At 36.0% G+C, this 519,780-nt stretch overlaps 21 protein-coding genes and 4 long non-coding RNA genes across 44 annotated transcripts; 16 read left to right on the plus strand and 9 right to left on the minus strand.

Moving 5' to 3' along the window:
- The first annotated feature begins 13,620 nt into the window (after positions 1-13,620).
- On the plus strand, positions 13,621-24,944 carry LOC138316107 (uncharacterized). Of its 6 annotated transcripts, none has more exons than XR_011207594.1 (5): positions 13,621-14,860; positions 15,552-15,651; positions 17,519-17,591; positions 19,315-19,405; positions 22,965-23,103. XR_011207594.1 is itself a non-coding variant. In XM_069257612.1 (4 exons), exons 3-4 carry the CDS (start codon positions 17,565-17,567, stop codon positions 23,988-23,990), a joined length of 1,053 nt encoding a protein of 350 aa, XP_069113713.1. In that variant the 5' UTR covers positions 14,160-14,860; positions 15,552-15,651; positions 17,519-17,564; the 3' UTR covers positions 23,991-24,944. The 6 variants fall into 6 exon arrangements, 3 of the variants coding, with proteins under 3 accessions (XP_069113712.1, XP_069113713.1, XP_069113714.1); XR_011207592.1 differs by having other exon boundaries at positions 13,913-14,860; positions 19,315-19,391; positions 22,965-23,105; XM_069257612.1 differs by lacking the exon at positions 19,315-19,405 and having other exon boundaries at positions 14,160-14,860; positions 22,965-24,944.
- Positions 24,945-38,372: 13,428 nt separating this feature from the next.
- LOC138316108 (transmembrane protein 64-like) lies at positions 38,373-97,302 on the plus strand. Its single transcript, XM_069257614.1, has 3 exons — positions 38,373-40,431; positions 70,025-70,186; positions 89,881-97,302. Exons 1-3 carry the CDS (start codon positions 39,718-39,720, stop codon positions 90,007-90,009), a joined length of 1,005 nt encoding a protein of 334 aa, XP_069113715.1. The 5' UTR covers positions 38,373-39,717; the 3' UTR covers positions 90,010-97,302.
- Positions 97,303-100,449: 3,147 nt separating this feature from the next.
- On the plus strand, positions 100,450-105,025 carry LOC138316110 (uncharacterized). Its single transcript, XM_069257618.1, has 4 exons — positions 100,450-100,534; positions 102,955-103,101; positions 103,706-103,868; positions 104,787-105,025. The coding sequence occupies exons 2-4, from the start codon at positions 102,955-102,957 to the stop codon at positions 104,849-104,851; spliced, it is 375 nt and encodes a 124-aa protein (XP_069113719.1). The 5' UTR covers positions 100,450-100,534; the 3' UTR covers positions 104,852-105,025.
- Positions 105,026-106,519: 1,494 nt separating this feature from the next.
- LOC138316109 (uncharacterized) lies at positions 106,520-108,831 on the minus strand. 2 transcript variants are annotated; one of them, XM_069257616.1, is made up of 4 exons: positions 108,628-108,831; positions 107,785-107,944; positions 107,335-107,395; positions 106,520-106,923 (listed from the first exon to the last, which is right to left on the minus strand). In XM_069257616.1, exons 1-4 carry the CDS (start codon positions 108,772-108,774, stop codon positions 106,887-106,889), a joined length of 405 nt encoding a protein of 134 aa, XP_069113717.1. In that variant the 5' UTR covers positions 108,775-108,831; the 3' UTR covers positions 106,520-106,886. The 2 variants fall into 2 exon arrangements, with proteins under 2 accessions (XP_069113717.1, XP_069113716.1); XM_069257615.1 differs by having other exon boundaries at positions 106,520-106,926.
- Positions 108,832-114,403: 5,572 nt separating this feature from the next.
- On the plus strand, positions 114,404-118,730 carry LOC138317042 (uncharacterized). Of its 2 annotated transcripts, XM_069258670.1 has the most exons (5): positions 114,404-115,248; positions 117,108-117,257; positions 117,632-117,794; positions 118,021-118,081; positions 118,570-118,730. In XM_069258670.1, the coding sequence occupies exons 2-5, from the start codon at positions 117,108-117,110 to the stop codon at positions 118,592-118,594; spliced, it is 399 nt and encodes a 132-aa protein (XP_069114771.1). In that variant the 5' UTR covers positions 114,404-115,248; the 3' UTR covers positions 118,595-118,730. The 2 variants fall into 2 exon arrangements, with proteins under 2 accessions (XP_069114771.1, XP_069114770.1); XM_069258669.1 differs by lacking the exon at positions 114,404-115,248 and having other exon boundaries at positions 116,876-117,257.
- Positions 118,731-131,078: 12,348 nt separating this feature from the next.
- On the plus strand, positions 131,079-133,839 carry LOC138317043 (uncharacterized). Its single transcript, XM_069258671.1, has 4 exons — positions 131,079-131,242; positions 131,660-131,819; positions 132,446-132,511; positions 133,820-133,839. Exons 1-4 carry the CDS (start codon positions 131,162-131,164, stop codon positions 133,837-133,839), a joined length of 327 nt encoding a protein of 108 aa, XP_069114772.1. The 5' UTR covers positions 131,079-131,161.
- Positions 133,840-138,264: 4,425 nt separating this feature from the next.
- Positions 138,265-145,097, plus strand: LOC138316111 (uncharacterized). Its single transcript, XM_069257619.1, has 2 exons — positions 138,265-138,347; positions 143,951-145,097. Exons 1-2 carry the CDS (start codon positions 138,291-138,293, stop codon positions 144,641-144,643), a joined length of 750 nt encoding a protein of 249 aa, XP_069113720.1. The 5' UTR covers positions 138,265-138,290; the 3' UTR covers positions 144,644-145,097.
- On the plus strand, positions 138,750-141,500 carry LOC138316112 (uncharacterized). The gene is made up of 3 exons (XR_011207595.1): positions 138,750-139,285; positions 139,985-140,113; positions 140,702-141,500. It is a non-coding gene; the product is annotated as an uncharacterized lncRNA (long non-coding RNA).
- Positions 145,098-149,322: 4,225 nt separating the features above from the next.
- LOC138316117 (transmembrane protein 70 homolog, mitochondrial-like) lies at positions 149,323-154,375 on the plus strand. The gene is made up of 2 exons (XM_069257627.1): positions 149,323-149,396; positions 153,625-154,375. Exons 1-2 carry the CDS (start codon positions 149,337-149,339, stop codon positions 154,318-154,320), a joined length of 756 nt encoding a protein of 251 aa, XP_069113728.1. The 5' UTR covers positions 149,323-149,336; the 3' UTR covers positions 154,321-154,375.
- Positions 154,376-155,247: 872 nt separating this feature from the next.
- Positions 155,248-167,365, minus strand: LOC138316116 (pyruvate dehydrogenase phosphatase regulatory subunit, mitochondrial-like). 2 transcript variants are annotated; one of them, XM_069257625.1, is made up of 18 exons: positions 167,258-167,365; positions 166,441-166,733; positions 165,138-165,265; positions 164,500-164,581; positions 163,764-163,845; positions 162,928-163,009; positions 162,407-162,528; positions 161,743-161,857; positions 160,874-161,026; positions 160,506-160,630; positions 159,242-159,434; positions 158,842-158,991; positions 158,447-158,577; positions 158,010-158,152; positions 157,490-157,691; positions 156,780-156,869; positions 156,343-156,522; positions 155,248-156,133 (listed from the first exon to the last, which is right to left on the minus strand). In XM_069257625.1, the coding sequence occupies exons 2-18, from the start codon at positions 166,695-166,697 to the stop codon at positions 155,840-155,842; spliced, it is 2,529 nt and encodes an 842-aa protein (XP_069113726.1). In that variant the 5' UTR covers positions 166,698-166,733; positions 167,258-167,365; the 3' UTR covers positions 155,248-155,839. The 2 variants fall into 2 exon arrangements, with proteins under 2 accessions (XP_069113726.1, XP_069113727.1); XM_069257626.1 differs by lacking the exons at positions 166,441-166,733; positions 167,258-167,365 and adding an exon at positions 165,829-165,923.
- Positions 167,366-167,743: 378 nt separating this feature from the next.
- Positions 167,744-184,046, plus strand: LOC138316114 (pyruvate dehydrogenase phosphatase regulatory subunit, mitochondrial-like). Its single transcript, XM_069257624.1, has 18 exons — positions 167,744-167,870; positions 168,077-168,367; positions 169,513-169,643; positions 175,839-175,920; positions 176,120-176,201; positions 176,913-176,994; positions 177,214-177,335; positions 177,711-177,825; positions 178,110-178,262; positions 178,702-178,826; positions 179,080-179,272; positions 179,516-179,665; positions 179,792-179,934; positions 180,629-180,777; positions 181,849-182,056; positions 182,485-182,574; positions 182,698-182,877; positions 183,510-184,046. The coding sequence occupies exons 2-18, from the start codon at positions 168,129-168,131 to the stop codon at positions 183,813-183,815; spliced, it is 2,550 nt and encodes an 849-aa protein (XP_069113725.1). The 5' UTR covers positions 167,744-167,870; positions 168,077-168,128; the 3' UTR covers positions 183,816-184,046.
- Positions 184,047-185,225: 1,179 nt separating this feature from the next.
- Positions 185,226-326,268, minus strand: LOC138316113 (pyruvate dehydrogenase phosphatase regulatory subunit, mitochondrial-like). Of its 4 annotated transcripts, XM_069257621.1 has the most exons (19): positions 326,167-326,268; positions 312,867-312,960; positions 311,728-311,984; positions 305,078-305,205; positions 297,932-298,013; positions 296,234-296,315; positions 295,659-295,740; positions 293,519-293,640; positions 198,068-198,182; positions 197,433-197,585; positions 197,013-197,137; positions 196,025-196,217; positions 195,365-195,514; positions 188,775-188,917; positions 187,780-187,928; positions 187,287-187,494; positions 187,031-187,120; positions 186,678-186,857; positions 185,226-186,387 (listed from the first exon to the last, which is right to left on the minus strand). In XM_069257621.1, exons 3-19 carry the CDS (start codon positions 311,973-311,975, stop codon positions 185,980-185,982), a joined length of 2,658 nt encoding a protein of 885 aa, XP_069113722.1. In that variant the 5' UTR covers positions 311,976-311,984; positions 312,867-312,960; positions 326,167-326,268; the 3' UTR covers positions 185,226-185,979. The 4 variants fall into 4 exon arrangements, with proteins under 4 accessions (XP_069113722.1, XP_069113721.1, XP_069113723.1 ...); XM_069257620.1 differs by lacking the exons at positions 293,519-293,640; positions 295,659-295,740; positions 296,234-296,315; ... (3 more) ...; positions 312,867-312,960; positions 326,167-326,268 and adding exons at positions 198,397-198,518; positions 198,705-198,786; positions 199,427-199,508; ... (2 more) ...; positions 205,649-205,909; positions 206,756-207,059; XM_069257622.1 differs by lacking the exons at positions 312,867-312,960; positions 326,167-326,268 and having other exon boundaries at positions 311,728-312,048.
- On the minus strand, positions 213,037-235,261 carry LOC138312872 (pyruvate dehydrogenase phosphatase regulatory subunit, mitochondrial-like). Its single transcript, XM_069253605.1, has 10 exons — positions 235,102-235,261; positions 233,801-233,925; positions 232,924-233,116; positions 229,465-229,614; positions 228,940-229,082; positions 226,777-226,925; positions 226,048-226,255; positions 225,726-225,815; positions 225,322-225,501; positions 213,037-219,910 (listed from the first exon to the last, which is right to left on the minus strand). The coding sequence occupies exons 1-10, from the start codon at positions 235,259-235,261 to the stop codon at positions 219,503-219,505; spliced, it is 1,806 nt and encodes a 601-aa protein (XP_069109706.1). The 3' UTR covers positions 213,037-219,502.
- On the plus strand, positions 284,506-287,129 carry LOC138316118 (uncharacterized). The gene is made up of 4 exons (XR_011207596.1): positions 284,506-284,604; positions 285,507-285,598; positions 285,812-285,904; positions 286,997-287,129. It is a non-coding gene; the product is annotated as an uncharacterized lncRNA (long non-coding RNA).
- LOC138317044 (uncharacterized) lies at positions 315,277-316,796 on the plus strand. Its single transcript, XR_011207702.1, has 3 exons — positions 315,277-315,633; positions 316,274-316,358; positions 316,679-316,796. It is a non-coding gene; the product is annotated as an uncharacterized lncRNA (long non-coding RNA).
- Positions 326,269-326,401: 133 nt separating the features above from the next.
- On the plus strand, positions 326,402-335,454 carry LOC138316119 (uncharacterized). Its single transcript, XR_011207597.1, has 3 exons — positions 326,402-326,538; positions 328,333-328,386; positions 334,181-335,454. It is a non-coding gene; the product is annotated as an uncharacterized lncRNA (long non-coding RNA).
- A 2,937-nt stretch (positions 335,455-338,391) lies between these two features.
- On the minus strand, positions 338,392-351,775 carry LOC138316120 (ribosome biogenesis protein bop1-like). The gene is made up of 12 exons (XM_069257629.1): positions 351,578-351,775; positions 351,138-351,218; positions 350,956-351,025; positions 350,430-350,562; positions 347,912-348,018; positions 343,475-343,557; positions 342,797-342,907; positions 342,365-342,439; positions 341,854-341,956; positions 340,465-340,549; positions 340,145-340,252; positions 338,392-339,123 (listed from the first exon to the last, which is right to left on the minus strand). Exons 2-12 carry the CDS (start codon positions 351,216-351,218, stop codon positions 338,970-338,972), a joined length of 1,110 nt encoding a protein of 369 aa, XP_069113730.1. The 5' UTR covers positions 351,578-351,775; the 3' UTR covers positions 338,392-338,969.
- Positions 351,776-384,911: 33,136 nt separating this feature from the next.
- LOC138316760 (ribosome biogenesis protein bop1-like) lies at positions 384,912-395,686 on the minus strand. Its single transcript, XM_069258418.1, has 5 exons — positions 395,481-395,686; positions 391,568-391,678; positions 387,720-387,974; positions 387,308-387,459; positions 384,912-385,110 (listed from the first exon to the last, which is right to left on the minus strand). Exons 1-5 carry the CDS (start codon positions 395,538-395,540, stop codon positions 384,912-384,914), a joined length of 777 nt encoding a protein of 258 aa, XP_069114519.1. The 5' UTR covers positions 395,541-395,686.
- A 20-nt stretch (positions 395,687-395,706) lies between these two features.
- LOC138316121 (inositol monophosphatase 1-like) lies at positions 395,707-404,360 on the plus strand. 4 transcript variants are annotated; one of them, XM_069257630.1, is made up of 9 exons: positions 395,707-395,831; positions 397,204-397,296; positions 398,005-398,138; positions 398,820-398,924; positions 399,126-399,171; positions 399,563-399,671; positions 399,923-400,028; positions 400,280-400,431; positions 402,724-404,360. In XM_069257630.1, the coding sequence occupies exons 2-9, from the start codon at positions 397,234-397,236 to the stop codon at positions 402,828-402,830; spliced, it is 822 nt and encodes a 273-aa protein (XP_069113731.1). In that variant the 5' UTR covers positions 395,707-395,831; positions 397,204-397,233; the 3' UTR covers positions 402,831-404,360. The 4 variants fall into 4 exon arrangements, with proteins under 4 accessions (XP_069113731.1, XP_069113733.1, XP_069113734.1 ...); XM_069257632.1 differs by having other exon boundaries at positions 395,799-395,831; positions 398,809-398,924; XM_069257633.1 differs by lacking the exon at positions 395,707-395,831 and having other exon boundaries at positions 397,997-398,138; positions 398,809-398,924.
- Positions 404,361-410,225: 5,865 nt separating this feature from the next.
- Positions 410,226-439,247, minus strand: LOC138316122 (GMP reductase 1-like). Its single transcript, XM_069257634.1, is given in 9 exon segments — positions 410,226-412,519; positions 413,455-413,657; positions 424,932-425,120; positions 426,246-426,419; positions 432,385-432,468; positions 432,717-432,788; positions 432,790-432,837; positions 439,141-439,158; positions 439,160-439,247. Coding segments are annotated over 9 exon segments (1,059 nt in total). The 5' UTR covers positions 439,232-439,247; the 3' UTR covers positions 410,226-412,320.
- Positions 439,248-444,485: 5,238 nt separating this feature from the next.
- Positions 444,486-461,585, minus strand: LOC138316123 (cysteine desulfurase-like). Its single transcript, XM_069257635.1, has 13 exons — positions 461,397-461,585; positions 458,701-458,798; positions 456,380-456,496; positions 455,809-455,946; positions 451,680-451,778; positions 449,852-449,945; positions 449,315-449,449; positions 448,726-448,883; positions 448,371-448,476; positions 447,783-447,864; positions 447,018-447,101; positions 446,153-446,242; positions 444,486-445,841 (listed from the first exon to the last, which is right to left on the minus strand). Exons 1-13 carry the CDS (start codon positions 461,515-461,517, stop codon positions 445,778-445,780), a joined length of 1,386 nt encoding a protein of 461 aa, XP_069113736.1. The 5' UTR covers positions 461,518-461,585; the 3' UTR covers positions 444,486-445,777.
- A 225-nt stretch (positions 461,586-461,810) lies between these two features.
- Positions 461,811-465,348, plus strand: LOC138316124 (pyruvate dehydrogenase [acetyl-transferring]-phosphatase 1, mitochondrial-like). The gene has a single exon (XM_069257637.1). It carries the CDS (start codon positions 461,945-461,947, stop codon positions 463,427-463,429), a length of 1,485 nt encoding a protein of 494 aa, XP_069113738.1. The 5' UTR covers positions 461,811-461,944; the 3' UTR covers positions 463,430-465,348.
- An 8,612-nt stretch (positions 465,349-473,960) lies between these two features.
- Positions 473,961-476,562, plus strand: LOC138316761 (uncharacterized). The gene is made up of 3 exons (XM_069258419.1): positions 473,961-474,409; positions 474,511-475,902; positions 476,289-476,562. Exons 1-3 carry the CDS (start codon positions 473,961-473,963, stop codon positions 476,560-476,562), a joined length of 2,115 nt encoding a protein of 704 aa, XP_069114520.1.
- A 3,463-nt stretch (positions 476,563-480,025) lies between these two features.
- Positions 480,026-496,124, plus strand: LOC138316125 (putative ankyrin repeat protein RF_0381). 6 transcript variants are annotated; one of them, XM_069257641.1, is made up of 7 exons: positions 480,032-480,568; positions 482,380-482,698; positions 485,568-485,762; positions 486,394-486,849; positions 487,110-487,201; positions 492,631-492,760; positions 493,289-496,124. In XM_069257641.1, exons 4-7 carry the CDS (start codon positions 486,539-486,541, stop codon positions 494,133-494,135), a joined length of 1,380 nt encoding a protein of 459 aa, XP_069113742.1. In that variant the 5' UTR covers positions 480,032-480,568; positions 482,380-482,698; positions 485,568-485,762; positions 486,394-486,538; the 3' UTR covers positions 494,136-496,124. The 6 variants fall into 6 exon arrangements, with proteins under 6 accessions (XP_069113739.1, XP_069113740.1, XP_069113741.1 ...); XM_069257638.1 differs by lacking the exon at positions 485,568-485,762 and having other exon boundaries at positions 480,026-480,568; XM_069257639.1 differs by lacking the exon at positions 485,568-485,762 and having other exon boundaries at positions 480,026-480,568; positions 482,512-482,698.
- Positions 496,125-499,150: 3,026 nt separating this feature from the next.
- Positions 499,151-515,490, minus strand: LOC138316126 (guanylate cyclase soluble subunit beta-2-like). The gene is made up of 11 exons (XM_069257644.1): positions 515,383-515,490; positions 514,643-514,743; positions 506,760-506,943; positions 506,218-506,291; positions 505,457-505,978; positions 505,085-505,259; positions 504,453-504,598; positions 503,357-503,505; positions 503,075-503,221; positions 501,249-501,403; positions 499,151-499,963 (listed from the first exon to the last, which is right to left on the minus strand). The coding sequence occupies exons 2-11, from the start codon at positions 514,707-514,709 to the stop codon at positions 499,507-499,509; spliced, it is 2,076 nt and encodes a 691-aa protein (XP_069113745.1). The 5' UTR covers positions 514,710-514,743; positions 515,383-515,490; the 3' UTR covers positions 499,151-499,506.
- Between the last annotated feature and the right edge of the window lie 4,290 nt (positions 515,491-519,780).

A 519,780-nucleotide genomic window follows, 5' to 3' on the forward strand; every position in this document is an offset into this window, starting at 1 on the left:
TTTGTTTTGTCCACACGGTTGGAATTACTTCCTTGTCCCATATTTACCATTTGAAGTGATTCGTATCCAACAGACTTACGTTTGATTGGATCCCGTGTCATCTGGAAAATCCTGTTAATATTACTTCATGACCCTAAGTATCAGTTTGAAACTTACACAGATCTTGAATCTATCTTGAATATAGTGTTTGGTACATGTATTCACAAACTTAATTGCAGTTAATACAATGAAATTTATGTCTTTCTATCATATATACAAATGAATAAAGGAAACGGTACCTGAGACACATGTGAAATTTATTGAAGCATCAAAGGTTACGCTATTGTAGATTTTTATATTACGTATTCTGCCAGATATAAAAACATCGAGACCAGTAATGCTATACACACGTAGGTTTGGTATCAATAATAAATGAGTGAGCAATACTGTTATTGTAGAGAGTTGACAATCAAAGGAACAGTCAGTGTTTCCCTATGTTTTATGTAACAGTCTTCAATCAAAGTTGGGTTTAGTTCAGTTTGATTGTGTTTTATATCATATGAAAACCAACGTAAAAAGCTGACATTGTGGAAATAATCTGAAATCCTGAGAGAAAATTACTATTCTACCATCTTGATGGGGCACTGTCAAGTCAACCTCGCCATCCAGAGTTGTCTCTTCATAGTTTTTGCATGTTTGACATTTTAACCACTACGGATTTTTCTTTGTAATAAAGAGGCTAGGACGAGAAAGAGACCTAGCCACGACATGTTTAACCAATTCCTATTATGTTCTGTTTCTAGAAATTCAATTCAAATGTATAGCACGGTTATGTTTGTGTGAAGGGTCGTCTCTGAACATTCACCGAATGACAGACACTTCAATTGCTTAGGTTTAATTATAAGAAAAATCAATTTTAGAACGTGGAATTAGAACGGCGTGTAGATGGTGGTTAATGGGGCTATAGTTATCTTCTCGGTCTATTCTCCATCCAGGAAACTTCCGCTCGTCAGGGATCCGGCTAAGATAAACTCGGAGACAAAATGGCAGCACTTACAGCAATCAATAATCTCTAAACAAAAGTCTGATTTGATCTCGGCTTGTTTGTTAAAACCTTCGCCAGAAAGAATTTGTTTTTAGATTGTTTGGTATGCTACTTACTTTTATAACATCAATTTTCAACGTTATGTAGGCCTATACCAGTTTTAAAAGCAGACTGAGTTTTAGTTTCGTAGAGTTTTTCTTTAACGAAACGCCTAAAATTTTATTCTAAATTTCTTACTACTTATATATGTAGATATACAACATACAATGTAGATATTCAAGATGTTATGTATTATGGTATTTGTATACTACACCACCTACTGTAACATAAACGTACATTGATCTGTTGTATGCCGGTATAATTGATACTTTGAGGACTTTGTAATAGATCCTATCAAGACATGTTCGTTCAGCAGACGCGAAAATTAACAAGTAAATAGCGCAATTCTAATACAAATACGATACAATACATACAATCTATGATTTATTAAGTAAAAATGCTTTAGCACGGGAGTATGATTAATTTTATAATGAAGGAATGGTGTCCTCCTTTTTTTAACTTTATATACCATTGTGAATTTCAAGGTGAAATATAGCGTAAATTTTACAATGAACACAATGTATAAGACCCATTTCATCATATTCACACCCTACTTCCCAAAGAAAATTTACTTTTAAATAATTTCGCAGCACCGTTTTCAGTATCCCAATATTCAATAGTCTTGGATGGTTCAGTAGAATGATTAGTGGAACGCTAATCAATATCAATAGACACAATAATTCGGCCAGGATTTTAAGATGATTACTCTCGCCCGGTACGGAGAATGTCATTTCCACCTGTAAGGTATACGTAACATAATTTCTGTGAAGACATTAAAATTGACAATTTCCGTCAGATACATCCTGACTTTATAGCTATTGCTCTGAAGATACTGTGTGAAATAGCCATTAACAGAATTCAAAAGTGGTGAGACTATTAACATTCAATGAATTTCCAAATAATTATCCCGGTGTTAGATTTCATGAACACATCCATGTATTGATTTCGGCATTTCGAAAAGTTGGCATTTAGTACAGAAATTGGAGAGAAAAAGACACTGGGAGTGTGTAATGTTGAATACATTTTAAAATTTCAAATAACAGTTTCCGAATTTCCGTGTGAAGGATTGAAAGTGTTAAAATTTAAATCAGTCTAATTTATGAAGATGATGATCTAACAATTACTTGTATATATTAAAATCCGTTAAAATCTAAAGGAAAATAAAGTACGAAAATGAAAAGGAGACATGGATCAGAATTCTTATTGGACCTTTTTCCAGACGAGTAATACATATTTGACATTTCCCCTTGATATGTAATGTCTTAGGGATAACTGTAAGGCTGTCATAAAAAGAATCGGAATAACTTTATCAAAATTAGAATTCATGAATTGACCAAGTGTTTGACGATGAGGTCTATGTACTAGTAAAGTAAATGTTTTTGGTATTTCTTTTTTTAACTTCGTGTTTCTCATAGTATCAATACTTCGGACCTTAACATCACTGGCGAGTCCTAGAAAAACTTTTATGTAAATTTTGTTATTCAAATAACATTTTTCATTTTCACTCGTTAGATTTTTACACTGAAGTTTACTTTCTTGAATACTTTAAGACATTTGTAAATGAAATTAGGATCATGATATTTTATATCGTGTTTTCCATTTTCTTTATCCTTACAAATAATTTTTGTCTATTTTAGTTATTGGGGGTTAGAATTGTGATTTATTACGTAGTGCGGACAGTGTGTATACTGCTGATACACGACTACTGGTGAATTGTGTAATATTACACACATGTTCTGTCATATCAGATCAACACTAACAACAACTAGGATGACATTTATTGGTCCGAACACATCAACAAAACAAAACCATTCACGTGTTTTACACGTGTAGCGGTAATCAGATAATATAAGCTAAAAGAGGTTTTATTTTTAAATATCTAATGACGTATGCTTTTTTGGTTAGTTTTATGTATACATATCATATTGGTTTACAAAAAAATCTGACGACGACAGCATTACCTTCTGAACTTGCATCAATGTGGAAGGCTTAGCGTTTCCCGGTTTATAGTACGTAAACTTCACATAACATCAAATTGATGACAGCCCGAGCGAAAACTTTGTTCAAGGCAATTAACAACGTGTTGCTGTTCTCCAACAGATATTAACAGTGTTATTGCAATCCTATATGCGAAATTTCAATTCAAATGCAAAAACGGTTACCACATTGATTGAACGTAAAAGGATTGGGATTTTTACCGGATGGTGTGTTATGATTGGTTTCATCGGGATTTTCTAAATAAGGAGTAAACAAGAGTTCCGCCAACTCAAGGAGACACAACGCGAATATGCATATGTACTTCAGTCTAAAACACTACATAACCTCACAATTTTCAAAGATAATGTTTATCTCGCATAGGGGTGCATCCTTAAATGACTTAAAAGCTGTTGATAGGGTATTATAAGAAAACAAATACACAAACTAAACCTATTAACGACTAAGGAAATTTAAGAGCACATTTTTCTGCGTTTACATCATTTTTGCTTGTGGTGATTGCATGTGTTTTTGTCGGGGTTTTTGTTTTTGTTTTTTGTTTGTTTGTTTTGTTTTTTTTACTTTTCACTGAATCATATGAGGAAGACACATTTTGGGGTACTCCTCTCCATATTCTCGTAGACATTTGGGAGTGAAAAAATACAAACATGGTTAGATAGTGGAATGTTTTGGCAACGGAATCTAAACACTCATTACAGGCTCATGGGTTAGGAGCAAGTAGTTGTTAAACAAAAGAAGAGAAGTCCAATCGTTACATACTATCTACACGTACAGGAGGGTTGTACAAAGAGAAGTCCAATCGTTACATACTATCTACACGTACAGGAGGGTTGTACAAAGAGAAGTCCAACCGTTACATACTATCTACACGTACAGGAGGGTTGTACAAAGAGAAGTCCAACCGTTACATACTATTTACACGTACAGGAGGGTTGTACAAAGAGAAGTCCAATCGTTACATACTATCTACACGTACAGGAGGGTTGTACAAAGAGAAGTCCAATCGTTACATACTATCTACACGTACAGGAGGGTTGTACAAAGAGAAGTCCAACCGTTACATACTATCTACACGTACAGGAGGGTTGTACAAAGAGAAGTCCAATCGTTACATACTATCTACACGTACAGGAGGGTTGTACAAAGAGAAGTCCAATCGTTACATACTATCTACACGTACAGGAGGGTTGTACAAAGAGAAGTCCAATCGTTACATACTATCTACACGTACAGGAGGGTTGTACAATGTACCACGGGTTTTATTAAATGAGTATCAGCAGAGCAAGCAAGACATATTTGATAAGTAACATTCAATTGTTAACTTTAACACAATGAATATACAATGAATATGTCTTATATTTATTCAAATATTATTCAAAGCGAATATGTAGAGGTATACAATGTATTTGGAAAACGTACACTGTATAGTGACACTAGAATGATACTATTAGAGGACGTATCTGCTAACATCAAACTATATGACATCTGGTATCGATTATAGCACGGCCTGTATCAAAACCAACACACTCGGGTATCAGGCAGTGATATATAAGTAAAGCACTGATCCCTGACTGAATCCTAGAGAAGCAGATCCCACAGGATACAAAACAGGAAATTAAAAACTATTTCCCATCTAATATCCTCATAAATCGATTTCAGTCTACTTTGCAGCGCGTCTAAGTTAGCTCTACTTAAATAATAATGTTTGTCTTCCTTTTCAAGCGTTCAAGTAAATCTTCGGCGTGTCTTTTTATCTTCTTCCCTTTTGTGATCCATATAGTTTGTTTGTGCAGTCTTTATTGGCATTTTATTTCTATTAGAATTTTCAAACATTTCCACTTTATAACATTCCAATGTCTAAACCATTTCAACGTTTTACTTTTTCTAATGTTCTGATGTGATGTCTTAATTGTTTTATTTAACTGTTTCATTGTCTGAACTCTTCTCCTCTCAAGATAACGTGTAAACTGGTTCACATTTACCTCTTCTCCTCTCCAGATAACGTGTAAACTGGTTCAGCTTTACCGCTTCTCCTCTCCAGATAACGTGCTAATTGGTTCAGCTTTACCGCTTCTCCTCTCCAGAAAACGTGTAAACTGGTTCAGCTTTACCGCTTCTCCTCTCCAGATAACGTGCTAATTGGTTCAGCTTTACCGCTTCTCCTCTCCAGATAACATGCTAACTGTTTCAGCTTTATCTCTTCTCCTCTCCAGATAACGCGTTAACTGGTTTAGCTTTACCGCTTCTCCTCTCCAGATAACGTGCTAATTGGTTCAGCTTTACCGCTTCTCCTCTCCAGATAACGTTTTAACTGGTTCAGCTTTATCTCTTCTCCTCTCCAGATAACGTGTAAACTGGTTCAGCTTTATCTCTTCTCCTCTCCAGATAACGTGTAAACTGGTTCAGCTTTATCCCTTCTCTTCTCCAGATAACGTGTAAACTGGTTCAGCTTTACCGCTTCTCCTCTCCAGATGACGTGCTAACTGGTTCAGCTTTACCTCTACTCCTCTCCAGATAACGTGCTAACTAGTTCAGCTTTACCGCTTCTCCTCTCCAGATAATGTGTAAACTGGTTCAGCTTTATCTCTTCTCCTCTCAAGATAACGCGTTAACTGGTTCAGCTTTACCGCATCTCCTCTCCAGATAACGTGCTAACTGGTTCAGCTTTATCTCTTCTCTTCTCCAGATAACGTGTAAACTGGTTCAGCTTTACCGCTTCTCCTCTCCAGATGACGTGCTAACTGGTTCAGCTTTACCTCTACTCCTCTCCAGATAACGTGCTAACTAGTTCAGCTTTACCGCTTCTCCTCTCCAGATAATGTGTAAACTGGTTCAGCTTTATCTCTTCTCCTCTCAAGATAACGCGTTAACTGGTTCAGCTTTACCGCATCTCCTCTCCAGATAACGTGCTAACTGGTTCAGCTTTATCTCTTCTCTTCTCCAGATAACGTATAAACTGGTTCAGCTTTACCGCTTCTCCTCTCCAGATGACGTGCTAACTGGTTCAGCTTTACCTCTACTCCTCTCCAGATAACGTGCTAACTAGTTCAGCTTTACCGCTTCTCCTCTCCAGATGATGTGTAAACTGGTTCAGCTTTATCTCTTCTCCTCTCAAGATAACGCGTTAACTGGTTCAGCTTTACCGCATCTCCTCTCCAGATAACGTGCTAACTGGTTCAGCTTTATCTCTTCTCTTCTCCAGATAACGTATAAACTGGTTCAGCTTTACCGCTTCTCCTCTCCAGATAACGTGTAAACTGGTTCAGCGTTATCCCTTCTCTTCTCCAGATAACGTGTAAACTGGATCAGCTATATCCCTTCTCCTCTCCAGATAACGTGTAAACTGGTTCAGCGTTATCTCTTCTCTTCTCCAGATAACGTATAAACTGGTTCAGCTTTACCGCTTCTCCTCTCCAGATAACGTGTAAACTGGTTCAGCGTTATCCCTTCTCTTCTCCAGATAATGTGTAAACTGGATCAGCTATATCCCTTCTCCTCTCCAGATAACGTGTAAACTGGTTCAGCTTTATCTCTTCTCCTCTCCAGATAACGTGTAAACTGGTTCAGATTTACCTTTTCTCCTCTCCAGATAACGTGTTAACTGGTTCAGCTTTATCTCTTCTCCTCTCCAGATAACGTGTTAACTGGTTCAGCTTTATCTCTTCTCCTCTCCAGATAACGTGTTAACTGGTTCAACTTTACCTCTTCTCCTCTCCAGATAACGTGTTAACTGGTTCAGCTTTATCTCTTCTCCTCTCCAGATAACGTGTAAACTGGTTCAGCTTTATCCCTTCTCTTCTCCAGATAACGTGTAAACTGGTTCAGCTTTATCCCTTCTCTTCTCCAGATAACGTGTAAACTGGTTCAGCTATATTCCTTCTCCTCTCCAGATAACGTGTAAACTGGTTCAGCTTTATCTCTTCTCCTCTCCAGATAACGTGTAAACTGGTTCAGCTTTATCTCTTCTCCTCTCCAGATAACGTGTAAACTGGTTCAGCTTTATCCCTTCTCTTCTCCAGATAACGTGTAAACTGGTTCAGCTTTATCTCTTCTCCTCTCCAGATAACGTGTTAACTGGTTCAGTTTTATCTCTTTTCTTCTCCAGATAACGTGTAATCTTGTTCAGCTTTACCGCTTCTCCTCTCCAGATAACGTGCTAACTGGTTCACATTTACCTCTTCTCCTCTCCAGATAACGTGTTAACTGGTTCAGCTTTATCTCTTCTCCTCTCCAGATAACGTGTTAACTGGTTCAGTTTTATCTCTTTTCTTCTCCAGATAACGTGTAATCTTGTTCAGCTTTACCGCTTCTCCTCTCCAGATAACGTGCTAACTGGTTCACATTTACCTCTTCTCCTCTCCAGATAACGTGTTAACTGGTTCAGCTTTATCTCTTCTCCTCTCCAGATAACGTGTTAACTGGTTCAACTTTATTATATATTCCTCTTCTCCTCTCCAGATAACGTGTTAACTGGTTCAACTTTACCTCTTCTCCTCTCCAGATAACGCCTTAACTGGTTCAGCTTTATCTCTTCTCCTCTCCAGATAACGTGCTAACTGGTTCATCGATTTTCTTTTTCTCCTCACTAAATACGTGTTAACTGGTTCAGCGTTTTAACTTTTTCTACTCTCTAGATAACGTGTAAACTGGTTCAGCTTTTTACCTCTTCTCCTATCTAGAGTTTAACTTTAAAAAAAAGTTTTACCAGTTTTCACAGGAACCATAATGTATAAATTAGGTAGCTTCCTCTTTATTTAATGTCACGAAAATTTATCAGTTAGATGTCACTTATCACATTATAAATATAATTTTAATGGAAAGTTATTTTTATTCATTTTTTCTTTGTAGGACATTACGTATTGTAAGGCAACGTTGGCTACAATTCATGAGTAAACGGTGAACCTGCTATTATGTTGGATACAAAGTATTCTAAAAGTATTTTGCTTCAACAATTAATGTATAATCGCATCTGACCTAGTTTCCGACGGAACAAAGACCTTCTCTCCTCTGACTCACCTGGCTCTGGGATAGCGTAAATAGGGACATGTTGACGTCTTGATATCTTGGCGTATTTCTATCAAGATGTAGTGCTTTTATTTTGGCGTGTTTACATTTGTTGTTTACTTGTGCACCTTAGATATCTTATGTTCATATCCTATATTTCCTATGGCAAAAGCAACTGTCTTCTTATCTGTACATTCATAAGTCGTCAGTTTACATTTCCATAGTTTTGATCCATGTTTAAGTAATATCAAAATAAAGGTAAGCTTAGTCAAAATTATGATGCTGACGTAGTTAAAATGTGGCATGTTAAATTTTGATGCTTTTGTGCCAAGACCCAAATGAGCCAAATTATACGGTAATGTAACTTCAAGTTTGTCCAGTCTTGTTAATAATATATTTTGAGTTGTGATTTGATTTTGTTATTTCATCTTTCATCTTTTGATTTGTATTGGAAATTATAGATACTTATATATCAAAGTATACTAATCTGCCAACAATAATCTTCGATATGCATAATACATCATTAACTATCCTTTTTAATGGAACATATTTATATCTTAATTCTAAAATGTGACATGCTTTTGGTTATCATAAAATTGATAATGGAAAAGAAGAAAAACAGAGAACAGAATTTCAGACATTTTATGAAATCATTCTTTTCCTAAATTCAGTGAGTCTGTTGGACGTTGCCTTTTTGTGTCATTGCCTTCCTGAATTCCGTTTTCTACATTTGTTACTGTTCCCGAATCGCCACATCTATTGTGAAGACTGGACAATATTAAGTCATTACAAATTTAATATTTCTCTCTACGCTTCAGCCAAAACTTCTTGTTTCGTGTTAAACGATCCTGGCGGTTATGATTCTGAATCCTCTCAAATTACTCCGCCTAATTTTCATATGTCATATCTCACAATTACTCCGCCTGATTTCAAATGTGACTCCATGTTATTGAATTAGCTTGTGTCGTACGTAAAGATAATGGTGGAAGACATTTACAGGTTATCTTAATGAGGAGACATTACAGTAAGTACGTGTTATTGACCAGAACTTAAAAGGAAATACATTGACAAAGTTATGTTCAGTTTTATCAATCAAATATACATGGATTTGCATATAAATAACCGCCTTTATCGATTACAAAACATTTCCAAACAAAGCATTGGAGATGTTGAGCCCCTGGTGAGTAGTTGCACAATGTGGACTGGGTTTAATGGGTTTGACGAATTCCTCGATGGTTTGATGTGTTTGTTAAATTAACGCATAGCATGTCATTTCCAGGAGAACTCTTCAAAAACAAACCACAGGCCATTTATCTCCTAATCATGCTACAATCAAGTCTTCCGACGACATTTTTAAAAAATTGTATTCCTTGACAAACAAATCTCCATTTTAGGATAATTTCGCTTCTTTGTGATTTCGTATTGCTATGGGTATTTTATTTTAAGCCATATTTTGTGTATTTTACAATTGTATTGGAGAGTAGCTAGGAATTAGATCACACAGACTCCATATTCGCATGCGTCATATTCCCCACATTAAGCTTACAAGTTTGACATTTCGTTCAGTGGATGTCTTTGTGCTACATGCTTCGGGGGTGTTGTGGACTGACTTGCTTCTAATGCAGAGACGTGTTAGATATGTAGAACATTGCCTCACTAAGTGTAAGCTCATGCAAAACATTTCTCGTGATATATGAATAATACACTAGCATTGATCATATTATAGAGACTGTTTAACAGCACCAAGGTCGATTTACGTTTCAAATGGACAGCCGGCTATCAAAACGATAACGTTACACATCTACACCCAGTAGAATCAATGAGATACACGAAACAGGCAGACTGAGGTCTACTTACAGTTATTACTCAGTATACAAATGCCATGCCTGCTGTAACGAACGTTTTTTAACGTTTACATTAGCACCCACTACACTTGAGATATTATAATTCGTGGTCCTAACATGAGCAAGTGATCACACTCTTTAACGTAACATGAGAGACCGATAGTGTTTTATGTTATATGGTTACAGGACTGACCAGTCATGGTATATATGGTTACATGACTGACCAGTCATTGAATGATAACAGGACTGACCAGTCATTGTATATATGGTAACAGGACTGAACAGTCATTGTTTGTATTATAACAGGACTGACCAGTCATTGTATATATGGTTACAGGACTGACCAGTCATTGTATGTATGGTAACATAATTGACCGGTCATTGTATGGTAAGAGGACTGACCAGTTATTGTATGTATGATAACAAGGACTGACCAGTTATTGAATGTATGATAACAGGACTGACCAATCATTGTATGTATGGTAACAGGACTGACGACCAGTCATTGTATGGTAACAGGACTGATCAGTCATTAAACGTGTGGTAACAGGACTGACCAGTCATTGTATATATGGTAACAAAGACTGATAAGTCATTGTATGTATGATAACAGGACTGACCAGTCATTGTATGTATGGTAACAGGACTGACCGGTCATTGTATGTATGGAAACAGGACTGACCAGTCATTGTATGTATGGTAACAGGAATGACGACCAGTCATTGTATGTATGGTAACAGGACTGAACAGTCATTGTACGTATGGTAACAGGGCTGACGACCAGTCATTATATGGTAACAGGACTGACCAGTCATTGAATGTATGCTAACAGGACTGACCGGTCATTGTATGTATGGTAACAGGACTGACCAGTCATTGTATGGTAACAGGACTGACCAGTCATTAAACGTATGGTAACAGGACTGACTAGTAATTGTATGCACGATAAAAGGACTGACCAGTCATTGTATGTATGGTAACGGGACGGACCAGTAACTGTTTATAACAAACCGATATACCACAATAAAATTTTGGATTTGCTGATAACAAGAATACTTTAATCGATCGGTTAGGTTCTAAATTGTTAAGGAAACGATTGGTTGTTGTCTGTTGGTAACATTGAACAGGAATGCCCAATCAGTCACGGTCTGAATGGTAACAGGAATGATTCCTCATGGTCTGAACCGTAACAGAAGCGATCGGTCACAATCTGAATTTTAAAAACGGTTGGTCGTGTCACAGGGACCTGGCACGACTTTTTTTAAACAAACAGTATACATATATATATATTATAGTAACAAGGGTATGAACTCGGCGGTCGAGAAAAACGGACCTATTTTTTTAAAACCATGATTATTTTAATAAATGGGTTCTATACAACATTGACTGATATCTTACCCTAAAGAAAAATAATTTATCTTTCCATTGAGTGCTTGATGAACAAAATTGGCCAAGTATTGACGAAGTTATGGCTTGATGAATGGGGAAATTTACGAAAAATATGCTAGGTAGACATTTCCCTGTCCGGTCGAAATGTCGTCTCGGCTCTAATGGGTACCTCAAAAACCAAGCCAAAATCACAAAATCTACGACTGTGTTCATCCACAATCTCCTTTGGAGGTGTCATGGCCCGTACTCTGCTGAAACTCCATTTAAACATCGTGTAGCTCACTTACTTTAACCGTCACCGCCATGTTCATTTTTCTCTCGGAACGCTTCTCGACTTTACATATCGTGACTACATTATGCAAATTATGTTATGTTGTGCTTGTCGGTAAACTCGAGAAGCGTTCCGAAGAACAAATGAACATGGCGGTGACGGTTAAAGTAAGTGAGCTACACGATGTTTAAATGGAGTTTCAACAAAGTACGGGCCATGACACCTCCAAAGGAGATTGTGGATGAACACAGTTATGGGTAGTGTTTAGCGCCACAAGCGTAGATTTTGTGATTTTGGCTTGGTTTTTGAGGTACCCATTAGAGCCGAGACGACATTTCGACCGGACAGGGAAATGTCTACCTAGCATATTTTTCGTAAATTTCCCCATTCATCAAGCCATAACTTCGTCAATACTTGGCCAATTTTGTTCATCAAGCACTCAATGGAAAGATAAATTATTTCTCTTTAAAATAAGTTATCCGTCAATATTGTATAGAACCCATTTATTAAAATAATCACGGTTTGAAAAAAATAGGTCCGTTTTTCTCGACCGCCGAGTTCATACCCTTGATACTATAATATATGTATGTATACTATTGGTTAAAAAAATTTCGTGCCAGGTCCCTGTGGGTCGTGTTGGTAACAGCAATAACTGTTCTATGAAAGGCCGTTCATGTCAGAAACGAGATGTTTTAACGCGTTATCATTTAACGCGTTAAACACACTTTAATTGACATAGAATAACGTTACCGAGACACCTCTATCACAAGAGTTCGCTTCGCAAACAGGCCTCGATAAAAGTTCATAGCATTTCACGCGTTAAAAATTACTTTTAACGAGGCCCGTTTGCGAAGCGAACTCTTGTGATAGATGTGTCTCGGTAACGTTATTCTATGTAAATCATCCATAGTGCAGCGCAAGACAGTATCGAAAGTCACACTATCGCGTGCTTTCAAACAATATACTTAAAAAAAATAAAAATAAAACATCAGTGAAAGATAAACCTTCCAATTTGATTCCTTCACTGAATCTAATATTTGCATTTTGTCCTGAATCTTAATTTAAAAGCCGTTTTACATGGCCATTTTCTTCGGAATTTTCAGCCTGGCAACGGGTATGTTATTCTATTTATATAATCTTCAAAATGGAGGAAATAAAGAGAATACTAAGAATAATCTATACAATGCCTTGTAAAGAATTTTACATGCACGTATAACCTGAAATAAAGTAGAGGTTTTTCCAATACTGTATTATTCATTATCTGAATTATTTGAATTTATTCCCACTTCATTGTTCCGGTAGTGTAATTCATCTTTGCAATAAGAAGAAGACTGTGAAATTAAATTTGTCTTCCGCCCAACGTTTTGCTTCGTTTTTTTCGTTTTGTTTTCGTAAAGTATTTCAAAATCGACCACTTTTTTTTACACTAAGTTCTTATGAAGGCACGGACTTTTTCAAATGAAAAAAGCTAGGGATTTTGAAAAATATGCGGCCGTTATAATGGTCGAAGTGATGTATATATATAGGTAGATATTCAGATAATGACAATAATATATATAGTTTTTTTCACCATTATCAATCTCTATCTCATTTCCGTATTCTGTTTCAGAAGAATTTGATTTTGGTTTTATCAGTATGGAAAGAATTACGAGGCCAATAAATCATACGGAGACAAAAAGCGAAACCAAAAATCTCTAAATCACAATTCTAACCACAGAACATGCCTATTGCCAAAATTAATAAAATGGCTTTAGTGTAACCAATTTCTTCTCTCCTCAAAAAGAAGTTTTTTTGGTGCGCGAAGAAAATAATTAGTTTAAACATATTTTATTGCCATAGCAACAGGATCGGGCACAAGTTAATTCTTAGTTACAAACGCCCTTTCCATTACAATTTACAAAACATATTTTTTTTTTTACCAGAATGACACATCGTCGGAAACCCATGACCCATCGATATATTTTTACTGTTCACAAACGGCTGTGGATTTTCGATCATATGGGAAAGGCGAAAAGCACAGTTTCCTATGTGCCAACATAACGACGTTTCTGTTTGGTTGTCAAGTTTGACGTGATCAAAAAATTATTAACGTGATAAAAATAGTTAACGCGTTAAATGTTAGCGTACTAGCATCATGCTGTTTTAACGCGTTAAATTATCAAACATGCCTGTCGTGGTAAAATTAATACCAAAAATACACACTATAAATTTTGGTGTCTATGCTCAGTTATGTCCATACACTGTCTAGAACTAGAATCTTTGTTGGTAGCAAGGTGCACACACGTGTTCTGTACGGTAAATGTATTGTATAATGAGTGAGTGGAATTGCCACCCTGGATTTGATTACTGACATTAATTTCCTTGGTGCAGTAATTTTGAACAAAAAGTGAACACGTGACTTGTCATTTCCCATTCATTTTTTTAAATTGCCACAAACTGCTGGAAGCTAGCGATGGCGAATCAGCTTCATGTTGCTCGTCGATCCTAACAAAGCTAAATGGCCTGTTAGGGCGCACGCAATGAGCAAAGACAGATGGGCTAAGCTGCACACAATGTAATAAACCATTTCGCTTTTTCACTAAAGGAATTTCGACCATATCTGTTCCTCATGGCTTTGCAATTACACAAATCTAAGGGAGCGATATGACAGGCCAGCGCGATATCTACAGTTACATCACAGTCAGACAGCGTCTACAGCTGTGCGCTGACTACAGTCGGCGTTAGGGTAAGACATTTCAGATATATACGACACACTTTCTCATTCATGTAACCCGCATCTGTTCTGATGGGCATACGTTTGGACGGTTGTAGGAAGACCGACTGCTACACCGAAGACGACTGGGCTATATAATCGCCTCCTGGGACTCGCCAACGTGTCCGGATATCGTCTGATGCTCGCTTGATTCTGGAGAGTGATTACATAATCAGCGGACTGTTTTCTCTCAAGATGTTATGGACGTCACGTCGTTAAGGTTTACACCATTGGAAACCATGCTGCTGGAAGGCTCAGTTCATTGATCTATTTCTAAACAGTCGGTGCATACAAACTACATATAACTATGTAAACGTTGGTGTAAGACAACAAATAGTCTATTAGTTTGAAGTAGGTGGAGGATTATATTTTATCGGGGATGGAATCCTTCACATAGTTGAGTCAAATTACTCCGAATCGGAAAGATTTATAAGTTAACTGGAAAAAGGAAGACATGTATAGCCAAATCTTGTTTCTCTTATGTAAGTATCACTATCTTATTCAGTACATATGTTAAACATTAAAACTCTTATTTATTTGGAATTTTCATATGTTTTATATGAGGTTTTGTTAGAATGAATATTTCTTTGATTTTTTTTTGAGACTCTATAAAAGAAATATAATAAATTGATTTTGTAATGATATTGACGTCAAGCTATCTCAATGTGAGTTAAAACTACTTTATAGAGTACTACTCCAGTAGCTTGTGTTTATATATAAACGTCACGGAAACTCGGTGGCGACTACCGTAAAATGCGGAAGCTACACATATCCTTTCAATTTAGTATACACGATATTTAATTAAGTCCTGTAATATCAGGTATGGTTCCATATCGCCATGTAAAATCACCAAACATATGAAAATTCAGGAGGATTTAAAACAAGAAGTTTTGTAACAGTTCACTGCATTTCGCATAGAGAGCATGTTAAGTTTATAAATATTAATGATGTTTTCCCTTGGGGATAACATCTGTCAATGTTCGTGTGTGGTTAACTGATGGATATATCTTCGTTTTATTATTCATTTTTTTCTATTAAAATCCTTAAACTAAAACCTACTGACAGACATGCCTGTAGCGTTGGTAACATAATGGATGCAATGAGCAGTTTGAATGCTACGTTTCGTGTGACGGCCCATCTCTTTCATCATGTTTGTTTATTGATTAATTGTAGGTTAAACCTAGTCCCACATCACATGAACTACATATCAATGGAACGCCTGACAAGGGCACAGCAGGCGGATTATATTGCTGCTAAACCCTGCAACACACAGGTACGTGCATTAACTCCGATTTTCTATGCATCTTAACATGGCGTCTTTTTCTCGTTTGGTGATGTGATGTCTTTGTAAAAGGTTTAGAGAAAGAGTCGTATCCTATTACAGAACCAAGGCGCTTCCAAGTGACTAATAGAACAAGTATTGGTCCCAAGGCACCCTCTGGGCACCAGCAGAGACTTTAATTGTTTACTAGAGTCTTCTGTTGTTCTAAGACTATTCCAGACAGAAAAGATACCACTAGATATATGAGAATACTAAATATAAGTTAAAACATTGTGATATTTGCATGTTGGTTTGTGATAGAAACTACTATTTGCAATTTCATAACATGCCACTTGAAGTAAGGTTCTATGTTGTGTTGTTTGAGTATGTATTGGCTTTTGAGAGTTTAAATTGTGCTATACGTAGCCCCGAGAACAGTAACTTCTAATGAGTGATTTATAACGACACGTCGAGGACATGGCAACATCTGCAACGTCTACCGTACATGATCAAAACTAATATTCTTTTGGAAGCCATTCGTTTTATTCTAGTAAGATGGCGATTTGACGACATTGAAGTACGCATTCTTTTGTTCAATATCACAAATCATAATAGCAGACAACATATGCATTGCAAATCGCAGTCAATTTCTGCTTTGATACTGTTTTAAACAGACATTAGTTAATGATTAGGCGAAAATAATTTGTTATAAAATTCACAACTGGCTGTATTGTTGTAAATCGAATCTGGATCCAAGTTTTTGTTTAAGTATCTATTGTAATCTTAGGTAGACTCGAACCTTAATCCCTAAGTATGACAGTCATTCCAATGACTTGTTTTATCTTATGTCTTCTATGCTACACTATGGATGATGAACATGCATCGTAATCAACAGCTACTTAATATACCAGAGTCCATCAGTGTATCCTATAAATAGACTGACAAGTAAATACGTGGACATTTATCACATTAACATCGATGGCCTTGGGGACAACACACGGTCTAATGGCTCGGTAGGAAGGAAGTGGTTAGATGGTGGCAGCTTCATACTTCCTTTAACCACTAAAAGTCATATAGTTTAACGAGAGTGATATAATAGTAAGTTAAAGTTGTCCATTACAATATCATAAGTGAAAAGTAGTCAGCAAAGTGATCACATTGGTGGAACATCAACTGTCGTATAGGGAGTTTAAGTTTGATTTTCGTACAAGTGATCACATTGGTGGAACATCAACTGTAGTATACGGAGTTTAAGTTTGATTTTCGTAAGTATTTTATGTTTCATTACTTACATTGGTGGAACATCAACTGTGTATAGGGAGTTTAAGTTTGATTTTCGTACAAGTGATCACATTGGTGGAACATCAACTGTCGTATAGGGAGTTTAAGTTTGATTTTCGTACAAGTGATCACATTGGTGGAACATCAACTGTAGTATACGGAGTTTAAGTTTGATTTTCGTAAGTATTTTATGTTTCATTACTTATTGATATTATAGTGTGTTTTAAATTTATTTCATGTGAATTTATAAGTTAAATTACTCAAATTTCGTTAGGCATTTAGTTACAGATTAAGTTAGGATATTTACCAACATTGTATATCTCTTTAGGTAACGAATTCCAGTGATTTCGGTTCGAGTGTGCAATATTTGTCATACTTTCAAAAGATAGCAACTTGTAAAACTCTTTTAGCAATTAAAATTGCTAATTAAATTTACCGCAAGCTGCAGTTAAGTATAAACACGCTAGTGTATGACAGGCGGAAAGCTGAGTTATAATATATTAAATATGTCCAAAATGACAGTAAAACCCAAAAACAGTAAATCTTGTCATAAGAAACACGAAGTGTGTATTATACATACCTACTGTATGTGTTGTAGACGCCAAAGAAACACGACACATATTGATGCAGACAAAACGAGAGCCATGGACATCGATCTCAATATCAAATCGGTATGTATTCATACACTTACATAAAGACATTTATATTGCCGGTAATCATTATATTACATTAGAGGTTCTTTTGGTGCATATTTAGCTGGGTAAGATATTATACTAGAAATTCTAAAAAGAGGAGTACCCCGTCTATTACCTGATCGAGGTCACAATAGACCGAGTGCCTGACACGCGATACAATGTGAGCAGGTTGGGGTTGTTTTTAGATATCGACTATAGGGATAACAAACACATTGTTGAATTGATCTTTTACATATTTTATGTTCTCACCGGAAACATGAATCATTCGTATTGATTATTAACCAGTAAGTTATAATTTACATGGTAATATATACTGTGTTGTGGACATTGTGATTTTTTTTCGGAGGTCAAAATTGCTAACTGATGAAATTTAATAAATCCTAGTACATAACATAAGTAAAGTATAATATTGAGTTGGGTACCAAATAAATTCTATCCAGAAGAGAAGAGGGATGAAGAGAAAAGACAAATATCTAACAGCATTATCTGTTCTGTCGCGAATTATTGTGCAATTTGGGGGAACTTTAATTGAAAGATCAATTCGAGAGTTGATAGACATGACCGCCGATATAAATACAGTCGTATAATATAAGGTCTGGTGCAATGCACTGTACGACATTTATGTGTATCGACCAATAAAATGATGCTATAAGCACTTACACTGTACGACCTATGTGTATATAGCATCATGAATAGCTAAGGCTTATACATACTGTCTAAACATTAACACGATTTGATAGCAAATTTATCAACCAACCTTATATTTTCATGTTTTGCATACATACGTGTTTCATTTGTCCATTTGGTGGACTGTGTGCCTTTTACGTTGTTTTGTTATACATTACATATACATTTTTTTCGGCATTGCCTTTATTATTGCAGATTCTAACCATGAGAATAAAACGTTTAAATAACCTACCCTAAATCCTTATATAACTATTGATATTCTTTCCTAGATCTAACCATCTGGAGATCTCGTATAATTCTGTATTTACCTTCATATTGTCCTTTATCGATATAGAACTAGTCTTCAGACATCGAAACGTTCTTTTCTTTTACCAAATAAGACATCGTTCCATCGCATACGAATTCGGTCCAAAAGGAGTGTAACATAAGGCATGCGTATAAGGTTATTGTACATTGTAACCTAACATCTACTTATTGATCACTCCTCAGGACACCGCCATTGAAAACAATATGACCTTGTGCGTGCCACTGTTTTCCTAGTATTGATTTTCCAACAATCGGTTCCTGTATAGAGATTGGAATATCTATCGTTTATTTTCATTTTCGCTAAATCTATTGAAATATCAAAAGAGACAATAGCTTTGCATTGATTACTAGCGGTATGGATTTAATGACTCTTATACATTTGCATGTGACATTTAATGTATATTCGACATTATCTAAACATGTACAATTTATTTACACATTATTTATAACTGGTACATCCAGAGTTCACTGAACATGAACTGTACATTTAACATCTGTTCTGGTGTCTTTTTGACCTTGCAGTGTAATCTGTTTACAGCTTTGTAATTTTATTTTTGTACGTGTGAATTCGGTAATTTCATTTTTGTACGTGTGAATTCGGTAATTTTATTTTTGTACATGTGAATTCGGTATAAAGCATGACGAAGTATGTATTTTGCTACAATTTCCCTCTCATGTGTAGTGTTTTATTGCTTTATTTTTTCAGTTGGTTCAGTTTACTCTGAGTTCATTTTGTACATTGGTTTGTTTGTGGGTTTTATACATCCACATTGGTTGACTGCCGTAAGTACATCATTGTACGTTTAAAACATTCGGTGGAGGCACGCATGCATGGCTAGTAGCACGCCATTCCCACAGAGAGTAATTAGTATACCCTAATGTGTGGTCCTTAATTAACACCCTGATCCCTACTAACATCACAAGGCTCTACAGACAGACACAACATTGATGCACATTAAACGTGTCGCTTTTAATGCTGATGTAATCTACTACAGTATAGGATCAAAACACTCTCCTCCACACAAACCTCTTGCACGTAGTTTAGATAAATCTGCCCACATTCATTTTGTAAACAATCATTTTGGTAAGAACGCTTAATATTTCCTCTTGAAGTGATAGGTGAAATCAAACGTTTATGTCCCGTTACGTAACACAAAATACAAGACTCTTTTGTTTGTGACGTCAGAGTGCATGTCAGACACTTTGGGAATCTGTTTGATACCATGAGTTAAAATAGGACCAATACCAAAATGTTTTATTTAAATATAAACCAATAGTTTGGTAGCTTTTAAATCAAATTATCATCTTTACCTTACATAGAGATATTTTTTGCTGGAAATAAGGAGAGACTTGTTTGACGTAACAGAATTGTTTCCGCATTGTCTGTATCATGTTGAGACTTACTATTTATAATACTAACAACTTTGTATTGCAAACAAATGACTGCATAGTAGAATGGATAGAAAGTTCTTACAATGTCAATAGTTAGTGATTCCTCCATGACCGTTTCACCACTATTAAAAAGACACAATATCATTTGTAGTTTTTTTTGGTTAGAAAATAAAGTGATAGCATTGTTGCATGCTGCAAGTCTACTTATCCGACTTAAACAGTGCCTTATAACTAGCTTGTGGATTGTCGCATGTATCAGTTAAGTAAACTGTGGAAGAAGTTTTTAGCCTACGATTAGGTTCAAAACTATTTCTTAGAGCATGATTCCTGTTAAAGACAAGCTTTAAACTATTAATATTGTAAGTTACCAGCGAACACCCTGGACCCAACAAATGATATCTAGGATATGATACGAATCTAGAATAAATCACCTATACAAATAGTGTTTTATTGATTCAAAGTAAAATAAATCAACACAAAGATTTCATGTACTAATTCCTCATTATTTCTACAACAGTGTGTGTTTACGATGAAGACGGTTAATAAACTAATAACACGTCCTTGACGTTGCATATAGAAGCATTCATTACATAGTCGGCAACGGAAACGTATGACGCTAATAGGATATGGATAGACATGTATCTGCATATTAATCGCCTTTCTATAGCTTACTACATAGCATTCTATCTAACTAACGTTGTGGTCGTGTACTGGTCTAGTCTGTGGCACGTCGGTCACAAAACATCAATGTCCAGACATATAGTAAAGACATCAAAAGTCAGTGGGGAAGCCAGCTCTCAGAATGACTTTGATAGAGCGGTGCATAAAACTTCCAACGCTGCCAAAATTTCTGATAAACAACTGTACTTCCATTAAGGCTTTGCAATAGATAGTAATGGTTACGTATCGCTATGTGTTTTACCAACAGAGCAGGTTTCGCTTGGATTGGCTGAATAATTTGAGGAGTAATGTCTATTTTTCTAAAGGATGCATCTGAATTTCACATATCAACCGGTCTTTATATTTGAACAAATTTTAATCTTCAAAAGTTATGTTGAATATTACATGATGATAAGGGAACAAAAAGTGGCCCTAACGCTTAAACTCATTCGATCAGTTTACGTGCTGTTAGTATATGCTAGTTAAATCTTTCACAATAATCATATAATTATTAGGCTTAAAAAATAATGATGATGTCATTGTAATCCAGTTAGTGTAGTGTATTGTATGGCATACATTTTCTATTAACATTTTACTAACTTTGAATGCATACTTACCTTCACCATATAGCTGAGATATGAGGAACAGTGTGTAGACTGTAATTCTGATATATATGGTTTACAGGTAAATTGTACAAAATAAAATACAATGTATATTAATACTTTATGATGTTAGAATAGTCCTTTGTGACTATCTTTGTAATTGCATATTAAATACGTTCCCGTGATCTTGCATCTGGCAATTTAGCTTTTAGTTCAATCAAAACGTATCGTCAATTTCTATGCTCAAGACGACCTTTGTAATATTTGCTTTTAGTTGTTCAATACACTTTGTTTGGTTGATTTAACTATTCAATAATTAAAGTTTCTGCTTGAAGTTCCATAATTAAATAAAGTGCATGTGTTTGATATTTTTAATACTTTACTTTAGCCATAGTACTGAGAAGCAGTGTTATTAGTGTAATGGGGACTACTTTCTAGTGACAGATTGTTTGTTTTGTATTGTTTTGGAGTTTTACTAAGGATTAACTTGAATAGATTTTTTTTATGTTATAGAGATAAAACACAAAAATCTGAGTGTACTCTAAAAAACGCTGTTTATGATGAGAGGACACATTTTTGTGTTATATTTCCAAAACAGAAAAAAACTATATTCAAATTAACCCTTAGTTCAATTTACTGAAGATAATCTCCTCAAAATTATAAATTATTTTTGGGACTCCTTCCTCTCTGAAATCAGCCAATCGGAAGCGACGTTGCAAACCGCGACGCCATTCTTTCCTTTATGGGCTGATGTTGTAAAGTTTTAAGCAAATGAAAATGCTCGTTACAAGCAAAATTTATTTAAAACAGAACGTTTCTTTTCCACTCAGTGGTATCGATATGACCTCCATCGTCATAGACCCACGATGGTTGGTCTACGCTTCACTGAATTATCACCGCAGCGTACAGCGTAGTGCAACCATCCCTGTGTCATCGATAGCGAAAGTAGTACGTTTGTCTTTCTCAGAGATTTCTTGATGGGATGTGGATAGAAATGATCCCCTTTCCATACACTATTTTTTTCTCGGATGGGTATTTATTCCATGCCAACACGCAGACTAACACACATGATTTATATAAGTTGTCGTGATATTTTTGTAACGTTTTTCCTTTCTTGGATAGTTCACATACCTATGCTCATTGTTATAATAGTAATGAGAATGATCTCCTGATTAAGATATCTGAAAAATGTTTGTGATTTCGATGTCAACAAGCATATCAGTATGTGATTCCTAAATAACTAGATAAACTTAGCAAACCCATGCTCAATTTTATATTTGAGCTCGTTGTGAATTAACAAAGACCCACGGCGTTTCCTCTATCGTTATATTGTCTTTTGACAGCATCAATTTGGTTAAAGTTGCTACATATAAATTGGTTCTGTGTTGGAGTATTCTCATTTTTTAAAAGCAAGAATTTTTTATTTCGACTGTCAAAGTAATATTTGCTGTGCCGAGTCAACCTTTGTAATAAGATTGATATCTACACCAACCGATGACACTGCTCTCTTCCGTTAGGTGTAATGTAGTAATAGCGATACATCCGCCAGAAAATGTAGCGCCAGACGATCAGACGACAAAATACGCCATGAAACATTACAAGATAAATAATTTGATAAATGCAAGCAATGCTCTAGGAGCGTAGGACTTCAATTTGTCGGTAAATGCATTTGCAAATCAATGTTATTTTTTGTTCGTTTCAGATTCGACGAAAATGGTGGAAGTCGGGATGTTCTCGGTACAAACCGATTTTGATCGGTGCCATCACTCTTTTTGCTTTATTTGTGGTGACAGAAATAATTTCTCTTCGGTCTGCTACGCCGAATGTATCTGTGACACGAGAAACCAAAAAATCCCGGAGTTTGGTAGAAAAAGTTGTTCAAAGGGCAGCAACTCGTGTTAAGTCACATCATTCTCCAATCTTACTGGCGTTTGTATTCAACGGTACTCTACCCTTCGTGTATAACTGGATATGCAATGTGCGGGATTTAATTTCTTACGAAAATGTGGTTTTCATTACATTGAATGATCAGGACAAAGATGATATAGAGAGTTTCGAATCTTCGGTCAATGTATTTTCCATAGAACAGGAATTAGAACAAATGAGTATATCACGAAAAATTAGAAATATTCAATTACTGAAGTGGGAAGTAGATTTAATATTTCTCTTACTGAAAAGAAATATCAATGTATTTGTGTTTCGTGTAGAATCAGTTTGGTTACAAAACCCAATGATATTATTTGAAAAAATGTTATATTCTGATAAAAGTTTAGATGTGATAACAACAACATTTTCGGGATACCCTTACGTACTAGACACTAGACTTTTCCTGATTAAGTCCAGTGCTGAGTCTATCTCCCTTATGAGTGAACATTCTAGCCATCTAAATAATATACTTTTCCGTTTAATCAACAGACTTAGTCGAATATTTTCTTATGAAGACCCTTTTCAGTACTTCCCCCAACTTATATACCATCGATTTGGAAATATAAAATACAGTTTATTACCCGTTAAACATTTTGCAGATGTGCCATGGTACGTGAAATTAACTTCATCACAAAGTAACCCGGACAAAAGTAACATTTTCCTAATACGTAGTTATTACCCACGTGAGGAGCAAACTAAGGATACCATAAGCACCATGAAGGATTTTGATTTATGGTTTCTAGGTGACAATAACAACTGTATGCTGGAACGTGTAGCGTCGCTACAGAATCAAATTGTATGATATTCAAATGTGACTTGTCTTTGTTCTCAATTCATATCACTAAAGAGACTCTGAATATCTTAAGCACGCCGGAAAAAAGAGTTTTTTGTAATAATACCTTGACAAGTAAACATGTGTTTGTTAATATTTTGGAGTGTGGTTGTCGGCATTTCTGTGTGTGACTGTGTAGAGAAAGTGTAGTGTATGTGATGTGGTAATAACATTCCTATGGGCGCTGCTGATGTCCTTCAGTTCTTTGTTCATCTCAATATCTCGATATGATATCTCGAAGATTCCAGTTACTTTCTAAAAACATTGCATAACTAACTTATGAAATTTCGGGCATGTATTTCAGTTTCAAAATATCCTGAATAGTTGATGTTTTTGTCTCAATATTTTCGAGATATAACGAAGTATTTTCATCATCTCGAAATAATGAAATTAATCGATATGGTAGTAATCCACTTTCGTTCATTCCGGGGACATCATTTTGTCATATTCTATAAGTTGTAGGTTTCACGTTCCAATCATGATTGTAGCAATATATCTCCACCCACTTATCATTGACTGTTAAGGCCAGGTATGATGCTTATCATTTACATACAATCCTTCAAATTGATTTCAATTGATTCTTTGCATAATATATAATTGAACTCAAATCTAACCATTTTGTGTGGAACACACTGTACTGACTGTGATCTAAGAACCATAAAAAACCCCGTTTATTCTGTATAAGTGGCTTTGAACTGACATGTTATAAGTTTTTTGAGTAAGAGGGATACGCTTATTGTAACAAACATGTAGTTATTACGTAACATTTCCATATCTGTGTTCAGATCGCCGGTTCAGATTGCCGGTTCAGATTGCCTATATTAGGCATTCCGGACATCATTACTATGATATGTATTGAGATCTGTACAATATAAGGCAATAATTACTTTGCAAAACATTAAAAATCGAAATACGTGCTGACAATATCTTGTGTTGTGTTTTTTATAAACATGTGACTATGAAAAATCTTTACAGTAAAGCTAATACTATTTTAACACTGATTGTTATTAACAGGCTTCTATAATGAGGTAAAATCAGTTGACCTGGATTTCTATGGTAAGGTAAGGTAATTCCTGATTTGTATGGTGAGGTAAGGTCATTTCTGATTTGAATGGTGAGGTTAGGTGATTTGACCTGGATTTGTATGGCGAGGTAATGTCATTTCTGATTTGTATGGCGAGGTAAGGTGATTTGACCTGGATTTGTATGGCGAGGTTAGGTCATTTTCCCTGGATTTGTATGGCGAGGTAATGTCATTTCTGATTGTAAGGTGAGGTAAGGTGATCTGATCATGATTTGTAAGGTGAGGTAAGGTGATTTGACCTGGATTTGTATGGTGAAGTAAGGTCATTTCTGATTTGTATGGCGAGGTAAGGTGATTTGACCTGGATTTGTAAGGTGAGGTAAGGTCATTTTAGCCGGATTTGTATGGCGAGGTAAGGTCATTTCTGATTGTAAGGTGCGGTAAGGTGATTTGACCTGGATTTGTAAGGTAAGGTCATTTTACCTGGATTTGTATGGCGAGGTAAGGTCATTTCTGATATGTATGGTGAGATAACGTCATTTTACCTTGATTTGTATGGCGAGGTAAGGTCATTTTACCTTGATTTGTATGGCGAGGTAAGGTCATTTCTGATATGTATGGTGAGATAACGTCATTTATGATGTGTATGGTGAGTTAATGGCATTTTACCTTGATTTGTATGGCGAGGTAAGGTCATTTTGGATTGGAGGTGAGGTAAGGTGATTTGACCTGGATTTGTAAGGCGAGGTAAGGAGATTTGACCATGATTTGTAAGGTGAGGTAAGGTCATTCCTAATTTGTATGGCGAGGTAAGGTCATTTTACCTGGATTTGTATAGCGAGGTTAGGTCATTTCTGATTTGTATGGTGAGTTAAAGTCATATTACCTTGATTTGTATGGCGAGGTAATGTCATTTTACCTTGATTTGTATGGCGAGGTAAGGTCATTTCTGATATGTATGGTGAGATAACGGCATTTTTCCTTGATTTGTATGGCGATGTAAGGTCATTTCGGATTGTAAGGTGAGGTAAGGTGATTTGACCTAGATTTGTATGGCGAGGTAAGGTGATTTGACCATGATTTGTAAGGTGAGGTAAGGTCATTCCTAATTTGTATGGCGAGGTATGGTCATTTTACCTGGATTTGTATGGCGAGGTAAGGTCATTTCTGATTTGTATGGTGAGTTAAAGTCATATTACCTTGATTTGTATGGCGAGGTAATGCCATTTTACCTTGATTTGTATGGCGAGGTAAGGTCATTTCTGATATGTATGGTGAGATAACGTCACTTTACCTTGATTTGTATGGCGAGGTATGGTCATTTTACCTTGATTTGTATGGCGAGATAAGGTCATTTCTGATATTATGGTGAGATAACGTCATTTTACCTTGATTTGTATGGCGAGGTAAAGTCATTTCTGATATGTATGGCGAGGTAAGGTGATTTGACCTGGATTTGTAAGGTGAGGTAAGGTCATTTTACCCGGATTTGTATGGCGAGGTAAGGTCATTTTACCTGGATTTGTATGGCGAGGTAAGGTCATTTTTGATTTGTATGGCGAGTTAAGGTCATTTTACCTTGATCTTTATGGTGAGATAAGGTCATTTAACCATGATTTGTATGTCGAGGTAAGGTCATTTCTGATATGTATGGTGAGGTAACGTCATTTTACCTTGATTTGTATGGTGAGATAAGGTCATTTTACCTTGATTTGTATGACGAGGTAAAGGTCATTTCTGATTTGTATGGTGAGGTAAGGTCATTTCTGATTTGTATGGCGAGGTAAGGTCATTTCTGATTTGTATGGTGAGGTAAGGTCATTTCACCTTGATTTGTATGGCGAGGTAAGGTCATTTTACTTTGATTTGTATGGTGAGGTAATGTAGTTTCTGATTTGTATGGCGAGGTAAGGTCATTTTACCTGGATTTGTATGGCGAGGTAAGGTCATTTCTGATTGTAAGCTGAAGTAAGGTGATTTCTGATTTGTATGGTGAGGTAAGGTCATTTCTGATTGGTATGGTGAGGTAAGGTCATTTCTGATTTGCATTGTGAGGTAAAGTCATTTCTGATTTGTATGGTGAGATTAGGTCATTTTTGCTGGATTTGTATGGCGAGGTAAGGTCATTTCTGATTTGTATGGTGAGGTAAGGTCATTTTACCTTGATTTGTATGGTGAGGTAAAGTCTTTTCTGATTTGTATGGTGAGGTAAGGTTATTTGATCTTGATTTGTATGGTGGGGCATGGTCATTTGACCTGGATTTGTATGGCGAGGTAAGGTCATTTCTGATTTGTATGGTGAGGTAAGGTCATTTCTGATTTTGTATGCTTAGGTAAGGTCATTTTTCCTGGATTTGTATGGCGAGGTTAGGTCATTTCTGATTTGTATGGTGAGGTAAGGTCATTCCTGATTAGTATGGTGAGGTAAGGTTATTTCACCTGGATATGTATGGTGAAGTAAGGTCATTTTACCTGGATTTGTATAGTGAGGTAAGGTCATTTTACATGGATTTGTATGGCGAGGTAAGGTGATTTCTGATTTGTATGGTGAGGTAAGGTGATTTCTGATTTGTATGGTGAGGTAAGGTCATTTCTTATTTGTATGGTGTGGTAAAGTCATTTGATCTTGATTTGTATGGTGAGGTAATGTCATCTTTTATTAGATATTGATTTTTTTATTGAAATGGCGGAGCAAGGACATATTACCTAGATCTCGCCGGTAAAGTAACTTGTCGAATAAGCAACAAATCCCTAAAGTACCACATTGTCAAGGGAGATGGTAAAATGAGCGTTAGCTGCGTGGTGGCAGAGAGAAATTATGTATGTCGACAAATATTATGTTTCAATAAAATATATCATATAACTTCACGCGATGGCTTTATACATTTAGAGCATTTGAGGATCAAGGTAGTTGTTTCTATTTTATTTGTTTCATTTTCTTTATATTCGATTCGAGACTAGTTTGTGACATGACGTGAGCTAAGTGTTTTGCTATATGAAGCAACCTTCTTCCTCCGCTATTTATGTTTATTGCCGATATGTCCAAACCGACAACCAAAGTAACGGGAATAACTGCGTTTTCAATACATCGTTGAATGCAATCACACAGAGCTAGCACTAGATTATCCCTTTCATCGCCATCTCCGCCATTGCGAACGATTCTTAGATGTGCTCCGAAGTGCTCCGAATGATGCTCAAGGGAGAAATCAGTTTTAAATACTACGAAATCTCATTCTATATAAGATATCATATATAGCAACGAAATTTTAATTATATAAGATATCTATTATATTAATTGAGATATCTTCATATATGAGATATCTTCTATAGAATATTAAATGAGTTATCTTATATAGAAAATTAAATATGATATCTTAATTACATCAATAAGATACAATGTATCTTGTTTAATTTCTAAAAGGAACCTGTTTAGAAGAAGACGCTTAATGCTGTGGAATGATTATTAAAGGCAGCAGAAGAATCGTTTGGCTCTGTGAAGGTACGGGAGGCTAGAAGTCAATCACAGACGATGAGTGATTATGTCTGTTATTGTTGACATACGACTTTATGGTATTTCAGGGTCGGAGTTGGCCAATTTCCCGAGGTCGTCTGACTATATGGCATGTAGGGGAACATATGATTGACGTTGTGTTACAAATGAAAATATTCAATTAGGCTAGATAGAATAAAAGTTTGCCTCGTGATCATGCATTTACATTAATGTACACAATGTTTTCAGTCGCCTCACACGAATTTTGTTCTGTTTTGGTGGAGGAAGCAAATTAATGAAATGGCAGCAAACATTCTACACTGAAACTCAAAATTGTCATTTTCTAAGATTTTCTGTTCATGAAAAAGAAACATTTGTCTGAGGTAAACCATACCATAGATAAACGCACACGGTAGTATAATATGTTCTATGATAAAGGCATTGTGTTTTACATCTATGGTATAAACCTAGGATTTTCAAGAACAAAAGTTTCTTTAACTTATCAGCTTTTTGAAATTATATTTGGTGTTCAAAAATCCTCACGAAAATAACAAAACATCAAAATTATGAAGTTTAATTGTTACATATAGCAATTTTCAAGAAAATCGAACAAAGTTCTAACAAGATTGAGACGTTCCAACACGGTAATGGCCTTTATTCCTCAGTAATCCTGACATTATAATTGTGGAGTTGTCGCCCTTTATCTTATTGATTCGCTGCATGCTTACATTTTTCACATAAAATATCACTGTTAAATTGATGGGGTCGTATATTTTACAACATATGTATCAATTTACCATAACTTCAAAGAAAACGCCATGTTTAGTATTAACATCCTTTATAAACATTTACGGGGTTTAACATCTCCCTTACGATAAAACTGCTATCTTAACATAAAATATCAAGCAAAGTTTCTCCTTATGAAGTCATTAATAACAGAAGTTCCATTCAAAATCCACATAACAGGAGCTAAAATAATATTCCATTATTCGGATGCGACACATCTCTTACGTTGCCTTAACTTTGTTTTCTATTGTCATCTTTGTTATTTTCTATTGTCATCTTTGTTATTTTCTATTGTCATCTTTGTTATCAGACCCTGATAGACCAATTATACAATTCCAATTCTGTAATATGTAGCTCAGTACAAGGAGTAGAAATAAGTAAGCATTCTGTATGATTTGTCCTCCGAAATAAATAGTTATTGTTCGCATAACTGCTTCAGAATGTACTGTATTGCTGCATGCAATTTCCTCACACCATTGATATCAGATAGGATTGCAGTATGGCCTGTCTTTACTCCATGTTGGAAAGCTGAGGTATTCACCACCACTGCCAGCCAGCAAAATGGCTTGCAGCAAGCTCTATTTTAAAAGCTGAATATGTATCTATGGTGTTTGATTTCTGTCATGTCGCATTGACGACCCCGTCAAGCGTAGTTCGACAAAATGAACCCTCCATGTGACAATCTTACTAGACAGTGTAACTGAAAAATTCTGTCACGTTGGTGGGGTAATTTTTTTCGCTCTTCGCTTGGCGCATTGTCGCACTGTCGCTCTTCGCTTCACGCGATCGCCAATACAACAGTTCAACATGGTCGAAATAAACCAACATACTATGGTATCGCTTTTCCTTGTTTGAAAACAGATTGTTCACCATAATTCTATCAGAATGACTCACAGCATGGCTTTTCTTTCCTTCCTAGTTGGAAAGTTATTTGGTTCATCAGCATTGCATAGCTTTACAAATGTTTCGTAGCATATTTTGTTGTCCTATTTTGAAAATTATTTTGTTCGTATTATTACACACTTTTGTTTGTACTCTTCGTATCATTGCGTACTCTCCCTGCTTGTGCTCTTCGTATCATTGCGTACTCACCCCGTTTGTGCTCTTCGCATAATTGCGTACTCTCCCCGTTTGTGCTCTTGGTATCATTGCGTAATCTCCTCGTTGGTACTCTTGGTACCATTGCGTACTCTCCCCGTTTGTGCTCTTGGTATCATTGCGTACTCTCCCCGTTTGTACTCTTGGTATCATTGCGTACTCTCCCCGTTTGTACTCTTGGTATCATTGCGTACTCTCCCCGTTTCTACTCTTGGTATCATTGCGTACTCTCCCCGTTTGTGCTCTTCGCATCATTGCGTAATTTCCGCGTTTGTACTCTTCGCATCATTGCGTACTTTCCACGTTTGCACCCTTGATATCATTGCGTACTCTCCCCGTTTGTACTGTTGGTATCATTGCGTACTCTCCCCGTTTGTACTGTTGGTATCATTGCGTACTCTCCCCGTTTGTACTGTTGGTATCATTGCGTACTCTCCTCGTTTGTGCTCTTGGTATCATTGCGTACTCTCCCCGTTGGTACTATTGGTATGATTGCGTACTCTCACCGTTTGTACTCTTGGTATCATTGCGTACTCTCCCAGTATATACTCTTCATATCATTGCGTACTCTCCCCGTTTGTGCTCTTAGTATCGTTGCGTACTCTCCCCGTTTGTGCTCTTGGTATCATTGCGCACTTTCCACGTTTGTGCTCTTGGTATCATTGCGTACTCTCCCCGTTTGTGCTCTTGGTATCATTGCATACTTTCCCCGTTTCTTCTCTTGGTATCATTGCGTACTCTCCCTGTTTCTTCTCTAGGTATCATTGCGTACTTTCCCCGTTTGTGCTCTAGGTATCATTGCGTACTTTCCCCGTTTGTGCTCTTGGTATCATTGCGTACTCTCCCCGTTTGTGCTCTTCGTATCATTGCGTACTCTCCCCGTTTGTACTCTTCATATCATTGCATACTCTCCCCGTTTGTGCTCTTGGTATCATTGCGTAATCTCCTCGTTGGTACTCTGGGTACCATTGTGTACTCTCCCCGTTAGTGCTCTTGGTATCATTGCGTACTCTCCCCGTTTGTACTCTTGGTATCATTGCGTACTCTCCCCGTTTGTGCTCTTGGTATCATTGCGCACTTTCCACGTTTGTGCTCTTGGTATCATTGCGTACTCTCCCCGTTTGTGCTCTTGGTATCATTGCTACTTTCCCCGTTTCTTCTCTTGGTATCATTGCGTACTCTCCCTGTTTTTCTCTTGGTATCATTGCGTACTTTCCCCGTTTGTGCTCTGGTATCATTGCGTACTTTCCCCGTTTGTGCTCTTGGTATCATTGCGTACTCTCCCCGTTTGTCTCTTGGTATCATTGCGTACTCTCCCCGTTTGTACTCTTTATCATTGCTACTCTCCCCGTTTGTGCTCTTGTATCATTGCGTACTCTCCCCGTTTGTAGCTCTTGGTATCATTGCGTACTCTCCCCGTTTGTCTCTTGGTATCATTGCGTTCTCCCCGTTTGTACTCTTGGTATCATTGCGTACTCTCCCCGTTTGTACTCTTGGTATCATTGCGTACTCTCCCCGTTTGTGCTCTTGGTATCATTGCGTACTCTCCCCGTTTGTACTCTTGGTATCATTGCGTACTCTCCCCGTTTGTCTCTTGGTATCATTGCGTACTCTCCCCGTTTGTACTCTTGGTATCATTGCGTACTCTCCCCGTTTGTGCTCTTGGTATCATTGCGTACTCTCCCCGTTTGTGCTCTTGGTATCATTGCGTACTCTCCCCGTTTGTGCTCTTGGTATCATTGCATACTTTCCCCGTTTCTACTCTTGGTATCATTGCGTACTCTCCCCGTTTGTACTCTTGGTATCATTGCGTACTCTCCCCGTTTGTACTCTTGGATATCATTGCGTACTCTCCCCGTTTGTACTCTTGGTATCATTGCGTACTCTCCCCGTTTGTGCTCTTGGTATCATTGCGTACTCTCCCCGTTTGTACTCTTGGTATCATTGCGTACTCTCCCCGTTTGTACTCTTGGTATCATTGCGTACTCTCCCCGTTTGTACTCTTGGTATCATTGCGTACTCTCCCCGTTTGTCTTGGTATCATTGCGTACTCTCCCCGTTTGTACTCTTGGTATCATTGCGTACTCTCCCCGTTTGTACTCTTGGTATCATTGCGTACTCTCTCCCGTTTGTACTCTTGGTATCATTGCGTACTCTCCCCGTTTGTACTCTTGGTATCATTGCGTACTCTCCCCGTTTGTACTCTTGGTATCATTGCGTACTCTCCCCTTTCTTGTATCATTGCGTACTCTCCCGTTTGTACTCTTGGTATCATTGCGTACTCTCCCCGTTTGCTCTTGCGTATCATTGCGTACTCTCCCCGTTTGTGCTCTTGTATCATTGCGCTTACTTCGTTTTTACTCCGTTTGGTATATCATTGCGTACTCTCCCCGTTTGTACTCTTGGTATCATTGCGTACTCTCCCCGTTTGTTCTTGGTATCATTGCGTACTCTCCCCGTTTGTACTCTTGGTATCATTGCGTACTCTCCCCGTTTGTACTCTTGTATCATTGCGTACTCTCCCGTTTGTCTCTTGGTATAATTGCGTACTCTCCCCGTTTGTGCTCTTGGTATCATTGCGTACTCTCCCCGTTTGTACTCTTGGTATCATTGCGTACTCTCCCCGTTTGTGCTCTTGGTATCATTGCTATTACTTTCCCCGTTTGTCTTCTCTTGGTATCATTGCGTACTCTCCCGTTTATACTCTTGTATCATTGCGTACTCTCCCCGTTTGTACTCTTGGTATCATTGCGTATCTCTCCCCGTTTTACTCTTTATCATTGCGTACTCCCCGTTTTGTACTCTTGGTATCATTGCGTACTCTCCCTGTTTGTACCCTTGGTATCATTGCGTACTCTCCCCTTTTATACTCTTGGTATCATTGCGTACTCTCCCCGTTTGTACTCTTGTATCATTGCGTACTCTCCCCGTTTGTGCCCTTTGTATCATTGCGTACTCTCCCCGTTTCTACTCTTGGTATCATTGCGTACTCTCCCCGTTTATACTCTTCATATCATTGCGTACTCTCCCCGTTTGTACTCTTGGTATCATTGCGTACTCTCCCCGTTTGTACTCTTGGTATCATTGCGTACTCTCCCCGTTTGTACTCTTGGTATCATTGCGTACTCTCCCCGTTTGTACTCTTGGTATCTACGTCTCCCCGTTTATACTCTTCATATCATTGCGTACTCTCCCCGTTTGTACTCTTGGTATCATTGCGTACTCTCCCCGTTTATACTCTTCATATCATTGCGTACTCAAAGCATGGCTTTTCTTCCCTTCCTAGTTTGAAAGTTATTTGGTTCACCAGCATTGCATTGCTATAAAAATGTTTCGTAGCATATTTTGCTGTCCTATTTTGAAAAATTGTTTTGTTTGTATCTTTGTATCATTGCGTACTGTTGTTTGTGCCCTTTGTATCATTGCGTACTCTCCCCGTTTGTGCTCTTCGTATCATTGCGTACTTTCCCCGTTAGTGCTCTTCGTATCATTGCGTACTTTCCCCGTTTGTGCTATTGGTATCATTGCGTACCCTCCCCTTTTGTACTCTTCGTATCATTTCGTACTCTCCTTACAAGGATGGCAAAAGACTCCCTTTCTGGAACGTTTTTATATCGAAATCGATTGTACCACCAGTTATTGTAAAAGTAATAAGTTTTAAAAATAGGCGACTTGAGAGTTAAAAGGGATGATGATTCTGTGTTACAGAACATATACTACTGGCCTACTTGTATGTTATTATTCTGTAATTATAGGACCTTAAGGCTAGAAGTATGATCTGCTGTGATCTCAGGAGCTATTAACACACACCAAACAACACTAAATGATATATCCGATTTTATATTGCTTCACAAACTTTACCTTGGTAATGAAAATCTGCCATTAAAAACTTGATTGAGAAATCCCAAAGTGTTTCGAGTTGTCATATCCTGGGCAACTCCAATTTTAGTAGATGGAATAGGTCGTTATGATGACATGTTTGTAACAGTGGGCAATATAATATATATTGTTCCTCTAAGATATCAGCAAATGTGGAACATTTCCAAAGCAGCAAATCCTTTTTAGACGACAATGTTGACGAAGTTATTAACTGTGCCTCATTTAATGTGTATAATTATGACAACTATGCAACATGCAACATTTAAAGATTTATCAATCTTCAAAGGGAATGGAGGCTATACGTCAACAGAGCAAATGCAATTCACATACTTGTTAACATTTTAGAACAATTTTGTTCTGAAAAACTGATTTGAATAGAATAATTTTTAATCCTAAGAGTTAAATCAATCACGTTGATTGTTTTGGCCTGTGATTATTGGTACTTTTGGTAGATTACAGAACACACATGACGTGTAGCAATGCTTTATAACAAATACTTGTGAAATGGAACATGTTGGATAAAGCATGAAGAAATTCAATGAAAGGGTTATGGGTTCAATTTGGAGTCCAGCAACAATCTGCAAACAGATGATGTGAATTCTGGAGATTACCAGTGATACTTAAACATGATGCTATACATAACGAGAATATTTTATTGTTGTGTTGTATACGATTGATGATAATAAACACTACTTTAAAGAGAAAGAATATAATTCTGAAGCTTCCTTGACCTGGCTCCGTGTTTTTGTTAATGAAAGAATAGTTGTAATACGAACTAAAATTCCCATCCAATACTTCCAACCAGAAGATAAGAGACAGGAGATTCAAACACCTGCATGAAGCTCGTGTAATCGATCAATTTCCTAAAACCACAAATACATCAAACCTGGAAGGAGCGGTTGTCCACAAAATCTCAGTAGTCATACCAACCATTTCACCCTGATATCGTGTAAAGGTGGGGAGAGAAATAATTATTTTGCTCCAGAAATCATAACATTTTCATCATTTTATTGAGCTCATTACACAGATCTTACAATTAAAGATACAGACTGGCCGCCAATGAGTGAAGCATGCTCTTCCGACAGAGGTTCTGTAATAACTGCAATGATAAAATCACTTAAATTAGAGCGAGAAACTGTAAGAGTAAGTTTACTTCCGCATTATATAGGAGAAAATCCTAAACAACTGGTGGAAACATTGGCAACACGGGATGTTAACTGGTTATCCATAACATCAAGTTAAACACACCTAGGGAAAGTTACATATATATTATAAGTCATGGTTGTAGGTCTACATGTGCATATGATATGTGGACGATGGCTACATTATTACGTGGCAGTTTTAAAGAGCTTAATGGGCAACCTCCGACTAAAAATGAAAAAGAAATAGATCATTTTTTTCTGTCCGCAGTACCAAGAAATTGTTTAAACAAATGAATTTCTTTGAATGAAATATTGCTTAATTCAATTTTTGCTTTAAATTTTACGTGATCGTCCCATTACGTCGTCATTTGTAACGTTACGTCTGATTGGCAACATGAATACCAAAATGAAATGGTTTTATAGGAGAAAAAAAGTCCTAGTAGATTATCCTAGTACATTGAGTTACCATGTAGACTATTTCCAATATATAAACATATATATATATATACAATGGATTAAATCGGAAAGATGTTTTGTTATGAAGCTATGATATATTCAAAGTACTGAAGAAGGCGTTGTTCAAATTAAACTGTATGATATTTTTGATAATAAAGATAAAACATACAAAAAATAGTTTTCAAAGTTCATTCACATATTCTTAAAATATCTTGTCCCAAAGGAGGTTTTTATTCATAATTACATCAGGTTTCTTAATTTTACTACCATGCTGTATGTTTTCTAGACTTAACTCTTGAAATGATTTTCATGACAATATCTTCATCAGGAACACTTGACCTTTAATGATAATGAAAGAGGTTTTCCATGTGTTTTATACTAAAAAAACTTCACCAAACTTTAACTTTGACATAGACTGACATTTTCCCGTCTTCTGTCCTCCACCAAATAACCTCATAACCTTTTAGTCGTTTGTTAATGTGATTCCTTTTTTTACTTCCTTAGCTATTTTTATATATGCATGTACGTTATAAAATATTATTATGATTACAAGAAAATACATGGGTACAATGGAACGCATTGGACGTTTGCTACCGGGTATTTCCGGTCTATGCTCTTAACTAAGTATAAGGTCCAGAGGACAATGGCCAATATACTGTATAAAATGTCTTCAAGGAATTAATAATACTAGACTTTTCTAAAATTAAGACAATGTCATTATTCATAAGGACGAATTTAGATTTACTTCATAAAAACAAATATAATACAGGTTAAATAATAAATAGCAGGTCTTTAGACTTGTTAGCTATAATATTGACATGAAGTTGTTAAAAATAGCTTATTTGACCCCTGTGACTTTGAATGAAGGTCAACATAATCGAATAAATCATTTGGACATACTTAGAAGCCCTGTAGGCCTACTTTGTATTAAATTTTCTACAGTTCCAATACTTTATAAAGTAAATTGGCATCGTAGCTAATGACAAGAAGTCAGTTAATTCAACGTGTTTGCCTACAGTATTTGATTCCTATGACCTTTAATTAAGTTTATTCTTTTTTAACACTTTTTCTAGCCATTCATCCCAACATGTTACAAGCTCAAAGACAGGTTTCTATACCTCTTATTGATTAAGAAAAATTACTTGAAATATTTTAGACAATCGACTCATGCGACCTTGAATAAATCAATGACAAGTTATTTTCATTGGAACAAGGCAAAATATCTGACATACATATATAAGTTGGAAAACTTGTGCCCAATCCCATTGCATATAAAACATCACAATAAAATATGTTTAAATCAATAGTTAGGCCACTCAGATTTAGAGAAGATGTTACTTAATTTTTAACTTATTTTTTCAACAATAACCCAACTTAGAGTTACCTCCAATACAACACTAAAGTTGCATCCGTTTGACAGAGGCGTTTTCTTGTAGAGCATTCGATTTTCTGTCCAAGTGTCTTGATTAGAAATATAAATCACTGATTAAGTTAAATAAGTTGGCAGTATCTGTATTATTGTTAAAACATGCGTCTGTTTGACCCACTCGACAAGACCCATTCAGTTATTCCGTGACATACCTTTCCGAAACGGCATCATTAATTTTTTAAGTGTGAATTTAAATCTGTATTGATAATCAGGCGAGTCCCAAAAGTTATTAGCCTAATGTTAATACTTATCATCACGAACTAATTAAAATAACCTAAATGTTCATATTCTGCGGGTCGTCTTATGTTTCCCGCCGTCTTCCTAATTATCAAGCGTTCGTTGACTATCACTGCGCCTTACGGTAAAACATTGAAATGTTTGTTGATATATCCTCATCTCAGGCCATCGATTATACTAAACATGTATATTATTTTATGATTTATGACAATTTTGATTTTTTTTTCGGAAATGTAGTGAGCCTTTTTGATTAATAAAAAACGAAAATGTGTTTTATATAGAATACATGTACATGTATTGTTACATGAACGAATAACAGAAATGAGAAACAAGCAGCTAAATTCAAAACACAATTTAATTATATATACAATATTATACAGAGATGGTTTACAATGTCTAAAGTAATTGATGGTGGTACAAGAGTAGTACGATGATTTAAAGTGTTACTTATATGTATGCGAATGTCCTGGTATAATCCTTGATCCTTCCAGGTTTCAAATTAACAATAATCACAAATCCACAAGGAAATTGAATGTCCACCGATGATTTGTTAAAGTTCCAGGCAATATGAATAAATCCACACAAAGTGTTGTAATAATCCACAGATAAAGTCACAATAGCTCTCCCAATAGAATCTTATATGGCACTGTACAATTCTTGATATGTCTCATTACAGGTCTCATTACAGTTCTGATTAGCTTTGGACAGTTGGAGTATATACATAGCTAAACCCTACATTTAGTTCAAGAATTTTGGAGAACCTTCTACTTCTAGAAATATCTAACAAAAAAAACCAGTAAACAAATAAACACACAGAACTTTCTGGAAATAGATCATTCTAGATCTCTACTTATAATCAACATGTTTACAAACACATTTGTTTATACATGATAATATTCTAGAAAGTTCTATAACCTAAATCAATGATATGAACTTTATAGGATGTATTAATAATAAAGCTATAGGAGTTATCTCCCTTACCTCATAAGTACATATACATGTACATACATTCACTTATCTATTAACAGCATTAGTTACAGCACCAAATCGGTGCACTGTAAAATAATTGCTTTTATGCCTTATACATGTTTAATATGGAAACATACATCGGATATCACACTGCAAAAAAGTAAAATGTTCAAAATATTGTAAATCACAGCTTGACTTCATGGTTAGTCCGCTAAACCTGTCCTTTCATTAGTTTTTTTGCCTAATCTGTATAAGAAAAAAAAAAACCAAAAAAAAAAAAACCAACTTAATAATATAGGCAGGTTTAGCGGACGACTATTATGATTTTCAAAATGTTGGTATTTTTTACCGTTGGTTAGGCCTAGGACCTACATTGTAGTCCAACTTACCGGCGATTAGGCCTAATTAGCCTAATATAATGTCACGAACTCACGTCAAATGATGACGTCCTAATCTCTGAATGGTGGGATTAATCGACGGTAAATTGTACTTTACCCACGTCGTTTTAGGATCTCAAAACCATCGTATTAAAATGTTATGAGAAAATTAAATCTCGTAATACACACAACTTTATTTCTACAATAAGTTTTTTAACATTGTAAGCGACACGGTTTTCTTTTTAACGGTTTAAGCGACTTCCGGTATGTGTTGTGGTGCGTTGTCATGCTTTGGATATGGGACACGCACGTTACAAGAAGTCTGTAAGTAACGTGTTGGTAATTTCCCACACGTGTTATTGTTTACCGGATCAACAGATCACAAACCTTTCCAGCAAAATCGCTATACCGCTTACAACAAGAACCAACAACAGTGTCCACAGTTGGATCTCTACCCAACCGTTGAAAACTAACAAGTTTCAATTTGTTTTGGTCATGTGACATCACAAGTAAGTTTTTCAGGCAAAGTGTCAGTTGCAGAAGAGTCTAGAGAAGTCCAGGTTTTAAAAAATGCATCGATGTTTATGTATGATTCAACTGCCTACGATCGGACGCTAGTTACACGTATAGGCCTTGGGATCGACTGCTCCATTCGCATGCCACGGGTCAATAATTATGTCGACATACCTCCAATGATACCTAGTGTTTGATGAGGTGACAGTGACAAACCGTTATCTATAAATAATCATCGAATCGTAAGCTGGCCTAACTTTATCAATATACTATCGCATCCTCCTACCTATATCAACCATGACTTCATGTTCTGACGGGTTCAATCAGTTCAAGATTCACAACATAGCACATCAGTCCAAGCTCCTGTTGGGCGAGTCTTCAACTCTTGATGAACTGTTCCTGTGTAGAAAACTTAACCTGGAGGGGTCTCAAACAATTGCGTACCAACCACTACACAATGAATGTAGTGCAGCTGCAAACAGGGATGAAGCGACTGCATTTATATGCAATGAGGAGACGAAAGAATTTCAACCTAACAGTGCCGAAACTGACATATTTCGAACTGGTCCAAGTTGTTACCAAGTTTCCATTTCTTCGGTATTTGTAATATCAGTGATATGTTTACTAGTTGTAGCATGTCGTCATTACATCAGAAGCCTACTTTTGTGGTTAGAAGAAACAGAACCTGCAATAAGTTGCACAATATTTCTGGTGCTATTTACAGCGGTGTCTTTTCCTATGGCATGGGGGTACATGCTGCTAATGGTGGCCGCTGGCTATCTATATGGAATATTATATGGACCTCTAGTTGTAGTGACGTGTGGGGGTATCGGGATTCTTGTTGCACATTTAGTTATGAAAAATTGTTGCAAGGGTTGTATAATGAAAAGATTCTACAATGATAAAATGGAAGCTGTGATACGAGTGGTGGAAAGTGGTCAAGGATTCAGGGTGGTTGCTCTCTCCAGACTTACGCCAATCCCTTTTGGACTTCAAAATGGTTTATTTGCAGTAAGTATCACTGTTTCATTATCAGTATTTGCATGTTTGTTGACTTTTGTAAATAAATTGATTTCATATGTTACACTCATTTCTATTGGTTAGAGGTTTGAGGTTGCATAGTCTGAAAAAAATGTATGTCAAGTATTACGTGTATAACGAAGAACTTTTTTGTGGGGAAAAAATGTCAACTATTGGCCAAACTAAACTGCATGTAGTAGCTAAGATATCAATGTGCACTTGTAACTGAATTTGTTTTATTGTGAAAATAAGTAAAAGAATAAAAATTAATGGCCTAATAAGTACTTCGCTGAGTTATTGAAATTAAATTATAAGCATTATTTTCAATATCTTTTGAGTTTATGAAGTCATAATCAAGAAACTGTTAATGAAAGGATATTCTTTTTGATAGACACTTCACTATCATACAACTTGTCACTGTTTTTCCTGCCAATTTTCCCAAGGACAGATACCCTAATTTTTTCCTATACAGCTGTACTACAGTTGAAAGTACTTGGATTCATTATAAAATGCAAGGTGTTAAAATGCATATATATATATTATTCTGAGACAATTGAGCAGATCAAGATAGTTGTTATGAATCAAATTAAAAATTGTTTCTCAAAATGAATTTGACAATCTGCTATCTTTCAAATTTTCCTAAATAACCAGGAAAAACACTTTTAGCAGTGTATTCATAAAAATGTAAACATGCACATCAGTGAAACAAATGTGTATGATTTATTACAAAGGCATGATATGGATCTTTTTGATGTCCATGAGTGATATTACATTTCTGAAACAGAAAAAACATCCTATAGTACAACAGTTAGCTATATGATATACAGTATAGTAATGTGCATTTCTAATTTCAATGGTAACTGACTGTCTAGTTTCTATTATGGTGATCATAGTGTGTTCGTGATCTGTATGAGAAAGAAAATACATTGTGTATCTAAAGTTATCGTTGGCGACCCACGGGTGATCGCACTACACTACGCTACACTTATCATGTTTAGTAAGTGTAGAGTAGTGTAGTGCGATCACCCATGGGTCTCCAACAATGATCTAAATTTACCTCACAAATTGCATGAGATAAAAGAAAATGTAAATGACAAATGTCACGCTTGTATAAATTCAGATCTGTTACAGAGCAACACATGCTGACAAAGCACAAATAACAAAGTAACTATCACACCATCTGTTGGACTGAAGGAGAGTATACAGAGATCTATCTTTAATCACAAAATGTGAATTATATATGTAGTAGTACACTGCTGTAAAGATCTAGAAGTAACAGAACAAGGAGAGTAAAGATCGTTGTAATATATTTCAAATGTTTCCATCAATTATGTTTTATGCCATTTGCACATTATTTGCCCATTTTAAAAAAACTTATTTAAAGATCTGGAAAAAATTGGGGAAAAAACAGATAATTTTTTAAGTCTATTGAAGAAATGAATGTAAGAGTCTAGAAGTACAACATGACATGATGTAGTGTTACTGTATGTACACAGGTTGTAAACATTATCAGGTGATGCCTGGTACATGCACTTGTTACTGCCATCCTTAATTAGATGTCCGTCTCCGGTAATTATTTGTCTGATATTAGCTTTTAACTAGATATATACATAGGGCATGCAGAAAGTAGCCAACGACAACATGGCTAACTGATATGAACATCACACTACAATAATAACATTAGTGTGTTGTTTTATCCCTTTGTGACTACTGCTTCATGTTACAGACCTTTTGGCATTGTAACTGTGGAAGATTATAATGTTTATGTCTGTAGCCATACTTATCATGACTCAACAAAGACTTGTTCTTGAGAAGTTTGATTTGGTGTCAATCTTTCCTGTTTAATTGCATTGGGATAAGACAATACATAAAACACATATTGGTGCTCTAGCTGACAGTAAACCCCGTTGGCTGCACACAGTCCTCCCCAGAGAGAGTATGATCACCAAGTTATCATGCTTGTTAAAGTTTAGCCACACCGACCCTTCCATTAACAGATCTAAGATTCTAGTTTTAAAAGTTTATAAGTAAACGTCTTGGATCCCAGTTGTATCCAGAGGCATGTGTTCTAATAAGATCTAGTAATCCATCATTATAGTGTTAATTTGATAGGGTTATGGTTTAGGTACCCATGCCCTTAGACCATAATCTCCTTGTACTCTGTAGTCCCCTGTAGGATTGGCCTTGATTGCTGTATTTGTATGCTGAAACTATGAACACATAGGCTTAGTGAAAGTATTAAAGTCTATTGTACAATATGTCTGGTCATGTTCTGATCCCTGACTAAACTCATTGTTTATTGAGTGACCTTAAGCCATTGTTTTACAGTGAAAGGATAAAGTAACGTTTAACTTACTGTACTCTGTTTTTAAGATTTATATAGTAAAACTGGAACATGACAATCAGATATATCTACAAGTCTCCTGCGGTTATTAATTGCAGTACAGCACCCCATTTCTCATGATTTATTAATTAAATATCAAATACAGTTTGAACACTTTAAATCACTACAGTAAAACACATTTATAACCAATATGCTCTCAACAAATTCATGGTTATAACGTAGTAATTTTCATTCTCCGATTCTCCGACAATGTTCATGTGAGATGTTTGTAGTATATATAAAACAAACCATTCTTACAACGAAGCAACTATGTTGGTCCCTAGAGGTTCGTTAATAACCGTGTTTTACTGTAAATGTCATACTGTTACCTGTTAACTCTTCTTAGACACCGTAGTTAGCTGGTTCCAGCTAGTTATACTGCTGAAATTTACACAGTAAAATACACCAATAATATATACAAAATATACACCCATTTTTTACACCATGTATGGTTTTGTATCCTATTTGTGCATGGTTTTGTACATATCCTATTTTGCCCTATTGAGATGTCCATATTAGATTTATGGCACATAACACCTACATGAATACATTGCTATATATCTTGAATTTAATGTACATGCATGTACATATTTATAAATGAACACTTGGCAGATTTTTGAGGGTGGGTTCAATATTAAGGTATTGTTTATCCCATTTACAATCAATACTTATCAAAGGTCAGTGGGTCAAGTGACCTGGCTGGTTTAGGATGTTTACTCTGTTACAGCCTGTCAGGCTGATTATAAATTCATGTGACCATTACGCCATACACCTCCATACAGTTGAAATTTTTATTTGTCCAAAATGAAAAATACAGATTAAATCTTAGTATGCTGATTAAATATATATCATATAGACTATATGTAGTTAAACTTCACCTAAATATGTTTCAAATAGCTATTACACAGCATTTATTACCTGAAATTAAGCTTGTCAAAGATCTCTTCACTTTTCATTCTCTGTTGCTCCCCTGCCCCCTCCTCTCCACTTTCCGACACAACACACATATATACCATACACTCCCTACCTAAGGATTACTTTTCAGTCAGGGTATTTTCTAGGGGCTAGCTGTTTATGGAGTTGATAATTTTAGATAGAATTTCTAAAAACAATCCATTCTTCTCCAGGAAATTCCCTTCCTAATTTACATTCCCCCCCCCACAACGAAGTAAATGAGTCTTTTCCAATTAAATTAAGTGTTAAGAAAAATAAAAATGCTTGTGTCATCAATCTGTTTTTGGTTTTGTGGTAGGGATCTGTGTTCAAACTTCTTTGTAAATATATATTGTCTGCAGTGATGTCTTAATTGCATCAAGTAGATATTTCAATGATAAAACACAAATTTAATTGCTATCATTTTAAAAGGTCATAAGCATGCATGGCACTCCTCAATGTCTGCCTATATTTCACAGTTGACTTTGGCTAATCTCACTACTTAAGTAGCTGGAGCTATGAAATTTTAATTTTATCACTTCAGCAGACAGCAAACTTTGTCTGTGAAGGTGAAGCGTATTGATTAGTATAGTTAGCCACAAGTATGTTTGCCTGGCAGATGTTTTAATTCTTTAACCTGTTGAACCCCCCTCTCCCCGCTCTGTATCAAGTATTGATTTTAATGTTACTGTTATTTTATGTTTTTCTGCTGGGTTTACTTTTTATCTAATTAATTTACTTTTGTAAGAGGATTCAACAGCAACCATTCTAATATTGGATCTACAAAAAGTAAAAAAAAAACCTCATACCTTTATTTCTTATTTATTAAATAAATCAACTGGTAAAAACCCAATAATTACATCATAAAATGTGCAGTTCCTTTTCAACTTCAATGGTAGGACAGGTAGTAGTATTGAAACCATGCAACACAACTATATAACCATTACCACCAGTCCATAAGTCAGAGCAGGAAAGCACTGGTAAAAACTTACATACTACATGTAACTGAGTAAGTGACCACTAATTGTGTAGCCTCAACCAGTTCAGCAGCCCATATAGTTAAGGTGTACATATGTAGCCTTAGTTCAGCACAACATATAGTTAGTAGGGTGTATATATGTAGCCTTAGTTCAGCATCCCATATAGTAAGTAAGGTATATATGTAGCCTTAATTCAATAGTCCATATAGTATATGTAGCCTAACATGTAGTTCAGCAGTCCATATAGTTAGTAAGTTATATCCTTAGTTCAGCAGCCCATATAGTATATGTAGCCTTAGCTTATGCTAGGTTTACACTATGTTCCCGGCGACCACGGTAGCCCCGTTTACCCGAAACGTGGTGCACCGTGGAATTTTGGCTATTTTTGTCACTGTATTCAAGTTGAGCTAGGTCTTGTGAAGTTTTGGCACGGTCTTTTACGGATCACGCGGTGGACCGTGGATGCAGGGGAAAGTGCTGTTCCCAGAGGTTAAAGGTACACTACGGCTTTAGCACGGTCTATCAAGGATACCACTACGTTCTCTCTAGTCCTGTTACGATCTGATGAGGTCTGATACGTTTTACACGTTTTGATCAAGCTCCGATACGTTTTTCACGGTCTGCCAAGGCTTACTAAGGATGAAAGTCTGATTCTGGGCTTTTTTTGGAGCAAATGAAACAATATTTATTGCCGAAAATGTCATTTCAAACACGTTTTAATGACAAAACATGTTAAAAGAAAAGAAAATCTTCACCATATTTGGTATAAACATATAATTATTATAGCCAAGTGTTTCTACTCATTTTTTTCTGTAATGGTTCTCACTTAATCTGCCTTTTACAATAATAGGTTTCGTATAATTTGATGGTTTAAATGTGTTTGATAATGACTATTTCTATCTATTAAAACAAATAATTCCAAAAAGTAGCAAAATGCACCAGGCAAGGCAATGATACTCTATCATATATTGCTTGCAACGTTAGACCGTAATAGGACGTAACACGCCGTATTACGTCGGGCTTTGAACCGCTACAAGCCGTGATGTGCCTTGACAGAACGCATCAAAACGGCTATCACCCACCTTGGCTAGCCGTCTAAACCTTGACAAACCTGGACAAACCGCCACAAAACGTACAGGCAATCTCCATCAACCTTGGCAAAACGTGTATAAAACGCAACAGAACATCACAAAACTTGAAATCACCGTGAGATTCCCGGGAACGTGTATGCTGCCCGTTCCACCACGGACCGTCTGGAAGTTTTGTTACGGCCTGGTACGCGCTGTTACGTTTTGTTACGTCAATGCCGTTTTATTACGTCCTGTGGCGTTCACCATCTGTACCGTGACTGCCGTGGCAAATTTTTTGACGGTTTAAAAATCTGGCACGGCATCCACGGCAATCACAACCGCTCACGTTTGTCTATCACATCCTTCTGCGTTGTCTCATGTTGTCTCGCGGTCACCACGTTTTGTCCACGACGGCCTGAAACGGGGCTGCCGTGGCCGCCAGGAACATAGTGTAAACCTAGCATTAGCAGTCCATATAGTTAGTAAGGTAAAGCTTTAGTTCAGCAGTCCATATAGTTAGTAAGGTAAAGCTTTAGTTCAGCAGTCCATGTAGTTAGTAAGGTAAAGCTTTAGTTCAGCAGCCCAAGTATAGCCTTAGCTCAGCAGTCCATATAGTTAGTAAGGTATATAAGTAGTCTCTGTTCACTGTTCAGTCACCCATATATACCTTAGAATATAACTGAGATACCAAAGAATATATTTTTGATTGTCATATCACTGGAAAAGAAAGATAAATGTATGGACTCAAGCACAAATACATTGAATAATGGTGGCTCAACTTTCTCCCAGAAAAAAAAATTGTTTTATCCTTGTGACTATTGTGTGTATCTAATTAAGAACATATAGAGTGGTAGTTTAATAGTGTTATACCACAGTACCAATGTATATCAGTTGTTTAGGTCCTATAGTAAGCTAACTCCTCTGGACCGTTAACAAGGTTAACGTGATATGTTTTCTGCCAATAACGTAGCAAGTATCCTTGAGCTCTCTTGGTGATAGTTATTTCCAGGAGGGCCCTACAAAATTAGATATATTTCTGTTGAAATGCTAAAGAAAATGTGTGTAAGCATTAAGCTGGCAGTCTTAGAAATACAATCTAATTTTCATTTAAAGAAATTAAAGAACAAACAGTTACCAGACAATGGTAGGTAAGAACCTCTGTATTTTGTGGATTCAGAATGAAAGTAATTGTTTCCCACATCTTGGACATTAAAAACCATTACTGAACTTAATTATTTCTGTACATTGAATGATTGGCATTGTATGTGTTTTAGGTTTTTGTAACATATCTATCACTGGGAATCCACTTTCTAACCAATCAGAGTCTATAAAGAATATTTATATTTCCTTATGGTTAAAATGACTAAGAACGTTTCCTGTAACTTGAGGACATTTTTAAATAGGTAACAGAATTTTACAAAAATCTAGCAGGTCAATGTGATATTCATTAATTCATAATCACTAACCAAGTCACATAAATCAACTTAGACTACTGTTTAGGATAATAAATATACTGTATTCATAAACAAAAGTATACATGATCTAACAAAATCAAAAGACATGAAAAATACCTTTTATATATAGTTTCAAGAGTCAAAGTATACTCGCAATAATCAGTTATGTATTGAAGAATTTTAAGATGATTGTGATAAATTCTAATTACCGGTAGATTTTTTGTCATGAGAATGTCACAAAACTGTGAGTAAGAGCAGAGTATAGTTAGGAGATGGTAGATTCTGTATAGATAGAACTGAAATGTAGGACTGTCGGAGGCCAAGGTGAATGTGATAAATACATGGCCTGATCATTGATTGTCTCACACACTACTTATAGGTTCTGGTGATTAACATGTCTGGATAGGGATAAATAAGAGTTGCTATAATGTTAGGTAGGGGGTAAAGTAGTGTACCTGATGTTAGGTAGGGTGTAAAGTAGTGTACCTGATGTTAGGTAAGGGGTAAAGTAGTGTACCTGATGTAAGGTAGGGGGTAAAGTAATGTACTTGATGTAAGGTAGGGTGTAAAGTAGTGTACCTGATGTTAGGTAAGGGGTAAAGTAGTGTACCTGATGTTAGGTAGGGGTAAAGTAGTGTACCTGATGTTAGGTAGGGAGTAAAGTAGTGTACCTGATGTTAGGTAGGGGGTAAAGTAGTGTACCTGATGTTAGGTAGGGGGTAAAGTAGTGTACCTGATGTTAGGTAGGGGGTAAAGTAGTGTACCTGATGTTAGGTAGGGGGTAAAGTAGTGTACCTGATGTTAGGTAGGGGGTAAAGTAGTGTACCTGATGTTAGGTAGGGGGTAAAGTAGTGTACCTGATGTTAGGTAGGGGGTAAAGTAGTGTACCTGATGTTAGGTAGGGGGTAAAGTAGTGTACCTGATGTTAGGTAGGGGTAAAGTAGTGTACCTGATGTTAGGTAGGGGTAAAGTAGTGTACCTGATGTTAGGTAGGGGTAAAGTAGTGTACCTGATGTTAGGTAGGGGGGGGGTAAAGTAGTGTACCTGATGTTAGGTAGGGGGTAAAGTAGTGTACCTGATGTTAGGTAGGGGGTAAAGTAGTGTACCTGATGTAGGTAGGGGGTAATAGTGTACCTATGTAGTAGGGGGTAAAGTAGTGTACCTGATGTTAGGTAGGGGGTAAAGTAGTGTACCTGATGTTAGGTAGGGGGTAAAGTAGTGTACCTGATGTTGTTAGGTAGGGGGTAAAGTAGTGTACCTGATGTTAGGTAGGGGGTAAAGTAGTGTACCTGATGTTAGGTAGGGGGTAAAGTAGTGTACCTGATGTTAGGTAGGGGTAAAGTAGTGTACCTGATGTTAGGTAGGGGTAAAGTAGTGTACCTGATGTTAGGTAGGGGGTAAAGTAGTGTACCTGATGTTAGGTAGGGGGTAAAGTAGTGTACCTGATGTTAGGTAGGGGGTAAAGTAGTGTACCTGATGTTAGGTAGGGGGTAAAGTAGTGTACCTGATGTTAGGTAGGGGGTAAAGTAGTGTACCTGATGTTAGGTAGGGGGTAAAGTAGTGTACCTGATGTTAGGTAGGGGGTAAAGTAGTGTACCTGATGTTAGGTAAGGGGTAAAGTAGTGTACCTGATGTTAGGTAGGGGGTAAAGTAGTGTACCTGATGTTAGGTAGGGGGTAAAGTAGTGTACCTGATGTTAGGTAGGGGGTAAAGTAGTGTACCTGATGTTAGGTAGGGGGTAAAGTAGTGTACCTGATGTTAGGTAGGGGGTAAAGTAGTGTACCTGATGTTAGGTAGGGGAGTGTACTAGTAGTAGGGGTAAAGTAGTGTACCTGATGTTAGGTAGGGGGTAAAGTAGTGTACCTGATGTTAGGTAGGGGGTAAAGTAGTGTACCTGATGTTAGGTAGGGGGTAAAGTAGTGTACCTGATGTTAGGTAGGGGGTAAAGTAGTGTACCTGATGTTAGGTAGGGGGTAAAGTAGTGTACCTGATGTTAGGTAGGGGGTAAAGTAGTGTACCTGATGTTAGGTAGGGGTAAAGTAGTGTACCTGATGTTAGGTAGGGGGTAAAGTAGTGTACCTGATGAGTGGGTAATATGTGTGTTAGGTAGGGGGTAAAGTAGTGTACCTGATGTTAGGTAGGGGGTAAAGTAGTGTACCGTAGGAGGGGTAAGTAGTGTACCTGATGTTAGGTAGGGGGTAAAGTAGTGTACCTGATGTTAGGTAGGGGGTAAAGTAGTGTACCTGATGTTAGGTAGGGGGTAAAGTAGTGTACCTGATGTTAGGTAGGGGGTAAAGTAGTGTACCTGATGTTAGGTAGGGGTAAAGTAGTGTACCTGATGTTAGGTAGGGGTAAAGTAGTGTACCTGATGTTAGGTAGGGAGTAAAGTAGTGTACCTGATGTTAGGTAGGGGGTAAAGTAGTGTACCTGATGTTAGGTAGGGGGTAAAGTAGTGTACCTGATGTTAGGTAGGGGGTAAAGTAGTGTACCTGATGTTAGGTAGGGGGTAAAGTAGTGTACCTGATGTTAGGTAGGGGGTGTAAAGTAGTGTGTACCTGATGTTAGGTAGGGGGTAAAGTAGTGTACCTGATGTTAGGTAGGGGGTAAAGTAGTGTACCTGATGTTAGGTAGGGGGGTAAAGTAGTGTACCTGATGTTAGGTAGGGGGTAAAGTAGTGTACCTGATGTTAGGTAGGGGGTAAAGTAGTGTACCTGATGTTAGGTAGGGGGTAAAGTAGTGTACCTGATGTTAGGTAGGGGGTAAAGTAGTGTACCTGATGTTAGGTAGGGGGTAAAGTAGTGTACCTGATGTTAGGTAGGGGGTAAAGTAGTGTACCTGATGTTAGGTAGGGGGTAAAGTAGTGTACCTGATGTTAGGTAGGGGGTTATCGTCAGAGTAAAGGTAGGGGTAAAGTAGTGTACCTGATGTTAGGTAGGGGGTAAAGTAGTGTACCTGATGTTAGGTAGGGGGTAAAGTAGTGTACCTGATGTTAGGTAGGGGGTAAAGTAGTGTACCTGATGTTAGGTAGGTGGTAAAGTAGTGTACCTGATGTTAGGTAGGGGGTAAAGTAGTGTACCTGATGTTAGGTAGGGGGTAAAGTAGTGTACCTGATGTTAGGTAGGGGGTAAAGTAGTGTACCTGATGTTAGGTAGGGGGTAAAGTAGTGTACCTGATGTTAGGTAGGGGGTAAAGTAGTGTACCTGATGTTAGGTAGGGGGTAAAGTAGTGTACCTGATGTTAGGTAGGGGAGGGGGTAAAGTAGTGTACCTGATGTTAGGAAGGGGGTAAAGTAGTGTACCTGATGTTAGGTAGGGGGTAAAGTAGTGTACCTGATGTTAGGTAGGGGGTAAAGTAGTGTACCTGATGTTAGGAAGGGGGTAAAGTAGTGTACCTGATGTTAGGTAGGGGGTAAAGTAGTGTACCTGATGTTAGGTAGGGGGTAAAGTAGTGTACCTGATGTTAGGTAGGGGCTAAAGTAGTGTCCCTGATGTTAGGTAGCGGTACCTTATGTAAGGTAGGGGGTAAATTAGAGTACCTGATGTTAGATAGGGGCAAAGTAGTGTACCTGATGTTAGGTAGGTGGTAAAGTAGTGTACCTGATGTTAGGTAGGGGGTAAAGTAGTGTACCTGATGTTAGGTAGGTGGTAAAGTAGTGTACCTGATGTTAGGTAGGGGGTAAAGTAGTGTACCAGATGTTAGGTAGGGGGTAAAGTAGTGTACCTGATGTTAGGTAGGGGGTAAAGTAGTGTACCTGATGTTAGGTAAGGGGTAAAGTAATGTACTTGATGTAAGGTAGGGGGTAAAGTAGTGTACCTGATGTAAGGTAGGGGGTAAAGTAGTGTACCTGATGTAAAGTAGGGGGTAAAGTAGTGTACCTGATGTTAGGTAGGGGGTAAAGTAGTGTACCTGATGTTAGGTAGGGGGTAAAGTAGTGTACCTGATGTTTGGTAGGGGGTAAAGTAGTGTACCTGATGTTAGGTAGAGGGTAAAGTAGTGTACCTGATGTTAGGTAGGGGGTAAAGTAGTGTACCTGATGTTAGGTAGCGGTACCTTATGTAAGGTAGGGGGTAAATTAGAGTACCTGATGTTAGATAGAGGCAAAGTAGTGTACCTAATTTTAGGTAGGGTGTAAAGTAGTGTACCTGATGTTAGGTAGGGGGTAAAGTAGTGTACCTGATGTTAGGTAGGGGGTAAAGTAGTGTACCTGATGTTAGGTAGGGGGTAAAGTAGTGTACCTGATGTTAGGTAGGGGGTAAAGTAGTGTACCTGATGTTAGGTAGGGGGTAAAGTAGTGTACCTGATGTTAGGTAGGGGGTAAAGTAGTGTACCTGATGTTAGGTAGGGGGTAAAGTAGTGTACCTGATGTTAGGTAGGGGGTAAAGTAGTGTACCTGATGTTAGGTAGGTAAAGTAGTGTACCTGATGTTAGGTAGGGGGTAAAGTAGTGTACCTGATGTTAGGTAGGGGGTAAAGTAGTGTACCTGATGTTAGGTAGGGGGTAAAGTAGTGTACCTGATGTTAGGTAGGGGGTAAAGTAGTGTACCTGATGTTAGGTAGGGGGTAAAGTAGTGTACCTGATGTAGGTAGTGTAAAGTAGTGTACCTGATGTAGGTAGGGGTAAAGTAGTGTACCTGATGTTAGGTAGGGGTAAAGTAGTGTACCTGATGTTAGGTGGGGTAAAGTAGTGTACCTGATGTTAGGTAGGGGGTAAAGTAGTGTACCTGATGTTAGGTAGGGGGTAAAGTAGTGTACCTGATGTTAGGTAGGGGGTAAAGTAGTGTACCTGATGTTAGGTAGGGGGTAAAGTAGTGTACCTGATGTTAGGTAGGGGGTAAAGTAGTGTACCTGATGTTAGGTAGGGGGTAAAGTAGTGTACCTGATGTTAGGTAGGGGGTAAAGTAGTGTACCTGATGTTAGGTAGGGGGTAAAGTATGTACCTGATGTTAGGTAGGGGGTAAAGTAGTGTACCTGATGTTAGGTAGGGGGTAAAGTAGTGTACCTGATGTTAGGTAGGGGGTAAAGTAGTGTACCTGATGTTAGGTAGGGGGTAAAGTAGTGTACCTGATGTTAGGTAGGGGGTAAAGTAGTGTACCTGATGTTAGGTAGGGGGTAAAGTAGTGTACCTGATGTTAGGTAGGGGGTAAAGTAGTGTACCTGATGTTAGGTAGGGGGGTAAAGTAGTGTACCTGATGTTAGGTAGGGGGTAAGTAGGTAATGATGATGTAGGTAGGGGTAAAGTAGTGTACCTGATGTTAGGTAGGGGGTAAAGTAGTGTACCTGATGTTAGGTAGGGGGTAAAGTAGTGTACCTGATGTTAGGTAGGGGGTAAAGTAGTGTACCTGATGTTAGGTAGGGGTAAAGTAGTGTACCTGATGTTAGGTAGGGGTAAAGTAGTGTACCTGATGTTAGGTAGGGGGTAAAGTAGTGTGTACCTGATGTTAGGTAGGGGGTAAAGTAGTGTACCTGATGTTAGGTAGGGGGTAAAGTAGTGTACCTGATGTTGGTAGTTAGGGGTAAAGTAGTGTACCTGATGTTAGGTAGGGGGTAAAGTAGTGTACCTGATGTTAGGTAGGGGGTAAAGTAGTGTACCTGATGTTAGGTAGGGGGTAAAGTAGTGTACCTGATGTTAGGTAGGGGGTAAAGTAGTGTACCTGATGTTAGGTAGGGGTAAAGTAGTGTACCTGATGTTAGGTAGGGGGTAAAGTAGTGTACCTGATGTTAGGTAGGGGGTAAAGTAGTGTACCTGATGTTAGGTAGGGGGTAAAGTAGTGTACCTGATGTTAGGTAGGGGGTAAAGTAGTGTACCTGATGTTAGGTAGGGGGTAAAGTAGTGTACCTGATGTTAGGTAGGGGGTAAAGTAGTGTACCTGATGTTAGGTGGGGGGTAAAGTAGTGTACCTGATGTTAGGTAGGGGGTAAAGTAGTGTACCTGATGTTAGGTAGGGGGTAAAGTAGTGTACCTGATGTTAGGTAAGGGGTAAAGTAGTGTACCTGATGTTAGGTAGGGTGTAAAGTAGTGTACCTGATGTTAGGTAGGGGGTAAAGTAGTGTACCTGCTGTTAGGTAGGGGGTAAAGTAGTGTACCTGATGTTAGGTTGCGGTACCTTATGTAAGGTAGGGGGTAAATTAGAGTACCTGAATCACCACAAGCTAGTGTTGACTAGGGGTTAAGAGATATATTTTAGTGCTTAAATACTACTTTAGATTGTTATAATAAGCTTTGTGGACAAATCCATTCTTGTTTTTATCTGGATTTTTTCAATTGATAGTGAAGACTTGATCAGCCGACTCCTAAAATTTGGCAGCACTATGTAAATAAACATTTGTTTAATTGTTCTTTTGGGCTATAAGGTTTTGTGGATCGAAGGTTCATGACTATTACTAATCATCATTTGGGATCCTGGCTAGCCAGTTTTATTGATGGAAGAGATTAATATTGTATGAAGGTGGGGGTTATTGGATATGTAAAGAATTAGTGAAATCCCAGAAAGATAATAGACTAATTGGCAGCTGTGGTCTTGTGGAATTAACCCAGCACACACAATACATGTTTGAGATAGACTACTGGTCATATATCTCTCCATGTACCTCATGCTTGAGATAGACTACTGGTCATGTATCTCTCCACGTACCTCTTGGCAGTATTAAACAAATTGATCAACTACTTATTTTACATTGATTGTAAAGCAAGTTATCTAACTTTTAATGGTGGAGATGGGACTCCTGGAAACCACAGTGGTCTGAACTTTCAGGAGAGAACTGCTCCTGGCTACTAGCTAGATGAATGACATCCCCACTACACTACCTGATCTTACTATTGATATTATATCTGAACAGTAATCTGTGTCCATGTATACACAATGATCATGTCATCCCAGCGAAGCAGTTGTCAGTTCAATTTATTGTTACTTTCTTCTTCAGTTATGATACTAATTAACATCCTATAAAACGTACACATCAAAATGTGCAGGATCACATTGATGAAGTAAACCTACTGATCTTTATCATATCTTGCTAGGTAATGATGTCACAATAGATAATCATGACGTCATGGGATTCAAAAGTCCCCTTTCCCTATATTTGGTTACAATCTGGGCCTGTTGGAATCTTGTATCAACCTCAAAAGTGATTGTGGCATCATACAATACGACCTCGCAATGCAAAATTTCTATATATGAGTACAACAATGAGGTTCTGGAATCAACCTTGGATGATGTCATAATGCATAGTTTGGAATTTTCTATTTGATATTGGGTTGTATTATGATGGGAAAGTGTAGCTTAGGGAGACCCTGAGTGGGGAGTTGTGAAGACCCTGAGTGGGGAGTTGTGGAGACCCTGAGTGGGGAGTTGTGGAGACCCTGAGTGGGGAGTTGTGGAGACCCTGAGTGGGGAGTTGTGGAGACCCTGAGTGGGGAGTTGTGGATACCCTGAGTGGGGAGTTGTTAGATCTTGTGTTGAAGCATATTATAGAGCATTGTATTGGAGCAGAATTTCAAGGCTAATTTTAAGTAGATTGGCTTCAGCTAAAGGAAAAAGTAAAATACATACTCATGTAAGAAGTAGATTTATTGCCATCCGATAATTAAGTCACATTCTTAATCTGATATTCTTTCATCATAATTTAGCTATACTATTTGCTAGTCTAATGTACTGAAAACCATAAAATATGAAATTATCATACCATAAATATAAATGATATTGTCAGTCACAACATCATATGTAGACATGAGTAAGTAACCATTTATAGTGATTCTGAAGCAGCTGATACATGTGTGGTCATGTGTCTGAAAAAAAAAATGTGAAATAAGGTCATAAAAGCTTTATTTGAAATAATGTTAGAAATGTTTCATTTTAAATTGGATCACAAAAGTTCAATTTGTTCCTTACCTTTTACTAATAATCATCATTGTTATTTTTTTCGCTGGAAAATGATGACTTAAATATGTAAATGATGATAGAATTGATACTACAGTGGAACCTCCCGAAACCGATCATGGACGGTGCATATAATTTCGGCCGGTTTAGAGAGGGTTCGGTTTGGAGAAGTGAACCGAATACCGATCATCACGATCCGGATTTAATCGATCGGAAGTCGTTTTTTACATTAGTGCAGCGCATGTATGCCTAGTGTTCGTTAAAACCGACCGATATTGATTGTTAATGTGAATGTTATCACAAAAGAGAGAATCATACGTTTAAAAGGAATGGATTATAGCAAACTTGACTTTGTTACCGCTTATAAACGTAGTTTAGTTAGGCTAGTTAGTTGCGTGAATGTTCTTTGGGATGTTCTCGTCTGCACTAACCTACATACGACCGATCGCTTCCGGTTACGTCAAGAATCAAATTATATGGTCTAATTACACGATGATCAGTCGATGCCGGTCATTATGTGACATAGGCATTTTCAAAAACAATACATGGCTTCGGCTTCTTCATACAGATAATTTACGTTATCCGACAACTACATATGTAAATAAAAAAAAACGTGTGATTTGAATACGAAACTTTCTCTCTATTACTAGCTCTGCTTGTTTTCCTACAGTAAACAAACCGCGTGCCCACATGGTAGACCTTCGTTAGATATCTAAACAATAGGCATGATTAAATAATTACACCACCATCTCGGGTATAATTAATGTGTACCTATAGCCATCCCATCGGTATACATGCCCAAGGACATGGCATGCAACAACTATGGTACAGGTATGTGTGTATTTCACGGTCGGTTGATCAGACCTCAATGCAATCTATCGGTGTCGCTCAGGTAAGGCCGGTTTTCAGAAGTGTCTTTTAGTTACATTTGACTATTCCGATCTCAAAATCGGTCCGGTATTCGGAATTGGGAGGGATCGGTTTTGGGAAGTTTTATATACTATTAATAAAGAGGAATTCATTCCGTACATGACATCCATGTTCGGTTTCTAGAGGTGATCGGTTTTGAGAAGGTTCGGTTTTGGGAGGTTCCACTGTAGTAGCTATAGGTCCTATTGAATGAGGGACAGGATACAGACATCTATAAGGTAACTCCTATTGTATAAAACTTACTTGAGGACCGCGACTTCCTTAAGTCTTTTATCTCATCATAGACAATGCATTGTGTTGGATTGTCCTCATCTTACAAGTGGGCCCAGCAGTCTTAACTGATTATGCATGCTGCAATTTATTGTAACAAATGATACAAAATTATTTTGAGTAGTAATGTTCATATGTGGCTTTAATTGAAAAACCAATGGTATGGTATCTATAGTCTCTCATATATAAAACCATACGTGGTGATGTATTAATGCACAAGAAAAATGAATGTGAACTTTCTACTTGACATGCCAGACTTGACTGTTGGTATGAAAACGTTTCTGACAAAACCAGATGTACAACATCAGTATACATTTGTTCCTTCTGCATCAACAGTATCAGTCATAATTGAATGTAAAATAAAGGGAAAAAAAGCAGCCAAACAGATGACGGTAGTAGGATACTTCTAACTTAATGCACATGGACAAAGAATTATGAGAGAAGGGTTATAGATGAAGAGGTCTATATATCCATTACTACCAGCCACACAGGCTCTAAAACAGGACTGTATACCAGTCGTGTTAGTAGGGCTGACCCAGACACCTGTGTGAACAGGAGGACTGTTATAAAGAGGGGATAAATGGGATGGAATGTTAGGTGTAGGAGGATGAGAATGACACCCACACACACCCACCCCACCCTCAACCCCATCCCTCTTCATGGGATTAAAATTGAGGTCACTATTGCCATAAATAGATTTTTGATGTTCACTAAGAAGAAAGCTCCATCTTAATTTCATCATGATCTGACAACACTATTTACTTGATATAGACATACTTATAGCATTAGATTAGATGAGGAGTCTGTTTGTACTGCTAGATGTTGATGAATATGAGTTTGTTTTGGGTATAACCACATTTAGTCTGTTATATATTTTAACAGTGGCATTAACAATATAAACCACAAGACTAGAGGTAATAGTTTCTAAATTTCTTTATAAGAGTGATTTAAGTTTGAGCTGTAGATTAACTGAAATAGTACCAGGCATGTTGTGATAAATGTAAGGAGGGCCAGCCATACTAAAGTCTGCAGCCATAAAAAATGGCTTGTTTAGTGTTATGGTTTGGGGATGGAAGTGTTTACAGATCAAACAAGTCTGATCTGGAGAGGATCATAAACTGCTACACCTTACCATGTTAATTGTGGTAGTCGGCCATTGTTTGTGTGAGGTGAAGGATACAGTTATATGGCTTTACTTGGTTCTCTTTAGTGGCTACTATACAACTCAGCAATTGATCTTCGTTTGGTAACAGACAAGAGAACTGATTGGATGATTTGTTGTATAACATCGTAGATTCTTTAGGGAATTCAGGGCTGATTAAGTCCATTTTGATTGGTAATTATATTATGTGCAGAATATTTGAAACAAGACATGTAATTGGTTCTCGTGAGGTTATGAAGAAGGATTATGTTGAGTTGATCAACCTGACTTCAATGACAAATTATTGGAACTTCTGATATCAGTTGGAATCCTATCTGTGGTGAACCTTATGTAAAAGGCAATCAAGGTTAGGTAAGAGAATAGTTTATCATTATATGGCACAGTACGATTGGGTTTATATGAGGCCACTTAGAGTGCAGCCTTGGTACCAGGTGTCAGAGGTGAAAATTACACTAGCATTTCTCAGGTCATATTTGATTGCTTATCTTCAGCATTATACTTCTGTGAGATAGCACTAGAAATTGGACAAGAGTCACCATTACACAGAGACCCAATACAAACACACTGCAGTCTCCAATAACACACATGTGTAAACTATAGATAAACACATTACATACAGGGGAGGCCTTCTGTAAACTATCGATAAACACATTACATACAGGGGAGGCCTTCTGTAAACTATAGATAAACACATTACATACAGGGGAGGCCTTCTGTAAACTATAGATAAACACATTACATACAGGGGAGGCCTTCTGTAAACTATAGATAAACACATTACATACAGGGGAGGCCTTCTGTAAACAATAGATAAACACATTACATACAGAGGAGGCCTTCTGTAAACTATAGATAAACACATTACATACAGGGGAGGCCTTCTGTAAACTATAGATAAACACATTACATACAGGAGAGGCCTTCTGTAAACTATAGATAAACACATTACATACAGGGGAGGCCTTCTGTAAACCAGAGATAAACACATTACATACAGGGGAGGCCTTCTGTAAACTATAGATAAACACATTACATACAGGGGAGGCCTTCTGTTAACTATAGATAAAAGATAAACACATAACATACAGGGGAGGCCTTCTGTAAACTATAGATAAACACATTACATACAGGGGAGGCCTTCTGTAAACTATAAATACATAACATACAGGGGAGGCTTTCTATAAACTATAGATAAACACATAACATACAGGGGAGGCCTTCTGTAAACTATAGATAAACACATTACATACAGGGGAGGCCTTCTGTAAACTAGAGATAAACACATTACATACAGGGGAGGCCTTCTGTTAACTATAGATAAAAGATAAACACATAACATACAGGGGAGGCCTTTTGTAAACTATAGATAAACACATTACATACAGCGGAGGCCTTCTGTAAACTATAGATAAACACATAACATACAGGGGAGGCCTTCTGTAAACTATAGATAAACACATTACATACAGGGGAGGCCTTCTGTAAACTATAGATAAACACATTACATACAGGGGAGGCCTTCTGTAAACTATAGATAAACACATTACATACAGGGGAGGCCTTCTGTAAACTATAGATAAACACATTACATACAGGGGAGGCCTTCTGTAAACTATAGTTAAACACATTACATACAGGGGAGGCATCTGTAAACTATAGATTATAAACACATTACATATACAGGGGAGGCCTTCTGTAAACTATAGATAAACACATTACATACAGGGGAGGCCTTCTGTAAACTATAGATAAACACATTACATACAGGGGAGGCCTTCTGTAAACTATAGATAAACACATTACATACAGGGGAGGCCTTCTGTAAACTATAGATAAACACATTACATACAGGGGAGGCCTTCTGTAAACTATAGATAAACACATTACATACAGGGGAGGCCTTCTGTAAACTATAGATAAACACATTACATACAGGGGAGGCCTTCTGTAAACTATAGATAAACACATTACATACAGGGGAGGCCTTCTGTAAACTATAGATAAACACATAACATACAGGGGAGGCCTTCTGTAAACTATAGATAAACACATTACATACAGGGGAGGCCTTCTGTAAACTATAGATAAACACATTCATACAGGGAGGCCTTGTAAACTATAGATAAACACATTACATACAGGGGAGGCTGTAAATCTGATATAACATACGGAGCATCTTAAACTATAGATAAACACATTACATACAGGGATTGCCTTTTGTAAACTATAGATAAACACATTACATGCAGGGGAGGCCTTCTTTAAACTATAGATAAACATATTCCATACAGGGGAAGCCTTCTGTAAACTATAGAAAAACACATTACATACAGGGGAGGCCTTCTGTAGCTATAGATATACCTATTACATACAGGGGAGGCCTTCTGTAAACTATAGATAAACACATTTCATACAGGGGAGGCCTTCTGTAAACTATAGATATACCTATTACATACAGGGGAGGCCTTCTGTAAATTATAGTTAAACACATTTATTTAGCCCAGCCCACTTACAGTTGAAATTGATTTACATGGAAAGTTTTGAAAACCTATGTGTTGTATGTGAAATATCATAGCTCCTAATGCCGTATAGGAAGTGCCTAAAGTTTGTCATACCTATCAAATACATTGTCTTATTTTCCAGCTCACAAGAGTCATTAAATCTGCAGAAATTATTTGTCAGCTAGCTATGGAAAGTTCCTGAGGAATCTTTTCCCTTTGCATATACTTTCAAATCTTCTTATGTATGTTCTGTAGTGTTAAGCATACTCATTTACTCAAATATGATATAGACAATAAAATAAACAGTGTTAAAACCATATAAGGTAATTTTTATTTATTTTTTCAATTTTTTGATGTCACATTCATTTTTCATACACAATTGTAATTACAATAACAAGAAGAGCTTTATCTATAAAGAAGGAGCTTATTTGTACACAATAAGTATACATTACATGTATTTACATGCAAGATAATATAGCAATGTAAGCAATTTTGGTTGAAAACAAACACGGTCTATGTAAGCAATATGGTTAGAGGAGAACACTTATTATTTAAGGTAATTATTGACACTATTTGCTAAGAGAACCTAAAATGATAGATGAAAATGCCAGGACTTTAAAGGGTCCAGTAAAAGAACCCATTCCAAATTGAAAAATAGCACTGTATTTTCCCAGGTTCAGTAAATATTTTCCCAAATGCAGTAAAATTAAATGAAAACCCCAAATATGATGTCTTATATTATACCCATGACATCAGTAAAATTACATATATGTAGGATGAATGTTGAAGAATATTATAATATCCTTTAAGGAAACAGCTAAAACTTCTTAAGTTGTTTAATTTCTCCATTTTGATATTATTTCAACAAAATAGCGATGAAATTTTAACAAAGTAATGCTGATAATATTTTTGCAATATTTGAAAAACAGTGATATTTTCCAAATTTTTCCTTGGGGTCCAAAACAGCTGGCAATAACCCTGTTTTCATGTATAGCAATATATGTTAAGAAACAAAATTAAAAGGAATTTTAGGTAAAAAAAAAGAAAATTACAAAAATATTATATAGTACCAAAATTTAGAATGGAATTCCATCATGCATAACCTGCTATAATATAACGTATGTAAAACACTTGTAACAAGACTTAGATAAAACAGAATAGTTTCATCCTTACTATACATACTACTGATATTTGCTGAAGTTGAGCATCAAAGTAAACTCTGTAAGATATAATGATTGTAGACTCAACATTTGTACTTTTGTGTGGAGGCAGGAATAATTGACTATGATTTAGGTGGGACTGTTTATGTAGGTATTAACCTGGAGGCACCATTAAGTGTGTATGGAGATCGCTTTCATTGATTTCTCGTTACGCATATAATGTGATTCTTTTTCTCTCACATATACCTATTAATGTATATTGCTTTTGGCCAATATGTATTATGATATTGCTACTCAGAGAATTGCATAATCTCTAGCCTAGTTACAACCTTGAACCTTTAATTTTAAATACTTTGGCATATAAAGTTTAGTGCATCAAAAGAAATCAACAAAATGATAATCAAGATTCAAGATATTTTTTGTTATACAATATAAGTCACTCTGACCTACAATTTAATAGCCTTAGGTTGACCAAATAAAACTCTGTCCAGGGTACTTCACTCCCACACATATGGACAGTTCACCAGCTGCCAATCAAACAGCGTATGTGACTTTGCATTTTGGATTGCGTATGTTCCATCATTTGGCCTGGCATGGACTGGGTACACATGCGTGCATGTGCAAGCAAGAGGCATTGGCTACATACCGTCTGGCCATCAGTCAATATACCAATAATCATTGGTTCTCAAGACTTAGCTTGAGTAGGTTCAGAAAATGGTTGAGCATGACTGATTCCCTCAATAATGTTTCTCCAGTACAAAGTTGGTCACACTGTGTTGTATGAACTTTTGTTTTGAAAACAAATGAGTTGCAAGGGGTTATATAGAAAAATGGCGGAAATATAGCTCTCCAAATATGGCCCAATTTGTGTCATTTCCTTATTTTTGTCCCGTAATTTCTGAGCTCGTAGCACCTTTATCATTTATTGTAAGGTGTTGATTGTTTGTAAATATAGACATTGGCACATTCTCTGTACAGAGTTTTAATTTCAAAGTCATGAATTTGAAAATGGCGGAAATATAGCCCTCTGAATATGGCATTTCGTTCACTTTTTAACGTAAATTTTACCGTAATTTTTGAAATTTCAAAGAGAAATGTTTTGAATAGGATGAGAAAGAGCATGCTCTAAGACACATAAAATGACCAATTTCAAGGTCATAAGATTCAAAATGGCGGAGATATTGGACATCAAAAAATCGAAATTTTAGTTTATATTTGGGGGTCCTGCGCGAGACGTATTCAGCGCCTCCTTCGCTTTACAAAGAAATTCATTAATTTTGGTAAGTCTTGCTTTTCGGTTGTTCTAGTATTTGTTCTTTATCTTGGTTAATACATTATTCTATTCTCCCAGTATGAAAATGGTTTGAATGTGATTATTATAATTTAGATATTTTTAAAATATGAAATATAATACGGATAAACATGTATTGTATACATGTGATCCGATTATTGTAATTGTAAAGTGTGTAAAATGTCTAAGTTATATATTTCTGAAATGAAGTAAGAATTGTGTGTTCTTTTACATTGTAGTTCAATCTGTTGTGATTGCATGGTCGTACTCATGACGTACGGAGCTAGTATACTTTGTAGTGCATACATCAATTACATTGATACACCATACGTGTTGTACATTAGTTGAGATTTACATGATGTCACCAAAGGGAGATAATCCTCTAATACTAAAACTCGTACGAGTTATTCCGCATTGGTCCAAGATCTTTATAAGAAATGGAGAATTTTTGCACTTTAAAAAAACCTGAAATTCTAATGTTTTTACCTATTCATTATCAAAATTGATATTTTGAACCTAAATCTCAATCTGAATTTCCAAATTCATATCATGGTTATCTAGGAATAATTACCTGTCAGAAAACATTTTTAATTTTGAAATTCATAATTAGCCAGCCAATCAGCGGCCGGGTTAAAATTCTGTCCTGGCTCAATCTCACAATGCACATGTTGGAACCCCTGTTTAAGCAAAACCGGTGCTATGTTTGGGGAAAATACACGGCAAGTTTTGCAACCACAGAACCAAACAAATTCACATCAAAACTCTTTACAAATTTTACATCTACATCTATTGCCCTACCCACACATTAACCATTAACTAATGTACCCTAAATATATCCAATCAGCAGGCTCCGATATATTCACCTCTCTATGAAATCTTCTGCCCAAAGGGGGATTCCCCTAAATCTGTTTTTCGGTTGAACCAGACTGCTTTCGTAAGAAACGCTCTCTGATTAATATTGAGTGAGATCGTCCGTTCGTTCAAGCAATCGTCTGTTCGCTAACATTACTTATATCATTACATAGGTGGAAATCCCGTGTTTTGATCGCGATCAAATCTAGTTATATATTAGCATTACTGATGCATACATGATGTTGAATGCATTCTCCATCTGCTACAATCCAGCCTTACAAAACATTAAATAACAAGCCTTTCACCAGACGGAGTAAGAGGCTTATATGAAAAATTCTCATAGAAGATTTTTGTTAGCTACATATGCATAGACTAGATCTGAGAGAATGAAATTGCCCGCCCAGTTAGTTACCTCCTCAATTCAGGCCTACTCCTGATTCAGTACAGTTATATCCCTTTTATAAATCACACTCTCCACAACCAGTTACTCCCGCTTGCTACCAGGTACTCATGCCCTTCAATAATCATGGTTTTTCTTTGTTGGTTTATCTCCCCTTGTCATTAGTCTGTGCCTTTATGCAATGTGAGTCATCTCCCCTGTTAAGCTTGATGATTCCTCTGTCAGTTACCTCCTTTTTTATCAATTTATCAATCAACATTGTCCACACCTCCTTAGACATTTTACCACGTTTCCTTTTTAATTTTCAAAGACAGTTGTCTCCCCTACTTTATCACCACCCCCTCTCCACGCCTCTAGTTGTCTCCCCTACTTTATTATCCCCCACCCCACTCCTCTAGTTGTCTCCTCTACTTTATTACCCCCACCCCACTCCTCTAGTTGTCTCCCCTACTTTATTACCCTCCACCCCACATCTCTAGTTGTCTCCCCTACTTTATTACCCCCCACCCCACTCCTCTAGTTGTCTCCCCTACTTTATTACCCCCACCCCACTCCTCTAGTTGTCTCCTCTACTTTATTACCCCCCACCCCACCCCCACCCCACTCCTCTAGTTGTCTCCCCTACTTTATTACCCCCCACCCCACTCCTCTAGTTGTCTCCTCTACTTTATTACCCCACCCCACTCCTCTAGTTGTCTCCCCTACTTTATTACCCCCCACCCCACTCCTCTAGTTGTCTCCCCTACTTTATTACCCCACCCCCCTACTCTAGCTGTCTCCTCTACTTTATTACCCCACCCCACATCTCTATTTGTATCCCCTACTTTATTACCCCCCACCCCACTCCTCTAGTTGTCTCCTCTACTTTATTACCCCACCCCGCTCCTCTAGTTGTCTCCCCTACTTTATTACCCCCCACCCCACTCCTCTAGTTGTCTCCTCTACTTTATTACCCCACCCCACTCCTCTAGTTGTCTCCCCTACTTTATTACCCCCCACCCCACTCCTCTAGTTGTCTCCTCTACTTTATTACCCCCCACCCCACTCCTCTAGTTGTCTCCCCTACTTTATTACCCCCACCCCACGGTTCTAGTTGTCTCCCCTACTTTATTACCCCCACCCCACATCTCAAGTTGTCTCCTCTACTTTATTACCCTCCACACCACTCCTCTAGTTGTCTCCCCTACTTTATTACCCCCCCCACCCCACTCCTCTAGTTGTCTCCTCTACTTTATTACCCCCCCTCCCCCCATCCCACGCCTCTATTTGTCTCCTCTACTATATTACCCCCCACCCCACTCCTCTAGTTGTCTCCCCTACTTTATTACCCCCCCCACCACACGGTTCTAGTTGTCTCCTCTACTATATTACCCCCCACACCACTCCTCTAGTTGTCTCCTCTACTTTATTACCCCCCCTCCCCCCATCCCACGCCTCTATTTGTCTCCTCTACTATATTACCCCCCACCCCACTCCTCTAGTTGTCTCCCCTACTTTATTACCCCCACCACACGGTTCTAGTTGTCTCCTCTACTATATTACCCCCCACCCCACTCCTCTAGTTGTCTCCCCTACTTTATTACCCCCCCCCACCCCACTCCTCTAGTTGTCTCCTCTACTTTATTACCCCCCCTCCCCCCATCCCACGCCTCTATTTGTCTCCTCTACTTTATCACCACCCCTCCCCTTCCCTACCTCACCCCCACTCCCTCTTCCTCATAGATGACTTTTCCATCATCAGTCTGTTACTCTTTACTTCCACCCAAAGCAATCAGTTGATCTGTCTGTTTGGGTGAAGGTGTGAAATTTACATACACCTGGAACAGACAGTTGTAGCTTTCTTAATCAATAAGTACGGTAGGTTTTGTCAGTCATTGATCTTATTGACTTTTTTAAGCTATGAATTATCATATCATTTTCCCTTATCTTTCTTTCTCTTATCTTAAACAAAGAAATCTACTTTGTGTGCCAGTTGCTATTGACAAGTCAATATTGGACCTCACAGCTAAATTCTTCCCTTGCTTAATCACTACTAATAAAAACTAGTTTGATCAAGGTTGTTTAGGTAAAAAGAGATTTAAGATTTCAAATTAGGCAATACTGAGTTTTCCTTTGTATAGGGGTATTTATAGCCTATAGTATGTAATGTTTTATATCATAATTTTCTAATATGAATATAAATTTTTAATTGATATGGTGATGTCTTGGCAAACTTTGGAGGAGTTATTGCCCATCATTGTTTTAGAATTTTTATTTTCACAGTTTCTTTCTTTTTCCACTCATTTCTTTGCTCATACGTATATATGGAGTTTGTTGTACAACACTTGCAAACAGCTTAAAGATCACTTAACCTACTGAAGTACATGTTACCTAAGTTACCTAAACTAGATATCGTAGGTCAGTATCTGGTCACTGTCATCTGGGCGCTACTGACCGACATAAACATGTCTAGTAAGGCCTATCCATTATGATAATACAATAACCTAATTATGATTGTGGCTTTATATGATTTGGTACAAGATCTGGTAAACATGTATAAATGTGACCTGGACATGTCAAACATTATAAATGAATAAAAGTGCTTTAAACCTGTGATGAGCACATTCAGGTGGTATTCAATGTCATGGGACAATTGTAACGAATGTTTACTTTATATAGTACTGTGTAAATAGGTTGATATCTGTAGATAGATAACAAGTGACAAAGATAAACAAGATCAACGATCATTCAACATTACCTATAACTGCTGTAAAGGATATCTTCATTAGTAATGCTTGAATTATCAACCTATTCTTAAATTGTCTCCCATACTTGACAGGGTTATCCCACAGTTGCTAGGGAAAAGATAACTCTGTCTTTTACCGGGGTAGGGAAAAGACAGCTCACACGCACTAGCCAATGACGTGATGTCATCATTACATGCGGTGTCGATTGTGGACGACGTCATTGATTTTGACGCATTGCAACATTTCTATGATGGCAGTGCTTCGGACATGTTTCTGTATTTTTATCATGTTTTGTTAAAGTATGGGAGAAAAGGAATCAAACATGGATCTGTCAGGTGGACAGGGATATCTCAACCCTCGTGAAAGATTTTGGCCGTCAATCCTCGGCAAGCCTCGGGTTGACCAGCCAAAATTTTTCACGAGGGTTATATAATATTGAAATTAAAAATAGATAATTTTCCAAAATCAAAAATTCAGCGATGTCCAATGATTTGAAAAAAAATATATTACAAAATATATTACAGGTTACTTTGTGTATAACAAGAAATTGTCACAATGAAGTTATGTAGGAATTAATGCTTGTTGTTTTAGTGGTTGCAATGGAAGCACTCACCTCAGTTCAAAATTTTTTTCTTTAAAATTACTTTGAGTCTCTCCCTCCTCCCTCCCTTATTTTATTTTCGCCCCATCATTAGATGGTAGGCTATTCAAATGACCATTCGTCCATGGTCTGTGATCCGTTGTCTGTCCATAAACATTGCTTGTTACCTTTATTTCTTGTTAAGTACTCTAGGGATATTTCTCAAATTTTAAATGCATAGTTCCCTTGGTACCTAGGAGTGTGATGCTGATTTTGAGACTGATCAGAAAAACAATATGGCCGCCAGGACGCCATCTTAGATTTTTCATAATTGAAAGTGTGTTATTGCTATTTTATAGAATGTTCAGAAGGAATCTGTCTCTAATTTCATGTGCAGGTTACTCTAAGTTGTGCTTATTGCATTTAGGGACCGATTGGTGAACAAGATGGATTTTTAGCTCGCCTATTCGTCCCATTTCACGTTAAAGTTTTTGAGCAAGTTTCTGTTTTGTCAATTGTTTAAGCTTAAATCATCATAAATGTTTATGATTTTATTTTCCTAATGTGTATGGATGCTGAACGTGATAATACAACCAATTTGGGACCCTTTAGGTTTTTTTTGAGTCTGTTAATTTGTCATATTTTCATGTTAAAGTTTTTGAGCAAGTTTCTATTTTGTCAATTTTTTAAGCATAAGTCATCATAAATGTTTATGATTTTATTTTCCTTATGTGTAAGGATGCTGAACGTGATAATACAACCAATTTGGGGCCCTTTAGGGGTTTTTTGAGTCTGTTAATTTGTCATATTTCCATGTTTAAATATTAAATACTTGAACATCAACTTCTTCTGAATAGGCGAGCTTTGCTGTTCTCCAACAGCTCTTGTTATAGTTGAAGTTTGTTACCGCTAATCTCAGAAAGTAATAAAACGATCTGTCTCAGATTTAATATCCAGGTTCCCGGTAGGGCCTTAGGTTTTTTTTTAGGTCATCTATAGTCATCATGCACCGTCCGTCGTCGTCCGCCATGCGCCGTGCGTAAACTTTTCATTCAAACAACTTCTTCTCAATAACCGTAAGGCCCTAAGTACTCATATTTGGCCTGTAGCATACTGGGATGAAGGGCTATCAAAGTTGTGAAATTTAATGACCTTGACCTACTGTCAAGGTCACCGGGGGTCAAATAGGCTAAAATCTTTGAACGACATCTTCTAACTAACCGAAAGACCCAGGGTACTCATATTTCGCCTGTAGCATGCTAGGATGAAGGGCTAAAAAGTTGTAAAAATTAATGACCTTGACTTACTTTGAAGGTCACAGGGGTCAAATAGGCTAAAATCTTTGAACAACTTCTTCTAACTAACCAAAAGGTCCAGGGTACTCATATTTGGCCTGCAGCATGCTGGGTTGAAGGGCTATCAAAGTTGTAAAAATTAATGACCTTGACCTACTTTCAAGGTCACAGGGGTCAAATAGGCTAAAATCTTTGAACGACTTCTTCTAACTGACCAAAAGGTCCAGGGTACTGTACTCATATTTGGCCTGTAGCATGCTGGGATGAAGGGCTACAAAAGTTGTGAAATTTAATGACCTTGACCTACTGTCAAGGTCACCGGGGGTCAAATAGGCTAAAATCTTTGAACGACTTCTTCTAACTAACCATAACCAAAAGGTCCAGGGTACTCATATTTGGCCTGTAGCATGCTGGGATGAAGGGCTACAAAAGTTGTGAAAATTAATGACCTTGACTTACTTTGAAGGTCACAGGGGTCAAATAGGCTAAAATCTTTGAACAACTTCTTCTAACTAACCAAAGGTCCAGGGTACTCATATTTGGCCTGCAGCATGCTGGGATGAAGGGCTAAAAAGTTGTAAAAATTAATGACCTTGACTTACTTTGAAGGTCACAGGGGTCAATTAAGTTAAAATCATTGAACAACATCTTATAACTAACCAAAAGGTCCAGGGTACTCATATTTGGCCTGTAGCATGCTGGGATGAAGGGCTACAAAAGTTGTGAAACTTAATGACCTTGACGTTCTTTCAAGGTCACCGGGGGTCAATTAAGCTAAAATCTTTGAACAACATCTTCTAACTAACCGAAAGACCCAGGGTACTCATATTTGGCCTGTAGCATGCTGGGATGAAGGGCTACCAAAGGTGTGAAAATTAATGACCTTGACGTTCTTTCATGGTCACAATGGTCACACATTCAAATAGGCTTAATTCTTTGAACAATTTTTGTTAACTAACCCAAAAGTCCAGGATACTCATATTTTGCTGGTGGCACGCTGGGATGAAGGTTTACCATAGTTATGAAAATAAATTACCTTGACCTTCTTTCAAGGTCACTGGGGTCAATTAAGCTTAAACCTTTTAACTACACCTTTTAATTAGCTGAAAGGTCCAGGGTATTCATATTTAGTCAGTAGCATGCTGAGATAAAGGGCTATCAAAGTTGTGGAAATGAATGACCTTGACCCACTTTCAAGTTCATGAGAGTCAAATATTCCAAAATCTTGAATTTTGAACTTCTTCTCAAGTTCTACCAGTTTGATTAAGCTGAAACCTGCATGAAATGATCCTGACATGGTCCCGACCAAGTGTTGTTATATTTTATGTCGATCCAAAATCCAAGATGGCTGCCACAGATGATACAAGATGGCTGCTACAGATGCCATCTTGAAAACACATTTTGAACTTCTTCTCAAGTTCTACCAGTGCAATTTAACTGAAACTTGAAACATGAAATGCGGCTGATATAATCTTGTCAAAGTATTGTTATATCTCTGGTTGATCCCAGATTGAAGATGGCTACCATGACACCATATCTAATTATTTTCCTATACAGCTATTGCCAAGATAGTCAGATGACCGTTAAGGCCCTTGGGCCTCTTGTTGCATTATCTGGTTTGAATAAATTCATGAATTTTTACACTGCTTTTAGCAGTTACACATTATGCATTGGTTTTTCTACTAAATAATTCTTTCTAATTTTCACCTTTCTACTTTCAGTTGACAAATATACACTTGTTGACGTATATAGCTTCGTCCATCCTTGGTCTCGTGCCTACATCTATTTTAAACTGTTATATGGGGACAACAGTTCGCTCCATGGAAGATGTACTTACTGACGACTCCAATAAAACTACTGGCTACATTATATTTATAATACAGGTAAGTCCGGTAAAACTACTGGCTACATTATATTTATAATACAGGTAAGTCCAGTAAAACTACTGGCTACATTATATTTGTAATACAAGTAAGTCCAATAAAACTACTGGCTACATTATATTTATAATATAAGTAAGTCCAGTAAAACTACTGGCTAAATTATATTTGTAATACAAGTAAGTCCAATAAAACTACTGGCTACATTATATTTGTAATACAAGTAAACCCAATAAAACGACTGGCTAAATTATATTTATAATACAAGTAAGCCCAATAAAACTACTGGCTACATTATATTTATAATACAAGTAAGTCCAATAAAACTACTGGCTACATTATATTTATAATACAGGTAAGTCCAGTAAAACTACTTGCTACATTATAATTGTTATACAAGTAAGCCCAATAAAACTACTTGCTACATTATATTTGTAATACAAGTAAGTCCTATAAAACTACTGGTTACATTATATTTGTAATACAAGTAAGCCCTATAAAAAACTGGCTACATTATATTTGTAATACAAGAAAGCCCTATAAAACAACTGGCTACATTATATTTGTAATACAAGTAAGCCCAATAAAACTACTGGCTACATTATATTTGAGCCTAAAACAAACTGGCTACATTATTAGCTCACCTGGTCCAAAGAAACCGAGGTGAGCTTATGGGATACCGCAGCGTCCGTCGTCCGGCGTCCGTCGTCGGCGTCCGTCGTCCGTCAACAATTGATTTCTTCTCCATAACCGCTGGTCGGATTTTAACAAAATTTGACTGGTAGCATCCTTATGGGCTACTAACTGAAAATTGTACAAATGATGGGGCTGATCCCCCGGGGGCCTGAGGGGCGGGGCCAAAAGGGGTCAATTTGGCTATTTTCCATATAAACGACTTCTTCTCTGAAACCAAGCATGGGATAGCACCCATAATGCAATGGTACCATCCTTATAGGGTGGGGATTCAAAATTGTACAAATGATGGGGCTGACCCCCTTGGGGCCTGAGGGGCGGGGTCAAAAGGGGTCAATTTGGCTATTTTCATATAAACGACTTCTTCTCTGAAACAAAGCATGGTATAGCACCCATAATGCAATGGTACCATCCTTATAGGGTGGGGAGTCAAAATTGTACAAATGATGGGGCTGACCTCCCGGGGGCCTGAGGGGCGGGGTCAAAAGGGGCCAATTTGGCTATTTCCATATAAACGACTTCTTCTCTGAAACAAAGCATGGTATAGCACCCATAATGCAATGGTACCATCCTTATAGGGTGGGGATTCAAAATTGTGCAAATGATAGGGCTAACCCCCCCGGGGGCTTGAGGGGCGGGGTCAAAAGGGGTCAATTTGGCTTTTTCCATATAAATGACTTCTTCTCTGCAACTAAGCGTGGTATAGCACCAATAATGCAATGGTAGCATCCTTATAGGGTGGGGATTCCAAATTGTGCAAATGATGGGGCTGACTCCCCGGAGGCCTGAGGGGCGGGGTCAAAAGGGGCCAATTTGGCTATTTCCATATATACGACTTCTTCTCTGAAACTAAGCATGGTATAGCACCCATAGTACAATGGTAACATCCTTATAGTGTGGGGATTCAAAATTGTGCAAATGATAGGGCTGACCCCCCGGGGGCCTGAGGGGCGGGGTCAAAAGGGGTCAATTTGGCTATTTCCATATAAATGACTTCTTCTCTGCAACTAAGCATGGTATAGCACCCATAATACAATGGTAGCATCCTTATAGGGTGGGGATTCCAAATTGTGCAAATGATAGGGCTGACCCCCGGGGGCCTGAGGGGCGGGGTCAAAAGTGGTCAATTTCCATATAAATGACTTTTTCTCTGCAACTTAACATGGGATTATGCTCATAATGCAATGGTTACATCCTTATAGGGTTTGGATTCAAAATTTTGCAAATGATGGGGCTGACCCCCCTGGGGCCTGAGGGGCGGGGTCAAAAGGGGTCAATTTGGCTATTTCCATATAAACGACTTCTTCTCTGCAACTTAGAATGGAAGAGCACTTATAATGCAATGGTAGCATCCTTATAGGATGGGGAGTCAAAATTGTACAAATGATGGGGCTGACCTCCCGGGGGCCTGAGGGGCGGGGTCAAAAGGGGCCAATTTGGCTATTTCCATATATACGACTTCTTCTCTGAAACTGAGCATGGTATAGCACACATAATGCAATGGTACCATCCTTATAGGGTGGGGATTCAAAATTGTGCAAATGATAGGGCTGACCCCCCCGGGGGCTTGAGGGGCGGGGTCAAAAGGGGTCAATTTGGCTATTTCCATATAAATGACTTCTTCTCTGCAACTAAGCATGGTATAGCACCCATAATACAATGGTAGCATCCTTATAGGGTGGGGATTCCAAATTGTGCAAATGATAGGGCTGACCCCCGGGGGCCTGAGGGGCGGGGTCAAAAATGGTCAATTTCCATATAAATGACTTTTTCTCTGCAACTTAACATGGGATTGCGCTCATAATGCAATGGTTACATCCTTAAAGGGTTTGATTCAAAATTTTGCAAATGATGGAGCTGACCCCCCAGGAGCCTTAAGGGGGTGGGGTCAAAAGGGGTCAATTTAGCTATTTCCATATAAACGACTTCTTGTCTGCAACTAAGAATGGAAGAGCACTTATAATGCAATGGTAGCATCCTTATAGGGTTGGGATTTGAAATTGTACAAATGATAGGTCTGACCCCCGGGGCCTTAAACGGTAATAGATGAGAGGTCAAAAAGGTCAATTAGGCTACTATTTTCATATAAATTACTTTGTCTCTGAACCTATGTATTGGATAGCATATTTGTATGGTATCAATAGCATCATTGTATGGTTGTGATTCAAAATTAAACTTTGGGAGTCAATTTTGCTTATTTTTCTAATTGTCAGATTCTTGTGATAATTACTAACAAAAACCACGTGAGCGATACAGGCCCTCTGGGCTCTTGTATTTGTAATACAAGTAAGCCCAATAAAACTACTGGCTACATTATATTTATAATACAAGTAAGTCCAATAAAACTACTGGCTACATTATATTTATAATACAGGTGGGTCCAGTAAAACTACTGGCTACATTATATTTGTTATACAAGTAAGCCCAATAAAACTACTTGCTACATTATATTTGTAATACAAGTAAGCCCTATAAAACTACTGGCTACATTATATTTGTAATACAAGTAAGCCCTATAAAACTACTGGCTACATTATATTTATAATACAAGTAAGCCCAATAAAACTACTTGCTACATTATATTTGTAATACAAGTAAGCCCTATAAAAAAAACTGGCTACATATATTTGTAATACTAATTATATTTGTAATACAAGTAAGCCCAATAAAACTACTGGCTACATTATATTTAATAATACAAGTAAGCCCTATAAAACTACTGGCTACATTATATTTATAATACAAATAAAGCCAATAAAACTACTGGCTACATTATATTTGTAATACAATAAGTCCAATAAAACTACTGGCTACATTATATTTGTAATACAAGTAAGTCCAATAAAACTACTGCTACATTATATTTGTAATACAAGTAAGTCCAATAAAACTACTGGCTACATTATATTTGTAATACAAGTAAGCCCAATAAAACTACTGGCTACATTATATTTATAATACAAGTAAGTCCATAAAACTACTGGCTACATTATATTTTAATACAAGTAAGTCCAATAAAACTACTGGCTACATTATATTTGTAATACAAGTTAGTCCAATAAAACTACTGGCTACATTATATTTATAATACAAGTAAGTCCAATAAAACTACTGGCTACATTATATTTGTAATACAAGTAAGTCCAATAAAACTACTGGCTACATTATATTTATAATACAAGTAAGTCCAATAAAACTACTGGCTACATTATATTTGTAATACAAGTAAGTCCAATAAAACTACTGGCTACATTATATTTATAATACAAGTAAGTCCAATAAAACTACTGGCTACATTATATTTATAATACAAGTAAGTCCAATAAAACTACTGGCTACATTATATTTGTAATACAAGTAAGCCCAATAAAACTACTGGCTACATTATATTTGTAATACAAGTAAGCCCAATAAAACTACTGGCTACATTATATTTATAATACAAGTAAGTCCAATAAAACTACTGGCTACATTATATTTATAATACAAGTAAGCCCAATAAAACTACTGGCTACATTATATTTGTAATACAAGTAAGTCCAATAAAACTACTGGCTACATTATACATTATATTTATAATACAAGTAAGTCCAATAAAACTACTGGCTACATTATATTTGTAATACAAGTAAGTCCAATAAAACTACTGGCTACATTATATTTATAATACAAGTAAGTCCAATAAAACTACTGGCTACATTATATTTATAATACAAGTAAGTCCAATAAAACTACTGGCTACATTATATTTGTAATACAAGTAAGTCCAATAAAACTACTGGCTACATTATATTTGTAATACAAGTAAGCCCTATAAAACTACTGGCTACATTATATTTATAATACAAGTAAGTCCAATAAAACTACTGGCTACATTATATTTATAATACAAGTAAGTCCAATAAAACTACTGGCTACATTATATTTGTAATACAAGTTAGTCCAATAAAACTACTGGCTACATTATATTTATAATACAGGTAAGTCCAATAAAACTACTGGCTACATTATATTTGTAATACAAGTAGGTCCAATAAAACTACTGGCTACATTATATTTGTAATACAAGTAAGTCCAATAAAACTACTGGCTACATTATATTTATAATACAAGTAAGTCCAATAAAACTACTGGCTACATTATATTTGTAATACAAGTAAGTCCAATAAAACTACTGGCTACATTATATTTGTAATACAAGTAAGTCCAATAAAACTACTGGCTACATTATATTTATAATACAAGTAAGTCCAATAAAACTACTGGCTACATTATATTTGTAATACAAGTAAGTCCAATAAAACTACTGGCTACATTATATTTATAATACAAGTAAGTCCAATAAAACTACTGGCTACATTATATTTATAATACAAGTAAGCCCAATAAAACTACTGGCTACATTATATTTGTAATACAAGTAAGTCCAATAAAACTACTGGCTACATTATATTTTAATACAAGTAAGTCCAATAAAACTACTGGCTACATTATATTTGTAATACAAGTAAGTCCCTTAAAAACTACTGGCTAACATTATATTTATAATACAAGTAAGTCCAATAAAACTACTGGCTACATTATATTTATAATACAAGTAAGTCCAATAAAACTACTGGCTACATTATATTTGTAATACAAGTAAGTCCAATAAAACTACTGGCTACATTATATTTGTAATACAAGTAAGCCCTATAAAACTACTGGCTACATTATATTTATAATACAAGTAAGTCCAATAAAACTACTGGCTACATTATATTTATAATACAAGTAAGTCCAATAAAACTACTGGCTACATTATATTTGTAATACAAGTAAGTCCAATAAAACTACTGGCTACATTATATTTGTAATACAAGTAAGCCCTATAAAACTACTGGCTACATTATATTTATAATACAAGTAAGTCCAATAAAACTACTGGCTACATTATATTTATAATACAAGTAAGTCCAATAAAACTACTGGCTACATTATATTTATAATACAAGTAAGTCCAATAAAACTACTGGCTACTATTATATTTATAATACAAGTAAGTCCAATAAAACTACTGGCTACATTATATTTATAATACAAGTAAGTCCAATAAAACTACTGGCTACATTATATTTATAATACAAGTAAGTCCAATAAAACTACTGGCTACATTTTATTTGTAATACAAGTAAGTCCAATAAAACTACTGGCTACATTATATTTATAATACAAGTAAGCCATAAAACTACTGGCTACATTATATTTTAATACAAGTAAGTCCAATAAAACTACTGGCTACATTATATTTATAATACAAGTAAGTCCTAAAATACTGCTACATTATTTTAATAAGTAAGTCCAATAAAACTACTGGCTACATTATATTTGTAATACAAGTAAGTCCAATAAAACTACTGGCTACATTATATTTATAATACAAGTAAGTCCAATAAAACTACTGGCTACATTATATTTATAATACAAGTAAGTCCAATAAAACTACTGGCTACATTATATTTATAATACAAGTAAGTCCAATAAAACTACTGGCTACATTATATTTGTAATACAAGTAAGCCCTATAAAACTACTGGCTACATTATATTTATAATACAAGTAAGTCCAATAAAACTACTGGCTACATTATATTTATAATACAAGTAAGTCCAATAAAACTACTGGCTACATTATATTTATAATACAAGTAAGTCCAATAAAACTACTGGCTACATTATATTTGTAATACAAGTAAGCCCAATAAAACTACTGGCTACATTATATTTGTAATACAAGTAAGTCCAATAAAACTACTGGCTACATTATATTTATAATACAAGTAAGTCCAATAAAACTACTGGCTACATTATATTTGTAATACAAGTAAGTCCAATAAAACTACTGGCTACATTATATTTGTAATACAGGTAAGTCCAATAAAACTACTGGCTACATTATATTTGTAATACAAGTAAGTCCAATAAAACTACTGGCTATATTATATTTGTAATACAAGTAAGCCCTATAAAACTACTGGCTACATTATATTTATAATACAAGTAAGTCCAATAAAACTACTGGCTACATTATATTTATAATACAAGTAAGCCCAATAAAACTACTGGCTACATTATATTTGTAATACAAGTAAGTCCAATAAAACTACTGGCTATATTATATTTGTAATACAAGTAAGCCCTATAAAACTACTGGCTACGTCATATTTATAATACAAGTAAGTCCAATAAAACTACTGGCTACATTATATTTATAATACAAGTAAGTCCAATAAAACTACTGGCTAAATTATATTTGTAATACAAGTAAGTCCAATAAAACTACTGGCTATTTGTAATACAAGTAAGCCCTATAAAACTACTGGCTACGTCATATTTATAATACAAGTAAGTCCAATAAAACTACTGGCTACATTATATTTATAATACAAGTAAGTCCAATAAAACTACTGGCTACATTATATTTGTAATACAGGTAGGTCCAATAAAACTACTGTCTACATTATATTTGTAATACAGGTAAGCCCTATAAAACTACTGGCTACATTATATTTATAATACAAGTAAGTCCAATAAAACTACTGGCTACATTATATTTATAATACAGGTAAATCCAGTAAAACTACTGGCTTAATCATTTGTATAATACAGGTAAGACCAGAAAAACTTCTGGCTTAATTAAATTTAATTTTTATCAAGTAAGCCTTAAAAACTACTGGCTACATTATATTTATAATACAGGTAAGTCCAATAAAACTACTGGCTACATTATATTTATAATACAAGTAAGCCCAATAAAACTACTGGCTACATTATATTTGTAAAACAAGTAAGTCCAATAAAACTACTGGCTACATTATATTTGTAATACAAGTAAGCCCTATAAAACTACTGGCTACATTATATTTATAATACAAGTAAGTCCAATAAAACTACTGGCTACATTATATTTATAATACAAGTAAGTCCAATAAAACTACTGGCTAATTATATTTGTAATACAAGTAAGTCCAATAAAACTACTGGCTTATTTGTAATACAAGTAAGCCCTATAAAACTACTGGCTACGTCATATTTATAATACAAGTAAGTCCAATAAAACTACTGGCTACATTATATTTATAATACAAGTAAGTCCAATAAAACTACTGGCTACATTATATTTGCAATACAGGTAAGTCCAATAAAAACTACTGTCTACATTATATTTGTAATACAGGTAAGCCCTATAAAACTACTGGCTACATTATATTTATAATACAAGTAAGTCCAATAAAACTACTGGCTACATTATATTTATAATACAAGTAAGTCCATAAAAACTACTGGCTACATAATATTTATAATACAGGTAAGTCCAATAAAACTACTGGCTACATTATATTTGTAATACAAGTAGGTCCAATAAAACTACTGTCTACATTATATTTGTAATACAGGTAAACCCTATAAAACTACTGGCTACATTATATTTATAATACAAGTAAGTCCAATAAAACTACTGGCTACATAATATTTGTAATACAAGTAAGCCCTTAAAAACTACTGGCTACATAATATTTATAATACAGGTAAGTCCAATAAAACTACTGGCTACATTATATTTGTAATACAAGTAAGTCCAATAAAACTACTGGCTACATAATATTTGTAATACAAGTAAGCCCTATAAAACTACTGGCTACATTATATTTATAATACAAGTAAGTCCAATAAAACTACTGGCTAAATTTTATTTATAATACAAGTAAGCCAATAAAACTACTGGCTACATTATATTTGTAATACAAGTAAGTCCAATAAAACTACTGGCTATATTATATTTGTAATACAAGTAAGCCCTATAAAACTACTGGCTACGTCATATTTATAATACAAGTAAGTCCAATAAAACAACTGGCTACATTATATTTATAATAAAAGTAAGTCCAATAAAACTACTGGCTAAATTATATTTGTAATACAGGTAAGTCCAATAAAACTACTGGCTATTTGTAATACAAGTAAGCCCTATAAAACTACTGGCTACGTCATATTTATAATACAAGTAAGTCCAATAAAACTACTGGCTACATTATATTTATAATACAAGTAAGTCCAATAAAACTACTGGCTACATTATATTTGTAATAAAAGTAAGTCCAATAAAACTACTGGCTACATTATATTTGTAATACAGGTAAGCCCTATAAAACTATTGGCTACATTATATTTATAATACAAGTAAGTCCAATAAAACTACTGGCTACATTATATTTATAATACAGGTAAATCCAGTAAAACTACTGGCTTAATCATTTGTATAATACAGGTAAGACCAGAAAAACTTCTGGCTTAATTAAATTTAATCTTTCAGGTAAGTCTGATAAATCTACTGGCTAAATTGTATTCTGAAACAGGTACATTTAATAAAACTGCTGGCTACATTATATTTATGTATGTTTATAATACAGGTTAGTCCAATAAAATTACTGGCTACATTATATTTATATACGTTTATAATAAATGTAGTCTAATAAAACTACTGGCTACATTATATTTGTAATACAGGTAGGTCCAATAAAAACTCTACTTTTAATACAAATTTATGTATTTGTAATACAAGTAAGCCCTATAAAACTACTGGCTACGTCATATTTATAATACAAGTAAGTCCAATAAAACTACTGGCTACATTATATTTGTAATAAAAGTAAGTCCAATAAAACTACTGGCTACAGTATATTTGTAATACAAGTAAGCCCAATAAAACTACTGGCTACATTATATTTGTAATACAAGTAAGTCCAATAAAACTACTGGCTACATTATATTTGTAATACAAGTAAGTCCAATAAAACTACTGGCTACATATATTTGTAATAAAGTAAGCCTAAAATCTACTGGCTACATTATATTTATAATACAGTAAGTCCAATAAAACTACTGGCTACATTATATTTGTAATAAAAGTAAGTCCAATAAAACTACTGGCTACATAATATTTGTAATACAAGTAAACCCAATAAAACTACTGGCTACATTATATTTGTAATACAAGTAAGTCCAATAAAACTACTGGCTATTTATATTTATAATACAAGTAAGCCCAATAAAACTACTGGCTACATTATATTTATAATACAAGTAAGTCCAATAAAACTACTGGCTAATTTTATATTTGTAATACAAGTAAGCCCAATAAAACTACTGGCTACATTATATTTGTAATACAAGTAAGTCCAATAAAACTACTGGCTATATTATTTGTAATACAAGTAAGCCAATAAAACTACTGGCTACATTATATTTATAATACAAGTAAGTCCAATAAAACTACTGGCTACATTATATTTGTAATACAAGTAAGTCCAATAAAACTACTGGCTCAATTATATTTGTAATACAAGTAAGTCCAATAAAACTATATTTGTAATACAAGTAAGCCTATAAAACTACTGGCTACGTCATATTTATAATACAAGTAAGTCCAATAAAACTACTGGCTACATTATATTTATAATACAAGTAAGTCCAATAAAACTACTGGCTACATTATATTTGTAATACAGGTAGGTCCAATAAAACTACTGTCTACATTATATTTGTAATACAGGTAAGCCCAATAAAACTACTGGCTACATTATATTTGTAATACAAGTAAGCCCTAATAAAAACTACTGGCTACATTATATTTATAATACAGGTAAATCCAGTAAAAACTACTGGCTTAATTATTTGTATAATACAGGTAAGACCAGAAAAACTTCTGGCTTAATTAAATTTAATCTTTCAGGTAAGGCTGATAAATCTACTGGCTAAATTGTATTCTGAAACAGGTACATTTAATAAAACTGCTGGCTACATTATATTTATGTATGTTTATAATACAGGTTAGTCCAATAAAAGTACTGGCTACATTATATTTATATACGTTTATAATAAATGTAGTCCAGTAAAAGTACTGGCTACATTATATTTATATACGTTTATAATAAATGTAGTCCACTAAAAGTACTGGCTACATTATATTTATATACGTTTATAATAAATGTAGTCCAATAAAAGTACTGGCTACATTAGATATTCTGTATGCAGGTAAATTTTCAAGCTGCGTAAAAGTTGATGTCTTTCAAGTTCATGCTACTGGGCTTAATTTCTCCAAAGAAATTTTAAAAGATACCAACTAATGTAAAAATATTTTGACTATTGCATCAGGCAGATATCTAAGGTCACCAAAATTTTCATAATTTTTCTTACATTAAAGAGAAGAAAAATAAAAGGAAAAAAATGTTGGATCATCCATTCCTTTGATAATCTTTGAGTTGAAAAAAAATCTAAAAAAAATGCCAAGTGTGAAAACTGAAGTGTTAAACTCAGCACAGGTAGCAGTGCAGTAAAGATAAAGTCTAAAAAGTAAATATTGATTCTAGGGAGATGTAAAAGGCAATACATTGCAGTAAGGAGCTGTATCTGTAGAACATGGCAGGCCTTGATGTGTGAAATCTTGTGGGTTTTCTATTGATGTACTCAATATCTTGTACCAAAGAACGTCTGGCATGCACGTAATCACGGACATTTTACAGGCTTTCCTCCTCATCATGAAATGTACTCTGGGTTTTAAAGAGATAAAGATTTAATTAAAAACAAGGATTTAATCTAAATAAGTGTGAGAAGAAGGGATTTGAAAACAATGTAAATAAGCTGAAGAAAGGTGCAAGACAACAACCAGGCTCACTGACTGCAGGCATAACACTGTGAAAGGTTCATTTGACTTCCTATATATTTTAGCTTGATTTATAGTATTAACAGCCTGGGTCATTTAGGGATGTGCCAGATTTGGTAGGTGAAGGAATATCACAACTGCTATAGAAAACCCATGGACTTACAATCAGTAATTGGCAGCTGCCCCTTATATGTCTCTAGTGCACACATTATGGAGTAGAGAAAAAGTATTAGTATAAAGAATCATCCTAGCCACTCAACCATAGCTAATAGATTTAGTTGACTTATGTTTTATTTGTATAAGGAAAAAAATATATTAAAGACTTCTGAATAAATGCTTTTAACATACCTTTGCATAATTCAATTATGCTATGAGATACATAAGAATGAATGACCCTTAGGCAGTTTTCTTATTTACATGTCTACTCTGTCTGCCACTGTCTACATTTACGACATGTCTACTCTGTCTGTCACTGTCTACATTTAAGACATGTCTACTCTGTCTGTCACTGTCTACATTTACGACATGTCTACCCTGTCTGTCACTGTCTACATTTACGACATGTCTACTCTGTCTGTCACTGTCTACATTTACGACATGTCTACTCTGTCTGTCACTGTCTACATTTAAGACATGTCTACTCTGTCTGTCACTGTCTACATTTACGACATGTCTACTCTGTCTGTTACTGTCTACATTGTTACATGAACGAATAACAGAAAGGAGAAACCAGCAGCTAAATTCAAAACACAATTTAATTATATATACAATATTATACAGAGATGGTTTACGATATCTAAAGTAATTGGTGGTGGTACAAGACTAGTACGATGATTTAAAGTGTTACTTATCTGTATGCGAATGTCCTGGTATAATCCTTGATCCTTCCAGGTTTCAAATTAACAATAATCACAAATCCACAAGGAAAATTGAATGTCCACAGATGATTTGTAAAGTTCCAGGCAATATGAATAAATCCACACAAAGTGTTGTAATAATCCACAGATAAAGTCACAATAGCTCTCCCAATAGAATCTTATATGGCGCGTACAATTCTTGATATGTCTTATTACAGGTCTCATTACAGTTCTGATTAGCCTTGGGCAGCTGGAGTATATATATCTAAACCGTAATTCAAGAATATTGGAGAACCTTCTACTTCTAGAAATATCTAACTAAAAACAGTAAACAAGTAAACACACATCACTTTCTGGAAATAGATCATTCTAGATCTCTACTTAAAATCAACATGTTTACAAACATATTTGTTTATACATGATTATATTCTAGAAAGTTCTATAACCTAAATCAATGATATGACCTTCATAGGATGTATTGATAAAAAAAAAGCTATAGGAGTTATCTCCCTTATCTCATAACTACATGTATTTAGTGTCATACATAACACACCCCTCCTTAAAGAAAAGAAAGTTTTCTTGAAAAGGAAACTTTCTTCAAATATTAAGTCATATTTAAATCCTTGATAAAGCATCTGCTAGAATATTGTCTTTCCCTTTGATATGTTTGATGTCAAGATTGTATTCTTGCAAAGTCAAACTCCACCTGAGAATTCTTTGGTTTTTGTTTTTCATTTTCCCAATGAATGTCAAAGGGTTGTGGTCAGTAAAGACCAACACAGGCACAACTGTAGTGCAGAGATACACATCAAATTGGTTCAAGGCCAAAATCAACGCTAAACATTCTTTCTCAATGGTGGAATAATTTCTCTGGTGTTTGTCAAACTTTTTCGAGAAATAACAAATTGGATGGTCAATTTGTTCAGTACCTTCTTGCATCAAAACAGCACCAACACCTACATCACTGGCGTCAACAAACAGTTTAAACTGTTTATTAAAATCTGGAGCAGTCAGAAATGGTGAGTTTGATAGTATGGCTTTCAATTTCTCAAATGCAGACTTACATTCGTCTGACCAAACAAATTTGACATTTTTCTTTAACAAAGCAGTAAGTGGAGCTGCTATAACAGAGAAATTTTGACAAAATTTTCTGTAGTATCCAGCCATACCAAGAAATCTCATCAGCTCTCTCTTGCTTCCAGGAGATGGAAAATCTATAATTGATTCTACTTTGGCCTGAACAGGTTTAACCTGCCCCTGTCCTACAACATGGCCTAAAAATTCAACAGTTGCATGACAAAATTCACATTTCAATAAGTTTACAGTCAATTTCATGGTAGTGAGTCTTTCGAAGAATTCACGAATCCCGCGTAGATGGTCTTCCCACGTGTCGTGGTAGTTGATGACGTCATCAATGTATCCATCGCAGCCTTCCAGGTCTAATACCACGCTGTTAAGAAGACGTTGAAATGTTGCCGGGGCATTCTTCATACCAAATGGCATAACTTTGTACTGGTACAAACCTTGCGAGGTTACAAATGCCGACACTTCTTTAGCTCTTTCTGTTAATGGCACCTGCCAATATCCTTTCAACAGGTCAAACTTGCTTACGTACTTGGCTTTGCCAACTTTGTCAATACATGAGTCAATCCTTGGAATTGGATAAGAGTCTGTTTTACTGACAGAGTTTACTTTCCTGAAGTCAGTACAGAACCGGTATGTCTTGTCTGGCTTTGGTACCAGAACACATGGAGAGCTCCATTCACTTTTGCTTGGTTCAATAATATCATTGTCCAACATGTATTGAATTTCTTTCTTTAAGTGTTCTTCTTTCAAAGGATTGACACGGTAAGGATGTTGCTTGACAGGTGGCGCATCGCCTACATCCACGTCATGATAGATAGCATCTGTTTTGCCTGGTGTATCCGGAAACAAATGATTAAACTCAAGTATCAAATCTTTCAGTTCATTGCGTTCCTTTTCTGATAGATGACACAGTTTCTTGTCCAAGTTCGCGAGCACATCTGAATTCCGTAACTTAACACCACAGTCTAAACCTACATCTTGTACACCACCATCTAAGTCTAATTTACAAATATCAGCTGTACTTTCACTTTGTGATGGTACAGAGGCCAAAGTAGCAATAGGTTGAGAGGTCTTGCTCTCTTCTCTATCTACATATTTCTTAAGCATATTAACATGACATAATTGAGTTTTCTTGCGCCTCCCTGGAGTTTGTACAATGTAGTTAACATCATCGACCTTTTTCTCAACAACATAAGGTCCAAAATATCTAGCTTGCAAAGGCTGACCCGGTATTGGTAATAGAGCCAAAATTTTGTCACCTGGATCAAAACTTCTTGCACGGGCGTCTTTATCATACCATGTTTTCATTTTGGTTTGAGTAACGGCCAAATTTTCTTTTGCCAGTCCACATGCCCTTGTCAACCTTTGCTTAAAGTTAGACACATACTCTAAGAGATTAACTTTAGAATCTTCGTCCAAAATTTTGTCTTTCAAAATTTTCAAAGGACCACGTACAGTATGTCCAAACACAAGTTCTCAAAGGGACTGAAGCCAAGAGATTCTTGTACAGATTCTCTAACGCCAAACAACAACATGTGTATACCTTCGTCCCAATCTCTTTTGTTTTCAAAACAATAAGATCTCATCATATTCTTCAATGTCTGATGAAAACGTTCTAAAGCACCCTGAGACTCTGGATGATAAGCACTAGACTTATACTGCTTGATCTGGAGCTGGTACATGACTTGTTGAAAAATACCAGACATGAAATTCGAACCTTGGTCCGATTGGACAGCTTTTGGAAGACCAACCAATGTAAAGAATTTAACCAAAGCCTTGACTATGTTAGGGGCCTTAATATTCCTGAGTGGAATGGCTTCAGGAAAGCGTGTGGAAGCACACATAATAGTTAAAAGATACTCATTCCCAGACCTAGTTTTGGGTAGAGGACCTACACAGTCTATAATGACTCTACTAAATGGTTCCTCAAATGCTGGAATGGGGTGCAAAGGTGCAACAGGGATTTTCTGATTAGGTTTCCCTACCACCTGACAAGTATGACAAGACCTACAAAAATCAGCCACATCCCGTTTCAACTTGGGCCAAAAGAAGTGATCTAAGATCCTGTTATAAGTCTTGGTCACACCTAAATGCCCTGCCATAGGTACGTCATGAGACAAACTCAGAATATCTTGCCTATACCTCGGTGGGACAACTATTTGATTGACAACTTTCCAGTCTTCCTCGGGAGACACATCAGGGGGGCGCCACTTGCGCATCAACACGCCTGACTTACGGAAGTAACAAACCGGGACTTTCTCCGCCTCTTCCTCACTCAAAGCCCGATTACACAGTAAGGAGATTTCAGGATCTTTTTCCTGTTCTACTATAAGCTCCTCTCTAGACAAAGATGATTTACTCATCATGTCAGACAAAGAAGTAACCCTTGTTAGGAACAACTCTATCACTATCAAAGTCTACAGGATTGCTCAAAAGATCACACTTGCTCCCGACATCCTCTATATCATGAGCCAAGAAAGTGTCACCTAACCCTGGACTATAATGATCCTCAACTACTGCAACATCAGAAACCTTCTTACTCATTGAACGAGTTACAGCACAAGAAGGGAAAATACCAGGAAATTCCTGTTGAATAGTCTCAGCATCATCTGTTTTATCTGGAATACTGGACACTAAGGGATCTACCCTAACTTTCTCTCCAGCCAAGTCATTGCCTAAAATGAGCGACACGCCCTCTATGGGAAGTTCCGGTCTAACACCAATGGTGACAGGCCCAGTAACCAAGTCTGACTTTAAATAAACACAATGGAGAGGCACATTAACAAAACCTAACTCTACACCTTGAAGCAAAACACTACTACCAGATGAGGTCTCCTCAGACAAAGGCACTACGCCATCTAATATCAAAGAATGAGAAGCCCCAGTATCTCGCAAAATCTTCACAGGTTTCAAGTTGGTAATATCACTAGTAAGTGAAACAAAACCTTCAGAAATGAAGGGAGAGTACTTCTCCAAGACACTATCAGACTCTGAGCTCTTAATCTCAACAGACACTTTAGAATCTTCCACAATATCACTAAGTTTCTGACTAGGCTTTGACATAGCTAACACAGAAGGAACTGACTGTTTACGCCTTTGCTCCTTACGCTGGAGAGAATAACATTCAGACATAGTATGCCCTACTTTCTTGCAGTAATTACAAACAGGACCAGAAGGAGACCCCACACCTGCCCTATGATCTGTTTTAGAATCAGACTTAGTCTTATCACCTAATTTAGGTTTGTCGTTAGAAGGGCCACTAAAGGTTGGGTTCCTAGGCTGACCAAATTTACTAGTACCTGTGGTACTGTTTTTGTCTTGAGAACTGTTTTTAACAAATGAGCCTTTGTGGGTGAGAGCGTAATCATCAGCCATTGTAGCTGCTTCACTAAGTGTTTCAACTTTTCTCTCATCTAAATGAGTTTTTATGTTTGAGTGGACACAACGTTTAAAACTCCTCTATCAACAATAATTGCCTCAATTTACCGAAATCCTCATCAATTTCTTTAGAATCACACCACCTATTAAATAATTGTTCCTTTTCTCTGGCAAATTCTACATGAGTTTGTTCATCTCTCTTTCTCGAGTTTCGAAATTTCTGGCGGTAAGCCTCAGGAACTAACTCATAAGCTTTCAAAATAGCTTTCTTGACTACTTGGTAATTTGAAATATCATCAACAGATAAAGAAGAATAAATGTCTCTAGCTTTACCAATCAAGACACTCTGAAGAAGCATTGTAAGCTTATCTTCAGGCCATTTCATACTATCAGCTATTTTCTCAAAATGTAGAAAATACTTGTCAACTTCTTTCTCTTGAAAAGGAGGAACTAACCTAATATTTCCACTGACATCAAAACCTCTGTTTCCTTGTAAACCCCTAAAAGTTGGATTACTTGAACCGTCTTGAGAAGCTAGCTCTAATTCTTTAATTCTAAGTTCTGTTTCAGCTTGAATTTTCTGCTTCTCTAGTTCTAACATCTGATCTCTCTCGATCTCTTTTTCTTTTAATTTTCTTTCCATTTCTTTTTCTCTTAACTCTCTTTCTTTGTCTATTTCTTTTTCTCTTAACTCCTTTTCTATTTCTCTTTCTCTCATTTCTTTCTCTATTTGTTTCATTTTCACTTCATTCTCTATTTGTTTCATTTTCATTTCATGTTCAAGTTCCATTTGTCTAATTTGGATTTCTGAAGTGACTGTTTCCTCTATACTATCTAATGCACTAGAGTCAAATTTGCCATTGTCAACAAAATATCTTATAATTACATTCCTAATTTCAGCTTTCCTCAAATTAGTTTTGATAGTAAGGCCTAAATGTTTACCCAATAACAGTAAATCCTTCTTACTAACTTGCAAAAGAACTTCCAGGGATGGCGCTTTAACAAACTGTTCTACCTGCATAGTAGTCATATTTATCTAGCTGTTGGTTTCAAATGTAAACTCAAAGTTTGTACACAAATTTTGAAAATTTCTTAATTAATTTTTCAAAGTTAGATTTCACAAATTGAATATCGATCCCGGACACGAGCCCCCAATTTCTGTTACATGAACGAATAACAGAAAGGAGAAACCAGCAGCTAAATTCAAAACACAATTTAATTATATATACAATATTATACAGAGATGGTTTACGATATCTAAAGTAATTGGTGGTGGTACAAGACTAGTACGATGATTTAAAGTGTTACTTATCTGTATGCGAATGTCCTGGTATAATCCTTGATCCTTCCAGGTTTCAAATTAACAATAATCACAAATCCACAAGGAAAATTGAATGTCCACAGATGATTTGTAAAGTTCCAGGCAATATGAATAAATCCACACAAAGTGTTGTAATAATCCACAGATAAAGTCACAATAGCTCTCCCAATAGAATCTTATATGGCGCTGTACAATTCTTGATATGTCTTATTACAGGTCTCATTACAGTTCTGATTAGCCTTGGGCAGCTGGAGTATATATATCTAAACCGTAATTCAAGAATATTGGAGAACCTTCTACTTCTAGAAATATCTAACTAAAAACAGTAAACAAGTAAACACACATCACTTTCTGGAAATAGATCATTCTAGATCTCTACTTAAAATCAACATGTTTACAAACATATTTGTTTATACATGATTATATTCTAGAAAGTTCTATAACCTAAATCAATGATATGACCTTCATATGATGTATTGATAAAAAAAGCTATAGGAGTTATCTCCCTTATCTCATAACTACATGTATTTAGTGTCATACATAACAACATTTACGACATGTCTACTCTGTCTGCCACTGTCTACATTTACGACATGTCTACTCTGTCTGCCACTGTCTACATTAACGACATGTCTACTCTGTCTGTCACTGTCTACATTTAAGACATGTCAACTCTGTCTGTCACTGTCTACATTTACGACATGTCAACTCTGTCTGTCACTGTCTACATTTACGACATGTCAACTCTGTCTGTCACTGTCTACATTTACGACATGACTACTCTGTCTGTCACTGTCTACATTTACGACATGTCTACTCTGTCTGTCACTGTCTACATTTACGACATGTCTACTCTGTCTGTCACTGTCTACATTTAAGACATGTCTACTCTGTCTGTCACTTTCTTATTCAGATATTCCAATTAATAGCTTGTGACTTTTACTTTCACCCCCAAAACATTGACAATGTCATCAAGATTTGTACCATATGGTGACGTCTCTTTCTTTTCTGCTTCAACTGAAGATCAATAAACATTGACAAATATACATCTCACATACTTATAGCTAGCTCAAACGGGTTTGAATTAGGATATTATTATGGGTGAAGAAATTCAATAAAAACAAATTCAACATCAGCTAAAACATAATGAAAACATATTGATTTGGTTGTATTAAAATAGTAGCATTTTTGGTGAACAAAATAATGTTCTTTCCACATATATTACAACCAGTTTATATTCTTTTCTGATAACACTCATTGAAACTCCAAGATCATTTGTTTTATTGAGCTAAATCCCATTCGGTGTTAGCTAATACAAAAAGAGTTACTCCCCTTGTTGCGTAAATCTCTCAGCAAAACTTCACAGTTTTTTTTTTAAATATGCGTCTTAAATTGATGAAATTATCTTATCATTTATGTAACCATCTGAATGAATCTATCATATGCATTGTTTTAATTCGTCTGGTTCAAATATTCTTGATTTCATGTTGTTTTATTCAGATTTAATTTTGATTACGGTTCTGTTATTTTTTCTTTGTTAAGTTTCAGATTTTGCTTTTGTTTATTGTTGTTTAATATTTAATTCCATTTTTGTTGGGGTTTTTTCAATTTTTTTATTTATTGTTTCAACTTACGATGCTGTTGTGTTGTTGTTGTTTCAGATTTTGATAACGTTCCTGTTGCTATGGTTTGTTGTCCGTAAGGGAAGAATGGAGTTGAAGAGAGCTGTTGAAGGTGAACAGAAACCAGAAGTGATACCTCTGACAGAAATAAAGGATGATAGCAGCTGATGGAGTTTAGGGGAGATCACTACATATTATATTTCTATACATTCAGTCTTGTTGTTTTCCACTGCCTGCAACATTTAAGCTTTTCTTTGCCTACTACACTCGCTTTTGAATTGAGTGAATGTGGTCAAGTTCATGTATATGTGTATACCCAAGTTCAATGCTAATAAATTCATTTTTCTCCTAAACAATGACAACAATATTGATGCAAAGTTACTTATATTATAATGAAACTCTCAACTTCGTATTTTGCAAAACGTAAATGATATAAATTCCTTTTATGGAAAAAAGGTAAATAATTCTAAAAAATGATATTCTTAAAGAGAAGTTCTTCAGTGATTTTTAGGAATCGTTTTTGATCAGATGATTGGATGATACTTGATAAACTTAACCACGAAAAAAGTCAATGTTACAAATATAATGTGTATTAATGGATAAAGATATATGGAAGTTTAGCAGGGGCGTAGCTTGCTCTATAAAAAAAAGCCCGGGCTTGCACATAAAAAATCCTAGTATGAGTTATTCATGGTCTTGTAAAGGTTAAACATCAATGTTGATCCGTCAAAGTCTTGAATGAAATTTAAATCAAAGTTAAAATAACCTAAACGTAGATGATTTATCTAAAATTATTGATACTGAAATATACCCGTGCAGTTTTGGAAGTCCGGAAATGAAAACCTGAAGTCGTATCCGTTTATTACAATAAACCTACAGGTCCTGGGTGTTTAGTGCTTGTGTTGTTTGGTGCGTTAATATGAATCTTCTAAGACACAAGATGGTTTTTTCAAGCTTAAAATAAAAGACACGCAAAGTCAAAGGACGACAGATGAAATATCGAAAAGTGACACCTCCCAAATTATAGTGACACAGAGTAGATTCTACTTAGATAGTCGCTAAAACCTGCCTATATTATTAGGCTTTTTATTTATTTTTTGCCAAATATAAAGTCTATATATAAGGCGACTTTTATGCCTTATAATATGAGGCGCTGTTTTTATATTCATTCATTTTTTTCACATATATGTATAATTTGATTTTTACACATGAAAAAAATCCATAACGTAAGAAAGTTCCGTCAATCTATCCTCAAATCCCCTTAGAGTCACTCAAGATACATGTAGGACTTATCATGAGATTTTCATACACTTTGTACTAAACATTAATGCATGATTATCAGGTACAGGTAGAGAACAGACCTATACATTTGATTTTAATAAATCTAGTTTAGCAATACCAAATTATCAAACATCATTTTCGGGGCTAAACAATTCCTTAAAACCATTTTCCGTCGGGGGGCTTCGCCCCCCTGAACCCCCTAACCAGGGCACTGCCCTGGACCCGCTGGGGGCCTGGGCGGCCCCCAGACCCCTCGCCTGGGCTTGCACATATAAAAGACTCTAGCTACGCCCCTGTTTAGTAGTTTCAAACTATTGTTATTTTTGAAAACTGGTTATATATAATGATTAAGTAAATCTTACTAAACTAGCAGTATGTCTTCTTGGATACTCGTATCATAATGTTGTCTCATAGAACATGCTTTTGATTTAGTGATTTTGTGTCATATTTTGTGTCTTGGTAAAACTATAGACTTTACTGTTATCTTAATTCATCAAATTGTGATTTTGGTTTTTAAATGAAAATCAATGGATGAGGATTTTTTTATATCTTTGTAACTAACTTTTGGAAGTTTTCCTGCTTTACCATGAAGCTTTTTTATCTATTCTAACACTGCTACCTTTATTCTATCGTCTGTATTATTTATAATTTACGTATATATATTTATTTATTTTCACAAACTTAGATATTGTTATTGTGCATTTGCAGATGACAGAGTTACCTTGAGTTAGGTATGGATTATTCTGTTGGTTTTGTAAGCATAAATTATCAGTTGTTTCCAAGGAAAATTGATGTAAATTTTGCTTTCAAAATGATCACGTTATAATCTATATTTACCTACAAGGACATGTAACTCGTAATGTGCAAAGACGGATTATATATGTTATATATGCTCTATGCAGAATGTGATTTTCAGTTCTTACATTGGGTGTTTATATTTATTAAATTGGTACAAATGCACCAGTCAATCAATATTGATGTATTTTTGTCACCTTACACACATACGAACAATGCATGTAATTTTATGAGGGAAATTGTGATTACACCTGTAAATACAGATGTTGGATATTTACACATATTTGTAATTCGAGGATGATTAGATAGATGTATGTTAGATAAAAGCTATTGTATTTATGTGGTATGTATTCCTGGGATGATATGAGTGACAGGTGTGAAATTGAATGTAAATATTGTTATTGTCATTTGTTTTATGACTGTTATCTCTGCTGTTAAATGTACAATACTTATTATAGAATTCCAAACAACGAATTATTTGATGTGGTTTCTGTGTAGTTTACACTCGTGTTATCAGATCATTGGTGTGATCACTCTTGTTATGTAACCTGTGTATAACTAACACAGCTCTTTACCAGTAGTAACCCAATCCTTATATTACAGTGTACATAATAATATGCCATAGCTGTATATACCACAATTGGCCAAAATCAATTGGTGGTTTTAATTGGAAAAGGTATTACCCGGTATATGCCAAAGCCCAAGTTCTTGTTTATGCCGTAAAATGATCTAAATCCGTCTGAAATTTCTACTTCTTACGAATGATATGGAATGATCGCGCACCTGCTAAGATAATGGTAATTTTGTTGTTGTTTCCCATACTGTATACGTGTATATTGTGGCAGACATCTTGTTTCTTTTCATACAAGGAATTATAATATGATTACGCTCGTTACGACTGATTGTGCTCATTACAGGTTGTGTTTGATGGAAGGATAAAGGTCCTTAAACGTGAAGTTTACGATTCTATTATTCACTGAATGAAGGGAAAATGTAGCAGATACAAAATAAAAATGATTTTCGAATTTTATCTGCAGCTAAAACATCGTGCATATTTCCGGGGCCATACCAGTTATAGTAAATGTAATATCAAGAAACACTAAAGTATTATTGTTAGTGTCATGATGTTGTAAAATACCTAGCATTAGAAAGCACTGGACAAGACTATCTCTAAAATACACAGATATACTGTAGTTGTACGTCATCATGCGATCTAATTTTTTTTGTCATCAACCTTGCTTTCAGATACATGTTGAATTGGATTTGACTTTATCCATACAATGTCATCGTCCAAATGTGACCATCCATCTATCCATTTGGATACTTTCCACTTACGAAACACTTACGAATTCAGAAGAATCTATAGTTAAATAGAAATCATAATATAGATACTTTTGGTTCTTTTTATATTCTTTGTTGTTCAGTATTCTGCCTCATTAAAAACCGATATGATCTCATCTGATTGTTATAGATATTTACCTCGGATTATCTGTGGTAAGTCTTTCTACAAATATTGCTGTTTTAAGAAGTCAAGCCACTGTACTACACGACACTTACGTAATTCAGAACATAGTCAAAAATTATTTAGACATTTTTTTTATCAAAATAAATGCATTGATCCATGTCATATGTTACTAGTAAAATAGTTTGATTTAGAGCATCATGACTGAAAAAATCGGTTTTAGCCTTGGTATAATATAATGTTTAAGGTTTTTTTCTCATTTTCTCATCATATTACCGGGACCATTATCAAATTGTGTAAATACTTGTAGATCTCGTTTTAGTTTTACACTCACAGTATGATCTCTGAATTACATGGTATATTCCAGTCAATTCCTTATTGATAATCTGCATGTATTGATTACCGAAATGTAGTTTCATTAAAAACAAAACTGAAAATGAAAACACCTGTTCAAAGTACGACTCTTTCCAGCGGGGATGAAGAATTTGTTAAGCTGGTTGAACATTTCAGAATTTGTATAACTAAGCCTGACCCGTCCTTTGTTGAATTACGATAACTTTGTAAAAAGCCTCGTAGCGGAGGACACATTAGCTAGGTCCATTGGGGAATTAGGACTACCGGGTTAAGGCTTATGATGAATAAGGTTTTAGTTAGGTACTTTGATGAATTAAAACCACTTGATTGATTGTGTCCGTTTTGGTGAATTAGAATCAGTTAGTTAGGTCCAGTGGTGAATTAGAACCAATTAATTACTAGGTGCTTTGGTGAATTAGGACCATTTGATTATGTCCTGCTTGATGAATTAGAGTCAGTTAGTTAGGTCCAATGGTGAATTAGAACCAATTAATTACTGGGTGCTTTGGTGAATTAGGACCATTTGATTATGTCCTGCTTGTGAATTAGAGCTAACTAGTTAGGTCCATTGATGACCAGCTGTTAGTGATGGTGCTTTACATGTCAAAATATATGTAGCTAGTTCTTATACCTTTATTGCGTTTTGGAAGGGTATAAATCGCGAAAGGAGTTTCATTATCTAGACGGTATCTGTCTTTTCTTAAGGATTGATTGTCAATTTTGTTGCTTGCATTGACTGATGAAGAAAGTTAATCTCGTGCAAATGAAGTGAACTGCGAAGCAGTTCATGTAACATTTGCACGAGATTAACTTTCTTCATCAGTCAATGCAAGCAACAAAATTGATAATCAATCCTTATATTTACGTTAACCAATTTAAATATCCCGCTTTTGAAAAAAGTCAAATTATATGTATTCGGTATAAGATTATTATACAATTTGCAACATTGTACCAGTTATCGTACATGTATGTACAGCTACGGAACAGCCGCCAGTCAGTTCTTTTCGTCATCAAGGCAACATAAAATGTAGTTCCGAAAATAACTTCATTCTTTGCGCGTTGTTACAATTAAAAACGGCGATTTTGAAATATTGTTTTTATGTACAGGAATTAATGGCTTAAATTGTATCATAAAAACATGATCATGTAGCTTCAAATAAAAAAATACTGCGCAGTACTAGCAGTGCAGTCAACGTGTAATCCGGTTGCTCGATTTAGCAGGGGTCCGGTTTTGAAGAAAATGACGATTGTGGTGAAAATGCTGAATAGTTGGTATCTAAACATAATCAAATCTTTTAAAAATCAATTGCGATTGTCATGGAATGTACCTGAATGTTGTATTTCAGGGGCTCAATAAAACGTGTTAAAATGTGGGATTTAGTCGCAGATCACTGGAAGACTTGTGTGTTATTCTTGAAATGTGATAACTTCTCTGTCAACTGGAGTTTTAGGATTAAAATTCTGTATAAAGTAAGTAGAGAAACATTGATTTGAAATGTTGGTGGTTTCCAACGACCCTCGAATGCCGTGGGTTTTGACACTCGCAGAATCGTTTCGTTAGGCTTATGTCACTGAAATCAGCCTGTTTGGTATTTGAGCGTATTTTTATGGAATCTATCGTTTCTAAGCTTACATGTATGTCACCGTTTCACATATAGATCTATATATTGTACACATTATCCTAACTATTTGCGTTCGATTATGCCTACTTCGATGAGTGATGAACATCGCTGCGCTCAGTAGCCTATGTTCAGCATTTTCCGGGGCTTGAGCCTAAGTCATCGTTTCTTCAAAATACGTGTAAAATATCTGTAATATCATATTACTAACAATTTCTAATATCACGTTATCAAACATTTCTGTCTGTGTTTCTAAATGTACAGCGATAAGCCACATCCCAGAAAGTTCATTCAAAACTGAAGCGGCGTAAAACTAGGTTAAAATGTAAACAATGTCAAAATGTATTCTCACGCCGGTCAGAGGTCAGCGCGTGACCAAGCATCTTCATTGGGAAATGAAGTGATCGGAGTTTACTAGTTTCATTGAGGCGGAGCGAAGTGAAAATGTAAATATATTGGATTGAAATTCAAATTTGATTTCGTTTCAGAAAATAACTTGAAAAGCACGACAATCCGTGTCACTTAGACTACGATACTAGTCCGATATTAATTAAACCAATGTGATTCAAATCATCTTGATGTCATGCTTAGCGTAGATTTACTCTGAACAAATATTTTATTTATTGCTTTCATTGGCTAGTAAATAAGTATGTTAAGTACGACGTTGTGTTTGATTGGTGCCCTAGATTATTTAAATTGATAGTTAACGTATATGGCTATGTTTCATACATAAAAAAATTATCGCCCGTTTACACCATTGTACAGGACGAATAAAAAATCATGTAAAACGGTTTCTCTGCTTCTTAATGTATATACACATGAATTAATCGAAACTTTGAAGTTGTTATTCCCGTTTCCTAGTATTCAGTAATGTCGCGTATTACCGATAGGTTTAGAGTGCTGTGAAGTATATATCTTTTGTTATATTCTAGTTGGATTTAGATTTTGTTGCTCAAATTGATACCGAAATATCATTTACATAAACGTTGTCTATAGATAAACGTAGATTAGATCTAAAAAGCACGGGTAATAAGAAAATTGATTTTATCATGCACGAAATATTTATTTTAAAATGGGCCAAACTTTGATAAATGTTAACTCATTAAATGAAACAATAAGGCGAAGAGAGGGCGAATAAAATGCAGTGCATGTGTACATGATATTCATTGTTACATAGCTATAATTGAAGTGGAAGAAGAGTGGGCGAGTGAACTATTTTGACTCCAATGTTGTGTTTTGTGAACCTCATACGTGAGAATGCATGGTGACAGGATAATAGCAACACCCTTTTCACATGGACATAGGTACATACATATGTATTTCATATGTGTCATAAGTTCGTCTGAAGTCTTCAATATTTCTATAGATTAAAGTCATTAGTTTCACTTATATTTTGACATTTATCAATATTGATTATGAAAAATCTATTTTCAATTTGGATACATGATACCGATCAAAATACCGTCCATTTCATAGAGTTCTTTTACTTTCGAATAACACAGCGAAAAAATGTTTTCTGTAATCATCAAATATATTTATATTTGGAACTGTTGAATGATCGGTTTGGTATTTTTAAAAGGATGGCGGAAAATATCTCCATCGGCCTGTTGCTCAATTCGATTATATTAATTTTTCGTTGATCATGATATGTCTCGCTTTGAACATTTTGTTTTTGCAGATTTGTCTATCGATGTAGTTCTAACCTGATCATGAAGACTAAATATACTAAGATTGATTTGCAGGGAAGCACAATCCATTATCACATCTTTCGTTATGATGAATGAATGCAAGGATACAATAGGTTGTCACTGAGGCCTTGTTGATTTGTTTTTGATTTATTGATGATTAACAAAAACTAATAACCAGTTTGATTGGTTTCGTTGGTTTGTCATGTTTGGATTTATATCATGGTTAAGCATATTTATTGAAATAAAATGGCTAAAAACACAATACAGGAATTGTGTTATATGTTATTAAATCGACTTACAGGATTTTAATTTTTTCAGTTTCAACTTTCAAAATTACTAATTCTCTTCATATCAAAACGGCAGGGATATGCTGAGGAGCATCGTTAGCCTTGAATTATATCCATGTTTGCAAATATAAGCGGCCTCAACCGTAAGCCCAAGAAAATAGCATAATATTTAGATAGAATCAGTGAGGATTTCAAATGAGGAAGCTGGAAAAAGGACATTGCAATTGATATTACTGAAACAACAGTCGTTTATATAGTTTGCTTAGTATACGTTGTAGTTAAGGGAAGGTCCAGAATAATCTAAAATGACATTAATTTATGTACATGGTGTGAATGAGTGCTCATTTCATATCCGATTTATGAAACGAGTCTTATGATGATTTTGGGGGGTTTTTTGGCAAAAAAATATGGGGAAAAAGTTTCATAAAATATTCTATGAAAGAAACATTTTTAGATACTTGTTATCACATAACTACACCAACCTACATTTTAAAGAATCTCGATGTCAAATTGTGTTTTAAAATTCCAGCGGAGGTTCCACTTTGTTACGACGTCCTAAATTCTGACGTTACGTCATTGTCTTCTAACGTCACAATATATCTCCCGCCAATGAAATTTGCATCAGGTTATATTACGCTAGTGACATAAGTATGCAAACATATTACACAGGGAAGTTACTGGATATATCAGGCGGATTAGTATAAAAAGCGAGATGAACCAATTATATACACATGTACACTACATTGAAGTGACGTTCGAGAAGGAAATTGTATAGCATGATACGTCTTTAATTTAAAGGAATGTATCTGTTTAATTGATATCTTTAAGCTCAGTTTATGGGATGATGATAATAATAATGATATAACATAATGATAATTGCACTATTTGAAGTGTATTGTTTGATTTTAATAAGTATGTCTCAATTAATCGCTTAATAAGACGAAGGAAATGATAGAATTATTTCAAAATATTTTTAATTGATATGGTCAAAGGATGAAAATTTTCTCAAATATGTTTTTCTTCACTAACTTTTTTATAATTTGATTGATTAATCATTACCGTTAATGAGATGAAAGTTGTTTTTTCCAAAAGAGTAAATTATTTTTGTCGCAAAAAAATCATTGAAGAAAAGAAAAATGACCTTAATGTTTTCATATAAAAAATCAAAAGCTAATAAAGTAAATATAAAATAATGATGAACTGGGAAACGAGAAAACCATTGTTAAACATTGTTTCCGATCTTTGAAAACGTTTCAGATGACATGCGTATCTTTTCTTATTATATTTTAAAATTATTATGTACCTAGTACATGTTGATGCAAAAAGTCTTGTTTATTTTGTGTTTCATCTTACAGAAGGTTTTCAATTGTTTACCGGTTTACATTCTTCTGTGCCTTGTACTGTGGTTTCTTTGTGGTATTGTCATTACCTATAAAACAAAAACCGTAGCTCCACCCCAAACCATAACATAGCTTCATGAGACCACAGTCTACCAAAAGGACTGAATGCATCATGTGAAACTGACTGTATTGAAGTAAACTAATTTGTTCTTATGGTTTATTTGTTGTTATGGTTTTAGGGAGAGTACTTATTTTATTGTAACTTCTGGTTCAAGAAACCTATATGAGTTTTGATATTTTTTGACTTGGACCAAAACAGATAACCAAATTATATCATGATCATCAATGACAAACCATGCCCGATGTGAATGGTAACCCTATATTTTTATTAGCTTACCTGGTCCGAAGGCTTATGCGATACCGCAGCGTCCGGCGTCCGGTGTCCGTCGTCCTTCCGTCCGTCTGTCCGTCAACAATCAACTTCTCCATAACCGCTGGCCGGAATTTAACAAAATTTGACTGGTAGCATCCTTATGGGCTACTGACTGAAAATTGTACAAATGGTTGGATTGACCCCCCGGGGGCCTGAGGGACGGGGCCAAAACGGGTCAAATTGACTATTTTCATATTAACGACTTCCTTTCTGAAAGTAAGCATGTAATAGCACTCATAACGCAATGGTAGCATCCTTATAGGGTGGGGATTCAAAATTGCACAAACGATGGGGCTGACCCCCAGGGGCCTGAGGGGCGGGGCCAAAAGGGGCCAAATTGGCTATTTTCATATAAACGACTTTTTCTCTGAAACTAAGCATTTGATAGCACCCATAATGCAATAGAAGCATCCACATAGGGTAGGGATTCAAAATTGTACAAATGATGGGGCTGACCCCCGGGGGCCTTAGGGGCGGGGCCAAAAGTGACCAAATTAGCTATTTGCATATAAACGACTCCGCTCTGAAACTAAGCATGGGATACCGCTCAAATTGCAATGGTAGCATTCTTACAGGGTTGGGATTCAAAATTGTGCAAATGGTCGGGCTAATCCTAAAGGGTCACTTTGGCTATTTCCATATAAACGACTTCTTCACTGAATCTTACCATTGACTAACACTCAAAGTCATATAATAATGATAGCACCATGATATGGTTGAGGTTCAAAATTAAACTATTCGTCTGGTTAATTTTGCTATTTCTGATTTTTAGAGCTTTTGTGATATTTAGAAAAAAAATCCAGTTGAGCGATATAGGCCCTCTGGGCCTCTTACTACGTTTTAGTATTATGGGATATTCAAATATCTGGGAGTGAGAGCACTTATTGAAAATCTGAATTTAAACGAGGAGCGCATCGAAAAGAATGTTTCGAAGAATAGGTTGAGAAAATGGGAAAACCTATTGCAGAAGAAATTCTTTCAGTGAAAATTCCAAGTTTGATTAATTAGGGTCATAGTTTTTTTTATAGAAAACCCGAAGAATGGGTCGAGAAAATGGGAAAACCTATTGCAGAAGAAATTCTTTCAGTGGAAATTCCAAGTTTGATTAATTAGGGTCATAGTCTTTAATACTGTTTTTGAAAGATTCTAAATTAATTGCATATCCTGAAAACAATTGCTCTTTTTTAAATTCACCACAAATTCGCATATTTGTCAGTTGATGACATTTCAAGCAATATTGTGTAATCGGGACATATCCTGCTCCATGTAACACCTACGTCTGTCATTCATCATTTACACTTGTCAGATGCAGCAGTTTTTATCTAATTTATTTTTTTGGTGTAGAGGATTCGAAAACATATAAAAGAGCGCTTTAAAAGCGGATGTCATCACAGCCTTTCTAGAGCGACAACTAAGAACCACAACTGCTGCAAGGTAAACATGCTTACTTGGCTTTCTATTCGTGAGCTTTTGTGTGTATTAGATTTTCAAAAAAAATAAGAAAAGCCGTGTCTACACTTACTTTACCTGTAATACTTTGTCGCAATGGTGCGTCTGTTATGATGTTAATTTTAGTAATATTCTACATGTATCTCTGGTGCTGTTCTGTAACCATCATTGTTTAATGTCGTCAATGTATGAAACATAAAATAATGCTCTAGACCGAAAACTGAAACGGGATGAACAACTTTAATTGCTTTGTAGATAAAGAGGTAATTACCAGACGCTATTGATGTAGCTATTACTGTTTCTAATGATTATACTATTAATGTACGCTGTTTCTGAGAGATGAAGACATTAGGGCTATTGATGTTATTATTTATACTATTACTGTACGCTGTTTCTGAGAGATGAAGACGTTAGGGCTATTGATGTTATTATTTATACTATTACTGTACGCTGTTTCTGACAGATGAAGACGTTAGGGCTATTGATGTTATCATTTATACTATTACTGTACGCTGTTTCTAACAGATGAGGACGTTAGGGCTATTGATGTTATTATTTATACTATTACTGTACGCTGTTTCTGACAGATGAAGACGTTAGGGCTATTGATGCTATTATTAACACTATTAATGTACGCTGTTTCTGACAGATGAAGACGTTAGGGCTATTGATGTTATTATTTATACTATTACTGTACGCTGTTTCTGACAGATGAAGACGTTAGGGCAATTGATGCTATTATTTATACTATTACTGTACGCTGTTTCTGACAGATGAAGACGTTAGGGCTATTGATGTTATTATTTATACTATTACTGTACGCTGTTTCTAACAGATGAGGACGTTAGGGCTATTGATGTTATTATTTATACTATTACTGTACGCTGTTTCTGACAGATGATGACATTAGGGCTATTGATGTTATTATTTATACTATTAATGTACGCTGTTTCTGACAGATGAAGACGTTATGGCTATTGATGTTATTATTTATACTATTACTGTACGCTGTTTCTGACAGATGAAGACGTTAGGGCTATTGATGTTATTATTTATACTATTACTGTACGCTGTTTCTGACAGATGATGACATTAGGGCTATTGATGTTATTATTTATACTATTAATGTACGCTGTTTCTGACAGATGAAGACGTTATGGCTATTGATGTTATCATTTATACTATTACTGTACGCTGTTTCTGACAGATGAAGACGTTAGGGCTATTGATGTTATTATTTATACTATTACTGTACGCTGTTTCTGACAGATGATGACATTAGGGCTATTGATGTTATTATTTATACTTTTAATGTACGCTGTTTCTGACAGATGAAGACGTTAGGGCTATTGATGTTATCATTTATACTATTAATGTACGCTGTTTCTGACAGATGAAGACGTTAGGGCTATTGATGTTATCATTTATACTATTACTGTACGCTGTTTCTGACAGATGAAGACGTTAGGGCTATTGATGTTATCATTTATACTATTACTGTACGCTGCTTCTGATCGATGAAGACGTTACAGCTATTGATGTTATCATTTATACTATTACTGTACGCTGTTTCTGACAGATGAAGACGTTAGGGCAATTGATGTTATCATTTATACTATTACTGTACGCTGTTTCTGACAGATGAAGACGTTAGGGCTATTGATGTTATCATTTATACTATTACTGTACGCTGCTTCTGATCGATGAAGACGTTACAGCTATTGATGTTATCATTTATACTATTACTGTACGCTGTTTCTGACAGATGAAGACATTAGGGCTATTGATGTTATCATTTATACTATTACTGTACGCTGTTTCTGACAGATGAAGACGTTAGGGCAATTGATGTTATCATTTATACTATTACTGTACGCTGTTTCTGACAGATGAAGACGTTAGGGCTATTGATGTTATCATTTATACTATTAATGTACGCTGTTTCTGACAGATGAAGACGTTATGGCTATTGATGTTATTATTTATACTATTACTGTACGCTGTTTCTGACAGATGAAGACGTTACAGCTATTGATGTTATTTATTTATACTATTATGTACGCTGTGTTTCTGAAGATGAATGACGTTAGGGCAGATAGATTGATTGATGTTATCATTTATACTATTAATGTACGCTGTTTCTGACAGATGAAGACGTTATGGCTATTGATGTTATATTTATACTATTACTGTACGCTGTTTCTGAGAGATGAAGACGTTAGGGCTATTGATGTTATTATCTATACTATTATCATACGCTGTTTCTATGTTATTATTTATACTATTTTTGTTCGCTGTTTCTGACAGATGAAGACGTTTGGGCCATTGATGTTATTATCTATACTATTATTATACGCTGTTTCTGTGTTATTATTTATACTATTTTTGTTCGCTGTTTCTGACAGATGAAGACGTTTGGGCTATGGTTGTTGCTGTTAGTCTTAATGGTTATATTGACTGCTGAAGCTGACGCAAAGAAGAGAAGGCGGAGAATCAAGTTTTCAATTAGAGTTACTTTTAGGAGGAGGAATCGTGCACGTGGTCGCCGCGATGTAAGTACGAAGTTGCGTAAGACAATTAGGTGGTTCATTTATTGGAAGAAGAGTAACATGACGATGGCTATCTTGGCAAATAAAAACGAAAATGGCTGAACGTAGGCTTTTATAACAAGTCTATGTCTTAATCATCCCATACATAACATCGTGTCATTGGTAACATCTGATTGGTTGATACAGCGGTGAAAGAATTTTAGTCTATATTGCTAACTTAATTTGGAATAACTTGAATAGATCATTAGTTATTTAAGCATTAAACTGTCTTCCTATGGAATCTATGGTCTATATAAATGCCAGAGCTTTGCGGACAATTATCTCATAATATAAAACGTATATTTACATTATTAAATCATTTTGGGTTTTCTGCATTAACGTTGTTTACGTTAGAACAGGAAAACCTTTTATCAACGACGATTTAATCCACAAGATGGAACAGTGATCAGTTGACGTTACCATGTCAACATTAGTGACGTCATACTGGTCACGTTTTGGGTGTCAGTTATACCCCATAGACTTCACTCTGCCTTGGTTAGTTTATATAGTAAAAGTGACAAGTGAATGTAAATATAAGGATTTATTGAATTGAACCTTTATTTCGTAGATCGAGGAAATGTTAACTCTTCCCTGTGACGTCAGAGACTACGACACTAATAAAGATGACGTCATCAGTCGAATGGAATGGCAGAGATACATAACAGAATTTAATCCAGAACTTGACTTTACAGAATACGAGGACGTTATCATTGAACAACTCGATACAAATGGTAAAATGTCTTTTTGAAAGTTAATACATGTATACATCTAAATACATTTAAAGATGATCCACCGCTGACAATGGCATTTTTTCGCTATCAAAAACAGAAGCAGACGATTTAGTATTTTTCTCCAGTTACAAAAGTTATTTACTTTACACCATTATCACCATTGAAATGTTTGAGCTTTTGGTTTTACTTCAAGACAAAAATATTAAAAATAATTATTTGCATCCCGAAAAAATTCCGTGGCGCTATGTCTTATATGGAATGAAGTATTGATTCCGCATGCACCAAAAGCAAAATAAATAATTTCATATTATTTTTGTGTTGATTAAACATATATATACACGATTAATCACCAATTATTGTTAAATTGGTGAATATCGTTTATGCTCTGTCGGCGGTGGAGCATTTTTAAATAAAAATATCATAATTTTCCCCCAATATTTGTAGAATTACCAGTTATAGAATGCTTTTGTTTTTTATGTATCGCCTATTCATATATTCCTATTCACTATGAACTTACAGTATATGAAATACACAAATACAAATTATACATACATGTGGTTCGGGGAGTAAATCGTGGACAGGTAACCAGCATTGTTCAACAAGCTACACAAAATACAAACACACATATGTTTTATAAAAGTAATTTTCATTATGATAAACAAATTCGATACTATGTTTGAGCAGAGCGACAATGCAACATACTTACTGACCGAGTTCAGAAAGAACCATCGTGATGTTAATTTAGTTCTATCTACATGCATATTTAACTTTTACGTGGCTACTATAGCATACAGTGTACGTTCCACCAAAAATGATGATATTAGACAGAGATCTCTGTAATACCAAATTACTTAATGTTACTGAACAGAGCAATCGTCTGTAACCATGACTTAATTCCAACCATAATCTTTTGCACAGGAGACGGAGTTCTTCAGGTGGAGGAATTCTTTGTGGATACGAGATACAAAAAAGATTGCATATGAGTAAGATTGATGTTATATGACCATTTTGATGAAGAGGACTGGTTTTTATCATAGTCAAAGTTCCTCGCTTTGTCTGACAAGTCCTTGTAGAGACCATGACAACAGAATCAGTGATGTAGAACCTTACCAAACCAACAAACAACGGAAATCACTCAGTAAAATAGCAGTCACGTCGATGTTCGTTTGTTATGTCTTTCACAGTACCATATATATAGGAAGTTCATGTCTTTCACAGAACGATATATATATAAAGTTCTATATAAGATCCATGTCATGTTCTGTAATATTAATGTATAATTCCATTTTGCTTGTAACGAGCATTTCCATTGACTTAAACATTTACGTTATTAACCCATAAAGGAAAACGGCGTCGCCGTTTGTAACGTCGCTTCAGATTGGCTGATACAATGGCGTAATAACTCCATAGAATGTCAGTAAAATTGAATTTTAAGGGTTACTTTGAATACATATTTTATCTTATGGAGATATAACACAAAAATCTTAAAGTCATCTCATCATAAACAGCTTAACGGTTTATTTAGACATCAGATTTTTGTGTTATATCTCCATAACATAAAAAATATCTTCAATTTAATCCTTACATATTGATTTTTGCTATATATTGATAAAAAATATAACCCCGACATAAAGTGTTTATTCCAATATAGGTTTCGTAAATAAGAGCTGTCCATGGCCATACACCTGAAACCATAACGGGTTATGTTATTGAATAATGAGTTATTTTCTGAGCTCATACTTAGTATGGATTACATATTACATTTTGTGGGTTTCACATCTGCTAATATTTATCATAAATGTGGTTATCATATATATAGAAAGTTATATTTTCAATAACAATCCTTAAATTTAAAAAGTGAAAAACAATCAAAAGTTGTATAGTTTCTGTATTTGTGACAGATTTAGATACTTTTCTTTTGTATACTGAACACCTTATCGGTGACAAAAATCCGTTGAAAAATACATATTGTGGTTTTATGAAGAAAGCAATAAACAGACCGACGTCGGATACATAGCAAACCAACTTTGTTACAATTTTACAGTGCTTGCAGTAGAATAGGAGAGACAACTCTGTATTTGACGTCACATTTAGGTTTTGTAATTCTTGCTGTATCTTTCAAATACATTAAAGCGTTTCCTACTATTTTATTCACGTTCAATCATTTAAAATCTACAAAACCTATTAAAATAATAAGTTTAAAAGCGACGGTCCATGTATCTTAATATTTTGACAAAGGAAATATCACCATCTTCACTAGATTTCAGATGCGATCGTGCCTTGTACCGTAATGTATTTTGTATAAGATTATCTTACTGAGTAACTATTGCTGACAATGTTATTGTTCTTCAGATGGATCTTTGTATACACACATGTATTGTAAGTATTGTAAATAAGAATAAAGAGTACGTGTTTAATACTGAGACGTTTGAACTACATAACAGGGGTCGGACTTTTTAACTCTACTTCATAGTGATACTAGGTTTGTGTTTTACTGCTATCAGAGGGTTGCACTTGATTCATGTCATTGTTACGATACCATTATATTGGGAGGACATTTGTTGCATCCGGTTAGAATTTGTACATAACAACAATAAAAAAAATGTGGTATAACGTATTTATGTTGGATGTACAGAGTGTCTATAAGCTGTAACGAGTTTGCTCCCTTTATCAAAATGTAATCAATACAGGTATGTTAAATAGTAAAATCTTTCTGAAGACAAATCACTTTCTCAATATTCTGAAGAAGTGATTGTGCAAGGTTTATCTCTGAATAAAACTCTTACACTTTCAGACATTCAGATTTTTTTAATTTTTAATAATAATCATTAATAAAAATGATAATAATGAAGATAAATGTACATCGTTCCGTCAGAACCGCAAATTAATTTCAATGTTTACACTATCTTGGTACGTATTCTTGTTTCATCTGATTATGTCTTATTTGAATTGTCCTGATACTGCAGTCTTGATTACGAGTTTCTTCATAACAAACCTCGCGTATCTGCCAACGTGATGCTAGTTTATGGTGTATTCGTGATTAATTGATGTATCACTGCTGTAAAGTAAACAAAACAAAAAAAAAACAAAACAAAAACCACCAATATTTAATATGACATACATTTATTGTTTTTAAGTAATGACCTTCAAATGTAGGGAAAATTACGGTATACTAGCGTAACGGTTGAAACTTGCATTTATTTTATTTTGATTAAGCTCAAAGAATTATTTTCATGGCAATTTTCTGTATTCATAATATTTATTTAATATATGACTTTTTTATGTAACCATTACTAGTCACACAAATTAATTTGAGGGGATAAGCAAAACATACGATATTTAAGAATTTATAAACAAACATATTGATGAAATAACCCAGTAACATGATTCTAAAAGGATGTACATGTCCGATTGTTAACCTGTCCAGCTATCAGACAAAAGGAACTAAACAACACGTGATACTTACAGACAGTCCTTTCTATATTCCGTATCCGACGATAACTCCTCTACCTGGAGAATTCCGTCTCCTGTAAAGAAAACAATAGTCACTGACATTTAGAGTTCATCTCATTGCAGCAGCACATTGTGTGTGTCAAATGTTTTTCGTAGTTACCATAGATTCCCAAGAAACTTCATTTTGATAATAATTGCAAGTGTCGTAGGCTATTCTCGGCCGGGCGATATAAACACCATCGTTAAAATCTCCAAGGGAAATAATATATTCCTGACACTTGGTTAGTTCAAACCTGGAAAATCTACAAATTATTACCGTACAAAAAGTAAAATTTAAAAATAAGGTTATTCACTGATATAATACTGATTACATTTTTACAACCAGACCATGGAGTCTATAGGGAAGACAGATAGTAATAATATTTAGATTAACATTTTAATAAACGATGATATTTTAGATTACCATTTGTATCGAGTTGGTGGATGATCAAATCCTCATACTCGGTATTCAGTCCTGGGTTCAACTCGGACATATATGCCTGCCATTCTAGTCTGCTGATGACACGATCTTTATCAATGTCGAACTCTCTGACGTCACACGGAAGGGTTACAATATTCTCAACCTATGGAATAAGTTGAACAGCATTTGTTTAGGGTTCGCAAATGGAGATAATTCGTTAAAGATATCAATTGTATATACAAGATATTTTCTGTATCAACTTAGCATTAAACTTTATTCACTAGTATTCTATTTAAATTTCTAAAATACGATTAAATTTTCAGTGTTGTCTTGTTGATCATTTTAAATGGTATTGGAAGTCTTTCTTCAAAACAAGTTCACAAAGATTAACAATCGTGTATTTGAAAATGGACTGGAAATTCCTATCAATAACATTGATGCAAATGCTAATTCGCGGAAATAAACTTTAAACGAAATTCGCAAAGTAGCTCGCACGCGAAAGAGAGGCTGTTTACAGTAATTCGTGGTATATTACAGTATAATAACCCTGGCCAAACCAGGTTAGAACGTCCAAAAAATTATCAGGGAAACGTTACCAGAATATTGGAACAACTTTTATTTATTTATTTTTCACTCACAAAAACAAAACATTGTTTATTTTCTAGATATATAGAGTTGAAGGCTGCCAAGGTTGGGGTCACGGGGTCAGCCTTCATATATAAAATAGATAATATCCCTTCACTTATTTATGTGTATATTTATTATTTTTGTAGCTATGTAATTAAGAAACATTTAAAGCAAACAAGCGAGGATCACTGGTGCCGCAAGAGGATGAGTTATACTTACAGAGCGACTCGTACGCTGCTTAACTATCTTCTTATACTTTAATTTAATCTTGGTGACAGTCTTCCTCCTCTTTCTCCATGCATCAGTTTCAGTAGTTACTACCACCATCACCACAATCAACAACAGCCATACCCCTATCGACTTCATCTAAAACAGTCAGTGAAGGTTGTATTTCAAAACGGTTTATGTAAAACTATAAAAACATTTACTCTAATCGATCCCAACACCACAGTTAATGAAAAGACATATTATGTGATTTTTCTTTTCTGTCGAGACACAATTGCAACACACATGCGAACACATTGTAATGCGAACACGTAACAAAAAATAAAACTTAACGGAAGTATAAATTATAAGACATAATACTAACATAACAAGCCTTGCCACATAACCAACGGTATTCCAAATAGATAAAAAAAATCATTTCACTGCCCAATTTAAGTCTTCTCTCACATCCATTTTCTGGTCCTTGTCATCAGTTATTAGTCTTAGAAAGAAGTAGCAGCTTTAAATTGTACCTTTTGATATTTTGCTACGATTGAATTCAAAACAATGCATGTTCATGCATTTGATAGGATTTTCTGGAAACCTACCTACACTATAAAGTCTGGTACAAAAGTAGTCCGAACTATTTTGTCGTTCTTTTGTCTTTATATATAGAACGTGATGCTATCAAAGCCTGTAAAGACATGATATGACAGAATTATTAGGATTAACACAAAAATATCCACATGTAATAAAACAACTTACCTCTCAGTTATGATAAGGTCTTCAAAGTCAATGCCAATGTGTTGATGTCCGAATAATAGTTCAGGTCGATACTTATAGGTTTATTTGCGGAACTTCACAGAAAACTTGTCAAAAGCGCATCCTATTTGGAAAACGTATTATTGTCTGTGATGAATGGTGATATAAGATCAGCTACGGTCAGATGAAGATTGTAACCGTGGCTATAGAGGAAGTGTCACAAGAACCTATGATGAATTAACTGAAAGTAGTCATCACTTAAAATTCACTGGAGCCTGAAAAGCGGACTTTCCTCGCTTGAGAATAACGGTTCCATAACTAGCCTATTTACGACACATATTTGAAATGTATGATAGCAGCCAAAACAGTAATAACATAAATACAATTGCATTAGTTCGTCATCATAATATTCACTCATACAGCACAAGGGGAGCCGAATCTTTTTGTCAACCTGCATGCCGTACTAACCTTTACTAAGATTCCTTTCTACCTTCTTCTGTCAACCTTTAGAACTTGCTTCTGGACATTATGAAATTTAATCCATCGATTACCTTTTCAAAAACTTCCTTAATACCGATATCCCAACTGTCCCTCACTACTATTATTGTAAAACAAGACATGGCCAGATTCACAATGTATTGCAGTTCCCTAAACTCTCATCTATATCACCGCGATCTTGTACTTAGTCCTCGCTTCTCCACTGTCCAAATTACCAACAAACAAAAATAATATGTTTTAGAAACCTACTCCATAACTATGATGTTAACAAATACTCTATAGTAACCCCTTATATTGCCCGATCAGTACAATGTAAATATTTTTATAAGGTTCCAAATTTTATCAGTAGCTCGAACCGTTTCAAGTAGAAAAACACACATGTATCCATCAGTACTACTTTACTGTTAATCTCAAAATAAATCTTGTCTTTATTCGTATATTGGTTATATACTCATACCCGTGATAGTTTTACTTATGATCAAACTATAACTGATTTCTCAACAAATCTGTGGTTTTATTGGTTGAAAAATAAACACCATTTTTTTTACCAAATCCCTGCACCCTTTCTTTTTCCTACGAAATCACTTATGATAAGCCCTGTTAACTGTTAGAAATAATCAGTACTGCCCTATTGCTCATGTGTTATATGTAGAGAGACGGATTAATGTAATTGCACTTGTTTCTGAATCCAACCTTTTATAACATGTATATTGTACTGTATCGTTATTGAATTGAATAAAATATTGTTTAAACCAATTGCATTAGTATGTTATTCTAGCGGAATTGTTTCTGTCTCCTATTAGACGATACAATTCATATGTTTAATACCGATATTTGGTTAATTTCTTTCTACCATTACAACATACATGGGAGCAATCGCACAGAGATGCATTTGTACTTATTGGCTTTTGTCAAATAGGTTTTACCATTGAATGTAAATCGAGACGTTACAGACAATACACGCGTAATTCTGTATGTGGCATATGCATGCCAGATATAGAAGACTTAATTTTGAACCAAAATGCTTTAAAGGTCCACTGCCTTTCCGGGGCAAAATTTAAAGGTTTCTTGAAAACACTAATAACATAAGATAATACATATCGATGGCCTAAGATGAGGTAACAACACCAAACAAATGCAAGGTTTCCTGCGTAATATATGATAACTGTGGAGATTCATTTCGCTGTTTTTCCGTCTGACGCAGTAATATTCAACTACCGCGCGGTATTTAGGACGAAGGCGGCAAACATAAGACGACCAGCATTAGGAAAATTAAGATTTTATTTATTTTAATTATTTTTTTAAGAAGATGATGAGTGTAGTTATAACGGTAAGTTAATAACTTTTGCGACTCTACAAAATTATTGATCTCGTTTTACATTCCCATCATAAAAATTAAAAGCCATTTCCGAAAGGTAAAGGGCCTTTAAGCTGTATTTAAAGCTTTCTATATTTTCTTTGCTTTCATACTGAATTTTACTTTCTGAGTGGACTATATCTTTCATAATCCGATAATGGCGCATTTTATTTTCCACAAACCTTTTTTTTTTTTTTTTTTTTTTTGTATTTCACTGGATGGTATGAGCTTTACACGTTACTACCTTTAGCAGGCAACTTTTGAGCAACATTTATTAAAAGATGTGCATGTGTCTTCTCAGAATTATTCAAACCCATGATTAATCAATAGGAAATTACTCCGTTTCAATATCGGAGAACCTGGGCCCGGCACCATAAAACTTTCTTAGACAGACTCTTTACTCAATCCACGTATGTAAAATTATATAATTAAGTAAAAACTCCGTCTGAGATTAGTTTAAAGGTGCCTGGCCCAGGTTGCCCTTGTACTGGAAAACAAGTATAACTTCACATACTATAATTTACTTTACAGATTAGGTATTAACACAGATATCATGTCATATATAATTCAGAAGAAATATATATATATAAAAAATAAAGAAAATTTTATATATGTTAAAAATGTTATGTATTTGCGGAAAACGAATATTCAGCGCATCCACACGAGCACCAATTTTTATAACCGATCTCTTAATAATTATGTAAAATCTGTAGGTAGACTCAATTTCAATGATACTGCTATCAAGATACAAAACACCAACGATAGTACTACGATAACACTATGTCTAATGAAAATGATTATTTTGTTTTTGTATTTTAAAGGGAAAAAGGATAAACATATACATGTATATATAACATAAACTGTTGTAGATAAAAGTAAACATGTATATATAACATAAACTGTTGCAGATAAAAGTAAACATGTATATATAACATAAACTGTTGTAGATTTAAAGTAAACATGTATATATAACATAAACTGTTGTAGATAAAAGTAAACATGTATATATAACATAAAATGTTGTAGATAAAAGTAAACATGTTGTTATGTATGACACTAAATACATGTAGTTATAACATAAACTGTTGTAGATAAAAGTAAACATGTATATATAACATAAACTGTTGTAGATAAAAGTAAACATGTATATATAACATAAACTGTTGTAGATAAAAGTAAACATGTATATATAACATAAACTGTTGTAGATAAAAGTAAACATGTATATATAACATAAACTGTTGTAGATAAAAGTAAACATGTATATATAACATAAACTGTTGTAGATAAAAGTAAACATGTATATATAACATAAACTGTTGTAGATAAAAGTAAACATGTATATATAACATAAACTGTTGTAGATAAAAGTAAACATGTATATATAACATAAACTGTTGTAGATATAAGTAAACATGTATATATAACATAAACTGTTGTAGATTTAAAGTAAACATGTATATATAACATAAACTGTTGTAGATAAAAGTAAACATGTGTATATATAACATAAACTGTTGCAGATAAAAGTAAACATGTATATATAACATAAACTGTTGTAGATAAAAGTAAACATGTATATATAACATAAACTGTTGTAGATAAAAGTAAACATGTATATATAACATAAACTGTTGTAGATAAAAGTAAACATGTATATATAACATAAACTGTTGTAGATAAAAGTAAACATGTATATATAACATAAACTGTTGTAGATAAAAGTAAACATGTATATATAACATAAACTGTTGTAGATAAAAGTAAACATGTATATATAACATAAACTGTTGTAGATAAAAGTAAACATGTATATATAACATAAACTGTTGTAGATAAAAGTAAACATGTATATATAACATAAACTGTTGTAGATAAAAGTAAACATGTATATATAACATAAACTGTTGTAGATAAAAGTAAACATGTATATATAACATAAACTGTTGTAGATAAAAGTAAACATGTATATATAACATAAACTGTTGTAGATAAAAGTAAAACATGTAAACATAAATAAATAAACATGTATATATAAACATAAACTGTTGTAGATAAAAGTAAACATGTATATATAACATAAACTGTTGTAGATAAAAGTAAACATGTATATATAACATAAACTGTTGTAGATAAAAGTAAACATGTATATATAACATAAACTGTTGTAGATAAAAGTAAACATGTATATATAACATAAACTGTTGTAGATAAAAGTAAACATGTATATATAACATAAACTGTTGTAGATAAAAGTAAACATGTATATATATAACATAAACTGTTGTAGATAAAAGTAAACATGTATATATAAACATAAACTGTTGTAGATAAAAGTAAACATGTATATAAACATAAACTGTTGTAGATAAAAGTAAACATGTATATATAACATAAACTGTTGTAGATAAAAGTAAACATGTATATATAACATAAACTGTTGTAGATAAAAGTAAACATGTTTATAACATAAACTGTTGTAGATAAAAGTAAACATGTATATATAACATAAACTGTTGTGATAGTAAACATGTATATAAAGTAAACAAATGTATATATAACATAAACTGTTGTAGATAAAAGTAAACATGTATATATAACATAAACTGTTGTAGATAAAAGTAAACATGTATATATAACATAAACTGTTGTAGATAAAAGTAAACATGTATATATAACATAAACTGTTGTAGATAAAAGTAAACATGTATATATAACATAAACTGTTGTAGATAAAAGTAAACATGTATATATAACATAAACTGTTGTAGATAAAAGTAAACATGTATATATAACATAAACTGTTGTAGATAAATAAACTGTTGTAGATAAAAGTAAACATGTATATATAACATAAACTGTTGTAGATAAAAGTAAACATGTATATATAACATAAACTGTTGCAGATAAAAGTAAAACATGTATATATAACATAAACTGTTGTAGGTAAAAAGTAAACATGTATATATAACATAAACTGTTGTAGATAAAAGTAAACATGTATATATAACATAAACTGTTGTAGATAAAAGTAAACATGTATATATAACATAAACTGTTGTAGATAAAAGTAAACATGTATATATAACATAAACTGTTGTAGATAAAAGTAAACATGTATATATAACATAAACTGTTGTAGATAAAAGTAAACATGTTTATATAAGATAAACTGTTGTAGATAAAAGTAAACATGTATATATAACATAAACTGTTGTAGATAAAAGTAAACATGTATATATAACATGAACTGTTGTAGATAAAAGTAAACATGTATATATAACATAAACTGTTGTAGATAAAAGTAAACATTTACTGATATGACAAATACGGTACTAATGTTCAGTGTTCAGCCTTCAGACGACACTGTATACAGATGTTCAATCATTTTAAACACTTATCTGAAAGGTAAAAATTAGGTCATGGTTACGACCGTATCACTTCTCAGCAAAGTATTAACAATTATCCCGGCTAGCTCACTTCTGTGATCGGTCAACTGTCTGGAGAAATTAATTACGTTTGATATGAAAACACATCACTAACAATATTTAGGTTGATTTACATTTCATTTTGAAAAAAAAAGGTTTTGAAGCAAAAACAATTTGATTGCAAGTATGCATTCCACCTGATGGCCTGATGTTTTTAAATGAAAGAGCATTTTTGACAGGAAAGATAATGGTTACTTTATGATTTTTGACTTTAGAATGTCATGTTCCCAAAATAGCAATGAATTGAAGTGTAAAGAAAGGCACATCAATCATAGCACGGTAAAATGTCGCTAAGCTCTGTTGTTTTTAACGGAACTTCCTTGAACTTTTTCATTTTAAGTTCGGATTCTTTATGATGACATGAAATCTCTTTTATCATCATGCATCACAGCAGCTGCAGAACAGGATAGGATTTTGACCATTTTTCGTTCGATTTCCGTATCAAAAACTATAAAAGATCCAACCTAATGTTGATATGGCATCAACTCATCTTAACTCAGTCAGAAGACTACACAGAGAAAAAACCACAACGTAAGTATCCACACGTTATCATAATTTATGTATATCTTGTTCCTAACAGATATTATTGCTAACAGTTACCGCTGTCTCAGTTAAGGCTCTTTGAGGATACGATTTTTTTTGTAAAGAGTTATCTCACTTTAGCACTATCGCCGTCACCAAATTTATCTTGTAATATGGAAATACTTGTAATGTCGAGTCAATAATTGAGAAGTCTAAAATTTAAATAATTTTGTCTTAGCATTTTGCTAGGTAGATAACTTTGATTATAAACAGAACAGTCCATAGATTAGGTTTGGTTATATAGAACACAAGTGCATTAGTATCGATTTTACTTGAATTTTATGGAATTGTCAGAATAGAAGCTAATTTTCAACAAAAATGACATTACTGACAAATTACTTGGTTATAGTTAGCATAAAAACTGTCCAAGAACCATTGACGAAACCTGCGACTTATATGATATTTACTACAGATCTGTGTAGTAACAAGTTGTCGCCCTATCTTAAATACTGGACATTGGACTTGATGCCTAATAAAAATACAGTGCCAAACAATTAATACATCAGTCGTCATTAAGTAATAGCCTAGAGAAAAACGAGAGCAATTATTATGGACATAAACTGTATCAGCTTGTAATGTTGAATAAAACAGTTATTGTTGCGATGTCGGGTAAGTGATTCACATTAAGCGTATATTATACAGTTAAAGTATGGGGTTGAGGGATATAGCAAGTTTCTGGTTTCCCGGGACTTGTCTATTTCCCGAGGCGGAAACTTGATATATCACTCAATCCCATACTTTAACTGTTTTAATATGCCCTGCAGGTAGGGCGTTAGAATTGTACCTGCTGCCCCTATTGCATGATCGTAAAAGGCGACTAAATTTAGGATCTTATATTTTCTCTTCTTCCTAACTGACTTTATCTTTCCTAATGCCTGCCTTGGCACCGCCTCACTTTTGGCCTTGAGTTGAGCGTTCGCCCCTGTGAGGAAGGCTCTGGGTTCTGTCCCCCTAGTCGAGACACACCAAAGTCTATAAAAGTGGTAGTTTCTGCTCCTGCTTAGCGCTCAGCATACAGGGAGTGGGACGACTGGTTCGCCCGTTGTCAGTATAATGTGACCGGGTGGGGTCTGTTGCTTGGTGTCTTCGGCGGCATGCTTCAGTGATATAGCACTATAAAAAGGGCAACAGTTCCACTATACAAGAAGACACAACATGAATATACCGCAGTCTCCCAAATCACGCACCTCGCACAACATACACGCAACACACCGCATACATGGGAGGCCGTCCTTACATGACCATAGCTGTTAATAGGACGTTAATTAATCAAACAAACAAAATTTAATATACCGATACATACAAAAGCTATGATAAGACTAAAAATATATTTCTTTCATACGCTAACGTTCTCTCTATTCCTGTCGCGTACGGCAATGGCCATTGGAGATTGAGATAATTTTACATTGTAATCGATCTACGTAATCTTATCTTCAAACATACAAATTATTCTGTGATGATAACTGTGATTCTATGTCCGTTTTGTTTTGCTTCTATTCAAACCGCAGGTTAAAATTTGATTCCGCTGTGATTTCTCGATATTTCAACATTAATCATCACTGCTATCTTTCTTCATGTAGAGGCCCATCAAATCATTTATTATCAACTATAGCCAAAACCATTGAAAAGCATCTAATTGCGGTCGCTTTTCATTTTCAATCATTGTCAATGAGGATAATATCATTTAAGGTAACAATCAAATTAAGTTGTAAAATCCTGACATATTGTTCTTACCTTACAATATTAGCATTATTATCCTATTATCAATGGCCTCCCACTTATTTCGTGTATTAAATACTATTTTACAGATGAGGTCGATTGGAGTATGGTTGTTGTTATTTGTTGTGTTCATGGTAATTACTTCTGAAACAGATGCTAGAAAAACAAAAACAAAAGTAAAAGTAAAGGTGATATTTAAGAAAAAAACATCAACAAACGGCGGCCGTCGCCGCCGATCGGTAAGTACAAACAAATATATCGAAGGACTTTCCTGTTTACCTTGATGCATCTTTTAACAAATTCAAAGAACTGTAAATGAATTGGAGTTAGCACTTGAAAAAAGATCATGAAGTATTTCAATGAAAATAATAATAACTGTATTTTTATTAAAAGAGCAAATTGTCTCGTATCATTATCATAACTACTTCCATTTATATTACTGTATGCCATAATAAGATACTGATATTGACTTCATGTATTCAACAGTGTCCACTTTAATACATTTAGAAGAGTAAATTATGTATATTTTTTTTATTTAACTAGAAATATGTATGTGATACTTGCTTTGTCAAAAAGTCGATTGACTCTAAATCTTCCAACTATCATTCTATAGATTGAGAATATAATGACTCTCCCGTGTGACGTTAGAGAGTACGACACTGATAAAGATGACGTCATCAGTCGAATGGAATGGCAAACCTACATCACAGAATTTAACCCTGAACTGAACTTCGCTGAATATGAAAACAAAATCATTCAACAACTCGACAGAAATGGTATTAGTTTTTTTTTTATTTTCGTCAAGTTTTATGTCATAAAAGTGTGCGATTCAGATTATTATTAACATATATTTGTGTTTGAATTTCCCATACGCCCCTTTCTTGGAAATATCAACAGGTGTACTTACATCAGAAGTCAAGATACAAGACCATCTTTTCACACATTACTTTAACCTTAAATTAAGTTATTGTTATGTTGTTGTTGTGTTGTATTTGATCATAGGCGATGGATTTCTTCAAGTTCGGGAGTTCTCTTTGGATGACGAATACAAGAAGGATTGTCTGTAAGTATTTACGTCATGTACAAAAGTTTCTATACATTACCTCAAGCTGATATAAGGCAGAATTTAGTAATATCCATAATGTCGCACCTTGTTGTTATGTAATGTAAATCTGATGTTCGTTGACATCGATGTTACCTTTGTATCTAATCTAAGTCCTATTAGCAGTCAAGGTCATTTAAAGTCGTTCCAGATTAAAGAGGTAGAAAAAAACGAAGCAGTATCTGGCAACTGTCCATCATGGGATAAATTCGAACTCAAAACCAGTGGTTTACGGTAATATGGGATGAATATTCGAACTTAAATGCCAGAGGTAGAGGGTTAACAGTAATATGTTGGCACACCTTAATCACTCGGTCATCGCGAACCAATTGTCATATCGTTATGTACCAGATATGTTGAATGTGTATATTTTCTACTTTATATAAGGTGCAAAATTGTTCAAGGATCAAAGCAATTTGTATTTAATATTTACTATGTTTTCTCTACAGATCAGAGACACAACCTCCTGCATAGCGATAAAAAGATTTAAGGCTAGTAGATGTAATCTTGCAGTGACATCAGGAGGAGATTAAAAGCTAGCAGACCAGCTGTATTATCATGTAGTGCCTTATGATATAAAATAATCTTTTGATTAAACCTGTTAAACTTCTGTTGTTTTTGTATTTAAATATTAACCAAGCTGAAGTGACAAACGATGCTATATCCTAGGAAAACAAACCAAGATATGAAGATACAAATGTGAACACGAACGCCATTGAAAAAAATACGTGGAAAGGGCCATTCATAATTATTACCATACATACTAAGTTAAAGATAGCTATAATAATGAAGTAACAGTTTAAAGAATAAATCTTAATACTAAGGGAAGTAATATTTAAGCATTGAAGTCACTATTTTTTTAATTTCATCGGGGTATGAAAGACATTTTGTTTGCAAACTGTGTGAATCCGCGTAGCGGATTCTCACAAAAGTTTGCAAACAAAATTCATTTCATACCCCGATGAAATAAAAAAAAATAGTGACTTCAATGCTTATAATTAATTTTTCCAGTCTACTTTATAAAATGAAATACGTTTACACGTACGATTCCATTGATTTTTTCAAAGGGATTATTTTTTCCAAACCGATACGCAACGTCAATGTTTCTATTGTGACGTCACGATAACGTCGGGTTTCCGCGCCATTCTCAGATTTTTTTTCATCGTTGAATGCAAAAAATTGAATAGGCCAATCAGAAAGCCAGAAACAAAGAGAAAATTAATTATTAGGATATATATGTAAACGCTGGTGAAAATCAAGCTCAAAATAAAATTAGTTCATAATTATAACAGTGGTAAAAATGGTAATAACTTTACTTTTGTCTATACATCAACGACTCATTCCGATAACTACCAGTACAAATCTGAGCGTCCAACCTCGTGTTATTATCATCATATTATCAACATCACAAAATATTTCAAATACATATGCATATATTTCAATTTGAAGTTGGACACAATGAAACTACTTAAAAAATCCTGTTTTATTTGCTCATGAACTTGAGTATCTTTTAACACCGGTCTCCGCGCAAGAAAATATTCTAGGCCTATTTGCCTAAGAAGGCGTAGCTTCCTACTAGGCCTAGGCCTACTGTAGACCTAGATCTAAACAGTGATGTTTTATAAAAAAGTACATATATTACAGATTTCTACAATTTAAATTTTAAGAACATTTCTATGAACACTCATTTCGTAGTTTTATCATTAGTTTTGTTCATGACGTCAGCAAAGAAGGAGTGTGAGACATGTAACGTTAAGCTTACTTTTTTGTGGAAGGGGGGGGGGTGAGTTATAGGCCTAATCATTTAGCATATTATACACATTTTAAGGTTTAGTTATTATTTGATTGTACCAATTTCTGCCCTTTTATCGTTTTACTGACCCATGTTTACCATTCGATTCGAGCAACATTGCGGTACCGAAGAAGAATAAAATGGGCCATGCCCCTGTGTGACGTGTGTCAAAACTAAGAACGTCTCTGTAACAAGCAAGATAAGAAAAGCTATAAAGGGTACACTAACCAATAGAACTATGCCGGTCCCATCACGTTACGGTGGCTCTCCAATTTGAATCGAAGCGGGATACAACCGTATCACATAGTCTAGATATTATCCTTCCGCAGCTTTGGCGAACGATTTTTGCAATCATTTCTAAATCCATTTTAATGTTTTATTTTTCATCTGGATATACTGATAAGATAATTGCTTCTAATAAATGTATGACAAATTGTAATATTTGCACTTTAAATTTCAATTTGTCGTATTCTTATGACGGACTACTTTCTCTGTCTCTCGTTGTAGACTTGCACGAGTCCAGAGACTATTTTTAAAATTAATGAAATCAAATACAAACGAAATGAAATATAAGGCTTGAATCTTGCTTCGGTCGATTTCATGGGGTGATGCATTGAGTTTTCTTGAAATAAATTAAACATGAACATGAGTTCATTTAATTTGTTTCAAGAGGAACTCAATTCATCACCCAATAAAATCGACCAAAGCAAGATTAGATTAAATCCTTAATTGAATCTTAGCATGTGCATTGAGAATTGAAGTTTATAGAAAAAAAGGCTAGTGACAACGCTGAGGATAATGATGTGAGATACCATGGAGGTGATGACATGCTAAAAGGTCAACGTTCAGTTCTTACTTCCTTCTGACAACCAAGGATTTCCCTTGTGACAACTAAAAATAGTTTGACCGTGTTAGCGGTGAATAGGATTTGGTGTATACTAATGATCACAAACACAATAAAACAGGTACAACTGACATTAGGAAATCAATTTACTGACATGTCTCTGGTTTGAACAATCAACTCTATCATTTACACTCTCAGCTAAATTGATTGTCAATTATATCAAATAATTGATCAATTCAAAAACCTTCTCAATCCATATTTTATTTGTCTTTAAAAGGTTTTTTTCTTAGAGCACCTTTTCGTCCTAGCACATTGTAGAACAACAGAAGACAATAAAGACAGACAAGTATTCAAAAATGTATTGTATATCTTTATAGTATAACACGACATATCCGCCTTAATAGAAACCAAAATTAATTCTGCGTGACAACTTCATAAAATTTCATATGAAATTAATACCAACCAAAGTCGTAAAAATGTTGTAAAAAATCCAGTAGAGGCTGCATTGTTCGCTGGAGTTCCTGTCAGTGAAATATTCTAGTAGAGGGATATCGAAAGGATACGTGGTAAATGTTTGTAATCCATCACATTTTTCTAGTAAGAAATAATTTCAATACCTCTGATATCTTACTTCATTCCAGAATTTATATTCCAAGATGTAGAAAGTTGTTTTAGTTTATTTAGGCATTAAGCTGTGTTCCTATGGAATCTATGGTCTATATAAATACCAAAGCTTTGCATCCAATCTTCATGAGATGATTGTCTGCAAAGCTCTGGCATCTATATAGGCCATAGATTCCATAGGAAGATAGTTCATTAACATTGTAAGATAAACCGTTTATCAACGACGATTTAATCCACAAGATGAAACAGCGATTTTGACGGTGATCAATTGACATTACCATATCAACATTAGTAAGGTTATGGTAGTCACGTTTTGGGTGTCAGTAATACTCCCATAGACTTCTCTTTGTTTCGGTGAGTTTATATAGTAGAAGTGACAATTGAATGTTAACATGTGATTTTAATTTATATTGAGCATCAGTATTAACAGTTTTAAGCACAGGATCCTGGCACGAATTGTTTAACCAACAGTATACATATATATTAAAGTATCAAGGGTATGAACTCGGCGGTCGAGAAAAACGGACCTATGTTTTTAAAATCGTGATTGTTTTAATGCCGATATACAGGTGAAAAGTAACGTTTAATTCCTAACTGTCGGTGAACAGTACCCGTCGTCAGTTCGCAAACATCTCACTGATGGATATGTAATTACATATGTTGTTTTTAAACGAGCTGTTCATGTGATCCCAGATTTGAGACCTCAAAACTATCAATCATAAAATGACCCATTATACTCGACCCTATCAATTAGAAAACAAGCTTTTTATGGCAGACTTATAATGGAAAATGCTATCGGATTCGCCAGGTAATGTATATTTGGATTTAAATTTGACAAAAAAAAGTAAACAAAAGCTATAGTGTAAAACAATATGTTTATATCTACAAATGACTAACTACATTTTAACATTAAGAGTGATTACCTGGTAGTTTTATATTAAGGATAGAAAGCCACAGAACCAACACATAGTAGCATAGTAGCATCTGTCCTCTAGACTAGCAAGGCAACCTTTACAAGGTAGGGAAAGCATGTTCTACTTCATTTACGGACATCATAATAAGTTAATTACCAAAATTCACCAAACCAACTTTAGTTTATATTTGCGCGATGACAACCTGATTTGGAATTTTTTTTTAAAGAAAAGAAACCATGGTATGCGTATATGATTTATATTTCAGATGAAGATCTATCTAACATCCTTCTTAGTGATGGTACTTTTGTGCATGTTGGTGGCCAACGCACAGAAAAGGTCACGACCCAGACAACGTCCATCTATAATATTGCGCCGATGACGATCTGTAAGTCACATTTGAGTATTATATATCTTAGTATTGAAATAAAACATTTATTTGTAACGTCGCGAAAGCAACATCGAAAGTTAATTGATAGAATTCACTGTTTTGACATCTTTGAAGTTGTTGGTGAATCCTTTTGTGTTACTATATTGGAGACTCCTGAATTAAATAGGATTTTCCACAAAAAATGTGATTTTTGTACTGAGGTTGAAGAATCCTTGTCCCTCCCTTGTGACTACGCTGTATGATGCCAACATAGATGGATACATAGGTACAGTGGAAGTACAGGACATATTCTCTGTATTTGAACCAACAATTGCTTCTCCTGAAAATGCCAATCGCATTATTCAGCAGTTAGATATGAACGGTGAGTAACATCTCAAATTATTTCTATATTTGTTTTCTCTTCTAATGAGGATATAAAGAGTAGATTCTATTCATTTCTCTGATTTATTTTGTTATATGTTGTTGCGATCCCGATATGACATAATTAATATATTATACATTTAAGTAATGTATTATGAAGTCAGCTTGCCATTACTACCTATGTCAAATGATAACAATTCAGGCCGGTGTAACGTTGAAAATGGACCCCCGTTGAAAACCGACCTCGGGTCATTTTTCAACGTTGAAAAATGACCCCGAAAACCGTTGAAAACTGAACTTTGAGCACACTTTTTACACCTATCCGTTGAAAATGGACCCCGTTGAAAAGTGACATTCTCAGTAGAAGACTAAGATAGGTAATGCATGATGTCTAATCCTATTGACACATAACATCCTTTGTACAACAACACCACGCAACACAACAACACACAACAACACATAACACACAACACACAACACAACAACAAACAACACAACAACAAACAACACAACACAAACACAACACAAAACAAAACACCACAACATCACACAACACAACATCACACATCACACAACACACAACACAACCACACCACAACACAACCACGCAACAACAACACAACACCACCTAACAACAACACAACACAACAAAACACAACCACACAACACGCGAAAACACCACACAACAACACAACACAACATCACAACAAAACAACACACAACACCACATCACACAACACAATAACACAAAACACAACAATAACACAACACACAACACAACCATAACACAACACACGACAACAACACACAACACAACCACACACCTCACAAAACCACAACACAACATCACACAACACATCACACAATAACACAACACGCAACCACATAGCACACATCACAACCACACAACACAACACCACACAAAACACAGCCACACAGCATCCAACAACACACAACACACCAATAACACACAACATAACAACATAACACAACAACACAAAACACAACGATGATAACGATGATATTAGGAATGGCGATAACAAAATTCGAGAATTATGTTTGCTAAGGTCATTTTCAAGAGACCATCCGTTGAGAGTTTGCCAGGGTCATTTTTCAACGGTCATTTTTCAACAGACCTGCCGTTGAGAATTGACCCTAGACGCTGTCAATTTTCAACGGCATGTTCAATTTTCCACGGCATTCGGGGTCCGTTTTCAACGTTGAAAAATGACCCGAGGTCAATTTTCAACGTTACAACGGCCATACCTGTGAAGTAAAATCAATTTAACTTTCATATATTTGGATAACATTTTAGATCACACGAACCGTTGAACCATATGAATATTTAATAATTGATAATGGGTATGACCATATTTTATCTTACTTGAGTGCCACTTGACTACCTGAAGTACATTCTATAAAAAGTCTTTTCGAAATTATGTAAGTGGTAACAGATATGTCTGTTGATAATCAGTGATAATCAGCAAAACAGTCTTGAAAGCTTGAAAACAAATGACAACCGAGTCGTATTTGTGAATAAATAATTAGTAGGCTGGTTTAGTGACTTTTTATTTCAAGTCATAATGAAAATGTCCCCTTTGGCATGAAAGTATCTGAGGGCATAAGAAACAAAATTATCCAAAGATATAAGCAAGATATAGCTGTTTACCGGAAATATACACATTTTTCAAAATGGCCGCGATTGATCTACGAGATTTTCATATCTCTCTTGCTAATAAAGCTATATTGACGATGTTGATGTCAAAATAAGTGTTTCCGGGCTCGAGGAGTTCAATTTTATTGATATAAATATTAAAAAGTCATCATCTTGCACGTTTTAGCAAAAAAATTGAGGATAAATATCAAAATTCTACTGTAACACTGTAATAAAGGCACGCATAATCTAGGAGATTGCTCTTCATATGGCATTGTTTTACCAATTAGATTCTTAGGACGATTATTTTATAGATCGATATTCTATGCTGCTACAAATTCTTTTTTGAACATCCAAATACATTGTATAACGTACGTGTGTTCTTACTTCCGGCTATATCTTTTATGCATTTTGTAAACAAAAGAAAACATCATTAAAGATCACTATGTATTTCCCATTTGGACTTAACACGGCCAAAATGATATCCTTGTTTGATCTTTAAGTCCAAAAATAGTGTGCAAAACAAGGAAGAAGGGGATGCAAAACGTTATGCATGTTATAGGAAGGGACTATGTAAAGTTGTGGTAAGCATACTTAGTGGATATTGGTTTTACCAAGCAAACTATGATTTGGGTTAATATATTTTTCAGTTTTCCTTACTAAATTGCCTTTTATTACATAGTAAAATTGTGCACTGAAGCCAAAAATATTGAATGGTTCCCATAAAAGTCCAAATAGTTAAACAAGGACGGTAAATGCCGATACTAAAAGCACTCCAATGGAAAAAATGTTTGATTCCAACATACCACTAATGTATAGGTATCAAACAAAACAGAATGTCTTTGTAGACTTAAACTATTAACCTAGGGTTAGTTAAACATCAGGTTCAAATTAGATTTACATAACATGTGGCAACAGATATGACCAAACGAAAGAACCCTGTTAGATAAAGCTTTTACCCAATTAGTACAATTATAATGAACGACTCGAATCTGAATCCTTCCATCAGTAATCACATACTTATGTCAACTTCATGACAGTCGATAAACAATCTTGAAACAGGCTAAGAAAGAACTGAGAGGTTTTGGTCTGGTCATCCATAGGATGTGACCAAGACCTTTTGTCTTTATTTGAGCTGCTCTTAGAATCAATCAAGGGCAAATCCTGTTCTTATGACTAGATGATTGTCTTCCTGGTGATGTCATCATTTTGTTGTAGAATTAGCCATAAGCGCCTTGTAATCAAAAAGATGCCCATATAATAATTAAAATACTTGATCACACATCCAATATTGGTCATCCCATACATTCACGTACTATGTATTTTTATAGTGTAAGATAATCATATGTACTCTATCTATGTAACAGAGCAATAAGGTAATAGTTCCCGGTTGAATTGGACACTTCAGCACGAAATAAACAATTAATTTGCCTTTCCTCCCGAAAATCTTATATGGGTAGACAAATGACTAGTACAAATTCTTGTATGCATGAAAGGTAACGACATTGCATTATCCTTAGCAATAACTCCAGCTGTAAGATTACATTCTCTTTACAGAAGTAGAAAGCGATTTGATTAAAACAACGAACTTTCACTACGCTGAATATCAAGGATTCTCAAAAGAAGGAAGAGGCACAAAAGCAACAGTATAGTTCGGGCTATATATGGAACTTGACGAAAATCAGTAGGGTTATCGAGCTCAGATTGTAATTTCAGTCACTAATATGAACAGTATTTATGTATGGTTTAAAGAAATAGAAAATTAACAAGATATACGAGGTAATGGTAGACACATTCAATTGCAAACTCTCTACGAAAAACATTGATGATATAAACACAAGCTCATAAAGCAAGGCAAAAATTTAGAATTGAGTAAAGAAGATGTGCAATTATCAATATAATGAGGAAGAAGAGTAACTAATATTACTGGGCAGTGTTGTCATGAATTGTAAGAGGCAAAAGAAGAGACAGAAAATGTTGTCCAACGAAATGATAGCGATGCACAGCTGATATATTACGCTTTATCATATTTAAAAGATACTACAGACAAGTTGACGGGAGAAGAAATAGACCTTCTTGCCGTCCGTGGTTATATTCGGACTTGTTTCAAAAGAACCTACCCGAATGAGGCTTCAGATTTCATGTGAGGAACTAGAAAGTCCGAGAAACGTTGACGTGTCACATTTGGTTGTTAAGCCAGAAAACGTAGCAGAGGTACCGAATATGGAATATCGTAAATATTTGTAAATATCCGAATTAATAATTGTGATACTTTCGAAGATCGTCTTCTCAACCTAATCGCACTCTATAAAGAAGGTGTAAACCCTAGAAGAATCAATGCACCTAAGATCTACAATATTGGTAACGGTAACTACAGGTAACAGGAAACTAACAAAGTAATAATGCTGCATGCCTTGTATATCTGCGAACCCCCCCCCCCCCCCCCATTAAGAAACCAGTCTTCGTGTATAGCTTTTCGAGGGTTATGGTATCTAAATGCTCATAAATTCAATATAGTTTATATTCTGCTTTATTGCTTGATAATGGAATATAGTGTCATATAACTGATTAGATCAGACTCACGGGCATAGAGACGAGAACGAGGAGGAAATGGTCTGCAACAACGCAGTAGAAGTAGCTGAGAGCCGCCCGAGACACCAAGACATCGTTGGTAAAACGTGCGTAGGACGCCAGGGACTGGGTACAAGTCATGTGCAGCGCTGGGGGACATCAGATAAAGCCGACAAGAGGAAGATGATACAGGACAACATCAGGAAAATGGAGGAGGAAATCAGGAAGTCTAAAGTGGTGGAGATGGGAGCCCAGGGAGCATGGACGAGGTGGGGAACTACAGACAGAAGACTGTCTTGGTCGGACATCTGGCGCATGGAACCTTGCCGAATCCAGTTCCTGCTGAGGTCAGTTTACGACCTGCTTCCCTCGCCTACTAACCTCCATAGATGGGGCTTGACTGAGACTCCAGACTGTCCCTTGTGCAACCGACCAGGGAACCTTGCGCATGTACTATCAGGATGCAATGTCGCCCTTACGCAAGGACGCTACAGATGGCGCCATCACAAGGGGCTAAGGGAACTGGCTGACATCCTGGAGAGGGAGAGGATTAAGAAGCGGAAGCCCGCTAAGGGCTTTACATTCATCAACTTTGTACGAGGCGGGGAGAGAGGACACACTTCTTCAACTCTTGATCAGGGGGGTATCCTTAACGGCGCACAGAACTGGGAAATTAGGGTCGATCGAGACAGGAGACTGGTATTCCCCGACATCATCCAGACCAATCTGCGTCCAGATATCCTCTTATGGTCAACGCAGGGAAAGAAGATGGTCATGGTTGAATTGACAGTTCCATGGGAAGAAAGATGTGAGGAGGCATTCGAGCGAAAGAAGGGGAAGTATAAAGAATTGGCAGGAGACATCAGGGCCCTAGGGTGGAGTGTTTGGGTCTCCCCAGTGAAGATCGGATGCAGAGGATTTCCTGCACATTCAACATGGAGAATGTTTGCAGCACTGGGTGTATAGGGCAGGAAAGACAGGAGAGCAACAGTGGACCGACTGTCAAGAACAGCAGAGAAGTCGTCCAGCTGGCTGTGGTGGAAACGACAAGACATGAGCTGGAAGCTATCCACAGATGGGCAGTGATTTGGCCAATCACTGTCGACTCGCCATCTTGAGGACGTTCCAGGTTAGGAGTCGAAACGTTCAGAAAGAGGTGGACCTGGCTGATGACGTCTGTGGAGCGGCAATCCAGGGATTGTATTTAGGTAATGGATTGATAATTATTAGGTTTCATAATGAATGAAATAAACTTTTGTCAATAAAATTGGTCAAATTTGTTGATTTTATAGGGGACGTAACTCTTTGCCATTAACGACCTAATAAAATAGAAAAAGACTGCATACAGGGTATTTTTATAATTGTATACCCATATATTAGTACTAAAAAAAACTAGTTTTAATGGTATATAGGAAGGCTATAATAAAATATAATGATTTAAATAACCCTGCCCTCTTACATTAGCTAATGTTGACAGCTATTTCGGAAATAGAGCAATAAATCACTTTTGTCTTTGGATATTTTATTTTCTATGGTCATTAGGTAATGGCATATCAAAGGAAACCTTTACATCACAATCTCAAGTAAACGGGGTATTTTTGTACTTAACCAGTCTACTACTAAATGGTGAAGTATTGTTAACAACTTTTTAAAGAATCAACCCATTTAAAAAAATGGGTAGTAGCAATTTAGGATTTAATATTCGCAAACGTGAAAGTCAACCACGAATTGCGTCGATAGATGATAGTTAATGTTTTTAACTATAGGCAATGATCTTATCGAAGCAGAAGAGTTCTACACTGACCCTAACTTCCAGAAGGACTGTTTTATATGTAAAACTCTGATATATCAATACTGATTCAATCAACATCTGTTATATAAAAAAATCAACTTGGAATTGAATAAAATATCTAGGATACATCACCATGTATTGCTCAATACGTAAACAATTTGGCTTGCCTTTTGGGAAGGGAATGTGGTAGGTGGGTGTCTTATGGAACTCATGTTTTTGCATTGGTTGTGAAAAGCTGTTATATATACAAACTGACAATGGTTTATACATTAATATAAGGACATAAGTGTTATGTTGGGTATTGGCAATCATTTTAAGTGTTTAAATGTACTAGATTAAAGTTATTGTGCACATATTGAAATAATGTTATCCTTAACAAGTGACATTGATTTAGATATATTTGTATTCATTTTAATGAGAAAGTAAAAGATTGCCCTTGTTAGAAAATGTTCTCATAGGCGTGTTCACTGTTTTGAAACAGCTATTGTTTTTAATTTGTTATCAACTTAAAGCCGAACAATTGAACGGTTCGAAATTAATTCATTATTCGCCGATATATAAACCAAAACAATAGCATGCATATAATAAGGGTTATACTAAGGTTTAGTTTGTACGTAATTCTTTTTTCTTTTTTTAAGACAACACCTGAAGTAAAAAGTGATTTTAAAACATTCTTGTAATCTAAGAGGTATAACCACTCTAATAATCATATGTAGCCTTTAAACCTAAATTAATAATTATGTACACAATTATTGAATGCTTTATGTCTTGCATGGATAATACAATGATGTACATAATGTAATAAGTACACTTCTTAAGACAATTGATTTCCACCCAATTGTATATTTTGAACTGCGATAATTAAGAGACAAATGTTATGAAATCACCAGTTACAATACAAATCACAGAAAACGCTTGTATCTGTCGTTTGAAATCGTCATCTGAAGGCGCAGCTGCATATGTTATAACAATGGAGGAATTCAAAGGCCGAAACGCTAATTGCGTTGTGGTTTATTTGTTTATCAGACATAGAGGACAGACTAACGATTATATAATAAAATATCATGCCAAACTATTCTGACTTAACGATTTAAAGGATAAACTGTTTATGTTGTCATTTCCGACATTATAATATTATAAAAATGCTAATATTAAAGCTTCGATTTTTCGATGTTTTTCTTGAGTTACTAAAACCCCAAATGTACCTTAGATATAGACAGTAAATCAATGCGAAATTATTACGTACCGCGTACACGTTATATGTAAAGATACAAATATGTTTCACTGCTAAGGCGAAAACGTGAAAACTACTAAAAAAACAATTAAAGCTAGCGGTCAATGTTAACCCATTGTCCAGTTGTGTCAATAGTCCTCTTTGATGTACGATCGTCAGAAGCTAGTCTGGTCATCGTAAAACTATAACCCGTCAATGTGTGAGACCAAAGTGTCAAGTAAATGGCACAACAGCTTGCTCATTAAAAAACACAATAAAATCCATGGTTGAATTCAATACGTACTCTCCATCAAAGCTTCTTCTTCAAAAGACCATGTCATCAATAAAGGAAACGTGCAGATAATCCTCAATGTTGGTTCACCTTCAGTTTAGTATAAAACACTGAGGTCATATGGAAGATCACTACACTGGTCCTGATGCTAACTGGACACCTCGTTTGGTCTCTACTCTGATTCCAGGTAAGTTATATACTTTGCTAATACTGGTGTCATGGAATGTTCATATGTGCTCTATCCCAAACAAAGACATCAAGAACTAGAACTAGTTTCGATATCTTTAAACAGTTTGTGTGCTTTCATACAAAATGACGTAAGAATAGAAAAGCTAACTGAAGTTGTCTTAATCATCGTTTAGAGGACAATTTATTCTACTTTTGTTTTTGATCTTTGATATATATTTCTGCTTTCTGTAATGCTGATACATATTCAATTCAGTTTCCAGGCGGTCGTAGTTCCCTAGTATCCATCAATGTTGTGTTTGACTTGGGATAGGAGCGAAAATCTGAGTACGTTTGGATTGAATGATATGTTAACATTACTTTACGATCCTTAATTATCATTGGTGTATGCATATTTTCCAGGACTAGAAGATGCTTTCTACAAATCTCGTTCTTCTTATCTTCGCTGCACTTTTGTCTGTGTGTATTGAAGGAACTGTGAAGCTCAATGATGTAAGCACAAACAACGCTATCACATTAAGATACCTAAGTAAAAGACGATAGAATTTTAAAATAATTCAGACGAACCATTTGACCGAAACAAATGTTAAACATCTGAAAAGTCTTTTGTCGTGTAATTATTATATTAGGGTAATAAAATGTTCGCCTTATGACGGTGTAGATATTGGATTAGGTGCTTTAGTTCATTAAGCTATAACTTCGTTGTACTAGCTAAGTCAAGAACAAATGCTTAATTCTTAAAAATAGAAATGCATTGTACTTTCATTGGAAATCTTTTCATGATTTATCAGATAAAAGTTGTGTGTTTTATTTCAATTCATGATATTTTGCTAAAGTAATAGCTGTTTTCCATAGCCGTTGTGTGACTTCTATTTACATTATATCCATGTTTTGTGTTTAAATCGTTAGGGCGCACTGACCGTTCCGTGTGGCATGATTCCATATGATGCGGACGAAGATGGTCTGATTACTGAAGAGGAAGTCGAAGCCTTCTTCATGTCAGAAGGATACCGGGAAAAAGCCGCAAAAAATTGGAGAGCGTCTTTCTTTGATCAATTTGATTTAAATCGTAAGTATTGGTGTATGAAACATAATATAAATACCTTTGCCAGTTGAACAAAATCTACATACACCTTTGTCATCGAATTAACCAAAACTTTTGCGTGATTTCGGCCTCTTTATCAAAACGTCTTTTGAACTGAGGACGTTAGGCTTACAAAGTGTTTAAGCTTGTATGTATACTATGTATGAATTATTTGTGTTCATTTGTATGTTTTGCCAGTTTGTTTCGGTTCGACCCATGCATATTTTGTTATATATTTTGAATGAAAAATGCATTGGATTGAATAGATACTTATGATCAAAGTTTAAATATGATAAAGTAAAATTATTACTGTAATATGAAATCACATAACTGGCCCGTCCAGCCATGCCATAAATAGCTCAAGACACATGTGTAATAACACTTTTATGACGCCACATGTAGTTTTGACGTCATATGACGTCGTATGATTGTCTCAATAGACGGAAATAAAAGTTATGTGATAAATAGAATCTTACACTGGTGACTTTGTTATACGATATTTATCATACTTATGGCTTTGAATTTGATATTACATAGCTACTCACGTAAGATCCTAGATTCTATATTTATAACTGTATCATGACGTTTTTTTCTATTTTGTTTCTGTAAAGATGATCATCTCGTTCAAGTTGAAGAATTTTACCTGGACAAAGGGTACCAAAAAGATTGTATTTTATGTACGTATTTCGCCATTTCATAAAGTTTCCCTGTACTGATTAGGAGTGGACAACCTTTTAATTCAAAGATATTTACCTTTACAGATACTCTTTGTTAAAAATACAGTGTCCAGCTCAATTTTCCTAATTACTAATTAAACAAAAACAAAGCCGTTGTGGTGATGTTGATGTAGAAAGCTTTGTCCCTCGCCTGAAACCAGTTATATGGATAAAGCATCATGGCGATGTAATAATCAAAATGTATCTAAAAAAATTCTCGTAAACGTGTTAAGCCGTTTTTTGTTTAATTAAGAAAATATAGCTGGATACCAAGTGAATGTGATCGAAATGAACGTTTGCAAAATATTCCACAATATATATAGATCTGCATAAGGAATTGAACGCGCATAAAGATAATGCAACCTATTAGACACGACTTTTGCCATACTTTTTGTAGGCCCAATACGTTTAACATACGGAACTTCCGCACGTTTTGTCAAATTGAAATGATGACGTAAGAGAATGTTGAAGTTTAACTTTAAAATTTAATAACGATACGTTTGACTTGACGGAGGGCTATTCTGGAGTATCCAGAATGTAACCGATGTGTTCCGTACAAAGTCTGGGACCTAACTGACATAAAATAAAACATAGCATGGTTAAATACATATACAGACAACGAAATTCTGGAATTGTGATTGACAGATGTCGCTTATCTATAGGTGTTAAATTAGACTGAGGCAATCTGAAGGTGACCAGTGGACTAATATGATAATCCTATTATGTAATATAATGGACAGGTTAGCTGAGTTGTTATACCTAACGACAAAGAATTTATCAATGTTGACATGTACAGTAAAGCTGGACTTCCGGACTCTAATTATATACATTGTTAATATTAACAAAAGGAATACTAGCTATTGTGATGTCTTAGAAATATATTTAACAAAGAGTCTTATGAGTAAAGGTATTTTGAACAGTTCAAAGTCAATTTTAGCACTACACTTTTTATCATAAAATTTCTTTGTGATACGTTTCCGAAAGCAAAATGATAAGATATCAAACTACCAGGCTTGTTTTACCTTTTGATAATTAAGGGTCGTTTAGGTTAACGCATGCGCCTTTAACAAATGCAGCTAAATATAGATTTGTTGTTGTGCTGGCATCCGAAATGTATGTTGTAACAACCACACATTTTTAAAATATATTTTATAGTTGTATTTTATACTTATAAAAGAAATAATATGGCTTTACCCAATATTTCTCCTTTCATAATTTTATATTTCCATATGCTTTAATGCTTGTAGATTGTTCTCGTTGTCATTCCAGCTGCCCTGATGAAAGGATAAAGAGGATTCAGTATTCAATACGCAATCTGTACGACATGAAATATGTAATGTCGCGTACTTCTAGTTTTGAAGAAAAATAAAAATGGAAAAATGCATTAGAAATTAATATTTTTATTTTTATCTAAAACATCTGATATTGATCTTTTGCACATTATCTCTCAACCATCCCCTTCGCAACACACACACACCCCATTGGCAACACCTTTTGCCCATAGTGTTACTGGCAAGTCATTAAAAACCAAAAAAGCTGTTTTTTACGGTCTACTTATTTAAGTGCACATTTATACTGGTCTGTACCATTATTAGAACTATCTGTTGTCGCACACAGATCCTTCATTGTTTGGCACTATGACATAGTCCAATTAGGATATTACGATGGTGTTAGTAACCCCTGGAATATCTAGTATACAGGTTTGTGACACACCAGGTATTTTCTTACTTTGTTAAATACATATTTATGTAGTTTGATGACTGACACACGCTTGTCTAGACTCTTCAAATGTTTAACTACAGTTAGGCCTCAACGGGAATTTGCTAGTCTTGAAGATCTGATTCACACTGACTTCTCTGTGCTTATTCAAAGAGAAAACTTCAAACAATCTGGTACTATTTTGATAATTTTTCTGATGGCAAGTAAAGACTGATTCAATTTCAAATTTTATTTACTTTCAGTCTGCTGACTCATCAGTTAGATACACATACATAAATACATTAATACATTCAGTATAACTAATAAGTCACCCAAATGCGTTAGACTTTACATTGTCTTGTCCTTTTTCCCCATTTATACTATGTACTATATATATTATTTTTGTATTTGTTTTTTATTTGTTTTTTAAACTATAGTCAAACATTTTTTTGTGTTACAAACCCTTTAAAATTGTAGAATATATTAAGCCCTGTATGTAGAGCGTAAGAATTGTACCTGCTGCCACTTTCCCACGATCGTAAAAGGCGACTAAATTCAGGATCTTATCTTTTCTTTCTTCCTAACTTACTATTTCTTCTTCCTTACGTCTCCCTTGACACCACCTCATTTTTGGCCTTCTGTTGAGCGCTCGCCCCTGTGAGGTAGGTTTTTAATTTGGGTTCTGTCCCCTGGCAAAGACACACCTTAGTCTATAAAAATGGTAGTTTCCGTGAGTTTCTGCTCCTGCTTGGCGCTCAGCATTAAGGGAGTGGGACGACTGATTCGCCTGTTGTCAGAATAATGTGACCGAGTAGGGTATGTTGTTTGGTGTCTTCGACGGCATGCTTCAGTTATATAGCACTATAAAAAGGACAATAGTTTCACTACACAAGAAGAGATAGTGTCTTAGCCTAGGCTCGGTTATAACCGGAACAAGGACGTTAAGCACTAACAATCAATCAATGATACAAACAAAAGAAGACATAAGTATACCACAGTCTCCCAAAACACGCACTCCATACACATTCACAGGTGACTCACAGGTGTTCGGACTCATTGAAAGTCAGGGGACACCACCGCATACATGAGAGGCCGTCCTTACAGTGTATATGACCCTAGCTGTTACATTAATAAACGTAAATTAATCAAACAAACAAACAGAAAATAGTAGATTTGGGCTTTTTGAAAATATTGAATAAAAATAACGATCTGTTATGAGTTTCCCTTCATATTATAGTGATTTTTCATTTTTGTGAGCCTTTGGCGAGAAACGATTTTTTTCTTTTTTAATTTTCATAAAACTTATTAAATGACTTTATTGAATGGGTGAGCCCTGCAGGTAGGGCGTTAGTATTGTACCTGCTGCCCCTATAGCATGATAGTAAAAGGCGACTAAATTAGGATCTTATCTTTTCTTTTCTTCCTAACTGACTTTATCTTTCCTAATGCCTTCCTTGGCACCGCCTCACTTTTGGCCTTGTGTTGAGCGTTCGCCCCTGTGAGGAAGGCTCTGGGTTCTGTCCCCTGGCCGAGACACACCAAAGTCTATAAAAGTGGTAGTTTCTGCTCCTGCTTAGCGCTCAGCAAACGGGGAGTGGGACGACTGGTTCGCCCGTTGTCAGTATAATGTGACCGGGTGGGGTGTGTTGCTTGGTGTCTTCGGCGGCATGCTCCAGTGATAAAGCACTATAAAAAGGGCAATAGTTCCACTATACAAGAAGACATAACATGAATTTACCACAGTCTCCCAAAACACGCACCTCGCACAACATACACGCAACACACCGCATACATGGGAGGCCGTCCTTACATGACCATAGCTGTTAATAGGACGTTAATTAAACAAACAAACAAACAAACAAATTATTGAATGGGAAACACGTAAGTAATATGATAAATACAATTATTCAAAAATGTTAATACAAAGTACACGTTAACTCCATTCATAGAAACATGATCCACTATAACGAACCTATCGGTAGTAGTGATCATCTGGTACTGCACGTAATACTTTACTGTGAAAAAATACAACTACAAAGAGGGAATCACGTCTGAAGTACAACAAAGGAGATTATAACAAAATGAGGGAATCTATACCTAAGGACTGGGAAGAATATATAAATGGCAATGAAACTAATATGTATAAAAACTTCACAGATATTATAAACGGTCTGGAAGAGACAAACATCCCAAAGCGTTTAATCATCGGGGACAGGAGAACCAACTACCTCTGAATAAAAGCACCATAGAGAAAATCCACAAAAAAACGTCGAGTGTGGCAAAGGTATATGAAAACGAGTAGCGAGGCCAAACATAAAGAGTATGCTGAAATTAGAAATCAAGTAAAATGGGAACTGCAAAAAGCCAGGAAGTGAGAACATTGATATCTGATCTGAAGTGTTTTAAAAACGGGGATGATCAACAGATGGCTGTTAAGGATAATGACAAAGCCGTGATTTTAGAAAAAAAAAAAAGAAAAAAAAGAGGCAATTATAAAAGACAGTTTATCAGTAAACCCCTAGCGGAGATATTCAATCGTTCACTGCAAGGAGGGAAACTACTGGGTTCTTGAATGGAGAAAAAAAACACCAACATAACTGCTATATTTAAGAAAGGTTCAAAATCAGAACCAGGATTTTATAGACCTGTTAGTCTCACGAGTGTTATTGTAAAAATCCTAGAAAAATTAATTAGAAATAGTAAAGTTAAGCACATGGACAATAATAATCTTTTAATCCCACATAAACGCATTTTAAAATAGCTTTTGGGGTAAGGTGTGAGCAAAACTATTGTCAACTGGATAGGAGATTTTTTAATTTGTAACATATCCCAACGTGTAATTGTTAATAGGGAGACGTCAAAAACATATTCTGTGATTAGCGGCATCCCACAGGGAAGTGTGTTTGGTCCGATTCTTTTCGTAATGTATATAAATGACCTCCCAGACATTCCAACATCACCATCGCCACTATTTGCAGACGACACGAAGCTATACAGGCAAATTAAAACAAATGAAGATGAAAGAATCCTCCAGGAGGACTTAGACAAACTAAGCAATTGGTTAAATACATGGTTACTAAAATTCCATCCAAACAAATGTAAAAGTTCTGTCAATTAAATCTTCCAAGGAAAGGTATTATTCTATGGAAGGAAAAAACGGAGAGATAATTCAACTTTAAAATATCACACAAGAAAATATATAGATGGAGACCTTAATATCAAATCCCACCTGCACAATATTGTCAACAAGGCAAACAGCATAGTTGGTCTGATACGAAGGTCATTTATATATCTTAACGAATCTCTGTTTAAATTATTATTTAAAGCACTAGTTAGGCCACATTTAGAATATATGCAGCTAGCTTATGGAATCCATACCAGAGAACAGATATCGATATTATAATATAACTGAAAAAGTACAAAGAAGGGCGTCAAAGCTGATCACAGGGTTAAAAAACTTAACTTACGATGAAAGTCTAGAGAGGCTGAATCTTTCAACACTGCAGCACCTGAGAACAAGAGGGGACGTCATTAATGTATTCAAAATTGTTGAAAATATTTATGATCCTCGAGTCACCAAGGACTTCTTCCTTATGGACAATGATAGCAGAACCAGAGGCCACTCTGAGAAAAATAAATCACGTTGCAAGTTGGAACTTTTTAGCCAGAGAATAATCGATTTATTCAATAATCTATCACAGAATATTGTAAATGTGGACACAGTGTATAAGTTTGAAATGTTGCTTGACAATTACTGGAGAAGTGTTGGTTGCAAAATATAACCAACATGTACGTATACTGTAAGTAGTTATAATGCAAATGTACAAAATGGATAGTCTACTTTAGCCATTGTTGTATACCGGAATGGAAATAACTTCTTATGTATGTATATTAATTGATATGGATATAGAGGCTTACAGCCTGCATCCATTACATATCGTTATAAATGATATATTTCATAACAAGCACACGTATACTATTTTATTTTTAATTCCGCTTCTTTCCATCCCGTTATCCGCTCCAATTTTAGTAACGCCTAAACATGGCGACTATCATGGTTTCATCACTTGCAAAGACGATCGGAAAGTTTAAAGGACAGGTAATTATAAGTTGCTTCTAGCACAGATTCTGAAAAATATAGCAGAATAACAAAGAAAAAACCCATAATTTCCTATATATGTACAGTACAGTATGTATTGTGCCCCACTATGGCCTGACAGGCACCGAGCCGGTCGCGGAAACAGGTGGATTCGTTACTGAATGACGTTTCGCCCTAAAATGGGTACTGTTCATCATTGGACGTTTACATTAAAATAATGGAAAATAATATGAAATAATGAAGATATATCGATTATACTCCCATTATTTTAGAGATCATATGGCAGTAAAATCAACTTTATTTTGTTTTAATGTAAAGTAACTTAAAGGCATTTTACAAACTATCAGTTTCTGTTTATAATCATATTTTGTGGGGCGAATTGTCTGAGGCGTCATGACGGAATCGGACTCTCCGGTTTGGTTTTCACCTTTATAATCGCCAACACCAGACACAAAACACTTCCGGAATTACTTTGTTTACAAATGGCAGCGAGCAATGACTTAATATATTTAAGCTTTACATCAATGTACCTATCAGTTAGGGATCTCTACGTACAATTTTTAAAAAGTTGAGCTTATTGATTCAGAACTGTGTGAGGCAGTGAAATCACCCGATCTATTATAACATTAGATCTAGATTTTACATCTCGATCACCAACATTTATCTTGTATGATATTTTTGACTACCGTTTATACACAATCGTCTGATTACTGACAAAATGAGACTTGGAGCATATAGGAGTTGTGAGGTCTGCCGATTATTTGTTGAAAGCCGGCATGCTAAAAGTTTGATCTTCAACATATACTGGCAACATTTGTATAATGTTCCTGGCTAAGGCGATATCAGATCTTCATGAACTGGAAATATTGCCATTTATGGTTTTCCATAAAGAAATCCACGGGAGAGGTCATGTCAGCCAACTGCATTTTTATTGACAGGTTAGTAAAAATGTAGACCAAAATAAAAAAAATATTTCGATTATCTGATAAAAACAATCATGTCGTTTTATAAACAGTAATAAAGTATATGTTTAAGAAATCATTTGCAAAGTCAAAATATATGTTTATTAAATTATCAGCTTGGAAAAAAGCTCCTCAAACATAATAATTTCCTCAGGATGACTTTTGAAACCAGGCTGGAGCCTCTATTGCAGCCCCTTTTGTTGTATAACTTTTCCCAGTTGGGAGGTGTGGTGGTAAAGTCATATGGAATTAGGTATTGATTGTGCAGACAACAATAGCAAAATAAATTTTTGGTATATATTTATTTTTGTGTTAGTTAGATGTAATATAAATACACATTTAATCTTAATTTTTTGTCCAAATGATAATAATTATTTACGCTCTGTCGGCGATGAAGCATCTTTAGTAATCAAACTTCATTTTCACTAGATTTTGTTATATAGGTCATAGGTTGAAAGTAGACATACAAATTTACAACAAGTATATAGCTGAAATGGATTAAATTACATTACTACTGTACTTACTAGTACTATAAATATATCTGTATTTTTCTTGGGTTTTTTGCAATATAAGAAAATGCATTACAGATGCATTTGGAACTGAAAAAAAAACATAAACCTGTAGAAAATGTATGTATAAGGTATGTGCTGAACTTATATTTATCATACTTTACAGGTATTCTAGCTGTATTGAATGATCTGATCATCATGGGGTGAGAAAGAATACTTTGGACACCTACGATCCATGTCTTGCCTGTGACAGAGAATCTTTGGACATAAAAACTTCACTGCGAAACTGAAACAGGTACAACGGCGGTATATGCAGGATTTTTTTATGCTAATAAATGCTAAGAAACAAGTTGCTAATTTTTCAATATTTGTTTTACTAAGGTTTGGATTAATCAATCAAACCAAAAGATTTGGTAACCTTATATGAAATCTTTTCATTATCAATGGGGAGGAGGGGGGTTGGGTGCAGTGGTCAAGTGGTTTATGTCTCGACATACTACTACAAGCCCTCTACCTCTGGTTTGCAAGCTAGAATCCCATGTGGAGCAATTGGTAGGAACTGACCACTTATCAGTGGCTTTCCTCCACAAATAAACCTGACATGTCGTTACATGACCTTGGTTATTAATAGGGTGTCAAACTAATAAAAACCAACTGTGAAGGAATCACATGTTCAAATCTATAAATCTACTAACATGTTGTTTCATGGAAATTAAAGTGCTCTTATAGATAATTTATATATGTAATGTAAAACTAGCTATTCCTTACTGTATTGCAGTAAGTGTTGTTCCTACAAAAAATGTTTGTATGAAAATGTGTTAAGTAGTGAATGTACAGATCTAGAAGGACAGCCTAAAATCAAGTTATTTTATTCATATTTCAGCTGCATCCAGACACTCAGAAAATGGATATATTGTATGAGAATATGGATGAATCATTTGAACAGTCACAGAGGAATTAGACCACTTCATGTCTTGCCTATTCAATTGACAATCAGATTAAGAACATGAGTGATTTTAATTCAACCTTAGAACAATTGATAGAGAATCTTGGAAATTATGCACCAAAAATTGTTGAGGATATCGAGACAAGCCCCTGTGGGAAGTCTGGAAATTAAGTCTGGAAGATGATGCAATATGGCCGACTGACAGCTTTTAACTTCCACAAGATTTGTGAAGCAATAGATTGTCATCACTGTCCACAATCATTGCTGGAATCTATCATAGCAAAGTATGAACCAGGTGTCTCTGCATTTCAATGGGAAAGAAGGAAAAAAGTACCTAGTTCTTCAGGACCTGTATATAAAATCATGTAGGTCTATTAAAAATAGTGCATATAGAGCAAAAAGGTCTATATCTGATGTGAACTTCCATATATATTGGTTACAGTGTATATGGGATTTCCTCATGTAAACAACACAAAAAGAAAGTGATTGAGATAAAATGTCCATACTCATTGAAACGTATGTAATCAAAAGAGGTTTCATTGCATAAAATCGCATTAATAAGTTAACAATAAATCAATTATTTCTGAGAAATCTGAATATTACCGTCATATGACCATGATATTTATAATACACCCAGACAGGGATATACTCATTGGATTTGATAGATCATTACCTTTTTTCAATAGCATTTATTTAAACATTTAGTGTATGCTGTTACAAATAAGCAATAAAGCACACACACTTTTTATACAAATAAGTGAATAAAATGACAAATTTATGACAATTGAGTGATTTTTTATTTTTTCCATGAATTGCTTCTCAAGATTGCACAAGACGTATTGCACCGCAAATTCAATTAGTTTGGTCCAAAACTGGCTTTACTTTAAAGGGTACAGCTCCTTCAAAATGTGAAAGTATTGAGATGTCACATTGTCTTTTCAACATGTACTGGATTCTAGCTTGGGCAATTTGTCATGTCTAAGTAACAATAGCACTAGAAAGTTATTTATTCAATATAAATTGTAAATGGTACTATTTAAATGACAACCACTAGCTAGAATCACAGAAGGATAAGGATGTAGACTTGGCATTTTGCTTGATTCTTAAAATATATATACAGTAGTTTGACATGTTATAATATCTAGCACAAATGTATATTTATCACATAACTAATCAACTGGCCTGTTTAGCAATGCCATTAATATCACAACACACCTGTAAATTAAAAATACTATTGAGACATCATAGGTACAAATAATGACGTCATGATCAAAATATGATGTCACACAAGTGTCTCTGTTGACAAAAATGTCAACTCCAAGCTTGATTCCACCACTCTTGAAATGGAAAGTTGATAAGTTCTATCTAGATTTCCATAACACAATTGTACTGATCTGATATAGAATTGAATAGAATCTTACACTCATGGCTTGATAATATTAAATTTATTAATCTCCTTAAACGCTTTGATATGCCACTTTCCACAGTGTTCATAGACACTCAATCATGTCCAGAGAAGGGCATCAAAACTTATTCCGGGACTCAAAAACCTAACATACGAGGAACGCTTAGAAAGACTAAATCTTCCAACTTTACAACATCGGAGAACTAGAGGGGACATTATAACTGTTTTTAAAATAGTTAAAAACATATATGATCATAGAGTCACTGAGAACTTTTTCCAAATGGACAGTACAGGCAAGAGAGGTCACTCTGAGAAAATTTTTAAGAAACGTTGCAATTTAGAATTAAGAAAGAATTTCTTCAGTAACAGAATAGTAGACATATGGAATAATTTGCCGCAACATATTATAGATGCAGATACTGTATACAACTTTGAAGTAATGTTACATAAACACTGGAAAAATATTTGTTTTAAAATCTAATAGTCTATATTGTAGGATCATAGCCATTGATATACTGGAATTTATTTACTTATTTTATGAATGCATATTGTTGATATGGATATAGAGGCTTCAAGCCTGCATCCATCAATTGTCCTAATAAATCATAATAAAAAAAATGTAAGCTGATTAAGATCCTCTATCTATCATACATAAAACATTGTTATATATGTTATTGAGATATCATAAGGTACTCTAAAAGAGATTAAAATAAATGCTGCAGATATTACGATGCCTTAATTCAATATGAGAGTTACTAAACAACTGTCATAGCTACATTTGTACGTGTAAGAGCTTAGGCCTACATGTCCATGCATATGTAGATCTATGGTATAAGTTGATGATGTCTTGTTTAGGTCTCCGTTTTGCTGCTTTTATTGCAATACATGATGTTCAACATGCAGGTTGGGTATCTGGGTGTTTTGTGGTCCTAGTTCTCCTCGCAACATAATGTTTTTTAACATATGTGTGTCGCTTTATTTACACTTTACATCGTTCAAACTGCCGATTTGTCGTAGGGAAATTAATCAACGTGACCCTGTGCATTTATTCTTTGCTACTAAACATGGATTCACTATTGCAGATGCCCCAACAAATGTGTTTTACCCTATTTTTACTTCATTTCAGGCCAGGTTTCGGATTGTCTGCATGTAGTGAAAACCTACTTTCGCTTCGCGTATGTCTGGCATATCGCTTATGTCATTGAAGAAAATAGGCGTGCCGCTTAAGACTCGTACAATTGGAAAATCGACTATTGTCTGTGGCTCATGATGTCGATCAGATCACAGGACAGGTGCTGGCTCTAATATAGTGAATATATTGATGTTGTAAAAAATACCATATTACTACAGAAAATAATAGAGTAATACAATATTTTTTGTAATATTAATATATAAAACTTCAAACACCTTTGATTAGATCAGAAACATATATACATATATGTTTCTGATTAGATGAATGTACTGTGCATCATGTATCATCATCACTCCTCCGGACATATACTAGTGTACATAAATGTATATTGAATGGCTCAGGCATTCAAATGAATGTGAGATAATAAAATCATTATGTAAAATATAGAAAAAATATTATTTAATACATGGTGATCGAAAAATTACCTCCACCATGAAGGGAAGTAACTCTGTTAGATTAGAATGATATCCACATAACTGCTTAGAGTTTTTGTCCCTTTTAGCACAATTACACTTTGTATTGTCTTCAACATAATACAAAGCATGAGGAACTGAAAATGTAATAATCATTATTTGTATTGTTTTTTCAGGTGCCATTTTTGCTTTTACAACCAAATATCCATTGTCGGTGTCAATTATTTCAATTACTGTCAACAAGGTGTCCTCCTGCAGCCTTAAAGGAAACCACATCTTCAAAGGTCTTGGCTACCTCGGTGGTGCAGCCCCGACAAATTCACACAACTAAAGCTAGTCAGCTTAACAGACCAAAGTATTTAAAAGACCATGTTAGTCTGTTTTCTGTTATTGTTGGAATACCCTCAAAGCACCCAGAAAAAGGACACTTAGTTCTTGTTGATTCTGACCTTGTCAAGCGAGTGGCCTTGGTGGAAGTAGCATCAGTTACTGTGACATTCTTAGGTACTTTAGTATTATCATTTATTTTACCAAACAAAACTTTACCTGATGAAATGAAGCTTCCATTATTAGTGTCCTACATTTTTGCATTGCTTGCTTTACCATTATTGAAGAATATGGAATACAAGCGACGTATATCACACATGTATCATAATGCTGAAACAAACGTTTTTACTGTGAGGACAAAACCATTGTTTCGTAAAAGTAAAGAGTCATCGTTCACAGCAGAGGAAGTAACACTTGCTGATCCTAAAGTGTTTAATGGATTATATGTCATCTACGCTGGAAAAAGGAAGTTCTTCTTCAACCCTACCCCTGATGTATTCAGAGACCAAAATGCGTTTACAATATTGACTGGAGAAACATGAATAGTTTAAACAAGTCTGATATTTGTTTCACAAATTTGAAAACTCACAATTTATTTGAAAACAAATCAGTTATTTTAGTTCTTTAGTATTTATTTGAAAATACATTTTCCTGAGGATTGTTTTAATGGACTTCTTATATAATTCAGGCTTATATAATTAATGGTTACCATTGTATATGAGAATAAAAAAAAAGCAGATATACCGGTAAGTGAAACAGAATTATGCCTGTAAAACTCAATGAGTGCTTTAATTTTTTGCAAAAATTTGCATTCACAACCAGTAAGAGTGCTGTCAGAAAATGAAATGCATAGTAGAAAAAAATTTAAAACAATTGTGTACTGCAATTTATTCATCTATTGCAAGCAAATCTTACCCATGATATGGAAGCATTGCCTTCGTTATTTAGATTACTGAACCTCATATTTTTAAATAAATAAACTTACTAAAACATTGACATTTGCTGATTTTGAATTTATGTTTTGGAAAAATGTGCTGGTAAAATCAAGATTTGAGAAGTGGAAAGATTCTTATATAGAAATGGAGCTGGTGGTCCTCATGATCTCATCATATTTGATTCTTAAGACAAAATGGTTTGATCTGAAAAATTACCAGTCTTGTTAAAGCATGCCATATACTCATGTTAGGTATCTGTGCCTCTTGCTTATTATGAAGAAACTATTTTAACCTACTTGTCCCCTGTGACCTTGAGATCGGATGAAGATCACTATCATCTGCATGTATTTGCTTTCTATAATCATAGACACTGCATACACATACAAACTCATAAGCCCATTTTCTGCTCTAGCTTCGCTAGTGTTCCTCACAGTATGAAAAGGGCATGGTGTCAAAGTAGCAAAAAGGGCACCAGCTATGCCGAAAAAGGGTATGATACATGTATATAACTTATGTGTTTGATGCTGTGAAACAGCAATCATAGGTACGCTAAGCAAGCCTGAGCACATCAAAACAACAATAATAATCCGCGATGAAAATTAAATGCTGTTTTGTTACTTTCACACCCTAATTGAAGGTATAAAATAATAAAACACACACATATAATAATTGTCACAACGATAATCGATGTGTACAATTACGCAATCGGTGATGTTTTCCAATGTTTACTTAGAACTATTTCGTTTTGATCTTGGTTCAGATCTTGTGTATTCCCGAAAATCACACACAACGCCTTCTTAATTTATTCATCCGCAGTAGATTTTCTTTATTTATCTATCTAGGTGAATGGTACAAAATTGATGCTATAAATGATGATAAATTATGTTTGCTTTAATGATTTATACAAAAAATAAGATTTAAATGTGTTTGCAAAAGTCTTTTGTTTAGTTGACGTTGCGAACTATATCTTTAAATTACTACGCTCTCTTCCATCTAGAGATGTGAAATCTCGAGTTGCCTCACTTTAAACGTCATTGCTATTAGGCCTTTCATTGCAGGAATTAATTATTTATAGCTACCTTTTAATTATTTAACTAAGATCAATTCAAACAAATACATATAGAAATTATACATGTGGTGTCAATTGAAATTACTACGCTCTCTTCCATCTAGAGATGTGAAAGCTCGAGTTGCCTCCCTTTAAACCTCAATACTATATTATCGTAGTGAAAGTGCACTGCATAACACTTGCTGTTCTATTTGTTCAAGCCGTGTTTAAACAAAGATACACAACATATTTGCAACAATGTTCCATAACATCAAAGGATTGTTGTAAAAGGTAACCAAATTATGACTTTTTATTTGACAAAAGTATCTGGCCATGATTTATAAGTCAAAAGTCGGCAAAGCAAAGTGGTACACATGCAAGCAGCCATGTTAGTCTTTCTAACAAGGAAATCGCAATATATTTCTGTTGTTATTAAATGGATATTAATTAACTCATTTTCTTTTCTTTTAAAGAGACATTGATGAAATTGATAATTTCAGTAATTAGTATGTGTACTAGTATATAGATTACTTACATGTATTAAACGAAAATGGCACTCAGATTTTTACCAGATTTATTGGTTTAATAAATCTACTTATTTCAGAAATAAGAAATTTTAATATATAAAATAGATTTCAGTCATTTCAGGAAAAAAAAACCTATTTAACTTGTGGTGGTTGAATCAACTTTGTTTAACTCAAAAATTCAACATTGTACATTATATAAATACAATGTTCTACAACATGTTAACTAAATTTAATATAAATGATAAACCAATTCTTTTATTCCTTTTTGAGTCCTTCAGTCACAGCATCTATGAGTGGCCTTGGCACTTTGATTTTTACATTACTATCATTAAAGGCCCACTATCTTTCCGGGGCAAACATAAAGATTTCTTAAAGAACGTTAGTAGCATCAGAAAATATATATTGATGTACTAAGATGAGGTTACAACACCAAACATATGCAAGATTTCCTCCGTAATATATGAGTGGAGAGTTAATCCGCTGTTTTGCCGTCTGGTGCAGTGATAGTCAACTACGTATATACCGCGCAGTATTTAGGACGACGGCAGGAAACATAAGACGACCCATAGTATGAAAATTAAGATTTGATTTATTTTAATCAAATTGTTCAGAAAGTGATGATATGTGTAGTATTAACGGTAAGTTAATAACTTTTGTGACTCTACAAAATTATCGATGAAAGATTCAGGCACAGTGGATGATGATAGATGGAGAATGATGACTATGCGAAGTCATATGACTTAAATGCAGATAACAGTAACCAATGATGAGTTACTTAAATTTTATACAGCAAGTTTTAATTATTAGAAAATAATTTCATAATTATATTTTAGGATTAATATGAATAGATATTTTATTGTTATGGAGATCGATATAGCACAAAAATCTAAATGTACTGTAAATAAAGTGAAAAGCAGTTATGATGACAGTACACTCAGATTTTTGTCTGATATCTCCATAACAAATATATTAAAATTAATTCTTATAATTTAATTTTGATTTTGATAATGATTTTGATTTTACTTTGAATTTATTTTGGCCTTTTATTTCGGATTATTAATATACTAGCTTTATACGGTTTTTACCTAATTATGATAATTTAATTTACGAAATATAATCTCTTCAAAATTCCAAATTAATTTTGGAACTCTTATCAGTGCATAATTTACACGTGCTCCATTTGTTATTATTATTATACCCTCATAACCTCAACAAAATAAAAAAAAGACTATTCCTTAAATAAAGATACTGGTTGGCAACATATCATCTCGAAGAACATATTATCATGATTTTGATTGGCGCGGTATAACAAATGCGATTATTAAACAGTTTTGTGTTTAGAAAAATGACACATACCAAAATTGCCAACAATGTTTTCAAATTTAGAAGAAAATTAAAAAATTTAACATAAAAATACCATATTTCAGTAAATCTTAACTCACAAGTACAACATAAGTCAGGGGGAAGGAGTGAGTATGATATCGGCTTTATTCTAATTAGGATAAATAGTCTCGATTCATTTTTTGTCTGCTTCCTGTGATGACAGACAAAAACATTCAAAAAACGAAAGTTGTAAGGGAGGTAATTTAATCTTAGAAAAGAACGCTGGTTGGGTCACTCAAGCGCTCTTGAGCAGACGACAAAATACAAGGTAGTAAACTATGTCGATTTGTTATATTTTTGTTTACAGATTAATCACCACCAGAAATCATTCAAATATCTTTAATATCTATTCAGAATCCTATTAATTTATACAAACAGGTGAAAAACATTCGGCATTTTGTCATTGATAGATCGGTAAATGGTGGCCTGTTCATTTTCCCGTAGCAATAAACTAACAACATCACTGGTCATAAACAAGTCACGTTTTCTTCCTATTGCGGGACAATTTTTGCACCATTTATTTTTTAAAGATAATTCAAAATATTAACTTTCTATTGATATCAAATTTAATTTCTTCCATGACACAACTATTTTTAATATTTTTTCTTTAATCACGATAATATGTTCAGTAAAATGACGCGAACACCTATTTGATTGCTCTTTTCCAAACAGCTGTTTTCTATTATAAAATAATAATTCAATTTTGCTTGTTACGAGCATTTTCATTGGCTTAAAAATTTACTTTATCAGCCCATAAAGGAAAAAATGGCATCGCCGTTTGTAACGTTGCTTCTGATTGGTTGAGATGACGGCATAATTATTTCATAGACAAAAGAGTCCCAAAATGAATTTTGAATATTGAAGAGATTATCTTTAGTAAACTGAATTATAAGGATTTATTTGAATAGATTTTTTATGTTATGGAGATATAACACAAAAATTTGAGTGTACTCTCATCATAAACCGCTTCGCGGTTTATTTAGAGTACACTCAGATTTTTGTGTTATATCTCCATAACATAAAAAATCTGTTCAAGTTAATCCTTAATTATGTAAATTAAATGAAAGTTTATAACGCTGAAGTGTACCTACTAAAGATTATTTACAACCATAAAAAGCTTAATTAAAAAAATCGAGAAAAATCGCTATCTTTTCACGATAATTTGTCGCCAGCCAGTATATATATATATTTTTTTTTATATAAAGCACGATTTTTCAAAGTATTCCAATCAACCAAAATTGGAGATAGATTTATTTGAACAAATCGTCCGGATACCTAGACATCCGAGTTGAGCTTTTACAATCTCCGTAACCTTCAAAATTGAAGAGTTCTCATTGAAAACATGGCGACGTCGAGAGTGTTTTGGGGATCTTGTCGTCCTATTTCGTGTCATTTTAGACAGGTAAGTTACTGGAGATATGTCATTCAGATATATAAAGTAAGTGTTATTGAAATTAATAAGTAGAACATGTCATTTGCTCCCTGATTGTTGGTTAATCCTATATTTCTTGGATCGCACTTAGATGTAAATAAAACAGGTTGGGCACAACCCTGCATATGGGTAACAGTTACCCATTTGAGTAACAGTTACCTGTTTGAGTAATCAATAAGTTACCCAAATGAGGAATTTTGTTGAAGAAAAATGCATGAAGTTGTTTTAAACTTTTTTATCAAAAAAGGGCGTAATGATTTTGACATGGCACCAATACTAACATAACATAGGACATTAATTATTAATCAAAATGGGACAAACTTCATTGTCTCAATTTTGGTAAAAGTCACAAAATAAACCACCTCCATTGCTTACTATGGTGCCAAAAATAGAACACAGGTAAAACTCATTCAACCATGACATTTGCACTGAATTTCCCTGATAGCTATACACTAAAGTCAATGGAGAGCACCTAAATTTTCATCTTACAACAAAGTTAGACAACAGAATTTGATATTTCACCCACAGAAACATAAAGTCTTTGACCAGTTGTTAGGCATTCTAAAAATTATGATGCCCTTTTTCGACAATAATTTTTAAAACAATATTATGCGTTTGCTTTTCACATAATTACTCAATTGGGTAACTTATTGATTACTGCAAACAGGTAACTGTTACTCAAATGGGTAACTGTTACCCATATGCAGGGTTGTGCCCAACCTGTAAAAAGCCTGACATGGTCACTGATGATCGACACAGTCCAATCGCGCTACAGAATAATTGAAAATACTTTCTTCTTCAACAAAGAAATCGACATCATTTATTGTATGTTTATCAGAAACATATATGTTTCTCGTTTTATGATTTGTAACATATACATGCAGGCAGCCGCATGTGAGTGATGATATTTTTGATCAGATTATCTTGAAATTGCAAAAAATTGTAGAAAGGTACGTATACTTGCTCTTTATTTGGATATGTTTGAAATATTTCTCCTTTATATTTATTTGTAATATATGTTTCTGATTATAGACTATAACTTGCAGTGTAACAAAAACGTCAATATTTCCTTCTTCGTAATTTCCCTGCAGTAATTTATAAAATGATATAGCATAAATCATCTATATATAATAAGCTACGGAAAACTATACAAGTAATTACTATCTTCGACATCTATAAATATTTCTATGTGTACACCAAATATAAAAACAGTCGCTGTAAAACGAATAAAAATAACATACAATTGAAAATAAGTCACAAATGCATGAAATATAGACTATAATAAATATGACATTTCTTCCGTCCTCATACTATACATGCATGAGCATACCTGAAGATCTTTAACAACCGTAGGCCTAATTTACAACTTTACATGTTGGCTTTACTGATATAGGTTAGTTACAATGAACTGTCACGTTTACTAACTGATCTTTAGTGTAAATTGCTATAGTATAATGCTCGTAATAGAGGCTAATTTATTTTCTGTGTTAACAACTTTCATTTAAGTCGCCTCGCTCAAACAGGTGCTGACAAATATACAAGCTGGAATTGGTGGCATATCGGTGGCTCTGACCACCCGGGGGCAGGAGGGGCGGGGCCCAATTCTGAATTTGCACATTACAGAGTTATCTGCACTTGCGGGTAGGTATTGATTGTGACGTCATGTATTTGCGAGCGTAACATCATACTTTTTGGAGAAAACTACGTAAATTGCGCTCACAAAACAATGACGTAACAATCGATACCTATCTGTAAGGGAGCTAACTCTGTATTATGCAAAAACGGAATAGGGGAATTAGAGGTAAATCCTATAAATCCCTACTTGTCCTAGAGTTCTGCATGGATTGCAACCAAATTTGGCCACAAACATCCTTGGGGGAAGGGGAAGAGAACTTGTATAAATTTTGGCTCTGACCCCCCAGGGGCGGGCCCAATAGGGGAATTAGAGGTAAATCCTATAAATCCCTACTTGTCCTAGAGGTCTGCATGGATTGTAACCAAATTTGGCCACAAACATCCTTGGGGGAAGGGGAAGAGAACTTGTATAAATTTTGGCTCTGACCCCCCAGGGGCGGGCCCAATAGGGGAAATAGAGATAAATCCTATAAATCCCTACTTGTCCTAGAGGTCTGCATGGATTGTAACCAAATTTGGCCACAAACATCCTTGGGGGAAGGGGAAGAGAACTTGTATAAATTTTGGCTCTGAACCCCCAGGCACAGAAATGGCGGGGCCCAATAGGGGAAATAGAGATAAATCCTATAAATCCCTACTTGTCCTAGAGTTCTGCATGGATTGTGACTAAATTTGGCCATAAACATCCTTGGGGGAAGGGGAACAAAACTTGTATAAATTTTGGCTCTAAACCCCCCAGGCACAGAAGGGGCGGGGCCCAATAGGGGAAATAGAGATAAATCCTATAAATCCCTACTTGTCCTAGAGTTCTGCATGGATTGTGACTAAATTTGGCCATAAACATCCTTGGGGGAAGGGGAACAGAACTTGTATAAATTTTGGCTCTGACCCCCTTGGGGCAGGAGGGGCGGGGCCCCAATAGGGAAATTAGAGGTAATTATTCAAATTCCTTCAGAAAAAAACTGAACCTGTATTCAGAACATTACTTGGCATTACAAACCAGGTGAGCAATACAGGCCCTCTGGGACTCTTGTTAAGCACCCCCTTATTTGCTTCAATTTTTAAGCGCCCTGGGCCTTATTAGGTCAAATACAGTATTTACAGAACATTGAATAGGTTCAATACCGACATCATGTTCTAAATCTTTAAAACTTTATTTTTTCAGCCCACCACCATCAGTTGGTGGGCTATTCAAATCTTTTTTCATCAGTGGTCAGTCGTCTGTCCGTCCATCCTTCCATCTGTCTGTCCTAACTGCCACAAATCATAATTTTTTTGTAACTTAGTCATATGGTCCAATGTACCAAGGGCTCAGCATTTTCATCGGACTCTATTTGGGGGAGTTTTGGCCCTTTTATTAACGAAAAACACCATTTTTGTCTGTTTCTGTTCAATAACTCTCACAAATATTACCAGATTTTCTCGAAACTTGATAACATGGTTTAATGTCTTGGGGCATTGGCCAAGTTTGATCGGGACTTTGATTTTACCCTATTTGGCTGTGTTATGGCCCTTTTATTAACGAAAAACACCATTTTTGTCTGTTTCTGTTCAATAACTCTCGCAAATATTACCAGATTTTCTTGAAACTTATTAACATAGTTTAATGTCTCAAGGCATTGGCCAAGTTTGATCGGGACTTTGATTTTACCCTATTTGGCTGAGTGCTGGTCATTTGAATAACGAAAATAGCCATTTTTGGCTGTTTTTGTTCAATAACTCTCGCAAATATTACCAGATTTTCTCGAAACTTGATAACATGGTTAAATGGCACATTGCCTTGGACAAGTTTGATCGGGACTTTGATTGGACCCTATTTGGCTGAGTTATGGCCCTTTGATTAACAAAAAACGCTGTTTTCGTTCAATAACTTTCGCAAACATTACTGGATTTTCTCGAAACTTGGTAACATAGATAAATGTCTGGGGGCCTTTGCCAAGTAGGATTGGCACTTTCATTGGCCCTTATTTGGCGGACATCATGGGCCTTTGATTAACGAAAGCGGGGATATAAATTCCATGAATTTACCTATTAATCAGCCTTTCAAGTTTGAAAGTACAATGATAATAAATGTACTGTTTGCATTTACTATAGAGTGTTGCTGCTTGAATGAATGATGAAAATATACAAAAGTAAGATTTTGTATATTCATATTGAAAAAATATAAATTTGGTCATGCAAAAGTTTTGACCCAAGTGCTACGCACATGGGGGTCAATATATTACAATACGTATTGCAATACATCATGCAAAAGTTTTGATCCAAGTGCTACGCACATGGGGGTCAATATATTACAATACGTATTGCAATACATCAACACAATACATTGTATTGCAATATTTCCCAATACACATTTACTGTATCGTGGCACTCCTAAAGTATGTCAGATGTTGTGTGTGCTGATGTCACTGTTAACACTGAAGCCTATGATGATTATAACATACATTTAGGAACATATTGCCATATGCATTCTACGTGATGAGTCTTAGGGTAGATATCATATCTATTATTAGTATGGTGTAATTGCTTCCCTCTCAATGATGTATCCATTTTTTCTTTGTAGGCAACATGCTTCAGGACGATGGTGAATGATCAAACATGTCGCCTCATTTGTACTCAGACTATAAAACCTATCTCCATCACTCACTGTTCCTCAGTACATAAATACAGTGTTCCCACCCAGTCACGGTGTTTGAATACAGACAATGCTCCTATTCCTGGTCAAGAACCTGCCACTCCGATTCCTGGCTTACCGCTAACGGATGCAGTGAAAGGCAACTTAGTTTATTATGGTAACATTACCAAAAGTATAAAGATAGTGAAAATATTCTCAGTGTCAACAAGTGGAGTAGCATTGTGTCTATTGCCTTTTGTAATGCCAAATATCCTGGAGCTACCACCAGTGCTACAGTTTATGTTAGGGAGCGGAGTGAGCTTCTTTATGTTGGGAACCCCACTGATGATCCATGCCATGACTAAACGTTATGTGACAGACTTGTACTATAACAAAGACTCAAACACATTTACAGCAGCAACACTTTCGTTCTTCTGTCGTCGTAAAGTCCGAGTATTCACTACTGAGGACGTCACCTTTCCTAGCATGGCATCAGTGTTATGTTTCATGAAAGTGAAGGGGAAGCCTTTGTTTATAGATCCGTCAGGCTTCAGGAGTAGAGAGGCCTATATCAAACTTATGGGCTATGATAAACCTATGGACTTTAGTGATATTGAAGGTTTTATTAAAAAGAATGAAGAATAAACAAAGATTATTTGCTTTATTGGGAATAGAAATTAAACTTGAATTTTAAAGAATGTGTACCGTGTTTATATTTGCTTTTTATCTAGTTCATTATGACTGTTTTCCCCAAGTTATGTCAGCTGTGCTGGTGCATGATCTGAAATGTTTTATGGTTGGCAAGAAACGTACCTAGACAATTTATTGTGAACTTACAGTCAGATTGTAATTATAATTGGAGGACAGGCTTCTGTAAGACTGATAATTTACATGTAGGATATTTCTCCATTTCTTCGTTCATTACTGCTACTATTATAACAACTCTCTGAACATTGTAAAAAAAATGCTGAAAATCTCTGGAGATGGATTGGGAGTTGCAGTCCAAATATTATATCCTTCTGGTCTCAAAAACCAGGGATCTAGAAGAAGTCCTTAAGTCAACACTACACAAGATTGGTCACAACAACTGCAATCAGAGCAAGTACCACCGACTTGCAGCCAGCACATAACTTTTAGAATCTGGCCAGAGTCAGAACAGACATAACACATCAATGTTGGCAGATTGGTAGCCTTATACATTGTCATAAAGTTTAGGTGCAATGCAATAACAACAAGATGGTCCAGTATTTAGACACATAGGAACAAAGTGAACATTTGTAGGTCTGAGGACATGAAAATTGTGAACTCTAGACATCAACAACTATATATTTATTGAATGAAGTTCATAGACCTTTGGTCAAGATCATACTTCGATGGACTATATATGGCGAAAAGAAATTGGGAATGATAAATCTATTTGCAACAGCAGAGAAGTACATGTATATATCCTGTTCACTGCTAATTATTATAGAGTATAGTATTACGACAGGGGACCGTCTTTAGAAACAATTATCCACATGTCCGAAGTTATGCCACCGAGTCAAGAAATTGGAAAGAAGACAAACTCATGTGCTAGAAAAACGGCTTTATCAACTTTTTGTGTTGCATACATATTTTCTTCTAAATATGTCATAATACGAATAAGACCGATAAAAACTAAAACCTTTTATTTCTTCGCGTCTTTATAAAGGTGAGGAATTTATTGCGTGCCATTTTGACAAATGTTTCCATTTATTAAAACACTTTTATTGTCAATATACGATCAACAAGGGATTAGTCACAAATTGTTGTAATTGTCTCTTCTAAACTGATCCAACTGCCGATGTGTGAAGATCAGTATCTGTCTGGTATTTTAATTGTTACTAATAGTCCATTGAATGAAAACAGCCTGGTATTCTCTTGGATAATTATTTTAAAACGTGATGTTACTAAATAAGGTCCTGAACTCCCAGGTGAAAACGAAATGCACATGCCCTATTTTTGTCAGAATATTTACTCAAAGTAAACTTTATTATATCGTCAAAACTGGGACTTTAATGGTTCAATAACACCGAAGACCAAACTATGATGAAACTCGTCTGTTCGTGACTTCATCCATACGTTTGCATGTAAAACCCATGATAGTATATAGAAATTAGTTTGAACAATTTTCATCATCAAATGATCATTTTAAAACTGCTTTATACGTTTTCCCGCTGACATCCACTCGGAAGGACCTATCCTTTAGCTTATCTCCAGGTATCGATACAGCCCCCATACACAGCACTGTGTTCTTTGAAAAGTTGAATCCCGTTGAGGATACAGACCCAGCAATCGCCTCATCACTGTAGATAGGCTCTCCTCCCCATACCCAAGGATCCTCTTCAACATTGAAGCCTTCCAATTCCAGACATATGATACAGGCGTCTGGTTTCTTGCTTGCTGCCGTTATTGCTTCCTTTCCGATGAAATGTTCCTTCTGGAATAAACCAATCAATAAAAAAAAAACCTTGTTGATTACATTATGTATCCCATACTGTGCATTCACTGTTTATATGTTAAATAGTGAAATGGAAATTTTATTTCAAGTAAGTAAAGAAATTGCAGACGCAATATTTAATACATTTTTGTGTATTTTCTTAATCTTAAATTCAAATCGACATGAACATACATTAATGCGTTAAATACCTGATAATCAATCATGTCCGCCATACCGGTTACCAAGGGTGTGTCACGTGATGAGAAATCTTTCAGCCACTGCGGATAGCTGTTCTCTGTTTGTAACAACCTTAAGGTGTGATGTCCGGCGTTCTGGATCCCGAATTTATCCCCATTGGCCATTAACATGTCATAAACTTCTGTTGCTCCCTGAGGTAAGAAAACCATAGCTAAAGGAGTTAGTCATATTGTGGAAATAAACTGAACAAAAAGTTGGGGTTTACCTAAAACATCTCAACCCTTTGTGATAGATAAAAGGTAACACATGCGTTATAAAATAACATCGAATTTCTACTAAAGTCAGGCATTGTACTTGCCTATTGGCCCCATCATCTCGACAAAATCAAAAGTCCAATGTAATTACCTTTGAATGAATGCTGCCTTAATGCTGTGATGGTATAACTTACCTCTAGAGGAATTAGCACAGTTGTCCCCATCACCCCGGCTAAATCTTGTCGTAGAATAATGATGTTCTTGGTATGTCCAATGCTTACAACCTAGATATAAAACTCTTATCATCGACATTTCGTCAACTACAATTTTATGTATGCAAGAGACAGCGAACTAATCTGGATTTAGGATAATGGCTAACATTACAAATACAAGACTACATCTATTGTGGAAAAAAATGAAAATAAATCTCCATACAATAACCAACATTTCTGTGATCAATATTGCACATCTGTGTATTCAATTGCAATTTATCAATACCCGTTTCCATTATCGACTTTATGCCCAATAAAATATTTTACAATGATCGATCGATACGCCAATCTCTCTTGTTGGCATCAGATGGGTTGACTTCGAACATGTTTACTTACAAATGATAAACATGAATTTATGCAAGCTGGTATATCGTAAGAATTGTGGAGGGAATGGCTTTTATGAAAAAAAAGAGTCTATATCCTAGCCCACTTCAAATAATTGTATGTATATTTATAGTTTTGCAAGGCCACTCAAGGGACAAAGGAAAAAGGTCTTTGTAGCGAAGTGGTCTTTATCACAGGCCAATTTGTGTTGAATGTGCCACCTAGTACCCTAGGAGAAAGGTATTATCTATCAGGTGGTCTTTAAGAAGAGGTGGTCGCTACATCAGGTTATACTTGTATGCAATCACCTGTGAACTCGGTTGATTATCCTGGTTGATAGCGACCCTACTGTCAGTGAAGTCTGATAACACGTTGATACTAAGTCCTCCTATCAGATGTAATCCAGCATACATATCGCTGATGTCCTTGACCTCTACTGTCTGGGGAACGTGCCGTCGTACCCATGTCATACATCTGAACTTTTGTGTCGAAGGACAAAGTAAAATGAAACTGAAAAGAAAAAAGGAGAAAAGTATTGGCTTAGCTTTTTATATACATTGTAAACATGTGTAAGCTAACCTAAAGCACATTAAAACATAATTATGATATAGATACTGTTTTCGATAATGTGATACTAATACTGGATTTGAGGATGAAGTTAAATCTTTACATAAATACTAGAAGAAAGCAGTTTTATGTAAATGTACATTCGCACACATATATACAATATAGAAAAAACGCTTAATAAATTAAACTTAGTATATATAAGTTTAAATGCATTTAGGGAACTATGTATTATAGAATGAGAATCAGTGTAACTTATTGTACCTGTTATTACTTGCTGTGATGACATCACATACGAGCTCAAATCCGCCACGAGTATTGAGCATGGCAGTCTTAGTTACTTCTCCCTGATTGGTGGAGATGTTACTACACGTGAGCGCCTGTAGTGCTTCGTTAACCTCATCACCCTGTTATTATGTAAGAAAAGCCGTCAATGAATGCTCCACCAAAATGATAAATAATGATTCTATGTTCTTACGCATATTTTATAGTTTACTAAATGCTAAATAATCTATTAGTAAACACATACTTCCTTAATCGTAGTCATGGCAATAATGACGGATACAACAACCACAATCTAGAATATGGCTTTCAGGTCCATTGCATGTTGATATTCTAGTGATTATATACATACCCCTTTCAAGTAAGATAATCTGCAGATTTTGACAGAACTGGATGATTTTGATTCGACTATGGTATACCTTGATTTCAATCTTTGTAAAGCAGGAGACGTCAAATACTCCCACACCTGCTTTACAAGCCATGTACTCGGCACGAACTGGCTCTAGCCATGAGGGCTTCCCAAACGTACCCCTGGCCGCATTGTAGGGATCTGAGAGAAATACAAATACAATTTACATGTTATTCAATTAAATTAAATTCAACGTTATTCTCCACAGGCCTGTACATTTTACATGAATAAGTTTCATAGAAAACTATTTTAAATCGCTTGTGGCAAGTTGTCCATAAAGAATTACTGAGTCTGTTGATGAAAGCAATGTCTACGTTGTATCCAGTACTTTTATCGTGTCATATTTGAATTAGTAGCGTAAATATTATTGCCGTTGACTTATTTTCTTGTCAAGCACTATGTTACCTGTATTTTCCATAAACCAAAGAGGTTTTTCATGGCCACTGTCTTCTCCAAAGCACGCCCCTGCCATCAGTAGTTTGGAATGAAGAGGGGAAACTATCAGTCCTCTAGCTGTCTTATACTGGTCGTCAGGGTAACGGAGTCGATACCGACCTATACACATAAAAACAGCATTAAAGGTAAGGGAAATTATATTAGAAAATATCGGAGCCTTAAAGAATCAGTTTAGAGACGTGCATCAAAGGATGGGCGGGTCTTTATTCATACAGTATAATACTCTAAAGCTAAATGAAGCATTAATATAACCTTAATTCATTTACACCAACATTGATTGAATTTCTAAAAACTCTTAATTCGTCCATCCTATGTACCATAGATATTGTAAAATATAGCGACAACTCACTTATGACTTCCGCGCACCTCTCGGCTAGGTTGTGGGTATCCCCCTGTTGTATAGCATGCCTCTTTACATCGACGGACGACAGGTTGATGGAGGTAGCCTCCCCAGTAATTAGTTCCGCCATATGTCGGCCTAGACCTCCCGACGCCGCTATACCATTAGAACCCATTCCAGTGGTCACAAAGTAATTTTTTATCTGTTACAGTTAGACGAAAAGGGGTTGTAATAGTCTTCTCCTATATACATAAGGTCTTATAACCCATTTTAGAATTTCAATATTGTTATTTTATCTTTCTTGTGTATGATCAACGTTATTTTAGCAAAGTAATTATACATTGACTGAACACATCATTGACATGAAGGACATAAAAAGAACCCACATATTTAGTCAAACAAAATACGTTTATTTACATAAATCACGATTTTTTATATAATATTTAAAATTGTATGGTCTATCACTTTCGCTCTTTTTGTCATAGTAAAAGCTGTATAGGTGCTATACACATTTTTCTCCGTCTATCCAAGGTTTAAACTTTCTAATTTTACCACTTTTTATTAAGTTGCAGCACTGGAAGTATTTTAATTATAAAAGTGGAAAAAATCTTTTTAACGTGTACACGTAAAAAATAGGCTCGAAAGATGCCGAACTCTTCCGAACATCGTCGCGACAATCTCGAAGTAATACGAGAGTTGTGAAACTATGAAACCAAGAAAAGTGTCAACAATTTTTCGTAAACAAAACACGTTGTCGACCATAGCAGACTGGATCTACGAAGAAACTAATGCTCGCACATTACAATTTTTTTATACACACAATATTGAATTACGGCAATGTGTGAATTAGATGTTTCAAATGCTCGCACTGTGGACATAAACCAGTACGATTTGCTCATATTAGCCAGAAGGAAATCGTAAACAAACACATGTGCGCTTACGCTATTTACCTGGATCACCACGTGCAAAACTCGAAGGTACTGAATATGGCGGAGATTGAAGGCGTTTTATTCACAACCAGGAATATATGATCCCTAGATTTCGGCTCTTTTATAGACTGACATATGGTTTTGGGGAGCTAAATCATCAAGTTGCATGTCCATATTCAAATATCAAATGTTAAAACGACATATCGTTACAGCGAAAATTACAAGAAATACAACTTTAAGTTTAAGGATATCTTGTGGATTGTAGTTTGGAGATAGCAATAAAAAATATTTGGTGCAGACTTATGCAGCAATCATTGTTTGCGGAGACTGGTACTGTACGTTACCTCTGCAGATTCGCCCACGTTCCATGTGTTGTCTGGAGTGAAGGATTCTGGGCCATTCACAAACTGTCGTATCTGCGTCGTCTCTAGTATAGGGAATCTGTTCAGTATCCCATCCATCAAAACCTCTGTAGAGGAGAGCAAGAAAAGTGTATAGTTCAGGTCTGGACAAACTATGGATATATTGATACCAGGAATTTCCACATAGATTGTATGGACTGATTTCATATGTAATTCACCTTCTGTGTATCAATTCTTCATGTTACACTTTCAAAACATCGTGCTAGGTACGATTTTATGAATTCTTTTGTTGAATCATTTATTTATGAAAAATTCAGAATTTGTTTTAAGCTTATGTGAACAAAACATACGGAAGTGGTCCCAGTCCTCGGGTAATAATTGGAATTCAAACTTGTCTGGTATAGCCTCCCCGAACACAGGTTTGCCCATCGGTTCAAATCCTCCGGTCATTATACCTCCACTCCACTCACGGGCGTAAATCAAGCCGTCATAGTCTCTCACCACTTCACATAAAAAATAATCGGGTTCACCACTCTGTGATTATCTCAAATTTCATAACGGCAACGATTATCTTTGACAGAGAAAAACATACCAATGCCAATGATACCGCTTCCTTGAACATTCTCTTTGCAACGATCATTTAGCTTCAATTGAAAATAATAATAATAGTATTTGCTTTAAAAGTGCTCTTTGAATTCCAAATAACAAATGCATTGCAACACTTGCTTAGTTATCATATCCACTTCCTTTTCGCATATCTTATATTTCTTGAATGTGACTTTATTTTATTATTTCTGCATAACCGTGAATACATAAAATACATAGAATCCAGCAGAGGCCGCAATTTTGTCTCGCCGTCTTCATAATCCTGACGTCACGTCATTTTTCCTGACGCCATTTTATTGTTTCTGTCTGACGCCACAATGAATTTCCAGTCAATTACCATCGCTTCAGGTCATATTACACTAGTGACATACGCAAAAATATTACCCTGGTGAAATCACTAGATATCTGGCGGATTATGTGATAAATACGTTTTGTACAATTGTTTGCAAAACAGTTCGATCTCTCGCGATTTTTTTGGAGAAATAATATTTCAGCGAAAATAAATCCGTTAACAAACTTCTTATTCACATACAAGCATTGAAATCATCGATATTTTTCACTTGCGTATACGTCATGATAAGGGTATGGTTGTTCGCTACATGTCCGACTGTACCTGGCATCATCCTATCGAGACCCTCTATGGGCTGACTGACGATGTAGAAATGTTCCAGTGGGTGTTGTGGGATGTTGACAGGCGGGTCAGACATTTGGCCCAGGGTTCTACCCCACTGTAACAATAATGCCATCACGATTTACCAGCAAAACACACTGTCAATTGGAATATAACTATATATTGCTAATTTGCATGTATAAGCATTATTTTTTATAATGGCGAAACAATTATTCGATTTAGTGAATTGTTGCAACATAAAAAAAAGGATATGCAAAGCGAAGAGTGGGGAAAAATAACAAAATGAAGTCGACCACGAACTGGCAAGTCTTCTTTTAGTTATTACACCGGTCAAATGAATGTGAAATCCAGTGAAAGAATGGAATATCAAGTCGGGTATAAATGATAAACGTATACAAGGTATATCAACAAATAGTAGATACTAACAGCTGCAAAATACAATAGGAGTAAATACAATTGTAATGTTATGTTTCGGAAAGCAGACCAGGAAGATATGAATTCGACTTCCATTCTCGTAACCCAATGTCATAAATATATCATTTGTGGTCTGAATACATGTATATCGTCTGTATCACTGAGGATGGAATTTCTTCTTCAACGCTATATACCAATCGAGACACAATAGAATAGTATAAGATAATCGTACCTGTCCAGCACAGTTGATGAAGTATTCACATCTGATATCCCCGTGTGACGTCAGAACACCGGACACTTGACCATTAGTGGTATCGATTCTCTTCACTTGCACTCCCTCTAGGATCTTTACACCTGGAATTGTTATAAATAATTATGGTATACATCACCACTTTGAGTGGAAAACCTTTCCTACAATTGCCTTTTCGGAAACTTCTAATGATAAGTTATTGCCATTTTAGTTCATCATTTACTAATGGTCGTCCTCAAATACCGACGACATATTTCGGTCACCTATCGCTTATAATTACTGCTTAATATCTTTATTAGTTTTCCCCAAGAATCATGTTCCATATCATTGAACGACTTTCACATTCCTTTCTTTTGTCATCATTGCGCTAGTCGTATCTACATACGTATCATCCTTCAAACGGGTGGTTTTCATATACAAGATTCTGGAAACGTAATGAAGAGGTTTCAGCATACGCAGGGTTGGTCAGAAGTTGTGTAAAGTTGAAGGAGAGGTACGAATACCTTTCGACTTTGCGGCCTTGGAATATGCCATAGCCAGATCTGGCGCAGTTAAAGCTCCGTCTCCAGGAATCCATAGTCCTCCCTGGAAACATGGAAATAAAAATAGAGCAAGTATACAAAATATCAAAAGTATGGTACTGTAACGGCGCTTTTTGCATCTGAATCCCTGCGCTAAAATGATGCTACATATACAGTAGTTTCTCTCGTTGAATATACCGAATGCGCCAATTATTTGTATTAACCTACTGAATATCCCCTCAAATTTGATTGTGCTAAAAAATTATGATTACTTTTTTGTTGTTGTTGTAAGATATGCCCGGTATGTTGCTTTGATATTCCGATACAATATCTTGTTTTAAAAGAGAATGCAGACACTAAACTAATAAAAACATGTGTTTTGATGCTTTATACGCATGTTTAACTTATATCAATAAGTCTTCATCATACATTGATTCGCGTCCTGAGTGATATTTAGACAGATTAGCAACCCTGTAAAGGTATTTAGTATCACTGGTTGAGAGATAAACAGATATTCACGTTAGTTTTTACTGTGAGAGATGGTGATAATTGATAAACATAAACCGTAGGTGTTACGATGAGCGAAACATTAGAACGGTTTTTTGTAAGAAATCATAGTTGTGTTTGTTGTATACTTTATTGAAGCATTTCTGGAGTATTTTCTGTACGAAAAGAACGCATCATCAGAGACCCACGGTAAAATGTACTGTAGTGAAGTACATTCAACATAGATCTCCGACAATGAGAAGTACGATAAGCGACTATTTTAAGCGACAAATGCTTTAGTAAATGCGATGAGAATAAAGGTGAAATCTTACCTCAACGTCATCGGTTCGAATCCATTTACACAAATTTTGTATTTCGGATCTCGTCACCAATGTGGACTCTACACCGGCAGCTCTAGAATCAGAAATATATTTAGAACACTTGAATAACACAAATTGAACGCCGCATGCAAATGATATATTACGAATAAGTTGAAACATGATTCCATTTATTAAATTGTATTACATTACATCATTACGGCCAATATACATCAGTAGTTACTACCACCAACACCACAACCAACAATAGCCATACCCATATCGACTTCATCTAAAACAGTCAGTGAAGCTTATACATGTAATTACCATATTACTTTATGTAAATACTTTCACAGCTCGTAGTTCATAAATCAAATTCAAACAACAAATATCAAATATCATAAAAATCATTGAAAAAGACACACGGTAAAAATTTTTTATTTTGAATTGAAATAAATTGTTGAAACGGGAGAGGTCTCCACACTTGCCCAAATATATAGATATATTTAGCCAAAGACTTGTTCTTCAGTAAAAGAAGTTATGTAATATTTTCTCTTTTAGAAAAAAAATATCCGACTTGAGACATTAAAGATGGATTTTATTGAGCCGATTTTTGATTGCATGTGCCAAGGATGGCTATGAGCAGAAAAAATAGTAGTTTTTTTATATTTATATCATACTTGTGATATAATAATACAAACGTGGAAAAACTATCATATATCTTTATCATATTTTTATATATGTGTTATACTTTGCTATGGCGTGACTTCGTCGTAACAGTGTCATCCTGTCCGAAGTCTGGGCAACAGTGATACTTCCACATTCCTTCAGACCTAAAGACAGAGAAGAGAGAGCATATTACTGTTTCTTTTGTTGTTTTCACGTCTAAGAAATAGATTGAAAAAAGAGTCAATTATATATAAGTTATATTTTTCCTTAATGTGTTCATCTAATTAAAGATATCTGTCTTATCAAACTTAGAAATATTGATGATTATTTAGCAAACAATTCAGAAAACTGAGAACAATGTTCCAATTGATAACAGGCCATTATCTTTGCCTGTTAATGATGAACATTATGCAGGTTTCCCAAATTAACATAAATAAACACCTCTGCGTAGAAATCGTATATCTGCTGGAAATATACGATTTCTACGCAGAGGTGTTTAAATGTGCATCATCAACAGACACAGATAATGGCCTTTTATCCGAACAGTTATTATACATTAATTTAATACATTTTATAAATTGCCAATGTCAAATAGATGTGTACATTTATCAATTGATATTATATGGTGAAATCATCCGGTATCAACATTCAATGGTCGTCACCATGTTAAAAGTGACACAGATCATTGGTATTAAATCTATTCCCAGGAGAAAAACCCACCAACACCGTACTCCTTCTCTAGTTTGTTATAGAGCTGTCTGCTGTAGCCCATCAGTTTGGTAGTGGACAGGGTGTCGCGCACCTGTCCGATCAGTCCCACAGCATGCCATGTCGTCCCACAGGTCAACCTAGGGAAGGCGGTGGCATTAATGAAATTTTGATTCTAAAATACACATTTAAAACCAAGTCAACATTTGGAGGTACAAACAAAGCCATTTGCAATGACATTTGCTTCTGTTTTTTGTAAGTTTTCATGGTCTATTGGGACCCTATTCGTGGAAATCGTGGCAAATCGTAAACAATGTCTTAACATCTTAACGTTACATTATAATGGTAGAAGCTGGAGCTTATTATGGATATCTTTTATGTATTTATAGCACGGAAATGTGACATGTAAACCTGACAGAGAGTGTGATAACAGGGATAGTTGTAAGATCTGGTTTATCGTGTAGGACAAGGCCATATCTGTTAAGGTGTGTGTGTTTATTATAGAGATACGAACAGATAAGCTCTTCATACTATATTTTGTCTACATTAACTGACATTTCCAGGGTTGCTAATCGACATCTCTCACACTTGTAAAATGATTGTAATATCTCTGTAGGTCAAGTATGTAAATCACCGTTATAATTACCATCAAAGCTCGACAAACATATAAACATAGTAAAGGCGATATATACGTCATACTTACTATGAAAAAGGTTGAAATGACTATTATATCTCGGGTATGACTGACGAGGTTTGACATCCATGTATCTATATCTAGTCAGGATTGACCTGCCACAATCAAATTATATTTGTTTCCTTTTGCACAAAATTCTAATTTTTCTTTGCATACATGTTATGTTTGGCGATCTACCGTTTAGAATGTCTACAGATGTTTTTTGCATAGAAAACTTATTGTATGTTACCAAAGAAAATCATACTGGAAGTTTTGCTTGTGTTATGACATTTGAGTCGGTCATCAATGTGAAATAACAAACTAGCTATTCATTTTAAATGATCACATCTCAGAAACAATGTTCTAACGCCGTTTGAGATATCATTAATCGAATCAGTGAAAATCAAAACCCTATTTTACATTACATTGTCAGAAACTGCGACACTGGTTCATGGTATCAATTGTATCGTTACTCTGAAAGGTTCTTGGCTGAATGTGGTTTCTGTAAATACTTTCCCTTTGAACGCATAATGCATTGTTCTAAACAAATAAATGCGTGTTATCTGATTTAAATAGTCGTAAGCATAGGCCCTATAAGTCATGTAGTATATATCCGTCTACAAACACTCTGTAGGTACTTACCTGCCCTGTTCTAGTAGCGTTACATCTGTCCACCCCCTCTCGGCCAGGTGGTAAGCCACTGACGCCCCGACAATCCCTCCCCCACCAATCACAACGCGGACACTGCCGGGGACATCAGGCGAAACTGCATTGTCATCATTACTTATGGCTCCTTTGAGGAAAGTCCTCCGGGGGTAAATTACCTGCTTCGATATTCTATATTGGAGTAATTTATGAGGGTTTGATAGGATTCTGTTCATTGTCGGTGAATGTAACATGACAGTGTTTAGTCCCGACTCTGACCTTGACTTTGGCTACAAAACAACAATGACCGAGAATAGATTACAAGTGGGAGGGGTTTAGTTATAACTCAACACATGACCGCCAATAAAACGTTTGGATTGTTAGGATAATGCAAACACAATACACACATATATATAAACATTTAGTTCAATTTGTTAGAACGTATAAAAGTTACTGTATTACTTATGTACATGTACCCACTGAGGGGCCACGTGTTTAAATGATATGAAGCTCATCACGGGTTCCCGTTTTTAAAGGAAAGGGTTGTGATCAACAACGAAGTTTTACGCATGGATGTAAATCCTCAATGACAGACGATGTGTATGTAGTGCAGTTCAATTCAGTTTTATCATTAGCCAACTATGAAATTTACCTAAAGCCTGAAGATTGAGTTACACGTGTTATGTCTGAATTATTGTGTTTTAATTCATTTCGGAATTCAAAAATTCAAAAAGGCAACGACAGCTAATATTTTCCCTCCATATGTGCTTTATAAAACATAATAGAATATATTAGATGGATGTATGCTACTTACGGTTCAATTCAACTTGAATATGATCGACTGTGTCTTACCCATACATCGTGGATGATTACAGATGAACTTTGCTGGCATGCATGGTTGGTTAAATCGGTTTAACGTCATTGTTCTGGAACATAAAACGAGTATAGTACACAACATTGCTGGCGGGCGTTTTCAAAGTCTGGCTCAACGTGGTTGTGGATGTTAGTTGTGATTTCTGCAGCTCTCTATACATTAAAACTTTTTTTTCTGATTTACCTGTTGTCCAGCAACAAAGGCATTTGTTAAAGTAGGTATGCTTTCCCCTACATCAAAGATGTAATATCATTGATTTCTAGTATAACTGATGAGGTACATCCATATAAGGAGGTCTTGTATTAGAGACAATCGCTTCTTTTAGTCATTATTATACTTTTGTGCAATTCCCATTTCGTAGCTTTAATCAACTGTGTGGAACGCCGTGGTCGATCCGATCAGACTATTTTTATCTACTGACTGATGGTCGAGTACTCCAGCTGCATCTACATCATTATGACGTAAAATAAAAAAAAAATAATAAAAAATTCCGAGCAACATTGGAGAGTTTGACAAGGAACTCCGTATTGGATTGAGGAAACCATATGCAAAGGTAATTGTCCACTTTTCTGTTTTGTGAGAGGTTGGAAGTATGCTGCAAAATCATGGCTAATCGCAATGGTGTTTAGTCGACACTATATATAGCCCAGCGAGTGGTGGTACAAACGTTAGCTGGTACATATATAATTCGAGTGGGATAATACTTGGTCAGTACTGACTGGTGTACCGTGTACACAACACTATCTGTTATTATTGTAGATACATGTGACACATCAAATCATTCCCGTATGCAGTTATATCTCGTGAAGACATGTTACTAAGCAAGGGAATCAAGCTATCCGCAGTTGGTGTTAATAGCATAAGACGATTAGCTGTGACCAGTTTCCATTGCTCAACCTTACGACCGTCACGGACAGATCAGAACGTAACCAAACATGTACCGTCCTGTGCTCGAGTGGTGATCTGTGGAGGGGGCGTGCTCGGTACTTCTGTGGCCTATCACCTAGCCGAGAGGGGGTGGAGTGATGTGGTCTTATTGGAGCAGGGCAGGTACTTTTTCTGTTTGTAAACTCTCTCTGATGACTGCAATATATGCTCATTCCGTCTTTCCATATTGCACGGTTACCTCCCTTTCTGGTAGGTTTTTATTGTGACGTCATCATTAAAGTTAGCGAAACTCACGTCGTTTTCTCCATAAACATATGACGTTACGCTCGTGAAAAATGCCAACAATGACGTCACAATCAATATCTACCCGCAAGTACGTACAGACTTGTGAGATAGCCAGCTGCATTTGTCCTGCTGATTGCAATAATATATAGATTATATTCTAAATGTAAGTTCTAAGTATTTTATATTTGTAACATAAGGAATTTATAATTGAAAAGTAATAATCATTATTTTTTAAACATGTAATTAGTCAAATTTTTTAAACATAATGTTTAAGAAAGCATAGATGATTCCTGCTAGAACTTATCGGTCCTACATTACAGGGAACCAAACAATGGCTTTTAGGGACACTTCACATGTGTCTACTCACAAGAACAATTGTCTTAGTGACACACACAGAACCGTTTCTTTCTTTTCGATGTAGAGCAACTGATTCGTCTCTCTAGAACATAGAGAGTTTTAAGGTTTCCCTCTTCCAAGAAACTCCTCTGTGGCAAAAGTTATATATCAAGACCAGTTTCATCCCGTTAGTTATTTTAAGTCGGGATTACAATTCTGTCGTACATTATACAGCTGGCAGGTCTCCGTACAATAAGTGATACCTAGGACGGCATACAATTGTCTCCTCTCTCTATATTCCGTTAGCATAATAGTAAGAACCCATTTAAAACACACTGATTACACGTACTAAAAAGAAATATAACTGTCATTTTCCTTGTGGAAAAAAACAACTTTTAAAGCACTGATTGACTAATACAGTATTGAGAAGGACAAAATATGTATATCGACTTTTCATCGTTAAGTTATTTGTTTGATTAAATCTACATTGATTTGTTTAGAGAAGAGTCATAGTCAATGAAATTTTAACTCTTCACTAGTCCTTCCTGTGCTATAGTTCCCATTCTAATATATATTTTGATCGCTTTTTGCCATTGTTGTAACGTGTATTGAATAATTAATCTTTTGGCGTTTTATCAGGAATATCAGCACGCTTTATATGTTTATTCCGTTATATTTTGGTGTAGCTTGACTTGCGGTACAACCTGGCATTCCGCTGGTCTGATTGGACAACTAGGGAAGGACGACATCGACGGATGTCGACTTATAGGGTATGGCCTACAACTTTACAAGGACCTAGAGAGGAGTCATGGAATAGGTAAGAACCTGAACCATGTTTAGTCCCATATTTATTTAGTTGTAGCTGTTACAGCAGGTGTGTCAGGATTCTAATTGATGTCTCTATCACTTTCTGAGGGACAATGTTTGTGTATGTGGGTGTGTCCGATCGTTATTTTATTAAGTCTTTTCCTTGTTCATTATTTCATGTCACAGAAACTTGTAAGTAAGATGAGACAATATGTCATCAAAATAAAAAAAAGTTATGTTATTTACATTTTGATGTTGGGCGCCAATCAATACAAAAACTCTAAATATAATTCCAATTGGACCCTGATTTATTACGCAGGATAAAAAATAAGGAAACGGCGAAAATAATACATATCTTCTGACTCGTTTTCGGGATTTTGTCGATATGATTATTGTTTAATAGAGCTCCAGTAGTGTATTTTTCTTGATCGTCATTCCCAAGTAAAAAATGAAATATCTTTTGAATATTTATGAGTTGATGACAGGTGCTAACTGCTTATTAAAGTGAGTTGATTTGGCAGGGAATTTTAATCATATTTTCATATACAACACAATTTACTATGAAATATTGATTTGGAAACACATTGCATTTCAACAGATGCATAAGATAAAACTAAACTACATTTGCTAGTTTTCATACGGATTACAATTCTGTCGTACAATTTATACAGCTGGCAGGTCTCCGTACAATAAGTGATACATAGGACGGCATACAATCCATGACATACTCCTCTCTCTATATTCCGTTAGCATAATAGTAAGAACCCATTCTGTAAAACACACTGATTACACGTACTAAAACCTAAAAATATAACTGTCATTTTCCTTGTGGAAAAAAACAAACTTTTAAAGCACTGATTGAGCTAATACAGTATTGAGAAGGACAAAATATGTATATCGACTTTTCATCGTTAAGTTATTTGTTTGATTAAATCTACATTGATTTGTTTAGAGAAGAGTCATAGTCAATGAAATTTTAACTCTTCACTAGTCCTTCCTGTGCTATAGTTCCCATTCTAATATATATTTTGATCGCTTTTTGCCATTGTTGTTGTAACGTGTATTGAATAGTTAATCTTTTGGCGTTTTATCAGGAATATCAGCACGCTTTATATGTTTATTCCGTTATATATTTGGTGTGTAGCTTGACTTGCGGTAAAACCTGGCATTCCGCTTTGGTCTGATTGGACAACTAGGGAAGGAAGACATCGACGGATGTCGACTTTATAGGGTATGGCCTACAACTTTACAAGGACCTAGAGAGGAGTCATGGAATAGGTAAGAACCTGAACCATGTTTAGTCCCATATTTATTTAGTTGTAGCTGTTACAGCAGGTGTGTCAGGATTCTAATTGATGTCTCTATCACTTTCTGAGGGACAATGTTTGTGTATGTGGGTGTGTCCGATCGTTATTTTATTAAGTCTTTTCCTTGTTCATTATTTCATGTCACAGAAACTTGTAAGTAAGATGAGACAATATGTCATCAAAATAAAAAAAAGTGATGTTATTTACATTTTGATGTTGGGCGCCAATCAATACAAAAACTCTAAATATAATTCCAATTGGACCCTGATTTATTACGCAGGATAAAAAATAAGGAAACGGCGAAAATAATACATATCTTCTGACTCGTTTTCGGGATTTTGTCGATATGATTATTGTTTAATAGAACTCCAGTAGTGTATTTTTTCTTGATCGTCATTCCCCAAGTAAAAAATGAAATATCTTTTGAATATTTATGAGTTGATGACAGGTGCTAACTGCTTATTAAAGTGAGTTGATTTGGCAGGGAATTTTAATCATATTTTCATATACAACACAATTTACTATGAAATATTGATTTGGAAACACATTGCATTTCAACAGATGCATAAGATTAAAACTAAACTACATTTGCTAGTTTTCATACCACCGTCTTTCCCAGGAAAGAGATACTTTACATTGCTTATAATTAATTTCAAAAACTTTAGTTTGAAATGACAAATACTTGATTAGTAATTATACTGATTTAATCACAATGCCCAATGTCAGTGTTCAAAATATGACATCACGTTTTGGCGCCAATTATGATTTTATTTTGTCACCAAGTTAAAGGTCTGCTTTTTGATGCTGTGAAACAGCATTCTTAGGTACGCTCGGCGAGTCTGTGCACATCAAAACAATGAAACCACTCCACGATGAAAATTAAAAGTTTTTTTGTTCATTTCACGTAATACTTGATGGTATGAAAAATAAAACCCCAATATTCAAAACCACAGACATTGAACCTGTACATACATATGCACCATGAATGGGGTGTTTAACCCTCTTGCTGCCAGAACTCTGTTTGAAATATATGACGTCACTGCCAGAACTAATGACACGTAACGTCAAATTTGCAACGTCGTTTAGTTTTGCAGCTGCAGTTGCAGTATCGACAACCCCAATTTAGACATTAATTTGATATTTCAAAGGAAGAAAGAAGACTAGTAAATTTATACAACATTAAAGCAATTTTATTCTTCCTGTTGAGGACGCCTGAAGTCCCGCTGGGTATGGTATCTCCTGAAACAGTCCCCAACGCAGAGTCATGACGTAATCTTACTATGACGTCATGTGTACTATGACGTCATGTTTTACAAATAAAAGAATTCAAACCCCTGAAGACCGGCATGAGCCGAGAAAGCGCTAGGGAGGAAAAAACTTGTTTTATAGTTGTGTTTTCTTTTTATGTATATGGAAACCATCACATGGACACGGTTCTTTTTTACTCATATATATATATAGCTTATATATACATATCGTATATGTATATATGTTTCTGGGCTTACGAAGACTTGCTGATGTCGATACATTACATGAAGTTTTCTTGATTTTAACGGCTAGCGTTCTTGTGAATTAAAAAGAAATCCGAGTGATATACGTAATGAAATAATATACCTTTTATTCAGTGGCAAAAGTATCTGGCCATGATTTATTAGTCAAAAGTCATCAAAGCAACCCATGTTAGTTTTCTAAAAACCAAACATATCCGGAAATGGTAATATTTCTAATGTTATATTTTTCCGAAAATATTCTTAAATGTTAAGTAGATATTAAGATACGGATATGTTTACTTATTTTTTTGTCTTTGAAGAGACATTGATGAAATTGATAATTTAGTAACAAATAAAGAATTATAAAAAATGGATACCCAGATTGTGAACTTTTTAATTGGTGTGTTGAAATCGTTATTTCAGAAATAATTTAGATATAAAATTTATTAAAGTTATTTCAGGAAAATGAGTTATTCAACTTATTGCTCTTGAAAAACTTTAAATATCATAAAATAAATGCGGTATACCGTAAATATGTTTGGTTAAACTCCGAAATTCAACACTGCACACTTAGTAATTCACGACGCCAGCGACCACACATTTCCTATGAAAACCGAGCGAATAGACTCCATCAAAACAGAGGACAGTTTAATTAGACGAGGGGACGCGTCTTTCCCGGAGCGGAAGGAAGTTACCACAAAGAATTTTGTGATAAATTTTAAAGTGCTTTGAACTTGCGTTAATAGTTGCTAAATTTTAACATCAATTATCAGTTAATACTATTGTGTGTAATTTTGACATTCCTAAGGTTATTTTCTTGATCATATTTACGTTTGTGACATTTTTGATAAAACCCACCATATGTGTGATAACTGTGTATATCCTCTGGCAATTTACTTTGATACCTTTTCTGAAAGATTTTATAGTTCCATTCTTATTACGTAACCGGATATAATGTCACGGGCCATCCAAATTGCCTAAAGGACACTGACCACGGCTGATTAATCTGCCATTGAGCGATATCTGTCAATCATAATTCTGTAATTTTATTGTATGTACATTATTTAAGCATGAAATATTTTATTTGTAAAGCAGTTAGGTCTCCGGACTTTGTACGGAACACATCAGCTATATTCTGGACACTCCAGAATAGCCATCCGTCAAGTCAAAGTTAAATCATTAAATTCCAAAGTTCAACTTCAACATTTTCCTTTCGTCATCTTTACATCGTGACAAAACGTGCGGAAGTTTCCGTATGTTAGTATACTAAATTCAATACTTAAATGAAAAAACCGAATTTCTTTATTCCTTTGGTTGAGTCCTTCATTCACTAACATCTTGAGTGGTCTTGGCACTTTGATTTAATCAAGTAATGGAAAGAAAGTAACTATCCGCAAAGTAAATTAATTTCAGGATGGAAGCAGTGTGGAAGCTTACTTCTGGCACAGACCAAGGACAGGCTTGTTACCTAGAGAGGAAAACACTCGTTAGCTAAGTAAGGCATTTCCGTCGAAGCTTGTTTGTGTGTGTGTGTTTTATTACAAAAGTGGCATTTTTTTCGACGATGTTGAATGGTGTGATGTTTAGATAAGAAAAGTTATTTAATCTAATTAACTACGTTTTGCGTCGATCCATAAACAAATAAGTAAGTGTTGGCAATAATGAAGTTCAAATTATAATTTCAAAATTAATTGATTTTTGAAAGGGTTATTGTGTGTAGAATCTCACCTTTGTGGGAACCCCCCTCCCTCCCCCCCCCTCCGAAGATCGGCCAAGCTGTGCCATGGATTAAGACGTGTATCATATTCTGTGGACAGTCAATTAAACTTGCGATTTCTTATTGATATATACAATTGTAGTGTATATAAACCTCAAGCTTCATAAAACATAATTATGTACAAAAATGACATGGACATGCAGTAATGTAATATTTTTTTATGAGTTCTAAAACGTGAGGTTATATTTATTTACCGAAATATAGACTGGTTTATATAGGAATGTACATGTATGCCGTTAACGCTATGGAATCCATATAATACATGTACAATAGAATATGTGTGTTAAGGCCGCGAATTAGTTAGTTGTGGTACTGTGACCAAATAAAGCTGAGAATAGCTTTTTGCTAGACGCATGTTTCGGTACGACCCCGGTCATCCTGTAAACATGTTCTCCTATGTCGTTTTTATTGAAGAGATGACGAGGAGAATAAAATATAACACTATGCATATACAAGATAAATGAGCAGCATATAGTGTATTGATAAGAATATAGTGATATAACATTAATAAAATTGTCTCTCTCTATTCTGTGTAATGCGCATGAAACTGAATGAAAAACAAGTAATAGGCCTAAAAAAGGGTGGAAATGTCTGGATCAAGATGACGTCTATCCTTTGTAAATGACGTCATGCTACGTCATATTTGACGTCATAAAATGACGTCGGTTGAAATTTCGGAAGATATTTATTTACGGTCATTTACGTTAATTTAGTCATATATACGCAAATATCAAAATAAAGCAAAATGGGGTCTGGTATTTTTGAGATCGGCCCAATCGGCCCTCTGGCACTCTGGAAACCCGAAGATCGGCCCAATCGGCCCTCTGGCACTCTGGAAACCCGAAGATCGGCCCAAATCGGCCCTACGGCACTATAAGGGTTAATTAAGACGCGGGACGCGTCTTTCCCGGAGCGGAAGAAAGTTATCACAAAGAATTTTGTGATAAATTTTAAAGTGCTTTGAACTTGCGTGAATAGTTGCTAAATTTTAACATCAATTATCAGTTAATACTATTGTGTGTAATTTGACATTCCTAAGGTTATATTCTTGATCATATTTACGTTTGTGACATTTGAGATAAAACCCCATATGTGTGATAACTGTGTATATCCTCTGGCAATTTACTTTGATACCTTTTCTGAAAGATTTTAAGTTCCATTCTATTACGTAACCGGATTAATGTCACGGCCATCCAAATTGCCTAAAGGACACTGACCACGGCTGATTAATCTGCCAATGAGCGATATCTGTCAATCATAATTCTGTAATTTTATTGTATGTACATTATTTAAGCATGAAATATTTTATTTGTAAAGCAGTTAGGTCTCCGACTTTGTACGGAACACATCAGCTATATTCTGGACACTCCAGAATAGCCATCCGTCAAGTCAAAGTTATAATCATTAAATTCCAAAGTTCAACTTCAACATTTTCTTTCGTCATCTTTACATCGTGACAAAACGTGCGGAAGTTTCCGTATGTTAGTATACTAAATTCAATACTTAAATGAAAAACCAATTTCTTTATTCCTTTGCTTGAGTCCTTCATTCACAACATCTATGAGTGGTCTTGGCACTTTGATTTAATCAAGTAATGGGAAAGTAACTATCCGCAAATAAATTAATTTCAGGATGGAAGCAGTGTGGAAGCTTACTTCTGGCACAGACCAAGGACAGGCTTGTTACCATAGAGAGGAAACACTCGTTAGCTAAGTAAGGCATTTCCGTCGAAGCTTGTTTGTGTGTGTGTGTTATATTAAAAAGTGGCATTTTTCGACGATGTTGATGGTGATGTTTAGATAAGAAATTATTTAATCTAATTAACTACGTTTTGCGTCGATCCATAAACAAATAAGTAAGTGTTGGCAATAATGAAGTTCAAATTAAAATTTCAAAATTAATTGATTGAAAGGGTTATTGGTGTAGAATCTCACCTTGTGACACCCTCCGAGATCGCCAAGCTGTGCCCATGGATTAAGACATCAGATCTGCAGGTAAATACGGAGAATTTATAAACAATAAAAGGACTGAAAGATTGCAATTATTGGAGATGTAAGTGCAATCTTGGTGGGCGCTATGAATTCTTATTAGCCACCCAGATTGCATTTTTATATCCAAATATTGCAATCTAACAATCCTTTCATTTTTATTCTATTTCACAGTAAAACATATTTTAGATGCGAGTGAAAATTTGAATTCCCCGCTTCAACCATTTAATCTAAATAGCCAATGTTAATGTGATGACATATAGTCCCTACTTTGAAGACAACAAAAACTCACTATTTCGCAATAACATTCAGTTTCCCATTCACAATCCAGACGCTTGAAAGATTTTTCTTATAACTTCATAGCTAAACTGATTCATTTAACTACATTACAAATTCGCGGGGGGACGCACATGGTGTCAGTAAATAGGACTTTCATTCATGTATAACTACACCAAGTCTGCCTTTATTCATTCATAATGCAGACCATAACTATAATTAGAATAATGGGAGTATCTGTGGTAAAATGTAAATATAATCAAAGAAAATCTACACGCTAAAGTATCAATGTTTCGTATACTGATTATCCCATATGAATTCAAAACTTGCAATAATTCATAGCGAGTCGAATTTTAAAATGATTTTGTTTAGACATGCCTTAAAAGTTATACAATTCTCACTAACACTTCAAGACTTACCATATAAATATTGGGTCGGCAGGGAGGTCTCTGGATTCCAGGAGACGGAGTGGTAGCCCCGAACGACCTAGTATATGCTTACAATGGCCTGGCGAAATCAAAGGGTAAGTAGTGTGACTGACTTACAGTATAATCGTTATCACTTAAGGAGATGTCTAGTATCATCATTATATTATATATCATTTTAGTTTTATATAACATAAGTTGAAAAGCTTAATGATTAACAACTCTTTTGACAAAAGCTAAATCCAGCTTAGAACGTACTTGGTTGAATCACGTTAAATGCTATCTCCAACATGACGTTAGTTGATTTCCTTGTACAGGGATACAGGTGGTGGAAGGGGTGAAAGTAGAGAAGGTCGACACTGCTGATAGTAAAGTAACAGGGGTCCAAACATCTCATGGCCATATTCAATGTGAATACTTCGTCAATTGTTCCGGACAGGTGACTTCATCAGGCTTGTTATAGCTCCAACAAAACCTAAACAAAAAGATATTTCAAAACATTTTCTTCTGGTTGGAAAGTATGGTTTTATGTATTGATATTTGTTACAGATCAATGAAAGTTTCTTTTATGATGTTTCGATGACTAGTACCTTCACTGACTGTGTAACACCTACCTTGCATAAACTGTATGAAAGGGGAAAAGGAAAAAGGAGAAAGGAGATAACCTGTTCATGACGCCTTTTATATATTGTTTCATCTGGTTTCAACGAAAAAGTTACTAAAGCCATCTACTGAAAAATGTAAAAAAAAAAAGTAATTTAAATTCAAAAATACATATGAAAAATCTTTTGACATTCTATTATGTACAATACAGTGGGCCCGACACCTGGGGATGAAGACAACCCCTCCTGTCCAGGTACCGCTCCACTCAAGCGAACACTTCTACATTGTGTCATCAGCAATACCAAATATGGACTCCATGATGCCGGGTACGTATTTACGTCATCAAAATATGCTTCGAATAGAAAACAAGGCAAATATATAAATAAATAAAATAAAATTGATAAAAATAGTATTTAAAAAAACCCAAAAGAAACAAGACAAATGAAAATGTAAATCAATGAAGTTTTTATTTATCTTTATTATCGATATGATCGTAAAAAGCAAAATGAGCAAAAAACCAGACCATACATATTAACACACAGAATCCAGCATCCCAATGCAGTCACTTGACTATAGCCTGTTTCTATAAGTATATAATTACCCACCATAGTGATCCGGGACTACGATGGCTCCATCTATGCGCGAGAGTGGAGTGGGGGCTTACTGGCCGGAGGATTTGAACTGGAAGGCAAACCCACCTTCTCGTTTGATATGCCTGAGAAGTTTGAGTTCCAACTCCTACCGTCAGACTGGGACCATTTTCGTAAGATTTATGGATTTTTAAAATTACGTAAACTTACTTGAATTTAACGTTCAGACTCCGATTTCTCGAAATAAAAGTGTAGACTTGAGTCAAAAATTAAGTTTTTCTCCTTATGTAACTTATATGAAAACTTCCAGACTTAAGTCAGTTTGCCTTAGCTCTCTATATGAGAAAGATTATAATCAGATATGTTTTTTAAATAAATCACAATATACTACTTCTAAACCTTGTCTTCGCTTAACTTCATTAATCGTTGGATCTTGTGTTCGCTTATTTTTTCTTGCTTTTATATTTATTAAATATTAATACACAAATCGAATATTTGTTTAATTACTATTACTCCCCATTTTACAAGGACACTACCAATATATTTAAGCGTCTATAATGGATCTGATATTTAAGTCCTCATTTATTTGTTATTTTCCACTTACCCAATCAGAGGTCATGATGGAGCCCATTCTAAACAGATTTCCAGCCATGGAAACGGCTGAGGTACGGACCCTTGTGAACGGGCCGGAAAGCTTTACTGCGGACGGGAACTGGATTCTTGGAGAATCAGCCGAGGTAGTGTACCCAGGGAAGGACCCATTGTCATTTTAACGTGTTATATTTATGTGCCATATTAAAAAAATATTTGACAAGTAGTATGGTCGGTCTGTAAAGAGGCATTACGCCGCTCATAATATATATTGATTTTTGATATATTGTACATTTGTGCTTATTCAAATCGAAAGTATGTATGGCATATAAGTAATTACAAACAGTCTGTAGGTGGTATCTAGCATTCTGAAAAAACACTCGTATGTATGTTGTGAAGGTGAGGAAATACTTCGTCGCGGCCGGTATGAATGGGCTTGGTGTGGTCGGGTCAGCTGGGATCGGGAAGTATATAACAGAGAGTATTGTGGACGGTACCCCCGGGACTAGTATGGATGCTCACCACATTCTCAGACATAACTCGGTCCACAGTAACAGACGCTTCTTGTTTGAACGTGTCAAGGAAGTCATAGGTTCGTATTGAATTACTCGCATAACAATTCTGATACGCTAAAGATACATGAAAGAACATATACATGTAAGGCTTTCTTTTTTATCTTAAGTGTCTCCATGATTCATTACAACAAACTAATGATTTTAAGCAATCGATTTCAGATTAATTTGAAATATTTCCAACTTATAATCATTATGTAAGGCTTTTCGATATAACTTCTTAAGTAACTTACAAATGTACCTTGTTGTGTCTGACATTTAAGGTGCCTACAAGCTCCGCTATCCCTACACTCATTGGACAAAGGGTAGGAGGCTAAAGACGTCTCCCATACACACGCTACTGGAGAAGGAAGGGGCCTGCTTCGGAGATCTACAGGGATACGAACGACCTTTGTACTTCAAGGAAAACAAAGGTAACTCCAAAACATGAGCTCCCTAGTTAAGTAATACTATGTAGGTATTTGTTTTATTTATCAATTTAACTGTATTGTCGCCATTAGTATGATTGAAATACTGTTTTAGTAGTCATTGTTTTCCAGATGAGTCTACCGATCCGTATCACTTGGATAGACCGTCATTCAGCAAGCCGTCATGGTTTGACAGCGTGGAAGCTGAATACAGAGCTTGTAAAGACAATGTGTGCCTTATAGACACCTCATGTTTCACGACGTGTGAGGTTAAGGTATTGGTGTTAGTAAACTTCTAAAAGAGCCATATTGATTGTGAACATAAATACATGACTTTCTTTCGTGACTATAAAATTTCACGATTTCCATTTCAAAACAAGTTCGCGAAGATTGACATTAGCAGATTTAAAATTGAATGGCTAGAAATGATATATGTGTTCATTCACGTAGATCAAATTTCGCGAATTCACTTGGAAAGTTAGAGTAAAATAATTTCACTTAAGCATTAATATATTTATATTTTAATTTTATCGTTGAAAGAAAAAAGTTGTTAGCGGATTCTCACTAAAGTTTGCAAACGATTTTTTTCATACCCCGATGAAATAAAAACAAAAATAGTAACATCAATGCTTATAGTTATTATAAACTTTATAATGTGTTTTATAAAATAAAGTATGTTTACATGTAAATGTACCATTCTAAAGATTTTTCAAGAGATTATTTTTCCAAATCAATACGCAACGTCAATGTGCTATTCACGGAAAGCCCGATTTAATATGAAAACAAAGAAAAAATAATTATATAACGATATGTTTCACTTTATAAACAATAACCATACCTTTACGGAGATGTAATGGTAAACATTCTTTAACATACTATCACGCTTGTCTGAGCCCATACGTACACACAATGAACGTTCTCACAATACCATTGAGATAATATGTTCTATCATTTTATGCTATGTTATAGTCTGATGGTGGAGAAGCTCTAAAGTATCTTCAGTATCTCTGCTGTAATGACGTGTCTGACCGGACTGGTGACGTCACACGGACCGGGATGCTGAACCACCAAGGAGGATATGTGGTCGAATGTAGTGTTGTCTCTCTAGCTCACAATAGGTATAGTCATAATGTCAGTCTTAGAAATCAAATGACAGAACTCAAATCAATGTAGCTTGCATATTTACTGTAATGCATGCTAAATCATTCAGATTGTCAGACAATAAAACCAAAAGGTTACTTTTTTCCTAAAAAAATGCTCAATGCATAAAATTAGATATCTTATTTGATTCATTGACGGATAATCTTTAAAATGAGAGTTGAAACGAGTCGATATCTGCGAGAGAACAAGACATGCGTGATGTAAAAGCTGGGTTTTGCCCCGTACTTTCATAGCTGTCAAGTTTTCCCTATATTCATGATAAAAGCTCTGCAGTCTCCCCTCCCCCAGGTTCATGATAAAAACTCTGCAGTCTCCCCTCCCCCAGGTTCATGATAATAACTCTGCTGTCTCCCCTCACCCAGGTTCATGATAATAACTCTGCAGTCTCCCCTCCCCCAGGTTCATGATAATAACCCTGCTGTCTCCCCCTCCCCCAGGTTCATGAAATAACTCTGAAGTCTTCCCCTCACCCAGGTTCATGATAATAACTCTGCAGTCTCCCCTCACCCAGGTTCATGATAATAACTCTGCAGTCTCCCTTCCCCAGGTTCATGATAATAACTCTGCTGTCTCCCTTCCCCAGGTTCATGATAATAACCCTGCTGTCTCCCCCTCCCCCAGGTTCATGATAATAACTCTGCAGTTTCCCTTCCCCAGGTTCATGATAATAACCCTGCTGTCTCCCCCTCCCCCAGGTTCATGATAATAACTCTGCAGTCTCCCTTCCCCAGGTTCATGATAATAACTCTGCTGTCTCCCCCTCCCCCAGGTTCATGATAAAAACTCTGCAGTCTCCCATCCCCAGGTTCATGATAATAACTCTGCTGTCTCCCCCTCCCCCAGGTTCATGATAAAAACTCTGCAGTCTCCCATCCCCAGGTTCATGATAATAACTCTGTAGTCTTCCCATCCCCAGGTTCATGATAATAACTCTGCTGTCTCCCCCTCCCCCAGGTTCATGATAAAAACTCTGCAGTCTCCCATCCCCAGGTTCATGATAATAACTCTGTAGTCTTCCCTTCACCCAGGTTCCTGATCACAGCGACCACCAATCATCAGCGTCGCATGTTGACATGGATGAGGCGACATCTCCCGGCGGACGGGAAGGTGGAGCTGGTCGAAACTGATTCATCGTTTTCATCACTGACCGTCGTCGGACCAAAGAGTGAAGCTTTGATCGGAGACTTAAGTGATGTGTCAGTAACAGAAACAGACTTCCCATCAATGACGTGCAAGGTAAACGATTCTTTAATAGCCCATCAATAACATGCAAAATAAACGATTTCAGTTATATCCATATCATTAAGACTTACGTTTAAAACATTATCTAGAGTGGTAAAGAACACCATTAACAGGTGTATGGACATAATTTTTCATTTATAATGTTGTTGTTTGAATGGTAATTAATATTTCTCTACTTGTATTTACAATTATGTTCTGTTGCTGAAGCTGAAGTTGCTTCCCCTTTGACGCAAACTTCAATGAAAACTTTTAACCTTCGTTTTGTCATAACTTGCAAATTTATATCTAAAATATGATTTGTATTCATGGTGTTGTATTGATTTCGTTGTCATATTTATTAAGATATAACAAAGTTGATGTAACATTTAAGGTGAAGCAAATCTCCGAAATATAGAGTTACATATTAAATATATTCTTTTTAGACTATAGATGTGGGGTTCTCCAGCCAAATCCGTGTATTACGAATGCCACAGTGTGGTATTGAAGCTTTCACCCTTCATATTCCGACAGAGGTAAAATAATCGTTCGCTTTGAAACAATTTCGTATTCATATAACAAACATAAAGACCTTACTAAATCATTCTTTAAATTCATATTCTGTTACTTACACTTACTATTACGTGGATTAATTACAGAACACACTGCACGTGTATAAAGCAATACAGGAGACAGGGAAGGCACACGGAATTAAGGACGGGGGGCATTATGTACTGAAGCACCTTCGGCTGAATAATAAAATGGCTTCTCAGGAAGAAGACATTTCATCCTTGACAACACCATTAGAGTGTGGAAAAAGTACAACTGTTTGTTTGGAGGTAGGTTAATACATTTTGTTGTTGGGTGTAAAGTCTGACGATCAAGCGGATTTCACATTGGGAAAAAACGTCTGGCATCATTTACTGTCAACTGATAATTGTTCTTTTAATTTCGCGAGAGTTCGGACGCGAATTAAAATGTTTATCGATTAATTAAAAAAAACGGTTATATGACTGCACGACTGTAAGTATGAGCTCTTCACTGCAAATTCATGTATTCAGGAACATGTTGAAAATAAAGATGACGCGGAATATTGTATACACGAAAATAATGTAGTTAACAGTATTGAGTTTTGGTCCGAATATGTTTTTCCAGTATTATAAAGGTTATCTACCGTCGTTAGCGAGAGTGATGTCATCATTATGTATAGGACAAGGCTACTAACAAACACCCAAATGAACGAAGATAACGAAGTTCAATTAACAAAATATCGTTATGTTTATAAATGTTGTTTTCTTGAGTCTATCTTTATCCGACGTTGGAGCATGTTGTAGACAATGCATTCATAAATCATTTATTTGTTCGGATATTGTTTACCATTAGTTTAACATTTCTATTTTTTTTCATTTCAGTAACCAATATACGTTTACACGATTCAACATGAAACGTTTGAACATTTTCACTTTTTCAGAAACCTAACCAGTTTATCGGTAAAGAAGCAATAGAGCAACAGAAAAGACAAGGGACAGATAAACGGCTAGTGCAGTTAACTTTGAAGGACTTAGACCCTGAACAGGACACGTGGCCCTGGGGTGGGGAACCAATATACCTAAATGGCCAGTGTGTTGGGACAGCGTCATCATGTGGCTTCAACTTTGACCTCAGAAAGGTTATTTGTTTGGCTTATGTGAAGGCCAATTCAGCAGAAGAGCTGCCAAGTGGAGATTACAAACTTGCCATAGGTACAACGATGTACAATCTAATTGCTAACTCTTAACATGTCTAAAAACCTTCAGGATAAAGTATGGTTTTGTTTAAAACATAATGATCTAGTCATCAAATGTCAGTCATTGACTGATTGAAAATAATATTTGTAAAATACATAGCATGGTTGTTAGGCATGTTGTAGGCCGTATTACTGCTATGTCGGACTTACTGTTTAATTCAAACAATATACACTGTATATTTTACTGTTCATAACGTGCTATAAAATGATTGATGTATTGAAGTCTTGATATGTTGTCTATCGTACTCTTAATCCTCTAACCCAATGTTAAAATTTTGTTCCTGTATTTCTGCGTCAATCACAAAATATCTAAGATGATATTGCCGTAAAATGTTTTTCAAATTATACATTCTTTACTTGTCAGGACCAACATAGTATTTCAATAGTGACACAACCAGTCTCATTCTAAAGAGTACCATCTCGATTAGATAGAATTTAACAAATATCCGAGCATTCTTCGTTGATAGCCACACACTACTATTCATCCAATTAACATCGTTCAACTGTTTACTAGTGTGTTCAGATACAATCGATGACAGAGACTTCCTTACTAGTGTGTTCAGGTACAAGTGAAGACAGGGACTTCCTTACTAATGTCTTCAGATACAAGTGGAGTCAGGAACTTCCTTACTAGTGTGTTCAGATACAAGACAAGGATTTCCTTACTACTGTGTTCAGATACAAGTGGAGTCAGGGACGTCCTTACTAGTGTGTTCAGATATATGTGAAGACAGAGACTTCCTTACTAGTGTATTCAGATACAAGTGAAGACGGGGACTTCCTTACTAGTGTGTTCAGATACAAGTGGAGACAGGGACTTCCTTACTAGTGTGTTCAGATTCAAGTGAAGGCAGGGACTTCCTTACTAGTGTGTTCAGATACAAGACAGGGATTTCCTTACTACTGTGTTCAGATACAAGTGAAGACAGGGACTTCCTTACTAGTGTGTTCAGATTCAAGTGAAGGCAGGGACTTCCTTACTAGTGTGTTCAGATACAAGTGAAGTCAGGGACTTCTGTTCAGATACAAGTGAAGACAGGGACTTCCTTACTAGTGTGTTCAGATACAAGTGAAGACAGAGACTTCCTTACTAGTGTGTTCAGATACAAGTGGAGTCAGGGACTTCCTTACTAGTGTGTTCAGATACAAGTGAAGTCAGGGACTTCCGTACTAGTGTATTCAGATACAAGTGGAGTCAGGGACTTCCTTACTAGTGTGTTCAGATACAAGTGAAGTCAGGGACTTCCGTACTAGTGTATTAATATACAAGTGAAGACACGGACTTGTGTTTCAAATGAAATACTCATACAAAATGGGTGTGTTGTACGTGTACATTATATTAAGAGACTAATTTGTTTGGATGTGAAAAAGGGAGGTCATGAATAAGACGACTGATTAACGAACGCTTTTTACATATTTAATTAAGATCATAAAATCACACCAATAGAAACATTTATATAACAATTGTGATCACATGATCCTTGCTGAATCTTTTATATAATTCAACACTAAGTCGTTGTATTCTTGTAAGTAACATACATAGTTTCAAAACGTATTCTTATCTAACACGTTCTAACACATTTTTAATCATAGTCTTATTTTCATATTGGTTCGTACAAAGTTGTTTCGCCAATTGAATATGTGAATTGTTACCCATGATTGATAGGAAAAACGCTTTATTTCCACACTAACAAAAAGTCACAATTCATTTTAGGAATACATAACAATCACATTAAATGTTATCAAACAAGTTATAATGAAACAAATATTTACAACAGCATGGATAAATGTATATTACATTTAGTTCTAAGATATTAAAACTAGAATCAAAATCACATTTTTATATCACAGACTCTGTTTTAATACCATGTAAGAAACTTCGTTACATTCCCAATGAACATGTCTTTGATACAAATAAAGATGAACCTCCAAACATATCACCAAGAACTGCTCCTTCTACACGAATTACATATACATTTGTACATATACGACCAGCTGATTTTGTTTAGCAAATGTTTTGATATGTTTTATGGTAAATTTAACATTTTTGTATCCAGATGTCAACTGTTCCAGATTCAATGCTTCTATATTTATATACTGGATAACAGCTACGAGACAAAAGCATTTCCACCTCCTTCAAACCCTTAATGAATATTCACTTATTCATAGATGGAACAGGAATGAAGCCTGGCTCAGATGACGAGTATGCTTCTTTTGGCGTGTAGAGACGTACTTTGGCTTCAAACATCCGTCCACCAACGGCTATTTCATACTTAGCATCCTTGTCCAATACAAACTGGTTCATGTTCTTGTGTAACACGCTCTTACCCTGCTCATCATAATCTCTGATGAAACCAAGACACACCATTTTATCCAGCTTGAACCCATACCCACTGGATGTTGTGGTACCAGTGAATTTGCCGTTACGGTAGATTGGCTCTCCTCCCCATGGCCACACATCCGTGTCGACATTAAAGTCCTCCAGTAGGAACTGAACAAACCTCTGACTGATCCCTTCTTCCTTCTGCTTGAGTAAAGCATCCTTCCCAATGAAGTCGCCGGCCTGACGATAAAAAACACAACAGGTATCAGAAGTCTTGTTGGGTAAGGTGTACTGTACCTTAGAGGATGGCGAAAAACATGTTATCAGACATAGATTCAATATGAAGCAGTTATTTTTTTTATTTAAAAAATATAAAATCCAACTCAAACAATCCTAAGGGTCCAGATATTGAAAATCGTCAATTAAATAACGAGAAAACAATAACAAAAGCCTGTATATTCATATGAAATGTTTAATTCTATGAAAAATAAGCTATTGTCTAAAAAGATAAAACGTTGAATGTATCTTACCTCAAACTTGACCCTGAAGTCACGTCCACACTCGAGGGGTGTGGTGTGGGTAGTGAGGTCTACGCCCCAGTAAGCATAGAATTTCTCAATGCGCAATTGTTTTAATGCATAGTAGCCAGCGTGTCTGATTCCATAGTCCTCCCCAGCCGCCATCAATGTATCGTAAACATGGAGTGCAAACTAGGAATAAAATATCAAGGGTAAATTTACAAATCAAATAAAAAGTTTCGACATCAGTGGAAAGATTATTATTCCAAACACAAAACTTACTTTTACGCGACAAATTAAATATTTGTTTATAAAAGGGCATAAAATAATCCTCAAAGTAAATTATGCAAAAAGACAAAGCTTACCTCTGAGGGGACGTAGAGCACAAATCCATCCTCTCCGCCGTGGGTTAGTCTCATGGCTCGGATGTCACTGGCAAACCCAACGTCGATCACCTGTATACTCAGACAAAAAAACCCAATCAAATGAGAAATTTTAAATGAGTGTTTCTCTGACATCAACATCAAAACGAAATCAGCAAAATGCATAATTATAATGTAAATAATTTCCAATCTTTACTAAGCACAATGTATTGTATAGACTTATTGTCAGATAGGATACCTTGCATGTCATAGGTTTGAAATCCTTGAGAGTGGTGGATATGTCTGTGACATCAGCCAGTAGCTGCTGGGCATGAGGACCTATAACATTTATCCCAGCATACGCCGACGTGATGTCTCGGATCTGGACAGAGCCATCATTAGGCTGGAATCTCTGGAGCCAAGACAAAGATCGGGTCTGCTGGGACGCCGGGGATATTATGAAGAAACTGAGAGAGAAAAGAAATATACTAACACAAAGAATTTTCACTATGACAAAGCATTGTCAGATAAAGAAGTATTTTGATGTAAAACCTAAAACAGCTTCATATCAACAGAAAACATGCAATGAACATATCATAGGGGTTCAATTTGCATTACCTGTCACATATAACATGATGACAACATTATGAATCATTAATTACATATATACGGGCAGATATCTAAATATGATGTGTAGATTTAGGTAGCATTGGAAGTAACCATAATATCGAGGTCCATATAACTATACATACTGGTTATGGTCGAGAGGGACGATAGTACAGTCATTTTCGTATCCTCCACGGTGATTCTGCATACCGGTGTGGATGATCTCTCCAACATTATCCTCAATATCATTGGAACTCAGGTATTCTAAAAATTTTAGGGCTTCAGATCCATTTGACTGCAAATTGAAGAGGAAAGTTTACTCAACAAAAGATACAATTTTAGTTCATTTTCCAAGCACGAAAGTTGTAAAAGGATGATAATATGTGTACTAATAAAATACTTCCAAATGACTTACCGATAATGCCTAGCAAGACAGAAATGAAAACGGAGACATTTTTCACGTGTCAGACGTAAAAGTGATCCCTACAAGCTTATCTTCACTTCAGAAACGCAATATTCATTGCGTACCTTAGTTGATTACGTCTAAGGCGACCATAACTTGCCTATAATCTTAAAAAGATACCGTGTTTATACTTACATTGACCTCAAATTTGGAAAAGGATGACAAGCCTATACTTACCTTGACCTCAAATTTGGAGAATGATGACATTTTTTTTTTCTAAACATATATTTTATTTTATGATGACATTTTTATACTTACATTGACCTCAAATTTGGAGAATGATGACATGTCTATACTTACATTGACCTCAAACTTAGGGAAGGATGACATGTCTATACTTACATTGACCTCAAACTTAGGGAAGGATGACATGTTTATACTTACATTGACCTCAAACTTAGGGAAGGATGACATGTCTATACTTACATTGACCTCAAACTTAGGGAAGGATGACATGTCTATACTTACATTGACCTCAAACTTAGGGAAGGATGACATGTCTATACTTACATTGACCTCAAACTTAGGGAAGGATGACATGTCTATACTTACATTGACCTCAAACTTAGGGAAGGATGACATGTCTATACTTACATTGACCTCAAACTTAGGGAAGGATGACATGTCTATACTTACATTGAATTAAAATTTGGAAAATGGTGACATGTCTATACTGACCTTGACCTCAAATTTGGAGAATGATGACATGTCTATAAGACACACACGTTCCTTACAAGCCCAGTATTCCTCCTTGACATTTTCAAACCATGGCGGTTTGCAATAGGATCCTTTCCCTGGATAATATTGATTCAATGGTTCATCTGAAAAAAAATAGAATGACAAATAAAAGCGGCAAAGATCGGCAAAGCTGCAGTTTCATTATGATATACAGATAGCATTTGCAACATTTGTCATTTGCAAATTGATATATGGAGGATTTGTCTAATATCCTGTCAAGTTTCTATATTGACGATCTAGCGAACGAATTGTTGTTGAAGATGTCAAAGTGTTTAAAAAGCAGGTAGGAGATAATCTTCAGGATTCCAGAGAAATAGGCAACGACTGCGGTAGACGACTAGGCGATGATATTGGAATGGATCATGAAGTTAAGCATGCTCTAACGAGGCGGATAAGCGACTATTCAGGAAAACATATGGTGATCAAACAATAGGCATATGCAACAGGATAGGGAAAATCGTCGTGGAAAAATGTCCAAGACGTTGTAAGAAGAGCAAGGACGTCATATGTTCAATAGCAAAACGGAATACCATATAAGTGTTTCAAGCTACTAAGGCACCTGTGGCTATTGTTGGAGGTAATTTGAAGGAAGGGGGTTATACTTGGCTACATATTTTGTACCGAAAAGGAGAACTACAAAAACAAGGATCGCTCTGGTTAAATGAGAAAGAAGTGAGCACAAACATGCATGGCACGTAACCAGGACGTTGACAAAGGGGGCTGTAACAAGGAAATCACTGGCTTTTCAGTATGCATCGAACACATTAATAGCATCAGTCATCTTCTTGGCGAATATAGGAGACTGTTCCCGACAAATATAGGAGACTGTTCCCGACAAATATAGGAGATTGTTTTCCACAAACTCATAGAGGAGACATTTAAACACAAGATTTTGATATTAAGTTACGTTGACGGATTTCAACTTGAATCCTCTGAAGGAGACTTCGCCGTATTGTTGCAGTGGTTAGAGAAGGGTATCATAGTTGGTTGTATGAAATTGATTACCCTTTTCGTGGTGGAAATGAACAAGCTGATAAAGACTCCTTGAAGGGAAAACAAAGATCCAAATTCAGGACCAACCATTAGGCAACCAAAGAGTAGAGGATTTGTGGAAGAACGTAGCATTACGACAGGTACCCATGTCCAGACTCATATATTAGTGAGTAATGGCTGCATCAGTTTTATCATAAGGAAGGGAAAGATAGCGCAACGGTTCCAACTAAAAGTCTCCGTAGAAACTATTTCATCAATAGCAAAGGGAATCAGAAAGATCGACAAAACTGGATTACTCGACATCAAGGACTAGACATTCCGGCATGATTTTCTTCCCCGGCTGACTTTGTTGTCTGAGATACGTGTAGATGTAATAGCAGTGGAAGACTTTGAAAAATCCATTAAGAAACATTAGAGATGTTTGCTTGGAGTAGCCCTCTTCTCCAGCGTAGGGCTGTATAGTAGAACGTCAAAGCGACTGAAGGATGAAAGAGTCCGGAAAGTAGGCGTTAATGTTGGGACAGTGAGAAAGTGGTCGGCAAACATTGAGGTGGAGGACGCAGAATGCAAGACATGGAACAGTACATCAGGGCAGACAGTGCATTGTAACATATAGCAGTGGAAGATATATGACACCAGGGTGCGTGGGTGGCAGACCCGGAACTTCCTTATGGTTGCAGTGTCTTCCTGCATAATCTGTGTGGATATTTGCATTACGCTATGGATCGCATGCCCGGAAATGAGGAGAGGAGCTGTGCAGGTGCTTGTCCAAGCAACTGAACGTGACTCCAGTTGGGTGTGGAGGAAGAGCACGATACTTATGAAAGCCTGTCATTGGGACAGTGATTGGTCATTGAGTTAGGGGTTGTAATATTGATTAAAGCGTGGACTCCACTGATGACTCCATCTGATCGGTGATTACTATCAAAGGCATCTGTATCATGCAGGTCAAAATGATCTTGATTGCTCCATGTTAAAGTAAAAAAGGTAATAAAATAACAGAGATACTAACAGGGACATATCAATATACTTTCTGTGTTGCCTGTCTTCATTGATGTGGATAGACGTTCTGTCGTCCATAGTAATCAGTGAAAGGGGAGGACGATTACTCTTCTATCCCAGATAGTGTCAATTATGAACACATGAGGTGCACCTCTATTTCCCCTATTAGGCCCCGCCCCTCCTGCCCCGGGGGGGGGGGGGGGGGGGGGGGTCAGAGCCAAAATTTATACAAGTTCTGTTCCCCTTCCCCCAAGGACGCTTGTGGCCAAATTTGGTTACATTCCACGCAGATCTCTAGGACAAGTAGCGATTTATAGGATTTACCTCTATTTCCCCTATTGGGCCCGCCCCTCCTGCCCCCGGGGGTTCAGAGTCAAAATTTATACAAGTTCTGTTCCCCTCCACCCAAGGATGATTGTGGCCCAATTTGGGTACAATCCATGCAAATTAATAGCGATTTAAAGGAAATATTGACGGACGGACGACGGGCCAGGTGAGCTAAAAACCGGAAAGAGGATAACCTGTATTACTATTCCCATTGGATGTAGACTTAAAAGCTGCTGGCACAAGGACTCACAGAAAAACAGTTTAGTGCAGCAATAGAACATTTGTTATAACATTTTCATCTGATTTCAACATCCATAAAGCTATCTGATTTTGATAAATCATTTATCACCATAGGATATTGCAGTTTAGAGCAGTGAAGTAACTTCTGATGACTGACACAACTAAAACAATTTAATATGGAGTTTAGTTTTAAGGATTTACATCGGAAAGAGGTCACCAGTCTGATACTACTATACTCAAGGATGTCAAAAATACAGAAGAGTACCACCTGTATAGCATTAAATTCTTTATTGTGCTTGTAACTAAAATGAACACTTAAAGGAAAGTTGATAAAACTGGGTACTGACACTGAAAACATACATTAACACCGGGAACATACAGTAACACTGGGAACATACAGTAACACTGAGAACACACAGTAACACTGGGAACATACAGTAACACTGAGGACATACAGTAACACTGAGAACATAAGTAACACTGAGGAACTTATAGTAACACTGGGAACATACAGTAACACTGGGAACACACAGTAACACTGAGAACATAAGTAACACTGAGGACATACAGTACCACTGAGAACATACAGTAACACTGGGAACACACAGTAACACTGAGAACATACAGTAACACTGGGAACATACAGTAACACTTTGGAACTTATAGTAACACTGGGAACATACAGTAACACTGGGAACATACAGTAACACTGAGAACACACAGTAACACTGAGAACATAAGTAACACTGAGGACATACAGTAACACTGAGAACACACAGTAACACTGAGAACATACAGTAACACTGAGAACATACAGTAACACCGGGAATATACAGTTACACTGGGAACATACAGTTACACTGGGAACATACTGTAACACTGAGAACATACAGTAACACTGAGAACACACAGTAACACTGAGAACATACAGTAACACTGGCAACACACAGTAACACTGAGAACATACAGTAACACTGGGAACACACAGTAACACTGAGAACATATAGTAACACTGGGAACACACAGTAACACTGAGAACATACAGTAACACTGGGAACACACAGTAACACTGAGAACATAAAGTAACACTGGGAACACACAGTAACACTGGGAACACACAGTAACACTGAGAACATACAGTAACACTGAGAACACACAGTAACACTGGGAATAGACAATAACACTGGGAACACACATTAACACTGGCACATACAGTAACACTGGTAACATACAGTAACACTGGGAACAAACAGTAACACTGAGAACATAAAGTAACACTGAGAACATAAGTAACACTGAGGAACTTATAGTAACACTGTTAACATACAGTAACACTGGGAACACACAGTAACACTGAGAACATAAGTAACACTGAGGACATACAGTAACACTGAGAACATACAGTAACACTGGGAACACACAGTAACACTGAGAACATACAGTAACACTGGGAACATACAGTAACACTTTGGAACTTATAGTAACACTGAGAACACACAGTAACACTGAGAACATAAGTAACACTGAGGACATACAGTAACACTGAGAACACACAGTAACACTGAGAACATACAGTAACACTGAGAACATACAGTAACACTGAGAACATACAGTAACACTGAGAACATACAGTAACACCGGGAATATACAGTTACACTGGGAACATACAGTTACACTGGGAACATACTGTAACACTGAGAACATACAGTAACACTGAGAACATACAGTAACACTGGGAACACACAGTAACACTGAGAACATACAGTAACACTGAGAACATACAGTAACACTGAGAACACACAGTAACACTGAGAACATACAGTAACACTGGGAACACACAGTAACACTGAGAACATACAGTAACACTGGCAACACACAGTAACACTGAGAACATACAGTAACACTGGGAACACACAGTAACACTGAGAACATACAGTAACACTGGGAACACACAGTAACACTGAGAACATAAAGTAACACTGGGAACACACAGTAACACTGGGAACACACAGTAACACTGAGAACATACAGTAACACTGAGAACACACAGTAACACTGAGAACATACAGTAACACTGAGAACACACAGTAACACTTGGAACACACAGTAACACTGAGAACACACAGTAACACTGAGAACACACAGTAACACTGAGAACATAAAGTAACACTGGGAACACACAGTAACACTGGGAACACACAGTAACACTGAGAACATACAGTAACACTGAGAACACACAGTAACACTGAGAACATACAGTAACACTGGGAACACACAGTAACACTGAGAACATACAGTAACACTGGGAACACACAGTAACACTGAGAACATAAAGTAACACTGGGAACACACAGTAACACTGGGAACACACAGTAACACTGAGAACATACAGTAACACTGAGAACACACAGTAACACTGAGAACATACAGTAACACTGAGAACACACAGTAACACTTGGAACACACAGTAACACTGAGAACACACAGTAACACTGAGAACACACAGTAACACTGAGAACATAAAGTAACACTGGGAACACACAGTAACACTGGGAACACACAGTAACACTGAGAACATACAGTAACACTGAGAACACACAGTAACACTGAGAACATACAGTAACACTGAGAACACACAGTAACACTGGGAACATACAGTAACACTGGGAACATACAGTAACACTGAGAACATACAGTAACACTGAGAACATACAGTAACACTGGGAACAAACAGTAACACTGAGAACATAAAGTAACACCGAGAACATACAGTAACACTGGGAATATACAGTTACACTGGGAACATACAGTAACACTGAGAACACACAGTAACACTGGGAATAGACAATAACACTGGGAACACACAGTAACACTGGAAACATACAGTAACACTGGGAACATACAGTAACACTGGGAACATACAGTAACACAGAGAACATAAAGTAACACTGAGAACATACAGTAACACTTGGAACACAGTAACACCGAGAACATACAGTAACACTTGGAACACAGTAACACTGAGAACATACAGTAACACTAGGAACATAAAGTAACACTGGGAACACACAGTAACACTGAGAACATACAGTAACACTGAGAACACACAGTAACACTGGGAACATACAGTAACACTGAGAACACACAGTAACACTGGGAACACACAGTAACACTGAGAACATAAGTAACACTGAGGACATACAGTAACACTGGGAACACACAGTAACACTGAGAACATACAGTAACACTGAGAACATACAGTAACACTGAGAACATACAGTAACATCGGGAATATACAGTAACACTGGGAACATACAGTAACACTGGGAACACACAGTAACACTGAGAACATACAGTAACACTGAGAACACACAGTAACACTGGGAACATACAGTAACACTGGGAACATACAGTAACACTGGGAACACACAGTAACACTGAGAACATACAGTAACACTGAGAACATACAGTAACACTGAGAACATACAGTAACATCGGGAATATACAGTAACACTGGGAACATACAGTAACACTGGGAACATACAGTAACACTGAGAACATACAGTAACACTGGGAACACACAGTAACATGGGAAACATACAGTAACACTGGGAACACACAGTAACACTGAGAACATACAGTAACACTGGGAACACACAGTAACACTGAGAACATAAGTAACACTGAGAACATACAGTAACACTGAGAACATAAAGTAACACTGAGAACATACAGTAACACTGGGAATATACAGTTACACTGGGGACACAGAGTAACACTAGGAACATACAGTAACACTGGGATCATACATTCATAATCATTGAGTGATGTCATAAAACCTTGTAAAAGCAGTATCTATAATAGTAACACAACTCAATATTTGAGAATTTCATATAAATATTGTAATTACATGGACGTACAGAGATTTATTCTCAATTAATATTGTCAATTATGCTGGTGTTACTTACCCTCAGGTCTTGTAAAGTAGATAGGTCTTTCATAGGCGTTGGTTTCACCAAACACAGCCCCATCTACTTCTAGCCTTGTGTGTAAGGGTGACGTTCTCAGTTTACGTCCAGTCTCCCAGTATTCATAGGGGAACTTCATGTCATAAAGTGCTGGTTTACAAATAAAAGGAATTAATCTTTCTTCATTGTTCATATACAAATCACATAAAAACAAAACCAACAGAGTAAAAACTTCATGAATCACCTCACTGACTTCCCTTCTGATAAGCAGTGACAGTATGACTATGAACATTGACAGTTATTGTCTAAGTGCCTGTGATCAATCTCCCATATAAGGGGAACTGAAAAGGAGGTTTGTGTGAAAACTCCTCATCTTAAAACAAGTCAGATAGCTGCTGATCAAGGATTCATTGAACTTGTTTGTATCTAGTGAAGCAATATGAACACATTTGCTGATGTACAACTAAATGTCCTTCTTTTGCTTATCATTTTCCAAAAAGCAGAGCAGCAAGTAGTTATAAACTCTGACCTTTTTAACCTTGTGCATTCTTTTTTAACCTCTACACAAAAGCAATAGATGTTGGAACTGATATACATGTCTATAATGGTTGCTATTCCACACAAAATGAGATAAGATAGTGTATACAAAATCACACTTACCAATAGTTTCTTTGACCCTCTCCTTGAGAAATTTCTTGTTGCTATGGTGAGGGACATATCGAAGGATATCATGTTCTGCGAGGTTGATGCTTGGCTCACCGTCTATAATCCATTCGGTTATGTGTTTCCCTATTCCACCACTGCCGACAACACCCATGGAGTTCATCCCAGCCGCGACAAAGTAATTCTTTACCTGATCAGCATGGTAATATCATATCATATATACAGAAGTTAGGCATAATTGACTTGATGAAGACAGTATGTCCATGCTAATTAATTTGTACATATGCAGATCATCCAGTCTATTGGTATAGTATTTTACACCAGTTTCACCAACATTCCTTAAAGATGCTCCACCGTCGACAGAGCAAAAACGATGTTCATCATTTGAACAATAATTTTGGTTTTATCATGTATATATGTCTAATTAACACAAAAAGTAATATACAATAATTTATATTGCTTTTGGTGCATGTGGAATCAGTAGTTCATTCCATATACCACATAGTGCCGCAGAATGTTTTCGGGATGCAATTAATTGCTTTTAATATTTTTATCTTGATTAAAAAATAGAAGCTCAAACTTAGCAATGGTGGTAATAGTGTAAAGTAAGTAACATTTGTACCTTAAGAAAAATACTAAATCGCCTACTCCCGTTTTTGATAGAGAAAAAATACCATTTGTCAGTGGTATAGCATCTTTAACTTTGAGGAATTATCAAATTAAAAATATTCATTAGAATTAACAAAACTTAAGGATTGTTTCTTAACTTAAGGATTGTTTTCTTAAATTCTGTAAATTCTGTGTGGAATCATAAGTAAAGGTACATTGTATTCTATAAAGTTGTGGAAGGTGAGGAACTGAAACTGGGTCATGATCATGAAGACCTAAAGTGAACCCAAAAAGTATTGTGAATTGAAAATAGGAAAATTTATTGGAATAAATATGGTATGTATAACAAATTTTATATATTCTAGAATATTCCTACCTCAGGGGATTCGCCAAGATTCCAGTGACCATCAGGGGTAAAACTTTCTGGTCCGTTGACTAAATGTCTCACTTCAGCGGTCTCCATACAGGGGAAGCGATGAAGAATCGGGTCTAACAGTACCTCTTTAAGAACAAACATTTCTGTCAAGTTTGTTTTTACTCTAAACTTCTTAGATTAGAACTAAAATACTGATTTTACCATCAATATTAAAAGGTAAAAGCAATTGATCTTAAATTTGAAAGTGACATAGTGCTTTTCATCTGCATTTTTATTTTGTAATGTATTTGACCATCAAACCAAAATTTCAATCACAATGTCTGGAAAGTTTTTCAAATGTCTTATGATATCTGAGAGAAAAGGGCTACATGGATGATGCTGCTATAAATGTTATAAATGAAGATGTATTTTTATCCTTACGGAAATGGTCCCAGTCCTCCGGGAGCAGCTGGAATTCAAATTTATCCGGAATTCCGTTATGGAACACTGGTTTTCCTCTCGGTTCAAACCCTCCAGCCAGCAAACCTCCGCTCCACTCTCGGGCGTAGATACGGCCATCAAAATCCCTGACAACTGGGATGAATAATTTATAAAAAAGAAATACATGTTAAAGGCCACCTAAATTTCTGAAACAAAAATTAGCTGTTTTGCTTAAGGTGTTACATTTAAGGTGTGTGTGATCAATCAGTCTTAATCCTTTACCTGTATCAACGTGATCTCCTTAGTAGTTCATGGGGAGAAAGGTTTGTGTATTTTACAATTTTTCACAGAAATAAGCTATACAGATTATCTTACTGATCATTCTTTTCATTTTATCAGTGTGGATTTTAGTTTCGTGGAATTTAACTTTACTGCAAAGATAGCAAAATTTCATCACTGGGAATAAAAACAACTATTCAGTACTTCTGCAATCTTAAGTCAAAAGGAAACAAATGCTAGATGATATGATTCATCTAATTAACATTGACATTCACTTTGACTGAAGAGGGCTATAGGTATAGTATAACAATTATCACATTTATATCATGAGTAATTTTGTATATTGAGTCACTCACCTGGCATCAGTGGGTCGAGACCTTGTATGGGAGTGGTTACCAGGTAGAAATGCTCATTAGGATGGAGCGGGATTTTTACATTCGGATCAGACTTTGTTCCAACTTCTCTAGCCCACTGTCAACGAAAAATGTATAAGCACTAAAAAAATCAAATAGCATGATATTGTTTTCTTGTTATTTTACTCTCCATTTTTCTGAAATCAAACTATGATGTATCAGATATCATTTTGGCAATTGTCTTGAATTTTTAAAAACAATTTTAATCTTATTTCCTCACTCTATCATTGATTTAGTCCTGTCTACTGACATTTTATAACCATCAGTCTTACCAGTCCAGCACAGTTGACAAAGTATTCACAGCTGATATCACCATGCGATGTGGTCACTTGGGCTACACGTCCGTTCTTGGTGAGGATTTGGTCTATCTTCACTCCCTCCATAAACTTTACTCCTGTAGAGCACATGAGGGAGTTAAAATGCAACAACCATGACCAAGACATGTGCATCTATACATTATATAGAAGTTTAATTATAGTAACATATATTCCCTCTCTCACCTCATCATAAAACATTTGTCCATCATCATATCTAAAACATAGCTAAATCTCTTAAGATGAAGACCTAGGTCGGCCAGTACCTTTGCCCTTTGCGATGGAAGTATAGGCCGACACAAGATCTGGTGGGGTGAGAGCTCCATCCTCTGGTACCCATAGCGCCCCCTATAGTGGTCACATAAATAAACAAATTCATAAAACAAAAGTATCCTATATTGACTTCAAATTCATACTCGTTAACTATTACATAACTTATCAAAGCATAACAAAACTGCTAATGAGAACCAATTTATTTTCACAGTGACTTGATTTTGTGTCTATCAACTTTTTCATTTCGATCTTATTTCATAATTTACAGTTTAAAACACTCTAGCCTCAGAACTGTTAAGCAACAGGGTCTACTGGTAAAATTAAAAGCTTCTTGGGTATTGGAATTTCCTCCATCCATTTAGACATAGCATTGCTAAAGGTTTTCTTTGAGAGGTACATCTTACACAAGTTGACCAATTTTACTCAGAGATCATGAAAGAGTTTTTGAACTTTTACTTGGTTAAACAAAATCACTTTTTAGAATGGTATGTTTTATTGAATATAGAATTAAGAACATTTTCATGACCTTTAGGGTCACACCTTCAAATTGAACTGTTACACAGTAGAGGTCAAGAAGAACTACAATGGAATATGATCTATATAGCCAAGTGGTGTATATATAGTATTATACACAGGTCAAATCATGTTATTAATGGCCATTTGGGATTCCGAAGAAATTGGTCTTCATACACAGGTGATCTTTACACTAGGATACCTTTAAATCATCAGTTCTAACCCAGGGGCACAGCTTTCCTGCCTCCTCTGGGGAGATCATATGGGACTCAATACCGGTGGCTCTGCAAAACAGGGTTATCTTTGGATTACCTTTAGTTATATTATCCATTCATATGTGCCAAAAAAAATCTTTAAATGATAAATATTGTTCAAGCATACATGAATATATTAAATTATAGTCCAATGTACTTACAATGCAATGTCATTTTTTCTCTGCAGAAATGTCAATCTGTCCTTGGTTTGTGCTACAAAAACACTGCCACATTGTTTCCACCCTAAAATGAATATGATATATATATATATATATAATTATCTCGATGTTGAAGAAGCAGACTATCTGTCAATCAGTGCATGCAGTTGTTTAAAAATCATCATTTACATCATATCTGTCACAGAAATTCATTAGAGTTATGTTACACATTTGAGACAAGAATGGTACAGTAAATGTGAGGTAAAGTTATTGGATGACTCTGGCATATTGAGGACTTTGATATGCTATATTCTGTATTAGCATACTACAGAGTTATCTGCCCTTACAGTTAGGTACTGATTGTTACATCAAATTTTCTAGCTTAACATAACTTTTTTTCAGAGAAAACAGCATATGTTTTGTTCACAAAGTAACGACGTCACAATTGATACATATCCACAAGGGAGATAACTTTGTAATATGTAAAGACAGATGTATGACATTGTCCTATATATTGAGATGATTCACTATGATTTTATGGCAATCAGAGTGTACAGGATATACGATACAGATGTATGACTTTGTCTGATATATTGAGATGATACACTTAGTATTTATGGCATTCAGAGTGTACAGGATATACAATACAAATGTATGACATTGTCTGATAGATTGAGATGATCATTTGTACCTTAGTCCTGTGTTTGAAGTTTAATGATGTCTTAATATATATCAGAGTTAATTTCCTTCAGTACTGAGAGTGTGAAACAAAGGGGAGTAACTTTGATAGATCAAAATGTATTCCATTGTACAGTGTATCCATATAAGGTAGACATTTATCATATTGATGGTGTTTCATTTAAAATTAATGATATCTAACTTTGTTTAAGTTGAGCTATAAAGGTTAGAGAGTGAGACTGAAGGTGAAGTATATGTATGTCTGATGAGCTATACTTACCAATCCCATGACTTTTCTCTAACTTTTTATACAGTTGTTTACTATAGGCCACCAGCTGTGAGCCCTCTATCTCATCTTTAGCCTGGCCGACCATTCCAGCTGAGTGCCATGTGGTGCCACATGTAAATCTTAAAACGAATAGAAACAATACAACAAAATGTAGTATCGAACAATGAACAAACTAAACTGGCCGTAAGACATAATTAAATACCATGATCTAAGACCTGAAATGGCTGATATGTTTTTTTTTTCATATGAAAGGAATGCTGCTGTAGAGTTGATAAAAGGCATTGCTAAGTTTAAGATGTTTAAGTTTCATTAAGATCAGACATTGTTGAAATTTTTACCAATCAGAAGATCCTATTTGGTGGCCATCTTGAATCTCAGCTACATCATATTTTCTTTAATATGAGTGCTGTAACATCATCATGTCTCCTGCTCACATAATAATCCATTATACAGAACAAAAGTTATTACATAATTACAGGACATGTCTTCAGCCAATCAAAGACTGTGGCACAGCAACAGACCAATCTGATTAAAATACAGATCCTTATAACCACTCCGTTCAATAGAGGATCTGACAACATCCCATGGAGGGTCACATCCAGATGACCTTTATACCACGTGTACTTCAGATCAAATGCAGGTTCTACACCTTGCTACAACAATTGAAAACATCAATTCGTCTCAGTGTACATATACAATCAGCTTTGTTGTGTTCTTTGGGCAAGATGACTACGTGCACGCAAATGATTCTGACAGTATTTTCAAACAATTTCATCCTCTGAAATTCATCTTCAAGATTTTGCAGGCAGCAATTTGATTATCTATTTCCAAAGGTCACCATGACATGACCCCTAATGGGCTGCTGTCAGATCCTCTTATCCAACGCAGTGATAATGAGGATCTGAATTTTAATCAGATTGAGCAACAAACCATGCTTAATTATTTAGTATACAAAGTGTAATGCCATTCACATGTGTGGTTTCATATCAGGACAAGCAGGATAAAAATTGGACTAACACAAGAAATACTGTGTGGCCCTTGGTTATCATAGCTGGTGCATGGCGTTATCATGTATAGCCACTAAAACAAAATGCAAACTATTTGTAAGGGTATAAACTATTTGGTAATCTACAATAATATATGAGTAGAAAATATTGCGTAATCCCATGGTAACAGTATAACTAAAAAATTAATGAGTAACCCATGATAAACCCATGAGAACAGTTTAGCTAGAAACTAATGGGTAACCCATGGTAACAACATAGCTACAAATTAATGGGCAACCAATGGTAACTGTATAGCTAGAAATTAATGAGTAACCCATGGTAACAGTATAGCTAGAAATTAATGAGTTTGACTCATGGTAACAGTATAGCTAGAAAGAAATGGGTAACCCATGGTAACAGTATAGCTAGAAGTTAATGGGTAACCCATGGTAACAGTATAGCTAGAAATTAATGGGTAACCCATGGTAACAGTATAGCTAGAAACAAATGAGTAACCCATAGTAACAGTATAGCTAGAAATTAACGAGTAACCCATAGTAACGTACAGTATATTTAGAAACTAATGAGTAACCCATGGTAACAGTATAACAATAGACTACTGGGTAACCCATATGGTAACAGTATAGCTAGAAATTAATGGGTAACCCATGGTAACAGTATAGCTAGAAATAAATGAGTAACCCATGGTAACAATATAGCCATAAACTAAATGGTAACCCATAGTAACAGCATAACAAGGAACTACTGGGTTACCCATGGTAACAGTATAGCCCTAAACTACTGGGTAACCCATGGTAACAGTATAGCTAGGAACTACTTGCTAAACCATGGTAACAGTATAGCTAGAAACAAATGGGTAACCTATAGTAATAATATAACTAGGAACTAATTGGTAACTCATAGAAAAAGCATAACTAGAAAATAGTGGATAACCAATGGTAACAGTATAGTTATAAACTAATGGCATAACCCATGGTAACACTATAGCTAAAACTTAATGGGTAACCAATGGTAACAGTATAGTCATAAACTAATGGCATAACCCATGGTAACACTATAGCTAAAACTTAATGGGTAACCAATGGTAACAGTATATTCATAAACTAATGGTATAACCCATGGTAACAATATAGCTAAAAACTAATGGGTAACCAATGGTAACAGTATAGTCATAAACTAATGGTATAACCCATGGTAACAATATAGCTAAAAATTAATGGGTAACCAATGGTAACAGTATAGTCATAAACTAATGGTATAACCCATGGTAACAATATAGCTAAAAATTAATGGGTAACCAATGGTAACAGTATAGTCATAAACTAATGGTACAACCCATGGTAACACTATAGCTAAAACTTAATGGGTAACCAGTGGTAACAGTATATTCATAAACTAATGGTACAACCCATGGTAACACTATAGCTAAAACTTAATGGGTAACCAATGGTAACAGTATAGCCATAAACTAATGGTATAACCCATGGTAACAATATAGCTAAAAATTAATGGGTAACCAATGGTAACAGTATAGTCATAAACTAATGGTACAACCCATGGTAACAATATAGCTAAAAATTAATGGGTAACCAATGGTAACAGTATAGTCATAAACTAATGGTATAACCCATGGTAACACTATAGCTAAAAATTAATGGGTAACCAATGGTAACAGTATAGCCATAAACTAATGGTATAACCCATGGTAACAATATAGCTAAAAATTAATGGGTAACCAATGGTAACTGTATAACCATGAACTAAAGGGTAACCCATGGTAACAGCATATCTATGAACTACTTAATAACCCATAGTAATAGCTAGGAACTAATGGGTAACCCAAAGTAACAGCATAACTAGGAACTTATGGGTTACTCATAGTAACAGTATAACTAGAAAATAGTTGGTAACCCATGGTAACAGTTTAGCCATAAACTAATGGTATAACCCATGGTAAAAATATTGCTTAAAATTCATTGGTAACCCATGGTAACTGTATAGCCAGAAACTAAAGGGTAACCCATGGTAACAGTATAGCCATAAACTAAAGGGTAACCCATGGTAACAGCATAACTATGAACTACTGGGTAACCAAAAGTAATAATATAGTTTGGAACTAATGGGAAACCAAAACAAACAGCATAACTAGGAATTACTGGGTAACCCATAGTAACAGTATAGCCATAAATTACTAAGTGACCCATGGTAACAGTATAGCCATAAACTAATGGGTAAACCATGGTAACAGTATAGCTAAAAACTATTAGATAAACCCATGGTAACAGTATAGCCATAAACTACTGGGTATCCTATGGTAACAGTAGTTCTAGGAACTACTGGGTAACCCATGGTTACAGTATAGTCATAAACTAAAGTGTAACCCATAGTAACAGCATAACTAGGAACTACTGGGTAACCCATAGTAACAGAATAGCTAGGAACTACTGGGTAACCCAAAGTAACAGCATAGCTAGGAACTACTGGGTAACCCATAGTAACAGAATAGCTAGAAACCACTGGTTGACCCATAGTAACAGCATAGCTACAGTGTATGAACTTATGGGTAACCCATAGTAACAGCATAACTAGGAACTTAGATGAGTAACTTTTTATGCAGAATCTAATCCCCTTCTCCCAGGATGTTTCTGATCAAATTGGTTAAAATCAATCACTACCTAATGACTAGTAGCAATTTATTGATTAAAATACCCTTGTTTACCCATATATGCAAAATCTGATTCCCATTCCCCATTGTTGTTTCTGATCAAATTTGGTGCAAATCCATCACCTACTTTATGACTACTAGCAGTTTAAAGGAAATGTTGAGAGACAGACAATGGATGCTGTACCTTGGCATAAGCTCACCGCTCTTTTCGGCCCGGTGAGCCTAACCGCTGATGCAGCAGTTGTGGTTTTTATTCTGAAGCTGTGAGATACCTGTGTCATCCCTATCCTGGTACATGTTATCCTCTCTCACATTATCAGAGGTCATCAACCCTGATAAAACTAGACCCCTAAAATAACCTTCTTCATACAGGACCATAGAACGAATATATGTACCCGGCCTACTATACCTTTCGGCCGGTTACGAATTGGTCCCTATATGTCGTAGTGGAGCACTGCCTCCGAAAATCACTCGGGCATAGTTTTCTAAATTTTTTGTAGGTTTCCAATTATTTTATGCGTATACATGCATTTACATATTATTGTTGTCCAAAACAAACATAACTACCATTCTTAATATCTACCGTCCTGCTCACAAGACGTCAAATTGTTGTATAAATTCCCTTCAGAAGGACTTTCATATGTATTATGTAAAAAAAGAATGCCTTGATGAGAATTTGATATTTTATGTGGTTCAGTTTTATTGCCTGGTAGGCATGCAATATCAAACAAGTACGATAAAAATGCAAACAAACGTTTTATAATGGTTTGCATAATCATTACTTTGCTCCATTAGCAGTAATAGGCACCAATTGTAGCTCTAAAGACGACACCATTTTCTGTCAAAAAGTCTTTTGAGCTACAATATTGCAGCGAACAGGACCACACTTCCTTCAATGATAGCTGCTGACAAACCTAATCATAAACGCTATTTTACTGACATTACTAATCTACACCTGTATAATCTACCTACAAACCGGCTCAAGGTCTACACATGGATATATTTATATGTAACATGTATACAGTTGTTCAAATAACAATTCAAAGATTCTAAAGTACAGAACAACTAATCAGAAACCAGTACATTTGATTATCTAACCGAGATATTTTGGGAGGAACAAAGGTTGATCATCTCTCTGTCACCTTTAGTTCAAACCCTTTTATTTAATAGACAGGGTCTGTCTGTTAGTGGGATTTTTTTGTCTGGAACTTTGGCTTTCTTCCACTAACAGAATCTGACATGTATTGTTATGTCTTAAGAGAATAACAAAAAGATGTGTTAACACATGATAACACCGATTTAACCAGTTGTAATTGTACATTTACATATAGATTACAGACTACAGTTACAGGCCTAGTTAATTATATGTTTACCTGCCCTGCTCCAGTAAGACCACATCAGTCCAGCCGCGCTCGGCCAGATGGTAAGCGATCGATGTCCCAAGGACTCCTCCACCACAGATGACCACTCTGGCAGTAGATGGCACCTTGACCGATTGACCATTGTCTTCAGTGACAGTGGCCTCACTGTACTGCCTGCTGGTGGTGGTCCAGAGTCCCTGCCGGACCGGTGACCTAAGGCCTCGCCCCACACCTCTCAGGATCCCAGTAACTAGCGACATTGTGCTGTCCAGTCTTGTATACCAAAATATGTTTGTCATATTCAATCTAATTTAAGTAAGTTTTTTCGTTCAATTCCAATCAGCTGAATTGCATTAGATTCCATAGATAGGTCAAAGTTCATAGTTATAGGTACATATCAAAGGTCAGTAACTATAGTACCGAAGAAAAAGTTAGAACACTATACACATCCAATATGAATATTTTAACTTAGGCTTTCTAATGATTATGAAGTACTGCATTTTTAGCATTTCAATAAGAATTTTGTGTTTTAATCTGATATAATGTGTAGCTGACTATTTTTGATATTATGTTATAGTATTTAGCATAGCAGTCTCTTTTCAAACCTTAGGTCAATATTCTGTAAGGTTACTACATAATATTTTTTGTCCATCGTTAATTCGACCTATTGTTACGCTTACAGGGTTATATCCATTCCATTTTTTGTGAATGTGAACTAATGTTTATACATGTATATACATTTTCTGTCTTTTTTATTTTTGTTTTGTTCATTTTTCTTGTATGATTATATTATTGTATTTACCTTTAGCATTTATTTTTTTTGTTCTTCTTCATCCTGTTCATTATTATTTATGTAACTCTTCAATTCGGAGGAATAAAGAAATGAATGAATGAATGACAGTGCTTGTATTTAAGTTAATCTGTAGCCATTAGAACTAATAACACTGAATTACTGAGCAGTCTAGAAACTTAAGAAATATTTATGTATTTTAGTATTAGAGTGATTTACTTGAAGGTATACTATAATTATTATCACTTTTTATTTATAGAATTACACTTTAAATGTGAACATGATTAATCATTATGTATATAACCATCGGAGAGACGTAGTTAACTTACCCCCAGAGATGACAGGTCTGTCTGTACAAGGGACAGTAGTGACACAAATACCTGAAGCTCCTACTGATATCAGGCCGCTCACAGTACACAGACCTATATCTCACACACGTGTTTACATTATATCAGTCCCTGACCCGAGATAGATCGCTCCTGGAACTCTTGTGCAAGTCTGTTTTTACAGGCAGAAAAACAATTGTAGGTCAAACTGTAGAACTCTTATATAACTTTCATGTGAATTTTTCATTCGATGTGATATAATCATTTTGGAGAAATGGTGAGGCCAGCTTCATTATGTTATCTTGACTTTTGTCCTTGACTATTGTATATTGTTGTCCAATATTATGTAAAAGAACGTCACATTTAGCTCCAAAACTACAATCCCGTACACTAGCTAGTGTAAGCCCTGCACAGCTGTTGGTGTTACAGTGATATGCATCAATATTCATACTGACTTCATCTTAGCGTATTAAGCTGACTATATAGATCATAGTTGTGAACGTTTATACACAAAAGATGTAGGTATTAAGGAAAAAGCTACAGCACATCACTTATAATTATGTAAATAATCACTTTTTGTAGCTAAACCAGATGTCTGTTCTTGCTGGTAAAATTACATGCTGTATAAGCTAAATCACCAAGTTAGGACAAGGTTGATCATGAATGTCCGTGGTAGTTCAGTAGACTAGTTTTCAGAGGTTCGAACCCCAGTCTGGTCATTACATTTTAAGCCCATGAACCATCAGATGTTGGGGTATTTAAATTTCCTTTCATTCATGGCCCATCTGTAAAACAAGAGGCCCATGGGCTTTAGCGGTCACCTGAGTTCGGATACAGAATGAAACAAAGACACAAAAACACTATATATTGGCCCATCAGGTCCTTGAAACCAGTCAGTGATTCAGTGATTTTATAACTGACTTTTCAATCTATGAGGAGTATCTGGTTCCATCAAATCAGTGAATTCAGAAGATTTTTTTTTCTTATTTTAGTCATTTTGACCCCTTTTGGCCCCGCCCATCTACCCCTGAAGGTTGACCAGGACCAATATGGATATGATGATGCTATCACAGGGTAATAATTCTAACCAAGTTTGACCTATTGAAAATTAAGAAAATAATGTTCATAAATGTGTTTTTCCAATATCAATAAAATAGATTTGACCCCTAATCAGGGGAAAGTCTGAGATGCCAGGGCCATGAAATTCACAATTTTTGTAAAGGGCCTTAAAGAGACCTTCCAATCTATTAGGAGTATGTATTTGGTTCCATCAAATTTCCAAATTCAGAAGGAGACTTTTGAAATTTTAGCCATTTTGACCAATTTTGGCCCCACCCTCTGGCCCCTGGGGGTCGGCCAGGACCAATATGGATATGATGTTAAAATACTATCTCAGGCTAATAATTCTAACAAAGTTTGACTCATTTCCTATTACACATGACCAAATAATGCTCAAAAATGTGTTTTCCCTATATAAACTAAAGTAAACTTGACCCCCCTCCCCAGGGGGGAACGTGAGACCCCAGGGTCATATAATTCACAATTTTTGTAAAGGACCTCAAGACCTTTCAATCTATGAAGAGTATTTGATTCTGCCATTTCTGGAATTTCAGAAGAAGATTTTTGAAGTTTTAGCCTATTTGACCCCTTTTGACCCCACCTCTCAGGCCCCTGGGGGTCAGTCGTGGAAAAATTGTTAATAGGATTCAATGGCCTTCTCATACTGATAATTCTGACAACATTTGACTTATTTCCTATCACAAATGACTAAATAATGCTCAAAAATGTCTTTTCCCTGTATAAACTATAGTAAACTTGACCCCCTCCCCAGGGGGGAACGTGAGACCCCAGGGTCATACAATTCACAATTTTTGTAAAGGACCTCAAGACCTTTTAATCTATGAAGAATATTTGATTCTACCATTTCTGGAATTTCAGAAGAAGATTTTTGAAATTTTAGCCTATTTGACCCCTTTTGACCCCACCCCTCAGGCCCCTGGGGGTCAGTCGTGGAAAAATTGTTAATAGGATTCAATGGCCTTCTCATACTGATAATTCTGACAACATTTGACTCATTTCCTATTACAAATGACCAAATAATGCTCAAAAATGTGTTTTCCCTATATAAACTATAGCAAACTTGACCCCCTTCCTAGGGGGGAACGTGAGACCTCAGGGTGATATAATTCACAATTTTTGTAAAGGACCTCAAGACCTTTTAATCTATGAAGAGTATTTGATTCTACCTTTTCTGGAATTTCAGAAGAAGATTTTTGAAGTTTTAGCCTATTTGACCCCTTTTGGCCCCACCCCTCAGGCCCCTGGGGGGCTGGGACCATATAATTCACAATTTTGGTCGACCTTTGGCTATGGAAGGTTTCTGCAAAATTTCAACAAATTTGGTTTAGTAGTTTTTGAGAAGAAGTCGAAAAAGTAAATTGTTTATCGCCATACGATGGATGACACTTGAGACTTCGTCTCAGGTGACCTAAAAATCTTATAATTGTTATTTCTCAGAGAGTAGTACTCCGAAGGGATCTTAAATAATTTCATATGTAGGATCTCCTTTGACCCTAGTTGTGAATTTAATTATGACCAATTGGACAGCAAGGTGGCTGAAAGGCAGCCATCTTTGGCTTAGACAACTGAAGTTTGTTGTCACAATATTCTCAAAAAGTGCTTAAGGGATCTTTCTAAAATTCCATTTGTATGTACATCTTGGTGCTTTTAGTTCTGCCAATTGCAATTTGTAAATGAGCAGATAACATCATGATTGGTAAAAAGCCATCTTGAATTTTGATACTTTACAAAAAGTACCCGATACTCAAATAAAACATGGTAGTTGAGTTGGCTTGGTCCTTAGTTCCGCATATCCATTTTGGTACCAATCTAACCTCAACATGACTGACAAAGACCATCTTGGACGAATCAGATTGAAAGGCCCACCATCTGATGCTGGAGGACGGTGGAGGACCAAAGCAATAAGGAATGAAGAATAAAAATCACATTATAAGAGTATTACAGATCTTTATTAAGAAAACATTACTATTCTATACTAGAAGAAAATATCAAGTGGCAGAGGATTACAAAACAGACTCTACTTGTTAAAAGTTTTGTTTGTTCTTAAGTCATGATGAATTATATTAAATTACAAAATAAAATTTAGGTCAACACAAATATTAATGTAGAAATTAAAACTGTTAAGGCAAAACTGATAATGAATAGTTTTAAGTAAAATCTCTATACAATATTCAGTGATACTATAAAAAGGAAATCCATATTTTGCTAACTGTGTATAAATAAAAGGAGAGCAAAAATGTATACAAAACCAATCTATGTATGTGGTACAGTATGAGATTTGATGTTTGGCTTAATCAAACAAGACATTTTTAATACCAAAACAGATGTTTTCCAGAAGGATAAAGTATATAATTCAATCAATATGTCTCTTCTTTTGCAAGATAAACATTTTAATAATTATCATTTTTCCATGAAAACATTATGATTATTCTGGACACAAAATGAGTTAGAGTCTATGTTTATATATCAATGGACTTTCAGTACTAACAAATCCTTAAAAAGTGGAAAAACAAATTAGTATTATACATATACCACACCATTAACATATGACTATAAACAAAATTAAACTGAACAAAGAAACAAGAAATTAACAGATCTATAAGTTTACAAGAAATAAAAGGTCTATTGTCTGAATGGTTAACTGTCCTTCTTTGTCCTTTTTTTCAATCCTTTGCTGTTACCTACTAGTCAATTATACATTACCCTATTCGACCCAATAAGTGCCCAGGGCATTTATATTGAAAAAAAATTGAAAAAAAAAAAAAAATGTAGCAACAGGAAAATGAAATGTTCATATATATGATAAGACAAAATTATGTCTGAATGGTTAACTGTCCTTCTTTGTCCTTTTTTCAATCCTTTGCTGTTACCTACTAGTCAATTATACATTACCCTATTCGACCCAATAAGTGCCCAGGGCATTTATAAAATTGAAAAAAAAAATTGAAATGTTGCATATATATGATAAGACAAAATTATGTCTGAATGGTTAACTGTCCTTCTTTGTCCTTTTTTCAATCCTTTGCTGTTACCTACTAGTCAATTATACATTACCCTATTCGACCCAATAAGCGCCCAGGGCGTTTATAAAATTGAAAAAAAATTTGAAATGTTGCATATATATGATAAGACAAAATTATTGCAAACTTGTACAGTTTTGTGTTGTTTTGGTCTTTGTTTATGACTGGGCAATTGAAATTCAAACGTCAAAAAGGAGGGGTGCTTATAGCGAAATGGGTGTTTATTGGGTTGAATATGTTATATTGTTTATGCTGATTTTGGTAACCTTAGAACAAATCGGCCAGCATTCAAACATTCACATCTTTTTATACATATCGACATCACTGGTCTTAGTCTCCTCACTATTGAATAGAAGTCATTTGGAGTTTTTATTGTACAAGACCATTATTGTGCAGCATGAAAATTATGGTGCAGTCATTTGAACAAGACGTCCAAGGACCTTAACAATCATCTGCTTGCTACCTTGTAGTACAAACTTGGTCATACTGAAAATAATATTGATTCCATGAAATTTAAGAAATTATGGAAGTCATTTTATTTTAATTATTTCACGCAAATCTGAGCTGATCGAATCTTTTAAGTATTCAAAATATTTTTTTCTGACTATTGTGGATTGATAAAAAAGAAACATTTGGTGAAGACAATCTTGGATCAATCCAGTAAAGTTTCACCTCATTCCTTGCAGTGGAACTTTAAAAGAAGTTTGAAATAGGTCTTGTACAGGGAAACTGTGATTTCACAATAATGAAATAATGTTTATCCCTACAATTTGTATTATGACAGCATGCCTTCATGCAGACTCAATACAAGATTCCTGGAGTGACTGAGGTATGTTATGTACAATGCTTTAATGATTTGAGTCTATTTGATTCATTATTTGGCATCTAATTTGAACATGCACACATCTTATCCCTTCATACCAGCAAAGTATAGGTCCATAAGAAGACTCTAGGCCTTTTGCCTATTGAAGAAGTCAGATAACATTTGTTTAGCTTATTTAACCCATGTAGTCTTAAATGAGGTATTGGATCATCTAATTGAATCAACTTCTTTGGTAACCTTTCAGGATGTTTCTGTCGCCATATCAGGATGTTTCTGTCGCCATATCTGGTTTCAATTCATCTTACTTCATATTGAGAAGAACTCAATCATCAATTTTAGCCAATGTTGACCCTTGTGACCTCGATAGAAGGTTAAGCTCATTCATTTGCACAAACATAGTAGCCCTTTATACCTATGCACCAAGCATCTTAAGTCAGGGTCGCCTGATTACTTGTCTAGTAGTTGGAACACTTTGGGCAATTTGATCCCTCTAACTTTGAATATATGGAAATGGTGTTGTTCATTTGCAAACAAATCTAAGTGTACTAGGCTGAGTATCAAGGCTCTGTTTGGGTATCTTTCTTTCTTATTTAAAAAACATTATTCAATGATATTAAACCAATTGACCTCTGTGACCTTGAATAGACATCATCCATTAGCTTGCTACAGATCCAATCATTTGACCTAAAACAATCTACAGATTTTTAGAAAACAAACATAGGGTGTTTAAGTCCTGAAGTATTCACATTCTACAACTTAGCAAGAGGTCCAGAAGGCCTGAAACGCTCACATTATTTCATGTGTACTTTCAATGTAACAGAGCGCAGGATTTTCCAAAAGAAATAATCACTACCTCTGCTAGGGATGAAAAACTCAGGACCTCTGGATTGCCTGATGTGGCAAAACAGAAGTTCTCTCTTAAAGCCAGAGATATATTGCAGCTAGTTTTCACCATGGTCACATATTACATTTGCATTTTCATCATACAAATATTGGAGTGAATCACTTTTGTATAAATCATATTGCACTTCTTAAATCATTATCTTGCATATGTACAAATGACCCTATATTAGGTCTAGATTATAGTTATTTTTTAATAAACTATTCAGTTTATCATGGGTGAAAATAACATGACCTTATTAGTTATTCAAATATTTTCAAAAGAATCTAAAACAAATATAATAATAATTGACATAATCTTATTGTAGGTTTGGATAATGAACAAGATCAAATCTTATAAATATTATTTCTGATGGTCTGGCCTGTCATTGGTAAGGTTATGGATGTGTGTATAAAACAGTAAGTAGTTAGCTTGGATTTCTTAATAAAAGAAAAAACAGCTAAGAGGACAAAGGATGATGTACGACTTAAGTTACTTTTTATTTGAAACATAATAACACGATTAACACGAAAGATATTGAGACAAACCTACTCAGAGGTATATCCACATGATCTACAATCACTCCTTACAGACAATACATCTAAACAATTACTCTCAATAAATATCTTTGGTACAAGGTTTGATTCTATTATTCCATTATCACATGTTTCAATCTGTAGCACAGACACAAGGAACATCTGCTAAGATCTTGTTTCACAAGATGTCTTGATACATATAATATCATTTGTTGTCAAACAAACATGTACATTGTATGTTCAGTTCTCACAATTTACTTCTATACATGAGACCAAGGACCTTCTCAAGGCTTTATTAAACAGTATGTCCATTGTATTAAATTATTCTAAATGTTAAAACACCTGTGTGATCTTAATTAAGCATCATGTTACAATAAACATCTCAGGAAGTTTGTATACAACACTAACATATTGTTATAAATGTATAAGGTTAGATTGTATGATTGTCCTGTAACACACAGTCAAAGGTAGCGTCCTACGATGCTCTTAAGGACGTTCCGAACAGTGATCGAAAGCGCCGTTCGTTCGGACCTCCTCGGGTCAATGAGTGCATTCGGAACTGCACATGAAAACTCTTTTGTGACTAAGATTATGAAGAATAGCGATCTATATGTTATCCGTCTAACGATATCTTTCCTTTTAACGTTAAAATCAGGATAGTATAGTCGATAAACGGCGTATTTGTCGATATTGTACTTGGTTCGGTTTGCCGAAACCTTGATACCGGGTGAAAATCAAAGTTTGTACGGTAGGTGTAGGACTTAGTTTCGACAAACTTGAAAAAAATAATGTTGTCAGATCTTTGAATTTGGCTAGGCTAATATAACATGAAGCTACATATATCTTTTGAGAAGCACATTACATAACTCATACAAACGGACTGATATATGCCGATACGGTTTCGATCTTGTACTGGATAAAATGAGGTTTCATAACAATCAAGTGATTAAAACATTTTCTGTTCAACTCCGTTAATTTGTGAGTATTTGACACTTAATATACGTGTGTTTTAAGGGAGATGCATAATTAAATAAAGATATTCCAATTTTGCCGAGTAATCCTCTAGTCTAGTATCTACAGAAATATTTTTCATCTCTCCGTCGCCCCACCCCTGCTTTTCGTTCAATTTGTACAAGCTAGTATATTTCATGAATATTGCGTACATTGTATGTAGATGTCTACATGTATCATGTTTAGCTAATATTGGTCCCCAATAAGCACTAACACGTTCAAAAACAAGATTTTATTTACTGTATACATGTACGATAAGACAAAGGCCTAACTACTGTAATTAGATGATGCATGTATTTCCCGTTTTAAGAAAATGCATGGCAGATTCAGTTAATTAAATACTATCTTAAGAAAAAGCACACGTTTGCTAGTGTCAACAACAGTACTATATCTGTGATATAGAAACTAAACATGAACATGTAGGCATAGACTAATTATTTTCCTGTCTACAGTAATCAGCTGAACATACATATAGATCGAGGATTCAGAATAAGAGATTTTTTTCTTAGGCGTATACTTGCCGTGTAGGTTATATTGGGGATCCAAAAATCTGTTTTAGTTCACTTTACTTCGGATAATATATATATATATATACATGTATTAGATATGCAGATATCTCCTCAAAAAACAAATTAAAGACATACAGTTGTGTATGATGACATCAATTTTATCGACATTGGTGTGATCAAGTTGAAGTTATCAACTTCGATCGTTGTCACGTAGACGCTTTTCATGGCTACAATTTTGGCGCCAAATTCAAATTTATGCTTGAACATCTGCCTCAAACGACTATTGAAGCTAAGATATCTCGACGATGGAAAGACAGAATTTGATAAAATATTTTCCGCTAAAAAAATATAAAATCATGGATTGTCTGAAGGGTAATTAAAGTGGAATCTTTACACGGAATTTTCCATAATCATTTTTCAGATATTATATCCAGGCAAAATAATTGCTTATTTGTGCCATTTTTTAGCTTTGTATATCATCAAATTGATGGCATCGTGACATAACATTAACATGTATAACAATTTATATTATCAGACTATTACACTTTATAATATTCAATATATAAGATGTTCTTTATAAAAATATTACCGCTCGATTTTGGTCTAATAATATAATTGTGAAAAAAGTCATTTTTTAGGGGGTAGGGGTATAGAAAGGCTAATTACTCAAAAATTCCGCGGTCAATTTTTTTTATATTCTTTCATCATAACCCAAACAACTGTCTTATTATGTGGACAAAAAATAAAGAAAATTAAACGACACAATTTTTTGAAATTAGGTATTTAAGTTGAAATTCAAATGCAAAAATTGGCCCTTTTTAGGCCTCATTTACACGCATTCGCGTGAAAAATTCACAATTATTGCATTTTTAAGAGTGGAAACGACATTGAGGTCATTGATAGCCATATAAACTTACACATTAAGATAAAAAATGTTGTTGTTTGCAATATTTCAGTCAATTACCAAGTTAAGTAGGGTTATTGAGAGTACAATATTTTCAAAACCGCATGGTCAAATTTCAAATAAAATCCTTAATAAACAGTTTATCTACCAATCTTTAAGTGAGCAAATTTTAAAGAAAATTAAACGAGGGGAAATTTTTGGGCCTAACTGTATCGAACCACCTTAAGATAGTATAGAGGTAATACTGGTACACTGTAACAGTAGCCATGATTGTACAGGTGCAGTTTTATGAGTGATTGACAGCGAGTTGAAATGGTGGGTTCTAACACATACATTGTTTACAACATTCACAAGGATGTACACTTAATATCTACATTGGTAATCTACACATGTTTCTATGGAATCAAATAGCACACTACTTCTGATACACATTTAACATGCTAGAATATGTACAAACAACAGCAAACCTAATGCAAACTAATGAAAGTATATTGAGGCTTCAATCCGACTTGTAAACAGCACCCACTTATTACAGTGGATTTTGACAAACCCCGGATCATATTCTATATCTCTGTTTATTTCTGATGGTATAACAGGCTCCACTATACAGTAACCATAATGATATCATTGAAGGAAAGGTCACTTCCATTGATATGTATTGAAAAATAAAGATTGTGAACAAGATCAAACTGGTAACTATTTAAAAATATAGTTTTGCATCAGCAATTTACTTGGCTAAATAACATGTTTATGACACTTTCTCTCATATTTGACAGGGTTACTCACTGGTTGTAAAGAAAAAGATTAATAAAATCTTTCACTCTCTTAGGGGTGAGACAGGGGAATCTCAACTTGAGTGTTTGATAGCTTAAGAATCTTATCCAGAGGGTTGAGATCTCCTGTCTCACCCCTAAGAGGGTGAATCTATTATTAACAAGAGGCCCAAAGGGCCTTAACGGTCATCTGACTACCTTGGCCATAGTAAAATTAATTATATATGGTGTCCCTTTGTCAGGACCATGTCAGGATCATTTTCAATTTCTTTCAACAAATTTTATTTCAAACAAGAGGCCCAAGGGCCTTAACATATAGGAAATTAATTAGATATATATAGTGTCATGGTAGTCATCTTCGATTTGGGATCAACCAGATCTAGATGTAACAATACTTTGTCTGGACCATATCAGGATCATTTCATGCAAGTTTCAGCCAAATCGCACCGGCAGAACTTGAGAAGAAGTTCAAAATGTGTTTTCAAGATGGCGGCTGTGGCGGCCATCTTGGATTTTGGATCAACCCGAAAAATAACAACACTTTGTCGGGACCATGTCAGGATCATTTCACTCAAGTTTCAGCCAAATCGCACTGGTAGAACTTGAGAAGAAGTTCAAAATGTGTTTTCAAGATGGCGGCTGTGGCGGCCATCTTGGATTTTGGATCAACCCGAAAAATAACAACACTTTGTCGGGACCATGTCAGGATCATTTCATGCAAGTTTCAGCCAAATCGCACCAGTAGAACTTGAGAAGAAGTTCAAAATGTGTTTTCAAGATGGCGGTTGTGGCGGCCATCTTGGATTTCGGATCGACCCGAAAAATAACAACACTTTGTCGGGACCATGTCAGGATCATTTCATGCAAGTTTCAGCCAAATCGCAAGGGTAGAACTTGAGAAGAAGTTCAAAATGTGTTTTCAAGATGGCGGCTGTGGCGGCCATCTTGGATTTCGGATCGACCCGAAAAATAACAACACTTTGTTGGGACCATGTCAGGATCATTTCATGCAAGTTTCAGCCAAATCGCACTGGTAGAACTTGAGAAGAAGTTCAAAATGTGTTTTCAAGATGGCGGCTGTGGCGGCCATCTTGGATTTTGGATCAACCCGAAAAATAACAACACTTTGTCGGGACCATGTCAGGATCATTTCACTCAAGTTTCAGCCAAATCGCACCGGTAGAACTCGAGAAGAAGTTCAAAATGTGTTTTCAAGATGGCGGCTGTGGCGGCCATCTTGGATTTCGGATCGACCCGAAAAATAACAACACTTTGTCGGGACCATGTCAGGATCATTTCACGCAAGTTTCAGCCAAATCGCACTGGTAGAACTTGAGAAGAAGTTCAAAATGTGTTTTCAAGATGGCGGCTGTGGCGGCCATCTTGGATTTTGGATCAACCCGAAAAATAACAACACTTTGTCGGGACCATGTCAGGATCATTTCATGCAAGTTTCAGCCAAATCGCACCAGTAGAACTTGAGAAGAAGTTCAAAATGTGTTTTCAAGATGGCGGTTGTGGCGGCCATCTTGGATTTCGGATCGACCCGAAAAATAACAACACTTTGTCGGGACCATGTCAGGATCATTTCATGCAAGTTTCAGCCAAATCGCACCGGTAGAACTTGAGAAGAAGTTCAAAATGTGTTTTCAAGATGGCGGCTGTGGCGGCCATCTTGGATTTCGGATCGACCCGAAAAATAACAACACTTTGTTGGGACCATGTCAGGATCATTTCATGCAAGTTTCAGCCAAATCGCACTGGTAGAACTTGAGAAGAAGTTCAAAATGTGTTTTCAAGATGGCGGCTGTGGCGGCCATCTTGGATTTCGGATCGACCCGAAAAATAACAACACTTTGTTGGGACCATGTCAGGATCATTTCATGCAAGTTTCAGCCAAATCGCACTGGTAGAACTTGAGAAGAAGTTCAAAATGTGTTTTCAAGATGGCGGCTGTGGCGGCCATCTTGGATTTTGGATCAACCCGGAAAATAACAACACTTTGTCGGGACCATGTCAGGATCATTTCACTCAAGTTTCAGCCAAATCGCACCGGTAGAACTTGAGAAGAAGTTCAAAATGTGTTTTCAAGATGGCGGCTGTGGCGGCCATCTTGGATTTCGGATCAACCCGAAAAAATAACAACACTTTGTCGGGACCATGTCAGGATCATTTCATGCAAGTTTCAGCCAAATCGCACCAGTAGAACTTGAGAAGAAGTTCAAAATGTGTTTTCAAGATGGCGGCTGTGGCGGCCATCTTGGATTTCGGATCGACCCGAAAAATAACAACACTTTGTCGGGACCATGTCAGGATCATTTCACGCAAGTTTCAGCCAAATCGCACCAGTAGAACTTGAGAAGAAGTTCAAAATGTGTTTTCAAGATGGCGGCTGTGGCGGCCATCTTGGATTTCGGATCGACCCGAAAAATAACAACACTTTGTCGGGACCATGTCAGGATCATTTCATGCAAGTTTCAGCCAAATCGCACCGGTAGAACTTGAGAAGAAGTTCAAAATGTGTTTTCAAGATGGCGGCTGTGGCGGCCATCTTGGATTTCGGATCGACCCGAAAAATAACAACACTTTGTCGGGACCATGTCAGGATCATTTCACGCAAGTTTCAGCCTAATTGCACTGGTAGAACTTGAGAAGAAGTTCAAAATGTGAAAAGTTAACGCACGGCGCACGGCGGACGGCGGACGGCGCACGGCGCACGGCGCACGGCGGACGACGACGGACGAAACATGATGACTATAGGTCATCCTGACCCTTCGGGTCAGATGACCTAAAAATGCCTAAATGGATTTATCATTCAAATTTTGTAAGTATATCTCCATGTACCAATGAAAGATATTGTCGTCAACAGTAAAAGTTCTGTGAAATGAACATCAAATTAAAACTTACAATGTTCCTTTCAACTGTCACCAAAGACATTTTAACAATCTCTGGTCAATATAAAATTCACTATCAATATAGAGTTATCTGAACATGACCTTGCATAATTCACATTTATGGGACCATTATATATATAATTGCATACAAACTGTTGCAAGTTATCTGTGAAACAGTAATAGAGCATACATCTTTATAACATGATTGATATTTTGTATACTTGCTCATTGATTCAGCAGTTATAGAAAATAAAGATGACCTAGATGTCTGTTTCCCTTGGAACTCATTACCTCCTGCTACTCCTTTGATGCTATTTTTTTTACTTATTCATTGATGGTACAGGGATAAAGACTGGCTCTGAAGTAGAGTAGGCCTCCTTATGAGTGTAAAGACGTACTTTGGCTTCAAACATCTGTCCACCAATGGCTATTTCATACTTAGCATTCCTGTCCAATACAAATTGGTTCATGTTCTTGTGTAACACGCTCTTACCCTGCTCATCATAATCTCTGATGAAACCAAGACACACCATTTTATCCAGCTTGAACCCATACCCACTGGATGTTGTGGTACCAGTGAATTTGCCGTTACGGTAGATTGGCTCTCCTCCCCATGGCCACACATCCGTGTCGACATTAAAGTCCTCCAGTAGGAACTGAACAAACCTCTGACTGATCCCTTCTTCCTTCTGCTTGAGTAAGGCATCCTTCCCAATGAAGTCGCCGGCCTGAAGATTACAAAGACAAAAGGTATCAGAAGTCTTGTTGGGTAGACCAGGGGTGAAATTCTTCAGATGACGAATACCTACTATCAGACTTTAATTCAATACGAAGCTGTGTTATTTCATTGAATACAAAATTTATTCCTCAATGAAGTTTTTGGCTTACAGATTACAGAAAAATTTTCTACATAGAAAAATAGTGGGTAGATCCTTCAAAATAGACCTAAGGTCACTGTCAAGGTCAGAATTTCTTTGATTGTACAGCAAAGCACATCTATCATTATGGTACAATACCTTGTGTAAAGAAAAACAAGGAAATTCCCTCCTATAATAAATATGCTTTGGAAATCTATAAACTTTTTTAGTGTAAATGAAGATTAAAATGTCATTTGCAAGAAGTAAAGTTTTACAAATGAAAGAGAACAGAAAGGTCTTGTTGCAAGGAACACAATATCATATGCATTAGGAAAGACTTATCAAATCCATATTCATGTTAACATAATTTTAAGTAGATTACTAGAGATCCAAGAGGGATCTTGGCGCCAACCAAAGAATGATCTTTGTCTGACATTGGAAAGAGGGTTTCCAAACTTTTTCAAACATACTACATATAAAACTTGAAACAGATCCCTTTTCTATGAAATAGCGGTAACAAACTTCAATTATCTAAATCTAAGATGGCAGCTTGTCAGCCATCTTGTTCACCAACCGGTCCCAAAATGCAATATGCACAACTACGTCTCTAGGGGAACCTGCATATGAAATTTGAGAAAGATCCCTTTGGTACTTTCTGAGAAATAGATGAAACAAACATTTAACTATCAAAATCCAAGACGGCTACCAGTCGGCCATCTTGTTGACTGATCTGTCCCAAAATGTAATATGCACAACTAGGGTCCTGTAGTATAAGGCGGGAGTCGGGAGTACGGTCCCACTTGGGATTCAAGATGCTAGGCACGGTATGATTCTGTATTCTCGTATATTGTAAAATGTACCACACGAAATAAAATGTCGACAGAAATTTGGAGTCCTCCTTCTTCAATTACAACACAACATCGACATGAACCTCACGAGCCATGAAACCAACAAAAGCTACATCACACTTCTGACAAAAACGAGAAAATAATCATTATGTTCACACTGGCGCTGTTGACATGCGATCGTACCTGGGATTGAAAACTTCGCGGTCACCACCATTTTACAGACCAGACTATGGAACACTTCGCGGAGCTACTCCACTGTACGATCATCATGGCCACAAACACATATCAACGATCACGATTTACCTATGGAAAACTTCACGCAACCACTATTCGATCAGGAGTGCCACAAAAACACAACAACTCGGAGCCAATTACCATTATACATCGCCACCCAAACCCATCACCACAAACCACACAAAGAACGATACAAGCGGAACCAAAACGCAGAGACCACCAACAACACCTTATTGACCACAGCCAACATCCACCTACCAGTACGAAGATAGAAGATCGAAGACAGAAGACAAACAAAAATGAACTGTAATTACTTCTTAAAATTTTGGACATTTATAAATGTGTTTTTATATATTGGAATTTATTTTTTGGTAATATATAGTGTTTTATTGTTTTCTAAACTGATATAATTATACATTTTTTAAAAGTTGTTTTCATCTAAATATCATATGTTTTAAGGTACAACGTATCAGTAAATTTAAGATTATTTTTTTTACATACATATAACAGGATGATAATTGTTCTAAGCGAAACGTTATGAAGTAATGTAATACATTTTTTTAATTCAATATGGTAAATATAATTTACTTCATTACACTTAAATATTTAATATTACCATACTATCAATTTCATTTTTATACTTTTTTTCCTGAGCTAACAGATTTTTGAGATTTTTGGATAATAATGTTTTGTAAATTTCATTTCTATTAATATGTTCATGACTTGTGCTGTTCATTTATGTCATTCACAGAGAAAGTTCCTCAACATACCTTTTTGCTTTAAATTATTATTTTTCATTTACACGAATACATTTTTTTACACAAAACATATATTTAAACGTCTGGAAATGTTCTGCTGACATGGTCTAACATGCAGTTTTAAAAGTAATTGGAACTTCCAGTATGTCTGAGAACAATAGCGTGGTGAGCTATCTCATTAAGGCCCATTTTCTCAATATTAATGACATATTTACGTTTATGTATATTATTTCACGTTGGGAGAAATACCCGATGCAGTTTAATGCCGGGCACACTCAAGTTTTTTATGTTTTTCTCAACGTTTACATACACAAATATATAAGCACAACATGGAACTTTCTTTGAAAATTGATTTTCATTTCATTTTATTTATTTTAAGATCTTAGCCTGATTGGAGTGCAAGATTTCACGGCTTGATTGTTAAGACAGTATGACATCAGCACAAGCATTTTTTTTTCTTTTCATTAATTTCATTTTATAGAGCACAAGTTTGAACAGTACTAGTTCAGGTTAATCATTTTTTCTATCCTTTTTGGATTTATGAACTAAATGAAATTTCTATGCTTATGAACTCTATCATCCTTTATTTTACAAAATCAAGATATTTAAACATTCTTAACTATTACTATTAGTCTAAGATATTTAAAATACAATACAACAATATTCTGTATTACATATGTTGCTACTCTGAGCAAATGTACAATTACTTTTTTATAACATTTTCTTTTTTACTGGTTGGTTTATACTTAAATATTATTCATAATACATTTGTAATCATGCACCTGGTAATTTCTATATATTGGTCACTTTATAACTAATTTATCAACTAACGTTTATCACAAACACTGTGCCTCAGGTCAAATTATTAAATTAAATATATTGCATCATGTACATTTATAACTGATAACTAACAAGAAACATATTATGTTCTAATGTAGCTACAACCTATCATATATATACCTATGATTACTTAGAGAATATTTTTCTACATTATTAAAAGTACACATTTTCTTAAAGCAATGTAAAATTTATTGCTAAATTTTTATATACTTTGTGACTTATTCATGATTATGCTGTTGTTCTATAATTTTTCATATGGAAGTTCTTTTAACATTTAATTAATATTGTGACATTAATACACATGATATTCATATACACTTAGATATAATGTAAGATATACACACACATTTTATTATAATAAGTTGGGGGAATGCCCTATGCAGTTTTATGCTGGGTTCACATAAGTTGAAATATATTCCTCATGAGTTATTTACACAACTTTGCTACATTTATTACTTACACAACAACAAAGAACTTCCTGTGAATTGTATCATTACATAAATTGTTTACCAGTCTTAGTCTAATTAAAGACAAGGCATCATGCTAGTGTTTTAAAACGATATGACGTTGACCTAGCGCTTTTCATTTACTTTCATTTTTATTTTTATTCTAATAACAGCATAATTATCATGAATATATCAAAGTCAGATAGATTTTTTTCCTCCGTATTTTGCTTACATAATTTTCAAGCTACCTACACAAAGAAGTTAATATGGTATGATTAGTATTATTTAAGGAAGTCTATTATCTTCCTATTATTCAATTATTTCAAATTATATCTAATTTTAAATAATTATTAACAAGGGGGCGGAATATGGTATAATTAGTATTATTTTAGGAATCTTTAATTATTATTTATTAAAATCTTCAAGACTTAATGTACAGTATTTGAGACATATACTCGTGTTGCCTCCAGGGCAAATGTCTACTTGTCAGCGACGTAACAGTCTGGTGTATAGAAAAGTTCCTTGTTGTTATATAATTTTATGGTGTACTAACATGAGTAACTTGTCATTTGTACACGTATGCGATATCTGATCAGTATATATATTGGACTGGCCAGTGATACATACGGAGATATACATACAGAGCAGAGGGACGATAGCAGACACACCCTGTGTCTGGTCCCATTTTGGGGCCAACCACAGCATTACTCTGTAACCATGCTTACACGTATATTGTAAGTTAAAATGTACCACATGAAATAAAATGTCGACAGAAATTGGAGTTCTTCATCATTCAACTCTACATCAACACAATAACAACGTGAACCTCACGGACGATGAAATAACAACCACATCAAGCCATACCCCATAAACCAATCATCAAACTTTAAAATATTATACTGGTTATGATGTCTTGATATGGAAATTTAATTTTACTTTTGATATAGAAATTTAATTTAAACTTTTGTAGCATTATGATTTCAAATTTTAACTAATTTGAAATCATATATGAGTAAAGGACGAATGTAGTATAAGGATGTCTTGATATGGAAATTTAATTTAAAGATTTAAGTTAAAGTAAGCTATATATAATTTGATAATATGATTGACCAGTGTGAATATTCTTCAGGCACATATTTCAGAAATACATTTGATACGTCGTGTATATGTCTCCAGGCCATAACATGACAGATTTGTCTGTTTTACATGTCCGAGTACATGTTCTTGTCTGGTCAGATGTGACATATACATGTAATATGTAATAACCTTAATGTGCTGTATTGACAAGAATGTTCCTTGTTGTATCTATTCTGACAAACATTTACACGTAGGCACATATTCACATAGGGTATAAAAAGGCCTGACAGAGATAGAGTCTTAGAGAGTCTTAGGGAGTCTTAAAGAGTCTCAGGTCTGCACCGCTCCCTCGGGAGTACGGTCCCACTTGGGATTCAAGATGCTAGGCAGGGCATGATTCTGTATTCTCGTATATTGTAAAATGTACCACACGAAATAAAATGTCGACAGAAATTTGGAGTCCTCCTTCTTCAATTACAACACAACATCGACATGAACCTCACGAGCCATGGAACAAAAAAAGCTACATCCCACTTCTGACAAAAACGAGAAAATAATCATTATGTCGCAGTCCAAGAGGGACCTACATATGAATTTTGAGAAAAGAATTTTTCAGTATTTTCTAAGAAATAGCAGTTACTAACTTTACTAACTTTTACTATCAAAATCCAAGATGGCTGCCAGTCTGCCATATTGTCGACTGATTGGTCCCAAAATGCAATATGCACAACTAGGTCCCTAGGGGAACCTGCATATGAAATTTGAGAAAGATGCCTTTAGTGCTTTCTGAGAAATAGCAGTTACAAACTTTAACTATCAAAATCCAAGATGGCTGCCTGGCGGTCATCTTGTAGACCGATTGGTCCCAAAATGCAATATGCACAACTAGGGAAACCTACATTCCGAATTTGAAAAAAGATCCCTTCAGTACTTTCTGAGAAATAGCAGTAACAAGAATTATTAACGGACGGACGGACAAAAAGCCATTTGAAAAGCCCACCATCTGATGATGGTGGGCTAAAAGTCACAATGTAAGTCCTCTTTTGAATGATCAAAGAATCCATTAAACTACATCTTACCTCAAACTTGACCCTAAAGTCACGGCCACACTCGAGAGGTGTGGTGTGAGTAGTAAGATCTACACCCCAGTATGCATAGAATTTTTCAATGCGTAACATTTTCAGGGCGTAGTAGCCAGCATGTCTGATTCCGTAGTCCTTGCCAGCCGCCATCAGTGTATCGTAAACATGGAGTGCATACTAAAAATAGAATTTGAAAGAAATTATTGATGCAAAGGAAACGGTGAAAATTTAGTGTTTTTTATTTTTTTATTTTAACTTAAACTAGTCCTTTGTAAGGTTTTGGTTTAGATTAAAGAATATGAAAAATGTTTGACAAACTAGGTTCACATTCATACCAGGTGACAAATAATAAACAGTAAAAATCCACACAATGTTATACATTTAAATGTGGAATGTTATACCTCTGAAGGGACGTAGAGCACAAATCCATCCTCTCCCCCATGTGTTAGTCTCATGGCTCTGATATCACTAGCAAACCCAACATTGATCACCTTAAAAAACAGTAAAATTATTACTTTTGACATTGTCAATGATTAAAAACAGCATTTCTGACAAATTAAGTGTGAGAATTTCCAACTGAATTCAAAAGTTCACAAACCAAACAGAATGTATTAAGTCCATAACCATGTGTGTCATAGAATCAGATAAGATCAAAGGTCAAAATATAGGTCACAATGACCGGGTATTGGTATGTGACATACCTACTAATGAATACATGAATACCTTGCATGTCATAGGTTTGAAATCCTTGAGAGTGGTGGATATGTCTGTGACATCAGCCAGTAGCTGCTGGGCATGAGGACCTATAACATTTATCCCAGCATACGCTGACGTGATGTCTCGGATCTGGACAGAGCCATCGTCAGGCTGGAATCCCTGGAGCCAAGACAGAGATCGGGTCTGCTGGGACGCCGGGGATATTATGAAGAAACTGAGAGAGAGAAATAAAAGAACAGTTAAACATCATTGAGAAATGTTTTTCCTTTCATGACAATACATTAATGAGTGAACACAAGCCCTCCATCTCTGGGTACCAAGTTAGAATTTTATGTGGTGCAGTTGCCAGGGACTAGCCGACTGCTGGTTGATGGTTTTCTCTGGATACTCCAGCTTTCCACCACCATCAAACCTGGCACATCCTTAAATGACCTTGGCTGTTAATAGGATGTTAATTTACATGAAGTTAGACAAAATAACTCTACCTTAGGTATAAGGAGAAACTATTTGCAGCTGATAAATTAAAATCATCTTCATCAAACTAACATGATACAAGAAAATCAAGATTACAAAATTGTACCTAGAATATTGTATAGCAGAATTTCCAATTGATTACAAATTTCGAGTTACATAATATGACCAGACAAATTGTTCTCTTATTTCAATTGATTGTCAATCCTCCCACAGCTATGTTCATCACCTTCGTCTTTAGCTGTTTTACGGCTGTATACTTACTGGTCGTGGTCGAGAGGGACGACAGTACAGTCATTTTCGTATCCTCCACGGTGATTCTGCATACCGGTGTGGATGATCTCTCCAACGTTATCCTCAATATCATTGGAACTCAGGTATTCTAGAAATTTTAGGGCTTCAGATCCATTTGACTGAAAATTCATAGAGTATAATAATGCCTTAAAATTAAGAAAGAATCATTTTAAAATATGCATATTTGATTCATCTTTAAAAAAAAATGTTATTATAAACATGGACACAAAATGCTAAATACCAAGTCCATACATTAATTTTGTTCAAATATGTACAGTTTTGACAAAAATGCATATTGAAAATATGGAACATATCAATGTGTTTGTCTGAAAATAGCCAATGTACATGTACGTACCCGGATAATAACCAAGTAAATCTCAGCGAAACTTAGAACATGTGAAGATTTATTCAATGTTTATCCTTATAAAACTGGTTCTTCTTTCCAAAATAAAAATACACTATTTCAGTAGAACTATATATTCCATTTTGACAACTTTAAATACGCATTTGTAGATGCAAAAGACTACAAAAGAGCAAAATATTACTAAGTAGAGAATACTCCTCAGTTGCCTCTTAATCAAGCGTGTGTACTCGATTCGCTCTTACCTGTATAGAATGTATTGTATTGTCTCTGACAAAATGGATTGTTTGTTCAATATTTGCTTATTTCTGAGTAATTGACTTTCCATGGTTAACTCCCTTACTGTTTTCATATGACCAATCTCTGATAATAGTTTTTAAAGGATTTAAGAGAAGGATGACAAGTCTATACTGACCTTGACCTCAAACTAAGAGAAGTGTTGAGGTCAAGGTCAGTGTTACATGTCAACACTGACCTTGACCTCAAACTTAGAGAAGGATGACAAGTCTATACTGACCTTGATCTCAAACTTAGAGAAGTGTTACATGTCTACACTGACCTTGACCTCAAACTTAAAGAAGGATGACAAGTCTATACTGACCTTGACCTCAAACTAAGAGAAGTGTTACATGTCAACACTGACCTTGACCTCAAACTTAGAGAAGGATGACAAGTCTATACTGACCTTGATCTCAAACTTAGAGAAGTGTTACATGTCTACACTGACCTTGACCTCAAACTTAAAGAAGAATGACAAGTCTATACTGACCTTGACCTCAAATTAAGAGAAGTGCTACATGTCTAAACTGACCTTGACCTCAAACTTAAAGAAGGATGACAAGTCTATACTGACCTTGACCTCAAACTAAGAGAAGTGTTACATGTCTACACTGGCCTTGACCTCAAACTTAGAGAAGGATGACAAGTCTATACTGACCTTGACCTCAAACTTAAAGAAGGATGACAAGTCTATACTGACCTTGACCTCAAACTAAGAGAAGTGTTACATGTCTACACTGGCCTTGACCTCAAACTTAGTGAAGGATGACAAGTCTACACTGACCTTGACCTCAAACTAAGAGAAGTGTTACATGTCTACACTGACCTTGACCTCAAACTAAAAGAAGGATGACAAGTCTATACTGACCTTGAACTCAAAACTAAGAAAAGTGTTACATGTCTACAGTGACCTTGACCTTAAACTTAAAGAAGGATGACAAGTCTATACTGACCTTGACCTCAAACTAAGAGATGTGTTACATGTCTACACTGACCTTGACCTCAAACTTAAAGAAGGATGACAGGTCTGTACTGACATTGACCTCAAACTAAGAGAAGTGTTACATGTCTACACTGACCTTGACCTCAAACTAAGAGAAGTGTTACATGTCTACAGTGACCTTGACCTCAAACTAAGAGAAGTGTTACATGTCTACACTGACCTTGACCTCAAACTTAGAGAAGGATGACAAGTCAATACTGACCTTGACCTCAAACTAAGAGAAGTGCTACATGTCTAAACTGACCTTGACCTCAAACTTAGAGAAGGATGACAAGTCTATACTGACCTTGACCTCAAACGTAGAAAAGGATGACAAGTCTATAAAGACCTTGATCTCAAAGTAAGAGAAGCGTTACATGTCTATACTTACCTTTACCTCAAATAATGATAACATTGTTATACTTACCTTGGCCTCAAATTTGGAGAATTATGACATTTCTATACTTACCTTGGCCTCAAATTTGGAGAATGATGACATTTCTATGCTTACCTTGACCTCAAATTTGGAGAATGATGACATGTCTATAAGACACACACGTTCCTTACAAGCCCAGTATTCCTCTTTGACATTTTCAAACCATGGCGGTTTACCGTAGGAACCTTTCCCAGGATAATACTGGTTAGCAGGCTCATCTGAAAGACAGAAGATTACAGGACTGTTCTTGTGTGACAAAATAACCATGCTTGTGAAATGAATTAAGTAACATCTTCCAATCATCATATAATAAGCCTTTTATTCATGAAATCAAAAGTACTTAATAAGAGTCTTGGGGTCTGTGGTCGCCTTGTGATCCACAGTTATCCAGATCTGGAACAGAAGTTTGAAACTGACTCTTCAAGAAGTTACCAGGTACTGACTGTTGTCTTCCACAATTAAGAAACTGTCTCAAAGACTGAGATTTTGTACTTCTACAATATAACTTCCATTCACACGATTTGTAGCTCTTTCCATCATCTTCAGGGAAGACTTTTCTTCTGAGAAGACCACTAAAATGGAGTTGGTCTGATAACTTACCATCAGGGCGTGCAAAGTAGATAGGTCGTTCATATGCGTTGGTTTCACCAAAGAAAGCTCCATCTACTTCAAGCCTAGTGTGTAAAGGCGAAGTTCTCAGTTTACGTCCGCTTTTCCAATATTCGTATGGAAACCTCAGAGCATATAGTGCTGATGGAAAAAGTTTAACTGGTTAAACATATGATATTATATTGTCAAGCTTAAAAATACTCTCCTATTTGTTAAGGTTATACTATTCTTTGTACTCATTTCTCATAATTAATCCAATAGCAATACTCATAGTCATCCTGATTCTATTAATAAGTCTTTCAATGGATATAGACAGAAAACTTGCTAGGTGCAGTGACAGCTACATTTGCAACAAGGACCCAATGGGCCCAAATTGCTCACCTGCTATCAGGTAACCATTGTGCATACTTAAGACAAAAGAGTCAATAAGAATTTCTGTTTATGACCCAGGTAATATCAGGTGTCTAGACCTCTTGTTTATTGAAGAAAAATCATTTTAATATTTTAGCCTATTTGACTCCTGTGACCTTGAATGAATGTCAAGATCATTCAATAGATAAAACCTGGTAGCCCTTCCCCTCAGCATGCCACAGGCCCAATATCAGGTCTATAGGGCTCTTGGATATGAAGACGTCATTTAAAGATATTTCAGCCTATTTGACCCCTGTGACCTTGAATGAAGGTCAAAGTCATTAATTTGAACAAACTTTGTAGCCCTTTGTTATTAACCAAATTTCAGGACACTAGGCTTCAAAAGTTGTAAAAGCTACAGACACAGAATGAAACAAAGACATGCATATAAACACTATAAATATATATTGGCCCATCAGGCCCTTGAAGTCAGTTTTATAAATTTTTAATCTATGAAGATTATTTGGTTCCATCAAATCTGTGAATTCAGGAGAAAGATTTTTGAAATGTTATCCATTTTGACCCCTTTTGGCCCCATCCCTCTCGCCCCTGGGGGTCGGCCAGGACCAATATGGATATGATGTTAAATGCTATCTCAGGCTAATAATTCTAACCCAGATTGACTAATTTCCTATGAAAACTAAGCAAATAATGTTCCTAAATGTGTTTTCCTATATAAACTATAGTAAATTTGACCCCCTCCCTAGGGGAAAATCTGAGATCCCAGGGCCATGAAATTCACAAATTTTTGTAAAGGGCCTTAAGACCTTCAAATCTATCAAGAGTATCTGGTTCCATCAAATCTGTGAATTCAAAAAGAAGATTTTTGAAATTACCATTTTGACCCCTTTTGGCTCCACCCCTCTGGCCCCTGGGGGTCAGCCATGACCAGTATGGATATGATGTTAAAATGCTATTTCAGGCTAATAATTCTAACCCAGTTTGACTAATTTCCTATGAAAAATAGGCAAATAATGTTCATAAATGTGTTTTTCCTATATAAACTAAAGTAAACTTGACCCCCTCCCCAGGGGGAAACAAGAGACCCCAGGGTCATATTATTCACAATTTTTGTAAAGGACTTTAAGACCTGTCCATCTATGCAGAGTATTTGATTCTACCATTTCCAGAATTTCAGAAGAAGATTGTTGAAGTTTTAGCCTATTTGACCGGTTTTGGGACCGCCCCTAAGGCCCTGGGGATCAGTCATGGAAAATTTGGTAATAAGATTCAATGGCCATCACATAGAGATAATTCTGACTACAATTGACTAATTTCCTATTATAATGACTAAATAATGCTCAAAAATGTGTTTTCCATATTCAAACTTATATATAGTAAACTTAACCCCCTCCCTAGGGGAAAATCTGAGATCCCAGGGCCATGAAATTCACAAATTTTTGTAAAGGGCCTTAAGACCTTCAAATCTATCAAGAGTATCTGGTTCCATCAAATCTGTGAATTCAAAAAGAAGATTTTTGAAATTACCATTTTGACCCCTTTTGGCTCCACCCCTCTGGCCCCTGGGGGTCAGCCATGACCAGTATGGATATGATGTTAAAATGCTATTTCAGGCTAATAATTCTAACCCAGTTTGACTAATTTCCTATGAAAAATAGGCAAATAATGTTCATAAATGTGTTTTTCCTATATAAACTAAAGTAAACTTGACCCCCTCCCCAGGGGGAAACAAGAGACCCCAGGGTCATGTTATTCACAATTTTTGTAAAGGACTTTAAGACCTGTCCATCTATGAAGAGTATTTGATTCTATCATTTTCAGTATTTAAGAAGAAGATTTTTAAAGTTTTAGCCTATTTGCCCCTTTTGGCCCCGCCCCTCTGCCCCGAGGGGGTTGACCAGGACCAATATAGATATGATATTAAAATGTTATCTCATGCTTATAATTCTAAACAAGTTTGACTCATTTCGTATTAAAATTGAGCAAAAAATGCTCATAAATGTGTTTTCACTATATAAACTATAGTAAACTTGACCCCCTCCCCAGGGGGAAACGTGAGACCCCAGGGTCATATAATTCACAATTTTGGTAAAGGACCTCAAGACCTTTCCATCTATGAAGAGTATGTGATTCTACCATTTCCAGAATTTCAGAAGAAGATTTTTGAAGAAATAGCCTATTTGACCCCTTTTGACCCCGCCCCTAAGGCCCCTGGGGGTCAGTCATGGAAAATTGGTTAATAGGATTCAATGGCAATCTCATACTGATAATTCTGACAATATTTGACTCATTTCCTATTACAAATGATCAAATAATACTCAAAAATGTGTTTTCCCTATATAAACTATAGTAAACTTAACCCCCTCCCCAGGGGGAAACCTGAGACCCCAGGGTCATATAATTCACAATTTTTGTAAAGGACCTTATGACCTTTCTATCTATGAAGAGTATTTAATTCCATCACATCTGTGAGTGGAGAAGAAGATTTTTGAAATTTTAGTCAATTTTACCCCTTTTGGCCCCTCCCATAGCTCCCTGAGGGGTGGGGACCATATAATTCACAATTTTGATTGGCCTTATGCCTTAGAAGCTTTGTGCAAAATTTCATTGAAATTGCTTCAGCAGTTTTGGAGAAGAAGTCGAAAATGTAAATTGTTTACGGACATACGACGGACAACGGACGACGGACGACGACGGACAAAAGGCGATTAGAATAGGTCACTTGAGACTTCGTCTCAGGTGACCTAAAAATTGGAAAAAAGTTGATGCTCAATGGTCGGACGATAGCCTGATGATGGTTCATTTTTTGAGATCAATTGACCAAAAGACATAAATATCTAAATGAAATTAAAAGTTATGACATTGAATATGAATCTCTTTATAATAATCAAAAAGTAAAAACATTTCATTCTAAGTGAATTGTGTAATTAACAGAATGCCAGTGAGCAGTCCAATGTATTTGACCTACCATGAGTTGTATGCTTTATCAAATTTGTAAAAGGGAAGGTAATAGATACAGTAGATTTAAATGTAGCACTCTTACCTAGAATGGAACATAAGTTCATCAATTACACTTACCGATAGTTTCTTTGACCCTCTCCTTGAGGAACTTCTTGTTGCTATGGTGAGGGACATATCGGAGGATATCATGTTCTGCAAGGTTGATGCTTGGCTCACCGTCTATAATCCATTCTGTTAGGTGTTTCCCAATTCCACCACTGCCGACAACACCCATGGAGTTCATCCCAGCCGCGACAAAGTAATTCTTTACCTATACAACATATATCTTAATAGGATTAAAGTCATTTAGAGGGAACCTAACACATCACCAACGCATGTTCAAATGAAAGTAAAACAAATCATACATGAATATCTTTTGCTTGTGAATATTGGTTGTTTTATATTGAAAGCTAAAATGGCTTCAAATTCAAGACAAGAGACTTAACGGTCATCTGACTTCCTTGGCAAAAGTCATTAAGGAAATTAATTAGATATGGTGTCATGGTAGCCATCTTTGATTTAGGATCAACCAGAGATGTAAAAACCCTTTGTCAAGATCATATCAGGATCATTTCATACAAGTTTCCGTCAAATCACAACTGTAGAACTTGAGAAGAAGTTCAAAATATGTTTTCAAGATGGTGGCCATCTTGGATTTTGGATCGACATTTGGTCGGGACCATGACAGGATCATTTCATGCAAGTTTCAGCTAAATCGCACTGGTAAAACTTGAGAAGAAGTTCAAAATGTGAAAAGTTAACACACGGTGGACGGTGCACAACGACAGACAAAACATGATGGCTATAGGTCATCCTGACCCTTTGGGTCAGATGACCTAACAAGATGCAGCTGTTCTTTTGAAATATAATGTATTCTTCTTCAAACAAATATCTACAATGAATGCTTGCAACAACAAAGATTGACATCAGGTTTTGAAACCTGTACATGTAGTACCTCAGGGGATTCGCCAAGATTCCAGTGACCATCAGGGGTAAAACTTTCTGGTCCGTTGACCAAATGTCTCACTTCAGCGGTCTCCATACAGGGGAAGCGATGAAGAATTGGGTCTAACAGTACCTCTTTTAATTTTAAAACAAACAAGTCATATTATTTCAATTTTACTAGAATTTTACTTGTTATCGGATATGAATCAGAAATACTATAACACAGAATAATACCTTGTATGTCTCTAATACTTTACCTCCATTAACCAGAGTTTGACATTCACGATGGACCAAAGAACCTAAACAATTTTTGATCAGTTAACCCCTTGTTAGTTATAATCAATTTTACTTCAATATGCCATAAGAAGGATCTATTTTGTGATAAACTACCAATTTTATAATGAACTTTGACCTGGTCTTAAAGTCACCACAAACCCTCAACATGTGAACCTTGAAAAATTTTATCATTTAGGCATCTAGAATCAAACTATCAAACTGGCTCATATACTATTACATGATAAATGAGTTGTGTATTTACATTTTGTAACTATTTTTAACAACAAGATAATACAATGAATAAACATGTGCTTATCGTCAGAGATGGAACAGCAATTTCAACAGCGCATGGTCATCGGCACAGTAATTCTGAGGTCAAAATTAGTGATTGACTGTCATACACTGAACACTAACAACATTTGGTAAAGTTACAGAGTGGCATTTAGTAAAATATAGATATATCAATGGCTGCATGGACAGACAGACAAAGATCGTTAAGTCAGAATCTCAGGAAAAATAGATAGCAACAAAACTTAGACTACAATATTGAATATCATCTCTACAGAAACATTGAACACATTATCAGTCTCTTTATGGTGAATATGCCACTGGCCAGTTGGCATTCATACTCCCAAAATTGCCAAATGAATGCATTACAGTGCTTATTTTCACATTTGATAACAATTTTCTTATGAAATCTCAAGATATTTTGCAGCTATAATGAATAAAGATTTTTTTTTTGTCAAAGATGAAACAGTCATTTTTGTGATCGCTTGAATGACAATTGTGACGTCATAATGACAATAATGTCATAATAAGTGGATGGCAGTTAATAGACTGATAAATGTCAACTGCACTTGGTAAGATTACATAGAGGGGCTGCAGTGAAAATGTAAATACAAATCTGTATATGATACTGATATACATATAATAAGTGAGTGTGTAATTATCTTTACGGAAATGGTCTCAGTCCTCAGGGAGGAGCTGGAATTCAAATGATACTGCTATACATGTAATACATGTAAATATCCTTACGGAAATGGTCCCAGTCCTCCGGGAGGAGCTGGAATTCAAATTTATCCGGAATTCCGTTATGGAACACTGGTTTTCCTCTCGGTTCAAACCCTCCTGCCAGCAAACCTCCGCTCCACTCTCGGGCGTAGATACGGCCATCATGATCTCTAATCACTGTCATGACGGAACAAAGAAGACAAATATATAATACCTTAATCAACAAGAGGCCCAAAGGGCCTTAACGGTCATCTGACTACCTTGGCAATAGTAAAATTAATTGTATATGGTGTCACTTTGTCAGGACCATGTTAGGATCATTTTTCAATTTCTTTCAACAAATTTAATTTCAAACAAGAGGCCCAAGGGCCTTAACATATAGGAAATTAATTAGATATAGTGTCATGGTAGCCATCTTCGATTTGGGATCAACCAGAGATGTAACAACACATTGTCGGGACCATGTCAGGATCATCTCATGCAAGTTTCAGCCAAATCGCACCGGTAGAACTTGCGAAGAAGTTCAAAATGTGTTTTCAAGATGGCGGCTGTGGCGGCCATCTTGGATTTCGGATCGACCCGAAATAATAACAACACTTTGTCAGGACCATGTCAGGATCATTTCATGCAAGTTTCAGCCTAATCGCACCGGTAGAACTTGAGAAGAATTTCAAAATGTGTTTTCAAGATGGCGGCGGTGGCGGCCATCTTGGATTTCGGATCGACCCGAAAAATAACAACACTTTGTCGGGACCATGTCAGGATCATTTCATGCAAGTTTCAGCCAAATCGCACCGGTAGAACTTGAGAAGAAGTTCAAAATGTATTTTCAAGATGGCGGCTGTGGCGGCCATCTTGGATTTCGGATCGACCCAAAAAATAACAACACTTTGTCAGGACCATGTCAGGATCATTTCATGCAAGTTTCAGCCAAATCGCACCGGTAGAACTTGAGAAGAAGTTCAAAATGTATTTTCAAGATGGCGGCTGTGGCGGCCATCTTGGATTTCGGATCGACCCAAAAAATAACAACACTTTGTCAGGACCATGTCAGGATCATTTCATGCAAGTTTCAGCCAAATCGCAGTGGTAGAACTTGAGAAGAAGTTCAAAATGTGTTTTCAAGATGGCGGCTGTGGCGGCCATCTTGGATTTCGGATCGACCCGAAAAATAACAACACTTTGTCGGGACCATGTCAGGATCATTTCATGCAAGTTTCAGCCAAATCGCACCGGTAGAACTTGAGAAGAAGTTCAAAATGTATTTTCAAGATGGCGGCTGTGGCGGCCATCTTGGATTTCGGATTGACCCGAAAAAAATAACAACACTTTGTTGGGAGACCGTGTCAGGATCATTTCATGCAAGTTTCAGCCAAATCGCACCAGTAGAACTTGAGAAGAAGTTCAAAATGTGTTTTCAAGATGGCGGCTGTGGCGGCCATCTTGGATTTCGGATTGACCCAAAATATAACAACACTTTGTCGGGACCATGTCAGGATCATTTCATGCAAGTTTCAGCCAAATCGCACCAGTAGAACTTGAGAAGAAGTTCAAAATGTGTTTTCAAGATGGCGGCTGTGGCGGCCATCTTGGATTTCGGATCGACCCGAAAAATAACAACACTTTGTCGGGACCATGTCAGGATCATTTCATGCAAGTTTCAGCCAAATCGCACCGGTAGAACTTGAGAAGAAGTTCAAAATGTATTTTCAAGATGGCGGCTGTGGCGGCCATCTTGGATTTCGGATTGACCCGAAAAATAACAACACTTTGTCGGGACCGTGTCAGGATCATTTCATGCAAGTTTCAGCCAAATCGCACCGGTAGAACTTGAGAAGAAGTTCAAAATGTGTTTTCAAGATGGCGGCTGTGGCGGCCATCTTGGATTTCGGATCGACCCGAAATATAACAACACTTTGTCGGGACCATGTCAGGATCATTTCATGCAAGTTTCAGCTAAATCGCACCGGTAGAACTTGAGAAGAAGTTCAAAATGTGAAAAGTTAACGCACGGCGGACGGCGGACGGCGCACAGCGCACGGCGGACGGCGGACGGCGGACGACGACGGACGAAACATGACGACTATAGGTCATCCTGACCCTTCGGGTCAGATGACCTAAAAACATGCCATGAAGAATATTATGTATCAGTTTACTAAGTTGAAAACAATAATACTTTACTTTTATTTTAAACAAAGTGAGCTGTATCCAAAAGTTTACTTTCTCCTTAATGAGGTTAGATAGCATGATCTATCCTATTCCATGGATAAGCGGGATTTTTTTTACAAATCAGAAAAGTGAGAAATTTGTGTGGGTCCCGTGAGCCCATCAACGAAAAGTATAATAGGTAAATGAGGGGGGTTGAGGGTAGGATTCCAAAAAAGTTATAGATGATAGGTGTTATGTGGGGTGGGTTGGATGAAGTATAGGAATAAGGGGGATAGTGTGTTTGAAAGAGGGTGAATGGGATTTGATAGGGATGGGTAGGGGCTGTTTACAATATTTTAGTTTTTGGCTTTGGAGGGAGGGATTTGTTTAAGGGGAGTTCATTATTTTGTATGGGATTTTAATTGTGAATTTTGATGTAGTTGGTGGAAGTGGAGGGGAGGGATGTATTTTTGGGATAATGGGAGGTTTTATTTGGGATGATGGATTGATTTCCATGGAGGGGTGTAGTTGTTGGGTTGGTTAGGAAGTAAAAAGTGTAAATCTTACCTTGTTGGTTGAAGCTTGTGTGATGGGCCTGAGAATGGTAGGATTTTTAAATTTTGGTATGGTTTGGGGGGGGATGGGAAGGGGAAATTGGATGGAGTTGGGGGGGGGTTTGAAGTTACTGGTATATGAAGGGGAGGGTTTTGGTTTGAAATTGATTATATGATGAGAGGAATGTGATTTCAATTAGGGGGGGGGGGAGGAAGGACCTGGTGGTTGGATTGGTGGTTTTTTGGATGGTATGGGAAGGGGATTTTTTTGATGGGGCTAGAAGTGAGCTGTGGTGGGAAGAATGTTGGACTGTGAAAAGTATGGGGCTTGGAAAATTGTTTGGTTGGGAGGGGGGGGGGTGGTGGGGATTTGATGATGGTTTATTCAATTGGAGCCAAAGGAAGATTTGTGGGGGGGAGTGGAGTTGGTTTGATGGAAATTGAACGTAATTGTTGGTCTGATCTGCTTTTGAACCTTTTCTGCATTTTCCTATCAGTAATAATAGTTACTTGTATCAATTAGTTTATTGCTATTTCTTTGTCAAACTTTAATAGAATTTTTCAGGTTAGGCATGTTTATAATTTCCTATTCTTTCCTAGTACTTGCCATGTGTTAGCTACATTTTAAGTGCTAGCACTAGGCCTGTCTGGTAGAGAATTGGTGAAAACCTCATCTAGAATTTTAGTTGGGTTATCTCCCCTGATCTCCCAATACAGTACTCTTACAATTTGGCTTGGACAATGACCGTGCTTGACTGCACACCATTGACACAAGTACATTGTTTTCTTAAATCAAACACCACTTCCCTAATGAAAACACAAATTGAATCTTGGACATTTGTTGTGTCAAATTTTACTCTTCCCTAACACTCATCACTTGATAGAGTTAAGTTTAATTCTGACACTGGCACCTGGTGCACTATATAAATCCCTGCTTTTATCCATTTCAAATCACTTTCATTTACTTGTACTATAAGGCAAGACATCAGTAAAAGACTAAAAGGTAAGTCTTATTCTTTCTCAACATAAATCCTGTGCTACAACAAAAGTATATCAACCAATATCCAAAATCATACTAATTAGCTCTAGTCTGTGCTGGCATACAAATGGCACCATTTCTGAAAACATGTTTTCATCAATTCAATCAGAACATTTCTTGGATACTAATAATGGAATTAACTGCCTGACTCTTTCCTAGTACTTGCTATGTGCTGTTGTGAAAATCTTCAGTAGCACTAGCCTGTGCTTGTAGAGAGCAGGTTTACTCTTCATTACTGCTATCACCTAGTTGCTCCCAAAATGACATGATGTGTGCTGCATTTCCTTTCCCAATGCATGCTATGTGCTGGTTTGAAATCAACGATTAGCACTAGCCTGTGCTGGTGAAGGAATGAAGTCCAATCTACATTCATCTCTTGCTTTTCAAGCTTATCATAGTGACTTTTTCAATTGGCCTGACTCTTTCCTAGTACTTGCTATGTGCTGTTGTGAAAATCTTCAGTAGCACTAGCCTGTGCTTGTAGAGAGCAGGTTTACTCTTCATTACTGCTATCACCTAGTTGCTCCCAAATGACATGATGTGTGCTGCATTTCCTTTCCCAATGCATGCTATGTGCTGGTTTGAAATCAACGATTAGCACTAGCCTGTGCTGGTGAAGGAATGAAGTCCAATCTACATTCATCTCTTGCTTTTCAAGCTTATCATAGTGACTTTTTCAATTGGCCTGACTCTTTCCTAGTACTTGCTATGTGCTGTTGTGAAAATCTTCAGTAGCACTAGCCTGTGCTTGTAGAGAGCAGGTTTACTCTTCATTACTGCTATCACCTAGTTGCTCCCAAATGACATGACATGTGTGCTGCATTTCCTTTCCCAATACATGCTATGTGCTGGTTTGAAATTAGCAATTAGCACTAGCCTGTGCTGGTAAAGGGATGCTGTCTGATCTGCTTTGAACCTTTTCTCATTTTCCTATACCTAATCTTATTCTGTTGATGCAGTATCAATAGTTACTTGCTATTTCTTTGTCAAACTTTAATAGAATTTTCAGGTTAGGCATGTTTATAATTTCCTATTCTTTCCTAGTACTTGCCATGTGTTAGCTACATTTTAAGTGCTAGCACTAGCCTGTGCTGGTAGAGAATTGGTGAAAACCTCATCTAGAATTTTAGTTGGGTTATCTCCCCTGATCTCCCAATACAGTACTCTTACAATTTTGGCTTGGACAATGACCGTGCTTGACTGCACACCATTGACACAAGTACATTGTTTTCTTAAATCAAACACCACTTCCCTAATGAAAACACAAATTGAATCTTGGACATATGTTGTGTCAAATTTTACTCTTCCCTAACACTCATCACTTGATAGAGTTAAGTTTAATTCTGACACTGGCACCTGGTGCACTATATAAATCCCTGCTTTATCCATTTCAAATCACTTTCATTTACTTGTACTATAAGGCAAGACATCAGTAAAAGACTAAAAGGTAAGTCTTATTCTTTCTCAACATAAATCCTGTGCTACAACAAAAGTATATCAACCAATATCCAAAATCATACTAATTAGCTCTAGTCTGTGCTGGCATACAAATGGCACCATTTCTGAAAACATGTTTTCATCAATTCAATCAGAACATTTCTTGGATACTAATAATGGAATTAACTGCCTGACTCTTTCCTAGTACTTGCTATGTGCTGTTGTGAAAATCTTCAGTAGCACTAGCCTGTGCTTGTAGAGAGCAGGAGGGGTTTACTCTTCATTACTGCTATTTTTGCTGACTGACTTTGTCAATGTGTTGGTTGAAATTACATTAGGTGCTGTGAAGGAATGAAGCTTGCTTACTTTACTTGACTACATTATCATGTGATTTTTTTTGCTCCTACTATACTTGCTATTGCTGTTGTGAAAACTTCAAACTGTGCTGTATGCTATGCACCTGTTGCTCCCAAATGACATGTGTGTGCTGCATTTCCTTTCCCAATGCATGCTATGTGCTGGTTTGAAATCAACGATTAGCACTAGCCTGTGCTGGTGAAGGAATGAAGTCCAATCTACATTCATCTCTTGCTTTTCAAGCTTATCATAGTGACTTTTTCAATTGGCCTGACTCTTTCCTAGTACTTGCTATGTGCTGTTGTGAAAATCTTCAGTAGCACTAGCCTGTGCTTGTAGAGAGCAGGTTTACTCTTCATTACTGCTATCACCTAGTTGCTCCCAAATGACATGTGTGCTGCATTTCCTTTCCCAATGCATGCTATGTGCTGGTTTGAAATCAACGATTAGCACTAGCCTGTGCTGGTGAAGGAATGAAGTCCAATCTACATTCATCTCTTGCTTTTCAAGCTTATCATAGTGACTTTTTCAATTGGCCTGACTCTTTCCTAGTACTTTTGCTATGTGCTGTTGTGAAAATCTTCAGTAGCACTAGCCTGTGCTTGTAGAGAGCAGGTTTACTCTTCATTACTGCTATCACCTAGTTGCTCCCAAATGACATGATGTGTGCTGCATTTCCTTTCCCAATACATGCTATGTGCTGGTTTGAAATTAGCAATTAGCACTAGCCTGTGCTGGTAAAGGGATGCTGTCTGATCTGCTTTGAACCTTTTCTCATTTTCCTATACCTAATCTTATTCTGTTGATGCAGTATCAATAGTTACTTGCTATTTCTTTGTCAAACTTTAATAGAATTTTCAGGTTAGGCATGTTTATAATTTCCTATTCTTTCCTAGTACTTGCCATGTGTTAGCTACATTTTAAGTGCTAGCACTAGCCTGTGCTGGTAGAGAATTGGTGAAAACCTCATCTAGAATTTTAGTTGGGTTATCTCCCCTGATCTCCCAATACAGTACTCTTACAATTTGGCTTGGACAATGACCGTGCTTGACTGCACACCATTGACACAAGTACATTTTTTTCTTAAATCAAACACCACTTCCCTAATGAAAACACAAATTGAATCTTGGACATATGTTGTGTCAAATTTTACTCTTCCCTAACACTCATCACTTGATAGAGTTAAGTTTAATTCTGACACTGGCACCTGGTGCACTATATAAATCCCTGCTTTATCCATTTCAAATCACTTTCATTTACTTGTACTATAAGGCAAGACATCAGTAAAAGACTAAAAGGTAAGTCTTATTCTTTCTCAACATAAATCCTGTGCTACAACAAAAGTATATCAACCAATATCCAAAATCATACTAATTAGCTCTAGTCTGTGCTGGCATACAAATGGCACCATTTCTGAAAACATGTTTTCATCAATTCAATCAGAACATTTCTTGGATACTAATAATGGAATTAACTGCCTGACTCTTTCCTAGTATTACTTGCTATGTGCTGTTGTGAAAATCTTCAGTAGCACTAGCCTGTGCTTGTAGAGAGCAGGTTTACTCTTCATTACTGCTATCACCTAGTTGCTCCCAAATGACATGTGTGCTGCATTTCCTTTCCCAATGCATGCTATGTGCTGGTTTGAAATCAACGATTAGCACTAGCCTGTGCTGGTGAAGGAATGAAGTCCAATCTACATTCATCTCTTGCTTTTCAAGCTTATCATAGTGACTTTTTCAATTGGCCTGACTCTTTCCTAGTACTTGCTATGTGCTGTTGTGAAAATCTTCAGTAGCACTAGCCTGTGCTTGTAGAGAGCAGGTTTACTCTTCATTACTGCTATCACCTAGTTGCTCCCAAATGACATGATGTGTGCTGCATTTCCTTTCCCAATACATGCTATGTGCTTGGTTTGAAATTAGCAATTATTGCACTAGCCTGTGCTGTAAATGTTGTGCTGCATTTCCATTTCCCAACTTGGATGCTGTCTGATCTGCTGCTTTCTTTCTATACATAATTTGGTTACTAGGAAAGAGTCAGGCCAATTGAAAAAGTCACTATGATAAGCTTGAAAAGCAAGAGATGAATGTAGATTGGACTTCATTCCTTCACCAGCACAGGCTAGTGCTAATCGTTGATTTCAAACCAGCACATAGCATGCATTGGGAAAGGAAATGCAGCACACATGTCATTTGGGAGCAACTAGGTGATAGCAGTAATGAAGAGTAAACCTGCTCTCTACAAGCACAGGCTAGTGCTACTGAAGATTTTCACAACAGCACATAGCAAGTACTAGGAAAGAGTCAGGCAGTTAATTCCATTATTAGTATCCAAGAAATGTTCTGATTGAATTGATGAAAACATGTTTTCAGAAATGGTGCCATTTGTATGCCAGCACAGACTAGAGCTAATTAGTATGATTTTGGATATTGGTTGATATACTTTTGTTGTAGCACAGGATTTATGTTGAGAAAGAATAAGACTTACCTTTTAGTCTTTTACTGATGTCTTGCCTTATAGTACAAGTAAATGAAAGTGATTTGAAATGGATAAAGCAGGGATTTATATAGTGCACCAGGTGCCAGTGTCAGAATTAAACTTAACTCTATCAAGTGATGAGTGTTAGGGAAGAGTAAAATTTGACACAACATATGTCCAAGATTCAATTTGTGTTTTCATTAGGGAAGTGGTGTTTGATTTAAGAAAACAATGTACTTGTGTCAATGGTGTGCAGTCAAGCACGGTCATTGTCCAAGCCAAATTGTAAGAGTACTGTATTGGGAGATCAGGGGAGATAACCCAACTAAAATTCTAGATGAGGTTTTCACCAATTCTCTACCAGCACAGGCTAGTGCTAGCACTTAAAATGTAGCTAACACATGGCAAGTACTAGGAAAGAATAGGAAACTAGTAAACATGCCTAACCTGAAAATTCTATTAAAGTTTGACAAAGAAATAGCAAGTAACTATTGATACTGCATCAACAGAATAAGATTAGGTATAGGAAAATGGAAATCAGACTGCATCCCTTTACCAAGCACAGGCTATGTGCTGGTTTGAAAACCAGCACATTAGCAGGTTCAGCATGGTCATAAAGGGAATATGCTGTCTGATCTGCTTTGAACCTTTTTCTCATTTTCCTATACCTAATCTTATTCTGTTGATGCAGTATCAATAGTTACTTGCTATTTCTTTGTCAAACTTTAATAGAATTTTCAGGTTAGGCATGTTTATAATTTCCTATTCTTTCCTAGTACTTGCCATGTGTTAGCTACATTTTAAGTGCTAGCACTAGCCTGTGCTGGTAGAGAATTGGTGAAAACCTCATCTAGAATTTTAGTTAGGTTATCTCCCCTGATCTCCCAATATACAGTACTCTTACAATTTGGCTTGGACAATGACCGTGCTTGACTGCACACCATTTGACTACAAGTACATTGTTTTCTTAAATCAAACACCACTTCCCTAATGAAAAACACAAATTGAATCTTGGACATATGTTGTGTCAAATTTTACTCTTCCCTAACACTCATCACTTGATAGAGTTAAGTTTTAATTCTGACACTGGCACCTGGTGCACTATATAAATCTGCCTGCTTTATCCATTTCAAAATCACTTTCATTTACTTTTTACTATAAGCAAGACATCAGTAAAAGACTAAAAGGTAAGTCTTATTCTTTCTCAACATAAATCCTGTGCTACAACAAAAGTATATCAACCAATATCCAAAATCATACTAATTAGCTCTAGTCTGTGCTGGCATACAAATGGCACCATTTCTGAAAAACATGTTTTCATCAATTCAATCAGAACATTTCTTGGATACTAATAATGGAATTAACTGCCTGACTCTTTCCTAGTACTTGCTATGTGCTGTTGTGAAAATCTTCAGTAGCACTAGCCTGTGCTTGTAGAGAGCAGGTTTACTCTTCACTGTTTACTGCTATCACCTAGTTGCTCCCAAATGACATAAAGTGTGTGCTGCATTTCCTTTCAAGCCCCAATACATGCTATGTGCTGGTTTGAAATCAACGATTAGCACTTAGCCTGTGCTGGTGAAGGAATGAAGTCCAATCTACATTCATCTCTTCCTTTTCAAGCTTATCATAGTGACTTTTTCAATTGGCCTGACTCTTTCCTAGTACTTGCTATGTGCTGTTGTGAAAATCTTCATGTAGCACTAGCCTGTGCTTGTAGAGAGCAGGTTTACTCTTCATTACTGCTATCACCTAGTTGCTCCCAAATGACATGATGTGTGCTGCATTTCCTTTCCCAATACATGCTATGTGCTGGTTTGAAATTAGCAATTAGCACTAGCCTGTGCTGGTAGAAGGGATGCTGTCTGATCTGCTTTGAACCTTTTCTCATTTTCCTATACCTAATCTTATATTCTGTTGATGCAGTATCAATAGTATTACTTGCTATTTCTTTGTCAAACTTTAATAGAATTTTCAGGTTAGGCATGTTTATAATTTCCTATTCTTTCCTAGTACTTGCCATGTGTTAGCTACATTTTAAGTGCTAGCACTAGCCTGTGCTGGTAGAGAATTGGTGAAAAACCTCATCTAGAATTTTAGTTGGGTTATCTCACCCCTGATCTCCCAATACAGTACTCTTACAATTTGGCTTGGACAATGACCGTGCTTGACTGCACACCATTGACACAAGTACATTGTTTTCTTAAATCAAACACCACTTCCCTAATGAAAACACAAATTGAATCTTGGACATATGTTGTGTCAAATTTTACTCTTCCCTAACACTCATCACTTGATAGAGTTAAGTTTAATTCTGACACTGGGCACCTGGTGACACTATATAAATCCCTGCTTTATCCATTTCAAATCACTTTCATTTACTTGTACTATAAGGCAAGACATCAGTAAAAGACTAAAAGGTAAGTCTTATTCTTTCTCAACATAAATCCTGTGCTACAACAAAAGTATATCAACCAATATCCAAAATCATACTAATTAGCTCTAGTCTGTGCTGGCATACAAATGGCACCATTTCTGAAACATGTTTTTCATCAATTCAATCAGAACATTTCTTGGATACTAATAATGGAATTAACTGCCTGACTCTTTCCTAGTACTTGCTATGTGCTATCTTCAGTAGCACTAGCCTGTTGCTTGTAGAGAGCAGGTTTTACTCTTCACTTGTTATCACCTAGTTGCTCCCAAATGACATATAAAGTGTGCTGCATTTCCTTTCCCAATAACATGCTATGTGCTGGTTTGAATCAACGATTTAGCACTAGACCTGTGCTGGTGAAGGAATGAAGTCCAATCTACATTCATCTCTTCCTTTTCAAGTTCAGTACTTTTTTCAATTGGCCTGACTCTTTCATAGTACTGCTATGTCTGTTGTGAAAATCTTCAGTAGCACTAGCCTGTGCTTGTAGAGAGCAGGTTTACTCTTCATTACTGCTATCACCTAGTTGCTCCCAAATGACATAAATGTGTGCTGCATTTCCTTTCCCAATGCATGCTATGTGCTGGTTTGAAATCAACGATTAGCACTAGCCTGTGCTGGTGAAGGAATGAAGTCCAATCTACATTCATCTCTTCCTTTTCAAGCTTATCATAGTGACTTTTTTTCAATTGGCCTGACTCTTTCCTAGTACTTGCTATGTGCTGTTGTGAAAATCTTCAGTAGCACTAGCCTGTGCTTGTAGAGAGCAGGTTTACTCTTCATTACTGCTATCACCTAGTTGCTCCCAAATGACATGATGTGTGCTGCATTTCCTTTCCCAATACATGCTATGTGCTGGTTTGAAATTAGCAATTAGCACTAGCCTGTGCTGGTAAAGGGATGCTGTCTGATCTGCTTTGAACCTTTTCTCATTTTCCTATACCTAATCTTATTCTGTTGATGCAGTATCAATAGTTACTTGCTATTTCTTTTGTCAAACTTTAATAGAATTTTCAGGTTAGGCATGTTTATAATTTCCTATTCTTTCCTAGTACTTGCCATGTGTTAGCTACATTTTAAGTGCTAGCACTAGCCTGTGCTGGTAGAGAATTGGTGAAAACCTCATCTAGAATTTTAGTTGGGTTATCTCCCCTGATCTCCCAATACAGTACTCTTACAATTTGGCTTGGACAATGACCGTTGCTTGACTGCACACCATTGACACAAGTACATTGTTTTCTTTAAATCAAACACCACTTCCCTAATGAAAACACAAATTGAATCTTGGACATATGTTGTGTCAAAATTTTACTCTTCCCTAACACTCATCACTTGATAGAGTTTAAGTTTAATTCTGACACTGGCACCTGGTGCACTATATAAATCCCTGCTTTATCCATTTCAAATCACTTTCATTTACTTGTACTATAAGGCAAGACATCAGTAAAAGACTAAAAGGTAAGTCTTATTCTTTCTCAACATAAATCCTGTGCTACAACAAAAGTATATCAACCAATATCCAAAATCATACTAATTAGCTCTAGTCTGTGCTGGCATACAAATGGCACCATTTCTGAAAACATGTTTTCATCAATTCAATCAGAACATTTCTTGGATACTAATAATGGAATTAACTGCCTGACTCTTTCCTAGTACTTGCTATGTGCTGTTGTGAAAATCTTCAGTAGCACTAGCCTGTGCTTGTAGAGAGCAGGTTTACTCTTCATTACTGCTATCACCTAGTTGCTCCCAAATGACATGTGTGCTGCATTTCCTTTCCCAATGCATGCTATGTGCTGGTTTGAAATCAACGATTAGCACTAGCCTGTGCTGGTGAAGGAATGAAGTCCAATCTACATTCATCTCTTCCTTTTCAAGCTTATCATAGTGACTTTTTCAATTGGCCTGACTCTTTCCTAGTACTTGCTATGTGCTGTTGTGAAAATCTTCAGTAGCACTAGCCTGTGCTTGTAGAGAGCAGGTTTACTCTTCATTATTGCTATCACCTAGTTGCTCCCAAATGACATGATGTGTGCTGCATTTCCTTTCCCAATACATGCTATGTGCTGGTTTGAAATTAGCAATTAGCACTAGCCTGTGCTGGTAAAGGGATGCTGTCTGATCTGCTTTGAACCTTTTCTCATTTTCCTATAACCTAATCTTATTCTGTTGATGCAGTATCAATAGTTACTTGCTATTTCTTTGTCAAACTTTAATAGAATTTTCAGGTTAGGCATGTTTATAATTTCCTATTCTTTCCTAGTACTTGCCATGTGTTAGCTACATTTTAAGTGCTAGCACTAGCCTGTGCTGGTAGAGAATTGGTGAAAACCTCATCTAGAATTTTAGTTGGGTTATCTCCCCTGATCTCCCAATACAGTACTCTTACAATTTGGCTTGGACAATGACCGTGCTTGACTGCACACCATTGACACAAGTACATTGTTTTCTTAAATCAAACACCACTTCCCTAATGAAAACACAAATTGAATCTTGGACATATGTTGTGTCAAATTTTACTCTTCCCTAACACTCATCACTTGATAGAGTTAAGTTTAATTCTGACACTGGCACCTGGTGCACTATATAAATCCCTGCTTTATCCTTTTTTCAAATCACTTTCATTTACTTGTACTATAAGGCAAGACATCAGTAAAAGACTAAAAGGTAAGTCTTATTCTTTCTCAACATAAATCCTGTGCTACAACAAAAGTATATCAACCAATATCCAAAATCATACTAATTAGCTCTAGTCTGTGCTGGCAATACAAATGGCACCATTTCTGAAAACTTGTTTTCATCAATTCAATCAGAACATTTCTTGGATACTAATAATGGAATTAACTGCCTGACTCTTTCCTAGTACTTGCTATGTGCTGTTGTGAAAATCTTCAGTAGCACTAGCCTGTGCTTGTAGAGAGCAGGTTTACTCTTCATTACTGCTATCACCTAGTTGCTCCCAAATGACATGTGTGCTGCATTTTCCTTTCCCAATGCATGCTATGTGCTGGTTTGAAATCAACGATTAGCACTAGCCTGTGCTGGTGAAGGAATGAAGTCCAATCTACATTCATCTCTTCCTTTTCAAGCTTATCATAGTGACTTTTTCAATTGGCCTGACTCTTTCCTAGTACTTGCTATGTGCTGTTGTGAAAATCTTCAGTAGCACTAGCCTGTGCTTGTAGAGAGCAGGTTTACTCTTCATTACTGCTATCACCCTAGTTGCTCCCAAATGACATGATGTGTGCTGCATTTCCTTTCCAATACATGCTATGTGCTGGTTTGAAATTAGCAATTAGCACTAGCCTGTGCTGGTAAAGGGATGCTGTCTGATCTGCTTTGAACCTTTTCTCATTTTACTATACCTAATCTTATTCTGTTGATGCAGTATCAATAGTTACTTGCTATTTCTTTGTCAAACTTTAATAGAATTTTCAGGTTAGGCATGTTTATAATTTCCTATTCTTTCCTAGTACTTGCCATGTGTTAGCTACATTTTAAGTGCTAGCACTAGCCTGTGCTGGTAGAGAGAATTGGTGAAAACCTCATCTAGAATTTTAGTTGGGTTATCTCCCCTGATCTCCCCAATACAGTACTCTTACAATTTGGCTTGGACAATGACCGTGCTTGACTGCACACCATTGACACAAGTACATTGTTTTCTTAAATCAAACACCACTTCCCTAATGAAAACACAAATTGAATTTTGGACATATGTTGTGTCAAATTTTAACTCATTCCCTACACACTCATCACTTGATAGAGTTAAGTTTAATTCACTGACACTGGGCACCTGGTGCACTATATAAATCCCTGCTTTATCCATTTCAAAATCACTTTCATTTACTTGTACTTTAAGGCAAGACATCATAAAAGACTAAAAGGTAAGTCTTATTCTTTCTCAACATAAATCCTGTGCTACACAACAAAAGTTATATCAACCAATATCCAAAATCATACTAATTAGCTCTAGTCTGTGCTGGCATACAAATGGCACCATTTCTGAAAACATGTTTTCATCAATTCAATCAGAACATTTCTTGGATACTAATAATGGAATTAACTGCCTGACTCTTTCCTAGTACTTGCTATGTGCTGTTGTGAAAATCTTCAGTAGCACTAGCCTGTGCTTGTAGAGAGCAGGTTTACTCTTCATTACTGTTATCACCTAGTTGCTCCCAAATGACATAAAGTGTGCTGCATTTCCTTTCCCATGCATGCTATGTGCTGGTTTGAAAATCAACGATTAGCACTAGCCTATGCTGGTGAAGGAATGAAGTCCAATCTACATTCATCTCTTCCTTTTTCAAGCTTATCATAGTGACTTTTTCAATTGGCCTGACTCTTTTCCCTAGTACTTGCTATGTGCTGTTGTGAAAATCTTCAGTAGCACTAGCCTGTGCTTGTAGAGAGCAGGTTTACTCTTCATTACTGCTATCACCTAGTTGCTCCGAAATGACATGATGTGTGCTGCATTTCCTTTCCCAATCATGCTATGTGCTGGTTTGAAATCAACGATTAGCACTAGCCTGTGCTGGTGAAGGAATGAAGTCCAATCTACATTCATCTCTTCCTTTTCAAGCTTAATCATAGTGACTTTTTTTTCAATTGGCCTGACTCTTTCCTAGTACTCTTGCTATGTGCTGTTTGTGAAAATCTTCAGTAGCACTAGCCTGTGCTTGTAGAGAGCAGGTTTTACTCTTCATTACTGCTATCACCTAGTTGCTCCCAAATGACATGATGTGTGCTGCATTTCCTTTCCCAATACATGCTATGTGCTGGTTTGAAATTAGCAAATTAGCACTAGCCTGTGCTGGTAAAGGGATTGCTGTCTGATCTGCTTTGAACCTTTTCTCATTTTCCTATACCTAATCTTATTCTGTTGATGCAGTATCAATAGTTACTTGCTATTTCTTTGTCAAACTTTAATAGAATATTCAGGTTAGGCATGTTTATAATTTCCTATTCTTTCCTAGTACTTGCCCATGTGTTAGCAACAGTTTAAGTGCTAGCACTAGCCTGTGCTGGTAGAGAATTGGTGAAAACCTCATCTAGAATTTTAGTTGGGTTATCTCCCCTGATCTCCCAATACAGTACTCTTACAATTTGGCTTGGAACAATGACCGTGCTTGACTGCACACCATTGACACAAGTACATTGTTTTCTTAAATCAAACACCACTTCCCTAATGAAAACACAAATTGAATCTTTGGACATATGTTGTGTCAAATTTTACTCTTCCCTAACACTCATCACTTGATAGAGTTAAGTTTAATTCTGACACTGGCACCTGGTGCACTATATAAATCCCTGCTTTATCCATTTCAAATCACTTTCATTTACTTGTACTATAAGGCAAGACATCAGTAAAAGACTAAAAGGTAAGTCTTATTCTTTCTCAACATAAAATCCTGTGCTACAACAAAAGTATATCAACCAATATCAAAATCATACTAATTAGCTCTAGTCTGTGCTGGCATACAAATGGCACCATTTCTGAAAACATGTTTTCATCAATTCAATCAGAACATTTCTTGGATACTAATAATGGAATTAACTGCCTGACTCTTTCCTAGTACTTGCTATGTGCTGTTGTGAAAATCTTCAGTAGCACTAGCCTGTGCTTGTAGAGAGCAGGTTTACTCTTCATTACTGCTATCACCTAGTTGCTCCCAAATGACATAAAGTGTGCTGCATTTCCTTTCCCAATACATGCTATGTGCTGGTTTGAAATCAACGATTAGCACTAGCCTGTGCTGGTGAAGGAATGAAGTCCAATCTACATTCATCTCTTGCTTTTCAAGCTTATCATACTAATAATGGAATTAACTGCCTGACTCTTTCCTAGTACTTGCTATGTGCTGTTGTGAAAATCTTCAGTAGCACTAGCCTGTGCTTGTAGAGAGCAGGTTTACTCTTCATTACTGCTATCACCTAGTTGCTCCCAAATGACATGATGTGTGCTGCATTTCCTTTCCCAATACATGCTATGTGCTGGTTTGAAATTAGCAATTAGCACTAGCCTGTGCTGGTAAAGGGATGCTGTCTGATCTGCTTTGAACCTTTTCTCATTTTCCTATACCTAATCTTATTCTGTTGATGCAGTATCAATAGTTACTTGCTATTTCTTTGTCAAACTTTAATAGAATTTTCAGGTTAAGCATGTTTATAATTTCCTATTCTTTCCGAGTACTTGCCATGTGTTAGCTACATTTTTAGTGCTAGCACTAGCCTGTGCTGGTAGAGAATTGGTGAAAACCTCATCTAGAATTTTAGTTGGGTTATCTCCCCTGATCTCCCAATACAGTACTCTTACAATTTGGCTTGGACAATGACCGTGCTTGACTGCACACCATTGACACAAGTACATTGTTTTCTTAAATCAAACACCACTTCTCTAATGAAAACACAAATTGAATCTTGGACATATGTTGTGTCAAATTTTACTCTTCCCTAACACTCATCACTTGATACAGTTAAGTTTAATTCTGACACTGGCACCTGGGTGCACTATATAAATCCCTGCTTTATCCATTTCAAATCACTTTCATTTACTAGTACTATAAGGCAAGACATCAGTAAAAGACTAAAAGGTAAGTCTTATTCTTTCTCAACATAAATCCTGTGCTACAACAAAAGTATATCAACCAATATCCAAAATCATACTAATTAGCTCTAGTCTGTGCTGGCATACAAATGGCAACCATTTCTGAAAACATGTTTTCATCAATTCAATCAGAACATTTCTTGGATACTAATAATGGAATTAACTGCCTGACTCTTTTCCTAGTACTTGCTATGTGCTGTTGTGAAAATCTTCAGTAGCACTAGCCTGTGCTTGTAGAGAGCAGGTTTACTCTTCATTACTGCTATCACCTAGTTGCTCCCAAATGACATGTGTGCTGCATTTCCTTTCCCAATGCATGCTATGTGCTGGTTTGAAATCAACGATTAGCACTAGCCTGTGCTGGTGAAGGGAATGAAGTCCCAATCTACATTCATCTCTTCCTTTTTCAAGCTTATCATAGAGACTTTTTCAATTGGCCTGACTCTTTCTAGTACTTGCTATGTGCTGTTGTGAAAATCTTCAGTAGCACTAGCCTGTGCTTGTAGAGAGCAGGTTTACTCTTCATTACTGCTATCACCTAGTTGCTCCCAAATGACATGATGTGTGCTGCATTTCCTTTCCAATACATGCTATGTGCTGGTTTGAAATCAACGATTAGCACTAGCCTGTGCTGGTGAAGGAATGAAGTCCAATCTACATTCATCTCTTGCTTTTCAAGCTTATCATAGTGACTTTTTCAATTGGCCTGACTCTTTCCTAGTACTTGCTATGTGCTGTTGTGAAAATCTTCAGTAGCACTAGCCTGTGCTACTGCTATCACCTAGTTGCTCCCAAATGACATGATGTGTGCTGCATTTCCTTTCCCAATACATGCTATGTGCTGGTTTGAAATTAGCAATTAGCACTAGCCTGTGCTGGTAAAGGGATGCTGTCTGATCTGCTTTGAACCTTTTCTCATTTTCCTATACCTAATCTTATTCTGTTGATGCAGTATCAATAGTTACTTGCTATTTCTCTTGTCAAACTTTAATAGAATTTTCAGGTTTAGGCATGTTTATAATTTCCTATTCTTTCCTAGTACTTGCCATGTGTTAGCTACATTTTAAGTGCTAGCACTAGCCTGTGCTGGTAGAGAATTGGTGGAAAACCTCATCTAGAATTTTAGTTGGGTTATTCCCCTGATCTCCCAATACAGTACTCTTACAATTTGGCTTGGACAATGACCGTGCTTGACTGCACACCATTGACACAAGTACATTGTTTTCTTAAATCAAACACACCACTTCCCTAATGAAAACACAAATTGAATCTTGGACATATGTTGTGTCAAATTTTACTCTTCCCTAACACTCATCACTTGATAGAGTTAAGTTTATTCTGACACTGGCACCTGGTGCACTATATAAATCCCTGCTTTATCCATTTCAAATCACTTTCATTTACTTGTACTATAAGGCAAGACATCAGTAAAAGACTAAAAGGTAAGTCTTATTCTTTCTCAACATAAATCCTGTGCTACAACAAAAGTATATCAACCAATATCCAAAATCATACTAATTAGCTCTAGTCTGTGCTGGCATACAAATGGCACCATTTCTGAAAACATGTTTTCATCAATTCAATCAGAACATTTCTTGGATACTAATAATGGAATTAACTGCCTTGACTCTTTCCTAGTACTTGCTATGTGCTGTTGTGAAAATCTTCAGTAGCACTAGCCTGTGCTTGTAGAGAGCAGGTTTACTCTTCATTACTGCTATCACCTAGTTGCTCCCAAATGACATGTGTGCTGCATTTCCTTTCCCAATGCATGCTATGTGCTGGTTTGAAATCAACGATTAGCACTAGCCTGTGCTGGTGAAGGAATGAAGTCCAATCTACATTCATCTCTTCCTTTTCAAAAGCTTATCATAGTGACTTTTTCAATTGGCCTGACTCTTTTCCTAGTACTTGCTATGTGCTGTTGTGAAAATCTTCAGTAGCACTAGCCCTGTGCTTGTAGAGAGCAGGTTTACTCTTCATTACTGCTATCACCTAGTTGCTCCGAAATGACATGATGTGTGCTGCATTTCCTTTCCCAATACATGCTATGTGCTGGTTTGAAATCAACGATTAGCACTAGCCTGTGCTGGTGAAGGAATGAAGTCCAATCTACATTCATCTCTTCCTTTTCAAGCTTTATCATAGTGACATTTTTCAATTGGCCTGACTCTTTCCTAGTACTTGCTATGTGCTGTTGTGAAAATCTTCAGTAGCACTAGCCTGTGCTTGTAGAGAGCAGGTTTACTCTTCATTACTGCTATCACCTAGTTGCTCCCAAATGACATGATGTGTGCTACATTTCCTTTCCCAATTACATGCTATGTGCTGGGTTTGAAATTAGCAATTAGCACTAGCCTGTGCTGGTAAAGGGATGCTGTCTGATCTGCTTTGAACCTTTTTCTCATTTTCCTATACCTAATCTTATTCTGTTGATGCAGTATCAATAGTTACTTGCTATTTCTTTGTCAAACTTTATAGAATTTTCAGGTTAGGCATGTTTTATAATTTCCTATTCTTTCCTAGTACTCGCCATGTGTTAGCTACATTTTAAGTGCTAGCACTAGCCTGTGCTGGTAGAGAATTGGTGAAAACCTCATCTAGAATTTTAGTTGGGTTATATCCCCTGATCTCCCAATACAGTACTCTTACAATTTGGCTTGGACAATGACCGTGCTTGACTGCACACCATTGACACAAGTACATTGTTTTCTTAAATCAAACACCACTTCCCTAATGAAAACACAAATTGAATCTTGGACATATGTTGTGTCATATTTTACTCTTCCCTAACACTCATCACTTGATAGAGTTAAGTTTAATTCTGACACTGGCACCTGGTGCACTATATAAATCCCTGCTTTATCCATTTCAAATCACTTTCATTTTACTTGTACTATAAGGCAAGATATCAGTAAAAGACTAAAAGGTAAGTCTTATTCTTTCTCAACATAAATCCTGTGCTACAACAAAAGTATATCAACCAATATCCAAAATCATACTAATTAGCTCTAGTCTGTGCTGGCATACAAATGGCACCATTTCTGAAAACATGTTTTCATCAATTCAATCAGAACATTTCTTGGATACTAATAATGGAATTAACTGCCTGACTCTTTCCTAGTACTTGCTATGTGCTGTTGTGAAAATCTTCAGTAGCACTAGCCTGTGCTTGTAGAGAGCAGGTTTACTCTTCATTACTGTTATCACCTAGTTGCTCCCAAATGACATAAAGTGTGCTGCATTTCCTTTCCCAATACATGCTATGTGCTGGTTTGAAATCAACGATTAGCACTAGCCTGTGATGGTGAAGGAATGAAGTCCAATCTACATTCATCTCTTCCTTTTCAAGCTTATCATAGTGACTTTTTCAATTGGCCTGACTCTTTCCTAGTACTTGCTATGTGCTGTTGTGAAAATCTTCAGTAGCACTAGCCTGTGCTTGTAGAGAGCAGGTTTACTCTTCATTACTGCTATCACCTAGTTGCTCCCAAATGACATGTGTGCTGCATTTCCTTTCCCAATGCATGCTATGTGCTGGTTTGAAATCAACGATTAGCACTAGCCTGTGCTGGTGAAGGAATGAAGTCCAATCTACATTCATCTCTTCCTTTTCAAGCTTATCATAGTGACTTTTTCAATTGGCCTGACTCTTTCCTAGTACTTGCTATGTGCTGTTGTGAAAATCTTCAGTAGCACTAGCCTGTGCTTGTAGAGAGCAGGTTTACTCTTCATTACTGCTATCACCTAGTTGCTCCGAAATGACATGATGTGTGCTGCATTTCCTTTCCCAATACATGCTATGTGCTGGTTTGAAATCAACGATAGTAATATTGATTAGCACTAGCCTGTGCTGGTGAAGGAATGAAGTCCAATCTACATTCATCTCTTCCTTTTCAAGCTTATCATAGTGACTTTTTCAATAGGCCTGACTCTTTCCTAGTACTTGCTATGTGCTGTTGTGAAAATCTTCAGTAGCACTAGCCTGTGCTTGTAGAGAGCAGGTTTACTCTTCATTACTGCTATCACCTAGTTGCTCCCAAATGACATGATGTGTGCTACATTTCCTTTCCCAATACATGCTATGTGCTGGTTTGAAATTAGCAATTAGCACTAGCCTGTGCTGGTAAAGGGATGCTGTCTGATCTGCTTTGAACCTTTTCTCATTTTCCTATACCTAATCTTATTCTGTTGATGCAGTATCAATAATTACTTGCTATTTCTTTGTCAAACTTAATAGAATTTTCAGGTTGGCATGTTTATAATTTCCTATTCTTTCCTAGTACTTGCCATGTGTTAGCTACATTTTAAGTGCTAGCACTAGCCTGTGCTGGTAGAGAATTGGTGAAAACCTCATCTAGAATTTTAGTTAGGTTATCTCCCCTGATCTCCCAATACAGTACTCTTGCAATTTGGCTTGGACAATGACCGTGCTTGACTGCACACCATTGACACAAGTACATTGTTTTCTTAAATCAAACACCACTTCCCTAATGAAAACACAAATTGAATCTTGGACATATGTTGTGTCAAATTTTACTCTTCCCTAACACTCATCACTTGATAGAGTTAAGTTTTATTCTGACACTGGCACCTGGTGCACTAAATAAATCCCTGCTTTATCCATTTCAAATCACTTTCATTTACTAGTACTATAAGGCAAGACATCAGTAAAAGACTAAAAGGTAAGTCTTATTCTTTCTCAACATAAATCCTGTGCTACAACAAAAGTATATCAACCAATATCCAAAATCATACTAATTAGCTCTAGTCTGTGCTGGCATACAAATGGCACCATTTCTGAAAACATGTTTTCATCAATTCAGTCAGAACATTTCTTGGATACTAATAATGGAATTAACTGCCTGACTCTTTCCTAGTACTTGCTATGTGCTGTTGTGAAAATCTTCAGTAGCACTAGCCTGTGCTTGTAGAGAGCAGGTTTACTCTTCATTACTGTTATCACCTAGTTGCTCCCAAATGACATAAAGTGTGCTGCATTTCCTTTCCCAATACATGCTATGTGCTGGTAAAATCAACGATTAGCACTAGCCTGTGCTGGTGAAGGAATGAAGTCCAATCTACATTCATCTCTTCCTTTTCAAGCTTATCATAGTGACTTTTTCAATTGGCCTGACTCTTTCCTAGTACTTGCTATGTGCTGTTGTGAAAATCTTCAGTAGCACTAGCCTGTGCTTGTAGAGAGCAGGTTTACTCTTCATTACTGCTGTCACCTCACCTAGTTGCTCCCAAATGACATGATGTGTGCTGCATTTCCTTTCCCAATACATGCTATGTGATGGTTTGAAATTAGCAATTAGCACTAGCCTGTGCTGGTAAAGGGATGCTGTCTGATCTACTTTGAACCTTTTCTCATTTTCCTATACCTAATCTTATTCTGTTGATGCAGTATCAATAGTTACTTGCTATTTCTTTGTCAAACTTTAATAGAATTTTCAGGTTAGGCATGTTTATAATTTCCTATTCTTTCCTAGTACTCGCCATGTGTTAGCTACATTTTAAGTGCTAGCACTAGCCTGTGCTGGTAGAGAATTGGTGAAAACCTCATCTAGAATTTTAGTTGGGTTATCTCCCCTGATCTCCCAATACAGTACTCTTACAATTTGGCTTGGACAATGACCGTGCTTGACTGCACACCATTGACACAAGTACATTGTTTTCTTAAATCAAACACCACTTCCCTAATGAAAACACAAATTGAATCTTGGACATATGTTGTGTCATATTTTACTATTCCCTAACACTCATCACTTGATAGAGTTAAGTTTAATTCTGACACTGGCACCTGGTGCACTATATAAATCCCTGCTTTATCCATTTCAAATCACTTTCATTTACTTGTACTATAAGGCAAGATATCAGTAAAAGACTAAAAGGTAAGTCTTATTCTTTCTCAACATAAATCCTGTGCTACAACAAAAGTATATCAACCAATATCCAAAATCATACTAATTAGCTCTAGTCTGTGCTGGCATACAAATGGCACCATTTCTGAAAACTTGTTTTCATCAATTCAATCAGAACATTTCTTGGATACTAATAATGGAATTAACTGCCTGACTCTTTCCTAGTACTTGCTATGTGCTGTTGTGAAAATCTTCAGTAGCACTAGCCTGTGCTTGTAGAGAGCAGGTTTACTCTTCATTACTGTTATCACCTAGTTGCTCCCAAATGACATAAAGTGTGCTGCATTTCCTTTCCCAATACATGCTATGTACTGGTTTGAAATCAACGATTAGCACTAGCCTGTGCTGGTGAAGGAATGAAGTCCAATCTACATTCATCTCTTCCTTTTCAAGCTTATCATAGTGACTTTTTCAATTGGCCTGACTCTTTCCTAGTACTTGCTATGTGCTGTTGTGAAAATCTTCAGTAGCACTAGCCTGTGCTTGTAGAGAGCAGGTTTACTCTTCATTACTGCTGTCACCTCACCTAGTTGCTCCCAAATGACATGATGTGTGCTGCATTTCCTTTCCCAATACATGCTATGTGCTGGTTTGAAATTAGCAATTAGCACTAGCCTGTGCTGGTAAAGGGATGCTGTCTGATCTGCTTTGAACCTTTTCTCATTTTCCTATACCTAATCTTATTCTGTTGATGCAGTATCAATAGTTACTTGCTATTTCTTTGTCAAACTTTAATAGAATTTTCAGGTTAGGCATGTTTATAATTTCCTATTCTTTCCTAGTACTTGCCATGTGTTAGCTACATTTTAAGTGCTAGCACTAGCCTGTGCTGGTAGAGAATTGGTGAAAACCTCATCTAGAATTTTAGTTGGGTTATATCCCCTGATCTCCCAATACAGTACTCTTGCAATTTGGCTTGGACAATGACCGTGCTTGACTGCACACCATTGACACAAGTACATTGTTTTCTTAAATCAAACACCACTTCCCTAATGAAAACACAAATTGAATCTTGGACATATGTTGTGTCAAATTTTACTCTTCCCTAACACTCATCACTTGATAGAGTTAAGTTTTATTCTGACACTGGCACCTGGAGCACTATATAAATCCCTGCTTTATCCATTTAAAATCACTTTCATTTACTTGTACTATAAGGCAAGACATCAGTAAAAGACTAAAAGGTAAGTCTTATTCTTTCTCAACATAAATCCTGTGCTACAACAAAAGTATATCAACCAATATCCAAAATCATACTAATTAGCTCTAGTCTGTGCTGGCATACAAATGGCACCATTTCTGAAAACATGTTTTCATCAATTCAATCAGAACATTTCTTGGATACTAATAATGGAATTAACTGCCTGACTCTTTCCTAGTACTTGCTATGTGCTGTTGTGAAAATCTTCAGTAGCACTAGCCTGTGCTTGTAGAGAGCAGGTTTACTCTTCATTACTGTTATCACCTAGTTGCTCCCAAATGACATAAAGTGTGCTGCATTTCCTTTCCCAATACATGCTATGTGCTGGTTTGAAATCAACGATTAGCACTAGCCTGTGCTGGTGAAGGAATGAAGTCCAATCTACATTCATCTCTTCCTTTTCAAGCTTATCATAGTGACTTTTTCAATTGGCCTGACTCTTTCCTAGTACTTGCTATGTGCTGTTGTGAAAATCTTCAGTAGCACTAGCCTGTGCTTGTAGAGAGCAGGTTTACTCTTCATTACTGCTGTCACCTCACCTAGTTGCTCCCAAATGACATGATGTGTGCTGCATTTCCTTTCCCAATACATGCTATGTGATGGTTTGAAATTAGCAATTAGCACTAGCCTGTGCTGGTAAAGGGATGCTGTATGATCTACTTTGAACCTTTTCTCATTTTCCTATACCTAATCTTATTCTGTTGATGCAGTATCAATAGTTACTTTCTATTTCTTTGTCAAACTTTAATAGAATTTTCAGGTTAGGCATGTTTATAATTTCCTATTCTTTCCTAGTACTTGCCATGTGTTAGCTACATTTTAAGTGCTAGCACTAGCCTGTGCTGGTAGAGAATTGGTGAAAACCTCATCTAGAATTTTAGTTGGGTTATATCCCCTGATCTCCCAATACAGTACTCTTACAATTTGGCTTGGACAATGACCGTGCTTGACTGCACACCATTGACACAAGTACATTGTTTTCTTAAATCAAACACCACTTCCCTAATGAAAACACAAATTGAATCTTGGACATATGTTGTGTCATATTTTACTCTTCCCTAACACTCATCACTTGATAGAGTTAAGTTTAATTCTGACACTGGCACCTGGTGCACTATATAAATCCCTGCTTTATCCATTTCAAATCACTTTCATTTACTTGTACTATAAGGCAAGATATCAGTAAAAGACTAAAAGGTAAGTCTTATTCTTTCTCAACATAAATCCTGTGCTACAACAAAAGTATATCAACCAATATCCAAAATCATACTAATTAGCTCTAGTCTGTGCTGGTATACAAATGGCACCATTTCTGAAAACATGTTTTCATCAATTCAATCAGAACATTTCTTGGATACTAATAATGGAATTAACTGCCTGACTCTTTCCTAGTACTTGCTATGTGCTGTTGTGAAAATCTTCAGTAGCACTAGCCTGTGCTTGTAGAGAGCAGGTTTACTCTTCATTACTGTTATCACCTAGTTGCTCCCAAATGACATAAAGTGTGCTGCATTTCCTTTCCCAATACATGCTATGTACTGGTTTGAAATCAACGATTAGCACTAGCCTGTGCTGGTGAAGGAATGAAGTCCAATCTACATTCATCTCTTCCTTTTCAAGCTTATCATAGTGACTTTTTCAATTGGCCTGACTCTTTCCTAGTACTTGCTATGTGCTGTTGTGAAAATCTTCAGTAGCACTAGCCTGTGCTTGTAGAGAGCAGGTTTACTCTTCATTACTGCTGTCACCTCACCTAGTTGCTCCCAAATGACATGATGTGTGCTGCATTTCCTTTCCCAATACATGCTATGTGCTGGTTTGAAATTAGCAATTAGCACTAGCCTGTGCTGGTAAAGGGATGCTGTCTGATCTGCTTTGAACCTTTTCTCATTTTCCTATACCTAATCTTATTCTGTTGATGCAGTATCAATAGTTACTTGCTATTTCTTTGTCAAACTTTAATAGAATTTTCAGGTTAGGCATGTTTATAATTTCCTATTCTTTCCTAGTACTTGCCATGTGTTAGCTACATTTTAAGTGCTAGCACTAGCCTGTGCTGGTAGAGAATTGGTGAAAACCTCATCTAGAATTTTAGTTGGGTTATATCCCCTGATCTCCCAATACAGTACTCTTACAATTTGGCTTGGACAATGACCGTGCTTGACTGCACACCATTGACACAAGTACATTGTTTTCTTAAATCAAACACCACTTCCCTAATGAAAACACAAATTGAATCTTGGACATATGTTGTGTCAAATTTTACTCTTCCCTAACACTCATCACTTGATAGAGTTAAGTTTTATTCTGACACTGGCACCTGGAGCACTATATAAATCCCTGCTTTATCCATTTAAAATCACTTTCATTTACTTGTACTATAAGGCAAGACATCAGTAAAAGACTAAAAGGTAAGTCTTATTCTTTCTCAACATAAATCCTGTGCTACAACAAAAGTATATCAACCAATATCCAAAATCATACTAATTAGCTCTAGTCTGTGCTGGCATACAAATGGCACCATTTCTGAAAACATGTTTTCATCAATTCAATCAGAACATTTCTTGGATACTAATAATGGAATTAACTGCCTGACTCTTTCCTAGTACTTGCTATGTGCTGTTGTGAAAATCTTCAGTAGCACTAGCCTGTGCTTGTAGAGAGCAGGTTTACTCTTCATTACTGTTATCACCTAGTTGCTCCCAAATGACATAAAGTGTGCTGCATTTCCTTTCCCAATACATGCTATGTGCTGGTTTGAAATCAACGATTAGCACTAGCCTGTGCTGGTGAAGGAATGAAGTCCAATCTACATTCATCTCTTCCTTTTCAAGCTTATCATAGTGACTTTTTCAATTGGCCTGACTCTTTCCTAGTACTTGCTATGTGCTGTTGTGAAAATCTTCAGTAGCACTAGCCTGTGCTTGTAGAGAGCAGGTTTACTCTTCATTACTGCTGTCACCTCACCTAGTTGCTCCCAAATGACATGATGTGTGCTGCATTTCCTTTCCCAATACATGCTATGTGATGGTTTGAAATTAGCAATTAGCACTAGCCTGTGCTGGTAAAGGGATGCTGTCTGATCTACTTTGAACCTTTTCTCATTTTCCTATACCTAATCTTATTCTGTTGATGCAGTATCAATAGTTACTTGCTATTTCTTTGTCAAACTTTAATAGAATTTTCAGGTTAGGCATGTTTATAATTTCCTATTCTTTCCTAGTACTTGCCATGTGTTAGCTACATTTTAAGTGCTAGCACTAGCCTGTGCTGGTAGAGAATTGGTGAAAACCTCATCTAGAATTTTAGTTGGGTTATATCCCCTGATCTCCCAATACAGTACTCTTACAATTTGGCTTGGACAATGACCGTGCTTGACTGCACACCATTGACACAAGTACATTGTTTTCTTAAATCAAACACCACTTCCCTAATGAAAACACAAATTGAATCTTGGACATATGTTGTGTCAAATTTTACTCTTCCCTAACACTCATCACTTGATAGAGTTAAGTTTAATTCTGACACTGGCACCTGGTGCACTATATAAATCCCTGCTTTATCCATTTCAAATCACTTTCATTTACTTGTACTATAAGGCAAGACATCAGTAAAAGACTAAAAGGTAAGTCTTATTCTTTCTCAACATAAATCCTGTGCTACAACAAAAAAATTATATCAACCAATATCCAAAATCATACTAATTAGCTCTAGTCTGTGCTGGCATACAAATGGCACCATTTCTGAAAACATGTTTTCACTAATTCAATCAGAACATTTCTTGGATACTAATAATGGAATTAACTGTCTGACTCTTTCCTAGTACTTGCTATGTGCTGTTGTGAAAATCTTCAGTAGCACTAGCCTGTGCTTGTAGAGAGCAGGTTTACTCTTCATTACTGTTATCACCTAGTTGCTCCCAAATGACATAAAGTGTGCTGCATTTCCTTTCCCAATGCATGCTATGTGCTGGTTTGAAATCAGCGATTAGCACTAGCCTGTGCTGGTAAAGGAATGAAGTCCAATCTACATTCATCTCTTCCTTTTCAAGCTTATCATAGTGACTTTTTCAATTGGCCTGACTCTTTCCTAGTACTTGCTATGTGCTGTTGTGAAAATCTTCAGTAGCACTAGCCTGTGCTTGTAGAGAGCAGGTTTACTCTTCATTACTGCTATCACCTAGTTGCTCCCAAATGACATGATGTGTGCTGCATTTCCTTTCCCAATACATGCTATGTGCTGGTTTGAAATCAACGATTAGCACTAGCCTGTGCTGGTGAAGGAATGAATTCCAATCTACATTCATCTCTTCCTTTTCAAGCTTATCATAGTGACTTTTTCAATTGGCCTGACTCTTTCCTAGAACTTGCTATGTGCTGTTGTGAAAATCTTCAGTAGCACTAGCCTGTGCTTATAGAGAGCAGGTTTACTCTTCATTACTGCTATCACCTAGTTGCTCCCAAATGACATGATGTGTGCTGCATTTCCTTTCCCAATACATGCTATGTGCTGGTTTGAAATTAGCAATTAGCACTAGCCTGTGCTGGTCAAGGGATGCTGTCTGATCTGCTTTGAACCTTTTCTCATTTTCCTATACCTAATCTTATTCTGTTGATGCAGTATCAATAGTTACTTGCTATTTCTTTGTCAAACTTTAATAGAATTTTCAGGTTAGGCATGTATATAATTTCCTATTCTTTCCTAGTACTTGCCATGTGTTAGCTACATTTTAAGTGCTAGCACTAGCCTGTGCTGGTAGAGAATTGGTGAAAACCTCATCTAGAATTTTAGTTGGGTTATCTCCCCTGATCTCCCAATACAGTACTCTTACAATTTGGCTTGGACAATGACCGTGCTTGACTGCACACCATTGACACAAGTACATTGTTTTCTTAAATCAAACACCACTTCCCTAATGAAAAACACAAATTGAATCTTGGACATATGTTGTGTCAAATTTTACTCTTCCCTAACACTCATCACTTGATAGAGTTAAGTTTAATTCTGACACTGGCACCTGGTGCACTATATAAATCCCTGCTTTATCCATTTCAAATCACTTTCATTTACTTGTACTATAAGGCAAGACATCAGTAAAAGACTAAAAGGTAAGTCTTATTCTTTCTCAACATAAATCCTGTGCTACAACAAAAGTATATCAACCAATATCAAAATCATACTAATTAGCTCTAGTCTGTGCTGGCATACAAATGGCACCATTTCTGAAAACATCACTGGTAACCCAAAATGTGTTAATCTTGCCGAAACTTGTTAGAATAACGGCAGAATACTTAATTTTTAACAAGTTTCGGCAGGATTAACATATGTGCTTTTTTATTCAGTATTAACCCTTTATATTAAGACTTTTCCTCAGAATTCCAATTCGATCAATAAAATTAAGTATTTCTGCCGTAAAATTAAGTATTTTTCTGTCCGCCGTGGATCGTGACGGCTGACGGCCGAATAACAGAGGGTATCAGTCACAATATACCCAACTTCGTTACGTGCACGGCTATTTATTGCTACATTGTCGGAGGTTGGGAATCGACAAACTTTTCCGATGCGACGGTGAAATTAACAGATTCGGCGATAGAATTAAGAGTTTCTGCGTTTTATATTCAGTGTTTCTGCGTTTATATTCAATGTTTCTGCGCTAATATTAACACATTTCGTCGCTTACATCGAGCGAGCGGGGCGCGCCGAGCCGTGACGGCCGAGCACACGGCTTACACAGGTAAACTTTACCTTGTGAAACGAGACTTACAGTACGTACAGCCGATTGTACCTGAAAAATAATTATGTTTACAATTCTATTTTCCCCTTTAAAATACATATATCCTCATGATCCTATTCTCCTATCTTTTGTTGTTTTCTTTCCCGCGTCTCGTCATTTGAGCTATGCATTTTGCACCTTTTTTCGGAAGAGTTCCGATACGAGCGGTAACAAATGAATTACTGTCTAGGTTATGTGTAAAATATGTGTATATACACGGGGATTCACTATGACAAACAAATTATGTGTTTGATTATGTGCAATTACATGTATGTATATTCTTCTCACAAATTTGAATTGTTGACGATATTTAAATAAGATCGTTTTCCATAAAATAAATAAATATTTGTTATTTACAGACGTTTTGAAAGATATTTTGCTGTTGCCTTTAATTGTAAAATGCTGATTAAGTGTTATACATAATGATCTGCTTTTCAGGTTTGCTGAATTGATTTGATATACATTAAACGACCGATATCATATTCTGGTAATATTTGATGTACTTTGTGGCACGTAATTCCAGTATTTATTTATTTCTGAGTTTATATTCAATGTTTCTCTGCGTTTATATTCAATGTTTCTGCGTTTATATTCAATGTTTCTGCGCTAATATTAACACATTTCGTAGCTTACATCGAGCGTGGGGCGCGCCGAGCCGTGACGGCCGAGCACACGGCTTACACGGGTAAACTTTACCTTGTGAAACGAGACTTACAGTACGTACAGCCGCCAGCCGATTGTACCTGAAAAACAATTATGTTTACAATTCTCTTTTCCCCTTTCAAAATACATATACCATAATTATCATATTCTCCTACATGTATATTTTGTTGTTTTCTTTCCCGCGTCTCGTCATTTGAGCTATGCATTTTGCATCTTTTTTTCGGAAGAGTTCCGATATGAGCGGTAACAAATGTACACGGAGATTAACTATGACAAACAAATTATGTGTTTGATTATGTGCAATTACATGTATGTATATTCTTCTCACAAATTTGAATTGTTGACGATATTAAAATAAGATCGTTTTCCATAAAATGAATAAATATTTGTTATTTACAGACGTTTTGCTGTTGCCTTTAATTGTAAAATGCTGATTAAGTGTTATACATAATGATCTGCTTTTCAGGTTTGCTGAATTGATTTGATATACATTAAACGACCGATATCATATTCTGGTAATTATTTGATGTACTTTGTTGCACGTAATGCCAGTATAGAGGCCAAACTTAACTGGTGAACTAATACGATAAAATTTAATTCATATTGTCAGAAACAATTATACATATATGTTTCTGATTAAATACATGTTTAGTTTTAAGAAGTATTCGTCAATTATTTATCATAAAATTATAAATAGTATACACGTGTCAATTTTCAGTTGTTTTTATTCATGCTAAAGATATATAATTCGTAATATATAAATGCGTATTTTCGAGTGTTCATGGGTCTTTTTTGTGATATTTGGGTAGCCATGAAAATGGCTTTTTTTTATAAAGGATTGGCTGATTATAAGATCAAGCCCTCATGTGTCTGATGGCCCGGTCAATGCTGTTGGAGAAAGCAACTTCCGCCGACGGTTTCAGGTGTGTACCATCTTTAGCTCGGATTGAGGTTGTCTTCAACAAGTCTCTGTCGTGTTGGCAAATGATGTCAGGGTGTTGTTTTTCTTCATCATTCTGTTGATAAGTGATGCGGCTTGTTGAATTTGCGATCGTGTCTCGGAAAAAGCTCGCCGAACATCACCACTTCTACACCCTGGGCGATAAACAGTTGATGGATTTCTTGAAGAAGTCCAATTGTACGGGCCGTTGACTGGTCAGCGATGTCATTTTCGCCTATCTGTACAAAGACGGAGTGATAGATGGAAAAATCTTCGGCTAGTACGATGTCTCTCAGCTGTCGAAGCTTCAAACCACCTCGTCCGAAGGCATGGAATGACCAATTGGGTAGTGGTATTTCTTCTTTTCTCCATCGGGCGATGAGGCGTCTGATAAAGCTGTGACCGAGGATGCAGGTCTTCTTAGTGTCGCTGGACAGATGTCGATGTCCTGCTAATTAGTCAGTGTTATGGTAAAGGTTTTTACTACTACCCTAATTACGAGGCCATGCCCAGGCCTATGTTATTACAACGAAGCGAACTTAGCTTGGTCATGTATGATTTCTTTTGTGTCGTCAAAGAGAGGTACTCTGGATACGACCATAAGGAGAGTAGTATAGGGAGCTGTATTCATCGATTGATTAAATGATAAAACGTGTACATTTCTTCATATTCCAGTTTACACATAATGGTAGTGAGGTTTCAACGAATTTTTTAAAATCATTATTTCTTTGTCGATTAACTTATTGAATCTGAAACTTAACGACATACATTAATTTTTTATACGTTTCTGATTCAGTATGCATTTTTATACTCGTGACGTCGTTACACCTAAAAATATCTTTAAAAGGGTTTTTTTCCTAATATTACTATCACTGGACAATATTAAAAACGTCTTTAAAAGCAACTGGTTAGCTGGGGATATTTGTTAGATCTATGTACAACTCGTTATAGGAAATGACATCGGGATATACCGGTGTCTGTATTAATCATCATATCTTATTTCTAAAAATGAGACACAAAAGTGAAAATAATATTGGTTTGAAAAGATATCCTGATGAACCGTCATGGCAAGAATCGAATAAAGCACTAATAAGAAGGTCACATAATAACAGAATTTTCATACAATTTACAGTTTAAGAGCACACCTTTCGAAATCCAGTTACTGGGAGTTATCATAGCTGGCATGTTATTTATTACACCATAAAATACACATTTACATGGAATATTGTGTCAACACAAACCGACCGACGGCTAGCAATTTTTTCAAGGCTATATTTAGTGCGTGACGTAATCGATACACAACGTCACTATGATAAACATAAAATATCATATGAACGATCACTGTGCTATACATTTGTTAAAAATTATATACTCAAAATGCTAATCAACGAAAGACAGAGACTAGATTGTCAGTGAAGTTCGGGAAGACCCTTTTTAACCCAGTACACTTTAATGGGGGTTTACAAAGAATGAACTTTACAAAAAAAAAAAAACTTATTGCCAGTATATGTTCTTCTCTCTCTGTCAGGTGAATTATATTACCTGTACATTTACTTATATGTTGTCGCTATAGATACACCTCTCAGGTGTACTGTGTACCGCACACGTGTCATCCGACTAATTAACTCCACAGATAACGGACGCCGTGGACAAATTTAGCTATATTGCTTGGGGCCATCCTGACACCACGGGTAGGAGCTAGCTAGCGGTACCCTGCGGGGTTACGAAGGGGATGCGTATGCATTTTGGGGAGCTCGAAGTGAGAAAAATGGCCGACGATAGTTGTATACACTTTTTCAATGCGATCATATGTGTATGATTTTTAACACCAGAAACACAGTCATACAGCTACCTAATAATTTAATGAGACCATAGTATACATAGTGTCATATGTAGTGTATGTCTAATTTCTGTGAGCACTTTTTCACACCGCGGTCGCTTATAATAAGATGATAATATGATACTAAGGATTTTTGTCTAAAATACATCCTTGATGATACCAAGGACGTATGTGAGGTGAATAAGTCACGCTGGGTTTTGGGCAAGTACGACGTAGGAGCTTTTGCGTTTGTGTACTGACCGTGACGTTGGGCGACGACTGATTTTCCGTTAATATCCGCCGGCGCAGCCTTTGATGTAGCTTGTGGGTGCGAGGGTTACCGTCTTACTTTCTGAAGCGTCATTTCATGAGTTGTTTTTTTTTAAACAAAAATTTAAGACATATCTTCTAAATCTTCCGTCCTTAAAGCAAGTACTAAACGTTGTGAAATTTTATTAACTTTACATTGGTGTTTCGTTGGACTCGATTTCCCGGTTCGTCTAGCCAAGGATTTATAAGTGAGACTCATATACGTCCTTGGTCTAGCGTTACGCGTGGTGTTTAGTAGGGGTAAAGAGACAGTTCTCACTTATGAATCCTTGATGATACTTTTGACGATGTTGGGATACAAAATGGGGGTGGTTTCAGTACCAAATATTTATGAATTGGCATATATAATACATTCACTTGACTTTATATATATATAATCATTGACACACACGCCATATTGCAAGTCAGCACTTTTAAGAGATTCATGTAACAGTACATCCGGGTACTCGGTAATCTGTACACATTTACATTTTTATTATGATAAAATGGTGCGTTAGTCCGATAACTATTAGGCCTAAATCAAGTTCAAAAAGTGTTAATAAAATACGGAACACGATTACATATATACAAGGATTTATAAGCATTTATAATTCCGTGATATATTTAAAGGATTTGTGTAGTCAAAAATGATAATTTTTTAGTTTATGCTGGAAATGGCTTTATTAGACCGTGTAGAAACCTCTCCGTGTCGCGCGCGACCGGATTAACCTGTAAACCGCCGATATCGAGGTCAAATTTTCTGACCACCCGATTATGCATATTTTCTAGCCCTAAACCGTGTGACGTCACAATAGTCCGTGGCTTATTGCTGTACTTTAACTGATGTGCTATCACTTACATCGACGGTCACAGGAAAAGCCGATCAAAGATTTTTTTTATGATTACTTTTGAGTGAAGTTAATCGTACAATAACTTTGTCTCGAATATACTCTAATTTATGCTCTAATAGCAGGTATCTTCGTGTAATTATAAAAGAAAATCCACACAGAAATAAAAGTTTCCGATTTTTTGTCGAGGAGTTCAGCAACGAATTCGCTTTAATTAAATAATATTTTCCTGTAATCTGTATCTTTGATACATTGTGAATTGCAAAGTTTGTGACTGTAGAATGAAATTTTACGTAACAGTTGAAGAAATTCTTGATTAAAGAATCAAGGATATGATGCTTGACATACGTACACACCGATGATTTATCATTACAAACATTGTGTTTGTGTGTTGCTAACCGAATAAATCGAGATACATTTATTACAATACCGTAAAACGTTTCAACATATGGTAGAAAGAATTTACTTTCGATATTATAAAAGATCTAAATATTGATATTAAGCAAAACAAACTATTTTTTCAGACCGTGCGGTCGCTTTCAATTTTTAATCGATATACTAGTAGATACACCGACATTATAGATATATAATTAGCCATGCCTTTGGTTTGATGGTTATGTAATACCTTGACCAGGATGTTATTTACCTGTACACAACGCCATTCATCGAACTCACCTGTAATTACCTGGCCGCGGGCAATTTGCTATTCGGTGGACTATATCGGGTATTTGCTATTGTCTTACTGTCAATCAGGATAGGACATCCGTTAATTGGATTGTGATTTGAATTATGGAAACCCCGTACATCTATGCTAAAGGTTTTTTTTATTGTCACCTCCATTTTTAGAATGAAGATGTAAAAGCAAATGGAAATAAAATATACCTGATCATACCTAGGAATATATATATTACATATATATATGTCGTACACAGGTAAAACAAAAATGGAAGGTGACTTATTCAGAAACAAAAATGGTTCTAAGAACTAGCTCAACTAAAGGTTTAACCTTAAAAATTATTCCAGTCTAGACTGTAATTACGGAATCGTGGCATATAGCAATCTCCAGTAATTTTAAGGTATTAGTTAAAATTCTAAGCATGTATTTTCACCGTTTCGAATCTTAATGTACATGTATAGTCATACAAGAAGGGTTACAACATTATCACACTAAATATACTTATTTAAAGATCACTTAGTATATTTTTAAAAAGATACAAGATATTATATCTATTTTTAACGCCTGTATACGAATAATTTCAATTTTCATTTGAACACTGTATGTGGTTACTTTTTGGATTATACGATAAATGTTCATATATCATACTATTAAATCTCGGTATGATATACAAAACGGTCGACAATGAATATACTATTAAGGATTTAGTATAATTTTGAAATAATGAATTTAAATCTACACTTAAACTGTAATAAAGGAACATATATCAGAAATACCATTGATGTATTTCTGCTTTTTAGTAAACGTTATGGATAAAGTTTCAAAGGCAACAATATAGATATACATATTATTTTCGGTAAACGTTCGGTACTGTAACTCCAATATCACATTTACTCAAAAACGGTGCCGTGCTTGCATCATATCATTATAGCAGAAGTTTGAATGAAATAAAAACACGGATTCTAGATATATTCATGCTAAATTTTGGGATTTTACTAGTAAAAAGATAGTGTTACATTATACTTTTTTTTATTACACTGAAATTTACATCATATGCTATCTAAATCTCAGTCCAGACTGATCCGAACATCATTTTGATATCGCTATCAAATTGGACTGATTATCTAATCTAAAGTTAAATATATGCTTGTTTGAATTTTTGAAGTGGTGTAAATGGAATGTTTTGAAACTGAAAATATCTACATCATAAAGCTAGAATAACCATTTACTCTCGAAAAACTCCAATTGTAGATCTAACGTATACGTATATATGCTGTATACATGTATAGTACTAGGCTTACCTTGCGTCACGGCTCGGCGCGCCCGCTCGATGTAAGCGACGAAATGTGTTGATATAAACGCAGAAACATTGAATATAAACGGAGAAACATTGAATATAAACGCAGAAATAAATAAATACTGGAATTACATGCAACAAAGTACATCAAATATTACCAGAATATGATATCAGTCGTTTTATGTATATCAAATCAATTCAGCAAACCTGAAAAGCAGATCATTATGTATAACACTTAATCAGCATTTTACAATTAAAGGCAACAGCAAAATATCTTTCAAAAATTTTATTATAGTCTCCCAGACACATTTAAATGTGTTACATGGATTATAAAAATACAAGTTACATTTTTAACTGCACGTGGCAGGATGGACAATATATATCATTACCAATTTCTAAAATATGGACAATTAATTTGGAAATTAATACTTTATACCGTACTACTATCATAGCTTTTATTCACATCTACAAAAATACCATCATTTTTCTAATGAATAGAGACACCTTCTTCAATAATTGGATATTACAAATACCTATAAGGCCACCCATTTTATGAAGACTGGGATTACTATAATAATGCTGTGGGATATATTTAATACGTATATTTTTTATTTCTTCGTGTTTACATACAAAAAGATAGTGAAATTCATCCCCGATATTTTCATTGCATCAATGGCATATTCTTTCACGTTTCTCAACATTACACCATCTTCCAGTCTCAATTGGAATTTTTAAATTTGATGTACGGAATTTAGTTATATATACATTTCCGATAATTTTATAAGATACTTTTCAAATCCAAATTTTTTTTTTTATATATATTAGATAAGTTTGCCCTCTTGAGGAATTTTCCACATCTGAGAACCATTTTTGTGTGAACTGATCTTGAAGGCGCTGTTTCATAAAACTTTTATAAAAACTATTAATCATTTGTATTTCATTGAGGAAGATATTTGACTGACCAGATTCATCAAAAATATTTTTAATGAAAGATCATGAAAAAAATTATGATCTTAATGAAAAAACTATCTTTAATATCGTCAACAATTCAAATTTGTGAGAAGAATATACATACATGTAATTGCACATAATCAAACACATAATTTGTTTGTCATAGTTAATCCCCGTGTATATACACATATTTTACACATAACCTAGACAGTTATTCATTTGTTACCGCTCGTATCGGAACTCTTCCGAAAAAAAGGTGCAAAATGCATAGCTCAAATGACGAGACGCGGGAAAGAAAACAACAAAAGATAGTAGAATAGGATAATGAGGATATATGTATTTTTAAAGGGGAAAAGAGAATTGTAAACATAATTATTTTACAGGTACAATCGGCTGTACGTACTGTAAGTCTCGTTTCACAAGGTAAAGTTTACCTGTGTAAGCCGTGTGCTCGGCCGTCACGGCTCGTCACGGCTCGGCGCGCCCGCTCGATGTAAGCGACGAAATGTGTTAATATTAGCGCAGAAACATTGAATATAAACGCAGAGAAACACTGAATATAAACGCAGAAACTCTTAATTCTATCGCCGAATGTTAATTTCACCGTCGCATCGGAAAAGTTTGTCGATTCCCAACCCCCGACAATGTAGCAATAAATAGCCGTGCACGTAACGAAGTTGGGTATATTGTGACTGAAACCCTCTGTTATTCGGCCGTCAGCCGTCACGATCCACGGCGGACAGAAAAATACTTAATTTTACGGCAGAAATACTTAATTTTATTGATCGAATTGGAATTCTGAGGAAAAGTCTTAATATAAAGGGTTAATACTGAATAAAAAAGCACATATGTTAATCCTGCCGAAACTTGTTAAAAATTAAGTATTCTGCCGTTATTCTAACAAGTTTCGGCAAGATTAACACATTTTGGGTTACCAGTGCATGTTTTCATCAATTCAATCAGAACATTTCTTGGATACTAATAATGGAATTAACTGCCTGACTCTTTCCTAGTACTTGCTATGTGCTGTTGTGAAAATCTTCAGTAGCACTAGCCTGTGCTTGTAGAGAGCAGGTTTACTCTTCATTACTGTTATCACCTAGTTGCTCCCAAATGACATAAAGTGTGCTGCATTTCCTTTCCCAATACATGCTATGTGCTGGTTTGAAATCAACGATTAGCACTAGCCTGTGCTGGTGAAGGAATGAAGTCCAATCTACATTCATCTCTTCCTTTTCAAGCTTATCATAGTGACTTTTTCAATTGGCCTGACTCTTTCCTAGTACTTGCTATGTGCTGTTGTGAAAATCTTCAGTAGCACTAGCCTGTGCTTGTAGAGAGCAGGTTTACTCTTCATTACTGCTATCACCTCACCTAGTTGCTCCCAAATGACATGATGTGTGCTGCATTTCCTTTCCCAATACATGCTATGTGCTGGTTTGAAATTAGCAATTAGCACTAGCCTGTGCTGGTGAAGGGATTGCTGTCTGATCTGCTTTGAACCTTTTCTCATTTTCCTATACCTAATCTTATTCTGTTGATGCAGTATCAATAGTTACTTGCTATTTCTTTGTCAAACTTTAACAGAATTTTCAAGTTAGGCATGTTTATAATTTCCTATTCTTTCCTAGTACTTGCCATGTGTTAGCTACATTTTAAGTGCTAGCACTAGCCTGTGCTGGTAGAGAATTGGTGAAAACCTCATCTAGAATTTTACTTGGGTTATCTCCCCTGATCTCCCAATACAGTACTCTTACAATTTGGCTTGGACAATGACCGTGCTTGACTGCACACCATTGACACAAGTACATTGTTTTCTTAAATCAAACACCACTTCCCTAATGAAAACACAAATTGAATCTTGAACATATGTTGTGTCAAATTTTACTCTTCCCTAACACTCATCACTTGATAGAGTTAAGTTCAATTCTGACACTGGCACCTGGTGCACTATATAAATCCCTGCTTTATCCATTTCAAATCACTTTCATTTAATTGTACTATAAGGCAAGACATCAGTAAAAGACTAAAAGGTAAGTCTTATTCTTTCTCAACATAAATCCTGTGCTACAACAAAAGTATATCAACCAATATCCAAAATCATACTAATTAGCTCTAGTCTGTGCTGGCATACAAATGGCACCATTTCTGAAAACATGTTTTCATCAATTCAATCAGAACATTTCTTGGATACTAATAATGGAATTAACTGCCTGACTCTTTCCTTGTACTTGCTATGTGCTGTTGTGAAAATCTTCAGTAGCACTAGCCTGTGCTTGTAGAGAGCAGGTTTACTCTTCATTACTGCTATCACCTAGTTGCTCCCAAATGACATGTGTGCTGCATTTCCTATGCATGCTATGTGCTGGTTTGAAATCAACGATTAGCACTAGCCTGTGCTGGTGAAGGAATGAAGTCCAATCTACATTCATCTCTTCCTTTTCAAGCTTATCATAGTGACTTTTTCAATTGGCCTGACTCTTTCCTAGTACTTGCTATGTGCTGTTGTGAAAATCTTCAGTAGCACTAGCCTGTGCTTGTAGAGAGCAGGTTTACTCTTCATTACTGCTATCACCTAGTTGCTCCCAAATGACATGATGTGTGCTGCATTTCCTTTCCCAATACATGCTATGTGCTGGTTTGAAATTAGCAATTAGCACTAACCTGTGCTGGTAAAGGGATGCTGTCTGATCTGCTTTGAACCTTTTCTCATTTTCCTATACCTAATCTTATTCTGTTGATGCAGTATCAATAGTTACTTGCTATTTCTTTGTCAAACTTTAATAGAATATTCAGGTTAGGCATGTTTATAATTTCCTATTCTTTCCTAGTACTTGCCATGTGTTAGCTATATTTTAAGTGCTAGCACTAGCCTGTGCTGGTAGAGAATTGGTGAAAACCTCATCTAGAATTTTAGTTGGGTTACCTCCCCTGATCTCCCAATACAGTACTCTTACAATTTGGCTTGGACAATGACCGTGCTTGACTGCACACCATTGACACAAGTACATTGTTTTCTCAAATCAAACACCACTTCCCTAATGAAAACACAAATTGAATTTTGGACATATGTTGTGTCAAATTTTACTCTGCCCTAACACTCATCACTTGATAGAGTTAAGTTTAATTCTGACACTGGCACCTGGTGCACTATATAAATCCCTGCTTTATCCATTTCAAATCACTTTCATTTACTTGTACTATAAGGCAAGACATCAGTAAAAGACTAAAAGGTAAGTCTTATTCTTTCTCAACATAAATCCTGTGCTACAACAAAAGTATATCAACCAATATCAAAATCATACTAATTAGCTCTAGTCTGTGCTGGCATACAAATGGCACCATTTCTGAAAACATGTTTTCATCAATTCAATCAGAACATTTCTTGGATACTAATAATGGAATTAACTGCCTGACTCTTTCCTAGTACTTGCTATGTGCTGTTGTGAAAATCTTCAGTAGCACTAGCCTGTGCTTGTAGAGAGCAGGTTTACTCTTCATTACTGTTATCACCTAGTTGCTCCCAAATGACATAAAGTGTGCTGCATTTCCTTTCCCAATACATGCTATGTGCTGGTTTGAAATCAACGATTAGCACTAGCCTGTGCTGGTGAAGGAATGAAGTCCAATCTACATTCATCTCTTCCTTTTCAAGCTTATCATAGTGACTTTTTCAATTGGCCTGACTCTTTCCTAGTACTTGCTATGTGCTGTTGTGAAAATCTTCAGTAGCACTAGCCTGTGCTTGTAGAGAGCAGGTTTACTCTTCATTACTGCTATCACCTCACCTAGTTGCTCCCAAATGACATGATGTGTGCTGCATTTCCTTTCCCAATACATGCTATGTGCTGGTTTGAAATCAACGATTAGCACTAGCCTGTGCTGGTGAAGGAATGAAGTCCAATCTACATTCATCTCTTCCTTTTCAAGCTTATCATAGTGACTTTTTCAATTGGCCTGACTCTTTCCTAGTACTTGCTATGTGCTGTTGTGAAAATCTTCAGTAGCACTAGCCTGTGCTTGTAGAGAGCAGGTTTACTCTTCATTACTGCTATCACCTAGTTGCTCCCAAATGACATGATGTGTGCTGCATTTCCTTTCCCAATACATGCTATGTGCTGGTTTGAAATTAGCAATTAGCACTAGCCTGTGCTGGTAAAGGGATGCTGTCTGATCTGCTTTGAACCTTTTTCTCATTTTCCTATACCTAATCTTATTCTGTTGATGCAGTATCAATAGTTACTTGCTATTTCTTTGTCAAACTTTAATAGAATATTCAGGTTAGGCATGTTTATAATTTCCTATTCTTTCCTAGTACTTGCCATGTGTTAGCTACATTTTAAGTGCTAGCACTAGCCTGTGCTGGTAGAGAATTGGTGAAAACCTCATCTAGAATTTTTAGTTGGGTTATCTCCCCTGATCTCCCAATATAGTACTCTTACAATTTGGCTTGGACAATGACCGTGCTTGACTGCACACCATTGACACAAGTACATTGTTTTCTTAAATCAAACACCACTTCCCTAATGAAAACACAAATTGAATCTTGGACATATGTTGTGTCAAATTTTACTCTTCCCTAACACTCATCACTTGATAGAGTTAAGTTTAATTCTGACACTGGCACCTGGTGCACTATATAAATCCCTGCTTTATCCATTTAAAATCACTTTCATTTACTTGTACTATAAGGCAAGACATCAGTAAAAGACTAAAAGGTAAGTCTTATTCTTTCTCAACATAAATCCTGTGCTACAACAAAAGTATATCAACCAATATCCAAAATCATACTAATTAGCTCTAGTCTGTGCTGGCATACAAATGGCACCATTTCTGAAAACATGTTTTCATCAATTCAATCAGAACATTTCTTGGATACTAATAATGGAATTAACTGCCTGACTCTTTCCTAGTACTTGCTATGTGCTGTTGTGAAAATCTTCAGTAGCACTAGCCTGTGCTTGTAGAGAGCAGGTTTACTCTTCATTACTGTTATCACCTAGTTGCTCCCAAATGACATAAAGTGTGCTGCATTTCCTTTCCCAATACATGCTATGTGCTGGTTTGAAATCAACGATTAGCACTAGCCTGTGCTGGTGAAGGAATGAAGTCCAATCTACATTCATCTCTTCCTTTTCAAGCTTATCATAGTGACTTTTTCAATTGGCCTGACTCTTTCCTAGTACTTGCTATGTGCTGTTGTGAAAATCTTCAGTAGCACTAGCCTGTGCTTGTAGAGAGCAGGTTTACTCTTCATTACTGCTATCACCTAGTTGCTCCCAAATGACATGTGTGCTGCATTTCCTTTCCCAATGCATGCTATGTGCTGGTTTGAAATCAACGATTAGCACTAGCCTGTGCTGGTGAAGGAATGAAGTCCAATCTACATTCATCTCTTCCTTTTCAAGCTTATCATAGTGACTTTTTCAATTGGCCTGACTCTTTCCTAGTACTTGCTATGTGCTGTTGTGAAAATCTTCAGTAGCACTAGCCTGTGCTTGTAGAGAGCAGGTTTACTCTTCATTACTGCTATCACCTAGTTGCTCCCAAATGACATGATGTGTGCTGCATTTCCTTTCCCAATACATGCTATGTGCTGGTTTGAAATTAGCAATTAGCACTAGCCTGTGCTGGTAAAGGGATGCTGTCTGATCTGCTTTGAACCTTTTTCTCATTTTCCTATACCTAATCTTATTCTGTTGATGCAGTATCAATAGTTACTTGCTATTTCTTTGTCAAACTTTAATAGAATTTTCAGGTTAGGCATGTTTATAATTTCCTATTCTTTCCTAGTACTTGCCATGTGTTAGCTACATTTTAAGTGCTAGCACTAGCCTGTGCTGGTAGAGAATTGGTGAAAACCTCATCTAGAATTTTAGTTGGGTTATATCAACTGATCTCCCAATACGGTACTCTTACAATTTGGCTTGGACAATGACCGTGCTTGACTGCACATCATTGACACAAGTACATTGTTTTCTTAAATCAAACACCACTTCCCTAATGAAAACACAAATTGAATCTTGGACATATGTTGTGTCAAATTTTACTCTTCCCTAACACTCATCACTTGATAGAGTTAAGTTTAATTCTGACACTGGCACCTGGTGCACTATATAAATCCCTGCTTTATCCATTTCAAATCACTTTCATTTACTTGTACTATAAGGCAAGACATCAGTAAAAGACTAAAAGGTAAGTCTTATTCTTTCTCAACATAAATCCTGTGCTACAACAAAAGTATATCAATCAATATCCAAAATCATACTAATTAGCTCTAGTCTGTGCTGGCATACAAATGGCACCATTTCTGAAAACATGTTTTCAGATCAATGTCAATCAGAACATTTCTTGGATACTAATAATGGAATTAACTGCCTGACTCTTTCCTAGTACTTGCTATGTGCTGTTGTGAAAATCTTCAGTAGCACTAGCCTGTGCTTGTAGAGAGCAGGTTTACTCTTCATTACTGCTATCACCAAGTTACTCCCAAATGACATGTTTGCTGCATTTCCTTTCCCAATGCATGCTATGTGCTGGTTTGAAATCAACGATTAGCACTAGCCTGTGCTGGTGAAGGAATGAAGTCCAATCTACATTCATCTCTTCCTTTTCAAGCTTATCATAGAGACTTTTGCAATTGGCCTGACTCTTTCCTAGTACTTGCTATGTGCTGTTGTGAAAATCTTCAGTAGCACTAGCCTGTGCTTGTAGAGAGCAGGTTTACTCTTCATTACTGCTATCACCTCACCTAGTTGCTCCCAAATGACATGATGTGTGCTGCATTTCCTTTCCCAATACATGCTATGTGCTGGTTTGAAATTAGCAATTAGCACTAGCCTGTGCTGGTAAAGGGATGCTGTCTGATCTGCTTTGAACCTTTTCTCATTTTCCTATACCTAATCTTATTCTGTTGATGCAGTATCAATAGTTACTTGCTATTTCTTTGTCAAACTTTAATTGAATTTTCAGGTTAGGCATGTTTATAATTTCCTATTCTTTCCTAGTACTTGCCATGTGTTAGCTACATTTTAAGTGCTAGCACTAGCCTGTGCTGGTAGAGAATTGGTGAAAACCTCATCTAGAATTTTAGTTGGGTTATCTCCCCTGATCTCCCAATACAGCACTCTTACAATTTGGCTTGGACAATGACCGTGCTTGACTGCACACCATTGACACAAGTACATTGTTTTCTTAAATCAAACACCACTTCCCTAATGAAAACACAAATTGAATCTTGGACATATGTTGTGTCAAATTTTACTCTTCCCTAACACTCATCACTTGATAGAGTTAAGTTTAATTCTGACACTGGCACCTGGTGCACTATATAAATCCCTGCTTTATCCATTTCAAATCACTTTCATTTACTTGTTCTATAAGGCAAGACATCAGTAAAAGACTAAAAGGTAAGTCTTATTCTTTCTCAACATAAATCCTGTGCTACAACAAAAGTATATCAACCAATATCCAAAATCATACTAATTAGCTCTAGTCTGTGCTGGCATACAAATGGCACCATTTCTGAAAACATGTTTTCATCAATTTAATCAGAACATTTCTTGGATACTAATAAAGGAATTAACTGCCTGACTCTTTCCTTGTACTTGCTATGTGCTGTTGTGAAAATCTTCAGTAGCACTAGCCTGTGCTTGTAGAGAGCAGGTTTACTCTTCATTACTGCTATCACCTAGTTGCTCCCAAATGACACGTGTGCTGCATTTCCTTTCCCAATGCATGCTATGTGCTGGTTTGAAATCAACGATTAGCACTAGCCTGTGCTGGTGAAGGAATGAAGTCCAATCTACATTCATCTCTTCCTTTTCAAGCTTATCATAGTGACTTTTTTAATTGGCCTGACTCTTTCCTAGTACTTGCTATGTGCTGTTGTGAAAATATTCAGTAGCACTAGCCTGTGCTTGTAGAGAGCAGGTTTACTCTTCATTACTGCTATCACCTAGTTGCTCCCAAATGACATGTGTGCTGCATTTCCTTTCCCAATGCATGCTATGTGCTGGTTTGAAATTAGCAATTAGCACTAGCCTGTGCTGGTAAAGGGATGCTGTCTGATCTGCTTTGAACCTTTTCTCATTTTCCTATACCTTATCTTATTCTGTTGATGCAGTATCAATAGTTACTTGCTATTTCTTTGTCAAACTTTAATAGAATTTTCAGGTTAGGCATGTTTATAATTTCCTATTCTTTCCTAGTACTTGCCATGTGTTAGCTACATTTTAAGTGCTAGCACTAGCCTGTGCTGGTAGAGATTTGGTGAAAACCTCATCTAGAATTTTAGTTGGGTTATATCCCCTGATCTCCCAATACAGTACTCTTACAATTTGGCTTGGACAATGACCGTGCTTGACTGCACACCATTGACACAAGTACATTCCCAGGGGAAAAATAGGTACTTTGAGGTATACCTAAAGTGTACCTAAAGGCTACCTTAAAAGTACCTATCAGAATAGGTACGTTTTAGGTATACCTAAAAGATACCAATGGTTTTTGAGATATACCTAAAATGTACCCGATTTGGACTTAGAAATTCTCAAAGTACCTAAAACATACCCAATTTGGACTTTGAAATTCTCAAAGTACCTAAAACATACCCAATTTGGACTCTGAAATTCTCAAAGTACCTAAAATGTGCCTATGGTGGACTTTGAATATTTTAGAAATACCTATAATGTACCTAGTTTCAACTTAGTTTTTTTTAGACTACCTAAAATGTGCCTCATATTGACTTCATTTCTGAATGTTACAAAGTGCCTAAAATGTACCTATTTTTGACTTAGGATTTTTCCATGCCAGGTCCAAGTATCTGAAATATGTTAGGATGGAGTAATATGTAACTATGATAAATTGATTGATGTACATATTAAGACTTGAATATATTCTACATTCTCAAATGTACTTCTTTCCTGTGTTTTCTGTGCATTAAATTACATGTAGTCTTGCAATTGGATGTGTCAAATTTCCTCAGAAATTTTTGTTTAATTATCTTCAAATATATAATCATTATTTATAAACAATAATACTATAAATTCATTATTTTTCCTTTTCAACATTTGTGTAATCTTCTGTTCAACATTTAATCACAGTTATTTGAAAATTATAAGAAACAAATATGCTTGGTTTATGATGGTAATCAAAACCACAGGGCATTTCTAAACATGTAAGTTTTCACACCTGCATTGGCATTAACTTAAATCTTCCCAAACATGGCCAATTTTAAAATTGTTTCACATCTTACAGGATGTAATAAAACCATGTTTAGAACATTATGAAATAATTTTGATGACTTTCAGAACAGATTTACGTCAAAATACCTGTAATATTGGTGTGTTGAAATCCAGATTGAGATCGATGTACATGCAAAATAAATCCTTTAAATTTACATACAATTAAACAACTATCCATACATTCCATTAAAAGGGGTCTGGGGCCCATTATCCAGCTTGGATTAAACAAATACTCTACTTTATAGGTATGGAAATTATCGTTCAAATTAGTGATAAACACACGTGTAGTGAACATGTTCTCCAAGCTGCATGCCGTAAACCGATATGTATACAGTAAACAATTTTGTCGTAAATAGCTAGTCAGACTGATACTTGTGAGTAAATATTCTTTCCATTATAATAATACCAGGAATACTTTATTTATTTACTTTCATCAATCATTTGTGCTGAAAGCTTCACTGACTGACTGAGGCATAGTCTGCATGCCGGAAACCAACAGTAAACACCGTTGTAGTAAATACGCTGTCGCTGATTAAATTATCTTTCTACTAGAATAACACCAGAAACACTTCAGTTATACAATTAAATCAATTAAAAACTTCACCAGTTGAAATATTTGCCGAAAGTCTCACAGAGACAAGGATTTGTTTATGATGTACAGGGGAATCCCGGCCGGGGAATCCCCTTTGTTAATCACGTGACTTTTCGCGGGAAAATAGAGGAAGGTGTTTACGGAAGTATTTGAAAATGCAGAGATTTAAATAGTAGGGATAAGAAGGTACCTCATAGCCTTACTTAACGACGCCCGCAGAGGAAGCTATCCCAGAGTGCATCGCGTGTCTACAGTAGAGTACAGTCTAACGACGCCATATTGAAACTACGCTTCGTCCGATGAAGCGATCTAGGCTATAATTCAGGTGATGAACATAAAATAAACCAAATAGCATAAAGTTTGCTCTTTATTGAAAATGTAATTTATTTGAATAATCCATCACATTTTTCATAATTGTAGAGGTGTTACACTAAATAAACGTAATGCTAACTGTGAATGTCCTCATCCCGGCATGATTACTTCCTCGATCGATATAATGGATCGCCCTGTGAAATATTAATATAATAAAACCCACATACTCTCATTTCAATAATTGACCGATTTCCATTTAGTTTTCCAATATTTGTTACTTGGTAAATTTTAAATGTTAATATATTAAATTGATATAATTTCAACATATTGAACCTTTTGAATTTTCGGAGGTAAAACTGTACACAAATCATCGAAGCTACCCTAAATTTATAATGGCGACGATACCGTTCCGATAGGGTCGTGAAAGATAGCACAATTAAACCCACATACTCTGAATTCAATAATTGACTGATTTCCATTAAAATTTCAAATATTTGTTGCTTGGTAAATTTTACATGATAAAATATTAAATTGATTAAATTTGAACATATTGAACCTTTTGAATTTTTGGTGGTAAATCTGTACACAAATCATCGAAGTTACCCTAAATTTATAATGGCGACGATACTGTTCAGATAGGGTCGTGAAAGATAGCACAATTAAACCCACATACTCTGATTTCAATAATTGACTGATTTCCATTTATTTAGTTTTCAAATATAATTTTCTATTGATTGAGTTTGTACATATGGAAACTTTTAAAGCTCAAGTACAAGTGTTAACAAATTATCGAAGGTACCCAATATGTCATGGTGAAGAGATACAGTGCCGATCGAGCTGTGATAGATAGCATAATTTGATATCTAATTAACGGAAAGTGATTTGCAACTGCTATAATCACAGGTGTCTTACTGTCATCAGGTGAACCGTCGGCCAGAACACCTGGCCACCGCCCCAGGTCATCGCCTCACTTAACTCAACGGGGGTCTATTTACCTGTGTTTGAGTCTCGAAGGCTATGCAGTAAGTTTGTAAATTAGATAATATTTTTCTAATCTTAATTTTCCCAAACAGTTTTATTTATAATGCATAGAACCATGTTGAAATAAAAGTGAAATCTAAGTGAAATGTAAATATTCCGCTTTACCAGAAATTTGAATATAATTCATTTAAATATCTTGCTTTACCAAGCAATTTTTTTTACTAAAGCAAAATTAAATTTCCAGGGTTAAACTCATTAAATTTATATGTGTCGTACTTTTTATTCTAACGAATCAAGAAGAGCTTTTATAATATGTCATTAATCACCAAAATTTACCAACATTTTGATCATTGCTTACAGAATTTTCAATGCATAGGTTTTAATTTTACAATTTTTCATAAAAAACAACACAGAAATATCTCATCAGTATCTCATCAGTCCAACATCATTGGAAAGCCATTTTTGGCTTATATAGATATATGGTAATATTTACATAAATGGTTAAATATACATGCATGAGATTAGCGTCTCTAATGCAACAGTAAAAAAAGCTATGAGATACTTTTCGATGTTTAGTGGTTTGTATATAGTCGTATAGTCATATATAGTAGTAAAATGCCGTACACAGCTTCATGGGCTAACACTATGATAACTCGCCTCTAGCTATTAGTGCGCAGACGCACGGCTTGGTCTCGCGGTAACCGTTCATCCGTTTACGATAACAATAGGAGGGTACGTGATATCGCGAGAGCAGCCCTAGTTACTTATCCCAATGATATTTAAATCTCTGGAAAATGTAAACAACCCAGACTCTCCTTTGCCATGCCTACAGACGTTTTTGTCCTTTATACCACAGAGAATCAACTTGATGGGGGTTTATTTCATGCCTGTTAGCTGATTCATCAATCACGGCAAGTTTAATATGTCAGAATTCAGGTACGTTTTCAATTTTCACCATAGCTCAAATTACCGGTTACAAGCAGCAGGTTGTAAATTTTAAAAATATCACAGAACCAAAATTTCTTGTTTTGGTAAATAAATAAGTTGTATAACTACTGAAAGCATGGCTTAGATTATTAGTATACCAAGTATTTCATGAATTTTGGACATAATTTAGATGAGTTTGAACGATTTTGATTGTTTATTATTATTATTTTTGAATTCATGGTTTGAGAAGAAAATATGTAGGCCTATATATAGCTACTGTGTATTTGTTCTTTATCTCAAAAAGTGTCTTTTATGGGTTTTGGTATGCAAGTTGTGATGTTTTGCACACCATATACTATTATTGAATTAAAAATGTAACTTGTAATATTAATATATATCTGGACGTTGTCTTCATGCTGGCAACAGAAAAGTAGGTCTCATCAATAATCGTCACCGACATTGAAAAGAAAGAGAATGCCTGGGTAATTTTCCTTGATATTCTGTTAAACAAAGCTGCAAAACTTTGATGATTGAAAGCTGTTACAAATATGCATGGAATATTTTGAAATACAAAGCATTTTATGGGTCCATATTTGCATGTAATTGGCTGGATTTTGATTAATTAAAATTATAATTCAAATATAAATTTGTGAAATTTATTTTTTAAATTGGATACATAGTCATATATGAATAAAGAAATCAAGCTATAGAAAGTAGAAGATATATATTTATCTTCAATTTGTACATAAATATGAAATTAAAATTTATTTGTTTATATTTTGGAATTTTATATACAGTATATTTCATATTTATGGTTCTAATGATTTAGTATTTATCTTGGTGAAATTTACTTCTTGATGTATATATGATGCTTCCAATTAACTTGTAATGATTCATATAATTTTTTCCAGGAATATCAGAATGGGCCATGGCGAGGAAAGAAGAAAACAATCACAAGTAAGACCGATTATTGGAGATTTGCACCAATCAGACACTTTCATTGGTAAAAATACTCATAAATATGGAAATGAATTGTGAATTATCAATGTTTGTGTGCAAAAGCAACTAATCAATTCATTCACAAATCTAAATGAATTAAAATATTAATTGAAATGATGATAATTCTAATTGAGAAACCACTAACATATTACATCATTCTTATAATTATTATAATTGGTCGCTATCCTTCATTCATTTTTTTTTTTACTTTCATCAGGTAATACTGCTGTGTGCATTGGAGTTAAAAAGTGGAGAAGACACTTCCCCCGGCATATACACTACAAAAGATGATTATATTAGGCGTGGTAATGTATGTAAGGATTTTATTAAAATAGATTAATTTCATGTACATGTAGAGTAAACTTCATGTTTAGTTTATTTTCAGTGTTGTATGCAAAGCAAATGTGACTTAAAGGTATTTAATAGTTAAATGAGGGGAAACAATCTTAAAAAAAACCAAACTAAAATATCCTTTTTGGTAATAAAATCAATTCTTTATTAGGTAATGTTCTTTTTCGAAAACTTTTCCAGGTCCTAAATGTAAAATCAAAACCTTGATTTTAAAGGGTTATATGATCACTTATAACCTTGATTTCGCTGGAACATATCATAGCAAAACTGAAGGCAGTTCAAGAGAAAAAACTGACCAATCACAGGCCTGCAGCAGATCTAGAGATTTAGTGATGATCAACTTCAAAGCCATGCAATGTACAGTTAGTTGAGTCTTTTGATGTATATCAAAGGACCAAACTATCTTCTCATCTGATGTCATACACAGAGCCTTCAGTTTCGCTATGACATATTCCCATGGTGTAAAAGATTATAAGTGATCGTAACCCCTGGAAATCTAGGATGGGCCAAGTATTACTAGGCTCTTATACCTATACTTCAATTCACTGGAACTTCTTGGTTTATATCTGGTGGGTTATCATGACCTACATTGTGACCTTTGACATACATATACAACTAAGAATAGTCTAACATATTTAAAGTAGGACTTTAGTTAATGGTCGAGATGTGGAATGGTAGTCTCATTGAAAGAAATTCTTGTTGACTGTTAAATCAAAATGTGTAAGCATTTGTTTCCCTAAGTTGAGTAAAACAATTTTTAATGAGCTTATTATAATAAAGCGTTTGATTGGTTAATATTAGCGGAAATTTCAATATGTCTGCATTCAATGATGTAAAGTGGCCTTGCTTCATATTTTGTTAACTCTTGTTAACTCCTTCTGAATGTTTGCATATCTAGAATGCCGTTGTTTAGATGGTGTAAACCATTCATCAAATCTTTCAAAAACTGTTTCAGTGTTGAATTGCATTACTGATTACATATTTCGATAACTACTGGTGTTTAGATCTTTTGGATTCCTGCATGCTTTAATATTACCATTACTCTTTTCAGTAAACTCCAACAAGAATCACCAGAACAACATTATCCTGTGCAAATCCGTCCACATTGTGAAGAGATATATTCATCAGTTGCAATCGACATGGAAACACTGTACCCTTTCCCTAAGATTACATCGCCACATTGAGTGTCTTATGATGGATTAATTGATGTGAAAATGTTAAAAGGACATGGATAGTAAAGCTTTTGAAAATTACTGCATCGAACAGTGACTATGTATCTTGAATGATGTATTCAACTATCAATAATATTATGTTGATTATTTTTGTGACTTGCAATTGATCAGATTTGTTTTGTTTAAAAAGCAATTTTTAAAATTACAATAAACTTTTTAAATGTTTTCTATTTTCATATTTCTATATCATGTTTTTAATGAGTTGTGAGCTCATGTTAAAAAACATGGGACATGTTTTAGGTAGCTTTCAGGTATGTTTTAGGTAGCTTTCGGGTATGTTTTAGGTAGCTTTCGGGTACATTTTAGGTAGCTCTCGGGTATGTTTTAGGTAGCTTTCGGGTATGTTTTAGGTAGCTCTCGGGTATGTTTTAGGTAGCTTTCGGGTATGATTTAGGTAGCTTTCGGGTACATTTTAGGTAGCTTTCGGGTATGTTTTAGGTAGCTTTCGGGTATGTTTTCGGTAGCTTTCGGGTACATTTTAGGTAGCTTTCGGGTATGTTTAAGGTAGCTTTCGGGTATGTTTTAGGTAGCTTTCGGGTACATTTTAGGTAGCTTTCGGGTATGTTTTAGGCACTTTCGGGTATGTTTTAGGTAGCTCTCGGGTACATTTTAGGTAGCTTTCGGGTATGTTTTAGGTACTTTGTATGTTTCGGGTATGTTTTAGGTATATTTCTCTGGGTATGTTTTAGGTAGCTCTCGGGTACATTTTAGGTAGCTTTTGGGTATGTTTTAGGTACTTTGTATGTTTCGGGTATCTTTTAGGTAGTTCTCTGGGTATAGCATAGGCAGCTTTCGGGTACTTTTTAGGCACATCATGCCACTAGGCACATATTAGGTATACCTAAACTGTGCCTAAAACATACCTAAAATGTACCTATATTGACTATATAAAACCCCTCATCATTCTCCCTCTTTTTCTTTCTTACCAAAAAAGTACCTAAGGTATACCTTAGGTATACCAAAGGTATACCTTAGGTACACCTAAAAAAGTACCTAAAAGGTACCTATTTTTCCCCTGGGTTGATTTCTTAAATCAAACACCACTTCCCTAATGAAAACACAAATTGAATCTTGGACATATGTTGTGTCAAATTTTACTCTTCCCTAACACTCATCACTTGATAGAGTTAAGTTTAATTCTGACACTGGCACCTGGTGCACTATATAAATCCCTGCTTTATCCATTTCAAATCACTTTCATTTACTTGTACTATAAGGCAAGACATCAGTAAAAGACTAAAAGGTAAGTCTTATTCTTTCTCAACATAAATCCTGTGCTACAACAAAAGTATATCAACCAATATCCAAAATCATACTAATTAGCTCTAGTCTGTGCTGGCATACAAATGGCACCATTTCTGAAAACATGTTTTCATCAATTCAATCAGAACATATCTTGGATACTAATAATGGAATTAACTGCCTGACTCTTTCCTTGTACTTGCTATGTGCTGTTGTGAAAATCTTCAGTAGCACTAGCCTGTGCTTGTAGAGAGCAGGTTTACTCTTCATTACTGCTATCACCTAGTTGCTCCCAAATGACATGTGTGCTGCATTTCCTTTCCCAATGCATGCTATGTGCTGGCAAGGACGTATATGAGAAGGATAAGTCACATTGAGTTTTGGGCAAAGACAGCGCAGGCGCTTTTGTGTTTGTGCACTGACCGTGACGTTGGGCGACGACTGATTTCCTTTGATATCCGCCGCCGCAGCCTTTGATGTAGCATGGGGGTGCGAGGGTTACCGTCTTACTTTCTGAAGCGTGCTGCCATTTCATGAGCGGTCATATTTTTTTAACGATAGTTTAAGACATTTCTTCTAAATCTTCCGTCTTTAAAGCAAGTTATAAACGTTGTGAAATTTAATTTACTTTACATTGGCGTTTCGTTTGACTCGAGAAGACAAGTATTTGTTGAGAAAAACGGTTTTTATTCCCGGTTCATAAGCGTCTCGCGTGGTGTTTAGTAGTGTAAAGAGACAGACACGAATCCTTCTCACTTATAAATCCTTGGTGCTGGTTTGAAATCAACGATTAGCACTAGCCTGTGCTGGTGAAGGAATGAAGTCCAATCTACATTCATCTCTTCCTTTTCAAGCTTATCATAGTGACTTTTTCAATTGGCCTGACTCTTTCCTAGTACTTGCTATGTGCTGTTGTGAAAATATTCAGTAGCACTAGCCTGTGCTTGTAGAGAGCAGGTTTACTCTTCATTATTGCTATCACCTAGTTGCTCCCAAATGATATGATGTGTGCTGCATTTCCTTTCCCAATACATGCTATGTGCTGGTTTGAAATTAGCAATTAGAACTAGCCTGTGCTGGTAAAGGGATGCTGTCTGATCTGTTTTGAACCTTTTCTCATTTTCCTATACCTAATCTTATTCTGTTGATGCAGTATCAATAGTTACTTGCTATTTCTTTGTCAAACTTTAATAGAATTTTCAGGTTAGGCATGTTTATAATTTCCTATTCTTTCCTAGTAATTGCCATGTGTTAGCTACATTTTAAGTGCTAGCACTAGCCTGTGCTGGTAGAGAATTGGTGAAAACCTCATCTAGAATTTTAGTTGGGTTATCTTCCCTGATCTCCCAATACAGTACTCTTACAATTTGGCTTGGACAATGACCGTGCTTGACTGCACACCATTGACACAAGTACATTGTTTTCTTAAATCAAACACCACTTCCCTAATGAAAACACAAATTGAATCTTGGACATCTGTTGTGTCAAAGTTTACTCTTCCCTAACACTCAACACTTGATAGAGTTAAGTTTAATTCTGACACTGGCACCTGGTGCACTATATAAATCCCTGCTTTATCCATTTCAAATCACTTTCATTTACTTGTACTATAAGGCAAGATATCAGTAAAAGACTAAAAGGTAAGTCTTATTCTTTCTCAACATAAATCCTGTGCTACAACAAAAGTATATCAACCAATATCCAAAATCATACTAATTAGCTCTAGTCTGTGCTGGCATACAAATGGCACCATTTCTGAAAACATGTTTTCATCAATTCAATCAGAACATTTCTTGGATACTAATAATGGAATTAACTGCCTGACTCTTTCCTTGTACTTGCTATGTGCTGTTGTGAAAATCTTCAGTAGCACTAGCCTGTGCTTGTAGAGAGCAGGTTTACTCTTCATTACTGCTATCACCTAGTTGCTCCCAAATGACATGTGTGCTGCATTTCCTTTCCCAATGCATGCTATGTGCTGGTTTGAAATCAACGATTAGCACTAGCCTGTGCTGGTGAAGGAATGAAGTCCAATCTACATTCATCTCTTCCTTTTCAAGCTTATCATAGTGACTTTTTCAATTGGCCTGACTCTTTCCTAGTACTTGCTATGTGCTGTTGTGAAAATCTTCAGTAGCACTAGCCTGTGCTTGTAGAGAGCAGGTTTACTCTTCATTACTGCTATCACCTCACCTAGTTGCTCCCAAATGACATGATGTGTGCTGCATTTCCTTTCCCAATACATGCTATGTGCTGGTTTGAAATTAGCAATTAGCACTAGCCTGTGCTGGTAAAGGGATGCTGTCTGATCTGCTTTGAACCTTTTCTCATTTTCCTATACCTAATCTTATTCTGTTGATGCAGTATCAATAGTTACTTGCTATTTCTTTGTCAAACTTTAATTGAATTTTCAGGTTAGGCATGTTTATAATTTCCTATTCTTTCCTAGTACTTGCCATGTGTTAGCTACATTTTAAGTGCTAGCACTAGCCTGTGCTGGTAGAGAATTGGTGAAAACCTCATCTAGAATTTTAGTTGGGTTATCTCCCCTGATTTCCCAATACAGTACTCTTACAATTTGGCTTGGACAATGACCGTGCTTGACTGCACACCATTGACACAAGTACATTGTTTTCTTAAATCAAACACCACTTCCCTAATGAAAACACAAATTGAATCTTGGACATATGTTGTGTCAAATTTTACTCTTCCCTAACACTCATCACTTGATAGAGTTAAGTTTAATTCTGACACTGGCACCTGGTGCACTATATAAATCCCTGCTTTATCCATTTCAAATCACTTTCATTTACTTGTACTATAAGGCAAGACATCAGTAAAAGACTAAAAGGTAAGTCTTATTCTTTCTCAACATAAATCCTGTGCTACAACAAAAGTATATCAACCAATATCCAAAATCATACTAATTAGCTCTAGTCTGTGCTGGCATACAAATGGCACCATTTCTGAAAACATGTTTTCATCAATTCAATCAGAACATTTCTTGGATACTAATAATGGAATTAACTGCCTGACTCTTTCCTAGTACTTGCTATGTGCTGTTGTGAAAATCTTCAGTAGCACTAGCCTGTGCTTGTAGAGAGCAGGTTTACTCTTCATTACTGTTATCACCTAGTTGCGTCCAAATGACATAAAGTGTGCTGCATTTCCTTTCCCAATACATGCTATGTGCTGGTTTGAAATCAACGATTAGCACTAGCCTGTGCTGGTGAAGGAATGAAGTCCAATCTACATTCATCTCTTCCTTTTCAGGCTTATCATAGTGAATTTTTCAATTGGCCTGACTCTTTCCTAGTACTTGCTATGTGCTGTTGTGAAAATCTTCAGTAGCACTAGCCTGTGCTTGTAGAGAGCAGGTTTACTCTTCATTACTGCTATCACCTAGTTGCTCCCAAATGACATGATGTGTGCTGCATTTCCTTTCCCAATACATGCTATGTGCTCGTTTGAAATGAGCAATTAGCATTAGCCTGTGCTGGTAAAGGGATGCTGTCTGATCTGCTTTGAACCTTTTCTCATTTTCCTATACCTAATCTTATTCCGTTGATGCAGTATCAATAGTTACTTGCTATTTCTTTGTCAAACTTTAATAGAATTTTCAGGTTAGGCATGTTTATAATTTCCTATTCTTTCCTAGTACTTGCCATGTGTTATCTACATTTTAAGTGCTAGCACTAGCCTGTGCTGGTAGAGAATTGGTGAAAACCTCATCTAGAATTTTAGTTGGGTTAGCTCCCCTGATCACACAATACAGTTCATCTTGGCTTGGACAATAATTTGTATCACATGTTCTTGCTCCTTATTAGTATTAGGGTCAATCTTAGATAGAAGCTATTGGTACGTTTTGGTCATGTTATTGAAAACTTAAAGTTTCAGATATCTAGAACTGTCATCCTGGAGGCCAACCTATAACTCAACCCCCTACCCTTTGTAATAAAGGGGGCATAACTCTTAACAAGGTCGAGGTACATGGTTCCAATATAGATTACATATAAGTATTTTCAGAGGTTAATTTATGCACATCTACAATGAAAAGAATTTTTACCAAAAAGTTTTGTTGACATCCCTCCAGTAAATTTAAGAGTAGTTGGACGACCAAATTGTAACAAAGGGGCATAACTCCACAAGTTTAGTTGAAATTCCTCAAATAGTTTAGGAGAAGTCGGTCGATCGTTGTGTCTACAGACACACAGCCAGACAGATTGAGTGACTGACACAATGAATCCAGTATACCCTAATAACTTTCTTGCAGGGGATATAATTTGATGAATATACTCGATATGTAACTATTCATTCTGTATAGGTTATTTTTTATAGTACTAGTAGTTAAACTAAAAATATGTCGGTTAGACATTAAGTGCTCGCTAACTACTTCCTAACTTTAATTTTTAGTATAAAATCATCCTTGGCAACAGGTGTACGTAGCACTTTTGCTCATTATCCTTGCATTTTTTGGGACTATTGCTATTAAGGAGATGGTTTACGTCCTTGATGTATTGTATTTTTTTCTTTTTTTACTTCATTAGAACTTTAAATGTGTAATTACTTTGAACATTATTAATTGTGTTCTTTGTTACATAGAAGTGTGTTTATTGTCATATTGATATTGATAAGATAGATTTGTTTTGCTGTTCAAAATAGTCGTCCGCTAGAACACTGTCCAGTCTATGTGCATGTGGTGACTTACCTGTGTTATGCTTGAACGTCTGATTTGCATTGTATCCTTCCGGAAGTTTCCAAAGTCGATCAGATGCTTGGAATATTGTGATCGATGCAAGAGTTTGTATGATACGCCACCAAAGTTTACATAAAACGAATGTGTTTAGCACTGTGTAATGTCACTGTTGTTAATTTATAGTAGAACATCGCAGGTATATCTTGGTACATGTTTTTAAAAAGGTCAGTGTCACTAAATCACAGCGAAAATCTATTAAACGGTATAAGACACTGACTTCTGATATCGCGTGCGCAGTTGGAATCTGCGCATGTTGGATGTACACAGAATTCACATCGACTAAAATCATTGCCATTTGGAGGAAATACATAAACTATTCAATAACAATGTGTATCAGACTTACCAGTCCAGCACAGTTGACAAAGTATTCACAACTGATATCACCATGCGATGTAGTCACTTGAGCTACACGTCCGTTCTTGGTGAGAATTTGGTCTATCTTTACTCCTTCCATAAACTTTACTCCTGTAAAATGTTGTAATGGAGATGGTAAATCACTTCATTCTTTATCAAAAACTATAACTTTAATATTATTAATTACACTGAACCCTTGATAATACAGATAGTGTCACATATCCAGCTCAATTTGTCTAGATTGCAAATTTTCCAAACAGCCAAATTCCATTGACTCAGTACACTCTCAAATTAGTTTTCCCGACATTTATTCCAGATTATGAATTTTGCAGGTTCATTGTACATTTACTTTGATAGATGCGTATTTTTGACCATGGAATAAAAAATATTGTTTTTTTTTTTTTAATAAGCATTGATAACCATTAATTCATCTTTTAGAGTTCAATGCATCTGTTGAGCTAATGGAGAAGGCAGGTATCGATTCTCAGTTCAAGCCTCATTTTGACCATTGATCACCAATTACCAGCACATAAGTGCAGAATATAACAGGATTCATTATACACTTAATGTCATAAACTTAATTAACATCTAGATCTTTTTCCTTTTTCTTTAGAAATGTCACTAAATCAAGATGAAGTGGAAAACACACGCGATGGACAAAAGAAAATAAGAATAGGTAATTTTGAAATTGTAAATCTCAGGTGACCTAACAAGAGGCCCAGAAGGCCTGTATCACTCACTTTGTCAATTTAGTAAATATGACAGTTTATCCGGTTTATTGTCCGAAATAAGTATCCAATATCATAATTCAATTAACATGATTCTTAAATATTATAAGTCTGATTCAAATGATTACATAAAGGTAATTAAGTTGATATATACATGTAGATATCAATTGATTACTTTCAGGGACACATATATAAACATGGCCAAATTGACCCTTTTTGGTGTGCCCCTCAAGTTCCAAGTATCACCAGTATAATTTTGAATCTCCATCCCATAAGGATGCTACATACAAAATGTCTGTGATATCCATTCATAAATTTAAAAGAAGATGTTGTTCTATAAAGCAATATGGCCAAATTTATCCCTTTTGGCCTAAATCCTCACTCTATAGGGATGCTACCAGCTGTATTTGGTTAAATTCTATCCAGTGATTTTAAAGGTCAAAAATTGTGAATAGTTGATGGACAAATGCTTATATATTAAATACACTCCCCTTGGTCCTATGGAACAATGCTGAGTTAATTCACAAAGTAAACAAGATCTAATTGTGATGGGTGCCGTCACATAGAGTTCCCCAATGTCCACAGAGCCTAATTTGACAAGAGTTACCTCCCCTAAATGATGACGTGACATTGTTTTACCAGTAAATAAATTTTATTTTGCAGAAGAAAAAATGCTTTTTAAAAAGTCACATCATTTAAAGCTAATATATTAGGCACATCAATGCCTATAATTGTATTAGATTTGTGTTCTTAACCCTGTTCCTTTTTGTCCAATTTTGACCAATTGCATGCCATGGCGGCCATCTTGGTTCCTGGTCTGCAAAAGTTGCACATCTACAGGTCACCAAAAATGACCTCAAAATACTAGTTTTATGTCACTAGTAACAATATGATCTATAACTTTAAGATACAACAAAAATGAAATTGGGCCTAAAACGGATCCCTGCTGACCGGTGAATAAAGGGAGATAACTTTTACTGGTTGTAGAAAATTTGAAACAGTTCAAAAATTTGTTTTTATTTTTACTCATAATTGCGGTATTTTTCAGTTTAAAAATTTAGAATCTGATTTAAACTACACATTGAAACCGATTCCAGGCAAATAGGACCAGTATTTAAATATCTATAAGCAGTTCAATTCTGAACAATGAAAGGCTGTGGGGGCCACCTTGGATGCTGGTCGGAAAAAATGAAACCGGTTGACACATGTGCAGGTCTCCAGAAATGACCTTGAAAAATTTCATGGCGATCCAACTAATATTTTCGAGAAAATGGTCAGACAACTTCACTGCCGAAAAAGAAAGACCAGAAAAGAAGAAGAATCAGAGCAAACACTAGAAGTTCCCCACTCCATTGGTGGAACTAATTATTTCATGAAGACCTAGATCCTTTTTATAGATACCTTTGCTCTTGGCGATGGAAGTATAGGCTGACACAAGATCTGGAGGGGTAAGAGCTCCATCCTCTGGTACCCATAGCGCCCCCTAGTGGTCACAAAAATAAGCACATAAAATTGATGCTTGTTCATGTTTGTTCACAAAAAATGTAAAAAAAAATGTTCATCTTCGACATTGCTACTCTTTGTCATCCACATAGTTCATATTAACAACTTGTAACTTATCCACAGATATTTGTAATGGGACTACTTCATGTACCACATGATACCCGATAATGTTTGTGCCGGACTACTATATCCAGTGGTGATGGAACGTAACTATTTGTAACCTTCCTGATGAAATTATGTTAGCGCAGGATATCAGCTTTGGACGTTATTCTATCACCAATAGAAATAATAGTCCCAAACAAAATTTATCGGGTATCACATGCTACGTGAATTATTCACATTGGTTTCACTTTTCTGTTCATATCTATCAAACAATAAATAAACTAGTTAAAATATTTGCATATAAGTACAGTTGCTTTCTTTTTCTTTGAAAACATTAGCTGCGTTATAGTCCTGTTATTTATTTGACTAACCTTTAAATCATCTGTTCTTATTGAGGGGCACAGCTTTCCTGCCTCCTTTGGCGAGATCAGATGGGAATCAATGCCTGTAGCTCTGGGAAAGTGACATTTTAGGTCCTTACAGCCATATCAATTAGATAACGATAAGACTGCATCAAGAGTATCTGCATCACATTCAGAGCAATACCACCAGTTCATAAGTTTCCATTTATATCTGTTGCTCTGGCAGCATTCTTTTGAACATCATGACTTAAACCTCACTAGATTCTACATTCGGCCTTCGCACACCGAAGGGTTAATTGCTTCAACTGAAGTATAATGCTTGTATACTTTGTATTTTTGTATTTTCAATTGTTGATTCTATATTATGTGACCGTGTTTGTTATTTGAGTATCTTAATAAAGGGGCAGACTGCCTTGAAAATGAAATATTATTTTGTCTACATGGTTAGGATTACAGTAAAACACAGTTATAACGAACCTCTGGGGACAAAACAAGAGGCCCATGGGCCTTAATGGTCACCCGAGTTCGGATACAGAATGAAACAAAGATATAGAACCAAGATGGATTTGTTAAAATGCTTTATCACAGGGTAATAATTCGAACCAAGATTGGATATGGATATGTTAAAATGCTATATCTCAGGGAAACAATTCTAACCAAGTTTGACTCATTTCCTAAGAAAATTGAGCAAATAATGCTCATAAATGAGATTTTCCAATATAAACTACAATAGATTTGACCCCCTAACAAGGGGAAAATCTGAGATACCAGAGCCATGAAATTCACGCTTTTTGTAAAAGGCCTTAAGACCTTTTAATCTATGAAGAGTATCTGGTTCCATCCAATATGTGAAAAATTTAGCCATTTTGACCCCTTTTGGCCCTGCCCCTCTGGCCCCTGGAGGGTCAGCTAGGACCGATATATTTATGATGTTAACATGCTATCTCAGGCTAATAACTCTAACAAAGTTTGACTCATTTTCTATAAAAATTGAGCAAATAATGCCTATATAAATGTCTTTTTCCTATATAAACTATAGTATACTTGCATGACCCCTCCCAAGGGGAAAACATGAGACCCCTGGGCCATATAATTCACAATTTTTGTAAAGGACCCTAAGACCTTTCCATCTATGAAGAGTATTTGATTCTACCATTTTTGGAATTTCAGAAGAAGGTTTTTGAAGTTTTAGCCTATTTGACCCCTTTCGGCCCTTCCCCTCAGGCGCCTGTGGGGCTGGGACCATATAATTCATAATTTTGGTTGACCTTTGGCCATGGAAGGTTTCTGCAAAATTTCAACAAATTTGGTTAAGCAGTTTTGGAGAAGAAGTCAAAAATGTAAATTGTTTACCACCATACGGTGCATGACGGAAGACGAAGGACAAAACGCAATTAGAAAAGGTCACTTAAGACTTTGTCTCAAGGTGACCTAAAATCACTCTTTATAAGCACAGTTTGTTATACATATAATGCAGACATATTATGGAAACCTTGATGTAGAATTAAGACTACTACATTATAACCATGAATTTGTTGTAAGTGTGTTTGTTATAAACATGTTTCACAGTACTTCCCTGTCCCCAAATATTTTCTATTTGAAGTAATTTGTATCCTATAGACCTACCTTTGTAAGGATCCTGTGTTACCAATAATATACCATTGATATTATTTTGTTGACCACATATATTACATTAGCAATACTTACAATGCAATAGAGTGCTTTCTCTGCAAATAAAGCAATCTGTCTTGAGTCTGTGCAACAATTAAACTGCCACATTCTTTCCATCCTGAAACAAGCAAATTGAAGGAAAATGAAACTGATTGTCTAATAACTGCAAGATTTATCAAAATATTACAAAAAGCCTGCTTCTAAAGTTTAAGAAAGAGTCCTTCAGTACTTTCACCAGAAAATGACATGAACCTTTACTTGTCAAAATTCAAGATGACTATACATCTTGTTTTCCAATCTATCAATAAATTATGCAAAGTTACAGACTAAATAAAGACTAATAAGAGGTCCAGATGCTATGGAAAACCCAGCAATGTCCTATTGGAGTATTGATTGTGTTGATCATCTCAAATGCATTGTTGCCATACCTATATCGTATGTTGCCATACCTATATTGTATCTTGCCATACCAATATTGTATCTTGCCATACCTATATTGTATCTTGCCATACCTATATTGTATCTTGCCATATCTATATTGTATCTTGTCATACCTATATTGTATCTTGTCATACCTATATCGTATCTTGCCATACCTATATTGTATCTTGTCATACCTATATTGTATCTTGCCATACCTATATTGTATCTTGCTATACCTATATTGTATCTTGTCATACCTATATTGTATCTTGCCACACCTATATTGTATCTTGCCATACCTATATCGTATCTTGCCATACCTATATTGTATCTTGCCATACCTATATTGTATCTTGCTATTCCTATATTGTATCTTGTCATACCTATATTGTATCTTGCCATAACAATAAAGGGGAGAATTTCCAACAGTTTAAAGACATAACATTTCAAACAAATTGCTATGAATAATATTTCCCATAATGTTCCCCATGACTTCCACTCCTTAAAACCCACACCTATGATTATACAAAGTATGATGCAGATCAAATATAAACAAAATTCTTTCATTTCTACAGTAAAAGAAAGATTATAACGAAATAATGCCACCCATCAGGCCTCTGTAAGAGGCCCCAGGCATTTGGGTTTTTTTTTTCAAAATTGTTTAATTCAGTTTTTTTCTTACCTACAAAATGACTCTTGTCGAACTCGACTCAATTACTTCTGAATCTCAATATTTCTATTTAAGCTACAAAAAGTTACTTTTCCATAAAGTTGATAGCAGGCTTAGCTATCACGACTTTGAATTGGTTAAAATTATCCATATTGTTCAAATCAACATATCTATAAGCATCAACTAAAAGAGGCCATAGTAAATCATTACAAAACTTACATTGCATTAAAATATAAACCTTATCATTAACCTCATTTGCTTAACAATATTTACAAATCTTATTTTCTTCTGGCACTCTCTGCCTGGTTTGATGAGACTTACCTACACCGTGACTCTTGTCTCACTGTTTGTAGAGCTGTCTACTGTATGTGACTTACCTACAATGTGACTCTTATCTAACTGCTTGTAGAGCTGTCTACTGTATGTGACTTACCTACACCATGACTCTTGTCTAACTGTTTGTAGAGCTGTCTACTGTATGTGACTTACCTACACCGTGACTCTTGTCTTACTGTTTGTAGAGCTGTCTACTGTATGTGACTTACCTACACCATGACTCTTGTCTAACTACTTGTAGAGCTGTCTACTGTATGTGACTTACCTACACCGTGACTCTTGTCTAACTGCTTGTAGAGCTGTCTACTGTATGTGACTTACCTACAATGTGACTCTTGTCTAACTGCTTGTAGAGCTGTCTACTGTATGTGACTTACCTACACCATGACTCTTGTCTAACTGCTTGTACAGCTGTCTACTGTATGTGACTTATTTACGACCCGACTCTTGTCTAACTGCTTGTAGAGCTGTCTACTGTATGTGACTTACCTACACTGTGACTCTTGTCTAACTACTTGTAGAGCTGTCTACTGTATGTGTCTTACCTACACTGTGACTCTTGTCTAACTGCTTGTAGAGCTGTCTACTGTATGTGACTTACCTACACCATGACTCTTGTCTAACTGCTTGTAGAGCTGTCTACTGTATATGACTTACTTACACCGTGATCCTTGTCTAACTGCTTGTAGAGCTGTCTACTGTATGTGACTTACCTACACCGTGACTCTTGTCTAACTGCTTGTAGAGCTGTCTACTGTATGTGACTTACCTACACCGTGACTCTTGTCTAACTGCTTGTACAGCTGTCTACTGAATTTGACTTACCTACACCGTGACTCTTGTCTAACTGCTTGTAGAGCTGTCTTCTGTATGTGACTTACCTACACCGTGACTCTTGTCTAACTGCTTGTAGAGCTGTCTACTGTATGTGACTTACCTACACCATGACTCTTGTCTAAATGCTTGTAGAGCTGTCTACTGTATGTGACTTACCTACACCATGACTCTTGTCTAACTGCTTGTAGAGCTGTCTACTGTATGTGACTTACCTACACCATGACTCTTGTCTAACTGCTTGTAGAGCTGTCTACTATATGTGACTTATCTACCATCCGACTCTTGTCTAACTGCTTGTAGAGCTGTCTACTGTATGTGACTTACCTACACTGTGACTCTTGTCTAACTGCTTGTAGAGCTGTCTACTATATGTGACTTACCTACACCATGACTCTTGTCTAACTGCTTGTACAGCTGTCTACTGTATGTATCTTACCTACACTGTGACTCTTGTCTAACTGCTTGTAGAGCTGTCGACTGTATGTGACTTACCTACACCGTGACTCTTGTCTAACTGCTTGTAGAGCTGTCTTCTGTATGTGACTTACCTACACCGTGACTCTTGTCTAACTGCTTGTAGAGCTGTCTACTGTATGTGACTTACCTACACCGTGACTCTTGTCTAAATGCTTGTAGAGCTGTCTACTGTATGTGACTTACCTACACCATGACTCTTGTCTAACTGCTTGTAGAGCTGTCTACTATATGTGACTTATCTACCATCCGACTCTTGTCTAACTGCTTGTAGAGCTGTCTACTGTATGTGACTTACCTACACTGTGACTCTTGTCTAACTGCTTGTAGAGCTGTCTACTATATGTGACTTACCTACACCATGACTCTTGTCTAACTGCTTGTACAGCTGTCTACTGTATGTATCTTACCTACACTGTGACTCTTGTCTAACTGCTTGTAGAGCTGTCGACTGTATGTGACTTACCTACACCGTGACTCTTGTCTAACTGCTTGTAGAGCTGTCTACTGTATGTGACTTACCTACACCATGACTCTTGTCTAACTGCTTGTAGAGCTGTCTACTGTATGTGACTTACCTACAATGTGACTCTTATCTAACTGCTTGTAGAGCTGTCTACTGTATGTGACTTACCTACACCGTGACTCTTGTCTAACTGCTTGTAGAGCTGTCTACTGTATGTGACTTACCTACACCGTGACTCTTGTCTAACTGCTTGAAGAGCTGTCTACTGTATGTGACTTATTTACGACCCGACTCTTGTCTAACTGCTTGTAGAGCTGTCTACTGTATGTGACTTACCTACACCGTGACTCTTGTCTAACTGCTTGTAGAGCTGTCTACTGTATGTGACTTACCTACACCATGACTCTTGTCTAAATGCTTGTAGAGCTGTCTACTTTATGTGACTTACCTACACCTTGACTCTTGTCTAACTGCTTGTAGAGCTGTCTACTGTATGTGACTTACCTACACCATGACTCTTGTCTAACTGCTTGTAGAGCTGTCTACTGTATGTGACTTATCTACCATCCGACTCTTGTCTAACTGCTTGTAGAGCTGTCTACTGTATGTGACTTACCTACACCATGACTCTTGTCTTACTGTTTGTAGAGCTGTCTACTGTATGTGACTTACCTACACCATGACTCTTGTCTAACTACTTGTAGAGCTGTCTACTGTATGTGACTTACCTACACCGTGACTCTTGTCTAACTGCTTGTAGAGCTGTCTACTGTATGTGACTTACCTACAATGTGACTCTTGTCTAACTGCTTGTAGAGCTGTCTACTGTATGTGACTTACCTACACCATGACTCTTGTCTAACTGCTTGTACAGCTGTCTACTGTATGTGACTTATTTACGACCCGACTCTTGTCTAACTGCTTGTAGAGCTGTCTACTGTATGTGACTTACCTACACTGTGACTCTTGTCTAACTACTTGTAGAGCTGTCTACTGTATGTGTCTTACCTACACTGTGACTCTTGTCTAACTGCTTGTAGAGCTGTCTACTGTATGTGACTTACCTACACCATGACTCTTGTCTAACTGCTTGTAGAGCTGTCTACTGTATATGACTTACTTACACCGTGATCCTTGTCTAACTGCTTGTAGAGCTGTCTACTGTATGTGACTTACCTACACCGTGACTCTTGTCTAACTGCTTGTAGAGCTGTCTACTGTATGTGACTTACCTACACCGTGACTCTTGTCTAACTGCTTGTACAGCTGTCTACTGAATTTGACTTACCTACACCGTGACTCTTGTCTAACTGCTTGTAGAGCTGTCTTCTGTATGTGACTTACCTACACCGTGACTCTTGTCTAACTGCTTGTAGAGCTGTCTACTGTATGTGACTTACCTACACCATGACTCTTGTCTAAATGCTTGTAGAGCTGTCTACTGTATGTGACTTACCTACACCATGACTCTTGTCTAACTGCTTGTAGAGCTGTCTACTGTATGTGACTTACCTACACCATGACTCTTGTCTAACTGCTTGTAGAGCTGTCTACTATATGTGACTTATCTACCATCCGACTCTTGTCTAACTGCTTGTAGAGCTGTCTACTGTATGTGACTTACCTACACTGTGACTCTTGTCTAACTGCTTGTAGAGCTGTCTACTATATGTGACTTACCTACACCATGACTCTTGTCTAACTGCTTGTACAGCTGTCTACTGTATGTATCTTACCTACACTGTGACTCTTGTCTAACTGCTTGTAGAGCTGTCGACTGTATGTGACTTACCTACACCGTGACTCTTGTCTAACTGCTTGTAGAGCTGTCTTCTGTATGTGACTTACCTACACCGTGACTCTTGTCTAACTGCTTGTAGAGCTGTCTACTGTATGTGACTTACCTACACCGTGACTCTTGTCTAAATGCTTGTAGAGCTGTCTACTGTATGTGACTTACCTACACCATGACTCTTGTCTAACTGCTTGTAGAGCTGTCTACTATATGTGACTTATCTACCATCCGACTCTTGTCTAACTGCTTGTAGAGCTGTCTACTGTATGTGACTTACCTACACTGTGACTCTTGTCTAACTGCTTGTAGAGCTGTCTACTATATGTGACTTACCTACACCATGACTCTTGTCTAACTGCTTGTACAGCTGTCTACTGTATGTATCTTACCTACACTGTGACTCTTGTCTAACTGCTTGTAGAGCTGTCGACTGTATGTGACTTACCTACACCGTGACTCTTGTCTAACTGCTTGTAGAGCTGTCTACTGTATGTGACTTACCTACACCATGACTCTTGTCTAACTGCTTGTAGAGCTGTCTACTGTATGTGACTTACCTACAATGTGACTCTTATCTAACTGCTTGTAGAGCTGTCTACTGTATGTGACTTACCTACACCGTGACTCTTGTCTAACTGCTTGTAGAGCTGTCTACTGTATGTGACTTACCTACACCGTGACTCTTGTCTAACTGCTTGAAGAGCTGTCTACTGTATGTGACTTATTTACAACCCGACTCTTGTCTAACTGCTTGTAGAGCTGTCTACTGTATGTGACTTACCTACACCGTGACTCTTGTCTAACTGCTTGTAGAGCTGTCTACTGTATGTGACTTACCTACACCATGACTCTTGTCTAAATGCTTGTAGAGCTGTCTACTTTATGTGACTTACCTACACCTTGACTCTTGTCTAACTGCTTGTAGAGCTGTCTACTGTATGTGACTTACCTACACCATGACTCTTGTCTAACTGCTTGTAGAGCTGTCTACTGTATGTGACTTATCTACCATCCGACTCTTGTCTAACTGCTTGTAGAGCTGTCTACTGTATGTGACTTACCTACACCATGACTCTTGTCTAAATGCTTGTAGAGCCGTCTACTTTATGTGACTTACCTACACCGTGACTCTTGTCTAACTGGTTGTAGAGCTGTCTACTGTATGTGACTTACCTACACCATGACTCTTGTCTAACTGCTTGTAGAGCTGTCTACTATATGTGACTTACCTACACCGTGACTCTTGTCTAACTGCTTGTAGAGCTGTCTACTGTATGTGACTTAACTACACTGTGACTCTTGTCTAACTGCTTGTAGAGCTGTCTACTGTATGTGTCTTACCTACACTGTGACTCTTGTCTAACTGCTTGTAGAGCTGTCTACTGTATGTGACTTACCTACACCGTGACTCTTGTCTAACTGCTTGTAGAGCTGTCTACTGTATGTGACTTACCTACACCGTGACTCTTGTCTAACTGCTTGTAGAGCTGTCTACTGTACGTGACTTACCTACACCATGACTCTTGTCTAACAGCTTGAAGAGCTGTCTACTATATGTGACTTACCTACAATGTGACTCTTGTCTAACTGCTTGTACAGCTGTCTACTGTATGTGACTTACCTACACCGTGATCCTTGTCTAACTGCTTGTAGAGCTGTCGACTGTATGTGACTTACCTACACCGTGACTTTTGTCTAACTGCTTGTACAGCTGTCTACTGTATGTGACTTACTTACACCGTGATCCTTGTCTAACTGCTTGTAGAGCTTTCTACTGTATGTGACTTACCTACACCGTGACTCTTGTCTAACTGCCTGTAGAGCTGTCTACTGTATGTGACTTAACTACACCGCGACTCTTGTCTAACTGCTTGTAGAGCTGTCTACTGTATGTGACTTACCTACACCGTGACTCTTGTCTAACTGCTTGTAGAGCTGTCTACTGTATGTGACTTACCTACACCGTGACTCTTGTCTAACTGCTTGTAGAGCTGTCTACTGTATGTGACTTACCTACACTGTGACTCTTGTCTAACTGCTTGTAGAGCTGTCTACTGTATGTGACTTACCTACACCGTGACTCTTGTCTAACTGCTTGTAGAGCTGTCTACTGTATGTGACTTACCTACACCGTGACTCTTGTCTAACTGCTTGTAGAGCTGTCTACTGTATGTGACTTACCTACACCGTGACTCTTGTCTAACTGCTTGTAGAGCTGTCGACTGTATGCCACTAACTGTGACCCCTCCACATCATCCTTAGCCTGACCTACCAGACCAGCTGAATGCCAAGTAGTGCCACATGTCAGTCTGGTAAAAAGCAACATAGATATATAATCTACATTTATATAAATATAGGAACTGTATCAATTATATAGTAAAGCACAATTATAACGAACATGCTTACAACATTTCATGTTATAAAAAAGTTTATAAACAATATTATATAGTATATAACAATACTGCTGGCACCAGTGGTAACCAATGGTAACATGAGGCCAAGAGTGCCTCACTTATTAATTTAGTGTATAGCTCACCTCACTAATTATCACAAAAACTCAGAAACAGCAAAATTGACGCCACTGCTATTTGCTTTATTTTGAATCCAAACCACATAACGATGCTATTTATTATGACTATGGGTGTTAAAAATGCTGAGTTTCAGAGAAGTTGTTTATATGAAAGTCGTCATATTGACCCCTTTTGGCCCCATCCCTCAGGCCCCTGGGGTGTCAGCCTCATCATTTGTTCAATTTTGAATCCCCAAAAGAATGCTACCATTGCATTATTAGTGTTATCCAATGCTTAGTTTCAGAGAAGAAGTTGTTTATATGAAGATAGCCAAATTGACCCTTTTAGCCCGGCCCCTCAGAGCCTCTGGGGGTCAGCCCCACCATCTGTACAATTTTGAATCCTAACCCTACAAGGATACTACCATTGCATTATGAATGCTACCCTATGCTTAGTTTCAGAGCAGAAGTTGTTTATATGAAAATAGCCAAATTGACTCCTTTTGGCCCTGCCCCTGAGGCCCCCGGGGAGTTAACTCCATAAATTTATATAATTTTAAATCCCCAACCTATAAGGATGCTTCCATTGCATAATGAGTGTTATCAATGCATAATTTCTGAAGAGAATTCATTTATATAGAAATAGCTGAATTGACCCTTTCTGCCCCGTTCCTCAGTACCCCAGGGGTCAGCCCCATCATTTGTACAATTTTCATTCCCTACCCCACAAGAATGCTACCATGGCATTATGAATGTTATCCTGTGCTAAGTTTCAGAGAAGAAGTTGCTTATATGAAAATAGCCAAATTGACCCTTTTGGCCCAGCCCCTTAGGCCATATGGGGGTCAGCCCCACCACTTGTACAATTTGTAATCCACACCCTATAAGGATGCTTCCATTGCATTATGAGTGTTATCCAATACTTGGTTTCAGAGAAGAAGTTTTTTATATGAAAATAGCCAAATTGACCCCTTTTGGTCGTGCCCCTCAGGCCCCCAAGGGGTCAGCCCCACAATTTGTAAAATTTTGAATCCCCACCCTATAGGGATACTACCATTGCATTTTGAGTGCTGTCCCATGATAAGTTTCAGAGAAGAAATTGCTTATATGACAAGAGGCCCAAGGGCCTTAACGGTCATCTGACTACCTTGGCAATAATCATATAAGAAATTAATTAGATATAGTGTCATGGTAGCCATCTTCGATTTGGGATCAACCAGAGATGTAACAACACTGTGTCGGGACCATGTCAGGATCATTTCATGCAATTTTCAGCCAAATCGCACCGGTAGAACTTGAGAAGATCAAAATGTGTTTTCAAGATGGTAGCTGTGGCGGCCATCTTGGATTTTGGATCAACCCGAAAAATAACAACACTTTGTCGGGACCATATCAGGATCATTTCATACAAGTTTCAGCCTAATCGCACCTGTAAAACTTGAGAAGAAGTTCAAAATGTGTTTTCAAGAAGGTGGCTGTGGGGGCCATCTTGGATTTCGGATCAACCCGAAAAATAACAACACTTTGTCGGGACCATGTTTGGATCATTTCATGCAAGTTTCAGCCAAATCGCACTGGTAGAACTTGAGAAGAAGTTCAAAATGTGTTTTCAAGATGGTGGCTGTGGGGGCCATCTTGGATTTGGGATCAACCCGAAAAATAACAACACTTTGTCGGGACTATGTTTGGATCATTTCATGCAAGTTTCAGCCAAATCGCACCGGTAGAACTTGAGAAGAAGTTCAAAATGTATTTTCAAGATGGCGGCTGTGGCGGCCATCTTGGATTTCCGATCGACCCGAAAAATAAGAATACTTTGTCGGGACCATGTCAGGATCATTTCATGCAAGTTTCAGCCAAATCGCACCAGTAGAACTTGAGAAGAGGTTCAAAATGTGTTTTCAAGATGGCAGCTGTGGCGGCCATCTTGGATTTCGGATCGACCCGAAAAATAAGAATACTTTGTCGGGAACATGTCAGGATTATTTCAGGCAAGTTTCAGCCAAATCGCACCTGTTGAACTTGAGAAGAAGTTCAAAATGTGTTTTCAAGATGGCGACTGTGGGGGCCATCTTGGATTTTGGATCGACCCGAAAAATAAGAACACTTTGTCAGGACCATGTCAGGATCATTTCAGGCAAGTTCCAGCCAAATCACACTGGTAGAACTTGAGAAGAAGTTCAAAATGTGAAAAGTTAACGCACGGCGCACGGCAGACGGGGCACGGCGCACGGCGCACGGCGCACGGCACACGGCGGACGAGGGACAAAACATGACGACTATAAGGGTTAGATGACCTAAAAATAGCCAAATTGACCCCTTTTGGCCCCGCCCCTCAGGCCCCCAGGAGGTGAACCCGACTATTTGTACAATACAGAGGACTCCACATAATCGATTCACGGTTATTTGAATATTTCGGTTATTTGCATAAAATTCTGCGGTCCCAATTTTTTCCTTCTTTATCTTTGTTTTTCAACTCCGTGTATTTGAATAGACTTTTACGTGACCTCCGGTTATTTGAATAAAATATTTGTGAAATTCTATAAATAAAATCAAATATTTTTCAATTTTGCAATATATTTTTAGCAGAATTCGCCGATATATGTTTCAAGATACTTCGATTTTACTAGAAATCATCATGGTGACAGATTAACTTTATTGTATGGCTTGTTATTTTATGCATGAATCTGCAAAGGTATTCGACGCTGTTATGATTTATATCAGCAGCAGTAGATCATTAATTTTGTATAATCACTGACTCAAACATCTAATTAAAGCATTTGCACTTTCAAATATGTTTATTTATCAACGTAATGTACCTTAGTTCGCCATTGGTCGGAGATACCATGCTTCCTTACAAAAATCGTCATTCATGAGTAGTCTCGTTCAAGCAGAGTCTTGTTGACTACGACAGATATGTGCGTATCAAGCAACTTGTTGAGCGAGACATAAAAGCATGCAAAGTCGGTGTGCAATGACTACCGCAAGTTTCGTATGTAGGATACAAAAGATACTTGCTACATTGTTTCATTGCTACTTGAATATGAATTAATTTCTGAAATGTTATTAAGCTATTTGCCGAATCGATCAACAATACAGGAAGAATTCTCAAAACACAATTAGGTCCAGTGAACACATGGCTTCATCACCTGCCGCCATTTTCGAATTCATACACATGTGTCAAAACAACACTGCTAGGCCTAGTTGATCGTCACTTTGAAGTTTAATCACGATCGTAAGTTCATTTTGCCAGGCAAATGTACGTAAATTTGTTTATTAGTTAGGTTCAAATTGCAGACACAAATTGAATCCTGTTTAGTTATTGCATTTGATATCGATCGTTTAGCTGTTCCTCAAAAAGATTCACGTGTCGATCTAACGTAAACAAGAATCTAATATTTGAATATTTTTTTATATTAAACAATCAAAATTGATTTACAACTTCGAAAATAATTACTTGTTGTTCGTTTTAAGTGTAAATAATTAATGTATTTATCAAGTAAACAAAACTATATACATTTGCCTGTTCACATATATATGTACATATGTATGGGGTCAAACGGAGGTGCAAAATGCCATCTCCGCCTATTCGAATACTCCGCTTATTTGCATATTTTTTTCTGGAAAATGACTAATTCAAATAAACGGAATCCTCTGTATTCAGTCAGTACCGCATACGGATGCTACAAGTCAAATTTTTCGTGATGGACAGATGGAGGAGGGATGCCACTGTATCCCATAAGCTCACCTTGGTTCTTCGGACCAGGTAACAATACTGCTGGCAACAAGTGGGTACCCAGTGGTATCAAACCTGATGGCAACCAGTGGGTAACCAAAATTAACAAAACTGATGGCAACAAGTGGGTAACCAATAGTAACAAATCTGATGGCAACCAGTGGGTAACCAAAAGTAACAAAAATGCTGGCAACCAGTGGTAACCAATGGTAATATTACTGCTGGCCACCAGTGGTAACCAATAGTAACAAAACTGCTGGCAATCAGTGGTTACCAATGGTAACAATACTGCTGGCAACCGGTGGGTAACCAAAAGTAACGAAACTGCTGGCAACCAGTGAGTAACCAATAGTAACAAAACTGCTGGCAACCAATGGTAACAATACTGCTGGCAATCAGTCAGTAACCAATGGTTACAATACTGCTGGCAACAAGTCAGTAACCAATAGTAACAATACTGCTGGCAACAAGTCAGTAACCAATGGTAAAAATACTGCTGGCAGCCAGTCAGTACCCAATGGTAACAATACCGCTGGCAACCAGTGGTAACCAACAGTAACAATACCGCTGGCAACCAGTGGTAACCAACAGTAACATAACTGCTGGCAACCAGTGGGTAACCAACAGTAACAATACTGCTGGCAACCAGTGGTAACAAACAATAACAATACCTCTGGCAACCAGTGGTAACCAACAGTAACATAACTGCTGGCAACCAGTGGGTAACCAACAGTAACATTACTGCTGGCAACCAGTGGTAACCAACAGTAACATTACCGCTGGCAACCAGTGGTAACCAACAGTAACATAACTGCTGGCAACCAGTGGGTAACCAACAGTAACATTACTGCTGGCAACCAGTGGTAACCAACAATAACAATACCGCTGGCAACCGGTGTATAAATAAAAGTAACAAAACTGCTGGTAACCAATAGTAACAAAACTGCTGGCAACCAGTGATTATCAATGGTAACAATACTGCTGGCAACCAGTCAGTAACCAATGGTAACAATACTGTTGGCAACCAGTAGGTAAACAATGGTAACAATACTGCTGGCAATCAGTGGGTAACCAATGATAAAAATACTGCTGGCAACCAGTGGGTAACCAATGGTAACATTACTGCTGGCAACCAGGGTAACCAACAGTAACATTACTGCTGGCAACCAGTAGGTACCCAATGGTAAGAATACTGCTGGCAACCAGTGGTAACCAACAGTAACATTACTGCTGGCAAGCAGTGGGTACTAAATGGTACCAACAGTAACAACACTGCTGGCAACCAGTGGGTAACCAATGGTAACAACACTGCTGGCAACCAGTGGGTAACCAATGGTAAAAATACTGCTGGCAACCAGTGGTAACCAACAGTAACAACACTGCTGGCAACCAGTGGTAACCAACAGTAACAATACCACTGGCAACCAGTGGTAACCAACCGTAACATAACTGCTGGCAATCAGTGGGTATCCAACAGTAACATTACTGCTGGCAACCGGTGGTAACCAACAATAACAATACCGCTGGCAACCGGTGTGTAACCAAAAGTAACAAAACTGCTGGTAACCAATAGTAACAAAACTGCTGGCAACCAGTGATTATCAATGATAACAATACTGCTGGCAACCAGTCAGTAACCAATGGTAACAATACTGCTGGCAACCAGTAGGTAAACAATGGTAACAATACTGCTGGCAATCAGTGGGTAACCAATGATAAAAATACTGATGGCAACCAGTGGGTAACCAATGGTAACATTACTGCTGGCAACCAGGGTAACCAACAGTAACATTACTGCTGGCAACCAGTGGTAACCAACAGTAACATTACTGCTGGCAACCAGTGGGTACTCAATGGTACCAACAGTAACAACACTGCTGGCAATCAGTGGTAACCAACAGTAACAATACCACTGGCAACCAGTGGTAACCAACCGTAACATATTACTGCTGGCAACCAGTGGGGTACCAACAGTAACATTACTGCTGGCAACCGGTGGTAACCAACAATAACAATACCGCTGGCAACCGGTGTGTAACCAAAAGTAACAAAACTGCTGGTAACCAAATAGTAACAAAACTGCTGGCAACCAGTGATTATCAATGATAACAATACTGCTGGCAACCAGTCAGTAACCAATGGTAACAATACTGCTGGCAACCAGTAGGTAAACAATGGTAACAATACTGCTGGCAATCAGTGGGTAACCAATGATAAAAATACTGATGGCAACCAGTGGGTAACCAATGGTAACATTACTGCTGGCAACCAGGGTAACCAACAGTAACATTACTGCTGGCAACCAGTGGTAACCAACAGTAACATTACTGCTGGCAACCAGTGGGTACTCAATGGTACCAACAGTAACAACACTGCTGGCAACCAGTGGGTAACCAATGGTAACAACACAGCTGGCAACCAGTGGGTAACCAATGGTAAAAATACTGCTGGCAACCAGTGGTAACCAACAGTAACAACACTGCTGGCAACCAGTGAACCAATGGTAACTATACCAATAGAAAAGTCATATTTTGTTTCCATATATTCACAATCTAACACAATAATACAATGTATTTCAGGATTTACCTGCCCTGCTCCAGTAAGACCACATCAGTCCAGCCTCGCTCGGCCAGATGGTAGGCGATCGACGTCCCAAGGACGCCTCCACCACAGATGACCACTCTGGCAGTAGATGGCACCTTGACAGATTGACCATTGTCTTCAGTGACAGTGACCTCACTGTACTGCCTGCTGGTGGTGGTCCAGAGTCCCTGTTGGACAGATGACCTAAGGCCTCGCCCCACACCTCTCAGGATCCCAGTAACTAGCGACATTGTAATATCCTGTGAAATATTAAGAAGTATGAAGGTTTTTCTCTAAATTTTGACAGCATATTCATGATCATGTTATAACTAATAGCACTAAATTTAACTTCATTATGCAGAAAGTACAATGTTCTTAAGATTTATGCAGAAGCACATTCAGTACCTGAATCAACAAGTAGGTTGATATTTATGGTCATTGTAGGTCTCTGCTGGGTTTTTTTTCGTAGAATGAAAAACAGTACTTCGTCATTTCTCTGAACTTTAAATATTCTTTATGATGGAAAAACTTTTCAAGAAATGAAGGATCATGCTATATGTTCAATATCAGACCGCTTTATTTCCGGACAACTGAGAAATTTTACTCCAATAAATGCTGGCAACAATCAAGCATGAGGTCATCTGACTACCGTCATGGTAGCTATCTTCGATTTGAGATCAACCAGAGATGTCACAACACTTTGTCGGGACCATGTCAAGATCAAGTTTCAGCAAAATCACACCGATAGAACTTGAGAAGAAGTTAAAAATTTGTTTCCAAGATGGAGGCTGTGGTGGCCATCTTGGATTTCGGATCGACCCGAAAAATAGCAACACTATGTCGGGATCATTTCAGGATCATTTCAGGCAAGTTTCAGCCAAATGGCTCTGGTAGAACTGGACAAGAAATTCAAAATGTGAAAATTTTATGTACTGCGGACGGCGCATGGCGGACAACAACGGATGAAACATGATAACTATAGGTCAGACGACCTAATAATGCTCAAACATTTATTGTTTTATTTTCTATACAAATTATAGTAAACTTGACCACTTGCCGAAGGAAAATGAGAAACCTCAGGGCCATGACATTAACATTTTTTGTAAGATTGGAAAATGTAATGTTTTATGCAAACAACATACCTTTTGTATATAGATGTGCTCCCTCACTACAGGTATGGCATAACAGTTCAGCCTACCATGGACGACAGAACTTGACTCACAGGTACCTGAAACGCTGTACCAACATCAAGATCATCAGGATAAAAATACCCTGTAGTTAACATATTACAATCTCAGTGACATGATGACGGACATCTATGTAACAACGTATACAAATAACATTGAAATGTCCCCAGCTGCTACATTAATGTTCTCACCACATATTTTCCTATGCAAAATTAGGCCCATCAAACTTATTTCCCTATTAATAATAAGAGGCATTACTTCTACTTCATAATGACCACCTTCAAAAGGATGAAGATTAGGTCATATGGTGGTGTGCTCAATACCAAGGATTGAGTATAAAAGGATTTCAAAGTATAAACAAATGAAAAAAAAAAAAAAAAACGAGAGGCCCATGGGCCTTAAAGGCACACTATACGTAACTTTTCAGTTTTTTTGTAATCACAAACATATGCTATGATCGGACATTGTACCAATTACCTAGAATAAAGATGATAGATGTATATTTTAATATTAAACCTATGATATGGAGCAGTCAAAAATTGTCTTGTAAACAAACCTGCAATCTTCAAACAGTCGTCATTGTCGCACCGACAATAACCAAAGCGTTAGTATGTCTACACATTTACACGTTGATGCAGTATGCAATCCACTTGTTTCAATGTAAGTTTACTGAAAGTTATCCAGTTGGTAATTACGTTTATTGACTATTTAAACCTGATCTGTAGGTATGTGTTGAAATTTGTTAATATTTAATAATAGCTGTTTTTAATTATATTTGTCAGTCAAATCATTGAATCAAGTATCACGCTAATATACAAACATAAACATATGGACAGGCCGAGCCTATACTTATATTAAATGAGATAATACAAAGTACATGTAGCGTTATTGAGTAAGCCTACGTTGTAGGTATGCACGTATGTAGGTACATTTTAGATGTTTGTGACATTCAATTCTACTAGAAACATATGTGCATATTGTACAGTACATATTTCTGGTGCTAGCGCGTAATTTCAACCGCCGACTTTCATTCTCTGCAAACACATTTCATATTTAAAATTATTAGTTTCTTAATTAGAATCTAAATTGTAAAGAAACTCAAAGAATGATTTATAAACGAACAATCAATTAATTAAGTAATTAGTAATAAATGCATATTTTGTGTTTATAATATATCTTAATGATTTTAAAAGCCATATACCAGGAGTTTAAATCATTCTAAAGATGACAAGCTTCCAAATGGCTTGTAATCTGATCTTTATTACTGTTTGAAAATAATTCAAAATATATCAAACTTAATCAAATTTATCTACAACAATTAATTCAAATTAACTTTACAGTGTTCATTGTTATTTAATTCTGTATTTGAGTCTATGCCATAAAATTATCGAATATTTGAATATCATTTTGTAACATATTATTCTCATAATTGATGTTGTCCCTGGAGTCCAGAAATAAGCTACCTTGTGGCTTTACTGGTTACCTTCGGTAAATGTACAGAGTCTGTGACACATCATCATTATCATAGAACAATTTGAGTTATGTCCCAATTTTAAATCAATTATTTTTTTTTTTAATTTCCGTAAGTTTACAACTTATTGGAATAATGAAACATAACATATTTATATACAATCACATGAAAATTAGTACAATATCAAAGACAAGTTACAATACGGGGGTTTCCAAATCCCAAAACGACGTGGGTAAAGTACAATTTATCGTCGATTAGTCCCACCTTCCGGTGATTATGATGTCACGAAACTTACGTCAAATAACGACGTCATAATCACCGGAAGGTGGGACTAATCAACGGTAAATAGTACTTTATTTCACGTCATTTTGGGATCTCGAAACCCACGTATCTTGAAACCCACGTATTGGAATATGCATTAAAAGCTTTAAATTGTGTCTTATAGTATGATAGTCAAACCAAGTTTTATTCTGATTTCTAGATGCTAGTGAAATGTTATTGTAATTTTATACCCCACCATCAGTTATACAATGTATAGCCACTACTCTACATAACCACAGCAGTACATGGTGCATACCAAAGTATTTTATAACACCTTTATATACAGCCATTTGTAGTGAATTTACAAGTGTAAGTCAAGCTAATTAAAAGAGTAGGACATAAAATTGGTTAACTCAAGAAGGAAATTTTACTTGAACACAGACAAGTTATCCTACAGGGATCAACCAACTAAATAAAAAAAGACCTTCGAAATGGCCCCTGTGTATACAAGATTGAGCCCAGGATAGAATTTTAACCTGGCCGCTGATTGGCTGGCTAATTATGAATTTCAAAAGTAAAAATGTTTTCTGACAGGTAATTATTCCTAGATAACCATGATATGAATTTGGAAATTCATATTAAGATTTAGGTTCAAAATATCAACTTTGATAATGAATAGGTAAAAGCATTAGAATTTCAGGATTTTTTAGTGCAAAATGCGCCTGATTTCAATAAAGCTACCCTGGTTGGAGTTTGAGCAGAAGGACCCAAACTTTTTTTTCCATTTAGTATTATATGAGAACCTAGACTTTAATTATAGAACACAACAGCTAACTAATATTCCTTTGTTTTAATAATACAGTACAAAACTTTAACAAAGTTTAACACTGTGGTCTATGTAAAATCATTTAGTTGGTTGCTCTCTATAGCGAACGCAACCGGAAGTATAAGAGTCAGTCACTGGAGCCGAGTGAGTCCATAGATACAAAGGTAAGTCGCCAAGTTTTAGAATAATACGTGTCACTGTGACTATGCATGCAGTTTATTTAGAATTGGCCAGTAAGTTAATGGTACATATAACGTAGATTCAGGTAATTAGCACGGCTATAAACGTGTGACATGTGCGGTTAACATCAGATGGGTACGATCACATGGGTGCGCGGTGCATGGTCTCCTCAGTTGTCAGAATTTAGTTCACGGAACTGTATGCATGTTCCGGTTTAGGTGAACCAGGAATTAGCGGTCAAATCAAGAGGGAGGGGGGGGGGGGGGGATTCAGTCGTCTCTGCCATATTGGAGTGCCGAAAGCCATAAAGGTATAAAACATACGTTACAGCTTACACATTTGAAATTGGTAACATTAAGGGGAGACAATTACATTGTATTACATAATGTCTAGTTTGGGTGTGGTATTTATACCTGCCAGGTATAATTGGTGGGAAGGGGGGGAGGGGGGGGGCGGTTGGGGGGATGTTCATCTCAGGTAAGCCAATTTAACTATAATTGTACTGGTTAATTGTAATATTAGGGCTAATAAGTTTATTAAAAGTATGCATTTTATGTTATAATGATAAAAATATCATTTTGTGAATATTTTTTCTGTTAATGAAACATATTAATGGTGTTTCAGGGTCATTCAAGATTTCCGGAAATATACGTTGGTTGCACAGATTCCAGTCACGGACAAAGACATGCATCTTTTGTGCTCATTACAGGTTTGATCTTTGTTTAATTTGTTTATTTTAAACAGAAAGGCTCTAGAACCATGTTCCTGGTAAATTTAAAATATGTAAAAGGTTTGGTATATCTGGTTTTCTTCCAAAATCTTGACATTTTCTATATTATAGGGGTACCTGATTATGTAATGGATTATCTCCCCTTGGCTGGGGACTTTTCCTGTTTTTTTCATTATATTCAGAAAGTTTAATGATGTAACCAATAATTAACTTAAACAACATTAATACTATTTCAATATTTAATACATAATTTGCAATTAATCAACACAGTGTGTAAGTTCAATATTTCATGTTTTCAGAATTACTCCGCGGGTGACTGTCCGAAGGTGAAGCCCTGTCCTGGACAAACCACTTGACCGATTAAGTTCATATTACAGATTTGACATACAGCCGACATACACTTTACATCATAGGTGAGTATTGGAATTTCAATTTCTGCTATAGGGATCAACCAACTAAATAAAAAAAAGACCTTCGAAATGGCCCCTGTGTATACAAGATTGAGCCCATCTGAGGATAGAATTTTAACCCGGCCGCTGATTGGCTGGCTAATTATGAATTTCAAAAGTAAAAATGTTTTCTGACAGGTAATTATTCCTAGATAACCATGATATGAATTTGGAAATTCATATTAAGATTTAGGTTCAAAATATCAACTTTGATAATGAATAGGTAAAAGCATTAGAATTTCAGGATTTTTTAGTGCAAAATGCGCCTGATTTCAATAAAGCTACCCTGGTTGGAGTTTGAGCAGAAGGACCCAAACTTTTTTTTCCATTTAGTATTATATGAGAACCTAGACTTTAATTATAGAACACAACAGCTAACTAATATTCCTTTGTTTTAATAATGCAGTACAAAACTTTAACAAAGTTTAACACTGTGGTCTATGTAAAATCATTTAGTTGGTTGCTCTCTACAGCACAAAGACTCCAAATTCTCGAGTTCCTCAATAACAATACAATCTTCATATCACAAGCAACCGAGAACAGATTTGATATCAAGAACATTATACAAAACCTGCTGACTCGGTGGTTTCATAATTCATATACATGAACAGTGCACTTAAATACAATGACCTGTACAAATATTTCATATGCACCAGTAGCATTATGTTAACTACTGGCCTTGTATACTCACCTGTTTTAGTGTTTTTTAACAACATTAAGTCTTTTTATATTGGACTAATTTTATAATCCAAGAGATATTTATAATGTCATGTTAAATGTCTGCAAATTATAACGATAGCTTATTAAAATCTTTGGGGTTGTTTTTTTTTGGAAATTCTGCTAATCTCAACAATAAGTAATTATTTACTAACTTTCTTTTTAATGATTTCTTCCTTTAAACGGCCAGTTCTGATACTCATGCTAGATACCCATTGTAGAATATGTCCATTATTAAACTGCACAGTCTTTGATGTGACATTGACACCTAGCTATCATGGCATTACCTAGTTTAGCCATGCATGTTGTAGCATGCATGATGCCACTAAAGACTATAAAGACCTATTTGTATAGTCAAAGTTGTCATAGCAATCAACTATTCCCCTATATTATTGTAAAATTATAAATAAATTGTTAAGATGTTTCACCGCTGACAAATGGTATTTGTTCTTTATCAAAAACAGGAGCAGACAAATTAATGTTTTTCTACAGTTACAAAATTTACTTACTTTCAACCATTACCACCATTGAAAAGTTTGAGCTTCTAATTTTACCTCAGGATGAAAATATCAAGGTCATTAATTTGAACAAACTTGGAAGCCCTTTATCCCAGCATGCCACATGCTCAATATCAGGTTCCTAGCCCTCTTTGTTATTAAGGAGAAGTCGTTTAAAGACCTATTTGATCCCTGTGACCTGGAATGAAAGTCAAGGTCATTCATTTGAACAAACTTTGTAGCGCTTCATCCCAACATGTCACATGCCCATGTTGTTTAAAGATTTTTACCTATTTGACCCCTGTGACCTTGAATGAAGGTCAAGCTCATTTATCTGAACAAACTTGGTAGTCGTTTATTCCAGCATGCCACATGCCCAATATCAGGTCTCTAGCCCCTCTTGGTTATTAAGGAGAAGTTGTTTAAAGATTTTAGCCTATTTGACCCCTGTGACCTTGAATGACGGTCAAGGTCATTCATTTGAACAAACTTGGTAGCCCTTGATCCCAGCATGCCACAGGCCCAATATCAGGTCCCTAGGCCTCTTGCTTATTAAGAAGAAGTTGTTTAAAGATTTTAGCCTATCTGACCCTTTGACCTTTGAATGAAGGTCAAGGTCATTCATTCGAACAAACTTGATAGCCCTTGATCCCAGCTTGTCGCAGGCCCAATATCAGATCCCTAGACTGTTTGGGTATAAAGAAGAAGTCTTTTAAAGATTTTAGCCTATTTGACCCCTGTGACCTAGAATGAAAGTCAAGGTCATTCATTTGAACAAGCTTTGTAGCGCTTCATCCCAACATGTCACATGCCAAATATCAGGTCTCTAGCCATCTTGGTTATTAAAAGATGTCATTTAATGATTTTTACCTATTTGATCCCTGTGACCTTGAATGAAGGTCAAGGTCATTCATTTGAACAAACTTGGAAGCCCTTTATCCCATCATGCCACATGCTCAATATCAGGTTCCTAGCCCTCTTGGTTATTAAGGAGAAGTCGTTTAAAGATTTTAGCCTATTTGACCCCTGTGACCTGGAATGAAAGTCAAGGTCATTCATTTGAACAAACTTTGTAGCGCTTCATCCCAACATGTCACATGCCCATGTTGTTTAAAGATTTTTACCTATTTGACCCCTGTGACCTTGAATGAAGGTCAAGCTCATTCATTTGAACAAACTTGGAAGCCCTTTATTCCAGCATGCCACATGCCCAATATCAGGTCTCTAGCCCTCATGGTTATTAAGGAGAAGTCATTTAATGTTTTTAGCCTATTTGACCCCTGTGACCTTGAATCAAGGTCAAGGTCATTCATTTGGAAAAAAGGTGGTAGTCCTTGATCCCAGCATGCCACAGACCCAATATCAGGTCCCTAGGCCTCTTGCTTATTAAGAAGAAGTTGTTTAAAGATTTTTGCCTATCTGACCCTTTGACCTTGATTGAAGGTCAAGGTCATTCATTCGAACAAACTTGGTAGCCCTTGATCCCAACATGCGATAGGCCCAATATCAGGTCCCTAGACTGTTTGGGTATGAAGAAGAAGTCTTTTAAAGATTTTAGCCTATTTGACCCCTGTGACCTTGAATGGAAGTCAAGGTCATTCATTTAAACAAACTTTGTAGTGCTTCATCCCAGGATGTCACATGCCCAATATCAGGTTTCTAGCCCTCTTGGTTATTAAGAAGAAGTTGTTTAAAGTTTTTAGCCTATTTGACCCCTGTGACCTTGAATAAAGGTTAAGGTCATTCATTTGAACAAACTTGATAGTCCTTGATCCCAGCATGCCTCAGGCCTAATATCAGGTTCCTAGGCCTCTTGGTAATTAAAAAGAAGTCGTTTAAAGAGTTTGGCCTATATGACCCCTGTGACCTTGAATGAAAGTCAAGGTCATTCATTTGAACAAACTTGGTAGCCCTCTATCCTAGCATGCCACATGCTCAATATAAGGTCTCCAGCCCTCTTGGTTATTAAGGAGAAGTCATTTAAAGATTTTAGCCTATTTGACCCCTGTGACCTTGAATGAAGGTCAAGGTCATTCATTTGAACAAACTTGGTAGCCCTTGATCCCAGCATGCCACAGGCCCAATATCAGGTCCCTAGGCTGTTTGGTTATTAAGAAGAAGTCTATATAGATTTTAGCCTATTTGACCCCTGTGACCTTGAATAAAGCTTAAGGTCATTCATTTGAACAAACTTGATAGTCCTTGACCCCAGCATGCCTCAGGCCTAATATCAGGTTCCTAGGCCTCTTGGTAATTAAAAAGAAGTCGTTTAAAGATTTTGGCCTATATGACCCCTGTGACCTTGAATGAAAGTCAAGGTCATTCATTTGAACAAACTTGGTAGCCCTCTATCCTAGCATGCCACATGCTCAATATAAGGTCTCTAGCCCTCTTGGTTATTAAGGAGAAGTCGTTTAAAGATTTTAGTCTATTTGACCCCTGTGACCTTGAATCAAGGTCAAGGTCATTCATTTGAACAAACTTGGTAGCCCTTGATCTCAGCATGCCACAGGCCCAATATCAGGTCCCTAGGCTGTTTGGTTATTAAGAAGAAGTCGTTTAAAGATTTTAGCCTATTTGACCCCTGTGACCTTGAATGAAGGTCAAGGTCAGTTATTTGAACAACTTCGTAGCCCTTGATCCCAGCATGCCACATGTCTAATATCAGGTCCCTAGGCCTCTTGGTTATTAAGAAGAAGTTGTTTAAATGTTTTAGCCTTTTTGACCCCTGTGACCTTGAATGAAGGTCAAGGTCATTCATCTGAACAAACTTGGTAGCCCTCTATGCCAGTATGTCTAATAGGCCTAATATCAGATTCCTAGGCCTCTTGGTTATTAAAAAGAAGTCGTTTAAAGATTTTAGCCTATATGACCCCTATGACCTTGAATGAAGGTCAAGGTCATTCATTTGAACAAGCTTGGTAGTCCTTTATCCCAGCTTGTTACATGCCAAATATCGAGTCTCTAGGCCTCTTGGTTATGAAGCAGAAGTCTTAACAATATATTTCAGCCTACTTGACCCCTGTGACCTGGAATGAAGGTCAAGGTCATTCATTTGAACAAACTTGGTACCCCTTCATCCCAGCATGTTACAGGCCCAATTTCAGGTCTCTAGACCTCTTAGTTATTTAGAAGAAGTCTGTTAAAGATTTTCACCTACTTGACCCCTGTGACCTTGAATGAAGGTCAAGGTCATTCATTTGAACAAACTTAGTAGCCCTTCATCCCAGCATGCTATAAGTCAAAGTTCAGGACTCTAGGTCTCCAAGTTTTGGAGAAGAAGTTATTTAAATGGAAAAGTTGACGCCGGACGGCCAGACGGCTGGACGACGGACGGACGACGGACGCTGCACCATAGCATAAGCTCACATGCCCTTCGGGCAGGTGAGCTAAAAATAAACTGAAGTCTTATTCGGAAGTAAGATGTGTAAAATAATGTCCGCTGAAAGTGACTATTAAACTTGGCTGAGCTCTTAAGGCATTTAACTTCGATACTAACTTTTAAGAAAATCTGTTTAAATTTGTTACAATTATTGCACAGGAAATGGCAGAAAATGACGTTTTTAGTACATCAAAGAGTGATAACTCCACTACATAATGTCGGCCAAAAGTGGGAATCGAACTTGGCCAAGCCCTTAAGGCATTTGACCTTGTTACCAAGTTTGAAGAAAATCAGTTAATATTTATTAGTTATTGCAGGGAAATGGCAGAAAATGATTTTTTTTATTAAATCAAAGGGCCATAACTCTGCTAAATAAGGTTCGTCACAAGTGGCGATCAAACTTGTCCAAGCCCTTAAGACATTTAAGTTTGTTACCAAGTTTGAAGAAAATCGGTTAATATTTATTACAGTTATTGTACGGAAGTGACAGAAAATGACTTTTTTTTATTAAATCAAAGGGCCATAACTCTGCTAATTAAGATCTGCCAAAAGTGGCGATCAAACTTGGCTAAGCCCTTAAGGCATTTAACTTTGTTACCAAGTTTTAACAATATTAGTTTTAACATTTGTTAGTTATTACACAGAAACTGCAGAAAAATTACATTTGTAGTAAATTAAAGGGCCATAACTCTGATAAATAACATCCGCTGAAAGAGTTGATCAAACCTTGCCAGGCACTTAAGACACTCAACCTTGTAACCAAGTTTGAAGAAAATTGGTTTATATTTATGTCAGTTATTGTATAGAAGTGGCAGAAACTGACTTTTTTTTATTTAAGCAAAGGGCCATAACTCCGCTAAATAAAGTTCGTTGAAACTTGCGATCGAACTTGGCTGAGTCGCTAAGGCATTTAACCTTGTTTTAAGTTTGAAGAAAATCGGTTTACATTTGTTACACTTATTGCACGGAAATGGCAGAAAATGACGTTTTTAATTCAAAGTGCCATAACTCTGCTAAATAAGGTACATCGACAGTCGAGATTGAACTTGACCGAGCCCTTGTCACCAAGTTTGAAGAAAATCGGTTTACATTTGTTACAGTCATTGCACGGAAACAAAGTGTTACAGACAGACGGACAGACAGACAGACAAACAGACGGACAAACCCAAATTAATATCCCCCGTTTTGGACGTTTCGGAGAAAGCAGGGGATAATAAAGTACACTTTCATTTCTAATATAAGCCAGTTATTTTGCCTTTGTCTATGAGCTCAAGTAACTCTACTAATGTGCATTCAACCATGAAAAATCCAAGATAGACAATGGCAACATAGAATTACCTTTGCCTGTGTTATATGTGATGAATAGCATTCATGAAAGGAATGCACGAAGCATGCTTTTGGGTTGGACTATCTGTAAATTCACTTTCACCATGTCCACCGACAGTGATGGAGGGATATTACTTTATTAATTTAAACGATTTATTAAGGTAGCTTTAGTGACATTTATTACTAAAAGGATATTTCTTTCCAATGTCAGATGCGGTAAAGAAATGATATATGAAACTAGACTTGCTATTTAGGCGTTTGTTTGAAAGCGTCTTGCTAAAATGATCGCATATAACTGTCAGTGATTTCCAAGCTACTTCAAAACAGTCTGTGCCCCCAGAACTTTCATTGAATTCAGAGGATTTAAAATCTCAACCTCTCTAGGGACAATCTTGGATTTATTTATATCATGTACAATTTCATTCAACAAGCCAAATGGAATTTAGGTGAAATTCTGAAATATTGTTGAAACAATATCAAAATAAGTGTAAAACTACAGTGTAGATGATTTGGAAATTTAAAATCAAAGTGGTGTACAAAAACAACAAGGTTTCAGAAAGTGAAAAAAAATGGTGAATTCATAATAAGGAGGAAAACTCGATCTGGGATATATACAAAAATTTTGTGGATGCATGTGTTTAATTCTGCATCAATAGAGAATTAAATTCTTTTCATATTCATGGTGTGGGATTTTTCGTAATTTGGATTAAAAAATAATTGAATATTCCGGCAGGGTGTGTGTTGTGTGTTAACATAATCATGGGATTATGCCTGGAGACATATACTCACCCGTATTGTGTAACTCCCACAAGTTACCTTTTACTGTCTTATAAGTGACTGTCTTATAGTAAAGTCACATATAAGACAGTAAAAGGTAACATATAGGACAGTTACAGGTAATGGTCCGATAATCCGGGAGAATAGATGACATCACAACTATTTTTTAAGGATTAGTTTGAGAGAAATGGTTTGTGATGATTTAGGATGAATGATCGCTTTTGGTGATATACTTCAGGTTCCTAGTGTTTTGGGTTTTTGTTAATACATAGAGTAGTTTAATACTTTGTAAACACTTATATAAAGTGTTGTGTTCTGGGGCTAAAGTGTGACATAACTTATATAACAGGTCATTCTGAAGTAAAAATATTTCTATTCTATCAAAATGTTCTTTGATCTAGACATGGGTAATTGTCTTAAAATTAGTTGTTGTTGACATATATATAGCTGCTTGGCATTGTATTTTTTTTAAACTGTTCAAGTTGGTTTGTGCAAAGTCCTACATAAAAGTCAAGAGCAATATTCAAGCTTGGGTCATATATGTACAAGTGCTTATTTGTATGTATAATCTTTTATGTGTGGTGTTCAATTTGTTATTAGAATGCATTTGAAGAACTCTAGTGATCTGTTTGTATTTGTAGTGATATTGGTTACCAGGCTATGTGTATGCACCCTCAGAAATCCAGTGTCTAAACTCCACTACGCTCTGTTTATATAGACCGTAGGCTGATTACCGTGGGTAAATGACGATGATGTGCATGTCCCATTTTAGGTTATTATATAGTGTTAGGCCTAAATATGTACATGATTCTATTTGTTACAGTTTGTGAATGTGGAAAGCGTATTGTATAGGCCAGCTATGTATAGTTGGGATAGGTATACAGTGTTTTTCCTGCCTATATATTTGGGGCCGAAATAAGGCCCCATTCCCAATTGTATTTCTTGTTATTTTTTCCCAAATCTATGTCTAAATTTCCCAAATCAGTGAGTTGACGCATATTTTGTGAGACGAAACTAAAAAAATCCCGAAATCCCAAGTCTGAACGTCGTATTTTAGTATCCATTCTTACACTTGATTCTTAGAGAAGCATAATTGTCTATTTTTACCTTTTCCAAAATTTCAATAAACACCGTTTCAATTTTTCATTTCCTACTTTTATCGTACAAAATTTCCCAATTTTCACCAGGTGGCAATTTCCCAAAATACCCAGGAAAAACACTGGTATATGTTATGTGTGTGTACATGAAAGCATGTGATTGCCTTGTTATGTCTTGAATTGTCCATATTGTAGTGTATATGAAATGTACCAAGTGAGCATCCTTAATGGATCATTGGGTGGTGTAGTGGTTAATCTAGCCGGCCTGATCCACAAGTGTTTTCTCGTAGCACTCCGCCCCTCTCGCTCTAAGACCCCTCGCGCGCTTATATCCAGGTCATATTGAAAGTGATTTGTATAAGTTGTATAACTTGCTTTGCAATTGATAATAATGATAGACTCTTCCATATGAAGATATGAAGAACAGGGATAATCTACCAGAGAGTCACAAAATGTTGTAAAACCTAATGCTTGCCGATTTTACCAATTTTATTACTATAACTTTCTGCCATTTTGAAAAGAAAACGCGACTGCAAATCAATTCTCCATACATGAAAATATGCGTGATATTTTCAATAGTAATAGTAATTTTGTTGACACTGTAACATTAAAAGGCTTTATTGCTTGAGTAGCCATGCAATACATCTTCAGGAGACATGCTATCATTTATTTTATAATATGTCAATGCATGCTCACAAGTTATGTAATAAAGAAGACTGATGGTGATGTACCTTCAATGGTGTCTGGACATTATGTTATGTCTGGGGTTGGATCCCATTAACAGTACAGTATGGTGCTACACATGTAAAAGGAGCTGGTCGGTTTTGGTTTGTATGTCAGTGTTACAACCTCTGTGACTCGGCTGAGAGAGCAGGTTTTTTTATTTGTTTTTGTTTTTTTTTTTTTTTTTTGCTGTTGCTATATTCCTGGTCGTGACACTCGACATGTATTTCCCCCTGTTCTTCTACATCCATAATGCATGTAATAAATATACAGGGAGTAATACAGGGAGTCCAAACACTGGCGACAGAACCTGGTTAGGCTTAAAAAAAAAATATGTATGTTTCAAGTACCCCTACCTACCCTAGTTTTTACTTCCGATCCTAGCTATTTTATCACACTTTTTCAAAACAAAAATGTTGTGTGTGAAGTTGTAAACTTAGATTTTTACGCATGCTTTAAGTTTATCCAGATAAAGTTCAATTTCGAATACGGTAATGAGAAATTAAAAAATTCTAGCTAGCCTAAAGCCTGAATGACAAATTACATGTATTATTAAATTACTTTGTACTGTAGTGATAAAGCCACTCAACTTCTACCCTACCCCTCCTAAAAAAACCACTATAGACTAATTTATAGAGAATATTAGACAATATTGGGTCTTTGACTTACTAGCGTGCAAAATGCCTATATGGTTCGTGCGCGCGAATTACAGTAGGAGACTGACATTCTGGTGGCTCATAACATCCAACATACCCGGAATATCAACATGACAGTCATGGCTTTCAGTTCAATTCATATAAAAATGTCTTAAACACTTACTAAATCCAATGAAGTATGGAATTAAGAGTTTTTTAACGGGCGAAAGTCGGAATCCTCTTCTGCTCTTTCACGGACTTTTTTTCTGTCTGCTACAAAAAGCCCCTTACAATATTGTAAATAAAACAATAAATATTTTGGTGTAATGTGCACTTGTCTCAAGTTTGACACTGTTCTATATATACCATTTACTGAAAAAAATATTTATTAGAATTTCTTTATTATAAAAATAATATTCCTTGAAAGAGCTGTTATTTTTAACGATCTAGGGGACGACCCTGATATTCTACTTTCACTTTTGACAAGCCAGATTACCTCCTCGAGGTCAAAGCAGACGATCTTGACTCAACAAAAGTCATCATGTTGAAATTTTTGGTGAGATATCACATTGATTTCATTCTTAGCGTTTAACCAAAAGGCCATGTTAGCTACATGTACCATATATGTTTTATATTTTAGACATTTAATATCTTATAAATACATGCGGGTAACAGTAACATTTTGAGCATTATTTCTGCATTATGTACATGTATTTACAATGTACATGTAGGTATAATACTGTACTCATAAATCTATTTTCTTATGTTACACTCTGAATTACATGTGTTTGATGAAAACGATTCATTAGACCTTAAACATGTGTTGTTTTCAGAATAAACCTTAAAAATCTGTTTTTATTGTTATTTATAAACAGTCCAAGAGTAGTCTTTGAAATTTCATATACTTGCAATAAAACATTCAATTTTTATATACATTATATTAACAAATTTTATTATAATCAGACTAATAGAATTGTACATGCACAGGCATTTGGTTCTATAAAATGCTGTGACACCATACGTATTACATCATAAAGAGAAAAAATATCTAAGTCAATACATTACCGCTTGTTTCGATGTATACACTTCATAAATGGATATCTACATACCTGTGCATATCAAAAGATGTTTCAATTCCTGTCCGTTAATGAATACGACAAGAAAATCATAATGTTTGGAGAATTTATATCTGAACAGAATGAGTTTTGCATAAAGAGAGTTTTGTCAACAAATATTTAACCTTTTTTCTGCCATCTTGCGCCGGTATCAGCCGGTGAATCAAAACCGGTGATTAAGCGTACACCGGTTGCGCCGAATCTAGAGACTAAGCCGCCTCGCCGGGTTGCCGGCAGCTTGACAAATTGAGCAGGGGTATTGGCTGACAGTACACCGGCTCAAAACCCGAGTGGCCACCTGTACCGACACTATGTGGCACTAGTGGGAATTAGTGGAACAAAGGTCACTAGGTTAACAGGTTATTTCCCAGGATTCTATCAAATAATTTTGATGTGTTTTTCAATGAAACAATCAACAATGAAGTTTATATGAGTGCATTTCATAAGCCCATTCATACAGTAATTAAATATTACCTCATTTAAGAGGGAATTTACCAAGGATATTATTATCGATGTATTTTTTGCTGAAAAAAAAACGTGCTGAAAAAGCAACCACTTCCGAGATGCATTAATACATCATTCGGCCCCGACCTGGTGATGAATTAATGCATCATTTGGCACAGGCCTGGTGATGCATCAATGCATCATTCGGCCCAGGCTTGGTGATGCTTTTATGCATCTATCTACATCTATATTGTACTGACCGCCTTCATCAAGCTGAAGTTTATGTGAATTGGAGTGATTGTTAAAAAAAAAAGTTTAATAGGCAGAAAGGATTGCTGATTTGAAGGCTGTAGTTGAAGGGTTTGAGAGATTTTGTGGTTGTATCATCAGGGCTTAAAGATATCTCTATTTAAAATAAAGATATCTCAATTACAGTTAAAGATATCTTTTTTAAATAGAGATATCTATATAAGTTACAGATATCTTTAATTAAATAGGAGATATATTCATTTTTAAATAGACATCTTCATTTCAATAGGTGACTGACTCACTGATAGTTATTCCACTAACCAAGATCCTTTACAAAATTGTTAATTTTATGACATATTTTATTTTTGTTTAATTTTCTCATAGCAGATATAGTAATCAATTCGACCTTCTGTAAATGTTTCCCTAATATATGTATACAAACTGTATGTTGGATTCCTGTAAATAAACTCCTGGTTTATCTAACATGTTTATACAACCTTACAACTATATACAAAATGTATAATGTCTTCTTCATCTTGCAGGCATCCTTTGCCCTTGGTGTGTATGCTGGTATATATATAGACCAGAACTATAAGGTAGGTGTATAGACATACTGCTCAATGTTTCTGGTGATAAGGCAGTATCAATCCCTCAGTATAACTTTATTAAGACTGACTGCTTAATGTTTCTGGTGATAAGGCAGTATCAATCCCTCAGTATAACTTTATTAAGACTGACTGCTTAATGTTTCTGGTGATAAGGCAGTATCAATCCCTCAGTATAACTTTATTAAGACTGACTGCTTAATGTTTCTGGTGATAAGGCAGTATCAATCCATCAGTATAGCTGTATGAAGACTGACTGCTTAATGTTTCTGGTGATAAGGCAGTATCAATTCAATAGTATAACTGTATAAAGACTGACTGCTCAATGTTTCTGGTGATAAGGCAGTATCAATCCATCAGTATAACTGTATAAAGACATACTGGTCAATGTTTCTGATGATAAGGCAGTATCAATCCATCAGTATAGCTGTATGAAGACTGACTGCTCAATGTTTCTGGTGATAAGGCAGTATCAATCCCTCAGTATAACTGTATAAAGACTGACTGCTCAATGTTTCTGGTGATAAGGCAGTATCAATCCATCAGTATAACTGTATAAAGACTGACTGGTCAATGTTTCTGGTGATAAGGCAGTATCAATCCATCAGTATAGCTGTATAAAGACTGACTGCTCAATGTTTCTGGTGATAAAGCAGTATCAATCCCTCAGTATAACTGTATAAAGACTGACTGGTCAATGTTTCTGGTGATAAGGCAGTATCAATCCCTCAGTATAACTGTATAAAGACTGACTGGTCAATGTTTCTGGTGATAAGGCAGTATCAATCCCTCAGTATAGCTGTATAAAGACTGACTGGTCAATGTTTCTGGTGATAAGGCAGTATCAATCCCTCAGTATAACTGTATAAAGACTGACTGGTCAATGTTTCTGGTGATAAGGCAGTATCAATCCCTCAGTATAGCTGTATAAAGACTGACTGGTCAATGTTTCTGGTGATAAGGCAGTATCAATCCCTCAGTATAACTGTATTAAGACATACTGCTCAATGTTTCTGGTGATAAGGCAGTATCAATCCCTCAGTATAACTGTATAAAGACTGACTGGTCAATGTTTCTGGTGATAAGGCAGTATCAATCCCTCAGTATAACTGTATAAAGACTGAAAGACTGACTGGTCAATGTTTCTGGTGATAAGGCAGTATCAATCCCTCAGTATAACTGTATAAAGACTGACTGGTCAATGTTTCTGGTGATAAGGCAGTATCAATCCCTCAGTATAACTGTATAAAGTCTGACTGGTCAATGTTTCTGGTGATAAGGCAGTATCAATCCCTCAGTATAACTGTATAAAGACTGACTGGTCAATGTTTCTGGTGATAAGACAGTATCAATCCCTCAGTATAACTGTATAAAGACTGACTGCTCAATGTTTCTGGTGATAAGGCAGTATCAATCCCTCAGTATAACTGTATAAAGACTGACTGGTCAATGTTTCTGGTGATAAGGCAGTATCAATCCCTCAGTATAACTGTATAAAGACTGACTGGTCAATGTTTCTGGTGATAAGACAGTATCAATCCCTCAGTATAACTGTATAAAGACTGACTGGTCAATGTTTCTGGTGATAAGGCAGTATCAATCCCTCAGTATAACTGTATAAAGACTGACTGGTCAATGTTTCTGGTGATAAGGCAGTATCAATCCCTCAGTATAACTGTATTAAGACATACTGCTCAATGTTTCTGGTGATAAGGCAGTATCAATCCCTCAGTATAACTGTATAAAGACTGACTGGTCAATGTTTCTGGTGGATAAGGCAGTATCAATCCCTCAGTATAACTGTATAAAGACTGACTGGTCAATGTTTCTGGTGATAAGCAGTATCAATCCTCAGTATAACTGTATAAGTGACTGTCAGTAAGCAGTATCCCTCAGTATAACTGTATAAAGACTGACTGCTCAATGTTTCTGGTGATAAGGCAGTTATATCAATCCTCAGTATAACAGTATAATCCTCATAACTGATAAGCTGACTGCTCAATGTTTCTGGTGATAAGGCAGTATCAATCCCTCAGTATAACTGTATAAAGACTGACTGGTCAATGTTTCTGGTGATAAGGCAGTATCAATCCCTCAGTATAACTGTATAAAGACTGACTGCTCAATGTTTCTGGTGATAAGGCAGTATCAATCCATCAGTATAGCTGTATAAAGACTGACTGCTCAATGTTTCTGGTGATAAGGCAGTATCAATCCATCAGTATAGCTGTATAAAGACTGACTGCTCAATGTTTCTGGTGATAAGGCAGTATCAATCCCATCAGTATAACTGTATAAAGACTGACTGGTCAATGTTTCTGGTGATAAGACAGTATCAATCCTCAGTATACTGTATAAGCTGATGGTCAATGTTTCTGGTGATAAGCAGTATCAATCCTCAGTATAACTGTATAAAGACTGACTGGTCAATGTTTCTGGTGATAAAACAGTATCAATCCCTCAGTATAACTGTATAAAGACTGACTGCTCAATGTTTCTGGTGATAAGATAGCAGTATCAATCCCTCAGTATAACTGTATAAAGACTGACTGTCAATGTTTCTGGTGATAAGGCAGTATCAATCCCTCAGTATAACTGTATAAAGACTGACTGGTCAATGTTTCTGGTGATAAGACAGTATCAATCCCTCAGTATAGCTGTATTAAGACAAACTGCTCAATGTTTCTGGTGATAAGGCAGTATCAATCCCTCAGTATAACTGTATAAAGACTGACTGGTCAATGTTTCTGGTGATAAGGCAGTATCAATCCCTCAGTATAACTGTATAAAGACTGACTGGTCAATGTTTCTGGTGATAAGACAGTATCAATCCCTCAGTATAACTGTATAAAGACTGACTGGTCAATGTTTCTGGTGATAAGGCAGTATCAATCCCTCAGTATAACTGTATAAAGACTGACTGGTCAATGTTTCTGGTGATAAGGCAGTATCAATCCCTCAGTATAACTGTATAAAGACTGACTGGTCAATGTTTCTGGTGATAAGGCAGTATCAATCCCTCAGTATACTGTATAAAGACTGACTGGTCAATGTTTCTGGTGATAAGACAGTATCAATCCCTCAGTATAACTGTATAAAGACTGACTGGTCAATGTTTCTGGTGATAAGGCAGTATCAATCCCTCAGTATAACTGTATTAAGACATACTGCTCAATGTTTCTGGTGATAAGGCAGTATCAATCCCTCAGTATAACTGTATTAAGACATACTGCTCAATGTTTCTGGTGATAAGGCAGTATCAATCCCTCAGTATAACTGTATAAAGACATACTGCTCAATGTTTCTGGTGATAAGGCAGTATCAATCCCTCAGTATAACTGTATTAAGACATACTGCTCAATGTTTCTGGTGATAAGGCAGTATCAATCCCTCAGTATAGCTGTATTAAGACATACTGCTCAATGTTTCTGGTGATAAGGCAGTATCAATCCCTCAGTATAACTGTATTAAGACTGACTGCTCAATGTTTCTGGTGATAAGGCAGTATCAATCCCTCAGTATAACTGTATAAAGACTGACTGGTCAATGTTTCTGGTGATAAGGCAGTATCAATCCTCAGTATCTGTATAAGTACTACTGTCAATGTTTCTGTGATAAGCAGTATCAATCCCTCAGTATACTGTATTAAGACTGACTGGTCAATGTTTCTGGTGATAAGGCAGTATCAATCCCTCAGTATAACTGTATAAAGACTGACTGGTCAATGTTTCTGGTGATAAGGCAGTATCAATCCCTCAGTTAAACTGTATAAAGACTGACTGTCAATGTTTCTGGTGATAAGGCAGTATCAATCCCTCAGTATAACTGTATAAGACTACTGTCAATGTTTCTGGTGATAATCAGATATCAATCCTCAGTATAACTGTATAAAGACTGACTGGTCAATGTTTCTGGTGATAAGACAGTATCAATCCATCAGTATAGCTGTATTAAGACTGACTGCTCAATGTTTCTGGTGATAAGGCAGTATCAATCCCTCAGTATAACTGTATTAAGACTGACTGCTCAATGTTTCTGGTGATAAGGCAGTATCAATCCCTCAGTATAACTGTATAAAGACTGACTGGTCAATGTTTCTGGTGATAAGGCAGTATCAATCCCTCAGTATAGCTGTATTAAGACTGACTGCTCAATGTTTCTGGTGATAAGGCAGTATCAATCCCTCAGTATAACTGTATTAAGACACACTGTTCAATGTTTCTGGTGATAAGACAGTATCAATCCCTCAGTATAGCTGTATTAAGACATACTGCTCAATGTTTCTGGTGATAAGACAGTATCAATCCCTCAGTATAGCTGTATAAGACTGACTGTTCAATGTTTCTGGTGATAAGACAGTATCAATCCCTCAGTTAACTAATCCATCAGTATAGCTGTATTAAGACATACTGCTCAATGTTTCTGGTGATAAGGCAGTATCAATCCCTCAGTATAGCTGTATAAAGACTGACTGCTCAATGTTTCTGGTGATAAGGCAGTATCAATCCCTCAGTATAGCTGTATTAAGACATACTGCTCAATGTTTCTGGTGATAAGGCAGTATCAATCCCTCAGTATAGCTGTATTAAGACATACTGCTCAATGTTTCTGGTGATAAGGCAGTATCAATCCCTCAGTATAGCTGTATTAAGACATACTGCTCAATGTTTCTGGTGATAAGACAGTATCAATCCCTCAGTATATAGCTGTATAAAGACTGACTGCTCAATGTTTCTGGTGATAAGGCAGTATCAATCCCTCAGTATAGCTGTATTAAGACACACTGCTCAATGTTTCTGATGATAAGGCAGTATCAATCCCTCAGTATAACTGTATAAAGACTGACTGCTCAATGTTTCTGGTGATAAGGCAGTATCAATCCTCAGTATAGCTGTATTAAGACACACTGCTCAATGTTTCTGATGATAAGGCAGTATCAATCCCTCAGTATAGCTGTATTAAGACACATTGCTCAATGTTTCTGATGATAAGGGAGTATCAATCCCTCAGTATAGCTGTATTTAGACACACTGTTCAATGTTTCTGAACTCTCCCTGAAACATTCAGAGTATTGTACTGAATACTTTTGGCTAGCAAAAATGGTTAAATGGACTAAGCACTTGAAATTTGTACAATATAAAGACTGATCGACTTACTTGGTAAAATTATATCAAAAAACTGACAAGTTCATCAGAAAATTCTTTAGTATAAATCTTACATTGATTGTTCGTCAAAGAAAATGTGAGTGTTTTTTGTCAGATGGCAGTTATGGCCCATGGGCCTCTTGTTATATCATTTTAAGGAAGGTGTTAGTTAACAAGTGTTAGGGTCACTAGATATTGGCAAAGGTAAAAGATCATAAATGGTATCTTTTCACAAATGTTCTGTTACAACATTATTAAGAATAAGAAATGTGATATCACTTAACCAATTAAATATCATTGTGTCACCAAATATTAATGTTTCCTTTTGTGAGTTCCTCATCCTCTTGAACGGTATTTGTGGATGTTATATCTAAGCCCAAAAAAATAAAATGTCCGTTTAGGATTACCCAACCAACCCTAATTTTTTACCCCAACCCTAATTTTTTCCCCCACTTTTCTACGAAAAAAAAAATTAAAAGTCGGGATTTCGATCTCAGACTCCGGTTTCAGCCATTATTTTAGAGTGAAAGACACACACACAAAAATCCTCCCGACCTACTGACCCTATTTTTTTGCCAATGTAACCATAAACAGACAAATTATTTGTTTGGCCTAATGAACATTTTTGTTGTGTGTATTAGGTCCCCAGTGTGTCAGATCCCAACAGCCTCTATGAAGAAGTGAAGAAGATGTTAGAGAAATTTGAGAAAGGTGGAAAGAGTGACAAGTAGAGAAAAATATGGTGAACTTTAATTTCCACATCAACATTCCCTGATCTGGACTGTCTCATGTGTGTTTACCTAAATCATGAGGAGATTATATCATTTTCCATACAAATGTCTACTATGAATGTTTATCTCATACAAAAACATTGAAATATATTTTACTCTATAAGCTTCATGACTGTTCATTAAATTTATCTCAATTTCACCTCTTTGTGGAATGACATGTTATATGTACTAGGACAGGATTTCTATTGGAATATATTGTTTTGTTCTGGTTACTGGGCCTCATAAACAATATAGATTCTACAGTAACTATTGAACAAGTCACCATGTGGATTGAAAAACGAAGGTGTGGATTACCTGTTTTGTACTGTGTACTTTGTTATTGTAAAATATCTAATGTAAAGAAATGATGATGTGTTAGTTATTCTTGTGAGTGGAAGTATGTATCATGTAGGATTATCATTCCTAAGTGCAATGTGCATAAGTATCTAAAATGTGGTTAAGTTGTGAAAGTATTTATTTCTATCAGTTTATTCCCCACGATGGGTTTCTATATGTTGCCAAGCAATTATCAGTTAGCTTTGAAAAATTTAGAAATTATGGTATTATTCATTTGTACTGGCCAAATTTGAATTTAGAAGATTTGAGCTGTCTATTATGTAATATTTTACAGATAAGATTTGCTCTTGTGAACAAAAACAACTATATTTTGTATAAAGGGACCAATATTATCTCCTTGGTTTTGAATGTTTGAAAAGGAAATTTTGATGTGTAACTTTTAGGTCAAAATGACTATCACAATGCAATATTTCTGAAATGGTATTAAAAAAGCTGTTGCATGGACATGAATAAAATTATTGAAAAGAATTGCACCTATTTAACGTTTGACAAGATCAAGGATATATGGTAATATCAAGGTCATAATGACATAGCAATTATTCATGTTTTTTTTTAATCTTGAATGATACTATATCAAAACCAAACTTTGTGCAAGAACGTATTTGTGAAAGTTTGTATTAAGATCATTTTAGAACTTGTGTGAGATGATGAGGGTTTAAAAAGTGGTTATATTGAAGTTGTGATCTGTGTACTAATATTGTGCATTTCTTATACATGTACATAGAAATCTTTATCTGCCAATCATCTGCAGCAATGACCTGATGTATATAAAAATACATGTAACAGAACTTCTGTGTTATTGTTTAAATTTTCCATACCATTACATAATTTTGTAACAAGAGGCCCAAGGACCTTAATGGTCATCCGACTACCTTGGCAATAGCCGTATAGGAAATTAATATGACATGGTGTCATGGTAGCCATCTTTGGGATCAACCAGAGATGTAACAACAATTTGTCAAGATCATATCAGGGTCATTCCAGGCAAGTTTCAGCCATATCGCACCGGTAGAACTTCAAAATGTGTTTTCAAGATAACGGCTGTGGTGGCTATCTTGGATTTTGGATCAACCCGACAAAATAACAACACTTTGTCGGGACCATATCAGGATAATTTTTGGCAAGTTAATACCAAATTGCACTGATAGAACAAAAGAAGAAGTTCAAATATAACATAGTGGCCTAGGCAGTCATCTTGGATTCCATATCAACCCAAAAAATATAAACACTTCGTCAGGACCATGTAAGGATCCTTTCATGCAAGTTTCGACCAAATCGCATGGATAGAAGTTTTCAAAATGGCGGCTGTAGCGACCATCTTGGATTTCGGATCGACCAAACGAATAACAACACTTTGTTGGGACCATGTCAGGATCATTTCATGCAAGTTTCAGCTAAATTACACTCGTGGGACTTAAGTTGTAAACAATTCCAAATTTTAGAATATTTGACCCAAGTGGTTTTGAAAGTATGACAAGGTCATTCATTTTCACAACTTTGGTAGCCCTTTATCTCAGCATGCTACTGGCTAAATATGAATACCCTAGGCCATATAGTAAAAGAAGTAATTCAAAGATTTTAGCCTATTTTACCCTCATGACCTTGAAAGTACTTCAAGGTCATTCATTTTCACAACTTAAGTAGACCTTAATCCAAGCATGCTATAGGCAAAATGTGAGTACTTTCGGCTAGTTAGAAGAGGTCATTCAAAGTTTTTAGCCTATTTGACCCCTTTGACCTGGAAAGTGGGTCAAGATCATTCATTTTCACAAATTTGGTAGCCCTTCATTTCAGCATGCTGCAGGCCAAATATGAGTATCCTGCACCTTTCTGTTACTTAGAAGAAGTCGTTCAAAGATTTTACCCTATTTGACCCCTTTGACCTTGAAAGTAGGTCATGGTCATTCATTTTCAGAATTTTGATAGCCTTCATCTCAGCATGCTACTGGCTAAATATGAGTATATTGGGCCATTCAGCTAGTTAGAAAAAGCTGTTAAAAGATTTTAACCTATTTGACCCCTATGGCCTTGAAAGTAAGTCAAGGTCATTCATTTTCACAATTACGGTAGCCCTTTATCTCAGCATGCTATAGGCTAAATATGAGTACATTAGGCATTTAGGTTGGTTAGTCATTCAAAGATTTAAGAATATAAGAAAGTAAGTCAAGGTCATTTATTTTCACAACTTTGGTAGCCCTTCATCTCAGCATGCTACAGGCCAAATATGAGTACCCTGGACCTTAAATGACTAGAAGTGATTTAAAGGATTTACCTCTATTTCACCTATTCAGTATTGGGCCCAGCCCCTCCTATCCCCGGGGGGTCAAACTCAAAATTTGGCCTGAAACATCCTTGCAGGAAGGGAAACAGAGTTTGTATAAATTTTGGCTCTGACCTTTGGGAGCAGGAGGGGCGGGACGCAGTAGGGGAAAAGGCTTGCCGTGGGTTGACGGCCAAAATTTTTCACAAAGGTTGAGATATCCCTGTCCACTTGACAGACCCATGTTGGATTTTTTCTCCCATATATACTTATTGGAAAAATATTAAATTCCTGTTACTTTCCAGCTTTTTCATCGCGTCATGATCACAGAAACTTCGTTATGCTTCAAAATTTATGACGTCATCAACAATGCACGCTGCAGCTCTGCCACATGTATTGATGACGTCACATTATTGTCTAATAATATGAATAATAATATTATTAAAGCCATTATTGTCTAGCGCGTGTGAGCTGTCTTACACCCCCCTGTGTAAGATAGGGTTATCTTTTCCCTAGCAACCACGGGATATCCGTGTGAAATATGTGAGAATCAATGATCCTGTATTCAGGACTTTACTTGGCATTACAAACCAGGTGAGCAATACAGGCCCTCTGGAGCTCTTGTTTTATCTTGATTTGAAAATTGTTGTTGTGATTAGCCTTATCACCTTTTGAACACTGGGCTTTGGTGGTCAAGTGGTCAATCAAGGACAGATTTGTTTGGTAAAGTTTGGTAAAATAGGTAAGCTAATTATATAAGGCAAGTAAGAAACCATGATCTGATCAAAAAGGCAATGCAGTCTTACTGAATAGAGATTAATAGAATCTTACATGGGTCTGTCAAGTGGACAAGTATATCTCAACCCTAGTGAAAGATTTGCCGAGGGTTGATGGCCAAAATCTTTCACGAGGAACGTCGTTATGCGTCAAAATTGATGACGTCATCGACAATGCACGCCGCATGTATTGATGATGTCAAGTTACTGTCTAGAGCATGTGAGCTGTCTTACACCCCCCTGTGTAAGATAGAGTTATCTTTTCCCTAGCAACCACGGGATATCCGTGTGAAGTATGGGAGAAAAAGCCTTCTTTGGTCTCTCAAATATCTGATGTGAATCAACTCTAACCACTCACCCACCATTAGAAACAGATAATACAATCATAATGGCTGATCATATCATACTGATGGCATTTATAACATTGATTTTTTTGGTTTGGTTTATTTATTTTTACGTCCTATTAACAGCCAGGGTCATGTAAGGACGTGCCAGGTTTGTTGGAGGAGGAAAGCCGGAGTACCCGGAGAAAAACCACCGACCAGCGGTCAGTACCTGGCAACTGCCCCACATGGGATTCGAACCTGCATCCCAGAAGTGGAGGGCTTGTGGTAATATGTCGGGACATCTTAACCACTCGGCCACCGCGTCCCCTTATAACATTGAATAAGAAACCAAAACCATTCATGTTTCATACCTATACATTTTTATTTAGTATCATCTGCAATTCAATAGCTTGCTGTCATAGCAATGTATGCCATCTCTTGGCATCCACAGGGGCTTAGCAAATCATTATTAGCTATCTCTGGAAATAGGACATGCTGATATGATATACACAGGATTTTGTCACTTCTAATGATAGCATAAATTTTCATTTATAATAGCAGCATATCCTTACAACTACCTTTGTCATATGGTTCATTAGAATTTAGCTTTATCCACAGCCTACAGCTCCACATAACATCCATGACAATCAACCAAAATGTTTCAATGGAGTCAGTCCTTTTCAAGCTGCCTTATTACAATCTAATGCCCTCCTACAAGTATCAAGGTCCACTTGTATATGGGTATACACGGGTATAGCATCCAATTCTTTGGCAAGGAATCATGTGTTGACAATGCTGTTTCCATCTTGTGATCCTAGATCATTCTGTAATGGCCATGAATAAACATCACATTGTAATGACCTTGACCTTGAATCGCCTTGGAATTACCTTGACAAGTTGCTTGATGCCATGAAACCAACATAAAAACATTAAATCACAAATCAGGAGTAGAGCCTGATAGTACTGTCTGAGCCTGCTGTAAACACCCAGGGCTGTTTAGGGTGGAAAACACAATCCATCACACCAAGGCCATTAGTTACACTATGTCCCTTTAACACCTTCACAGGCACGATCAACGGGTTCTGTAGCATGTCACTGAAAGAGAGAAAATAAAACATGATCAAAAGATTCTGTAACATGTCACTGAAAGGGAGAAAATAAAACACTTTCAAAGGATTCTATAACAAGAGATCCCAGAGGGATTTTGGCTCCCACCAAAGATTAATCTATGACAAAGTCACAATTGAAACAGGGATCTTTTCTCTGCTTTTCAAACTTTTAACAATCAAAATCCAAGATGGCGGCCTGTTGACCATCTTGTTGACCAATCAGTCCCAAAATGCAATATGCATAACTAGGGCCCAAGGTGAACCTACATGAAATTGGAGAGATCCCTTCAGTACTTTCTGAGAAATGTTGGTAACAAACTTCAACTATCAAAAGAGATCCCAGAGGGATATTGGCGCCCATAAAAGAATGATCTACGTTTGACAATGGAAAGAGGAATCTTTTCTCTGCTTGTCAAATTTTTACTACATCTTACATCTAAAATTTGAGACAGATCATTTCTGTACTTTCTGAGAAATAGTGGAAACAAACTTCATTTATCAAAATCATAGATGGCAGCCTATTGGCCATCTTGCTCTTTGATCTGTCCTAAAATTTAATATGCACAACTAGGGCCCTAGGGGAACATACATACACAATTTGAGATAGATTCCTTCAGTACTTCCTGAGAAATAGAGGCAACAAACTTCAACTATCAAAATCCTAGATGACAGCCTGTCATCCATCTTGTTCACTGATCAGTCCGAAAATGTAATATCCACAACTAGGGCCCTAGGGGAACCTGCACATGAAATTTGAGACAGATCCCTTCAGTACTTTCTGAGAAATAGCGGTAACAAGAGTTGTTAACGGACAGAAGGATGGACGGACGACGTACAAAAGGCGATTTGATTAGCCCACCATCTGATGATAGTGGGCCAAAAAGTAGTGCATCCTGTTCATATTAATATTGTGTGGAGGCAAAAATGTTTACACTTATTTTTAAATAATTAAATGGCAAACACTATAGAAATGTTGACAACTACTTTCAACAGAAATATATACTTACTTGTAAACCATTCCATGACACACAATAACTGTTCCATCGTCGGAGGCAGATGCAAAGAGAGGGTACTGCTTATGGTAGCATACTTGACGAAGGGCCTTTTTATGGTGTCTACGTGTAATTATATAGTTAGATTAGAATATTGTTACATCAATCCTAGACAAATATATAATGAAAACAGCTTATTCTATCTTTCATACCTATAGGTTGAAGGAAAACATAGAACATGAGTGAAATCATTTTAAATTGATATGACGGTTATGAGAGTGAAATCCACCAATCAGATGAAATTTTTGTGATTGTGATTAGAAGTGATTCTTTACCTGAGAGTTTGGTATGGTTTAGCTGACAGATCCAGATCAAACCAAGAGAGTCTGCAGTCGTAGCTTCCAATTATCAAGTTGTCACCTGTAATAAGGATACAACAGTTAGACTGACATGTTTTTTATTTTTTAATTCATAAATCTGGTGATGTTTGCCATTTTTTATGCACCACAACCTTTCAATTACTGTGAAATCATTCATTTTCATGGGGGTTTAATTTTCCTGGATTTCGTTTTTTTACCAAAATCAACGACTTTACGTCCCCACAAAAATTTGTCATTTTAACAAATGTATACAAATATTTGGTAAGTTTATGTACTCATAGGATGATTAGTAACTCACTGCATGAAGTCTATTTCAGGGAATTTTCAAATTCAAATTCTTTTATTACTTTAGGCTTTACAGCCCATCAGTACAAAATACAACATTTTGAACGGGTGATCTGGTGGTGTAATGGTGAAGCCGCTCGCCTTTCACCTAGCCGGCCTGAGTTCGATCCCCGGCACGAACGTGAAAAGGGCAGGGGTCACCTGCCCGATCACGTGGGTTTTCTCCGGGTACTCTGGTTTCCTCCCACACTAAGACCCCTCGCGGGCCTACATCCAGGCCATTGAGAGTGATTTATATAAGTTGTATAACTTGTTTCTCAATCGATGTAAAATAAATAAAGTTTATATTTATATTTATAAAATGCAACATTTTTACAGAGCAAACACTGCACTAAAGCAGTATAAAGAGGACAGGTTACATGTACACATGTATAATATAATACACAGAGAATGGACAATTTTTTTACTTGTTTTTTTTTCATGGCAATAAATTTCTCATTTGATTAGCCTCGTAAATGTATTTACTTAATATAGACAAATCTTTCAAATTAGTTGAGCTTAGTAATTGTATCATTTTAAACACTGATGGTTTTTTCCAATAATATAGTTTAATTCGTTTATTCAGGGAATAGCATAGCAAGCAAACAAAGATACTTTTCAAAATTTGGTAGGCTATATCTACATATACCAACGAATAATTGATTGAATTTATCATGAAATCATCAATGTGACACAATAATTGTTTCATGGACAAACCTGTAAAAACACTGGTTAAGTTCTGAGCTTATTTCCGCTCAAGCGATCACACAGTACAGGTGACAATTTTGACTGTATTTTTAACACTAATCTGTAAGGTCTACTCCACGAATTTAAGTGCCAACGAAATTCTAAAAGTTTAATATATAATCCATGAAAATAGAACCCAACGAAAATAAATTATTTCACAGTAAGATGGTATCCTTTTGAACATTGTTTCTTTCCTGCCTGTGATATTGTACAGATACATGTACATTAGTTATTATAATCGACTATTTACAAATGTCTGTGGGTATATTGTACCTCCTGAGTGCACTGCCATACTGGATACCCATTTGCAGTTGGTCATCAACTTTTTGGTGAGTTCTTGTTTCAGCAAGTTATACACACGTACATATCTCTGGGTCTGTTCAAATAAAACAAAATATTAGTAACTGAAAATAAGGTTTAAGTTAAGAGATATTTCTTTCTATTTGACATTTGTACCAGCCATAATACGTTAGACAATTATAGAAAACAACTTTAGAAAGCATGTTACTTGGTATGGTACCAAAATACAGAATAATTTCAAATCATAGAGACCAAGTTAGGGAGGTAGATATTTTACAAATTTTTTTATAATTATCATAATAACTGAACTCCAACAAATCTAGTGATGGACAGCTTATAGGCAGATATGGTTTGCTATTTGAACTATTATCCTCATATTACTACATCATTTCCATTATTGATAGTAAAAATATGGTATGCTATTTTGTAGAATAATGCTGTTAACCATGAAACTATATCATTATTTTAAAAACTCTGTACTTACAGCTACAAAAAGGAAAGGTCTGATAGGGTGGAAAAGAACACATTGCACTAGGCCCTTGGATTTTGAGAACGGATTCTAAATAACAAAAGAAAATGTTTTGTACATACACAAGTGTAACAATTAACACATCCCAATCATTCAAATTTGTACATAGACCATTATGAACATCAATACATATGAAATGAAAACCAAAAATATAGGATTTTAAATTGATATATGAATGTAATATATTCTATCTTCTCTCCTAGTAGTCTGCTATTATATATAGGTATTTAAGTATATTATCAAACATTTCATACATTTAGTTCATGATAGTAGTTAAATTAATGTGTTTCATTAGTCCTTGATTAGATCATGTAATTAAATCAAATATGTGATGTTTCATCAGATTATGAAAAGTTTACGGAGCTAGACATCAGACTATTTTTTTACCTGTGACCGTCGCCGTGACAGCTGATGGATCATTACTGCGTTACTGTCTCCTTTAGGCATTACAGATGCAAAGTAGTCTCCCTTGCCATGCCACGTCACCTGGTTCACTTCCTGTATCAAAGTATATACTTCAGGTTTCAACTAATGTTGTCTCTTTTGCTCTGATTCTGTGTCTCTTTATCTTTATACATTATGCTTTAGTATAATTGCTTTATAAATGCTACTATTGAAATTGGAAACCCATTGTTACGGTTGGTTAAACACACATTCGACACATCAATTCTTCATCAAAGTGCACATATGAAGCAGCAAAATCTGGCTATTTTTTACAGGAATGAGTACCAGGTACTGTTAATATCTAGTTTATCTCTGGATGTGAAAGTTTTTGTGTATTTTTACAGGAATGAGCTTTGTTGATATCTGGGCAGTTACCTTGATTTTAACATATTTTATTTGCCTTTTTTGGTATTTGACAAAAAGGATTGGATACAAGTTCTTTCAACTTATGGATAAGCCCTCTCCAAACATTCATACAGAATATACATATTAAAGGCTAGTTGCTGCTAAGTACTGAAATATACATAAAGATAGTTTGTTTAAATAAATCTAAATAACAAACTGTGATTGTTGACGGTAGTTTCTCAATGTACTCTTATTCGTTACTTCAAAGGTAGTTACCTTAGAATGTGAAAGCTTAAGTCTGTATCCAGCCTCGTAATCTTTTCCTTCAATCTCTGTCCAGTCTATAGGAGCCTTTTTACCTATAAACAGGTAATTTCAACACATATACATATCTTAAAATAACAAGGACATAGTCATTCAGATCCCCCGCCAATGGAGAGCTAAATCAATTAATGCATTAATTTTATATGCTAGTAAGAGTATAGGGAAAGTATTTTAAAACCCAACTGCAATTGAAGAATATATACAAAACATATTTATGTTTTTTTTAACAAAGTGAAACCAACTTTGAAAACATTTGCTTCTTTGAAAAATTCCAGAATTGATCTTAGCTTTAACAAAGTTCAGCAGCTAACAGTGCGATTTTTGATTTGTTTTATACAGCGACGAGTTACATAGGAATTAAGTGAATGTTCATAGAAATTGAGTTTGATATATCTGAGTTTTACTGCATGCATATCAAATAAAAAGTAAAGCATAATTAAAAATTAGAAGTCCAACATAAAATGTGTCTATGAAGTTTCATGGAAATATCTCTGCTGGTTTTAGAGTTGTGCTCCGGAAACGATTCTTACACAAAAATCTGCCATTTTCAGCAATGTTTCCATGGTTACAGAAACAAGTGGCCCATGGGCCTTAACGGTCATCTGACTCATGGCACAAAACAACAAAGTCACAGTATAAAGTATTGGTTAACGATTAATATAAACAATACAAGGAACTCCTTAGTTGAATATGTAAGTTTCTGAAAAAGGTAAATGTCATTTGTTGAACAAACTTGGTAGCCCTTCATCCAAATATGGTCGAAACCCATTCAAGGATTAATATAAGGAGGAGCCAGATTTTAAAGCCAAATTTCAGCAAAGCTCCCATTTTGGACCTCGGTCATACTATCCCCATGGGTCTTACCTCGGTCCTTTATAAAATATGATTGTCCTTACCTAAAGTTCCCCCTTCTGAATCAATTAAAACCACTATAGACCAATTTTCATTAAGATCGGAGACTGAAACCTTAAAACAGGAAGTGGGCCAGCGGCCATCTTGGAATACCAAAATCTTTAAGAAAATGTTTGCATGTTGTTCGGCATCAATTAAAACCCCTATAGACCAATTTTCATTGAGATCTGAGACTGAAACCTTAAAACAGGAAGTGGGCCAGCGGCCATCTTGGAATACCAAAATCTTTAAGAAAATGTTTGCATGTTGTTCGGCATCAATTAAAACCCCTATAGACCAATTTTCATTGAGATCGGAGACTGAAACCTTAAAACAGGAAGTGGGCCAGCGGCCATCTTGGAATACCAAAATCTTAACGAAAATGTTTGCATGTTGTTCGGCATCAATTTAAACCCCTATTGACCAATTTTCATTGAGATCGGAGACGTACTGAAACCTTAAAACAGGAAGTGGGACAGTGACCATCTTGGAATACCAAAATATTTACGAAAATGTTTGCATGTTGTTCGGCATCAATTAAAACCCCTATAGACCAATTTTCATTGAGATCGGAGACTGAAACCTTAAAACAGGAAGTGAGCCAGCTAAAATTAAGAAAATTTGCCCTTTTGGGGCCCCACCCCTCAGTTCCTAGGGTTCAGACCAGACTCATTTATATAAAATATAATTGTGTTTCCCCAATGATGCTTCACACCAAATATGGATAAAATTCATCCAAGGATGGAGGAGGAGTAGGATTTTAAAGCTAAAATTAAGAAAATTTCCCCATTTGGGGCCCCACCCCTCAGCCCCTAGGGGTCGGACCAGGCTCATTTGTAATATGATTGTCCTTCCACAATGATGTTTCACAACAAATATGGATGGAATCCATCCAAGGATGAAGGAGGGGAAGGATTTTAAAGCTAAAATTAAGAAAATTTCCCCATTTGGGGCCCCACCTCTAAGCCCCTAGGGGTCGGACCAGGCTCATTTATATCAAATATGATTGTCCGTCCCCAATGATGTTTCACATCAAATATGGATGAAATCCATCCAAGGATGAAGGAGGAGTAGGATTTTAAAGCTAAAATTAAGAAAATTTGCCCATTTGGGGCCCCACCCCTCAGCCCCTAGGGGTTGGACCACGCTCATTTACATCAAATATGATTATCCTTTCCCAATAATGTTTTACACTAAATATAGATGAAATCCATCCAAGGATGAAGGAGGAGTAGGATTTTAAAGCTAAAATTAAGAAAATTTGCCCTTTGGGGGCCCCACCCTTCAGACCCTAGGGGTTGGACCACGCTCATTTATATAAAATATGATTGTCCGTCCCAAATAATGTTTCACACCAAAATGGTTGAAATCCATCCAAGGATGAAGGAGAAGTAGGATTTTAAAGCTAAAATTAAGAAAATTTGCCTTTTTGGGGCCCTACCTCTCAGCCCCTAGGGGTCAGGACAGGCTCATTTATATAAAATATGATTGTCCATCCCAAATGATGTTTCACACCAAATATGGATGAAATCCATCCAAGGATGAAGGAGAAGTAGGTTTTTAAAGCTAAAATTAAGAAAATTTGCCCTATTGGGGCCCCACCATTCAGCCCCTAGGGGTCGGACCAAGCTCATTTATATAAAATATGATTGTCCTTCATCAATAATGTTTCACACCAAATATGGATGAAATCCATCCAAGGATGAAGGAGGAGTAGGATTTTAAAGCTTTAAATAAGAAAATTCGCCCTTTTGGGGCCCCACCCCTCAGCCCCTAGGGGTCACACCTATCTCAAATATATAAAATATGAATGTCCTTACCTAATGATGTTTCACACTAAATATGGATGAAATCCATCCAAGGATGAAGGAGGAGTAGGATTTTAAAGCTAAAATAAGAAAATTTGCCCTTTTGGGGCCCCACCCCTCAGCCCCTAGGGGTCGGACCAGGCTCATTTATATAAAATATGATTATCCTTCCCCAATGATGTTTCAAACCAAATATGGATGAAATCCATCCAAGGATGAAGGAGGAGTAGGATTTTAAAGCTAAAATAAGAAAATTTGCCCTTTTGGGGCCCCACCCCTCAGCCCCTAGGGGTCGGACCAGGCTCATTTATATAAAATATGATTGTCCTTCCCCAATGATGTTTCAAACCAAATATGGATGAAATCCATCCAAGGATGAAGGAGGAGTAGGATTTTAAAGCTAAAATTAAGAAAATTTGCCCTTTTGTGGCCCCGCCCCTCTGACCCTAGGGGTCGGACCAGGCTCATTTATATAAAATATGATTGTCCTTCCCTAATAAAGTTTCACACCAAATATGGATGAAATCCATCCAAGGATGAAGGAGGAGTAGGATTTTAAAGCTAAAATTAAGAAAATTTGCCCTTTTGAGGCCCTGCCCCTCTGACCCTAGGGGTCGGACCAAGCTCATTTATATAAAATATGATTGTCCTTCCCCAATGAAGTTTCACACCAAATATGGATGAAATCCATCCAAGGATGAAGGAGGAGTAGGATTTTAAAGCTTAAAATAAGAAAATTTGCCCTTTTGGTGCCCCACCCCTCAGACCCTAGGGGTCGAACCAGGCTCATTTATATAAAATATGATTGTCCTTCCCTAATGATGCTTCAAACCAAATATGGATGAAATCCATCAAAGGATGAAGGAGGAGTAGGCTTTTGTATAAATAGTCTTACGCACGACGCACGGCGCACGGCGTACGACGATGGACGAAACACGATGACAATAGGTCATCCTGACCTTCGGTCAGATGACCTAAAAAGTAAAAAAAGTGAAAACCTTAAAATAGCAAAAGGCACTACTAGACCATAAGACTAATGTGTCTATGAAGTTTCGTGGAAATATCTCTTCTGGTTTTAGAGTTATGCTGCGGAAACGAACCTGGTACAAAAATATGATATTTTCAGCAATGTTTCCATGGTTACAGAAAAAGTGCAAAAAGTGAAAACCTAAAAATAGCAAAAGGCACTACTAGACCATAAGACCAATGTGTGTATGAAGTTTCGTGGAAATATCTCTACTGGTTTTAGAGTTATGCTCTAGAAACCATTCGTACGGACGGACGGACGGACAGACGGAACCCATTTGTATACTTCGTTGGGCGGGGGATAATTATATTTTCTACATAATGACATAAACAATTTAACAATAAAAGATCTGTAAAATTACTGTACATAAAGAGCCTTTAATGTAGGTCACAAATCCAAATGTAAGTCACAGTGACCTAATTTTGGCACAAGATATACCACCTCACTCAGAAGCCAACTAAATGTTTGTTCTTATAAGAGAGAAGTCTTTTCAAGAGATCTTCACACTATAAGATGGACAAGAGCTTTCAGAAGCAGAAGAGCTATAAAGGACAAATCGAAAGCCAAGGTGATGCTACACAGAATTTAGTTGTAAGTTCCATTCCTTGTCAAACTTAGATAGGAAATTTCAGTCAAAAAATCCATTTCTAGAATAGGACTTACTTGATCCTGTATCGTCTGCCGGTTTGAACGAGTCCAGGTTGCTGTCTGTTTTAGTGACCACCAATTTGTCCACCAGGCCAGGATTTATCAGGTACACAGAATTACCTCTGTACATGAATAACAAAGCACAATTCAATGTCTGTCTCATACACTTGAATTAGAGTGACAAAATAGTTTTAAAGGGACATGAACCTAAATAAACCCTGAAAGTTTGAGTAAAATACATATTTATGACCTGCCAGATACTTACTAATTAATATAGTAAAATTATTATATAAATATGCCTAATATCAGTACCCTGGGCCTTCTGGTTCTTGAGAAGAAGTCATTTAAAGATTTAAGCCTATTTGACCCCTGTGACCTTGAATGAAGGTCAAGGTCATTCATTTGAACAAACTTGGCAGCCCTTCATCCAAGCATGCCACAGGCCTAATATCAGGTCTCTAGGCCTCTTAGTTATTCACAAGAATTTTTTTAAAGAATTTTAGCCTATTTGACCCCTGTGACCTTGAATGAAGGTCAAGGTCATTTATTTGAACAAACTTGGTAGCCCTTCATCCCAGCATGTCATAGGCCCAATATCAGTACCCTGGGCCTTCTGGTTCTTGAGAAGAAGTGGTTTAAAGATTTTAGCCTATTTGACCCTCGTGACCTTGAATGAAGGTCAAGGTCATCTATTTGAACAAACTTGGTAGCCCTTCATCCCAGCATGTCACAGGCCTAATATCAGTACCCTGGGCCTTCTGGTTCTTGAGAAGAAGTCGTTTAAAGATTTAAGCCTATTTGACCCCCGTGACAGTCATTCATTTGAACAAACTTGGCAGCCCTTCATCCCAGCATGCCACAGGCCTAATATCAGGTCTCTAGGCCTCTTAGTTATTCACAAGATTTTTTTAAAAAGAATTTTAGCCTATTTGACCCCTGTGACCTTGAATGAAGGTCAAGGTCATTTATTTGAACAAACTTGGTAGCCCTTCATCCCAGCATGTCATAGGCCCAATATCAGTACCCTGGGCCTTCTGGTTCTTGAGAAGAAGTCGTTTAAAGATTTTAGCCTATTTGACCTTCGTGACCTTGAATGAAGGTCAAGGTCATCTATTTGAACAAACTTGGTAGCTCTTCATCCCAGCATGCCACAGGCCTAATATCAGGTCTCCAGGCCTCTTAGTTATTCACAAGAAGTTTTTTAAAGGATTTTAGCCTATTTGACCCCTGTGACCTTGAATGAAGGTCAAGGTCATTTATTTGAACAAACTTGGTAGCCCTTCATCCCAGCATGTCACAGGCCTAATATCAGTACCCTGGGCCTTCTGGTTCTTGAGAAGAAGTCGTTTAAAGATTTTAGCCTATTTGACCCCGTGACCTTGAATGAAGGTCAAGGTCATCTATTTGAACAAACTTGGTAGCCCTTCATCCCAGCATGGCAAAGGCCTAATATCAGGTCTCCAGGCCTCTTAGTTATTCACAAGAAGTTTTTTAAAGGATTTTAGCCTATTTGACCCCTGTGACCTTGAATGAAGGTCAAGGTCATTTATTTGAACAAACTTGGTAGCCCTTCATCCCAGCATGTCACAGGCCTAATATCAGTACCCTGGGCCTTCTGGTTCTTGAGAAGAAGTCGTTTAAAGATTTTAGCCTATTTGACCCCTGTGACCTTGAATGAAGGTCAAGGTCATTCATTTGAACAAACTTGGTAGCCCTTCATCCCAGCATGCCACAGGCCTAATATCAGGTCTCTAGGCCTCTTAGTTATTCACAAGAAGTTTTTTTAAAGGATTTTAGCCTATTTGACCCCTGTGACCTTGAATGAAGGTCAAGGTCATTTATTTGAACAAACTTGGTAGCCCTTCATCCCAGCATACTACAGGCCCAATATCAGTACCCTGGGCCTTCTGGTTCTTGAGAAGAAGTCGTTTAAAGATTTTAGCCTTTTTGACCCCTGTGACCTTGAATGAAGGTCAAGGTCATTTATTTGAACAAACTTGGTAGCCCTTCATCCCAGCAACCTACAGGCCAAATATGAGTACCCTGGGCCTTCCGGTTATTGAGAAGAAGTCGTTTGAATGAAAAGTTTACGGACGGCGGACGGCGGACGACTGACGGCGGACGGCGCACGACGACGGACGGTGCATGATGACAATAGGTCATCCTGACCCTTTGGGTCAGATGACCTAAAAATATATGTGTAAATATAGTACTGACATATTACATTACATGTATGCTAGAGAATTTAGCTGAAGATAGAAATCGTAAGATTAGTTTTCCCTGCCATTTTTTCCTAGAACGGTGTTACTAGTGTTAGCCACCTGATCAAAAAGTTAAAATAATAAAACCTAACTTCTGCAGTCACTTATAATCTCTACCATTCACACACACTGGTTACAGCTGCTTTAGAGGTTATTTTTGCCATTTTGCAGGTAATTGATGAAATTATTCTTTACAAATTTACAGCTTCTGTCAAAGCCTATTCTTCGCTCACTTTTTTAAAGTGTATTTGCCATTTTTATGTCCTACTTACACTGCTGCGGCCACCAGATTGATGGCAGAGTTAGGGTTCCAGACCAAGCTCTTCACCACATCTTCTGTTGTCAGTGTTTTCAGACAGCGACCAGTACTCACTTCCCAGAATTTTATGGTCTTGTCGTCTGATCCTAAAATTTATCCAGCAAGTCGTGATTTTATATCTTAAATAACAATCCTATATGATAACAGATATCTTGACGAAGATTAGAGCCATACCTAAAGGATTTATTTGAATTATGTCAAGATCAGTACAAATATATAAGTTAACACTACATGTCAAACAAAATTATTACTGTCATAATATACTATACAGAGTTTAATAGATGTTTGAGGTTTGTGTTCAGTGAACTATCAGAAACAAATTAAGGTCAATTAAGGATGTGCCTGGTTTTGGAGGAGGCAGAATGCTGGAGTACCATGAGAAAAGCCACAAATGCCTTAAATCGATTTAAAAGAAATCAGTTGGAATTATTGTCTAATATAAATATTTCTTAAGGAAACAGGTCAATTATGATGTTTACCTGAAGCCAGCCATTCTCCTGTAGGAGCTACAGCAACACACCTTACAATGTCTGTGTGACCCTTGTATACCTGTAAATACACAACGTGTAATGCAGTCATCATGTATTAAAGAAAAGAACAATGTCTGTGGTGGTTGAAAGTTGGGACTATAGGACATTTTTCAATGACATAATAAACTTACCACTGCTTGTGTTGTTGGGAACGGCTGCAGGTCCTTTGGTTTTGGTAATTTAGGTATTAGATCTTCTGGGTTAATATTCATCTGCAATTTTTTAATACATACTATTAGTTGTACACTTAAGACATTTAAATTTGCCTATTGTTATATCTAAATATGGCCAATTTCAACATTATGCATGTAAAACACCAACAAAAATAATCTAAAGTGTGGTTATATGCACAGTGCCAAATAGTTGAAATAAGCATATGCTCTGATTTTTCGTACAGTCCCATTGTATACTGAAAATCAGACAATGGTTATTTATCTTGACCAAACACTATTTATTTGTCAAACCTTGACATAAAGTTGCATTCCATGATCCACATGAAGTGGCATGAAAATGTTGACATCATAAGTATATAGATGTATCATATTGCATTGAATTAAACTTAGGCACAAACCTTTGTTTTCCTTTGTCTGGGGCAAAGATACAGGTCAAGGCAACGTTCAAATCTCTCATTAATAAATCTGGAATAAGCTGGCACTTTCCGTAAGCTATTAAACTTTTGAGGCAAAAATTTGATTCGTCGTTCATCCGGATCCTGATTCTGCCATTTTTCTTCCTGAAAGCATCATTTTAGATATACGCCGAAATAAAATATAAAGATAGTATTTATCAGACCACATCTGCTATACTCTCTGATATACGTCATATAAAGATAGTATTTATCAGACCACACCTAATATACTCTCTGATATACGTCATGTATAGTATTTATCAGACCACATCTACTAAACTCTCTGATATACATCATGTAAAGATAGTATTTATCAGACCACATCTATTGTACTCTCTGATATACGTCATATAAAGATAGTATTTATCAGACCACACCTACTATACTCTCTGATATACGTCATATAAAGATAGTATTTATCAGACCACACCTACTATACTCTCTGATATACGTCATGCAAAGATAGTATTTATCAGACCACATCTACTATACTCTCTGATATACGTCATGTAAAGATTGTATTTGTCAGACCACACCTACTATACTCTCTGATATACGTCATATAAAGATAGTATTTATCAGACCACATCTACTATACTCTCTGATATACGTCATATAAAGATAGTATTTATCAGACCACATCTATTGTACTCTCTGATATACATCATGTAAAGATAGTATTTATCAGACCACATCTATTGTACTCTCTGATATACGTCATATAAAGATAGTATTTTTCAGACCACATCTACTATACTCTCTGATATACGTCATATAAAGATAGTATTTATCAGACCACATCAATTTTACTCTCTGATATACATCATGTAAAGATAGTATTTATCAGACCACACCTACTATACTCTCTGATATACGTCATATAAAGATAGTATTTATCAGACCACATCTATTGTACTCTCAGATATACGTCATATAAAGATATATAGTATTTATCAGACCACATCTATTGTACTCTCTGATATACGTCATATAAAGATAGTATTTATCAGACCACATCTACTATACTCTCTGATATACGTCATATAAAGATAGTATTTATCAGACCACATCTACTATACTCTCTGATATACGTCATATAAAGATAGTATTTATCAGACCACATCTACTATACTCTCTGATATACGTCATATAAAGATAGTATTTATCAGACCACATCTACTATACTCTCTGATATACGTCATATAAAGATAGTATTTATCAGACCACACCTACTATACTCTCTGATATACGTCATATAAAGATAGTATTTATCAGACCACATCTAATATACTCTCTGATATACGTCATATAAAGATAGTATTTATCAGACCACATCTACTATACTCTCTGATATACGTCATATAAAGATAGTATTTATCAGACCACATCTATTGTACTCTCTGATATACGTCATATAAAGATAGTATTTATCAGACCACATCTATTGTACTCTCTGATATACGTCATATTAAGATAGTATTTATCAGACCACATCTATTGTACTCTCTGATATACGTCATATAAAGATCATATTTATCAGACCACATCTATTGTACTCTCTGATATACGTCATATAAAGATAGTATTTATCAGACCACATCTATTGTACTCTCTGATATACATCATATAAAGATAGTATTTATCAGACCACATCTACTATACTCTCTGATATACGTCATATAAAGATAGTATTTATCAGACCACATCTGCTATACTCTCTGATATACGTCATATAAAGATAGTATTTATCAGACCACATCTACTATACTCTCTGATATACGTCATATAAAGATAGTATTTATCAGACCACACCTACTATACTCTCTGATATACGTCATGCAAAGATAGTATTTATCAGACCACATCTACTATACTCTCTGATATACGTCATGTAAAGATTGTATTTGTCAGACCACACCTACTATACTCTCTGATATACGTCATATAAAGATAGTATTTATCAGACCACATCTACTATACTCTCTGATATACGTCATATAAAGATAGTATTTATCAGACCACATCTATTGTACTCTCTGATATACATCATGTAAAGATAGTATTTATCAGACCACATCTATTGTACTCTCTGATATACGTCATATAAAGATAGTATTTATCAGACCACATCTACTATACTCTCTGATATACGTCATATAAAGATAGTATTTATCAGACCACATCTACTATACTCTCTCTCTGACATACATCATGTAAAGATAGTATTTATCAGACCACACCTACTATACTCTCTGATATACGTCATATAAAGATAGTATTTATCAGACCACATCTATTGTACTCTCAGATATACGTCATATAAAGATATATAGTATTTATCAGACCACATCTATTGTACTCTCTGATATACGTCATATAAAGATAGTATTTTTCAGACCACATCTACTATACTCTCTGATATACGTCATATAAAGATAGTATTTATCAGACCACATCTACTATACTCTCTGATATACGTCATATAAAGATAGTATTTATCAGACCACATCTACTATACTCTCTGATATACGTCATATAAAGATAGTATTTATCAGACCACATCTACTATACTCTCTGATATACGTCATATAAAGATAGTATTTATCAGACACACATCTAATATACTCTCTGATAAACGTCATATAAAGATAGTATTTATCAGACCACATCTACTATACTCTCTGATATACGTCATATAAAGATAGTATTTATCAGACCACATCTACTATACTCTCTGATATACGTCATATAAAGATAGTATTTATCAGACCACATCTATTGTACTCTCTGATATACGTCATATAAAGATAGTATTTATCAGACCACATCTATTGTACTCTCTGATATACGTCATATTAAGATAGTATTTATCAGACCACATCTACTATACTCTCTGATATACGTCATATAAAGATAGTATTTATCAGACCACACCTACTATACTCTCTGATATACGTCATGCAAAGATAGTATTTATCAGACCACATCTACTATACTCTCTGATATACGTCATGTAAAGATTGTATTTGTCAGACCACACCTACTATACTCTCTGATATACGTCATATAAAGATAGTATTTATCAGACCACATCTACTATACTCTCTGATATACGTCATATAAAGATAGTATTTATCAGACCACATCTATTGTACTCTCTGATATACATCATGTAAAGATAGTATTTATCAGACCACATCTATTGTACTCTCTGATATACGTCATATAAAGATAGTATTTTTCAGACCACATCTACTATACTCTCTGATATACGTCATATAAAGATAGTATTTATCAGACCACATCAATTTTACTCTCTGACATACATCATGTAAAGATAGTATTTATCAGACCACACCTACTATACTCTCTGATATACGTCATATAAAGATAGTATTTATCAGACCACATCTATTGTACTCTCAGATATACGTCATATAAAGATATATAGTATTTATCAGACCACATCTATTGTACTCTCTGATATACGTCATATAAAGATAGTATTTTTCAGACCACATCTACTATACTCTCTGATATACGTCATATAAAGATAGTATTTATCAGACCACATCTACTATACTCTCTGATATACGTCATATAAAGATAGTATTTATCAGACCACATCTACTATACTCTCTGATATACGTCATATAAAGATAGTATTTATCAGACCACATCTACTATACTCTCTGATATACGTCATATAAAGATAGTATTTATCAGACCACACCTACTATACTCTCTGATATACGTCATATAAAGATAGTATTTATCAGACCACATCTAATATACTCTCTGATATACGTCATATAAAGATAGTATTTATCAGACCACATCTACTATACTCTCTGATATACGTCATATAAAGATAGTATTTATCAGACCACATCTATTGTACTCTCTGATATACGTCATATAAAGATAGTATTTATCAGACCACATCTATTGTACTCTCTGATATACGTCATATTAAGATAGTATTTATCAGACCACATCTATTGTACTCTCTGATATACGTCATATAAAGATCATATTTATCAGACCACATCTATTGTACTCTCTGATATACGTCATATTAAGATAGTTTTTATCAGACCACATCTATGGTACTCTCTGATATACGTCATATAAAGATAGTATTTATCAGACCACACCTACTATACTCTCTGATATACGTCATATAAAGATAGTATTTATCAGACCACATCTATTATACTCTCTGATATACGTCATATAAAGATAGTATTTATCAGACCACATCTACTATACTCTCTGATATACGTCATATAAAGATAGTATTTATCAGACCACAAATATTGTACTCTCTGATATACGTCATATAAAGATAGTATTTATCAGACCACATCTAATATACTCTCTGATATACGTCATATAAAGATAGTATTTATCAGACCACATCTACTATACTCTCTGATATACGTCATATAAAGATAGTATTTATCAGACCACATCTATTGTACTCTCTGATATATGTCATATAAAGATAGTATTTATCAGACCACATCTAATATACTCTCTGACATACATCATGTAAAGATAGTATTTATCAGACCACATCTTTTGTACTCTCTGATATACGTCATATAAAGATAGTATTTATCAGACCACATCTACTATACTCTCTGATATACGTCATATAAAGATAGTATTTATCAGACCACACTTTCTATACTCTCTGATATACGTCATATAAAGATAGTATTTATCAGACCACATCTACTATACTCTCTGATATACGTCATATAAAGATAGTATTTATCAGACCACACCTACTATACTCTCTGATATACGTCATATAAAGATGGTACTTATCAGACCACATCTATTGTACTCTCTGACATACATCATATAAAGATAGTATTTATCAGACCACATCTACTATACTCTCTGATATACGTCATATAAAGATAGTATTTATCAGACCACATCTACTATACTCTCTGATATACGTCATATAAAGATAGTATTTATCAGACCACATCTATTGTACTCTCTGATATACGTCATATAAAGATAGTATATATCAGACCACATCTATTGTGCATTCTGATATACGTCATATTAAGATAGTATTTATCAGACCACATCTACTATACTCTCTGATATACGTCATATAAAGATAGTATTTATCAGACCACATCTACTATACTCTTTGATATACGTCATATAAAGATAGTATTTATCAGACCACATCTACTATACTCTCTGATATACGTCATATAAAGATAGTATTTATCAGACCACATCTATTGTACTCTCTGATATACGTCATATAAAGATAGTATTTATCAGACCACATCTAATATACTCTCTGATATACATCATGTAAAGATAGTATTTATCAGACCACATCTATTGTACTCTCTGATATACGTCATATAAAGATAGTATTTATCAGACCACATCTACTATACTCTCTGATATACGTCATATAAAGATAGTATTTATCAGACCACACTTTCTATACTCTCTGATATACGTCATATAAAGATAGTATTTATCAGACCACATCTATTGTACTCTCTGATATACGTCATATTAAGATAGTATTTATCAGACCACACCTACTATACTCTCTGATATACGTCATATAAAGATAGTATTTATCAGACCACAAATATTGTACTCTCTGATATACGTCATGTAAAGATAGTATTTATCAGACCACATCTACTATACTCTCTGACATACGTCATATAAAGATAGTATTTATCAGACCACAAATATTGTACTCTCTGATATACGTCATGTAAAGATAGTATTTATCAGACCACATCTACTATACTCTCTGATATACATCATATAAAGATAGTATTTATCAGACCACATCTATTGTACTCTCTGATATACATCATGTAAAGATAGTATTTATCAGACCACATCTATTGTACTCTCTGATATACGTCATATAAAGATAGTATTTATCAGACCACATCTATTGTACTCTCTGATATACGTCATATTAAGATAGTATTTATCAGACCACACCTACTATACTCTCTGATATACGTCATATAAAGATAGTATTTATCAGACCACAAATATTGTACTCTCTGATATACGTCATGTAAAGATAGTATTTATCAGACCACATCTACTATACTCTCTGACATACGTCATATAAAGATAGTATTTATCAGACCACATCTATTGTACTCTCTGATATACATCATATAAAGATAGTATTTATCAGATCACATCTACTATACTCTCTGACATAACTTATATTAAGATAGTATTTATCAGACCACATCTATTGTACTCTCTGATATACGTCATACAAAGATAGTACTTATCAGACCACATCTACTATACTCTCTGATATACGTCATATAAAGATAGTATTTATCAGACCACATCTAATACACTCTCTGATATACGTCATATAAAGATAGTATTTATCAGACCACATCTACTATACTCTCTGATATACATCATATAAAGATAGTATTTATCAGACCACAAATATTGTACTCTCTGATATACGTCATGTAAAGATAGTATTTATCAGACCACATCTACTATACTCTCTGACATACGTCATATAAAGATAGTATTTATCAGACCACATCTATTGTACTCTCTGATATACATCATATAAAGATAGTATTTATCAGACCACATCTACTATACTCTCTGACATACCTCATATTAAGATAGTATTTATCAGACCACATCTATTGTACTCTCTGATATACATCATATAAAGATAGTATTTATCAGACCACATCTATTGTACTCTCTGATATACATCATGTAAAGATAGTATTTATCAGACCACATCTATTGTACTCTCTGATATACGTCATATAAAGATAGTATTTATCAGACCACATCTATTGTACTCTCTGATATACGTCATATTAAGATAGTATTTATCAGACCACACCTACTATACTCTCTGATATACGTCATATAAAGATAGTATTTATCAGACCACACCTACTATACTCTCTGATATACGTCATATAAAGATAGTATTTATCAGACCACATCTATTGTACTCTCTGATATACGTCATATAAAGATAGTATTTATCAGACCACATCTATTATACTCTCTGATATACGTCATATTAAGATAGTATTTATCAGACCACATCTATTGTACTCTCTGATATACGTCATATAAAGATCATATTTATCAGACCACATCTATTGTACTCTCTGATATACGTCATATTAAGATAGTATTTATCAGACCACATCTATTGTACTCTCTGATATACGTCATATAAAGATAGTATTTATCAGACCACACCTACTATACTCTCTGATATACGTCATATAAAGATAGTATTTATCAGACCACATCTAATATACTCTCTGATATACATCATATAAAGATAGTATTTATCAGACCACATCTAATATACTCTCTGATATACGTCATATAAAGATAGTATTTATCAGACCACATCTACTATACTCTCTGATATACGTCATATAAAGATAGTATTTATCAGACCACATCTATTGTACTCTCTGATATACGTCATGTAAAGATAGTATTTATCAGACCACATCTACTATACTCTCTGACATACGTCATATAAAGATAGTATTTATCAGACCACATCTATTGTACTCTCTGATATACATCATATAAAGATAGTATTTATCAGACCACATCTAATATACTCTCTGATATACGTCATATTAAGATAGTATTTATCAGACCACACTTTCTATACTCTCTGATATACGTCATATAAAGATAGTATTTATCAGACCACATCTACTATACTCTCTGATATACGTCATATAAAGATAGTATTTATCAGACCACACCTACTATACTCTCTGATATACGTCATATAAAGATAGTACTTATCAGATCACATCTATTGTACTCTCTGACATACATCATATAAAGATAGTATTTATCAGACCACATCTACTATACTCTCTGATATACGTCATATAAAGATAGTATTTATCAGACCACATCTACTATACTCTCTGATATACGTCATATAAAGATAGTAGTTGTCAGACCAAATCTATTGTACTCTCTGATATACGTCATATAAAGATAGTATATATCAGACCACATCTATTGTGCATTCTGATATACGTCATATTAAGATAGTATTTATCAGACCACATCTACTATACTCTCTGATATACGTCATATAAAGATAGTATTTATCAGACCACATCTACTATACTCTCTGATATACGTCATATAAAGATAGTATTTATCAGACCACATCTACTATACTCTCTGATATACGTCATATAAAGATAGTATTTATCAGACCACATCTATTGTACTCTCTGATATATGTCATATAAAGATAGTATTTTTCAGACCACATCTACTATACTCTCTGATATACGTCATATAAAGATAGTATTTATCAGACCACATCTACTATACTCTCTGATATACGTCATATAAAGATAGTATTTATCAGACCACATCTAATACACTCTCTGATATACGTCATATAAAGATAGTATTTATCAGACCACATCTACTATACTCTCTGATATACGTCATATAAAGATAGTATTTATCAGACCACATCTAATACACTCTCTGATATACGTCATATAAAGATAGTATTTATCAGACCACATCTACTATACTCTCTGATATACATCATATAAAGATAGTATTTATCAGACCACAAATATTGTACTCTCTGATATACGTCATGTAAAGATAGTATTTATCAGACCACATCTACTATACTCTCTGACATACGTCATATAAAGATAGTATTTATCAGACCACATCTATTGTACTCTCTGATATACATCATATAAAGATAGTATTTATCAGACCACATCTACTATACTCTCTGACATACGTCATATAAAGATAGTATTTATCAGACCACATCTACTATACTCTCTGACATACGTCATATAAAGATAGTATTTATCAGACCACATCTACTATACTCTCTGATATACGTCATATAAAGATAGTATTTATCAGACCACACCTACTATACTCTCTGATATACGTCATATAAAGATAGTATTTATCAGACCACATCTATTGTACTCTCTGATATACGTCATATAAAGATAGTATTTATCAGACCACATCTATTGTACTCTCTGATATACGTCATATTAAGATAGTATTTATCAGACCACATCTACTATACTCTCTGATATACGTCATATAAAGATAGTATTTATCAGACAACATCTATTGTACTCTCTGATATACGTCATATTAAGATAGTATTTATCAGACCACATCTATTGTACTCTCCGATATACGTCATATAAAGATAGTATTTATCAGACCACATCTACTATACTCTCTGATATACGTCATATAAAGATAGTATTTATCAGACCACATCTACTATACTCTCTGATATACGTCATATAAAGATAGTATTTATCAGACCACATCTACTATACTCTCTGATATACGTCATATAAAGATAGTATTTATCAGACCACATCTAATATACTCTCTGATATACATCATATAAAGATAGTATTTATCAGACCACATCTAATATACTCTCTGATATACGTCATATAAAGATAGTATTTATCAGACCACATCTACTATACTCTCTGATATACGTCATATAAAGATAGTATTTATCAGACCACATCTATTGTACTCTCTGATATACGTCATATAAAGATAGTATTTATCAGACCACATCTAATATACTCTCTGATATACATCATGTAAAGATAGTATTTATCAGACCACATCTATTGTACTCTCTGATATACGTCATATAAAGATAGTATTTATCAGACCACATCTACTATACTCTCTGATATACGTCATATAAAGATAGTATTTATCAGACCACACTTTCTATACTCTCTGATATACGTCATATAAAGATAGTATTTATCAGACCACATCTACTATACTCTCTGATATACGTCATATAAAGATAGTATTTATCAGACCACACCTACTATACTCTCTGATATACGTCATATAAAGATAGTACTTATCAGATCACATCTATTGTACTCTCTGACATACATCATATAAAGATAGTATTTATCAGACCACATCTACTATACTCTCTGATATACGTCATATAAAGATAGTATTTATCAGACCACATCTACTATACTCTCTGATATACGTCATATAAAGATAGTAGTTGTCAGACCAAATCTATTGTACTCTCTGATATACGTCATATAAAGATAGTATATATCAGACCACATCTATTGTGCATTCTGATATACGTCATATTAAGATAGTATTTATCAGACCACATCTACTATACTCTCTGATATACGTCATATAAAGATAGTATTTATCAGACCACATCTACTATACTCTTTGATATACGTCATATAAAGATAGTATTTATCAGACCACATCTACTATACTCTCTGATATACGTCATATAAAGATAGTATTTATCAGACCACACTTTCTATACTCTCTGATATACGTCATATAAAGATAGTATTTATCAGACCACATCTATTGTACTCTCTGATATATGTCATATAAAGATAGTATTTTTCAGACCACATCTACTATACTCTCTGATATACGTCATATAAAGATAGTATTTATCAGACCACATCTACTATACTCTCTGATATACGTCATATAAAGATAGTATTTATCAGACCACATCTAATACACTCTCTGATATACGTCATATAAAGATAGTATTTATCAGACCACATCTACTATACTCTCTGATATACATCATATAAAGATAGTATTTATCAGACCACAAATATTGTACTCTCTGATATACGTCATGTAAAGATAGTATTTATCAGACCACATCTACTATACTCTCTGACATACGTCATATAAAGATAGTATTTATCAGACCACATCTATTGTACTCTCTGATATACATCATATAAAGATAGTATTTATCAGACCACATCTACTATACTCTCTGACATACCTCATATTAAGATAGTATTTATCAGACCACATCTATTGTACTCTCTGATATACATCATATAAAGATAGTATTTATCAGACCACATCTATTGTACTCTCTGATATACATCATGTAAAGATAGTATTTATCAGACCACATCTATTGTACTCTCTGATATACGTCATATAAAGATAGTATTTATCAGACCACATCTATTGTACTCTCTGATATACGTCATATTAAGATAGTATTTATCAGACCACACCTACTATACTCTCTGATATACGTCATATAAAGATAGTATTTATCAGACCACACCTACTATACTCTCTGATATACATCATATAAAGATAGTATTTATCAGACCACATCTACTATACTCTCTGATATACGTCATATAAAGATAGTATTTATCAGACCACATCTATTGTACTCTCTGATATACATCATGTAAAGATAGTATTTATCAGACCACATCTATTGTACTCTCTGATATACGTCATATAAAGATAGTATTTATCAGACCACATCTATTGTACTCTCTGATATACGTCATATTAAGATAGTATTTATCAGACCACACCTACTATACTCTCTGATATACGTCATATAAAGATAGTATTTATCAGACCACACCTACTATACTCTCTGATATACGTCATATAAAGATAGTATTTATCAGACCACATCTAATATACTCTCTGATATACATCATATAAAGATAGTATTTATCAGACCACATCTAATATACTCTCTGATATACGTCATATAAAGATAGTATTTATCAGACCACATCTTCTATACTCTCTGATATACGTCATATAAAGATAGTATTTCTCAGACCACATCTATTGTACTCTCTGATATATACGTCATGTAAAGATAATAGTATTTATCAGACCACATCTACTATACTCTCTGACATAAACGTCATATAAAGTCATATAGTATTTATCAGACCACTACTATCTATGTACTCTCTGATATACATCATATAAAGATAGTATTTATCAGACCACATCTAATATACTCTCTGATATACGTCATATTAAGATAGTATTTATCAGACCACACTTTCTATACTCTCTGATATACGTCATATAAAGATAGTATTTATCAGACCACATCTACTATACTCTCTGATATACGTCATATAAAGATAGTATTTATCAGACCACACCTACTATACACTCTGATATACGTCATATAAAGATAGTACTTATCAGACCACATCTATTGTACTCTCTGACATACATCATATAAAGATAGTATTTATCAGACCACATCTACTATACTCTCTGATATACGTCATATCAAGATAGTATTTATCAGACCACATCTACTATACTCTCTGATATACGTCATATAAAGATAGTAGTTGTCAGACCAAATCTATTGTACTCTCTGATATACGTCATATAAAGATAGTATATATCAGACCACATCTATTGTGCATTCTGATATACGTCATATTAAGATAGTATTTATCAGACCACATCTACTATACTCTCTGATATACGTCATATAAAGATAGTATTTATCAGACCACATCTACTATACTCTTTGATATACGTCATATAAAGATAGTATTTATCAGACCACATCTACTATACTCTCTGATATACGTCATATAAAGATAGTATTTATCAGACCACACTTTCTATACTCTCTGATATACGTCATATAAAGATAGTATTTATCAGACCACATCTATTGTACTCTCTGATATATGTCATATAAAGATAGTATTTTTCAGACCACATCTACTATACTCTCTGATATACGTCATATAAAGATAGTATTTATCAGACCACATCTACTATACTCTCTGATTATACGTCATATAAAGATAGTATTTATCAGACCACATCTAATACACTCTCTGATATACGTCATATAAAGATAGTATTTTATCAGACCACATCTACTATACTCTCTGATATACGTCATATAAAGATAGTATTTATCAGACCACATCTAATACACTCTCTGATATACGTCATATAAAGATAGTATTTATCAGACCACATCTACTATACTCTCTGATATACATCATATAAAGATAGTATTTATCAGACCACAAATATTGTACTCTCTGATATACGTCATGTAAAGATAGTATTTATCAGACCACATCTACTATACTCTCTGACATACGTCATATAAAGATAGTATTTATCAGACCACATCTATTGTACTCTCTGATATACATCATATAAAGATAGTATTTATCAGACCACATCTACTATACTCTCTGACATACGTCATATAAAGATAGTATTTATCAGACCACATCTACTATACTCTCTGATATACGTCATATAAAGATAGTATTTATCAGACCACATCTACTATACTCTCTGATATACGTCATATAAAGATAGTATTTATCAGACCACACCTACTATACTCTCTGATATACGTCATAAAAAGATAGTATTTATCAGACCACATCTATTGTACTCTCTGATATACGTCATATAAAGATAGTATTTATCAGACCACATCTATTGTACTCTCTGATATACGTCATATTAAGATAGTATTTATCAGACCACATCTACTATACTCTCTGATATACGTCATATAAAGATAGTATTTATCAGACCACATCTATTGTACTCTCTGATATATACGTCATATTAAGATAGTATTTATCAGACCACATCTATTGTACTCTCCGATATACGTCATATAAAGATAGTATTTATCAGACCACACCTACTATACTCTCTGATATACGTCATATAAAGATAGTATTTATCAGACCACATCTACTATACTCTCTGATATACGTCATATAAAGATAGTATTTATCAGACCACATCTACTATACTCTCTGATATACGTCATATAAAGATAGTATTTATCAGACCACATCTAATATACTCTCTGATATACATCATATAAAGATAGTATTTATCAGACCACATCTAATATACTCTCTGATATACGTCATATAAAGATAGTATTTATCAGACCACATCTACTATACTCTCTGATATATGTCATATAAAGATAGTATTTATCAGACCACATCTATTGTACTCTCTGATATAACGTCATATAAAGATAGTATTTATCAGACCACATCTAATATACTCTCTGATATACATCATGTAAAGATAGTATTTATCAGACCACATCTATTGTACTCTCTGATATACGTCATATAAAGATAGTATTTATCAGACCACATCTACTATACTCTCTGATATACGTCATATAAAGATAGTATTTATCAGACCACACTTTCTATACTCTCTGATATACGTCATATAAAGATAGTATTTATCAGACCACATCTACTATACTCTCTGATATACGTCATATAAAGATAGTATTTATCAGACCACACCTACTATACTCTCTGATATACGTCATATAAAGATAGTACTTATCAGATCACATCTATTGTACTCTCTGACATACATCATATAAAGATAGTATTTATCAGACCACATCTACTATACTCTCTGATATACTTCATATAAAGATAGTATTTATCAGACCACATCTACTATACTCTCTGATATACGTCATATAAAGATAGTAGTTGTCAGACCAAATCTATTGTACTCTCTGATATACGTCATATAAAGATAGTATATATCAGACCACATCTATTGTGCATTCTGATATACGTCATATTAAGATAGTATTTATCAGACCACATCTACTATACTCTCTGATATACGTCATACAAAGATAGTATTTATCAGACCACATCTACTACACTCTTTGATATACGTCATATAAAGATAGTATTTATCAGACCACATCTACTATACTCTCTGATATACGTCATATAAAGATAGTATTTATCAGACCACACTTTCTATACTCTCTGATATACGTCATATAAAGATAGTATTTATCAGACCACATCTATTGTACTCTCTGATATATGTCATATAAAGATAGTATTTTTCAGACCACATCTACTATACTCTCTGATATACGTCATATAAAGATAGTATTTATCAGACCACATCTACTATACTCTCTGATATACGTCATATAAAGATAGTATTTATCAGACCACATCTAATACACTCTCTGATATACGTCATATAAAGATAGTATTTATCAGACCACATCTACTATACTCTCTGATATACATCATATAAAGATAGTATTTATCAGACCACAAATATTGTACTCTCTGATATACGTCATGTAAAGATAGTATTTATCAGACCACATCTACTATACTCTCTGACATACGTCATATAAAGATAGTATTTATCAGACCACATCTACTATACTCTCTGATATACATCATATTAAGATAGTATTTATCAGACCACACTTTCTATACTCTCTGATATACATCATATAAAGATAGTATTTATCAGATCACATCTACTATACTCTCTGACATAACTTATATTAAGATAGTATTTATCAGACCACATCTATTATACTCTCTGACATACGTCATATAAAGATAGTACTTATCAGACCACATCTCTTGTACTCTCTTGATATACATCATATAAAGATAGTATTTGTCAGACCACATCTACTATACTCTCTGACATACGTCATATAAAGATAGTATTTATCAGACCACATCTATTGTACTCTCTGATATACATCATATAAAGATAGTATTTATCAGATCACATCTACTATACTCTCTGATATACGTCATATAAAGATAGTATTTATCAGACCACATCTGCTATACTCTCTGATATACGTCATATAAAGATAGTATTTATCAGACCACATCTATTGTACTCTCTGATATACATCATATAAAGATAGTATTTATCAGACCACATCTACTATACTCTCTGATATACGTCATATAAAGATAGTACTTATCAGACCACATCTCTTGTACTCTCTTGATATACATCATGCAAAGATAGTATTTATCAGACCACACCTACTATACTCTCTGATATACGTCATGCAAAGATAGTATTTATCAGACCACATCTAATACACTCTCTTATATATGTCATATAAAGATAGTATTTATCAGACCACACCTACTATACTCTCTGATATACGTCATATAAAGATAGTATTTATCAGACCACATCTATTATATTCTCTGATGTTCTGTGGGATTATTGAGCTTAATTATCCACAAAACATTCAATGAAGAGAACTATATTTTTTAAGCACATTTGATGCCTTTGTCAGCTAATAAATATGATTTTTTTTATTTTTGTTGAAAGATTTTATTTTCGATTTGGATGGTGCTTTATTGGTAGTGCAGAAGGTGCAAATATTCTTCCCCTTATACTGGAGTGACTTTTCAGTCTTGTTTATACCATGTATACAGACAAGAAAAATTTTACCTCCTCCTTTGTAAACAGGTATTCTGGTTCAGTACTCCTGTTTTACCATGTGATACAGACAAGTAAGAATATTTTACCTCCTCCTTTTTGTGTACAGGTATTCTGGTGGTACTCTCTGTTTTACCATGTATACAGACAAGTAAGAATATTTTACCTCCTCCTTTGTGTACAGGTATTCTGGTGGTACTCTGTTTTACCTTGTGTACAGACAAGTAAGAATATTTTACCTCCTCCTTTGTGTACAGGTATTCTGGTGGTACTCTGTTTTACCATGTATACAGACAAGTAAGAATATTTTACCTCCTCCTTTGTGTACAGGTATTCTGGTGGTACTCTGTTTTACCATGTGTACAGACAAGTAAGAATATTTTACCTCCTCCTTTGTAAACAGGTATTCTGGTGGTACTCTGTTTTACCATGTATACAGACAAGTAAGAATATTTTACCTCCTCCTTTGTGTACAGGTATTCTGGTGGTACTCTGTTTTACCATGTATACAGACAAGTAAGAATATTTTACCTCCTCCTTTGTAAACAGGTATTCTGGTGGTACTCTGTTTTACCTTGTGTACAGACAAGTAAGAATATTTTACCTCCTCCTTTGTGTACAGGTATTCTGGTGGTACTCTGTTTTACCATGTATACAGACAAGTAAGAATATTTTACCTCCTCCTTTGTGTACAGGTATTCTGGTGGTACTCTGTTTTACCATGTATACAGACAAGTAAGAATATTTTACCTCCTCCTTTGTGTACAGGTATTCTGGTGGTACTCTGTTTTACCATGTGTACAGACAAGTAAGAATATTTTACCTCCTCCTTTGTGTACAGGTATTCTGGTGGTACTCTGTTTTACCTTGTGTACAGACAAGTAAGAATATTTTACCTCCTCCTTTGTGTACAGGTATTCTGGTGGTACTCTGTTTTACCATGTTATACAGACAAGTAAGAATATTTTACCTCCTCCTTTGTAAACAGGTATTCTGGTGGTACTCTGTTTTACCTTGTGTACAGACAAGTAAGAATATTTTACCTCCTCCTTTTGTAAACAGGTATTCTGGTGGTTTTCTGTTTTACCCTTGTGTACAGACAAGTAAGAATATTTTACCTCCTCCTTTGTGTACAGGTATTCTGGTGGTACTTCTGTTTTACCTTGTGTACAGACAAGTAAGAATATTTTACCTCCTCCTTTGTGTACAGGTATTCTGGTGGTACTCTGTTTTACCTTGTGTATACAGACAAGTAAGAATATTTTACCTCCTCCTTTGTGTACAGGTATTCTGGTGGTACTCTGTTTTACCTTGTGTACAGACATAGTAAGAATATTTTACCTCCTCCTTTGTGTACAGGTATTCTGGTGGTACTCTGTTTTACCTTGTATACAGACAAGTAAGAATATTTTACCTCCTCCTTTGTGTACAGGTATTCTGGTGGTACTCTGTTTTACCTTGTGTACAGACAAGTAACAATATTTTTACCTCCTCCTTTGTGTAAACAGGTATTCTGGTGGTACTCTGTTTTACCTTTGTGTACAGACAAGTAAGAATATTTTACCTCCTCCTTTTGTAAACAGGTATTCTGGTGGTACTCTGTTTTACCTTGTGTACAGACAAGTAAGAATATTTTACCTCCTCCTTTGTGTACAGGTATTCTGGTGGTGGTACTCTGTTTTACCATTTGGTTATACCAGACAAGTAAGAATATTTTACCTCCTCCTTTGTGTACAGGTATTCTGGTGGGTACTCTGTTTTTACCATAGTATACAGACAAGTAAGAATATTTTACCTCCTCCTTTGTAAACAGGTATTCTGGTGGTACTCTGTTTTACCATGTATACAGACAAGTAAGAATATTTTACCTCCTCCTTTGTGTACAGGTATTCTGGTGGTACTCTGTTTTACCATTGTATACAGACAAGTAAGAATATTTTACCTCCTCCTTTGTGTACAGGTATTCTGGTGGTACTCTGTTTTACCTTGTGTACAGACAAGTAAGAATATTTTACCTCCTCCTTTGTGTACAGGTATTCTGGTGGTACTCTGTTTTTAACCAATGTATACAGACAAGTAAGAATATTTTACCTCCTCCTTTGTGTACAGGTATTCTGGTGGTACTTTCTGTTTTACCTTGTGTACAGACAATTTAAGAATATTTTACCTCCTCCTTTGTAGTAAACAGGTATTCTGGTGTGGTACTCTGTTTTACCATGTGTACAGACAAGTAACAATATTTTACCTCCTCCTTTGTGTACAGGTATTCTGGTGGTACTCTGTTTTACCTGTGTACAGACAAGTAAGAATATTTTACCTCCTCCTTTGTAAAACAGGTATTCTGGTGGTACTCTGTTTTACCATGTATACAGACAAGTAACAATATTTTACCTCCTCCTTTGTAAAAACAGGTATTCTGTTGGTACTCTGTTTTACCTTGTGTACAGACAAGTAAGAATATTTTACCTCCTCCTTTGTGTACAGGTAGTTCCTGGTGGTACTGCTGTTTTTACCTTGTGTACAACAAGTACGTAATATTTTACCTCCTCCTTTGTAAACAGGTATTCTGGTGGTTTTCTGTTTTACCATGTATACAGACAAGTAAGAATATTTTACCTCCTCCTTTGTGTACAGTATTCTGGTGGTACTCTGTTTTACCTTGTGTACAGACAAGTAAGAATATTTTACCTCCTCCTTTGTGTACAGGTATTCTGGTGGTTTTCTGTTTTACCTGTGTTTACAGACAAAGTAAAGAATATTTTACCTCCTCCTTTGTGTACAGGTATTCTGGTGGTACTCTCTGTTTTACCTTGTTGTACAGACAAGTAAGAATATTTTTACGGCCTCCTCCTTGTGTTACAGGTATACTCTGTTTTAACCTTGTGTCAGACAAGTAAGAATATTTTACCTCCTCCTTTGTGTACAGGTATTCTGGTGGTACTCTGTTTTCTGTAAGAATTTTTTACCTCCACTTTTGTTTACAGGTATTCTGGTGGTTAAACTTCACCTTGTGTACAGACAAGTAAGAATATTTTTACCTCCTCCTTTGTTGTACAGTTATTCTGGTGGAAACTACTCTGTTTTACCTTGTGTACAGACAAGTAAGAATATTTTACCTCCTCCTTTGTGTACAGGTATTCTGGTGGTACTCTGTTTTACCATGTATACAGACAAAGTAAGAATATTTTATTTGTACAGACATTTTAAAAAAACCTTCCCCCTTTTACTTGTGTATAGAACAGGGTAGAATTCCTGGGGTTATGGTGGTTTATCTGTTTTTTTTTACAAGGTGTTCCCTGGTTAAACAGGGTATTTACCTTATTTACAGACAATTAAGAATAATTTATGCCTCATCCATTGGGGGGTTAAACAGTGTTATATCTTTGTATGGTTACTTCTGTTTTACTTTTTGTATAGGGACAAAAATAAGAATATTTTAAACCTCCTCTATTGTAAACAGTTATTTCTGTGGTACACTGTTTGACCATTTATACAGACGAAGATAAGAATAGGATTTTACCCTCCTCGTTTGTAAATCAGTATTCTGGTGGTTTTCCTGTTTTTACCTTGTGTACAGAAAAAGAATCAATATTTTTACCTCCACCTTTGGTGTACAGGTCATTCTGTTGGTTTCTGTTTATACCCTTATGTAGCAGGGGGACAATGTAAGAATATTTTACTCCTCCTATGTTGTACTAGGTATTTTCCTGGTGGTACTCTGTTTTTACCTTGTGTTACATACAAGTAAGAATATTTTTACCTCCCTACTCCGTGTGGTGATTGTATGTGACCGGGGAGAGGCATCTTTGGGGCAGGATTCTGTGATCCTCTATACTAGTTTTTACATACCTCAAGTGATATGTGGCCATTACTAGGTTTACAGTATACATACCTCATACTGATTTCCCACCCCTTGATGTGGCAGCCTCTATACTAGGTATTTACATTACATACCTCATACTGAATTTCCACTCCCTTGATGTGCCAGGCGGCTCTATACTAGTATTACACGTATTACATACCTCATACTGATTTCCTACTCCCTTGATGTAGCCAGCCTCTATACTAGGTAAACAGTTTTACAGTACCTACATACTGAGTTTCCCACCCCTTGATGTGGCCAGCCTCTATACTAGAATAATACAGTATCACATTACCTCATACTGATTTCCCACTCCCTTGATGTGGGCCAGCCTCTATACTAGGTATTACAGTATTACATACCTCATATGATTTCCCCTCCCCTTGATGTGGCCAGGCTCTATACTAGGTATTACTATACCTCATACCTGGATTTCCCATACCCTCATGAATGTGGGCAGAGGCTCTAAATACTAGGATAATACATATTACATACCTCATACTGATTTCCCTACCTCCCTTGATGTTAGCCAGCCTCTATACTAGGTTAAATACAGATTTACATACCTCATACTGATTTCCCACCCCTTGATGTGGCCAGGCCTCTATACTAGATAATACAGTATTTCACATACCTCATACTGATTTTCCCACTCCCCTTGATGTGGCCAGCCTCTCTATAACTAGGTTATTGCAACAGTATTACATACCTCATACTGATTTTCCCCTCCCCTTGATGTGGCCAGGCTCTATACTAGGTTAAAACAGTATTACATACCTCATACTGATTTCCCATCCCTTGATGTGGCCAGCCTCTATACTAGGTAATTACAGTATTACATACCTCATACTGATTTCCTACTCCCCTTGATGTAGCCAGCCTCTATACTAGGTATTACACAGTTATTACATACCTCATACTGATTTCCCACCCCTTGATGTGCCCAGGCCCTCTATACTAGTATAATACAGTTATTACATACCTCATACTGATTTCCCCACCCCTTGATGTGGCCAGCCTCTATACTGAGAGGTATACTAGGGTATTACCATACCTCATACTGATTTCCCTCCCCTTGATGTGGGCCATCTTGTTAATACACAGTATCCACTTCCTCTTATACGATTATCTCTACACTCCCTTTATGTGTCCCTGCCTCTATACTAGTATTACATACCTCATACTGATTTCCAACCCTTGATGTGGCCAGGCTCTATACTAGGTAATTACAGTATTACATACCTCATACTGATTTCCCACTCCCTTGATGTAGCCCCAGCCTCTATACTTAGTATTTAATACAGTTTCACAATACCTCATACTGATTTTCCCCCATCCCTTGATGTGGCCAGCCTCTATACTATGATAATTACAGTATCACATACCTCATACTGATTTCCCACTCCCTTGATGTGGGCCAGCCTCTATATCTAGGTAATAATTACAGTAATTACATACCTCATACTGATTTCCCTAACCCCTTGATGTGGCCAGCCTCTATACTAGGTATTTACATACCTCATACTGATTTCCCACTCCCTTGATGTGGCCAGCCTCTTATACTAGGTATTACAGTATTACATACCTCATACTGATTTCCCAACCCTTGATGTTGCCAGCCTCTATACTAGGTATTACAGTATTACATACCTCATACTGATTTTCCCACCCCTTGATGTGGCCAGCCTCTATACTAGGTTTATTGCATACCTCCATACTGAATTTCCCCCACCCCTTGATCATGTGTGGCCTGCATCTATACTAGGTATTCAGTATCTCATACCTCATACTGATTTCCCACCCCTTGATGTGGCCAGCCTCTATACTAGATAATACAGTATTACATACCTCATACTGATTTCCCACCCCTTGATGTGGCCAGCCTCTATACTAGGTATTACAGTATTACATACCTCATACTGATTTCCCACTCCCTTGATGTGGCCAGCCTCTATACTAGGTATTACAGTATTACATACCTCATACTGATTTCCCTCCCCTTGATGTGGCCAGGCTCTATACTAGGTATTACATACCTCATACTGATTTCCCACTCCCTTGATGTGGCCAGCCTCTATACTAGGTATTACAGTATTACATACCTCATACTGATTTTCCCTCCCCTTGATGTGGGCCCAGGCTCTATACTAGGTATTACAGTATTTACATGTGGCCGAAGCCTCTATACTGATTTCCCACTCCCTTCCCAATGTGGCCAGGCCTCTATACTAGGTATTACGAGTATTACATACCTCATACTGGATTTCCCACCCCTTGATGTGGCCAGCCTCTATACTAGGTAACATTACAGTATTACATACCTCATACTGTATCACATACTCCATACTGATTTCCAACCCTTGATGTGGCCAGCCTCTATACTAGGTAATTACAGTATTACATACCTCATTACTGATTTCCGTACGTCCCTTGATGTGGCCCAGCCTCTATACTAGGTAAAACAGTTTTTACATACCTCATACTGATTTCCCCACTCCCTTGATGTGGCCAGCCTCTATACTAGATATTACAGTATTACATACCATACCTCATACTGATTTCCCATCCCCTTGATGTGGCCAGCCCCTCTATACTAGGTATTAGTACAGTATTACATACCTCATACTGATTTCCCACTCCCTTGATGTGGCCAGCCTCTATACTAGGTATTACAGTATTACATACTAATACTGATTTCCCACTCCCTTGATGTGGCCAGGCTCTATACTAGTATACAGTATTACATACCTCATACTGATTTTCCCACCCTTGATGTTTTTGGCCAGCCTCTATACTTAGGTATTACAGTATTACATACCTCATACTGATTTCCCACCCCCTTGATGTGGCCAGCCCTCTATACTAGGTAAATACAGTTATTACATACCTCATACTGATTTCCCACCCCTTGATGTGCCAGCCTCTATACTAGGTATTACAGTATTACATACCTCATACTGATTTCCCACCCCTTGATGTGGCCAGCCTCTATACTAGGTATATTACAGTATTACATACCTCATACTGATTTCCCATCCCTTGATGTGGCCAGCCTCTATACTAGGTATATGTATACAGTATTACAAACCTCATACTGTTTTTCCCACCCCTTGATGTGGCCAGCCTCTATACTAGATAATACAGTATTACATACCTCATACTGATTTCCCACCCCTGATGTGGCCAGCCTCTTATACTAGGTATTACAGTATTACATACCTCATACTGATTTCCCTCCCCTTGATGTGGCCAGCCTCTTACTAGGTATTACAGTATTACATACCTCATACTGATTTCTCCACCCCTTGATGTGGCCAGCCTCTATACTAGGTATTACAGTATTACATACCTCATACTGATTTCCCACCCCTTGATGTGGCCAGCCTCTATACTAGAATTACAGTATTACATACCTCATACTGATTTCCCTCCCCTTGATGTGGCCAGCCTCTATACTAGGTATTACAGTATTACATACCTCATACTGATTTCCCACCCCTTGATGTGGCCAGCCTCTATACTAGAGTATTACAGTCATATCTACAGCCTATATACTAGGTAAAACAGTATTACAAACCTCATACTGATTTCCCACCCCTTGATGTGGCCAGGCTCTATACTAGGTATTACAGTATTAACATACCTCATACTGATATCCACCTTATGTGCCACATACCACATACTGATTTCCCACCCCTTGATGTGGCCAGCCTCTATACTAGGTATTACAGTATTACATACCTCATACTGATTTCCCACCCCTTGATGTGGCCAGCCTCTATACTAGGTATTACAGTATTACATACCTCATACTGATTTCCCACTCCCTTGATGTGGCCAGCCTCTATACTAGATAATACAGTATTACATACCTCATACTGATTTCCCACCCCTTGATGTGGCCAGCCTCTATACTAGGTATTACAGTATTACATACCTCATACTGATTTTCCCACTCCCTTGATGTAGCCAGCCTCTATACTAGGTAAAACAGTTTTACATACCTCATACTGATTTCCCACCCCTTGATGTGGCCAGCCTCTATACTAGGTATTACATACCTCATACTGATTTTACATAGCCTCAATATACTGATTTCCCACCCCTTGATATGGCCAGCCTCTATACTAGGTATTGCATACCTCATACTGATTTCCCTCCCCTTGATGTGGCCAGCCTCTATACTAGATAATACAGTATCACATACCTCATACTGATTTCCCACCCCTTGATGTGGCCAGCCTCTATACTAGGTATTACAGTATTACATACCTCATACTGATTTCCTACTCCCTTGATGTAGCCAGCCTCTATACTAGGTATTACAGTATTACATACCTCATACTGATTTCCCACCCCTTGATGTGGCCAGCCTCTATACTAGGTATTACAGTATTACATACCTCATACTGATTTCCCACCCCTTGATGTGGCCAGCCTCTATACTAGGTAATACAGTATTACATACCTCATACTGATTTCCCACCCCTTGATGTGGCCAGCCTCTATACTAGGTATTACAGTATTACATACCTCATACTGATTTCCCACCCCTTGATGTGGCCAGCCTCTATACTAGGTAAAACAGTTTTACATACCTCATACTGATTTCCCACCCCTTGATGTGGCCAGCCTCTATACTAGGTATTACATACCTCATACTGATTTCCCACTCCCTTGATGTGGCCAGCCTCTATACTAGGTATTACAGTATTACATACCTCATACTGATTTCCCACCCCTTGATGTGCCAGCCTCTATACTAGGTATTACAGTATTACATACCTCATACTGATTTCCCACCCCTTGATGTGGCCAGCCTCTATACTAGGTAATTACAGTATTACATACCTCATACTGATTTCCCACCCCTTGATGTGGCCAGCCTCTATACTAGGTATTACAGTATTACATACCTCATACTGATTTCCCACTCCCTTGATGTGGCCAGCCTCTATACTAGGTATTACAGTATTACATACCTCATACTGATTTCCCTCCCCTTGATGTGGCCAGCCTCTATACTAGGTATTACAGTATACATACCTCATACTGATTTCCCTCCCCTTGATGTGGCCAGGCCTCTATACTAGGTATTACAGTATTACATACCTCATACTGATTTCCCACCCCTTGATGTGGCCAGCCTCTATACTAGGTAATACAGTATTACATACCTCATACTGATTTCCCACCCCTTGATGTGGCCAGCCTCTATACTAGATAATACAGTATCACATACCTCATACTGATTTCCCACTCCCTTGATGTGGCCAGCCTCTATACTAGGTATTACAGTATTACATACCTCATACTGATTTCCCACCCCTTGATGTGGCCAGCCTCTATACTAGGTATACAGTATTACATACCTCATACTGATTTTCCCACCCCTTGATGTGGCCAGCCTCTATACTAGGTAATACGTTACATACCTCATACTGATTCCCTCCATACTGATATTTCCACATACCTCATACTGATTTCCCTCCCCTTGATGTGGCCAGCCTCTATACTAGGTATTACAGTATTACATACCTCATACTGATTTCCCACCCCTTGATGTGGCCAGCCTCTATACTAGGTATTACAGTATTACATACCTCATACTGATTTCCCACCCCTTGATGTGGCCAGCCTCTATACTAGGTATTACAGTATTACATACCTCATACTGATTTCCCACCCCTTGATGTGGCCAGCCTCTATACTAGGTATTACAGTATTACATGCCCTCATACTGATTTCCCATACCCCTTGATGTGGCCAGCCTCTATACTAGTAATACAGTATTACATACCTCATACTGATTTCCCACTCCCTTGATGTGGCCAGCCTCTATACTAGGTATTACAGTATTACATACCTCATACTGATTTCCCACCCCTTGATGTGGCCAGCCTCTATACTAGGTAAAACAGTTTTACATACCTCATACTGATTTCCCACCCCTTGATATGGCCAGCCTCTATACTAGATAATACAGTATTACATACCTCATACTGATTTCCCTCCCCTTGATGTGGCCAGCCTCTATACTAGATAATACAGTATTACATACCTCATACTGATTTCCCTCCCCTTGATGTGGCCAGCCTCTATACTAGGTATTACAGTATTACATACCTCATACTGATTTCCCACCCCTTGATGTGGCCAGCCTCTATACTAGGTATTACAGTATTACATACCTCATACTGATTTCCCACCCCTTGATGTGGCCAGCCTCTATACTAGGTATTACAGTATTACATACCTCATACTGATTTCCCTACTCCCTTGATGTGGCCAGCCTCTATACTAGGATAATACAGTATTACATACCTCATACTGATTTCCCACCCCTTGATGTGGCCAGCCTCTATACTAGGTATACAGTATTACATACCTCATACTGATTTCCCACCCCTTGATGTGGCCAGCCTCTATACTAGGTAATTACAGTATCACATACCTCATACTGATTTCCCACCCCTTGATGTGGCCAGCCTCTATACTAGGTATTACAGTATTACATACCTCATACTGATTTCCCACCCCTTGATGTGGCCAGCCTCTATACTAGGTAAAACAGTATTACATACCTCATACTGATTTCCCACCCCTTGATGTGGCCAGCCTCTATACTAGGTAATACAGTATTACATACCTCATACTGATTTCCCACCCCTTGATGTGGCCAGCCTCTATACTAGATAATACGTATTACATACCTCATACTGATTTCCCTCCCCTTGATGTGGCCAGCCTCTATACTAGGTATTACAGTACCTCACATACCTCATACTGATTTCCCACCCCTTGATGTGGCCAGCCTCTATACTAGATAATACAGTATCACATACCTCATACTGATTTCCCACCCCTTGATGTGGCCAGCCTCTATACTAGGTATTACAGTATTACATACCTCATACTGATTTCCCACTCCCTTGATGTGGCCAGCCTCTATACTAGGTATTACAGTATTACATACCTCATACTGATTTCCCACCCCTTGATGTGGCCAGCCTCTATACTAGGTATTACAGTATTACATACCTCATACTGATTTCCCACCCTTGATGTGGCCAGCCTCTATACTAGGTATTACAGTATTACATACCTCATACTGATTTCCACCCCTTGATGTGGCCAGCCTCTATACTAGGTAAAACAGTATTACATACCTCATACTGATTTCCCACCCCTTGATGTGGCCAGCCTCTATACTAGGTATGATATGCCAGCCTCTATACTAGGTACATACCTCATACTGATTTTCCTCCCCTTGATGTGGCCAGCCTCTATACTAGGTATTACAGTATCACATACCTCATACTGATTTCCCACCCTTGATGTGTCCAGCCTCTATACTAGGTATTACAGTATTACATACCTCATACTGATTTCCCACCCCTTGATGTGGCCAGCCTCTATACTAGATAATACAGTATCACATACCTCATACTGATTTCCCACCCCTTGATGTGGCCAGCCTCTATACTAGGTATTACAGTATTACATACCTCATACTGATTTCCTACTCCCTTGATGTAGCCAGCCTCTATACTAGGTAAAACAGTTTTACATACCTCATACTGATTTCCCACCCCTTGATGTGGCCAGCCTCTATACTAGGTAAAACAGTTTTACATACCTCATACTGATTTCCCACTCCTGGATGTGGCCAGGCTCTATACTAGGTATTACAGTATTACATACCTCATACTGATTTCCCACCCCTTGATGTGGCCAGCCTCTATACTAGGTATTACAGTATTACATACCTCATACTGATTTTCCACTCCCTTGATGTGCCAGGCTCTATACTAGGTATTACAGTATTACATACCTCATACTGATTTCCTACTCCCTTGATGTAGCCAGCCTCTATACTAGGTAAAACAGTATTACATACCTCATACTGATTTCCCACCCCTTGATGTGGCCAGCCTCTATACTAGGTATTACAGTATTACATACCTCATACTGATTTCCCACTCCCTTGATGTGGCCAGCCTCTATACTAGGTATTACAGTATTACATACCTCATACTGATTTCCCACTCCCCTTGATGTGCCAGCCTCTATACTAGGTATTACAGTTTTACATACCTCATACTGATTTCCCACCCCTTGATGTGGCCAGCCTCTATACTAGGTAATACAGTTTACATACCTCATACTGATTTCCCACCCCTTGATGTGGCCAGCCTCTATACTAGGTATTACAGTATTACATACCTCATACTGATTTCCCACTCCCTTGATGTGGCCAGGCTCTATACTAGGTATTACATACCTCATACTGATTTCCTACATACCTCATACTGATTTCCCACCCCTTGATGTGGCCAGCCTCTATACTAGGTATTACAGTATTACATACCTCATACTGATTTCCCACTCCCTTGATGTGGCCAGCCTCTATACTAGATAATACAGTATTACAGTATTACATACCTCATACTGATTTCCCTCCCCTTGATGTGGCCAGCCTCTATACTAGGTAAATAAGGTATTACATACCTCATACTGATTTCCCTCCCCTTGATGTGGCCAGCCTCTATACTAGGTATTACAGTATTACATACCTCATACTGATTTCCCACCCCTTGATGTGGCCAGCCTCTATACTAGGTATTACAGTATTACATACCTCATACTGATTTCCCTCCCCTTGATGTGGCCAGCCTCTATACTAGGTATTACAGTATTACATACCTCATACTGATTTCCCACCCCTTGATGTGGCCAGCCTCTATACTAGATAATACAGTATTACATACCTCATACTGATTTCCCACTCCCTTGATGTGGCCAGCCTCTATACTAGGTATTACAGTATTACATACCTCATACTGATTTCCCTCCCCTTGATGTGGCCAGCCTCTATACTAGATAATACAGTATCACATACCTCATACTGATTTCCCACCCCTTGATGTGGCCAGCCTCTATACTAGGTATTACAGTATTACATACCTCATACTGATTTCCTACTCCCTTGATGTAGCCAGCCTCTATACTAGGTAAAACAGTTTTACATACCTCATACTGATTTCCCACCCCTTGATATGGCCGAGCCTCTATACTAGTAATATTACAGTATTACATACCTCATACTGATTTCCCACCCCTTGATGTGGCCAGCCTCTATACTAGATATTACAGTATTACATACCTCATACTGATTTCCCACCCCTTGATGTGGCCAGCCTCTATACTAGGTATTACAGTATTACATACCTCATACTGATTTCCCACCCCTTGATGTGGCCAGCCTCTATACTAGGTATTACAGTATTACATACCTCATACTGATTTCCCACCCCTTGATGTGGCCAGCCTCTATACTAGGTATTACAGTATTACATACCTCATACTGATTTCCCACCCCTTGATGTGGCCAGCCTCTATACTAGGTATTACAGTATTACATACCTCATACTGATTTCCTACTCCCTTGATGTAGCCAGCCTCTATACTAGGTAAAACAGTTTTACATACCTCATACTGATTTCCCACCCCTTGATGTGGCCAGCCTCTATACTAGGTATTACAGTATTACATACCTCATACTGATTTCCCACCCCTTGATGTGGCCAGCCTCTATACTAGGTATTACAGTATTACATACCTCATACTGATTTCCCACCCCTTGATGTGGCCAGCCTCTATACTAGGTATTACATACCTCATACTGATTTCCCTCCCCTTGATGTGGCCAGCCTCTATACTAGGTATTACAGTATTACATACCTCATACTGATTTCCCACTCCTGATCTCCCTTGATGTGGCCAGCCTCTATACTAGGTATTACAGTATTACATACCTCATACTGATTTCCGACTCCCTTGATGTGGCCAGCCTCTATACTAGGTATTACAGTATTACATACCTCATACTGATTTCCCTCCCCTTGATGTGGCCAGGCTCTATACTAGATAATACAGTATTACATACCTCATACTGATTTCCCACTCCCTTGATGTGGCCAGCCTCTATACTAGGTATTACAGTATTACATACCTCATACTGATTTCCCACCCCTTGATGTGGCCAGCCTCTATACTAGGTATTACAGTATTACATACCTCATACTGATTTCCCATGATTTCCCACTCCCTTGATGTGGCCAGCCTCTATACTAGGTATTACAGTATTACATACCTCATACTGATTTCCCACCCCTTGATGTGGCCAGCCTCTATACTAGATAATACAGTATCACATACCTCATACTGATTTCCCACCCCTTGATGTGGCCAGCCTCTATACTAGGTATTACAGTATTACATACCTCATACTGATTTCCTACTCCCTTGATGTAGCCAGCCTCTATACTAGGTAAAACAGTTTTACATACCTCATACTGATTTCCCACTCCCTTGATGTGGCCAGCCTCTATACTAGGTATTACAGTATTACATACCTCATACTGATTTCCCACCCCTTGATGTGCCAGCCTCTATACTAGGTATTACAGTATTACATACCTCATACTGATTTCCCACCCCTTGATGTGGCCAGCCTCTATACTAGGTATTACAGTATTACATACCTCATACTGATTTCCCACCCCTTGATGTGGCCAGCCTCTATACTAGGTATTACAGTATTACATACCTCATACTGATTTCCCACTCCCTTGATGTGGCCAGCCTCTATACTAGGTATTACAGTATTACATACCTCATACTGATTTCCCTCCCCTTGATGTGGCCAGCCTCTATACTAGGTATTACAGTATTACATACCTCATACTGATTTCCCACCCCTTGATGTGGCCAGCCTCTATACTAGGTATTACAGTATTACATACCTCATACTGATTTTCCACCCCTTGATGTGGCCAGCCTCTATACTAGGTATTACAGTATTACATACCTCATACTGATTTCCCACCCCTTGATGTGGCCAGCCTCTATACTAGGTATTACAGTATTACATACCTCATACTGATTTCCCACCCCTTGATGTGGCCAGCCTCTATACTAGGTATTACAGTATTACATACCTCATACTGATTTCCCACCCCTTGATGTGGCCAGCCTCTATACTAGGTATTACATACCTCATACTGATTTCCCACTCCCTTGATGTGGCCAGCCTCTATACTAGGTATTACAGTATTACATACCTCATACTGATTTCCCACCCCTTGATGTGGCCAGCCTCTATACTAGGTATTACAGTATTACATACCTCATACTGATTTCCCACCCCTTGATGTGGCCAGCCTCTATACTAGGTATTACATACCTCATACTGATTTCCCACCCCTTGATGTGGCCAGCCTCTATACTAGGTATTACAGTATTACATACCTCATACTGATTTCCCACCCCTTGATGTGGCCAGCCTCTATACTAGGTATTACATACCTCATACTGATTTTCCACCCCTTGATGTGGCCAGCCTCTATACTAGGTATTACAGTATTACATACCTCATACTGATTTCCCACCCCTTGATGTGGCCAGCCTCTATACTAGGTATTACAGTATTACATACCTCATACTGATTTCCCACCCCTTGATGTGGCCAGCCTCTACTATATATACGTATTACATACCTCATACTGATTTCCCACCCCTTGATGTGGCCAGCCTCTATACTAGGTATTACAGTATTACATACCTCATACTGATTTCCCACCCCTTGATGTGGCCAGCCTCTATACTAGGTATTACAGTATTACATACCTCATACTGATTTCCCACCCCTTGATGTGGCCAGCCTCTATACTAGGTATTACAGTATTACATACCTCATACTGATTTCCCACCCCTTGATGTGGCCAGCCTCTATACTAGGTATTACAGTATTACATACCTCATACTGATTTCCCACTCCTGGATGTGGCCAGCCTCTATACTATATTAGGTATTACATACCTCATACTGATTTCCCACCCCTTGATGTGGCCAGCCTCTATACTAGGTATTACAGTATTACATACCTCATACTGATTTCCCACCCCTTGATGTGGCCAGCCTCTATACTAGGTATTACAGTATTACATACCTCATACTGATTTCCCACCCCTTGATGTGGCCAGCCTCTATACTAGGTATTACAGTATTACATACCTCATACTGATTTCCCACCCCTTGATGTGGCCAGCCTCTATACTAGATATTACAGTATTACATACCTCATACTGATTTCCCACCCCTTGATGTGGCCAGCCTCTATACTAGGTATTACATACCTCATACTGATTTTCCACCTTCCCCTTGATGTGTCCAGCCTCTATACTAGATATTACAGTATTACATACCTCATACTGATTTCCCACCCCTTGATGTGGCCAGCCTCTATACTAGGTATTACAGTATTACATACCTCATACTGATTTCCCACCCCTTGATGTGGCCAGCCTCTATACTAGGTATTACAGTATTACATACCTCATACTGATTTTCCACCCCTTGATGTGGCCAGCCTCTATACTAGATAATACAGTATTACATACCTCATACTGATTTCCCACCCCTTGATGTGGCCAGCCTCTATACTAGGTATTACAGTATTACATACCTCATACTGATTTCCCACCCCTTGATGTGGCCAGCCTCTATACTAGGTATTACAGTATTACATACCTCATACTGATTTCCCACTCCCTTGATGTGGCCAGCCTCTATACTAGGTAAAACAGTATTACATACCTCATACTGATTTCCCACCCCTTGATGTGCCAGCCTCTATACTAGTATTACAGTATTACATACCTCATACTGATTTCCCACTCCCTTGATGTGGCCAGCCTCTATACTAGGTATTACAGTATTACATACCTCATACTGATTTCCCACCCCTTGATGTGGCCAGCCTCTATACTAGGTATTACAGTATTACATACCTCATACTGATTTCCCACCCCTTGATGTGGCCAGCCTCTATACTAGGTAAAACAGTATTACATACCTCATACTGATTTCCCACCCCTTGATGTGGCCAGCCTCTATACTAGATAATACAGTATCACATACCTCATACTGATTTCCCACCCCTTGATGTGGCCAGCCTCTATACTAGGTATTACAGTATTACATACCTCATACTGATTTCCCACCCCTTGATGTGGCCAGCCTCTATACTAGGTAATACAGTATTACATACCTCATACTGATTTCCCACCCCTTGATGTGGCCAGCCTCTATACTAGGTATTACAGTATTACATACCTCATACTGATTTTCCACTCCCTTGATGTGCCAGGCTCTATACTAGGTATTACATACCTCATACTGATTTCCTACTCCCTTGATGTTGCCAGTCTCTATACTAGGTAAAACAGTATTACATACCTCATACTGATTTTCCACCCCCTTGGGGTGTTTTCCTTTCTGTAGCCTCTTAATAGTCTGCAGGTCTTCCTCACTCAGCACAACATTCTGACCAGTCATCTTGTTTGTCACAGTTCTCCTAACAAAACAGATGTTCATGTAGACTCTATGTGTTTCAATATGAATTGTATAATTATAAAGCATAGGTAGATAAATTTCACAATAACATGCATTGATTTCACTCGTTCCATACTAGGATTCTAAATAATTTCCAGATGTCATTATTAGTCTCGTCCCATAATATGAACAATAAAGTATGTCTTCTCTATATATGTATTTCTGATAGGCCGAAATAATGTTAGAAAATGGGAAATTATGTTATAAATAATTACATTGTTATAAGATACATCATTCTGCATATTTGCATTTGATAAACAACTGATTAACAGCCAAGCAAAGTACGATCATTTGTCGAAACATGACCAGTATCACTGAGTATATTGATTGATTCTTTTGAATTCAGAAATGGCTGGATACATTCTTTCGAAATCTGTTCTTTTGGTATTAAATAGATAGGACTAAAATAAAGCTGATTGTGCCACAAGTAGGTTGGGGATTTTCCTTGTAGTTACCGTATTTCACCGCAAATAAGACCCCCCCCCCCCCCCCCAAAGAAGAAATAAAGGTCAAAAGTGGTGGGGGGTCTTATTTGCGGACAACCTGCTCTATGAGGTCGCCATCTTGGATTTTTTAATGTCCAGTGTCATTGTTGTAACAGTCGTATGACAGATGGGTAATAGCAAGATGTTCAAGTATTAATAATAATAATGAAGACCTATGAGTAAAATTAAATCAAATGTTAATGTTATGACAAATTAAAATATAAACAATACTATGGCGGTTGTTACGTAAGTCTGAAAGGGAAACGCACATTTTTGCAAGAGTCACGCGGACATTCACCAATGAATCAAAACGAAGAAACAGCATCATAAGCAATGTTATTTTAATCCAGAAGTTTTAATGATCGTATAGTTATTTTAAAATATTCAAATTCGGTTATTGTTTACGATAACAACTACATCTCCGTCTTAGTAAACACGTGAATCAATCGCCGTGAATCAGTAGGACGATCGCCATTCAGACTCAGGCCTATTTAAAGTTCACTGCAAACGTTTACATATCAAATTTGTTCATAAACAGAAGAATTTACGTACATTTGTCTCAGCCAAATGAGCAAACGATCGTGATTTAACTTCAACGTGCCGACATGCACTGATGCAGTTGTTTGTAACATCGTACACACATGTGTAGGAAAATGGCGCCGGGTTGAAGCCATACTTTCACATTTTCACACCGGGTCATGTTTGGGAATTTGATCGGTATTGCTATTGATACGACGATAGTTTGATAATATTTCAGATATTAATCCAAGTATTAACTGCATTAAAACATCGTAGCAAGTATTTTTGTATCCAGAGTAAAATACGAAACTTTGCGGCTAATCATATTATACTGGCTGCGTAAACAAAACATGGCGGCCGAAAAGTAAAGCATGGTTTCTCCAACTGATCGTAAACTACAGGTACGTTATGTTCACAAATAAACATATTTGAAACTGTAAATGCCTTACGTAGGTGTTTTAGGTAATGATTGTATTGAGTTAGAATCCACGGCTGCAGAAACAATCTGCATCAATGACGAATTTCTTTGCCGATTCATGTAAAAAATGACAAGCCATACGAACACTAAAACGTGTTGACCATGCCGATATGAAGTGTTCATGGAAACATATATCGGCGTATTTTGTTGAAAATAACCTCCAATTAAATATGAACACTGTCCACAATTCGTAGTTATTGATAATTAAATTAAATCAACCGTGAATTAACTTGAATTAAATGACAAAAATAACAAGCACACAAATAAACTTTTTATGCCGATAAAGAAAAACAAAAAGAAGTTCTGATACAAAGTCATTTTGGTGATATTTTTTATTACTCCATTGCTCAAATCCATCATCCAGTAAAACTGAAAAATAGGTGGGGGGTCTTATTTGCAGACATCCCCCCTAAGTCTGAAAATGTGTCAAAATAGGTGGGGGGTCTTATTTGCGGGAGGGGTCTTATTTGCGGTGAAATACGGTACATCTCACTGCCATCTTGTTTATATTAGTAATGACAGAGCAGAGCATTTCCTCAGATACTTAACCAAATTGGGTCACATGACATAAAATTTGTGCATTTCATAGAAATGCCTGCTATCACCTGAGAATGACATTTTTGTGTAAAACTCATCTGTTATCTGCTGAACCCAACTTATACAGCATATTTTCTTACCAGTAATCAGGATTGTCCATTTTATTAAGGAACTCATCCAATTCATCAGCCTTTTTCGGTTTGGCAATTTTCCTTCCTTCTACATCGTAACCAAGATGGTCATAATCCCTATACCACTCCAGTGGCACATTCCCTACAGTGTTCCGGATATCCTTAAGTGAGAAAACAAAAGGTACATATCTATATATGACTTCTATCATCAGACTTAGATCAAATTATTTACATATATCAGAAAATATTTGCTAAATGGTATGAGCTGAGACATGACCAACAATAATGTATACAACAGGGATGTGAACCTTACTCAATGGCATGGCAGGCATAAAATATTGCATGGTTGAGAAACAAATAGGTAAGTAAACTTCATTTTCCTTGTTGTTGTATATTACAAAGATTTACAACAATAACATACTTCCTCGTCAGAAGAGTCACTTTCATATTCATCTCTTTGGGGAGCGGACAGTCCTGTGTTGTCTGTTCCCTGTTCTGTCCTCCGTGACTTTCTAGATTTTGTAAGAGATTTTATGTTGATAGCTTTCTCCATAGAATCATCATCGCCTGTGTTATTATCACTTGATCCTTCCTCTATTTCCTCTACTGGTAAATCACTCACTTCTTCATCATCATTTTCATCTGATGAATCAGAGCTGTTGTTGCTGTCTTCATCCTTGAAACAATAAAGCAAAAGGGACATGAATTTTAAGGTATTGAAGGTTAATTGAATTGACTGAAAAACCGTAAGATTCCTCAAAGCAAGGCTGATCACTAGTATGGTACAATAAATCAAATTCAGCCTTAAAGCTGACAATGCAAGTTAAAAAGTATACATTTGAGAATAAAAAAAAAATAATAAAGTTTTTTTCGATATTTTTATTCAAAATTTGTTTCTTAGACAACCCCTTGCGTTTCTAAGGACGGGCAGTCGCCATTTTGTTTTAACTCTGCTTGGATACAACACTGGGTACCGACCCCTATATAAAGCGTGTGAACCACACACATGTGCAATCAGTCGAATGCTTGCTGTTCAAGGTATAACACTTGACCGGCTCTAGATCTAGTGTACTATATACCCAAGAGGTAATGATAATAAAATGGTTATTACTTTCAATGTTTTCTCAAATAAAGTTTTAAGAACCATATAAAGTTCTATACAGTTAAATTAAAAGTAATGAATGAATTCATACCTTCTTTCCACGTGCGAGATCCATTTTGATTATAACGTAAACAAACATGGAAATTCTAATAGGAGATAACATTATAAAAATAACAAGAGGCCCATGGGCCTTAACGGTCACCTGAGTTAGAATATATAATGAAACAAATAATAAAACAAATTAAAGACATATAAACACTATATGCTGGGCCTTGAAGTTGGTCAGTGATTTATAAATTTGACCTTTTTAGACTATGAAGAGTATTTGCTTCCATCAAACCTGTGAACTTAGAGGTATTTTTTGAAATTTTAATCAATTTGACCCTGTTTGGTCCTGCCCCTCTGGTCCCCCAGGGGGTCATCGAGGACGGATATGGATGTTAAAATGCTATATCTTAGGCTAATAATTCTAATCAAGTTTGACTAATTTCCTACGAAAATTGGGCAAATAATGTTCACAAATATGTTTTTCCTTATAAACTAAAGTAAACTTGACCCCTCCCCAGGGGGTAACGTAAGACCCCAAGGTCATATAATTCACAGTTTTTATAAAACACCTGAAGACCTTTCCATCTATAATTATTTGATTCTACTATATCCAGAATTTTAGAAGATTTTTGAAGTTTTAGCCTATTTGACCCTTTTTTAGCCCCGCCCCTCTACCCCCAGGGGGTCGGCCAGGACCAATGTGGATATGATATTAAAATGCTATCTCAGGCTAATAATTCTAACCAAGTTTGACTCATTTCCTATGAAAATTGAGCAAAAAATGCTCATTAATGTGTTTTTCCTATATAAACTATAGTAAACTTGACCCCCTCCCCAAGGGGAAACAGGAGATCCCAGGGTCATATAATTTACAATTTTTATAAACAAACTTTAAGACCTTTTTATCTATAAAGTGTATTTGATTATACCATTTCCAGAATTTTAAAAGAATATTTTTGAAGTTTTAGCCTATTTGACCTTTTTTGGCCCCGCCCCTCTGCCCCCAGGAGGTCGGCCAGGACCAATATGGATATGATATTAAAATGCTATCTCAGCCTAAATAAGTTTGACTCGTTTCAAATGAAAATTGAGCAAAAAATGCTCATAAATGTGTTTTCCCTATATAAACTATAGTAAACTTGACCCCCTCCCCAGGGGGAAATGTGAGACCCCAGGGTCATATAATTCACAATTTTTGTAAAGGACCTTAAGACCTTTCTATTTATGAAAAGTATTTGTTTCTACCATTTCCAGAATTTCAGAAGAAGATTTTTGAAGTTTTAGCCTATTTGACCCTTTTTTAGCCCCGCCCCTCTGCCCCCAGGGGGTCGGCCAGAACTAATGTGGATATGATATTAAAATGCTATCTCAGGCTAATAATCTTAACCAAGTTTGACTCGTTTCCAATGAAAATTGAGCAAAAAATGCTCATAAATGTGTTTTCCCTATATAAACTATAGTAAACTTGACCCCCTCCCCAGGGGGAAACGTGAGACCCCAGGGTCATATAATTCACAATTTTTGTAAAGGACCTTAAGACCTTTCTATTTATGAAAAGTATTTGATTCTACCATTTCCAGAATTTCAGAAGAAGATTTTTGAAGTTTTAGCCTATTTGACCCCTTTTGACCCCGCCCCTAAGGCCCCTGGGGGTCAGTCATAGAAAATTTGTTAATAGGATTAAATGGCCATCTCATACTGATAATTCTGACAATATTTGACTCATTTCCTATTACAAATGACCAAATAATGCGCAAAAAAGAGTTTGCTCAATATAAAATATAGTAAACTTAACCCCCCCCCAGGGGGAAAATAGAGACCCCAGGGTCATATAATTCACAATTTTTGTAAAGGACCTTAAGACCTTTCTATCTATGAAGAGTATTTGATTCTACCACATCTGTGAGTAGAGAAGAAGATTTTTGAAATTTTACTCAATTTTACCCCTTTTGGCCCCTCCCACAGCCCCCTGGGGGGTGGGGACCATATAATTCACAATTTTGATTGGCCTTATGCCTTAGAAGGTTTGTGCAAAATTTCATTGAAATTGCTTCAGCAGTTTTGGAGAAGAAGTCGAAAATGTAAATTGTTTACGGACATACGACGCACGACGCACGGACGACGCACGACGATGGACAAAAGGCGATTAGAATAGGTCACTTGAGACTTCGTCTCAGGTGACCTAAAAATAAATACTGCACTCACCTGACAAGGTTCCATTGAAGTAATATTGTCAGCTAGATCCCAAAATATGTCAAATATGAGCTAATAAAACACTTCAATATACATTAGATATTACACGCACATGTACACGTGTGTGCCTTTGGTAGTTTATATATGGAAGAGTCTCTTGTTCGGGACAGGTGGTCACGTGCAAGTGCATGGCCAGTCGAGTACATTGGGTATGATAGTATACGTGGAAATATGTGGACGAATTATTATCAGGATTTTTATTCATTTGTGTGGAAAGTTAAATTTGTGAAACATCTAAATGACAGCTTAGAAGAGTTGACATGTTTGCTTGCTAAACAAGCCCTACACATATTTACAGGTAAGAGGTTTTGTTTATGTATTAGTAGGCGATACACAGTGGACAACTGCTAGGTGTATATGTACATGACTGAGCGCACACGCTTTATATAGGGGTCGGCAGGCCTCTCGTATCCAAGCAGAGTTCAAACAAAATTTCAACAAATTTTATTTCTAGTAACAATGAGTATATACATATGATTTAACAAAATTCTAATTTTGAACATATTCATGAACATATACTGTAGCAATTGTATTGATGAATAATGTTGGGATAAGGACAGTATTTAAGATATCATCTCCAATATACTTATGTGCGAAATTTATTGTTTTTCAAAATATATATAATCATTATTTAAAGATTAGAATATAATATAAATGACTGGATCCATCCACACATAGGATACAGACCTAAATGACCTAAATGAGTTCAAACAAAATGGCGTCTGCCCGTCCTTAGAAACGAAATGGGCTGTCTCAGAAACAAATTTGGAAAAAAAACTTCATTATTTTATTTTTTTTTAATCTCAAATGTACTTTTTTAACTTGCATTGTCAGCTTTAATAAGTCTGAATACCTAAATACTATACCTCATTGTCAGACTCTGTATCAGGTTCTTCTTCAAGACCTGAGTATACACTCTCCTCCGAGTCTGAGTCATCTTCGTTGTCTGTAACCGGGACTTCTTTGAACAAGTCTATCTGCAATTGAAATAAGAAATAATTCAGATCTCAGTAAAAATTACAATGATGTTAGCCATTAACTTAATTCCGAAAACATCAAATCAAATATGGGAAGGTACCATGCCAAATGCCATACCAACTATACTGTAATTAGTGGAAAGACTTCAGCTTCAAAACAAGAGATCCCAGAGGGATCTTGGCGCCCACCAAAGAATGATCTATATCTGACAAAGGAAAGATGGATCTTTTCTCTACTTTTTAAACTTTTTCAAACATACTACATATAAAATTTGAGACAGATCGCTTCAGTACCTTTTGAGAAATAGCGGTAACAAACTTCAACTATCAAAATCCAAGATGACTCCTTGGCGCCATCTTGTTGATCAATCGGTCCCAAATCACAATATGCACAACTAGGGCCCTAGGGGAACCTACATATGAATTTTGAGACAGATCCCTTCTGTACTTTCTGAGAAATAGCAATAACAAACTTTGAATAACAAAATCCAAGATGGCTGCCTGGCGGCCATCTTGTTAACCGATCGGTCCCAAAATGCAATATGCACAACAAGGTCCCTAGGGGAACCTACATATGAAATTTGAGACAGATCCCTTCAGTACTATCTGAGAAATAACCATAACAAACTTTAACTATCGAAATTCAAGATGGCGGCCTGGCAGCCATCTTGTTCACCGATCGGTCCCAAAATGCAATATGCACAACTAGGTCCCTAGGGGAACCTACATATGAAATTTGAGACAGATCCCTTCAGTACTATCTGAGAAATAGCCATAACAAACTTTAACTATCGAAATTCAAGATAGCGGCCTGGCAGCCATCTTGTTCACCGATTGGTCCCAAAATGCAATATGCACAACTAGGTCCCTAGGGGAACCTACATATGAAATTTGAGACAGATCCCTTCAGTGCTATCTGAGAAATAGCCGTAGCAAATTTTAACTATCGAAATCCAAGATGGCGGCCTGGCAGCCATCTTGTTCACCGATTGGTCCAAAAATGCAATATGCACAACAAGGGCCCTAGGGGAACTTACATATTAAATTTGAGAAAGATCCCTTCAGCACTTTTTGAGAAATGGGGATATCAAACCTTAACTATCAAAATCCAAGATGGCCGCCTGGCGGCCATCTTGTTTTTCCTATCAGACTCAAAATCTGTATGGCACAAATAGGGACCAAGGGTAACCTCCATGTGAAGTTTGAACAAAATCCCTTCAGTAGTTCTCAAGAAATATCGATAACAAACTTCAAGTTTGAACAAAATCCCTTCAGTAGTTCTCAAGAAATATCGATAACAAACTTCAACTGCCAAAATCAAAGATGGCTGCCTGGTGGCCATCTTGTTTTTCTGATCAGCCTCAAAATCTGTATGGCACAACTAGGGACCAAGGGTAACCTCCATGTGAAGTTTGAACAAAATCCCTTCAGTAGTTCTCAAGAAATATCGATAACAAACTTCAACTGCCAAAATCAAAGATGGCTGCCTGGCGCCCATCTTGTTTTTCCGATCAGCCTCAAAATCTGTGTAACAGGAGAGGAGAAAATGTAGCAGCCAGACCGGGATTCAAACCCGGGACCCTCAGAATACTAGCCGAGTGCTCTACCGACTGAGCTACCTGGTCCCCGATGATCGACCCAGTCCAATCCCGCTACACTCCTCCCTCCTTTCTCGAAGTCTTCGCCCTCGAAGACACACAAGACCCTTCCAAACACCACCACCGTGGGTTATTTAGTTGGGCGCCAATTTTGTAACAGGAGAGGAGAAAATGTAGCGGCCAGACCGGGATTCGAACCCGGGACCCTCAGAATACTAGCCGAGTGCTCTACCGACTGAGCTACCTGGTCCCCGATGATCGACCCAGTCCAATCCCGCTACATCTGTATGGCACAACTAGGGACCAAGGGTAACCTGCATGTGAAGTTTGAACAAAATCCCTTCAGTAGTTCTCAAGAAATATCGATAACAAACTTCAACTGCCAAAATCAAAGACGGCTGCCTGGCGGACATCTTGTTTTTTGATCAGCCTCAAAATCTGTATGGCACAAATATGGACCAAGGGGACCCTCCATGTGAAGTTTGAACGAAAATCCCTGCAGCAGTTTTTAAGAAATAGTGATAACAAGCATTGTTTACGGACGGACGACGGACGGCGGACGACGGACCACGGACGCAGGGCGATTTGAATAGCCCACCATCTGATGATGGTGGGCTAATAATGTATATAAAGTAATCATTCTATAATTTGAAGACAGGGCAATAAATTCAGCATCAAAATACAACAAAAACTTACACAATCAATAAGAATGTTAAACATTAATGAATCATTTTTTTACAAAGATATATCCTTTAATTGAAGGACCACTATTCGTCAGGGTAATCAAATCCCGTCGAATATCAACATAACAGCAACAAATAACATGTACCAATTATATAAACACAAATATCTAATATTTTGTATTATATCGAGTTACTTGTGAGCCTTTTTTAATACAAATTTTTAAAACAACTTTATCCATTTTCATTTCATAGAATCCTGCATTTGCGTTACAAAATTATCCCTCATATGCAGGACTGTTACTCAAATGCAGGACTACTGTAAGCATAGGTATTTAGCACGCTGATAAGTCAAAGACCCACTATAGACTAATATATAGAGAAAGGTAAGGAACTCCTCCGTGACGCAAAATTGGGTAATTAAGTTCAAAGTGTTGTAAAAAAATATCCAGACCAGATATTTCAACGGCTTTGGTCTTAATTGAAAGTTAAGATGTTACACTTCACGATGATAACAAGAAATCCTACTGAACTTGTCTACTTTTTTCACAAACAGCCTCGAAACTTGAAAAATTGACGAATTTCCATTAGTCGGACACGATCGAGAACATTTTTGCAAACGAAAAAATTTGCTACACTGAAAACACGGCAGCCTACAGTAACAGGCTTTGACATAAACAAACAACAGGTGAAAACAAATGTATTTACTTGTTTGACGGTTCGTTCAAATCCCCCTCTCGTGGTCCTTATGTCGTTTTTCTGCGTTAATAGTTATCCGGGTCAGGTTGACTGCCATTTTGCCACTATCTTAAAAGTTATGTAAAGCCTTATCTCATTGGTCGGTTGGTTTTAGCTTAGCCAATGAGATTAGGCTATACATAACTTTCAAGATAGTGGCAAAATGGCAGTCAACCTGACCCGGATAACTATTAACGCAGAAAAACGACATAAGGACCACGAGAGGGGGATTTGAACGAACCGTCAAACAAGTAAATACATTTGTTTTCACCTGTTGTTTGTTTATGTCAAAGCCTGTTACTGTAGGCTGCCGTGTTTTCAGTGTAGCGAATAGACATTTTCGTTTGCAAAAATGTTCTCGATCGTGTCCGACTAACGGAAATTCGTCAATTTTTCAAGTTTCGAGGCTGTTTGTGAAAAAAGTAGACAAGTTCAGTAGGATTTCTTGTTATCATCGTGAAGTGTAACATCTTAACTTTCAATTAAGACCAAAGCCGTTAAAATATCTGGTCTGGATATTTTTTTACAACACTTTGAACTTAATTACCCAATTTTGCGTCAAGGAGGAGTTCCTTACCTTTCTCTATATATAAGTCTATAGTAGGTCTTTGACTTATCAGCGTGCTAAATACCTATGCTGTAAGCTTATCCTGCATCAGAGTGGTGCTCTACAACCAGAACCTCAAACACAAATGTAGTTACACAAAGTCATAACATTGAATATGCTTATCAATATTTTGTTTGCAAAATATAGACTTTTCATGGGTTTAAATTAAAACAACTTACAGTATCACCCTTTGGCTCGTCTAAGGCTCCTCGTGTACGTTTTCTACCAGTGGTGGCCATGCTTGTTTTGGTACAACACGAGTGAAATGAAATAAGTACAAAGCATTCGATAAAGTACTTACAAATTGTTGTCAATATGTACAAAATGGCATTTATGTTGCTTTTATATATATTTGAGTTAGTTTAATTATTTATCTTTGTGTTTTTTAGACAGTATGAATTACTTTATAGCGATAACTTGTTGTACAAAATTTATCGACTATTTAATTTCCGATCGGAGATTTCCTGCAAGAGGCATAACTCTAATACCACTGAACCAATCTAGTTCCGGTTTTGTTTTCACGTTGTTTAGTAAGTATACGTAATATCTCGAGTTTTCATTGTCAAAATACTGATGTTATCAGCTGTGATAAAACGATTTGTTGTCATGGCATAAATGTATGTGTTACGGCCGCGCAGTCGCTTTGAACACAGGCGTCTGCTTCTGGTTTGATAAAAAAAAATAATAACCTACCCCTACTATAGTAGGGTTAGGACATTGTATTTTTCCAAAACCAAATGCAGACGCCTGTGCTTTGAAAGCCTGAAATTGCCCTGTTTATCATACCGGCGTATGCGTGGGGACATGATTGATGTGTTCAAAATGATTTCTGGGTTATATGATAAAGACTGCTGTAACTGTATAAGCTTATGGTCAGATGTGGCCCCCAAACATACTGTAGTGCTAGAGGAAATAAAAAAAAAACCTCTACCCCCCTACATTCAACATCAACATTGAGGAGAAACTATTTTACTACAAGAACTGTATTGGAACTCTCTTCCAGAATCTGTTATTTCATCACCTAATATAAACTGTTTTAAAAATAATTTAGACAAATTCTGGGAAAACCAAGACCTAGTCTATAATTATAGAGCAGAGTTATTGTTATGAACTGTGTTAACAATAAAAATATGAACACCTAGAAATTATCAACATGGAAATCGAACACTTCTTAAAAACTTAACTAACGAAAATTTATATATTATTACTGCAATGCTACATGTACATTATATATCATGTATGTATTTATTGTATGATTATGAGTCCAGTGTAGAGGACCTCAATCCTGTACTGGAAAATAAACTTAACTTAAACTTAACTTAACTTAAAAACTTTAACTTAACTTATATCTTGGCCGTAGGGTGAATTTCCTTTAGCTCATCAGTCGGTAGAGCGGATTTCTAACATCTGTGTTTGTCTGGGTTAGTATCTAACCCTGCTACATTTGTGCCCAGGTGTTTGATGGATATAAAAGAAAAAGCCCAAGATATAATGGGAGATAATAGTTATAACATAATGAACACCACTTTAGCCAGATTGATGCAATGTGATATGTTCTCATTGCAGCAATATTTTTCTGATGTTGCATTATTACAATTCTCATTGTAAAAATAAGTTTAAAAGGGACATCTGAAAGTGTTGAAATTCTGAACAAAAATGAATAATAAAAAGTTAATTACACATGTTGTAATGCCTATCAGTAATATCGATCATTGTAAATACTGCTTGAAATAGATGTTGAACAACTAATATACTTTCCAATATTCTGGAAAAACATTTAATTAGTTTCGTTTTGGCATTCTGAAGCCATTTTAAACTATGGAATGCCCCTTGAAAGGAAAACAAAGTACATGTAACATTAATTTTATTTAAACTTAAACTTCTTTACCAAATTGGTTTCAGATATTCCTTTAAAGTAATATTAAATCAAAGATGGACCACAATTACCAGGATTACCTGAAAACTGCTGTAGAAGTAGCAAGAAAGGCTGGGGAGGTATGTTAATCATAGAGTGAGATAATTTATCACTACCAGTAATTTCTGTCTTCATTACCCGGTATTTGATTTTATATTCATAAAACATCAGAAAGCAACCTTATACATATACAGAGATAGAGACTATGAAAATGAAATAGATTCTTGCAAGAGTAAAATATCTTATTAAGGAGTGAATATGTACCCTATTTATCTCATAAAATCTTTTAAATGATTTTGATGGTAAGAAAATGTAAAAATAAAATAGACCAAAGACTACCATGTGTTACAATTATTAATAAAAGAAATTTTGTACAATATTGAAAATAATTAGTTTCTACTCAAGGATCATTTTATGCTATACAATACAGTGATTTTTTAATGTGAGAACACATGTTATACATATTTGTACTTTGTAAGTTATAATTAAGGAATGACAATGGTTGTCACTGTGATGTAATAAAGTAAAATGATCTATACTTAGTTCTCTCTGTAGTCTTCTCTAATATACTTTATTACAGTACATCACAGACAATTATCTCTATCTTTATTTTCATGAAGCCAACATATTATTTATTAGCTTGGTTTTAGTCATGTCATCAGTACCATTGTACTAAGATTGAATTTGGCATGGAAGACTACTTTAGGTGTAAGTTTTACAGAATAAATATTGTATTAATAACAAGACTTATATATTTGTACATATAATATTATATTTGAGTCGTACAGATGGTGAAGGAGTCCTACTATGTGGATAAGTCTGTATGTACAAAGGAAAGCTTTGCAGATTTAGTGACAGTGACAGACCAGGCTGTAGAGAAGATGATCATAGACTCGCTGACACAGAAATACCCTACACACAAGTTTGTATTGGATCTTATTTGTAATGATAATGTGTCCTATTTAATGCTTTTATTTCATGGAGAAGATGTCAGGTCATACTTGCATTCATCATTCTTTCTACTGCCAACTGAACATATATTAATAACAGTATACAGAATTTTGTGAGGAGATGACCTCATCCATTTTTAGTATTTTATATAGAGTGTGACCATATGGTTACACACAATACTGGTATGAGAGATATGTTATAGGTTTATTGTATTTTATGTAGAATGTGACCGTATGGTTACACACAATACACATATGAGAGATATGTTATAGATTTATTGTATTTTATGTAGAGGGTGACCGTATGGTTACACACAATACTGGTATGAGATATATGTTATAGGTTTGTTGTATTTTATGTAGAGTGTGACCGTATGGTTACACACAATACTGGTATACAGAATTTTGTGAGGAGATGACCTACATCCATTTTTAGTATTTTATGTAGAGGGTGACTGCATTGTTACACACAATACTGGTATGATAGATATGTTATAGGTTTATTGTATTTTATGTAGAGGGTGACCGTATGGTTACACACAATACTGGTATACAGAATTTTGTGAGGAGATGACCTACATCCATTTTTAGTATTTTATGTAGAATGTGACCGTATGGTTACACACAATACTGGTATGATAGATATGTTATAGGTTTATTGGAGAAGAATCTGTGTCTGAGGGAAAGAAGTGTGATTGGACAGATGATCCTACCTGGATTATAGATCCTATTGATGGAACAGCCAACTTTGTACACAGGTACTGTGTAGGATATTATAAATCCGCTATTGATGGAACCAAAAATAAGCATGTCCATTTTACAATAAAATGACATAATGATACTTACAAGAGAAGATAATCTGCACATTAAAAAGCACCTTGTGTAAAATTAATATAAAGTTACAAATTACCTGTACTAATCAATATAACTGATTCATTTGTTGTCTTTTTGTGTTGCAGCATTTCTAACAACTGTGTATGTATAGGACTGTCAGTTAATAGAAAGGTAAGTTAAAATCACATTCTGAAAAGGAAAGATATTCCCATACACAGAAAAAGCCAAAATTTTGTAAGAATAGATTGTTTAGCATATACATATTGAAGTTGATAATCCCTTGGAGCAGTTTTGGCAAGTTACAAACTTGTCAAATATAAGTATACCTACGTACTATATCAATACATTTTATAGTGTTCATCAACTTATCACATTGGTAAACACTAACAATTCTACATGATATTATATCATAATCAGGGGCGTATCCAGATGTTAATTCACCAAAAGGCAGTGTCGATGCTATATTAACCTGTCATAATCCATGCCTGGTAACATTTTAATGATCCGTGAACTAGGAGACAATGACTGGTTACCTTTAAACATTTCTCATGTCCTTTCCCAGATTGTTGTAGGTGTTGTTTATCTTCCTATAACTGACCAAATGTACACAGCTGTCAAAGGTCAAGGAGCATTTTGTAATGACAAAAGGATTTCAGTGTCAAAAGTTTCAGGTGAGAATAATGTTTATCTAAAACCTCGTTTTGATCAGGAACATTATATGTGTATCCTGTCCTAACATTCAATCTTACACAGATCAATGTTGTCTTTAATTCCTGAAAAAATGGAAATAATTTCCTTTCTTTAGTTCTGACAACTGTTTGTTATCCAATGCTTTATTCTGAAAGTATCGTACAGATCTGAAGAATTCTGTGTAGTACATCCCAGTTCTGCCCGCCTTATGTATCTCTGTTTTATCAAACAGATCTAAAGAATGCTATGGTTTACACAGAGGCAGGCAATAGTCGACAACCTGAAGCCGTACTCACCAAGATTGAAAACATGAAAAATATTGTCTTTGCTTCTCATGGGTGAGTGTTGACAATGTTCTGTTGAATGCTTTATCTGCAAATATCCAATGAAGCATCTTAAAAATAAGTTGGTATAAAGAACTCAATGAGTAGGTCACAGTTTGGTCTTCAAGGATAAATGATATTTATAATAGGATGACATTCTGCAAATATATGTTTCTGTAACTTGAATCTGCAACAGGTCTTCCCCAGACCAGTCACTACAGCAGTATAGACACATTATTCTTCACTGTATCTGTCTTTTACTCCAGGATTCGGTGTTTGGGGTCCGCAGCAGTCAACATGTGTATGATAGCCCAGGGCAGTGGCGATGCATACATTGAGTACGGAATCCACATCTGGGATATTGCTGCCTCTGGTATCATCGTTGAAGAAGCAGGCGGAGTTCTTATGGATCCATCAGGTAATTATTTTTATGCATATGAGGATTTAATAGAAACTTGTTCCTTAGAAACAGGAGCAGAATTATCAGATAGTATCTTAACATATCCTCTAAAAATGAAGTGTGTCCTTTGATGATATATTGTTAACATTAAATTTCAGACTATTTTACCTACATGTATATATTACCTCAAGGTCAGATTTGTTGAAGTATTAGGATGTCCCATTTAACTCCTCTCGGTTGTAAGGTTCAGTTGTCAGTAGGTACAAATTGTAGGTTAGTGATTTTTATCCTAGTACTCCAAGCTTTTCTCCACCTGCAAATCTTGATGTGCCTTAAATGACCTGGCTGTTGATAGAATATAAAACCATATAAATACAACTAATTATTACCCAGTCTGATTCCTTTTCCCTTTATGTATCTATTTTAGATGATTATCAATAAAGGGCAGCAACTGCCAGCAATAGCACAACTGGATTAGGTTGCATAATCAGTGAAAATATGTTCATGAGAGTGAGCTTGGCTTATATGATGCCACTTTAGTGGTTCAGAGATGTGAATGAAGTGAGAAAAGGGAAAGTAACTCCTCAAGGAAAATACAGTTGAAGTTGTTAGACAAGTTAGACTGCTCTGATAGATTTGATTGATTATAGAATTAGACATTGCCTATTGATCTTAAATTTGTCATTTTAAAACTTGTTGCACCTGTAGTCAAATCAATATTCATTTTGTATTTAGAATATACCTGTTATCCAGAAATTTCGGTGGTTAAACTAGTTAGGAGGTCCAACAGTCTCTGAATAGCAGAGTCAAGTTTCACATGAAGCGGTTTGCATGTGCTTGATATAAATCTCCTGGAAATTTATAATGGATTTACTCCATCAGCAAAACCTGACACTTCCTAAAATGACCATTACTTTATTAGCTCACCTGGCCCGAAGGGCGGGTGAGCTTACATATATGTCATGGCGCGACCTCTGTCCGTCAACATTTCCTTTAAATCGCTACTAGCCATAAAGTTCTACATGGATTGTAACCGGCCACAAACATCCTTGGGGGAAGGGGAACAGAGTTTGTATAAATTTTGGCTCTGACTCCTCAGGGGCAGGAGGGGTGGGGCTGGGGCCCAATAGGAAAATAGAGGTAAATTCTTGAAATCGCTACTTATCATTGAGTTCTGCATGGATTGTAACCAAATTTTGCCAGAAACATACTCTGGGGAAGGGGAACAGGGTTTGTATAAATTTTGGCTCTGACCCCCCTGGAGCAGAATGAGTGGGGCCAAATAGGGAGATTAGAGGTAAATATCTAAATTACTTCAGAAAAAAACCAATGAACCTGTATTCAGAACATGACTTGGTATTGCAAACCAGGTGAGCGATACAGGCCCACTGGGCCTTTTGTTAGCTCGCCTATTCGAAGAATAGGGGGAGCTAATGTTGTCACCCCGGCGTCGGCGTCAGTGTTGGCGTCCCATTTCACGTTAAAGTTTTTGAGCAAGTTTCTGTTTCGTCAATAGTTTAAGCTTAAGTCATCATAAATGTTTATGATTTTATTTTCCTTATGTGTATGGATGCTGAACGTGATAATACAACCAATTTGGGGTCCTTTAGGGGTTTTTTGAGTCTGTTAATTTGTCATATTTCCATGTTAAAATTTTTGAGCAAGTTTCTACTTTGTCTATTGTTTAAGCATAAGTCATCATAAATGTTTATGATTTATTTTCCTAATGTGTATCAATGCTGAACGTGATAATATAACCAATTTGGGGCCCTTTAGGTGGTTTTTGAGTCTGTTAATTTGTCATATTTCCATGTTTAAATAGTAAATACTTGAATATCAACTTCTTCTGAAGGCGAGCTTTGCTGTTCTCCAACAGCTCTTGTTTTAACACAGGACATGAAACACAATAAAAACAAATTTTAAAGATGCTCCACCGCTGACAAATGGTATTTTTTTACTTTTAAAAACAGGAGCAGACGATTTAGTATTTTTCTTCAGTTGCAAAATTTACTTAATTTACACCATTACTGACATTGAAAAGTTTGAGCTTCTAATTTTACTTCAAGTTGAAAATATAAAAAATAATTAATTGCATCCCAAAAAAAATCTGTGGCACTATATCCTATATGGAATGAAGTACTGATTGTTCATGCACCAAAGGCAAAATAAATTATTTTGTATTATTTTTTGTGTTAATTAGACCTTTATATACACGATTAAACACCAATTATTGTTCAAATAATGAATATCATTTATGCTCTGTCGGCGGTGGAGCATCTTCAAGTCTTTTCCATTTCTGTTTTTTTTCAGGGTCAGAGGTTGACTTTCTAAGCCGGGGAGTTCTCTGTGCTAGTACACCTGGTGTGGCAGCTGGTATCAGCAAAATCATCAAACCAGTGGAATTTGAAAGAGACTGAAAATGATGATGCAGTAAAAATTCATTAAAAACAACTTCTTATCAATATGTAATATATGATATTTACTATGATATTGTTATGTAATTTGCACCATATTGATGTTTAAACAGTCAAGAACATTTAACTTAACTAGTCCAAGTGGCTATCATGATATCTATGGTCCAATTTGTCAAAATATGTTGAACTCGTTTTGTCATAAATTCTATTCAATTTAGTTACATAAAGAATGGTATTCAGCTTTGATAAAACAGGGAATGTCACCATTCAAATACTTCTGAATTACATCTGCCTGAAACAATAGATCTCCACAAAGAGTGAAGTATCTTTGATCATTTACATGTACATGTTCTATGAGTGTAATGTGTGTTAATTGAGTCCTTTGTAATCATCACATTTCCATTTCAAATTTGTTTTAAGAAGACTGTCTAGTCATTTTTATTACACATCTGTATGCTTTAATTTTTGTTAGAAATATTGATATGTTTAGGTCTAAAATGCTTCACCTCAGGTTCCAGGTTTGTATGGGTATACCATCCATAAAGTTTGTTTAATAAGTGTATATTACTTACTGTATTTGACCGCAAATAAGACCCCCCACCTATTTTGACACATTTCCAGACTTAGGGGGGATGTCTGCAAATAAGACCCCCACCTATTTTGACACATTTCCAGACTTAGGGGGGATGTCTGCAAATAAGACTCCCACCTATTTTTCAGTTTACTGGATGATGGATTTGAGCAATGGAGTAATTGAAAATGTCACCAAAATGACTTTGTATTGGGACTTATTTTTGTTTGTTTTATCGTCATAGAAAAATCATGTAGTAAACACCTGTTTGTGTGCTTGTTATTTTTGTCATTTAATTCAAGTTAATTCAAGGGTGATTTATTTTAATTATCAATAACTACGAATTTTGGACGATGCTCATATTTGAAATGAGTTTATTTTCAAAAAAATACGCCGATACATGTTTCCATGAACACTTCATATTAGCATGGTCAACACATTTTAGTGTTCGTATGGCTTGTCATTTTTTTACATGAGTCGGCAAAGATATTCGTCATTGATGCACGTCGTTTCTGCAGTCGTGGATTCTAACTCAATACAATCATTACCTAAAACATCTACTTAAGGCATTTACAGTTTCAAATACATAAAGTAAACTGCGTGAATCCATCCACAGGTAATTTCTTTTTTAAATGTCATTGATGTAATAATGTTTTCCTTGGTGATTCTCTTCAGCTGTTGCTAACTTCATTGGTGATTCTTATCATTTATACAAATTTTTGGTGGTGGTTCTAACCAGCTTTATTTAGTAGTACAGTACGTACTTTAATTGGTTCTAAACAGCTTTATATACTAGCACAGTACATACTTTAATTGGTGGTGGTTCTAACCAGCTTTATATACTAGTACAGTACATACTTAAATTGGTTCTAAACAGCTTTATATACTAGTACAGTACGTACTTTAATTGGTGGTGGTTCTAACCAGCTTTATACACTAGTACAGTACATACTTAAATTGTTCTAACCAGCTTTATATACTAGTACAGTACGTACTTTAATTGGTGGTGGTTCTAACCAGCTTTAATATGATTACAGTGGACCCTCGATAATCCGGACACCTTCGTTCCCAGCCTAAACCGTCCGGATTACGAGTTTTCCGGACTGCCGAATTCCGTGTTCTTAGTCAATTAAATTGTCTTGTACGAGTTACTCCCCTTGACCTTGTAATTGATGATAGGCTTTTATGTAATATACGTGTATCATAATTAATACTTCGTTTGTTATGATTTATAGGTATTTTTATATCATTACGTTAAAAATATTGAATAAACGTATTTCTTCTTCAAAATATGAAACCTAAAGCCATTAATTGTTAATTGTGTACTACGTATGCATATAGCTACGTATCCCACTCTTGATCTATCGTACGGCAAATTGCCTAACAAAGGATCAATATCATCTACGTTCTTGGCATCAAAAAAACTATGATAACAAATAATATACGAATTTCCGGACTAGTGAGTATAAATAACGTTACGGAAATTCGTTCCCTGACATTTCCGTTAGGATTGTGAGTTTTCCGGACTACCGGTGTCCGGATTATCGCGGGTCACTGTATATGTGGTTGGTGGTTTATATCTAAGGCATAGTTTTTATTCAGTTTTCTTCCTTTGTATTGGTTATTACCCTGGTGGTGGTTGTTTCCTTTCCCTAAAGGTGTTCTTCTGCATTATTTCCTCTTGTTGTAGATACAATGTATATATCTTGGTGGTGGTACTTCTAGATTTTTAATGTTTTTCACCAGTGATATTTGATTTAAAGGATTTCATCAATGGTTCAATCATCCGTTTATACCTGGTTCATTGGTTTTAATGAGTTTACCTGGTTCATGGGTTTTAACGAGTTTACCTGGTTCATTGGTTTAAACGAGTTTACCTGGTTCATTGGTTTTAACGAGTTTCCCTGGTTCGGTGGTTGACACGAGTTTACCTGGTTCGTTGGTTTCAACAAGGTGGATGCATGGTATTTTTGTTTAGTGTCACAGGTGAAACTTACCTTGAATTTCATTTTGTTGGTACCTGTGGTTCTAGGTGGTGGTACTGTAAGTTTTGTGATCATTAATTCTCCCCCCAAACTGAAGTTAGAGATGCTGGTCAGCCAATTAGCTCCATCTTACTTCTTATCATTATTCTTGATATTATATTTGTGAGACCTTACTTTTATTAAGGGGACATGATGACCAAGTGGTTGTACCAACATATTACCATTGTTTGAATCCCACATGGAATATTTGTTTGGTATTAACTGTAGGTCGCTGGTTTTTCTCTGGTTACTACCATCTCCTAAACCTGCCACTTCCTTAAATGATCTTGATAATTCAAAGGATGTAAAACAAAAACAAACACATGTGAATAAAATTAATTAAGCATATGCATCCAAGGAAGTGTATCATTACAATATGTCAAAAACCCCAGGTACATATATACTTAGCTCGCTGACAAAAAATATATATATATAAATATTAGTATGCATGGGTCAATGAAGTAATATCAACAGTTATTTTCCATATAACACTGGATCGTTATAGACATATGTCTGTAGGATACAAATTACTTAAAGTAGTAAATATAGGGCAAAGTAATTCTAATAGTGTGGACAAAAGATTGTCAAATTTTCTGAGTACATATATAGGGGTCAAAGAAGTAATATCAACAGGATATTCCAGATGACACGGGATCCAATCAAACATATGTCTTGATAAAGTGGCAGATCGCTTCGAAAATTTTGTCAATTTTTTTTGTCCACACGGTTGGAATTACTTCCTTGTCCCATGAGTACATATATATATATATTTTTTTGTCAGCGAGCTAAGTACCTGTGGTTTAACTCTACAAGCACTGAATTATTTATACATTGTACTAATATACATTATTGATCTCAAAACCGACTTTATGTCTGTACTCTCAAGAAGACATAAGATTGTTTAAAGCAAGAAAAGTGCTAATTGTTAGAAGTGTATATACATGTATTTATAAAGAAATCCACTTAATTGATGGGATTTTGATACCTGTTCAATGTTTTTCTGATAAGATTTTGTATCCATTGATACTTTCTTTTATAGTTTTTATATGAGTAGCTATCATCTAGTCCAGGGATGTACATTGTATCCCTGTCTGTCCGTATATATGTATCATATTATTCCAATCCGTCTAATGATATGGTCTGTTTTACAATCATCAGAATTCTAAGTCACACCAACATATATATAGACAAAATGTAATTTTGTTACCTTGGGGTTAAAGGTGCTGAAAAATGAATACCCAGTACATACAGCAGTTTCATTTAATACTTTTAAAAGGAAAGTTTGAAAGCAGATACTGAAGGGCTTTACAAGGAAAGTACCTGTAATGAAATAGTATAACCCAACTGATTTAAGCATTCTTTATATGTTCTTTTACTTTTGTAGTTAACCTGACTGTTGTGTATTAATTTAACTGTTTTGTATCCTATTTGTTGTATGTTTAATGGATACACAGAATAATCAATTCAAACGTTTCTGTTTATCCAACATTTTTAGTACATGTATATTTATATGACAGTCATTTACATTCAGCCAAATGGATGTTATATAGTTGTGGTGTCATTATGATTTCACAAATGTATCGAGAGATTTCACTTTTCCATTAAATACTGGTGGCTTTAATATTTTATCTTATATTTAGAAAATTTGAATTCCAGACAAAAAATTACTAGGTACATACCTGTAAAAACTTATTTATCAAATTATATGTTTTTTTGTGTGTTTGACCCCCCGGGGGCCTGAGGGGCGGGGTCAAAAGGGGTCAATTTGGCTATTTCCATATAAACGACTTCTTCTCTGAAACCAAGCATGGGATAGCACCCATAATGCAATAGTAGCATCCTTATAGGGTGGGGATTCAAAATTGTACAAATGATGGGGCTGACCCCCCGAGGGCCTGAGGGGCGGGGTCAAATGGGGTCAATTTGGCTATTTCCATATAAACGACTTCTTCTCTGAAACCAAGCATGGGATAGCACCCATAATGCAATGGTAGTATCCTTATAGGGTGGGGACTTATTATCAAATTATATGTTTTTTGGTGTTTTTTTTTAATTTTGCATTCGTGTAAAAAGACCATTAATTACGTTGGTTCGCTCAATGTGTGCGAAATTATGACAGTCAATCCATAAAGTCATATGTGCTGTGATTTTCATACCAACAGATGAAAGTGTGTATTTAACCAGAACAGTAGTACATGTATGATGTCAGAAGGTGGGTGTCTATAGCTTCCTGGGAAAAAAATGGGTCAAACTTTTCGAGTAATTGTGGTAATTTCATGTATACATACTGAATTGCAGTAAAAATATTTCTGTATGAAATCAACAGCAGCAGAGCTATCTAGGTATTACTTTAGTGTTAAAGTCAAATATGTCAATATAAGTGAGTGATGGAAGGTAAGAGTGATTTTACATATTTATAATATTTGATATTTTCACTAGATCAATATACATATTCTAATAAAAGTATCTTAAATATTATTTTGTCTTTGTAATACTTACAATTTCCTGCAGCTTGTATCTATAGTAATGAAGGCACCAGAATAATGTGTATATTGCGGCTCTGTATTACATTCAGTACATATATTTACATTCATTTGCCACTTCAACTACATAAACTAACCAAGACAAAGAGAAGTCTATGGGGTGTAACTGACACCCAAAACGTGAACATTATGATGTCACTAATGTTGACATGGCATGTTTACGTCAACTGATCACCGTCAAAATGGCTGTTCCATCTCGTGGATTAAATTTTCGTTGATAAACAGTTTTCCTTGTCAATGTTAATGCAGAGACCCCAAAATGAGTTAATATGTAAATACAAGTATTAAACTATCTTCCTATAGCATCTATGGTCTATATTGATGCCGGAGCTTTGCAGACAATCTTCTCATGATATGCTCCAGCTTTAACCGAGGTTCCAGGTGACACATTCAATTCTGAAGTTTGTTACCTCAAACATTCTGATAATACTTTGATTCATGAGAACAAACAAAGTACAATAGATAGCACAGCTAAACGTAATGGTCCAATTCGAAGTCCTTATCACACTGTTGGGGTTACTAATTTCACAGGTAGTTTATATTTGCTTTCTACCACATTAGTCAGTGTTATTCAACTCTCAGGGTATCAAATAAACGATGCAGCTGTTGATTAACAATTTGTTTATACCTCACGTATAAACTCTGTACGCATTCTGATTGGCTGACATGGTGAACTTTGACCGAACTACGTCTTTCTGAGTGTCGTGTCATCATTTGTCAACGTCATCAATAATCGAGTGACGTCATGCTATGCTGTGATCGTCGCTTGACGCCAAAACTGCTGTTGGATAGTCGTATTTCTATCGGCTAAAAGCGGATATAATTGTGGTAGAAACAGGTCACACGACTCGTGGTTGTTGGATATGGAATTTATTCCACACTCATAAGTTATTTTTTTAAAGTTACAAAAGACACTCACTAAAGCTCGTGTCTTTTGTAACTTTTAAAAAAAAACTCAGTCGTGTGGAATAAATTCCATATCCAACAGCCACTCGTGTAACCTCTATATAATCACAATTTCATTGCAATCTGCAAATTCTAAAGGTTAAAATATTATGAAAATTATTGACATACCGTATTCGACCTAATAAGCGCGCACATCCCTATAAGCGCCCCTCCCCTTTTTTAGGCTTCAATTTCACTTACTTTGAATTAACTGCAGACTGAAAATATGAAAACTTTTCTTACCAATTTCTTTTGCAAATTGATTTATGGCTTACTTTGTAGAATAATTTTATGAAATTTTTAAGCGCCCTGGGCGCTTATTGGGTCAAATACGGTACCTCAGAACAATAGTATCATATAGATTCCTAATTGTAAGGATCAAAGAGCCATAAAATTTTACCTCTGTGAATTGCAAATTTAAAGCACTAAACAGTTAGCAGAATAAACGTCAAGCGTGCACATACAGTATAACTTGACTGAAGTAGACGGTCAATATTCCTGGTCCGAAGTTTTCCCATCTGCTTCATCACCATAATTTTAGTTCCTGGTTAAAGTGACTCTGGAGAAAATTCATATGATGCAAAAGGAGTTTTGTCACATAAGAATCTGGCAATGGGATCTTTAAATAATCTCAAGTTCGGCTTTGCCGACCAACAGTGGCATAAATTTTTATTATAAATCAATAAGTCAGAAAAATTACCGTTTTTGACTAGACTTTTTCATGATTTTGGAGACTGATGAAAAATCAAAGCCATATATCTGGGTCTGAAAGACTCATTAAAAGCAAAAGTTTTCAATGTATTGTATGTATACCTGTACGAGCGAAGAAGTGAATAATTCTGGAGTTTGATCAGTTTAAAATGTTCAACTGCATGTACAGTATTTCAATACTTGGACCAAATGGATTTACATAGCCATGATATAAATGTACAAGATTGATCCTCAAATTGACCCCTTTTGGCCCCGCCCCTCAGGCCCCTGTGGGTTAGCCCCATCATTTGTACAATTTTGAATCCCCACCCTATAAGGAAGCTACCATTGCATTATGAGTTCTATCCCATGCTTAGTTTCAGAGAAGAAGTCGTTTATATGGAAATAGCCAAATTGACCCCTTTTGGCTCAGGCCCCTGGGGGGTCAGCCCCATCATTTGTACAATTTTTAGTCAGTAACCCATAAGGATAATACCAATTGAATTCCAAGCAGCGGTTATGGAGAAGAAGTGGATTGTTGACGGACGGACGCCGGACACCGGACGCCACAGTATGGCATAAGCTCGACTTGATCCTTCGGAAAAAATAATAATTCAGGACTGAATAGAATACCACAAAACACTTTATTTTTCAACAGATCAGTAATACACAGGGGTAAAATGGCACACTTAATTAAAGCCAAGGTGATGATGTACATGTTTACAACTGTTGTAGTTACTGGCACACACTTTACCCTGGGACAGTAGGAAAACAATGTAAGTTACCATGGTCATTACCCAAGGGAAACAGAATAACAAAGATCACAATGTATATAAGATAGTAATAACACAGGAAACAAAAATCCCCTTCACTTATATTTCTCCTCCAACTTTCTAATAATGACAAGATCTATGTCAATTCACAGCAGTAGCTATTTATCTCGGAAAGCATTAAAATATGATTACTATGTACGTTTATAGTAATCAATGACAATTAAATATCTTGTCTGGTAAATATCATTCCTTGCTAGCAGATCATTCTTTAATGCCCCATTATCTTACTTGCCTGCATATTTGATGAGGCAGGTCATGGTATTGATTTATTTTCTTTTAAAAACAAACATTTTATCAGTATCTGATTATCATTCATAAGCTTTATCCTCACCCAAATTACCAACCAACACCAATGAATCAAGATTACATTGAATAAAATTTAGTTGCATTTTTTTTTCTGGAGTATAGATGTCTAGGTCAAAGTGTTGTAAGGTTATGACTAGGAACGTATATCTCCCACTCACATTACATATACATAGTTTTTTCTCCAGCACTGATGTTTTGATATCCTTACAGACTCTGTTTTAGGCTGTGCTATTATAATAAAGGGAAAATCAAAGATGCTCAACTGCTGATAAATAGTATTTTTTCATTATCAAAAACAGTAACAGACGATTTGGTATTTTTCTTCAGTTACAAATGTAACTATTTGTTACTTAATTTACACCATTACTACCATTGAAAAGTTTGAGCTTCTAATTCTATTTGAAGTTAAAAATATAAAAAAATATTAATTGCATCCTGAAAATTTCTGTGGCACTATACCCGATATGGAATGAAGTTCTGATTGCGCATGCACCAAAGGCAAAATAAATTATTTTATATTATTTTTTGTGTTAATTAGACATATATATACTATTGTTCAAGTGATGAATATCATTTATGCTGTATCAGCGGTGGAGCATCTGTAAGTGTAACCTATCACCACATACCTGAGTAATGTCATACAACCCAGAACCACACTAGACACACAACGACCGGCAAACAAACATAAATTAATTGGGGTATATACATCACTTCACCATTTAGTAAGTAGTAAGATATTTTTACAACATATGAAGTTTGCATATTCAAAATAAAGCTTTCTTAAAATGCGCAAGGAATACTTGAATCAACCTGAAACCTGTGAACAATTATATAATACTAATACTGTATAATTTCAACCAAATCTTTTTTTGCACCATAATACTTTGCACTAGGTCATTTGAATTGTTGAAGAGTCATTAGAAAGTCATGCTTGTTGTTTACATGCAGAGTTGGCAATATACACTAAACTGATTACTTTTTAAAGAGCTAGAACTGTTGCCTGGGTGGGCGACTAATACTGCCCCCGCTGCACAAATTTAGTAATAACTCCTTTAATAGTGGACATTATGTATGCAGAAATCACAAGTACCTCAGTACTAACTTGGACTTAACTTTATGGGAATTCACTGTATGTACATTGTATTTATAAATTACTTTAGTTTCAAAAGCATGCAGCATATTTTTAAGAAACACTTGACAATCTACTCCCTGGAGTTGCGTAAACAAAAGTTATTACTATACAATAACGGTAACAACCAAAATTGGACAGTGACTTTACAACAGTAAGAAGATTGATTCCAGCTTCATGTAAAACATTTCAAAAGACAGTACAAAACATTCTAAACCTTGCAGCAGATAAACATCTTAATACTGAAAATATAATTGTAAAAAAAGTTTCAAAAACCTCCATAAAATACATATGGATTTCAAAATTACTTTGATTTCTTACATTAACAGTGTATATCTTTGCTAACTCAAAAAAGAGATTCATTAAATTTAAAAGCTTTACAAATTCCACATTCAACTGTGAGACCAACAATCAACTGAGACCAAGATTTATCACAGATTATCACTGATCCATCAATGCTCCTTAGTGAATGCACTGAACACTTCGTTAAGCTGCTGGGTTACTCGTATAAATGTTGTCCTCCGACTCAACTCCTTCAGCTTGCCAGCGCCGACATACGTACACGTTGACCTCACACCTCCAAGGATATCCAAGATGGTGACCTCTACATCTCCTCTATACTCTATTTGTACCGTCTTTCCCTCTGAAGCCCTAGAAATAGAGTAATTAACCGAAGCTGTAAAATCTACCTTTAATTTATCAGAGATGACCTGAAGTGATATTTAAAAAGTTAATTATATCACTAAACTTTTGTTTTTGTAATAATTTTGATTATAAAACCAATTTATAACTTACCAGTAATGATAATATTATACAATGAAAAGCTTAATTGTAACTAAGGCTTGTCATATAAAGGGAGATTCCCTCTAAAATATCAAGAGGGTTTGGGTTTAGTTAGATTAACATCCTATCACCGGTAATAGCCAGGGTCATGTAAGGACAGAGGAAAACCACCGACCTGCTGTCAGTACCTGGCAACTGCCCCCACTTGGGATCAAAACTCGCACCCCAGAGGTGAAGGACTTGTGGCCATCAGTTGAGACAAATAAACCACTCAACCACCATGGCCCCAAGCTCAAATACCACATGTTGTATGATCAGTTTGTATTACCTTTGACCTAAGATGTGTTTGTCACTAAATTGGTAGAGGTTGGTAGCAATACTAAAATATAGTTATTTCAAGTTTTATAAGGAGTTCAGTTAGTACATACGTCCAATTCAGGGCCATATGAGAGATATTCTCTACTTGGAGATACTTTGCTCTTTAGTACATTTTTCGTACAAATGCTAGTTCTGCTGAAGTAGTACATTTTCATTTTGAGGAGTGGAACCAGTGTCATGAGGAAGAATATTGTAAAACACCTGAAGAAATCACATATTTGCAGTGATATGACTTCGTGATTTAAAGTTATAAGGTTGTGATGTACCTATGCCTGGCACTTTTTTGTGCAGTTTATTTTCACAATTTTCTGCTTTCAACGGATGACGGACGACGCACCATGATGTAAGTTCACCTCCTAAGTGAGCCAATAACTGTACTCGGCTAACCCCACAACCCCCCTTCCCCAAAGGCCAATCAACAATACCTGTACTCTGCTACCCCTCCAGAATGTTTCTTCATGGCAGTAGCTGAGCTCATTCCATAAAACAGTTTGAACTTCTTTCCATTCTTTTCCACAATCTCCCCACCAGATTCAGTGTGCCCAGCAAACATACCACCCAGCATAACAAAATCTGCTCCAGCTCCAAACGCCTTGGACACATCTCCCGGACATGTACATCCACCGTCCTATTAACAGTACACACAATAAATACAACAAGGTGGGTATGCATGACACTAAATATGTGTAGCTATTAAATAAGGGAGATAACTCCTGTAGATATTCAATCAATATCTCCTATGGTCATATGATTAATAAAAGATATAAAACTTTCTAGAATATTATTATTTTTAAACATACATGTTTGTAAACATGTTGATTATAAGTAGGGATCTAGAATGGTTGATTTCCACAAAGTTCTGGTTGTTTATTTGTTTACTGTTTTTATTTAGATATTTCTAGAAGTAGAAGGTTCACCAATATTCTTAAATTAGGGTTTAGCTATCTAAGCTGTGAAGAACTAGTTTACACATTATCAAGAATTGTAAAGCCATATTATATTTTATTGGGAGATCTATTGTGACTTTATATGTATATTGTTACAACGCATTGTGTGAATTTATTCATATTGCCTGTAACTTTACAAATTATCTGTGACATTCATTTCCTCGTGGAGTTGTGAACATTATCAATTCAGAACCTGAATGGATTAAGGACATTCGCATACAGATAAGTAACACTTTAAATTCCTGTATTACTCTTGTACCACCACCAATTACTTAAAGATGCTCCACCACCAACAGAGCATAAATGATACTCATCATTTGAACAATACTTGGTGTTTAACCATGTATATATATCTAATTAACACAAAAAATAATATAAGATCATTTATTTTTGCTTTGGGCCCAAGCACAATCAGTACTTCATTCCATATAAGACATAGTGCCAGGAAATTTTTTGGGGATGCAATTTTTAGTTTTAATATTTTTAGTATATTTATCTAAGTAAAATTAGAATCTCCAACTTTTCAATGGTGGTAATGGTGTAAACTGAGTAACTTTTATAACTGAAGAAAAATTCATATTTCTCTGCTCATGTTTTTGATAGAGAAAAAATATCATTTATCAACGGGAAAACATCTTTAAGATAATGTAAACCATTCGTCAGGGTTATCAAATCTTCCGTATATCAACAAACCAGAAAGAAATAAAATGTACCAATTTTATCAATACAAATATATAATACTTTGTCTACTTGTACAACAAAGTGTCTATCAATTCGTTATTTATCTATCGCGATACGGAAGATTTCTACCTGCTGGTTGCTGGGTGATGGCCGACACAATAGGGACCTATTTTTGTCAGAGGGGCTGTTTGGCTTATTACGAAAATTAAGGTAATTCCAAATAAATGTTGAGCAGCAGCCGCTTGTGAGATCGTGTTTAAGCTGAAAACTTCTTGCTGTTACATCGGTTTTAAGTCTTTAAGCTCTTGGTCATGGAAAGTTGCGAACACCTGGTTACATAGAATAACGTTATGTTTTCAACAGTACCGCACAAAAAATTTCGGGTAAGTTGAATCGCTAAAATAATTTGTAACAAGGGCCCAATGGGCCCGAATCGATATATATCGCTCACTTGCAACCTGGTCATACTTAAAGTAAATAAGAATTTATATCATCCCTAAGCACATTAGAGGTCTCTTTGCCTCTTGGTTATTAAAAAGAAGTCATTTAAAGATTTAAGCCTATTTGACCCCTGTGACCTTGAATGAAGGTCTCCACAGCATTTGATTGAAATTGTACAACCATTTTTATATCAGCCTGAAAATGAGAGATATCCACTAAGGATGACAAGATATTTTAATATTCCTATGTGCAGAACTGCAAGTTACTATACTAGTTTTTTTCCAAGTACCTTTAGAGAATTTAATTCTTTCGCTTTAAACTTTGACTTATCGAATGTTAATACTGTTGCACAATTTAAAACACTCCTTTTTAACATTAATAAAATGGAACCTGATATAACAAATACCTTTATAAACAAAGGTTCTCGAATCATAAATATTACTCTGTGCCAGCTCAGAAATTCCTCTAGCAATCTAAATTCTGACCTATTTCGCGATCATTTGAGAGATTCTCCAATTTGTTCTTGTGGCCTTGGTAATGAAACAGCCGAACACTATCTTTTCATATGTCCTTTATTTAATGAACAAAGATCATCACTCAGAACCAAAATACATAACTCTAATATCCCCCACTCGCATTTTAACGCAAAAACTCTACTGCACGGCTGTGACAATTGTGATGAAGAAAACAAGAGGCCCAGAGGGCCTGTATCGCTCACCTGGTTTGTAATGCCAAGTAATGTTCTGAATACAGGTTCATTGTTTCTTTTCTGAAGGAATTTTAATATTAACCTCTAAATCCCCTATTAGACCCCACCCCTCCTGCCCCCAGGGGGTCAGAGCCAAAATTTATACAAGTTCTGTTCCCCTTCCTCCAAGGATGTTTGTGGCCAAATTTGGTTACAATCCATACAGAACTCTATGACTAGTAGCGATTTAAAGAATTTACCTCTATTTCCCCTATTGGGCCCCGCCCCTCCTGCCCCCCGGGACCAGAGCCAAAATTTATACAAACTCAGTTCTTATTCTCCCAAGGATATTTCTGGCCAAATTTGGTTACATTCCATGCGGAACTCTGTGACTAGTAGCGATTTAAAGGATTTACCTCTATTTCCCCTATTAGGCTCCGCCCCTCCAGCCCCTGGGGGGCCAGAGCCAAAATTTTATACAAGTTCTGTTCCCCTTCCCCCAAGGATGTTTGTGGCCAAATTTTGGTACATTCCATTCACAACTCTATGACTAGTAGCGATTTAAAGGATTTACCTCTATTTCCCCTATTGGGCCCCGCCCCTCCTGCCCCTGGGTGATCAGAGCCAAAATTTATACAAGTACTGTTCCCCTTCCCCAAAGGTGTTTGTGTCTGATTTTGGTTACATTCCATGCCAAACTCTAGGACAAGTAGCGATTTAAAGGATTTACCTCTATTTCCCCTATTGGGCCCTGCCCCTCCTGCCCCCGGGGATCAGAGCCAAAATTTATACAAGTTCTGTTCCCCTTCCCCCAAGGATGTTTGTGGCCAAATTTGGTTACATTTCATTCAGAACTCTATGACAAGTAGCGATTTAAAGGATTTACCTCTATTTCCCCTATTGGGCCCCGCCCCTCCTGCCCCCGGGGGGCCAGAGCCAAAATTTATACAAGTTCTGTTCCCCTTCCCCCAAGGATGTTTGTGGCCAAATTTGGTTCTAATCCATGCAGGACTCTATGACTAGTAGCGATTTAAAGGATTTACCTCTACTTCCCCTATTGGGCCCCGCCCCTCCTGCCCCTGGGGATCAGAGCCAAAATTTATACAAGTTCTGTTCCCCTTCCCCCAAGGATGTTTGTGGCCAAATTTGGTTACATTTCATTCAGAACTCTATGACAAGTAGCGATTTAAAGGATTTACCTCTATTTCCCCTATTGGGCCCCGCCCCTCCTGCCCCGGGGGGCCAGAGCCAAAATTTATACAAGTTCTGTTCCCCTTCCCCCAAGGATGTTTGTGGCCAAATTTGGTTCCAATCCATGCAGAACTCTATGACTAGTAGCGATTTAAAGGATTTACCTCTATTTCCCCTATTGGGCCCTGCCCCTCCTGCCCCTGGGGGATCAGAGCCAAAATTTATACAAGTTCTGTTCCCCTTCCCCCCAAGGATGTTTGTGGCTGATTTTGGTTACAATCCATGCCAAAACTCTAGGACAAGTAGCGATTTAAAGGATTTACCTCTATTCCCCTATTGGGCCCCGCCCCTCCTGCCCCTGGGGGGTCAGAGCCAAAATTTATACAAGTTCTGTTCCCCCTCCCCAAAGGATGTTTGTGGCCAAATTTGGTTCCAATCCATGCAGAACTCTATGACTAGTAGCGATTTAAAGGATTTACCTCTATTTCCCCTATTGGGCCCCGCCCCTCCTGCCCCTGGGGGATCAGAGCCAAAATTTATACAAGTTCTGTTCCCCTTCCCCCAAGGATGTATGTGGCTGATTTTGGTTACAATCCATGCCAAACTCTAGGACAAGTAGCGATTTAAAGGATTTACCTTTATTTCCCCTATTGGGGCCCGTCCCTCCTGCCCCTGGGGGGTCAGAGCCAAAATTTATACAAGTTCTGTTCCCCCTCCCCCAAGGATGTTTGTGGCCAAATTTGGTTACAATCCATGCAGAACTCTAGGACAAGTAGCGATTTATAGGAAATTGTTGACGGACGGACGGACGACGGACGACGGACGACGGACGCGACGGTCGAACGACGGTCGCCGCGCGCCATGACATAAGCTCAACCGGCCCCTTCGGGCCAGGTGAGCTAAAAATACATATTTATTGCAATGCATATGAAATAATGAAAATAAAAGATTTTTTTTAGATGTTTTCTACTATGATAGGTTGGGGGTCAAGGTACTATACCATTTTCTTTTGCCTGTTGCCAAAATCCAACATATGTATTTGCAATACAAATTTGTTGAAATGAAATGTAGCCTTTGATCCCAGCATACCACAGGCCCAATATCAGGTCCCTATGCCTTTTGGTTTTTAAGAAGAAGTCTTTTGAAGTTTTTAGTCTATTTGACCCCTGTGACCTTGAATGAAAGTCAAGGTCATTCATTTGAACAAACTTTGTAGTGCTTCATCCCAACATGTCACATGCCCAATATCAGGTCTCTAGCCCTCTTGGTTATTAAGAAGTTGTTTTAAGATTTTAGCCTTTCTGACCCCTTTGACCTTGAATGATGTCAAGGTCATTCATTCGAACAAACTTGGTAGCCCTTGATCCCAGCGTGCCATAGGCCCAATATCAGGTCCCTAGACTGTTTGGGTATTAAGAAGAAGTCTTTTAAAGATTTTAGCCTATTTGACCCCTGTGACCTTGAATGAACGTCATTCATTTGAACAAACTTTTGGCTTCATCCCAACATGTCCCATGTGTAATATCAGGTCTCTAGCCCTCTTGGTTATTAAAAAGAAGTTGTTTAAAGATTTTAGCCTATTTGACCCCTGTAACCTTGAATGAAGGTCAATGTCATTCATTTGAACAAACTTTGTAGCCCTTGATCCCAGTATTCACAGGCCAAATATCAGGTCCCTAGACTGTTTGGGTATTAAGAAGAAGTCTTTTAAAGATTTTAGCCTATTTGACCCCTGTGACCTTGAATGAAAGTCAAGGTCATTCATTTGAAAAAACCTGGTAGCCCTTGAGCCCAGCATGCCACAGGCCCAGGTCTCTAGGCTTTTTAGTTATTAAGAAGTCGTTTAAAGATTTTAGCCTTTATGCACCTGTGACCTTGAATGAAGGTCAAGGTCATTCATTTGAACAAACTTGGTAAAGGTCCCTAGGCTGTTTGGTTATTAAGAAGACGTCATTTAAAGATTTTAGCCTTTTTAACCCGTGACCTTGAATGAAGGTCAATGTCATTCATTTGAACAAACTTGGTAGCCCTTCATTCCAGCATGCCACAGGCCCACTATCAGGTCCCTAGGCTCTTTTGTTATGAAGAAGAAGTTGTTTTAAGATTTTAGCCTTTTTGACCCCTGTGACCTTGAATGAAGGTCAAGGTCATTCATTTGAACAAACTTGGTAGCCCTCTATCCCAGTATGTCACAGGCCTAATATCAGGTTCCTAGCCCTCTTGGTTATTAAAAAGAAGTTGTTTAAAGATTTTAACCTATTTGACCCCTGTGACCTTGAATGAAGGTCAAGGTCATTCATTTGGACAATCTTGGTAGTCCTTCATCCAAGCATATTACATGCCAAGTATCGGGTCTCTAGGCCTCTTGGTTATGAAACAGAAGTTGTTTAAAGATTTCAGCCTATTTGACCCCTGTGACCTTGAATGAAGGTCAAGGTCATTCAATTGAACAAACTTGGTAGCCCTTCATCCCAGCATGTCACAGGTCCAATTTCAGGTCTTTAGGCCTCTTGGTTATTTAGAAGAAATTTGTTAAAGATTTTCACCTTTTTGACCCCTGTGACCTTGAATGAAGGTCAAGGTCATTCATTTGAACAAACTTGGTAGCTCTTCATCCCAGCATGCTATAAGTCAAATTTCAGGACTCTAGGTCTCCAAGTTTTGGAGAAGAAGTTGTTTAAATGGAAAAGTTGACGCCGACGGACGGACGGACGGACGACGGACGGACGACGGACGCTGCACCATAGCATAAGCTCACTTGCCCTTCGGGCAGGTGAGCTAATAACCCAAAATCTGGGCTATAAATCACATGATCAGCCACATGACTTCCGGTACTTTGTTGATATACTGCTGATCAGTGCACATGGACAGTCAAACGCTGACGGTAGGGTTTTAAAGTGTTACGGTAAACCTCCGGTTAATTCGAACTGCAGGATAGTTCGAACACACATTTTTTTCCAGAAAATCGGTAATTTTTTAGCTAGTGATAGTTCGAACACTGACTTTTTATAATCAATCCTATTTCGGATAGTTCGAACACGTCAAATTATGAACGTAAAAGTGAGATTTTTGTCGGCAAATCGGCGCAATGGGGTCCCTAAATATGGCGATATATTTTGCATATTGCAAACAGTTTTGATGTTTGGAATAAAGATTGTATAAATGATCATTATTATAATGACCATACGACAGATAAGTAATGAACATTTTAAGTCATAAATACAAATTATTTATGCCGATATATTGTACACAAAGCAGCAAAGCCAAATGTTTAATCTTAGGCCCCGACAATGTATGTTTAAATTCGCTGTACCTGATGGAAACACGTGGAAGAAATCGCCAATGTTTGTTAAGTCCAATCTAGATACGGATATCAGTTTAAGTCGATATGAAAATATGCATTCAATCTATCTTTAATCAGCAAATCAAGGTGTTAAATTACCTGTAAACACGTGCCTCACGCTGGCTTGGACAGGCCAGTTACGAGGTGTCACAGCGAGCATCAAAAGCCAGCCGCTGGGTCACAGCAAGTGAGTGTGATTACATATTCAGCTCCAGCCAAAACAATCCACTTGTTGGGTAATTGAACAATAGATACGCAGCTTTTCATTAGGTTAAAACTATTTACGTAATTTTAGAAGCAGACAATATGCAACCGGGTTTTGGACAATCTGACAGTCACAGTGCCGATTGTGACCTAATTTTTTTACGAAATGAATATTTTCAACAGCAGTTTCGTAAATGCAACCGGATTTTCTTTACAAGGTAATTCATTTGAACAAACTTGGTAGTCCTTCATCCCAGCATACTACATGCCCAATATCAGTATCCTGGGCCTTCTGGTTCTTAAGAAGAATTCATTTAAAAAGGTCATTCATTTGGACAAACTTGGTAGCCCTTCATCCCAGCATGCCACAGGCCTAATATCAGGTCTCTAGGCCTCATAGTTATTCACAAGAATTTGTTTAAATGATTTTAGCCTATTTGACCCCTGTGACCTTGAATGAAGGTCAAGGTCATTTATTTGAACTAACTTGGTAGCCCTTCATCCCAGCATCCTACAGGCCAAATATCAGTACCCTGGGCCTTCTGGTTCTTGAGAAGAAGTCGTTTAAAGATTTTAGCCTTTTTGACCCCCGTGACCTTGAATGAAGGTTAAGGTCATTCATTTGAACAAATTTGGTAGCCCTTCATCCAAGCATGTCACAGTCCCAATATCAGTACCCTGGGCCTTCTGGTTCTTGAGAAGAAGTCGTTTAAAGATTTTTAGTCATTTGACCCTCGTGACCTTGAATGAAGGTCAAGGTCATTTATTTGAACAAACTTGGTAGCCCTTCATCCCAGCATCCTACAGGGAAAATATCAGTACCCTGGGCCTTCTGGTTCTTGAGAAGAAGTTGTTTAAAAGATTTTAGCCTTTTTGACCCTCGTGACCTTGAATGAAGGTAAAGGTCATTTATTTGAACAAACTTGGTAGCCCTTCATCCCAGCATGCCACAGGCCTAATATCAGGTCTCTAGGCCTCTTAGTTATTCACAAGCAGTTGTTTAAAGGATTTTAGCCTATTCGACCCCTGTGACCTTGAATGAAGGTCAAGGTCATTTATTCGAACAAACTTGGTAGCCCTTCATCCAAGCATGTCACAGTTCCAATATCAGTACCCTGGGCCTTCTGGTTCTTGAGAAGAAGTCGTTTAAAGATTTTAGCCTATTTGACCCTCGTGACCTTGAATGAAGGTCAAGGTCATTTATTTGAACAAACTTAGTAGCCCTTCATCCCAGCATGCCACAGGCCTAATAATCAGGTCTCTAGGCCTTTTAGTTATTCACAAGAAGTTATTTAAAGGATTTTAGCCTATTTGACCCCTGTGACCTTGAATGAAGGTCAAGGTCATTTATTTGAACAAACTTGGTAGCCCTTCATCCCAGCATCCTACAGGGCAAATATCAGTACCCTGGGCCTTCTGGTTCTTGAGAAGAAGTTGTTTAAAGATTTTAGCCTATTTGACCCTCGTGACCTTGAATGAAGGTCAAGGTCATTTATTTGAACAAACTTGGTAGCCCTTCATCCCAGCATGCCACAGGCCTAATATCAGGTCTCTAGGCCTCTTAGTTATTCACAAGAAGTTGTTTAAAGGATTTTAGCCTATTTGACCCTCGTGACCTTGAATGAAGGTCAAGGTCATTTATTCGAACAAACTTGGTAGCCCTTTCCAAGCATGTACAACAGTTCCAATATCAGTACCCTCTGCACAATAGATACGTAGCTTTTCATCAGGTTAAAACTAGTTACGTAATTTTAGAAGCAGACGATGTGCAATCGGGTTTTGGACAATCTGACAGTCACAGTTCTAGTGCGATTGTGACCTAATTTTACGAAATGAATGTACATGTAAACAAATATTTTCAACATCAGTTTCGCAAATGCAACCGGATTTTCTTTAACTAAAAAAGTTAATAAATAAATTTACGTTTGTTATGAAATATAACAAAGATCTAACTAGATTTTCTGTGGTTTAAATAAAGTTTCATATCTCAATTAACGGACGTCGATGTAAATTATAGGCCGCGATCGTGAACGGTGCTGTTTGGGGCCTTGTCCATGTGCACATATGCATGCGGCTTCTGCAACGCAATTAATCATAAATTCACCAATCAAATGCTCATGTTTACGAAAAAATGATTGAATATAATATCATCAGAAAACTAAATACTTTCCCTATAGATTTTCTGCCTTACATTGCTTATGCCAGGTACATCGGTACTCAAAACTGGTTTTTACCGATTTCAACTCGGATAGTTCGAACTCACGACTTTTTCCTGAAGCTTAATTTCGGATAATTCGAACTGGTCCATCAATATTTATTTAATTTTGTTCAAACTAACCGAAGGTTTACCATTTTTAAAATGGACTTGAGAAAATACCTTCATTTTTGTGTATATTGCTACATCGTTTTTATAAAATCACTTAGTTATAGCACACAATCATTTTTAAGCAAGACAAATCTTCCTTGGTTAAATCTGCTTTGGCAGACGACACCCTTTATGAAATCACGCAATAGTTCATGAGATATAAGCAAAATTGTAAACATGACGAAAACAGGTCCCTGACGAATTTAGGGCACTTGACCATAATGAAATGTGTTTCGAATTTAGCTACTGGTTTCTCATTTCTGTTATTCTTGGTCGTAACACAATGCTTTGAATAAAAGACAGGTATTCTACCATCAGAACGAGGAAAGCATCATGCCTGGTCAAATTAATTGAATAACAGACAGGCATATTATGATCAGAAAGGGAAAAGCATCCCTTTCTTTTTGAGGCTCTTTCCGGAAATTTGCATTTTTTCGCCCCAAACAGATTGGTTGAACTATTTTTTTCGTGAAGAGTCTTCTTGTCATGTTCAGAGTACCTTAAGCATGAACGTTTGTGGTCCCCCGAGAACACCCCCCCCCCCTCCTCCAACGACGCATAAATCAATGTCAGTTGTAAATTGTACCTTCTCTTGAAATTATGAAATTCTCATTCTTAATACCAAAAATAACACTTATAATCCTATATCAAGACAGAAATCAATTTTGTTATGGATAACAGCATTCCACAGCTTAAACTGGTACTTTCAGTCCATTGGGCCTCTTGAAATTCTCAAATCCTGTGTTTTCTCCCAATGATTTCATACTCATCACAAAAAAACAACAATTATAATCCTATATTAATGTAAAAATCAATATTGGTTCACATCATTTCACAACTTGCATTAAAACCTTAAGGTTCATGTATTGGCTTTAACAAGTGATATTTTGCAAGCCTACAACTCATTACTGTGCTGCAATTGAACAAAACTAACTACATTAATTGTTGGTATGTACCCTGGCTAACTGTCAGTCTTACTGTGGATATGTAATTTGTGAAGCTGCTTGTAAATTTCAGTAAAATAAGAAAAAATGTATATTCTGGAGAAGAAATAGAACTTGTGTAAATTGCATTGATGGCACCAAATAAACATGCTATCGCGTTCAGTAGTGACTTTGCCAGGTACTCCAACAGTTTGTTTGGCAAAATCGGACCAGCGAATAGCGCAGGAGCCTATTGTTGTAAATGCAAATGGCTGCTTTAAATGGCGGATCACAAATATAGCATATAAGAAGACATTTTAATTGATACAAATGCTCCTATAAGGTACTCTGAACATGACAAGAAGACTATTTACGAAAAAAATAGTTAAAATGTGGACTTTGAGGCTCTTTCCGGAAATTTGCATTTTTCGCCCCAAACAGATCGGTTGAACTATTTTTTTCGTGAAGAGTCTTCTTGTCATGTTCAGAGTACCTTATGGTGTCTATAAGAACATTTGTATCAATTGAGATGGCTTTTTATATGCGATATTTGTGATCCGTCATTTATAGCAGCCATTTGCATTTACTACAATAGGCTCCTGCGCTATTTGCTGGTCCGATTTTGCCAAACAAACTGTTGGAGTACCTGGCATATTCACAACTGAACACGATGGCATGATTATTTGGTTCCATCAATGCAATTCACACAAGTTCTATGTCTTCTCCAGAAATATACATTTATCTCATATTTTACTGAATTTTACAAGCAGCTTCACAAATTACATATCAACAGTAAGACTGACAGTTAGCCAGGGTATATACCAACAATTAATGAAATTAGTTCTGTTCAATTGCAGCACAGTAATGAGATTTAGGCTTGCAAAATATCACTGAACATGAACCTTAACCAATGCCAGGATGACTCCATAAGCCTCTCTCTGCAAGAAGTGAGCTAAAATCTATCTCTGTATTTTTTTTATAACTGATTAACTGAATTCAAAGCATGTATCTTTAAAATTTAACTTAGTATAAAAGAATGTCTGAGGGATACCTTTGTATACCTTGAATCTGGATGCAATGCCAAACATACAAAGTACAGAGATTAAGAAACTCGCTTACAGAGATGATGTGTCCTCCCAGACCGTGAGCAGCGTCAGCACATTCAATGACAGCACTGAGTTGTGGGTAGCCAACACCAGTCTTCTTACGAGTGGTACACACACTTCCTGGACCAATACCGACTTTGATGATATCAGCTCCAGACAGAATCAACTCCTCAACCATCTCTCCCGTCACAACGTTACCAGCCTAAAAACATCAAAGGTCTTTCCATTAAAACAGAAAATTGTAAATGGTAAAAGTAAAGCTTCATTTTTGCATTACATATCACAAACTTTATCAAAGTGAGAATCCATTTTTCATTATACAATCAAATCTGTCTATAACGACCACTGAAGGGTGGGCAGAAAAATTGTCACTATAGACAGTTGCATTTATAGACAGGTTGGGGTTTTCGTGCCAACCAGCGAGCCAGCAAATATAACAGAATTGTATGAATGATAGACCTGCTATTGGATATTTATATATTCATTACCATGTATTATTTAAGAACTAATTGTGTCGACATGTTTCTGTGATTTGTGTTTGTTTTATTTTCTAAATGGGGCTTTAAAATGCAATCGGAAATTTCGATCAGGCAATACAAAAAAATATTTGTGTTTCCGGTAACCCGACCAACCCTATAAAATCAGCACCTACACAAAAACTTTTTAAGTTTGTTTTCTACCAAACTTTCATGCTTATGAAGCTGAAGTGTTGACATGCAGTGGTTTTTGAGCTACCATTAGAGCCCTGGCGTGTTAATCAGGAGGACTGTGGTGTCTCAGTGTCCGACCAATTGCAATCTGTCTGTTTTCCTCGATGTGTCTGGATACCTAATGACATTTATACGGCATGATATATATTGTTCATTATATCAAATTAAAGATAATCACTACGGGGGTGTAAGGCGCACTGTCCTGGGTTATGAAAATGTAGCAATTAATTTTGTGTAGAAAACACAGAAAAAAATAATACAACAAGTGAAGAGATAAAAAAAGTGGCAATGCGAAAAAGCCACTGAAGATGACATTCTAATAAATTTGTCAGTTCATATTAATATGAAATACAGGAACAATCCTGTTGTGCATGTATGCACGGATATTATATGTCCTATCGATAAAACCTTGTACATGGAAGACAAGTTATATATTAGCGCATAATTGTTAGTTTCGAATGTTCAGACCAGAAGGTTCTGTGGTGTCTAAGAAAAAGCAATGTAAGATTCCTCTACGTAGGGTAGTGTTTTATGGCCGACCAAGTAATAGACCTTAACACAGTATTACATATATATAGAGTGAAAATGCCTAAAGAGCCAAATGCCTGTGATTTTACCATAATTGTGTGTTTAGGGAACCTTTTCCTGACATCTCTGACAAACTGAACAAAATGTTCCGAGTAACCATTAGCAACATCCACACAGATGTACTTGATGTCGGGAACAGCCTCGAGTACATCACAGATCTTCCTTAGGTCTCCTTCCCCAGTTCCTGTGCTCACTGCCACGTGCTACAGGTCAACAATTACACAATATAATCAAATTATTATTTTCAACTGATTAGAATAGAAATTGAAGACAGGATAAAATTTCGTTTCAATTTTTATAATTTCTTCAGCTAAGAGAGTTAACAATCAATTAAACTGACACCTACATATTTAGTAACACAGGTAAATCTGAATTTTACTTACACTGACACAGGTAGTAACATAATGGATATTTAGTAACACAGGTAAATCTGAATTTTACTTACACTGACACAGGTAGTAACATAATGTGTATTTAGTAACACAGGTAAATCTGAATTTTACTTACACTGACACAAGTAATAACATAATGTTTATTTAGTAACACAGGTAAATCTGAATTTTACTTACACTGACAGAGGTAGTAACACAATGGATATTTAGTAACACAGGTAAATCTGAATTTTACTTACACTGACACAGGTAATAACATAATGTTTATTTAGTAACACAGGTAAATCTGAATTTTACTTACACTGCCACAGGTAAATAACATAATGTTTATTTAGTCTAACAAAGGTAAATCTGAATTTTACTTACACTGACACAGGTAGTACCACAATGGATATTTAGTAACACAGGTAAATCTGAATTTTACTTACACTGACACAGGAAATAACATAATGTTTATTTAGTAACACAGGTAAATCTGAATTTTACTTACACTGACACAGGTAGTAACACAATGGATATTTAGTAAAACAGGTAAATCTGAATTTTACTTACACTGACACAGGTAGTAACATAATAAGTGTAAATTACACAGGTATTAAAATAGGAATTACACTAAAACCTACATGTCTAGTAATACTGGTAAATATGAATTACACAGATATTATACTGGTAAATATGAATTACAGATATTATACTGGTAAATATGAATTAATACAGATATTATACTGGTAAATATGAATTATACAGACATTATACTGGTAAATATGAATTACACAGATATTATACTGGTAAATATGAATTATACAGATATTATACTGGTAAATATGAATTACACAGATATTATACTGGTAAATATGAATTATACAGATATTATACTGGTAAATATGAATTATACAGATATTATACTGGTAAATATGAATTACAGATATTATACCGGTAAATATGAATTATACAGATATTATACTGGTAAATATGAATTATACAGATATTATACTGGTAAATATGAATCATAGTGTAATTCATATTTACCAGTATAATATCTGTATAATTCATATTTACAATTTACACAGATATTATACTGGTAAATATGAATTATACAGATATTATACTGGTAAATATGAATTACACAGATATTATACTGGTAAATATGAATTACACAGATATTATACTGGTAAATATGAATTATACAGATATTATACTGGTAAATATGAATTAAACAGATATTATACTGGTAAATATGAATCATAGTGTAATTCATATTTACCAGTATAATATCTGTATAATTCATATTTACAATTTACACAGATATTATACTGGTAAATATGAATTACACAGATATTATACTGGTAAATATGAATTACAGATATTATACTGGTAAATATGAATTACACAGATATTATACTGGTAAATATGAATTACACAGATATTATACTGGTAAATATGTATTATACAGATATTATACTGGTAAATATGAATTATACAGATATATTATACTGGTAAATATGAATTACACAGATATTATACTGGTAAATATGAATTACACAGATATTATACTGGTAAATATGAATTACACAGATATTATACTGGTAAATATATGTATTATACAGATATTATACTGGTAAATATGAATTATACAGATATTATACTGGTAAATATGAATTATACAGATATTATACTGGTAAATATGAATTACACAGATATTATACTGGTAAATATGTATTATACAGATATTATACTGGTAAATATGAATTATACAGATATTATACTGGTAAATATGAATTACACAGATATTATACTGGTAAATATGAATTACACAGATATTATACTGGTAAATATGTATTATACAGATATTATACTGGTAAACATGTAATACAGATATTATATAAATTTGAATTACACAGATATTATACTGGTAAATATGAAGTACAAAAACATAAACAGGTAATTAAACATGTAATTATGTTAGTATTAAAGTGTACACGGAACGGAAAATTATATTTTGATATGTTATTCTGTTTGATCTCCTGACAAGAATGTTGAAAACCGCATCAAAATCGGCCGCTTCAGTACCGAGATACCGCCCTCCGAAGTGCCCGATTTTTTACCTGTATATCGACTGCTAATCAGGGAACCGGCCACTCACGCTGATTTGGGGAATAGCCGGATGTGACGTCACGAGGACAACGGCAGTGAGTTATTTGGTAGTGTGGTTATTGCACAAAGGTGGACATATATATGAATTCCTGAAATGGGCTTACGAGCATTTTACAAGTATATATCAGAAACATATATACATATGTTTCTGTATATATAGTTATGATGACGATTTGATTATGTATTAAGGATATATTGCAAGTGAAACAAGGCTACATGTAATATAATTGTGCAGAGATTTCAATAATTAAATTATCTATATCTCTGCCTTGTGTAAACTTTTATACATGCACGGCTCGGTACCTTTTTACTAGAAATATAATCTCTGTTTTAATAAATTATTAAATTATCAAAGTTCGGGAATATTTAATTTTCACTATGTAATCTTAAAGAAGACGATTTCGGGAAATGATGGCCATAAAATCCTTGGTCATATATAATTATCCATTGGAATATGTTTCTGTATAAATAAAAGAACAAACATAACAAAAAGAAAGTTTGTTATATAATGTATTTCATAGTTCAAAACACATAGATATCACATACATTTTTTATTTTATTTTATTTATGTATTTATTCATTTTTTTTTTTTTTTTTTTTTTGGGGGGGGGGGGGGGGGAGGGGTAAAAAAACAACAAAAAAACTTACTATGTAGACATGTGTTATTGAAATTATTGATATCATATAATGATCGAAATTGACCAAAATTAACAAAGAACTGGAGCAACTATCAGAAATATTAACCATGCATGTAGTGTGATACACTTGTTATTATATTATGTACGAACGGTATATTTTACTGTAAATATGATATTATTTGATGGTCCATCTAACTTACCTGTGGACAAATATATTTTTACACGTGACGTGTGCTAGTTAACACAGCGTGACAGGTCACTAAACACCTTTCTTACGTAACTCGTTAGCTCTCCTAATTAGCCAGAGTTGACCACGCGTTTTAGTTACTGATCGAAAAATATCACGTCTGCCAAATAATGAATATTTGTGATGTGACAGGTCTCAAAACTTGGTATATAAAATTAAATCTGCCAAATCACAGTAGAATTAAATGACAAACATATACATACTGTTAATTAAGCAATAGTATCAAATGTACAGTAATTTAGTCACACAATCGCTTTCAGACATAACGCAGTTAGTAGATGCATTTGCATATATGCAAAAACAAAATCTGTTTAGAACAAGGGCTTACAAATCCTTGGTTAAGAATCATACCTTAATTCATATGGGCAGATTTTATGAAAAATTTAGAAATTTGTAAAGCGGTTTGGACCAGTAGACATTAGACGACCCGAGTTAGGTTTTGGATGAAATTATCAAGAACATGTATATATACGTCCTTGATACACATGTATAATATTCGTGTACATGTATATGTGGTTCCAAACACCGTGGATATACAAGGTACGTGGATTATTATGTACATTTTATTGTGTATAATTATGCAGTAATCGCACAGAGATGTTCATTTATCTTCGACAGGTACATCAATATATATGTATGGCATAAATCTCTATTTCCAAGCGTATTCCAACTCTATCTTTGATTGAGGATAAAATCAAACATGTATCAGGCATATACACAGGTATTTGAGTCTTCAAAATCTATATCTACAAACTGGTAGTTTATATTAGACGGCAGTCACCAAAAATTGTCAATCTAACTTATGCGAGTAGATTCGATCCGTTGTCCTCGTGACGTCACAGGTCAGCGGTCCCGAATCGGGGTCAATGGCTTGGGGCTCCAGGTGTGTTTTAGAGAAACGGCGTATTATCTCTAATACCGTATTCGCTATGAAACTCGTACTTTTGCCACTCTAAATTTCATCCAATGGACGCATTTATCAAGCCTTATATACCAAACCATTCCGTGTACCGTATTATCCGGACAATAAGTCGCACCTGTGTACAAGCCGCAGAGGCCTTTTTTACGATTTTTTCAGGTTTTGTACACACATAAGACGCACCGTTACATAAGCCGCAACCAAAAGTTAGGCCCATGCACCCACGCAACCCTCTGTGTAAACGATCGATCTCTAATGAAGCACGGTAATGCTTATCGATCGATTAGAATCACGAAAACTGTCTGTAAACTTGTTCTGTAAATGTATAACAAATAAAACTCACAATGATGTAAATATCTTTAGCAAAATTGATTTGGTCATGTTTCTGTTCGTTGTTTACTCTGCCATTACGTAAGACTTCTTGTGTGTAAACAAACATGGCGGCCGTACGAATTTCACGCTTACTCTCTCTCATATTTCAACATGCCGGTTAAAATACTTTCCTCAATATGCATACGATTTTCTTTTATATCTATTTTGATATACTTCGCGTATTAATTATATTGATGTGTATAGGATTACTTTATTATCAAGACTATCATTAACCTAAAATTGACTTCGTTTTAGAGTGTTTCTCTCTCAACTTGCCATCCCATGATGCAATTCACCGAAAGCCTTATTTTTGTAAACTTCCGGATATGATTTCGTGGTGTTTGCCGCTGCAGAGATCGATTAAATGATGTTTTATACGACTGTTTGGTGCTTTTTAACATCGCTATAATGTTCTATATTACATGTAATTCACACTATAAACTTGACTGCCGATTATTTCATTGAAGTCACAGCGACAGGATTCTGAGAAATAACGTTACACATGTTGACCGTGTGTAACACGTGTGCAAGTTATATTTAGCAGTCATTCAGAAGATTGTTTTTTTCCCTGTCTGCGGACATTGCTTTCACTCAAATAATATTTAAATAATATATTTAACTTATTGTTTGATATTTGATGGTTTTTGACGTTTTAGTTATTATTTTCTTGGTAACGATCCTGCAGCAAATCGATAGCGAAATCAGTCCGCCATTGTGTTGTGACTGTAAACAACCACGCTTCAGTCGGCCGATTTTCCATGAATTAAACAATTTTACGATTGAACATGTATCTGGTACGTTATTATTTTTATCTTTATTATATTTTCATCACATATTATATCGTTTAAACACTTTTACAGTGATATTTTCGATGTATAACTTTACTAAACCGCTATTGTGTTGCGCTAGTAAACAAACACGTTTCAGTCGGCGGATTTTCCTTGAATTAAACAATTTTACGAATGAATATCCATCTGATATGTAATCATTTTCATCGTTAATATATTTTCATTGCATATTTTATCTTTTAAACACTTTTACAGTGATTTGTTCGATGTATAACTTTAAAAAACTGGCGAGTAAAACTTCCGATTTTCACATGTGAATCACGACGTAATAATGCCAAAACATCGTCAGATTTTGGTTTTCGTCCACAGATAAGTCGCACTGGTGTATATGCCGCACTCCCGATTTTCAGGGAAAAAAAGTAGCGGCTTATACTCCGGAAAATACGGTACACTTTAATTTACCCTAACACATATACAGGTATCATTATAGGAAACATAGGTTTACACTAACAGCTATATGTATTGATAAAGTTTGATGAACTTTGTAATTAACATGCAGGTAATAATATAGGTACATGTGTACTATGTAATTATATGTTTACACCAACATCTACACTGGTAACAATACAGGTATATACAAACACCTACACGTACATACCTGAATGATGTCTTTGGCTTCCTCAGCAAATTGTTTCCAGGCCTCCACAGAGTAATGCTTGTGTATACACGTGAACATGGCGTGCTGCATACCAAATAAACCATTCAACATCATATATCTCATTTTGTTATCATACATTATCAATAATTATTCATAATTGACAATAGTTTATCAGATTTTTATTAATTGCAACATAAATTAAACATAATCTTAAGATATTTTGAATTCATATATAGAAATGATATATGTAATGTTAATCAGCATTCCTCCACAAATGTAGTGGTTATTTTAGGAGATGATAGATACACTGATACATTGTAGTGTCCTGATACCTTGCCCATAGCCTTGGCCATCTCAAACGTGCCTGTCGTGTCCATGTTGGCCACCATGACAGGGATGCCCATGGTAATTCTGACCAGAGTTCCTGAAGGTGAAAGTTCGTGTCAGATCGACCTACAAAAAAAGACAGAATCTAAAAACCTACTAAAAGCATTTGTTCAGTTTGATTCATTTTGGTTAAACTTCAATTAACAGCAAAAGTAATTTGAGTAACATATGGACTTGCTATGTTTTGAAGGTGGAGGGAAATTAAATAAGTATGTCTACCCAGAGAAAAACCATCAAGCTACAGTCAGCTAGTACCTGGCAACTTCCACACAAGGCCATATCCATTGACCAATTTCACCATACAACCTAGAGATGAAGGGTTTGTAGAAGAATGTTTGACCATCTGAACAACTTGGCAACTGTTCTTCTCCCACCTCTCATATCTATACACATACCTATACATAACATATACAGAAGTGTAAACTTGTACCAGATATAACTGACTCAATTATAAGTCCAAGTTATAAGTATACATATATATAATAATATTAATTTGGAACATTTGCATGACTTGTGTAATATTTATGGGAAATCATTATCCGCATGTAGACTTGGACAACATATATAGATTGTTGTATTCAAGGCAGTCTGATCCTTGATCACTACACATAAAACTAACATGGTCACATGATCAAGAATTTAAAACAATAGAAAGTACAAGAAGACAAAGGATCTCCAGTGAGATAATTAATAGGTGTGATGCATTATCCCAAACCTCTTATATCAATGCATTTTATAACAACATGCTCAGATTTGGGTACAAATGGGTTTTATCAACAGTCTGTCTTTGGCAAGGTTTGTATAAGTTGTAGCTGATACTAATACAGGTCAGTATGAACATAAAATACTGCAACATTCTAACAAAAGGTGTGAAATGTATGTTACAACAAGGTTGTCGTCTTATTCAACACTCAAGGATGAAATTTATCTAATTATATGACTTTCATATATGAGCTGGGGGAATGTTATATAAAACTGGAGATGGTACAAGTTCACGGATCACTCATCAACAGTGTTAGACACACAGACAAATCAGAGACAAGTGAGGAAATGAAAATCAAAAGTATGTTCACTTGAATCAAATCAAACCTTTATATTCACTTATAATAAAGGATCAGCTAAGATGTATTTTGTGGTGATGGGTTGGATACAGTGTGAGTACCGACTGTACCATTTTTATGTCTATCAATGTACCATGGCCACTATCACCTGTAAGTCTTTGTTTTGTACATTTACTGCATATATGCTTAGTCTTTAAAATCCATCACAGTAGAAGACAGATATACTTCTATAGCTACAGATCTCATATGTACAATTACATGTACATTAAATAACATGTAATGTACATAACTGTACATGTGTTATACTAGCTATAGGAAATAGTAGCAATATAACGGCTCCTCAGGTTTTTGTGTTGCACATATCTACTTTATTTATCTATGTTTCCTTGTTTTGTAGAATTCAAGATATCTAAATAAGTGTGCATTTGAGATATATATAATTTTATGTAATTACATATATTATATCGGTATACATAATATATATATATATATGTAGTGAAATTACAATCAAAAGTTTGTATGTTTAATTAATAAAGGGCAAAAATAAAGGAGGCCTGGACCCAGATTCACGATTTAACATTCCAAAACTTAAAATCCTATATAAAAAGCATACAGATTAATCATAAGCTAAAGGAAGAAATCTAAAGTAGGACAAAGATTGTTCCCAAGCCAACCTTATCTCCATTGTAGGCCATTGTACATACCAATATATGTCAGCTGTAAAAGGGACTTAATTTTGGTACACAACAAAATTTATTTACCTTGATTCATGCAATATGAAGTTCTGTTAACAAGATACAAATAGCTAATCATAAGACACATCCTCTCTAGATCTCCACACACCAATGTTAACCCATATAGTATATAAGCTATAGCTAGTTCCTAGCCTAATTGTTAAGTACCGGTAAAGATTGCATACCCCTGAAAAAAGTACCAGTATAAGTTCAAGTCAAACATTGAAGTGAGAGGGCTTATGAAACTAGATGAATGTAATAGCTCTAGCACAATCATAATCATTCTATAAGGAATGACTATGGTAATACATATGGAATATGTACACAGCATGCACAGTCAGCAGTGTTAATATTCTGCACCAAATATATCAATGCAACTCATGGCATTACTGGAGACAGTGGGAGGTATATAGATAAACAGGCCACAGACATCCATTTATACTGAAATCACACCATTATTGATTTGTGTCAAACTCATCCCTGTTATATACATATATGTCAAGCTGGAGTCCAGAAATAACTAGGTGTTTCACAACAAGAGCAGATTTTTTCTTTTCTTTTTTTTTTTTTTTTTGGCTTCAAAATGTAAGATTATACGTTTGTTTACAAGTACATGTGATTTCAAGCTTTAATAAGATGCAGGTTAACGATTTAAAAAGATTTGTTCAATTTGTTATGTTGATTTAACCGATATATTTCAGAATCACTTAATTTTAAGTTTAATTTTGATATCTGATTCATATTCATCATTGTATAGTGTATGACTATATGTGCATATGTATATAATGTTCATTAAGACATTAACTACATTGCAAATCTCTGTACTTACAAATATATAGTAAACCAATCTTGAACTTGAAATGCCATCTTTTTCATCCACCTATACCCACCCACATATGTTTTCATGGAAAATAATCACAAAAGATCAATTTTCAGGTTTTCTTTGCCTTGTCACTAATATCTGACTATTGACATTGTGTAATTATAAAGTGTGTTTCCTATTACATAATGCTATCGAGTACGTGTGTATTAGAACATACAACATGCAGAAAACATGGGACAGGAGATTCAAAATACCCGGGTAGTTCCTTTGGCAGCTATGCAGGTCTGTGATTTTAATTAAATGCTTCAAAAATATTTTTTGCCATGTCATGTTGTGGTAAGTTTGATTGAGTTTTAATGCAACCAGTACCTGCAAGCATTTAAACATTTGATAAGGTCACAACAAAGACTTTTTCTACAAATGCATGATATATAACAGTTGTGAAAAAAAACATTTAAAATTTACTACATTGTATTAGAAACCATCAAAGAAAATTCACAGCAGCATAATAACAAACCTTACCAAAGACATTTTAATTGAACACCTTACATACCATGTCCCCGGATATCGACGATGAACATTTGGCATAGTGTATGTATGGGCTGTGACAAGGGTGCTACCAACAGAACAGGCACACACTTTTTACACAGCAAAATCCAATGTTTTTATTAGTAATTCATACACATACTAATAACACACAACAAAATTACAAATTTCATTTTCTGGTCAAAACATTGAAGCGGCTTTGATATAATCTTTACCATGAGTCAGCTGTCATTTTCTATTACCCTGTTTGATGAAGAACATTCAAACTGTATATGTACACCAAATGTTATATTGTTTGTTTGTTTGATTAATTAACGTCCTATTAACAGCTATGGTCATGTAAGGACGGCCTCCCATGTATGCGGTGTGTTGCGTGTATGTTGTGCGAGGTGCGTGTTTTGGGAGACTGCGGTAAATTCATGTTATGTCTTCTTGTATAGTGGAACTATTGCCCGTTTTATAGTTTCACTGAAGCATGCCGCCGAAGACACCAAGCAACACACCCCACCCGGTCACATTATACTGACAACGGGCGAACCAGTCGTCCCACTCCCCGTTTGCTGAGCGCTAAGCAGGAGCAGAAACTACCACTTTTATAGACTTTGGTGTGTCTCGGCCAGGGGACAGAACCCAGAGCCTTCCTCACAGGGGCGAACGCTCAACGCAAGGCCAAAAGTGAGGCGGTGCCAAGGAAGGCATTAGGAAAGATAAAGTCAGTTAGGAAGAAAAGAAAAGATAAGATCCTAAATTTAGTCGCCTTTTACGATCATGCAATAGGGGCAGCAGGTACAATTCTAACGCCTTACCTGCAGGGCCCATGTTATATGTACTAGCTAAATGATGCATACCGTATATGTGAAACCATATAAATCATTAGGGCTATTATGAGTACTAAATACCTGCTAAGCACTGGTTGGGAAAGTAACTATAGGTCTGAAAATGTCACTTTCTGCGAATGCACATTAATTGAAGAATATTTCACTCACATATAATTGACATGTCATGATTTGCATATTGAATCTACCTCTAACTTCAGATCAATTAAACCACAATACAAAACAAACAGTGTAAACATGTACATAATAACCCATATTCACTTGACATAGATCTAGACAGTACTATTAATATATGGTATAGATCCAGTTGACACATTATGATTACATTGGGTAATGAAATTTGGATACCTGCATGGCTGGGAACTTACTGTATGATTATGATAATTAATCCTATTTTAACTTTTGAATTTTACAAATATATGATGCAAATAATAGAGATGAGTATGATGAGCTAATATATAAATATACTCTAGGCCTAACCAGTTTTAGTCCAAGGCTTTAATTTGCAAAGCAAAATAAATCTGAGAAACAATATAACCATTTGGATTGTTTCAAAGGCCAGCTGGCATTAAATTAAACCGAAAATAAAAGGTGCTACTGTAATTTAGAATCCTGTTAAATGAATTATTATGTTGATTTGGATGTGTAAATCAATTCAATCAATTTCTAGGCAAAATCAGCATTGAAATTATAGAAAGGGGTAAAATACTCTAAGTTTCAATTTCAGAATTGAAATATTTTTTTGGGTTAAGTAAAATCAACATTGAGTTGAAAAACTGAGGGTAAAAACCTTTCAACTTAATTTCTTATCTGGAGCTCTGTACGTGGTAATGTTGAAACTTCTATTGATATCATGTCTATCTGTCTCCGTACGTAGTGTTGAAGTTGCTAGCGGAGACATATTTCCTATCAAGGTTGAAGTGAAAAGGATTTATCACCCTGGGTTTTGGACGATTACATAAGTCACAAGCTTTTGTGTTTGTGCACTGACCATGATGAAGGGCGACGACCGATCTTCTTTTGACATCCGCCTGCGCAACTTTTGATGTAGCTTGCGGGTGCCAGCTGGCTTTCCGTCTTATACTCCTACATGTGTATGAGGTCTTATGCCACCTGATTACATTGGGTGGATATGCGACCTCATACGAGATCTGTATGTCCGCCATGTTGGGTTTAAACCTGGGTTTAAACGTATCTAAGACAATTTAAGTGGCAAGATATATAAACGATTACCGATTGACTTACTTGTTGATTATATATTAATCCATTCCTACAAATAATTTTGTATGACACCACCCATATATTATTAAATCCATGTTAAATCGTATGCACGTCGATGTGCTCAATTCTACTGTCACCAAAACATTATGGCTGCTATGGTTAATACAAAACACAAAATTTTAATTTAGTGAAACGCATAATGGAAATGAGGCTTACTTCATTCCACTTGTTTTGCGTACACATTTAGATAACTCCTAAATTTCATAAAACCTCAATTTTCCTATTCAAATTAAGAATGACAACCAATTCAGTTGAAAATACAATGAAAGTTATAAGAAATACATTTATCATAGCTTCTTGGACTAATTTGTTGAAAATGTCTTTCAAATATGTGTATTTATCATATATAAATCCAAAAAGGTAGGTGACAATATACAAAATGTGACTTTTGATACATTTTTCATCATTTTGATCAGCTGTGGCCCAGCAACATGAATCACTGGCCGTGCTCGTTAGAGGTCACACAACGCAATGTTAAAAAGTATCTCGTCATGTTAACCTCTAACATTGTTGGAGTAACTGTCTTATAGAAGCAAGGCGCCATTTCATGAGATGTCATATTTTCATTTTTTTTTTAAATGAAACTTTTAGACATTTTTTCTTACTCTTCCGTCCTAAAAACAAGGAGTAGACATCATGAAATGTATTACCGGGAAAGCTTTTAAATTGACAAGTATTTGTTGAGAAAAAAATATTTTTATTCTCAGTTCATAGTTATCGTGTGGTGTTAGTAGTGTAAAGAGACAGTGACAAATCCTGCTAAAATATAAATCCTTGGTTCTATAAATGAGATGTGTTTCACAACCTCGATCAGGAATAACTTTTGTACAGCTGTTGTAAACAATCTGCGTGTATAAGTATTGATTAATAATTGTTGTCTTGCAGAGATTCCATTGCACAGGTGGTTAAATGCAATGTAATATTTTTTACACAAGTCTGCATATAAAACAGATCTGAATTGATTTTAATTTGATTGTGATCCTGATTTGATCGCGACGAACCACGCGTACGAAGTGCGGAATTGTTCAACAATAAAATTCAACATGTGCGATTATCTGAATTTTTACAGGATTTTGGTGCTAACTTACCTCTGATCTGCTCTTCAGTTCGCGTACTTCTTTTTGGTCTAACCAACACATCTTTGAAATCTAGTTTGATATCGCTGTCAATTCTAGGCATTGCTGCAGTAGATACTTTAGACTGGTTCCCGCCTCAGTTACCTCCTTACGTACGCTTCACTGAGGACCGGTAGCGGGTAGCCATCTTGAGTGGGAATTCCAATCCAGAGTAGTGCGCATCATTTCTGCGCCTGATATGTCATCATGGAGACGGCTACTTCCGTTAAGAAAAAAAACGTCATTAACGTCGTTCCTATGAACACTCTAAACTCTGTTAGCACGAAATAATTTCAAAACTTAAGATCTCATTTACTTTTGTTTATAATATCGTTCAAATAAATTATTTATTCTTTACGTTAAGATCCGTCGCTTCGTGTCGTAAAGGGGTTTCCCACGCCTAAAAAAAGTGATGCAGGCGAACCGGATATGTAGATTGACCAATCAAAAAAACATCATGGTTACCCGCTACCGGTCCCTAGTGAGCGGAGCGCAGCTGGCGGAGAGTAGAGAACTAAGGGAAGGGAACCAGTCTAGTGAAGCGTACGCAAGGGAGGTAACTGAGGCGGGAACCAGTCTACAAAAGGGAAACCCGGTAATATTTCAAAAATTGAAGAAAATAAACTAATTTTCGAATAACCTTTGCAACCATGCAGATGTAAAGACATCATTTGAATACATATGCAAGAGTATGACTTTTTTTTCCAAATTTATTTTTCTAATATCATCCATTAGTTTAATAACTTTTTGAACTTTATAATAGACTTTTTTCCATGAAACTGCAATATAGACATCACCAACATACATGTACGTATGTAATTAATTTTTATTTGTTTTCATACCAAATCTGGCTTTCTGATTGGCCAAATATTTTTTGCATTTAAGCATTGATGTCACTATTTTTTAATTTTATCGGTGTATGAAAAAAAAATTGTTTGCAAACTGTGTGAATCCGCGTAGCGGATTCTCACAAAAGTTTGCAAACAATTTTTTTTCATAACCCGATAAAATTAAAAAATAGTGACATCAATACTTATAATTAATTTTATACTCTATTTGATAAAATGAAGTATGTTTAAATATAACATTATAGTGGTTTTTCAAGGGATTCTTTTTTCCGAAACAATACGCAACGTCAATGTCTCTATTGTGACGTCACGATAACGTCGGGGTTTCGCGCCATTCTCGGAATTTTTTTTCATAGCGGTATGCAAAACAAATATTGGCCAATCAGAAAGCCAGATTTGGTATGAAAACAAAGAAAAAATAATTATACCACTTCATTTTATCAAATAGAGTATAAAATTAGTTATAAGTATTGATGTCACTATTTTTTAATTTTATCGGGGTATGAAAAAAAATTGTTTGCAAACTTTAGTGCAACTCTGGCAGTTTGTTCTGTGAATTTTTTTTCATACCCCGATAAAATTAAAAGATAGTGACATCAATGCTTAAAATATATAAACTTGATTGATAGCCTAGAACTTTAACAAACTCAAGGATTAGCATATAGGCCTACACCCTACGTCCTTGAACAACTTCATAATACCAGTAACTAGACTATTTTTTTTAATTTTGAAACTATAGGCATCATCAACTTATATAAACTTGATTGATAGGGCCTAGAACTTTAGTATAATATTTGGACCCGTTAGAATGACCATAGATAATTTATGCATGATGCCTGATTAGGGCCAGTGCGCACTGCCATATCAAAACATGGAATAAGCCGACACCGTTTGGTATGGGGCCAGGTCATCTTACCACCGAGAATCGCCACTTATCTTGGTCTTTTCAACAAATGAATAATTTACCTACTCATAGCCATCAATTTTATCACGCATGCACGTTCTATTGTGTCAACACAGTAGTTTCTTTTCCGCAACTTTAAATTTCCCTCGTCGTCTTCGCCATTTTCTCATAGCATGCAAAGGCTCAGGGATCTGAGAATTAGTTCAGATTACAAAATCATGGACCAACCAGAGTGCCCTAAGACCATTTTAGGCGTTTTATGGGTTTTGATGAAAAATCGGTAAAAATTACACTCTACATAGTACCATTATTTATACGCAATATATAACATGCAGCAAAACAGTGGATACTTTTTCCAGAAGAATTGACCAATCGCCAGCTGTCAATCAAACCAACTGTGCATTATGTGTATGCTACGTTTTGCTGTAAATATGCTACATTGCAAAAAGCATTCAATGTATGAACGGAAGTGTATACTATTTCTTAAATTTCGTAGTTTCGAGTCTGTATAGCGGTACTCGATCATTTGCTGAGACAAATGAAACAATGGATAGTGGAAATTTTATGCCAATTTTATTTATTCTATACGTTTTTGTTGTAATCTTAAGTTATAAACGGCGTCGTGGATAGCAATTTGAACTGTCAGTGACTAATGAAATGTTGAGGGTTAACCAGCATTAACATTTCAGACACTTTTCATGAGTTGATCTGCTGTTCATCATCGAAGAATTGAGCCAACCGCCTAATATAGTTTGAACTATTTTAAAGATGCTCCACCGCTGACAAATGGTATTTTTTTCACTATCAAAAACAGGAGCAGACGATTTCGTATTTTTCTTCAGTTATAAAAGTTACTTACTTTTCACCATTACCACCATTGAAAAGTTTGAGCTTCTCATTTTACTTCAAGTTAAAAACATAAAATTATTAATTGCATCCCGAAAAAATCCGTGGCAAAATATCCAATATGGAATGAAGTACTGATTGCGCATGCACCAAAAGCAAAATGAATTATTTGTTATTATGTTTTGTGTTAATTAGACATACATATACACGATTAAACACCAATTATTGTTCAAATGTTGAGTACCTTTTATGCTCTGTCGGCGGTGGAGCATCTATATGGGGTATTCTTTTTGGCTTTCATTACTTCAAGCACCATCACAGGTTTATAAATGAATCCATAGTGATTACACTTCGATTTTTATATATTGGTAACATTATTTTCAAAACCATGTTCATGAATTTGTGAATATACATGTTATGAGGATTCTATAATGTTAAACATGTTTGTACATGTAGTTACAAAAAATTTCATTCATCCCGCTTCGATACTCACAAGTAACGATACAAAACAACTAACGATTATACTATACACTCCGTTCATACACTGAATCATCCGATAAACAAACAGCTGTCATTAATTCGCTTAGTTCAAGTTGCTAAACAAAAAGTTGTCACTTTGCCTCTTTTTGTTGATGTTATTCAGAAAGCAGCCAATAGTGATGCTTCCAGTCATGCATTTAATAGCATTTATTTTTAAGCAATAAATTCGCAAAAAGTCGCAGAGAAAATATGAAGGGATGCTATATTGTTACAGGCGTTATTCGAATATGTTTCTCCAGTCGATGATTGGTTTGCATAGCTCTGCGTGTTTTGTGCTTGCATGGATAAAAGTAGAAACGGGAATAAAATCCACCCAGACCTCAACCATCATCAACTTCAGATTACGTAATTAGGGCTTTTCACCCATGGGTAAAATACCTATTGGTTTTGTTCTGTTATTTTATTATTCTTCTGCACAGAAAGTTGTATACAAAGGATCTCAGTAAGATATATGCCAATGAACGTGTCACCATATTCTAGGGCATGAGTTGAAGGTGTGACAGCAGCATTTTTATGTTGGACAAAAATGGCAATATGGCCGCTACGACCCAACTTCCGTTTTAAACGTATGTCAGTATCTCGTTAACGGCTTGACGAATTTCTTTCTGTTTTGGATATGTTGTGTAGAATAAAAATGGAGCAAGTAACTACTGCAACACTTTTCTGTAAAACGTCATCTTCTTCTCAAGTTCTAGAAGGCCCAGAGACCTAATATTAGGTCTGTAGCATGCTGACATAAATGGCTACCAAGTTCGATAATATGAATGACCTAGACCTTCATTCAAGGTCACATGGGTCAAAAATTCTGAAATCTTCAAATGACTTCTTGAGCTCTAGAAGGCACTAGAGGCCTAATATTAGAAATAATGCCTACTAAGTTTGTTAGTATGATTGACCTTGACCATCATTCAAGGTCACCTGGGCCAAATATCCTGAAATTTTCAAATTACTTCTTGTGAAGTTGTGGAAGGCCTAGAGACCTTGTATTAGGAGGTGCAGGATGCCAACATAAATGGTTACCAAGTTTGTTAATATATAATACTATATTCAACGTCACTGGGGCTAAAAATCCTTAAATCTTCAAATTGATTCTTTTGAAGTTCTTAAAGTCCTAAGACCTGAAATTGGACTTGTAGCACATAGAGGCAAAGCACTACTAAGTTTGTTAATAAAAATGATATTGACCGGAATACCTTTTAGGTGAGAAGCCAAATTGTCCACTGACAATTTCTAGTTTTTCATAGTTTTGCTTATATCAACAGTACCAATGTTGAATAGGGCATAATTCACCCTATCCAAAATTACAGACGCCATTTTGCTGACAAGGTCAAAAAGGACTCGATGCGTATACTTTTGTAAAGTCAAAACCAGTCAAACCAGCGCTCCTACTACATGCTGTAAACACTAGTAAACATAATGGTATGGTTATTTGGTGACAGAAATATGTACTGAACCCTGTTGACTTGCAGAACAGGATGTACAATTTTTGCATATTTTGCCAAAATTTAACAACATAACAATCTACGAGTCAACAGTAATACCTAAGGTTTGGACGGATGCATAGACATTTTATATCAACTAAGTTATCTTCAAGTACGTATACATCTAAGAGCCATCCCTCCCATGTGCTTTAATCATACATGCATAACATCCGTTGCTTAGTTTCAGATATCATTTGGGTAATAATAATAATAAAACTTTATTTAAAGAGGATAATTATAACACGCTTAGTCAAAGGCTAATCTGCAAGGTCCCCGAAGTTTAGTAAAACATTTTATGTCATTTTATATCATATGGGTGTAGCCAAAGTGACACGTACATTTTGATTTATTTCAGGCCCTGAGGGACTCAGTCAGCAGGACATTTGTACAACTTTGAAGCTCCACTTCATATGGATGCTACAATTCAAATTTGGTTAAATTCCTAAGATTGGTTTCTAGTAATTTAAATGTGGACATACAGACAAACTTCAGACACCTTTGGACCAGGTGAGCTATATTATCTATTGAATTCTAGAAGATAAATAGGCAATCATATCTTTCTGAATACTGTAAAGTGATAGATGTTCAATATATCAAAGACAAAGATGGATTCTGCTGGGGTTTCTTGTAAGCTTTAATTATATATATGTGTAGTTTACTGCAGATTATCATCTTTATTCAACACAATAAACACCTTCAGTCATGCAATGAAACAATTTATTGAAATTGTCAAAATGTCAAGTTACAATTTCCATATCATATATTACAATAAGATATAGATACTGATACTCTCCTACTTTTATTTTTATCATTACATTATCATACCTGTAACTATGGGAAACCTTAATGGAGCCAAGTTTATATACTGTACCCCAACTTCCATCAGATGTCTATACCCTTATCTTCTATAGTAATAACTTTTATGTTAAAAGGTAAATTACCATTTTTCCTTTCGGTCTGCTTCCTATTTCATACTAGGTTCATTTAAGTGGCTGAAATGCCAAGTTTGAATACAGGAGGAATCTGAAGTACACAACACTAAAGCCAACATCTGGTAAGTGCTAAACAAGTTGTGACCCAAAAATGGGAAGATAGGACAAAGAGCTTGATACCTGAACAACTTGGCTTCTTCTATATGGTTCAAATTTAAAGCAAATGAGTTATCTTGTGAAATAACATACAGCCACTAGCATTTTCATGAGGATTTTTTTTGTATTTGTTTTTTTTGTTCCTGTGATTCGGTCATAAAAGCAGTAATGATAATATTATGTTCTAGTACATCTATGAGATTAAAGATAAATATAATGTTCAATGGATAAATGCCTGACTTTAAATGCTATACTGAATAATTTTTGTTTTGTATTTGATATTAAAATTTACACTGTTATGAAACTTGAGCTATAACATACATAGACGACTTTAGATCACCAAACTGTGAATATAAATGCATTCCAAAGTGCCTTGAATCAGATCAACTTAACACACCAAGACATTTATCCAGTGGCAGATCCTGATGATTTTGGAGGCTCCAGGAGCCCCCATCCCTACTCCCTATCATCAAAGTTTTCTTTAAATAACGTATTTTCACCTTTGTCCTTAATTTTTATATTCGTGGACCCCACAATTATTTATAATTCAAGAAAGGTCTAACTATCTTCAAGCACCTGATGATACAGTATAACATTTCTAACATGCATGAACATGTACTGTACATGGGTCTTAATATACAATACATCAACCAAAAGAGAACATGTATATGTATATGTTGTTCTAATTATAACTTAGAATTTCTGGTACATAATGATTTGAAGAGTTCAAACATTTCTGGAGTATTATCTTCATACCAAGCGCACTTTGTCTTCATCAGTCAAAGACATGATCATACAACATAGATGAAGTGATGATTTTTAAATACACACAACACGCCAGGGCTGAACCCTGATCCAAACAGTAAGTCTCAATCACAGATAACATGGCCGTCCACACGTCTCTCAATGCTGTGACCATTGGATAGTCTTCAGGTCAATTCCTTCCTGTACCATTTCCCATAATGGGCTGCAATCAACACAAACACATTAGCTTTCTCTATTGGTCTTATATTTTACAAAACAATAACATAAATTGCAACTGTATCAGAAAGTGTGCATGAATTTCAAAATTGTTATTTATTTATGTACAGATGACCAATCTTGAACTTTGCATTATATTGTATTATACATTTATATGTATTTCTATCCTAATAAAGCCAAACCAATACCTATCTTAGCTTCTTTGATTTAAGAAATTTAATTAAAGGATAAACCTGTTTTCTGTATAAAAGATCTGCAAGTCCTGACATCAATGTTCCTGTCTATAAATATGCTCACCTCATCTCTCTCAGCCGAGTTACATGATCAATACATTTGTCTACAGTGTAGTCCAACTCCTCTTCTGTTGTAAACCTTCCTATCCCGAACCTGTACACAAGGAAATCATATATTGTTATCATATTGTACAAAAATTGATTTAACTACAATTCAATATTATGTATAATATTTAGATGATTGGGATAACATCCTAAAATAGTTAAAAGTCATTTAAGGATGGCCTCCCCTGTAAGTTAAGTCTGAGATTTGGGAGGCTGCAATATATTTGTGTTATGTCTCTTTGTGCAAACGTAAGAGTGGAACTTTTGCCACAAGTTCAATCTCAATGAAGCATGTGGTAAAAGATACCGAACAGAACACCCCACACAGTCACACTATACTAACAACAGACACGACCTTAGAGTCACTGCAAACTGACACTGCTTTCTATTACAGTGAACTTAACATACTAGAAATTGCTGTTAATTCTTACTTATTCCTTTCCTGAGATTGACTAAAAATTAGAACATTTTTAATAACTTTTATTACTTTTGTTTCCTGCTGTCTTATAAGATTTGGAAAAAAAATAATTTGGTGTTCAGATTAATACATTTTTAACAGAGTATTTAAAATATTAATTTTACAAATATGTAACCTATCTGTGGTATAAATTTACATAAATTACAATTTTGTTAAATGATGAAACAATATGGAAGCTTTTTAAATAAAATGGAAATTGCCGAATATGTAAATTGTTGCAAAAATCATTACAAATATGCAGCACATATTTGAGTGCCTTTTTTTGACACCACAAAAAATATAATGAAAATACTTATAAATAGATAACATAATAAACAACCATAAAACTGCAATTGGAAATATCTACCTTATAGAAGAATGTGCCAGATCTTCATCCGCCCCAATAGCTCTCAGTACATAGGAAGGCTCCAGGGAAGCAGAAGTACAGGCACTGAAACAATAATAAAGGGCTTCCATTGTTTTCTTTTATACTAGGTTCTTCTCATTAGAATACTGACATAAATACTTTAGCAGTGGTGTATTTTTCTCCAGTTTATTGAAAATGTTTGTGAGAATCAGATAAAGTAATATTCATGAGAATCAGGAGACAGTCAGATAAAGTAATATTCATTCTACCATTCATCCATTTGATAAGTATACCAATATTAACAAACATTATCTAGGTCAAACTATTAACATGACAGCCAAATAGCTGTTTAAACTTTGAATTTTATCATGGATTCTATTTATCAAGGCACAATTTTGCACAGCCTAGTGAACAGGATAAGTACTGAAAATAATAGAAACAGTTATGTCGTTTCCATAAAGTCAGGGGGAGATAATCTAATAAATTTGGTAGTTTTCCTCTTTACTGTATAGTTGCTAATATTCGCAGGGTTTTATTTTCGCTAATTTCGCAGACCCATCCAAAATCGTGAAATTCATTACTTCGCAAAATTAATCAAAATCAAGGTTTCACGAATTGACGAATAAAGAATGAGGCTTTAAAAGTCTAGAAAGATAGTATGCGAAAATAATCCCCCACAAATAAGTCCAAAAGAGTAAATCGCGAAATTTTACACTCATGAAATTTAACAATTATACCGTACTGAAATCAGCAGTTTCTAATTACCTTCCTGATGACAAAGCTACGTCCTTCAGTGCCATCAGTAAACTCTCCCCTTCCACAAAAGCAAACGACAAATTGACACACCCTGTAATGAAAGACAGAGGTAAAAACCAAGTATTGTTTACTTTGGTGTGTTCTTACCTTAGACAGACATTAAATAAAATTTTCTAAGGTCTACTACAGGACAATTAGAATTATTTTGTTATCTAATGAAAAAATTTCAATTTTTATATTTGATTTTGACAAAAATATCACAGCTATATGTCTTGACTTTTTATTTAGTATAATAACAGATCCAAGCATTTTAGTTCACTAAGTTTTTAACATTTTTAGCATTGATACAGTAGATACATACCAATTTGAGACAATAGATACATACCAGTATATTCTAATTTGTTTCTTTTACCTTTGATGAATGGAATAGACTTGTCTGATTATCTCTAGCTATTTCAGGTAAGTGTGTGATCCCTCGCTGACTGACCACCAGATAAAATAATGATTTAATATTGCTTTGTAATAAAGCCATTAAGAATATGGCATTTACAAGAGATTAACTTACAGTTGGAATAATATATGGCATTAAAAGAGTACCTGGATATGAGCTATCTGAATCCCCGTTTCTGATGACCTTGGGTAAAGCTGACTGGATACGATTGATTAGTCTGTTAGACAGAGCTGTGATCCTCTTGTGGTCATACTATAACACAAAGAATCTGTGCTTATATCTGTCCAATGTAAGGAAGCTTGTCATCACAGGCAAATGTATACAGATTTACAAAACAAACACCAACAATGAAGTATTGTCTCAAAATGAGAAATTATCAATTGTATAACAAACTTTCTACAATATGTTATTGACATCATTCAATCTATAACTAAATCACTGTCCATTTTGAAATGATTAGTCAGGATACAAATGTGAAGTAGTATGCAATAGCCCACTGACCTCCATTTCCTGCATGGAGACCTCACAGGCAGCACCTAGGCCAACACACAGTGGTGTAGGGACGGTACCACTCCTCATCCCACGCTCCTGTCCACCTCCACTCTGAGGGGCCTCAACTCTCACTCTGGGGCGTCGCCTCACGTAAAGGGCACCAACTCCTGGTATACACACAATACAAAACCTGTACTCATCACAGGGATATCATATCAAATTGTATTTAAAGAAAAATGGCACCTAGTGGCCTATGACCAAAGATCAAGACAGCTTGGCGAGTTAGCATGTCATATGGTTAACCACTTCACCAGGTGAGTATCGTATCGTGAGACAATTCAATACTTTGTATGTTAGTTTATCTTTCAGGCAAGGTTGTGTTATGGCTGATAAACACATTAGTAACATTTGACACAAAATTGTTTTAGAGATATTTTTTTTTACAGACCTCTAATATATGTTGTTCAGTGTGAAATAACTACTACAAATGGACACTATCGTACATGTACATAGTGACTCTTGTTACTCAAACAAACCTATTACTATATATACTATTTAATCTCACATAACTTCAAAGTTATGCATGGTAACAACAAACCTTTAGGCCCGTACATCTTGTGTCCACTGATTGACATTAGATCTATCTTCATGTCATTGACATTGACCGGCACTTTACCCACAGCCTGAGCAGCATCCGTGTGGAGAAATATCTTATTGGCTCGGCATATCTCACCTACGTATGTCACAGAGAAAAAGAATTATAAAGATAGTGGTTACTTACCAAAGCAATACAGACAATATGGCATTATCTTCATAGTAATGCTACTATCATCACACAAGGGAGATAAGGCCTCCGTATCTTTATGAAAATGCCAAACAAATAAATTTAAACCTTGTGCTCAGTCAGTGGAAATTCCCCTCTTAAAAGTGTGTATCTACTAACCTCCACCAGAAAACTTTATTTACAGCTATATCGATCCAGAATATAAATTTCTACTGCTTCAAGTTCCAGGCGTGCACAGAGAATTATGATGGTAAAATGACAGGATAATCTTTTTTTTGTAAAAGCTAATAGGGATTGAGAGTTGTAAGATAACCTTAATCATATCTACAAACCAACAAGCCAGATACATACCTATTTCCTGTATTGGTTGTTTCACACCAATTTCATTATTGACCATCATCACTGACACCAGACTAGTATCCGGAAGAATGGCATCCTTCAGTTTCTGTTAACATATCAACAAGAGTTCAGTGTAATTTTTATATTCCCCATTGTATTATTTTGTCAATCATGTCAAAGTTTATAAAGCAGAATACAATGTTTTAGTTAGAAAGGGAAGCCAATGAAACTTCAATCCCAGCTGATATAATTAACTGTGAAAAATGTAACTACAGATACAACTTGCAAGAAATATACTTAAACTTTTTAAAATCCAATTTACATGAATCATGAATAAAATTTCCTTCCAATCCTAGTAAGGTTACTACTCTCGATTATATCATTATATTATATGTCATTTAGGTGTGCCACGATACAGTAAATGCGTATTGTGATATATGGCAATATTGTGTTGGTGTATTGCAATACTTCTTAAAATATATTGACACCCCCCCTATGCATGTAGCACTTGGATCAAAACTTTTGTATTACCCTAACTATTTTTTTCCCATGATTCATTCAAGTGGCAACACTCTACAGTAAATGCAAATTTTTATTTTCATTGTACTTTTCAACTTTAATGGCTGATAAAAGAATTCATAACAACAACAAAAACATGACATATCTTGTCATCTGAAATAAATTAAAAATGGTACAACTATCAACTATCACGATTTTGAATTATGACTGCTGACTGTAATGAGTATTGAATGTAATGAAAGGGAATGGCTAGAACGTAACTGATGTATTCAAAAAACATGAAGATTAAAGATGATTTCTCATTTTCAACAAGACACACAGCATTATTTGTTTTAAAAGATTCCAGTCCATGACTCCATGATCGAATTTGTCAACCGAGATTCGTTTCGCCATGCTCTTTTGAATCAACATTAACATGGCGTTTGTATGCAGTGGACAATGACCATCCTCGATACTCCTGGGGTTCCGATCACTTACGATCTGTACACCCCTGGACTATATACATGTATATATATCTCATAGTAAAACTGTAGGCAACAGAATAGAACAGGTAATTTAGTCATTTGATGTACATCAAAAGAGCCGTATAATGGTACACTGTGGTTGACTGTGTGGCTTTGATGTTAGGCGTCGCTCTCTCTGTAGTCTTCAAAGGAAATCTTTGCTAGCCTGTGATTGGTCAAATGTTTTCCGCTGAGCTGCCTTCGATTTCACTATGAGATAGTCCAGCGGTGTAGATATCGTAAGTAATCAGAACCCCTGGAATATCGAGGATGGGCAATGGCATGTCGGTTTACAAACACTCAAGTAATGCAGACTTCACTCAGTTCACTTTCCGAAAAATGGAAACGATTATTTATAACCAAAAACCTCGCATGACACACAGTAATAGCATTAAATACAAGTGCTGTATGTATCGCCAAAAAACCTGTACATAACATTCATATTGCGATATCATATCGTTTTCCAATGTATTGCAATATACCTGTAAACCGCAGCATCCCTAATGTCATTAAGCAGGCTTAGTGACATGTTTTTTTTACACTGTTATGTACCTATTACAAATTATATTATTATATACACAAATGTACCTGTATATCAATATAATGATACATGTATCTATACATGTATAATCATTGATTACTTATTTCCCAATATAATCATAACTAGAACTGCCACCAGAGTGGACGACTAATACTCCCATTTATCTCTGAGAGAAGGAGAAAGAATTTAATTTGTATACTTACCTGTGTAGATACTATAAATATTGCACTTAAATAATAATATCATTATATTACACTGTTTATAATTCACTATTTACCTGTATATCAATAAGTCCATTTGTCATCACAGGTAGGTAGGTCACATCAAAGCCTTCTGCCTCTAAAGCTCGACATGAATCTAGGACACATTTGTGTTCCTGACAGAGAAAATCATTGTTATAATGCATTGCCTTGAGCAGGGAAAATATTTATTGTGAATGAAAACACAAAACTGAGAATCGGAGTTATCTAAATATTAACAGAATGGGAAATTAATCAAGAGGCCCAGAGGGCCTGTATTGCTCACCTGGTTATTGTAATGCCAAATAATGTTCAGAGTTCTGAGTACAGGATCATTGTTTCTTTTCTGAAGGAATTTAAAGATTAACCTTTAATTTCCCTATTGGGACCCATTCTATCTGCTCCAGGGGGTAACGCCAAAATTCATACAAACTATGTTCCCTTCCCCAAAGGAAGTTTCTGGCTAAATTTGGGTTACATTCCATTCAGAACTCTATGACTAGTAGCGATTTAAAGGCTATACCTCTATTTCCCCTAAAATTCCCCTATTTGGCCCCACCCCTCCTGCCCCTGGGGGGGTGGGTGGGTGGGGTAGGGGTTTCAGAGTCAAAATGTATACCAACTATATTACGCTTCCCCAAAGGATGTTTCTGGCCAAATTTGGTTACATTCCATGCAGACATCTATGACTAGTAGCGATTTAAAGGATTAACCTCTATTTCCCCTATTGGGCACCGCCCCTCCTGCCCCCAGAGATTCAGAGCCAAATTCATACAAACTTCCCATTCCCCCAAGGATGTTTCTGGCCAAATTTGGTCACATTCCATGCAGAACTCTATGACTAGTAGGGATTTAAAGGATTTACCTCTATTTCCCCTATTGGGCCCCGCCCCTCCTGCCCCCGGAGGGTCAGAGCCAAAATTTATACAAACTCTGTTCCCCTTCCCCAAGGATGTTTCTGGCCAAATTTGTTTACATTCCATGCAGAACTCTATGACTAATGGCGATTTAAAGGAAATGTTGACGGACGGACAGATGTCGGGCCAGGTGAGCTAAAAATGACAAAACTTAAGAAACAGTGGTGTAAAAGTCATACAACTTAATTAAAGTACATGATGTAATGTCAAGTGATCTACTATCTATGCTATGTCATCTGACTTAGTGTCTATACTGTAATGTCATGTGACTTAGTGTCTATACGGTAATGTCATGTGCCTTACTGTCTATACTGTAATGTCAAGTGATCTACTGTCTATGCTGTAATGTCAAGTGACTTACTGTTTGTGCTGTAATGACAATGGACTTAGTATCTGTGCTATAATGTCATGTGACTTAGTGTCTTTGCTAAAATGTCATGATTTAATGTCTATCTATAATGTCATGTGATTAACTGTTTATACTGTAATGTCATGTGACATACTGTATACTGTAATGTCATGTGACTTACTGTTTGTGCTGTAATGTCATGTTACTTAGTGTCTATGATATAATGTCATGTGACTTAATGTCTATACTGTAATGTCATGTGATTTACTGTATGTGTTGTAATGTCATGTGATTTACTGTATGTTGTAATGTCATGTGACCTACTGTTTTTGCTGTAATGTCATGTGACTTATTGTCTATGCTATAATGTCATGTGACTTAGTGTCTATACTGTAAGGTCATGTGACTTATTATCTGTTCTATAATGTCATGTGACTAAGTGTCTATCTATAATGTCATGTGCCTTATTGTCTATCTATAATGTCATGTGGATGAATGTCTATACTGTAATATCATGTGACTTTCTGTCTGTGCTGTAATATCATGTGACTTACTGTCCATGCTGTAATGACATGTGACTTAGTATCTGTGCTATAATGTCATGTGACTAAGTGTCTATCTATAATGTCATGTGACTAACTGTTTATACTGTAATGTCATGTGACTTACTGTCTATACTGTAATGTCATGTGATTTACTGTATGTTGTAATGTCATGTGACTTACGGTCTTTGCGGTAATGTCATGTGACTTACTGTCCATGCTGTAATGACATGTGACTTAGTATCTGTGCTATAATGTCATGTGCCTTAAATGTTTATACAGTAATGTAATGTGCCTTAATGTCTATACTGTAATGTCATGTGACTTAATGTCTGTCTATAATGTCATGTGACTTAGTGTCTATGCTTTAATGTCATGTGACTTAGTGTCTTTACTAAAATGTCATGTGATTTAATGTCTATCTATAATGTCATATGACTTACTGTATATACTGTAATGTCATGTGACTTACTGTCTATACTGTAAGGTCATGTGACTTATTATCTGTGCTATAATGTCATGTGACTAAGTGTCTATCTATAATGTGATGTGCCTTATTGTCTATCTATAATGTCATGTGCCTGAATGTCTATACTGTAATATCATGTGACTTTCTGTCTGTGCTGTAATATCATGTGACTTACTGTCCATGCTGTTATGATATGTGACTTAGTATCTGTGCTATAATGTCATGTGACTAACTGTTTATACTGTAATGTCATGTGACTTACTGTCTATACTGTAATGTCATGTGATTTACTGTATGTTGTAATGTCATGTGACTTACTGTCTTTGCGGTAATGTCATGTGACTTACTGTCCATGCTGTAATGACATGTGACTTAGTATCTGTGCTATAATGTCATGTGCCTTAAATGTTTATACTGTAATGTAATGTGCCTTAATGTCTATACTGTAATGACATGATGTGACTAAATGTCTGTCTAAATGTCATGTGACTTAGTGTCTATGTTTTAATGTCATGTGACTTAGTGTCTTTGCTAAAATGTCATGTGATTTAATGTCTATCTATAATGTCATGTGACTTACTGTATATACTGTAATGTCATGTGACTTACTGTCTATAATGTGACTTACTGTCTATACTGTAATGTCATGTGACTTACTGTTTGTGCTGTAATGTCATGTTACTTAGTGTCTATGATATAATGTCATGTGACTTAATGTCTATACTGTAATGTCATGTGATTTACTGTATGTGTTGTAATGTCATGTGATTTACTGTATGTTGTAATGTCATGTGACCTACTGTTTTTGCTGTAATGTCATGTGACTTACTGTCCATGCTGTTATGATATGTGACTTAGTATCTGTGCTATATTGTCATGTGACTAAGTGTCTATCTATAATGTCATGTGCCTTAAATGTTTATACTGTAATGTCATGTGCCTTAATGTCTATACTGTAATGTCATGTGACTTAATGTCTATCTATAATGTCATGTGACTTAGTGTCTATGCTTTAATGTCATGTGACTTAATGTATATGCTAAAATGTCATGTGACTTAGTGTCTATACTGTAAGGTCATGTGACTTAGTATCTGTGCTATAATGGCATGTGACTATGTGTCTATCTATAATGTCATGTGCCTTAATGTCTATCTATAATGTCATGTGCCTTAATGTCTATCTATAATGTCATGTGCCTTAATGTCTATACTGTAATATCATGTGACTTACTGTCTATGCTATAATGTGTGACTTACTGTGTATGCTGTAATGACATGAGACTTAAAATCTGTGCTATAATGTCATGTGACTTAGTGTCATTGCTAAAATGTCATGTGACTTACTGTTTGTGTTGTGATGTCATGTGATTTACTGTATATGCTGTTATGTCATGTGATTTACTGTCTATGTTGTAATGTCATGTGACTTACTGTCTTTGCTATAATGTCATGTGACTACTGTCCATGCTGTAATGATATTTGACTTAGTATCTGTGCTATAATGTCATGTGACTTAGTATCTGTGCTATAATGTCATGTGACTTAGTGTCTATCTATAATGTCATGTGACTTAGTATCTTTGCTTTAATGTCATGTGACTTAATGTATATACTGTAATGTCATGTAACTTAGTGTCTATGCTATAATGTCATGTGACTTAGTGTCTATACTGTAAGGTAATGTGACTTAGTATATGTGCTATAATGTCATTTGACTAAGTGTCTATGTATAATGTCATGTGCCTTAATGTTTATACTGTAATGTCATGTGACTTAGAGTCTATACTGTAATGTCATGTGACTTAGTGTCTGTGCTATAATGTCATGTGACTTACTGGCTCTACTGTAATGTCATATGACTTAGATTATGAGCTGTTGTAATTTAACTTACTGTTTGTGTTGTTATAACATGTTTTTTCTTGCTTTTGTAGAACCTGCCTACTCCTTTGACGGCAATGTTGTTGGACTCAGTAGCTCCACTGGTGAACACAACCTCCCTGGGATCAGCACCAATTAGTGTAGCAATTTGCTGTTATCACAAAACAAATCACATTTTAAAACTAGATATCCCAGAACGATATCTGCATCCAGTCTTAAATTATCTATATCTGTCAAATTAAAAATGTGTTTTTTCTATACCTGGTACAATCTTTTCATTTCACTCTTAATATGTGTAATAAAACATCATTTCACATTGGGTAAATGTACATGAGTTGTCAAAATTCAAGGTGGTTAAATTTTACAAATGGACAGACAGATGGATGATGGACCAAGGAAGACAGACAATTTAAATAGCCAAGCCATGTAATGATGGTGGTCTTGAATTCATTTTCGTAAGCTAATTCATCAATCTGTCGAGATTTGGAAATTTGAGTATGGTAGGTACACTGTACTTACACATCCCCTATATTTCAATGGATGATATTTACATGATGCTAAATGTAATATAATTATGACCATACTTGTCTTGCTTTTTCAACAGCTGCTTCACTTTCCCATCCATACGCATGAGTTCTTGAATGTGGGTTTCCATAGTAACTAACAAAGTAAGGTAGCATGGCATCCAAAACACGAGGATCCTGTGAATAAAACAATAATATAACAATTTTTCATCAAAACAACTAATCAATCTCCTCAGACATTTTCTCCATCAAATTAAAGCAATGGTCACAGATCATGCATGTGTATACAACACTGTAGATTGCTGCAAAATAGACAGACCTAGAGCTAATAATTACAAGTAAATTCTGTCACTTAAAGGCCCACTACCTTTCCGAAACGGCTTTTAATTTTTAAATGGGAATGTAAAACTAGATCGATATGCTTGCAGAGTCTTAAAAATTATTAACTTACCGTTAATACTACATTTATCATCACCCTCTGCACGATTTGATTAAAATAAATAAAATGCTTATTTTCATAACGCGGGTCGTATTATGTTTCCCGCCGTCGTCCTAAATACCGTGCGGTAGTTGACTATCACTGCGCCAGACGGCAAAACGGCGAATTGACTCTCCACTGTTTTCATATTTCATATATTACGCAGGAAATCTTGCATATGTTTGGTGTCGTAACCTTATTTTAGGTCATTGGTATGTATTTTCTGATGTTATTAAGGTTTTTTAAGAAACCTTCATATTTTGCTCCGGAAAGGTAATGGGCCTTTAAATAATTTATTCAATGATATTTTCTGGAGTGAGGCTCCATCACGTTGTACCAATCAGTTGTCAGTTTAAACCAATCAGTGTTTTACATACAAAAGTTTGGTGGAAAATTTCTTGGTAGTAAAAATAGAAATTTACAGGCATAGACTAATCAGTTCAAAGAAATTTTAACCTCATTTCAGTAGAAACATGTATAACTGAGTAAAACAAAGGGAAGTAACTCACATACACTTGTATATATGAACGTGTATGTTTTTACTACCTATGTCAGCCTCTCACATGTGTGTAATATGTGTATATGTGTCATTGGTGCCTTTGAATTTCATGGCATGCAGTTATTAAAGCACATTATAAATTTATTAACAAGTAAGGGACGTGTTGAATGTGCATCAAAACAAGCTAGGGAAGTGTTGAATGTGCATCAAAACAAGTAAGGGACATGTTGAATGTGCATCTAAACAAGTTAGGGAAGTGTTGAATGCGCATCATAACAAGTTAGGGACGTGTTGAATGTGCATCTAAACAAGTTAGGGAAGTGTTGAATGTGCATCTAAACAAGTTAGGGATGTGTTGAATGTGCATCAAAACAAGTTAGGGAAGTGTTGAATGTGCATCTAAACAAGTTAGGGATGTGTTGAATGTGCATCTAAACATGTGTTGAATGTGCATCTAAACAAGTTAGGGAAGTGTTGAATGTGCATCTAAACAAGTTAGGGACGTGTTGAATGTGCATCTAAACAAGTTAGGGAAGTGTTGAATGTGCATCATAACAAGTTAGGGACGTGTTGAATGTGCATCAAAACAAGTTAGGGAAGTGTTGAAAGTGTATCAAAACAAGTTAGGGACGTGTTGAATGTGCATCTAAACAAGTTAGGGACTTGTTGAATGTGTATCAAAACAAGTTAGGGAAGTGTTGAATGTGCATCATAACAAGTTAGGGAAGTGTTGAATGTGCATCTAAACAAGTTAGGGACGTGTTGAATGTGCATCAAAACAAGTTAGGGAAGTGTTGAATGTGCATCTAAACAAGTAAGGGAAGTGTTGAATGTGCATCAAAACAAGTTAGGGAAGTGTTGAATGTGCATCTAAACAAGTTAGGGAAGTGATGAATGTGCATCAAAACAAGTTAGGGAAGTGTTGAATGTGCATCTAAACAAGTTAGGGACGTGTTGAATGTGCATCAAAACAAGTTAGGGAAGTGTTGAATGTGCATCTAAACAAGTTAGGGAAGTGTTGAATGTGCATCTTAACAAGTTAGGGACGTGTTGAATGTGCATCAAAACAAGTTAGGGAAGTGTTGAATGTGCATCATAACAAGTTAGGGAAGTGTTGAATATGTATCAATAGAAATATATATCCATGTAGTTTTTTTTATTTAATTACATGTATCCATGGATAACTATCAGAAGTTACCAGTGGTGTCAGTAGTTACCAATTATTTATTCTTTATGTATATATCAAATGTTAAATGTAAACTTAGTTATCAATAATATTGTTACTTACATGTATGTGTATCACATCTATACATAATTACCAATGGTATTGTTCGTTGTGAGTATCACATGTATATATAGTTAAATACTAATGGAGTTGATAATTGTGTATCTATAACTAGTTACCAGGGGAGTTGTTGCTTGTGTATCCAGATAAAGGGGTCTCATTTCTTTTGCTGGCATATCCTTCCTCATTTGAGAAAAGTCCTCACTTTTAGCTGCAACTAAATGAAATTATCAATTAATGTTCCATGAACTGTAACTTAGTTCTACAACAATCATGCTTTAGGAAGAAACAAATGGCCTTTAGTACAATATATCTTTACTGTATGATATGAAATTTTCATGTGTAAAATGTTTGTTGTTTTCATGGTTGCTTATGCTATGGAACCACCAATATAAAAACAAAACTGATAACCATATTTGTCATAATTAGAGCGGAATCGCGCCCCAAGCATTTAAATAATTGTAACAAAGGGGACCCTTATTAATGAACCAAAATGTAAGTTGTGGAAAAAAGTCAGCTATATTTTAAATATATCTGTACTCAAGGTACATTAATATCTGTTACAATATCATTTAAGACATATTATGTCATGACTCACATGTAAAAGACTTCAACTCTTTTCCAAAAAAGGGGAGGGCACTTTTTGGGGAGGGGCACTAATTACAACAAATACAGTACATACCAAAATTGGAATAACTGTACATGTGCCATTATAAAATATATGCTAGCCACAAATATTTCTAGGCATGAGAATTTTGAAGGCTTTTAACCAGACAAGAAAATAATTTTTAAAACAAGATATCCCACAGAGATCTTTGCACCCACCCAGAAACATATATACATAGAAATTGTCAACTCCGCCATTTTTACGATCGACAGATGTATCTCTGTAAGCATGTGCTTAGGTTTTTTTTAGATAAACTCTTAAATAGTTAAATGCAGCTGAATAACTTTGATATTTTATAAAAGTGCAGTAATTTTCAGATGAGTTGAGTATGATTTTGGATAGAACTAGAAATATGTATGTTAGACATTAAGTGCTCGCTAAAAACTTACTAATCTTAATTTCCGCTATGAAATTATACTCTGCAACAGGTGTACATAGCTCTTTCGCTCATTATCCTTGGGACTATATTGCAAGGAGATGATTTAGGCCCTTGGTGCATTGTAATAAATACTTTCCTTTACTTCATCAGAACTTTAAATGTGAAATTTCTTGGAGTTCTATGTTACATAAAAGTGTGTTTATTATTATATTGATATTGATACAATACACTTGTTTCGCTGTTCAAAATAGTCGTCCACTAGAACACCGTCCAGTCTCTGTGCACGAACGCTTTTCTTGGGTACATTAAACCTAGAGCTCAGACTGATATTTTATAATGTGTTTTTTATTCTGTTTCTCTTACGCAAAGCTGTGCAGCAAATGCGGTCTATGGTCACAGGGTTTAGTAAGCTATAGTGCAACATACACCTAGGACCTAGGATGATGTGAAATAAATTAAATATAATAAGTTATCCATTTCGTCACTTTCTTTTATTGACTAAATAAACCTGAATTGCATTGTATTGTTCCGGAAGTTTCCAAAGTCTATCAGATGCTTAGAATATTGTGACCGATGCAAGAGTTTGTATGATACACCGCTTGAAGTTTACACAAAACAAATGTGTTTAGCACTGTGTAATGTCACTGTTGTTAATTTATAGTAGATTATCGCTGACAAGTATATTTTAATATATGTTTTTGAAAGTTTGGTGTCACGAAATCATGGCGAAATCTATTAAACGGTATAAGACACTGACTTCCGGTATCACGTGCGCAATTGGAATCTGCGCATAGCGGATGTACACAGCTCTACACCCGACAAGGAAAATAATAGTACGAGTACACTCACACTAAAAACTAATATTTTAACTTATATATTAATAAAAACAAAATGCACTTCCGGTTTTGAATGTCAGATTTTTTAAAAACCAGGTAAAATTGCTGATTTTTATGCTTTCAAAAATCATATAAACTAACATCAATCGGGAAAACTGGTCACACCAAACCATGATGTAATGTTTAAACTTTGTGTTGATGGAAAAAATATCATGTTTAAAAGAATACACTTAAAAGTAGTTAGCCAAGGAAAAATGCCTATAAACTAGAGGTCCCGCTGCCTGTCAACAAAGACAAAGAAGGAGTTTCCAATCTCTATGTATATATATATACGTTTCTGACCCATCCGATTGTACATTGTTCGTTTATGATTATTGGTTTATGATTATTGATTAACTGTAATATAAGATTACAAATGTTTAAAATTGCATTTTCGAAACCAAGATGATCAGAGGGCCTGTATATCTATAGACATCTATATATGCATGTTTCATGTCAAAGCTGATTCAACTGTACAATATTATTTTTTGTATGTTGCGTAGTTGCAAATTAAATATTAACCAAATAATAAACTCATGTGTAGCTGTTTTAAGTGGTCTGGCATTTTAAGCAGAAGATAGGTAAACGCTTAAGCACTGGGTTGTTTCTGATGTCCACTTATTATATAAGGCAATGATGGAGCTAGACTCCAACCATTCGATTTTTATTTGCGAGTGTTCACGTACGCGTAAACCGATTTAACAGTAATTTATATTTTTACACTAGATCTATACGACTTAATTCAGTAAGACATCATAGGACAAAAATGTATAACATTCAGCAATATCAATCAAGATGACATTGCATCTTTTCAACCTGGCTAGCTACAACATTAAACATTGCATAATGATAATGACAGAGGTTATGTAAAATCTGATCGCAGAACGCATGTACCTGCAGCCTGGGCAGCATTGTCAGCAGTTTTTGTTTGGAGACATCTCGCAACAACTACTCTATCTGAACGTTTAACAAGAGTCCTGGGTAAATTTCGAAATAAAATCCTGAGTGTATACATCCTAAAAGATAATCAGATCCCTTTTCGCAGAAATGCGTATCTCATTTTCTTTCGTCCGGAAACTTGAAATAGATTATAATAATTGAATCAAAACTCTGATAACATTTCCGGATTTTCCTTATAACAAAATATCTTTTCTACAAAAAAATTAAAATGCCGCTTAGAAGTATTATGGATATATATAACCGCCTATTAATATTTGATACATATACCAACTAAATTTGATACCTGATTTAAAAGCTGTATCCGGATTTTTATATCAGACCATATTTATTTTTACACGCCCGTGTCACATTTCCGATTCATGTTTTATGATAGCAGACAAGATCAGTTGGTGCATTGGTTAAAGACAAAGTGGCAGTCATGTAGTGATCGCGCTTTCTTAAACGTTTGCCAATGACAGTTTGCGGAAAACTGACACATAGTTATGTCTGTTAGATTTGCTGAGCATTTACAAAAGCTGTCGTCATGTAGGCTTTCAACATTGACCTTCATTAAATTCAGGATGCCATTTACAATCGGTGGGAGGCTGGGACAGACTATTGTGCGTATGTTTCACCCAAGTGCACACTTCTTCAGACCTGCGACGTCTGCTAAACTGTCTCCCCAACAGGTCAACGCATACATTAGGCTAAATGAGCAGTCAATTGCTGGTGATGGTGCTGTTAAAAGCTTTGACTGCAATCGTCTTCCAGCCAACAATCCAATAGAAGACAGGGATGCTTCAGCCAAATTGAAGAACTCAAAGCCTGGGCAGTATTTGTTTGGTGTTTTCGATGGTCATGGAGGGGACTTTTGTTCACAGGCTGTATGTGAAAGACTCTATAATTACATATCAGTGACCATGTCTCCACCTGAAGTGCTTGATGTGGTAAGAAAAGCCAATTATGACATTTCTTCTCTTGTGGATTGGTTGCATGGACCACAAAGCGTATTCACAGATGTCATGGAAAATGTTTACAAAGCAAAACTGTCCAAACTTGCATCAGAGATCCTTTCTTTATATGAAGAAACAACAATTAAAGAAAATCTTATCAGTGCATTTAATACTCTTGACCATGATCTGATGAGTGAAGCTGCTCCTACAACACTTAACAGAGAGTTGCAATTTAATTCTATGCATATGGCATTTCAAGGAGCATGTGCATGTGTAGCAATGTTAGATGACACAGACTTGTACATAGCCAATACAGGAGATTGTAGAGCAGTTCTAGGAGTGCAGCATGAAGATGGCTGGAATGCACTACCCTTGTCTCAAATGCATGATGCAGCAAATCCATCAGAAATACGGAGACTTTTGCAAGTACATCCCAATGAACGATCCAATATGATTCAGCAAGGAAGGCTTTTTGGGATTTTGGCACCCCTCAGGGCATTTGGAGATGCTCAGTTTAAGTGGTCTGCAAGAGATTTGAAGCATGTGGAAAAGACAAGTACCTATGATATTCCTATTTACGGCAAAACCTTAATACCTAGAGGATATCAAACCCCTCCCTATGTTACTGCTGAGCCTGAAGTAATCCAGCACACACTGACACCTAAAGACAAGTTTCTAATCATAGCTTCAGATGGACTCTGGGAACAAATGCCAGCAGAAAAGGTAGTTCAGTTAGTTGGTGGTCACAATATCGGACACCAGGTTCCGGTGAATTTTCAACCAAATTCAAACATGAGTTTGAGAAACATAAGTGAAGCTCTCAAAAAGAGAAAAAATGACCTGAAGAAGAAACCACAAGATGATAATGTTTGTTCGTATCTTCTGCGTCATGCTCTTGGTCCAGAGCACCAAAGAATCTCAGAAACACTATCTCTCGCTCCAGGATATGCCAGGTTTTACAGAGATGACATTTCAATTATTGTCATCTACTTTGACAGTGAATACATCAAAGACAAATATGTACACGAAATTTGAATTTGATTTGACTCTTTTCCATTGACCCAATATTTTGTATGTCAATATTGGAATGAAAGAAATTCAGCACCATTTGCATATTATATTGCAACTACAATTATGTCATATTAAACTATTTTATGCTACCAGTTTAACTACAACAAGCAGAAATTTAAACTAAAAATATATCATAGCTTTGGGTTAGTGATCACTTATAATAACTACATCTTTGCAATATACAATATAAATTATAAGTAAAGCATCATATATATTCAAATGTACTTGCTTATATATTAGTAATATGATATGATCAGTGTGTTCTTTACTATCAGTTAAATGTTAAAATATATGCAACAAAATTATGGGGCAATGAAATAGCAGTATGCATATATATATACATTTACATGTACCCACATGAGTGTATTTGATTAAAGTTTATTGTCTAACTGAAACTATATAAATGCATATCATTACTGATATTAATTCTAAAGCATTACACAATTTTGGTTTTTATATTTAAGCTGATACAAATGTATAACAGTAAGCTGATTGAGCATTGTTGGTATAGCACATGTAAAGGTTATTGCACACATGGCCAACCCCTTTCATGGTGATGTAAGTAATAGATACAGGTAAATAAAAATAGAGAACAATGGGAGAGTGGGGTATAAGGATGGAAAGGTATGAATTTTTCAATCAACCTGTCTTTTTGTTCGAGGTTAAGAAGCATGCAGTAAGTCAGTTATTGCATGATTTCTCGTCACTCGGGATTTATTACCCCCTCGCTTTGCTCAGGGGTAATAAATCCCTTATTACTCGAAAGCCATGCAATAACCTTTACTTGGCCATGGAAGTGGATTATGTGGACTCAACTGTGGTTGCAAGTGATTCATTTGCCACTCTTTCCTTGTATGGAGAAGTTGGTAGTATGCAATAAACAGGGTCATTAATTATCATAGTTCAGTCACTGGTTATGGCTGGAGAAACTATAAAATGACACAACTTCATCATCATCTTGCCATATATATATCAAGGACAAAAACAAATATGAATATTAACAGGACCTTTTCTTCCATAACTGAGTTAAGGCCTTTTGTCTCTGTCATTTGTCATTATAGGAAGCAAATTATCAGATTATGAAAAAATATCTATGAGTAATTTGAAAAAGAAATTCCTTTAGAAATAAGACCCATTATCAGAACCAGAAAAAAGGAAAAAAGTGTTGTACAGTCAGTGTATGAACACTCGATCAGGTATGTTCCAAATGTGTATTATCATTTTCTTTTAATTTGTTGTTAATCATGAACAATTTTTATCTCATATCTTTAGTAAGTTTGTACATTTTCAGCACTGCACCAGATTTTATAAGTTTGCTGTTGATTAATTGTGAAGAATGACTTCTCCTAATAATTTTCTAAATTCATGAAAAGGGTTTTGTTTGACCTTTGTTTATGAGATCAACTTTTTAACTTGTGTTATGAACACATAGAAGAATTTGTTAGACACTTATAAAATTAGATGATAAATTACAAAGAGACAGTATCAAAACAGTAAGAACCAAAATAAATAAACATCTCATAAATGAAAATGGGTAGCATGAACCTTCTAAGGGTTGATGTTTTGATTGATATGATACTTTGATTTGATACACTTTATTGAAGTGTTTTCTCTAAAGGGGAATACGACACCCACTGTGTGTAACATGTACTATTTAGTGTATCTCTGTAGGGGAACACAACATCCACTGTGTGTAACATGTGTACTATTTAGTGTAACTCTGTAGGGGAACACAACATCCACTGTATGTAACATGTGAACTATTTAGTGTATCTCTGTAGGGGAACACAACATCCACTGTGTGTAACATGTGAACTATTTAGTGTAACTCTGTAGGGGAACACAACATCCACTGTGTGTAACATGTGAACTATTTAGTGTATCTCTGTGGTACTGTTGTAACATGTGAACTATTTAGTGTATCTCTGTAGGGGAACACAACATCCACTGTATGTAACATGTGAACTATTTAGTGTATCTCTGTAGGGGAACACAACACACTGAACATTAGTGACTTGTGGGACAACATCCACTGTGTGTAACATGTGTACTATTTAGTGTAACTCTGTAGGGGAACACAACATCCACTGTATGTAACATGTGTACTATTTAGTGTATCTCTGTAGGGGAACACAACATCCACTGTATGTAACATGTGTACTATTTAGTGTATCTCTGTAGGGGAACACAACATCCACTGTGTGTAACATGTGTACTATTTAGTGTAACTCTGTAGGGGAACACAACATCCACTGTATGTAACACGTGTGCTATTTAGTGTATCTCTGTAGGGGAACACAACATCCACTGTGTGTAACATGTGAACTATTTAGTGTAACTCTGTAGGGGAACACAACATCCACTGTATGTAACATGTGTACTATTTAGTGTATCTCTGTAGGGGAACACAACATCCACTGTGTGTAACATGTGTACTATTTAGTGTATCTCTGTAGGGGAACACAACATCCACTGTGTGTAACATGTGTACTATTTAGTGTATCTCTGTAGGGGAACACAACATCCACTGTATATAACATGTGTACTATTTAGTGTATCTCTGTAGGGGAACACAACATCCACTGTGTGTAACATGTGAACTATTTAGTGGATCTCTGTAGGGGAACACAACATCCACTGTATGTAACATGTGTACTATTTAGTGTATCTCTGTAGGGGAACACAACATCCACTGTGTGTAACATGTGTACTATTTAGTGTATCTCTGTAGGGGAACACAACATCCACTGTGTGTACTATTTAGTGTATCTCTGAAGGGGAACACAACATCCACTGTATATAACATGTGTACTATTTAGTGTAACTCTGTAGGGGAACACAACATCCACTGTGTGTAACATGTGAACTATTTAGTGTATCTCTGTAGGGGAACACAACATCCACTGTATGTAACATGTGAACTATTTAGTGTATCTCTGTAGGGGAACACAACATCCACTGTGTGTAACATGTGTACTATTTAGTGTATCTCTGTAGGGGAACACAACATCCACTGTATGTAACATGTGAACTATTTAGTGTATCTCTGTAGGGGAACACAACATCCACTGTATGTAACATGTGAACTATTTAGTGTATCTCTGTAGGGGAACACAACATCCACTGTATGTAACAACTGTGTTATCTCTGTCCAGTGGAATACGTGTAATATTAAATAAGTAATAACAGCACTGTATGCATACTATATTTCCTTAATAATGCATAAATGTGTGAGTAACTTAGAGTAAGTATTTCAATGATATTGATTAACTGAAAAGATATTCAAGATACATGTATATGCATATACCATAATTATACAGTGTATTGATAGTATTGACAATGAAATATTTAAACAGCCTGTATTCATTTAGACATGTACATATTTATAATCTATGAAATCCAAGAGCTACACTGTCCATATGTTACTGGTATGTTTTTGAATACAGTAATTAATATCATAAAAACTATAGCATTATAACATTAAAATAACAATGATGATATGATATATATCTGTAGTACATTACTTTTCTAAAGTCACAACCTATAGGACTTTATCAGTGTTATAGGACAGTTAAGCAGTACAGATTTTTAGCTCACCTGGCCCAAAGGGCCAGTGAGCTTTCGCCATGGTGCGGCGTCCGTCCGTCAACATTTCCTTTAAATCGCTACTAGTCATAAAGTACTGAATGGATTTTAACCAAATTTGGTCAGAAACTATAAATGGTGACCTTGACCCCCCTGGGGCCGGAGGAGCTGGGCCAAATAGGGGAAATAAAGGAAATTCCTTTAAATCGCTACTAGTCATAAAGTACTTGATGGATTTTAACCAAATTTGGTCAGAAATTTCATTAGGGGAAGGGGATCAGATTTTGCATAAATGGTCACCCTGATTCCCCTGGGGCCGGAGGGCCTGGCCCAATAGGGAAAATAGAGATAATTCCTTTAAATGGCTACTTGTCATAAAGTACTGAACGGATTTTAACCAAATTTGGTCAGAAACTGCCTTAGGGGAAGGGGATCAGATTTTGCATAAATGGTGACCCTGGGGCCAGAGGGGCTGGGCCCAATAGGGAAAATAGAGATAATTCCTTTAAATCGCTACTAGTCATAAAGTACCTGATGGATTTTAACCAAATTTGGTCAGAAACATCCTTTGGAGAAGGGGAATAGATTTTTTTAAATGGTGACCTTGGGCCCCCTGGGGCCGGAGGGGCTGGGCCCAATAGGGGAAATAGAGGAAATTCCTTTAAATCGCTACTAGTCATAAAGTATTTGATGGATTTTAACCAAATTTGGTCAGAAACTTCATTAGGGGAAGGGGATCAGATTTTGCATAAATGGTGACCCTGACCCCCCTGGGGCCAGAGGGGCTGGGCCCTATAGGGGAAATAGAGGAAATTCCTTTAAATGGCTACTTGTCATAAAGTACTGTATGGATTTTAACCAAATTTTGTCAGAAACTTCCTTAGGGGAAGGGGATCAGATTTTGCATAAATGTTGACCCTGACCCCCCTGGGGCCAGAGGGGCTGGGCCCAATAGGGGAAATAGAGGAAATTCCTTTAAATGGCTACTTGTCAGATTTTGCATAAATGGTGACTTTGTAATTGTAAGTTAACATTTTGCTATCATGTAAGTGACACCATTTTTAAACAGGATTTTTAATTAAACTTCATACATTGGCAAAGTATCCTTGCACGTGAACCTCTAACAAATTCATGTTTCAGTTTCCCAAGGAGAGGTTGCCATTACTATTTATAGAACGTCTTTGAAGACAGGCACTGCTGAGACAAGTTATTTTGAAAATTGATCTTGATCACACTCTTCATTCATACTATGAAATCTTGTTATCTCAAAGTCAATCGGACCATGAAGAAACTTTGAGATATAAAGTACACAAAGAATAAAATTAAACAATCGGAACAAAACATTTGGCTGATCAAGTGAAGTGAGGTCTGAGAGTTAAGATTTTCAGATAATGAGGCTTGACTGTAGCAGTTAAGTATAAGAATATTTTTTAATTGGTCTAGTTGCCATCTGACCTGATTAAATCACAAAGATGCATGAGAGGGGATTTGAATTGCTTGCAATATCTTCTTTAGTCTTTATCACGCAACTATACATGTAAAACATGTACTGGGAAATTCCATTGTCAACAGTACAACTAGTGAGTAGATGTAGTCATGCTCAACCTTGATTAACAAGGGTAAATACTAGTATGTCAAATTCTATATATATGGATATAAGTTTTTATGGAGTTGTGTACAGACAGCGTTATATACTGGCATCTTATTCATGCAGCTGAGGTGGCACTCCATGCAAGAAGTAATAATTTGGTTTTAAATCAATATAAGTAATCTTGAAGAGGAACAATCCTATATATGATTAACTAAAACATGTATACATTGGAACAACTGTTTACTTTCACCATAATTGCTACAATGTCCAGGTGAGCGATACAGGCCCCATGGGCCTCTTGTTATTTTATGTTGAAATAATGAGACTGTATCGTGCTTGATAGTGAATGCCTATCAAAAGTGTTGAGATGACTAATTCATAAAAACCTTGGCTTTTAAACCCACCATCCTCGCCATCATCAGCTGGTGGGCTATTCAAATCGCCTTTTGTCCCTGGTCCGTCGTCCGTCTGTTCTTCCGTCCATAAACAGTTCTTTTTACTGCTTTTTCTCAGAAAGTACTGAAGGTATCTATCTCAAATTTCATATGCAGGTTCCCCTGGAGCCTTTGATGTGCATATTGCCTTTTGGGACCATGTGCTGAACAATATGACAGACAGGTCGCCATCTTGTATTTTGATAGTTGAAGATTGTTACCGCTATTTCTTAGAAAGTGCTGAAGGGATCTGTCTCAAATTTCACATGCATGTTCCCCTAGGGCCCTAGTTGTGCATATTGCATTTTAGGACTGATCGATGAATAAGATGGCCAACAGGCAGCCATCTTGAATTTTGATAGTTGAAGTTTGTTAATGCTATTTCTCAGAGAGTACTGAAGGGATCTGTCTTAAATTTCATATACAGATTGCCCTAGAACCCTTGTTGTGCTTAAATTATACCAACAAAGAGGCCTATAGATTTAAAAATGAGTCAGAAGTATGATGGAAAGGAAGGCTATTCATATGAAAGATATGATGTTACATCCGTACATGTATATTTCAAGTTCACTAGGGTTAATCAACTTACATATATTATCCTTTTAACAACAACTTACTAGTGTAAGTCAGCAGACCATAGACATGATGTGCTATTTGTTTTTCTGATATATATATATCATGTCAAAAGATACAATCAAAGTTATTGACATATATATGTAATTATGAAGGATAAAGTTTTGTTAAATCGCATCCATTTAGTGATAAATAGTGTGGTTTATATAATTTTCCAATGCTAAATATGCCTTTATCTACATGTACATGTATATAAATTCAAACTGTAATGTTACAGTTTGCATGCAGTAACAAATTATAATTTGATATACATATTTTATTACATTATAAATGTTGTATATAATTATGTACCTCAAAGTCAAAGCTATTAATGTCATAAAAAATAGCGACAGTTGTTAAATAAGAAAAGTTTTCAATTATGGGTGTTTTATGTTAAAGACAATCTTACATGTACAACATTTGTAAATGATTGTTTTTGTTCATTAGTTACGATTGTTGAACATTACTTGTGCAATCAATCATGTGTCTTTCATCTTTTAAATCATTCCCCACCAGAATATCACAGAAATTCAATTTTCTTGAATTTATGTATTGGTCCATCTCATCACTGATCTCCTTTTTTTTTTAAACTGCATAATCATTTAAATAAATACATATATTTAAACCTTTTGCTCAAATTATAGTATTGCTTCAATTTGATTTCTTTTAAACAAACTTCTGCATTAGTGCACATACATGACAGTGTAAACAATATTTAAAAAGCTGGAAATTAAAATGTCTTGGACACTCCGGTAGAGCTTGACATAGCTGCTGGTAGGAATGTTAAACTCCATACTTCAGCATAACTTGTTGATTCTTCTTCAGGTATACATCTTACCCACAAAAAGCAGCTACCTATGGTAACTTTTTTGGCTTTAGGTCCATTCTGAGTTATTTCCCTTTAAACAGATTGTACTACGGATCATTGTTGGTAAAGTCTCCTATAGGTCCCTCTCAGGTATACTATTTTCTTCAGTTCATTTTTTCTGTTCCATATCAGAAAATATATGCATGTGCTAATTTACTCTTCATTCGCATATAACAGTTATCTGCCCTTGTAGATAGGTTGCATCAAGGTTTGGTGAAATAACACATTTTTCAGGAATATGACATAATCTTCGCTATCAAAACCATGAAAAAAAAAATCAGAAACAATATCTACTCATAAGGGCAGATAACTGTAATATACAAAAGACAGATATTTTGTTGTTTCCGATCTCTATCCTGTAATGTCTGATATTACAATGTTGATATACGTTTGTTTTTTGTTCGGTTTTTCGTCGCTGAGGCTTCGTTGCCGTTGTTATTAGGTAAGATTTGTGTCACCTAACACTGTTTTTTTACGTGTTTAGGGTGTGTTGCTTATATTTTACGTTTTTGACGTAATTTTCTTACCTTGTTTACGTAATTGTCGTTGTAATGCCTGGTATGTCCCGCTCGGGTCAGCGTCAGGGGTCTGCTCATGGGTGTTCCCATTTCTATGAGGAACGGGACCCACATGATGCATGTCCCCTATGTCGCCCTTGTCATGAGTCCTCTCCTTGTGAACTTTGTCCAGTTGGAGAGGCTCTTGGCCAGGCCGGCATTACACCAAGGCGATCTTCGTCCTCCCGTAAGAGGGATTCGTCCTCATCTTACGGGAGGAGAAGGAAGCAGGCTTCTAGTTTGTTTCTGTTCCTGTCTCGGCAGTTCCTGTCTCTACAGGTTCTTCTCGAGATCAGGGGGTGGTCCCTCCTGTCCAGGATGTTCCTGGAGTAGGGGAGGGGCAGCCTGACCCTGACGTTTCTCGATCTAGGGTCGAATTGGCTGGGAATGCTCGTAAGCTTCCATGCTTGCCTTCGGGTAGGGACTACCAGCCGCCGGTCTCTGACGTTGTCAGCGGCTCCGGCATTCCAGGTGGTGTTGCTGTTGGGGGCGGTCTTGATGCCGGACCTATTCGTCCGAGTTTGGGTTCAGGGACTACAGACTTCCTTTCTGGTTTGTCCGTTTCCACTGGGATTAGTGATGCGCAGCTCTCTAATCCCGGCATCAATTCTGGTCCAACTTTCCCTCCCGTCCAGTTACCTGGTCCCGGTCCTATTAGGTCCGCCTCCTGAGTGTGCTGGCTCGGTTTTCCCAGGGGGTCATCCTCAGGGTCCTGGGTTTGTTGGTCAGGTGTCCGATTTTCGGCCTCCTTTTTCCCCCTGGCTTAGGGTATACGGGTGCCTGCAGGCAACCATCCTTGGGCCCCCCCAACCAGCCTGCGGATGGTTTTGGGTTTCAGCAGCATCCCGGCAGTTATGGGCCTGGCCCATACATGTCCGGGTTTCCACTTGGAGGGAGTGGTGGTCCAACCTCGTCCTTTGGTCAGGTTGGCCAGCCCCAGTCTCAGGCAGGCCAGTTTGGCCAGTTCTGGGGTCACTCCCAACCCACGGGACCTTTTCCGTATTTTCAGGGATACGGTTTTAACCCCATGGCTATTCCTTCTTGGAACCCTTGGGGTTTGGGTCTCTCCCTCGCGGAGACCTGTCAGCGGTTCGGTTGCTCCCCCCCAACCTACTGATGCTTCGGGTGCCGTTACGGCCGGTCCTAGAAAGGTTCGCCGGACCTTTAGGACTTTTCTCGTGCAGTCCCGTTTGTCTCCGAGTCCAAGGGTCGTGCTTCGACCGTTAGGTCGAAGCCCTCAGCTTCTGTGGTTAGGAGTTCGGCTCCTAAACGCCACTTGTTGGAGCCTGCTCAGGAGAGTTTTCCTGAGTCTGTCTCTTTTGCTGGCCCTTTTCTCCCCGTTGGGACCTCGGGTCCAGGCAACGAGGAGGATATGGACTGTGAGGTCGTGGGTTTGGCAGAGGATGATGATGTTGTTCATCTCTCCCCTGGCTGCTCCGATATTGACCAATCTGGTTTGTCGGATGCAGATCCTCAGGTTGAGGATTTCCAGGAGGAGGGTGACCTCGAGGCTGCTGAGGTGGATGCCCAGCAGGTTTTGTCTGGGATGCGGGCATTTAGGGCCGATGTATCTCGGATTCTCGGGGCGGAGGTTTGCCCACCACCTTCTGCATCATCCATCCCGGAGTCCACCACCCTTTTGGGTTCTTTGGTGGCTCCACGGGCATCTGCTCAGTCAGATCGCTCACTGCCAGAAGGCACTATTGTGTCTTCAGCTCTGGCCACTGCCCAGTCTCGAGTTATGGAGAAGAATTCTTCTTCATCTCGCACGCCTGGGTTTGCCGGGTTGCAGCTCAGTGTTGGTGATTTATCAGAGGTTCAGGCCTCTGATTATGCCATTCACGATGGACTGCTGTCCTCTCAGCCAGCTAAGCTGGAGCCTAGAGAATTGGCAGCTTGGCCCGGCAAGTCAGTGGACCAGGTGGTGTTCGGCTCCAAGGAGCACCACAAGATGGAGAGGCTGCTGCGCCTTCCCATTCAAATTCTGTCTTATATAGACTTTCTGACGGTTAGTCTATATAGGGTATCCGATGTGCCTGAGGGTCGGATATCTGAGACAGAGCAGGCCGACATTCAGGACAGAGTTACCTCTGCCCTGAACAGGGCATTGAGAGCCTAGGCGTCTTTACAGGTGTCATTGCTCGCCAATGTCTTGTTGGCTAGGCGTTTTTCTGTGTTGAAAAACCGCCCGGTCGAAGAACCTTACCGGTCCCGATTGTTGACTGCCCCCTTCTCTGGGTCCACTCTTTTTGGAGGGACACTTCCTTCTGTTCAGAAGGATTTGAAGGAGGACTCGGTCGCTTCTGCCCTTCTTTTGAAGAGATTGCAGACCGTGAAGGCCAGTACCTCGCAGGGGTCCGTGCCTCCCAAGAAGAAGGCTAGAACTTCAGCTCCTCAGTCTTCTGCGCAGCCGAAGTCGAAGCCTTACTTCAAGGACAACAAGGGGAAGGGTAAGAAGGGCAAGAACCCTCCTGGGGGTAAGAAGAAGAGTTCCTGACTCTTTTTCCCCCTCCTTGGCCATTCCAGACGAGGGGTCTGTTCTGGAGGACTCCGCTCCTCCAGTTTTAGATTCCGGTCCTTCTCCCGCAGGATTCAGTTTCGGGTTAGGAAGCGATTCTCCCGCCTGGGAGGGTCTCGATCTTCCTCGTCCCGATCTTCCTGTAGGAGGTCGTCTGTCCTTCTTCCTCCCAGAGTGGAAGGAAATCACAGAGGACACATGGGCCTTGTCTGTGGTAAAGGAGGGGTTGGGCATTCCAGAATGTTTCTGGTTCGGAAAAAGTCCGGAGCTTGGCGTCCCATCATAGATCTAAGTGCCTTCAACAGGCACGTAGATTCTCCTCACTTCAAGATGGAGACTCCACGGAGCATCATAGCTTCGGTGAGAGAGGGGATGTGGGCTACTTCAGTAGATCTGAAGGATGCCTACTTCCACATTCCCATCAAGAAGTCGGCACGGAAATTCCTCCGTTTCACTTGCAACGGGAAGGTTTTTCAGTTCCGGGCCATGCCTTTCGGGCTCACGACAGCTCCTTTGGTTTTCACCAAGCTGCTGCAGGTTGTCGTGGGGTTTCTGCACTCCAGGGGAATAGATGTTCACATCTATTTCGACGATTCCCTCATGCTCCACCTAGTGCGGGAATCTTTGGTGCAGAACACCCGTCTGGTCCTGAAACTTTTGCTCAAAGTCGGCTTCATTCCTTCCAGAGAGAAGTCCGAGGTCTCCCCTTCTCGAGACTTTGTCTTCCTGGGAAACCGTTTCAACACGGTTCAGGGCATTGCCCTTCCACCTTTTGAGAAGTTCGAGAAGGCCAGAGATCTTGCTCTGACCTTCATCAGTTGGTCACACGTCCAGGTGCGTTGGTTTCTCAGTTTTCTGGGTTATCTCAACTCCCTGGCAGATGTAGTCCCCCTTGGGAGACTTCACATCAGACCTCTCCATCTATGTTTCTCCTCGCGAACTGGGTTCCTGCCAGCAGGGAATGGGAGGCTTGGCTTCCTCTCAACCAGTCCGTGAAGGAGTTTGCACGGTGGTGGACTCTCAAAGACAATGTTCTACAGGGGGTTCCGTTGTCCAAGCCAGCTCCCACCATGACCTTGTTCACGGACGCGTCCATGACAGGTTGGGGGGCTTACCTCGATGGCCATTGCCGGTCGGGGGAATGGTCTGGGGATCAGCTCTCCGAGCACATCAATGTGCTGGAGATGAGGGCTGTTCTGTTGGCTTTGCAGGCTTTTCGAAAGATTCTGCATTCCAAGGTGGTTTGTGTGGCTACGGACAACTCTACAGTTGTCGCGTATCTGGAGAGACAGGGGGGGACAAGGTCCCACGTCCTTTGTGCCCTCGCTATCCGTGTTCTTCTTCTCTGTCAGGAAATGCAGTTGACTATTCTAGTCAAGCATCTTCCAGGCAGGTTAAATGTTCTGGCGGATACTCTCTCCAGGCGCCGCCAGCCGGTTCTGACAGAATGGCAACTAAATCCCTCGATCTTCGAGGGCATTTGTCAGGTGTGGGACAGGCCTCATATAGACCTTTTCGCCCACTTCCCTGAACAATCAGCTGCCAACCTTTGTCTCTGCGGTGCCAGACCAATTGGCTTGGGCTGTGGACGCGCTATCTCTGGATTGGGAGGGGATGCAGGCTTATGCATTCCCTCCATTCAACCTGGTGGGCAGGGTTCTACAGAAGTTTCGGACGCATCATTGCTCCCTCCTTCTGATAGCGCCCCTGTGGCCGAGACAACCATGGTTTCCGGAGCTATTGTCGTTTCTGGTGGATGTTCCTCTGGTTCTTCCACTCAGATCCAATCTCCTGCGCCAGCCTCGATCACGGACGATGCATTCACGTCCCGAGATCCTCCACCTTCACGCGTGGAAGCTATCTCAGGAGGCCTCGCTCAGGCAGGCTTTTCTTCGGACGTGTCAGCCCGCATCGCCCGATCAATTAGGTCTTCCTCTTCTGCCGTCTACCAGTCACGCTGGAAGATCTTCTGTGATTGGTGTATCGGCAGGAAGATTGATCCGATCAAGGCTTCTGTCCAGCTGATTGCAGATTTCCTTCTCTATTTATTTAGGGAACGGAATCTCGCCTCTGGTACTATTGCGGGATACCGCACAGCTATTGCCAGTGTACTGTCTTTTCATGATAGGCGAGAGGTAGGTTCTTCCACCTCGTTGTCTGCTTTGATTAGGGGCTTCAGTCTGGACAGGCCTAGGGTACGGCAGTTAGCTCCACAGTGGAACCTAGCTCTTGTGTTAGAGTCACTGAAGGGGGCTCCTTATGAGCCTTTGGGGTCTGTCTCCCTAAAGTTTTTAACTTTTAAGACTGTCTTCCTGCTTGCCCTTGCCTCAGGCCGTAGGAGGAGTGATATCCATGCTTTGTCTGTTCACTCTTCGTGCCTTCGTTGGGCCAGAGATAGCTCTGCCGTTACCCTTCTCACTGATCCTGCCTTTTTGGCAAAGAATCAGGTTCCTGGTTTTTCGCCCGATCCCATTAGGATTCCTTCCTTGACAGTCTCTGTTGAGTCTGAGAAGAATGATCAGTTGCTGTGCCCCTGTCGAGCACTTAGGTTTTACCTTGATAAAACTAGGGGGGGGGGGGGGGGCGAGGTACTCGATCTCGTCTATTCTTGCCCATTAAACAGGGTCAGCAGGATATCTCCTTCCAATCCATTTCCAGATGGATATGTCAGGTGATCAAGATTGCTTATGAGCTATCTAATGATCTATCTCGGGCGAAATGTAAGGTGAGGGCTCATGAGGTTAGAGCCCTTGCAGCTTCTTTGGCTCTCCTAAATGGGTCCTCATTCCAGGACATCATGTCTGCTGCCTTTTGGCGTGGTCAGTCTACTTTCACTGACTTTTACCTCCGGTCCCTGTCCTCTCATTCTGAGGGACTGTTTTCCTTGGGTCCAGTTGTGGCGGCTCAGTCTGTGACTGTTCCTCCGCCCTAGACATGGTATTTATTTTTGGTTTTAACTGTATGCGGGCAGGCATCACGATGGTACTCCTCTTTTCTCTGAGAGGTATTCCATTTTTTATCCCTTTCCTTCGGGGGGTTCCTGGAACCCCTTTTTTATTCTCCCTACTGGGGCTTGTCTCCTGGATTTGACGTTTGATTGGGCTGCCTGGCTTCGGACTCTCCACTACGGTAAGACGAATTCGCATACTAAAGTTATGGTAACGTATTACTGAAATGAAATTGAGGTTTTTCAATGTAAAACCAATTTTCATGATGTAATACTTACCATAACTTTATGGAGTCCCACCCTTCTGTTTCCTCCCCTTTCCTCCTCAGCCATTTTGCCCCTGTGGCTCCATAAAGGGTTTTTGAGGAAGGGAGACCACTCTATGTTACTCTCGTCGAGTACGAGATGAGGTACGGTAGGGAGACGGGATTCTCAAATCTTAAGTTTGTTGGTAAAGTTATGGTAAGTATTACATCATGAAAATTGGCTTTACATTGAAAAACCTCAAATCACTCTCTGGGACAGTATAGCTTAATCACTCTCTGGGACAGTATATACCTAAATCACTCTCTGGGAGAGTATACCTTAATCACTCTCTGGGACAGTATACCTAAATCAATATATGGGATAGTATACTTAAATCACTCTCTGGGACAGTATACCTGAATCACTCTCTGGGACAGTATACCTAAATCACTCTCTGGGACAGTATACCTAAATCACTCTCTGGGACAATATACAGGAAAATACTTAATACTGTATCACCATATTCAACCCAATAAATGCCCCATTCTCCTTTTTTACCTGGAAGAAAATGCAAATCGAAAATAAACCATTTGTTTCTTTATTTTGTTTATGGCATACTTTGTGCAATAATGTTGTAAAAGGTATTAGAAATTTAATACTTTTAAGGACCCCTCATGTTTTTATCAAATATTTGCATAATTGATTAACTATGTAATCAGCCTACGGTCTGATAAACGGAGCATAGTGGAGTTTAGACAATGTGGTATCCGAGGGTCGTTCATTCAATTATTGGGTCAATTATGGTATGTCTCATCTTATGAAATTGACAAATTATAGACCTATATACACGGTACTTTGGAATGAACATGCTTTATCGAAAGGAACTGTATATACTGGAAACCATGAATAAAATGTAGTTGAAAAGCGGAAATCTGATTTACAACCCTTAACAAAATTATGATGATGTTAGAATCCTCTGCAAATCAGGAGCCATTCAAGACTTGGGATTGTTAGAATCCTCTGCAAATCAGGAGCCATTCAAGACTTGGGATTGCTGAGATGAGCTCTGAAATAGCTCATTTGATTCACACATGAACTTTCTGAAATTCAATCAAAGTCAATTAAAACCAACACTAGTTTGGGAAAATATACTCATATGAGATTTAAGTTTGAACTCTTGAAACCGGAAACATCTCACTATGATGAACTATGAACAAATTAGTACCTAATACAATGAAACTTTGCTTTAACGAATCCCATGGGACCAGAAGAATTAATTCATTATAACAGAAATTAGCTATAGAGTTCATGAAACTATAAGTTAATTACAGTCATAGGCCAATTGCACCCCGATTCAGCTTAGTTACCAAGTTAACTCACAAATTCCAAAGTCAGCGACAATGTTTTCTTTAGCAGATTTTCCATTATGGACAATTAATTGTATACTTGTTTCATTGTGTTTGATTTTCTTTCAATCAATTTCATTATTTTGACCCCAAGTTTCGCTTTAAAACAATTAGGCTACATGCAGCCAAAACTGGGGATTTGATATTCTTCGTAATAAGCAAAACTTCAAAAATTCATCTTAAGAGATTTTTACTGTACAAATATCACCCTAGAAAAGGATACAGCACTTACCAGGTATTAGTTCTACTGTACAAATATCACACTAGAAAAGGATACAGTTCTAACCAGGTATTAGTTTTACTGTACAAATATCACACTAGAAAAGGATACAGTTGTAACCAGGTATTAATACTAATCTGAGAGTAGTTTTCATTTAATTAATGATCTCTGACTACTGGTTCTTATGAAGTGATTTGAGTCGAAATTAAACTAACTCTCTTACATAAAAATGAGCTCTACTACCCAATAACATAATTTTATTGTTATATTCCACCCATGTAGCACGACTGGACTGGGTCTATCATTAGCGACCATGTAGCTCAATTGGTAGAGAATTTGTTTGGTATTCAGAGGTCAGGGTTCAAGCCCTGGTCTGGTCACTACATTTTCATCTCTCCTCTTACACTGATGATCAGTATAAGAACCATGGTGTGTCTTCGTTCAGGTCATGTAATCGTGGTCAAGGTAACCCCATAACACTTTATCCAGTGTTTATATAAAAACGTTTACCTTAATTATCATGAAATGATTATCTGTGACATGTTTTGGATGGGTAGAAGTTCTTGTGGAGTGATATCCTGTTGAGGGTAGGACCTCATTATTGATTTGATCAACATAATTTGTTTGACTTATTGAACAACTGTCAAAATGTCATTTCTAATTTACCTGTATTTCATTCCAGGGTATGATTTATGATCAAGATATGAATGCTGTATATTTCTATTGTAAATTACATGTATTGACAATCAGACAATCTGTATAAACTTTCCATATTGAATATACATTAAATATTGTTTAACAAAGATACATGGTCTGATGGCTCTTTGGTGTGAAAACTTATAAATATCTTGATTAGATGGCAGGGCTTATATTGTACATATCAAAGTGTTTGGAATATCATGTTAATATAACTGTTCAGCCTTTAAACATCGACTTTGGAAGTCAATATCTGTAATGTCTATGCTGGATATTATTAAACTATGATCCATATTTGATTTACATCAGAAATACCCATTGTAAATGAATACTTTGATGAAGGACATGTACAATCACATCCTTGGAATTCATTAGCAAATGACAAAATAGGTTCAGATCTTACCTATATTAGAGTCTGAAGCCTCTCATGTTCCATTATGATCAGTCATATATTAAATCTTTGACAAGTTCGCTGTATAAAGTTAGTTTATCAGCATTTGATAATATTCTATACAAACTATGTATTTATAAAATACAGGATTATACTTACTTATATGAAATATAGATAAAGGTTGTCTGATTGTGTTGTTGAAATTGCTATGAATATCTCATACAGCTAGAACTCTTCTTTATAGTAAATTTATTTTATTCAAAATATTCTGCACCAAGTTATGAATTAGATTTTAAAGGTGTAAAGAGGCATTTTGAAATCTAACAAAGATTCCTGCTTCCTGTGAAATAAATTGTTCTATAGTTAGGAGCTCACATAGATAATTTAGAAGATTTGTAAGCATACTCTAATATAGAAGATTGGTACGCCCAAGAGGTAAAAACCTCAAACAATGGAGTAACAGAGTAAGACTGACAATGAATAATGTAACTTTTAAAGAGCTACTTAAGTCGTGAATACACAAGTGTTAGATTACATTTCATCATTCATTTTATTGGCTGGCACCTTATATATCACTACCAAGGGCCAGAAACAAGTGGATGTCATGCTGGAATTACTTTCTCCTGGTGACTGTATATTGGATATGGTATATTGGATATATTGAAAAGAATGTAGAAAACACGGGACTGATTGTTATTCCACTCAATGGTTATACTGGCTATCTTTGATCTGTTTCACTGACATGCTTTGTTATTTACGGCTGAGGTGTTTTGAAAAGCTTGCGTTGAAAGGGCAGTTTGTTTTGATAAGGAGTTAGTACATATGACATCAGTGATAAACAGTGGATCTGTTGCCACAGACCACATCGACCAATAGACAACTCCAGAATGACTTAATTTCCTTGTGTGAAATACGCTATGATTGGGTAGATGGAGAGCTATTTTAAGTATTTGTATTATATCAGGAACTTTCATAAAGGGATCATAACATACTAACATTTGAGAGAGTCTGAGTCAACATGGGGGACAGTAGGTAAGTGCTGGTTTATCTGATAGTCTGATATATACCACCCCTACTGTATAGGGAATGTGTGGGACATTGTGGTAAGCATTTTATCTATATGGTAAAACTACCTGGAATATATCATGTTAGTATCAGGACCAATAATACTCTTTGATATAATATGAATTGGATTATCTTCTTTTTATATGCTTTAATTTATAGTGATGGAATTAGGAATTTTGTAAAATACTGATAATTAAGGCTATTTTCAGGACTAGAAATTACATTGAACTATTTTCCTCAAATTTTTCTTATCCAAATTTTACAAAATGAATTACCCATAATTGATCCAGTGCCTAATTAATGGCCTCCACACTATAAGAAATCTATACTGATGTGCTTGTTTCACAAATAAGACAGGATAGTGGAAGAATAGGCCCTAAATTTGATATCCAGGCCAGTATTGATCTATTACCTCCAGGCTGATACCATGTAATACACTTGTTAGCTATTTACTGCATCAATGTTAAAATATCAATAACTGTATTTGTATATATAATCTATATACAATATTTATAAAGGTACTGGTGTAAATCGACAAGGGGACATTATATAGTTATTTAAATTTACAGATATTACATACACAGTACTTGAGAAAATGAGCATAAATTGGGCATTTTAAGAGTTCTTGAAAGATAAATGTTTTAAGGTATAAATGAACTTCACAATTATTTCCTATTTAGTAGAGTTGAGAATGTTTTTAGATATAGATGTAATTTTGATGGGGACCAACAAAAATAATTCAAACTAATAATGTGTTAAAGACACAGAAAGTGATTGTGTCTCTCCACTGCAATGTTTAGCACATCAGACCCACAGACCAGATGTAATAGGTCCAGAGATCCATTGAGGTCCACAAAACATCACATAACAAATGATACAGTTGTTCCATGTTTGCAAAAAGATCTGAAGCCTCTCAGAACTTAAACATCACAGAGCTTAGTATAGAATCATACAAAGTTTGTAGGTAGAACATACATTTTATCATCATGGTTTAAGATGTTCTGAGTAATGAGTCTTTGAGTAGAGATTAAGCATTACAGAATAAGTAATATACTTCTCCAATTCTTTATTTTAGAATTCATTCTTTACTTTTGAAGTCTGGAGTGAAATAATACTGGCTTTATGAAGTATTAAATAATAATTTCTAGGCCAGCTCACACTATTAGCTATTTGTAAGTGTTCTTGACTGAGTATCTTTTTGTTTGAATACGCTATTTGCATTTACCAGGTAAAAGCTTTCAGTGATAAAGACCTTCAAATATCCTACTAAATTTTTTACCACAGTCTTATATGAAATTTATACTTGGTGATAAAAGTTAAAAACCATGTAAATTTCTGACCGAAGTGTAGAACATACAACTCTCCCTGTGTAAGGAGACCTAGGGGACCATATCCTGGTGACGGAGAAGTGTTTTCAGACACCCTGACATAAGGATGGTACTAAAATTACATGTATATGTTTATCCTGTCATAAAATAGTGTTGGTAGGGTCACATTAACACAAGGAATAGGTGACATAAAACATCTATAGTATTACAGCACTCCACTCTCCTGTAGTCTAACTATTGATGGGTGGGGTGTTCAGATCCCAGTGAATCAATAAATGGTACCATATACATTCACAAGAAGATCCCTTTTTCAACTTACGAGGTTGAAAATGTCCCTGTAAAATAGTTTAGTACCTCCACTAGGGGCTCTGTTGGTGATGTGGTTGAAGTGCTAGACATAAACTTACACTGAGTTATGTTAATTAAAGCTCATGATTCACTTGCATATAGTTGCCAGGAACTGGATGAAAGTTGGTGGTTTCTCTCTGGAGTATTTGATTTTCCTCTTTCATCAAAAACTGACATTCCTAATTGACCATTTAACTAAACAAGATATCAAAGAAAATTGGCTTATTTTTTAAGTCTGACATGAAGTCTTGGAATTCTCCCCTGCTGTTCATATATAAGAGCCTATAGCTTACCAGGATTTGCAGAAGGAAATTAGGAGCGACGGTGGCCGAGTGATGTCCCAACATATTACCACAAGCCTTCTACCTCTGGGTTATGAGTTGGAAAACCATGTGGGGCAGATGTCGGGTATTGACTACAGGTTGGTGGTTTTTCTTTAGGTATTCTGAAGTTCTTCCACCTCCAAAACCTAGCATGTCTTTAAATGACCTTGGCTGTTAATTGGATGTTAATTAATCAAACCAAACCAATAAGGTGCAGCTGTAAATATATAGGGCCCTTAGATATACATACTGTACATCAACAGTTGAACTCCCAAAAAATGGCTTTGTCTTAGGTAGTAATTTGTTTTATCTTGTTTATGTCAAGATACATTTATACAAAGTTCTAAATATACTGAATTATAGACACATATATATACTACAACTCATCTTTGATTTTAGTTAAAAAGTCTCTATCTTCATTGCCAGATGACAATGGTATTTTTTCGATTTAAATCTTCATTAAAATAAGTACATGTAGTGGTAGTGTTAAAATTGCCCATTTAAATAACGGAAATTTGTCACATTGGTTTGAGTGTTTGAACTATTGAGCTGAATACATAATGTACATGTATGTCATGACTCTGAAGTTGTTTGTTCTTTTAAATGTGGTAAAAAAGAGATCAGAAGAGATCTATCTGTACATGGCACTTCAACACCTTTTAGTCATCTACAAAAATACATTTACTGAGATATTAGATTTGAATTCTGACATGTCAAATATAGGTGGAACTAAATCAACACTTGCTGTACCTGAGGGAGCTGTAAAGGTCAATACATTGGAGTGTAAAAGGCTGATCAGATAGTTATGATATATATGGCAGGTATTGTTCAGAAGGTGATTGTTGAGTACTTTACAACGGATTAAATAGTTGGTAATTTTAGCTGAGAGAGACCTTTAACATATATAACATGTATAATTATCGTTGATGTTTACAAATTTTTCAATTTCTTTTTCTGTATATCATCTCAATATGAGTAGATTTACTAGTAACATTGAATTATTCTGTTTAGAATATCTAGAGGTATCCAGTCGTTCTAGAGGTATCCAGTCGTTCCAAATCCATTTATGACAGTATTTGCTGTATAAATATTCATTGTGTATTTCAACTTTGAAATAAGTGCTTTAAAGCTTTAAACTTAAGGTGGGGATTTTATTTGTTATGATTTCTTTGATTTGTAAAAATAACCCCATGTACACAAATCTGTTTATGGAAACAGTATTTAACTGTACTGGGTAATAATCCCATGTTTGGGAAGCCCACCCATCATTTCCCTTTAATAAACCCTAGAAAGTCCTATCCACATTTTACATTGGTGACCTGGGTTTGTTCCCGTATCATTACTTATAGAGCTTACAGTTACTTAAGGCCAACGTAAAGTTATTTTGTGAATGGAGGTATGAATTAATTCTCCTTATTGGATTTAAATGAATTTATGTGATTATGACAAAGAAAAGAATCCAAAGTTGTTATACTGCTTTAATTCCAAGTCAACAAACAATAAATAATATATATTAAGCCCGTGGAAGTTTGAGTATGGTGGCTCCTTACTCCCCGGCTTTCAGCCAGCGATTAAGGATTAGATTAAAATGCGCTATAGGGTAGGGGCTGTCATGGCCAACCCATTAACCAACTATTGTGATATTTTGTCATAAGCTGTATAAGTATTAATAAAAGTATTTTCCCTTGTCGACATCATGTGTGTATGTGAATACCTATAGAGTTTGGTGGGACCTTTAATTTAGCCAGCGGACGGGCGACTACAGATCTATACCAAGTAGGTGTCATACTGGTTTCTATTGACTTTGTCAAATTTGTAATATTGATTATTTCTGTTTTAGTGTATTAATTTAGTTTTAATTTGTAATATTGATTATTTCTGTTTTAGTGTATTAATTTAGTTTTCTGTAAATAGAGTGGATGTATATGTGATAAGTACATGCAATGTTACAGCTTTAGATTAGGAGTCAGACACTAGGACGTTTTAAGGCTGTCAATATTAATGTGTTAACTCAGTACTTTTATATGAATGTGTAGGTGCACAAATCTAGCATGTGATAATTTTATCAATGGAAATTTTCAACTTTTGTAGGAATTAATTATCATTCACATGCAGAAAAATGTCAATAATAATCCAGGTTTCTAATTCTGTACTCTCACCACTGGAATAAGGCCCAAGAGGTTTAACTAGAAATACTTTCATATATACCTGTACCTAAGTATGTGTATATCCTTTGGACGATCTGAGACCTAGATACAGGTCGTTAGACATTTTAAAAAACTGTGTACTGATTACACCTCTAATCTGACCTATTGTTGTATAATGTGTGCTATCACTGCCTTTGTCCAGCTATAACGATAAACAATTTTGTAATCAACTACCTCCTGCTGAGAAAGATCAAATTACTTTAGCTAGCTCTTTAAAGAAAATTTAGTTTCTTCAAATTTGAATAATTACAACACATATCTGAATATAGGCAAACATGAATATCAATATATTCGTGTAATATGTGCGTGTTGGCGTGAAAGATAACCATTTTACACATAAATTACTAATACCTGTATTTTAAATACCTGTTGTGTTATCAAAACTATGATAAAATTTATTGCACAGTAAACAAACCACCTAGGCTAAGTTCTATCGACCTTTGACACCATTAATAAACTTTGTGATATATTTGTTATTGATATATTAACTTATGAATTGAATAACTTTGGTGCTTCACTATATATTTTAAATGATTTCCAGTCAATGATACCTTGATTTTTTACCCTAAAACTGAATATACATGTACGTAATACTTGCCCTATAAAACCAGCTCAGGATTATATATGTATATTCTGGTCAATTGAGTTTGATTCACACCATAACCAGCTGTTTGTAGGTAATTTGTGAATGAAGGATCTTAATTTATTCAGCCATTGAATATGATGAAGTAAAAATGTGTTTGAACTCTTCAATTTACAGGTAAACCCTGGTACCAATAAAACCCTAGGGGAGAATGATATTTACTACCGGGATATGTCGGGAAAAATCAGCAGAAGACATGCTTACTTTTCAACTTTATCTGAATTAAATATTTCAAATTTGAAATGTCAGTCACAGGGATGTACTTTCAGGGTCCTTTAAGTAAAGAAATGAGAGTGTGTAGCCGTGATCCAGGTAAACAATATAACCGGCCTTTTGGACCTTTTGTCTGAATGACAAAGGTTTAAAACACAATAGATTTGAATCAGACCAAAAAATAAGATAAGTTAATTAGGATGTATTGTGTATCTTTGTTTTCTTGCTTACACATTTAATTAAAAAAGGCTTATCCTGTCATTGTAGTGTAATTGGCACCTGCTGGAATGTAAATGAGTACAAAACTGAGCAGCAGTATATTCATTGGTGTTTGTATACTTTTTCTATGTTTCTTTTCAACATTCCAGAGGAAAGAAAAAAGAAAATTGGGAGTTCTAGAGGCAAAACATTTATCTTTAGTATACAAGCTTGACCATACCACAGCATGAGTAGGGAATAATTCAGGATGGGAAAGCTATGACAGTTTTAAAACATTGATGCATATATCGAGTTTAAGAGATCACACTCACCCTTAGCATACTGAAATAAGGATGCATTCAGATTTTCCCATATATGGAAGACTAACACTCCAAATTAATTGGCATTATAACAGTGAATAGGGATGTTGTAGATAACATTGTATACCAAGGCCATTTAAGCTTATGGTTACAATAACTGATGGAGGACAAAACTGTGATAAAAAGCTATATTTGATCCATATATGTTTCAGGAAACCAAGAAGTTTGACTGGCCGTAGTGAAAGGAGCAGGATAAAAGATGTGTATTCCTGCTCCTCGTCACGACGACTGTTTAGGCCCAGTAAAGGTCAAACAGTAAAGAGGAGGTCTGACTGCGGGACCAAGGAGAATGGAGTCATGCCGGATATTTCTCTGACACCTACAAACAAAGAACTACTAAAGATGATGAAGAAACGTGATTCCTTGGCTCCAGTTGCAAAGGAGTTTGTGGACTTTATACGTGCTGGGGACCACAAAAATGTGAAGCGTATGATAAAGGAAAGAGTGGTGGATGTAAACTTGAGAGACACAGAAGATCCGGTGCTGCCAACACCTCTGTTAATTGCTGCTGAAATGAATGATGAAGAGATGGTACGATTGCTTATGAAGGCCAAACCTTATCCAGCCAGCGTCAATGATGAAACAACCAAGGGCAAGCGCGCAATATGGTAAATGTTTATGAAGTTTATGTAGAGAATATCAGTCATTGCCAGTAAATTATTCAGGGATCATCATGCAATCTTGTGATTTCCATCAATTCAACAAATTCTAATCTATTAACTAGATAAACTGATCATGATTGACTACCAGGTGAATAATTTCAGCTCAGAACAAAATCTAAAAAAAAAACCAACCCAATAACAACAAAACAACCACCAATTCCTCTTATATTTATTGCAAATCTTTATGCAATGATAATTTTTTGTAGGCTAGCAGCAAAGAATGGGAATGTGAAAATGGTTGAATATCTTCTTAATGGTAAAACGCCATGTGAGGTGAATATAGTGGACAAAGAATCAGGTAAGGAGCTGTGTTATGATAATGACGATTAGTATCAGCTGTATACCGCAGTTTCTGTCTCAGCTCTCCATGATAATGGTGATGTGTGAGTCACATTATCAGCTGTATACCGCAGTCTCTGTCTCAGCTCTCCATGATAATGGTGATGTGTGAGTCACAGTATCAGCTGTATACCGCAGTCTCTGTCTCAGCTCTCCATGATAACGGTGATGTGTGAGTCACAGTATCAGCTGTATACCTCAGTCTCTGTCTCAGCTCTCCATGATAATGGTGATGTGTGAGTCACAATATCAGCTGTATACCGCAGTCTCTGTCTCAGCTCTCCATGATAATGGTGATGTGTGAGTCACAGTATCAGCTGTATACCGCAGTCTCTGTCTCAGCTCTCCATGATAATGGTGATGTGTGAGTCACAGTATCAGCTGTATACCGCAGTCTCTGTCTCAGCTCTCCATGATAATGGTGATGTGTGAGTCACAGTATCAGCTGTATATAGCAGTTTCTGTCCCAGCTCTCCATGATAATGGTGATGTGTGAGTCACAGTATCAGCTGTATACCGCAGTTTCTGTCCCAGCTCTCCATGATAATGGTGATGTGTGAGTCACAGTATCAGCTGTATACCGCAGTTTCTGTCCCAGCTCTCCATGATAATGGTGATGTGTGAGTCACAGTATCAGCTGTATACCGCAGTTTCTGTCTCAGCTCTCCATGATAATGGTGATGTGTGAGTCACAGTATCAACTGTATACAGCAGTTTCTGTCTCAGCTCTCCATGATAATGGTGATGTGTGAGTCACAGTATCAACTGTATACAGCAGTTTCTGTCTCAGCTCTCCATGATAATGGTGATGTGTGAGTCACAGTATCAGCTGTACACCGCAGTTTCTGTCTCAGCTCTCCATGATAATGGTGATGTGTGAGTCACAGTATCAGCTGTATACTGCAGTCTCTGTCTCAGCTCTCCATGATAATGGTGATGTGTGAGTCACAGTATCAGCTGTATACCGCAGTCTCTGTCTCAGCTCTCCATGATAATGGTGATGTGCGAGTCACAGTATCAGCTGTATATAGCAGTTTCTGTCCCAGCTCTCCATGATAATGGTGATGTGTGAGTCACAGTATCAGCTGTATAACGCAGTTTCTGTCCCAGCTCTCCATGATAATGGTGATGTGTGAGTCACAGTATCAGCTGTATACCGCAGTTTCTGTCCCGGCTCTCCATGATAATGGTGATGTGTGAGTCATAGTATCAGCTGTATACAGCAGTTTCTGTCTCAGCTCTCCATGATAATGGTGATGTGTGAGTCACAGTATCAACTGTATACAGCAGTTTCTGTCTCAGCTTTCCATGATAATGGTGATGTGTGAGTCACAGTATCAACTGTATACAGCAGTTTCTGTCTCAGCTTTCCATGATAATGGTGATGTGTGAGTCACAGTATCAGCTGTATACCGCAGTTTCTGTCTCAGCTCTCCATGATAATGGTGATGTGTGAGTCACAGTATCAGCTGTATACAGCAGTTTCTGTCCCAGCTCTCCATGATAATGGTGATGTGTGAGTCACAGTATCAGCTGTATACCGCAGTTTCTGTCTCAGCTCTCCATGATAATGGTGATGTGTGAGTCACAGTATCAGCTGTATACCGCAGTTTCTGTCTCAGCTCTCCATGATAATGGTGATGTGTGAGTCACAGTATCAGCTGTATACCGCATCTCTGTCTCAGCTCTCCATGATAATGGTGATGTGTGAGTCACAGTATCAGCTGTATACCGCAGTTTTTCATGATGCATATAATGGTGATGATGTGTGAGTCACAGTATCAGCTGTATACCGCAGTTTCTGTCTCAGCTCTCCATGATAATGGTGATGTGTGAGTCACAGTATCAGCTGTATACCGCAGTTTCTGTCTCAGCTCTCCATGATAATGGTGATGTGTGAGTCACAGTATCAGCTGTATACCGCAGTTTCTGTCTCAGCTCTCCATGATAATGGTGATGTGTGAGTCACAGTATCAGCTGTATACCGCAGTTTCCATGATAATGGTGATGTGTGAGTCACAGTATCAGCTGTATACCGCAGTATCTGTCTCAGCTCTCCATGATAATGGTGATGTGTGAGTCACAGTATCAGCTGTATACCGCAGTTTCCATGATAATGGTGATGTGTGAGTCACAGTATCAGCTGTATACCGCAGTTTCCATGCTTTCCATGATAATGGTGATGTGTGAGTCACAGTATCAGCTGTATACCGCAGTTTCCATGCTTTCCATGATAATGGTGATGTGTGAGTCACAGTATCAGCTGTATACCGCAGTTTCTGCCTCAGCTCTCCATGATAATGGTGATGTGTGAGTCACAGTATCAGCTGTATACCGCAGTTTCCAGTTTCAGCTTTCCATGATAATGGTGATGTGTGAGTCACAGTATCAGCTGTATACCGCAGTTTCCATGCTTTCCATGATAATGGTGATGTGTGAGTCACAGTATCAGCTGTATACCGCGCAGCTTTCCATGATAATGGTGATGTGTGAGCAGTTCATACCGCAGTTTCCATCTTTCCATGATAATGGTGATGTGTGAGTCACAGTATCAGCTGTATACCGCAGTTTCCATACTTTCCATGATAATGGTGATGTGTGAGTCACAGTATCAGCTGTGTATACCGCAGTTTCCATGCTTTCCATGATAATGGTGATGTGTGAGTCACAGTATCAGCTGTATACAGCAGTTTCCATGCTTTCCATGATAATGGTGATGTGTGAGTCACAGTATCAGCTGTATACCGCAGTTTCCATGCTTTCCATGATAATGGTGATGTGTGAGTCACAGTATCAGCTGTATACCGCAGTTTCCATGCTTTCCATGATAATGGTGATGTGTGAGTCACAGTATCAGCTGTATACCGCAGTTTCCATGCTCTCCATGATAATGGTGATGTGTGAGTCACAGTATCAGCTGTATACAGCAGTTTCCATGCTCTCCATGATAATGGTGATGTGTGAGTCACAGTATCAGCTGTATACAGCAGTTTCCATGCTCTCCATGACAATGCTGATGTGTGAGTCACAGTATCAGCTGTATACCGCAGTTTCCATGCTTTCCATGATAATGGTGATGTGTGAGTCACAGTATCAGCTGTATACCGCAGTTTCTGTCTCAGCTCTCCATGATAATGGTGATGTGTGAGTCACAGTATCAGCTGTATACCGCAGTTTCCATGATAATGGTGATGTGTGAGTCACAGTATCAGCTGTATACCGCAGTTTCCATGCTTTCCATGATAATGGTGATGTGTGAGTCACAGTATCAGCTGTATACCGCAGTTTCCATGCTTTCCATGATAATGGTGATGTGTGAGTCACAGTATCAGCTGTATACCGCAGTTTCTGCCTCAGCTCTCCATGATAATGGTGATGTGTGAGTCACAGTATCAGCTGTATACCGCAGTTTCCATGCTTTCCATAATAATGGTGATGTGTGAGTCACAGTATCAGCTGTATACCGCAGTTTCCATGCTTTCCATGATAATGGTGATGTGTGAGTCACAGTATCAGCTGTATACAGCAGTTTCCATGCTTTCCATGATAATGGTGATGTGTGAGTCACAGTATCAGCTGTATACCGCAGTTTCCATGCTTTCCATGATAATGGTGATGTGTGAGTCACAGTATCAGCTGTATACCGCAGTTTCCATGCTTTCCATGATAATGGTGATGTGTGAGTCACAGTATCAGCTGTATACCGCAGTTTCCATGCTCTCCATGATAATGGTGATGTGTGAGTCACAGTATCAGCTGTATACAGCAGTTTCCATGCTCTCCATGATAATGGTGATGTGTGAGTCACAGTATCAGCTGTATACAGCAGTTTCCATGCTCTCCATGACAATGCTGATGTGTGAGTCACAGTATCAGCTGTATACCGCAGTTTCCATGCTTTCCATGATAATGGTGATGTGTGAGTCACAGTATCAGCTGTACATAGCAGTTTCCATGCTTTCCATGATAATGGTGATGTGTGAGTCACAGTATCAGCTGTATACCGCAGTTTCCATGCTTTCCATGATAATGGTGATGTGTGAGTCACAGTATCAGCTGTATACCGCAGTTTCCATGCTCTCCATGATAATGGTGATGTGTGAGTCACAGTATCAGCTGTATACCGCAGTTTCCATGCTCTCCATGATAATGGTGATGTGTGAGTCACAGTATCAGCTGAATACAGCAGTTTCCATGCTCTCCATGATAATGGTGATGTGTGAGTCACAGTATCAGCTGTATACAGCAGTTTCCATGCTCTCCATGATAATGGTGATGTGTGAGTCACAGTATCAGCTGTATACCGCAGTTTCCATGCTTTCCATGATAATGGTGATGTGTGAGTCACAGTTTCAGCTGTATACCGCAGTTTCCATGCTTTCCATGATAATGGTGATGTGTGAGTCACAGTATCAGCTGTATATAGCAGTTTCCATGCTTTCCATGATAATGGTGATGTGTGAGTCAAAGTATCAGCTGTATACCGCAGTTTCCATGCTTTCCATGATAATGGTGATGTGTGAGTCACATTATCAGCTGTATACAGCAGTTTCTGTCTCAGCTCTCCATAATAATGATGATGTGTGAGTCACAGTATCAGCTGTATACAGCAGTTTCTGTCTCATCTCTCCATGATAATGGTGATATGTGAGCCATAGTATCAGCGGTATACAGCAGTTTCTGCCTCAGCTCTCCATGATAATGGTGACGTGTGAGCCACAGTATCAGCTGTATACAGCAGTTTCTGCCTCAGCTCGTCATGATAACGGTGACGTGTGAGCCACAGTATCAGCTGTATACAGCTCTCCATGATAATGGTGATGTGTGAGCCACAGTATCAGCTGTATACAGCAGTTTCTGTCCCAGCTCTCCATGATAATTGTGAAAAGTATCAACTGTATACAGCAGTCTCTGTCTCAGCTCTCCATGACAATGCTGATGTGTGAGCCACAGTATCAACTGTATACAGCAGTTTCTGTCCCAGCTCTCCATGATGATTGTGAAAAGTATCAACTGTATACCACAGTTTCTGTCTCAGCTCTCCATGATAATGGTGACGTGTGAGCCACAGTATCAACTGTATATAGCAGTTTCTGTCTCAGCTCTCCATGATAAAGGTGATGTGTGAGTCACAGTATCAACTGTATACCACAGTTTCTGTCTCAGCTCTCCATGACAATGCTGATGTGTGAGCCACAGTATCAACTGTATACAGCAGTTTCTGTCTCAGCTCTCCATGATAATGGTGATGTGTGAGCCACAGTATCAACTGTATACAGCAGTTTCTGTCTCAGCTCTCCATGATAATTGTGAAAAGTATCTTTGTGTATCCTCTGTTTCTGTGGTATTCCTATAAAAAATTCACTTTTAAACTGTTATCATCCTCAGGTTGTTCTCCATTGTTCCGAGCTGTTCTCACAGAATCCAAGGAAATTTGTCAGATGTTGATTAAGGTGGGCGGTGATGTTAACCTCCGTCGTCTGTCGTTGGAGAACAGCAATGAAACACCTCTCATCAAGTAAGATACACTCAGTTTACTGAGTTCACGGCTGCTATATACACTCTGGTAAATTCTACGCATGGACTATTGATACAGAAATTATTTTGTTTATTATACTGTTAAAGTTGGATATATTTATCTGATAACGTGTAGTTCAAACAGTAATGATACAAGTCTCAAACATACAAAGGCAAACCCAGTCAACTAATTATCATCCACCTATTTCATTATGTGTAGGACTTGGTTTGGATTTCTCAAATTAATTTGCTCTGTTTATTGTGGTCACCCTACATGATTTGTGGCATCCTGATATAACAGCTAGCCCAAAGCACAAATCTGAATTTTTACCGATTTACGAAGAATTAACATAGGGCCTCTTTACATACCTCATATAAACAATGCTCTATTTTATAAATATTTCTGTATTGTGCTGTTAAAGACCGTTATGACTGTATCAACATATCAATCCCGTTTTGGAGGTATTGGGGTCCCTAGAATATAATTTTGCTAATTGTACATCTGATGAATTTTCCACCTTTGTTTCAGAGCTATTCAGATGGACAATAGAGATATCTGTCAGATCCTCATTAATTCACTGTGTAAACTACAGACAAAGACTGATGCAGGTCTCAACGCTCTACACTTCGCTGTAGCGTACTGTCGTTATGACATCGCAGAGTTACTCATGGAAAATGGAGCCAAAATCCACGCTAAAAGTAATGCAGGGGTGACAGCCATGTCAGTGGCCATAGAAAACCATAATGCTGCCATGGTGAGAATTTTACTTACAAATGGTTATAAAGTGGACAAGAAATATAAATGGAAGGAAACTCCTCTACAACAAGCTATCAAATTACATGCCACAGAGAGTGCTCTAACGTTAATAAGACATGGATGTACAGTAAAAAAGGACAAAGGGTCATCATATATGTTTATGGCTGTAGAGGAAAAACTTGTAAGGATTATCAAATTTTTAATAGCTCTCAATCCATTGTCTTTGAATGAAGAATGGTTACAAAAACAGATGTGGCCGGTGTCTATCTATCGACGACCAGATATATTTAATTGGCTACAGAGAGAGGCTTCAACTCCACGAACTCTTAAACAATTGTGTCGTGCAAGGATATTCAAATTACTTGGCACGCATGCTCCATCCAAGGCCAAGGAACTTCCTTTGCCAGAACCTCTTCAGGACTATTTACAGTACAATGAGTTTGTAAAAGAAGAATATTACCAAAGAAAGCCCCTTAATTCTAAAGAATGTCCCTTTGACTGTCCTCCTAAGTGTTCCTACAGACATTGTCCCCCTATAGAAGTCTCAGCATCCGAATCAGAGGCAGAGTCCGACTCAGATGTAGAAATTGATTCCTCTCAGCGAAGTGTTCAATCATAAATCAAAATCTTTTTTACATACATATTCGTCGTTCAGTATAGAGTATTTTCTAATTTCATTTTCAGTATTTATTATTTTCATCAACAAGTCTTTCCATTTAGAATTTAGCTTATCCTTTATATGTGACACTCATTCATTCCATTTTTTGATAAACATTTATAATTTCGTTTTTGATTTATTTATTTATTTCTTAGAATAATCTACACATTCACACATGATCAGTTGAATGGTATTGATGAAGTGTATTGATAATATACCTCAGTAAACAAAGCACAACAGGGTAAAACGTCATGCATATGTAACATTCTTATTGATCATAATGATTTAAAGTATTGAAAATATTTTACATTTTTCTTCAGACAAATCTGATCATTTTTCAAAATGTTTGTTTGTGAAAGAAATGAATTTTTTTCCAAAATATTGATTATTTTTGTATTTGTGCTAACAGAAGACCATTGTACATGAACAAATGATATTTACAAAAATAAAAAATGACATAATATACAGAAACATCTAAGCTAACCAACGAAGGTATTCAGTACTATACTCTCAATTTCGAGCAGAATGTCCTTAGAATTCCACTTTGTTAGTATGTTTGACATGATTACCTCCCTTTGTTACTTGATTGGGTTGTAAAACCACAACTTGTTACTACTGTATTGATGTTGTTTTATGATTATTTGTAAGATATTAATTACTGATGTGCTGGCCATATTAGTTTTGTATTTACATTATGTCATTTACATGTCCATTTCGTAAGAGACATACTTTTTATGTGTTGTTTTGTATACGTTTTCATTAGTACTGTTTGAATTAAATATTAAACTTGCAAGACACTAACTGGAATGAAATCTGAATTTACTTAGAATATCAAATGATTAAGTACTTCCAGTAATAAATTTCATAATATGAACAGAATACAATGAATCTGTACGGAGTATATATTTTTGTGTCGTCTGCAACGCAAGGGCGACACTTATGTATCACTATGACGGCGTCGGTGTCGGCGTCGGCGTCCGGGAAACGGTTTCCGTGCGATAACTTAATTATTTATTGTCCAATTTCAACCAAATTTTGTATACTGCTTTATATTAATGAGATCTCGGATGAGATCGATAATGGTCAAAATCCGTCAATATTTGCAAGAGTTATGAGACTTTAAAATCGTCAAAAGAGAATGGTTTCCACTCGATAACTCAAATATTTATTTTCCATTTTCAACAAAATTTCATAAATTGATTTATATCAATGAGATCTCGGATGAGATCGATAATGGTCAAAATCTGTTACGGGACTTTAAAATCGTCAAAACAGATAAATCCATGGTTTCCACTCGATAACTTTATCACTTATTGTCCGATTTCAACAAAATTTGGTGTATTGCTTTATATCAATTAGATCTTTGATGGGTTCGATAATGATCAAAATTCTTTAATATTTGCAAGAGTTACGGGACTTTAAAATAGTCAAAACATGTTTTCCGCTATTTAACTTTATTTTTTATTGTCCGATTTCAACCAAATTTGGTATATTGCTTTATATCAATGAGATCTGAGATCTAAAATGGATTCGATACTGGTCAAAATCCATCAATATTTGCACGAGATTCGGGAGTTGATAACTTCACCTAATTATTAACAATATTTTCAACTGTAAATAACTATTTTTTGTGATGCTGTGCAGGCGACACATCCACTTCCGTGGAATTCTTGTACTTTTGAAAAATTCTGCCATTGTACATATATCCTCTATATTTTCGCCAGTGCATTTCAGTAAATGAGAGTTTTGAGTTTTGGAGCATCTCCTCTTCCCAAACAAAGCAAAACTGACATATCTGGGAATAAATTCACCACAAGAGTGTTCCAAAGATAATGTTATCTGGGCTTTGTACTCAAAACCACCTCTGGCCCATCACTTGACCTTATAGATGAGTTCCAAGTATTTGCGCTCAATTGACATTCTCCACAATGAGCTTTGCGTTAAAACTATTTTTTTATTAAATGTTATTGAAATAAAAATATCTCTCATTATAATTACATAGTAGCTAATAACTTATATTAAAGTTTTTTTTACAAAGTTAGTACTAACGCAAAGCTTATAACTTATACAACTTATTCGTTGAGAACTATTTTGAGCAATCTTCAAAACAGGTAATTTCTGCTGACATTGATACATATTGCATTATAAAGCATTGTGACTTTTATGGATAGGATGAATATCTCCCAATATCTATTTGTAGCGATTAGGTGGCCATTGATAGCTTAATGCAAGACTAGGCTTCAGCTGCTAAATATTCTGATCGTCCAGATCGCCAAGCCGAAATGCATACGACGAAAAACAACAAACAATACACTCAAAAGGACGTGCGATACACTGATGTATTTATCACGATTGACACATTTTGATTGTCAAACTTTTTAACATCTCAATGTTAGACAGATTGATGACAAATGGACAATCCCATTTGTATGAAAGAGATTCGATTCCTTATTGCAAATGTCAACAGCTTTCGACAATTTCATTTATGGTGATAAGACATAATTTTACTCTAAATTGGAAACAAAAGTTTTATTTCATCAAGTGGGGTTGAAACTGATCTATTTCACGAACAGTTATGTTACAAGACACAAGAGCTATTCTATCTATGACTTTGTTATGTCTCAAATATTTCAATGGACCGCGATACACATTTACTAACCCATAATATTTTCCGTTTACTGATTTATTTCCAAACATGGAGCGCAAATTTTCAAATTTATGCTCCAACAAATGACAATGAAAAAAAATATAAGAAAGATGCACAAATATTATATTTTCCCTTTGATATTTAAAAGAGATATATTCGGACCAAAACGGTATTTTCACTGTAAATTCTGTATTCTGATTGGTCAACATTGAGTGACATTTTCATTCGAATTGAAAGTACCACATACATTTTCACCATAAAACCGAATCTTCTTTTTCCTTTTGTGATTTTAAAAAGGCCCAAAGGGCCTGAATTCTTTGTAGTCATTTTCATTAAAACTACCTGCACAAACATGCCAAAAAAGGTTAGCCTTTGTTAAATATTCTACATTTTTATTCATAAATCATTTGAGTAGATCGTATACTTTGTATTTAAGTAATTTCGTTTAGATTTTTAACGGAAAATTTTGTTTGAAATAATATTTTTTACGAAAATTTAACACTTTTTGGAAAAAACGAAAACGAAACATTGCTCTTTGTCATCTTATTTCACCCTGTTACTGGTTTTGTCCACAATTTTACCGCCGTTTAAAAATACTCCCATGACATTTCCTGATTCCAGAGTCCGATATAAGTGAAAATTGGTGTACAGTCATAATTTTTGATGCTAAATATCATGGTAACACCTTTTAAAATATTGGTTGCCATGGTAACAAAACGGAGGCCTCTGATTGGCTGAAATTTAAATGATTACAGAATTAAGTGAAAATTGGTATATATGTGTTACAAGGTATGCTGAATAACATGGTAACACTTTCAAAAAGATCAGTTGCCATGGAAACAAAATGGAGGCCTCTGATTGGTTGAAATTTAGATATTGTCAAATTTAAGTGAAAATTGGTATATATGGGTTATAAAATATGCTGAATAACATGGAATCCCATTTTAAACGATTGGTTGCCATGGTAACAAAATGGAGGTCTCTGATTGGTTGAAATTTAGATATTATTAGATATTAGTGAAAATTGGTACATATGGGTTATGGGGTAGGCCGAATGAGATAGTAACAGTTTTAAATACATTGTTGCCATTGTTTCGAAATAAAAGCCGTTCTGATTGCTCAAAATTAAGATTGTAGCCTTTGTGGTGTTCCCTATCATTTAATTCTTAAATAGTTCTATACATAGAGAATGGATAATCTTAATTTATCTTTTGAGTTTAGTTGCTTTAGAAAATATATTCTTTCAATATATTTGTTTCTGATATAGAGAACTTTTTTTGTAATACTGGTGGTGGGGAAGATGCATGAATAGAAATGCAATAATTTTAGAGTACATATGTTAACTAACAAAACGTTCTATAACTAACTGTTGTTTTATTATGGTGTCTGTGATAATTTAAAATTTATGGTCAACTAGGGCAAATATTGATTTTTTTAGAAAATTCCCCTCGCTACATTTCAGCCTATGAAATGCTGTTTTCCCGGACTTCCAATTTTTTTGAAAAAGTATCTGTTATCAGATTATACCTATAGCATGTTTTTCAAATGGTTTAAAAGTGTGGACAAAATCGATAACATGCCAAATATTTCGAGCAAACCAAATATCCTCAATTTTTAACCTGACAAAATTTGAGGTTTTTTTGCTTCAAAATCAATTTGTCGTAAAAATAATTCGTAAATATCATTATAAATGGATATGAAATAAAGAATGAAGTATCTTTTATTAGCAAAAATAATTAAAAAATAAAAATTATGTTCAAAAGATGGACACAATGGGTCCCCTTGCCACATACCCAAAGCAATTTTAGAAAATATCATTTCAGGCCCTTTATGCCTTTTTAAAACATACAAAATAAATAAACAACACATAAAAAAATAGTTATGTACCTAGACCTTTAACACTGCAAAATTTGAAAAAAATCGGCACGTGGGCGGATTTTGCAACCCCACCTTTATATATATAGAGAGAGGGTATTCCTTGTTTCTTGATGAATATCAGTTAAATTTCATAGAGTGAGATGGAAACTTTGATATTTACAACTTTTACATACAACATACATCTTCACCATGAAACCTGGAAAATACAAGTTAAGAAATATTATTATGGCCATTTTGAAAAAAATCGAAGGCTGGCTTCAAAAAAACCTTTTGCATTTTGTTTAGCTTTTGTAAAATAATGCCCCCGCTAAAAATGGCGATTGACATTATTTTTGAACACCTAACATTTGACTACTAAAGAACTTCAATAAATATTCCAAAATCTAACTAAGCTCAAAGAAGATATTCAACACGTACTATCATAGACAATATAATTTCATACTTTCTCACACCAGAGGTTAATCGGGTTTATCTATAACACGAAAGCTACGACACAAAAAGATAAAATATGTACAAACAGGACGTAAATTTGTGTTAATTAAGACGATGACGACTAGATATCGAACGACAATGACTTGATATTTTTTACAATAACATAATCTGTAAACCACGAGCATTTTCATTGTCTTCGTCATTTTGAATAGTGCTGTATGAACCTGAACTGACATTAGCTTGCATTTTTATCTAAATTTAAACAATAATCATTTGCTTTGGTGAGCATTATACTATAATTACCACACTAAACCCATTTTACTTCTAGATACCCATTTCATACACTGCGTTGACTATGTCCTTGATCTGCTTCCACTATAGTATCACACACAGCGAACTCTGACTCGCCTTATCTCGGCCTTCCTCGTTTGTTGTACTACTAGTTGCTGGTATCGGTTTGTTTTGAATGTTCGTGAAAGTGTTGTCATTCGTGTCCTTGCTATCCTCAGCGTTACCATCCGTACCGTCTGTGTTATGGACCTGAGTGTCCTTGCTATCCTCAGCGGTACCATCCGTACCGTCTGTGTTATGGACCTGAGTGTCCTTGCTATCCTCAGCGGTACCATCCGTACCGTCTGTGTTATGGACCTGAGTGTCCTTGCTATCCTCAGCGTTACCATCCGTACCGTCTGTGTTATGGACCTGATTGGTCTGAGGTGGTTTGTATGCCTTGCCTGATTTACCATTGATGAAGTAAGTATTCATTAGACCTTTCCCTTTTATCTCTACCTCTCCTCTTGGTTCCAATTCATATTCCGTTCCGACAAGCTTCCTGAAAACCGATAAAACATACTTTTGTGATTTTTAAAAAAAATTCTATTTCGTACCCGATATTTGGACAATTGGTCAGCAAAATGGTTTTCTATTGGGAACAACTGGGTGCTCAATATTTGTTATTACATTCAAACAAGCTAACCCCTCATATTTTGTGTGGTGTTCATTTGCATTGCAAAGTACAAAACCGTTCAAATTTATAATCATACAGGGTTTTTTTCAAGTAAGGCTTGTATTTGAGGCCGGCTTATTTTCATATTTAGAGTATTATAATGCATTATCCTCTAGGGGCTACTGTCATTGTGGTATTCTTCCATACTCTCCATACCAGTGTCGTTAACTCTTATGACAATGATGAGTTTGCTGATTTTATCAACTTCTATTTACTTTCCTCATGGGGCTGTATAATCCTGATTACTGCATTGAAATCTTAAAAGCCTTTGTATATTTAGCTTGAATGTTTTAATCTTAGCTTAGATTCACTCCGAGGAGAATCATTCGACATGATTATGTATGAGTTTTTATTCAAAAGATAATATATATGGAAGAAGGCATACGGATATATTAGTATGGATATGTAAATCAAATGGTCATTCTATTATCACTTTAAAAAGTAGGGGAATTAGCCTCGGAATGTAAAAGTTGCAATACATGTGTTGTAACGAGAAATCCACTAACTATATCATTTGGTTCGCTGTCGAATTAAAAGCGAAAATGAACGTAATGCAATAGTAAATTAAATAGTTGATTTCATATAACATCTAGTAGGAAATCTACCCGATTGATTTATATTTAGCAGTTCAGTAAAACAGTTTCAAACGAACAATAATGGCCAACATAAATTATGCTAAGAACGTGGTATCATAGATAGCAAAGTGATATAATATTTATCCAGCAATACGTGCAACGATTCCATCACCCTCCTATTGGTTGATTCATTGTTTGAAGGTCGGGCATGTTTGTTGAACATTGTAATACGAATATGTTTATAAATGTAACACTGCAAAATATAAAAAAATCATACCATGCATTTTTTGTAATGTTGCAGGGTAAAAAGAATACATGGTCAGTGTCTTTAAATATAAGCTGTATTTTGGCTCGGAGGCTCGCCAGTTTTGTCTTTTTTAACCCTCGCCTTTCTTAACCCTCGTCAAAAATACAGCTTACATTTCAAGACACTGACCATGTATTCTCTATCTATGTAAATGTGAACGTTGCTTACGAAGACGATGCTAGCATTTCCGGAGCGTAATGGTATGATTTGACTGTAGCATGTTACTTACTGGTATGTAGAGCCACTGATATGTACCCGGCCCGGAACTCCGTGACTCTCCATGCGCGAGGCGGTGTTGACTGTGTCTCCGAATAGACAGTACCGCGGCATCCTCGTCCCCACTACTCCGGACACCACGGGACCCGTGTGGATCCCTACCCGTATCTATGGTAACAGAAATGTTATATGGGACTTATGGAACAAATCCTAGAGACATGCACGTTTCTCATTGAAGTTTTAATACAGATGGACATTTCATTCAAGGATTAGTTGTCATTGTTTCTTGATAATTCTGATTACTTGTATTTTTTTCTTTGGTGGCTCTAAGTTTTCTAAATATATAAAAGTGTTGGAAGTAAGACTATTGGAACTAGAGCTGTGAGCCAATGGATAACCAATAGCCCTGCTACCTCTTATTAGTCCCCTGCTAGTGAACCGGATGGGACTATATATAGTGTTTGTTCCCAACTGTCTGTCCGGATTTGGTTTCCAGATGATAACTTGAGAACGAATTGGTGGATTTTTTATCAAACTATACACAATAGCAGCATATGAGAGAATACAGCTTGGGATTAATTGAATTTGGGGTCAAGAGGTCAACTACAAAGGTAACTGTTACCAAAAATAGATTATTACAAATAATATTAGTTTCATTAGTTTCCAGACGATAACTTTATAACACAACAACGGATTTTGATCAAACTTCACACTTGGAATTGAATTTGAGGTCAAAAGGACAACTACAAAGGTCACTGTTATTAAAAATAGATTATTTCAAAAAGTTTAGTTTCCGGACGAATTCTTGAGAACACATCGACAGAATTTCGAGTCCGCTAAACCTGCCTATATTTTTAGTTTTTTTTTTACCTTTTTATGCCTAATATAAAGTCGGCTCGCGGTACCTCTTAAAAATGTGAAAGCGTAGGACAGATTTTGCCTACACTACTTCAGCGGCATATTTCTAATAAACTGTCCATTAAATGCAGTTTAAACGTACACATACCTACTCATTAGGATCCTATGTACTCCACTGCCCCCATGTGACATCCCATTTATGAACTTAAACAACTCTGCACAATGAAATACCTACGATACCCTTCTATTTCACACATTTGTAATGGCCACCGACTACACCTTTAGTTGAGTAAACGGCACATGTTGGCAGTGCAGTACATAAGATCCCAATGGATAGGTAAGTGTACGTTTTCCCGGCATTGCATGGACGATGTATTAGATATATATATGCCGCTGACGTAGCGTAGGCCAAGGCTGTCCTACGATTTCACATTTTTAAGAGGCACCGCGAGCTGAGCGGACTACAGAATTCCATACAGTAATATCAAAACTAAGCAATATTAACTTGATCACATAGATTAGAAATGTAATTGACGGCAGACAACACTTACTTTAAGCTGGTTTGAGGCTTAATGTTTTCCATTATGTTTCCCTGTTAAGTGTTATTGATGCATGCAATATGCCAAATTACATACATCTGTATGTTACAAAAATGCCCAAGTTTGAACAAAACCGATCAAAAAGCTGATGAGTTATTGGTCGTTTTACAAAACCTGTGTACCATTGCAACCACACTTCCGTAAAAAGAAAGCATGGATGCACATCTGAACATATTACCCAGCATTGCTGCCAAGTTTTCATTGATTTTGAACCAGTCGTTTAGGAGAATTCTTCGGACATTTTATCCTGTGAACAGACGGGAAGACAAGCTGATTCCAATATATCCCCTTCATTGCAGAGTGTTAGGTTTGATAAGGGGTAAACATAAACGTTGTATTTATTTTTGTGGTTCAATGATTCCATATTGAAGTATGATGTTACCTGGATTGGGCTGCCAGAAACAGGAGAAATGACACGCTTTGTTTCCCCTACCATTCCTAAACCCATCGTAGCAATTCTCTGCGCATGGTCATCAATAAATTCCGGGACACCCGATACCACCATATAGGCGTCGCCAATGGTTTCAACCTGTAAAATGTCGAAACAAATCCTGTTCAGGTTATGGTCTGATCTGCATTAAAATGAGGAGGAGGCAGGTATATTGTTGCTTCCATTTATCCTTCATATTTTAAAGAAGAACATGCATTACTTTGTTAGCCCTACCTTATACACATCATACTCGGTTGACAAGTTGTCGAACTTCATGAAAAGGTCGTTGAGCAGAGCGACGATTTGAATAGGTTCACACTTAGCAGCCATGTTTGTAAACGTCACGATATCACTGAATAAGATGGTGACGCAGTCATGCTTCTCTGGATGTAAATCAATTAAAATATTATATTTCATTCTTATCATCAAACTTGATGAAAGCTATATACTCTTATACATATGAAATCGAAACTCATACTTACACAAAAGTATTGCTTCAGAAGAAATTACAAAAAATACCTTATATACATAACGTAAATCAGAAGTCTGTTTCAGTAAAGTGGGAAGCATTAGGAGAGAACATGGATAGGTCATTCTATGTATTTGAACCAATGTTTAAAGATGCTTCACCGCCGACAGAGCATAAATGATATTAATTATTTGAACAATAATTGGTGTATTATCGTGTATATATATGTCTAATTAACACAAAAAGTTATATAAAATAATTTATTTTGCCTTTGGTGCATGCGCAATCAATACTTCATTCCATATAGGATATAGTGCCACGGAATTTTTTCGAGATGCAATTAATTATTTTTCATATCTTTAACTTGAAGTAAAAGTAGAAGCTCAAACTTTTCAATGTTGGTAATAGTGTAAAGTAAGTAACTTTTCTAACTAAAGAAAAATACTAAATCGCCTGAACCTAATTTTGATAGTGAAAAAATACCATTTGTCGGCGGTGGAGCATCTTTAACATAATGTTCCCTACATATTACACAGGCAAAATGTCTAATCATAGATAAAATCAGGTTAATTTTACACGAAAAAATAGCGAAAGAGGAAAGGTAAAGACTTTAATCTGAAATTGACTTGAACTCGAACTTGGCCTGAAATCGACATGAAAATGTATTTTTTTTTCGATGAAATTCAGACGAAACTGAAAATGGCTAATTTATCTGAATTTCAGAGGAAGAATTGACGTGAATTCACATGCAATTTTTGCAGGTCAGTGTGAATTTTCAGGTGTAATTGGCCTGTCATTCTGCCTGTGAAGATTAGGGTATGTGATTTCTTTATGTTTGTTTGACTACTAAGATCAAGTTACCTGCCGATACCACTTCGCCATTACGTAACTGATTTGCTACCTTAACCGGTAACATCTCGTACAAGAGTGTGTCGGTCTTTTTCTTCTCCTCTTCTAGGGCATTGGCTAGTTTCTTCATTGTAGCTGTCGTCTCATCCAGCTTCTTACTATCAACGGTGAAATTGCTTATGAGTAACATTTTTGTATATGGGATATTACATTCAATGCTAATAAAATGTTCTAAGCTTTAACATTTAAAAGAAGTTCATCAAAGCTCACAAATAGAATTCATTTACACATATAAGCTGAGCTCCACAACTTCTTTGCAACTTTCTAGATATGGATACAAAATTATTAGCACTCCATATTCAATGATCATATTCATATTCTTTATGTTCCTTGACGTGCTCCATTTTTCAATTCTCAGGACAGTATCAACATCGTCAATAAAAAAACACTCTGGTGCTAGAGTCTATATTTAAAGATGAGGAAATTTGCACATACTTGCAAGAAAAGCCTACATACTTGCAAGAATAGCCAACACACTTGCAAGAATATCCAACATACTTGTAAGGATAGCCAACACACTTGCAAGAATAGTCAAGATACTTGCAAGAATAGTCAAATGACATAAATATTTACATACTACTGACCTCATTTCTACATCAGCTCTCCGCTGTTCATTCATGAACATGATCTCCATGGTGAGTTGATCCTGTGGGATGTTGTTCAGATAACACGTGGACGCCAAGAGGTCACCAATGCTCTCGAAGAAAGGACTACCTAAGAAGGCAATGTGCTTATGGTTTTCCAGAGGAACCATGTGACCTGATACAGAAAAAAAGACTGGTTAGTCTATCACATCATAAAGATGAATTCAAAATGTGTTATACGCTCCGGTCAAATGTCACTTGTAATTCTAATCAGTTGACAAGGATTTTGTGCCATTCTTATTTAGTAGTTGCTATAACAAAATCAAATTTTATAGTGATATTTTTATACCATTTTGAATTAATGATTCGTACCTCGGAGTAACGGACACTCCTCCTCCACATTGTTCTTGCCTTTCCTTGGCTTCATTTGCAGAAAGAAGTACATGTACGTGTTGGAACAGTTCATGATGTTTCTGAAGGAAAGTGTTACGCTTGGTTCTTTGATCTCGAACACGTCGTTGAATTTTATATTAGCCTTCTCCAGGTCCGAGCAGAGAGTTTTCAGGTGAAGCCCAGCCCCCAGTATGTGCATTTTGTCGTTAAATATGACGCTGTACGGTATGGCTAGATGTAGACTACGGCGGGGTAGACTCACCATCTGTTTATCCATGTACCTGTCCAAATCCTCTGGTTGTATCCCTTTATCCAACACCACGCTGCAATTCCGGGTCTTAGAAACAGTAATACCCATTCCTCGGTCCACCCCAATGACTTTTACGTCAAAAATCACGTGTTCGCAAAATTTAGATTCAAACACTTCTCCCGTAAGTCTTTCGACAAGTATCATTTCAATTTCTGTATCAAAGAGTTGCTTAGCAACTTCCTTTAATGTACCTGTGGAAATGAGGAATACCTGGTGAATATCAAACTCTTTCTCGAAGCGATATAATTATTTTCTGTGACATGAAAACACTTTCTAAATATATTTATATTGTTTTGATCCAGAAGAGGGAGGATCCAGAGCAATCATCATTCTAAATATCATTTATAGTGACATGTAATGACTACGTGTATTCCATTACCAACCGTATATTATACCATAATGCATATCATGATACTTGAAACAAACTTACCCACAGCTACGGGGTACATAGCTGGCCTCACAGTGTAAACGTGTACAAATAGTTTGTTGTTCTTCCTTTCACACCTGTCAGGATACATAAATGCCATCTTTATTTTATTTAATATACTGCTAGATTGACTTGTTTTAATTCGACATACTAAAATTGTTAGTTTGATCATTTTGAACAGAAGCCAGTGTGACAGCCTGGTGGACACTCGATAGAGCTGACCAGTTATTGCTGTTTCTGCTGTAGGTGTTGTTGGTCCTGTCGCTTCTGTGCCAAATTATTTGATACAATTATAATGTATACAACATACATTGAAAATGTCTGTTCTGTACATTCATGAAAATGTCTGTACAATGCCATATGAGTTAGATGTAGTAAAATCAGCATGGATGTTGAAGTATTGAGATATAATCTACATGCACAGGAGTAATGAGTAATTAGGCTTATTCTTTATGGTACACTTTCATACGTTTGATAAACTCTTCGGTATATACAAAGATGCGCTAAGCTTGCAATTGATAAGTAGTGGGAGTGATATTGCGTACCTGAACTGCGGTGGACGCATTCCCTTGTATGTAAGTGCTAACAAGGAGTGGAGCAGATCAAGGTTCTGGACGAAGGAGAAGAAGTCCCGGCCTAATGTCTTCATCATCCTGTCATAACCACGGGAATAGGCGTACGTATAAAAATGGCGGCCATACGATTCCAGTAACTGAGGCAGGTCGATACCTTACAAAAGAAAGGCTATCATTCATCCAAATAATTGTTAATATTGATAAAAAGAAGTACAGAAACCTTTAAAGCTTCTCACTGTTATGTTATGCGTTTGTACAAATAAGAGGACCACTAAGGATATGTTTTAGAGTTCGTGTCTCGAAACAGCGAGAGTTGCATTGAGTCATATGGTGAGATGATCTACTCTCAGCCTTTGCTAATTGGTTGTAGGATGTATACTTAAATGTTAAATATCAGTCTAATTAATTATATTACTGTCTGTAAATGTTTAAAGGATTTGTGCAGTCAAAAATGATAATTTCAGATTATGCTGGAAATGGCTTTATTAGCACGTGTAGAAACCTCTCCGTACCGCGCGCGACCGGAATAACCCGTAAGCCGTCGATATCGGGGTCAAATTTTCTGACCACCCGATTATGCATATTTTCTAGCTCTAAAGCGTGTGACGTCACAATAGTCCGTGGCTTATAGCTGTACTATAACTGATGTGCTATCACTTATATCGACGGTCACAGGAAAAGCCGATCAACGATTTTTTATGATGACTTTTGAGTGAAGTTAATCGTACAATAACTTTGACTCGAATGTAAATAACTAAAAGAGTGAAATTCGATGTTTCAAATACTCTAATTTATGCTCTAATAGCAGGTATCTTCGTGTAATTATGAAAGAAAATCCGCACAGAAATAAAAGTTTCGGATTTTTTTTGTCGAGGAGTTCAGCAACGAAAAAGCTTCAATTAGATAATATTTCCCTGTAGTCTGTATCTTTGATACATTGTGAATTACAAAGTTTGTGACTGTAAAATGAAATTTTACGTAACAAGTAAAGAAATCCTTTATTAAAGCATCGAGGATATGATGCTTGACGTACGTACACACTGATGATTGATCATTACAAACATTGTGTTGTGTGTTTCTAACCGAATAAATTGAGATACATTTATTACAATACCGTAATACGTTTCAACATGTGGTAGAAAGAATTTATCTTTGATATTATAATAGATCAAAATATTAAAATATTAAGCAAAACAAACTATTTTTAAGACAGTACGGTCGCGTTCAATTTTAATCGATATACGAATAGATACACCGATATATATATATAATTAGCCATGTCTTTGGTTTGATGGTTATGTAATACCAGGACCAGGATGTTGTTACCTGTACGCAACGCCATTCATCGAACTCACCTGTAATTACCTGGCCGCGGGCAATTTGCTATTCGGTGGACTATATCGGGTATTTGGTATTGTCTTACTGTCAATCAAGTTAGGACATCCGTTAATTGGATTGTGATTTGAATTATGGAAACCCCGTACATCAATGCTCTAGGTATTTTATTGTCACCTCCATTTTTAAAATGAAGATGTAAAAGCAAATGGAAATAAAATATCCCTGATCATACCTAGGAATATATATTACACACACACATATATATATATATATATGTCGTACACAGATAAAATAATAATGGAAGTTGACTTATTCAGAAACAAAAATGGTTTTAAGAACTATTTCAACTAAAGGTTTAACCTTAAAAATTATTCCAGTCAAGTACTGTAATAACGTAACCGTGGCATATAGCAATCTTCCGTAATTTCTAAGGTATAAGCAAGAATTCTAAGCATGTATTTTCACCGTTTCGAATCTACATGTATAGTCATACAAGAATGGTTACAGCATTACCACACTAAATATACTTATTTAAATATCTCTAAGTATGTTCATATATCACACTATTAAAATCTCGGTATGATATATACAAAAGGATCGACAATGAATAGGCTATTTTAAGGATTAGTATAATTTTTAAATAATGATTTTTTTAAAATCTACACTTATACTGTATCTAAAATAATATATCAGAAATATCATTGTTGTATGTCTGCTTTTTAGTAAAGGTTATGGATAAAGTTTCAAAGGCAACAATATAGATATACATATTATTTTCGGTATAAGATCGGGGCTCGGCACCATAAAACTTTCTCAGACAGATTTTTTACTCAGGTCTATGTTAAATCATATACTTGAGTAAAAAATCTGTCTGAGAAAAGTTTTATGGTGCCGGGCCCTGTACTGCTACTCCAATATCACATAACTGACAACCGTCCACATTTTATTTTTTCTCAAAAAACTATGCCGTGTTTGCATAGCAGAAGTTTGAAATAAAAACACGCATTATAGATATATTCATGCTTATTTTTGTGATTTTACTCGTAAGAAGATAGTGTTACATTATACTATTTTTCATTACACAGAAATTTACATAATATTAATATTCTATCTAAATCTCAGTCCAGACTGATCCGAACATCATTTTGATATCGTTATCAAAGTGGACTGATTATCTAATCTAAAGTTAGATATATACTTGTTTGAATGTTTGAAATGGTGTAAATGGAATGTTTTGAAACTGAAAATGTCTACATCATAAAGCTAGAATAACCATTTACTCGAAAAACTCAAATTGTAGATCTAACGTATACGTATATACAACAATGTATGCTGTATAAATGTATAGTACTAGGCTTACCTTGTGTAGCCGCGGACTACTCTGACATCACAAGACCACGTGACCGCCTAGCTCATTATCTCTGAACCGTAGTCGACACTACCCGTAAATCACGACCAAAACCAACCGATAGCGCTAAAAGCTAGGCGATTCGTAGGGTGGGACTTGATTTTTCATTCATCCAAAGCAATATCCTGACGTATTATCAAAAAAAAATTTTGGCTGCACAAATCCTTTAATATTAACAGCAGGATTGCCATCGTCTTATTAGCATCGAAATATTGATGTCGGTATATACAATACCATGTGACATTTGGACGGATTAGTTACGAATCAATTCAATGCTAACCGGTCTATTTTTAATTGAAATTGTCTTAAATCAATTTGATGTCAGAAGACGTCAACCTTTTGTTTATAAAGGAGGTGTCGGAAAGCATTAGATATTCTCAATATCTTCTTCTCAATTGGTTTATGCATCATTCTAATAACAGCTGTATCAGCGAAATTTTATTAGAACTGTTTTATTTGACTGATTGATCCGTCTTCAGATATGCCAAATAAACTAGCGATTTCATCATTAGAAAGGCAAGCGTTCATTCTGATTTTAAATAAGCTGAAGCAGATTATTTTTTAATTAGAGGTCGAACAATATACAATGTACAACACGAATTGTCACATTGGATAATCTCTAGGTTATTCTATCGACCATGAGGTCAAATGGTCAGCTTTGAATAATCGCGGTTATCATTTAGATAAATTTGATTAAGACTCTGTTAACCACATCACCAACTAGTGTCATCGCTAATAACAAAAGGAAATATTTCGTGATGAAAGACAGAGAATAAGTAGATAGTCTAGAATAATTCTCTGAATACCACAATATCTTATACAACCGTATCTTATGAATTCATACAAGGTAGAGTCAACCTTAATGGACCTTTGTTTCAGTTTTGCCGAATGGGCTTACCAAAATAGATCTTGTTGACAATACTATCTAATTGGATGATCCTTTATGGCCATTTATCATAAATATCCAATAACTGCCATTGATTACATATTAAGTTACATCGTCTTTGATGTATCCGTGTGACCCCAGGAAATAAAATTGGATCATGCAGAATCCATCATGTTGATCGTGAGGTCCATGTGTAACCTGGAATCACGTGATCAACAAATCCTAGCAATACCGTGATCTTCTTCTTGATCACCAGCAATGCTGCCTAGGCGAGAAAAAAAGTCACGTATAAGTGGCGGTTGGTAAGCAATCACGGAGGCGGGAGAACCATCAATGGATATAGCCGAGTAGATACAAGAGTACAACTTACAAAAGGCTTTACCTCTTGTGCGCTAAGAAACGAGACTGAAATAGGAGTTTTCAAGCCGGTATGGGTTCCACGAGGTAAAAACAAGATGGCGACATCCCTAGCGACGATCCAAAGAAACGCAGAGCAAGATCTTTTAAGGCGAAATCTGGGTCCAAAGTCACGTCCTCAACAGGATCGAAAGCTAATCTAAACAGCGACAGCCAGCAGGATACTGTTTTCAAATCTCCAGTAGCAAGCGCAAACGAGGAGAGCCATATTGAGTGCAGAGATTGTAGGACCATATTCACGGATCCCAAAAGAAAACTGTTAGATTGCGAAAGATCGAGATTCCTTTACTGTATTGCATGTTAAGGAAAAACTCCAAAGGAGTACAACTTTCATTTGAACTCCGATTCAATGTGGTTTTGTATAAAATGTAAACCTAGAGTACAAAAGGACATCCTCACTAATCGAAAAATTGAGGAAAAATGTCAGGCTATTACGAATGCGTACGAACAGAGAATTGCACTTTTAGAAGAATCGATCCTCACAAAATGCGATGAAAATGGAGTACGTGAACTGATTAGCAATGAGAAGGCCACCAACCCTTGGACAGCAATAGGGCAAATGAATATGAATACAGAAGAGCGAACTAACGCAAAAAACATTCTTACAGAAATCAACGACCGCAAGTCTAGAGAAAACAACATTGTGGAATTGACAGAAATTGAATCAAATCAAAGGCAAAAAAAATAATTAACCCATGATATCGAGAAAACAAATGAAATTCTAAGAAAATATTGTGTTGAATTGAGCGAGGATGTTCCTGTGGTTACCAAATGTATAAGACTCGGAAAGTGGAAATGGAAACATCTTTTCAAGAAAATCTCTTCGTGGAAATTATCATACGTAAAAATATTAAAAAATTCACAGGCCTTGTATATAGATCGGACGTACTTCATCTAATAGATGAAGCGAACAGAAAGGGAAACGACAAACTGTAACTATAGGAGACTTAAATTACCCGGGAGTTAACTGGCAGTCGTGGAATACAAGAGGGAAAGCACTGAAAATCAAGAAATACAAATTTATTCAAAGCCTACAAGACAATTTTTTCCAGCACGTTCATGAGCCAACAAGATGGAGAGTAAAAGATAACCCTCATATCCTGGACCTTGTAATAACAAAGAATGAACATTCGTTGTCTGAATACCTGAGTTCACTCGGAAAAAGTGATCATTGTGTCCTAATATTCGAAGTTATATGTAATGTAAAGATTAATCTACGCACTAAACAGAAAATGTGTTACAACAAGGATGACTTCGGAAAAATCAACGCCAAATTGAACAAAATAAGTTGGAACGCAAAGATAAACAATTCCTTTGGAGTCAATGAAAATTGGATCACTTTCAAAAGATTATTAAAGGAAATAGAAGATAGATATATACCAACCAAATTAATTACAGTTGGCAGGAACAACAAGAATAGCTTCCCAGCAGATCAAGTCATGTTCGAGGCAATTAAAAAAAACACTCATTATTTAGGAAACTTCAAGAAGTAAAGACTCGAAAATAAGAACTCAATATAACAGGACAAAGAACAAAGTGAGAAAACTAAATAGACAACTAAGAAAAGGGTATGAGCACCACATAGACAAAAAAGCCAAAAATGACCTAAAAGCTCAACATCAAAGTTAGACATCGGAGATATTTATTAAAACTCAAAAGACAAAAACTCGATTAAGGTATTATAGAACATATAACTAAATTCATGATGTCAAATCACTACTTCTCGAATAAGCAATATAGTCTTGTATCTGGGCGTGCAACGTGTTTACAGCTACTAGAAGTAATGGATAAATGGACGGAAGCTATGGATAAAGGACACTTTATAGATTGCATTTATATGGATTACCAAAAAGCGTTCGATACGTTCCCTCACAGCAGATTAATCAACATATTACATTCTTATAATTTTTCAAGTCAAACAATCTCTTGGATATCATCGTTTTTAATTTATCGGCAGCAAAGAGTATCTGTGGACGGTGCAGATTCCGAATGGACCAAGGTTACATCAGGAGTTCCACAAGGTTCAGTATTAGGACCTTTAATGTTTGTTATTTATGTGAATGACCTCCCTGAATCAGTAGACTCGGAAATATACTTATTCGCAGACGATACAAAAATATTTCGAAATGTTAAAAGCAATCAAGATAACGTAGATATTCAGAAAGACCTTGCCACTATGTGTAAGTGGAGCGACACATGGCTGCTAAAAATGCACCCAGAAAAGTGTAAGCATATGAGGGTAGGCAAAAGAAGTAGCACAAATTTCAATGAAATCGAACAAGTGTACTATCTCAACTGTAACTGCATGCAGAAAACCTTCCAAGAATAAGACATAGGAGATAGCCACAGAATTAACATTTGATGAACATATATCAGAAAAAGTTAAGAAAGCAAACTCGATGTTCGCACTTCTCAGAAGAACATTCCAGTTTATGTATAAAGGTTGTTCATTCCTTTATACAAATATTTAGTAAGAGCACAGCTCGATTACGATAGTCCTGTGTAGACACCATATCTTAAAAAACATATTGAAAAAATAGAAGGTGTCCAAAGACGAGCAACCACTTGTCTCTCAAAAATGAAAAACATGACCTACCAAGAAAGATTGAAGAAGCTAAACCTACCAACGCTGGCCTCCAGGAGAATCAGAGGAGATATGATTGATCTATATAAAATAACGAGCCGCATTTATGATACAGAATGCTTTAATGACATATTACTTTGGAGAGACACATCAGATCTCCACAGGACATACGGAAACAATATTACCTAAACGGTCAACAACTTTACTCAGAAAGAACTATTTCTCGATCAGAACTGTAACTATTGGAATGAATTGCTAGAACATGTATTATTGGCGATTAGTGTAAACTCGGTTAAGAATAAGTTAGATAATCATTGGAAAAATCAGGAACTTGTTTTCAATTACGAAGCAACAATATCATGGAAAACCTTTGTATAAGGTGTTATATATTATTAATGACTTTTACCTTAGTAATATGTATCTATGCAAATCTGGTATAGAAGACATAATATAGTCCTGAACCAGAATAACTCTTATCTTATCTTATCACTTAATAGCCTTTATGTCCTAATAGTTCCTGGAAATATTTGCTTACGTTTGAAGGAAGTTTGTAGGAAGCATCAATTATACGTGTATAGAAAAGCACGTCAATCTCCATTGCTAAACTTTTTAGACGGAAGCCACTAAGTTTGATGCACCATTATCGCAATTATTACTGTATATTATCTAACATTACGCCTTATCAGCAACGGACGATTCTCGAATGGGAAAGGTATTTTCTTAATGGCACTATTAATGGCTAAAAGGGTATAATATGATACCAATGTTCATTAACTATAAAAAGTATTTAATTACCAATTACCTATAGCATCTATTGAAGAATATTTGTCGACACAGATTACAGACATGCATTAGGTCTCGTTTACAGCGGTTGACAAAGGCATAGGAAAGTGGTGTTTATGTGAAGGATGACAATTAATCTATCATTCTCAATTTGGAATGTATTTAATAAAACAATTGATTTGAATTGAATTACCACCGATTAGTAAATATGCTTGGTGTGATTTTTTATGATAACGCATAAATGTTTGCATATCTGGATACAATTGTGGTAATAAAAATCTTTGTCTTAATCAAATTTAAAAAAAAAGGAAATTACACATCTGAAATGAATATTTCTACAACGTTGTGAAACATATTTAAGAAATCATTTTGTACTTCATATCCATTCTTATTTCATAATATTTCATAGTCTTCCCTTATAACTACTGATAACTTACCGACGACAGCCTGTATTGCACCGACCAGCTTGAATGTGTTGTCATCTTTATAGTAGTGGAACAGCATGAAGTCGTTGTCATCGTCCAGAGACGCCTCCTTCCTGTCAGGTCATAATCATACACTGACTTTTCTGTTCCATTTTAAGTACGGATTCAAGTTCGTATAAATGCATTACATTTTATTTTTGTTACTGAAACAGATATCTTAGTTTTATTTTTTATACAATTTACCAACTATGCCGTCTTCGCATGTTACAGAGTCATCTCCGTTTCGAGTAGGTACTCATTATTTCGTGAACGAAATCCACGTCGTTTCCCAGAAAAGTATGAGATTACACTCGCAAGGGTAGACAATTCCATTTCCTCTAACTTTAACCCATTATTCTACAATTTCACTCAATATCTATTTTGCTTAATTACACCAACACCTTACATAGTGTATCATTACTGATACAATATCATAACATGCACTTCCTTTCCTTGTAGTTACATTTACCATACCTTGTTTTACAATTTGCACAATATTACAAGTTTTATTATAAACACCTTTTATTACCATTTACCCATATCATTTTATAATTAACACAGCTTAAACAATTTAGTTACAAAGTTAAGTAATCATGAAAATATGGTGACTTACTGCACACACTTTTTCCCATTTTTTCATATTTTCATCAGAAACATTGCAATAAAAAGTATCCAGATAAATGGATATCGATTGAAGTTGTGATTATACTTACAATACTTTTTGCCATTGTTCCCTGCCGTATTTCTCTATACAGAATTCCCTCAAACACAGGTGTACGTGACCATGCTGTAAGATAGAAAATAGAACAACGAATTTAAATGAAAACCAGTTACTACTTAATATAACTAACAGGCAGCATCGAACAAAATGATGGTGATATTTTGACAAAAGTTGCTTATAATGTGTCTGATTTTCAATTGACAATTACACATGTTTTGACATAGGTTCCCATTGTCTCATTATTTTCTACAATCTTGGATTAAAATTATATATTGTAATGTGTAATTCACAAATGTTCAATTACGTACAGACTACTTTAAATTTCAACTATCCTCGATATAGGTTAATTTACCTTAGTATCACAGTACATTGGTGTATAAATGGCAGGCGTTTAGTTGTTAATATGATGTTAAGTTCATACATAACACAGAGTCTTATCCATTTTCACGCTTACCAATACATGACAAAATGACAACACACACAGAATTAAGTTTTCATATCTCAGATAACAGAATAAAGTGAAAATTAATTTTTAAATAAAACTCAAAAAGAATTTTCGAATGAAAAATAAAGGTAAGATTACAAAGTGAACTTCAGTTTTGCGAATTCAATTACGTTACATAGCAGTATGTGTCTAAATGGAGTTTGATGACGCATGCTTGTCCTGTATCTTATTATTGTATCTAACTCCGGCAATGGTTTCTAATGAACCTTTCCATTAAAGTGACATCGATCAGCTTTATAAGTGATTGAATAACTATTTACATACATCTAATTGGTCTTTAAAAATTCAATAAAACATATATGTATAGCACCGTTCAATGACAGAATGTAAAACATCACAGGGTAGATCTAAACATCATTTGTAATCATTTGTATTTGATATGTATAATTACAAAGTCTCTGAAGTACTGTAGATTTCCCTGAGGTGACAAATGCTGCGTTCAATTACTAAAATAGTTTTATACATTCGCCCTCACACACTCGCCATCAAATGATAGAATTAAGATCGAATCTCATTTCACTACAAATTAATGTAAGCTTTATCATTACGTTAAAATTAACATATTCCATCCATGCCACTTCATGGCTGCGTTAGGCGAGTATTTACTAGTAAGATATCAGGTACTTTTCTATTGCCGAGCGGATAATTTATGAAACAAAAACTTTTTTATCTATTTGTGATTTAAGTTATCTTTGTACATAAAACTAGAAGTTTAAACATGAACGATTTTTTACCATTTAAACCGCCACCAGATCTTAAGTAAGACGAAACAGAGCAAAATTCTATTCAATATTCTACTTTCTGAGGATCTAATCATGATTCCAGCAAGGAAAGATATGGTGGACATCGTGTTCTCAGTACTTCTATTTGCAATCATATTGAACCTTATCCAGAAAATAAAATAGCAGCTGTAAAATGGAGTTCGACACATCCATTACGTATTGATCGTATCCCATTATACTAAATGTTCATTAAAGATATTGAACTTCGTGATGTATGGCAATGTCTCCCAAATAGAATTTTATTATCTATTTATTATTACATTGATTGATGCTGAGTGGCGCCATGACATCTGGTGTATGTACCATTATATATTCATGTGAAACTGGGACCACATTAAGGATGTACTCCTCTGAAAAGTCAAAATTTTCTTGTACATATTAAACTTTTTTCTCATATAGAATTTTGAAAATAGGAGTTTATACCTTGAAAGAAAATGGAAGAAAAAACAGATGTCCATGTGCTCGTTATTGAGCTATTGTCACTCAAAGATACCTAGTTGAAAAAAATATATTGGATTTTTTGAGGATTTTGCTGTTTTGACCATATACACAAGAGATGAAAGCCATACTTTCCTAATGAGCTATTTTATATGTATGAATGTTTGTAGAATTTATTTTCCAGTAGTCTTCTTTTAAAATATACCAGTTTTGATTAATAAGACTAATATTTTTTCTCAGAGTAACGGCATATGCTACCCCTATCCCTTAATTTTGAGCTACAAAATGCACCATTTTAAGCCATTTTTGACAAATTTAACCCTTTATAGAAAAAGTTCTGGTATTAAACTTTTGTGAATATTTTGGATATCAATAGGAAAAGGGTTGTTCTTTCTAAATCAGAGTTATTTTTTCAGTATTGTATAAAAAAAATGCTTAAATTACCATTGAATGTAAAAATAAAGTGACAAAAGTCATATTTTAAACACCACGAACCCAGTAAAGATTTACAGCAAAAATTAGCTCGATACAGCACAGCTGAAAATGCTGACGCAGTGATGATTTAAGTAAAAACTATTTTAGTAAAGATGGTAAAACTGTAGCTCTACTCAAAGCGAAAAAAGACACAATTTCAAAATGGCCGCCAAATGGGCCATTTCTTAAAATCCCGATATAAAAAATATATACTAAGAACAGAAATGTAATTTTTGACCAAATTTGCAACTGGCAACTGTAGTTGAAAATCTCATAACTTCTTTGATCTTTGTCGAAACGAGACTTCAACGAGACTAAAACCTCAGAAGAATACATCCTTAAGTCTTTAATACGAATTAGACATTAACATTTAATCAATTGATAAATATCTATATCTATGCACGTATTGCATACGGATCACAATGCTTAATAACATGTTTACACTTTTGATAAGAGTGATATTTATATTTATAGTATAGAAAGGGCAAGATTAAACTCAAGCAAACGAATGTCTTTACTGTATCAGAAGTGAGATGAGCAACTCAAATAGAATATCTCGCTTATTAATATTCAATTAATATAAATATTGAGTCTTCAGGGCAAAACAAGAAAGAAAAGGATGCGTCAAAGAGACGTTGCAAAAATTGAACCATGTCAAAAATATTGCAAAAGAAGCCTTAACAACTCCTTTGATAGAAAAGGGGGAAATATCATGAAGCTCCGTTTATTTGAATAGTTTTTACATTTAAGTGATTTTGATCGAAAATAACTTTTTTGATGTTTTATATAATTATCACAATTTTGTGAAAGATTAATGCATTAAAAATAATTAAAAACCAAGGTAAAAAATATCAAAACATAGCATCTTGCTTAACTATAGATATCCAACATGTATGTCACATCACTTACCATATCGATGAGTTTACCAGTCCTCCCAGATCTGAATGATTTTAAATCGGTGAATGTTTACCTATACCGGTTCCATGTCCAGATCATGTTTGTTTGTTGGATTATTCATGTACAAACTCCGCTACTGTTGGTCCACCAAGAAAAAACAGGTCGAAAACGGTTAAATGGCACAGAGCAAGTCTGCCCCAGAGCTCAGTGACAGGTGAGACTGGCGAGGTACAGAAGCTGGCAGTCGTCAGCGCGGAATATCACTATACACACACATGGGCGCTTTAGTAACGGATGGAGCGACAAATAATTTGTCTGTTTTGGAATTTCAATGAAACTTATAGGAGAAAACAGATTGGTAAGAAAATAAGCAGGCAGAAACAAGATACACAAGATTTCTGCACCTTCACGGATACCGTTTTAGTTGTTATGGTTCTACTCTACAATATTTTATTGTTGATTATATTTCAGCTAAAAACGGATTTAAGTCATCTTTATTACTAACGATATAAAATAAAGTGTTAAGTTTTGACTTAGATCGGTACTTTTTGTTGCGAGAAATCGGAACCTGCTGGTTATTACAAAATTTAAAGTCGACCAAAAAAGTAGAAATGTATCGCTTTTGACCAATGTTTTAATCTGAATGTACTAATATATTTCCTGTTCAACACATTGTTATATGTGCTTGTGATGCTCGCTCCTTTTCCACATTGATATTTGACTTACCATGTTTGTTTAGTCTACATGAAAACAGAATATTAATCGTAAAGATCCATTAGAAGTGCAAGTAAGTAGACAAAACCTTACCTTGAGTTCTCGCGTTTAGGGCGTCAATGTGATAGGCGTCAAGTTCAAGTTCAAGTTCAAATATTTTATTTAAGTATCACCCTCAATTAAAACCATTATATAATAAATACAACAAATTTCTGTAATATGAAGAGGCTATACTATACAGAATTATGAGAGACAGTAATATATGTACACATACATACAAGGTATGCGAATAAAAACCTTAAAAATGAGTATTTTGGAGAATAAAACATATCACAAAGTGTTAGAAAATCAGAATTTATCCTATTAAGTCGATTAATTAATGAAGGATGATATTTCAATCGCGAAAATTCAATTTCATCGAATCAGTGAAATATGTTTTTACTCATATTGTGTTGTTTATGTTGACGAGATATTTCGGAGGCAAGTTAAGAAAGCACTCCAGCGTTTCCGAATACATCGCGTGAAAACTGTAGATCGGTCAAGGGAATTGACGATTTGAAGTGCTCCTAAAATTTTGTGC

Source organism: Argopecten irradians, chromosome 2, assembly GCF_041381155.1.
Source record: "Argopecten irradians isolate NY chromosome 2, Ai_NY, whole genome shotgun sequence".
Classification (NCBI taxonomy): domain Eukaryota; kingdom Metazoa; phylum Mollusca; class Bivalvia; order Pectinida; family Pectinidae; genus Argopecten; species Argopecten irradians.

Coding starts and splice junctions, on each gene's coding strand:
- LOC138316107 (XM_069257611.1), top strand. Junction 15,652..22,964: donor CTAAACCCTGCAACACACAG/GTACGTGCATTA, acceptor TGTTCGTTTCAG/ATTCGACGAAAATGGTGGAA.
- LOC138316108 (XM_069257614.1), top strand. CDS start 39,718: ATGACTTCATGTTCTGACGGGTTCAATCAGTTCAAGATTCACAACATA. Junction 40,432..70,024: donor TTCAAAATGGTTTATTTGCA/GTAAGTATCACT, acceptor TTCTACTTTCAG/TTGACAAATATACACTTGTT. Junction 70,187..89,880: donor ACATTATATTTATAATACAG/GTAAGTCCGGTA, acceptor TTGTTGTTTCAG/ATTTTGATAACGTTCCTGTT.
- LOC138316110 (XM_069257618.1), top strand. CDS start 102,955: ATGAAGACGTTTGGGCTATGGTTGTTGCTGTTAGTCTTAATGGTTATA. Junction 103,102..103,705: donor GTGCACGTGGTCGCCGCGAT/GTAAGTACGAAG, acceptor TTTATTTCGTAG/ATCGAGGAAATGTTAACTCT. Junction 103,869..104,786: donor TGAACAACTCGATACAAATG/GTAAAATGTCTT, acceptor TCTTTTGCACAG/GAGACGGAGTTCTTCAGGTG.
- LOC138316109 (XM_069257615.1), bottom strand. CDS start 108,774: ATGAAGTCGATAGGGGTATGGCTGTTGTTGATTGTGGTGATGGTGGTA. Junction 107,396..107,784: donor CCACCAACTCGATACAAATG/GTAATCTAAAAT, acceptor TTTTCTTTACAG/GAGACGGAATTCTCCAGGTA. Junction 106,927..107,334: donor GAATATAGAAAGGACTGTCT/GTAAGTATCACG, acceptor TTTACTTTACAG/CAGTGATACATCAATTAATC.
- LOC138317042 (XM_069258669.1), top strand. CDS start 117,066: ATGGCCTCCCACTTATTTCGTGTATTAAATACTATTTTACAGATGAGG. Junction 117,795..118,020: donor TCAACAACTCGACAGAAATG/GTATTAGTTTTT, acceptor ATTTGATCATAG/GCGATGGATTTCTTCAAGTT. Junction 118,082..118,569: donor GAATACAAGAAGGATTGTCT/GTAAGTATTTAC, acceptor TTTTCTCTACAG/ATCAGAGACACAACCTCCTG.
- LOC138317043 (XM_069258671.1), top strand. CDS start 131,162: ATGCTTTCTACAAATCTCGTTCTTCTTATCTTCGCTGCACTTTTGTCT. Junction 131,820..132,445: donor TGATCAATTTGATTTAAATC/GTAAGTATTGGT, acceptor GTTTCTGTAAAG/ATGATCATCTCGTTCAAGTT. Junction 132,512..133,819: donor CCAAAAAGATTGTATTTTAT/GTACGTATTTCG, acceptor TTGTCATTCCAG/CTGCCCTGATGAAAGGATAA.
- LOC138316111 (XM_069257619.1), top strand. CDS start 138,291: ATGGCGACTATCATGGTTTCATCACTTGCAAAGACGATCGGAAAGTTT. Junction 138,348..143,950: donor TCGGAAAGTTTAAAGGACAG/GTAATTATAAGT, acceptor TTGTTTTTTCAG/GTGCCATTTTTGCTTTTACA.
- LOC138316117 (XM_069257627.1), top strand. CDS start 149,337: ATGGCGACGTCGAGAGTGTTTTGGGGATCTTGTCGTCCTATTTCGTGT. Junction 149,397..153,624: donor TTTCGTGTCATTTTAGACAG/GTAAGTTACTGG, acceptor TTTTCTTTGTAG/GCAACATGCTTCAGGACGAT.
- LOC138316116 (XM_069257625.1), bottom strand. CDS start 166,697: ATGTTACATTCACCGACAATGAACAGAATCCTATCAAACCCTCATAAA. Junction 162,529..162,927: donor CAAGGCCGCAAAGTCGAAAG/GTATTCGTACCT, acceptor TAACAATTCCAG/GTGTAAAGATCCTAGAGGGA. Junction 161,027..161,742: donor TCTCGATAGGATGATGCCAG/GTACAGTCGGAC, acceptor TTTTATGTGAAG/TGGTGAGAGACTATGACGGC.
- LOC138316114 (XM_069257624.1), top strand. CDS start 168,129: ATGTTACTAAGCAAGGGAATCAAGCTATCCGCAGTTGGTGTTAATAGC. Junction 176,995..177,213: donor TGGCCTGGCGAAATCAAAGG/GTAAGTAGTGTG, acceptor TTCCTTGTACAG/GGATACAGGTGGTGGAAGGG. Junction 178,263..178,701: donor GTCAGACTGGGACCATTTTC/GTAAGATTTATG, acceptor TTACCCAATCAG/AGGTCATGATGGAGCCCATT.
- LOC138312872 (XM_069253605.1), bottom strand. CDS start 235,261: ATGACAGTGATTAGAGATCATGATGGCCGTATCTACGCCCGAGAGTGG. Junction 229,083..229,464: donor CTACTTTGCACGCCCTGATG/GTAAGTTATCAG, acceptor TCTGTCTTTCAG/ATGAGCCTGCTAACCAGTAT. Junction 225,502..225,725: donor TGCTCTACGTCCCTTCAGAG/GTATAACATTCC, acceptor TTCTATTTTTAG/TATGCACTCCATGTTTACGA.
- LOC138316113 (XM_069257621.1), bottom strand. CDS start 311,975: ATGTCGCTAGTTACTGGGATCCTGAGAGGTGTGGGGCGAGGCCTTAGG. Junction 305,206..311,727: donor GTCTTACTGGAGCAGGGCAG/GTAAATCCTGAA, acceptor GCTTTTTACCAG/ACTGACATGTGGCACTACTT. Junction 197,586..198,067: donor TCTCGACCCACTGATGCCAG/GTGAGTGACTCA, acceptor TATTCATCCCAG/TTGTCAGGGATTTTGATGGC.
- LOC138316120 (XM_069257629.1), bottom strand. CDS start 351,218: ATGAATATTAACCCAGAAGATCTAATACCTAAATTACCAAAACCAAAG. Junction 340,253..340,464: donor AAACCATACCAAACTCTCAG/GTAAAGAATCAC, acceptor AATTACACGTAG/ACACCATAAAAAGGCCCTTC. Junction 339,124..340,144: donor TGTCATGGAATGGTTTACAA/GTAAGTATATAT, acceptor TCTCTCTTTCAG/TGACATGCTACAGAACCCGT.
- LOC138316760 (XM_069258418.1), bottom strand. CDS start 395,540: ATGGCCACCACTGGTAGAAAACGTACACGAGGAGCCTTAGACGAGCCA. Junction 387,975..391,567: donor ATACAGAGTCTGACAATGAG/GTATAGTATTTA, acceptor TATTGTTTCAAG/GATGAAGACAGCAACAACAG. Junction 385,111..387,307: donor ATGGACAATCCTGATTACTG/GTAAGAAAATAT, acceptor CTGTTTTGTTAG/GAGAACTGTGACAAACAAGA.
- LOC138316121 (XM_069257630.1), top strand. CDS start 397,234: ATGGACCACAATTACCAGGATTACCTGAAAACTGCTGTAGAAGTAGCA. Junction 397,297..398,004: donor TAGCAAGAAAGGCTGGGGAG/GTATGTTAATCA, acceptor TGAGTCGTACAG/ATGGTGAAGGAGTCCTACTA. Junction 399,172..399,562: donor GACTGTCAGTTAATAGAAAG/GTAAGTTAAAAT, acceptor GTCCTTTCCCAG/ATTGTTGTAGGTGTTGTTTA.
- LOC138316123 (XM_069257635.1), bottom strand. CDS start 461,517: ATGTATACACTCAGGATTTTATTTCGAAATTTACCCAGGACTCTTGTT. Junction 458,799..461,396: donor CAATGCTGCCCAGGCTGCAG/GTACATGCGTTC, acceptor AATTTCATTTAG/TTGCAGCTAAAAGTGAGGAC. Junction 447,102..447,782: donor GTAGCTTTGTCATCAGGAAG/GTAATTAGAAAC, acceptor TTATTGTTTCAG/TGCCTGTACTTCTGCTTCCC.
- LOC138316124 (XM_069257637.1), top strand. CDS start 461,945: ATGTCTGTTAGATTTGCTGAGCATTTACAAAAGCTGTCGTCATGTAGG.
- LOC138316761 (XM_069258419.1), top strand. CDS start 473,961: ATGGAGACTCCACGGAGCATCATAGCTTCGGTGAGAGAGGGGATGTGG. Junction 474,410..474,510: donor GCCCTTCCACCTTTTGAGAA/GTTCGAGAAGGC, acceptor ACTCCCTGGCAG/ATGTAGTCCCCCTTGGGAGA. Junction 475,903..476,288: donor GCTCCTTATGAGCCTTTGGG/GTCTGTCTCCCT, acceptor ATCCATTTCCAG/ATGGATATGTCAGGTGATCA.
- LOC138316125 (XM_069257638.1), top strand. CDS start 482,613: ATGTCCCAACATATTACCACAAGCCTTCTACCTCTGGGTTATGAGTTG. Junction 486,850..487,109: donor AAGGGCAAGCGCGCAATATG/GTAAATGTTTAT, acceptor AATTTTTTGTAG/GCTAGCAGCAAAGAATGGGA. Junction 492,761..493,288: donor AATGAAACACCTCTCATCAA/GTAAGATACACT, acceptor CCTTTGTTTCAG/AGCTATTCAGATGGACAATA.
- LOC138316126 (XM_069257644.1), bottom strand. CDS start 514,709: ATGCTGTTCCACTACTATAAAGATGACAACACATTCAAGCTGGTCGGT. Junction 504,599..505,084: donor AGAGCTGATGTAGAAATGAG/GTCAGTAGTATG, acceptor CACCGTTGATAG/TAAGAAGCTGGATGAGACGA. Junction 503,506..504,452: donor TGGCGAAGTGGTATCGGCAG/GTAACTTGATCT, acceptor ATTTACATCCAG/AGAAGCATGACTGCGTCACC.